Below are 532,174 nucleotides of genomic sequence, written 5' to 3'. Positions count from 1 at the left end.
GAGCAGCAGCCACCCGGGGAAGGAGCCTCCAGAGCGGCTGCCTCGGTGCGCCCGGCAACCTTCGCCGGACATCTGGGCGCTGGGTCGTCCCGGGCCATCTGGTCACCTGGCTGCACAACCAGATGGCCCCGCTGGCAGGGTGACCAGAGGGCCCTGCGGGCAGGGTGACCAGAGGGCCCTGCGGGCAGGGTGACCAGAGGGCCCTGCGGGCAGGTTGACCAGATGGCCCTGCGGGCTGGGTGACCAGATGGCCCTGCGGGTTGGCGGCCAGGCTAACTCCAATTTTTGTCCATCCCCAAAATTCTATAAGCCCCCACTACATGAGGGCATAATAGTTTTTTTTTTTTTTTAAACTCTTTATTTGTGACTGTTACAGGATATCATACATTTCTGTACATTTCCTTATCATTACATGCATCAGTCTTTTCCGTGTTCATAACCATTAACTTGCGGGAGCAGTACATTTTAGTTATAAATTGCTTGTCAGAGCATATCCCGAATGTTTCTCAAATATAGTCCGTAAAATCCAGGATCGCGTCGTACATAAGTATCACGCCCCGACTGATCCCCCCCTCCCATCCGCCCACCCACCCCCTGTCTCCTGGTTGTTCTCACTTGTACACTCCAGAACCCGGGTCAGGTGACTCTATTTATTTGGAATTTGGTAAAAGCCCTAGGTCTGGTCTAGCCTTTGTGAGTCGCAGTGGTGTCCGTGAGTCTCGGCCCCCTCCCGCCATATATGTGAGTTCACCCCACCGTGTCTCCCGAACTGTCCAGGTCTATCTCCTCCAGTTCTATCAACATTGAATCCCATTCCTGAGCTATAGGATATTTGCGCAGTTCCTTGCTCTCCTCGTCTCGCAGTGCCACGGATTCTGCTTTGCCCCATTTCAGCAAATCGCTGCGCCACATTTCTATCTGCGGGGCCCTGGGTGACTTCCATCTCATGGTGAGTGCCCTGATCGCCAGCACCAGTGCCAGATCCATAAATCTCAGTTGTGCCTTGCGTGTCTTGGGTCGTTTCCTGTTCCCCAGTAGGCATGGTAAGGCTCCCTCAGGGATCTGGAGTGTAGTTATGGAGTGTAGCGTATGTTTGATCGTTCCCCAGTAAGTGTGTAACTTCGGGCATGTCCATAGCATGTGGAGAATGTGTGCTTCGTCCTGGTGACATCTCGGGCAGCTATGTGCGGTGGCAGGGAACATCCGATGTAGCCTCTGGGGTGTAAGGTAAGCTCTGTGGAGAACCATGGCCTGTATGAACTGAAACTTAACATTCCTGGACACCCGCCTATGATGGCCCAGAATGATTTTCCACTCCCCGTCCGTTATGTTTTCCCCCCGAGTCCTCAGCCCAGGTCTCCCTGAGTGTAGCAATCGGCGAAGGGACGTGTTCCCTGATGCCAACGTATAACCATTTCACTAGGTGTCCCCCCGTGCCCATGTGGTACAAGAGGTGTACCAATTCATGTTGATCTGGTTTCGTTTGTTGTGGGGCCCAGGCCCGCCGCACATAGTGCGTCACCGAGGCGTGTAATAGGTATAAGCGGGAAGGTGCTCCCGTGGCTAGTACAAACGAGGTGTGGTCCAGCATGGTGTCGTCACCGAACAGGTCTCCCACCCTATCCACCCCAGTCTCCGTCCAGGGTAGTAATCTACATTGTGTTAGAGTCCCCTGTGGTGTCGGGAGTCCCAGCAGTGGTATATTGTCCGCATACGGGGAGGTCCCAGTCGAGTATGACAGTGCTTTCTTCCAGCAGGTCAGGGCCACGCGTAGGAGGGGGTGGCAATCTCTAGGGATCCTAGCATTGGGTAAGAGGAGGGAGTGCAGGTCTCCACGCGCTAATTTGTCCGCCGTGTAAGCGATCTCATGCAAGTCCCTGCCCGCCACCCACCGGGTCAGCCATTGGAGTTGGCTGGCATAGTAGTAGCTGCGCAGGTCCGGCACTCCCAGGCCGCCCTGTCTGGTGTTCAATTGCAGTTTTTTAAGGCTGATCCGCCTTCTCCCCGAGCCCCATATGAGGTTGACCAGTAATGTATTTAGCGTGGTAAATATCTGACGCGGGAGCATAACCGGCAGGTTCACAAAATAATACAGTATGCGGGGAAGCAGGACCATCTTCGAGACCGCCACTCGTCCCATTACCGATAGGGGTAAGGACGTCCAGAAGCCTACGCTGCCTCGGAGGCCAGTAATGGCCTTACGGATATTACCGTCAATTTGGGCCTCCGGGTCCCGGTAGACCTGTATTCCGAGATATTTAAAAGTGGATGGCGCCACTTGGATTTCGTAGGTCCCGAACTGTATGAGGGGGGGCCGCTGGCCATCTCGGAAGAAGAAGCCCAGGGACTTCCCTTGATGTATAGCCAGCCCAGATATGACCTCAAACCGTTTGAAGATATTCGCCAGGGACGAGTGGTCTCCTCGCAGGTTCCGGAGGAACACCAAGATGTCGTCGGCGTATATTGAGAGCATATGGTCGGTGCCTTCCACCGGTATGCCGTCCTCCGCAGCTCTATTGCGAAGTGCAATAGCCAGGGGCTCCAGCGTCAGCACAAACAATAATGGCGACAGTGGGCAGCCCCTTCGGGTGCCCCTATGGATTTCATAACTGTCCGATGTGTGTCTCCCCGTGCGTGCCCTGGCCGTCGGACCCGTGTATAAGAGGCGGATCCACTTTATAAGGGCTTCCGGGAAACCAAAGCGATGCAGGACTTCGAACATGAAGTTCCACGTCAGGGAATCAAACGCCTGACGGAGGTCCAGGGCTATACAGCCAGCGTGTGGCAGGTCGTGAGGAGTAGTCGTCATGAGGGCGTGGAGCCGCCTCGAGTTCTGGGAGGTACTCCTTTCTGGGAGGAAGCCACATTGATCAGTATAGATCAGGCCAGGGAGGTGGTGTTGGATCCTCATGGCAATGGCTTTACTTAGGTTCTTATACTCCGTGGAGAGCATGGAGAGGGGCCTGTAGTTACCTACATCTCGAGTGTCTCTATCGGGTTTCGGGATAGAAATCACCAAGGCCTGCATGGTGGTAGCCGGGAGATGGCCCGCCTCGTACGCAATGGCGTATATTTTCTCCAGGACAGGGGCCAGCACATCAGCATATGTTTGATAGAACTCCCCCGGTAGGCCATCCATGCCCGGGGTTTTGCCCCGGTTAAGTGAGTGAATTGCTACCTTTATTTCCTGCTGTGTTATAGGCCTGGCCAGAGCCGCTTGGATTCCAGGGGCCAGCACTGGGAGCGCCAGTTCCCCCAGGAATTCCGTCATTCCGTCCCTGTCCTCAACAGAGGTGGGAGCATAGAGGTTCTCTAGGTGGGTCTTAAACACAGCGTTGATTCCCAGTTGAGTGTGTACCAGGTCACCCGCTGCGTTCCGGATAGACGTTATCGTAGGGCTCTCAGGGGCCTCCCGGACCAGCCGGGCAAGCAGAGCACCAGATCTATCTGCCTCTGACTGTTGTCGTTTCAAATAGGCCCCGTAATCCATCACCCTCAGGGTCTCTAGAAGTTCAGCGTGTTCGATATTACATTGCTGCAGGTCAGTTTGTCGGTCAGGGTCCATCCCTACCTGCGTTTTCAAGGTCACGCAGGCGCCTCTCCACTTCGCATAGTTTACTATGGATCTCCTGTCTGGCTCCTACCAATCGGCCTATAGCAGCCCCCCGTATTACAGTTTTCCTTGCGTCCCATACCACTAGGTTCGAGGACGCAGAGTCCCAGTTTGTATCGAAGTAACCAGTTAAGGCATCAGCTATATGTGACCGAAACGGGCCATCCGCAAGTAACGCAGGGTTAAGCCTCCAGGTAGGGATAGGTGAGGGTACTCTACCCCAGTGTAGGTCAAGCGCTAGCGGCCGGTGGTCTGAGAACGTTTTAGCAAGGTAATCTGCTGTGTCGCATCTAGTCGCGACTGAGTTGGAGCACACAAATCTATCTAGTCTGGTATGCAGGTTGTGTACAGGGGAGTAGCATGAGTATTCTTTGTGTCGGGTGCAGTGTGCGCCAGATGTCAGCCAACCCCCAGCCCCATAGCCATGTCCCAAAACATTCAGACAGTTTATGTATCCCTGCCGCCTGAAGGGGGGGTGCGATCTGTCAAGGGTCACGTCTAAGATCATGTTCCAGTCACCTCCCAAAATCCAGGGGACGTCTACCCAGTCCGTCAGTGCCCGGCCCACGGCAGCTAGGAATTTATCTTGGTCGAAATTCGGGGCATATATGCTGCCCAACACTACCACCTCCCCGTCCAAGGTGCCCCTCACCAACACATAGCGCCCTTGTTCATCAGTCCGCCTCTCCAGTTCCACAAATGGAGTGCCGTGCCGCACCCATATCGTGGCCCCTCTGGAGAAGGCAGAGTATGTGGTAGAGAATACAGTGCCCCTCCATTTCTTCCGCAGCAGGAGTGCTTCAGAGTGTGTCATGTGTGACTCCTGTAGGAACACTATATGTGCCTTTTGTCGCAGCAGGAAAGCATGCACCCTGTGTCTCTTCTGCACTGCCCCTAGCCCTCTCACATTCCAGTGACCAGCCTATACGTGTCTTGTACTTCAGCCATACCCCCGTGTAGGTGTCGCCAGGAGTGTTCCCCTGTGTTCTAGTGAGTGATCCGCCCAAGTTAACCAGGAGACAGTACCCTCCGTAACCCAAACCCCAACTGTGGAGGCGCAGCCTCTGAACTCCGCTGTGCCGAACCATAAACTTTGTAACTTTAATTAAACAGGTAACGTTGAATACGCTATTGGGGGGTCGGCCAAGCGTTGGCCGTGTCCATGGAGCCATGCCTGGTCAAGTCGCCGGCTCAACGGCGCCGTCGGGAGAGGTCATTCAGGAATGTTTGGTGTATGTAATCACGTCCAGTGGGAAGGGGGGGGAGAGAGGAAGGGGCAGGGGAGGGGGGGGAAACAAGGGCGGTCCCGTGCCGGGACAGGCAGCAAACAGCGGCCAAGGGCTGTAGGAGCACAGGGGATACTGTTGTCCGAGTCCGAGTGGACTGTGCTATCCTCAGTGTCCGTGTTAATTGTCTCTCGGTCGTCTCTGAAGGAGCCCACCGCTGCCACCGCCTCCACCTGTCCCTGCTTTTGTTGATGGGCAGTCGGTTTACGCTGTTTAGGGTGATTGCGTCGGGCGCCGCTCCCGTTTTCCCCCTGAGTTTGGTTTTCCCTGGACCCACCGTCCGTGGAGTCTTGTGTCGGGTCCAGTCGTTCCTCAATGTCCATCACCTCCATCCATTCCTCCACATCTGTGGGGCTTTCAAAAAAGTGGGTCTTCTTGTCATGGATTACCTTCAGGCGTGCAGGGAACAGTAAGGCGTAGCGCAATTTTGCCTTCTGGAGTTTGTTTCACCTCGTAGTATGACGAACGCTGTTTTTGCACTTGAGTGGTGTAATCCGGGTACAGTGAAATTCTTTTATTCTCCCACGGTATGATCGATTTTATTCTGGCCTGATTTAGCAGCATGTCTCTATCCCGGTAGTTTAGGACCCGGACAATGAGCGGACGTGGCGTCTGTCCCGGTTTAGGCTGGCCAGTTGGGATCCTATGGGCCCTCTCGACACAAAAGAACGGCGACAGACCTTCAGGGGCGACGTTATCTCGGAACCATTGTTCCATGAATTCCGCCGGACGGGATCCCTCGCTTCTTTCCGGCAGGCCAATAACGCGAATGTTATTGCGTCGATTGCGCCCTTCCGCATCCTCTACGCGTTCCATCAGGGTTTTGACTTGACGCTGGATCAGTTGGATAGAGTCCGTGTGTTCCGCTACCGCCGGGGCAAGCTCAGCCAGCGATAGGCCTTGATCCTTAACTTTGTCTGCTAGTTTCTCATGGTCCGCCTTAAGCAAGGAGAGGTTAGTGGTGAGGGTGCCCATCTGCATCTCCATCACAGCTCTGGAGTCCCTGATCTCTTTGAGTATAAGGTCCAACTTATCGCCCTGCTGACTCTCTGAGGGGGTGGAGGTCAGCGGCGCAGAGCCCCCAGGGTCCGCATCCAGAGTAGGGCCCATGATCGGTCCTTCCTTGCCCTCCGTGTTCTTCACGCCTTTGCGCACCATGGTAAGCGCCAGGTGTCCAGTTGGCGGTAGGAGCGCGTCCCAGGGTGAATACCAGCCGTCCGCAGCGCGTCTGCCGTCCCAGTAGCCCTCTCGGCAGCCTCTCCCAGCACTCCCAGCCCAAGACAGTCGGTGAAGGTCGCCGCGACTCCGCCGGGAAGTGGTGCGCTCCCGGGCCTGCTCAGTTGATAGGGGCGTCGGGGCCTCCCGCAGCGCCGTCCACCCCGAGGTGCTGTGCCTTCCCTCCTATCCGGCGAACGTCAGGGGCCAATGACAGTGACAGGATCCAATGGGTGCCACCCCGCCCGAGCCTCCAGCAATGGACAGGTGACGCGGAGTTGGGTCCCGGTCGGTATTGGTGCAGTTGTGGTGCTTCGGGGGCAATATCAGTTCCGGTTCAGGCCTCTCCGGTGCCCCGGTCTCCAGCCCGCCTCGTGGGGTAGGCCCATACACCCTCAGCTCCACTGCTCCGTAGCTGGGCAGTCAGGGTGTCTCGGCCGGCCCGGCCTCCAGCCCAGGGGGCCCTCCGCCTTCCCCAGTCTGCTGTCCTCGGGACGTGGGGCATCAACGCTTCTCGAGGCCCCGGTCCTCCGCCCAGCGCAGGGCCTCCAGAGGCCCCCCTCTCACTCCTCCGGGCCTCTCACCGTCTATCTTCGCGGGCAGGGGGCAGGCCAGGCAGCGGGGCGCCTCATCCAGTGATCGCCACCATCGGCGGGAGCTCTCGGGCCACAGCGTCCGCGTTCCGGAGCCCTAGGTCAGCGCACAGGGCCGTTTCGCAGTCTCCGCCTTTCCACCCGGCACCCGGGGTCCCAGGGTGTCGTCCGCTCTCCTCGGCCGTCGCGGAGTAGGGGTCTCTGCTCCGGGGGCCACCTCCGATCTCGGAGCCTCCGACGTGTCGTCACCTTCCGGCCCTCGCTACCCGGGCACTTCTGCCACTCGAGGCCCCGGTCTGCAGCGTGATATTAGGCCTCACCCTCAGCCACGGCGTAACTCCGGGGTCTCCGCTGCCAGAGTGTCAGGATTTTCAGCGGGGCAGTCGGGGGTGAAGAGCTTCAGGATTTCAGGCAGAAACAGCCCCCCGGTGTGGGTTACAGGATCGTTCTACCCCCGGCGGCACCGGAGCACTAGCAAACTCCGTCCGCCATGTTGGCCTGCTAGCCACGCCCCCCGAGGGCATAATAGTTGAGGAAAATGGGCTCCCTGGGCAGGCCGTTGGGGAGAGGATGTGGCCTGGGCTTAACCCTCCTTGGTTCCGGCCGAGGGTCTGGGTGCAAGGGACAGGGGTCCACCGGGGCCCAGGGAGGCTCTCCCCGGCCTGGCTAGGGCTCGGAAGCTGGGACCGGACCAGGGCTTGAGCTCCGCCCGGCAGGCCCTGGGGTGCGTGAGCCCCCCTGTCCTGCAAGCCATCGGAGGGTCCGGGTGCTGGGGACGCGGGTCCACTGTGTCCCGGGGAGGCTCTCCCCGGCCTGGCTAGGGTTCGGAAGCTGGGACCGACCCGGTGAGCTCAGTCCGGCAGGCCCCGGTGTGCGTGAGCCCCCCGTCCTGCAAGCCATCAGAGGGTCTGGGCGCTGGGGACGGGGGTCCACTGAGGCCCGGGGAGGCTCTCCCTGGCCTGGCAAGGGTTCGGAAGCTGAGACTGGGCCCGGAGCTTGAGCTCTGTCTGGCAGGCCCCGGAGTGAGTGAGCCCCCATCCTGCAAGCCATCAGAGGGTCCGGGCGCTGGTGACGGGGGTCCACTGGGGCCCGGGGTGGCTCTCCCCGGCCTGGCTACGGTTCGGAAGCTGGGACCGGCCCGGGGCTTGAGCTCCGTCCGGCAGGCCCCGGGGTGCATGAGCCCCTCGTCCTGCAAGCCATCAGAGGGTCCGGCCACTGGGGACGGGGCTTCACCGGGTCCCGGGGTGGCTCTCCCCGGCCTGGCTAGGGTTTGGAAACTGGGACCGGCCCAGGGCTTGAGCTCCGTCCGGCAGGCCCCGGGGTGCATGAGCCCCTCGTCCTGCAAGCCATCAGAGGGTCCGGGCACTGGGGACGGGGGTCCACCAGGGCCGGAGAGGCTCTCTCGGGCCTGGCTAAGCTGAGCCCGGGGCGTGAGCTCCGTCCGGTGGACCCTGGGGTACGTGAGCCCCCCGTCCTGCAAGCCAGCCGAGGGTCTTGGCGCTGGGGACGGGGGTCCACCGGGGCCCGGGGAGGCTCTCCACGGCCTGGCTGCTTTTAGAAGCAGGGACTGGGCCGGGGAGCAGGGGTGGCTGGCTTCATCCACTACGCTGTCAGAGCGGAGTTTTCTGCCCACCCCTAATTTCGAGGCAATGATCCGGGGTTAGCGAGCCTTCGACAAGCCCGCAAACGTGCGATGCGATGATCTCTGGGGTTAGCGAGCACTTTGCAGCCCGCAAGCGTGCGACGCGATAAACTTCGTTTTGCGGGCTCTCGGCGGCAGCAGCGCGATGATTTTTCTTACGCTCTTCAGCTGCGGCGGCTCGCAAACGGCGTTAGCGACGATTTTAAGCACTCTCTTCTCTGTAGTAGAACTAGAGGCCCTGGAACTCACAGGAGCCTCACCTGCAAATAGAAATCCCTGCTGGGAGGAATCAGGAGGCTGGTGGGGGAGTCAGATGTGCCTGTGACTCCAGCAGGAGGCTAGCTCTCTTCTAGCCCTTTGGTGACTGCTTAGCAAAATAAGTCTCTCAAAAGTCCTTTCCCCTCTTCTTCCAAGTCCAAGGGGAACTACTGCAGGCCAATCCAAGAAACAGCACACAAGCACAGGACAGTCCTCTCCTGCAGATTTCTTCAGTAACACGGACAGAGGTTCTTCTTGACATCCAGGAGCAATACCAAAATCAGGGGTTTGGGCACAGATATTTATACCCCAAAAGTCTTTGTTCTCAGAAGTCTCTAGTCACTGAACCCAGCCAAAACTAGTTCTGCTCAGGCCTGGAGCACTTTGTTTACCTGGCTGCATCCTTCCTTTCAGAAAGAGGGGGTCTGCCATCAGACGCACAGTAGGAGGTGGAGCCAGCATTCACCTTGCCAGGCACAGCCCTATTCAGGTCAAGGAGCTACCCCTCCCCAGTACTCAATGCAGATCTCTCTATTCAACCACTTCCGATCTTCGACTTAAAAAATCGGACACCGACACACAGGAGTAAGCTTCTGCCATCCAGCTCAGGGTATTTTTTTTTTTTTACCGCATGGCAAGTTTTGGCTCACCTGCCTTGTTCACATCAATATATATATATAAGTGTGATATTAACCGCCATGTCAGCAGACGCGTTAAGGAGTAGATAGGGGGCGGCACTTGACCTCTTCGATGACTCCCCGGCTGGGGAGTCTAACATAACTGTTCACACTGATACTGTGTGAGAGGGAGGCACAAACCTCCGCGACAACTACAAAAATTTTTAAAGACTGATGAAAAGAGAGCAGGCTAAATGGTGGGAGCACCGGTCGTTGAGCAGATATCTAGAGGTGGGGCGAATCCCTCGTGGATTAAGAATTATGCTGGCACCCAGCTATGAACAACCGGACCCCAACATGCTCAACGAATGGGCGGAATGTAACTTAGAATCCTCTCGTAAATTGGTCACCATCTCGGTGAAATATGCAGAGAGCGACCGTATTTTGTTACAGCAACAGATTGATGAGCTAAACAATCTTGCCGCAGTGGGCGTGGTTTCGGTGCATCTTGGTAGTTGCAGCTGCCGTGTTTGTCTTCAGCAGGCTGCCAATAAAGAAATCTTTCACCATATCACCGATGAAAGTAAGTGGTGTAAACGGAGTTACGTGTTACTGTTGGCAGCATTTACAGAAGGCTGAATACTTATACTGTGAGTTGGCTGTGAACCTACTAAAGGATTATTTGAATTGAGGATCATATTAACAGGCTCCCACAAAGGGTTTAAACTTTTGAACTGCAACTACCAAGATGCACCAAAACCACGCCCACTGCGGCAAGATTCAAAACCACGCTGCTAGTGCAACGTCATCTTAGGCTGTGGAGTTTCCTCTGTGCCCAGCCAGTGAGAAAGAGAAAGGCTTCTCGAAAGGCGTATGGCGCAACAATGCACATGAACTATGTAACTGGGGGAGCTGCCGTGTTTGTCTTCAGCAGGCTGACAATAAAGAAATCTTTCAGCACGTAACGTGAGGCTTTCAATTGTTTGGTGCTCGCATATGGAATATATATATAGGTAGTTATAGTTAGGACCTAGTTTCCATAGGAAATCCGCAACATTCTATTGGGAATAACTTTGGCGTTGATGGACGGAATTGGCTGAATTTCTCCAAGAAAATGGCCAGCTCCGCTCCGCTCCTTCCCTGAAAGTTTGGGGGGGATTAGTCAAGCAGGGCCGAGATAAAAGGGGGGTCCCAAAACGTGTTTTCCCCATGTTAATTTCCATAGGGCGGTTGGACTCACTTTTAGCCCGAACGGCTGAATGCATTTCCACCAAACTTGGCAAAATTGTAGGGACTGGTAGCCCAATGTGCCTTTGCTATGTCTCAAGATATGTGCTCCAGTGGATTTTGAGTAATTTAGGTTAAAAAAATATATATATCTATAAGCGCGCCCCGGTACGTGCACCGGGGCGCGCACCAGCGCGCTACGCGAGTTCGCGGGCGGAAAGCTGATTGGCTCTTGGGTGTCTGTCAACATTCCAAACAGTCCGGAGCGGCCGCCATCTTGTGTTTCGGTAGGATCGAGACACAAGAGGTGGCAAAAACAAAGGGGGAAATGACCAAAAGGGGGCAGGGTAGACCCCCCCTGACCCCCTAGGTTTCATGTGGGGGCCATAAAAGGGCGGGGGAGCACCCGGTATGCGCACCGGGGAGCGTACCGGGGAGCGTACCCTGGAAAAAAAAGAATGACAGAGTTTTATAAAAATTTAGCATTTTTTTATAAATTGGAGGTAGTTCTAAAAAGAACTTAATTCTTTTTGTTGTTTTATATTTTTTTATTGTTTTTTTGAACTTTTTTACTTTTTTTTTGCTTTTATGAACAATTTAATATTTTTTTTGTAGTTTTTATGGGGACAAACAAAAAACAGGGAATTGTAAACGGCTCAACTGGAGCAAAAAAAATCAGGAAAAAATTAAGGTTTCTTTCTGCAGTTGTGGTTGTCTCCAGCACGGTTGATGAGTTTTATACTTTGCTCTCCATAGGAAATTGTAGTCCTGCAAAATATACAAACTATTTTAAAACCTTCAAACTGGGGTTGGATTTTTGGGACCATCTCCCTTGTCTCTGTACCCGATGGAGTGGGTTGTTTGCTTTTGGAGGAGCTCGGAGAAGATTGGGGAGGGTTCCTTGTCAGTTCTCTGACCTCTGCCGCAGCATAGTTGTTTGGGTGCCTGCGTTGCATATGGCAAATCATGGTGTTGCCAAAAGAATATTTTTTTGCAGGGGTCCCCCTGGAGAGTACAGTGCCACAGAACAGACATGTCACTTTTGGCGCATTGACTTTCTTTAGTCCCCTTGGGATTTTAAAAAACTCCCACACAATGTGCTCCTTCGGTTTATAGGGGGGATTATCTTCAGGCAGGAACTGCCTCTCCTCTTTCTCCTCCTCCTCCTCCTCCTCCTCCTCTTCTTCTTCACCACCACTGTGGTGTTGTGGTGGTCCTTGTGGTGGTGGTGGTGGTAGCTGAGATGCTCCTGCTGCTACTGTAGCCATTTCTCACTTACTAGAAACAGGTCTTCATCAGTCAAAGTACAAAGTGAGAATGAGGAAAAAAGGTGGGGGGCTTTCATCATTTGGAAAAAAAAACTGTTCTGAACCAATGAAAAGTGTTATTTTCAGGTCAAGTCAAGTCAAGTCAAAAAATTTATATAGCGCACTACATACCCAGAGGGTCTCAAGGCGCTTGATGAAGGGGGGGAGGGTTACTTATCGAATATCCAGGTTTTAAGCTGTTTTCTGAAGGCTAGGTGGTTTTGAGTAAGTCGGAGGTGGATGGGGAGGGAATTCCAGGTTTTGGCCGCTAGGTAGGAGAAGGATCTTCCCCCCCATGGTGGCTTTGTGGATGCGCGGAACAGCGGCGAGGGCTTGGTTGGACGAACGCAGCTGGCGGTTGGGGGTGTAAAAGGAAAGGCGCGTGTTGAGACAATCAGGTCCAATTTCGTATAGGGCTTTGTGTACGTGGGTGAGGAGACGGAACGTTATTCTCTTGTTGACGGGGAGCCAGTGAAGGTCTTTCAGGTGGACGGAAATGTGGTCTGTGCGGGGGATGTCTAGTATGAGTCTGGCTGAAGCATTTTGGATGCGTTGGAGTTTTTTCTGCAGTTTTGCGGTGGTACCAGCGTACAGGGTGTTTCCGTAGTCCAGTCGGCTTGTAACCAGTGCGTGGGTGACCGTTTTCCTTGTTTCGGTTGGGATCCAGCGGAATGTTTTTTTGAGCATGCGCAGGATGTTGAAGCACGACGACGAGACGGCGTTGACTTGCCTGGTCATCGAGAGTGAGGAGTCCAGGATGATGCCCAGGTTCCGTGCGTGGTCCGTCGGTATGGGGGCTTTTCCTAAGGCCGTTGGCCACCAAGAGTCGTCCCAGGCGGAAGGGGATGAACCTAAGATGAGGACTTCCGTTTTGTCCGAGTTCAATTTCAGACGGCTGTGCTTCATCCACTCGGCTACTTCTTTCATCCCTTCATGTAGGTTGGTTTTGGCGGTGGTTGGGTCTTTTGTGAGTGATAGGATCAGCTGAGTGTCATCTGCGTAGGAGATGATGTTGAGGTTGTGTTGACGTGCGATGGTTGCGAGGGGGCTCATGTAGACGTTGAAGAGGGTGGGGCTGAGTGATGATCCTTGCGGGACGCCGCAGATGACTTCGGTGGCCTCTGACTTAAAAGGGGGGAGGCGGACTCTCTGAGTTCTTCCAGCGAGGAATGAGATGATCCAGTCCAATGCTTTTCCTTGAATTCCGATGTTTCTGAGGCGTTGTATCAGGGTGCTATGGCAGACTGTGTCGAAGGCTGCGAAGAGGTCAAGGAGGATGAGGGCCACTGTGTCTCCGTTGTCCAGTAGTGTTCGAATGTCGTCTGTTGCTGCGATGAGGGCGGTCTCGGTGCTGTGTTTGGCTCGGAAGCCAGACTGTGAGGAGTCGAGTGATTTGTTGGTTTCGAGGAAGGCGGCGAGCTGGCTGTTGACGGTTTTCTCGATGACTTTGGCAGGGAATGGGAGGAGCGAGATGGGGCGGTAGTTTTTGAGTTCGGTGGGGTCAGCTGTGGGTTTTTTCAGAAGGGCGCTGAGTTCGGCGTGTTTCCAATTTTCTGGGAAAGTGGCGGAGTTGAGGGAGCAGTTGATGACGTCTCGGAGATGGGGTGCGATAATGGAGTCTGCTTTGTTGAAGATGTGATGGGGGCATGGGTCTGTAGGGGATCCTGAGTGGATGGAGTTCATCAGGCGAATGGTGTCTTCTGTGGTGATTGGGTTCCAGTCGAAAAGGTTATTCGGAGGAGGTACAGGTTCGGAGGTGAGTGGGGTGGACTGGTTTACGGGTTGGTTGTCAAAGCTGTTATGAATGTCGGCGATTTTGTCATGGAAGAATGAGGCGAGGGAGTCGCAGAGGACTTGAGAGGGGGTGATGTCGTTAGAGCTGGCGGTGGGGTTGGTGAATTCTTTGATTATGTTGAAAAGTTCCTTGCTGTTGTGGGCGTTGTTGTCTAGTCGGTCTTTGAGTGCTGATTTCTTGGCTGTCCGGATTAGTTGGTGGTGTTTGCGGGTGGCGTTTTTGAAGGCGGCTTGGGTGATAGTGTTTGGGTCTTTTTTCCAGGTTTTCTCAAGGGAACGACAGAGCTTCTTGGATTTCTTAAGGTCATCGTTGAACCAGGGGGCGTTCTTGCTTCCTTGTTTGATTTGATGTTTTTTCAGGGGTGCTAGTTTGTCGGCGGTTTGTGTTAGCCATTGTGTGAGGTTGATGGCGGCTTGATTAGGGTTCGTTGAATAGGCGGGTTTTTTTTGAAGAAGCGATGTGGAGATCTGGTCGATGGTGATTTTGTTCCAATTTCTTCGCAGAGTTGGTTGAGGGTGGTTGTGGATCGTGGTCTTGTTGTAAATGAAGTGGATGCAACTGTGGTCCGTCCAGTGGAGGGGTGTGGTGTGAGTGAAGGAGATATGCTTGCTGGAAGTGAAGATAGGGTCAAGTGTGTGTCCTGCGTAGTGTGTGGGGGGTGTTGACAAGTTGTTTGAGTCCGAGATTGGCGAGATTGGCCAGAAGGGTGGTAGTGTTACTGTCGTTGCTCTTTTCCAGATGGAAATTGAGGTCTCCCAGTAGAATGTATTCTTCCGAGGGTAGGGCGTGTGGGGTGATGAAGTCAGTAATGTTTTCGCTGAATTTTGTACGGGGTCCTGGTGGCCTGTAGAGGAGGGTGCCTCTGAGTGTGGTCTTGGGGTCAGTGTGGATCTGGAAGTGAAGGTGTTCGGCGATAGCGAGATTGTCTTCTGAGCTGGTTGAGACGCGGATGGTGTTCTTGTGGACGATGGCGATGCCTCCTCCTGTTTGGTTGAAGCGGTCCTTACGGATGATCTTGTAGCCGTCCGGGATGGCTATGGTGGTGTCTGGAGCTGAAGAGGCATTCATCCAGGTTTCTGTTAGGAAGGCGATGTCTGGAGAAGTGGTGTCGAGTAGGTTCCAAAGGTCGATGGCGTGTTGGTGAACCGAGCGGGTTTTGAGAAGGATGCATTTAAGGTGGGTGGTGTTTGATCTCTGTTTGGTGTTTGTGGGTTTGGTGTGGGTCTTGATGCAGGAGAATTTGCAGGAGTGGCAGGTGAAGGGTCCATGGGTGTGTCCTCGTGCTGTTTGGGCGCAGTTAGGGAGTCGGCCGGGGTTCAGTGATAGGAGGGTGGAGGCGTTGTATGTAATGCGGGAGGGGTGGGTGAAGCGGGGACCAGGGGGTCTGGCTCTGGGCGCGGTCCAGGCGCGGACGGGCGTAGACGGGCTTACCTTTGGCGCACCTTCGGCGCGGCCGCAGCGCGTGGACGCTGCGCGTTGAGTCATCTGTCTTATATTGATAGTGGAGGAGGCGGAGCGTGGGAGGGTCAGCTGGGAGGCGGGAGCTGGGAGGAGACACGGGCTCACGCAGGTAAACACAAGCCTAAAATGGCAGCCCGGTCCCTGAAACGAAACTGGGACACAGCCGGAGTGGTAAACTATTTAAAAACACTCTCCACACAATTTTCCAATAGTGCGCAGCAATTATAAACAGAGATAATGCAGGCAAATGAAACCAGGCGCCGAGTGTGCTATTAATTAAATTAATTAATTGTTACGATGTCAGCAGAACGATACCAGGCGCTGAATGCGCTCTTTCAGGGCAGGCAGGCAGCAGCGCGATGTTCTGATCAGGTCACATGACCCGACGTGCTTACGTTGCGCGATCGTATGCGCTCGGGCGCTTCCGGGTGCGCTTACACCGTACGTCATAAGACGCATCACGCGGCTACGCGATACGTCATGATGATGTTTTCGTTCGCGGCAATAGCGCTAACGGCACGCTCACCGGTACGCGCACCGGGGCTCGCCGCAACACTGCGCTTACCGGTGCGCTCACCGGGAAGCGCACCGGGAGTGCTCCAGGGCAAAAAAAAAAAAAAGGAAAAATATACATAAAAAAATAGTATTACATAAATATACAATATAAAATTCATTATAAAAAATATAATATTTCATAGCTATAGAGATTTGCTATTAAAAAACCTTTGAAATTCACTGGAAAAAACCATAGGTTTCACACCAGTTATAGTTAGGAATTAGCATTTAAAAAACCTATTAAATTCACTGAAAAAAACATAGGTTTGACACCAGTTATAGTTAGCTGGAAATTTTACTGACATAAAACCATTGAAATTCCCACGTTATAGTTAGTTGGACTCACTATAACTTGCGCGCCTGCAATGCACTGCTGATGACGTCACATATTACATCACTCATGACATGGTTAGTGACATCACTCATTTATATCAACAATGGCGGAGGAACATTTACTTTGTATGAATTAGTACAGTAATGTTGTTATCTCATAGAATTGCTGCTATATTTATGATTACATGTATATTTGTATTTATGCTCAAAATTCACATTTATTTTTATATGCATATTTATAACTATTTATATTTATATATATTTATTGTTATATTTATTTATATATTTATATAATGTATTTCTATGAGTGACCGTCAGTATTTACATCTGTATTTATACAGCAATATCCCTTGAGACTATCTATTTCTATGAGCTTTGAACTAAACTGACAGGCTTGGGGCTATTTGCATTTATGCAGTACTGAGTTACGACAGTATGTTGTCTATGTCTAGCAAAAGAAAGTGTTTTTTTCTATTGGCACTAGCACTTTAAATGGAGCACATACGCCCCTACACGTTGTCATGTGATCAAGGCCGGCCGAAACGCGTAATGGTGGTGTGGTGGAGAGCAGAATAAAATAACCAGCACCTATTCCTGGGTTCGTCTCGTCATTTTCTGCGTGACTGCTGTGACTTTGTTTTGCTATATATATATATATATATATATATATATATATATATATATATATATATATATATATATATATATATATATATATATATATATATATATATATATATATATATATATATTCTAAACCCCGTTCCCAAATCCGCTTTGCCAGCAAGAAAGGATGCAGACCCAAAAGTAGTGCTGAAGCTATTTTATTTTTCGCCCGCACCTCCGCCATAACGAGTTTCACCCTGATCCCAGGGCTTGATCACATGCCAGGGTTGGAGCATTTTTTTAACCCTTTATTGTCACCCTTACTGCTATGTCTATACCATATTGAAATTGAGGCAAGGACATAGAAGAAATTTGCACACTCATTAGTCAAAACGCAGTCTGTTCTTTTCCAGCTTTAAACTTAATAGTACTCAGGTCGTTTTTTCATAGTGTGAAAAATGGAGTATACAATTCACATCATCTTTGTAGGTTTGCATGATAGTATAAATACATAATCATAAGCATAAAAATATATAAATATATAAATACATAAATATTTATCATGTTCAATAAAAAAAAAAAATTCTTCAAACCTCAATGACATAATATATTGACCACAATGTTGTCATTATGAAATAACCATACTGCCGGTAAAGCTAGTAAAATAATGTACATTACTTGTACTTGTTTTCTAAGAATATAGTAGGCTAATAGCTAGACTGCCTCCTCGGTTGTGCAAATAGGTCCTCTTTTAAATCTATGTAATAGATATATATATTTACTACTTACTTGACATGACACACCAGACTTCTAGACTTTATTTTGTAGGGGTGAAAACAAGCAGCTCCATTGAGTTTTCGAAGGCCCACTGAAAATTAATCAGCTGCCACTAGCTCGGGCTCACTACAAGGCTGCAATTTGAAGCTGTCCTTTAACCTCTTGGATGCTATGGGAATTCCCCTGCTGTGCTGGGATTTCGCGATCCTCGCACATTCATGACGAGCTGGGCTCGTCATGAGCGTAGCAGGAGGCTACTGCATGACGAGCCCAGCTCGTCATGAGCGTCGAAGGGGTTAAAACTATGAATAGAAGACCAATGGGCCCCCAACTTTAAGGGCTCACTCAAGGGATGACTCTATTGCACCCGTCCTCAGTTTGGGTCTCCAGAGGGATAAGTGGGAACTTCCTAGACAGACATGAAAAATGGGGGTCCAGCTTGCAGCGCAGGTTGTCAGGCACTTTTGTACTTACACTTTTCTAGACAAATATTCACAGCAAAAAAAAATTACTACCCTCATTTAAACGCTTCAGGGAAATCAGAATTTAATTGCTTGTCATTGCAGGGTAGGGATCCAAACTCTGAATGAGCGACAAAATTATAATGGTATTCAATTTGTAAATTTGGACTAAAATACATAATAGATTTTCAATTTAATTTGTAACACTAATGATCTCTTCTTTGTGCTTGGGACTATTATGCCTGATCTTATTACATTTATCATGGACAACGCTAGGAATATAAAAAGCATAAAATTCCTCCCGGTGGTGCTGGAACAATTTTCCGAGGGGGGGGGGGGGTGCAGCCATTAATGTTATATCACAGAAGTCCTAGAGATTGGGATAATTCCAAGCGTTACACAGAAAACAATCTTAGCAAATGTGCCATACCAATTCAGCAGAAGAGTGGTAAATATGTGTCATGTAATCGGTGGTGTATTTTTGAAGCAGTGGTGTGGTAACCCACTGTCCTTTACAGACTGCACATTTCCATGGAAACGGGCAATAAATGTGCATAGACATGCAGTTTGACTGGCACAACTATGCCCAAAAGATACTGTGTGAAAAACGGGTGTCAGCAAAATATTTATCATTTGTCGATCACCAAGTAAAGGGTCTTTATTTGTTTTGATCCTAATAAAATCTTTGTCTCTATCACACTTCAGAATTTCAAAAATATGGTTCATTTGAAATGTTCTAATTGCTGAAATATGGGCATGGTTCATTCGTAAGTGTTTAGATGTCCTTGGGTGTTAGAAAACAACTGACATCCTATAGCCTTTCCCTTCACTTTACTTCCTGTACCCCAGCAAGATTGTCACCTAAGTAAACATCAGTTTCCAAATAAGTGGCATTTGTTAGAAGACACATCCTAAAATGTGACCTTTGTTTTTGAACAGACACCAAATGCAACAAGGTAAACACAACATTTAAGGATATCTTCATTGCTCAGTCACCTTCTGAACTCTGGCATGGTTATTTATGGGGGTGCTGCAACACCCCCGCACTCCTACTTTCAGCGCCTAGGTCCTCTTTTTCCTAGGGAATACGCTTTTCTGCAAACCCCGCTGGATAGCCCTGTGATTAAAACCAAAAGCATATGGGGTAAAGGGGAGCCTACCTGTTGTGTAAAAGATAGCTGCTTCATGCATAAACGCGTACGTAATGGACTGACTGTGAACCTTACATTCTACTGTCGTTTTTGGTGCATCAGAACATTATTATGTCCATTAATTCCTCAAAACATACCCTGACGGCCCACAGAATTCCCCAAAGGACTCTGTTTGTACTGTTCCTTAATGAGAGCAAGAGCAGTATTAGGCAATGTCTGCCTTATTTGAAACCATTCGGTGATGTACTCCGATATATGCTCACCATCTTCTGATTTAAGAGACATGTGGGGTAAGGGCCAGAACTGCCAATGTTGGTGCTGGGGAACCCGGTTCGAGTCTCGGCGTCGGCTCAGCATCCTGTGATTCTGGGCAAATCACTTAATCTCCCCGTGCCTACCAATATGAATGGTGTAGTGACGTGTAGTCAGCATTCTAGTGTGGCAAGTGTGTATGTTATCAAAAGATTTTGAGAGGGACCCCTAGTGCATCTAAGGGAATAGAGGTACTATACCAGACTTGAAAGAGAGGATTCCCTTAGAACGTCTAATAAGAGTTGAAATTTCTACCACATGTTCTACAATACTACCAACTGACATGTAAACATACTATCGCTTTTGAACTAAATTAAAAACGTGTATTTTATTTAGCCAGTCTCCTGGTATATTTATTAAAAACACAGTTATTGCACAATAAACAGCATATTTCTCATACACTCTCCGCTACAGTAAATCATTCAATTCCTCGAGTGTACTCGTTATTTAACAATAAAAATTATCATAAAAACATTCTGTGACATCAATATTCTCAAAACAAATTATCCCTTCCTAGTACATTGATTATGACCTGCATAATCCAAACATTGAGACAACATAAAACAAAAGACCTCAACCTTGTCTAATTATTTGGCACATTGATATTCATAGCCTGTGGTCAGAATATAACATTTATTCTTGTACCCTCCTTTTGGCTAATATTCAATTGTGCTTTCTTTGCGTCGACGTGTTTCGGCGGTTGTCACATCTATTATTGCCGCCTTTTTCAAGACCAGAATTTGTTGTCTCTCAGTCTTGTCACAAATCAAGCCTATAAACAAAGTTTAGATACATCAGTTAGTTACCCTCTCGCAGGCTCTAACACTGCCCAAAACGTAGCCAGCATTTTCCGGTAATAGCGCTGACTCTCCCCCACCTCCTTGCTGCGTGAGAAGAGAGCGGCTGTTGCGGGCGGGAAGAGCAGCGTGGTATGGCCCGCAGTTGAGGAGAGCGGCACCAGCACCCCTGCGCAGCCCGCAGAGTGAAAAGGCCAGCATGCACTGAAGCCCCCACCTCCTAAGTGGCAGTGGTGAAAGGGGGAGATGTAGTGCGAGGCCCGCAGTGATGGCCGGAATGGCCACGAGAGGCCAGCAGCACCATGCCAAACATCTGGACCAGTGAAGGTCCCACACGGAGTAACAGAGCGCCGGTAGAGATAAGCAGAGACCCATAGAGGGGTGAAGCTGCTCTAGCCTTTGAAGCGAAGGAGGTTATTGAGGCTACTGCGTGGGGCAGAGGGCCACAAAGGGCAGTGAGTGCGCAGCGCCGCCCAGACATACGCTACAGAGGCCCCCACAGCACCGAAAGCACTGCTGCAGGACCTGTGAACAGTGGCAGCAGAGAGAAGTGTGCCCAATTGCGTGTCAACAAGCAACCTGGCAAAGTCACACACAGGGAGAACAAAGAGGAAGGCACCTACTTGGCTGTGAGTGTCCTTGCCCCGGGGGAAGAGTAAGAAGGACGAGCCCAGGTCATGAGAAGCCTGTTGGAAATAATCAGGTTGTGGTCGGTATTGTTGCTTGAAGTAAGTTTAATATCAGGAGAAACACAGAACGATCCCTACCAGACGCAGCTGGTTAAACTGTCAATGTGCACTGCATGATGACCTCAAAGATGGAATCCGGGTACATCATAAGTGAGCTGACACAGACCAGCATAATATAAGCTGGTGCAATAAAACATATCTCCCCATCTTACACTGAAAAAGAGAAAATGTTAAAAGAAATAAACAAAACAAATGAAAAAGTGAAATGCTACAAAAATTAGAAAATATTTCAAACAGACACTATGTAGTCTTTAAGATACTGAGGAGCTCTTCTTTCCCCAACATCTCTCAAAACACGAGAAGATACAACTAACTCATCTCCTCTCCTTCCATCATCACCTTGTCTCACCTGCCGATCTAAGACAGCACTCCTGTATCCCGCAATGTCATTATTTCCACAAAATTCTTGATCATCTATCATCATCCAAGGTGACCCGCCTTCTTTTTCATATTCTCCCTCCAGATCAATCTTACACCTTCCATTCTTTCTCTGATATAAAGCAACTCGCCTCAAATTCCTGGTCTGTCCATTCATCAATTTTACCCAATTTCCACCAACAGCTTTCACTTTGAATGGTCCTCTGAATTTATTCAGAAAATTAGTGTTGAGACCAGATTTAACCTTAACCCAATCACCAACATTGATAAAACACTTATCACTTTTCTCTTCCGATGAATTATCTCCTTTTTTTGTTTTCTTACTAGCACGCATCCATGCAGGAAACAATTTCATCCCTGCCACTCTACCACGCATCATTTCAAACAGACTCAAACCCAAATCACTGTTCATTGTTGTCCTGTAAGCCCACAACATCTCAGAAACAGCATGCCCCACATTCATTTGTGAATTATAAGCCAACTGCATAGTGCCTTTTACCATTCTATTCATGCGCTCCACCAAGCCATTACCCTGTGGGTTGTACAATGAACAACATGAATATTTGACACCAACTGAATTAAAAAATTCTTCCATCTCATAAGGTCTCAATTGTGTGCCGTTATCAGACAAGATAACGGATGGAAAACCCTCCCTCTTGAAAATTTCATTCAAAACAGCAATAGTGGTTGCAGTAGTTACAGAACTCATAAAAGCAACTTCAATCCATTTCAATTTTACATCTACTAAAACAAACGCAAATTTCTGAGACTGTGGCAAAAATGCAAAATGACCAATAAAATCTATGCAAACCTTTTCCCATACCTTCTCCGCACTGGTAATATGTTGTTGTTCTCTTGAACTTCCCAAACCCACTTTTAAGCGCTTCTCTGACTCTCTACAAGCTACACACTGCTCCACCCATTCTTTTACATCTGCGTCCATATTCGGCCACCAATAATTCGCCTTAATTCTTTTGACCGTCAAGGTTTGCCCCATATGACCTTCATGGGCCAAACCAATCAACCTTTTACGTAGACCAAATTATTATTTTTTTAAATATATTTTTATTGCAGAATAGTACAGTATACATCTAGTACGATCACCAATCCAGTTATCGGCATGTGCAACGCACATGTCATTAAATTGTCGCACACGGCCATTCAGCCCACAACCCGGAGGTCGGGCGGCATGAGTCAGGAAAGTAGTGGGTGACATTAGGCAATATAAATGCAATAGTAATCAATCCTCAAGATTCTTCGCATCCACATTTCCCGTTTCTCCCGTCCCCCCACCCCACAGCCCCCCATAATACCGAAAGTAGGTACTCACAACAGCCACTATTCACACACGCCTGTACTATTCCCTATTGCATAACTCAACTTACTGATAAACCTGCAATACTAATTCAATGCAACAGCATATCACCATAAGAAACCGGTATCAAAGCATGTCATTACCTACAATAGACCACCTGTCCTGGTACTCAACCTTCCTCATCCCCAACACCCTCCCCCCGTTACAAAATCGATGGTGTGGGTATCCTCAAAATCTCATAGCTCATCCCAACAGTGTTCCAACGGGCTAGCAAAGTCATGTACCATTCATATCTACCACATGGATGCTAAGCGCTCATTCCTCCTCTTCTGTTGTTTGAATTTGAATTGAATTGAATTTGAAGGGATTTATATAGCGCTCGTACACCTGGCGGTTTCTTGGCGCTCACTGGCAACAGCTACTCGGCGGGTCGGAAAGGGGGAGAAGTGAAGATTTAGGATGGGAAGGCTTGGGTGAAAAGAAAGGTCTTAAGATCTCTGCGGAAGAGGGGGTATTGGGTGCAGGTTCTGAGGGACAATGGGAGAGAGTTCCAAAAAGCTGGGCCCGTGGTTGCGAATTTGGAGCCACCCCACTTCTTCCGTTTGAAGCGGGGAACCACGAGAAGGTGGTGGGCGGAGGATCGGAGGTCTCGTGAGGGAGTATAGGTTTGAATTGCCGAATTAATGAAAGAAGGGGCAGAGCCTGTCCTGGCTTTAAAGATGGTGCAGCCGAGCTTGAATGAGACGCGCTGCCGGACAGGGAGCCAGTGGAGGGAAAAGAGGAGAGGAGTTACATGGTGTGATCTAGAGAGGTTGAAAACCAGCCGAGCGGCCTGATTTTGAACCAGCTGGAGGCGCCTCATAAGGTAGTCGGGCATGCCATGGTAAAGGACATTGCCATAGTCTAGGCGAGATGTCACCATGGCCAGAAGGATTAGTTTGAGCGCGTCTGGGGCGAAAAATCGTGAGACTCTGCGGATAGTCCTGAGTGAGAGAAAGGCCGAGGAAACCACAGCTGAGACTTGGGAGTGTAGGGAGAGTTGGTTATTGATTTTGAAACCAAGGGTTTTGACAGAGGTGGCAGGAGTGGGTGGGGGACCTAATGAGGGGGGCCAAAAGGAGGAGGACCAAGGACTGGAGCAACCACCTGTCAACACCAACTCCGTTTTATCGGGGTTGAGTTTCAGGTGGTTGAAATTCATCCAGTCCTGGATGAAGGTCATGATGGACTTAACCTTTGACATAGACTCGGGGGCAGAGGAAAGGTGAAAAATGAGCTGTTTGAGAATCCCTCAGCGTCTGAACCAGGGCCTCCCACGATCTAGCTACCTCTAGTGATTTTTCGTTGCCTGTGCGGGCAGCCTGTCTGAGCCTCACTATACTCTCGCAGCCCGCCCACTTGCAGAATTCCCTACGCCATCTCGCATATGAGGGTCCTTCCTTCGCCTTCCAGTGCCATGTTATTTCTCGTTTAGCCAGTAGGAGCCCCAGATCGATACATTTGCTGGTTACCTTATGCCTAGCTGTGTGTGGGAACCAGTGCAACAAACAGGTGGCCATATCGTATTCAAGTTGTCTATCTGTAACTGCATTCAAAAGGACTCCTATGCCTTCCCAATAACCCTCCATTCGTGGGCAGGACCATAGCATGTGCTCCAGTTCGACACCCTCCTCTCGACATCTGGGGCATGCCGCATTTTGGACTCGGAAGTATTTCCTGATCTTACCTGGGGTTAGGTAGGCCCTGTGTAGGATGAAATATTGAATTTGCTGGAGTCTAGCGTTCCTATTGCCCTTCCATGCCCTCTGGAGAATGTGGCCCTACGTGACATCTGGGATCGGGCGACCTATGCTCTCCTCCCACCTTGTCTTAAGGGCGTCAGGGAGCAATCGGGAGTGGAGGCACGTAACCGCTTTAATGGTCCCCGCCGCCATCACAGTATACTGACAAGCAAGTGCTAGCCCAGGTTACGCTCTCCCTGTTCTCCAGTGCTTTTGAATTGCGGTCGTGATCGCTGCATGGATCAGGAAATCCCCCTCTGGCAGCCCATATATGTCTCGCAATTCAGGGAAGGGCATTAGTTCCCCGTTCTGGTATAAATCTCCCATCATCAGTACACCTAGCCGCTCCCAGTCTGCTAACGGAGTCCAATCCCCCCCATGTGGGAGAGCCGTCAACATTCCCAGAGGGATCTCCGGCGCATATGGGTGGGTAAGGCCCGTTTTACGTTGGGTGCTATTCCAGCAAAGCCGCAGGGTCTTTTCCTCCCCAGTCAAGTCTCTCAGATCAAGCCTTTGTTGTGAAACTATATAGGCCAGGACGTGGCGTTGTATCCCCAGCCCCCTTCTATCCTCCGGTCCCCTATACTCTCGTGCTATATTCTGCGTTAGGACGTGCAGTTGCGCAGCCAGGTAATAGAGCTCAAAGTCGGGCACCGCCAGTCCTCCCTCTAGTCTGGGTCTCATCAGTGTCGACAATGCTACCCGTCGTCTACCGCTGCCCCAAATGAAGCCCACAGTCTGCGTTCTTAGCTCTTTAAATATTCGTGGAGGGACCCAGATCGGCAAAGTACAAAAATAGTACAGAAGTCTGGGAAGTGCCACCATCTTGAGCAAGGCTATTCTGCCCATAACCGATATGGGGAGCGTCGACCAAAACTCCATGCAGCCCCTCAGTCCTCTAATACAGCGTCCTATGTTCCCCTCCAGTAAATCCTTTTCACTGTGATAAATCCGCACCCCCAAGTAGGTGAGGCAAGTAGGTTCCCAAGTGATCGCTCCTAGGGACCTGGGCGGAGACAGATCCCGGCGAGTCGGGAAGAGGCATGTTTTATTCCAGTTCACCTGGAGTCCGGAGACCACCCCAAATCGGGAAAGCTGGGAAGTAGCCCCACGTAGATCGTTCTCCGCATCGTGGAGGAAGAGAAGCAAATCGTCGGCGTACAACGAGATATAGTGTGTTGTATCCCGGTGCACTAGCCCCTAATACCATAGTCCCGATCGCGCCTGGCCCGCAAGAGGTTCCACCGCCAATGCGAACAGCAGTGGTGACAATGAACAGCCCCGTCTCGTCCCTCTCATGACTGGGTATTGGTCAGAGATCACCTCTCCCAGTTTCACCCTGGCCGTGGCCGAGGTGTACAGCACCTTTGTCCACTGCACAAACTAGTCGCCGAGGCCGAAGCGGCTCAGGACTTTATGGAGAAAACCCCACTCCAAGCTGTCGAACGCTTTTTCTATGTCCACAGAGAGAACCGCTGCGGAGCACAGTCCCCCTTGGTTCTCTGCTAGAACTCGGAGGAAGCGACGAATATTCAAGGCAGTACACCTTATGGGGATGAACCCCGCTTGGTCCGCGTGAACTAATGACGTCATATGCGGTAGGAGTCGGGTCGCCAGTATCCAGCTCAAGATTTTATAGTTAACATGGAAAGTGGCCTATAGGAGGCCACGTCCACATCCGGGCGTCCTGGCTTCAAGAGGGGAATGATCAGTGCCTCGCACATCGAGCATGGTAGCCGACCCTCCTTCAGCGCTGCCCGACATACCTCTAGCAAGCGGGGCACCAATGCGTCGACGTATCAGGCGTAAAATTCGATAGGTAGCCCGTCTGGGCCTGGTGTTTTATTCCGGGCCATGTGTTTAATTGCACCGCGTATTTTAGCTAACGTCACTTCTTGCCCCAATAACTTGGCCTGGTCCTTATCCAACTGCGGTAATGGGACTTCCTCTAAGTAGTCCTTGTCCGTACCCATCTGTCTACTGCTATACAGGGATTTATAATAAGTGGCGAACCAGCGGTTGCGTGTGAACCAGCAATCCAGTGTCCTGCTCTATCCGCATTATCGGCCCACTCTTCTGCACTGGGTCGGCCAATCTGGCCAACAGCGTACCAACTTTATCCCACTCTACATGAACTTTCACTAGATACCCTTTGTGGTCAAAACCACGGAGCCTTTCAGTCTCCGCAGCCAGTAGTTCCTTAGCTTCCATCAGCCGCCCCTGCAATGCTGGTTTTTCCGGCCTCTGCTGTTCCAGGTCCCGTAGAGCCCTCTCTGCCTTTGCTACATCATTCAGCACCGTCTTCCTAATCCCTGAATATTTAGTGATACAGAGCCCTCTAATAACCACTTTAAAGGCGTCCCACTCAACCGCTCTCTTGGTCGCCGTTCTGTGGTTTTCCCGAAAATAACTATCAATACCTTCTCCCACCTCTGCACTAAACGCCTGGTCTTCCAGAGTATCAGGCCGTAAGCGCCAAGTCTGGATTGCCGTTCTAGCTCTTTCCCAATTTATCGACATCAACAGTGGATTGTGATCAGAAATAGTTCTAGCGAGGTACTCAGTGTACGTCGCCATATGAGCAATCGAGCGAGAACACAGTATGGCATCAATGCGGACATGGAGTTCATGTATGGAGGAAAAGAATGAATAATCCCTGTCATAGGGGTGCTGTGTGCGCCACACATCAGTCAGCCCCCACTTATCCTGCCAGTCAGTTCTAGCCTTAGCCAATTTCCTAATCGGGGCAGATGCCAGAGGAGATGCGACCTATCCATGTCCACGTCTGCAATTGCGTTGAAATCTCCCCCTATTACAGCTGGTGCACCCAAGTATGACGCCAGCGCGTTCGACAGGGTGGCCAAGAAACGAGCCTGGTCTATATTAGGGGCATAAACACTACATAGCACAATGTCCCTGCCATAGAGCCTACCTTCTACCAATGCATATCTGCCCTCCTGATCTAGTATCTGCCTCGTAGCCTGAAAAGGGACCCCTGCTCGTATCCATATAAGCACCCCTCTAGCGAACGCAGAATATGCTGTGTTTAAGACTTGCCCCCTCCATCTTCGCTGCAGCGCCAGACCCTCCACCTTAGTAAGATGAGTTTCTTGCAATAGAGCCACATGGACTCCCCTCCTCAACAAGTAGGCATGAACTTTGTGGCGCCTTGTCATTGTATGCAAGCCTCTCACATTCCATGTGATACATTTCAAATCACGTAATGTCCCCATCACAACGGCTTCACATCATCGCCCAACACACAGCAGTTTTGCCCACACCATCAGTACCCCCCCAGATAATAACACCCCATGAACCCCCTGCAACCCTCCCCCCCAGAACAGGACCCAATAGTAACCTATCAGCCCCCATCCAAACTTCACAACAACACTCACAACACTATACCGCAGTAGTCACCACAGTGTGCCTTAAGGGCCGTGAGAACGCGACTTGGCCCAACAGGGAGCAGCGCCCGCCCAAACCAGCCCGTCACAGACCCCAAAAATTACCAGTTCAAAAAGTACAAATGTTCAAGTGTCGCCAGGTTCAGTTTTACTAGTAGGGATTAATCCTTTTTTAATTTTTCAACAAGAAACATCTAATTATCTTGTGAAACACAAATAGAACATTATAAACATATGTAGGAAAATTCATATACACACATATGAGCGGACATCTAGGGAAGCAAAACAATCAACAATCTATATACAAATTATCACATATACATCATATACGAATATACAAAACATTTACAATATCAACAAACATTTATCTGTACCCTGAATTCAACAGATATATACCAATATATATACACCGATTTAAGTAAATGCCTCCTAATTTGCAAAGGAGTGCACAACAAAGTTGAGGTCCCAAACGAAAAACACCAGGGGGTTAGAGCATTAACCAAATCTCAAATTGTATAGGTGTAAAACAGAGACAAATCAAATCTTTTTAAGTTGTAACAAGGGTCTCCATTCAAACAAAAGGTGTCGACGCCTCGCGGGAAAATGAATAACGCCGCGTACACTATTTGGTCGTGACACCCGAATAATTGAGAGAGACCTTGTGATTTAAGCCACGTATGCTGAGAATCTACCTTTTTTGCCAAGCGGACATATTGTATATATATAAGGTATTATTTACAGTACCTGGGTTTAGATAGTGGCTCCCACCCCACCCGTGTGGGTGGCCCTGTGGGCTTACCAGGTATACCGGACCTAGGCGTGGCCAGGACCGTCAAGATTAGAGTACCCATGTCCTGATGAAGCCTACATCATCTGGCTGAAACGCGACCGCGACTGCGTCGACACCTTTTGTTTGAATGGAGTCCCTTGTTACAACTTAAAAAGATTTGATTTGTCTCTGTTTTACACCTATACAATTTGAGATTGGGTTAATGCTCTAACCCCCTGGTGTTTTTCGTTTGGGACCTCCACTTTGTTGTGCACTCCTTTGCAAATTAGGAGGAGGCATTTACTTAAATCGGTGTATATATATTGGTATATATCTGTTGAATTCAGGGTACAGATAAATGTTTGTTGATATTGTAAATGTTTTGTATATTTGTATATGATGTATATGTGATAATTTGTATATAGATTGTTGATTGTTGTGCTTCCCTAGATGTCCGCTCATATGTGTGTATATGAATTTTCCTACATATGTTTATAATGTTCTATTTGTGTTTCACAAGATATTTAGATGTTTCTTGTTGAAAAATTAAAAAAGGATTAATCCCTTCAGTACCCCCCTTTTTTTTGCTACTTCTTCATCCTTGGATGTCTCCTGCTCAGGTACGGGAGGGTTAAGTGGGCAGAACCCCTTACCATTTCTTGCTTCAGTTTTACTAGTAGCCAGAGCAGAAGAACTCACGGTCCACAGGGGCCGCGTGTTCATGTCACTCGTCCAACATTCCTTCCGCCGTCCGCGGAGTGACCACTGGTCCCGATGTGCTGTCTGATTCCGATTGTTCTCCTTCTGACCTTTTCCCTTCCTCATCTGATTCTGTGCCCATCCCTGACCCAGTGTTTTGGGATCCCGTGATCTCTGCCGTTGCAGCCAGGGCACCCTGCTTGTCCAACGCCATTTGGGCCATCTTCTGTGTTTGCAGAGTCTGCGCCCGCTTACGTATCCGCTGGGACTTGCGTATCCAGTAAGGCTTTGGAGGTGCAGCCTGTCCACGGGACCGCCAGTCCGTACCTGCTTTATATGTGTCGAACCATGTCCACGCTTCTTCCGGCGTGTGGAAAAAATGAGTCGTGCCATCTAGGATCACCTTCAGCTTTGCTGGGAATATCAGGGAATACTGTATTCCCTCATCACGCAGTTCTTTCTTGATCGCCAGATAGGACGCCCTGCGCCTCTGTACATCCTGGGTATAATCCGGGAATATAGTAACTGTGGCGTTGTCAACCTTAAAAGGTCCCGCTGTGCGTGCCTTTTGGATCAGGATGTCTCTGTCCTTGTAATGTAGCAGCCGCGCCACTACCGGACGCGGAGGTCGGCCCTGCAATGGTGGTCGCGCCGGTACCCTGTGTGCCCTCTTAAGCGTGAAGAAAGATGTCAAGCCCTCCGGGGCTACCTCAGTTTTAAGCCAATTCTCCAAGTAGGCGATCATATCATCCCCTTCCGTTTTTTCCGGCAGACCCACCACACGTATATTATTGCGCCGGTTTCTACTTTCTGAGTCCTCCGCTTTACGTAGACCACATGGCGGCACAAACTTATCGTTCCTCATAACGGTACCATCAGGAGTTCCAGACAATTCATCTATGATTTTCACATAAGGTCTCATACCATCTGGTAACGCACCTTCTCTCCATCACCCTCTTTGATCATTCTCACAACACCAGACAACACAACATCCTTCTGCATATGAGTATACCACATATTTCTTTGTATTGCCCCTGCGTAAGTTTCCAACACGTCATCACGTTCGCCACCACCTCCTCCGTCTGTAAATCGATAACTTTATTTTTACAATCTGGTAAACGCGACAAACAATCGGCCACTCTGTTCTTCCAACCTGGCAAATACTCAAATTTACAACCAAAGTCCTGCAATTTCACTGCCAACCGAGGTAACCGTCCAGAACAATTCTTAATTCCACCTGGTCCTAAAACTTTCAACAATGGTTTATGATCCGTGCGGAGTATGAAGGCACTCCCCTATAAAAACACTCTAAAATCTAAATCTCTGTGAACCATCCGCCTTCTTCGTAATAACGACCAGAGATAACCAGTCCGTGGCCTCCACAGGTTCTATGACCTTGTCATCCAATAACTGTTGTATGATTTCTTTTACTTTTTCTCTTGCGGCTATTGGAACCCTCCTTGCCAGATGTCTGACTGGCACAGAATTTTTTCTCAACTTTATCTCATGTTCATAGCCTTTGAATTGACCCAACCTTGGATCAAATTTTTTTTTGTGTTGTTGCAAAATATCATCCAAGCTCAACTTTTGAATGGCCAGAACTGGAAAATCAGATTTTGGGTCAATTTTTATGTCTAGATCAAATTGATGTGGCCAACCCAAGATAGGCGGACCTTCCTCTGCTACATACAGTTTTCCTTGTGTCACTCTATCTTGAAATCGAATATCAGCATCCACCCATCCTAAGACAGAAATAACATTTCCCTGATATGATTTCAACGCAACATCCGTTTGAGATAAAATTACCTCAGGCCAAGTCTCTTTAAACAATTCCATAGGAACAATGGTGTAAAGTGATCCTGTATCCACCATTAGAGACACGTTCTTTCCATTGATGACAAAATCAGCTTTAGGACGTACTCTTCTACGCTCATCCCCTTCTACTCCTGCCACCTCTTGTACACCGTCCACCACTATGACTCTGTATGTAGATTGTATATCTTCCACTACATTTACTTTACTAGTTTGCTGTTTACACATTCTAGCCAAATGTCCTCTTTTCCCACACTTTAAACAGTCTTTTCCCACTGCAAAGCACAATTTTGAATCTGCTTGATAAGTGCTCCCACATCTTGTGCACTGTTTTGCCACACCTTTTCCTGTGATTTAGCTCCAATGCCTTTGAGGCCAATTCCTTCCACCTGCAGCATTACTTGACTGAGCTTTACTCTTAACTGCATTCACGGTATCATTCCCATCCTACATAACTGCTACTTTTTCAACTTTTTCTTTATTAGCGGTGATTTTCATTTCCCTCATGCATTTTTATGATTCTTCCACCACCTTTGCTATAGCTATAGCATCCTTCAGTGTTGGATTACTTGCGGCCCATAGTCTTTCTTGGGTCTTCTTGCATGCACACTGGACGATCAATTGATTCCTTATCATTTTGTCTTGCATTTGACAAAACTCACATTTTGCAGATAGCTCCCTTAGCCTCACAACGAAATCATCTATTGACTCATTTGCACGTTGTGGTTGCGTATAAAATTTATGTCTCCTCATAACGACATTGACCTGCTTCGCAAATTTCTTTTGCAATCTCATTACTGCTTCTTTATAAACATCTTCAATCGCTTCTCCTTGTGCATTTACTTCTGCTGGTAAATATTTGAAGATGTGCTGGCCTTCTTTGCCTAAAGACCCCAGCAACAAAGCCCTCTTTCTCACTGCAGGAAATTTCGTGCCGTCCAATGCCACCAAATAATTCTCGAAACTCTCTATCCACTCTTCCCATTCTATTGATAGCTCACCTGGGACCATCAAGAAAGGTGACGGAACAGCAATTGCATTGCTGACATTCATCTCAACTTCTTATATTTATGTATTCTTCCTTTTGCACTTTAAGCAGATTATTCTCAAGCTAAATTTCCTTTTTTTTTTTTAAACTATAATGTTATATCAATTGTACAATTCTCCCACACGATGGCAGCGTTGTCCTTCTTCACTTCAAGCTTCCTTTAAATTACAGCTCAATTCAGCAGATATGCTCAGCCAATAAGAACACTCGTTACTCCTCCATTGTAATAGACCAATCGTACGTCAGCTTTGTGGTGCTTCACTATGAAATCGAACCGGGCCGGTGAGAAAGCTTCCTTCAGCAACCTAGTGAGTAATGTCTTTCTTTTCCTTTATAATTATACTGGTATGTTAATTCATTGAGATGCCGTGTGTGATTGAGTGAGTACGCGATACACAATTATCTTTTGCTCGCGCTCACAATGACTGCATGCGTAACTTCCATCCACGTGCAGTTTCAACGTTGTTTTAATATGCTTCACTGTTTATTCAATCTTGAATATACACATTCTTTTTTATATTTGTGATTACATTTTGCCCCAATTATGCTTCTCCGACTTCCATGCTTGCATTGATAATCTATTTTCGGTTCCGCTGACTTTTCATGCGACAACGGAGTTAGTGCGCAGCATGGAATTTTGAATTTCAAACACTGCGGGCAATTCACGTCTTGACTTTCAATGAAATAACTCCTTTCCAATGTAATAACAGTCCGATTTATGGCTCATATTTCATTAGATTATGCCGTTGGTGATAATTATTCTTATTTATATCACAGGATGTTTTCTTTTCATTTCATTTGATTCCATTATCTCAAATCACAATCGTTCCTTACTCCCACCAGTAAAAATATGAAAAGAATTACTCACAGTGCTGTAGCTAAGCATCTGCCGTGCTTTACATACGCTTTTATTCCTCTTTCACAATTGTTTTCTTCACACGCTAGGTTCTTTGTTCTGTGTTAATGTATCTCCTCCTTCACCACTTCACTGCGTCTGAGCGTCGCCAAAAATGTTGTAAATAATCAGGTTGTGGTCGGTATTGTTGCTTGAAGTAAGCTTAATATCAGGAGAAACACAGAACGATCCCTACCAGACGCAGCTGGTTAAACTGTCAATGTGCACTGCATGATGACCTCAAAGATGGAATCCGGGTACATCATAAGTGAGCTGACACAGACCAGCATAATACAAGCTGGTGCAATCTAACAAAGCCTGCACTGGCATTCCTCCAAAGGAAGTGAGAAGGCATCAGAAGACGCGGAGAGGAACGAGCCGAGGACGCCACTGGAAACAAGGCAACACTGCCATCTAGTGGCCAGCGCCAGGATACCCGTGGGGTGACAGTTGCGCTCTATAAATGTGCCATACAATACAAAGTCCATCATTGCGCCCACTCCATGAAAGACTTTGGCGGCAATTTTACATGCCATACAAATGACATGAGCTCGTAGACTGCGAGGCAACTTTGTGCCTGGAAGAAAATAGGGCAGCACAGACGGAGCTGCTACAGGCCAAATATACTGGGATCGTAAACAGCACAGGCAACTATTCCAGCTGACTGGAAAAGGGGAGCAAGCCTCCAAAAGGCAAGAAAGCATGCACAATTAGAGCAGCTGCCTACACTAAGGCGGCAACAAGACATACACCGCAGCGACAGCAATTGCAACACACCACCAATGGTGAGGTCAGCGCACATGCTCCAAATGCCAGGACAGGCACATCCAGAAGGAGCAAAAGACAAATAAGCGCAGGAGGTAGCATGCGAGGAGCCAGCTCACGGTGCCAAGAAAACCCTGAAGAGCGTCTAAGGTGAAAGGCAGCACAGAAACAGGAGCTGCAGAACTCATCAACAGCGGGAAGGGAGCCCTGAACACAGCGGAGACAGAAGGCGCAGTTTACCTGGTGGCCACAGGTTGTCACTGCAGCAGCAGTTAAAGGCAGGAGTACCAACATAAACACGAGTGATTCAGGAACCCAGCACCAACAAGTGTGCAGCACCACAGGCAGTGGCTACCGCTCCAGGAACAGAAGACTACAAGACAAACATCCAAAGCAGCAAGTCACTGAAGCAACCAAAGAGCGCCTCCAGAGATGTGCCAAAGCAAGCAAACTGCGATGGAAAGAAAGAAGTGGTTGCGCAGACCACCAAAAGCATGAAAACTAACAGGAAGAAGCCGACCACCCAGTCTGGTGCATTGGAAGAAGAAGCCGACAACCCAGTCTGGTCGCAAGGGAAAAGAAGCCGACGACCCGGTCTGGTCGCATGGAAAAGGAAGCCGACCACCCAATCTGGTCACACGGAGGAAGAAGCCGACCACCCAGTCTGGTCGCAAAGAAGGAAGAAGCCGACCACCCAGTCTGGTCGCCAGGGAGGAGAAGCCGACCAGTCGGATGGTCGCCCGAGAAGCAAGTATGAAGCTGACCAGTCGGATGGTCGCCCGGGAAAAGAAGAAGCCGACCAGCCAGATGGTCGCACCAAGAAGCCGATCAGCCAGATGTCGCACAAAGAAGCCAACCTGCCAGAGATTGGCAGAGTGGACTGGCAAGAGGTCCAAGAAGTTCGACCAAGGCGTGGTCCGCAAACATGGACCAACGAACTTCGACACCACAAGTTAGCAGAGTAGAACTGAAGATGAAGTGAAGGCCGCAACGCTAACTCTGGCAGTTGAGTGAGAAGAAGACAGTGTCCTAGGACTAGGACAAGACCAGGAAGACACTTGCAGAGGGCGCGCGCTGCACGGGGAAGCCTGGCCAGAGAAGATGAAAGGAGATCGGCCCAGGTTACGTCGCGAAAAGAAGAAAGAAGAAATCAGAGTGGCATGCCGCCACTGCGAAAAGAAGGAAGAAGAAGTCGGAGTGGCATGCCGCCACTCTGAAAAGAAAGAAGGTGACAGGCACTGGAACATCTGAGTGCATTGGAGGACAAGGCCTGGCAAGAGCACCGGCAGCACAGATCAAAGACATCTACCTACGAGCCATCCATCCACATGGCGATCGCAGCAGAGAGCAAGCTGGACTGTTGGCGACATCTACCTTTGGGGTTGAGCAGAAGATTGGATGGCGAGAGTACTCGGGCATCTGGAAGCTGAGGAACTGACTACTCCACACCTGCCCGTGGCAACCCAAGAAGCAGAGGCCTCAAGGGACTCTGGTTGCAGCAAGTCCTGCACGGGTGACAGATCCACAGCTGCACATCTGCAGAACCCACAAGGATAAAAGCCTCGTGTGCAAGGAAAGGAGTCAACAACTTAACCTTCAGGTGGAACTAAGGACACAATGGTGAGGCTCGTGGAGCGTCCCACTCTCGGCCCGAAGGCTATGGTGGAGCAACACGACAGAAAGCACCAGTCCAGTGGAAGCCTGGCAAAGAGGGCCTCCCGGAACTTCTTGTGAGAGAAGAACACCGGCGAGAGGGGCATCCTAGTGAGAAGGATGTTTGCACCTACTCTCTTCACCTCCCAAGAGACACTTCGAAGTCGGCCCGGAGACATCACCAAAGACCAGAACTGAGTAGGAGAAGCTAGAAGACAGACAACACCCATATCATCCACCCTTCTCTCCAACTACTCATCGTCATCAGTTGAGCGAAGCATACGCAAGACTAAGAACAACATCCAAGCTGCGCAGACAGAAGACTGGACCCGCCGAACAACTGCGAGCCGTGTTACAGCAAACTGATGGTCCTGGATGCAGTAACTACACTGCCTGCGGGCTGCAAGCAGCCAAAGAGACTCGTTTGAAATCATGAGTCCAATGTTAAATTGTGGTATATTTTCTTTCCCACAGGTTTTGGACGCTGTCCTTGGTTTACATTTTTTTCACCAAGTTGGGGAGGGATGTAGTAACGTGAAGTCAGCATTCTAGTGTGGCAAGTGTGTATGTTACACTGTACACCCACCCACCACAGACGTCACCGGTCAGGTGACGCTGATCTAATAAAAGAGGCGGAGCGCACATGCTCATGGCCAGTTGTACCACCCCACTACTGTGTCCTGTGTGTCTTTCTGTAGCAATGCGGGCCTAGGGCCCTCACCTCATAATAATATTAATAATAATAATCCACATTTGTATAGCGCACAATCACCCGTTAGGGTCTCTAGGCGCTGGGGGGCCGTCGGGAAGATTAAGCAAGCTATTGCCCAGAGTCGCATGGTGCTGGGCTAACCTGCCGCCGGAGCCGGGGATCGAACCCTGATCCCCAGATTCCAGCGTCAGTCGCCCTGGCCGCGGCGCCACACCTCTCCCACTAAATGGGTCCTTGTGTAATATAACTGTTGCTCGTGTAAAGTGTTCGAGCTATATTAATAAAAAAACTGCAAAAAAAGCATCATCACATATATGTGCAAAGGAATACATTCATAATTATTAAGTAACAATAACCCAAAAAATAAACATGAATGAAAAGTTATTAAATGAAAAAAACTTCTATATTGCTAGCTACCGCTAGATGGCATTGTTGCTCTTTGTTTTTCTCCGACCATTTTCCTCTGATCTTGAGCACATTAAAAGAAAAGATAAGTGCAATTGTCCGATACAAGGAAGCATTGTTTTCTAAAAGGCTGCAGGGACCTGCGGATCATGAGCATGGGAAATGTTTCTTGTCTAACAAAAAAATAATAATGTGGCACACGATGTTCCAAAGAGTTCTAAATTAAACTGAATTTATATTCTGGGTCTCACAGGCTGTCCGTTTAAAATTGACAGCAGTACAGCCAGCTAGCGTTTGAACTCATTTTGTAAACGAATTAAACCACTCATCTTTGCAGTAGATATTGTCAATATATTTAAGTGGTAATGCACTCTGATAAACAATAGCTAAAAGCAGCACAACTTGTTCTAGATACATAAAAACAATTTTACGAGCTACTCAGCTATTCAGACCTGTCGAAAGTAGAGATGGGTGTTGTTGTGTTTTTTAATTAGGTGAAAGTGAATGTGAAACTTAGTGCACTGCCGCCACTTTCTGCTGGCTTCGCACCCGCCTGCCCCCAGAATCAAACAAGCATTGGCAAAGCCAAACGTTCTGGAGTTATCTGCTCGACTTTTGGTAATTCTTATTTTGTTTTGTCATGGCTTTGCAAAATCTTATTTTTTGGAAAGTTGGTGGGCGTTTTTCAATCAAAAAATAAAACATTGAGTAAAGCAAAAATGTTTTATGGTTTCAAAAAAGCACACAATTCTATAATATTGCTTGGCACTGAAGGGAACTACTTTGTGTGTGGAGGTGCTCCTCAAGGGAAGCATGCCATAACTCACAGTGACGTCAGATACTATCTGAAGTGGGGTGACACATTGTCTCTTGATACATGCGCGCGGCGGTAGGAGAAAAATGTGAATGACACAACTACAGAGAAATTGATGAAGTATGGATTTGAGCCCCATAGGTAAGTAACTAAGTCATGTACATGATTTTAGCAAAAGCGAAAGGACGTGGTTAACACAGACCTAAAAAAGCCAATTGTTGTACCATTGGCTGCCTGCCTCTCGCCTTTGAGAAGGAAAGAAGGAAAGAAAGAAAAAGGAGGCAAGGAAGGAAGGCAGGAGAGAAGGAAAGAAAGAAGGCAAGAATAAAAGAGACAAGAAAAAAGGAGAACGAGACAAGAAAGAAAGAAAGAAAGATGGCAAGACTAAAAGAAAGAGATAAGGAAGGTAAGAAAGAATGAAAGAAAAAAGGAAGGTAAGAATAAAGGAAAGAAAGAAGGAAGAACAGACAGAAAAGAAAGAAGGCAAGAAAGAAAGAACAAAAGGTGGAAAGAGACAGAAAGAAGAAAAAAAAGAAAGAAAGGCCAGAAAGACAGAAGGAACACAAGCAAGACCGCAGCAATGAAATCAGGAAAGAAAGAAAGTGAAAAAAGTGAGAGTATATATATATATATGTATATATATATATATATAAAGAAAGGGGGTAAGATAGAAGGAATGAAAGCAAGAAAGAAGAAATGAAAGCAAGAAAGGAGAAAATTAATTAATGAAATCAAAAATGATTGCATCAAGAAAGAATGAAAGAGGGAAAGAAATAAAGCAAGAAAGAAAGAATAAAAGAAAAAGAGAACAAGAAAGATGGAAGGAAAAATGAACGAAAAAAGAAAAGCAAGAAAAAAGATATAAGGAATAAAAGAAAACAGAAATCAAAAAATAAGGAAAGGATAAATAATAGAATGAAAAAATAAAGAAAGAAGGAAAGAATGAATGAGTAAATGATAAAAGGAAAGCAATAAAAAGGAAAGAATGAAAGAAGAAAGGAAACTAGGAACAAAAGAAAAAGGATAGAAGGAAGAAAGAAAAAAAGAAAGATGGAAAATGAGAGAAAAAATATTTTTTTACAGTGCTACAAGTGCTGCAAATTAAACATGATAAATGTTGTTTTTCATCCTGGGCAAAGTATATTAAATAACCATTGGTGACATTGACACTAGAATAAACGTGTTTTGAAGAATTGTCTGCTTATGAATTCCCATGAATAATTTTAATGCTTTTGACAGTTTCATACAGAACAGGTTCAAATGAGCGTACTATTATGCTGTGAAATACCAGCAGTCAGATAATGGACACTACAAAAGGAATTTACAACAGCATTGGCCAGAGGCAGGAACTCAGAAAGTGTGGAATGTGGCCTATGCAGTGCTTAATTTGAGCAGGTGCTGTCAGGTGCTCAGCACCTGTACTCCTTTCACAGGGCCAGAGTTACAATTTCTGACCCTGCAGTTGGTGGTCTCAATATTAATTGTTCAAATTCAAAATAAAAAGAATAACATACATTGCATGGTGACTGGCGGGTAAATGTTCATAGACAGGCCAGCATACGCCTGTCCAGGCAGGCATGATTGTGTATCATCACGTTAGTGATGATGTCATCTCGCCGATTACAAATCCAAGAAGTCATTGACAAACTATGTCTTACATTCTATTCCCCAAGTCTGCTACACCCTGCCACTGCCTGAGTCTAAGCCTCCCATTGGATAATTGTAGCTGGGGGCTGGCTCAAGACAGAGTTGAGGCAAGGAAGCTGCCAGAGCGCATTTGGAACTTGGCAGTGAGGACTCTTGAGGAAGAATACATGAAAGTAAGTGTGGACTTCCACTTGCTGTGTAGCCAGAGTAGCATATCCTGCAGCCCTGCATTGCTGCTATCCTCAACGTGCTCGATGCGGCTGTGGCCCAACACAACTTTTGTGCGCCATGGCGTCACCTGTAGAATCTGTGCACTGCACCCCAGCAGGGTAATTGCTGAGCGTGCGTGAGTCCAGTAGGCACCACAGCCATACTTACCGGCATTGGCAGCATTATGGCTGGGGACAATGCCTGTGCTGTAGCAGGCAGGGTCACAGCAAGCTGAGCAGTGGATGCCAATGCCGTCGCCATCCCTGGGCCTACTAATTACAGGCAGCACTAGTAGTGACATCACCTGCTGTGCTCGAGCAGCTACCTGTTCTGCAAATAACCCAGTTATTCTGCACTGATTAATATATGCAAAAAAAGCATTTTCATTTGGTGTACATTTTGTTTTTGCACTCGGTGTAGGTAAGAAAGTAAAACACATGTCATCATCTTCTTTAGGAAAGACAACAGGAAAACGCAGAGTTCAAAACAGCAGGGACTTGTACAGGCTGACGACAGGGGTCACAGGCAGCAGCAGTGCTATAGATGAGAGAGAGAGCAGGAGTAAAGAGGAGAAAGAAACAACAGGAGAGGAGAGAGATAAGACAGAGCTAAGTAGAAGAAAAGGAGGGCAAATCAGATACAAAGAGAAAGCAGCCATGATGTGAAGAAGAGAACATTAAGAAGAGAGAAGATAGAACGTAAGGATGTAGAGGACAGGACAGAGGAAAAAAAGCGGACAAATGATAAAACGGAAACACAGCTAATCACTGCTAGAAGAGTGATCGTAAGAAGCCAAGATCGAGGGGAGAGAGCACAGCATGGATAAAAGTGAAGAGGAAAAAGGGCAGGGGTAGAATGAATAGAGGGCAATTCAGAAATGCAGGGAAAAAGGTAACACACCAGGTGTGACAAAGATGATAGAAAACAATTAGAGAGGTGAGAGGATAGACGCTTAGAGCAAAGCCGTAGGGGACAGACAACAGATCAAGGTTAGAAGCTAGAGACTGAGGCAGTGAGAGTGTTGAAAGTGGGGCTCTCAGGAGGAAGAAGTGAGCTGTGGCCTCCTTGGCAACATTTTCAGCACCTGCACTTCTTTTTTTTTTACAAATTAAAAACTGGGCCTATGCTATCACCTGGCTGACTGTATGAAGTATCCTGCTGTCACATCACACTCTAAACACAAAGGGAACATCAAAGTAATACATTAGAAACAAAAACATTGGCACAGCAGGGAACTAGCTTGTGTGTAGATGTGCTTCTTGTGAAAGAGCAAAATGCAGTAACTCAAAGTGAAGTTATGCAGTGGCTGGAGTGGGCTTGGCCCATGCTGTATACTGTAGTGGGCAGAAGCAAAATGTGACTTACTCACAAAAGTGACCTATGGATGAAGAATAATGGCTGAATGACCCTTTAAATAAGTATATTTTACACACATTTTTTTAAAACATCAAAGGCTCTTGGCTAACCCCAGACCTAAAAATGTAGATTGCTGGTGGAATGCATGCAGCACTAGTATGACCATACATTGGCGTTCTGTAGTGAATTTGTGATTATTTAGAAGGTTTACTATGGGTTGCACGGAAGAGATGTGGTTTAGCAACAAAGCTTCAAACCAGCAGAGGTAGGTTTTAGTCCCAGTCTACCCACATTATCAAACTGTGTGCTCTTAGGCAAAACACTTAACACAGCTGTGGATTAGGGTAATTGACTACCAACATGTTGGCAATGGTTAGCTGTGATTCAGTTTACATTTACTGCTTTACTAGAAAATGTATTATTTCATATTAGCCCAGTTTGAAGCTCCTGAGTTCCAACATACAATATTATGCCTCCAATGTGAGATGAGGACAGCAGCAGTGTAACATTGTACCTGGAATGGTTGCTGGTTTTGATCTGCTTGGGTGTAAATACCCCTTTTTGTCATGTTAGTTGTATTTAAAGGAACACCCATTTAATGCACCGATCCTGCCACATAAGGGTATTAGAGACAGCAAGTTTAGTTTGTGTCAAATCAAATGGCATGCCACATGACACATTTCCGTTACCCAATTTGACTTCACCCCTAGCACATGGCTCCCCTCCCCTTCTCAATATTAACCGGTTCCTGGGGATGGGGTGCCTGGAGCCGAAATCAGCCTGGGAAGCCCCTAATATTAAAACCAATTCCCCCCAGGTCCTGGGCCACCTGGCATGGGGCTAAAAAATCAAGCGCAGGAGACTGCACTTGTTTTTTTTCTATATATTTTGCAGCGGATTCTCCTCCACAAGCCCTAGGGGGTCGGGGTTATCCTACCTTTCCCCCTTGAGTTTCTTTTTCATTTTTCTTGTGACTCAGGCTGAGTACCGAGTTCCAGATTGTTCACAACACTTCCCAGTTGAAGTGGTGGCAGCCAATCAGATCTCACCATGAGATCTGTCACATCCATGGATCCTCTGGGTCTCTAGATATACATACATCTTTTTTCTTTAATAACTCCAAAACTACGGAACAGATTCACACCAAATTACAAAAAACATTCTTTCACTTTTCAAGGTGGCTGTTCTTCAGCTTCAGTCTCAGGATCTGAACCACTTTCAAAACAGTTTTGGCATTGCTTATTCTGAAATAATCCTCTTCACTTTCATCTACTACATCTTCTTCTGATCCTGTAGCTAAATGTACCCACTCAGGCAAGGCATATTTTCAATTTGGAACTCTTCGTCTGGTGGATCTTTCAGCAACTGGTGATTCACTCCCACTAGTTTTTAAATTAAACTGTCTCTTAAAGTTTCTTTCTGACTCACAATGCTTTCATTCGCAAGTTCTCTTGATTGGAATTTCTTCAACTTTTTAATTTCCAACATAGACTTCATCCCTTTGTCTTCTTCAGGATCTTGACTTGAGCCAACTCCTAAACTCTGACTTGAACTTGGGCTTACACTTTGATACATTTTGTGTTTGTCTGCTTTTTCCACAGTGAATCTCTTTCTTCTGAAAGGGATTATTTCGCTTTTATTTTCAACTGCAATTTGTCACTGCTTTTGTCAGAGACTACTTGTTCTTGCTGCCACTGATCCTTTGCCTTTTGCACTATAACAGCTCTTCATTTTAACCACTCTGTAGCTGAATTTCACTAATTTCAGGTTTATCATCTAAACTCTCGCTCACCTGAAACTTTTGCTTTTGTTTTTGCAGTTTATCTTCACCGGTTACAGAGAAATCTCCACCCCTCCATGGATGCGTGCTGCAAACTTGGCTTGGACTGAAAAATTGATCTTGTGCAAACTTTGTACTTTGATCCTTCGCTTCATCATCTGCTTCAGCTAATCTTACTCTTTTTGTTTGAACAGCGTGGATCCATTGAGGTACACCTGTGCACTTGACAGCAATATTTGATATCAAATTTATTTGGAAAGGCCCTCTTCATAATTCGTAAAGACAACCTGTAAGAAATTGGGTTGCTGGTTGAGGGGGCTAAGTCCCTATTCAAGCAGAAACCACAATTCTTGTCAGGATGAAGTCACAAGCAAACCCTAAATGAACCTGTGCTCAACTCCCTGGTAGCTTGGCACAGAGCAGTCAGGCTTAACCTCTTGGCTGCTTGAGTTCTTCTTCTGCTGTGCTGGACCACAATAGACACGGGTGTGGTCATGACGAGCTCAGCTCGTCATAAGCACACGAGCACTGTGCTGCATGACGAGCTGAGCTCGTCATGAGCATGGATGGGGTTAATTCAGAGTCAAGTGGTAAAAGTAATGGGGCGACCCGGTGTCCCTCAGAAGCTAGGTATACGTATAAAATAGAAAAATTGGTTCTGTCTGGGTTTTTAATTGCTTAGAGTGAGCAAGTATCAACAGCTTACTTACAACACATATCGATGATTTGAGAAAGAAGAGAAAAATAATATAATACACACCAAGATTAGAATTGAATAATCTATTTTTCTGAATAGATTATTCAATTCTAATCTTGGTGTGTGTTATATTATTTTTCTCTTTCTTCTCAAATCATTGATATGTGTTGTAAGTAAGCTGTTGCTACTTGCTCACTCTAAGCAATTAAAAACCCAGAGAGAACCAATTTTTCTATTTTATTAATTCAGAGTCAAAGCGTAAAGTAGCTGTGAAACTTTTCAAACAGTAAGACAGTTAAAATACAACACCAAGGGATCCCACACCAGTTTAAAAATAAAGTATTTGTTAAATAAATTAAGCTAGACCAAATGACAAAAATCCAATCAGTAGAACCAGAGATATATAGCTTTAAGGATTTCAATGAAAATAGCACCACAAAGCACCAACTGTGGATATCTGGTCATCCTGGACCGGGGCAAAGTCACAAGTTCAGGTTAACCACAATGGAATTTTGTCTGGCTTCAGGATCTCAGTTATTCCTGCTGAACAAAGCACCTTAAATCTTGGTTTGCAGAGTGTTGCAAGGATCCATGTTAAAGATAAGTCTCACAGCCGAACCGGAGCATCGGTTCAAAGATGCAGTGAGGTTGCAATAAGAGGTTCTGCATTGTCATCGAGGATCGCGTTGACGAGGGCATGAGATGCAAAGTCCAACATAGAGGATGTGTTGTGTAGTGGGGAGATGAGTCTGTTCCAAGGAGCTGCGATGAAAAGTTCAACAACATTGCGTAGGCTACCGTTGACACGCATGCATAGGCTGCTGTCGACGAGGGATGTGAGGGCCTGCGCCGAGGAAGCACCTTACAGAGGTAATTCGGAAAAGGCTGTGAATGCGATGCAGGTCTTTTCAATGGGTTCGATCAACATCATCACGGCAGCAGCGATGTGTCAGTTTTGCTTGGGGCTGTACTGTGCAACAGAGGAGATTTGTTCTTTCCGCTGGGTCCACAGAAGCTGGAAGAGCACTTTAGGCCCAGTTTTAAGGGCCAAGAACTGGAGTTACACCACTTGGCAGAGTAGACCCACAATGACAGAGTCCCGGGTGCTGGGGACAAGGTTATTGGAGCCTTCTGTCCCTGAGGCTCAAGTAAAGAGGCCAGCCAACAAGCCCTTGGAGTCACTCTGGTGGTCTTAGGTTCAACAGATGCAGGTCCAGGCCTTCTCACCCAGGGAAGAGGGCAGCAGGTCAGCACAACAGGGCAGCAGTCCTTCAGGGCAGTAGTCTAGGTAAAGATAAAGGTAAGTATACTTGTAAAGCGCACTGTTACTCCATCTCGGAGTGTCCTGGCGCTTTATACCGCTGGGGAACTCGTCCTGGCTTTCCCTGTGAGATGGTCCCTCCTGGGCACCTCCAAGGTGAAGCCAGGCATCCCCGGCGTTGATGGGGCCGTTGTGTGAGATTAAGCAAGATATTGCCCAGAGTTGCAGAGTGGGACCCATGGTTAGCGTAGGCACCTTGGCGAGAATTATCGAGTCCGTGGACATTTACCCAAGACCCTGCCGTGTCGGGAATTGAACCCTGGTCCGGGGCCGATCTCTGCTTCAGGGTCTGCTGCTTCTAACCGGTGAGCCACACTTCCCCTAACAGAGTGGCACTCAGCAACATGGCAGTACTCTTTCCTGACAGAGTATCCCGAAGTCCAGAAGTGTAATAAAGAGTAAAACATTTTCTAGCTATCGCTACAGAGAATTTTCAATTCTAATAAGGACACGGAGGCGAAGATCATGCTTCTCTTTGCTTTACTGCAAACATAAAGCAGCCAATGAAAACAACTTTAAACTGCATACCCCCGGAAGTACAACCCCCTCACTGGTATGAACCAATCACCATTAGTCCATATACTGTATGTAGTCCATGAAGCACATAATAACTTCCTCTTTCTTTGCAAAAAAACTTTTTAACACAGTCCAAACTTGATCGCCAAACACTGGAGCTCCAATCCTCCATCGGTGAGGGTCCCAACATGACCACGGAACATCATCTTCCAGACGTGGAGTCGCTGTTATCAATGCCTTATGCCGGTTTGTTCTGTTCTCCTGAAAGGAGAATAGAAGTCGTAATACTCATACACCAAAGGTATACAAGCAAAACAATGGGCGGGATGAAACCCACAGAAAGACACATAGTCAACATCATTATTCACAATGATCTAAATCAACGTCATGTCGCAAAATACTGTTTCATGGGTGGGGTAATCTTTTCCTCCTTGTCCTTAATAGAATCGAAGATTCTCTGTCGCGATACCTAGAAGATTTTTGATTCTATGTCAGTCCACGGAGGCTCTGATTATGCTAGTTTAAAGTTGACCCACCACATTAGTAGCAACATCGACAATTGATTTATGATAACATTTTTGAATGTAGAATCAGAAGACCAATCCGCCGCAGTCATAATATCCTCTAAGCGGGAACCTGTAGCCAGAGCTTTGGAAGCCATTGCTCCCCTCACTGAATGGGTGCCAAAGGCAGCAGTATCAATACCGGCCAATTGCAATAACCAAGAGACCCACCTGGCCAGCGTAGGGGCAGAGACTGGGCGGAAAGGCTTCTGTAAAGAAATCAACAATTGTCCTGTAACATCAGTCCTAAACTCTCGAGTACAGTCCTCATAAAATTTCAAACATTGAACCACACATAGTTTACTGTGATGAGGGAATGCAGGATAAGAAATACACTTAGAATTAGACTTAGTGCGTTTAGAAATGGTAAACGAAACCCCCGGAGGAGTAAAAACTCTACCTGCTATGTCCAGGGCACGAACATCAGAAATACGTCTACATGAGATCAAACATAACAAAAGAGTCAGCTTGGCCGATAATTGCTTATGCGAAAGACCTTCATTCTCCGGCCAATTCTTAATAAAACGTAAAACCACATTCACATCCCACAGCTGAGAGTACCACGGAGTGGGAGAATTAACCAGTCTGATACCACGAACCACTTTACAGACCAGTGGGTGTTTTCCCACTGGCTTGCCATCCACATGCGGATGACCCGCCGAGATTGCTAATCTGAAATTATCGATCATCCTATAGGCTAGATCTGTATTTGCCATTTCAGACAAGAAGTTAACGATCATATGGATACCGGATCCCAAGGGATCCCCTTGCCGTTCAGCACACCAACTAACCCATCTACGCCAAGCAGACTCATATTGCTTATGTGTAGATGGGGCCCAGGACTGGGACAAAAAATGCAAATTGTCTTCCAAAACTCCCGGAATTTGCCAACGTCTCCAAAAAGTCTCCATGCCATAAGAGGCAACCGACCCTGAAGGACCAACGGATGAGGTTGACCCAGCGGGTCGGTCAGAATCTCGGGAAACGACTGCAGTCGCACTGGGAAGGCACATGACAGGGCCAGCGCTACTGGAAACCACGCCGGTGCTCTCCAAAATGGAGATACCAGAATTATCTCCACCCTCTGTCTGCGGGCCTGAGCCAGAGTTCTCTGAATCATGGCGAACGGGGGAAACGCATAAAGCATACCCGTCGTCCACGACTGAAGAAAGGCGTCCGAGTTTCTCGCTAGAGGGTCCGGCTGCCAACTGTAAAATTGGGGCAGTTGTGCATTGAGTCTGGAGGCAAAAAGATCCACTGTACAAGGACCCCATTTGGCATTGAGATGGTGAAACACCTGGGGATGGAGATGCCAATCGCCGGAATCCCGGAGGAAGCGAGAATTCCAGTCCGCTACCACGTTGGTGCAGCCCGGGATGTACTCTGCTGTCACCCAAATATGATTGTGAAGGCAATAATGCCAGAAATCCGTGGCTATTTCCACCAGTAACCGTGACCTCGTGCCACCCAGACGATTGATATATCGGACTGCTGAGACATTGTCCATTCGAAGCAGTATACAGCAACTCGCCTTGAGTGGTGACAGAGTCCGAATTGCAAAAGAACCCGCTAAGAGTTCCAGACACTTTATGTGGAGTTTCAACTCCTCCTGGGACCAACGGCCCCCTGTCTCTACTGACCCACACCGGGCTCCCCAGCCCCATCTGCTGGCATCCGACTCGATTACTATTTCTGGGACTGACGCAAAAAAGGCCTTGCCATTCCACGTATCCATGTGCTCTAACCACCATGATATCTCCGTCCTCGCCTCTTGCGTCAACAAAATCTGTTCTGTATAACTGAGGCCTTTGCGGAGATGTAATATCTTCAAACTCTGGAGTGCCCTGTAATGGAGGGGACCCGGAAAAATAGCCTGGATGGACGAGGCTAGAAGGCCCACCAATCTGGCTAAAGTCCTCAATGATATAGTCTGCGCAGACAAAGCTTTCCTTAACTCCTTCTTGATGGCAATTCGTTTCTTGAGTGGCAACAACAGCTGAGCCGTGACTGAGTCCACCTGGAACCCCAGAAACTCCATCGACTAAGACGGCGTCATGACAGACTTGTCCGCATTGATGTGAAACCCAACTCCTGAAGGAGCTGCGTCGTCAGAGCCAGATGACGAAGAACTGTAGCAACACTTTGGGCCATTATCAGGATATCGTCTAAGTAGATGATAAGCCTGACCCCCGCTCTCTCAGAAATTGCACCACCGGCCTGAGAAGCTTGGTGAAGCACCAAGGGGCGGACGAAAGTCCAAATGGCAGCGTGGCGTACTCGTGCCAAGCGCCTCCCCACTGAAACTGCAGAAACCGCCTGTGGGGTGGAAATACGGGAACCGCCAAATAGGCGTCTTTTAAATCTAGACGCACCATCCAATCGCCTTCTAGAAGTAAATCCCGGAGTAAGTGTATGCCTTCCATTTTGAAATGGCGATACACTACCCAAGAGTTGAAGTCTTTGAGATTCAACACCAGACGATAACCCTGATCTTTTTTGGGGAGGAGAAACACCGTACTGGCAAACCCGTGGGCGTGTGGCGAAGTCCGCACAATAGCCCCTTTCTGCAACAGGGATGTAACCTTGTCGTCTATGAAAGACCTCTCGACGTGGGTAAAATGAAGAGGATGAGAAGCGTAAGCCTGCCTAGGAGTATTGTAAAACTCTATCTGAAAGCCCTTCACTGTCTGTAAAATCCAAGGGTCGCTTGTCAGGGCTCTCCACCTGTGGACAAAACCAGGAATCTGACCCCCTACTTTGACCACTCCCTCCTGAAGAAAGTTTACCTGAATAAGAGGTGTCTTCTCTGTCATTGTTGTGACCTCTGTATCCTCCTTTCTGGCCTCTGCCTCTACCCCCACGATTTCTGGTTGGATAAAAGTTGGAGCGATGAGTGCCCCCACGTCCACGCTGTTCTGAACCTCTTGAGGCCTGATTGGAGCCATGGCCGGGCGCTCGACCCCTGTTGCGACCGGCCCTGGTAAAAAGGCCCACGTTAAAGACCTTTTTGATGTTGCTCTGGACCTTGTCGAGAGCCAAAAAGGTGGAAACATATTTGCCCAGTTCTTTTACAAACTTATCTCCAAAGAGCAAGCCATTTGCCATGATCCCAGGCTCCGAAGTGGCCATATCTGCAAGTTGTGGGTCGATCCGCATGAGGAAAGAACGGCGCCGTTCCGTAGACACAGCGCAGTTGGCATTTCCCAGAAAGCAGAGAGCCCTCTGCTCCCATACCAGGACCTCCGTCGTATCCAGTGGCGTGTTGCACTCCTTGGCCTGCACTGCCGCGTCGAAAATCTTCGTGAGGGGCCCGCACACGTCAAGGAGCTTGTCCCTCTTGTGGTCCTTAAAGAACTTTTTAAGGAAGGTGGCCATATTGGGGTCCAGTTCTGGGATCTCCGTCACCTTACCCAAGAGGGCCGGCCTGGGACATTCCGATCTAAGAACCGAGCGCACATTGTGCTCAAAGCCCTCTCTGATATTGCCCTGTACGTAGTGTGCTACCTCAACACAAGGCACCCATTCTGTGGATCTAGGGTATATAATATTATTAGGATTGAAGAGCAAATTCTTGCTGGGAGGAACAGGATTCACGGATTGCGATCTGCGCTTTTTCTTAGATGCCTTCTTAGGCGCCTCAGACTGATCGGAATCTGAAGTGTCAGGTAGGGAGGATGAGGTGTCATCCTCATGGAATTGAGAAGAAGAAGACTGACGAGAACTCCCATAGCCCCCATGGTCATTAAGGACATTCGCTGCCATCTTGGCAAGCACCTCCGAAGACTGGTGATGAGAGGGTCCACCATGGTGTGACTTAAATTTACGTTTGCCATAATTTAGCAATGGTTTAGTAAAGGGCTTCAATGCATTAATCAATGCCTTATTCACTGAACCCTGGACGTGGAAATCAAGGGCTTCCACAAGCTGTTCCTCCAGTTGATGCTCATCCTCATCATAATGCACCTCATCTGCATATTCAGCCCACTGATCTGGCTCCTCGGCGTAGTACGCCATCTCAGTAATTCAGGAGGGTGGAGGAACTTCAGGGGGGGAAGCCCAGGGGTGACACTGGAAGCTAAACAGAGACCTATAGACCACCAACAAATGCCTCAGTGTAGTCAAATCAATGTGGAGGGAGCCACCCCTATTACCCCCTCGGGCGTTCGAAGGACCGAGGACTGAGGGCTGAGGCAGAAGCAGTCCTAGTAGCGCCAAAACCTGATCGGTAATGAAAAGGCCGATGCGGGCGATCGCGCATGCGCGGACCGCAGGGCAACAAAAAGTGGACTGCCCCCTCAAGCGCGCAGCGCGCGTCTGTCCTGCTCCCGCTCCACAACGGAGTGTTGACCCCTAAGCGCCGGAGCACTCCACAAACAAGCCATCAGCGCCCAAGCCGGGCAGAAACAAACACGTAACACGCGTGAAAGAAACGCGAGCGCATGAGCGCTCAACCATCAACGCAGCAAGCAATAACAGATAAAGGCCAACAAATAATTAAATAATTATCGCACGCCGAGCGCGCTAACAACTACCAATAATCATGAGCAATCGCGCGACAGTCGCGCCTTGTAATGATACGAAAAATGTTAATCACACATCGGAAATAGAATGTAAAAACCACTTAACTCGCTGCTGCAGCAGCAAAGAAAGAGGAAGTTATTATGTGCTTCATGGACTATATACAGTATATGGACTAATGGTGATTGGTGCATACCAGTGACGGTTTGTACTTCTGGGGGTTTGCAGTTTAAAGTTGTTTTCATTGGCTGCTGTATGTTTGCAGTAAAGCAAAGAGAAGCATAATCAGAGCCTCCGTGGACTGACATAGAATTGGGGTCTGAGGTTCAATCTGTATACCCAGTTGTGCCGTTGAAGTGAGGGAAGCTTCTAGAAGCTTTCCTTTGAAGTGCACAGGTGCCCTGCCTTTCTTGCCATTGATCCAGACTAACTATAGCCAGTATGCAGGCATTTGTGTGGTAGCAGCTTATTCAAGTGTAAGTAGGGCAGGGCCCAGCTCCTCCCTCAAATCCTGCCAGTGGTGTCTCATCCAGGCACACCTAAACTTTCTATTGTATGTGGCTTACAAGGTGGAATACACAAAGCACAACTGTAAGCTACACCTAGCCTGCAGACACAAAATGGATAAGGCAGGAAAATACCAACTGTCTAAACGTAGCATTCTCAAAATTGAATTTAAAATCCGACTTGACCATAAGTTAGGATTTTTTATAACAATTCCAAAGACATCAAACATGAATAAGTTACCTGTTCTCTTTTGGAAGTTACCACAGATTAAATGTAATAAGGTAACTCCAATGTTATCCTATGGGAGAAACAGGCCATGAAGTAGTGAAAACCAAATTTAGGAGTTTTTCACTACCAGGACATAAATCTTAAAAGTACATATCTAACTTTTTTAATGCACTGCTCTCTTTCCTGTAGGCTTTTTAGGGCCTACCCAAGGTGTGACTTATAGTAATTAAAAAGGAAAGTTTGGGCCTTGCAAAGATTTGCTTTGCCAGGTCCAAATTGCAGCTTAAAACTGCCCATACGGGCTGAAATGGCAGGCCTGTGACATGTTTGAAAGGGCTACTTAACTGGGTGGTACAATCAGTGCTGCAGGCCCACTAGTAGCATTTAATTTATAAGCCCTGGGTACAGGTAGTGCCACTTTACTAGGAACTCATAAGTAAATTAAATATGCTAATTGAGTATAAGCCAATGTTATCAGGTTTTAAGGAATGAGTACATGAATGTGCCTTTAGCACTGGTCAGCAGTGGTAAAATGTGCTGAGTCCTAAAGCCAGCAAAAACAAGATCAGCAAAAATAAAGGGAGCAAGGCAAAAGTGTGGGGGAAGGATGATCTAAGGCTGACAGATCTAATATAGCCTTTACGAACATGTTTGCAAATGACCACCCAATCACCAGAGTTCAGTCCATAGCAGGGTGTATCTTTGTGGTCTTCTGTTGCTGGATTCACCTGATGAAAGACAGATTTCACCATATCAGCCACATCTTTATTAATCCAGAGCAATGTCTTCAGTTATTGAAACTAGTGCATCTGAACCTACCTGAGCAAGTCTTGTTGCCCTACCAATCACTATCTTGTGAGGGGATAAACCAGTGTTTCTGTCAGGGGCACTGCTCATGTTTATCAAAACAAAAGGATGAGCATTGGCCAACTTAAGATCAGATGAAGCACACATTTTCGCCAGTTTATTTTTGACAGTGTCATTTGTACACTCAACTCTGCCTGAGGTTTGTGGTCGATAACTACAATGAAATCTCTGCTTGATCTTCAAAGCCATACAGATTATGTGTAATTGTTCATTCTTGAAGTGTGCATCACGATCAGTCTCAATAGAAGTTTGAATGTCAAATCTTGGTATTAACTCCCTTAATAACAATTTGGCAACTGTAAGACTATCTGCTGTCCTTTAGGGAAGCGCTTCCACCCATTTGGAAAACAGATAATTACTAAGATATTTTTCAAGCCTATTGGGGATCCTGGAGGATCTGAGTGGCAACAGAGGTGACCGTGCGATGGTGGGAATGGCCACGCTTTTGGCCAAAAGAGACATGTCATGCCATTGGACTGCCAAAGTGGCCCCAGTATCTCACTATAGACAACTGCTATGGACCCGTGTGCCAAGCTTCAAGAACCCATATATATACATCCAGGACATGCGCCTGTAAGCATGACAAAATATGGAGAAGCTGGTGGAACTATTCCAGGATAATCAATAAACGGGATGAGAGATGAGGGAGGGCTCTGGGTGAAAAAGACCTGGGAAGGGGCAATTGGGTGGCATAAAGAGATAATTCGACAGTTGTGGCATTGTGGTTTATTACCAACAGTAAAAACATTTGGTTATAAAAAAAGGATATATTTAATCCATTACAATGTGGTATCTCATTAAATCTGCCTGCAACCTTGTAAATTGGCCTTCTGATTTGCCAGTGTGATTCATGACTGAACAGTTTTCTTACCCTGATTATTTAAAATCCTAACCAAACTATCTCTTCCTGCCTGGGTTTGATTATGTAAATATTTACACAAGCGCTGCAACATTAATTCTGGCAAACATATTTCAGCACTGAATATAAACACACATCTTGGTAATTCTTTTTTTAGTTTAATATCTCCCACTTTCTTTTCTCATTGTCAGGAGAATCTTTCTGATGATCTCTCAGTTCACTCAAAGATGTTTGCACTGAGTACATAGAGAAACAATTCACATTATTCAAACCCAGGGTAGTACCAGTTCTAAAAAACATAATTTCCATTCTCTTGAACATTTGACTTTGCTTGTAATTCAAAAACTACAGTTGATGGACAGAATGCAGAACAATTTCATACATTCACACCAGTAGAGAGATCTGGGCCTCAATCCATCGTTTTTTTGCTCACCATGCCATTCCAGTTTGAACCCAGCCATATGCAAATCAGTCTTGACCCTGTGCCCCATGGGAACGGTCCAACCCAAACTGCCAAGCCAGGTCCTCCCTGGACTCGAAACAAGCATCCTAGGACCGGTTTCGGCCTTTCAGTCCTCATCAGCCAGGATAGCTTGATTCCAGTGGCATGGAGAGCACGGGACTCACGTCTGAGCATACCCGTCCCACTCGGGGTGACAAATGCAAAAACAGCAGTTGATGGACAGAATTCAGAACAATATCATACATTCATCCTAGTACAGAGACCTGGGCCTCAATCTAACGTTTTTTGCTCACCATGCCATTCCAGTTTGAACCCAGCCATATGCAAATCAGTCTTGGCCCTGTCCCCATGGGAACAGTCCAGCCCAAACTGCCAAGCCAGGTCCTCCCTGGACTGGAAACAAGCATCCTAGGACCAGTTTCGGGCTTTCAGCCCTCATCAGCCAGGATAGCTTGATTCCAGTGGCATGGAGAGCACGGGACTCACGAGATACCAGTAAGACGAAGAGGGAGCCCAGGGACGCCGCATGGCAGGTAAGTCGTTTTCTAGTTTTAGAATGTTTTAAAATTATATTAAGGGCATTTAGAAGAGGGCGGGAGGGAGGCGGGCAGCGCGTAGTGGGGCTATGCAAAGTGTGTGAGTGCGCGTAGATTTCCCCCCACTTCGTGGTGCTTCGCTATGCTCAGGGTTATATAAGGGCTACTATGGTCTACCTCCAGAATTACTCCAAACAAGCAATCTTCCTCTCCCCTCAGACACTGTCATTGTGGACTACTTCCTACAATGTCATCATTCAAAATCATAGTATTTTTGCTGTTATCCTACTTTATATGATATTTTATTTCTCATGTTCAGCTGCATTACCTGGGTTATTGGCATGGACATTCAAAATGATTTCTGTGTCTGTTGAATTTGATCCAATTGACCTCAATCCTGTTAGTATTTTGCATATATTTCCTCTTCCAATGTCCAATCCTGTCACAACAATGGCACGCTGTATTATTTTTCAACATTTACAGTCATCCCATTCTCATTTATTTTACACATTCATTCCATTCTGCTCATAATTCATTTTTGAACCCATTTAATTCTCTGACCCTCTCTCCAACTGTTTTGTCTGGATGATCATCATCTTCTCCTTTTGCTTCTTCTGCTTTGTGAACTTAGGCTCTGATTATGATGCCGGTCGGACCGCACACTGACAGCCCACCGGTGGTGGCAATCGGACTGCCGACAGGCCTTTGGTCTGACCGGCGCATTTCAGTGCAGGCGGACGGACCCCAAGCTGTCGGGGAGAAGACTGCTGCCTACAACACAATCATCTGATCCCGATGGGGTGGCTGTCGGAATTGAAATCCCAAATGGAGGCAATGCAGAAGCAGGTACCACCATCCAGATTATGATGTCCTTTTCCGACAGACTTTTCATGAAAAGACAGTCTGAAACTGATTTTGGGGGCCCTATACAGGGCCCCGTCCATCGTGGGTCACTGTATAGTGACCAAGGGGCACATGTACTGCCCACACTCACCTGCCATGCACCACATGTCCCTTTGCACAGCAGCTTGTGCTGTGGCCCTTTTCCTGGACTGCAGCACAAGCCGCCGTGTAAAGGAGCACTTTGAGATGCCAGCCCAGCGGTCACATCGCAATGCGGCAGTCAGACCACCACTTGCATGTCAGGCAGTCTCCTGACAGCTGTGAGAACGGGCGGCATCAAACCGACCCCTATCGTAATCAGCCCGTTAGTCACTACTATTTTTTATCAACATCAACATGTTGTCAATGCCCTTTGTCTGCCAATACAATTCACTCTGTTGAAAATCATTACTAATCTCTAACTTCAATCCATTTATAAAGCAGAAACAAAACCACCAACTCCATCTTTCTCTGTTTTTTCGAATCTGACTTTTTTTGTAAACATGCATCAATCTCAGATAATAGGAATGCACTGATCCTTTTGGTTCCTGTGCATTCTCAAAATCTTTCCCTAATTAATAACTCTTTCACAAACTTGCTTTTTTCAAATATTCAATCATATTCTTATTTTTGTCTGCTCTCAGCTGGTGGTGCATTATTAGGACCAAGTCTAGCTAGTTCTTGTGTCGCCCATCCAGTAACTACCTTACACTCTCACCAAACAATTCTCCAGGAAATGCAATCTCAAAAAAAGTATTCAGGCGGTGACGATCAAAAACCGACCGCGGCGGTCGGAAACGCAGCGCAAAAGCTACAACCCCTGCAAGCATAGCGGAGACACCGAACAGTAAATTAGGAAATTCCCGATGGTCCCGCAGTATGATCCGCTGTTTCCGACCGCTGTGGTTGCACACTGGAGTGAATGGGAGAGCCTGCGGAAGAGCTGCAGAGTAGCCACCACAGCGGACGATCCATACAAAACATGGCGGACGATGCAAAAACACCACAACAAAGGCAAATATTGCACAAATCAAACTAGCCATGCCCCCAATACACCAAACACATCCCAATGAAACAAATAAATGCCAAACAGAAGCATACAATTTCCAGGACAACATCTGACAGCAAAACTCCTTTGGGACACACCCACATCGCTGAGTATAAAACCAGCCCCTTCACGGACCACAATCCTTTGCAACACTCCAGAAGAGAAGAGCATACACCAGACCTGTCAGGAGAGACAAGAGAACACATCACACACACCACCACCAACAATCCCCCAGCACATAACACACCTCACACACAAACACCACACCCACCACCCATACCCTTGCACCCACAAACACTTTGCACACTACACACCATGGCATCACAGAAAATGCCCAAATTCACAGAGAGTGAGTTGACAGTCATGGTAAATGAGATAGTCAGAGTGGAACCACTGCTGTTTGGTAGCCATGTCCAAAAGACACAATTAGCCACAAGGACCCAAATGTGGCAAAGGATAGTCCAAAGGGTCAATGCTGTAGGGAACACCCCGCGATCCAAGAAGGAGATCATTAAGCGGTGGCATGATCTCAAGAGGGTTGTCAAAGAGAGGAGGAGCAAGAACTGGGAGCTGGCTAACCAGACTGGCAGTGCCCCTCCCATCCCTCAGAAAACATTCACACCATGAGAGGAGAAGGTGCTTGCCATACTGCAACCTGAGAGTCTCACAGGAGTATCCGGGGGAGTGGAGGCTGGGAAGTACAAACAAATGTTAACCAACACACTGATATGTACTTTCTTGCACAACCAAAATCCCATTGTATTGTACACCCTCACCTAACAGGTAGTTAGCCATCTTGCCTGGGAGGGCTGCTTGGGGGAGGGAGGCCTGTACCACTACTCCCACCATGCTCCCTGCCCCACCCCTAAGCAGGATGAAGCACACCACACCAACCCAGAAGCAGTTTGCAGCCATTGTATTATTCACCCTCACCTAACAGGTAGGTAGCCATCTTCACAGGCAGGGTGTTTGTGGGTGGGAGGCCTGCACTACTGCTCCCACCATGCCCCCTGTCCCACAACCCAGCAGAATGGATCACTCCCTCCCACCCACAAGCATGTAGCAGTCTTTGCATTGTTCCGCTTCACCTAACAGGTAGGTAGCATGTACGTGCAGCCACACATCTGTCACCAATGAAATGGTGCCATATGCCAACACCAGCCCTCTCCATGCACAAATATGCACACCGACCCCGCTTGACACGCACAGTGTGCACACAGGTAAGCAAAGGGAATGGTCACAGATGACAAAGAGTCACACACCAATGGACATGCACAAGGAAGAACGTGCACAACCATGCACAGCACACACTGATGAGTGCATTACCATGTGGCCCAATCAGCAAGGAGCATGTAAAATTACAGAAAGCATGTGTGGGCTCATAAATCCAAACATGTACATTACAGGTCAAAATCATGCAGTACAATACAATGGCCAGATGTGACGTCAGCCAGGGCATACAAATCAACATTGAGAGAACCTTTAAACTCATTTGTGCTGGTCCCTACATGGCAACTGGTCCCAGTAAACATGATCACAGCACGATTTGCATGCCATGCATCGACATCTGACAACATGTACGAGTAATGTATGTACCTCTGCATCATGTCATGAGGCACAGTATTGCACATAGCAAAAGATGTGAAGATCAATCAATTGTGTAGTGTTCAGACACTGGATGCCACACAGCTAACAGAATTCTTGCTGAGTGCACAACACTGACCATTCCCCATCTAATCCACAGGTGACCAAAAACTTACTGCTGAGGACAACATCAATGACCAGCAGAGCCAGTCTCCACCCCGGTACATGGACTCTCGGATGTAGACTCCCAGGATTTTAAGGATGATGAGCTCGAGGACGGCCCATCTGGTGTGCCAGGGAGCCCATCCATGGACCACTTCACCAGAGTCATCGGGACCTACGAACAGGTCCAGGGACAAAATGGCCGGTCTGATGAACTCTTACACAAGCTCATCCTGCTGATGAGGTCCATCGACACCCGCATCGGACAAATGGTGGACCTCATGGGCCAGCAAGTAGCGTTACTTAGGGACAGGCCTGCATCCCAACCAACACCTCCACCCCCGCTGGTGTGCTGCAGGATGACAGTTCACCATCCTCCCCTGTGGCCACTGAGAGGGGTGAGTCCTCAGACGCCGCTGGCACAACAGCAGGGCCCACCCCAGCAAAATGACCAATGGGCCGTCCAAAGAAGAGCCTGGGAGTCTCTGGAGGCAAAGCATTAGCCAAACGCCAGTCACTGAGCCAGCCCTGATGGCAACCATCTTCCCTACTGCATTGACTGTCCTTCCCCACACTGCCTTGGGAATGGCTGTTGGACTGGGTAACCACATCGATGTGGTGTCCACTCATTCATCTCATTTACCATAACTGTCACCTCACTGCTCCATCACCACCTTCATGTTTATCTGCCCGCCCCCTCACATGTCAACTTTGTAAATAAAATACCTTACATACTTTCATTGTATCAGCTTTGTCTTTAGTGCAAGATGTACAGTCTTCAAGATCTCCATAATGTATCAGAAAGATGTACTGTATGTAGTAATGAATAGATTTGAGGCACCTAGGGAAACACAACATAACAACATTCACTGGTATGAGTGTGGCATCACAGACATTACACTACACAAACCATCTACATTACCCAACATGCAGACAACACAATGGGCAACAAGTGTCAACAAACATGTCCCGTATACGTTCACATATTACATGTCACTGTCACACATCCACACACAGGCGACTTTACATCTGGCATTCTGTACCATTTGCACATAGCCTTTCACGACAATAGCAATCACACCAGACAATGTACATGTTGTACTTTGTCACCCACCTTCAAGTGAAGTAGCGGGTGATGAGCAGTTGACGCATGTCACCTCCTTCCTCCTCTTTACTGTCCTCATCGCTGGACTCAGGTTCTTTTGCATCCAGGAGCAGGGGAATCTGCTTGCTAATGGCCAGGTTGTGGAGCATGCAGCATGCCACTACGATCTTACACACCTTCCCAGGCGAGTATGACAGTGGACCTCCAGATTTGTCAAGGCAGCGGAAACGTGACTTGAGCAGGCCAAAAGTATGCTCAACCACACGACGTGTCCTGCCATGGGCCGCATTGTATCCAATATCAGCGGGGGTCCTTGGATTACCCAGTGTGCTCAGCAGCAATGGATGACTGAGATATGCAGAGGCACCTAGGCATCACAAACACACATTGCAATGTTGCACAGGCAGAGGGCAGCAGGTGACACACCCAGCACGCCATACTACTAGGCATACTCACCCACCAACCAAGAACGCTCAGGAAGCAGATTAGCCATCAGCCGGGGCACATTGCTGTTCCTCAGGACGTAGGAGTCATGGGCAAAGCCGCAGAATTTGGCACAGGCACACACATGCGAGATGGTCATATCTGCCAGGCCCACCACCTGCACATTGATCGAGTGATAATGTTTTCTATTGCGAAAAATGTGCTCACTTGCCTGTGATGGTACAAAAGGGGGTGGTGATGGACGGAGCATCTGAACCAATCAAACACTCACACCCAGTGGAGAGGTTCCTTGAATGCTTTACCGGGCTGCGGTTATTGGCTACGGTGCTGCCTGATGGGATACTGAAAGGTCCAGTGTGCTGGTCTTGCAATCTGGTTCTCATTATTATTGTCCTTTTTATCCTTTCTTTGTTTATTGTATGAATGATTATGTTTACTTTGTATTTCAGTTGCCTTATCAGAAAATGTTCCTACTGTAACATCTTGCATGTTTCATGGTGCAACCCGAATGTTTATTTTGCTGTACTCATCAATCTGCTGATTAAGTTACTTGACTGCCATAAGCAAGGACCCTGTACGCTGGCTATGTTTCTCTTTATTACCGCGGTTTGCACCTTCTGCCTCAATAAAGTGTTTAAAAAAAAAAAAACACTCACACCCAGTCAACAGATCTGGGTTTAATCCATCACCGTTCTTTAGCCCACTCAGCCACCCCAGTTCAGACATGGCCATATGCAAATCAGTCTGACCCTGTGCCTCATGGGAACAGTCCAGCCCAAACTGCCAAGCCATGCCTTCCCTGAACCGGAAACAAGCTTTCGAGGACTGGTTTCTGGCATTTCAGCCGTCTTCAGCCCGGCTTGCTTAAATCCAGTGGCAAAGTGAGCAAGGGACTCACGTCTGAGCATACCCTGCCACACTTATGGCGGCCAAAAGCGGTACAAAAGGGGGTGGTGATGGACGGAGCATCTGAACCAATCAAACACTCACACCCAGTCAAAAGATCTGGGTTGAATCCATCACCGTTCCAGGCTGAATGAAGGCTGATAGCCAGAAACCGGTCCTTGGATGCTTGATTCCGGTCTGGGAAAGACATGGCTTGGTAGTTCGGACTGGACTGTTCCCATGAGGCACAGGGTCAGAGCTGATTTGCATATAGCCAGTGTCTAACCCAGGGTGGTGTGGAGTGCAAAAAAACGATGGATTTAGGCCCAGATCCTTGTACTGGGGTGCATGTATGACATTGTTCTACATTCTGTCCATCAACTGTGTTTTTTGCAATTTTCACCCCGAGTGGGCTTGGTATGCTCAGACGTGAGTCCCAGGCTCTCCACACCACTGGAGTCAAGCTATCCAGGCTGAGTGAAGGGTGATAGCCAGAAACCAGTCCTTGGATGCTTGATTCCAGTCTGGGAAAGACATGGCTTGGTAGTTCGGACTGGACTGTTCCCATGAGGCACAGGGTCAGAGCTGATTTGCATATAGCCAGTGTCTAACCCAGGGTGGTGTGGAGTGCAAAAAAACGATGGATTTAGGCCCAGATCCTTGTACTGGGGTGAATGTATGACATTGTTCTACATTCTGTCCATCAACTGTGTTTTTTGCAATTTTCACCCCGAGTGGGCTGGGTATGCTCAGACGTGAGTCCCAGGCTCTCCACACCACTGGAGTCAAGCTATCCAGGCTGAATAAAGGCTGATAGCCAGAAACCGGTCCTTGGATGCTTGATTCCGGTCTGGGAAAGACATGGCTTGGTAGTTCGGACTGGACTGTTCCCATGAGGCACAGGGTCATAGCTGATTTGCATATAGCCAGTGTCTAACCCAGGGTGGTGTGGAGTGCAACAAAACGATGGATTTAGGCCCAGATCCTTGTACTGGGGTGAATGTATGACATTGTTCTACATTCTGTCCATCAACTGTGTTTTTTCCAGAGAACAACATGGCGTTTGGCATGGGCTACTTGCAGTTGTGGACTGTCATGTTCTAATAGGTGTCTGTGTTGTCCCCTCCTGTTCCCTCAAGGTCTGTCAGTGGCAATAAGTGGTGTGCCCACATCATGTCCCTAGGTGTGGGCAGAGCAAGTTGTGTGTCTGGTAGACTTCATCCACGGGCAGGGTGTTGTTCTGTGTGGCCTTAACATGGCTCAGTCATGGCAAATATTCAGGGTTACAGGCATTGTTGTGGTCTATGTAGTGAGTTGCTGCAATGTGATTGCAGAGTGTAGTGGTCAACAGATAGATTTAGTCATGTTCTGTCCTGCATTGATTGAATTGCACTACAGTTGCACAGGAGCCCAGTGACACAAGGGTCACCAGCGCATCAGAGGGGGACCGGAGTATGCAGGAGGAATCCCTGCCTGAGACACAAAGTACAACATCATCTGATGCCAGCAGGGATGCATCCATGTTGGCAGGTACAGGGAATGGGGACTCTGCATCATCTTCTACCACACAGCGGCCAGTGCCCACCCTCCCATCCACTTCCTCTGCTGCTGTCCGTGTCAGTAAGAGGGGACGGGTTACATTCACACCTGGCTCCGCTGCCCCTGCCCCTGTCCCTCCTGCTGCCCTCAGTGCTGAGTCTGTTGAGCTCCTGCGCCAGCTTTGTGTGGGCCAGACAGCCCTGCTCAACGCCTTCAGTGACCATGACAAAAATTAGGCCAGGTGGTTGCCTACATGGAGGACATACACTCTGACGTGGGTGGGCTACACCGTACTGTCCAGGTTTTGTCGTCCACAGTGACGTCTGCCCTTCAACAGGCACATACTCCCATTGCTGCTCCAGGGCATTTGTCCTCCCCCCAGTCAGTGTCCACATCTGATGATAGTGACCATGGTTCCCATGGGTCACAGTCATGATACAGCACAAGAAGCACCCAGCAGACACAACCCAAGCGGGCCCACCCGCAGACACCATCCCCACAGAAGAGCAAAGTCACCCCAGAATGCAAAGACAAGAGCACGTCAGGGTAGAGCAAGGCCCAAAAAGCAATGAAGCAGACATCAGGCTCACATGCCTCAGAGGCATCACCAGGGAAGGACTCTCCTGTCCCTAAAACTTCACGCAAAGCTAGGCATGCAGTTTCTATGCCCACTGAGAAGGTGTTGTATGGCAAGGGTATACCTAGGAAGGGCTCAGAGCCACATTCACCCACCATATGGACTCCCATTCCAAACCCAGTAAAACAGAGGAAGGAGGGCACTGTAGGGGGTACACCTGGCAAACAGGGGAAGGTGGTCCAGAGGCGTAGCCAGACAAAGCGTTCCGCAGGATCCAGCATGTCAATAGAGGGAGTGCCAGTGTCTGCACCTGATGCTGGTCTGTTGGTGTGTGTGCCTGTTGTGTCATCACCAGTTTCCATTAACCCCAGTACAGGGAAGGCATTTAGAATTCCCAAGAAGTGGAAAGGCACAGCTCAAACCTCTCCCACCAACACTGTGTCACAGGTCTGCATGACTCCACCTCCATGTGCCACTACACCACCTGGTTCAAACAGGCCTCCAGCTTGCCAAGATACTGAAAGCCCTGGGCCTCTCTCTCCTCAGTTAAGTGGTCCTGCTGTCCCCGACACACAGCCAGCTCCAAGTCCGCCTGACAGCCAAGAGTGAGTGGTAGTCCCCCTCACACACCTGTCTCTCATACAGGTGTGCTAGTCCTGCCCATTGTTTAACACCTGAGTGTGTTGCTGGGTACAGTCAAACACACTCACTGTGCAGCTTCTCATGTCCTGACTCTGCACTTTGCCATGCCCACTGGCCTTCCTGTTCTGCCCTTGACTGTGCAGCTTCTCATGTACTCACTCTGCACTTTGCCAGGCCCACTGGCCTTCCTGTTCTGCCCTTGACTGTGCAGATTCTCATGTACTCACTCTGCACTTTGCCATGCCCACTGGCCTTCCTGTTCTGCCCTTGGCTGTGCAGTTTCTCATGTCAGCTCAAAGATGAATTGACCTCCAAATGGACCCCAGAGGAATTGAGTCAAACTTTGGAAGACGTCAACACACAACTCGAAAAATATACAAAAGAGATTAATGAACGCAAACTACGTAAGTTCAAACGTGATACAGTAGACTACAAGCTTGGCGAGGTATATAATTGGGCCGAAATCTATGCGGCCAGAAGACAACAAAGATCACAATATAACAAATCATCCGCAGGCGAAACATCTTCCTCAGATGGTTCCTCATACAATCGTCAACCCAGACAAGATGCCAGACAAACACCACGTTCAGTTTCAGTGCAACAAGGAGGAATCCCCTCCAGTGGACCTTCCGTAAGCGATGCATCTACTAGTCATGCTACAATTCAAAGCACTGGACCGGTGCCTTTTTTAGGGGTAGGCACAGACGCAACAGGAGATCCCGGCGGACGCATTTTAACAGAACAACAGCGACCTATCGCACAATCAACGAGGAGCCACAGAGTTTGATCATAACTAACCTTTCAAACACACAAAATAAAGTCCTGCAAAAAGGGACCTCCTTTGTCCCCACCTATAACACCAACGATCTTGAGTCGCAAGTAAGTTTTTACGATTTCATGCGTACTCTACGATTACGACACTTTTTTTCTAATGTGTGTACAACTTCCACTACCATTGAAGACAACGCCATTATGGATTTACGTCCTAAAAGCACCTTCTTGGCCCCTGTGAGCCATAAAACTCTTGACATATTTGAAGCCCTAGTACAAAAAGATTTAGACAACATCCAACAGACCACAGTTCGACATAGACAAAACCTCACAAGACAAAAAAAATTGCATTGAAGCAATTAGCGACAAACAATGAGATCATGATCTGCCCTGCTGACAAGGGCGGCTCGCTGGTCATCATGGACACCCAATTCTATCTGGACAGCGTGAGCAACCATTTGACAGAGTCTAACGTCTATGTGGAAATATATTCAGACCCCACTCAAGAATATGCTGCAGTTCTCCAAACCATCGTTGATAAAGCAGTATCCAGAGGCACCATCACTACCAAAGACCGAAACTATCTCATCAAAGCATATCCCAGCACTCCATATTTGTACATGATCCCAAAGATCCACAAACATCCGACCAGACCACCATTCAGACCCATCGTCAGCACGTGCAATTCCATTCACAAACCGATTGGCACCTACATTGATCGCCACTTGCAACCGTCGGTGAAACAAATGGCAAGCTACCTTCAAGACACCACCGATTTCTTATCCAAACTCATACTCATCAAGATCGATCCCCACACACCAGTTTTACTCTACACAATAGACGTTAATTCAATATACACTTCCATCCCACACAATCTTGGCATTCAAGCGGCAGAAGCAGCACTACTCAAAACAACCAAACCACATGAACTACAGGTTTTTCTCATGGAATTGATTGAATTCACTCTAATGCATAGCTATTTCAGTTACCAAACCAAATTTTTCAGTCAACTTTCAGGAGTAGCCATGGGCAATTGTGCAGCCCCATCATACGCCAACCTTTTCATGCAAGACTACGAAACCGAAAACATTCTTACTGTACCGCATTGGAAAAATCATCTCCAAATTTACTATCGTTATATTGATGACATTTTCCTAATATGGACCGGAACAGAAGCACAATTGACCAAAGCCATCAATCATCTCAACGGTGTAAATGAAAGAATCCAATTCACACACAACTTTAGCCACTCCACGATATCTTTCTTAGATGTCAAGATTACCATCAAAGACAACAAACTTGAAACATCTGTTTTTACCAAACTCACAGACCGAAATAACTACTTACACTATTCCAGTTTCCACCAACCCAGTCTAAAGAAACACTTACCCTATTCCCAGTTGCTAAGAGCGAAAAGAATTGCCTCTACTGAAGAGTCGTTGGCACAGGATAGTATCAACATCATGGACACATTTTCCAAGAGGGGATATCCACAACAAATCATCACATCAGCCTACACCAGAGTCAGTCCCATAGACCGCTCTTCATTACTGACACAAAAAATCAGGCAGAGTTCAAGCAGTCAACCCAATGTTTTTGTCAGCAAATTTTCTACCAAAAGTCATCTTATCAAAAGAAGCATTAAAACTCACTGGCAAATACTACAACTAGAACCTGATTTTAACAATTTGTTCAACCAAGTACCAATCTTTGCATACCAAAGATCCAAAAATCTGCGATCACTCCTTAAACCACGCACTATTGAACCAACCATATACAAAGGAACAATTCCCTATCACAATTGTCAAAATTGTCATAACATCATTTCAGGCAATTGCATTAACCATCCCAGCTCTGGAATACAAATTCCTCTTAAAACCAACGCAACTTGTGATACCACGAATGTGGTATATCTTCTGAAATGTCCCTGCGGGCTCCCGTATGTAGGGAAAACAGAAAGAAAAATAAAGACGAGACTTAATGAACACAGGAGTAACATCCGCAACAAAAATTTAAAGTCTTGTGTATCAACCCACTTCACCCAGTTTAATCACAACAATAGCCAAATACGCTTTCTAGTGCTCGAGGTGGTTGAAAAACCGAAAGGCATGGACCCGAAAAAATACTTGCTGCAACGAGAACTGTCTTGTATCTTTAAACTTGGCACCATCGTCCCAAAATGTCTCAACGAACGTTTGGAATACAGCAGCTTTCTCTAACCTGTATTCTATTTGACACAGACTAGCATACGTTGGCTGTTCGCAATTTGTGCGTGCATACCTAAATCGTCATACTGCATAATTTTAATGAACATTTCTTTCGTACAGATTTTTTATTTGTACATACTGCATTTTCATTTGTATATTCTGTATTTTCTTTTCTTGTATTTTTGTATTCTGTCCTTCACATTCCTTATTACACATCCTCCATTGCACATTTTTTCATATGCTTCCTTTTTTGTACCATTTTTCACTCCTTGCACCGGTTTCCTTGCACACTGCTATTCTTGTTTACATCACCACTCTTCCGTCATCTTCATTCTCCAGTCTGTTTTCCATTTTTTTTCATGTTTGCGTTCCACGGGATTAGCCCGTTTTCCATCTTTACACATCCCATCGCATATAGACGCATGCGCATTGTTAACACCGACTTCCGTGTTCACCGGATGGCGTCTTTTCATCGGCACGATTTCGTATTAACCCTGATTCTTTAGGTAAGCTACTCACCCTTTGGTCTTCTTATTTTCATGGGTGTCCGCTGGTCTAATCACTTCGTTTCACGCTCAACTTGGTACGTTTTCAGAACTGTTTCTCGCATGACACCACCCATCCTTTTCTTGATCACGGGCGTATTTTCTAAGTTAAGCCGAATTTGCACCTTTAAACCTAGTCAACATACTTCCCCCACTCCCCCCTCAATTTCCTTTGTTATTTAATTCGTCCGTTTTTCACAATGGATCGGTTTTGCTTCACCCAACACTACCGGCACTGTTAATTCGTTTCTGACCCAATCACATTTGCATGACTGTCACTGGAAGACCGTCAAGTTCTCGTTCCACACCCGGTTCCTGACTTACACGTTCTTTTTTCCTCTTACTTACAGTACATATCGACCCCCCTGACGAAGAGCTTGCAGCTTGAAATGCATTGGGGATTTCAACCATGTACATGATGTAAATTTTGGAATTTTTGATTACCATGGATATCTTCAAATTACGACAATTGGTTACTTTGGAAATGTAAATTGCTTGAAATTGTCAAAGAACAAATATATCTTTACTCAAAAGATTGAAGACAAAGTGAATAAAACTTTGAACAATCATACTATAATTTGAAAACATTTGCCTTATTAGCACACAGGAGTGCTCAGGTTATCCACCTTGTGCCTACAAGGTCTTTCACCTGAATCTGCACTTTGCCATGCCCACTGGCCTTGTCATTCACTGCTGTTCTGCCCTTGACTGTGCAGCTTATCATGTCCTGACTCTGCACTTTGCCATGCCCACTGGCCTTGACATTCACTGCTGTTCTGCCCTTGACTGTGCAGCTTCTCATGTACTCACTCTGCACTTTGCCATGCCCACTGGCCTTCCTGTTCTGCCCTTGACTGTGCAGATTCTCATGTACTGACTGCACTTTGCCTTGCCCACTGGACGCGCCATTCACTGCTGTTCTGCCCTTGACTATGCAGATTCTCATGTCCTGACTCTGCACTTTGCCATGCCCACTGGCCTTGTCATTCACTGCTGGTCTGCCCTTGACTGTGCAGATTTTCATGTACTGACTCTGCACTTTGCCATGCCCACTGGAATTGTCATTCACTGCTGTTCTGCCATTGACTGTGGTCCGAGTCTCCTGAGGCGAAAAGCCGGGAGTAGCGGTTTTTAACATTGTAATACTGTGATTATTGTGTTTTTAAAAACTTATCATTCTACTGCCTCAGCACTTTGTACTTTGAGGGCGCCGTGTAGCGGACGTAGCGCTCACGTGACCCCCTCCCTCCGGCTTCCATCGCGGCTGGCCACGCCCACCTAGAGGCCACGCCCCCTTCCCGCCCTTCTTAAGCGCTGACTCGCAAGCGCTCTGTTGGTCCGAGTCTCCTGAGGCGAAAAGCCGGGAGTAGCTGTTTTTAACATTGTAATACTGTGATTATTGTGTTTTTAAAAACTTATCATTCTACTGCCTCAGCACTTTGTACTTCGAGGGCGCCGTGTAGCGGACCTAGCGCTCACGTGACCCCCTCCCTCCGGCTTCCATCGCGGCTGGCCACGCCCACCTAGAGGCCACGCCCCCTTCCCGCCCTTCTTAAGCGCTGACTCGCAAGCGCTCTGTTGGTCCGAGTCTCCTGAGGCGAAAAGCCGGGAGTAGCGGTCTTTAACATTGTAATACTGTGATTATTGTGTTTTTAAAAACTTATCATTCTACTGCCTCAGCACTTTGTACTTCGAGGGCGCCGTGTAGCGGACCTAGCGCTCACGTGACCCCCTCCCTCCGGCTTCCATCGCGGCTGGCCACGCCCACCTAGACGCCACGCCCCCTTCCCGCCCCTAAGATTTCCTATATCAATGTGCAACCCTAGAACGCGCAGCGGACGTGCGCAGCGGGCGCGCCTAAGGCAAGCCCGTCTGCGCCCGTCCGCGGCCCGGCGGGGCTAGGGGCACGTCCCCATGCCAAATTTATTTGCTACTCCTCTGAGGAGATCACCTCCCTCCAAGGCCAATGGCCACTCTCAGAATCCATCAGTAGGCATATTGCCTCGTTACAGCTTGCCCCTTTCTCTTCCCCAATATTGCCGCCATCTTTGCCGGCCTTACCGTCGCATTTCCCTTCCTTACCGGATTCCCCCCCCTCTATTCCTTCATTATCTGTTCTTTTACTTAACACCAGATCAGCGGTCAAACACCATCATGAGCTGTTTGTCCTACTCGACTCCGAGAAGCCGGACATACTGCTCTTGACCGAAACCTGGTTCTGTGACTCGTCCCTCCCCGTTCTCCTGGCCACCCTCCCCCCTTCCTATGTTGCCTTCCGTGCTGATCGCCCGACGGGCAGGCGGTGGTGTGGCATTAATTGCTCGGTCCGATTTGAACTTTCAAACCCTTTCCTTTCCCCCTATCCCCTCCACTGAATTCCTTGTCGCCCGTTCCCTTTCCTTTTCCCCCCCCATCACATGCCTCCTGATGTATCGACCACCCCAGTCTTCGTCTCTGTTCTTACCAGCATTCCAAGACCTATTGGCCACCCTGGTGGTCAATTACGCTTCGGTCCTGGTGCTCGGTGACTTCAATTACTGGCCTTCCGACCCTTCTGAGTGCACTGCCTCGAAAGAATTTACAGAATTTTTTCTTTCCCTGAACTTTGTTCCGCACATTTCTGTTCCCACCCATTCTCACGGTCACATACTTGACCAGGTGTGGTCCCTCAACCTCCCAGTTTCCCCGTTGACGGTATCCCCCTGTCTCTGGTCTGATCACGCCCTTATTTCCTTTTCCATTTCTATCAAACCGGTGTCGAAAGTCCCACACGTCAAAAACACCTGGTCGCGAAATTGGAACAGAGTTGATCTCCCCTCTTTGACCTCTCGGCTTCGAAATTCCATCCCGACCCTTTCTGGCCTCTCATCCGACTCTCAAGCCGAGGCAATTAATGTCTGGCTAGCTGGAGGCTGTGACTCAGAAGCTCCCTTGCGTCGTATTTCCACCCGTCGACCCAAGGACTCAAATAGGTGGTTTAACTACAACTTAAAAAAGCTTAAACTGACCGTCCGACAGGCAGAGAGGCATTGGAGAAAAGACTATTGTCCCTCAATAAAAATCCTTTATCTCTCATCACTTGCCGATTATAAAACGGCAATTCTCGCTGCCAAAACCACCTATTTTTCAACTAAAATAACGTCAGCTGAAAATAAACCCAGGGAGATTTTCGGTATAGTGAATGACCTAGCCTTTTCCGACAGAGCCTCACCCCAAATTCCCCCATCCCAGTCTTTGTGTGACCAACTAAACACTTATTTCTTAGAAAAGATTTTAACCATCAAGGCTAACATCCCTCCCCCATCGTTTGCCTTTATCGACCCTCCCCCTCCCACCGTTCAATGCTGTCTTACCTCTATTCCCCCCCTCACTGAGGAAGTATTCCTGGCGATTCTCCCTAAACTAAAATCGGGTTCTCCGGCAGATATCTGTCCGGCACGAATTTTGCAACAAATCTATTCCTTCTGTCCCGAACCCCCCATCACTTTCCTCAATAGTTCCCTGACCCAGGGAGTCGTGACGCCTGCACTCAAATCAGCCACCATAGTGCCCATCCTGAAGAAGCCTGGCGCTGACCCGTCCATCTCAGCCAATTACCGCCCCATTTCCCTGCTGCCCTATTTGGGCAAGGTGCTGGAGCGCCATGTCACCGCGGTACTCAGTGCCCATGTAGAGGTAAACGGGGGATTGGCTTCCCGCCAGGCTGGCTTTCGCCCTAGGCACTCGACCGAATCAGTTGTGGTATCGGTCCTAGATAACCTCAGGAAGGGAATGGATCACAACCAATACCAGGCGCTGGTGCTCCTCGATCTCTCCGCCGCCTTTGACACGGTGGACCACACCATCTTACTGTCCCGTGTCAGGGCGGCTGGAATTCAGGGATCAGCCCTGGTCTGGCTTTCCTCCTTCCTGAGGGGCCGCACCCAGGCGGTTCGGCTAGGAGACTTCACGACTACCCCACTCCCCGTCACCTGTGGTGTCCCCCAGGGTTCTTCTCTTTCTCCCCTACTGTTCAACATTTACATCTCTCCTCTTATTTTCGCTCTTCAGCAGCTGGAGGTCACTGTATTTAATTATGCAGATGACCTCCAGCTCATCTTTGACCTATCCTCCTCTTCTCTCTCTGTCTCTAATTTCCAGTCTATTATGATTTTAATCAGGGACTGGATGAACCACAACCACCTCAAATTGAACCCGGATAAGACCGAGTTGGTTCTCACTGGTGGTTCGTCCAGTCCCTGGAACTCCCTTTTCTGGCCTCCCTCTCTTGGTCCCGCCCCCACACCATCAGCTACGGTCAAAACACTGGGAGTCAAAATGAATAACCATCTTACCCTTCAATCACAAATTAGCTCCGTAGTCTCCTCTTGCTTCCTCACCCTCCGAACAATCCGCACTGTTTCCCGTTTCTTTTCCCCCCAGGCACTCAAATTGATCATGGCCGCACTAGTAATTTCGCGGCTGGATTATGCCAATGCCCTTTACAACGGCATCCCGGCATACAGCCTGCGGAGGCTCCAGATGGTACAGAACCAGGCGGCCCGGCTTATCTATGGCCTCCCACGTTACCATCACTCCACACCCCTCCTTAGGGAGCTCCATTGGCTTCCTGTCAGGGAACGCTCCCTTTTTAAAACCGGCTGCATGACATTTCAGGCCCGCCAAGGCACTGCCCCTGCCTTCATCTCCTCGCTGATAAGCGAATACGTTCCCTCCAGGAAGCTTCGTTCCTCTTCCAAGTCTCTCCTTCAAATCCCACGCTTTAAGCGCAAAAAGTGGGGTGGAGCCAATTTCTCTATCTTGGCTCCCACATTTTGGAACTCCCTTCCCGACCACCTACGCTTTGCCACTCATTATGTCTCTTTTCGGAAAGACCTCAAAACGTTCCTTTTCAAACAGGCCTTTTCCGTGTAAACTGGCTCACTCTTGTCATTTGACTGCTTATTCTGCTTCAGTTACCGGACCTTCATTAGCGCCAAGAAACCGTACGGTGAACGTTGCGCTTTATAAATGTTTTAAATTGGAAATTGGAAATTGGACTGTGCAGCTTCTCACGTCCTGACTCTGCACTTTTTCATGCCCACTGGCATGGTCATTCTCTGCTGTTCTGCCCTTGACTGTGCAGTTTCTCATGTACACACTCTGCACTTTGCCATGCCCACTGGCCTTCCCGTTCTGCTCTTGACTGTGCAGATTCTCATGTACTCACCTCATGTACTCACTCTGCACTTTGCCATGCCCACTGGCCTTGTCATTCACTGCTGTTCTGCCCTTGACTGGGCAGATTCTCATGTCCTGACTCTGCACTTTGCCATGCCCACTGGCCTTGTCATTCAGTGCTGTTCTGCCTTTGACTTTGCAGATTCTCATTTCCTGACTCTGCACTTTGCCATGCCCAGTGGCCTTGTCATTCACACTGCTGTTCTGCCCTTGACTGTACAGCTTCTCATGTACTCACTCTGCACTTTGCCACGCCCACTGACCTTGTCATTCACTGCTGTGCTGCCCTTGACTGTGCAGCTTCTCATGTCCTGACCCTGCACTTTGCCATGCCCACTGGCCTTGTCATTCACTGCAGTTCTGCCCTTGACTGTGCAGATTCTCATGTACTCACTCTGCACTTTGTCATGCCCACTGGCCTTCCTGTTCTGCCCTTCGCTGTGCAGTTTCTCATGTCCTGACTCTAAACTTTGTCATGCCCACTGCCCTTGTCATTCACTCCTGTTCTGCCCTTGACTGTGCAGCTTCTCATGTCCTGAATCTGCACTTTGCCATGCCCTGGCCTTCCTGTTCTGCCCTTGACTGGGCAGATTCTCATGTCCTGAATCTGCACTTTGCCATGCCCACTGGCCTTGTCATTCACTGCTGTTCTGCCCTTGACTGTGCAGCTTATCATGTCCTGACTCTGCACTTTGCCATGCCCACTGGCCTTGTCATCCACTGCTGTTATGTCCTTGATTGCGCATATTCTCAAGTCCTGTCTCTGCACTTTGCCATGCCCACTGGCCTTGACATTCACTGCTGTTCTGCCCTTGACTGTGCAGCTTCTCATGTACTCACTCTGCACTTTGCCATGCCCACTGGCCTTCCTGTTCTGCCCTTGACTGTGCAGATTCTCATGTACTGACTGCACTTTGCCATGCCCACTGGCCTCGACATTCACTGCTGTTCTGCCCTTGACTATGCAGCTTCTCATGTCCTGACTTCGCACTTTGCCATGCCCACTGGCCTTGTCATTCACTGCTGTTCTGCCCTTGACTGGGCAGATTCTCATGTACTGACTCTGCACTTTGCCATGCCCACTGGCCTTCCTGTTCTGCCCTTGACTGTGCAGATTATCATGTACTGACTCTGCACTTTGCCATGCCCACTGGCCTTGTCATTCACTGCTGGTCTGCCCTTGACTGTGCAGCATCTCATGTCCTGACCCTGCACTTTTCCATGCCCACTGGCCTTGTCATTCACTGCTGTTCTGCCCTTGACTGTGCAGATTCTCATGTACTCACTCTGCACTTTGCCATGCCCACTGGCCTTTCTGTTCTGCCCTTGACTGTGCAGATTCTCATGTACTCACTCTGCACTTTGCCATGCCCACTGGCCTTCCTGTTCTGCCCTTGGCTGTGCAGTTTCACATGTCCTGACTCCAACCTTTGCCATGCCCACTGCCCTTGTCATTCACTCCTGTTCTGCCCTTGACTGTGCAGCTTCTCATGTCCTGAATCTGCACTTTGCCATGCCCTGGCCTTCATGTTCTGCCCTTGACTGTGCAGATTCTCATGTACTGACTCTGCACTTTGCCATGCCCACTGGCCTTCCTGTTCTGCCCTTGACTGTGCAGATTATCATGTACTGACTCTGCACTTTGCCATGTCCACTGGCCTTGTCATTCACTGCTGGTCTGCCCTTGACTGTGCAGATTTTCATGTACTGACTCTGCACTTTGCCATGCCCACTGGCATTGTCATTCACTGCTGTTCTGCCCTTGACTGTGCAGCTTCTCATGTCCTGACCCTGCACTTTTCCATGCCCACTGGCTTTGTCATTCACTGCTGTTCTGCCCTTGACTGTGCAGATTCTCATGTACACACTCTGCACTTTGCCATGCCCACTGGCCTTCCTGTTCTGCCCTTGACTGTGCAGATTCTCATGTACTCGCTCTGCACTTTGCCATGCCCACTGGCCTTGATATTCACTGTTGTTCTGCCCTTGACTGTGCAGCTTTTCATGTACTCACTCTGCACTTTGCCACGTCCACTGCCCTTGTCATTCACTGCTGTGCTGCCCTTGACTGTGCAGCTTCTCATGTCCTGACCCTGCACTTTGCCATGCACACTGGCCTTGTCATTCACTGCTGTTCTGCCCTTGACTGTGCAGATTCTCATGTACTCACTCTGCACTTTGCCATGCCCACTGGCCTTCCTGTTCTGCCTTATGCCTGTGCAGCTTCTCATGTACTTGCTTTGCACCCTGCCATGGATACTGTCCCTATTGCACTGCTGTGTTGGACTCTATCCAGTGCAGCCTCTCATGTACTCGCTGTGCACCCTGCCATGGAAACTGGCCCTGTTGCTCTGCTTTTACTTTTTTAGATACTGTTAAGCCTGATATATTGTTTCTTACTGAAACATGGCTCTCATCTGATTCTCCCCCTGACATTTTAGCAGCAATTCCCGAGCCTTATTACATCCTACGCTCTGACCGCCCAGATGGGAAAGCAGGAGGTGGTGTTGCAATAATTATCCATTCCAAATTTCAGTTTCTGCCAATGCCCTTTCCCGCTATCGCAACAGTGGATTTTCTCGTTGTCCATTCTACCTCCACCACTGCTCCTCTAACATGTGTGCACTTTTATTGCCCACCGCAGACCATGCCCCTCTTCTGTCAAGCAGTTGAGGAATTGCTGGCTACACTGGTCGTTAACAACTCTCGTCTCTTGGTGTTGGGTGACTTTAACTTTTGGCCCTCTGATGCACGGGAGGATTCTCACTCCAAAGAATTCACTGACCTGCTCTGTAACATGAATCTTTCCCAGCATTTGCATTCTCCAACTCATATTCACGGTCACATCTTGGGCCAGGTCTGGTCAGTCAACTTGTGTATTGTCACCCCCACCATTAGTCCATGCCCCTGGTCCGATCATTTCTTTATTTCATTTTCCTTTGATCTTGCGGAGGCCAGTAAACTTTCGCTTCCCTCCAATACCTGGTCCCGAAATTGGGGACGAGTGGACATACCCCTTCTCTGCTCCTCCCCCTCATCCTCATGTCCTAGTCTACTTGATCTTTCCCTCCACTCTCAGGCGACCGCAATCAATAACTAGCTTGCTTCGGCCAGCGATCAGCTGGCTCCTTTAAAATGCCTTAGGACCCGCCGCCTTCATGATGCCAACAGATGGTTTACCCCTGAACTAAAATCTAAAAAGTTGGCTCTTAGGCAGGCTGAACGTCATTGGAGGGTCAGGTACTGCCCTATCTTAAAATCACTGTACCTCACGCTGTTACAGGACTACAAGAAATCTATTCTTCAGGCCAAATTGGATTATTGTACTTAAAAAAAAATTCTCTCCGCTAACAAGCCTAAAGACATTTTTTCGATTGTCTACGATTTGTCCACCTCTGCAAGAGTTACTCTCAAACCTTCCCCCTCTCAAGCCCTCTGTAACTCTCTTAACCAGTACTTTATTGACAAAATCAGTACTAATAAAGTCAACATTCCCTCTCCCAACTTCCGCTGTCCGAACCCTCCTGTTAACTCCGGCTGTCTGGATAAGTTTCCCCATATATCTAGGGAAACTTTCCTTTCTTTACTTAACAAGGTTAAATCTGGTTCCCCCTCCAACAGCTGTCCTGCTCATATTCTAAAAGAGGTCCTTTCTGTCTGCTCGGTCCCCCCTCTTTTACTTCTTAACAACCCCCTCTCATCGGGAACGGTTCCCGACTTCTTCAAAACGGCTAAAATCATTCCCATCTTGAAGAAGGCGGGAGCCGATCCATCTTCTCCTTGCAATTTTCGCCCCATTACTTTGCTTCCGTTCTTGGGTAAAATCCTGGAGAGTCATGTGACAGCGTGAGTAACCTACTTCCTTGAGAATACGCATTTCTTAGACCTCCATCAGGCAGGCTTTCACCCTGCGCATTCCACAGAGTCTGTCATTCTCTCTGTGTTGGATGAACTTAGATGTGGAGCCGATGCCAACTCCTTCCAGGCCTTGGTACTTCTGGACCTGTCAGCTGCCTTTAACACGGTCGATCATACCGTCCTGATCGACCGTGTCAAGGGCGCGGGGCTTTGGGGTTCTCCCCTGGCTTGGATCTCCTCGTTTTTGGAGAATCGTCTGCAGGCCATCCAGTTGGCCGGCTTTTCTGCTGCTGCTCGTCCTATCACCTGCGGTGTTCCCCAAGGGTCTTCTCTTTCTCCTCTTCTTTTTAATCTGTACATTCTCCCTCTCATCTCTGCTCTTCAAAAACTGGACGTCACGGTGTTTAATTACGCCGATGACCTCCAACTTATTTTCAATATTTCTTCTTCTCCTTCTGTTCTTAACTTTCAATCAGTTATGATTTTCATCAGTGACTGGGTGAGTGCTAACCATCTTAAGCTCAACCCTGATAAGACCGAGCTTGTGCTCACTGGGGGTGTCTCCAGTCCCTGGTCTTCCACTTCTTGGCCTTCCTCCCTTGGCTTTCCACCTTCTCCCTCAGTTTCTGTCAAAAGTCTTGGCATCCGAGTTAGCAGTGATCTCTCCATGCACTCTCGTAAAAATTCTTGTTTTGTTTCTAACGCGGCATTGAAACTCATCTTGTTAGCCATGGTCATATCACGTCTTGATTACGGCAATTCCCTGTATGCCGGTATTCCGGCATACGAGCTTCGCTGCCTCCAACTAATTCACAACCAGGCTGTCAGATTAGTTTATAAATTCCCCAAACACCACCATGTTACTTCACTCTTAAAAGCATTACACTGGTTACCTTTCTCTAAACGTTCTTTTTTTAAACTTGGCTGTTTGATCTTTAAAGCCTTAGCTGGCACTGTTCCTGCCTTCACAGCCCTAAACTTAAGGTTTATACCCCCACCCGTGACCTTCGGTCTTCTTCTAAACATCTTTTGTACATCCCCCGTTGCAGAAGGAAGAAACATGGTGGCATGAGTTTCTCTTTTCTGGCCCCTTCCTTCTGGAATTCTTTACCCCTTTCCATCAGGACATCTGCTTCTTATATGGACTTCCGTAAGGAACTGAAGACCTGGCTCTTCTTGCGCGCTTTTGCAGAGTAGTCTGCTTCTCTGCCCCTCATACTTCCGTCTCCAGCGCCAATAAACCGTTTGGTCTACAAGCGCTTTATAAATCCCTTAACTTTAACTTTATGTACTCGCTGTGCACCCTGCCATGGACACTGACCCTGTTGCTCTGCTGTGTTGGACTCTCCCCTGTGCAGCCCCTCATGTACTCGCTGTGCACCCTGCCATGGACACTGGCCCTGTTGCTATGCTGTGTTGGACTCTACCCTGGTAAGCCTATCATGTACTCGCTGTGTACCCTGCCATGGACACTGGCCCTGTTGCTCTGCTGTGTTGGTCTCTCCCCTGTGCAGCCTCTCATGTACTTGCTGTGCACCCTGCCATGGACACTGGCCCTGTTGCTTTGCTGTGTTAGACTCTCCCCTGTGCAGCCTCTCATATACTCGCTGTGCACCCTGCCATGGACACTGGCCCTGTTGCTCTGCTGTGTTGGACTCTACCCTGTGCAGCCTCTCATTTACTTGCTGTGCAACCTGCCATTGACACTGGCCCTGTTGCTCTGCTGTTTTGGACTCTACCCTGTGCAGCCTCTCATGTACTTGCCGTGGCCACTGGCCTTCCTGTTTAGAGTTTGCCTGTGCAGATTCTGTTGCATGTGCTCAGCATTTTGTGCCTTGCTCTTCTCTACTGTTGTTCTACTGTCACATCTGTGCAATATGTGAATAAAGACAGTTACTCATGTTATCTGTTTTGTCAGTGTCCTTGCTGATTAAAGTTATTTTGGTGTGTGCATTTGGTTGACTGTGCCCCATGCTCTATGTGTCACTTCAACATTGCCAAGCTCTTTACTTGCATTACATTTTTTAACAGGGGTGACAGGGACTTCGGTCCATTCAGACATTGATACTTGTGTTATCTGTGGTGTCAATTTTACCTGTCATGCAGTTCTTTTTTTCATGGTGTGCTATTGTTGGCTACATTGTTCACATGTCAGGTTGGGGGACACTGCCAGCACAGGGTGTGATACTGTGTACAGGTTTGCATGCAGGCTGGGCAATGTCATCATGAATGTGTGTTATTCCTTTATGTGTGCCCAGCTGTGTATGTGCATGGTCATCTTGTGATGGCCCTTAGTCCTGGTCCCATGGCCTACATGAGATGTGTGCTCTTGGATAGTCAAGAGGTGTGCAGTGTGAAGGGTGTGACTTTGTAGGGGGTGTGGATGTGTGTGTGTGCCCTTGGATTATGAAAGACACACATGTGTCACCCAGGAGTCAGCCCTGTGGATGTGGTTGTAGGCACATGTGTGAGTTGTCTGTTGTGAACTGTGCAGTGTGTTGGTGTGTCCGTGCTGTTCTGTCTAACTCTTACTTGTTGTTTTAGTCACTTTTGAGTGTGCCGAGTGTGTGACTTGCACATCAGTGTTGTGTTTGTTTGATCATCCATGTGTCTTGAGTCTGTTTGTGTAGACTGTGCAGCCCTGCTGCTCCAGTCCACACTGCCATTGTGGTTGTGCTTCTCATGCATTGCAGGCACATGGTGCCTTGTATCCTCCTGTATGGCATGGTGTGTGTGATGTAATGTCATCCCCTATGTGTTCCACTTATGCCTACCCATTGTGAGTCGGCACTTCCTCTATTTGTGTATGGTACACCCCTTACATGTCGACTGCTGACATGCAAGACAGTTCACTTTGATGTTAGCTGTACCCTTGGTTTACATGTGTGTGTGCCTCCCCATCACTTCATTTGTGACACTGTGCTTTGTGGTGCAGTTCTTGGGCCAAGACAAATGTTCCACTCTGGACAGTGCCCTAATGGTTTATGTGTGATGTTCTTGTGCTATTAATCAGTCAGGATTGCTCATGTGCACTTCAGCTGTGTATGCTGCCCAGTGCTCTGGTCAAGATGGTTCTGCTCTTGTATACCAGAATGGTGCATCTGTTGTGTTGGATGTATGTGTGTTGGCTGTGGTATTGCTTTACTTCCTGGGTGTGCTGTTGTGTTTGTGCTATCCTGATTTGTGTTGTTTGTGTTGCGGTTGGGTCAGTCATGTCTGTGTGTGACTGCTATGCTTGGTGTACACACACTGCTTGTTGTGCATACAGTGCTGTGTGTATGTGGCCTTGGCATTGCCTGATGTATATCCCTTGATGTCCTGCAGTGTTTGTTCAGTTTTTATTTCATGTGCATCTGTAGTTGGTTTGATGTGGTAGTGTTGTTCTGTGATGGTGCACTTCTTGTGTGATCTGTGGTATATTGTGTGTGTTTTGGTCCTGGGTGAGGGGTTGTGCACTCCTGTTGTGTCTGTGCTCCCATTGCCTATCCACAGTTTGGTTGACCGGGTATGTCTGTTTCAGATGGGGTTCTGTGTGTGTTTCTGTTGTGTTGTGTGTGTTGTTTTTGGGCAGACATCTGTTCTGGCATCCCTGTGTGTATGTCATGTTTGTGGCTACACCCAGGGTGTGTGCTTGTTTGTGTGTGTATGTACTGGCAAGTATTGGCAGCCTTCAGTGTGTGTGCCACTGGTGTTGTGTGCTGCTGTTGTGAGGGGGTATGTGTGTAAATTCCTCCTGGTGTTTGTCAGTAATGGAGTATGTATATGGGCCCTGTGTGTACTCCTGTGGGGTTGTTGTATGCATGTGTGGCTGTTCCCAGTTACACTTCCAGGCCTTCCTTCCTTCCTTGTGCCTTTATTTGGTATGCCGTGCTGTCTTCCCTGTGTTGTTGCACTGTGTTGGCTCTGGTTTGACTTCACTGACTGTAGCAGCCATGTGTGGTTTGATGGGGTGAGGGAGGTGTTCTGTGTTCCTGGTCTTGGATGAGATGTGCACATGCTTGTTGTGTGTCTCCATGGCCTTCCATTTGTGTACATCCCACTTTGGATTGCTGATTTGTTGTGCTCCATTGCTGTGGACATGTTGGTTGTCTATGTGTGAGTGTGTGGTATGTATGTGTGAGTATGCAGGCTGTGTGTATGTTTGTTCCTTGTATGTGTTACTTTGGTGCTTGTATTCATGTTTGTTTCCATGTGTGTGGTGTGTGTGTTGCGTGGCACTGTGCTGTGTGTTGTGTGTTCCAGTGCACCCACTCCTGCAGTGGCTGTCTCCCTGGTTGCTTGTTGTGTTGTGTGGTGCAGGGTGCGGATTGACCTTGCTTGCTGCTGTGCATGTGTGTGTACAGGATGGGCACCTGGCTGTGCCTTCATGGGGTGTGTTGATGTGTGGTGGGGGAAGGTGTGTCCCTGGGGTGTTTGTGCCCTGCCCATGCCTTGCACTGGCCCTGCCTTCTGCATTGTACGCATGTATTCACCTCTGCCGTGACGTGACCGGGACATTGCTGCAAGTTCACCGTCGATGTGTGTCCAGGATGCAGAGGGGTGTCTTGGTGGCAGGTGGGTCATGTGTGGGTGCCCTTGTGGATGTGCTGATGCCCCCAGCAGGGTGTCTGTTGTGGATTTGGACCCAGTGTCAGCCCGTGTGTTGTGTGTTGTACTTGTGTAGTTGGGTACCTATGGCGGCGTCCGCGGCGGCCCATGAGATAATAGTGCTGTAGTAGGTAGAGCACCGGGAACACATGTAGAGCTGGGTCCATGGCGGGCGTGACCGAGTGGTGTGGACCGGGTATCGCGCTCTGCTATCGAGTTTCTGCTGTCTCTGGTTAGGCGGTGTCTCCGCTGCAGTGCGTCTGCTTGTTTGGGCCATCCTAATTTGTGGAGTGGGGTGGACGTCACTCTCCACGGCTGTAAGTCTCCGTTGGCTCACACCGCTGCGGTGGCGGGCGCACTTTGATGGCGGTGCGCGTCGCTCCGCGACAGACGGGAATCGACCTATGTTTTGCAATACTAATATGGTGGATGTCTTTCCAGCTGCTTGCGGGCGGAAATATGCGCCCCGCCAGCACCGTGGTGGTGCCACCGTCCAATATCCTAATGGGCCCCTTAATATGAGTCCTTAAGGTAATCAAGCCATTTCTTTGATTTCATCATGTCTCAAATCTATTTCATAATTTTCATTTTGCAAATTTGAATTTCCAAGGTATCAACTAATTCTTCTAATTTATCATGAACTTCATTGGCCCATCTAGCTGCTTCTTTTATCAAATACCTCATTTCATGAGCATTATACTTCAATTGACTTTTTCAATCCACATTCCCTTGTAACAAATCACCATTTTTTCTTATTCTGATACAAATTTCTTTAGGAGGTGTCTTTACTACTGTTCTCACAGAAGTAACCTGTCGGATCCTCTAGTACCCCACTTCCACTTGTACTAGGCTTTGCCGATAGGAGACTGTACTATTCATGTGTCTCCCCAGGCAAACTTATAAACCCCTACATCAGTCTTGGCTGTCTCAATTGATCTATCAGTATTATGATTTAATCATCTTCATCATCTGACTGCTCATTCTTATTCATATTCATCTCTTTATCCTGCTCTTTTCCAGCAACTATAGCAAAAAAGGTCTTTACACATTCAATCATATCTTCTCTCTAACTCTAACTCTTCTCTTGGAGATCTAATTTGCATTTTAACAAACACATAAATGACTTTTTTGTAGCCCTAACTTTCTTTTCTCTCTCCTTCTGTGTTATTAAATGCATTTGACTACGAATAATTGAAAAAAATAAATCTCAAGCCTCCTTGAGCTCTATTTTGCTTGAATTTTTTGTATCCCTTAATATTATGTGTAGTTTGTGAATGAAAGATGTCTAATTACTTGCTTGTGCATAATTGATGAAGGAATCCCGTTTAATTGTATGCTCCTTTTCAGAAATTGATTATGTAAAAAGAAAGTATTTTTTTCCTATATTTGTTACTTCTTAGCAATGGGTCACGGGAAGTTGAGCATCGTCTATATACACATATGAGAATTAAATATACTGGTGCAGCCCCATTTGCCCACACTGCTGCTCCTATAATTTTAAGTTGGCAAAAATGTGTGTTTAAAACACATATTTTTGTCATTTTGTCACCTGCCTCAGTGATGACACCCGGGGCGGCCTGCACCCAGCGCACCCCCCTTCCTAGGCCATTCGTACAACATAATATGAAACATTACTCAAACAGCAGCTATATTACTTAACTTAGACAATACATTAAATATTACAAATTTAAAACCCATAAAAGCACATTTACAAAACAATACTATAAAGAATGAGGAAAGCATTATACTTCAGAGGGATTACATTTACTATTCCCCCTCCAGTCTGTACAACAGTAGGGAAAGTGTTGATCTTTGGAGGGGTTACATTTACTATTCCTACTCTAGTCTGTGCAAGAGTAGGAAAAGCATTGGACTTCGGAGGGATCAAATTTACTATTTCTACCTTTCAATTGCAGTCTGTAAACCAATTGAGAAAGTGTTGAACTTTGGAGGGAGGGCAGATTTACTTTTCCCACTCCAGTCTATACAACAATAGGGAAATCATTGGACTTCAGAGGGGTGAAATTTACTATCGCCACACCAGTCTGTGCTATAGTAGGGAAAGGGTTGTACATGTACAATTCCCATTACAGTCTGTGCAACAGTAGGAAAAGCGTTGGACTTCGGAGGGGGTAAGATATACTATTCCCACTCAAGTCGAAGCATTGGATTCCCACTCCAGTCTGTACAACAGTAATGAACGCATTGGAATTTGTAGGGATTGGATTTACTATTCCCATACCAGTCTGTGCAATAGTAGGGAAAGAGTTGGACTTCAGAGGGGTAAGATTTACTGTTCCCACCTAAGTCTGTGCTACAATAGGGAAAGTGTTGGACTTCAGAAGTGTTGCATTTACTATTCCCACTCCGGTCTGTGCAACAGTAAGAAAAGTACTTTACTTCTAACATATTACACATTTAAAAAACCCTAGTGATTTATTTAAAGAAATGTGAAACTCTTACTATAAACAATATTAATTTACGTAAAATATATATATATATATATATTAAAAGAATTAAACAATACATTAATTAACAATTAAAAATAATTATTATTTAATGACTACTTAATTGACTTCCCACCATATACCAATACAAACCATGCAGCACATACCTAAAAATTAGCTTAACTAAATAAGTATACTACAATTAACATGATAAATAATACATTAAATAATTAACCAACAATTAGTTGTTAATTAATTATTACTTAATTATGAGTCAATTAAAATATTAATAACAATTATTAACTAAGGTTATTGAATTATTACTTAATTAACTTCCCACCCTATACCCTTACAAACCTAGCAACCTGCACCTAAAATAAAACTAAAATAAATCAATACTGCATAAAGTATCAAATGTATATAAATCACATACTTACTTATAAATTAATAATTCATAATTGTTACTTAACTTCCAACTCTATCCCCTTACAAACCCAACAACCCTCTACAACACTCTAAATTACTATTAGCCATTAAATAAAAAAACTAAATCACTTAACATTACAAACTATATTTAAAAAATGAATAACAATTATACAATGATAACATGTAAAATTAAAATATGCATTCAAACACATTAAAATATTCAAACATTATTTTTAACAACTATAATATTGAAAATGATAAGAAAAGCAAGATTCTTTTTTTCACAAATTTTTATTGAGTACTTCGGATGATATCTATTTATACATAAACAAGATTATACTTTTTGGTCACATTTTTCTATAACAAGATAGTGTTAGCCATATATATATTCAGAGTTACAATATGTAGAATACTGATCCATTCAGTACTAAGTGCAATATCATTATAAAATATTAATGTGCATTCTTTATAAGTGCATATAATGTAGAATCATGAATATGGACGAAAATTGCAGTACCCAGTAACCCCCACCCAATGAGACCCACCCCTAACAATACCCAAACTAAACAAAAATAACTGTTGCCGCTACATAGACAATACACCCTATCAGATGTTTTCGTACCTGGTGACTGTCAGGTCTGCAACTAAAGGGGAAGGGAAGGAAGAGGGGTAAAGAGAAAGGGGGAGAGAGAGGGAGAGGGAGAGGGGTGAGGAAGGAAAGGGAAGTGCAGGGGAAAGGTGAGGAATAAGGAACACAATCAATTCAGACAGTAATCAGACGCCTGCACCGCTTTCCAACACTGTAATATGCAAATCTTCAAAATCATCCCCGTGCCTGCTTTAAAAAGATCTATCAGGTGCGCCCATTCTAAGGATATTGGACGTTTTCGTAGTCCCGTATATTCTTCACAATGTAATGCCTCCCTCTCTGCAACAGCCCACCTGATAACCTCCTCACGCCACTTGCCCTCACGGGCGCCATGTTAGATTTCCAGCGCTTCGTAATAATTTTTTTGGCAAGCATCAGGGCTAATCCTGTAAATCAACGTAACAATTTCACCTTCTTAGGGAGGGGAAGGAGCCCCCGGAGACAGGCCTCAATCGTGTCCCATGGTTTGCGAAAAACAACATTCTTAACAAGCATTTGCAATGCAATAGGTCTCGCATTAGGAAAGTTTGAGCTATTGGTATTGTAAATGACAAAGTTTTTATTTATGTTTCTTTTTTTTTAAATAGCTAAATTAATAGCTTCGTCATTTACAATGCCAATAGTTATAACTTTCGCAAATGTGATACCTATAGCATTTGTAATGCAATATGTTTTGTATTTACAAACCGCGAGAGGACAAAAAAAAGCTCCGGACCACCACCTCCTCCCAGGCCTTCAAAAGGGACCTCAAAGTTCTCCTCCTCCTCCAGAGACACCTCCAAAAGTAATTCACGTCCTCTTGCTATTTGTGAGGAAGACTTCCCACTACTGATAATTTCTACTTTCCATGACCATGGAAGTGCCTTCCCAGTGTATGCCTGTGATTGGAGGGTCTGCCTTTTTGCAGTATTTTCCATGTACTGGTGTTCGGTGCCCTTTTGTAACATGCTCACACCACTCTGCCCTTGCAACACACGGCTGCTACCTCTCACATGTCTTTGCCTTTGATACTTCCTCAAGTGCCACCTTGCCCATGTAACGCTTGTTCCTGAGCCTGAGTGTCTAGCACTTATTGCAGGCCTATACCTCTAATTATACTCTGTTTTCTCTTATAACTGCACACTTGTCACTTTCATTTCCTCTTGTGCACTTTTGACTACCTCATGTATTTTGGTTGCTCACAATTTTTACTCAAGTATTTTGTTTGCTCACGATTGTCACTATTACCTTTACTACCTCATGTATTTTTGGTTGCTTATAGTTTTTACTACCTCATGTATTTTGTTTGCTCACAATTGTCACTATTACCTTATGTAAGTAACCTATGTTTTTGCAACCTGTTCTTTTGTAATGTTTCTCATTATGTTTCATTTCTGTTCCTAATGTGAAGCGCTCTGACGCCTTCGGGTAAAGTCCGCGCTATATAAAAATGCATAAATACATAAATAAATAAATACCGCCTTCGGGTAAAGTCCGCGCTATATAAAAATGCATAAATACATAAATAAATAAATACCGCCTTCGGGTAAAGTCCGCGCTATATAAAAATGCATAAATAACTAAATAAATAAATACCGCAAATCAAACATCCTCGTTACTCTGCCGGCCTGCGACCAGGAAGTCAGGCAGGCCGGCGCGACAACCGGAAACAGGAAGTAGGAGGGCGGGAGCCTACCCCGCCTCCCACGGAAGAGTCGCGAGTTGGAGCACCGGAGCAGGCAGGAGCCTACCCTGCGCCCCGGTGCCGAAGGAGGGAAGAAGAGTCCTGCTGCCGGGCCCTGCAGCTGAGAGCCGCCGCACGAAGGAAGCCGGTGAGTGGGTTGGGGGGGGGGGCAGCGCATGTGTGTGTGTGCGCGCGCGCGCGTGCGGGGGGGGCGGGCTGTGTATGTGTGTGTGCGTGCGTGTGTGTGTGTATGTGTCTTGGAGTGCGTGTGTGTGTGTGACTGTGGGGGAGGGGGGTGTGTGAGCGAGTGTGTCTGCGCGCGCATGTGTACGGCGCGGGACGCGACGTGCGCGTTCGCGCACACGAATCCAAGCTCGTACACCCTCTTGTCCTCCTTCCCCCCAGACTGATCGCTATACGTCTCCAGCTGGACATATGCATCCGCTTGCGGATGCATTGCCAGCGAGACCCAAAAACGATATTACCTAAAAAAAAAAGAAAATTATTGACGACGATATTTCTGCATCACAATATTTTTGTGTCACAATACTTTTTCCACTATATCTGTTTCTCAATATTAAAAACACAATATTTTGTCCAAATACAATAAAAGTGGGGTGATACCAAATGTTAAATAAAAAAATGAACCTGCATTGTTTATAGATAATCTAAAGTTCAAACAGACTTGGTCATTAACAGCAAATCACTGTAGTTGCAGTTGGATGCTCTTGGTAATTAAGACTACTCAGGAGGTAATAATGTTAGAGAAAAAGAAATAGAAGAACTTGAGAAACCATTGAAGGAGAGCACAACATTGAAGGAGAGCACAGCATTGAAGGATGTGAAATAAAAGCTTAAAGAGGGTAATATAAATATATGGGGGTATAACGATTATTTAATTAATGTAAAAGTATACAATTACGAAAGGACATCAGTAGATACAGTAGGGAAAGTGTTTATCCCTATTTAGGGAGTGATTACTAAGAAAGAAATTGCAATGAGGACAGTTGAATTCGAGGGAGAGTCACAAACAGAAGATGGAAAAGAGAGATGGTTGTTAATTTTTCAGACACTTCACACACAAGTTCTGATTCAGATGGAGAAAGAGAGGGATGGCAGGAGTACATAGGATGTACCACTAAAGAATATCAACAGGTTGCAAGTAAAGAGGATCAGCTTTTGATATAATGCCACTAAAGGAGACAAATCCAAGGCGGAGGGAGGGGTCAGTACCAAAATGGGGGACAATTCCAAGACTCATGTTGATGCAGAGCAAGGAAATATTGGGACTAGTACTATCAGGACAGACGGCCCGTTATTAAATTGTCAGCAAGTTACAGAAAGACTAAGAAGAGATGTTAGAATAAAGGACAGAGCTTTGCACCCACTGCCCCTGTGAACCTTTGTAACATAGAGAGGGATTTGATATATATATTCTTTTTTAGAAAAATGTTTTAGAATAAGGACTATAATACACTGCCTAAAAGGTAGGTCAGGACTATCAGCGTTTAATCCCTCAATTGAAATGATAGGGAAGAGGCTGATTGCTCATGAAGAGTAGTAGAAAAATGATTAGATAATATACTACAGAGGCAATTCCAGGAAATTAATAATTTTTCATATAATCATTGAACTACATTAATGAATTTGAGTGAATATGAAAGTATGAATGTGACACCAACATCTAAAGAGGGTGGCATAACAGTTATGTACACCTAGGATTATCCGAAATGGATACTTAATTTGTTATCAGTTAGCAATCATTATTGAAAGGTCCCCTGGAAACAGCTGGGAAATATTGATGAAAAAAGTGAGAGATCTGTTTTTGCTGGCAAAAGGAGATGGACTCATATGTGAGGAAAAATATAAGTATTTGAATAATAAACATTCAGTTATGCAGACTTTCTAAGGCTTACCAAAAGTTCCTAAGAACCTGCCAGATCCTCCTATGAGACCTACAGTTCCCAGCTTAATTCACTTACTGAACCACTAAGTAAATATGTAGGCCATTTTTTGAGTCTAAACAGGAATCTTATACACTGTCACAAAGAATATGATCAGGAAGATTGAAGTTTTAAACTTTAATAAAGAATGAAAGTGGCAGGTAATGCTAGATACCGAGGCTTTGTATACCAACATACCACTAGATGCCACCATACACATAGAGACTGAATGAAAAATTTCTATTAAGGACTCGGAGGCGAGGATTATGCCTTCTTTCTTCACTTTTATTGACATAGCAGCAACAAGAAACAACATAGGGAAGGAGTAGTCGAATTAAAATACATGAATCAACCCATCAAACTCGAGAACAGTGTCCAATCAGGGCCATCCAGCAACACTATAGTCCATTGTCAGTGTCCTATCCTCCTCTTTCGTAGAACGGAGGCAGCCCAATTCTCCTCTTCAATTGTCCTGTTTATTGGCATCCGAACCTGAAAGAATCAGAGAGGTATTACCGGATGTCAAAACGACTCACCCTGCAAGATAAGCATGATGTGAGAACATACAAGAACAGTCCACATAAGGCACATAGGCAATTGAAAGATAACAGTACTTACTGTCGTACGGGGAGGGACCTCCTCCAGGAGCACTGGGTGGGGTAATCCTCGCCTCCGAGTCCTTAATAGAATTTAAACTTTCTGTTACGTTAGCTAGGAAATTTGTCATTCTATGTCAGGACTGGAGGCGAGGATTATGCTTGTTCAAAGTTTGCCCACAACCAACTGAGCCATGTCAAGTCTTGGCTTAAAGTAGAACCTCTTAAAGGTAGAATCAGAGGACCAGTCAGCCGCGTTGAGTATATGCTCCAGGTGGGCACCCAAGCCAAATGCCTTGGAAGCCATGGAACCTCTTGCCGAGTGCGCCCCGAAATGGCGGAGACTGATACCATGAAAAACAAAACAGAACTAGTAAGGTCTAACAGCCAAATGAATTGGCCACACTGACATGAAGTACACTATGTCAGTGGGTGCTATAATTGCCTCTAAACAGGGTAACAGAGTATGAGTCACATGTGTGAGAAAAACAAAGTGTAATCACGGACTGGTCAACAAAATCCAGAGCAACTTATTGTGGATAACCATCAAACAAACCAAGTAATCAGTCATATCATTTGATCGTCCACACTGTGACCAGGCCGGTCTTTAGATCATCTAGACCCCATGCCACACAGTAAGATGTTAGTACTGGATCAGGTCCAGAGTGTGTTGTGAGCCATCAATTGTTGGCCAGTTAGTGATGGTTGGAAGTGGTGAAAAGACAGTACAACATAACACAAACGTGGTGAATCTAAAATAGGGTGATGTGTCAAAACTACTCTTTATTGGGAACAAGGCTCATCCCCCAACTAAAAGAACAGGAACAGTGCAAAAGACAGTATGGAAAAAATGACTGTCACTACTAGGGCCGACATGTTTCTGCCTAATGGGCTAAACGTCCCTTGGCTTTCATCAGGGCCACTGCTCTAACGTGTTGCTACTGTATCAAATCTGTGAAAAGTAAATCAAACCTTTCACTCCAAATTAATCAGTGACAATGAAATAAGTGGAAGTAGGAACGATACAACCTGTACCTACATTTATGTACACATCCTCCTGGTCACCAGGATTCTCAACGTGATCTAAGGGGAGATACATAACTATTACTCACATAGATACTGAGCGTTCGCCGCTTCCCAAAAACATATGCTCACAATCATCTCATACATAAATTGTAAGGTATTTAAAATTAATTGCTCACCCAAAGTGACAGGGGACTGGACCTCACCTCACCTGGACTGTGCTCAGGTATACGAGGCCCCGCGCTGTGGAACAAAAGGTATGTAAACAGGGGAATGCATCCAAGCTCCATTCTATCTGTAGAGTCTAACGATGCCTATCTGTCCTGCTCAATATATCCACTGTTCCACAACTTAATTCAGTGGCACAAGCGACCCCCAGACGCTGGTCGCTACCACTTATACAGGCATTAAAAAACACCCATATAATTCTTCAGAAGCATACAAAAACGTGATATCTGTGTTATCACACTCAAAATTGGTCAAACTATGCTGTAAATGTCGATCTTTTTAGGGTAAATCTAGCCTGATCTAGCCTGTTAGCAAGTTAAAAAGCAAGTTGAAAAGCAGAAAGGGACACTTATCGCTGTAAAGCCCTAAAATAGGCACAGTACGTCCTATCTCACCTGTCCTACGGTGTCACAAACTTTTCCTGAGGCTTGGGGGAGGCGTTAGTGTGGCGAAAGATAAGCGTCTAAATGCGAAAGCATGAAGGGGACTATTTTACGATCGTGTCCCCTTTTGCCCACGAGTATAGTAAAGTACTCTATTTTCAATTGTGTAAAATATCTCCTCGGTCTAAGAGATGTCCATTCTGTGTTTCTCCTTAAGTTTAAGTGAAGAAATAACCGTGGGTAAGGACAGCGCCGTGACCTAATCTCAAAACAAGATCCGGGCGTATGGATCATTCCGCGGAACTACAGCATGACGTCACCGCGGCCATGCTTGTAGTTCCGACGGCATCCTAGTTTTGTGGATACTGTTATTATGAGGACTGTGAAGACACACATAATGACTAAGAGAACTAACATAACAATGGGCATACAACTATTGTATAGTTTAAACACGGGCGGCTAAAGATTAAAAAAAGATGTTTATGTGATAATAATTAGGCAATCGAAAGCTGAGCCACCGAACTACAATGTTCCATTCAATCAGACCCTAATTAATCTAAGGGTAATGACTAGCGTAAGCCGGTATTAGGTTGTGAGCTGTGCATTATTGTAGGTAAACCTCATTGATATAAACTAAAGATGTAAAACTACAGAACGGCAAGTTGGCGGCCATTTTGGTAGTTTTAGACAGTGTGATGTCATCTGTATCTAGGTAACATGGTGTCACTCCAGGTCATGTATGCCCTGATCAATTGTGGAGTCCAAATTCAAATATTAAATTTTAAATTTAAACAGATGGCTAATTACAGAAGGCTCCCATGCTTATAAATGGTAGTAAGAAGGAGTCTTGTGCTCTAAGTTTACACAGTGAATGGAGACCCCAATAGTTGCAGGGTTATGGAGTGGACAGATGGTTTATTACAGAGGCTCCCGTAGTTTCAAATGGTAGTAGGATGGAGTCTAGTGCTCTAAGAGTACATAGTGGAGAGAGACAACAATAGTTGAAGGTTTATGAAAGGTTATGAAACAGTAACCCTTACAATCGACTCCCAACAAAGATTGTTAACAGAACTTTCCAAAGAACTCACTGCAAGGCATTCCAAGGTATCTGGTCATTAAGCCCTGTTATGTCAGAGGAAAGTTTAAAAATCCATTTTTGTTCCCTCAAAAAGAGGTATCTGGAGACGTTGCTCACATGGGATGGTATAAAAGGCTTCTCTAACACCGTCCAGTGAAAATCGAATTCACCGTGATGATTCTCAGGAAAATGTCTGGTGAGGCGTGTTATGGCTTTCCTACAGCGAATAGAACTCTTATGTTCGAGCATACGTATCCTCACCTTGCGGGTGGTCATTCCTACATATTGATAGGAGCAAGGACAGGTCAGCAGATATATGCGATTCTCACTATTGCAGTTACTGAAGTGAGTTTGTGACCATGGTTTATCCGTGCCTATATTGATCTCTGTGGAGTGGCAGACATACGGAGCAATTGCCGCATGGGTGGTGCCCGACTACAGGTGGTAAATCCACAAAGGCAATTGAAAGATAACAGTACTTACTGTCGTACGGGGAGGGACCTCCTCCAGGAGCACTGGGTGGGATAATCCTAGCCTCCGAGTCCTTAATAGAATTGAAACTTTCCGTTACGTTAGCTAGGAAATTTGTCATTCTATGTCAGGACTGGAGGCGAGGATTATGCTTGTTCAAAGTTTGCCCACAACCAACTGAGACATGTCAAGTCTCAGCTTAAAGTAGAACCTCTTACAGGTAGAATCAGAGGACCAGTCGGCCGCGTTGAGTATATCCTCCAGACGGGCACCCAAGCCAAATGTCTTAGAAGCCATGGAACTTCTTGCCGAGTGCGCCCTGAAATGGCGGAGACTGATACCAGCCTCTTGCATCACCCACCGGACCCATCTAGCGCTGGTCGGGGAGGAAACTGCCTTGAACGGTTTACGAAGTGCAATCAGGAGTTGCCTTTCTCCCGGAGGACGGAGTTCTTCCGTCATCTCCTCATAAGTCTTGAGGCAACGCACCACACAGAGTTTAGGGGAATCAGGAAACTCCGGATAAGAAATTACCCTGGTGTGGCACTTGGTACGCCTGAGTAGGGTGAAAGTAACCCAGTTAGGGTTGAACACACGCCGGGGGATGTCTAGGGCTTGAACATCCGAAACTAGTCTACAAGAGACCAGGCACAAGAGCATTGCCAATTTCGCAGAAAGTTCCTTCCTGGACAAAAAACGGTTAGGCTGCCAGGATAGAAAAAGATTCAGAACCAAGTTGTCGTCCCATTATACCGAACAGCGAGTTTCCGGGGGCAAGGAGAGCTGGATACCTCGCAAAAGTCTGCAGACCATGGCATGTTTCCCCACAGGAGATCCATTAACCGGAACATGACCAGAGGAGATGGCAGATCTGAAGGTGTTAATCGACCGGTAGGCCAGGCCGACAGAGGCAAGGTGCGCCAGAAAATTCACAACGTGGACCACATCTGCGAACAAGGCATCGACACCCCTTCGCACACACCAACGGGACCATCTGTCCCATGCGGATTTGTACCTCTTGACAGTAATGTCTGCCCAAGCCTTGGAGATAAGGATCTAAGCTTCTCGCGAAAGGTCTGCGGTCTGCCATCTACCCCTAAAATCCTCCATGCAATGAGATACAACAAGTTTGTTGACACCAGCGGGTGAGGAGTTCCGTCTGTCAGAAGAAGTGGAAAGTGGGGGAGTAGGATTGGAAAATCCCAAGAAAGTTCCAGAAGAACCGGAAACCATACTTGAGACCTCCACAGAGGGGTGATCAGGACCTGCTCCGTAGATTGTCTGCGAACTTGAGCGGTCAACCTTGTTATCATCGCGAATGGAGGGAATGCATATCCCCTCTCCAGACTCCAGTCCTGGAGAAAAACGTTTGAGGCCACCGCCAAAGGGTCAGGCCACCGCCAAAGGGTCGGGCCTCCTACTGAAGAATCTCAGAAGTTGGTGGTCCAGCCTGGAGGCAAAAAGATCCACCGTGAAAGGACCCCAAAGGCCTGAAGGGACGCAAATATCTCCTGATCCAGCTTCCAAAGGCTGGAATCTCTGAAATGACGGGATTGAAAATCCGCTATCGCATTGTCCCTGCCCAGAAGGTATTCTGCCATCACTGAGATCTGACTGTCTAGGAAATACTGCCAGAATGGTCTATTTGAAAGATGGCCCAAGATACACACTTTGTTTATGCTTTCTGAAAATGAGACAATGATTAAAGATAAGTTGCCATAAGGGGATAAGCGTGATTCTGCAGTATACACTAAGGCAGGGTTTTAGGTTTGAGACACATTGCTTACACAAAGTATGGGACATATTGTTCTAAAGGCAGGGGAAACCTCTTGATTGCACAGAATTTTGCAGAGCAGGCAAATAGCAGAATATATTGCAGAGCGAGGAGGTACACTGTACCCTTAAGTCAGAGGGATTACAACATCGTAAAGGGATTTATAAAGTGTAGCTCCTTGGAGACAGAGAGGTAATTTAGATATGGCCCAGTCTGAGCTTTTTAAAAATCTCATGCAAGTCAGGACACGTTTCAATGAGAAACACTTAGGGAAGCGGGGAGTGAAAATAGAGGATGGTTTTAATTAAACTCTATTTAGTTGATTGTCAACTTGGTATGAATTCTACCTATTGGTTAGGGACCTAAAGGTATAAAAAGGTGAAATAGAAAATGCACAGAAGAGCACAATAATAAAATCTAGAGATACAGGGTACATAAATACGTTTCGTTTCAAAAACTTTTATTTCAGTCACTAGGACCATAAAATGTGTACACAAAAGACAAAATAACAGACATATATAAGGAATTCATAGCATTCTTAACAACACTCCATAAATTAATACAATTTCTAATTATGACTCACTAATAGATTTTGCCAGATAGATGGGGTGGGAGGAGGGGAGGCAAAAAAGTGGGCCTGCAGGGAGCAATTATATCAGTTAATATAGTGCAGTCGGCAAACAGATAAAAAATAGCAGCAATACCTCAATCAATACGTTAAAATAAACTATTTACAATAGAATCGCATTCGTCCTGAATACTTATATATACAGAAACAATTAAAAAAGTAAGTATCTCCAAAAAACTAATCACATAGTGATCACATTATATAAAAATGAGGTGCCGATATGCAATTTATGATTGTTTACCCTTTTCGATAAAAGCCCATCTCCTTCGCCACATTGTATTTAAGTAACGTGAAATAGCAAACACAATGGGTATGGATGTATCGTATTTAAAAACCCGAAATGCCTCCCTACAATGCTCGAACCCCAGATTCCGGCAAAGTTGCACTAGCCAGTAGCGCCTCGCTTTGTGATAACCAGGACAAAAAAGTAAGACATGCATTTCTGTTTCCTCTTGTGTATTACATGCTGGACACCCCTCCTCTTTCTGCCCAGCCCATTTATTAGTAAAAGCACGTACAGGTAAGGTGCTATATCTAAACTGGACATCCAGTTTCCTTGCAACCTGTGGAAGGATATCATCCATAAAGGTTTCAAGTTCTTAGTTATCCTTCACTGTAAGAGACTGAGTTGTGAGGGTGCCCAGTTTGGGGTTTGAATGCATGGCTTGGAGCTTTTGGGTGCAGTAGGTCCTTGGTAATAAAGTTAAAGGAACCAAGGGGCCGGTAGCCCCTGGGGAACTCCACAAAGTTGGTTTACTGAGCTTTCCACACTCTTGCTTCACATGCGCGAACTAAGGAACCTTTTTCAGCAGACCCGCATAGGATAAAAGCTTCTTTGTTTCTGCCTGGTAAGATACTAGTTCGGGGGTTGCCCAGAGTCTTCGCCAAAAAGTTAGGGGTTTTAAGGCGACCTCATCTTCGATCGGCGAAATACCCAAATCTAGTCACAGAGGGATTAGTAGGGTGCCTACTGGGAGACCCATTATTTGTCTTAGGAATCTGTTCTTGACTACAGCTAGTAGAAGACAAACAGTGCCCCCAGAGTTCCGCCCCATACAGTGTGGCTCCCCGCGCTTCCTGAATCCTGCTTGATAGGGACTAATGATGGCTTTGTGGTGAGTAAGATGATATGAAAGTTAGACCCAAGAAATGATGAATGTACTATATTAGAATAAAGATGAGGGTTTATAATACTACAACCTTTTTCTATGAAATAGGGATTGAAAACCTGTTCCTATAACAGAGAATAATTATTGTGCATCGCCAAATCCTGGAAGAGTAGTAATGACCTCCGGAAAATGGAAAAATATATGTTTCCTTAAGATAAACAAACAAGGTGCCCGTAACCTTACCAAACTGACAAGCACAATGAAAGTAAGTGAGTACAAAATACAACAGGATCTTTCCATGGACGATATCATACAAGTAAAGAGCAAGATGGGAATGCAAGTTCTAACGACTCATGGGGAACATCCTTTTGGTAGAAAAGTAGCCAATTAGTAATATGCCTTGGGACTAAGAGGAAAAAAGCAAGTTAAAAAGGCCAGAGATAAAATTGACTCTCAGTGAAAACAAAATGTATTGGTTTTATCAGTTCTGTAATTAAATAAGGTATTTTTTGTTTAACTAAGGGCATGAATGCAAAATTAGGACTAATCGTCATACCATATGAAAGAGTGCACTGTGGGATATATGATTACATAAAATTTGAAACATAAGAAATAATAGTAATGATACTTGTACTGCATGCCACAATGATGTTCTACGATTTATCTATTTTACTATTTTTGGGTCCTGAAGAAGGTGGGTGGTGTAAACTGTTTAACCCACCAAAAAGCTGCGTCAACACTTCTAAATCTTGATGAATTGAGTATATTTTATGTATGTATTTTTGGGGGGTTTACTATTGTTGGGTCCTGAAGAAGGTGGGTGGTGTAAACAAGTTAACCCACCAAAATGCTGCGATCAACAGTCCCACATCTTACTTTTGTTTGGAAAATAAATGAGTAGATTTTATGTGTGCATTTTTGTTTTCATTATATGTTTGATATGTGGTTTTAGTATGTAGAATGGGGGGATTGTATTTAACTCCAGTGTTTGAAGGCATACAAGTTCTTACATTTTTGGGGGGTGAAAACATAAACAATTACATTTTATTAAAGGAAAAAGGAAAGTATATTTTTGTAACATACAGTTTTTTTTAGATAGAATGAAAGAGTTCCTGGATTGTTGTGTATAAAAATTGCTCTTTATGCGAAGAAGAGGGGAAATTGCTTTGTTGTTCAGAAAGGCTACTAGGAACAGGTGGATTACCTACATCCAGGAAAGTGGACGCAGTATTACTGTGTTGTACAGGATGATGTCCCATTAAATAAAATATCATACAGGTGGGATCCCCAAACTGGAAAGATGCATTCATCTTCCACACTTTTTTGGCATGTGTGGTCTTAAGAATTCCCCAATCACAAGGCTTACTGACTGCCAACTTAGGCCCAGAACCAGGGGCCAGATTTACAAATGGCTTGTGTTGCCCTTGCGTTATGCAGGGCAACGGAAACCCTTAAGTGGGATTTACTAAGCCACGCAAAACCACCTTGCATGGCTCTGTGTGGTTTAGTAAATCCAAGGAAACACAAGGCAGTCGCTTTGCTTCCTTGCATTACCTTGCGGCAGGGAGGCGTTCTATGGGTGAAGTATGGGCATTCCCAAGCAACCACCGATGGATTTTTGCGCATTCCCAGATATATTTTTATATCGCCTTGTTGTTCCCTTTTCCTATGAGTAATGGCTTCCGCATCATACAAGGAAAATGCCTTAAAGGATAGGTGTCCCTTCCTGCACAAACAGCACACAGTGCACCAGCCCAAGGAGGCATCAGAAATGTGCCATATCTTTGTAAATATGGCATACTTCTAATATCTCCTTTTCATGCAACGCGTCACAACAATCTGCCTTGTCGTTTTGGGTTGCATGATATGTTAGCAAATCCTCCCCCTGGTCATTAGATATCATGAACAGGATCCAACAACTATCCCTAATACAGGTTCTAATGAGATCGAAGGGCCTACAGAAGGTGTCTCATCAGTAACATGGCTTGTGGTACTGGAATACAAAATGTCCCAGTCCCAGAGAAGCCATTTGCCAGGATGCAGAACACAGTGGGGCATATTCTCAAGGAGCTATCGCTGAGTTAACTGCACTTTATCTCAGCCAAAGTCCCGATAAAATCATCACCCCATTCACAAGCACGTGCTAACAGCCGACATAACCAGTTTACCCGCGATAGTAGCCGCAAAAAACATCACCACAGACGACCCCGGCAACTATCGCTAATGAGATGCAGAGTAGGCGATCCTGTGCAAAAAGCCACGACAACACCACTCCTTAACTTTCTCAACGACCAGCCAGATCGGTGATAAGAACATAAAACAAAATTAAACCTTTCATTCCATCCAAAGATCTCAAACAAGCCACCCAAGCATTGGTTTTGTCACGACTGGACTATGGAAATGCAATCCTCTCGGGAATACCCAAAAGTCACCTTGCTCCTCTGAAAACAACCCTAAACGCGGCTGCCAGAATGGTCACTGGAATAAAGAAATTTGATCACATTTCTCCGGCACTAAAAGACCTTAAGTGGCTACCTATAGAAATGCGGGCGAACTTTAGAACAGCTGCGTCACCCATAAAGCCCTTCACACAGGCAAACCAGAATATCTGGCAGCCAAACTCAAAAAAGCAGGTCAGAACAGGACTCTCAGAAGCTCTAACACCCTACTTCTTATCCCGCTCAAAGCACGAAAACAAAAAACATTGGCCAGATCCTTTGCCGGAAATGCTCCCAAAATATGGAACTCTATCCCCCCCCCCACATCAGAACTATTCCTTACTTCCCGAAATTCAAAGTCAACTCAAAATCCTTTTCCTCGACCGCTCCCTATCGAACAGATAGGAACTGCTAGGAGTGTTCAAAGTGCCTTTACTCTCTTCTCGATGCGGATGGCCATCTATACTCTGATTCATATCCTGAACGCCTCGCTGATTGTACTGTATTTGCTGTCTTTTGCACTGCTCTATACTTGTTGTAAAGCGCTCCGATACCTTCCGGTCTGGCTAGCGCTATATAAAACTTCTTAAATAAAAATAAATAAAAAATAAAATAAAAAATAAAACATGTGATAAGGCACGTTAGCAGCAGGAAACAAACACCTGCTCTGACCTGGTGCACAGTCGGACGACAGCCTGCACCACAAAAGGGAGCCCAGCCCAGAGCCACACCTGAAGAACAACAGATGCCATGGAGCCACTGATCATGCGGTCCGGACACCCAAGAGGGCCACAATACCCACAGCCACCAACCCCAGGACCAGCTCCCCCCCCCCCCCCGCCCGGGGCACACTCACCACCACGGACCACGACACTGCACATCAACGGCCGAAAACATGGGAAGAAGCACCCACCTGATATCGCACAATTGCAGCAATCAACACACATGTGAGTACAGAAATCCTGAGTCCTTCATGCACCATTGAAAGACCAAACATAATGTCACATACTAATTCGTTTCGAAACAACTATTGTGAAGAGTCATGGCGGGGCACCCCTGGGCAATCTGTGAGTCACAGCCTGCAAGACAATATCCAAGATAAGAAGGTGTGTCAAGCACTCATAAAAGTACAGGGATAGAGAGAAATAGAGAGAGGGAGAGAGAGAGAACAAAAGAGAGAGAAAGAGAGAGACTGCACAAGGAGTTCAATGCCAATTGTGCTCTTGGCTCATGCAATCATACCAACAGCTGCGTTTGTCTTGAAATTTGTGCACCCCAAATCACAGGCCTGTCATCAAAGTCAGCGCAAAGGCCACATCATATCTCAGAAATGGAAGCAGTAGTCAGACTAAAATTAGGAATGAAAGCTCCTTTGTCTCTACACACAAGGCGGAAGGCCAACCGACCCTCCGACCTTGGTCCTGAATGCGACTGGCACACCCTGCGTGAGATACCAAACCAGCCTCCGACGACTCACACACCATGAACAGCACTAATGAAAAATCAACGTGCCCACACCCCACACACACTTATCCCTGCATGACCTACACCTGAAAGGGATGTCCTTGACACATTGGTCAAAAACTACCCATACATCCAAACGTTGCACACACATATGACTCATTGCCCTGAGCTGTGGCATATCGACCACAGAACTGCCGCTGGTCTGAGGAGTGCTGGTGCTACGAGACCAACAAACGCAATGGCAGGCATTCCCGGACACATGCACAACCCCTGTCACGTGGAACTGTACCGTGCACAAATGCTGCATCTGTTGGGATCTGTGCCAATGGCAGAGTTACACGTCAGTTACCGTCTGGGTTTCTGTCTTGCCTACGTCACCTGCGTCCAGCCCTGGTACCACTGTCAATCATGCACATTTGAGTGCCCCATGGAGGTCTGCCTATCTAATGCAACGGTAGCTGAATTGGATTATGATTTACCGTGCCCCCCCCCGGTTGGCCCATGAACAGGAGTGTCACCGGGATACCCGTACATGGGATGCACTGATCTTTGGCGTATGTGCTGGCAGATGTGCATGGGAGATTGCACAACTCCTCGTGTGCAGTGACCACATCGAGGCGCTACCCTATTGGGCTGTGTTGCGGATTGGGGAAACAGCGTGGACTGAGCACATCTGCCTGGACCAGTTAATGGTTTGGGTCATCCTGGTGTTCCTTGAACCCGACAACGACGTACTATTGGAACACATTGCCCATGAAGGCCTTCATGGATGAGTACTACGTTCCTGCAGCCACATCGGATTGTCACTCACAGCACAGGTCCCAACACCGTTCGGCATCGTGGGGAATGCTCACATATCCCACCACAAAAGTTGACATGTCTGTCTTCGTCTGGACTCAGAATGCATGTGCGTGGAACTACGTGTGTGTGTACACACACCTGTGCAAGGTAAGGGACTTCCATGGTTGGAGCAGCACCGGTTCGTTTGGCAACGTTCCCAAATCGGACAGACTGCTGGGGGGGGAGTACACACATGGCAATGTAGCACAACATGTGACCTTGTCAGACCCTTCCACCATATCACTGTCAGCAGAGCAGACAGTCGGCGGAGTCCAGTAGCACATCTCTATGCAGACCCCATGGGCTATGAGTCGTGTCTCCTCACACGGGGCAATGGGCAGATGTCAAACATCACATGACTCATCCAGCAAGGCAAGGTGGGCTGAGACCGTTGTCATCCATAAAGATTTGTGTACATTTTTGCACCACCATGTCTTGCACCTCAACATGTTCCCATGCTGCGTGTAAGTGTCTCAAGCATGTCCCTGCATGTTGTGGCCCTTGCCTTGTCCGTACTGATACGAACATGCCAATAAAGTGTCTGCAACTTCACTACTGTCCAACTGTGATGAGTGTTGATTAGATGTACAAATCGTGTGCCACAATGGGCATTGTCCCTACACAGGGAGGGACTGAGTGACGCATGTACAATGGGGGTGGGTCCCTTTTGACTGCTCTACCTCTGTGAGCCAAACACTGTGTTTGGGATAGTTGCTGGCAGGCCTGTGCATGTACATGTCTCCAGCAATGTGAGTATGGTGTCCAACCTCTGACCATGTTGAGCAATGCTATGAATCAAAACAAAATGTGTCCACACAGATGTGTATGAGTAGGTATGCGAAGTGAACTTCTAGTGTCACATGTGATGTAGGACACTACTTCTGGTCTGCTACCGATTTGGTCATTCCTACACACAGCCCTATTTAATACATGGACGTGTGCCTACGTTGGGGGGTTGGGAGATTGTCGTTAATGTGCAACGGGGCCACAGCTAGTACTCACCTTCACAGACATCCAACTGGCCATGTGGCTCAGGGTTCAACTTGCACATTGATGTCATTTACAAGGGTGTACCTTTAGTGCAATCATTTTCCATACATACATCCATACTTTCACACTTGAGTGAACATAGTCATGACAAATATGTGTGTTTTCAAATGTATTATTAACATTCTGGTGAATTCTGGAGCCGGAGCTGTACATGGCCATGCCAAGCCCACGTTACATGGGAGCCCAGTGGTCGGCCAACCAGAGTCCTCGAGTGGCATTAAGTTTGTCTGCCATGAGCTCGAAACCCACCCGCAGCTGATCAGCCAACTCCACCTGGCAACCCAACACACGGCGTTGAAATTCCATGTGTTGTTCGTGGGGGTCCTGGGAGACAGCCATGGTGGTGTGTGTTTCCTGCTGTGTGGTCTGTGCAGGTGGTGGGGTTACCTTGAGGCAGCTGGGATGCCCTGCTCCTGGGGTTGGCGTGCGGAGGCTGTCCATTAGCTGTTGGAGGGTGTCTGAACAGGTGTGCAGGTTGTCCTCTTCATTATCACTGATGAGATTTGTGGTCTGCTCTGCAGTAAGTGTTGTTTGTCCCCCTGCAATATTAAGGGGAGATACATGTTAACAGAGGTTCCCATGTATGTTGCCGCTTTGCAGATGTTTACATGCAGACTGAATGACAATGCACATTGTGACTGTTTTGGTGGAGCTGGCTATTTGATGGCAGACAGTGGGTTTCCTGAGTACATGACGGATGTGTGGTAATACTCGTACATTGTCATCACACAGTGTCTGGCAATGCCAGAAGTGAGTGGCCAGTTACTACGCACAAGCGGAACCTGTTGTGTCCTCTGTCCTGTGGTGTAGGTGTTGCACTTTTTCCCACATTGCCGTCATTGGTGATGTTCTGCGGTTGCTATGTGTGTGTGCTGCATTGTAGGGGAGTCGCCCCTACAATGATTTCATGGACCCTTATCCCTTTGAGGCGGTGTGCCTTTGAATTGTGTGCTTTTCGGGGGCTGGGATGTTAGCGACTTGGGTCATTTGTGCTCTTGGACAGATTTTGTGGCCTTGTGCAGTGTTTGTCTGCTGTGTGTATTGGACGTCATGGGTTGTATGTGCACGTGGATGTGTCAGAGTGTGACCTGCTCCTTTACGGATATGAGCCACATAGGGCCACCTCCATGTCGATTCCTGCACCATGTCATGTATTTAGGCTTCTGCCATGCTATCAGTTATGTAGTGTCACTTGCTTAGTCAATGTGGCTCACACAGCCACTGCTTTTCTGGATTCATCACATGTGCATGGATTGGTAGTGTCGGTTATTCGGAGGGGGCCCATATATGCACATGGTGGACGGGGGTCTACTTGGTATTTGTATGTGTGCAACAGTGTGCCAAGGGTATCAGGGACATGTTCCCCTGTCATTGTGTGTGTGCGGTGTGCTACATATGATTGTGCATGTGCGCCATTGTGCCCATCTCCCCCCTTCCTCCCAGTCCCTGGTGGTCACTCAACCTGTTGCTGTTGGGTCAGGACATATCTAACCCTGGGCGAAGCACTACGCTCCGCTCGCGGAGTTTGCGAAGTTTGTGCAACTTCGCACTACGCGAGCGGCACGTAGCACAGTGCGAACATGCGTAGTGCAGCGTAGCGTAGTGCAGCGCTCATTTTTTGCTTGTTCGCGGTCCTGAACGTCATGTTTGCGACCGCGAGCAAGCAAAATGACATCCCGGCGAGATTCTCAACGCGAGGAGGTCAGGTTTCTCATTGTGAGTGGTTGCGCATGCTCGCGACCGCTCTCAATGAGAAACTACCTGTTCGCGTTGAGAAAGCTGCTGCTCGAGTAATAATCTCCTCGAGCAGCAGAAAACTACAGCTGGCACTGTGCAAGATGCCGTTTTCAATGCTTGCACAGTGCCGGATGCTTGTCCGCACTGTGCAATCATTGAAAACGCATCTTGCACAGTGCGAACATGCTACTACGCAGCTCGCGTAGTGCTACGTGAAGTTCGCGTAGTGCGAAGTGCACTTCGCGTAGCTTCGCGTAGCGCTACTTCGCGAACTACGCCCACCCTTATCTTAGACATATCATGCTGTGTCCAGGCCCCCAACTCCTGCCACCGTCTCCACACTGGTGACTGTGGCCACCATTTCCTCCAGCTCATTCAGCACCTCCTGTGGTGCAGGACTCCCACCTCCAGACGCCGTTGCTGCCTTCCTGTTGGATGCGAGTTTCTGTTTGGTGTGCCTTTGCACATCATGGCAGCACCTCTTGACCTCATCCATTGACCTCCTCCCCACTTCGACTGCATTGACGTTGGTGACGATGATCTGCCATTTTTCCGTTTGTGTTGCTAGTGCCGCAGTGGAGGTGATGAACAGTGTTGGTAGTGTCCTATCACCTCCGTGGCGATGATCCGGTCTTCCTGCGGACTGAACCCCGCCTTCCTCTTCTCTTTGCCTTTCCCTGAACACGGGGTTTCATGCTGGTCCTTTGTTGGGCTTGTGGGGTTGGGCTTGTCCTCTGCACTCGGTCCGGGTGCATCCATGGTGCTACGCAGTTTGAATTGGTTTTGGCGTGTTTTTTTGTCTTGGCCTTTATGGTGTGTTTTCCTACATGACGTGTGGGTTTTGCAGGGCTGTCACTGGTTTTCGATGATTTTGGTATCGCGCTTTGGGGCATCGCAACTTTTTTGGCGTTCGTGTTTCGCATTTTTTGTTAGTCACATTGAATTTTGCGCAGTCATTTGGTGCGTTATCATGCTCCTATCGCATGGTGAGGCTGGGTTGGGAATTGGACGTTAAGACGGTGTTATTTTCTCGCGATGAACTGAGATATGCACAGTTGCGTTAAGCTAAATTTGCGATGGTTATCACACGTTCTTGTGAATATGACCCAGTGTGAATAGTTGGAAAACGTATACTTTCTATGTGTTTGCTTTGCAAAATTTATACTGCACAGTGAGGATTTATTGCTAATGCAGTTGAGACTGAGAGGTTAGTGTATGCACTTACGAAGCAAAAGAGCCACATTTTCAAGAAAAGCGCATGACTTAAATTCCAGCGTGTCCCAACTCTAATTAATCATTGGAATCACATTGACCCAAACAGGAAACAATTGCAAGGATGATTACAGGAATTCCTGAAGCCTTAGTAGGGCCCAAGCAGAGAGTTTACAGTCCTAATGCCCAGCCTTGACATATATAAAGTTGAAGATTCATAGTTTACTTCGCTGTGAACCAATTTGTAGAAAGAAAACTATGCACAGGACTCATGGCCATATTTATGAAGTTTGCGGCACAGGGCAGTGTAGCAAGTCACCTATTTATCCAATATGTCCTGTCCTTTTTTCTTGTGCGGGTGCCGTTTTGCAGCACACAAAGAAAGAGGAAGGAACAAGGAGAAGTTAAGTATCTCCTGGGGAGGTGTATCTTTTTGGCGTATTTCCATGTTTACAAGGTCTTGTAAATCTGGGAAGGTGTCAAAAACCATGGGAGTTATATGGAAAGACCCCCACAATGCCCATGGAATGCCTACCTAGGGCAGAGTAACCCAACACAGCAATTTGCCTGTGATGCGTTATTCCAGATTTTTGGAGTCACTCAAAAAAGTCGCTTTGCATGGCTTCATAAATCTGACTTAAGATTTGCCTCGCTCTTGCACCATGTTGCGTGGTGCAAGAATGACACTCACTGGTTCATAAATATGCCCCATAGCGTTTTAATTGAAACCACATATTCAGTCATTCTGGATGCAAGTTTGTAGTAAGCTGCCAAAAATACTATACATTTTTCAAAACAAGCAATAGTGTCTTCAATACCAATATCGTCCAGAGTATTTGCACTGGAGACAGTACAGAATGCTCCCTCAAACAGATTTGCCAAAAGACCCTTCTCTTATTAGGTAAGATTTGTGAGCTTGTCTTAAATCTAGGGAAGTATGTAGGGCCAGATTGTTGTATCACAGTATTGACTTCTTGCCTTCAGAGCGTTAAGTAGAGAGCAGGATTGAACATGCAAACAACTTTCAATTTTCTGTACAGGAAACTCATGGCAAAACATCCTTTCCTGGGATGTATGTAAGGAACTCTAAATAGCAATATTATGTAGAAGAAAACATGCAACCTAAGGCAGAATGGCCAAATGAAAGCTCTGATATAGAGGAACCACGTGAAGAGGAGCCCGGGGACTCAGTAATGTCAAGATATAGCCTGATCTGAAGATCTAGAGGACTTGTCCAAGGTTAACCTCCCTGTCACAATTCCTCAAGAATCTTCTCTGTCACACATTGTTGAGGCATGATTGGAAATGGGTCATCCACTATAGTGCTTAGCTGGAGGGATAGTCATAGTGGTAGACTGATAGTCCTGTGAATGGGCAAAGATATTGCTAAGACTGTTGGGGTTTTGATGCAAATCATATCGGTTGTTGCTAGGTCTTCAGATGGGTATTGTGATGAGAATGGCTACGGGAAGGCATCACCAAAGACTATTGTAGTGGCCTTCCATCATGTCATTCATTAGATTTGCCACTTAATAGACATTTACATCAAATGGCATGGGCAGTCATTTGCCTTGAACCTAGTTGAAAACATGGAGGTGTGCCTCTTCAAGACAACTTCATATCTCGTCAAAGGTATAATCAATAATGTGTGACCTTGCTGAAAGATTCCCACAAACTGTGGTTGTTCTACTCTCAGAAAAAGCTGCTGATATCTATTTATCCAAGGACAAGGTAACATAGGTGAAGATCTATCGCCATTGTGGCTCAATGTTTCAGATTCTTGGTCCAAAGATAAATTAGTAAATGCATTGAGCTTTGCCTTGACAGAATAAGCTCGACAAGCCAAACATCCTGTAGTGGGGTGGGCCCTGCGGAAGATGGGTTATCTGGAGAATAATGATGTCCTGGTAACTTGTGTATCTTAAATTCCACCAGATTTGGTTTTACAATAGCTTTCTATAGAAGGAAACCTGTCTGTAGGGTCCTGTAAAAAGTATTGGAACCTGCAGTTTTTTGATGTGTTTAGGTAATTTGCATTTATAAAATCCAAGAAAAATCCTGTACTTGTACAGCTGTTCCTCATCCTCCTTGGTGCCACTGTTTTCAGCAAATTCGGACTGAAACTAGCAGAGAAGCTAATGAAAACATCTTGCATGAAGATCATTTTGGCCAAAGTCTCCCCAGCTGATAGAAATAAACCACTTTTCCACAGCTTGTGTACTGGAATCAATACCAAAGCCTCTTGTGCTGCAAACAGAGGCCCCAGTACATTTGAAGCAACATGTGTTGTCAGAATAAGCTAACATTTAACAAATTACTCATTAGGGCTCAGGTGCATGGAGTCATGTCTCCAAACAAAGTAGGCGTTGCCACCTTTAATTCCTCTAATTCAGCTCTACTGGCGAGGGAGTGAGAATGCTTACATTTATTCATGGTTGGTTGGAGTTCATCAGAAGTGTGCGTTGTAGCTTGAGCATGGCTTCTGGTCTTGTCAGCGGCATCGTGGAGACAGCAAATTCAGTATTGCTTCGATTCGTTTATAGAGTAAGATGTGCATGACTACTTCACCTGTAGGTACAAAGCCCGGAAAACCTTGGTGTTCATGGTTAATCAAGTCCCCATTACTCTCACTGAATTAACCCTTCTTTGGCTGAACCATTTTAGTTAAGTCAAAGCGTACCCGATGCTAACACCTTCTTGTGGGCATTTTGAAAGCTTCCCTAGGAATGCATTTTGCCTAATACGAGCAGCAATGCCCAAAGATCGGATCCCAACAGTGCGGGATTTTGTCAACCTACCTCCTGTGAAAGGCCACCATAAATGTGGTACCTGTGGAAGGGGATCTGTTCAGCCACAAAGGTGTGTTTTGGAAACACGAAAGCTTTACAAACTGCAAATCGAAATACGTCATCTATGCAATTCTATGCCCATGCAGTAAAATATACATCGGGAAAACATCGCAGGAAATACGGTACCGGATATCTCAACATAAATCCAGAATCAGAAGAAATGTACAATCTGCCCCCCATGTAAATCATTGGCATACAAAGTCTCACACAGTAGAACAACTACAATGGACTGTGATATCCAAAGTAGAACGCGATGCCAGAGGAGGTGACCTAGAGGCGAAGCTATCTATACAAGAAGCAATGCTAATCATTAAATTCAACACGGCCACTGAAGGATTGAATGAATTATCCGAGATTTTTAACCTCTAATTTGACGGTAAAGAATGCCAAGACTGGTTTTACATATTAAACTGAGTTAACGCAGCAAAAAAAAAAACACAGCATCTTTTCCCTCCTTGTAGTGTAACAACCTTCTAATAATTGCACTTTGTTCAATTTGTTCAAAATAATCAATTGCAGACACTTGAAGAACTTTTGAATTCGATTGAATATGTTTCTCACTACAAGAATAATGACATACATCATTGGGATGATTTTATAAAAACTTTATTGCAAGTGCCTAGAGAAGAAACACAACAAGACTACAAATCCCAGAAGTCCAAAATAATCCGCTTGCGAGACATTATTACGTGATTTCCCGAATGTGGAGCACAGACAGAGGAAACGCCAAGCTGAGAGAGACGGGTCATAGAACCGCGCTTCAGGTAAATGTTGCCTTTTAGTGGCTAATATTTATGAATTGTGCCGGAATCAGCATAAGAAGATAGCGGGCCTTCGTATTAACAGCGCTCCACATATGCCTAGGAACGAAAACTAGTCAGACCAAAAGCCGCCGGTATTACAAAGTGTCTCGAGCAAACACCATAGCGTAAAACATAGATTAGATCACGACTGCTTGTTACACCTTTGCACTCGCATGAAAACATTTTCAACTTTGGGAATCGCTCCGGCCCATTATTGAACCTCCGTCCCTTTTGAATCTTTTACAGAATGGTTCTTCCTTTTTAAAAAATGACGAGAGATTCGGACCACGCTGGAGAAAGTAATAGTCAAGGTATGACTATGAATAACTGGATACCGTTGATTGTGCCAATTCATCCGGAGGATTAAATTGCTAATAAAGGCATTTTGTTTGTCGGTTACAGGCTAGATCTAAGCCTGGACCAGTGGTTAATCGAACTTTTCTGTATAAACCAGCAGACACCAATCACAAGTAAGGATTTTTGTACTTATAATTCTTGTTCACCCTGAACATAGCCGCTTTAGAAAAAACACTTATGTGGTCCATTATTATTATTATTTCTTTAGAGAATGATTGGCACTATGGAAGTCATCAAGCATATGAAAATTAGCAAAGGTAAGAGAGTCTTTGCTCCCGGCTGGGAGTGGGTTTGAACACCAAAAGTTTCACCATAATATAATCTTATTTTCCAGAACCATCAGAGGTCCTGAAGAAAGTTCCTTACACTGGGAACTCGAAACGCGTCGACCAGCATTGTGTTAGGTCAATCGATGTTATTTAGAAAAAATAATTTTTGAAAATGATATATAACGGGTGCGATGGCCTATTGTGAAAAATTTACAAATTGAATTCTAAATGTTTCCTTTTTGATATAAATGTGCAGAATCGAATTTTCGAATTTTGGATTTGTGAAGATTCTTTCCTACCCCCCTCTTCTCTTCTTTTCTTTTTCAAACATTTCATTTTTGATGTGTGAAAATTGTATATATGAGTATGATTGTGAAAAATGAATGAATGATTGTAAGTGTGCGATTTTTTAGCAAACACATTTCTTGGAGGCAAGGGATTTTTCCCACCTTTGCCCCCCCTCTCTCTCCTGTGGATTTAATGTGCTAACTTTGGATTAAATAGAAAAAATGTGATTATTTGATTCATCATATGAGATAAATGGATTAACTCAAATGAACGTTTTTTTCTGAAGTAGTTTAATTCTTTTCTTCATTCTGATGATGTTATTGAGAAGGTATCAGCTATGTGTTGGACCCATGCGCTTTCGGTTATGCAGGTCATACTTATGACTTGTGCTGACCTGTTCAGAGAGTTAACTTGCAGCCAAAAGGCCCTGGTGTCAGATTTTTTTATGTTATACAAAATATTAGTCCAGAACTCGTTGGCTTGATGTTTTTTCTCTGTCCAAATCAGCTTCTTATAGAGTTTTCTTATTGTACGAACTTCCTGCCAAGCACTTGAATTGGCTTTATGGCCTTGTGCTCGTCTTGTAGATTTCCACAAGCGTCTTCTCAAAGTAAGTGTAGCTTTTGAAAAGGCAGCACTGTTTGTTGGATTAGCCTTCTTTTTAATGTTGATACTTGTCCTGGGTAACTTATTTAGATAATCAGTCCAAGTCTCAAAACATAGATCTTTATCTAAGACTAAGGATTGAAGTTCCTTCTTGGCATCCAGCGCTATTTGTGGCAGAGTGGTACTTGTCCACCTCAATCGCTTCAGATTGATTGTAGATACTTCGCCTACCATAATTTGTACCGATTGGTACCTTGAAGGAGTCAGTTTTATTTCAATATGCTGCAGTGAATGGTCACTATCTAATGAACTGATTATTTGGAATTTTTTTATCAGTCTTAGCAAGGGTAGTGTGACTATAGTATAGTCCAAAATTGTGCTTGCTCCTTCTTTTTTGCATAATTTATGCGTCACTCTATGCCTGAAAGGGTTTTGTTTTGACTTAATACTGGGTGCTCCCTTGTGTCTGGACAAAGCTATACCTCTCTGAAGAGCTCTAATTAGAGCAAAACACTGTGTCAGGGGTTGCTTTTATTCATTTCAGGTTGGCTTGAGTTGGTATTTTACCAATTCAAAGCTGTAATATTGTGCCTGGAGTGATAAATGGCTTTTGTTATTTGACAGCTCGGCAAGGACTGCACTGTACTAGTCCTATGCTTAAAGACTTTGCTGTTTAAATGGCGAAAGACTTTGTCATTTTCTATCTCGGCATGGATAGCACTTTCTAATCCTATGCTTAAAAACTTTGATAGAAAAACAGACATTTGAGGTGAGCAGATCTAGAGTGTCGCTGGTGTTGAGAGTGCTCTAATAGGAGCTGCTTTCCACCTAAACTGAGACCTACCCAGAGTTCTCTCCTTCTTTTTTGCATAATTTATGCGTCACTCTATGCCTGAAAGGGTTTTGTTTTGACTTAATACTGGGTGCTCCCTTGTGTCTGGACAAAGCTATACCTCTCTGAAGAGCTCTAATTAGAGCGAAACACTGTGTCAGGGGTTGCTTTTATTCATTTCAGGTTGGCTTGAGTTGGTATTTTACCAATTCAAAGCTGTAATATTGTGCCTGGAGTGATAAATGGCTTTTGTTATTTGACAGCTCGGCAAGGACTGCACTGTACTAGTCCTATGCTTAAAGACTTTGCTGTTTAAATGGCGAAAGACTTTGTCATTTTCTATCTCGGCATGAATAGCACTGTCTAATCCTATGCTTAAAAACTTTGATAGAAAAACAGGCATTTGAGGTGAGCAGATCTAGAGTGTCGCTGGTGTTGAGAGTGCTCTAATAGGAGCTGCTTTCCACCTAAACTGAGACCTACCCAGAGTTCTCTCCTTCTTTTTTGCATAATTTATGCGTCACTCTATGCCTGAAAGGGTTTTGTTTTGTTCCGTGACCTATGTAGGTTGTAGAAGGTGGTTTATCTTGCGCGTATCTTCCATTTAACACCCTTAACCCGATATGCTGAAGGTCCCACATCAATTGTCTACCAGCTGTATCCATCTTCTTTGCGGTTGGAATCTCCTGGGGTTCTACGCCCCACTGCTCATTTGCTATGATGATGTGATCCTCTTCTTCTGAGCAATGCAGAAGATTGGCATTGAAATCGCCTGTCAAGATAATGTCCCATCTTGGTTGCTCAAGGCGAATGTTGGAAACAACATTATTGATGCGTCTAAAGAGCTCTTTTTTTGCTGGGTTTTTCGGGTGGGCATATACATTGATTAAGATAATTGTTCCAATTTTACCCTGGGAAATCCCATCCAGTTTGATCATTTGCATGTCTGCCGATGATATGGGTAATTGAGAGGCCTTGTTCTTAAGTGCGGTGGATATATATACCGATAGTCCCCCCTTGGCATGACCCGTAACGCTGAGTGCGGGTTGCGCTGGCATGGAAACATAGTCTGCCTGGTACATCAATTGGCTCCATTAACCATGTTTCCTGGAGGGCTATGATATCATACGAGCCCCAGCTATCTGTTTTTCTGGTATCATTTAAAATGTCTTTTGCTCCTGCGATGTTCCAGGAGAGAAGTTTAATCGAATTTCCCTCTACTTTGCCTGCCTGAGGACAGGTTCAATCGTCATTAGTGTACGCTGTGTCAGACCCCGGTTATCATTGTTATCATTATCTGCTCCCCTGGCGCCATGTAATACAGAATGCGTGGATTGACTTGCCCGTGTGTGATCTTCTCTTTTGCCATGCTTCCTTAGGAGGGATTATGGATATCCCGGTTTTACTTCTTCTTTCAGACTAATTCCCCACTCCTCAAATTTGGTGGTTTCAGCAAGAATACTCTTGACAATTCCCTCATTTCTCCATGTTGTCAATGTGCCTTCCTTTGCTACATTGTCTCAGAGGGAGATAAATTCTATTGAAAGTAGATCAGTTGTTGTTATTTGGCTGAGACTTATAATTGTAGATGTCAAGTGAAGAATGTTTCCTCGATTTAAATAGTCTTGCGTACCATGTACTTTATAATTTGGAATGAAGAGTAGCCTTTCTAGTGTTGCGTTTTTTTAATCTGGTGTTAACTCACAGGTGAAGCGTGCGTTATCGTTTGGCCAAGTCCTTCTTGTTTTGTGGCTTCCGTGGCCCTTTACATCAACACACGGGTGTTTTGTTGTTTGCTTATTATCAACCTTCTGAGGCTGTTCGATTGACATACTGCCCTTGGGAATTCCATCTTCACAAACTCGTTTTAGGCCACCGTTTTGTGTATAGTGCCCTTTTTCCCTGGGTATAGACGTGGAACTGGGTTCATGTTTTACTACGTTTGTTAATTCAGTGTTTTGTTGTGGTTCCTTTGTTGCCTGAGGTTATTATTACTTGTAATTGTTCGTAGAAGCCCTTATCTACCTTGGTTGTGATTGACCTGACGTTTTTATTATCACTTTTGCCTGATCTACAATTGGTATTTAGAACAGTGATCTGGATGGGCGATGCCTTCTTGTTATTTTCCGTGCCTTTAATGACCGTCCTTTGGCATCCCTGATTAATAGCCTCACGCTTATTTTGATCAGGCTCATTAATGTTGAGCTTTTTGCTCTGCTGCGGTGTGCACGCTTTTTGATTAGGAATAATCACTTTATGTTGCAAAACACTTTGTGGACTCGCTGCCGATTCATTTTGTTCTGCTGCGTCGCTGTCCGCTTGTTCCATGCTCCATTCCGCCTCACTAGAGAATGACGATGAGGTCGTAGGGTCGATTTTAGTACCTGAAGTTTGTGGTTGTGCAATCCCCTCACGATTCATAGGTATTTTGGATGACACCCTATGCATCCGGTCAGTTGGGTTTTTTGGGCGTGGATTTGGATCTCTCTTTTTGGGGTGTATACTTCAGAACTTTACATTCGTTCTTTTATTTTTATTTATTTATAGGTTTGTATAGCGCTATGAATAAACTCCCGAAGGAGTATCTCCGCGCTTTTGACACCAGGGATAGAGGAACTTAGACAAAAAGCCACAGGAATATGCATTATGGCCAGGGACCTGATAAGAAAACCGGCGGATAGATGTTTAGCATAAGCTGAACAAAAAGGTTTTCAAACTTTTTCTAAATTCAAGATGATTCCTACATAGTTTTAAAGAGAGCGGGAGGGAGTTCCAAAAACTTGGGCCCACCACAGACAGAGCCCTGCCTCCTTGCCTAGCTTTAGTAATTTTAGGAATATTTAGCAGAAACTGTTCACCAGACCTAAGAGTGCGAATAGGAGCGTATGGAACAAATTTTTTTGCCAAATACTCTGGTCCCAAGTCATTAAGCCCTTTATGGATTATACAGCCGATCTTAAACTTCACTCGTTGCCGTATTGGCAACCAGTGTAGTGTCTGTAATAAAGGTCTAGAAGGAGACCTAGGAGGTGCATTAAGCACCAGCCTCGCAGCTGTATTTTGAACCACCTGTAGGCGGTTGAGAACCTCTTCATTAGCTCCTGCCATGAGGCCATTGCAGTAATCAAGACGACTGATAATCAGAGCTTGAACCAGAGTTCTCCTATAAGAATCAGGGAGGAAAGGAAAAATCCTCCAGAGGAGACCTATTATGTGGAAACATGTTCCTACAGTAATGGAGACATGATGTTTCATAGTCAGCTCTGGTTCAAATCTGACTCCCAGATTCTTGATCACTGCTTTGGGCTCAGGAACTGGTCCCAGATCGGGGGACCACCAGTCAGGAGACCATTGGACCTTTACATCACCAAAAAGCATTACCTCCGTTTTTCCAACGTTGCATTGGAGGAAATTGGAGGACATCCACCTTGCAACTGCCTTCATTCCATCGGAGAAAGATTGTATTATCTCCGGTGTAAGATGTTTGAAAGGGAAGAGCAGCTGCGTATCATCAGCATATGATACTGGATGGAATCCGTAAGCTCTGGTTACATCTGCCAAGGGGGCCACATAGGTGTTAAACAAGGTAGGGCTCAAGCATGAGCCCTGCGGGACCCCCTTGGTGATGTTAACCTCCTCCGACCTAAAATCACCCATGGTGACAGATTGGGTGCGGTTGGAGAGAAAGCTTCTGATCCATTCCAGTGCCATACCACCGATTCCACTCTCAGACAGGCGTTCGATAAGGATGTTGTGAGAAATAGTATCGAACGCTGCCGATAAATCTAGCAGTACCAGGATCACAGAATAACCTTTGTCCTGGTACAGCCGAAGATCGTCTGTTATCGACAGCAAGGCCGTTTCGGTGCTATATTTTGGCCTAAAACCTGACTGGGATGGATCGAGGCAGCCAGATTGTTCCAAATAGGTGGATAGATGTTTATTTGAATGCTTTTCGGTGATTTTCCCCAGGAATGGTAAAAGGGAGATAGGTCTGAGATTAGACAAATTGGTCCATGGAATTGAAGAATTCTTCCTGATCGGTCTGACAAGAGCTTTTTTCCAGCATTGTGGGACTACTCCAGATGTCAATGAGAGGTTTACTAGCCTCTGGACATCAGGACCCAGTATGCTCCCTAGTGGACCCATGAGTCTGGCTGGGAGCTGGTCTGCCGGGCTTCCGCTTTTTATATCCGTAATTAAACTTAGGACCTCACTCAGTGAAATTTCTGGAAATTCATTAAAGGAATGAGACATTATAGCTTTAGTGGATGACATATGCGCCAAAGTAGAGTGATCTTGACTGCTATCATCAGTATTTGCAGTCTCAATTCTCCTGTAGATGGCATCAATTTTATCAGAGAAAAAACTTGATATACTATCACAAAGATGTTGTGAAGCCATGTCTGCACTTTCGCAAGCAACGGGCTTCAGGAAAGTATTGACAATCTGGTACAAGGTCTTTGAGTCATTACCAGCTGCCTCTAACTGAGCGGTGATATAGTGCTTGCGAGCAGATCGTATGGCTTTGTGATAGGTGTTAAGAGCCATTCTATAGTTAACTTTGTCTCCTTCCAGATGAGAGGTTCTCCATGTCTTCTCAAATTTCCTAGCTGTGCGTTTTAAACTACGTAAATCTTCCGAATACCAGACTTCATGTTTCTTAGTAGAACTAGTTTTGAAGGTCTTTATCTGGGCAAGTTGTTCTACTACATCACCGATTGCTAAATCCCACTTCGAAAGTGCGCTATTAATATCCTCCGTACATATGACGGAGGGGGAGCGGTATTTTCGCTCAAAGGTGATGTTAGTAATTTTATGCCACTGTCTTCGTTTAGATGGAAAATGGGCATGTACAGTGGATCGCGGAGTATTTATAGGCATGAAAAACTCAAGCATAAAATGATCTGTCCAAGGATATTGTTTGGGTATGTTACATTTGATGCCAGGAAAGTTGGCAATAATCATGTCCAAAGTATGCCCCGCTTGATGTGTGGGTCCACTATTATGTTGTTTAAGTCCCAGAAGAGAGATATCAGTCATAAAAGATTGTACCTCCTTATTATTTTCTTCCTCACTGTGAATATTGAAATCCCCAAGTAGTAAGAAGTCTTTGTCTGTGTTTATATGTAGTGCAATTGCTTCTACTAGCAATTTGGGCATATTTTTCAGAGGGCCAGGTGGACGGTAAACCAAGGCTCCTTTCCTACTACATTTAGTGGATGAATCAATCCTGAATATCATCATCTCAAAGTCAGGGGTACAACATTGATCTAAAACAGAGACAGAGATATCGTCTTTAAATACGATTGCTATCCCGCCACCAGTTTTTTTAGGTCTAGCCTGTCTAACAAGCTTATAGCCCATTGGTATACCAAGAGTAATAGCAGGGGTGGTGTGAGGTTTAAGCCACGTTTCGGTTAAGAAACATATATCTGGCTTGTAGGTGGAAATAAGATCCCAAACCTCAACTGAATGCTTAACTAAAGATCTTATATTACACAATAGGTAACTACCCCCATAGGTCTGAGTAGTCGTGATGTTGTCAGAACAATGTTGGTAGGAGACACTATGCATTGAAAATTGTGTATGGCAAGACCTACACGAGAAAGGACCCTCAGGGCAACAATGGGATGATGGGGAACAATTAATTGAAAACAAATTGGGGCGTAAGTGGCGTAAAGTGTGAGAGAGATATACCCGCCTGGTACCTGTAGTATCACCAGTCGGGAATGCCATAGCCCCTAGCCACGTCCTGTCGCGGACGGGCGCAGACGGGCTTCTCTCTGGCGCGTCTCAGGCGCTTCGCTGCGCGCGACCCCTGCGCGCTTGCTGTGACGAGGGGGCTAAATACCTCCCAATGTGCAGCAGACTAGAGCGCTAACCGCTCTGTGCTCGCGGAAGTGACCTGGCTCTGCCTGACCCGCCCTCCGCTCAAACGGCACTGGTTGCCGCGTCGGACCGGGGCGGGCAGGACAAGAGATCGAGCACAGGTTAGGTAAGTTAGTAAATACCAATTTCATGTTGTAGCGTATAGCGCTGCTATCAATCAGCAATGACTATACACTATTTAGGAACACAGCACTATTTAAAATCACAATTCAATTTTACAATTTTAAAATCACTTTTAAAATTCTCATTTGCAGCGTAAGTCAATCGCTCTCCAACCAAAGTGTCAGCGGGTCGGGGAGACACTGCCACCGTCCTCCCTACCGCAAATGCCGCCTGCTCCTCGCTGCCTAAATACCTCCCAATGTGCAGCAGACTAGAGCGCTAACCGCTCTGTGCTCGCGGAAGTGACCTGGCTCTGCCTGACCCGCCCTCCGCTCAAACGGCACTGGTTGCCGCGTCGGACCGGGGCGGGCAGGACAAGAGATCGAGCACAGGTTAGGTAAGTTAGTAAATACCAATTTTATGTTGTAGCGTATAGCGCTGCTATCAATCAGCAATGACTATACACTATTTAGGAACACAGCACTATTTAAAATCACAATTCAATTTTACAATTTTAAAATCACTTTTAAAATTCTCATTTGCAGCGTAAGTCAATCGCTCTCCAACCAAAGCGTCAGCGGGTCGGGGAGACACTGCCACCGTCCTCCCTACCGCAAATGCCGCCTGCTCCTCGCTGCCTAAATACCTCCCAATGTGCAGCAGACTAGAGCGCTAACCGCTCTGTGCTCGCGGAAGTGACCTGGCTCTGCCTGACCCGCCCTCCGCTCAAACGGCACTGGTTGCCGCGTCGGACCGGGGCGGGCAGGACAAGAGATCGAGCACAGGTTAGGTAAGTTAGTAAATACCAATTTTATGTTGTAGCGTATAGCGCTGCTATCAATCAGCAATGACTATACACTATTTAGGAACACAGCACTATTTAAAATCACAATTCAATTTTACAATTTTAAAATCACTTTTAAAATTCTCATTTGCAGCGTAAGTCAATTGCTCTCCAACCAAAGCGTCAGCGGGTCGGGGAGACACTGCCACCGCCCTCCCTACCGCAAATGCCGCCTGCTCCTCGCTGCCTAAATACCTCCCAATGTGCAGCAGACTAGAGCGCTAACCGCTCTGTGCTCGCGGAAGTGACCTGGCTCTGCCTGACCCGCCCTCCGCTCAAACGGCACTGGTTGCCGCGTCGGACCGGGGCGGGCAGGACAAGAGATCGAGCACAGGTTAGGTAAGTTAGTAAATACCAATTTTATGTTGTAGCGTATAGCGCTGCTATCAATCAGCAATGACTATACACTATTTAGGAACACAGCACTATTTAAAATCACAATTCAATTTTACAATTTTAAAATCACTTTTAAAATTCTCATTTGCAGCGTAAGTCAATCGCTCTCCAACCAAAGCGTCAGCGGGTCGGGGAGACACTGCCACCGTCCTCCCTACCGCAAATGCCGCCTGCTCCTCGCTGCCTAAATACCTCCCAATGTGCAGCAGACTAGAGCGCTAACCGCTCCGTGCTCGCGGAAGTGACCTGGCTCTGCCTGACCCGCCCTCCGCTCAAACGGCACTGGTTGCCACGTCGGACCGGGGCGGGCAGGACAAGAGATCGAGCACAGGTTAGATAAGTTAGTAAATACCAATTTTATGTTGTAGCGTATAGCGCTGCTATCAATCAGCAATGACTATACACTATTTAGGAACACAGCACTTTGCCCTTGGGGGTGGTATTTGTGCCCTCAGGTTTGGATCAGATTCAGATGTTTTTTGTGTTTTTACACAATTAAAAATGGGGTAGCTAATCAACACCTGCTTCTCTGCAGGTAAACACTTTGCCAGCTGATTTCTGTTCTTTCTTGCTCGTTTTTTTTGCCGCTTGGTTAGACCTTTTTGATTTATCTGATTTTCTTTCCCGTCCAGCTCAAGTTGATCTTTCTTAGTTGGTTTATGACAGATAGAATGTCCAACTGGGGATTTGGTTCCTGTTGTTTTTATTCTCTCGGATGGGGCGTCATTTAGTTTTATTAATTCATTGTACTTAATTCTTCGATCCAATGTTTGTTGTACTAACACTTCTGTTTTGTTTTTATTGCTCTTTTTGGGTGTGACTGTGTCCTTGGTTGATGGGTTTATAGACTGCACAAAGGAAATAAGGTCACTACCATTTAGTGTGCTGGTGTTACTTTGATTGGCGAGCTTGCATTCCTGCAATATATCCTTCAGTATGGATGGCAGGTCTTTCAATTTTTCCAATATGGGGTTGCAACTACATACCTTGGATGATCCCCACGGACTAATTTGCTCCTGGATCATATCAAATGTGATGACCATAGTATCTAGTTTTTTGTTTATACCGGATATATATTCTGCCATGGAGCTCATTAATTGTATTTGTATGTCTAATTTATCAGACTGCATGTTTAGGGTTTTAATTGAGGTTTCCAATATGCTCCCCAATGCACTATGTAGTGTGATCATTGATTCCAAATTTTTGTTTAGTTCATGCCTTTGTTCTTGCTGGTATTGATTTACTTTATTATAAGTTGTGTCAGGTCCCCAAAATACGTGTTCTTTGGTGGTCCTAACTGTTTGCAGCTCCTCGTCTTTTTTGTGTGGTTTGCCCTGACTTTTTGATGTAACTAAATCAATCCCCACTGAAACACTTGTGATTTCAATTATCAATGTTTCCTTAAGGCCATTTGCACTATGGCTTACGTGTGTGTGTGGGGATGCATCCACGTCCTCATCGTCTACACAATGATTCAGCCTGCTGGATATCTCAATGATATTTGTATTTAAAGTTTCCATGATTGATGTGTTGTTTACGTTCTTAGATGTTACTTCCTGGAACTCCACGTTCATTGCTAGTGATTTGTTGTGGAGTTGTGTTTGGTCCAGATTAAGTGCTTTCGCTTTATCGTTAGACTGCACCGTGTGTGTTAGTGAAATACATTTATTATCCGTTTGTAGTTGGGGTTGGAGTTGGGCCCCCCCTCCCAAGGTAGTTTGCAGTCCTTTCTCTCTTTATTGAGGTTTATTGCTACCTGGTTTGGACGCAGTTCATGCCTTGTGGTTGAATGAGTATTGGGATATTCATTGTGTGCTTCATTGTAAGCACTGGTATTATACTGCCCTTCGTTGCTGCGAGAGACCTCTTGAGTTTCAACCATTAAATGATCCAAATTTGTGTCTAATGTTGATGGAACAAGTAATGTGGTTATGCTTTCATTTATGTTCTGTTTTTTACTTGTTTCCATTTTTAGTGAGGTCCCTTCACTTGCATCGTCCATGGTTCTATTATTTGCTCCTGATGATATTTGATGTTTTACTTGTCCTGGGTCTGTAAAATGATTTTTATTTTCCATGTGCACTTGGGCTTGTGTTTGTATCGTGTATTTGATATTTTCCCTAGCCGTTTCCTCCGATCCATTTTTCCTCCCTGAGGTCAAGTTAGAACAAGACTGTGGTGCCCTTGTATCTGTTGTCTTAGTTGGTTTGCATGGAGACATTGGTTTTTGAAGACCGTTCGGTGTTGCTGGAATTGTGTACATTGCGGATACTGGGTCTTTTAAGAATGTAAATTTGACGGTGGAGTTCATTGTACCAAAGATGGAGTAGATCGGGGGTATTAATGTGGTGACCGTACTATCCTCAGTGGAGGCAGTAGAGGTTTTTGTCTTGGCTTTCTTTTTTGCTATTTGCGGGTTTTTTTTTCGTGTCCTCCCTGACCTCATCTCTTAACCGTTGCTCCCCTTTATTTATTTATTTTTTTCTGCTGATGTTTTACTTGATTTGTTTATTGGTTCGTTGGTGATTTCCAGTAGCGAGCGTGCAAGTGCCCCACGCTCTTAGAATTTTTTAATTTTTTTGTGGCTCACCAGCATGGGCAGCTCCTTTCGGTATCCTTTCAGGGGCGGGGGGGGGGGAGGGGGCCGACACCGTTGATTAGAGCCTGGAGCTATTATTATTATACCAGCAGGGGGTTTAGGCAAATGAAGGGAATAAGGCAAGTGAGGTCCATTTTGGTAACCGGGTGCTGCTTACCGGTAGCAGATGCCAACGCCGACCGCTGGGCAATGGAGCAGCGTCTTCCGGCTGCTGATGCTCTGCGGCTTCCACACCCCCTACGGCCACTCCACACCTCACTCGATCTCTCTCCCAGTTTACGGCGAGGACACTGCACCGCCCACCGCTCTCTGGCTGGTCTCTCCCGCGGCCTCCTGCCGTCCGCTCCTCCGCCTCGCAACGCAGCACCGAGCTCAGGACCTCCGCGGAGCCCGCAGTCCTCAGTTCTCCGCCGCTCTCTGCCGAACCTCAAACGGCCCCAACGGCCTCGACGGCCCAGATCCTGCCCTCGGCCAAGCAGGCGACAGTTGGACAGTAGTTAGGCCAGCGACCGGTAGCCCGTTTCTCCGCCTTTCCGTTTCCGTCTCTCTGCAGCAGCATCGGCAGTGATTGCCCGTCCGATCGGAGATGGCGTTCTGGCGTTCTGGTGATTGCGGCTCACAGGCTCACAGCTCTCTGGCGCACTCTACTGGCAACAACAACATTTGGACAATCTGTCAGAAAAAGGATCTAACCATTGGTTAAAATCACCTGCAACAATAATATTGGGGCAATCAATAGAGGAAAAGAGGACCTTAATATCATTCCAAAATTTGGGATCAGGCTTAACAGGACCATAAACATTCAATAAGACCAATGTTTTATTTTGAACAACAATCTTTGCCATTACCCATCGTCCATCTGCATCATTTTCTGTAGATAAAATTTGCACCGCCAAAGCCTTATGGAAAAGTATAGCAACACCTCCTTTTTTATGCGAAGGCGGAGAAAATACTACTTGACCCACCCATTGTCTTTTCAGTTTAAGAGATTCAACATCTGTGCAATGTGTTTCTTGAAGAAAAACAATATGAGAATTACATTTTGACAAGTGAGATAATATCTTTTGACGCTTGACTGGGTTTCCAAGACCACGAACGTTCCACGTAACAAAATTACACATAATGGAATAGATGGAAGGAAATACACATTCGGAGTTGACAAACTTCAGGGATGAAACTGCAGGGGAAGACACACCACACGAGAGAATTATACATGGAACAAAAAACATAACGACCTACATTATCAGAATATATAAGTGACATGAAAATACCAAAATGTAAGAAAGAATAAGAAAAAAGAAAAAGAAGAAGAAAAGACAGGACAGAGGGAAAGGAAAAGAAAAGGGAGAGAGTAAAGATAGAGAAAGACGTAAGCAGAATAAAAGAGTATAATGTTAAGGAGAGAAAACCTGAGTTAGTAAACAAGCAATAAAAGGACAATAGAACAGAAGAAAGGGAAGGGGAAAGAAGAAGAGATAGAGACAGAAGAAGGAATCGAACAAACAGATCATGACATACCAGCCAGACCTGAAGAAAGAAGAAGGAAAAATGAAGGGAAGACATGATGACGCAAAGCAGCGCGGATCCCATAAAAGGTAGATATAGAAAAATGAGAGCCGTAACAAGAGGAAAAGCATATAAATAAGAAGGAAGAGAAAAAGGATAAGATTAGTAGAAATAGAAGAAAAGAGAAGGTAAACATTATTAGAAACATTAGGAAAAGGAAAACCTATAAAAATGGAAAAGGAAGAACCAAAAAAAAGTAATTAGAAACAGTTAGAAAGAGAGAAATAAGTTACAAAAGAAAAAAGACAAATACAAATCAGGCATTAGCATCCATTCCTGCGGGAGAAAAGGAAAGCAGAAAAAGCTTTAACTTTTCAGGATCATCAAAGGAGCGTGAGCGTCCATTATGAGTGATCTTGCAGAGACAAGGATGAAGTATGCCATATTGAATATTGAGAAGTCTCATTTGAGGTCGTAAAGCTAGGAATTCCTTTTGACGTGCATTAGTGGCATTGGAGATGTCTTGAAATATGAAGATGTTATGTCCAGACCAAATAAGACGACGTTTGAGCTTAACAGCCTTCAGGACAGTCATCAGTTCGGTAAATTCTAGAAAAAGCATAATAATTCCACGTGGTTTCGCAGGGTTAGAAGTAAGACGACATAGGCGGTGTGCTCGTTGGATGTTGATAGGAGGATTCGAAGGTGGAAGACTCAGAAGCTCAGGCAGAAACTTTTTAAGAAAAAGAACCATGTCTGAGCCTTCGACATTTTCTGGTAAGCCGTAAAGGCGTAGGTTGTTGCGACAATTATGATTTCCCAAATCCTCTGTGTGGAGTTTCAATTTATGAATTTCTTGCTCTAGCGTCGGAATCTTTGTAGAGATATCATGTAAGGTACTGACACGTTGTTCTAAGTCCAACACCTTACTCTCCATAACAATCCACCTCTCTTCAATTTGCTGTAGTTTTTCATTTGTGGCAGTCATAAAAAGGTTGGAGCCCACGCACTTCATCAAGAATCTAAAATAGGGTTTTGAGAGGATTGAATCGGAGACGGTGGGTCATTTTTATGCCGCTTGGGCTACGTGCCAGAAACAGAAGATCCAGCAGAATGTGAATCTGAAGCCATATTGTTAGGTGTGACAAGAAAGCTCTGGGAAGAACACAGTAGATTTATCTAACAAAGAGTGTAATTGAAACTGCCACAAAATATGTTTATAAAATGTTCATAAAATGTTCCTCAGAAAAACACAGTGTTTATCCGTGTGGTAGGAAAGCGGATGTAGAAGTGAAAATTGTGAGCTCAGCGGCTGAAACTAGCGGCCGCTCACATCTTCAGCATTTAACATATCAAGGAGTTAGTAATATACTCAAGCAAACATGTAGGACCATGCATGCCTAACTCGTTGCGTGGAACCAGAATGTTGAATTGCATGAGAATAAATGCAGCTCCTAAAACTGTATGGCAAAAAAAATAAAAAAATAAAAGCCCAGAGCACACATTAAGTTGAAGGTATTGAAGAAAATGGCATTGAGGAAAGGTTAATGCCTCCAGGAAAACATATGCAATTAGTTGGAGCATCTAGCAGATAAAATCCACATGTATTGAGGAGCAGTATGAAATCACGCTGAAAATAGTGTGTCTTGTATGAGGCAAATAGAAGGCAGCAAAAAGCAGGTAAATAGCATGGTAGCGATATAAGGGCCGAAATAGCGCAGTGAAGGCAGTTAAATTACCGGCTCCTGAAGTAAACGCGATAGCGGCAACCTAAAATGGCTGCCGCGCGCGCATTCCATGAGGAAGACAGCAACGAAGAAATATTTCAGGCATCCAGCGGGGGAGAAAGTTGCAACTCGCTCCAACTAGTGCCCCGCATGTTCTGACACTCAGGAAGGCTTTGTCCGAAGCAGGAGTCGACGTAAGGACGGCTCAACTATTGAAAAGAGGTCTGCCGATATACGGAGCTCACCAGGGATCCGCCATTGCGCTACGGCGTCAAGCCACGCCCCCCCCAACACATATGTCTCTTAGTGAGCTCACGTATTTCCATACTGTGGATCATCACAATAGCCATAAAGATCCCCCACCATCAAAAATAAGTTTTCCATACATTTTTCCGATGCCGCCAAAGCAGACAGGAGTAACATCAGGATGTGAAACATAGGGCAACATCCAAAGTGGAATCTTATTACAGTGGCCTATAACCAAGCAGCAAACAGCAAGGAAGTGGGTGTGATCAATGAAGAATCACTAGGATGATAAACTGTCCATCAAAAAAAATGTTACCAAAGATAAAAGTGTTTCTTCTGATGAATACTTCTACCTGTAGATTCCTCACCTCTTGAATAGATTCTCAAACCATACCAACCCAGGAAGGATGGTTATACTTAGAAAGCCTGTAGCACAGATCTGGAGTCATGCTTATACTCCCTCACCTTCGAACCTAGGCACTAGTACTTGGCAAAGGTATGAAGCAATGCCAGTGTCTGGTCTGTAGAAGCCACCTACCGGGACTCCCCTAGCCATGGCAGATGTTGAGATCTTAGCTCTCGTGGAGAGAGCCCTAATGCCTGCATGAAGGCTCATTTTGGGCCATTGAATAGCAGATCTTAATACACAGTATACCATCCAGATAAGGCCCTTTTATGCATCGCTTTCCCCCTTTCTGTTTCAAAAATACCCAACCAAGAGCTGATCATCCACCAGGAACTCCATGCAGTCAACATAAAAACGGACCACCCTCTTTAGATCCTACCTATGCAGATTCTCTTTCTCCTTCGTAGGTGGAATGGGGTGGGGGGAGGAAGCAAGTGTGACCGACTAACCCAGATGGAAGGGAGTCACCACCTTAGGAAGGAAAGCAACCCTGGTTCTGAGCACAAGCCTGTAGGGAAAGAACGTAAAAGGGGACATGACCTTCAGTGATTTTAACTCACCAACCCACCGGGCACATATAGTGGTAGCAAGAGAAGAAATCTTAAGTGTTAGATGTAAATAACAACTATTTAATGCCTCAAACAGAGATCCCATTAAAAAGGTTAGCCCCAAATTTAGGTCCAAGTGAGGCATAACAAAAGCAGTGGAAGGAAACAGGTTGCTTAGACCTTTCAAAAACCTCAAAAAATAGAGGATTTGAGAAGGGTTGGCCTTTATGGGAGGCAAAGGAAGGCCAACAAGGCCATCAGATATCCCTTTACTGTACCCATGGCAAGACCAAACTTCAAAATGCAAGAATTGCACTTTGAAGGGGCCAGTCTAGTGATCAGCATACCAAGTGAGAAAATTACCCCATCTTCCCAGAGTAAACAAATTTGGTAGCACATCAACTGGCAGGTAAGAGGACCTTCACCACATCTTCAGGCAGCAAAAAAACTGTTAAACGTCCGGCCCAATCTCCACACATGAAGGTGTAGGCTCTGGAGATTTGGGTGGAGAACATGATCTTTCAATAGGGAAAGAATATCCCACTTTCAGATGAAGAGCGAGCGGAGCTCAAAGGGAAGAGTGAAGAAGTTATGTGTACCACACCCTTCTCAGCCACTCCAACGTCACCAAAATGATTTGAGCTTGTTCTTGGACACTCTTCTTCATGACCCATGGAATCAAGTGTAAGAGAGGGAATACGTAATGAAGAGGAAATTACTACTTCCACTGAAATGCATCTCCCAAAAATCCTTGCATTAGATACTGAAGAGTAAAGAACTTTGGGCAAAACAACTGTAACAAGGGGCAAAGAGAACCACCTTGGGTGTGCCTCATTGATCAAAGTTGCCCTTCACAACCTCTGGGTGGAGATTCCACTAGTATTTTGCAAGATGACAGTGGTCTTAGAACCAGTGAGATGATTCATCACCATTGAGATTACTCATTTGTGCATGCAAGACCTGAGCCTCAGTGGATCCCAACATAGGTTGATACCCCACTCCCCTTTGCTTGTTACTATACCACATTGCAGTTTTATTTTCTGTCAAGCTCTGCATTAACTGGCGGTGAAGGGAATAATGCCTTGATTGCTAGACGAATTGCCCTCAGTTCGAGCACATTGATGTTTAAGTTATTCTCCGCTGGAGACCTGAGGCTTCTAATCTACAATTTCTTCAAATGAGCTTTCCACCCTTCAATGCAGGCATTTGGTACCACCATGGTCATGGCTTGAGTGGGTTCGAAGGACATCTCACTGGACAGGTTCACCTCCACACCACAAAGAGGCAAGCTCTGCTGCAGTATCCCAGGGCATACCATGAATCTGATAGTTCTCCCTTGTGCTGGAACAAGTGCCCGCAGGGACACCACTGGAGGCCCCTTGTGTGGTAGCGGGACTACAGGCCAGAAATATGAAGGAGTCAGGAGACTGAGCAGGCATAGAACACCTAATTGTGTCCGTAATATCTCAGACTTGAATATTACCGTATTTATTTAAGCTTCCTACCGACTAAGAAATTGAAGTAGTAGTAGTAGTAGAAATTGTAAAATGATTGTAATTAGCTTATGTAAACATGTTCTGTCACAGACTGATCACTGGTGACAGCTGCTTCTTCCTACTTTCGCATTAAGTGAATGTAAATGAAACCGTATGTGTACTTTATAACGTATTTGATCTTGATCACTGGTTTTAATACATAATGTTATTAACATTGTTCTGATGTATTCACATTCAATTCCCTAATTCATAGAAGGTGACTGTCTCAAAGAGTTTACAAAGCAGAGTGTTTGGCAATTGTTGTTTGTCTTTCTGGAGTACTGGCTTTCAGGAGCTAGCCGCCCAGGTAGGAGAAAACTGGAATGCTGACCAACCGAGTTGGGTTGCTACCACTGCCATCACCTTTGTGAAGACCCATAGTGCCAATTTTAGGCCAAATTGAAGAACCACAGATTGATATCAAGTCACACCTACCACAAACCACAAGTACTTCCTATGGGACTTCAGGATTGATATGTAGAAATTAGCTTCCTGAAAGTCAAGTGCACAATCCGGTCTCCCAGTTCCAGCACCAGAAGAACCTTGGCTAGAAACAGATTCTTGACCTTCTCCTTCCGAAAAAAAAGGTACAAGACGCCGAGGTCCAGGATCGCACGAAGACCACCGTCCTTCTTTGAAAGTATCAGGATCAGCATTCATGCCCAATTTTCTGCTCTGGTACCAACTCCACAGCTCCTCGCTGCAGCAAGGCTGCCACCTCTTGCTGCAGCAGGAGAAGGTGTTCCTACAAAAGGTCTAAGTGGGGAGGGAGGCTCCAAGGAAAGGACTTGGGGGAGGGGGCGGGGTCAGGGTGAATACCCCTATTTCATGATCTGTAGGATCCATCGGTCCAAAGTTATGGCTTTCCAGAACTGTGCAAAATAGGGTACCTGGCTTTCCACAAGTCTAGAGTGTCCATACAAGGGGAAGCTAGAGCTGCTTCCTTCTGGTGGCTGCTGCTGTGCTATGGCTGCTTGGAGCTGGCAGAAAGTGACCACTTCTGAAGCCACAAAATGTACAAAATTCCTGGTCATTTCTTTTTTTGGGCTATAACCTAATCGATCAAGCAGGGTCCATCATATTCTTAAACCTCTTCAATGCAAAATCCATTTTTTCTCCAACAAGTTTGGCCCCATTGAACTGTAGGTCCATGAGCATTATTAGAAAATCTAGATGTCCCGAGTCATGTTTGCCTACACACGGTCACCGATTTGCCCTTGCTGCTGAGTTCACACTATCGAGGAAAGACTGGATAACTTCCCACAAAACCACCTCATAATCGTGTACGAGGTCCAGGAACTGCATCTGGAGGTCATCGGTCAGCTTGACTTCTGAACTGGCTCTGCGAGCCAAATACGGCCTTGGTATATGTGCTCGAATCAGTGGCAGCAAAGGTGTCCATGTTAGCACCCTGAAGCCTTTAGTACAACCAACGGTGTCACTGACTGGTCATGAAGGGTGTGAACGGCACTGTGGAGCGACCTGCCGGCGGAAGTCCATATTGACACCCATAGGGACCCATAACATTCAGAGGTGCTCCAGAGGGGACCATAGTCTGCCTGAATACTTCAAACATGGCATTCAGGTATGGCGTTGGACCTGAACGAGGCACCTTAAAGTTGGGTTAGGGTTGTGTGCTGGTCACTGGAGGCAGCGTGGAATATGTTCTCCACTGGCACCTTTTGCGTCGGCCATGAAGGGGACTGAACTTTGATCTTCCCGGGCCATGAATAGAAATCTGAGGGGAAATAGGAACCCCTGTGAGACTTACCTGTTTTTACCTGCTACTGTGTTTCGTCTTCCTGTGCTTGTAGGGAAAAAGAAATGGAAGTCTATGGCCCCTGGTGACTTTGACCTCAATATCGATTGAGGTCGTGATTAGGGTTTACCACTCCTGTCGGGCCATGAATAGAAATCCGAGGGGAAATAGGAACCCCTGTGAGACTTACCTGTTTTTATCTGCTACTGTCTTTCGTCTTCCTGTGCTTGTAGGGAAAAAGAAATGGAAGTCTATGGCCCCTGGTGGCTTTGATCTCAATATCGATTGAGGTCGTGATTAGGGTTTACCACTCCTGTCATCCTTAGCTTGGGCAAGAAAGAGTTTGGCACCCATCTCCTTAATGACTGTTGGTTTCATACTTTGACATGACTCATAGGCCTATGATCTATGACGCAAACCTAGGCACAAGAGGCAATCATCACAGAGGTTGGTGACTGACATTTAAACCATGTAATCCTTTTTTTAAAAATGTATTTATTTTGCAGTTAGTAGAAAAAGAGATAAAAAATAATCAATTCATCCACAGAGCAATATCAATGAAATACATAATAACTGCTTGTTGATTAACATAAATTGCAAAGACTACATTCCAATTTTTAAAAAATATAAGCAAGCATAACTCTAATTCCCACCCCATATTTTATAAAACTTCCTTAAGGCTCCTACTGTTTGGGAGTACAGCTTCTCCTTCACCTCAATTCGAGACACTGGGCAAATGTTGGAGAGTCTACCTCTCTCCATCTTTGCAATATCAGAGATCTGGCAACAAGTGATGCAATGAGGATATACTGTTGATGGGCAATAGATAAACCTGATATATCAGTCATACCAAAAAGAACCATACTCTGTTCGAGCAGCAGATTTATATCAACCTTGTTGTCAAGCCACCAACATATTTGGTTTCAACATTTGTTTAAAGCTGAACAAGAAAAGCAAATATGGAACCAATCCCAAAGGGAGTGGTTGCATCTAAAACATGCACCTGAAATAGAGGAGTACATTTTGGAGAGTCGAGAAGAAGTATAATAGAGTTGCCATGTAAAAAAGTCATCCGTTCAAACAATTGACAACCCGTATGACTTCATGTGACCAGGTATTATATAATCTCTATTTTGGGATATCTATCCGACACCCCGTAGAATTTAAGATCTTTTGAAGATCTTGCGGAACAATTTTAGCCGGAAGCGGACTAAGTAGAGTTTTTATACCAGTTACCAATCCCTCGACTCTCCTTCACATAATAATTAAAGCTAATTAGATACGCTTTGGGAGCCTCAGAATTTAAATAAAAGGGACTAGGTGGGAGCTGGATTCCAAAAGTAGTTATTGCGACCTAGATCTCGTTTAGTAAGAGACCTTGTGCACCAATCGAAAAAGCTGCTTGCTAATATTTTTTTAATGAGCGAGTGCAAGGCCCCCATCTAAAGTTAAGTAATTGTAAAGTCTCTAGTTTAGTACGAGGTTTCTTACCTGTTCAAGCAAATAACCATAGTATTTGATCTATCTCTGTAAAAAAATTTGAAGGGACTTTAATTAAAAGATTCGAAAAAATTAAAAGAAAGAAGGGCAAGATCATCAATTTGATAACTGAGATTCTCCCTATCAAAGAGAGTGGTAGGTTCTGCCACTGCTTTAACCAACTTCTAACCTTAGAAAGCGTAGTGTAGTAATTGAGCTGGAAAGCTGAGAAGGATTGTGCGATTCATAGATCCCTAAGTATCTAATTGCCCCTGTCGAGCGAACCTGGTTCTGAAAATCGGATGGAAGAACCTGATCGGAGCAATTGAAAAGCAAAATTTCCGATTTGGAGTGATTGAACTTATATCCCCCCAAGTCTGAAAACAATTACATTTTTTTTAAAACATTCAAAATATTATGTTGCTCAGCAGATAAACAAAGAATGATCTCATCCGCAAAAAGTTTTAGTTTAGGAGCACCCGAAAAAGGAGCTCTAATTTGTGGATCTTGTCGTACTAAATATGCTAGGGGCTTGATAAAAAGTGCGAACAGCATTGGTGAAATTGGGCACCCTTGCAGAGTGCCGCGTTTAATTTGTATAGAACCAACAGCTTGAGAATTTATTATATTCTTTGCTTCAGCCATAATATAAAGGTTATTCAGTAAATTAACAAGTTACTGAGGAAAATTAAATTTCGTTAAAATTGCAAACAATATTTCCCAAGGGACTAAATCAAAAGCTTCTACGTTTTTGTGAATATAGTAATCAATTGCCTGAACTAAAAAGTTTGTGTTAGTTGCCATCGTCCTACCAGAGAGAAAACCGGTCTGATCTCTATATACCAAAGATTGAGCAGGAACTGTTATTCTTAGTGCAATCATTTTAGTAAACAGCTAATAGTCAGAATTTAAAAGGCTGATGGGGCGATACGATCCCGGATTATCGGGTGGTTGACCTTTTATAATTAAACCAAGCAATCCTTAAACAGTTTGAATCCACACTTTTAGGAATAACTGGACGTTGTCGCAGTGTAGAAGAAAAAATCTATTTCTTGGGAGAAAACTCTGAAGAACTCTGGACCGCATCGAAGAGTTGGAAAAAAATAGGAACTTGCTGAGTCTTGATTGTGGTGGCCTTTGACGCTTATTTGGTGTCACATGGTGTTACTTTTGGTGTCAATATGAGGCTGGCACCTCCTGACATCTGGGTAGAACTATGGAAGGGCTTCCAGACCAGTCTGGAGCCAGCCTACAAAAATTTTAAAAAGGTGAGGAAAATGAACATGGAAATATCTATCACAATGAAACAACTAATAATAACCAAGCCCGTCCGGTCAATCTTCAGTTTCAGGGCTTTGGAATCTGACACGTTTTTCCTGCAGCATGGAATTTTTAAATTCTTTTTTTTTTACACAGAAGCCTTGGCCAATACTTGAGAGGAGAAGAGACTGTCAGAGGCATATACCTGTATGGAGTGGGCATCATGTTTGTCTCACGGCAGTACTGAGATGAAATACGTGAGAGGGAGATGTGAGCGAGAGCAGAGCTTGAAACGAGTAGGGTCTGTCTAACGGTTGCAAAAGAGAGTTCACTGGTACATTTACTACTAGGGTATTAGGTTGGGGGGGTGGCCAAGATTAGGACAGCAAGCTAAGTTATGGGTTTTTCTAGGGGAAGGTGGCTTTTCACCCATTTCTGTAGGTTACACCTCACCATAAACTAAACAACCTCCATCTACATAAGGTTCAGCACTTGTTGAGGAGGCAGAAATATTGTGGTTACGCTATTAAGACAGTCAAATGACATGGAGGCGGTGTCAGGAATAAAGCATTAGCCCAATAAGATCAGCAGAATCTAGCATCTAACTAAGTGCATGGTAAATCGCAATTATATTTACACCGAACATAATGAAGATAACATAGTACAGTAGAGTGACAGTCTCACATGCTCTAGAATCATAAGAACCAGGTGCTGCAGAGTACAAGGATACAGGTTCATGAGTCAATTTTATCCTAAATGCTTCCGGTTTTAGGAGTAAACATGGGCAGCTCTGATTATATCTTGAACAATTTTATTCAGCTTTTTTTTGTCCGACCTACTGCTGCTCGGTCAACTAGAATGTGGGTAAGAAGAGGATACAAAGTTACTGGGTTCTGGTGGCCAAGTAGAAGAGACCAGTGTTACTTATTGCTGTGACAGGGGGTGCTACATCCATGGAATCGGAGTTCACTGAGTCAAGAAAGTCTGTAAATTCAGACATTTTCCAATGAAATATGTTCATCATAGTCATTGGTGGAACATTCGGCCACATTTTCAGACCCACTTCTTCAGCCGTGGTCTGAGGTATAAACTTCTTCCCTATGAGGTTAGTGTCAAATTAATAGAACAACAAGATATATATGGTCCAGGTGAAGCAATGAAGAGAAAGTTCATAAATAAACCTTTAACCCAGTATAAGGGGCCTGGCATGTCAGCAGAGTCCAAATTAGTCAATGGGGTGCACAAGTAGCAGATAGAGTAAAGTATACGGTCAAGCAAGTGGTTGTTGCCATGTGGCAATGCCAGATGTGGCCACTAGCAGCCCTTAGAGTGGTCATTTAGCAAATCAGATGATTAGAAATCAGACGTTTAGAAGTCACTTCTACAGCATCACAGAACTCCTCTTTGCCAGTAGGGAAATGCATGGTGCAGGAATAGTATTTATCATCCCTGGAATGTCACCAGTCTGCTGGGCCTCTAATCGCCTCTCAACATTGGTATCCAAATTATGGATCAGCCCCTGCCAGGCCTCTCATTGCTATTGATGTAGCACAAACTTCACTTTTTCATTGTAGGGGTGCATCACAATTATGAGTAGAATGCACCCACATATATTCCTTTGTCGCATTAACCTGGGACAGTAGAACGTGAACCGTAATAACGTGATCTGTGGTATACTAGGAATATTTTCAAGTAAAAGTGAAGAGATGACTGTTGAAATTCAGTAGTGAAAACATTAAAGTCCAGAAATTGTGTATGCTGCTGACAATTATTCACATATTTGATGTAATTATATAACGTGTTAATATAGAAGTGCTCAATAAAAAGTATTTATTTATATTTCGCAAGGCCTGTGTGCTATTTCTTATGTTGGCAGATTCCTGTAGGCCTGAAATGTATTTTCCCTGGAATCTCTCTCATTAGATTTAATAGTTGAATTTCATGTGCATGTTGGATTTGTTTTTTCTCACATTTCTGTTGCAGGTGGAAGAATCATCCTTGTCAATTAGAATAATGTTTTTGGTTTAGGAGTTAGGCTTAGGGCGATGAAGATACATTGAGCGTGGATACGGGTAATGGAGAACTGTTGTACTTTCTAATAGGAGCAAGCCTGGGAATCAAGGTCATCTTGCCCAAGCTTGGGAGCATCGCTGCCTAATGGAAAGTTACCTGCGAGGAGGTGGCCTGACTGGATTGCGTGATTTTGCAAAGTACCATGGGATACTACCTGTGGTATTGATGTATCGTAACTAGGGAAAGTGTCCGGGGACTTCTGCCTTGCCTTGTGAGAGAGAGCATCTTAGAACAAGCTCTGTAGCTTTATGCTAAATGACCCAATTGATGTGAAGAGACTTCTTAGGAAGACTTCAGAAGCTGACACCTTAACTGACCTTGCCTTGGGGAACTGCTATGTAGGGATGTCTCATTAGCACTAGAGTAGGGTCAGACTAATGTTTTACATCCACGAACATCCGATGAAAGGGAATCTGGATGTCTGTTCAATCTTATGTATCCTGATTCTTGTTCTAATAGTCTTGTGCGTGTTGTACCGCCTTAACTTCATCCATAGGTTTGGCTTTGTATTAGTTCCAATGCATTTCTACACCCTCACATTGAGGTGCCTGTATGTCCAGTTGTTCTTGGCTTTTTAATAAGCCAACTAAACTTAATTTGGAGTCTGCGATTCTTAAGAGTCATAGTAAATTGGAACTGACATGTTTGAGCTTCTAACAATTTCTCTTACCACTACGTTTTCATGCTGATAAACAGTACCATCAACCTGAGGTTTGTTCCAGAGCAGATCTAGATCATAGAACCTGACTCCTTAACTATGTTAATGGGTGGAGGCAGGGGGAGCTGCTGCTGCTGTATCCAGGCTCATTGGGATGGTGGAGTTCCCTGTAAATTCAGGTACAGTGACAAGAGAACGTTCAGCAAATTGGGCAATTACCATGCCATAAGAACACAAATCAGCTGCACTGGTCCCCTCTTTAAGTGCTGCAATGTTGTGCGCAGCAATAAAGGCTGACACCCCCAAAGAGATAGCAGATCTTTTGTGGTACCTAAACCACCCACTGTGGCAAGCACTTGCCTTGGTCACAGCCAATGAGTAGTTCGGTTTCAGAAGTAGCTGGGAGGGAGAGTTGGTGCAATGGTACTGTGTATATTCAGAACACTAGCCTGTGTCCTTCATTGCGTTAGTAGATGTTGGGATGAGGTGAGTAATAAAGCCAATGTCCAATGCCCTAACTGGGCTGGTTCTGATTGAGGCAGTCCAGACAGGATTCAGCGCCTCTTTAAGGGTGTGGCGTTTTGAAGGGACCGCAGTTCTTTAGCCAGACAGGGTTAGCTCTACTGCTCCACTGATGCCCTGGTGCTGGTGGTGATTCCAGGCTAATTAGCAGTACAGGAACTACTTCGCCATGTACTTGCTGCCTACATCTGCCTGTGCTGGTTCATGCCATTTCTGAGCCTCATTTACAGATGAGGGGCATAATCGCCCCAGGAAGGGAAGCCCATCCTATACATGGCACTTGGACCCAAATAACGTGGTAGAGAATCGAGGAGCGCAATCTGCCAAAAAGCTCTTTCAAAGGGCAGACTCTTATAGGCAGCCAGGCTCTACCCTCCACCTGAAATATTTAAACTACGCCTTCCTAACACCATGCTGAGATTTTCCAGGTGACTGACAGGCCAGTTTAGCTATGATGGTTGTAGCAGGAAGCTGCAATGCACAAACAATCATAAAATGAGTATTATTTGCTGTGTCTTTTCTTGGAGACCTATAAGTACATGACTTTGCATTTGTATATAAAGGACATACTGGAGGTCATCATTACAGATTACCTTCTAGAAAAGTTCGTAAGAGCTTTTTCATGTACAGGAATAGTTTTATGTAGTTTTTCTAATGTGCATATGAAGGGTAAATGAGAGCACTAGATTAATGGTCATACATAGGTTCTTGGAAGACCGTGATCATGCAGTGCAAAAGCAGGAGTCACAATGATTATCTGGTGCGAGCCAATTTGTTTTTACCAATTTAGAAATGATGCCTAATTTTGTTGTGGTTCACCTAGCATTACTAGGCCGCAGTCAGATTGCATTGACACCTATTGATATGTGCAGAATAATTATACAAGTTTATTTCATTTTATGTAAGACTTTCTCTCGGTCTCTGTAAAAATGTAAAATGTAATTTTGTGTTCTCTTGAGGAAGCAATGTTCAGGATGTTTTCTTTGTAATTATCCAAGGTTGCATGCTGGTGTTCTTTGTATGCAACAAGTTGAATAATGGAATGCTTGCATTAATCTTAGCCACTGGCAATTGCCAGGGCCTACATTCTAGTCAATCGTTTTGCACCCACCATGCTACTCCAGACAAAGGCCCACCTTAGAAGGGACCAGAAAGAACCCCAGACTGGCTTTGCGTTACTTGTGGCCTGTTAGTAGGGTGTGATGTGGCACATTGAGTACAGGACAAACACAACAAGATGATGGTGCTTCATCCACGAGCTCGTCAGCTCAATGACTCACGAGAGTACTATTAAACAGGAACAGGGGTGGGAGCACACTGCTTCACCTCCCAGCAAGGGTCACCCCTGGCATTATGGTAAATGCTGTTTCAGTTACTTGTTTGCTTCAAGAGTGTTCGAGTGTTTCGCCACAGTTGGCACAGATAGTGCTGATCTCTTTAAAATGTTGGGGTTTGCTGAGTAGGCTGCCAACATCTTTCTCAGGTCAGGTACCTCTCAAAGGGCATGTGGGTGCTTCATCCACGAGCTCGTCAGCTCAATGACTCACAGGAGTACTATTAAACAGCGGTGTGCTCCCACATCCTGTTTTCTATTTAAAGTACTCCTGTGAGTCATTGAGCTGACGAGCTCGTAGATGTAGCACCTGCGCGCCAGTGAGAGGTACCGGACCTGATATAATGTTTGGCAACCTACTCAGAAAACCCCAAAAGACAAGACTGTATTCTCTACTGATGACTGTTAATAAACCAGAAACACGTGTCTAGAGATCAGCACTATCTGCTCCAACCTTGGCGAAATACTCAAAAATATCGGAGTGAGCTTTAAGAGACTGCATTTCCCAGGATGCCAGGGGCGAACCTCGCCTGAGAGTTCAGCTGTTTGCTCCCACATCCTGTTGTCCATTCTTTTAGTTTCACTGCTTTTCATCGTTTTTTCACACACTGTTCCCATACTCTCACAGTTTTTGGTGGTGGCTCTGCGTTGTGGCACGGAAAAGTTTCCGCGAAGAAAACTGACGTCAGCCCACCGGAAGGGACTTGTATGGTTTCGCTGACGTCATGTCTGCAGACGACGTCAGGGCGGAGCCATGCAGCATAGTCCCCCGGCGCACAGAGATGCTTCTGCAAAAAAATTCCGGATCCAGTCGGAGGCCGGGGGATATTCTAAGTTAAGGAATCTGTGGCTAGATGTCTCTATCAGATAGCCAGGCTAGTTTGAATCCAGTGGCACAGTGAGAAAGGGACCCCTGTCTAGGCATACCCTTTGCCACTTTGGGCAAATTTAGCAAACACAACAAGATGACAGACAGTGCTGAAACCTTTCAAACACTCACCCCGAGTCAAGAGATCTGGGTTGAATCCATCCTTCTGTTGGTCACCATGCCACCTCAGTTTGGTTACAGGATGCTCGTTTCCTGTCCAGGGAGGACCTGGCCTGGCAGTTCGGGCTGGACAGTCCCCATGATGAGCAAGGTCAAGACTGATTTGCTTATGGCTGGGTCCCAACTGCAGTGGTATAGTGAGCAAAAGAACTATGAATTACACCCAGATCTGTTGACTGGAGGTGAGTGCTTAAAAAGTGTCAGCACTCCATCCATCATCTTGTTGTGTTTGCTACATTGGGCACAGGGCCACTGCTGGGCATGCCAGTCGTACTTAAGGTGTCAAATGAAACAACAAGGTGATGGATGGAAGGGTTGAATGAATCTCAGGTAACAGAAATCGCTTGGCCCGTATTCCAGTCCATTATTTTTCATCAACAGTGCCACTCTAGACAAAGACCAGCCTTCTGAAAATCAGTATAAACCCTGCTTCTCATGTGAACAGTCTGTCCCGAACTACCTGCTGTTGTTTTCTTTGCAACTTTCCATGGTTGCGTGCTGATGTTTGGTGTATGTCATGCATAAGCTGAGGAAAACATTGTATTGCTATGTTACATAAAGAGTCAAATTATTTCCTCAAATGGCTAAGGAAATTCGAAATTGAAAATGTCGACATAGTCAGATCTATTGAATTATCAATTAAGACGTTATTTAACGGCTCGCTTCAAAGTCAACATTTCATGTCAATTTCCAACCTTAGTATTCCCCGGCCAAACTAGCTAAATGGAAAGTTAGAAATGGGGATGAATGTAAACGATGTGATGAACAGCCGCTGACTCTATTCATATGTTTTTTAAGTGTGTGAAACTTTCCCGATTTATTGCAATGTTGAAGTTTTTTTAAAATAATAGTTTGGGGATCACTGTAAGTTTAACTCCCGAAATGGTTATTTTAGGTCTTCAAACGGATCAAATTGGTATAAGGCCTACTGCTGAAGAAGCCTTTTTGTTTATTTGTATGTCAGTTTTTCGTTTTTGCATCACTTCTCGTTGGATTGATCCTGAGCCTCCAGTTTTTAACCACTGGCAATCCAAACTATTATTTATATATCAATTAGAAATGGCAGTCTATAGATCTACGGGTGTCAGAAGGGAGAAGCTGGGTCAAAAAGTTTGGGCTCCTATATCTAAATGGATTTAATTTGAGTTGTTTATAGCATGTGAGGTCAAATGCACTCTACAAATGTATGGGTAGAATTTATTCATTGAATACTTAAAATGTATATTTTGTACCATGCTCAATGTACAACGGATTGCTGGAATAAAATTAAAAAAAAAAAAGTCAAATTATTTCCTTAGTCCCCTTACCAATGAAATGCATTTGCCTTTGTAGCAGAGGAGATTGCATGTCAGACTGTTCACTGATTTTTACTCAGTCTTTCCTTTGTTTTTGTTCATGGGTAGGTCTTATGTTCTTGTGCAGAAATACATTTTGATTATTTTAAATATGCTCATTTCTAATGACTAAATACTTGATGCTTTCTGTAATTATCATATTTTGAATAAACCCACAAGATTTCAACGAGGAATCCTTGTCCTGCTTCGGTTTATTAGCTTTGGATTGAGCCACGATCTTGCACATCGGCCATCTCAAATAACAAGAGTGTTTACAATGGAAAAGCATTACCAATTCATGAGAGTTTAATTGTTCACTTTAGATATTCTTGAGGAACTGTGACTGGATAATGTACAACAGAGAAGGCATCATTAGCCTACATGTGAATTTGAAACAGAAGCGTGTAAGGGTAGATCTAAAGTAGACCATATTGAGGAAAGACATGATCATTATGTCTGCCTCTAAGAAGTGGTTGTGTAGAAACGAATGGTATACTGAAAGAACTGTTTGGCTCCTCCTATAGTCTCTGATGTCCAAATGAGCAGGATATCAAGATTAAATTAGTAAAAATTGCCACTGCGTACTGGTTAACATATTGTTTACTTGTGCCAGGTGACATAAGAAATGTTACTGTGTATAGTTAGGATACTAGCCTAACTTATGTACCTTCTTCTTAGATATCTTTTTTCTGAGGCAGTTCACTAATAAAGGATGTAACATCATGTAAATGCCAATCACTGACAGTGTGAAAAGGTCATGCTTTGAGTTTTCTAGACTTATTTACAGCAAACAGATACAATTCAGTGTTGCGTAGATTGGTAAAATGTAATTTATGGAATGACTATTCATGTCTTTATTTCCATAATAGAGACCACCCTGTTTTTTACAATACCAAGAATGGTTTCTTGGGCTAGACTTCAGTGCTGTAGTGGTTCCCAAACGTTTTTTTCTGCTCATAATCTTTTTATTAGATGTTTTATGGCAAGATATAACATAGCCCGACAGGTTAGCCAAAGGCAATCAAAATGATAGAGGAGACAAGTCAGTACACAGCAGAAGAGGAGAGTATAAATCAGAGCCCAGCAAAACAGGTTGCAATAAACAATGCAAAGATCTAGAAGATAAGCACAAATCGTCTCCTACTGCTCGTACTGTTACACAGGAAAGAAGTAGAAACACATGTAGGTCAATTTTAAGCACCAAGCATTGCACAGAGGGAGTAGTGTCTTGTGAGAGGACACTTACGACTGTCGCATGAAGCAATTGGGGGGAGAAAGCGTTGGATAGCGGAGCAGACTGCCAGGAAAAGGTTTTTCAAAAAGTTGCAATGCACTGAGCTTCAGTAGATTGAAGCAGGTGAGCTCCAAGCGGGACAAATATTGGATCAATGGGCAGCAAACATGTTGAAATTTTGTGACTGTCCTAGCTAGGTTATGCGATAATTATTGCATTGCCAGCACTTGCCAGAAGCGGTTGAACCACTGGGCGATGGAGGGGGCTATTGCTTTTTCAATGCTAGCTACAGGAGTTGCTGTGCAGCATTTAGCATGCGGCTAGCAAGTTTCCAATCCACATGGCTCCTTGCCTCAAGGGCAAGTAGGCAAATTCCAAGAATAAGGGAAGGGTAGGAGGCAGGGAGGGGGTAACCTCTGACAGCTTTACTCTGACCCAATATCTCCTTCCAATAGGTAGTGAGGAGGCTACAGGACCACCACAGGTGAGAGAAATCCCCTACCACGAGTCTGCATTGCCAGCAAAGTAAAGACGTGGAGGGGTATATGGTAGAAAGGCGGGCTGGTGTAATAACATTTAAACCTATTTTTATAGGCCATTTCTTTGTGAGAGAGGTTTCCGTAAGTCTTAGGTATGTCGTGGCAGAGTGTGCCTTTGTTTGGGTAAGATGGTTTCTGTAGTCATAGCCTTCTAGGAAGATTGATATGCGTGGGTACGAGTGTCTGTAGAGAGTTGAAGGGTCCGATGTCTATTGGAAATAAGTCCGTTACACCCACGGTACGCTCTCACCAATTTTTCAAAGGAATATAGGGCCTGATAGCTGCAGGATAGTTGGAGGAATGTTAGCACGAAATGACACAATTGGCAGTCTCATCGTTTCAGGGAGTTGAAAAGTGGCCTTACACTGGTTGAAGAATTTTATGGAGGTTCCCACAGAGCTCCCGACAGGTCCTTCAATCCCCGGTCGCCCAGCTGGGAAAGGATTAGGGCACAAGCGTAGGTGTGAAATAGGGGCTGAGAGCAATCGGTGTGTTTGGGGAAGGGAAGGTGGTCAGCCCTCTCCCGAGTGCTAGTTTTTCCCAGCTTTCTAACATCATCGTGGTAGAAGTAGCTATGTACGCACTATCCAGACAAGATCGTTTGGTAGCCAGGCTAGATCGCAGAGTGGGTGCCGAGCCACCACCCAGTGCACGTGGAACCAGTGCTTCTCACTCTAGTGGACTACCCACTCAGAAAGGTACTGAAGGTTAGCCGCTCTATAGTAATCAAGGAGATATGGGCATGTTAATCCACCCCTTTCGAGAAGCTACCTCAATAAGGAATTGACGATTCTCAGTTGCTTACCACCCAAACAAATAAGCAAATATCTTGCTGCAATTGATTGATAACATCCTGGTGGATCGAGGTAGCAAGGACTGGAAAAGATACAAGGCCCGAGAATGATATACATTTTTATGACATTGTGGAGGTCCAGCCAAGAGATATGGAGGGGCTTTGGTCATATTGAAAATTTAAAGCCAGAGACATTTAAGAATGCTTAGACTACAGCCGGCAAAGAGGTGGCTGGCTGAGAGATGGCAAGAGGTCACATGTGAACAACTAATCTTTTGGGTTGGGCCCCCAAAAAGGACACCAGCAATAGCAGTTTTTCAGAGGCTGTAGATAGCCAAGGATTCTACAGTTAGAGCAAAGAGCAGGGGTGATTACGAGCAGCACTGGAGGGTGCTCCTTTGGATGTGAATAGGAGCAGTGTGGTATCCATTGACACGGATGGTGGCTGCTGAAGTGACATATGAGGCTATAATTTTAGCAATCATGCCTGCTTCTAAGCCGACCTTATCCAGTATCGCCCGAAGGAATGGCCAGTTCAACTTGTCAAAAGCCTTCTCTGCATCAAGCGAGAAAAGGCAGGCCGGGATGTTGTGAGGGTGAACCTTTTCCACCAGGTCTGCAACCGGACACAGTCTGTCCGCCCCCTGCCAGTTGCGAATAAACCAAACCTGGTACGGGTCGATAAGGAAAGGGAGAGAGTGCTCTAATCTAATGGCTAATATCTTTGTAAATATTTTTGAGTATGTGTTGAGAAGAGCTATGGGACAGTAGGATGAGCAGTAGGTTAGATCCTTCACCTGGATTTTGGGGAGGATCATCTAATAAAAAGGACAAGGAGCCCATCGGGCCCAGGGTTTTGCAGAGCGGGAGAGCACGCACCGCACAACGCAGCTCAAGGTCAATTGATGCATCAAGGAGCTCAGCATGTTGAGGATGAATGGGGTCACAATCGCAGGCGCTTAAGTACTTCTCCAACCATGTTATAGAGAAATCCGTCCACTTGTAAAGAGTCTTTTTATTATTCGTGAAATCACCGCTGCTCGTCACGTTTGGAAATCCTCCAGCCCTCGTCCCCATTATGCAATTTTGCAATGTGCGCCCTGGCCTGCACTAGACTGAGTCTGCAGGCCAGTAAAGATCCCACCTTGTTCCTCCCCCCTTCATAATATTCCTGGCTCAGTGCTAGTAGGGAGCGTTCCGCTATACTGGTTTTGTGTGCACGGATTTGCCCACGGAGAATAGCTAGCCGCTGTTTTTGCACCTAGTGGGGGTGCCCTGATCATGTCTTTCCAAGGTTTTAATCTCAGTGGGCAGAGTTGCTTCCACTAGCAAGCCTCCCTTCCTCTTGCTATGGCATAGATTACCTCCCTTATGGTTGCTTTAAATCCGTCCCAAAGCGAATGCAGCTAGACCTCCGGGAGAGAGTTCAGCTCAAAATATTCAAAGATCCCATTGCGGATCTCTGTCGCAACCACCGAATCTTGTACAAGGCTAGGAGGCAAGCACCACTGGTGAGGGCCTCTTCAAGAGGACTGTGTGCTACACCATACTAATTCTACGTGGGCGTGATCAGAAACAGTTATCTCAGAAATGTCGGCTGTGTGAACATGGGAATAAAAATAGTATTCACGCTCGTCCGGATGTTTTTAGCGCCAGGCCTCAACCAGCCCCAGCTCTGTAATATTGCGCTTGCGTTGAACAGATTTAACCCCATGCCCTGATAATGACTGTGCTCCTATCTAGGAATGGATCCAATACTAAATTGAAGTCCCCACTAATCATAATGTCGCCAACTACTCCCATCAGTTGGTCTCACAGAATTTATCAGCGGTATAGGTCCTGCACGTGGTTGGGGCGTAGATGTTAAGTAGCGTGAGAGAATGCTCGCCCCTAATGAAATTAAATGAAAAAATATTTATTAAGCGTGTAGCTACCCAGGGGCATCCCAGCGCTGATAGCAGTAAACCGAGAAACATCACATCGACACTAAGGGAAGAGCCAAATTTTCAGCAGTTTCCGAAAGGCCAGATGGCTAGGTTCCTTCCGTAGGCGGAGAGGGAGGGTGTTCCACATCCTAGGAGCATTATATGAGAATAGGTGACCGCCACTTCTGGCTTTCTTAATCCTGGGAATGACCGCAAGATACAAATCGTCTGAGCGCCAGATAAGGCTGGGCAATGGAATGGTAGATCGCTGGTCCATTCCCTGCTAACGTCTTGTGGACGATACACATAGCCTTAAAGTTTACTCTCTCCCGAACAGGGAACCAGTGGAGAGACTTTATGGCGGGTTTTGCAGAATGCCAGTTCCGGGTCCCGACAAGGATCCTCGATGCGCAGTTTTGCATGGTTTGGAGTTTTGAGACGGTCGAACCAGGGGCTCCAAGGTAAAGGGCATTCCTGTAGTCCAGGCGAGGGGGAATGAGTGCTTGCACCATAAGCCTTCTTGTCTGGAAGGTAAGAAGTGGAAGCACTTTGCGGAGCATCCTTAGGATGCCGCAGCAGGAAGCCGCAACATTCCACGCCTGGACCATAAAGCTGAGATCTTGATCAAGCCAGATGCTTAAACTTTTTCATCTAGGTCTTGGGGACAGGGACGGGTCCCATACAGGATGGCCACATTACTTCTGCTTTTAAAAGAGAGGGATTGCCTAGGAGCAAGATCTCGGTCTTATCTCCATTCAATTTTAAATAGTATGGTTCATCCACTTAGCTACCTCTTCTAAATAGGGACAAAGGCAGATAAAGGCATTATCAGAGTGGTTCAGTGCTACGACCAGTTGGTTATTATCAGCGTAGGTCACTATGTGAACCCCAAAAGGGAGCACAATCTCCGCAAGCGGGCTCATATAAACGTTAAATAAGGAGGGACTCAGGGACGATCCCTGAGGAACTCCGCAGCAGGGAAGTATGGATTTTGAAGAGACATCACCCTCGAACACCTGGAAGGATCTCTCTTCCAGAAATGATTGCAGCCATGCTAAGGCTACTCCGGTGGCACCCAAACGTCTAAGTCGATGGACCGCAATTTGGTGGTTGACCGTGTCAAAGGCTGCACTGAGGTCCAAGAGGATAACAGCTCTGGAGCCTCTGGAGTCAAGAATCTTTTTGGACTCTTCGACAACTGCTAAAAGAGCAGTTTCTGTTCCTTGACGCTGGCGAAATCCGGTTTGGGAGGAGTGAAGGAGGTTGTGGGATTCCAAAAATGCAGAAAGCGCTGAGTTGACGTGTTTCTCCTCTATTTTACTGATCCCTCGGAGAAGCGCGATAGGGCGATAGTTACCCAGGAGGTACGGGTCAAGGCTTGTTTTTTTTAAGAGAGACTTTACCATTGCTCTTTTCCACGGAGGTGGGACCACTCCAGTGGAAATGGAGGCATTGATCAAATCCAAAATGATCAGGGAGACCGTTCCAGACCCTTGCTTCAGGATATTAAGTGGAGCTGGGTCTCTAGGCTACCCGCTCTTCACAAGTGCCGAGATAGTATGGAGTGACTCACAGTCCATCAGGGGAAATGCCTTCAATATCCTCCGAGTGGGAATTGTTGTGAATGTCTACAGAGAGAATGAGGAGTAGATAGTTTGAATTTTGCCGTAAAAGTAATCTGCAAGTTGATTGCAGCGCCAGCCGGTGTCATCAGATATTTCTGGGGGTAAGGGGGCTTTAAGCAGTTTTTTCGCTATGCTAAATATTTCGCGAGTGGAGTTGGCTGCAAAGGAGATTCTTTCCTCATAATATGAGGCCTGGACAATTTAATTTCTACCTTGTATGTGTTTATGGCCTCCTTGTATTCAGATTTCTTAAGTAAAGAGAAATCCTTTCTCCAAGCTCTTTCGAGTTTCTTGCAGTTTTGTTTTATTTCCCGGAGCTTGGGGGAATACCATGCCAGTCTGTAGGACCCTACTTTCATCTGGGTCATTTTCTTCAGGAGAACCTGACCTAATGTGCTCTCAATCCAGTTGTTAAATTTTTCATTGGCAACAATTGGATCGCTATCTGGGATCGGCTTAGAATTTTCCAACTCCAATATCTACTTTTCTGAAGGAAGTTTAGGCCAAAGACGAGACATAGTTCTTATTGGCCTGGTTAAAGGGATCGCACAGGTGGGGGTCCAAGAGAAAGGGATCATAAAATGATCAGACCAGGGTATTGGGATAGGTTCCCTTCCTGTTAATTCCTCCAGATTGGAGAATATAGGATCTAGAAGGTAGCCCTTTGTATGGGTCGCATTGGTGACCTTCTGTTTGAACTGGTATGCAGCAAGATCCTTGATTATCTCTACTGCAGCCATATGCGTAGGGTCATCGAAATGCAGAATAAAATCACCTAGTAATGTAAAGTTAGCGGGGGTACTGGCAAGATTATCAGCCATCTCAGGCAATGATTTACAGAATTGACCCATTGCCCCAGGGTGGTGATAACTTAAAATGCCTGACAGGGTGAGCGTGGGGGCAAATCCTATCGTGAATCGAAGGTTCTCACAATCTGGTAGAGGACCATCAGAAGTGCGGCAGCTGAGGTGGCTTTTATAAATGATGGCGATCCCGCCGCCTTTACCTACAGTCCGGTCTATCCTCTGAATTAGGTAACCGGGGGAGGGGGGGGGTACCGCAATCAGATCCCGAGTTAACCAAAGTCAGAAACAAGACTTCTGGGCATTCTTCCTTTAACAGAATGAAGATCTCCACTGCTTGCTTGGGCAGCGATCTACAATTCAGCAGAAACATTTTATAAGGCTTCAAAAGGCTTCAAAAGGGGAGCGACAACAGTATAAGTTGACAGTGCGCACAGACGGATTCCAAACTACCAGGAATCATACTCACTGCCAGGTAATGGCCCTCCGTATTTCATACCACCTTCGAGACAGTGGATTAAAACCAGCCTTGCACAGAATACCCACCCCAAACGTCTTGAAAGAAGTGTGGGCCCAGTAGTGCAGTGGATAATTCGGGTGCCATCTGGTGCAGATCCACCCTTATAAGATGGGCCTTCTGGAGAACTACATCAGGGTCATGGTGTAATATACATCCTCATACCGGTTTACGCTTGCTAGGGGAGTTGAGCTTACGAATGTGTAGTGAGAGCAGTTTAGTGCCCATGTGTGGTTCTGTGGTGGAAAGGGGCAAACATTGTGATCACAGTACATGTAGGGCAGCAGTGGGATATGGCCTTGAAGGAAGGGACTTGCTTCACCGAGGACCCTAACCCCCTCATGGCGCTAGAAATGTGCCGAACGGGACGTCCTGGAAGAGCAGGCTAGGGGCTCATACATTGCCTAGTCGAGCATGAAGGCATAAAGTGTGTAGGCCACAAAAGGCAGTGATGACACATTACATCAGTATTGACCTAAGGGAGAAAAACAAACAGTAACATTCAAGAACAGTAGGCCAACAGGGCCAATAGTGCCAATAGTGACTTCTGCGTCCGACGGAGATGGGCATAGAGACGCACAAATCCTGAATAAGGAGTCTCCCTCGTGGAACGCGAAATGTGAGTTGCAGGTACATTGTTTCAGTCTGAGTGTATGTGAATAAGCAAAGTATACTCTAGATGCCTGTATACTCTAGATGCCATAGTCGAGTCATGGAGGTCGCAATGTCTGTTGCCAAGTAGGGAACCTCAGGCAATAATATTATACGTGTGTCTCAGCATCTCTTGGAGCCAGTAATAATGTGAGGTGAGAAGGAGTCCTTCCCCATATTTAAAAAATGTTTTATGATGTCACAATCGGTCACCTGGGAGGCCGCTTCCTTGCATCGTTTGTCTGAACGATGGGGAGGCAACCTGGTCCAGATGAGGCACAGTCCTTCTCTAGCGTTTAAGCGGGAGGGCGAGGAGTCTCTGTCCTGAGAGATGCTTTGCCTCTTCCAGGGACCGGATGGTGCATCATTTACCCTTCCAGGAAAACAAGAGGGCAAAAAGGTGTTCCCATTTATAGCGAATGTTCATTTCTCGCAACTTATCGGTGATGCGCTTGAAGATGTGCAGTCTGCGCAGGGTGACTGGAGAGAGATCCTGGAAAAGTGAATTGTGTGGAAGCAAAATAGCAGGTCAGTCTTACTCCTTAAAGCCATCATGATAGTTTCTTTGTCCGTAGAGAAGTGAACTTGTGTCAGAATGCCGGGGTGAAGTTAATACAACCAGGAGCAGTTGGCACTCTATGGGCTCTTCTAGGGCCGGGAGGGGGTCATTTTTGTCTCCCCGGATTGTCTGTAAGAGTTCAGCGGTAAAGGCCATAGTGTTGTTGCTCTCTGCACCCCTGGACACACCTTTGATGCGTACGTTGTTCCAGCGACATTTATTTTCCAAGTCTTCCTGATTTGCTTGCAGCTCTATTTGTTGGTGTTCAAGGGCCACCGCCCCACGCCAGAGCATCTGCTCATCTTCCGAGTGTGCATCGACTGTGCGTTCAAGATCATCTACATGCCCTCTGTCTCAGAAACGTCTTGCTAAACGCCTTGGATGCAAGATTTAAAGTCCGCCTTAAGGTAGCTAACTTCAGAGCGGATTTGTTCTCAGAAAATGGTCCATATAGCCCTGTGAGATACGTACTGGGGCCGCACTCCCAGCCGCCATGGTTGTAGGAGGATCCGCTGTCTCCACATCTGCTATGGGGGGTTTGCTCCAGAGGGAGGCTACTGGGCTGCCTTTAGTGGACCCAATTGGGGTGTCTTTGGTGAATTATAAATAAGCTATAATGTCTGAGTGCAGGGGTGCTGGGGATACAGAGGCCAGTTCAGCTTGAGACTGCTCTGTCACTCGGCTGCAAAAGGGGACGCTGTATGACGTGTTTTATACCACAGCAGAGACTCTGTTCAGTTCCAAGGAGGGCAGAAGTTGTAGTGGGGCTAGTGGGTCCCGGAAAGAGAGAGAATAACCCAGCTGAAGAGTCATGTGGAGGATCACAGAGGGCCCATGTCACCCCTTCCCATATCTAGGTTGTCTCCTCGGGCGTCAGCAGGGTCAAACAAGATAAGTGGAGTGAGGGACAAGGGAGGTACCTAAAATTCTACAAGTGGGGTCTACCTGTTCCTCCGTAGATGGTGTCGTAAGACAGGGAGAAGGCCTCAAAATATGCACGCCAAGCCCCAGCACTGGTGAAAAAGTACTTACTGCCTCAAAGAGACGATGGGCCAGAGTAGGAAAAGCAGTCTGCAGGAAACAGCAAGTCAGTCAGTCAGGAGGATGTGCCCCACACAGAAATCTAGGTGGGGGCTTTGGGTGGAACACCTCAAAGGCGTTACAATCCTCTCGTGGGGCCGCCTTCCAGCACTAACACTTGGTGCAGGGTAGGGGGGGTATAAATGGCACTATAGGCCATGTAACTAGCGCAGTTCAACTGTTTTGAGGGGGAGAGAGCGAGAGAGAGGCCTGTGCCGCCGTTGGGTACAGAGGGAAAGCCAGACTTTAGGCAGCTTTGGGCAGTCAGTTCCCTGCTCCCAGGTATTGGTGGGCCCCAGTCAGCCAGTGTTGTGCTGTCAATAGTGGCCTGGTAGGTCTCAGTCCCTCCGTCACAAGAAGGCTGTCCTGGGCAGGCCGCACAGGGAAGGCCGCGATGCTGTTGCTAGAACCGCTGTGCTGGGGAGTAATAGCCCCTCCAGGCGTGTTGTGGGACAGTCCAGCTACTCCGCCGCTGTTTGCGCTGCTTGGATACTGCCCGAGTACCAGGATGGTGATGGAAGAGTAATGGGGGTCCGGAGACAAGACGCAACATATCTTACTCCATTCTCTGCTAGGCCGTGCCCCCATTCCTAAACATTTTTGAGCCACAACCCACTTTTTAGAAGAACAAACTTTTGCGACCCACCTAGCTTTAAAGGACATGAGCAGGACAATTTTTTTTATGTAACTAAAGCATTGTATGGGACCTTACTTGAGATACTTCAGGTGCGGTTGGTAGTGCCAATAGCATGGATGATTTGTCCTTACAGAATATGAAAGGCTTTCTAGCTACGTTCAACTGAACTAATATAGGTTGGTAGTGCCCATAGTGTGATAACGGTTGCATGAATGATTTGCCCTTTTAGAATATGGAAGGCTTAATAGTTATGTTCAACTGAACGAATATTAACCCACATATGGTTTTTAAGTGGAATGGGTCAATCTTCAGTTGATCGCAGGTGCTGGGTGTCCAGTGATAGATTACTTAATATTGTTGGTATTGGTCTGATAGGGTACCGTGTCTCTGGAGCTGTTAAATGTTGCAGTGAGAGATATAGAATTACATCTCTTTAGCTTTGGAAATTATGTGTAGATACATGTTGTAATATCAAAAATATGATTTTTGTTTCTTTCGTTCCCCACCTTCTGAGTTATTTTGAATGTTTATTATTCCGCTTTTGGCCCCTATGCAACTATTTTCTTAGGGTCTTAACCACATTACAAGATGGCCACCATGTAGTTGGTTTATATCATGTGATTTGTATCAACCTTTATTTAAAAGATGGTAAAAATGTCGCCCACGGTGAACACCACAACTTGCTGTGCGGAGTACTCTCCGACATGTTGCTTGTATACTTAGGAAGCAGACTGACTGGCAAGCCGGTCGTACCCTGTAATATTGGGCTAGCGGATACTTTGTGATTTTTGACCATTTGTACGTTTATAGAGGTATTGGGGAAATCCGGTAAGGGGATAAACACGCTGTACTAGCTTGTTTTTCAGCACGATAATGTTTGAACTCAGTCTTATTTATTAATTTGAAACCGTTGAAAGGTTTTATATAGTGCTGGCTAGACCAGGGGGTATCACAGCACTTTACATGTGAAAAAAATACCAAAACCCAAGGATTACAATACAACAGGACAAAGAAAGGAATGTTCAAAAGAAGGGTATAAAAGCTTAAGTTAAAGTTAAATCAAAACTAAAATGAGCAGAGGGCTATATCCTTGAAAAGGTGCTCCACGGATGTCTATAATCATAGAAACAACAATAGCAGATATATTTACACAGGAGTGACAGAGGGAGAAAGAAAGTGGGGTGGGTGAGGGTAAGAACAGGGGAGGATGAGTGAGGAGTCAGATACTAGATTAAGGAATAAGGGCCCCAGTATTTGCTGAGAAGGTGCAGTTTGAGGGTTTTTTTTAAAGCCGATGTAGGATCGGTTACAACACAATTCCTTGGGGAGGGCATTTCAGATGTTCGGCGCATTTCCTTAGGAGCGGGATTGAGTGGTTTTCTTTTTAAATAAGGGGGGGGAAGAGGAGGAAAGTGTTTGTGCTCCTCATCGGTCTAGAGCCGCCTGCTTTTTTTAGTTTGTTTGTGAGGTACAGTGGGGTATTCTGGAGTAAAGCTTTATGCGTAATGCATGCTGTCTTGAAGGGGATCTACCTTCTACAGGAAGCCAGTTGAGGGCCTTCAGGGCCGGGAGATGTGGTCAAAATGTTTATAGTCAGTGGTGACCCTGGCTGCCAGGTCGAACACGGATCTGAGAGGGGCTAAGTGAACTTTGGGGGTTCCTGTGAGGATAGCATTACCATAGTCCATTTTGGAGAGTACCAGTGATTGGACAACCCATTTGAAGTCTTCAGGTGGGATGAATGGTTTGATTTTCTTCAGATGGCGGAGAGTGAGGTTTTGAGAGAGTTTATGTGTTCGTTAAGGGTTAGGTTTTTGTCGATGATGAAACCAAGTGATTTCACTGAGTTGGACAAAGAGAGAGAACAGTTGAGAGAATTGAGATAAGAGATCCAGTATTGGATGGGGCGGGGGGTTGTTTTAGGTGAGAAGTGGATGACTTCAGTTTTCTTAGGGTTAAGTTTGAGATGATTGATGTTGAACCAGGATTGGATCTTGTTCAGGGTCTGGTAAAGATGAGTACATCAGAGTAGGACCTAATCTTATAGTAAAGTTGGGTGTCATCCACATAGAGGTGATAGTTGATTCCAGCCTGTTTCAGAACGAGGGTAAGGGGTTCCATGAAGAGGTTAAAGAGAGAGGGGGAGAGATAGAGCCTTGAGGGACACCTAGGGTTACCGGTGAGGGCTTAGATAGGCAGTTGTTAATTTTGATATGTTGAGTTCTGTAATGGAGAAATGAGGTAAAAGGACCTGACCACTAAGGCCAAAGCAGGTCTTGAGCGAGTTGAGCAAGTAATTGTGGTTGACTGTATCAAAGGCAGCTGAGAGGTCAAGGAGAATGAGAAAGCAAGTTTCACTGTTGTCAAGGGCGGAATGGATGTCATCAGCTATCTTTAGCATGGAGGTTCCAGTGCCGCTGCCTTTTCTGAAGAAGGATTGTTAGGGGTCCAGATAGTTGAAGTTGTTAATGTGATTATCCAATTGAAGCAAGACACATTTTTCAAGGGCTTTGGAGAGAAGTGGTAGATTTGAGATAGGGCGGAGATTGGTCGGGTCATTAGGGTCAGATGTAAGATTTTTAGGAATATGTGTGATTTGACCAAGTTTAAGGGAGTTTGGGACACAACCTGTAGAGAGGGAGGTGTTGATGATCGTGGTCCAATAAGGGGCAACAATGTGGTTAGGATTCTGGCTAAGGCTAGATGGGAGAGGATCTTTGGTAAGAGAGGACAGCTTAAGTTTGGAGATCATGTTAAAGACTTCGAGCTCAGTCACGGGGTGGAAGTTAGTCCAGGATGCATTGTTTTTCAGTTGCAAGAGGAGAATGCTGGAATATAGGTGGGTTGTAGCGTGAAGGAGAGTGGGAGAGGAGGAGGTAATAGTCAAGACGGAAGGATCGTCTAATGTAGTGTCAGCAGCTAATGGTGGATTGGGTGGGGTCTGAGTTAAATGGAAGGTCTGATCAATTTTAGCGATTTTCTCAGAGAAGTTGGCAATTTCTTTACATCTATTACTATTAAGTGGTGCACCTTTGCGATTTATTGTTGTCATAATCCTGTATTGGATTGCACTGTGGCAGTGGGTGCATTAACAGTGTGCACACGATTGATGGGGGATTTCCATTCTATATATAATAATTCATTATAGCAGGTCAGATGCTAGGCCTTTAAAGGGTACACTGTCAAAAGTTTGTTCTAATTTCTTCACATCTATTAGTTGAGGTGGCCAGTTTAAGGGGGGCTGTGGATGTTTGGTTGTGAACAATGTTAAATAGTTTTCTTGGTCTATTTTTGGCCCGGTCTAGTTGAGTTTGGAAGAAAGTGGCCTTTTCTTTGAAAATGTGTTTTTTATAAGTAGTCCTAGCGGCCCGTAGGCAAGCAAGGTGTGCAGGGGAGGGGTGTTGCCTCCATGTTCTGTCATTCTAAGTTCGCGTCTTTCGTCATTGAAGTCAGAGCTAAACCACATTTTGGATGGAATGGTTCTTGTTTTTTTTAGTTTGGGAGAGGCTAGGTGGTCTACGACCTCGGTCAGAAGAAATTGAGCTTGGAGCTAAGACTCAAGTTCGCCAGGAGGGATTTGATTAAGATTTCTGGTCCATTTCATGGATTTGACGGTTTTGATAGGAGGGGGAAAGGAGAGGATTTGATCTTGAACATGATGAGGTGATGGTCAGACTAGTCAATGGGGAGGATGCTGGAGAGGGAGGCCGTCATTGTTGGAAATTATGGTATCAAGAGTGGCACCTTTGGAGTGGGTGGGCGAGTGGCATAGTTGAGCCAGGACATTGATCTCTAGGAGATTGATGATGGCTGACTGTGAGGTCAGTCACATTGTTCCAGAGTATGTTAAAATCTCCTAGGAAGAGATTTTTCAAGTTGGAGAGTGAGGATTGAGAGGGAAGGTCAGATAGTTCCTCTGCGAAGAGTATAGGTTCACCCGGAGGGTGGTAGATGTTATATAGGCGAATTGTGGGAGAACCCTGTAGTGAGTTCAGTGCCACGATATTCAAAGGTTAGGTGTTCAAAATTTTGAACACAAGAGAGTTGAAGTTCATTTTTATAGATACTAGCTAACCTACCTCCTATTCTGTCTGGTCTGTCTTTTCTGATGATAGAGTAGCCGGGGGTGGGTCAGTAGGTCAAGGATGGCCGTCGAGTGGTCCCTAAGCGACGTTTCTGTAAGGAAGGCAATGTCGATGGTTTCAGAAATTCCCGTTCTGTGTCGGACAGCTGCACAGCAGTTAACGAGCACGTATGAGAGGGGCTTAGGGTTGGCTTTGGTAGTAGGGCACGACTGTATGGGGGTAAGTTGAGCTGGGGGTCTAGGTGAGATGGGAGAGGAGGGGGTTCTGTTCGTTCCCAAAATCACTGGGATGTAGGAATAAGGGAGGGAATGATCAGAGGTTTGGGTAGGTAAGAGTTGCATAAGTCCGTAATGACAAAAGCAGAGAGGCCCTTCCTAGCGCAGCGAGGCCTAAAAGATCTGTTGCGACGAGGAGTAGTTTCCCAGTGTTTAACTTGGGCGGTGTAAGTGATGGACAGGAAGGTGGAGTCATTATGATTGATGAGGGTCTTTGTGTTCAGGGAGTTAAAATCCTTTTTGAGTCTTATAAGTTCTGTATGCACGGTTGAGAGCTTAAGTTCAATGTTAGAAAGCGTCTGAGCAATAAGATTGGGTGTTGGCTCGGGCAACGGGGACGGTGGGGAGAACTGGATTTCAGTGTTGGCCAGCGATAATAGCCTGATGGGTGGTGGAGGTGGGGGGGCGATGCCACTGAGGGGAGTTGGAGGAGAGTTAGGGATGTTGGACGTGAGGGAGATGGGGCCAATCATGAACATAGGCCGAGAGGTCGGAGGAGAAGTTATGATGGAGAGAGGGATAGAGGGGGAAGTTACAGCACTATGAGGGGGGAGAGAAATTCAGCGCTGGAGAGATGGGTGTGGGGGAAAGGGTCGGAAGCACTAGGTGGAGGGACTGGGAGTTAAATCCAATAGCTTGCGTGGGGGGGAGAGTGTAGTTCAGAGAGGGTGCTATAGGCGCAGGGGGGGGTGAAGGTGGAAGTTCAGGGTGAATGGGTCCGGGAGTAGTAGAGTGGGTTTGGGTGGAAAGATGGGTTATGAGGGTGTCGGTCTTTGGATAAGGTGAGAGTTTGGGTGGTGGTGTGCGCATTACGGGAGCCTTGGGGGCATGGGCTCAGCGCTGGAGGGGGGGGGAATCATGATGGTGTCCGATAATTGGGGGGAAGAGGGGTTGGGGCAGGTTTGGATAGGTGGGCAGCCAGGAAACTGACGTGCCAGTCAAAGAAGTTGAGGTGTAGTTTGGTTGCTTGGATGAGAATGTTACCGGTTTTGAAAATGGAGATGTCAATTTTTCAGAGAAGGGATGGGGATGGGGAGGTAGATAATTTGAAACCATATGAGATATTGCTGGATTTAGGAAGATGCTTTTCCATTTGTTTTTGGAATAGAAAATAAGGTTGGTTTTTATAGGAGAGGTGAGGCTATGGTAGGTATCAACTATGAGAGTTACAGGGTGATGAGTCAATAATTTATGTTTAAAGCTTTTCTTGGCATTTTTGGACAGATTGGATGGGTATATGATGTTCCAGGAATTGGGACCATGTCTGGAGAGGGCAGGATCTTGGGGTGTGTGGATGGGATATGTGGGGAACATGATAGGTCGTGAGAAGTGGGATTGAGTTGGAAAGATAGGAGGGGGTGGGACAAGACAGATGAGAAATAGGCGACAGGGGAGATGGGAACCATAGGGGAGAATCACGAGAGAGAGGGACGGTAAGTTGTAAGTGGGTGGTATTAACCAGAGGGGGAGAAATGTTGGAGGTGTTAGGGGTGTTAGAGGGAGAGTAGAGAGGGTGTCAGGGTATATATAGATGACAAAAATATATGGGGAGAGAATAACAGCTTAAGAAGCCTGCACGTAATTAGGAAGTTATATGAAAATTGGGGAAGAGGTAGCGGGGAGAAGGAATTGAAGCAGGAATAAGGTGGGGTGGGTGAATATTATTGAGCGAGGCAATAAGAAGATAAGGGAGAAATGAGGGGTGGAAAGAAGGGGGTAAGAGTCTAAATGTAGGTGGAAGAGCGAGAAACAACCAGGTGGCAACAACGTAGTCAAATTAAAACCCAGGGGGCAATACTTACCATAATAGAACCGCTGTAGAGCTTAGTTCTGGTATGGCCCAAAGATTTGTAAATGAACATCAACACTCAAATTAAACACAGATTACAATTGTTCTAGTGATAGCACATCAACATACATATAAAACACAAGTTATAATAATTCTAGTGATAGCATATCATCGAAGAGAGTTTTGTGACGGCACAGTCCGAGTACAAGAGTTAGTAGTGGGACCATATCAAGTCTTGGGCATCTTACATGATGACCGGGTTAGTTTACATACTCAGTACGGGGATACATACATTGTGCTAATTAGATGGGTGGTACGATAATGTTTGATCATACAGCCATGGCCATTTTACATGTTGACTAAGGTAGTTTACAGACCAACCTTAATCTAATGTTCGAGATTCTTTTGCCAATAATTTGATTTGGATATACTGTCATACTTTTTTACAGGACATTATCTGTGCATTGTAAATGGTACTTTGACACGTTCTACAGTGTTTATAGTTGGGATAGATACTGATGGATATTGCAGGTTAAAAATAAGTTACCTACCTGTACAGTGTGGTTCTCCATTATTGATATCTTTTACAGATTCACATGCTTAAATCTTCCCTGTTGTCAAGGTGGGAGTCCCACGGTAACAGTAAAAAAGCAGTATTTAAGCTTAACATTGAAAAGTCCATAAGAACTCATCAACTTTAGTAACCCATAACCATAGTTATAAAACATCCAAACTCCAGGCAATCAGATTTCCTTCCTCTGCAGGGCCACCATACCCTCAGATTTCGAGCGCGAGCCCCCTAGGTAATAAGGTATGGAAGGTGAACCTGAAGAGGGGAGAAGGGAGGGTCGCATGTGAATCTATAAAATATATCAATACTGGAGAACCACAGTGTACAGGTAAGTATCTTGTTTTTTCTCCAGTATTGTATCTTTTATAGATTCACATGTCTTAATCAGAATAGCAAGCAGTACTTACAAAAGCAAAAGGCCGAAGGCAGCGGGAAGGTGAACCATCCCACCATGCGACCCAAAAAATAATCATTTAACATGAACTCACAATAATGCATATGAATGCTAAAAGACAATATCTGAAAACAGCTATCAAAACAAAAAATACACGTGATTAACAATGGAAGTGGCAACTCGTAATGAATCTGCGTATGGAGACGTAAAGGGGTGCGAGTTTGAATGGTGAGTGGCGAAAGGCGTCCTGGGGTGCTGTTAGTCGGGTCGTGAGCAATACGCTATGGCTCTTTTTAATTTCACTAATATAGAGCAACAAAACTTTACAAAAGAAGTATAAATATTGTTGAGTAGAAACAGGGAAAATTTGTGGTATGCAGAGTTGCGAGAATGTCATGGCACATTATTGGATGAAGCTGAGAGCGCTATGGGAAAGCTCGTTTAAATTTCGCCGGTTTAGTGCAAGTTTTTTAAAAAGGTCTTTTGATATTGCTGAGTCGAACTATGACAAGTAGTAGTGCCCGGGTTAGTAACTAGCAGGTGGACTAATCCTAATGTACAACAACAGGGGAAAAGAGCGCTTTATGAACAGCAAAGATGGGCATGAAGTAACATGTTGATTCATATATATTATCAACATGAAATAGATGATGTACTTACATTATGAAGGAATATAAGCAATTAGATATGGGATAGTGGTTTCTTTTGCCTGCAATGAGGAAAACGCCTATTAAGAATTACAATTCTTACAGAACGAGTAGAGGCAAGGTTTTCAATCATATTTAATGGTGCCCATTAAAGTCCTAATAGATTGCTCTTACTGAAACCAACTGTGAGAAATATGAGAAACTAGGGCATAAACTAGTCCCCTATATTAAGGAAAAATCTTATTCCATGCTGTATACTAAGGGGGTTAATAATATTGGGGGTATATTTTTTTTAGAAATCCCCAGACTCGAAAATGTAATATCCCATTGGTACAAGATAAAGGGGTGAATACTTATGGGCCTCTTTGGAATTATTTGTATAACAGATGGAACTTATCATGGCTCCACGATTGTCGAAAACACAGAGGACTGGACTACTATTCATTGATTCGTGCAGAACTTTTTGACTACATATGAAGAATCTTATGTAAAGGTGAGATTCTTAAATGTGCCTTGCCAATATTATTCATCTCTAGGTTGAGAAAAGAGGTGTTAGTGACAAATTGGAATGTTCCAAGTACATATTTATGATTTTTTTTCATAGAACTTCGTACACTGGCAAGCCTATACCTAGATGAATATAGTGTTCTATACATTGCAAACAAGGTGAGCAGGATAAGCAATTTTCCTTCAATGGTGTTTTAGATGGTATCTTTCTGCACGCTACAGGTGTGGTTTCGTAATAAGGGAGTCTCTCTGTCGTGACACATGGGGTGTATGAGTCAATTTTTTAATGTGTTCGCATTTAGTGGTAGTATCACATTGGTGACTGTCCCATCTTTTTCTGTTTGCCTTGTAACTGGCATAAAGGTGGCTGTTGAGCAAGCGTTTTAAACATGCATGACTTTTTTTCACATAAGTGTATGGTGGTCAGCATGATCACATACCCTACATTGGTTGATGTGGTAATTTATAGACACATATGGAAAATGTCGGACATGTCAGATGGGTAATGTCCTGGACATAAAGATTATAGAATGTCTCTTTGTATATGATTTACAGCCTTGAGGAAGCCCAAAACAAAACACGCGTCGGCTGTGGGGCATTGTGTTTTAAAAAGAAATAAAAACTGAATTTTCTACACTACGTGACTTTTCTGGACTGGAAACACCTTGATAGGCGAAACAACTCTGTGAACCAGTATTGCCCCGTCCACGCCGGGGCTATTAGAATGACACGGCAAGGTTCCAGTTTGATCTTTTCGAGAACTTTTGGAATGAGAGGAAACTGAGGGAATGCATAGGAAAAGCACCCTCCCATGAGAAGTGGAAGCCACTTCCCAGAGAACCTGGTTGAGGGAACCTGCTGACGAAGGATCTGCATTTTTTGTTGAGCGATGTAGCCAACAGATCTAGGGTTGGAAATCACCAGCAGTGAAAAACCTTTTGCAACTGCTCATTGTCTAGTACCCACTCGTGACACTGTGTTGTGTCTCTGCTGAGTGAATCTGCCAAATCGTTCTGGACTCCTGGCACATGCTGAACCTGAATCAATATGTCGTTGGCTATCAGCCATTCCCAAATCTGTTGAGCCAGGTTGAGAGTGTCTGAGATCTTGTCCGTTCCTGCTTTAACAGATAAAACATGGTGGTGGTGGTGTCCGTACGGATCAGGATCAATGATCTCCTGATTTTTGGCAGGAATGCTTGAAGACCCAGAAAGACCGCTTTGAGTTCCAAGAAATGTATGTGACACTGAGCTTCCTGAACAGACCATTTTCCGTGGACCTGAAATCCTTGCAGCTGAGCCCCCTATCCGTCCATGGAAGCCTCTGATGTCATGACCAACCTTGTTTTTTTCATGTGGAAAGAGACTTTGTGAAAGATTGTCTTTGACCGTCCGTCAGGACATTGGTGAGCCCATCCTTTTAGTGATTGATAGGACGTCCTCGAATGAGCCTTGAGATTGCCTCCATTGAGCATTGAGATCTTCCTGGAGAGGCCTCATCCTTAAGCTGCAATTTGGAATCAGCTGGATACACGATGACATCATCCCTAGCATTGATTTGTATGTCCTCACTGACCCCGCATTTGAAAAAGGTGATGCTACGTGCACGCATTATTGGAGACTCTTATATCCCGATTTCAACCTCTCAGTATTAAGATACAGTTGAAAACTGAAGGGAAGAGGTGCCTGGCGGCCTTTTGAGTATATGAATGAATGAATGAAAGGGGTTTTGTAGAGCGCGACTGCTGCCCGAGGGCGTCCAAGCGCTAGGTTGAAGAGTTCTGTGGTTTTAATAAAAGAATTAAGGACAACCCCGCGGAGGTGTCTCTTGTCCAATCTACGTTTTTTTTTTAATTTAACACTCCACCTGGATGAACACTTGAGTAGGATCATTTGTGTGACCACCAAGTGTTTACATTGTCCAGTTTTATTGTGTGAGATTCCCGTATAGGCAACTAGTCCGTTACCATAAGGTCTGGTTGGTACTAGCAGGAGGAGATATAGAGTGAAGTTTCCCTGTCTTCAAATCCACATTCTTATAAAACGATGTTAGGATCCTTGGACACATTTTTAAAAGAAAGCCTGAAGGTGGTTTGGACCAGTTACTACCACCGAAACGCGTTGCCTTTGGTCATTTTGTATTCATTTGTCATGTTGTTTCTTTATGATGCTCTTAAATGAAATGTTCATATATATTTGATATGTTTTTAATTGTGTATGAAATGTTGATTGATCATAATGTTGAATTGTGAAACAGTCATCCTCTTGATGTGCTTTATAAAGTAAATCAAGTCAAGTAATAACTTTATTTCGACTTCAAATTGAAATCATAAAAGTGTACATACAAAATATTAAAAGACATTGCAATTAATCCGCCATAAAACCACAGTACATGTTTACACAATTTTTAAAACTAATTTCCATCAGGATTCAGTATCTATTTCTAGTCACAAAAAGCTATCAGAAATGGGGGAAAGGGTAATTGTTGGTAGCACACAGTTCATGGCATCCCCTTTTACCAATAATTATAGTTCCATGCCGCTTGCCTTAGGGACGGGTAGGGTCGGGGATCGGGATAAAAATCGTGCAAGTTCCATATGCGAATGGGACCATCTCCCTCTTTGGTTTGGGAGGATCGCAAATAGGGGACAATATTCGTAGCTTTGAATTTAATTAAAATAAGGTCGCCAAGGATGTCTTTGGTCGATGTACCAAGCCACCCCACCCTCCTGACCCTCAAAATTCCGCCATCTAAAGCAGGTGGCAATGGTCTGTGTTGTTTTAGCCAGGAGATGGTTTTATTTAACAAATCCTGATGGGATTCAAATTTGCCCTTAATAGGTGCAGGGACCCCAGAAAGAACAGTCACGTAAGGGGCAGCTTCTGGAGGTAAATTGATCCAATTCCTGCGCTCATGTGCAAACCTGGGTAGTCTATGTGGTGCAGGTACGGAGTTAGAAATAGTGTTCCGGCCTCTTGGATTGGGTGGAGAGATGAGGGGTTCAGGGATTTGAGCTTCCATAGGTATCGTGGGTTTGAAGTTTTCTTTATTGCAGGGGAGAATAGAGTGAATGGGTGCAGCAGTTGTTTCAGCGGCGATAGGATTTCTGGATAATTTATTTTCAATACTAGTCAGCCTGTCTCCCAGCTCATTGATTTTAGTAATCAAAGGTGATAGTGCGGTTGTTAACAAAAGTTCAATCTGTGCCAGTAGGGTCAATTGAGGTGGTGAGACTGGGTCAGGTGTTTTGTTCATCGCCTCAGTTGGGAAAATTATTAATGGTAAATCGGAGGGTTGTGGTGAAGGACTAGTGCACATTTTGTCAGTGTTCAGAATATCAATGTCATTTGCCTCATCGGTATCTCTGTCCATTATAAGGGGAGTAGATACATTCTGGGCGTAGTTCGTGCCACACAGGGCGTTCAACTCCTCCCAGATGGACATGATATGAGAACAATGAAATGTCAGAATCGGTATAAACAAATACAGTACCTCCAAGTTCGTAACAGCCAAATGGGGTAGCCCGTCCCGGCCTCCTCGTGCCTCTGAGGGCCACAGAGGGCCCGCCCTTTGCCCGGGCTTAGCCCCGCGCTTCGTCCCGCGTGCGTCCCGCGGGATGGAAACAGGGAGTGTATGTATTAGGCAGGTAGGCGGGGCCGGCAGGGGAAGAGTACCAGCTGTGGGTGGTCAGGGAATGCTGGTACTCGCAGTCCCCGGCCGCCGCACCCGCCGAATCCCCGTAGGCAGGAAGAAAACAGGGGCAGACAGCAGCAAGCAGTCCCCAGGGGGAAGAACGGCTCCTCGGATCTCCTAGGGTCAAAGTCCCGACCCACCTCAAGCCGCGAGTCGCACCCGCGGAGCGGGGGCGGCAAGAGGTATTTACAACAGGCAGGCAGGTAGGCGGGGCCGGCAGGGGAAGAGTACCAGCTGTGGGTGGTCAGGGAATGCTGGTACTCGCAGACCCCGGCCGCCGCACCCGCCGAATCCCCGTAGGCAGGAAGAAAACAGGGGCAGACAGCAGCAAGCAGTCCCCAGGGGGAAGAACGGCTCCTCGGATCTCCTAGGGTCAAAGTCCCGACCCACCTCAAGCCGCGAGTCGCACCCCATAAAGTAAATCATTTTTAATATTTTGTGCTATATTGTTTGATTGTTTGCTTATTAGTTTAATATATTTTGCCAGATTTAAAACAGGGCTTTTTTATGTATTCACATGGTGAATAAAACATTTATATACTACTCTTTGGCATTCTTAACAGTTCATATATGAGTGAGGTGTGAGTTCCATTGTATGCTAATGTGACTTGGTGTCCTCACTGAAACACACTTTTTTGCAGACAGACCCTTCACTGTCTTTTGCAGTTGTAGGATTCTTTCTTTCGTGGGTAAGGCTTTCGAGAGTGTAGTGTCCAGAGTTGCTCCTAGAAACACTATTGACCTGGAGGGATCCAGGGAGGAATTCTCCCAGTTGATTCCGAGTCCCAGGGAATGAAAGGGTTGGACAAAGGCGTCTGTCAATCTCTTGGAAGGCTTTAAGCGATGGGGCCTTGACCAACCAGTCGTCTAGATAAGGGAATACTTGATGACCGGGTAGCCGTGGAAAGGCCGCCACCAGAGCCAAGAACTTGATGAAGACTGTTGGAGTCGATTTCAGCCCGAAAGGAAGAACTCTAAATTGGAAATGTTACCCTGCCACCTCAAACCTCAGAAATTGATGATGTTTTGGGTGAATGGGAAAGTGAAAATATGCGTCCAGAAGATCCAGTGAAGACAAAATCTCCTGTATCCATTAGAAGCAGAATTTCCTGGAGCGATAACATTCTGAAAGGTTGGAATTTGATGAATTTGTTCAGTGATCTTATGTCCATTATCTGCTCCATTTTCCAGTCTTTATTGTTATCAAAAAGAAGTGGGAATAGAACCCCCGATTGTGTTGATCGGGCGGGACTTCTTCGCTTGTCTGCTTAGTTAAGAGCAACCGGACCTCCTCCTTGAGAATAAGGGGATGGTGATGAGAAGTCCTTAGCAGAAACCTTTTTATGTTATCCAAAGGGCACCCTTCCTTGTCAGGGGGAGTCGAGCACATCGAGGAAGGATTCTTCGACCTCCTATGAGCTGCCTGCATAATGATCGAATCAGGCCAGGGATGCCCGATCAGGCACTCTGGAGTCTTCAGGTGCCTTGTACTTCTTGTCCAACTTTGGTACTACAGCAGGAATAGAAGCTGGCGTTTTCATTCATTTCAAGCCTTCTTGCCTCAAGAAGTCCACAATGTGGATGTAACAAGAGGAATGTTGTGTAGTAGGCTTAAAATCATAAAAAAACACTCCGTTTGAGGTGCGCTCTAGCAGATCATAAAACCAGACGATATCTGCAGGTGGAGAGTCAGCTGAGGGTGAAGGAGAAGGAGAAGGTGGAGTGGGGATAGCATAGTCATCCCACTCGTCGTGGATATTCTGGCCCAAACGTAATTCCCCTTCCTCCAACTGCTGGTCATCATCTTGACTTTAAACAAGAACCTGAGCAGGAGTTGTTAGTGTTGCTCTTCTGCAGCTGAGGTAGCACCCTCATTACTGGAGTGGTGACTTCCTGAGAGGGAGGTGTAGGAGGAGCAGAATTTGCTTCCGGAAATCTTTAATAGTAGTTGCGGAGCATTAGCCGGTGGCCAGACATCAATGACATGGGGTCATTGATAAAGGGTTCTTGAGATTGTTCTTCTTGCTTCTCATAAGATAGTGTTCTTGAAAAGCGTCCAAATGATGAGAAGTGGGACGTTCCCTATCCAAAAAAGAATAATCTCTTTCCAGATAAGTGGATGGATCCTCCATCATCTCTTTATCCTCCGAGTCCTGGCATTTCACTTGGAGTTGCGAAGTACTGTAAGAAGGACCGAAGGGTCCATCATATTCAGACTCCTAAAAATCTAGGAGGCGGGCAGAGGACAAACCTTTGAAAAATCCTGCATCAGGGACGGTGCCAGTTTCAAAAGCAGACCAATCTTCACCCTCGGCGACGGGATCCTCGATGAAAGGATAGCTGTCGGCTGTGAACGAACCTGTTGAGCCGAGACAGTGAAACTGTCAGAGACGGAGATGGCTAACCGTGGTCGATGGCAGAGATACCATCACCGAGGTCGTCGACGCGGCCGCCGTCTTAACCGTCGAAGTAGGTTTCGCCGACGAAACAGTCGACGGAACACGCATAGGAGAAGAGCCGGAAATCGTAGACGGTAATTTCTTCATCGACGGGCATTTTCTGTCGGTTAAAGAATCTCTGGGAGGCGATAGAGGCATCGATGGAGGGGCAGAACAGGACCTCTGACGTGATGAGGAGGGACTAGACTGGCTCTTTTTACCTCCTTTCTCCTCAACTCTCTCCTTACTATGCGACCTGGACTTATTGGGATCCTTAAGAGATGACGAAAATCCATCTTCATTTCTCTTCTTGGAGGAGGTATGGGGCTTATCAGAATACTTTGCTGCTTTCTTCCTTGCAGCCAGAGAAGCAGCCTACCCTCGCGGTCCTTCAGGGTTTTTGAGAAAAAAGTACGACAGTACTTGCATTCTCTGGGCTTATGCTCTGCGTTAAGACAGTAGAGGCATTATTTATGTGTATTCTCAGAATAAAGTCTGGACTTTCTACAAGTCTTACAGCGCCTAAACAACCCTTTTTTAGACTCTGACGTAATGAAGAAAAAATGTGTACTCACTCTCCTGACTGGCTCATCAGAATAACAAGCATTGGAAATGCAATAGGTCTCGCTTTTAAGTTAAAGCCATTTGCTTTGCTAATGGTATTGTATTATAGCTATGTATTATTGCAGGAAGGCCTGCAGGAAGGCCGCAAACTGATTAATCGATCTTTTCAGCAAGCTGCCGTTCCTAAATCCTGGAAACATGCCAAAGTATTACCCCTCCTGAAGAAACCTACATTGGATCCCTTAAGGCCTGAAAGTTTCCGACCTATTTCGCTGCTTCCCTATCTTGCGAAAATGGCGGAAGCACATGTCAACTCCACTCTGACTGCCTATTTGGAGTCCAATGGGATTCTTGACGAGTCCCAGAATGGCTTCCGTGCTAAATACAGTACGGAGTCGGCCCTGCTAACAGTCACAGAACATCTAAGGGCATCCCTGGATCTGGGCGCAACCTCTATTTTGGTCCTGCTGGATTTGAGTGCAGCTTTTGACACGGTCTCCCACAAGATACTACTTGAGAGACTGTGGGAGATCGGAGTCAGGGAAACGGCCCTGGACTGGTTTGCGTCATTTCTATCGGACCGCTCCTTCCAGGTGCACGCCCCGCCGTACTCGTCCAGCAAGTTCCCTCTTGAATGTGGGGTGCCTCAGGGGTCTGCGCTCAGTCCCACACTGTTTAATATGTACGTCCGCCCCCTGGCCTTGATGGCCCGGGAACGTAAGATCCAACTAACATCATATGCGGACGACACACAACTTATTTTCAACTTTTCTAATAACAGTGTGGTGGACCAAACCAGATTCCAGGAAGACATTCTGGCGATTTCAAGGTGGTTAACTAACAACTGCCTTCAGTTAAATGCCTTTAAAACAGAGGTACTTCTGGTGGGCAATGGCAGGCAGACCTGGAACGAGCAGTGGTGGCCTCCTGCGTTGGGACCAGCCCCAAAACCTAAGGAGTTAGTAAAAAATCTGGGGGTGCTGCTTGACAACTCACTCAATCTGGAGTCTCATGCCAAAAAGGTGGCAGGTACCTGCTACGGGCGTCTCCGCTTTCTTAGACCCATTTTTATTTTTTTTTTTAGCCCTCCACCCTCCAGATTATAGTCCAGGCGTTAGTTTTGTCCCACCTGGACTATTGCAATGTTCTTCTGCTGGGCTCGAACAAGACTGCAATAAACAGAATGCAAAGAGCACAGAACGCTGCTACCCGCGTTCTGTTTGCTCTACCCAAAACTTGCCATACGTCTCCCCTTCTTCGGCGACTACATTGGCTCCCAATACAGCAACGCATTCAATTCAAGACCCTCTGCCTCACCCACAAAATCCTGTATAATGCTGGCCCCCAAACTCTGCAGGGACTGTGCTCTTTCTATACTCCCGCGCGTGCACTTCGCTCAGCGGACCTCTCTCTGGCCTGTACTGTCAGGATTTGGAGGAGCAGAGCCGGTGGCCGCTCCTTCAGGTACCTAGCCCCTAAGCTTTGGAATTCTATTCCCCCTAAAGCTCGGGCCACTCCAAATCGCCTGCAGTTTCGAAAAATTATAAAAACCTGGCTGTTTTCATCCATCTAGCTGTCTCTTCCGCACTAGCTTCTGGTTTGTCCGTAAGCGTTGGGACGCCCCGTTGCTGGGGTAGCCACATGGGCGTCCGCAGGGGGGGCAAGGAGGGGCGCTTGCCCCCCCCCTGGAGTGCCCCTCCTTGCCCCCACTGTGGATGCCTACGGATGTGGGTAGATCGGCAGGCCAGGGTTAATAAATTAATGTCTACACGTGTGACTCTGGGGTCAGGTGGCCAATGTAGAGAGGTGCATGAGAGAATCATCACACTTGCTCTTTCTGTGTGTTTGGAGAGTGAACTGCATGTTCTAGTGGAGCTTAAAGCACTGCTTTTCTTAGGCATACACTGCCCTCTGCCATGGGGTAGCCTTTCACGAGCAAAGACAGAAAAGGATTTATATGTTACTGCTCTTGGAAGTGTTGCGTGGGGGGCTTTTCCGAGCTCTTTTCCAGAAGAGTTTATCTGTAGCGTCTGCCTGGCCAGCTTTCAATAAGGATTGCTGTTTTACATGCATTATTGTGTCTGGTTAGATAGCTCAGGACATTCCCAAGCACCACTGCACTGGTTCTTGAGCGGATGCAGTGCACGGGGTAGAATCCCAGCAGGAACCACCCAACCTGTAAGTCTTCAAGGGCCAATGAAACGCGAACCTTAAAGTATAGCGCCTGTAGTAGTGAAGTCTCCAAGAGGCTGACAGACTACTTCTCAGCCCAACACACCCGACGAGTGTATTTGGCACCAGTGCCAGCTTGCCCCCATGCCAGTGCTCACCGCCAGACCCCTTGTTCTGTGGCCTAAACCATGAAAGGTGGCTGGGCTGCCACTAGGCTAATTTATCCACAGGCATAATTGGTACAAAGTGTCACTACGACCACCCAACTTTCATCTGGGTAACACTTTCACCAGAGAGGCGAGGCTGTGGTTGAGAAAACGATGAGTGACAGCCCGCCCCCCACATCCATGGCAAGATTGATGCCCCACTGGGGATGAGTGATTCAGTAAACAAAGTGGCCTGTTGCTTCAGCTAGACATGTACTTACAGGGCAGTGTAAGGTTTTGCAGCAGGGCAGGGTTGAGATGGACTTTTCCCAACCTGGTGCCTTGGTCAGTCACTCAGTTAACACCCTAAGGGCCAGATGTAGGTGGCCAATTACCGGTCGGTAACGGCCGAATTCGGCCGTTACCGACCGGTAATTGGATTTTGAGATGTAGGGCATGCATTTACAGAATCGGTATTTTACCGTTTCTGTATTTACCGATTCAGTAAAATTACCGAATCGGTAAATACAGACTCGGTAAAATACCGATTCTGTAAATGCAGATGTAGCTGGCACATGTCAGAGTTCCACAGGGCTTTAAGAATCGGTATTTTACCACCCAATCCAATTGGGTGGTAAAATACCGAATCCAGGTGTGCATGCACATGTGTGCATGCACACCTGTGCCATGTGACACACAGACATGCCCTTAGGGCATGTCTGTGTGCCACATGGCGCACATGCCTATTTTTGGGGTGCCAAAGTGACACCCCCTGCACCCTTGCTAAAATCTGTATTTATCGATTCTGTAATTACAGAATCGGTATTGCCCATTGATTCCTATGGGCTGCAAGGCCCATAGGAATCAATGGGCAATACCGAATCGGTATTTACAGAATCGGTAAATACCGAATCTTAACGATTCGGTATTTACCGAATCTGAAATACCTACATCTCCCCCCCTCTATTTTACCACCTCTTAAATACCGATTCGGTATGAATCGGTATTTAAGAGGTGGTAAATTAAAATTACCTACATCTGGCCCTAAATGCGACAAGATGTGAGACAATGCGTTGGTCACTTGTCTGCAGGACCAACTATGTCCCTGCACCGCCACTCACCAGGACTGAGTCAGATCCCTTCACAACCCTGACCCAGCAGGGCAGCGTTAAAGCACTGGTGTCTGCTGCAAATTTGACTAAACAGACACTCACTGCACCGCCCTCCCACCTCTGCTGGAATTACACCCTGAGCTCAGACAGGGCCACAGTCCCAGAAAACAGCAGAGGCCTCAGTCAGACCAGCTCTTCAGGGCCTCTGCATCTCAGGGGTACCAAGGGAATCAAAGTGACAAGTACTGACACGGTCACTAACACTACTAGAGCCAGGTACTGCTGCGAACTCACTGAATTACCGATTACCTCCTTGCTTCAAGGGGTAACTAAGCAATCCCTGTATGAAGTACTGCCATTGTCACTGAAACCACCGGAGTCAGGGACTACTGGCAACGCCTCATTGTTACTAGTGTTACTAGTGCCTCACAGTTTGTTACTAAGTTAACGTGTGAGCGTTAAATGATCAAATGTAAACAAAGCAGCGTTGTACTGCCCTATAAGAGAGAGTTTGTACCAAGGGAGTAACCAGAGAATTAAAATACCCCCTACTGTGAGCCAAAGCTCTAACGGCACCAAGCAACGAAGCAAGTCATTAAGGCACTCAAGCAAGTCATTACGGGCCTCCCCAGAGGAACTTGCTTATCTCTTCCATCCAATCCAAACACCAATCCATATCACCACGCGGCGTCTTCAATCCCTCGTTCACCTCCTCTTTTAAACCTCATGCCAACTCCAAGAAGGGGTGAAAACACAACAAAGCCTCATTAACAAGTAAATAGTCTTTTAAACACCTGTGAAGTAATCAGTGCTGCTGTGTGTGTGCCCAGGAAGTCTCAGCCGAACTTCTAGCTGCCTCATCATGGGGTGGGAGTAGGAAGATGTGCACAGCAGGGGGTAAGGGACGGCCAGGGCAGGTGACACTTTACTTTTGTATAGGATTTTTTTGCTGGCGTCATAGCCCAGGGTTTGCTGTCTGTGCACTTGTAAAGATGTGTATTCCATACAAGTGCACAGACAGCAAACCCTGGCTATGACGCCAGCAGGAATTACTTTACAAAGTAAAAGAGTCACCTGAACTGCCAACCCTTTCCCCCTGCTGTCTGTGCACTTGTATGGAATACACATCCATGGCGCTGCTCACCAGATGAATGGTGAAAAGGGCCATGGATCTGTCTCTTTTTGCATCTAAGGGCACCGACAAAGAAGCAGAGGAGGCCCAGGCAAGGAAAAACCAGGAGACATTTGACCCACATCTATCTACACAGTGAGACCTTCAGGGGGGGGCTAGATGCCAGGACGACAGTGCTGCTGATCAGCCCGACTCCACCAAATAGTATTAGAAGAGCAGGCAGCAGTTTTTAAGTAAGTTCCAGTAACTTTAATGCATTCTACAGCATCACCAGCATTGACTACTGGCTGCATATCTAGGTTACTCTAAGTGAACGGTGTGGTAGACTTACATGGATGGAAACGTCAAGGAGGACAGTCCCCTCTGAATATGCAAATGTAGTGTAAGCTTGTAGGGGCAGATTTACAAGCCCCTTGTGCCACTTTTGCGTCACTTTTCCTATGTTAAAAGTGATGCAAAAGTGTCACAAGGGGCTTGAAAATCTGCCCCGTAATGTTCAGCTTTTGGGGTGCCAGTGAGGTAATTTTAGGGTTCAGGGTGGGTATGGGTTTTTGGGTGCCAGGGATAATTTTAGGGTTCAGGGTGGGTATGGGTTTTGAAGTGTCTGGGTCATTTTATGGTTCATGGTGGGTATGGGATTTGGGATGCCACGAGGTAATTTTAGGGTTCAGAGTGGGTATGGGTGTTGGGGTGCTAGGGGGTAATTTTAGGGTTCAGGTAATGTATGGGTTTTAAGAGGCCAGGGGGTAATTTTAGGGTTCAGGGCGGGAATGGGTGTTGGGTTGCCAGTGGGTAATTTTAAGTTTCAGGGTGGTAATGAGTTTTGGGGTGCCAGGGTTTAATTTTACGTTTCAGGGCGGGTATGAGTTTTGGGGGGCAGGGGTAATTTTAGGGTTCAGGGTAGGTATGGGTTTTCGGGTGCTAGGGGTAATTTTAGGGTTCAGGGTGGGTATGGGTTTTGGGGTGCTAGGGGAACAATTTTAGGGGTCAGGGTGGGTATGTGTTATGGGTGCCAAGGGGGAAATGTTAGGGTTCAGGGCTGGTATGAGTTTTGGGGGCAGGGGTGATTTAAGGGTTCAGGGTGGGTATGGGTTTTGGGGTGCTAGGGGGTCATTTTAGGGTTCAGGGTGGGTATGGGTTTTGGAGTACCAGGGGGTTAATTTTAGGGTTCAGGTTGGTAATGAGTTTTGGGGTGCCAGGGGGTAATTTTAGGTTTCAGGGCGGGTATGAGTTTTGGGGGGGCAGGGGTAATTTTACAGTTCAGGGTTGGGTATGGGTTTTGAGGTGCCAGGGGGTAATTTTAGGGTACAGGGTGGGAATGAGTTTTGGGCGGGCAGGGGTAATTTAAGGGTTCAGGTGGGTATGGGTTTTGGGGTGCTAGGCAGTAATTTTAGGGTTCAGGGTGGTAATGAGTTTTGGGGGAGCAGGGGTCATTTTTGTGTTCAGGGTAGGTATGGGTTTTCGGGTGCTAGGGGTAATTTTAGGGTTCAGGGTGGGTATGGGTTTTGGGGTGCTAGGGGAACAATTTTAGGGGTCAGGGTGGGTATGGGTTATGGGTTCCATGGGGGGAATTTTAGGGTTCAGGGCGGGAATGAGTTTTGGGGGAACATGGGTAAGTTTAGGGTTCAGAGTGGGTATGGGTTTTGGGGTGCTAAGGGGTAATTTTAGAGACCAGGGTGGGTATGGATTTTGGGGTGCCACAAAAGAAAGATGGCTGTGGCACAACAACCCTATGGTGTATGAGATCATATGCGGCCTGCTTTCTGCCCCCCATGGCCCCTCCTGCGCCCCAGTGTTTCCTCCACCCTACCTGGCACATATCATGTCGGAGGATGGTGATGACGTTAACATTTTGCCCCCCCTGGAAAAATTTCTGCGGACGCCCATGGGTAGCCATGCGCTCTATAAGAGCACATAACATAACATAACATTATTGAGTGTATGTATGTGATCTGTTGTGATTTTATGTTGTTAGAAATGTATTTGTTACCTATGTTTTTGATTTACAGTGGTCTTTGGGACCTTATAAGTGTTTAGCAATGCACTTTCCAGCCTAAGTAAATAAATATACACATACAAAATATATGCTGGATCGGACCTTGTGTAATGTAAAAGGTGCTTGTGCAAAACACTCCAATGCGTTTACCAGACCTTTATTCCGCTTCTAAAGGCACCGAGAAAACACGAAAACTGCCTCAGCGCAGTGCCGCTCCCACAAGGAGGCAATTCACCGACCCACTTTGAAATCAAAACTGCGCAGATTGAAGTGGTTTGTCAAAAATAAACTCGGGTCTAAAGACTTGAGAGAGGTCTTTTATTGGTAAAACCAACTTTTTTGTGGGTAAAGGGGACCAGGGGGCAGTGGGCGGTCACCCTAGGAGCACTTCCAGGAAATGCCCAGCTGGCGAGAGCAGTATATCCCACCTATTGCAAAATCCAGTTGTTAAATTCCACCCAAAAATTCAGCACACGTTTCACCCAATGGTTACCCAGGGCCGAGATATTTAGTGGTAATAGTGATAGCTGAAGTGAGAAAAAAACAGCCGGTTAGTTATGTCTTTAGATAATCCAGCCTTCAAATTCCGGGGACCTTTGGTAACAGCTGCACCAACCCAAAATGCAATAAATATTCTTGGGCAGGACAGGGGCCAAAACGGACCGTCGCCAAGTACTGACTGTGGGCAGAGGAAAGCACTGACACGGGTGAGTGAAGGCGTATCGGTAGGGGAGGGTTGGGGGCAGATTGAAGGACTGACGACAGGGGGCAGGTTTTGGCCAGTTATTGCCAGAGAGTGGGCAAGAGAGAGTGAAGGCGTAACAGCAGGGGCGTGTTTGGGGCAGCGTGAAGGGCTGTCTGGGACTGTGGTCAGAGCCAAGGATAAGAAGGAGGGGCGGCTTGCTTAGGGACAGAGTAAAGGGCTGACGTCAGAGGGCAGGGCTGGGGCAGCACTGTGGACAGACTGAGATTGGGGAATCGTGACTGATGGGGCAGAGTAGGTTAGAGGCGAGGGAAGAGACTGGGCACTGTGGGGGAAGAGGGACAGATCCCAGGCTGAGGGTAGCGAGCAGGATGGGATGCTGGGCAGCAAAGACTGGGGTAGAGTGCAGGTCCTGGGAAGGAGGATGTGGTGGTACTAGGCAGGGCTGCAACAGTAAATGATTGGGACAGTTAAGTACTACGACAGATTGATGCTGGACTGGGGTTGAATGAATGGCATATCGCAGGACTGGAGTTGGTGAAGGATGATACAGAGCGCATGAATGGGACAGGAATAATTGCAAGGCGCAAGGGTGGTGTGCGGGTTTGTGTTAGCCGCAGACCACAGATCCTAGGGGGACGCACATCTTGGGCAGGTTCGGGGCAGAGTGTGGGGCAGGGACAAGTTTATGGAGCAGAGTCCCGTCTTACTGCCCTAAAGCCTGCCCAGAGGGGAGCACTCTGTGTGTAAGCTGAAGGCGCAGCTTGTTGGAGACAGGAGACGTGTCCGTGTGAAGGGACATGCGCTATGTGTGAGGGTGGTGGAGACAGGCTCTCTTGGTGGTTAAAAAAAAGCAGAAGACAGGTCTGTGTGTGTGAAAAGTCTGCTTCCTCCCTGCGCGAGGAAGCAGAGCAAGAGACGGGCCAGTGCACAAAGGAAGCGTTCAGCACGTGTGAAAAGACCTGCACGAGGGAGCATGGTAGGGCAGATTCGTGTCCGAAGAGCAGGCATAGTTTGCCACCGGAGCCCGAGAAAGGAGAGGCACACCATGTGTGGATCAGGAGACAGTGTGTATGTGCGAGGGAGCTGGAGACAGCTCTGGTGGGGTATGAGCGCGCGCTGCCTCGAGGGGTGATTGTGCGCTAGCTGCTGGACTGTTTGAGCCGCTTTTAGGTGCAGACAGACGATCTAGGTCTGTCAGCTATTTTAAATGACACTGTATTGTGCACGAATATTTTAAAATTGTACTTTGCCTACCTGTCCTATTCCTCCTACCCCGTTCTACCGCAGGCGCTGCCCGATTGATGTGGAGGGTAGCGGGGGCGTTTTTGTGTGATCTCCCTCACTTCCGGGTTCGTGGGAGGAGTCTGGAGTCAGGGGTTGGCGGGCTAGGCTTCTTAAGCCCATGGTATTCACGACGCGCGCAGCGGGCGCGCCGATGACACACCGAAGGCGCGCCAAAGGCAAGCCCGTCTGCGCCCGTCCGCGCCTAGGGCCAGGCACGCTGCCAGTTGCCACTCCATTCAGATGCGAGCCTGGTCCAGATCTCAGCTTATGGCGATGAACAAGGGGGCCTGTACTCCTCCGGTACGGTGCAATCTTGCGGCGCGCTGTGTCCCCCATTTCAAATGTAACAACTGTACTTTTTCCTTTACCGCCATAAAAAAAGTCGCCCAGGTTTACTAGCAAATGTCCCTACTCCTTCCATACCTATCAGAACCTACACGGCTAGCCTATTGAACTGTCGCTCCTTGCCGTGTCAATTTAGTGATATATGGCTGTTGCTCTCGTCGAAGGCCTGGGATCTACTCTTCCTTACAGAAACGTGGATTAAGGATTTTTCTAATCCAGACATCAACCTGGCTATTCCCCCGGGCTATCGACTAACAGGCATTAACTGTGAAGGCTCGAAGGTTGGTGGTGGAATTGCTATTATTCTCCTATCTCACTTGACGATCACTACCAGGAAAATTCCCAATGTAGGTTCCATTGAGGCCCTATACTTCTCCATTTTAGACGCCTCCTCTGCCATATTTTCGGGTGTCCTTGTATATAACCCTCCCGGAACCCCTCCATCCGCCATGGCCTCTCTGTTACCGGCGATTGCAGATCTATCACTTAAACATCCCCATTTCACCGTATTGGGTGATTTTAACCTTCATGTTGATGTAAGCAGCTGCTTACGTGCTAAGAATCTTTTAGACTCTCTGCTAGGCCTGAATCTGACCCAGTGGGTCAGGGGTCCCACACATTCAGCAGGCCACACTCTTGACCTGATCTTTTCCAACTGGGCTGAACTCAAGGCTCTTTCCTCTCTGCCTCTCACGTGGTCTGACCACTTCTTGATCCCGTTTGAAGTATCCTCACCTTGCCCGTCCCATCGGGCATCCAAGATCAGAGAACAGGGCAGAAAATGGCATAAGATCACTTGTAAGGCCTTGGAACAAACATATATGAGCAGAACAGGCCCACTGTCGGGTGACCTTAACACGGAGGCATCCAAATTTAACAATGACCTTTCTGCCGCTATTGAGCAAATTGCCCCAATGCAGTATCTTACCTCCCTAAGGTCCAAGCCTTCGGCTCCCTGGTTCACAGAGGAATTCCGGAAGGATAGAAGCAGATGCAAAAAACTGGAGCGTGCCTGGCGCCGGTCATATGACCCGGCGGCTAAAACCCTCTACAGATAAGCTCTTAAAGAGTTCCATAAACTCAAGCGCAGCATTATGAGAGATCATTTTGCAGAAAAAATTAAAATGGCGAAAATCTCAACTAAGACCCTTTTTAACCACTTGGCTGCTAAGGGGTTTTCCCCTCTCGTGCTGCAGATTTATGTTTCCCATTATACATGACGAGTTGACCTTGTCATGAGCACAGATTCAGTGTGCCTCATGACGAGTTCACCTTGTCATTAGCATGCAAGTGGTTAACAATGTTAAATAATTTTCTAACTCCCCTGCCTTGGCCTGCTCTGCTGCCTCAAGTCAATCGCTTTGTGATGGCTTGTCAGGTTTTTTCTGTGAGAAGATCGCTAACATTTCGGCAGCAATCAATCAGAATCATTCAGCGGCGATTGTAGACATTGACACTTCTCATGATGAAGTGTTTACCTCATTTAAACCCTTGACCAAAGAATATGCTCGGTCTCTGTTCCTAAAATGTAAATCAGGTTCCCCGCTTGACCCGGCCCGGCTCAAATTCTGAGTGACTTGGCCCCACTACTGATTAACTCTTTGCAAGAAATATGGAATACCTCTCTACAATCTAGCCTTTTCCTTTCTCTGTGGAAACATGCGATGCTGCTACCGATCTTAAAAAAAGCAGATGCTGATCCACTATGCTTCAGTAACTACCGGCCTATCTCACTTTTACCCAAGCCAGCCAAAGTTCTGGAGAAGGCGGTACAGGAGCAACTGTCCGAATATTTGGAATCTAACCAGATGCTACATGACTCCCAGTCAGGCTTTAGGCCAGACTTCAGTACAGAGTCGGCCCTACTGGAAGTGTCTGAGTCAATTCGCGAGTGTGTGGATAGGGGAGAGGAGGCCATGTTGGTCCTCCTCGACCTATCCGCAGCATTCGATACGATATCGCATGACACTTTGTTGGACCGCCTCAGCGAGGTGGGCATAGGAGGGACCCCGCTTGCTTGGGTGAAATCCTTCCTGACGGACAGAACTCAACAGGTCTTCCTCAGTTCGTTTGTCTCCACGGAGAAACCATTGACATGGGGGTTCCCGCAGGGCTCTGCACTCAGCCCTCTTTTATTTAACGTATATCTGGCTCCGTGAGCAAAAGTGATCGAATCCTGGGGCGTCAGAGTGATCTTCTATGCTGATGATACTCAGCTTGTGTTTTCTTTTAAAGACCACTCTGATAGCTCCATGGTTAATTTCCGACACTGCCTGGTGAACATCGCCTCCAGGATGTCCTCCAATAATCTCAAACTGAATACAGATAAAACGGAGGTCCTATTGTTTAATCATAAAGCCCCAATTCCAGCCAATGTTTGGTGGCCGCTTGAGCTCAACCCCCCTCCGAAACCAGTTCTAGCTGCCCGTAATTTGGGTTTCCAATTTGACTCAGCTTTATCCTTTAAAACCCAGATCAATAAAGTTTCGGCATCTTGCTTTGGAAAGCTTCAAATGATCAAAAAAATCATTCCCTTTCTCCCATTGGATTCACCGAGGACGGTGGTTCATGCTCTAATTACGTCCCACTTGGATTAGGCTAATAGTCTGTATGTAGGAGCACCGGCGTATCTCATTAACCGTCTTCAGACAGTGCAGAATTTCGCGGCCAGGTTGATCTGTAATATTCCTTATCGCCACTCCATTACACCTTAATTGGCTAAACTGCACTGGCTACCAGTGAGGTTCCGCATACAGTTCAAGGCCCTGGTCCTTGCCTTTAGGGCTCTCAACGGACGAGGCCCTGCATACTTGAGGCATAGACTGAAGATGACACAATCTGTACGTGACCTCCGATCAAATCATCTTCGCCTGTTATACGCACCACGTTTTCGTGTTGCACGCACTGAGGGCCGGGCCTTTGCTGTGGTCACATCCAAACTCTGGAATCAGTTACCGAAGGAACGTAGATTCACTACATCTGAGCCTCTGTTTCAGAGGAAATTCAAGACCTGGTTCTTCTCCATGATCTAGCCCTCATTGAATCCCTCTGGTTGCCATTCGTCTGCAGCGCCGGGACACCCCCGATGGGGGTAGCCGCGCGCTTTACAAGCTTCAAAATAATAATAATAATATGAGGGAGCAGTAGACCGCTCCGATGTTGAGCGATAGGTCCGTAAGGAGATCATGATGAAAAAGTAATAAAATACATTAATAGTTAAACGCAGCACAAAAGTGAATGCACCACCCAAAAAAAACCTACCTGTCATACGTAAGTTAGAAGCATAAAGTCAGACTTCACGGGAACAAAGATGGGGTTGGCCTGTCCAGATGGGCAGTACTAAAATTGGATAGGTCGGTTATCAAAAAGCAAGATTTCCAATCATGCGCCATAGTTTAACATAAAGGATGATGCGAACCAATGGAAGAGGGGCGGGGTTTAAAGTCTCCTTCTGGAATTGTATCTATTCCAAAAGGCCCTTACATGGCGAGAGCAGCGCATGCATGCTGCAAACGCCAGGCGAAACCTAAAAATGAACACAGAGATAATTCTTTAGCTGGAGTTCAAAAGGGCAACAGTAGAAACACTGACTGAGCAGAGCTCAGGGAGACTCCCTAGCACACGACGTGCGGTAAGAAATCTGAGGGTATGGTGGCCCTGCAGGAGAAGGAGATTCTATGGTCTAAGCTCTGATTGGCTGGAGTTTGGATGTTTTATAACAATGGTTACTAAAGTTAACAAATTCTTATCTGCTTAACCCCTTCAGCGCGGGTGACAAAGCCAGCTCGTCATGGGCGTTACCTGCGCTGCGCGCATGACGAGCTGGCTTTGTCACAATCAAGCCATTTTTCAAATTTCAGCGCACGGCGGGAATTCGCGGTAGCGCGGAAGCGGTTAAATACTGGTATTTTACTGTTACCATGGGACTTCCACCCTGACGACGTGGAAGATTCAAGCATGTGAATCTATAAAAGATACAAAATTGGAGAACGAATAGTTTCTTACCTGTCGGTGTAGTTTTGCAGCTTGAAGACTTTCTGGATTCACTATGCTGTGCATTATTCCGCGGTCTAGTGGTTGGGTCCGGAATCGTGTATTTTTTTTCCGTACCCCAGGTGGGCGTCGACATCCCACCATTTGGTGTCCTTCCTGTGATGTCGGCACACTTCCCCCAGAAGCTCCCACCTTTGTGCGCCATCTTCGGATTTTTTTTTCTTGTTTTTGTCTCATGTTTGTTCATCCTTTTCCAATCTTTTCAAGTTCTTCCTTTATTTAAAGGAACTTCAATTCTGTCTCTTAAAGTGTCTGATTGTGTACTACCCTTGTATTCTCTCCTCCTATCTCATCTTTCTGGCGGAGGTGGGAGGGTTCGCTAGTGAATCCAGAAAGTCTTCAAGCTGCAAAACTACACCGACAGGTAAGAAACTATTCGTTTTGCAGCATGAATCTTTCTTGATTCACTATGCTGTGCATAGACTTTGTAGCAGTTTGTTATGTTTGTGGCAGATGGGTGGAAGATGAGCGTTGGTTGTTGAATATATGTTGAAGCACTTTTTGACCTACTTGTGCTTCCTTGTTCATTTGTATATCCACGCAGTAGTGCTTAGTGAACGTGTTCACTGAAGCCCATGTTGCCGCCGGGCAGATGTCTTGGATGGGTGTGTTTGCCAGGAAGGCTATTGTTGCTCTCTTTTTCCTGGTAGAGTGGGCTTCTGCCCCTCCTAGTAGTTCTTGACCTGCCTGCTTGTGGCAGAATTGTAGTTTGTGCGATCCATCCAGAACTTGCCAGTTACGTTGCTGAACTGTAACGCTGCTGAATTATAATGCTGCTAGTGCTTTTAATTGCCGCTTGGCACCTGTACTTTTAAAATTTGCACGATCGCACTTTTGTTGTTTCTTCTGCTGCTCTGACCTCAAACTGTCCGCACTGCCTGCACCTTAAAAATTAAAGATCATTACTCACCACTTTGGTGAGCTTTGCGCTGTTCTCTGCTCCCGACCACCGTTTTGGGTGTGGGACCAGGGGCTTGAGACGCTTCCAAGACGCCATCTTGGGTAGCGTTCTAGTGTTGTAGGGCTATTCGGTGAATAGTATTTAAGGAACTGGGAGGTTAACGGGCAACTCCGAACTTGCCAGTTACGCTGCTGAACTGCAACGCTGCTGAATTATAATGCTGCTAGTGCTTTTAATTGCCGCTCGGCACCTGTACTTTTAAAATTTGCACGATCGCACTTTTGTTGTTTCTTCTGCTGCTCTGACCTCAAACTGTCCGCACTGCCTGCACCGTAAAAATTAAAGATCATTACTCACCACTTTGGTGAGCTTTGCGCTGTTCTCTGCTCCCGACCGCCATTTTGGGTGTGGGACCAGGGGCTTGAGGCGCTCCCAAGACGCCATCTTGGGTAGCGTTCTAGTGTTGTAGGGGATGGGGATGTGGTAGTAGGCATCCTGGAGATCCAAGGATGTCATGAAATCTCCTTTTTCTAGAATGCCTAGTATTTCTTGAATCGTCACCATCCTGAACGATTGGCTCCGTAGGAAGACGTTGAGCGCTCGGAGGTCCAGAATGGGCCGCCACTTGTCCTCTTTCTGGCGTACAAGAAAGAAGTGGGAGTAAAAGCCCTTCCCCTTCAGGGGTGCTGGAACGCGCTCGATAGCTCCTTTCTTCAGCATTACGGAAATTTCCTGGAGAAGCAGGCGTAGGTTTTTGTGCGCCCGTCTGCGTGGAGGAGTTCTGGGAGGGATGGTGGTGAATTCGAGGGAATGGCCAAAACGTATAATTTGGAGAACCCACCGGTCCGTGGTTATGAGTTGCCAATTGTTGAGGAAATGGGTCAATTTTCCTCCAAGTTGTAAGGAGGGATAGGGTGTCTGGACTGGCTGGAGTAGCCCGTCACTGGCGGCCGCCAGTGCCCCTCTTCGCATTCTTGCCTCTGAAGTTCGATCGTCCGTAGAACGATTGACGGCCTTGAGGTTGCTTGTGTTGGTATTGACCTTTGTTAGTATAGGAGTACGAGGACCTATTCTGATAGGAACCTCGATACGAGGACTGCCCTCTGGATCTGTTGCCTCGAAAGGACTGGGTCCGGGACTGTAAGGTACCCAGAGCCCTGGCCGTATCCGGGTCCTTCTTTATGGTTTGCAATGCCTCATCGATCTTGTCCCCAAAAAGGTGCTGGCCATCGAAGGGCATGTCTAAGACCTTGGATTGCACCTCCTGGCGGAACGACGTCGCCTTAAGCCATCCTTGACGGCGTAGGACCGCAGCTCCAGCAAGTTGACGGAAGCCAGTCATGGCCGCATCGATAGCACAGTCTATTATTTCGGCTGCTGAAGTTTGACCCTCCACTAGTAGAGCCTTGACTTCACCTTGGACTGTGTCAGGCAGGTCTGACAAATATGGGGCTATGTCTTCCCAGAGTTGGCGATTATAACGCCCCAACAGGGCAATGGAGTTGGCCACCTTGACGGTCATGGCCGAAGTCGTCGTGAACCGTTTGCCGATTGTGTCCAGCTTCCTGCCTTCTTTGTCCGGAGGAGCGGACAGCGGGGAGGAAGGGTTGCGGGAGTGCTTCTGGGCCGCCTGTGTGACCACTGAATCAGGTTTAGGGTGCCCATTTAGGCAAGCTGCTGCAGTCAGTGGGGCTTTGTATTTCTTGTCCAGGCGCGGAACAACCGCAGACACAGAAGCGGGCGTCAGCATCAGTTTCTTGCCTTGTTCCCACAGAAATTCTATTATTGGAATAGATTTAGTCGTCTTTTGAGTCTGCTCCTTAAAATCGTGCAGGAAGCATTCAGTTTCTGTGGATTCGATAGCCATATGGAATCTCTTTGCCGCTCTTTCAACGATTTTATGGAAGCCGCCGATGTCTACCGGCGGCGAGTCCGCTTGGCGCGGTTGGGGCGAAGCTGGTGAAGACGCCACATACTCATCCTCCTCATCATGGGTAGAGTGGGCCTCCTGGACCTCTCCTTCCTCCAATTCTTCCTCCTCCTCATCCTCGTCTGAGGACACTACCTCCTGAGGTTGGATCTTCTCATGGTGGGCTTGAGGGAGAGGTCGAGACTGTTTTGGGGCTGCCGCTGGTTTATGAACGATCGGCGACTGATCTCTACTGTCAGCGTCCGGGAAGCGTTGTTTGTAATCCTGTACAAGGAATTTCAGGTCGTTCACCAGAGCAGCTGGCAGGCATATCATGGGGGTAACCTCCGTGCTGACTTTAGTGTGGACGGAGTGCTCCTGGTAAGAGATTTCCTCTACCTCCTCGTCAGTGCTTTGGCATTTGACATGTAGGTCCGAGATGGAAGTAGCGGGGCACAGGTGGTCATCCTCTTCTGAGTCTTCACTCTGGAAGATTTCGTTAGGCGGTTGCATCTCCACTTTGCTTGGAGATGTGGTTTCCGGCGTAATATGCGGTTTGGTAGTCTTGCCCAACGCAGGACTGGAGGTGGAAGCTGCCGACGGCGTCGTCGACGGTGGTAGCGTGAGGGATGACACCTCCACGAGCTTGGATTTCTTCCATGTTTCTGAAAGCGTCTTCGTCGACGACGAGTCCTCCGTCGACAGCAGCTTTAACTTCGTCGACGACGAGTCCTCCGTCGACGGCGTCTTGAACTTCGTCGACGAGTCCTTCGGCGACGGTAGGGTCCTCGTCGACGGAATCTCCGTAGACGGCAATTTGGTCGTCGACGACCGCGACGTCGTCGGTGCACTCGTCGACGGCGAGCCAGTCGTCGACGTCGTTCTCGTCGTCGACGTCTTCGCCGTCGATGCCCTCGTCGATGCCTTCGTCGTCGGGGCTGTCGATGGTGGGTTCGTCGTCGACGACAATAGGTTCGTTAAAGAGGATGCCGTCGTCGACGGCGTAGTTTTCGTCGACGGCGTAGTCTTCGACGTCGACAGGGTCTTTGTCGTCGACGATTTCAGCAGTAAAACAGAGGAAATAGGTCTACCTGTCGATGACGATGATGGAGATGTCATCGTCGACGGTGAAAGAGACAATGCTGACGTCGTTGACACAGTGGTAGTTACTGAGGTAGTCCTCTGGGCAGGTCTGCTAGATGACTGAGCAGGCTTCTTAAAAGTCTGATTATCCTTAACAGACACAGAAGATGTCATAGATCTTGCCTCTGAAGACTTCTTGGCTGTCTTCCTAGGAGGAGTGTCTGAGGGGCCAGGGGAAGTTACCCTTGGCCTCTTTTGAGAGAATTCTGAGACCTTAGAGACACTACCCTCGGAAGATTCCAGAGTGTCTCTGTCCTTGAGCCTGTCGAGCCAGATGAGAAGGCGACCTTCCCTGTCTCTCACGGTCTTTTTAGGGAAAGACCTACATATTTTGCAGTCTGCAGGGACGTGGTCAGGATAAAGGCAATATAAGCATAAGGTATGCTTATCATCCACATGGAGCCTTTTCTTCCCACATGAAGAGCAGGCCCTGAAAAGGGCTTTCTTCTGGGATTCAGACATCGAAGAAAGCAGTGGAAAGAAAACACTTACTGCCTCAAAGTGTTACTGAAGTAATCCTTGAAGATTGTAGAGTGAAGATTCACTTTCAAAGGAAAGTAGATGATTTGTAAGGAATCCTGAGAAGAGCTCAGGCTGGAGACTCCCTAGCACAACGTGCGGTAGAAAATCTGAGGGACTGAGGCTCCTCCCAGGAAGGTTCTAGAGGGAGGTCGGAGCTGATTGGCTGACTGTGAGAGTTTGGTCCTTTTTGCATAAGGACAAAGAAAGGCTACTAAGGGGAGACCCTTAGGCCTATTTTCTCTATGTATGTCTATAGGACATTACTTTTTTATGTACCGGAGGCTCCTGTCTCGACGACGGGGAATGATTCAGGCATGTGAATCTATTAAAGACACCCCTAATACTGGATAATCTATGGTCTAAGCTCTGATTGGCTGGAGTTTGGATGTTTTATAACAATGGTTACTAAAGTTAACGAATTCTTATCTGCTTAAATACTGGTATTTTACTGTTACCATGGGACTTCCACCCTGACGACGTGGAAGATTCAAGCACGTGAATCTATAAAAGATACAAAATTGGAGAACGAATAGTTTCTTACCTGTCGGTGTAGTTTTGCAGCTTGAAGACTTTCTGGATTCACTATGCTGTGCATTATTCCGCGGTCTAGTGGTTGGGTCCGGAATCGTGTTTTTTTTCCGTACCCCAGGTGGGCGTCGACATCCCACCATTTGGTGTCCTTCCTGTGATGTCGGCACACTTCCCCCAGAAGCTCCCACCTTTGTGCGCCATCTTCGGATTTTTTTTCTTGTTTTTGTCTCATGTTTGTTCATCCTTTTCCAATCTTTTCAAGTTCTTCCTTTATTTAAAGGAACTTCAATTCTGTCTCTTAAAGTGTCTGATTGTGTACTACCCTTGTATTCTCTCCTCCTATCTCATCTTTCTGGCGGAGGTGGGAGGGTTCGCTAGTGAATCCAGAAAGTCTTCAAGCTGCAAAACTACACCGACAGGTAAGAAACTATTCGTTTTGCAGCATGAATCTTTCTTGATTCACTATGCTGTGCATAGACTTTGTAGCAGTTTGTTATGTTTGTGGCAGATGGGTGGAAGATGAGCGTTGGTTGTTGAATATATGTTGAAGCACTTTTTGACCTACTTGTGCTTCCTTGTTCATTTGTATATCCACGCAGTAGTGCTTAGTGAACGTGTTCACTGAAGCCCATGTTGCCGCCAGGCAGATGTCTTGGATGGGTGTGTTTGCCAGGAAGGCTATTGTTGCTCTCTTTTTCCTGGTAGAGTGGGCTTCTGCCCCTCCTAGTAGTTCTTGACCTGCCTGCTTGTGGCAGAATTGTATAGTTTGTGCGATCCATCCAGAACTTGCCAGTTACGTTGCTGAACTGTAACGCTGCTGAATTATAATGCTGCTAGTGCTTTTAATTGCCGCTCGGCACCTGTACTTTTAAAATTTGCACGATCGCACTTTTGTTGTTTCTTCTGCTGCTCTGACCTCAAACTGTCCGCACTGCCTGCACCTTAAAAATTAAAGATCATTACTCACCACTTTGGTGAGCTTCGCGCTGTTCTCTGCTCCCGACCACCGTTTTGGGTGTGGGACCAGGGGCTTGAGACGCTTCCAAGACGCCATCTTGGGTAGCGTTCTAGTGTTGTAGGGCTATTCGGTGAATAGTATTTAAGGAACTAGGAGGTTAACGGGCAACTCCGAACTTGCCAGTTACGCTGCTGAACTGGAACGCTGCTGAATTATAATGCTGCTAGTGCTTTTAATTGCCGCTCGGCACCTGTACTTTTAAAATTTGCACGATCGCACTTTTGTTGTTTCTTCTGCTGCTCTGACCTCAAACTGTCCGCACTGCCTGCACCTTAAAAATTAAAGATCATTACTCACCACTTTGGTGAGCTTTGCGCTGTTCTCTGCTCCCGACCGCCATTTTGGGTGTGGGACCAGGGGCTTGAGGCGCTCCCAAGACGCCATCTTGGCTAGCGTTCTAGTGTTGTAGGGCTATTCGGTAAATAGTATTTAAGGAACTGGGAGGTTAACGGGCAACTCAGAACTTGCCAGTTACGCTGCTGAATTATAATGGTGCTAGTGCTTTTAATTGCCGCTCGGCACCTCTACTTTTAAAATTTGCACAATCGCACTTTTGTTGTTTCTTCTGCTGCTCTGACCTCAAACTGTCCGCACTGCCTGCACCTTAAAAATTAAAGATCATTACTCACCACTTTGGTGAGCTTCGCGCTGTTCTCTGCTCCCGATCGCCATTTTGGGTGTGGGACCAGGGGCTTGAGACGCTCCCAAGACGCCATCTTGGGTAGCGTTCTTGTGTTGTAGGGCTATTCGTCAATCACTACTTAAGAGACACAGAATGCAAGCGCGCAGCGCATGCGCACAGCGTGCGCGCCGGATGTGCGCCAGAGGTAAGCCCGTCTGCGCCCGTCCACGCCAGACCAGGCCTAGAGGCCATCAACTTTGCTCAGGAACACGCTAACTTCGCCTATCAAGGTACTGCTCTTAACTACACTGCGAAGGAATTAAAGTCTTATAGGCAGTTTTCACCCGCACGGTGCACAATTTGTACTCCTCCTGTCCAGGGTTTTAAATGCAATCATTGTGGTTTTTCAATGGGCAGGTTGACTTGGTGTAAATCGATGAAGCATCCACGTAAGAAGGGTAAACCGAGTATTATAAAACTACCCTCTATCTGTCCTAAACTCCAGTTCTGGAGCATAAATTATAGGTCACTTCCTAAACATAAAAATCATATTTATGATTTTTTAGACGATGAAAAACCTGATGCCATGTTTCTGACTGAAACCTGGCTTCATGCCAGCTCTGGACCCGACATTGCCATGGCCCTCCCTACTGACTATGTCATGGTCAAGAAAGATAGACACTGGCAAGGGAGGTGGCATTGCCATAATCTTTAAATCTATTTACAGCTGTAAGTTCGAAGCCTTCCCTCTTCAAGGATGTGAGGCCGCTCAATTTAAACTAGCAATAAGTCCTCAGATGACCCTGTCGGGCCTCTTGATATATCGTCCCCCTGGGAACTCTAATTTATGGACGACGTCGTTCTCAGAAATCATTGCCCCTCTGTCTTTGAAGGCTGCAAATTTCACCATTCTTGGTGACCTGAACTTACATCCGGAGGACCCACAATGCACTGTTAGCAAAACTTTCTTGTCTGATCTAGAAGCCCTTAACATTTTGCTACGCAATTCTGGGCCTACGCACTTAGCAGGTCATCTATTAGATCCTGTCCTCTCTAACCTTCCGTACGACTGCGAACTAACCGCCCGCCCTTTGGAGTGGTCAGATCATTTTGCAGTTCAATTCACTCTGCCCAGTACCAAGACTATGGCCAATGGTAGCGGTGATATGGAAGAGAGTTTACGATGCTGGGGCAAACTTAGCATCACAGATTTTAATATGCACCTGTCTGATACTCTACCAGATGTTGGCTCGTCCCTATCTGTGTTAGATGCAGCAGTTTCTAAATGGCTGAATGCTGCTGTTGATAAGTTTGTTCGTTCCATTGGTATCTAAGCACTCCTTGCCCCACCGTCCTCCTGAGGCATGAATTTCGGAAAAATTAAAGACCACAAAGTCCCGTTGTAAGGCTCTCGAGAGGAAATGGAGACGTTCTTATTCCTCGTCTTGCAAAGTGGCCTACAAAGAGGCCCTTAGAGACAATCACAGTGTAAAATGGCCAGAGCTACCTATATTGACAACACTATAACACATGCTCAGAACTGTCCCCGCACACTGTTTTCTGTGGTAAAAAAGCTGACCGGCTCAGATTCGATCCCTGCCCCCCCTGTTTTGGACGAGGCACAATGTAATTCCATCGCGGAATTTTTCATAGCAAAGGTGGAACGAATTTATGACTCCTTGAGCCCTCCCTCCCTTGATGAGGAATTACCTCCTATGCCAGTGCCTGTCCATAACAGTCTGCCCTGCCTGGCAGCAACATTCACTGTTTGGTCACCTTTTGATGATGTCTCCTTCGCTCACTGCCTGGAAAGTATAAAATCTGTCTCTACACGTGACCCTTTACCGGCCAAGAACTTGAAACAACTTGACTTTTTGACGTTTTGATGAAACTTCTTAACTCCTCCTTGGAAGAGTCACATGTCCCACAGGAGTGGAAACATGCAATGATTATTCCTCTCCTAAAAAAGGTTGGAGCGGATTCTTCTAACTTATCCAACTTTAGGCCCATCTTGCTGTTGCCTATTTTTTCTAAGATTTTAGAAAGACACTTCAACACAGTTGACTCATCTTGTGGAGAGCTCGGGCTTCCTGCATTCGTCTCAATCAGGCTTTAGAGCGCATCATTCCACTGAAACTACACTTTTAGGAGTCACCGAGAGATTGCGCCATTGTATCGATTGCGGAGAAACATCTGCACTTGAGTGCGGCGTTCGATACTGTGTCACAATCCATCCTTCTCGCAACTCTTCGGACCCTAGGAGTGGAGAGACCGGCTTTAGCTAGGATAGCCGCCTTTTTAAATGGTCGCACTTTTCAAGTTTTTTCCGCTAAAGCATCTTCTATAATTTGTCCATCGGCGTACGGCGTTCCCCAGGGGTCTATCCTCGGGCCCGCTCCTATTTAACATATATGTTAAGCCCCTGGCCACTATAGTGGAGGAAGCTGGTCTTACTTTATTTTTTTACGCCGATGACACGCAAATTATTTTTTCCCTCTCTAATATGGAAGGTAAAAAAACCTCCGCTTTGAAGCAAGGCTTGACTCAGGTTTCCAAATGGATGCAGAGCAATTTCCTTAAGCTAAATGGGGATAAGACCGAGGTTGTGATCCTGGGCAAGGGCAAAGATCTATGGGGTCCTCAACACTGGCCCAAGGATATGGGCCCTACCCCTCAACCCGTTGCTCAGGTCCACAATCTCGGATTCCTCATTGATGAAAAGCTCACGATGCGGCAGCAGGTAGTGAAGGTGGCCCCCATCTGTTTTGCCACCTTGAGATGGCTTCAAAAAATCTTGTGGATGCTCCAGATTTCCACACAGAGGACTGTAGTCCAGGCATTGGTTGTCTCCCGCCTGGACTACGGTAATGCCCTATCTTGGAGCTGATTCATCAACAGTAAATAAACTCAAAGTTGTTCGGAATGCGGCTGCACGACTCCTTCGCAATGTTCTCCGGAGAATGTCTGCCACCCAAGCACTTCACGATCTTCTCTGGCTTAGGATTACGAGCCGAATAAAATTCAAGGCTCTACGTCACATTTGTAAGATTAAACAAGGCACAGCCCCTAAGTACCTACAGGGTCTCATCCAGGCCTATAAGCCCTCGAGATCTTCGGGAAAAGGCGATTTGATTGTTCCGAGATTTAAGTTAGTAAAGATTGGCGGTCGATCTTTTTCTCATCTAGGTCCTAAATCCTGGAATGCCTTGCCCGTGAACCTAAAGACTGAAACGGATCTTTTTCGCTTCCGCAAAGGACTTAAAACCTGGTTCTTCCAGCAATGATTAGGGTGGTCTTCAGTAAGTTTTCTTGGCACATCTTTCTTTCTTTAATCTGTCCCTTGGCGTTGGGAAACCCACTGCGGGTAGCTGTGCGCCTTATAAGTTTAAATAAATAAAATAAATAAATTGTGCGATGGTGTCTTTTGTTACTGGTCTTCCCAGGAACCTGCTTGCAGAGGATACAAAGAACTGCTTTGTTTTCCTGTGCTCTTTAGTTCTTTCCATGTAATGCATTACTGCCCTTCTAGCGTCTAGTGTGCAGTGCTCTCTTCGCGCTTGTGGATGGTTTCTGAAAGAAACTTGGTCTCTGTATTGTTTGGTTCATGTGAAACCTTGACACCACCTTTGGCATAAAGTGTGGGTTGGTTCTCATTACCACCCTGTTCATGTGTATTTGAATGTAGGGTTCCTGTAGTGCCAGCGGTTGTAGCTCGCTTACCCTGCGTAGCGAGGTGATTGCTACCAGAAAGGCTGTCTTCATTGTGAGCATCTGTAGTGAGCCCTTGTGGATGGGTTTGAAAGGCACTTTCATAAGCTCTGTTAGAACTATATTAAGGTTCCATGCCGGCGGCGGCATCGTTTTTGTGGGACTATCTTTTTAGCCTCTTCTAGGAATCTCATTACTACTTGGGATGTAAAGAAGCTCTTTCCGGTCTCCTCTCTTGTGTAGGCTACTATCGCTGCTAGGTGTACTCTCAGCGAGGTAGAGCTCAGGTTCGTTTTTAGCAGGTCTGTTAAATATTTTAGCCCAGCTGATTCCTTGGTTATTTTCTTGTGTAGTTTTTCCCTGATGCGCCATTGTGTGAATCTTTTCCATTTCGTCACATAGCACCTCAGTGTGGTAAGTATCCTTGCCTCCCGTAGCACCCGCTGTGTGCTCTCTGGGAGTTTTAGGTGTGCAAACTCTATGTCTTCAGGAGTCAGGCAGCTATGCAGAGGCTCTCTGGCTCTGGGTGAAGTACCTCCCAGTTTTGCATGGACAGCAAGTCTTTTATTCTTGCGAACTTGTGTGGTGGTCCCTGTGCCATTTACACTATTTGTGAGAACGAGGACTGCCTGGCCCACTGTGGTGCCACCAGAATCAGTGTCATGTTGCTGGTTCTGCATTTGCTGAGTACTCTGTGTATCAGTGGTATAGGGGGAAAAGCGTAGGTAAATGTTTTTGACCAGCTTATCCATAGGGCATTCCTCTGGGATTGTTCCCCTGGTTGCCTGGATGCGAAGTATTGGAATTTTGCATTCTGATGTCTTGCAAATAGGTCTATTTTCGGTGTTCCCCACTTATTGAATAGCTTTTGCGTTTCCTGTGCATTGATCTCCCACTCATGCGATGCTGATGTCTGACTGCTGAGCCTGTCTGCCTCCACGTTGTCCTTTCCTGGTAGGTGTATTGACAGGAGGTCTATTTCTAGTGGGATGGCCCATCTCCATATCTCCGGCGCTAGGTTGGATAGTGCAACTGAAGGCGTTCTCCCGGTTTGTTGATGTAGAACATCGTTGTTGTGTTGTCGGTTTGTATCAACACTCTCTGCTTGTACAGTGGTTTCTGGAAGGCTTTTACGGCAAGGAACACGGTCTTTAGTTCCAGGTAGTTGATTTGCCTGATCATTCTGTTGGAGTCCACAGACCCCTCACCTTGAGCTGGTTCATGTGTGCTCCCCATCCCCTCTGGGATGCGTCTGGTGATGGTCACTGTTGGGTTTGGTGGTGTTTAAAGGCTTCCCCCTTGTTATGTTCTCCTCGTTCCACCACGCTATTTCCTCTTGCACAGGGTGCATTACAACCACTAAATCTTCCCAACTCCCTGTAGCTTGTGACTATTGTTGTTGGAGCCATTCCTGGAATGGTCTCATGTGAAGTAGTATATTGGGGACTAGGTGTACGCATGACGCCATCATCCCCATGAGCTTGTTCGCTGTTCTCACTGTCAGAGCTTGCCCTTTCTGGTATTGACGTGTCTCCTTCATCAAGGCGAGTTTTCTCTTGTCGCTGGGGAACACTTTGCTGTGGATGGTGTTGATCTGTGCGCCCAGGAAGATCTTTACCTGTTCTGGTTCCATCGAGGATTTCCCCCAGTTCATTGAGAATCCCAGCCCTGTCCGCGTCTGTGTGACCTGCTGTGCATGTAGTTGGCATTGTTTGTATGAACTTGCCTTTATTAGCCAGTCGTCGAGGTAGGGGTATACATGGATCCCTTCCCTCCGTAGGTGCGCTGCTACAGCTGTGAGGCATTTGGTGAAGACCCTTGGTGCGGACTTTAGTCCGAAGGCTAAGGCTGTGAACTGGTAGTTCGCTTTGTTGATGGCAAATCTTAGTAGATGTTTGTGTTGTCTGTTCATGGGAATGTGTAGGTAGGCATCTTTGAGGTCTATGGTGGACAAACTCTCCGTTCCTTATCTGAGGAATAACCTCCTGTAGGGATCTCATCTTGAATTTTTGAGTCTTTATGTATTGGCTTAGGAACCGTAGGTCCAGGATGGGTCTTAACGTTTCGTCCACCTTTGTACGAGGAAGTAGTTGGAGTACACTCCCTTGTTTCTTTCTTTGAACTGTACTGTTTCTATCGCCTCCTTGTGGAGGAGTTCTTGTGCTTCCTGTAGGAGGAGCGCGAGTTGCTTCTTGAATTCCTATTTGGAGGTTTCTTTTCTAGTTCTATACAGTATCCGAACTGTATGCTGTTCAGTAACCATTTGTCTGTTATTTATTTTCTTCCACTCTTGGAAGAAGTGTTTTATTCTGCCTCCTACTGGTGTTACATGTTCGTTGATCCCCGATTTGAGTTTGTCGAAAACTTTTTTGGTTATTGTGTTGTGCCCCTCCCCTAGAGTTGTTGTGTGGGTGGGCACGTTTGGTGGAGTGAAGTCACTTTGAGGTGGGTTGCTGGCCCCCTCTTTTTGTTTGTCCTTGTTCATTTGCCCTCTCGCAAAAGGACTGGCCCCTAGGTTGGTATTGCCAGGTTTGCTGTTGCTGACCCTGCTGCACTTGATTGTTGCCCTGGTAGTTCTGCTGGAAAGTCTGATGTGACGTTCCTGGCTGGTTTCCCCCTCTTCCGTTTGGTCTCTGTGTCGGGGTGCCCCTTCTCATACCTCTTAACTGCAACGCCCCCGTGGATCTTGCAGTTTCATTTCCTTCTTCAGCTGCGTCAGTTTCTCATCTACTGGCGCTCCGAACAGGGTTTCTCCATTGAAGGGTGTGATCAGAATATTATTCTGGACTTCCGGCTTGAAACCCGAGATCCTCAGCCAGGCACGCTTTCTTTCTGTTACCCCAATCATCATGAGCCTGCTGGATGCGTCTGCCGCATCCAGGGCTGATTTGAGGCTTGAGTTTGCCATGTTCTTTCCTTCCTCCACCAGGTGAGCTGCTCTCTGTTGGTATTGTTCAGGGAGGTGTTTGAGTAGCTGTCCAACCTCCTCCCAATGCTGGTATGTATGCCTGTTGAGTACGGCATTAGAGTTGGCAATGGGCCAGTGGATTGCTGCATTCCTCTTTAGTTTTCTGAGGTCTATCCTCTTACTTTCCTTGTCTGGAGGTGGGCCTGAGTTTGTTGGAATGTTAGCCCTTTTTCTGGCTGTTGCTGCAATGATGGAGTCAGCCGTGATGGATCCCTGGATGTATGGTGGGTCCTTAGAGGAATGTTTATACTTCTTCTTTGTCCTTGGGGTGACAGATCTGCAGCTTGATGGTTCCTTGAATGCTTCCCTTCCCTGGTCCAGGACACTTGGGAGCATGGGGAGAAATTGACTCCTAGTTTGAGTGGGGAGCAGGGTCTCTAAGAGGGAGCAGGCTTTTGGTTTCTCTACCTCCAGTTTCACCCCATATGCTGCGGCTGCATTTTTGATGACCATATTGTAGATGCCAATGTCATCTGGTGGCGCAGGCCTCGAAGGATACGTTTCTACGGCCACTTTCGGCGTCGAGGTCCTGCCAATCCAGGTCCTGCGCCACCGAGGATGCCGACCCCAAACTTGTTTGGTCTTCCTCGCCTTCTCCCTCATAATAGTATAGGCCCTCTTCCTTCTGCTGTTCCTGGGGCTCCGGAGTTTTCGGAGGCTCTTCGGCGTCGAACTCTTCTTCGTCCTCAACCTCAACGATAGTCGTCTGCTTCGACGGGATGGTGAACCTTTTCATCCGTTCGTCGAATTCCTTTTTCCTTTAGACGATACTGTCCATGTCGGCCTGGGTTGAGGGTTTTGGCCGATCTCTTCGATGTCGAAGTCTGTTTCGGGTCCTTTTCCTTCGGCGTCGAGCGCGCCTTTTCGGGAAGTGCTTCGACGACCTAGGCTTGTCTTGGGTTTTCGACGACTGGGAGTCCTTTTCGAAGGATCCGCTGGGCTGTTTGTCCCTGGATGCAGCTGCGTATGTCGAATGTTTTGGCGCCAGTGCTCCTTTCGAGGACTTTGACTCTGATTTTCGAGAGTCTGTCGGGGTTTTAGGGGTCGACATCTCTCTTACCTCCTTTGTGGATTTCATATCGGTCTCTATGACTGTGTAGTCATCTGGTCCCTCGGCGATGTTGTCCTCTTCCCCACTGGAGAGACCCAAGTCCCGGAGCGACGGTGGTTGACCTTGGCCTTGCCTGTTGTAGTTGGCTCTCTATCTTTCTCTTACCCTGATCATCTTCGGGATGAATGCCGAAATCCTTGGTCTCGTGGTCGACCGGCAGACAGAGGTTGCAAACCGGATGCTGGTCCTTCTGCACGTTATTTGCGGTGGCAATAACGGCAAAATTTAAAAGGTGTTTTGTCCATTCCTGCGCTCAGGGGGCCCCCTGTATGCGCATTCTCTGTTGGAAGTCAACGTTTTCAATATTCTCCTCCTTCGTCGTACCGTCTCAGTGTTCTTGATTGCGAGATCTATTCTCCAATTTCTTCCGTGGTTCTGTCTTCGTTTTCTCCTTTTCACCAAAAACTCTGGAACCCTCAGTGACGATCCAGACCCAACGGCGGAAAAATAATCTGAAGATGGCGCGCAAAGGTGGGAGCTTCCGGGGGAAGTGTGCCGACGTCACAGGAAGGACACCAAATGGTGGGATGTCGACGCCCACCTGGGGTACGAAACCCCCCCAGAAAATACTACGATTCCGGACCCAACCACTAGGCTGCGGAATAATGCACAGCATAGTGAATCCAGAAAGATTCACGCAGCAAAACTGCTTTTATATACGGTTTCTGATACATTTCTGCTTTTCACGTTATGGGTGTTTAATATTCGTTGTTGCGGTGCACATGCAGAACTTTACAATTGAGGTTGGGAACACGTCTGGGGATGACTTGTCGCCCATGATCCTTTGTTAGTGAGACACGCCTATTGGTGAATCATTCGTGTTTGTATTATAAAATTCTTATGGTGTCACTACTATGGTTGAAGGGTAAGATTGTTTGTTGTTGAATCTTAACCTATGACAATATGAATTTTTATACAATAATGGACTTGTAACTATAACTTATTTGGCAATACTGGCCTCTACCGACACAGACGCCATACAGAACAAACTTTCAGGTTATAAATTATTATTCATTCTATATACTCAGTTTTATAATTTTCCTTTCTTCGACTTTTGTATCCTTTTCGGTCTGACTTCATTTGTTTATTGCACATAGGGGATCTGTTTTTAAAATGGTACACAGATGATTTTAGACTGTATGGTCTAATGTATGGTAAACATTCTTCATTTCCTAGATATTCTCTGCATGTTAATATATTCCGAGTTTGCACAACGTGCTTGCTTGTGGAGAAGGCAACTTTAGGTCTTCTCACATTTTTCGTATCCATAGACACCTTTCTGGTGTTCCTTATGTAATATTTCAGGTAGTTCTCATATTGGCTATTCTGATTTTACATTACAGCCTTGAGGAAGTCGAAGGTTTGGTTGCCATACGATGAAAAATGTGTTGGCTCTTCATGTGGTGTTATACAGGAATGTCTTTGTACCTAACGGATCAAAATTTTACAAAAAATTCTTAAATCTCATACTTCTGAAATTGGTTTATTGACCTTTTGCGAGCTCGAGACTTTCATGGTTCTTTGTGTGGGAGCACTCAGATTGACGGACCCACCAAAAATCAGCTCGTGACCTACCGCCATGTCATAACTTCAATAAATTATTTCCCTATTTTAATCCATTAAAATTATCCTTGTACCTCTCAAAAAAATGAATGTCTGTGCTGAAGTTTGTATTACTCTAGTCCAGCCTGAATAGTCTATTTTAAGTGGAATAGAGCCCTAACATTTTTCGATACAAAATCTTTTAATTAAAAACAGTAATCAATCAAAAACAAAGTTAGAATATATTTTTTTATTTTTATAAATAACTTATCTGTTACAAAGACAGTTTTCCCAGCTAAATCACAAAACCATAATAAACTCAAGATATCCAAATTAGGTTTTAATAATAAAACAGGTAAAAACTGATTTGTCAATCTTCACATAGAACTGCAGATGAAGCGGAAAAATAAGGCCTCATAATTATGTTTTAAACAAAATGCATTGAATGCAAGTGCTTTGGGTCCACTGCCTAATTACAAGGGATTGTCACTATATATTTTACCACATGAAATGCATAGCCTTAAGAACAAAGGCTTATTACATTTATATAGATCACCTGTAAAACTCCTATTCATAAAAATAAATTCGCACTGACAACGTTTACAGTGGGTGACATTATTTCACTATTTTCTTTTCACTAAAATTCAGATATATATATATATATATATATATATATCTATATCTATATCTATATATCCATCCCCACAAGTTCTGGTGCGTTCTCCAGTGGCAGCCCGAACGCTGGTGGTGCTTGGAAAAGCAGCGGTCCGCTGCGCCCTGCGGAAATAGACAACAGCGGATTCTCCTAAATATCAGGAGACACCTCCAGCACTCCGATGCAGTAAAGTTACTTTTATTGCTTCTTTGGCTAAGGCACTAATGCCAACGTGTTTCGGTGTGAGCCAACACCTTGGTCACGGTGCCGGCATTACAAACAAAAACATTATTCATGTGCTTTCCTCATTAACATTGCTCACAAAAGAAAGGTAGGACTGGTAGCTGGCTGTACATTGATTAGGAAAATGACTCAAATTTAGTAAGGGATGTATAGCATTGCAACAGTAATGAAAAAGTGATTCATCAATGTTGCCCGTCATTTTGCCAAAGCAATGTATGTAGACAATAGAGCTTAAATGTAGTTTATAATTGTATTTGTTTCACTGGGAAATACGAGTGAATTAAGCCACTCTAAAATGGCCACGGGCTTGGTGTGGTTGTAACCAGTCCTGCCTTTAATTTGTGGGCAAAGTTAGTGGAGAAAGCACATAAATAATGTTTTTGTTTGTAAGGTTGGCGCCGTGACAAAGGTGCGGGCTCGCACTGAAACGCTTTGGCGTTAGTGCCTTAGCCAAAGAAGCAATAAAAGTTACTTTACTGCTTCGGAGTGCTGGGGGTTTCTGTTGATATTTACGAGAAGACGCTGTTGTGTGTATGAATGAATATATATATTATATATTTATATATATATTCTCCTTGCCTTTGTAAATTGCTAATTTGCTTAGTGTCACAGAGCTTTGAAGTTATAAATATAGACATTTTTGGTTAAAAGATAACTTTGATACAGTCTGTCAAAGAGACATGAGATGCTACTGGAGCCAATTTCGCTTGATGCATTTCATTCCGATTTAACTAAAATAGTAAAGCTGCATCTTATGTAAACACAAACTGCTAGTCTTGGCTTTGATTTGGGAGTACACCTTGAAACCCAGCAAGGTAAACTCGGTTAATATCAGCTACATCAGAGCAGGATCATTTTAACATTCAAGGATCAAGAGGCCAAGGAAATATAGGGGGATTCTGAATGCAAGGATATCAGCTGTCACATTTCAAAAGTACCGAATAAACGTTACTTTATGTCACCCACCGTAAATCTCAGTGCACAGAGTGAGCTACACACACACACGCAGACACATACACACAACCCTTCAAAAATTTCCTGCATTTAATAAACACACTGCATCTGCAGGTCTTCACAGAACATCAGCATTTACAAGAACAATGTACAGAATGAGCAGAGAAAGGCTATTTTGTGCATAATTTTATATAATTAATGCTCATTTATTTAAGGCATGACTTCTGAGATAAAAGCTAAAGGGGGCACGATTGCGCTAAATCACTTACAGGGAGAATAAAGTTAGTTGACAAAAGACTTACACTATACATGGACAAGAACAAAAAATGAAGGTGAAGGAAAGAAATCACAAAGCTGGTCTAGAGCTATGTACAATGGGAAAGCTTTCGGGCATTTCACTATGTATTGTATTTTACAGACAATGCATGCAGTTTCTCCACGTTCTCTTTAAACTTGATGGTGCTGATGCTAGCTTCACAGAGAGGAGATTCTTTAGGGAAGACTAGGATAGCCAGGGTACCACTGCATTATAGTTATTTCCGTGTCCAGAGGCACTATGTGGCAGCAACAGCTTCGGGTCGATCACCTCAATTGATCACATTTCCTCTGTGTGTGTAGTGTTTCTTGGGCAAATGGATAATCTTGATCAAACCCAAAAAGCCAGTTTCCTGATCCTTTTCACACATCCAACGCCAAGGGGAAATTAGGGAAAAATGCGGAGGAAACCCCAAGCACAGAACACCACAGTGAAAAGTTCTTACTGGTATGTTGGCAATACTGTACATGGCGCTGGCAACTCGGAACCAAGTCTTTTTACAGATTACCATTCAGCAGACGAATTCCAACTGCCCGCAATACAACACTGAGGTATTATTAGCTCTCTCCGCTGACAACTAACATTAGCAAATCACCATCTTGTCACACCTTCAATATGAAACAATCCTGTGAGTTTCAGCCAGGATCTTTCTTCCAATGATTAAGCATTCAATTTCTATTGTTATCATTTTGCGGCCTGGAGTTCTCTTGGCTCAAAAATGTCGGGGCATCTCACACTGTTCACAGCGGTTTAATGCAGGATGATTTAGGAAAGTACATGCAGTGCAGTTCCACTGTGCTCCCTCGTCCTCCTCTGTGTCTGGCACATTCTTTGGCGTCTTAACACTAGGCCGTTGATCTGCGGAAAGGTAAAAAGACTGATGAAAAAACAGAAACATACGTTGGCAATGCCGCTCATATTGTGCGAGGGTTGAAAATGCCAAGTCGGACATAAGAACTTTAATCAACCGTTTTGTTTTCCTGGGGGAAGTTTGAAAAAAACCAAAGCTAGGTTAAACAAAACAAACTAAAATTCATCATTAGTGACATATTTTCATGTTTTCTAGGATCCAGCAATGGTCAACCACGTATTTGCGACTTAGTATTGCAGCAGAAAGTGACATTGCTTCATTTCAATCATCAGCATGCACCATTTAGCTCACACCAAAGCATGTTGGAAACAAATTAATCTGAATGTTCTTGCGCTACAGTTTACAAGTTTTGAGTTATTACGATTTGAGAAAGAAAATAGTTTGTTTTCATGTCAATGCCACTTCTTTATTAAAAATATACTAGCACTTGTTTGTACCTTAAAATGTACTGATACAATTATTTTTTGAATTTCCATTTCGTTTTTAGGTCTCGCGACCTATCGATGCGCGCATGCGCATCGAGCGGAGCGAGAATTCAAGCGGCGAAAACATCATGAAACCACCAGCTTTTTGCTGGCGTTTTCCTGCAGTTCATGTGAACCACGTGTTCAAACATGAACGCGCATCAGCCTCCCTCCATTTGCCGCAGAGCACATCAAAGGGCTTCGCCCAGCGTGCGCTCTGCGGCTTCTCGGCTTCTCCTCCCCTAATTACGCCGCACACAGCCTTCCTTGCATTTCTCCTCCCCCTCCCCAGCCAGCTTCCCCCAGGCCGTGTTCCCTCATCCCTCGCACCCCCTCGGCTCCCTTTCTCCGATTTCCTCTCCATTTGTTCTTCCTTCCTCTACCTTTTCACATCCTCTCTCTTTGCCTGTCCTACTTCCTCTTCATACCGCTACACCTAATTCCTTTTTTTTCTAAAGTTCATTCATCTTATATCTCTCACGTGCACAGAACAACTTCTCTCACAAACACGCTAACTTTTCCTTTATCTCGCACATATACACATGTGCACTTCATTAGTTAATTCCCGTCCCATAACCTTTGTACTCTCTCGGAGGCAAGCTCGCCCACCCCCTCTCATAAAAACCCACTCACTCTCGTGCACACATGCACACTGATTTGTCGTGCCATGATGTTTGTACGAATCCACTCACTGCCTCTCTCGCTCCCACGTCTCCGACACACTCTCCCTCCCGGCATTGATGACCCTGACATTCCAATTAGCAGACTGTGAAATGCAGGGTTTCCTAATTAACACAGCCCTCCAACTACGCACTAGTCGTTAATAAAGGGCCATTAACAAGCTCGGATTCTGGCCGTCCTGGAACTACACTCGGGCTCCTGGTTTTAAATACTACCTGCCCGCTGTGGAGCTTGTTTGTTGAAGATGCATGCTGCTGTAACCGCCATCTGCACTGGCGCGCGACGCAGATCGATGCAATAGGCTCATCCCAGGGACCAGAGGCGCGAGCTCCCCTCGCACTCAATGGCGGGACAGAACAGCAGCAAGAGAGAGTAAGCACCGGTGGGAAGCAGAACTGGAAACTACCCACACACACCGAGCAGGGGCTCTCACGGGGGCAGCAGTGAACCACCACACACAAAGGATAGGGAGGGACATGTTGGGCGCCAGCAGGGAAAACGCGCCTCACACAAACAGGGAAAGAGGAGTCGGCAGCAGTGAAAACATACTTCACACAAACACGAATAAGGAAAGAAGAGTTAGCCACAGAGAAAACACCCCTCACACAAACAAGAACGGGATAGGAAGAGTTAGCATCTCTGAAAACGCCCCTAACTCAAACAGAATAGAGAAAGAAGAGTTACAAGCAGCGAAAAACCTCCTTACACAAACAGAATAGGGAAGGAAGAGTTAGAAGCAGTGAAAACGCCTTCACACAAAGGGAATATGGAAGGAAGAGTTAACAGCAGTGAAAAACGCCCCTCACACAAAAACTAACAGGGAAGGAAATATGTTGGCAGCAATGAAAACACCCCTTACACAAACAACAATAATGAAAGAAGAGATAGCAACAGTAAGTATTTAGTTTTGCAGCACAATATCCGATTATGCAACAAGGATATTGTGCTGCAAAACTAAATACTTATAAGGTCCCCAAGGGAGACCTATTGGCAATGCCAATGCTTGTTTTGTTTAGTGTCATACATTTGCACATTTCTGCATCTAGTAGTAAGTGTAGACTCATTTTAAAACCTAGCACTGTACTGTGTGCATTTGAGAAAACTGATGGAGTCAGCACTTGCTTGCATTACTGTATCTTATTATCAAGCACTTCTCACATTCTTTCTCGTGAGAAGCTCCTATCCATCTGCTCCTTAGTCAGTCAGTCAAAACCACTTCATTCGATTAATTAAAATCATAAAAGTATGCTATACACTATACAGAACATTATAAAACGTGTTATACAATATAAAATACAATTAAAAAAACATTAAAAAGACAAATTTATTGTTAAAGACCAATATTCAAAGTGCATAAGCTTATGTTATATGATTTAGAATTTCCAGTTGAGCTGCCTGTCTAACCTTCCTACTTCTGACAGACGCAACAAGAAAGCTGGCAACACTAAACATGATTTCAGGGGATTCCATCAATTGTAAAAACAGTAGTGCAGGTTTACATTGTATGAAGTCCATCTTTTTCACTAGTGGAAAAACAAACCTTTTTCTGGCTTCATGAAAAAAAGGGCAAAAGAACATAAAATGCTTGGTGTCTTGGGGGGAGAAATCATCGCATTTACACGGGGTCGCATCTTCTAGCCTAGGCCAACCCTGCAGATCCCATAGTACCAGGTGAATTTGGTTGAAACTAAATTTTGTCAAAAGCCATCTGTGAAAAGGGTTATTAACGATAGACAGATATGATGGCATTGCTAGTGACAAAATTACCAAGAAGTGGGTCCTAACAGATGTTTTGCATAGCTCCACTGCTTCCCGCTCTGTATCGCTTTGCCTAATAAAATTTTTCTTAACCCACTCTAAGTCAGCTTTACATAAGGATTCGGGATGAAGGTAAATCTCAGGGCGCCCCAGTTTCTCAGATGACATTTTTACATACGACAGCCACTGGATATCCTTCATTCTATCTAGTTTAATACAATCCTTTAGAATCCTATGATTTAAGGTAAGATTCGGATTCAACCAGATTCTAATCATAACAAGATTGGGGCTATTTTAATTATGTCGGAAATATATCCTAAGCCCAACTCGAGATGGACAGAATGGGTCGCAGTGCTCCTTGGTCAGTTTTGCTTAAAGTACCAATTTCAATCGTGTTTTTGCTTACAAGGACTTCCATTGAGAAAAGGTGTGTGAAAATGAAACTACAATATATAGATTTTAGCATTGCATGCTTCAACATGTTTTTAGGTGACTGCTCTAGTCTATTCAAACAGCAATTGTCGATTATTAATTTGGCTTGCATGATGGCTATTTTTGCATTAAATGCAGGTTAGACTTTTAGGTCTCCTGAAGCCTAGTGTTTTTGTTACTTTACATATTATATATGATGCTAAGCACACTTTGAATCATTTGATGACTGTGACATCATAGATATTCACACTCAAAAGTTAAAGGATCCTCAGCATCTTTACAATGTTGCAATTGCCCTATTCTGTATTCCAAGGAATGGGTTACTTACCTTGTAAGAATCAGCTTGCCGTGTGTAGTGCTGTAGATTCACATGCTCTGCATACTCCTACAATCTAATGTTGGGCTGGGAAGTTTGCAACTTGTTTTTCTTCTAATAAGTCTTTTGATTCATGGGGTATAGTGACTCCTCCCATAGCTGGTAATCTGCATGGGCACCAGCATTAAGAGAGTGTAAAGATGGAGCCTTAGACAAGAAAGTGTGTTGACCATGCATTTTGTTATATACAAAGAGTCCGAGTGAAAGTATGTACAACTGGAACAACCAAAGGCTTCCAGAGAGATGGGTGGGTTCATGTGAATCTACAGCATTACAAGTAACATTCAGTTTGCAGCATGTATGGCTGTAAATACACATGCTTTGCATAGACTGTAAAGTAGTACAACCCTAAGTGGTGGTTAGTCGATGCATGTTGCAGAAGACTTCTTGTTGGTGTGCTAAATCACCCCCACAGTACTGGTTGATAAACTTATGTGGAGTGGACGATGTAGCTGCCTTACAAATGTCAGCTGTGGGTATATTTCCAAGGAAAGCTACTGTGGCTCCTTTTTTGCAAGTGGAATGAAGCTTGGGCGGGCAGGCACAATTTTTATTAGCCTTAATGTAGCAGGTTTGGATATATTTGACAATCAATATCGCAATACCTACTTTAGACAGAGTGCTCTTTGTGAGTTTTGGCGAAAGCTACGGAATTCAGCGAAAGGGTTTGGTCTTATCCATGTAACACACAAGGACTTGCTTCACATGAAGGGTGTGAAGGGCCCTCTCTGCTACGGGGTCTTGGTGATAGAAGAATGAATGGGAACTGAATGGTCTGGTTGTGATGAAAAGAGGATAACACCTTGCGAAGTAATTTAGGGTTGGTTCTGACAACAAATCTGTCTTTATGAATCTGAAAGAAAGGCTCTTCAAAGGGAAGGCCTGCCATATGCTAATGTGCTTTAAAGATGTGTTCGCTATTAGGAAAGCAACCTTCATGAAAGGTATTTTAAAGGGAACAAATGTAAGAGTTCAAAAGGGCGGCGGGGTGAATCTAGTAAGGCTAATGGTAAGTTCTTGATGGGGCAGGGGGTACCCTGGGTGGAATACCCCTTCGAGTCCTTCCTGAAAAGCTTTGATAACAGGGATTTTGAATGAAGAGTATTCTCTGTTCTGCTAGTAGGCTGCAATAGCAGACGTCTCCTAGAAGGGTCAAGAATCACAGTTGTCTGGCCCATGGGGAAGTCAGTAGGATAAGAGCGAGGGAGGTTTGCCGAAGCTTCCAGACCACGTATGGAAGGAGTGGAAAAGGAGGAAAGACGTAGGCCATAGAATCTCTGCAAAATAGTTGTTCATTCCAGGACGATTCTCTGTCAGGAAATGCATCCGGTAGTGAAGAGTCCAATCCCAAATGCTTTGTGCTAGCGCTGACAGCTGTGGGGAGTGTGTGCCACCTTGCTTTTGGAGATACTGCACATTGGTCATGTTATCTGTTTTTATCAAAACTACTTTGTGCTGAGCCTGGTGAAAGAAAGCACTTGGAGCTAGCCGGATGGCCAGGAACTTAAGGCAGTTGAGATGGAGGCCTCTCTGTTGTGGTGACCACATGCCCTGAATGGTGATTTGCTGAAGATTTGCTCTTCACCCAGACAGTACGGTCTATAGTGATGTTCACCTGCAGAACAGGGTCTATGAAAGGCTGGTCCTGCAACAGATTATTGCTGTTACATCACTGCAGAGAGTGATTGGTGCCGGCCCGTATCAACACTAGATCCTACCAGTAACCCTCTGCTCGTGATCATTGTGCTGACAGGCAATTTTGGAGCAGTGTCATGTGAAGTCCAGGGTATGGTAGTATGGACCATAATTGTTCTGACCATCAGCTGACGATGCAGAACAGAACACAGCACCAGAATTTCTACTGAGAAGGTTCCAGCTCGCACCAGTGAAGAAACAGGAAGTACAGCGTCAGCATCCGGCGCACTTCCTGCACTCTAAGTGGTCAAAGCAATCTGGTGGGAACAGGGGCCGAGCTGGAAAATTGGTCCTCACTGATTATCATTGTTCCAAATTTTTAAAACCTGAAGAGGCAAGGGCACAGTTCTCAAAAACTAAGTCAGCAAGGCCCAGATGCTTCTTCGAAACTCCCCCTCTCTGAACAACGGACTCTGTATCTTTTAAAGGCACTGTTAGGAATTATTCTGTTTTAATGTAGGTTTCTCTGTATCACATGTTTTAATCATAAGTTGGACTGAAACAAAGTAAGTTGAAGATCATGCGGAGGGCTATCCCACCCCGCCCCTTAGTACTACGGTTTAATAATTAGAAAGATAGAAAAGGAGAACAAGCCAGTTCAACCCATGCGGGGGGACAACCCATGATGACCCGCACTCACTTTTGATGCCATTTTGGCACATACCTACAGATCACACTTATTTCGGCCTTGGCTCCAATCACTTTTGCCGGTTAACGTTTACACTGTTACCGGCAGTCTGAACAAGACCAAGGCCAAGCATACGATTAAGAGGCTGGTCAGCCGGGCCATGTTACTAATTATAGGCCTGTAACAGCTGCCAGACAGGTCCCTCAACCCTTGCCAGACCTAAAGTGCCATGAATCTTAGCTTTTAGAAATATGTGCACATCAAGCAAACAGCGCACTTTATGGCAATTCCCAAGCACACATTTTAACTATGCCCCGGCTCTTTATACCACATTCTTCAAGACAATCCTGTGCATAGACTTGGTTATCTGATCCAAAGACCAGTATAACACCACTTCCGCCCTGAGTAACAAAACAGTTTGTCTCTGCTCCCTGGTCGTCTGGCCTCAGCCTATAGCCGCTAGTGCACTTAGCACTTTACCCAGCACTTTACCCCCTTCCTAACCCACTCTGCCGCAAAGGCAGCAGAGGATTGGGCAATTTTTTAGGCTAATCTTATGTTTATAAACTACTAATCATTTTAAAATTTCTCATTTTGCATTTTTAACAGTGTTTTTTTACTCATGAACTAGTGTAATTTGTCATTTCTCATTTTACAGTTAAACTGTGTAAATTGATGATCGCTTGTAATGGTTTTAAACTGCACAGCAAATTTACTTACTTACTGTTGACAATTTGACAAAAAAAAAAAAAAGAGTCAGTATCTGCATCTGACTGGAGTAAACTTTGCTGAGTACTATCTTGATACAGCACCCAGAAAGGGCTGGATCTGAAGGGGAGGAAGGTGGGACTTGAGAGTATTTATAGAGAAGCCCTAACCGTGGTGGAGAATATGGTGGCTTGGGTGTGAGCGAGACACTATTTACTTGCACTCTTGAGCAGCCAGCTGTCTAAGCAGGCGGACAACATCGTGAAAGCTACTTCTTCTGAGATGGGTGGCTACCACATAGAGGTATTTGGGAAATACTCCGGGGGCAGTGGTGACCCCTAATGGCATTAATTGGAACTGATAATGTTGGACACTCACCACATAACATAGGTAGCGGCGAGAAGTGCGGAGGGATAGGTACATGGAAGTAGGTGTACTTCAGATAACATGAAGTTGCCTTGCTGAAGCAGAGGAATAAAGTTCAGCAAAGTGACCATGTGAATATGTTCTGAGAGGATGTATTCGTTGAGGGGCCCGAGGTAGAGTACGGGCCTTATTGATATGTCCTTTTAGTAAATTAGAAAGTAGAATGAGTGCCTGGACATCTTCCAGAAAGCGGCGCTGGAATTCTACAGAGAGGATGCGTTTGAGGTGTAGGATGTTGGGTTGCAATCAGTTCCAGCTGTAGCTGAACTTTATGATGGAGAGAACCCATTGGTTGGAGGTGATCTCTTCCCAACAAGGAAGAAATCACTGTTATCTTCCCCAACCGGTGTAGTGGGATTGGGGGCAAGGGTAGCAGAAGGGTGTCAATGCTTGGAGGAGGTGGCCCCTTTAGCCGAGCCTCCTGTGCACCTACCTCTGGAGTTGTTACTCCGGTTACCCCCTCTAGAACACTCCACTGTTGGATACTGGTGGTATTGATATTGCTGCCTGTGGTAGGAGGCAGGAAAGTCTGTAGAAGTGGTCTTACTGCCTCACCTTTACTTTGAACTCCGAGAAGACCCCCATTGATGTCAGAAGGGCACCCATGGTCTTGGCTGAGTCTGTGTCTTTCTTGAGGCTTTCTAGCATTTGGTTTGCCTACAGTCCAAAAAGGTGCTCACTGTCGATCGGTAGGTTTAGCAGTTGCTACTGGACTTCCGTCTTAAAGCCACAGAGACAGGCGTGGCAATTGACCAGGATGCTGGTATTAACTCTCCGAGATGTGGTGCCTGTGTGCAATGGATTGTGGAATTTGATATGGTCTTGTCATCTGTAACCAGCACTTGTCCACACTGCCTACACACCTCTGGAAGATATTAGAGAAGTTCCTCCATTTCATCCAATGCGTCCTGTCTTATCAGGAGAAGAGGTCAACCTAAGTGGCAATCCTTCAGTGTGTGACAAATTGTACTGCCAACACCTTGCCTGCTGTGTCAGTCTTTTTGCTTTCCTTATCAGGAGGTGGAGAGTCCCCTGTACAATGGGAATTGGCACGTTTCTGCGCAGTATGGCCCACAAGAGTCTAGAGGAACGTGGGCCTTGAATGTAGGGAGGATCATTGGCTGAGGTTTTGTATTTTTTATCAACCCTTAGGTATGAGGCCCAGAGCCTTGACTGGCTCGTTGAAGGTCTAGGGCAAGGGTTTAAGCATCCCTTTTAGCATTGGGAGGAAATGGAGGGTGCACTGCGTTTCGACCAAAAGTTGTCTTCCTGGACGACATGCACATTTACTTTAAGAAAAGTAGACGTCTAATGTATAAGCTCATGGTTCACTGTAAGGAAGGTCAGGGTCAGTATAACCGGGGCATTGCTATTATAGTGATCCCACAGGTCAGCTCTGGGTTCAGGGTCATACTGAGCATTGTAGGCTTCAGCTGGACACAGCGGGCTGCCCTCCCCATAGGGAGTGTGGTGACCACCTCTGGTGAAACTGGAGGAGGTGGAAGATACTGTGTGGACGGGGGGAGGTAGCTGGTGGAGAAGAGGGTCAGAAGGTCAAGGAAGAAGGGGGCTAGTGCTCCTGTTTTTATGTTTCCTATGCTCTGGAGGAGGTGGAGGTTACAAGGCAATTTGCCCCTAAAACCAAAACTTCATTGGAATGGTCTCTTGCGATTTTGGTGGCAGCTTGGTGGAGATTCTACAAGTGTACAGGTAGATGAAGAGACCCTTCAGGCGAGCATCCAAAACATCTTGCAAGTGTTGCAGAATAAGTTGCTATGAGTCGGTGCCAGCCGACGAATGAACATTTGGCGCCAAATGGGTCTTCGGTGTCGAAGGGGCTTTTGGTGTGGAGGCCTTCAGTGCCGCGGTTGGCAAGCCTGTCGGCTCCAAGGCTGGCTGTGGTTTACTGTCTTGTATCCTGTTTTCTCCCCTTTCCAGGGTGTCCCAGATGCTGTATGTGAACCTAGCAGACTTGAAAAGTAGGATTTAACTTTTAAGCAGGATTTGACACTGTTGTGGCAAAAAGGATACCCAATCCCCTTACCCAGTATATTCAGTGAAGTCATCTCTGCCCACACAGGTCAGCATATTGTTTGCTCCTGAGAGGCATTTTTACACCTACTCAAGGCTAATTACTGGCTGGGAGAAAAAGAGAGCCAATGAAAATTAGCCTCCAGAAACGTCCAGCAGAGAAAAGGTTACTTTCTAAAAGATACTCTTCCTTAATATTAACAATCTGACATCACCATTGAACTAGATTGTAATAGCTGTTGAAAGAAAAATGTTACTTGCCCTGTAGACATCCGTTTGTGGCATGCAGTGCGTAGATTCACATACTGTGCATACTCCTGCCATTGGCTCGGACATGTACAACTTGTTTTTCTCCGAAAAAGTCTTTTGAGTCACAAAATAAAGGGACTTCTCTCTTAGGTAGCGTTGTGCATGATCATCGACTCCATAGTTAGATTTTTTTCCCTCCAGCAGGTGTAGGATATATAGTAAAGCGAAGCATAAAGATGTTCATGCAATCAGAGAGACTAGTAGATAAAGAAAAAGAAAGCTATCTGCAACAACCAAAGGCTTTCAGGAAGGAGGGTGAATCTACAACACTACTTGTCACAAACCAATATCAACAGGGTAAGTAACATTTTCCGTTTGTGGCATAAGTAGCTGTAGATACACATACTCTGCTTAGACTGAAAAGTAGTTTCCCCAATAAGGTAGTGGCTCGCCTGTGGATGTTGCAGAACACTGGAAAAGGGTATGCAAAACAGGTTGAACCATCTGGGTTTACTGCCTTGCAAAAACAATAATAGTTAGTAAAAGTGAATGGTGTGGACCAGGTGGCAGCTTTACAAATGTCAGAATTGGAATGATTCCTAAAAAAGCTATTGAAGCAGATTTTTTTTTACGACAAGAATGTGGCCTTAGATGCATTAGGAGCCGCCTTTCAACTTTGGCATACCAGTTCCGAATACACTTAACTAGCCAATGTGAGATTCCTTGCTTTGAAATAGCAATCCCTCTACATGGTTTGTAAAAGGCCACAAATAGTTATTGAGAATTTCAAAATGGTTGTGACCTGTCAAAGTAATACAGGAGGTCTCTTTTTTCCTTCTAGTGGATGAAGTGCCCACTGCCCACTGCCCACTGCCCACTGCCATCTGTGGGAGGAAAACTGGCAGTTCTATGATTTGGTAAGGTGAAAAGAAAATATCACCTTGGGTAGGAATTTTGGATTATTTCAAAGTTCTAACCTGTCCGAATGAACTTTAGTTAGTTTCTTTTTTTTTTGTAAATATTTTTTTATTGCAGCAAAGTAGGTGGTACAATCAAAGCATTTGCATCATTCCCTCTGTCACCCGGTATAATTATTAATCTCTAGTACGTGTGCCACACAGCCGTTTAGCTCACACCCCGGAGGTCGAGCTGCGCAACAGTAGATTTAATCTCGTGGAAGGAGATACAGCATGACTCCGTGACACCCAGGTGTCTGTGAAATGGCAGTGCTACTTTTCAGTTCTCCCTGTCTCCCCTCCATGCGCAGTGTCCAGTAGGAACAGTAGTTCTTCTTCTGCATTGCTGAACAACAACCCCCGCCCGCACAACCCTCTCAATCCCGCCCAACCCCCTCCCCCCCTCTGGAACTACTCCCCCCGCCCCTAACTCTGCCCCCCACCCCCACAGACATGCCAACGTATCACCAGTGCGAATCCACACCCGTCCCGACCAATCCAGACCCGAAGCAGACCATCAGGAGCAATCAACAAACATCTTGCAGTTTTAATAGGGGGACTATGAGCGCTTCGCTAGTGGTCGTCGGCAGGCTGCCCAGTCGCTTCGCCTCATTGTAAAGGCCCGTCAACCTGGGTGCCAGAAGGTCGATATAGGTTAGGTAAAACTCCGTCGGGAGCCCATCGGAGCCCGGCGTCTTGTTCCTCGCCATACCCTTGATGGCGACTCACCTCCCTCTCCTCAATTTTGCTCCCGAGCCGCATCGCGTCCTCCTCCCCCAGCTCCGGCAAGTCTAGCCCCTCCGTGAAGTTCTGGAAGTCTTCCACCGACGGCAGGACCCTGCTGCGGTATAGCTCCGTGTAGTAATCATAGAATATCTCATTAATCCCCCCTTGGTCAAACCGCGCCGCACCCGAGTGGTCCCTGATCTCAAGGATGACCGAGCTCCGGCGAGCCGGATTGGCCAGCCAGGCCAAAAGAGCTCCCGACTTATCGCGCTCCGAGTGTGCACGTGTGAGGTAGGCCTTGTAGTCAAAGCACCTGAGGCGCTCTACCGTCGGCGCCACCACTTCCCGCGCCTCAAGTAGTGCTTCATGCGTGTCCGGCCGCTCCGGTCTCGCTCTTTCCAGCCCCCGTAGCTTCTCGTCCCCCTTCGTGATGTCGTCTAGCAAGGTCCTCCTAACTCCTGACGCCGTCGCAAAGCATTGCCCTCGCACCACCGACTTGAAGGCGTCCCATTCAATCGCGGCTGAGCCCGCATTGATCTGGAAGTACGCCTCGATGTTTGAGGCTATAGTGGTGCGAAAGAGCCGGTCGTCTAGTGCCTCCGGGCGCAGCTTCCAGGCTGGAACTCGCGGGCGACACTGCGACCAGCGCAGCTGCACAAGTAGCGGGTTATGGTCGGAGATCGTGCGCGTGAGATATTCACTGTGGCACACCTCTGCATGCACGTCCTGAGAGCACAAGAAGGCATCAATGCGAACGTGGAGCTCGTGGAGAGCGGAGAAAAACGAGTAGTCTCTGTCCGACGGATGGTTAGCCCTCCATGAGTCGACCAGACCCCATTGGCGTTGCCAAGCAGAGCGCGCAAGTGCCAGTTTGCCAGCTGGTGCGTTAGGCAAGGGGGGGTGCGATCTGTCTAGTGTAGTGTAGTGTCAAGCACGCTATTAAAGTCCCCGCCAAGGAGCAAAGGCTCCACCAAAAACGGGGCCAGCTTGTTGGACAGCAGGGAGAGAAATGCCGGTTGGTCAATGTTTGGGGCGTACAGGCAACCCAAGGAAAGGTCCCTCCCATCCAATTTGCCCCGCACTATGACATACCTCCCCTCTGGGTCAATTAGTTGGTGAGTGCACTGGAAAGGAACACCCGCCCGCACCCAAATGGCCACCCCCCTAGCATATGCGGAGTAGCCAGTGTAGTAGATCTGCCCCCTCCATCTCCGTTGTAGTGCCTTCCCTTCTTTAGCTAGTAGATGTGTTTCCTGGAGGAAGGCGAAGTGAATGCCCCGTCTGACTAAATAGGAGTGGATTTTGTGGCGTCTGTGCATCGTATGCATCCCCCTAACATTCCATATGAGACATTTGTAGCCTAGGTCGGGTCCCATTGTAGTGCCCAGTGCACTTCATCCACACTCTCAGCGACCCCCTTGGCACGCCCGGGTCCCACCCCCCTTGCCCCCCCAAACTGATCAAGTAAACTTCCCCAACTCCCACACACCAGGACAGACAACTAATGTGGAAACCCCATCCAAACTCAAGCAACGAAAGTGTACCTCAAGTGAATAGGGCTAGGGTGGCCAGTACGCCGACCCAAACAGGACCGAAGCCCCCCGCCCCCGCCCGGGACAGTCAGGAGGAATCCCCCCTGCTCTACCCCCCCCACATCCCAGTGATGAGCTTCAGGAGGTCTCCGCATCTCACTGCATAGCGTCCGAAGGCAGCTCCCACCCACAACTCAGTACCTTACAAATTTGTCCAACTGCTTGCCGTCCATATCAGCCAAAGATGCCGTCCCCTGTTTGGGGAGTCACCACCGGCAGGTCCGTCTCCGAGAGATCGTGTCCACTACTGGAGCCAGGACTGGGAGCGCTGATCTTCGACTGCTCCGACGTGCCGCTGGCAGGGCTGGCGCCTCCCTGGCTGATGGCCGCCACCGCCAGCACCGCCTTAGCTCTTTCCTGCTGCCATCCCGACGGGGAACCAGATCTCCGCGGCGGCGTCGTCTCAGCAGAGTGCCTACCAGGTGAGGCCACCGGAGGGGCGCCCACATCCGACTCCCCCCTGGTATCTAACCAGCTCCAAGCCTCCTGTGGTGTGTGGAAAAAGTGGGAACGTTCTCCAGCGATGACCCGCAGCCGGGCCGGGAATAACATAGCGTAGGGCAGCTGCAGCGACCTCAGCTTCCGCTTGACCGCCAGAAAGGAGGCCCGTTGTCTTTGTACGTCTCTGGTGAAGTCCGGGAAGACCATGACCCTGCTATTATCTATTCTCAGGTCCGGCAGGTCCCTGACCCTCCGGAGGATGTGATCTCTATCTCGAAAGTGCAGGAGGCGCATCACGATCGGTCGTGGCGGTCCTCCCGGCTTGGGAGGTCGCGCCGGGACCCTGTGGGCATGCTCCAGGGCGAAAAACTGGGAAAGTCCTTCTGGAGCCACCTCGGCCTGTAGCCATCCCTCCAGGTAGGCGACCGCATCTTGGCCTTCCACCTTTTCCGGAACCCCCACGAGGCTGAGGTTGTTTCGTCTGGAGCGCCCTTCACTGTCCTCGGCCCTGAGCTCCAGCACCCGGACCTTCTGCGCCACCTCCGCCAACGACGCTCTCAGGTTAGCCACATCCCCAGGTAAGTCTTTCAGGGTTACCTCCAAGGTCGCCACCCTCTCCTTCAGCTTCCTGTGGTCATCCTTCAATAGGGTCAGGTCCGAGCCGATGGTGTCCATACGCTTTTCAAGAGCTTCCCGTGACGCTACTATCGCCTGCATTATGTCACTCTAGGATGGATCTCGCTGGCCGGTCGAGCCGCCCGCTCCAGACGTCGGTGCTCCTTCCTCCTCCAGGTGGCCCGGGTCGTCCAGCTTCAGTGCGTCGAAGCCCTTCTTTTTGCCTCCTCGCGCCATTCTGCCGGGCGGAAAGGTCTGTGTATCACAGCGGCGGTCACCAGTGAATCAGACGCTCGACTCTGCGCCTCTAAGCCCTCGCCAGACAGGGCTCCAGTTCGTCTATCAACTTCAGCCGCTTTGTTATAGGTGGTGACTGCCCACCTGGGTGTCTCAGGCCGGGTTCGCGTCTTCAAGCGTCAGGCTCCGGTCGGCGTACGGCGTGCAGGCGCCCCCGGACAGGAATCAATCCCCCACCGCTAGTAGTCCAGGCTTCTCTGTGGTGGACACCAGCGAGGCAAGGCGCTCTCCTTCGGTTCCGCTTCAGTCGCTCGGCCCTTCTGCACCTCCAAGCCCTTGCCAGGCGAGGCCCCAGACCGCGTGCTTCGCGCTCCCTCCTGGGCACTCCTGCGTCACCAGCGCTCCGCCGTCAGACCGTGCAGATACAGGCCGCAGCCGCCATTTTGGCCACACATCTCTCTGGACGTCCCGCCTCTGGGCCTTTCGCCTCCGGTCCACCAATGACGCTTGTGCCGGTCTTCCCTGGGCATGGGGCTACAGGGGCTCCCCAATAGCAGCAGGGAGGTACCACCTCACAGCCAGACTGCACCGCCGTTAGTGCCCGGTTCGGCTCCGTCACAACGGGGCCGCCATCTTAGGGTCAGGCAGCTCGTCGCGTCGCCGGCCACCGATCCCCACAAACGGCTCCTCGCTGGGCGAAGCCCTTTCCCTCCCTCAGCACCGGAGGGCTCCTGCTGTAGCGCGGGTGAGTGTCTCTGGTCACCGGTGTCCCCCGCCGCCTGCAGGAACTCGCCGTCAGGCGTAGCGGGCAGGGACCGCGGCCGCCATTTTGGGCGCCCGGGGCTCCGGGCGCTCCTGCGAGAGCAATAACGCTCGTTCCTGGCAGCTACGGGGACTCCAGGGCCGCCAAAATTAGTCCCAGCGCTCACCAGACCCTCCCCTGCATGTCCGGGGGTCCGATGGTCGAGCCGGGGGTCAGGATACATTGCGGAGCGAGGCGGGAGCGGAGGAGCTCCGGAGTCCCGCTACCAGCTACATCGGCGCCTTAGCCACGCCCCCAACTTTAGTTAGTTTCTTGACAACTATATTAAGATTACAGGACGGGATTGAGGTAGTATGGAACGGATGACTCTTAAGTCCTTCCATGAAAGCTTTAATTATAGGGACTCAGAACAGCAAGGAGCGTCCCGTTTTTCAATTACTCTGCTACTGCAGCTGAGTGTAGACGAATAGACATTTATGATAGTCCTGAACATTGTAATTAAAGAAGGTAGCAGACAATGTACCGCACAGTTGTTTTAGTGAACTGATGTGCTTGGAAATACAGCAATGGACAAGCCTCTTTCAAATTGCTGCATAACAGGCCCTAGTGGTGGGTCTACTAGCATCTCTGAGAATGCTCATGCACTCATTTACATTTTTGTAACCAAACTCTAGAATTTCAGGAGCCACGTCACTAAGTTGAGTTGTTTGGGGTTGGGATGTCTTAAGGTTCCCTGGTGCTGTGTGAGAAGGTCATGCCTGTCGAGGAGCTTCTTGTGGTGAACTACTTAGAGATTGAAGAGGGTGATGAACCAAGGATGTCTGGCCCACGAGGGAGCTATGAGAATTAACGTGAGAGAGGTGTGCCGTAGTTTCCTCACCACGTATGGAAGGAGTGAGAAAGGCAGAAAAGCGTAGGCAAATATCCCCAAGGTGAGCTCCGTATGAGCAAGACAGTGATGTTTGCATGAGCTCTTTTTCCCTTACCTAGATTATTGGCTGATAAAGTGTACGCTGGTCCTTCGTAAATGAACTGTGATCAGTCAGACATTTTGTGCAAATGCAGAATGCGGTGGTGACCCCAAAGATCTGGGTGAATTGTGATCTGAAAGTAGGTGTCCTTTAAGTCTAAGGCGGTAATGAAGTCGCCTTGCTTTAGAAGTGCTATGACCTCTTGTAGCATAAACATATGGAAATGTTCTGATCGAATGTACTTGTTTAGGGGTCGGCAGTGTAGGATGGGCCTGAGCGAGAAACCGATTTTGGATATTAAACAATACCCTGAGTAGACCCCCTTGTTTAAGTTCTGGTGCGGCACCGGCTCTATGGCTCAATTTTGTAAGAGCGTGTTTCTTTCCTCTTGCAGAAAATGCTGATGTTGAGGGGAAAGGGAGTGTGGTTGTGCTGGGATGTTTGGTGGTGTAGTAATGATATCCAAGCAATAGCTAGGACCAGTTGGTCTGAAGTGATGTTGCGCCATTGTGGCAGGAACGTTTGTAGTCTTCTCCCCACAGGTGTTGTGTCATTGGGGTGGGGTGGATGGAGGAGGAGGATAAGGAGTCACTGTTTTGTTGGAGCGGCTGATTTAGCCGCTCCACCTCTATCTCTAGTGCTGTTTCCTCTGTATGAATCCCTATAGTATTCCCTAGTACGTTGTGTGTGCAGTTGCTGCCTCTGATACGTGATGTGCACTTCTGGGGAGGTGTTTTTGGAATTTCCACTAAACTGTGTGCAACGAAAACTCACCCTAATGGATGGAGATTGTAAAGCTCTCATTGCTTTGGTAGTATCAGCATCTTTTTTTACTTTCTCCAGCATCTGATCAACTTGAGGGCAGAATAGATGCTCTCCATCAAACAGCATGTTGCTCAGATGCTGCTGAACTTCTGGCTTAAAGAAATATCCGTAGCCAAGCATGTGCCCTGATAAAGATACTGGAGTTCACACCCCTAGTGGCATTGTCAACCGCATCAAGGGTACATCTAATACAGGCATTTGATATAGTCTGCCCCTCTAATACAATTTCTTGTGCCTTTTGTCTGTACTGCTCCGGTAGGCGCTGTATAAGTTCCCCATTTCATCCCACTGGGTGCGTCGTATCTTGCTAACAGCCCAACCAAATTGGCAATATGCCAATGTGTTGCTGATTGGGCCGCAACCATTTTCCGCACTACATCATATTTTTTTACTTTCCATGTCTGAGAGCAGGGCATCTCTGGTGCCCTGGGCATTTGCTCTCTTGCTTGTGGCATGTGCCACAAGTGAGTCGGGCGAGAGTTACCCTGAAACATATGGTGGTTCACAAGGGGAAGACCTTTGGTTTGTTACTAATGGCCTTTACTGGGTCTTTAGATACTTCCTGTGTTGTTTAAGCATGAATTTAAACATTGGCAGGCTTTGGGTGGATCACTGTGTATGAGAGAGGGTTTCTATTTCTCTTCCTCTCAAATGGAATGCAAGTCCACTTTATGAAAGTTAGCTGCCCTTTGAATAACCTTATGATATGACGTGGTGTCATCAGGGGGAGAATAGTTTGAAGGGGACAGATCTGGGTCATTGGGCTGTGGGGGTACCACCTCAATCATCCCATGGATCATCTTGTGGGTCCTGGGTATATGGGACTTCATAGAAATCTAGATGAGGGGGGGATCCCCTCCCCGTTGTATGAATAAGAGCCCTGAGGTGATGTAGATTGTTGTGGAGGAGGAGGAGGAGGAAGAAGAGCATGAGTGTGTATCAAGGGGCTGGTATGCTTGATCTTAGGAGGCGGTGCTAGATCCATCGTTAACTGTTCCTCGAAGGTAAGCTGTCTTTTTCGAAGGAGAGTCTGCTGAATCAGAGGTGGAAGCCTAGTGATGATTTTGCCTGTGTGAAGCTGTATACATAGGCTTCACTGGTGAGAGTCCAGCTCCAGCTGAAGGTGTTCAAGGATAGGTTGTTGAACATCAGAGTCTGCTGTTGATGGGCGACAGAGCTGTGTGGTCTGTTTAGGCCTCGAAATTGCTTTAGATGCAGATGCGCGTTTCGACTCCAGAAGCGTTTTCCCCATCAAATCATCTTTTGGGTGCGAGTTGTTTTCCCTTTCGATACACCATTCAACTCCGAAGCAGGTTCAACGTCTAACCGTGCCTGTACCCCGAAGCAGTTTTCGATGCCAAAGGTTGTATCAGCTTCAAACTGTGTATTGATGCCGCCACCCCCCTATAAATAGTAAATGGTGAATTCAGCAGCTGTAAGAAAAGTAAGGCTGGCCTAACTTAAAACTGAGCAGTAATAAAATTGTGCCACAGGTAACTATATTTTGGGCAGAACAAAGCCACATGTAATGTGTCACTGATTGATTATCGCAGTTGCAGGGGGGCAGATCTGAGTGTTTAAAACAACCATGGTTAAAAGGGACCAGACAGTGAAATAAATTTAACCTAAAATAGGTCAACAATCTGCGTTGATGGCGAGATATATCCCAGGTCAGATAAGGCTGTAAAAGTCAAATATTGCAAGTTGGGCCGCCACAGAAAATGATGGAAAAGGTGAACAAACTTTTTACTGTCCACTTGTGCATCACTTGAATATAAAACATTATTATAGCAATATTTCATTAATTGAAATATGGGTATTATTTGCCAGATATAGATTCAGTATGAAGCAATATACAACTTGGTCTATAGTAGGAATCCCTGTTGTACGAGACGGACGGTAACATACTTTTATTATCAAAGAATTAACATTCTTAATACTTTATTCACTGCAACAAACGGTCTTGTGAAAAAGATAATTATCTTTTTGGTTGCAGTTGCTAGTTCTCGTCTTCAGAAAGCTCAAGACAAAAAAATAAATTAAATATTGGGAAAGTCCAAAAAGCAGCTGTACAGAAAATCCAGTGTGTTCATTACCATGGTTCTATCGATAATTGAGGTTAATGCCAATTAAGATCACCTATGTTGCAATCTTTTAGTGTGAAGCTGGGACTAGCATTTGGGAATGTTTAGCTAAATTTATTAAAAATATTTTCAATTTCTTCATACATAGGATTGTATAAAAGTTCCGGTATCCGCAGGAAGTATTTTTCGAAGGCTTATCAGAAATAGCTTGATAGTTAAATAATCAATTAAATACTATGCATAATGAAATATGACTAGGCTTATCAAGTTTTTTTTACAATGTGTGCCTTAGTTCTTGGTTATTTAGCATGACAAGTTATAATCATCATCTACTGGATCTCAGCACCAAATCGTCCAATTGTTTTTTTAAAGGATTGGTTTTATTAAAGCAGAAACTATCTGATTCGTTGTCATTTCTTTTGGAACCCTTCTCTGGGGTTGAGCCAAATTTATATTGCTCATCTATTCTACAGTTTATGGATATCAAGAGAGTCTCATCTCAAAAGATGTTACTTACCTGTATTCCTCATTTTCTAGCATGGCATTCTCTGAATTTATAAACACTACAGCCTCCTCACTTTTCACCAAATAAGTAGGTGAAACATCTGCAAAGACTTATCTTTCCACTGTATTTCCTTCCAATCAGGCTGTTAATGTGTGTGCTCTTTCAACTGAAGGCTACACCTTTTCTTTACTTTTAGGTTTAAAAAAAGGGTTTAGTACAGTGTTTGCAGCCAAATGTATTGAAGTTTTACTTTGGCTAACTGGATGTATTATGCAAAAACAAAAAAGAGGACACCAAGTTTTATAAGCAGGCTTCAATTTTGAAAATGTATATAAGGATGTTCCCAGAACCCACAATGTGTGCAATGATATTCCACGGTTTATGGATATGGGAGATAATTCCATGGCAGAGAAAAACAAAGTTTATGGTTGTTGTAGCACCTTTCATAAACCTTCATAGCCAATATTCTTATTTTGGGGGCAACAAACAGCAGGTAGATAGAAGTTCAACATAAAACCCTCTAAACTTACCAATAGATGGAGTACCTTTAGGTTTCGGTGGAACAGGACCTAAAAATCCAATATTATCATAGAAGTTATAAATGGCGCTGGGATTAAAATGTGGTCCTGAAAGAATAGGAAACAAAAAGAATCAATTCTTAAATCATGATTGTTTCAGTAAATAAGCAGGTATGCCCATTTTAATAAAGACATTTTACAATGACATGTGTAGATTAACATGGGATGACAGTATTGGTTATTGAAAAGCCCATGTTTGTATGATACCACTAAAACAGAATACACACTATTCAGTGTAAAATGGTAGGACCAGCTATTCCACAGCAACCACTTACAAATGTATAAGAATATTCCCTATCAAATAGCTTTGCATAATAAATTACACATACGCTTGTCGGTTCATAGCATACACCCATGCCCCTCATTTCCATTTTAGAGGATCGGAAAGACAAGTGGATGGTTGCATTTTAGTATTAGTATAGACAAAAGGTGGATAATCTAACCGCAGAATTTTCACTTAGTTAATCTTCTGGGGTATCAGTCTGGTTCAGGAAAATCTTGCAATTGCTTCTGCGTACCAGCAATTGGCACCAATAGGCTCTACCATGACTCTGTTCTATATTTTGTTCCCCACACCACTGTTTGCAGAATGTGGCTGACATGACTGAGTTTGCGCTGGCAGTGTACAAAAAAACTTGGAACCTTATAATTCCCAAAAGTCCACTTCACAGAACAGTGAGTTGGTCCTGCGTTTAGAAACAGTTTCAACTAGAAAGACCGTAACCGAAAGTAACGGAGTCATCTGATGGATACTTTTAACTGCAGACTTTTTAATTTGTGAATGAGTATCAAAGCAACGTCCTCCTCCAAGGAAGTGGGTCTGAGGAGTGGACCTACATCAGGACATCCTGCAGGACCCAGAGGCAAAATGCCCCTCAGTGCAAATCGATACAGTAGGATTCTAGTGCAAATATATTGACAGATGCCCATGACTTGAACAATCTGAGCTAAGGCTATAGCAGCCGTTTTCACCTTGATGGGATGAGCCTGAAGGCCCTTAAAAGGGTCCTTTTTGGTCAAAAAATAACTCAGTCTGGTGCACAACACAATCCATTTCGATAAGGTCAGTTTCTGTACTGCCTTACCTTTCTTTGCACCAGAGTATCCAACAAATACTTGATCATTAACAATATACTCCTTACGTCTTTCAATATAGACACTAAGGGCATGCTATGTGTAACAATTGTAGCACCTCCTTCTCTGTATATGGGTGTGGTGCAGAAACGAACACAGAGCTTGAGAACTCCCCGCACTTGGAAAAGAGAAACTTGTTTCAGAAGAAATTATGCAGGAGTCCTGGTTACCAGCTTATAAGGGAAATGGGTAGAATGCACAGGATGAATTAACAAAGCTTGATCCTGTGCACAAAAGTGTCTGTAATGACAAACAGTTTTCAAGGTGCGCTTCGGGAAAAGCTGAGGAATGGCTCTACGTAAGGCATACATCAGAAAGGTTAAAACCAAATAAAGATTCCATTGCGGACCCTATATGTGACAAATAATGAGAACTAGTCTGGCAGGTGAAGAAAGGCTGACAGGGACAGTATATAGCCTTTAACAATGGGCAAAAGGAACGACTTGCAGGGCCAAAGTCAGTACAAACAAAACAATCAGACAGTTTTGTCTTTGGGGGCCATCTTACTTCTCCTCTCACCAAGTGACAAAACTAACCCAACAGCCTGAATATATAGCCATGGTGGAAGGCCGACTGGCCTGTCGGATTGGCCTCTAAAACTTTCAATGGAAAGTCGAAGGTAGCAACAGCCACTCAATCTGCATGCATGGAGGTGTAGACTGTGGAGGTTTGGGTATAGTAGCCTACCCTGCTAGTGGAACAGCATGTTAAACTCGAGAGGCAGACTAATTGAAAGGGATGTTCTCCAGGTTAGAAGTTCTGTGCACCAAACCGGTTGCCCCAATCTAGAGCTATCAGAATGAGCTTTACTCAGTCCTGCTGACTTTCTTAGATACAACAGGTTCAGAGGTCGGGTGAGAATGCTTACAGCAGACTTCAGTACCCTCGAAGATGGAATGTGTTCCCTTGAGACCCCAGAGAAGGAAACTTCAGAGCAAAATAGACTGAGCACTGGGCATTATACGTTGTGGCAAAAAGGTTTACCAAGGCATTTGTTTTACTGAATTCTGATCACGCGAAGAAGGAAAAGAGACCGGATTGAACTTAAAAATGGAGGCTTGCACCTAGAGAAGGCTTTCAGAAGTAGGAGGCTGTGTAATGGTGTTCGGCTCTGCAAGTGCTAGCCAATGGCTATTAACAATGGGGGGACTCACTGCTGGAGCAGAAAAACCTTTTGAGAAAGCTACTATGGGCCAACAAAATCTGAAACAAATGACAAAAGAAGCTCTGAAGTGAAAGGGCCATGATGCAAAATGTAATTCAGAAGAATACTTAGTCTCATCAGTCTTGAATGGCAGCTCCAAAACCTCCACTGTCCTCTGCATCACCACTACAAAAGATGAGTTTTCTTCTACTGAGAGGGAGGACTAAGGGCAAATCCAGGGAGGATCTGTGGAAACTATCAAGGCAAGGTACAGACCAGTTTCAGTGTAATGTGGGTGGAGCAAATTATCTGCCTTATCACCATCAGGCTGTACTCGCTGAATGTCCTGTGTAGCATCAGAGTGTTCCAATAAACATTTGCAAAGACAATAGGTCTCACCTTTGGGACCTATTGGCTATTCCATTGGTTTTTAGTGATCCTGTGTATCATGGGTAATGAAGAAAAAAAAAAAAAAGCCTGTCATTTTTGTAGGCACACACAACATGAGCGTCCAATACGGCATGCAGTTTTTTTTTCTCTTTTACCAATCCGTGTTGGATTTATAAATTAAAAGAAAAAAAAAGTGGGTAATTTTTTTTTAAGGCGGCATGATCAAGCAACACAGGGGGCCTTAGGGGAGCAACTCTGAGGGCTGGGGGAAATGGGTGAGAGCAGAAACAATACTGGGAGCGAAGCAATAGCAGCTGATAGGAGAAGCAACACAGCGCATGGGAGGGCTAACCATCATGAAGACGGCGATTGGAAATGGCAAACGGGAGAGAGAGCAAGAGCAATGTGGAGGTAGGGAGGGATGATGAGGTGCTGGTGAGAATGCTATGTGGGAGGGAAGCACAACGCCAAGGGCATCACCAAGGAGGAGTGAGGACCAAGCAGACAGCTGAGATACCTGCATGGAGCGTGGACGGGGTTAGCACACCAGGGAGACGGCTGGAGAAAATATACATTCTTGTGAAGTGCTTATGGCAAAAGAAAAAAGTAATTCCCTGAAGGTGAAAAGTGGAAAGACAAATGTGAATTGGTAAGTGAATTGTGAATGCTGCAAGGGAGGGGCAGACAAGATGAACATGTAAGCCATTGAATAAGAAGTAAGCAAATGAGGGAGAATAAAGCCAACTTATGGTAATCAATTGGACATCTATGTTCTTGTTAAGCTCACAATATGCCTTACGCAATGGTAGGCTTGACTTAAGAATAGCCTCTATCCTTCAAAGTGCTGGTGCCAAGCAGAGGAGCAGGTGTGCCATCATCTTATAAACAGGGTTGCACTTTGGATATGGACTGAAGATAGATCCAAATCATGAGACGTCTCAAGAAGGACTGGGGCCCAATGGGTCACTGGGGCCAGAAGGAAAGCCCAGGGAGCTGGTGAGAATTAAAACATTTGCTGCATGCCCTCTTTGTGGAAAGAAACTTTCTACAGTGTCTGTGAGAGCCTGAGGAACTTGGGTAGAGTGTCTCCAGGATCAGCCCAATGAGGAAGGTGAAGCCAGACCCTGTTTTTGCTGTTGTTTTTAACATTGACTTCACAAACTCTTCCTAGAGTGGGAATGCCAAAGAATTTCACTTGCTTTCTCCTATGCTTATACTTTGAATTGACACTCTACTTCTATTTATGTGATGAGAGAAATAGTGACCAGGGCCAGCCTCTTAATCTAGATAGCGACTGTATCTGCTACTTGTGCTTGGTGACAGAGAGCCTGACTTCCAGCTCCCTGATGGCTTTAGATTCCAACAAGAAGCATTTGTCACAGGACTTAGAATCATGCCTGGGCCAAAGCACCAAAGGCAGATATTGTGCGAGTCCATAAAAGACAACTAATTCTGGCATGCACATAATTTAAACAAAAAGGCATGAGTAAAAGTACTGAACATGATAGGAGAGATTCTATGTATCTGCAGTGCTTAATTTGTGATTAAAGAAAACATAATAAAATAAGTGCTAGGACTCTCGTCAGGGGGGCACTGCAGCTTGCACTTACCATTGGCCTTGCTAGCTCTGCAAATGACAGTACCGGAACCACTACAAACCATCACATTCCTTCAAGTGTGACAATCAAGACTGTTCCAGGCCCCCAAAGCAATAAGAATAGCTTAGGTGGCAGGTATTAGTAATTTTGTATGTATATTGAATTAGTAATTTTTTTATGTATATTAAATTAGTAAACAACTGTTGCTGTGCTCATCTCTAAATCAGACAAACAATGCCACCATAAGGTCATAAGTGCCTGTGTTGACAATTAAGTGTTGGAGCCGAGTAATGGAAACCACTAGCTCAAATTAAGCACTGTATCTGCAAAGGCACAAAAAAAGAGGAGCGATGTCCGTACGCACGAGTGGTGCTTATAGACGACTGTCGTGTCAGAAGGGCGGAAGGAGTGTGACCGATCCACCTTCCAGTGCGCAAGTGATTTTGCAAGAATTTCCATACCCAGTCAGGCACCAGAGAAGATTCACAAAGTGAAAAAACATGAGGGTCTAAGTAGTCATCAGAACAAGTGGTTATTAATCCTACAGTTTGTGTGCATGAGAAAAGGTAATTATGTATAAACACATTCACCACCTTTTCTCAAACTGTTAGGTCATCAACCAGCTTTTCTCCGAAGTGATTACAGGAAAGGAGACATGGTAAAAAAATCATTACAGAACTTCATTTATCTGGTGGTGTCATTTTAGTTTGTGAAGTAGGTGCTAACAGAGGAACCTTTACAACTCTCATTTTCAATTTACTCGTATGGCCAAAAAAGGAAACTGCTAATTGTACGCCATTTCATGGTGTCACAGAACATAAACTCGTCGGACCACAACTGATATTTCAACAAACCAAAATTACACTTCAAATATATGCAATCAGCAATAGCATTTATCAAATTGGATGAGTGCTTCTTGAGAGGAAAGATGGCAGCAGGATACATCATTCATATAGTTGCCAGATCCTAGATAATATACTTTTTTCCAAGAAAGGCACCATACCAACACCCACCACAGATTACAATATAAAGTGCACCAGCCCTAATGTATGGAGCAAAACTCATTTGGCCCTTTTTTAAAAGTCTTTATAGTTTTGCTTAGGCTGACAAATGTCTCTGGATGAAGCCTGCTCCACAGAGCAATATGAAATACTTTATTGTATACCGATTATCTTGCAAAGCCAGATATGGCTCTATAATACCCGTAAACATTTATTTAAGTCCCAACCAGGACTTAATGGCACATTTTAGCCCTTACAGTTCACCAACACTGTTTTATTCTGTATGTTGCCCACAACCAAACTCTTTCACTGTTGTCCAACTATAAATGGTCAACCCTGACGCGGCTGTCATTAATAGCCCCATTATACCATTTAATGAGAGCACGAAGTGTACTCTTGTTCAGCTCACCAACATCACAGTAAACTTTCAGAAACCAAACTGTGGCTGGCCTGGTCACTTACTATGAACTTTCTACAATCTATGCAGGAGTTTCCATGGTGAGGCCATGAACACAGCATAGCAATAAACCCCTCCTGATGCCAATAATAGCTCCTGCTAAGGTAGCTCTTCTATTCAGTTGCAATCCTACAAAACTCTAATGCTTCTGCTAACAAATGCTGCCCATTAAGGAGCCCTTTGCTTTTGCCCTGTAATCAGAACAAAACTCATCAATGTGAAAGAAAAGGGAGACGTCAAACTTCTCAAACATTAGAATAGTAACAAACGCAGCTTAAAAGAAAAAACAATTGTGCACCTATAAAACCAAACCAACAAACAAAATCCCTCTGATGCTGCCTGGCTTCAGAAAAGGCTGCACCAACCAATGAAACCTTTAGCTTTTTGGCTATCTCCCAACTATCCCAGAAGATGGTAATGTGTGCTTAACTGAGGGGATACCCAAGGTTGGCTTCCTAACTCCTAAACTCACTTTTTGCTGTTATCAAGCACCTTCAGGGAAGATCTCTGCATTCCCAAGGCTTCTCTCCTCAACTCTATGCATACACATTAAAAAATGGGAAAAATATATTAAAAAGTACCCGAAAACATCTTCCACCACGCCTATGAACTAGGCGCAGCTTAGTTTCAGATGCCGCCTTCATCCTATGCAACCCTCTGCTCGCCTGCCCCGCTCTAGTGCTTTGAAGTGAGTTTCTGGTTCCTCAAATGCAACATAAACTGAGAAAATTAAATATGGCTACTATTCTCTTAAGTATAGTCAACAAGGTGTCCACGCCCTTATGAACTTTTCAGGATCAGCAACTGGTTTCTCCTGCTTCACAAAAAAAGAGTAACCTGTTGCCCAAATCAAGTATTCAAACGTTTCTTGTCCCTCCCTCTTGGTGTGTGCTTAGACTCGACAGTCCCGGAGCTCTGTCAATATCTACACTGAAACGGTTTTAGGTGCGATGCAGCACGTGTGCATCCAGCAAACTAAAGAGGGTTCCCAACTCTACCTACATATTTTAACCATTCTCTCCTTCACGGAGGGATTCATGCCCTTAAATATCTTCGAAGTGTATTTCCGCTAACGTACTTTAGTGAAGACTCAATTATTCCAAAACTTGCTATCCTAGCCATCCTAGCTCTTTGTTACCAACTGGCTATCCTAAGCCACAATCTCAGGTTTTGTCCAGTGCCCAACTCGTAATGCATAATCATGATGTAAAACTTAAATGCCACCTTTCAGCTACTGCCTTATATAATTCTAGATCTCAAACACCAAGATTAAACTAGTAAAAAAAAAAGTCTGCTGTTCGAAAAAGTAAATTACATTACTACTGCATTGCAGAATGACCATTTGCAAAAAAACTATTTGTTGGTGTTTAAGAATCCAAGCAATTAAGGATCCCGGACACCTGCAACATGTAGTCTATGCCCCGATCAAGTTAAAGTGCATGGAAACACAATATAAACAAAACTTCATGAAGGGAGACAATCAAGTTTTGTATGCAACTAACACATTTTAAGATTAGTAACAAGAGGGCAACAAAGGACAGGACATTGGAACACCCGAATAGCTGTAATGTAATAACAGCAACAACCGACCAAGAAGATTAATTATTTTTGGACATTCTTAGGGGAGAATATGTGCTTTTACAATGCAAAATAAACCAATATATCATTTGATTCCTACTTTGATGGATGGTGGGTCAGGACTGGACCATCAAAGCTTTGAGTTTTATGTGGGTAAGGGAGTCCACACTTAATTTACTTCTAACCCATCGACACTAAATATCAATTTAACAACACTTATTTATAAACTTTTCAGTTACATTTGTGTATATATAGTGCTTACTGAAGGCTAAAACAATCATTTACTATGAATGCACAAACAACTGCAACAAGAGGAGACAGCATTACGTCAATAAACAAGATGCATAATTGTTTGTATTTAAAGTTGATACCTCTTGCTTGGAAAAGATCAATTTCTTTGGTGAGACAGTCAATGTCAATTTGTAGCTGCCGGTTACAGCTCCTCAAATTTTGCATTTCTTCAAGCTGAAAAACATTAGTATATTAGTTCCTTTCTGTTTATAAAAAGTAACGAAAAGCATTGGAGGAGTGGTTACATTTAAAAACAAGTAGATAAAAGAGCCTGGTGGGGGGGCGGGGAGCGAGCGAGGGGAGGGAACGAGCATATGGGGATGGGGTGTGAGTGAGGCCAAGCGCGCGCAAAGACAATAGAGAAGCAGACAAGTAGATAAAGACAAATGTTGGTGTGCGAGGCTTCCTTTCAAGTCGGGTCGGGGGGGCGGGTGAGCAGGGGAGCGAGTGATTGGGGGGGAAGGAGGGGGTGTGAGTGAGAAGTGAGGCCAATCGCGCGCTGGTGAAGCCTCACGCTTGATTACCTCACATGCATTGGGGACACTCCTCGCTTGGTCAAGAGATTGTTTCAACTACTATATGTTCGAGCTATTAATCCCTGCGGGGTGTAATAGCTCGACCTAAAAAAAATCTAATGGCATTACCAGCAAAAAAAGGTCAACTTACTGAAGGAATTTGGGAAGCGGAATTCGATCTTTTAAGGCGCCTTCGAGTAAGATTGTTCTCCATTTCATTAACCTCAGATTTTAATTTATCCAGCTTCATCTTTTGAATTTCAAGTTCTCTCTGCAGCCTCTCCATCCTGGCTTTCTGATGTACCAGCAAAGCTGCAATACACATCAGAGAAACAATCAGGCACAGAAAATTAAAGCAATCTTCATCAATTCAGAAAATAAGGCTTACTCACTCTTGATCCAGATAGACAAGGTCTCTTCTGAGGATAAAAATTGATAATTTTACTTACACTGCATGTGGATGTACATTAAGAACAACTAGGTTAGCCGATCTCACTGTGCCTACATTTATTACGTACCTGGGTCCGCATTACACACTGCGGTGCATTTTCCTCATTTGCATCGGGCACACCATTAAAAAGGTGCGCCCTGTTTAAGAAAAGGAGTGTGCGCCATATTATACTGAATGCGCTGCCCCTAGGGCAGCCGTGAAGGCAGCACATTCAAGTGAAATTCAGAACTGTTTTGAAGTAGCTGCTCCTTGTTTCACTGCAGGCGTCAACACGCCTGCGCTTTTAAGAGGAGTGAGGGATTTCCTTGCAGGCAGGAGCAGTGAGTGACTGCACTCGCCTGCAAGGGGATTTCTAGGGGGTCAGAGGTCTGCTATCAGGTGGTGCACTGACAGTGTGCCACCTTTTAGGTGGCGCACGGTCAGTGAGCCACCCGACAGCTTCTTTGCCTCTGCATCTGTAATACAGCGCAGAGGCAAAGAGATTCTCTTATTTGCATGGGTCCACACCCAGATGCAAATGAGGGAACGACCTTTGATGATGGTGCTGACGCTATATGTGCGCCAGCGCTATCTGTATTACAGAAGGGGTCGCACCAGTGTCTGCAGTCCCTTCTGTAATACCAAAATGCCCCTGGGTGAGCAAAGCGGGCACAAGCACCCGTTGCATTCCCAGGGCACTTGGTATAATACACCCTCAGGATGAAGAAAACGTCCATCACGTCATAAACAATATTTTATCTTACATTTCAGAAAAATATAGGGCATTCCATCGTGTTCAATTCTCACCAAGTCCTACAGAAAAAGTAATTTATATAAAAACAAAAAAGTACAAGCCGTGTTTCATGTAGAATGTTCCTAGCTGAGAAACCTATATTTATTTTGTAAAAATGGAAACTGAATAAAAGTCTAACCAGATTATATATACGTTTTAAGACAAACGTCATACATTAAAATTATGGTTGAAAGGCTAGATAGGATAACATTATTAAGCACAAGAGGAGACTATGTTTGCCAAGATGTTAAAATGTATCCGGTGGCAGTGTCAACCAGAGCATAAAATAAACTGACATTTTAAAATTGGGTTTCACTTCAAGTGATTACAAATCAGAGAAAACCATCAATGAAAGACAGCTACAAAATATGAATTTTCAACCAACAGAAACAAGGGCACCTCAGCGTCTAGCACCTTGTCTACCAAAGGCAAAGTCCTCCAATCACACATTCACTATCAACAGCCCTCTACAACTGCAGCATTTCTCAAAATCATGAAGTACTGCTTTTATCTTGCCCAAAGGTGGGAAGAGAAACAAACAGCTATCCATCCTTAGCCTTCCTTTCTTTATCTGTTGTTCATTTGAAGACCACTGTCAGCAGTCACAAATTAAAAATGAGTTGTCAGTAACTGAACTTTTACACAGCGCTTCTTCAGATACCATTCCACTTATTTTATTCCTCCATCCTACTCCAACACTGCTTCTGGTCACCAATGTATCCAAAAACATGTAGCGCCCGGTCTGATTATGTCACTTAAACTGCAGAATCCATGACTGCTATTTTTGCTGCATTTTGCTACTTTCCCAAATACTTCTCTATCTTTCTATAGCTACAAACATTATGTTCTAAAAAAGCAAATTTTAGTACAACGATACAGTAGGATGAAACAGAGCGTCACATTTACTTAAGGATTGCCACGAGTTCCCATTACACTAGAGGTATGTGTATACTGAGACACTAAATTGGGAGTGCTTTTTACAAAACAGTACGACTTCACACCTTTTTTCTATATGAAAACCTCAGTTGCATGATAAGAACACAACCTAAGCATAACCACATGCCTGCTCGAGTACACACTTAGATGAAAGAACCTTGATGGACCAGACACCAAGAAGGGATTGAGCGTTTCTAAAGCAAGGACAGGTGGGCAAATGAGAGTGAAGCAGGGCATTTGCTGCTCAAAATATGTCAAATATTTTCCATTTTCCAACCTACCATTCTCAAGTTCAAAAGGGTACTTGAACAGACGGCTGCTTCAACGCCAATTACAGTCTTGATAAAGCTTTTCAACATATATTACCCTAATCTAACATCTGTATATTTCCTACTTAAATCCATGGCCATTCTATGAATGAATGAATGAATGAGATGATTTTATAAAGCGCGCATTACCCGAGGATGTCTTAGCGCTGAGCAGATTCAGTCCGGAAAGAACGAGGGGGTCATGGTTTTAGGGGGGGGGGGGGGAGGGAGAGGAGAGACCAGGTGACCTCCTTGACTTAATGTGGAAACAGCCAGGTCTTCAGCTGCTTCCTAAACACCTGCAGCGTCGGCTGTGAGCGGAGAGCCAGTGGGAGAGAGTTCCATAGTTTTCCACCCTGATAGGCTATCGTTCTACCACTCCAGTTGGCTCGTTTGATTCTAGGGACCGTAACCATAAATGCGGAGCTGGATCCAAGGCTCCTGCTTGGGCACGTACCAGGAGAACCGCTCTTGAAAATACGAAGGGCCTGCTTTATAAAGCACAATGTGCATAAGGCACAGTGTCTTGAAAGACACCCTTTTCTCCACAGGCAGCCAGTGCATTTCATGCAGTGAATGGGATATAGGTTTGAATTTAGGAATTTTCAGAAGTGTCCTTGCTACAGCATTCTGAAGAGACTGCAATTTTATTAGCAGATATTTAGAAGCCCCTAGATAAAGGGAGTTACAATAGTCAATTTTGGATGTGATGAGGGCCATCATCACTGTTTTTTGCAGGTCGAAGAGAAAGGGAGGACTTTTTGGAGTATACGCAGCATGAAAAAGCCTCCCGACATTACTGCATTAATTTGAGCAGAAAAACACAGTTTCGGGTCAAATAAAACTCCCAGGTTTTTAGCTTTCTGCACCGGCTTTGGAAGGTTCCCCAACTCTGCTGGTCACCAGGACGCATTCTAGAAGGAGGTCTCTCTCCCAAAGAGTAATACCTCTGTTTTGTCAAGAATTTAATTTAAGGTAGTTGGTCTGTATCCAACTCACCACTGCCGTCATACAGCTGCAAATATTTTCAGCATCTTTCCCAACCTGAGATGAGATGGACACCACTATCTGTGTATCTTCGGAAAATGACAGTACCGTCAGATCAAAACTGAGGATCAGTTGTACCAGGCGTGTCACATACACATTAAAAAGAGTGGGACTCCGTGCCGAACCCTGCGGTACTCCACAGGGGAGCGAGAAAGGATGTGATTTTGAGTTTTCCATCTCCACCCACTGAGTTCTATCAGCCAGAAAGGAGCTCAGCAGCGCTAGTGCAGAATTCCTGAAACCCAAAGCAGACATACACTTTATGAGTACGGCATGGTGGACCGTATCAAAGGCGGCAGAGATTTCCAGGAGGATTAGGGCTGCTCTGCCACCTTTGTCCACTCTTATTCTTTCCTCCTCTGCTGCAGCCACCAGAGCTGATTCTGTGTAGTGGTTAGCTCTGAACCCATATTGGGCTGCATCTAACAACTGATGCGTGTCCAGAAATGCTATAAGTTTTTCGTTCATAGCCTTTTATAGCAGTTTGGCCGGGAAGGGAAGTCGAGAGATAGGCCAGTAGCTTTCTACAAGCTATGGGTCCAGGGAAGGTTTCTTCACCAGGGGAAGAATAGAGGCTTTTTTGCAACAACTTGGGTAGTGACCGGAGCTAAGCACCTCATTCAGTAGGGCCTTAAGTGGTCCAACCAATGTGCTGGCCACTCTGTTGAAAATTAAGGGGTGACAAGGGTCCGAGGGGGGCACCCGATTTAATGGAGCTCATAAGGCTGATAATTCTCTTCTGTGAGAGAGGAGAGAACTCCGTAAAATACAAAGGAGTACCTTCCCCTAAGGATGTCACTAAGGTGATATCCTCAGTCTGAGGAGAGATCGGAACTACATGAGTTTAAGGAGAACGCTTGAAAGATAGTGTTGACTTTATGTTGAAAGAACTCCGCCAGTTTGTTGTAGAAAGGTACATCTGGTACAAAAACGTTGCTATTGTTCCAATGGGACAGGTTTTTGACCATTTTGAAGAGTTCCCTGTTGGAGTTAACCGCGAGCCATGATCTTTTCAGAGAAGTACTTAATCTTTTCTGTTTTGATTAGCTGTTTATACTCCAGGAGACATTTCATGTATTTGGCTCTTTCTTCCAACCCATAGTCTCGCCTCCAAGTAAGCTTCTGCAGCATGCACTTAAGCGGTTCTGCTTTTAGTGCTGGTGAGAACCAAGGAGCCGAAGGATTTTTCCTATGGCTCCTTAGCATTTTTTCAGGTACCACTTTAGAACAAGCCGCATCAAGCCAGTGTGTGAAGCGAATAGTGGCGCAGTCTAAATTGCTCTCAGGCGAAGGAGCTGATTGAGATAAGGCCTGACACAATGCTGCCACTTTAATATGCTTCCAGGGGCTGTATTTGATTGTTCTGTTAACACTGGTGCTATCTATTTTGTTGCCTGCGGTTGTGACTGAGAAGAAGATGGTCTTGTGATCTGCCCATAGGAGTGGCAGAAGCTTGTCAATAACTAGGTCTGCATTATATCCATCTAGCGTATGGCCTGCCATGTGAGTGGGAGCATCTATTAGTTGATGTAAATTGAAGCTGTTCAGCATGTCGACCAGCTGCCCTGAGTTCTTGTTAGAGGGCAGCTCAAGGCGAAAGTTGAAATCCCCTACAAGCTGGCATGAGCCGCACAGGATTCTATAAACGACTGGATTTTATCAGTGAAACTCGTACCTGCGCCTGGGGGTCGGTATACTAGCATTCCATGAAACGTGTATGATTTGTTTAGCTTGATCCCAAATATAAGTACTTTGCAGTCAAGCTGGAACATTGGGGTAAAACGTGCCTCAAGCGTGTTGCGATATACAATGGCCAGCCCCCCTCCTCTCTGACCCATTCTGTCCAGCCTTTGGACGTTAAAGCCCTCCGGGATTGCAATCTTGATATCTGGGTCCGACCCCTCATTGGCCCCGGTCTCCATAATAAAACAGATAGCAGGGTTGTACTGACTCATGAATTCTGCAAATTCCATTTTATTACGTCTCGCCTGAGCCAGCGCATGCACTGCTTGGAGAGACATTTTGTAAGTGGGTTTTCGCAGTGCTACCACAGGCTTTTGGTGGCCTCAAGCATGCGTGCATGTGCACGTGCACCCGCGCAGCCGCCATCTGTCTTTCCTCCTGTCACCATCTGGACCGCGATCAGTTCCATTTTCACGTTCCACTTTCGTACGCGCACACACACAACTCCCTTTCACGGCCGCACGTCACAAACATTACCGGCTTGTTTCATCCTGCACTTCGACCCACAATTGTTGTTGCCACTAAACGCTCTAATTGAAATGAGGTAATATTTCCCTAATTATTAGCAATCCGCGTGTCGACCTCGGAATGATGACAAGCAGATTTGTTATTGTCTTTCGAACTTGTCAGCCAAGAGCTTTCAATTTCACAGGCCTCTTAAGTACTTGGCAGCTCTGCTGGTTTTGCTTGATTTAGCCAGCTTTATTTGACAAGAAACCTGTCCCAGAGACTGATGGGACAGAGATTAATTCCTGTTCGCTGAAGGCTGCTTCAAAGTCTCAGCAGTCCTTCAGGATGCAAACATCAAAATAAAAGCTGAAATAATTATTATTTTGGAAGCCCTTCTATACGGCAGAGCTATTCTTCGATTGAACAGTTTTCAGTACTTTGAGACAGCAGTGCTATCACTATGGTAACAACATTAAGGTAGTTAGCAGCAGGATTCCATTGATCAGACGCCCCTCATTGATGACACCACCGAGGAGCTTTCATTGCACAACTCTCAGTGATGACACAGCTGAGCTATCTCTCACGTTACATAGGATTCAGTAGGGCGTCCGACCTCAGAGACGTCACACGCTCTCAGTAACCATTAAGATGTCAACCTATGTTACAGAGAAGGGTAAACCCAATGAGCGTCGCTGGGTCCTGGGTGTATATCAGTACAAAAGGGAAGGGGTCCCAGTACACATTTAACAACAATGCAAAGTGGTAAGTACAAGAATCAAAACAATCAAAAAAATATCTAAAGAAACTAAAAGCCATGCTTCTAGAATTTCTGTACACATCCATCTGTTTGGGATAGAAGCTGGCAGTTGGACAGGTTGTCAGTATTTCGAACCCACAATGGTAGAGGTAGTAGTTGGCCCTTACGGGGGTGACAATTTCAGCCAGCAGTATTGACTTGAGTTTGTCAATTCTTATTGATTTTGATAAACCAGAGTTAACTGCCACTGTTGCGACAGCGCGCTCTCTCTCGCCTTTCTCTGACTGTTTTTCTCTCCTATCCCCTCTTTTCCTCATTCTCTCTGATCTCATCCATTGACACTCATTCTCTACCTTTCAATCGGTTTTCTACCCCCTTCCTTCTGCCCTCTATCTTCCATCAGTTCTCATGTTCATACCACTTTTCTTTTGCTTCTTACTTCATCACACCTCTCCCTCCTTCTTTGCATGCCTCGTCCATCCTAGCTGGCCCTACCCGCTGATTTCTCTCTCATCTCCTTTTCTCCCCGATTCTCTTTGGCTTCTGGGCGCTGTATTTTCCTTTCTTCTCCAATTACTGTATGCTGTTTGAATTTGTTCGTGTTTGCGTGTCCCGGTGCGCATTTCTCCATGCACTGGTCCTTTTGTATTTTCTTTACTCTGTGTGCATCTGTCCCTGGGTGTTACTGAGTGCATCCTCCTGTGCGACTGTTACTGTGTGTGTTCTTGTCCCTGTGTCCCTAATCCCTGCTCCCGGGAATTGCAAGTGCCAGTGCATCTAGGGACTTTGGAACCTGGCTACTAGACTGGAACCTTAGAGACCTGTGGTACAAAGAACATCCTATAAGTAGGGAGCACTCATTTTACTCACCCATGTAAACACTTCACCCCCATCCAAATAATGTATCGCATCTGCTCATATGGCACATCAGTCTCTGTGGTTAAGTACCTTTGTTGAGTACGGACTGATGACGCCTCACACCTGTACAAACTAAACGGAGATAGACCCCAAACATTCAATCCATCTTTAAGATTACAACTGCACACCAAACTGACCCACCATTTAGGTCCTTAATTAAAAGTATTACATTAACCATATAAGGAATGGTAAGTAGCAACCTCAGGACGGTATTGGAGGCCTTCAAGACCGTCATACGAGGAAATCTGTCATACTCTCAGCAAAAGCAGAGGCAACCCCTGGTACAGATGACTCCACAATTAATTCTATATAACATACAGGAAACTCCTTATCCTATTTTTGCTAGAACTCTGATGTATCCATGCAATAGGGAGCCCAAAACAAGAGCTCATAAACTTAGATTGTAAGATTTACGCGAAAATATTAGCCAACAGGTTAAATTCCATCCTACCAACTATAATTAATAGATCCCAAGTGGGGTTTCTAAAACACCGACTATCCAATGACAACACAAGGCTTCTTTGCCACGTGCTAGAGAAATCAAAAATCTCAGATGCCCCCGTAGTTGCAATTACTCTTGACGCAGAGAAGGCGTTCGACAGGGTGTCGTGGCCATTCCTGCGCCAATGTATGCATACATTTAACCTGGGAGACACGTACATTGACATGGTCATGGCACTATATGCCTGCCCTTCCGCTAGAATTGCCATAAATAGCTCACTCTCAGAACCTTTCCAACTAGAGCAAGGGACCAGACAGGGGTGCCCCTTGTCACCTGCCCTTTTCCTCCTAGCGTTAGAACCACTCCTTCGCGACATACAGCAAAACAACAGAATTAGCGGGATTACGTTTGGGGACAGGAGAGTTAAGCTTGCTGCCTATGCTGACGACATCCTGGTGGTTACTGAGCAGCCAGAAGTATCAATAGCGGCCCTAATGGAATCAATCGTATCCTACTCAGCACATTCGGGCTATAAATTAAATCGCGATAAATCGGAGGTCAAACCTCTTAACATCTTCACCAACAAAGAGGTGTTAGGCGACTCAGGATTAGTTTGGCAAAATAATTACATCAAATATTTGGGTATAGAGTTTGGCAGCTCCACTATAGAGACCCTCCAACACAATGAGAACCGGACACTTGAAAAAATAAAAAAACAACTAGAAGGATGGTCTCCCCGTTTCATCACTTGGTGGGGCAGGATTGAGACCATCAAAATGATGATTACACCACTGGTAAATTACCTAGTCACCATGCTCCCTCTGATACTGTCCCAAGAATTCCTCAACAAATTAGACAAGACCCTTACCAACTTTCTCTGGAAAGAAAAAAAAGCTCGCATCAGCCTTCAGAAACTTAGACTGGATAAGTCCATAGGTGGAGTCAATCTTCCTGACTTTAAGAGATACCAAATTGCTTTCTTAGCTAAACAAGGCACCTACTGGTTGTCCCCTCCCGCAGATTATTCACCTGTGTGGTTAGACGAACAAGTTACTTACCTTCGGTAACGATATATCTGTAAGAAACAGTAGTTAGTATTAGATTCCTTACCTTAGAATATCCCCAGGCGTCAGTCTGGATCCGGAAACTTTTGCGTAGCAGTACCCCTGCGCGTCGGTAGGCGTCGTCTGCAGGCGTCCCCTGCGGCTCCGCGTCGTCGGCGTCGTGCGCCGTGATGACGTCGCTGGAGTATATAGACGCCGCCTCCGCGCGCTGACGTCAGTTCTTTGCACACAGCTTTTCCGCGCCAGAACACGCAGAGCCATGTGAGAACTAACACTGGTGCCATTTGAAACTAGGGCCCTGAAAGGGATGTCCTTAACCCTAGGTATCAGTTCGCAGAACGGGGAGGATGGGTGGGGCGGTAAGGAATCTAATACTAACTACTGTTTCTTACAGATATATCGTTACCGAAGGTAAGTAACTTGTTCATCTGAAAGAAACAGGTTAGTATTAGATTCCTTACCTTAGAATAGATACCCCAGCAATACCAACCCCGGTGGTGGGTCTGCGAACCAATACAACCTACACCAGAAAGTCCTGGAGGACCGAACGGCCAAAGAAGCCATCCCTCCGGACTTGACTGTCCAGGCAGTAGTGCCTCGCAAAGGTGTGCAGCGAGGCCCACGTAGCCGCCTGGCAAATGTCCTGCAAAGGGACTCCCCGGCCCAGGGCAGTAGTAGCCGCCGTAGCCCGAGTGGAATGGGCCCTCAGCCCAACAGGAGGCTCCTTCCGAGCCAAAGAGTAGCATGCTGTGATGCACAGGACGACCCACCGAGAGATGGTTCGTTTCTGTACCGCCCTTCCCTTCTTCTCACCCACGTAGCCAACAAACAGTTGGTCATCCACCCGGAACTGGCGTGTGCGATCCATGTAGAATGAAAGCGCACGTTTTGGGTCCAGACGATGGAACCGCTCTTCATCCTTTGAAGGATGCGGAGGCGGGAAGAAGGAGGGCAAGGTGATGGACTGCCCAATTTGAAAAGCAGAGACTACCTTGGGCAGGAAAGAAGGTCTAGTCCTAAGAACCACCTTGTCAGGATGAACAGACAAGAAAGGAGGTTTAACAGAAAGGGCCTGGAGCTCACTCACTCTCCTGGCAGAGGTGATGGCAACCAGGAAGGCCGTCTTTAAAGTGAGAAGACGGAGAGGACAGGAATGAAGAGGCTCAAAGGGAGCACACATCAGGTTCAAGTCCCACTGAGGCATCACGAACGGAGCAGGTGGATACATGTGCGTGATGCCTTTTAAGAATCGTAATACAATAGGGGATTTGAATAAAGATGGCTGATCAGGTAGCCTTAAGAAGGCGGAAAGGGCAGAAAGATAGCCCTTGATAGTGCCCAGAGCAGAGCCCTGCTGGGCAAGGGAAAGAAGGAAGAGGAGAACCTCAGACAGAGGGGCAGAAAGGGGGTCCACAGCCTTTGCTGTGCACCATGCCACAAATCTGTTCCACCGGCAGGCGTATACCGACTTTGTGGAGGGACGCCTGGCTGCCAGAATAACATCACAGACTTCAGGAGGCAAGTCAAATGGCCTCAACTGTCGCCGCTCAATCTCCAAGCATGGAGGTGGAGACTGGACAGGTTCGGGTGGAGGACCGTCCCCTGCTGCTGCGACAGAAGGTCCTCCTGAAGGGGCAGGCGGATCGAGGGACCGACTGTCATGTTGAGTAGCTCGGGATACCAGTACCTTCGAGCCCAGTCCGGAGCCACAAGGATAACTTGGGCCCGGTCGCGCCTGATCTTCTTCAGCACTCTGGGCAGAAGTGGTATAGGCGGAAAGGCGTACAACAGACCGCAACTCCACTCGCGCCGAAAGGCGTCGCCGAGCGAGTGCCGTCTTGGAAACTCCAAGGCGCAGAACTGATGACATTGCGCGTTCTCTTCTGTGGCGAATAGATCTAACCAAGGCTCTCCCCATTGCTGAAAGAGGCCTCTCGCCACGTCCGAGTTCAGACGCCATTCGTGATCCACCGAGCACCGACGGCTGAGTTCGTCCGCCCTGGCGTTCAGAGAACCTGCCAGGTGTTGAACCGTCAGAGTCACGCCCTGACGTTCCAGCCATTGCCAGAGACGCAGAGCCTCCTGGCAAAGAGTCCACGACCCCACACCGCCCTGTTTGTTGCAGTACCACATGGCGGTGGTGTTGTCCGTGAACACCTGCACTACACTCCCGTTGACAAAGGGGAGGAATGCCTTCAGTGCTAGGCGAATCGCCCGCAGCTCCAACATGTTGATATGGAGCCGGGACTCCGCCGGAGACCAGATGCCTCTGATCTCCGCCTCTCCCAAGTGGCCACCCCAGCCCTGGAGGGACGCGTCCGTCACAACCACGTGCTCCGGTTGGGGAAGGGAGAGGGATCTGCCTCTGACCCAATCGCGGTCCGTAAGCCACCACTGCAACTGTCTCGCAGTGCCCTCCGAGATCAGGACATGGTCGGATAGGGTGCCCTGATGCTGGGCCCACTGAAACTTCAGGTCCCACTGCAGAGCCCGCATCAGCCACCTGGCGTGATGCACCAGTAGGATGCAGGAGGCCATCAGCCCCAGAAGCCGCAGCGTCAACCTGACCGAAACCCGGGATAACGGCTGAAAGATGGGAATCAGAGCCTGAATATCCCGGACCCGCCGTTCCGGGGGATAAACCCGAAACTGCGCCGAGTCGAGAACCGCTCCGATGAAAAGGAGCTTTTGAGAGGGACACAGGTGTGATTTCGGCACATTGATGGAAAACCCCAGCTCGTGCAGGAGGTCTGCCGTCGTCTGAAGGTGGTGGACGACTGTCTGGGGCGAGCCCGCCTTCAACAACCAGTCGTCGAGGTAGGGGAAGACTGAAACCCCTAACCGGCGCAGATGAGCTGCGACCACCGCCATCACTTTCGTGAACACCCGTGGGGCGCTGGTAAGGCCGAATGGGAGCACGATAAACTGAAAGTGCTCGTGGCCTACCGTGAACCGCAGGTAACGCCGGTGGGCCGGCAGGACGGGGATGTGAAAATACGCATCCTGCAAGTCCAACGCTACCATCCAGTCTTGTGGGTCTAGAGCAGCCAAGACCTGAGCCAAAGTCAACATCTTGAACTTCTCCTTCCGGAGGAAGCCGTTGACGTTCCGCAGGTCCAAGATAGGACGCAGGCCTCCCTTGTCCTTCTTGGGTACCAGAAAGTAGTGGGAGTAGCAACCACACCCTACTTCTGGCCCAGGAACGCGCTCGATGGCCCCATTGGCCAAGAGGGCCGTAACTTCCTCCTGCAGAAGTGTCAAGTGGTCCCCCGACACACGGTGGTTCTGCGGTGGCATGGCTGGAGGAGTGGACTCGAAGGGGAGGGCATAGCCCCTTCGAACGAGCTGCAGCACCCACCTGTCCGATGTTATCGCGCGCCAGCGGGAGTGGTGATGGCGAACCCTGCCACCCACTGGCGTCACGTGAGCCCGAAAGCTCGGACTAGGAAGGCTTGGATGCAGCAGCGGAGGGAGGCGTGGACTGACCACGCCGCTGGCCTCTACCGCCACCACGGCGGAAACCACGGCCGCCACCGCGCTGGGGAGCGTTCTGCGGCGCGTGGCTGGCAGCACGTGTGGGACCGCCCCTCCCTTGGCCACGAAAGGGGCGAAACGAACCCGTCTGCTGGCGCTGGGTCGAAAGACCCAAGGACTTGGCCGTAACACTGGAGTCCTTGAAGCGCTCCAGCGCGTGGTCCGCTTTGTCACCAAACAGGCGACTGCCATCAAATGGCATGTCCATGAGTGTATTTTGGACGTCTGGCGAAAAGTTGGCAGATCTCAGCCAAGCATGGCGACGAATCGCCACCGTCGTGGACATGGCCCGTCCCAGGGAGTCGGTCGTGTCCAGACCACAACGGATCGAGTACCGCGCCGCATCCCGGCCTTCAACCAAGGCCCGGGTGAGCTTGTCCCGCACTTCCTGGGGGCATTGCGGCAAACACTCTTCGACCGTATCCCACAGGGAGTGGGTGTAGCGGCCCAAGAGGCACGCGGTATTACAAGACCGCAGTCCAGCGCTCAAAGAGGAAAAGACCTTTTTACCAAACTGGTCATACAGCTTTGATTCCCGATCGGGCGGAGCCGACGGAAATGCGGACTGCGAAGTGGAGGCCTGGATCACCAGACTCTCCGGGGAGGGATGGGTGGATAAAAAGGCAGGGTCGTCCGAGCATGGACGGTGACGCCTTGCCACATTCCGGTCAACCGGTGCACCGGAAGCGGGCCTGGACCAGGTGCCCAAAAGGACATCCGTCAGGGCCTCATTAAACGGCAGCAGAGGCTCCTGGGGGCATGACTGCGGTTTAAATACTTCGGTCAAAATGTTCGGTTTGACCTTCGCGACGGGGAGCTCAAGGTGTAAGGCCTTGGCAGCCCTCATCAGGACCACTGAATAGGCAGCACCTGCCTCAGACGCCACAGGGGACGGGGAGACAAACCCAGGGTTGGGCGACTCGTCCAGGCCACTGGCATCACCCAGATCACCTACCCAGTCCACATCATACTGGCAGGCACGGGATAAAGGGTCCTCAGACCCCTCCCAACCCTCTCCATACTCATCCTCATCATACCCATATTCTGGGTCGACGATATAGACATCGGGGTCAACGGGCCCCATCGGCGTCGAATCCGGCGTCGGCCGACGCCGGTCCGACTCCGTGTCCGGAGTCGGGGAGGGAATGGGGGTGGCGCCGCGCGGCGTCGGTGCCGGGGACCCGACGCCGGCCGGAGCCGACGGCGGAGTCGCTGCACCACGCGGAGGCGGTACCACGGGTTGGCCCAAAGGGACCGACGCCGGAGAGGCCGGGAGACCAGCCGGCGACGAACCTGAGGGACCCAGCGGCGCCGGGACCGGAGCCACCGGCGGCGTCGGGGCAGAAGCACCCGAACCGCTCGGGCCCCCAGACGGGACCGACGGCCCCGCAGGCGCCGTAGGCCCCGCCGGAGGAGACCTCGCCCTCATAGCAATGAGGAAGGCCTCGATCTCCTCACGCGACGCGCCTTCCCCAGGGACCGACGGGTATGGGGTAGACGGCGTCGGTGACCCACGCGGGCCCGCGGGGGTGGGGCCACCCGAGCCCCCGGCCGCATCACGCGGGCGTCGGGGGGAGTCGGGGGTGCGATGGCGACGCCCCGACTTCTTGTGCTTACCTGACGAACCGGAGGAATGGTGGCGACTCCCGGAGCGCCCATGGCGGCTCCGCGATCGTTCCCTCGACCGCTCCCTCGACCTCCGACCGGACCGGGACCGCTCTCGACGCGGGCCGACACTCGGAGCTCGAGAAGCTTGCGGGACCGCTCCCGCCTAGCTTTTCCAGTCAAGGCCCGACAGTCGACGCAGGACTCCACGTCGTGGTCCGCGCCCAGACACCGGAGGCAGAGTCGATGGTGGTCGGTGACCGACATCATGCGGTCGCACTCGTCGCAGCTCTTAAACCCAGGCATCCTACCGGCACCGTAGAAAGATTAAGTTTTACAAACACTTGGTCAAAGGACCGGAGTACTGCTCTTCGGATCTGCGCTAACTGGCGCGGAAAAAAGAAGAACTGACGTCAGCGCGCGGAGGCGGCGTCTATATACTCCAGCGACGTCATCACGGCGCACGACGCCGACGACGCGGAGCCGCAGGGGACGCCTGCAGACGACGCCTACCGACGCGCAGGGGTACTGCTACGCAAAAGTTTCCGGATCCAGACTGACGCCTGGGGATATTCTAAGGTAAGGAATCTAATACTAACCTGTTTCTTTCAGATATAGAAACTGCCCTACTGGGGGACATCCATCCCATCTCGATCATGTCAATGAGAACAAATCAAATCCCTTGCTCAAAATCCATTCTCATTAACACTAAACTAGCCCTACTTAAAATTGACAAATTACTAGACACATCGATAAGAAGATCTAGATGGGAATCGATCTGGAAAAACTCTAACATCACATATAAAGGCATACAGCTGAACAACCACACTTGGATTAAATATGGCATCTTCTTCCCCCACCAAATCTACGAGGGCACCTACCCGTTACCCTTTACAGCACTCCAAGCAAAATTTGGTATTGATGTTGCCGAATTTTATACATTCCTAAACATTAAAACAGCCATTACGAAAGCGGGATTATCCCCCACGCCTCCAGCCCTTCCACCGTTCTTATCCAATCTAAATAAGCTAGGCCACCAGGTCTCCAGACTATACAAATTGTTAAACCCCCAATCCTCCAGATTAAATGAAAAATCTACACAATTTTGGTCCTCTCTCGCCTCTTTCCCCATCTCTGAGTCGGAGTGGTCAGCGACGTGGAAATCCTGTATGAGCCATAAAATAAGCCCTACGTTGTCACAAACCAAGTTCTGGCTCATGCACAGGGTCTTCTGGACGCCCGCTCGCCTCTATGCCCACAAAATCAGCCCCGACGCATTCTGCTGGAATTGCAAACGGGCTGAAGGAGATCTAGACCATCTTGTCCTTCAATGTGACTGCGTCTCATTCTAATGGGACAGAATATTTAACTTCATCCACGACCTGTTCAACATCAAGCCCCTCAAAGAACTCCCCTACCTTGTTTTTGGCTTCGTTAAGGAACCCCAACTCCATGAACCAGACAGAGCCCTACTAGATCTCCTACTCATGGCGGCTGTTAAGGTTGTCCTAAATAATTGGAAGGACACCAAAAAGGCAAGTTATTCTTGCTGGTTAAACTGGGTGATTAACCTCAGAGGAGCAGACAACATCACTCTCCAAACCACACCATGGCGACCCGCACGAAGAAAAATGTGGGACGTACTAGATAGCTACTTTGAAACCCATAAACCCCCATGATCTGCCACCACTCCTGACTTCCAGATCGCCACGGAGTCCATAGCAATAGCACAGAACACACACACCTCTAGATATACTGAAATGACCAGAACCGTGGTGCACCATTGTGGCGCTCTTCTTCTTCTCTTTCTCTTGTTCCTTCCCTCTCATCATCTTCTACAACTCTATTCTTTCTCTCCTCTCTTCCTCTTTGATCTCCGACTCAATAAAGCTTCTTGAATATGCTGTGTTATCTGCAAGATCCATGGTCACATCTGAATGTAACAGAAACTACCGTGAACAATCCTTCTAAGGTGTGTCTGCCATAATTGTCCTTCTGACCCTACCCCTGTTCAGATGTACTCTCATCCGCACATGCAAAGTATTCAAGCTGCTGTACTGAAATATTCAATAAAAAATTTCTGAAATAAAAAAAAAAAAAACAAGAGCTCATTGGAAACTGTAAAAGTAGTGCACCCACCTGAGACACATCCCCTTGATGCGAAAGTCTCATGGTGTCCAATCAGTATTTAATACAAACAATACAATTTTGGGTAAAATGTTGGTCTTTTTCCCCTAATAAGAGTACTACCAACAGTGATTGGACCCGAGCAATCAGACTTTGTGCCAGGAAGCAGCACATCCAATAACCAGAGATGATTCTTTCAAGTAATGGATGCGCTGAGGAGAAAAAGACAGCCTAACCATCGTAGCAGTAATATATATGGCAAAAACCTTCAATACAGCTTATAAGATTTTATTTACACCACCCTGTACTTTGGTACTTGGGTGAACACTTTTTGCGATAGCTCCGCCTGCTATTCACCTCACACGTTGTCAAGGTAAAGGTTAAACGCCTTATTTCAGAAGCGCAAGAGTCCACAGAGGCACTCGTTACAGTGCCCCTTATGACTACTAATATTTGGAATTGCACTGCAGCCTCTAGTGGGCTGAGATGGGAGAGATGAGAACTGCGAATGGATAACTGCATATAGGGTAACTCATAAAATATCCATATAGAAAGACCAAGTACTTTTGTGTATTTCAGAACACAAGGCAGAGATAAAAGGGATCATTCAGATCTTTAAATGGGAGTCAGGTTTCGATATGAGTACATCTAAGATGAGCCTTTTCTTTCTAGTAGACATGACAGACCACAATGTGGTGGGTTGTGAAAAAAGGGGATTTGAAAGGACACCTTCTAGTACCCAGGGTTTAGAACATAGAGCCCCTCCCCCCCAACAAACTAAATTGAAGGCCTTTATACCACTGACATGCCTTAACCCACCAAGACTACACTGCTGTAACCCTAACACCTTACTTTGCACTGCATATGCTCCATAGAAGACACTACTTTTTTAGGTCTAGCCAATCAGGCAGCTTTTAGCCTGTGGATAGTGCAAAACAAAAAAAACACACACAAAGCTGGATTACAAACCCACCAACTGCTTTGTGTTGGCTGACTTTGTCACTCATTTGCTTGAATTCTATTCAATGGCTTGCATTCCTCTTGCGTTTGTCACTCCCGTGGAGGATAGCCTCTTCACCATCCTTTTTATTGCCATACTTACTGCATATATTTAGAGAGCTTTTTTGTTTTTTATTTTGTTTCAGCACTCCATGAGGGTGAATGTGTTTCCTAGCTCTGGCCCTCGGGTGCAGTTTCACTTTTACAAACATGTGTGCCCCATGTAGTTCCCCTTTTATCCCTCAAGCTCGTCAATTGTTCCCCACCATTCTCCGTGTTTTCTTTTTTATCCCCCCTCCCCTAGCTTCAAGTTTCTTTGTTATCCCCTTGCGTCCTACCACTTGCCTGTTGCCTCCCCAAACTGTTCCTTTGTTCTCCCATTCGTAGCAGTCCTTTAAATTTAGTTTTTCATTTATTTTTTTGGGAGTGCCCGGCAGCTGCCAGTTGCTGCTTAACTGTTCTGAATGGGAAAATGAGCATATCATGATTTAAACAAGTTTACCCATCCAAGTAGCATACGGCCTAAATATCTTCCTGACAGACTAGGAACGTTGGGCTCAAGTTTACGTTACAAAACTCTCATATTTCAGGCTTTTACCCAATTATTTTTTAGTACTGTTCGTGTCAGTGATATATGCTGTAACCTAGATTTGATGGGATGCAAGCAGCAGCCATGCGGAGATAGATTTTCACAATCTAGCAATTCTAGGAGACATGTATTGCTGTAATATAAGTGATAATGTAACAACTACATAGTATAAGAATATTCCAAATTACCATACAGAGGTATGAGTCTAAAGAAAAAGGTGGCTATTTAAAGATGTGGAAATTAGAGGCAACTTAGACCATATACGCCTGCAGATGGAATACATTTGTGGCATGATGCACAGTAAAGGCTAACATACATCTTTTTGGGCTCCTGGTCCAGGCCCAACACGGGGCCTCCTGTGGATAGGATGATTGCCTGACGCCGGCTCCGGGTGACCCCACTAGCCTCTCCCAACACCCCACCCCTGAGAGCTTGGTGGTCCTAGCCTCTACATCCAAGGGCGCCTTCCCTACCGCTCCGGCTGACAGGGAATCCAAAAAGCTGGAACAACTTGGGAAGAAGATGTTTTCTTCCTCCAGCTTTGGACTGCGATCGGTAAACACTGCATGTCTGTTTTGCCGTTATTCCTATTCTGTGTGGGAGACGGTAGCGCAAGTGCTGCCTCAGCGCCTGGAGGAGGCACGGGCCGTGCTCTCCCGTGCAGTTGACGAGGGGATAGAGGCAGCGAAGTTTACCACGCAAAGAGATGGAGGCTGGACCTTCGGGTGGAGGACCGTCTCCTGCTGTTGTGACAGAAGATCCTCACGAAGAGGCAGTTGGATGGGAGGTTCAATGGCCATGTTGAGCAGCTCGGGATACCAGACTCTTCGTGCCCAATCCGGAGCCCCAAGAATGAATTGGGCCCGGTCACGCTTGATCTTCTTCAGCACCCTGGGAATAAGTGGTATAGGCGGAAAGGCGTATAGAAGACTGCAACTCCACTCGCGACGAAATGCATCGCCTAGCGAGTGCCGCCTTGGAAATTCCAACGTGCAGAATTGCTGACATTGCACGTTCTCTTCGGTGGCAAATAGATCTAACCAAGTCTCTCCTCACTGTTTAGCAACGCGGAGCTGACTGCCGGGCCTCGAGGAACTTTCGGGACCGCACCCGCAAAGACTTCGGGCCATGGTTTACAGTTGGAGCACAACTTGGGGTCATGGTCGGGCTCCAGGTAGTAGAGGCACACGCGGTGTGGATCCGTCACTGACATCAGTCGGGTACAGGAACCGCATGCCTTTAAGCCGGGCATTACTCCTGCATCAGGAGTCGATGGAGACTCAAAAACAATGTCGACAAAAGTCGCAAATAAGTCAGTCAAAAAGTGCCTGGGGGACCGCTCTCTGCGCTGGCTGGTGCGGAAGAAAGAACTGATGTCATCGCGCGAGGGCAGCGTCTAAGTAGCTACCGCAACAGCATCCGGGTGACCACAACACTCATGACGGACGCAGAGTCGACTGACGCCACCTTCTGAGGTGCTGGGGTACTGCTGACAAATAACTTTCTGGATCCAGTCTGACGCCTGGGGTTCATTCTAAGGTAAGGAGTCTGTAATGAACTGTTTCTTTCAGTTTAAAAAAACCCAAAAGGACTATATGCACATGAAAAAACTGAAGACAGGTCATATATTTGTAGTATTGTAATGGTAACAAAACCACAACAGTTGTGGATGATGAGGTGTGAGGAGTGTGGGAGCCAGGTAGGCAGGAGTTGTACCAAAAACATTGCATAAGAATAAATTAAATGTACTGAATAAAAAACATCAGCCACCTCTACGTTTAGTTGACAATTTATCTATTGAATAAACAGATAGACTCCATGATAGGTTATTTTCGCACAGCAGGTGAGTGTGTTTATGGAGTATGAAGTAAGCATAGCACGAAGCTCCGTGCAATGTCCCGTGTGAATTAATAAAGGAAAGAGACACGCATTAATACAGCCATGCTGGGAGACAGGTGGGCACATTCTAAGCACTAGCTACAAACAGATAATTACGGGGTAAGTAACATTTTCTGTTCATATCATGTGTGTCTGTAGAAACACATGCTCTGCATAGAAAGAAAAGTAATACTCTCATAAAGAAGTGGCTAGCGACTGTTCGATGCAGATGACTGAAATACAATACTTAGAGTGTTTGGCTAACCATAGACAGATGGTATGTTCACATAATAGTGTTTGGCAAACGTGTGTGGGGTTTGCGTTATCAGCTAGTGGTATGTTGCCCAAGAAAACCGTTGTGGCTCCTTTCTTACAAGTGGAGTGTGCCATGGGCGAAACAGTTTAGTCAGGCTCTGTGTCAGCAGGTGTGGATGCAATTGCTTTGACTGTTTTAAAGATGGGGTGGCACTTGTAAGGCATTGCGAAAGAGACACAGAGCAGGTTCACCTCAGGCAAAGACTTGGTCTTGTCATTGTAATAAATATTGATGGCCAGTGTGTGCAACATTATCTACTATAAAGGCTGGTGCTAGAAAGAAGATTGTGAGCTTTATAGTCTGACAGATGTAAAGGGGAGACCACCTTGGAAAGAATTATGGGATTCATTCTGAATACAACCCTCTCTTTATAAACCTGGATAAAGGCCTCTTGTATAGTGCCCACCTGTAGTTTGCCAATATGTCTTGGGTAAGTAACAGACACAAGGAAAGCTACCTTCCCAGGACAAGGAACTGGAGGGGCATGGATGTAAAGGTTCAAAGGGCGGCACCATTACTCTTGTGAGGACTATGTTAAGGTTCCAGACAGAGGTAGGGTGCATTCTAGGAGTTATCACCCTCTTAAGAATTTCCATGAAAACCTTGACTACTGGAATCCTGAATAGGGACGAATGTTCCCTGTTTTGTATATAAGCCAAAACAGCACCTAAGTTAGGCATATAGGTAGATAGACAAGACCTGACCCCTGCATATGTAAGAAATAGCTATGTCCTGTACAGCTTTAAGGGGTTCAGGTGTTTCACAATACAACAGTGGACACATTTTTTCTTCTTATTGGTGTAAAAGGCCAGTTTGGAGAGCCTTCACACACCTCTTGTGAAATAGTCCTACATTGCTGCAGAAGGGTAAATAGCCAAATTACAAAGCCTCAGGCGTTAAGATTATTAGGTTCAGCTGCAAGGGGCATGGTTGTCTGATCTAGTTTTAGCTCTGTGTGAGAAGATCTCCAGAAACATGGAGTAGTGTGGTTGCTTGGCCTAGGAGGAACCACAAGATTGATTGTCAGAAGTTTACATCGTTTTCATCACCTCCGTAGAGGAGAAGTAGGAGAGGCAGAAAGGGGTAGGCAAAGATCACTTGACAATTCTCCACAGTGCAATGCCTATGCACTGTGGGCATCTGGAGGAAAAGGTTTAGGCTTTTTCCGTTCTCGGGGGTGGAGAACAAGACAATTTGTTGGATACCCCAGCTGGTATCTTTGTAGGATGTGCAGGTGAAGTTCCCACTCATGGACTTGTTGATGGATCCTACAGAGCAACTTTGCACAGTCTATGTACAACCCCTGGGGGTCGGGTGGTGGTGTGTGGGTGTGTGTAAGCAAGTGTTGTCTCATGAAGTCAAAGAACCCAACTCAGCCTCCCTGATGGGCCGCCCTCTTCTCCCTTCTCTGCGCCAAAAACATCTTCCTCTCCAAAAATATCTGGAGTCTTGGAGGACGCCTACTAATGCATCTTGACACAAGCCCAGTGCCTTCTCCCTTCGAAACTTTAGGGTTTTTTTAGGTCTCGCCTAGCGTTGCAGCGAAAATGTGCTGTCGCTCGGCGAGACATATTGTTGATGAGGAGATTACAGAAGGGGACTTGAAGCCCAGCCTCTCTTTTTCATTGGCTGGCGTCACCATTTATGCTGAACGGTCGGCTGCCATTGGAAAGGAGGATTTTTTGTTGCCGCCCTTTCCCCTTTTCATCCGGCCCATCAGTACAGGATCGTCTGCTTTGACACCGTCGCAAAGCAATTTCTTATCTTTAGGGGGGGCATCTGTTTATAATTAGCAGTATCAGGTTACTTGTTGTTTCCCGTCCGAGTCTGCGCACGCAGGGGCCCTCTGTTTATTTTTTTAATTCGCACCATGGCGACAGGAAGGGGGCAGGGCTGCAGGCAGGCATAACAGCATGGGAGCGGGGTTCTACTTCTTGCCACAGAGACTATCCAATGACATCGAGGAGCAGTTTACTCCCGTTGGGGGGGGGGGGGGGACGTCAAAAGCGGGAGCTGTTATAATAGACCACTTCCCTACAAACGACTCTGGGCTCTTCTCGGCACAGAGGCTGTACACCGAGGGCAATTACGCCTCCCTCATTGCAGTGACCAGAGACAATAATATTCTAACCACTGCCGCCTTCGAGGAGCTGCTGAGGCTGGACCAAATGGTGAGAGTTCTGCGTTCGACCAGCATGAAGTAGACTTTCGAGCAACTCTGTGCCAGCAGCGGTGGTTCCTGCGTGCCCCCCCAACCCGCTGCTGCACGAGGTGAAGGGCAACCCTGCTGCTATCGAAAGCCTCATCACTTACTTGTTGTAAACCAACTTTACAACAACGTGGGTCACAACACAAGCACGCGCAGGTACAATATTTGCGTATTTTCATTCTGTTACAGTACCAGTACAGTCTTAAATCAGATTTCTTAAAGCCTAGCTTGTCGTGGAGACATTTGTTATTCACACCACTATCGCTCAGAACGACACTGAAAACTATTTTCATGCAGCGCTTCAAACCGCACATCTGCAGTTTCAAGGCGTTGTAAAACAGGCGATACCATTAACTACTCTAATGGTACTGCACCCAAATGGTGGACTCCTCTTGATGTCTTTAAAAAAACCATCGCATTTCTGAGCGTGACTGAAAACGTTGATCTTCAAATGTGTTACAATATATAAATTTACTATTATAAAAGCTTCAATTTTCTCGAGTGTCTTATCTTCTTTTTCATAGAGCTTAAGACCGCAGTTTATCTTTTCTGGGCGCTGTTGACCTGGCAGTCGGGATACAGAGAAACTGCCAATCATGGTTTGCGGGTGCAGGGGCCCCGGCTGTCTGTGACTTGTAGGTAAAGGGGCTCTTGCGATCTTAACTTGTGGGTGCAGGGTCCCAAGCATTCGTGACTTGGGTCTAAAGATGTCCTTGCAATCGTGACTTCTGAGTAAAAGGGGCCCTGGCAGTCTTGTGGGTGCAGGTGCAATGGTAGTCTTGACCTGTGGGTGCAGCGCCCCAGGCAGTCGTAACCTTTGGGTGGAGGGCTCAGGCAGTCCTAACCTTTGGGTGCAGGGCTCAGGCAGCCGTGACTTGTGGGTGCATGGGCCCAGGCAGTCGTGACTTGTAGGTAAAGGGGTCCTTGCAATCGTGACTTGTGGGTAAAAGTGGCCCTGGTAGTCTTGACCTGTGGGTGCAGGGAACCTTGAGGTCACAAGTGTGCATGCAGCCTTGCTGGAATATGTTATGTGTAAGAGTTTGTTGGGTTAGGCTTAAAGGACAATTGCAGCAGTTGTCAGGTGGGTAAGTTTCTTAGTAATAGATGGTAAAAGTGAACAACATCCACATAAGATAACAGAAGTTGGCACTGACAAATATGCTTGGAAGTCTACTTAAGTGATGTTCAACGCCCTTAACATTTATATGTTGTCTTTGCCCCCTCTGAGATTTCTTTTTTTTTTTACTTTAATAAGCGCGGCACCGTCTTCACGGACACTGCGCTATGCAATGCAATAGGGGTTTCTTTTGGTATTGTAAATAACAATGCCTTTACATCTTTTTAAAGGCATTGCCATTTACAATTGCTCAAAATAATGTAATTGCGAGACCTATTGCATTTTAAATGCTTGTTCTAATAGAAGGTGAGGTTGAACTGGGGAGAGGAGTTGGCCTAAAAAATGAAAGTGTGTCCTCATGAAACGTAACTGGTGCTATGTAAAGCGCTCTGATACCTGATTCGGTTCGGGTCTAGTTCACGCTATATAAAACTCTAAAAAAAATAACAACAAAAAAAAAAAAACTCACAAGAGGTATTGTCATGGTCGGGGGAAACACACGTTTCAGACGCTGGGATGGCCAGACCAAAAATATTAGTAATTGCACTAGGGGCAATACTGGAATGGAGTCTGTTCCATCACCCCCTTCCAGTCTGCATTCACCGCTTTTGAGGGCCAAAGAAGAGCGTAAAGCCCCAGACAGGCATGTGGAAGCCCCATAATATCCAGTGCCCTCAGGGGTATAGGAAAAGCAGTCATGACAAAGGTTGAGCGAGAAAATGCCTGGTTACCTACACAAGTCTAATCGAAAACTAAATATGTGGGTCAGAAAAAAGATGTTCAGGATACAACAAAATCTGAGTTCTATTGGCGAATGTTGAAACCCAGTGGTTTAAAAAATCTAATATGGATTCTGCGCCCATGCGCATTCCCTGTTAAAGGAGCAGTCACAGCATATCTCATAACTTGAAACACTTCTTATAAGAAGACAACTTGCAAATGTACGAGCCCAACACTAGATAGCAAGAGTGTGCAGAGCATGTTTATATGTAGCCACACATACCACAAATATGAATTTCCAGTTAATGAAACAGGATCATACTTTGGAGGGCTTCACACCTTTCAACAATAAAAAGAAGTCAAAGAAACTATACCAGCTGAAAACAATTAGGACAGATGTCGAATGGATAAACCACAAGCCTCTTCTAAACCCTCTCCCCCTACCGTACTCCCCCCCCCCCCCCCCCAAAAAAAAAACGAGAGGCAAGTCTGCTCTCTGGCTTCAACTGTCAACCACGAACTACTCGATTGTTTCAGATTAGGGCTCAAAGGGTTATTGATTCTCAGAGAATGAACACTGCAGATCCTTGGGCAATGACATGGCCTTGATTACGAATGCCAATAATTTGGATTGAGGGGTTGTATCTGCCAAGAGAAAAAGTAAGTGAAGTTTGATATCTCCGAAGAGAAATATGGATCAGGTGAATTTAGCAGTGACAAACAGCAGACACTGAATCCAAGATACAGGTGACTCAAAGGGAAGCAATGCTAAAACACGATGGGATGTTCAGGTACAAAAGTAATTTCATGCTTCTGCTCACATATTTGCACTTGTGTCACTTGAAGAGATTAGTGATCATGATGCATTAAGGGACGAACCATAGGGAATTACAGGACTCACTGAAACCTTATCTGGCACCTGTTAATTCAAAAGCTCCACCATGTCATACTCAAAGGAGGTAATGCTACTCATTTGCTGGAACAATTTGACAGGTCTAATAAAAGAAATTCTAGTGATCTATGTTCCACGGAATTCCATCAACAGATTGTCAACGAATAATCAAAATAAGTTACAGGGCCTAAGAGAATAGCAGGAATCCATGGTCACAAAGATGTTTGTATCAAAAGTGTTGTTAACACAATATATGTTCATATTAAGAACAACAAAACCAGATTATTCTCCTGTCAAAGTATAGCCAATGACTGTGCAAGATCTGCTTAATCAAATGATAAACATTATGCATCCAGAGACACATACTGTAGCAGAAAAACCAAGACTTAAGATTAATTGCAAAAAGAGGTGCAGCCAATAGGTCAGTGTTAAAGAATACAACTGAGCACCCTTTAGATGGTGACATAGTGGTTCCGTCACTCCTGTGTTAAGCACCTAATCATACACGGCAGCCATTAAGTAATTGAAAGAGCTAGCCAAAATATACAACTGCTATTATTAAGCTTTAAAAGGGGAGTAGTGGAACTAAATTTTCAATACAGGAGTAAAGTATAAAGAGGAATGTCCCAAACTCAGTGCATTAGAACTCATGGTCCAGGATTGTCATGAACACAACAATCAGAAGGATAGACTTGTTTAATACCCAGTTTGATAAACAGATACAAAACAAACAATCCAATACTAATTGGCAGCTGCCCTAATCCCTGACCAATAGCCTTGTCATGTAAGCCCATCTAGGATGTTGAACAAGTTACTTACCTACGGTAACTCCTTCTATGATAGAGACTATCTAACCGCAATTTCCTGACCTTCGAATCATCCCCAGTCGTCAGTCTTGATCCAAAACTATTCGTGAGCATTACCCCTCCGCGCTTGTAGGTGGCATTATTTGACTCCGTATGGCGTTGTCCAGGCCTGAAGTGATTTGCGGGATGTCTACATAGGCGCCACCCCAGCACACTAATGTCAGTTTCTTATTATGACTTTCCACACCAGGAGCACCGAGCCACAAAGAACACTGACCAATGGTGTGGAAAAACTAGGGTCCTAAAGGGGAACAGCCCCGTCCCTAGAAATCTGTTTGGGGGAGGATGGGTGGGTCGGTAAGGGATTTGCGGCTAGATAAAGTCTCTAAGTAACTTGCTCATATAATAGAGAATTTTAGTTGCAGATTCCTTACCTTAGAATAGATACCCAAGCAAATCTCCTGGTAGGTAGGCTTGCAAAACAATTTCAAACTAAAACGTCCTGCAGGAAGGGACGAGGTGCCCATCTTGATCGACCGGACTGTCCAGGCAGTATGGGTGGTGAGTGTGCAGAGAAGCTCATGTTGCTGCCTGGCAGATGCCCAGGATCGGAACTCTGCATGCTAACGCAGTGGTGGATGCAGTGGCTCTGGTGTAATGAGCTTGCAAGCTCTCTGGGGGTTGCTTCTTGGCGAATGCAAGCAGATTTTAATGCAAAGTACGATTCATCGCGAGATGGTCCATTTCTGCATGACCTCTCTTTTCTCTGCTCTGACATACCCCACGAAGAGTTGGTCATCCACCTGGAACTCTTCAGTGCGGTAAAGGTAGAACGACAACGCTCTTTTTGCATCCATGCTGTGGAGTTGCACCTCTTCCTCAAAGGGATGTGGCATAGCGTAAAAGGTAGGCAGGGTGGTGGACAGGGCTGCTTGAAAGGCAGTGACGACTTTCAGCAACAAGCATTTGCAATGCAATAGGTCTCGCATTTACTTGAGTTTGAGCTATTTGCATTGTAAATGGCAATGCCTTTTATTTATATTTTGGATTTTAAAATATAAATAAAGGCCATTATCATTTACAATGCTAATAGCCTAAATTCTCGCAAATGCGAGACCTATTGCATTTCAAATACTTGTTTTACAGACGGGTCAGAGAATTTGCAGAACCCACCCAGTAAAGCTGTGGTGTATGATTTTTGACATTCCTGCACAGCAGTCTATAACAGCACCCACAAGGGATGATTTTTGCAGTAAAGAAAGGCTAATTCTAAATGATTTCTAACAGGGGCCCAATTGTACCTGTGCGGTGAGTGCTACTGCTCTGCTGCCGACCCCACATTCATCCCCAAACCATTTCGAGCTCCTACTGTCAAGCAAGTCTTCTAGCTCATTGTCCTCTGCCCCTGTACCCGCCATCTTTGCTAGCCCTGGAAAGCCGGTGAGGCGTGGGGATGGAGCTGCTTCTACAGTGCCATGAGGAAACCAAGCTGACAGCCAATGGTACAAAATACAACCTTTTAGCCTAATACAAACAACCATTTGTAATGCTGAAAATGTAGCGGGTGCCCGGGGGCGGACGGCAATGAGGAGCAAGCTGCAATGCTGGCAAAGAAAAAAAAAAAAAGAACGGAAGGGGCATAGCCGCTAAAGTTAAAGCGTGCCATGCTTGTAAAAAATAAATACATACTGTAAAAGGAGCAGGTTGCGAGGAAAATAAAGGCGTGTGATAGCAATGAGGAGCAAGCTGCAGCGCTGCGTAAAAAAGAAACAGGAGGGGTGCGGCAGCGAAAGTTAAAGCGTGCCGTGCTTGTAAAAAAATAAATGAATAATACATTATAAAGTGCAAGTTGCAAGGAAAATAAAGGTGCATGACAGCAATGAGGAGCAAGATGCCGCCCTGCCTAAAAAAACACTCTCGGCATTGCTGTAAATGCGTGGTGAAAACGAGGCCTGACACGCAAATAGGATTTCCGGCCGGGAGAAAGGAGAGGCGTGACTCGCACAAACTGTCCGGAAGGGGAGGAGAAACAACGGAGCGGGCTGCGGAGTCTGGACACGGAGGAACAGGACGCGAGGATTATATCAGACCCGGTGAGGGGGGGCGTCGGGGCACATTGACGGTGCCCGCCCCCCCAGTGATGGAAGCCCTGCGTGTGCCCGGTGAGTGGGGTTGGGAGTGTGTGTGTGTGTGTGTGTGTGTGTGTGTGTGTGTGTGTGTGTGTGTGTATGTAAGCCCTGCACGTTTGGAAGGGGGGGGGGGTGTGCGCGCTTGTATGTGCCTGCGTGTGTTGTGCCTGTGTGTGTGCCTGCCTGCGTGTATGTGTGCTGTGTCTTAAACATGCCTTAAGTTTTCAGCAGACACGCACTCCGAAACTGAAAGCACTCAAGCTGTCTCCAGCAAGCTGCCAGCAGCCAGATACGAAAGCGCGCTCACACGGACAAATCTGAGACAGCAGAGGCGAGTGGCCGAATGCTGTCTCAGATTCCCCTGAAACTGAATACAATAGGTACCGAGCTAGACACGCATGCTACGCATGCGCAACTCTAGCTCGACCTAAAAAGGAAGTTCTAGTGCAAAGAACTAGCTTGTCTGGGAAAATGTTCAGGTAGGGAGTCTCAGACAAAGCCTGAAGCTCACCGACCCTACGAGCATATGTTTCTGTCACCAGGAAGGCAGTATTGATGGCAAGGAGTCTGAGAGGTCAGTTGTGCAGTGGTTCAAAGAGAGTGCACAACAGAAAAGTGAGTAGTAGATTAAGATCCAACTGAGGCATGATAAGGGGTGAAGGTGGAAACATGTGGCAGACCTTTCAAGAACCTATTTCAAACAGTGGATTTGAACAGAGAAGGCTGATCTGTCAACCGTAGAAACGCTGAAATGGCAGAAAGATAGCCGTTTAAGGTACCCAAAGCAAAGCCCTGCCGGGCAAGAAAAATTATAAAGAGAAGGACCTGGGGGGAATGGTCGTCAGAAAGAGGGCCAACCTGATTCTCTGTACACCATGCCACAAACGTGACCCAATGGCAGGCTGTCTTGGTAGAGGGATGCCTGGCTGCCAAGATAATTTTGCAAACTTCGGGAAGAAGGTCACGAGCTGCCAAATGTCGCTTCTCAGTCTCCCATCCTGGAGGCGGAGTGTTGCCTGATCAGAGTCCGTGCTCAACAGCTCGGGATACTAAACTCTCCAGGTCCAGTCCGGACCTGGAGCCCCGTCGTTCCTGATCATCTGGAGACCTTTGGACATGAGTGATGTGAGTGGAAAGACGTACAGGAGGCCCGAGCTTAACAGGAGAGGAAAAGCATCTATGAGCCAGAGCTGCTTTGGAAACTCCTGTGTGCAAAACCGCGAATATTTGGTGTTCTCGGAGATGGCTAATAGATATAACAAAAGCCCTCCCCGCTGCTAAAAAAGACCTTGCACCACCCCTGGATAGAGATGCCACTTGCGATCCACTAGGCCTCTTCAACTGAGTTTGTCCTCCCTGGCGTTCAAAGTCCACCAGGTGTTGAACCACCAGGGATATGCCCTGGCATTCATATCGATGTCCAGAGGCACAGGGCCTCTCGACAAAGGGTCCACGAACCCACTCTGCCCTGCTTGTTGCAGTACCACATTGCGGTGGTGGTGGTGGTGTTGTTGTTGTTGTTGTTGTGGTGAGCACCTACATTAGCCTTCCCTTGATAGAGGGTAGAAAGGCTTTCAATGCCAGCCAGATGGCCTGGAGCCCTTACATTTTTATGTGGAGTCCATATTCCGCTTGGAGACCAGTGGCTGCTGATCTCAACCTCTCCCTGGTGGCCGCCCCATCCCAGGAGTGAAGCATCTGTGTCTGAGAAGGGAGACCGCTTACCCAGCCGCGGTTGGTCATCCACAACTGTAGATCTTTGGCAGTTCCCTCAGGTATCTGGACTATGCCGGGCAGATTACCATGATGTTGCGGCCACTGGAACTTCAGAGGTCCCACTGCAGAACCCACATATGTCGTCACAAGAAGGATGACGGAATCCATGAAGCCCAAGAGCTTCAGAGTCACTCACCGAAACCAGGGTAGAGGCTGAAACATCAGTGTCATAGCTTGAATATCCTGGACTTGACGTTCAGGAGGATAAGCCTGAAACTGACAGCTCTGATGAAAAGGCGAGTCTGAGAAGGAAGGAGGTGTGACCTCGGAACATTGATCGGGAACCCCAGCAAGTGCATGGGATCTGCAGTAATCTGAAGGTGGGAGACGACTGCCTGGGGCGAGCCTGCCTTCGACAGCCAGTCATCGAGAAAGTGTAAGACTGGTACCCCTGATCTCTACAGATAAGCTGCAACCACCCCCCATCACCTTGCTGAAAACCCGAGGGGGACTGGTAAGGCCTAAAGGAAGCACAGCAAACTGACTGTGCTCATGTTCTATGGTGAACGCCTGTGGGCAAGCAGGATGGGAATGCGGAAGTACGCGTCCTGCAAGTACAACACCACCATCCCATCTCTTGGGTCCAAGGCAGATAGGGTTTGAGCGAGTGCAAGCATTTTGAATTTCTCCTTTTTGAGGAAGAAATAGAGAGGGCGCTGGTCTAGGCTAGGATAAATGGCTCCGTCCTTTTTGAGCATCAGAAAGTAGCGGGAATAACAACCATAACCTATTTCTGCCATTGCCACCCTCTCTATGGCTCCCTTGGCCAAGAGAGCCGCCACTTCCTGACGGAGAGAGGAGAGATGCTCCTCCTTTAGCCAGTCACAAAAGTGTGGTGGGAAAGTCACAAAGGGGCCAGAGTAGCCCCTTCGGACAATCTGAAGAATCCAGCTGTCTGATGTTATCGACCTCCAGTGGAGCAGGTGATGGCGGGTCCTACCTCACAATGGGTGTCCATGGTGTTTGGAGGGCAAACTAAAGTGGCTTAGAAGCCGCGACTGCTGGGGGAGAAAGGGGTGGCCTGGGTAACCCACGGGGTCTGTGGGTATCGCATCCCCCAACGCACAGAGGCTAGGAAGCTTGCACACTGTGGATGCTGGGTGGGTAAAGACGCGGCTGGAAGTCCATTCTGTGGCCACGTAAGGAGCGAAAGGTGGACTGGAGTTGACGGGCCATGGAAAGGCCCAAGGACCTGGCCGTAGCTTTGCTATCCTTGAAGTGCTCCAGCGCTGAGTCAGCCTTGTTTCCAAAGAGACGGGAGCCAAAGGTCATGTCCATAAGTGATGCTTAGACATCCCCTGAAAAGCCAGTCGTCCTCAGCCAGGTAAGGTGCTGTAAGGCCGCTAAGAAACTGTTCTGCCTAGCGAGTAAGTTGTGTTCAGCCCACAGCGGATCGTGATCTTCGCTGCATCTCTCCCAACCGCCATGGCGAGAGCCTCTTCTGGGACCATGGGCAGCACCTGTGCAACTGAATCCCACAGAGTTTGAGAGCAACATCCCAAAAGCCACACAGTGTTAATGGACTCCTGTGCCAGGCTGGTGGAAGAAAACATTTCCTTGCCTAAGGTGTCCAGCCTCTATCTTGTGGGAATGTCGCGCCCTGGCCAGGGCGACTAACCCTGGAATCTGGGACTCACTGTTCGATCCCCCGCACCGGCGGCAGGTCAGCCCAGCACCATGTGACTCTCGGCAATAGCTTGCTTAATCTTCCCAACAGCCCCCAGCGCCGGTATGCCTTCGGGTAGCTGTTCGCACTTTACAAATACTGGATTACATTACTTGGGAAGTGGAGACTTGGACCACCAAGCTCTATGGGGTAGGGTGTTGCATGAAGGAACTGGTGTCTCCTAGGGTGGGGCAGTGAGCAATTGTCCTGTTCACAGGAGTCCTTGTGCAGGGTTTCGACCTGGTACAAAGTAGGACGTCTGTAAGGGCTTTATTAAATCGGAGAAGCGGTTCTGAGGGGTCACTCCCAGCCGAAGCAATTCTGTCAAGATGTTAGTATTGACTACCACTGAGGGCAGGCTAAGGTCCAGGACCTCGCCCCTCCTTTTCACTACCATAGAAAAAGATGCTCCCTCCTCCGTATTCGCAGTAGGAGGGGAGACTACGCCAGGATCTGGAGAGGTGTCCAGTACACTGGCATCCGTCAATTCCTCACACCAGTCCATTTTGGGTTCTAGGGGCTGGTATTTTTCAGGGTTCAGTGGCCGTTCCCAATACTCTACAAGTCCCAACTCATAAGAATAGGTCTCAGGCTCCGGACTGGCTCCAGTGGGTGTCTGACACTGAGCCGGAGGTTCATCATCAGAGTCGTGAATAAGAGTGGGGATGGCGCCAGCTGCGCCAGGACCATCTGCATCAGGACCGGGAAAGGTCAGGATGGTATGACCGGTGATGGTCCGGATCCATCCGTGGATACAAGGGGCCAGAATGGAGCCGGGGGTAGAACCGCCAAAAGAGGCCCCTCCTGAACACGCAGAGCCCAAAGGCACACCAGCAGGGATGGGCGGTCCAAATACGAGGTGTATGGCCTCATTAAATTCCCGAAGATGGGTGTGGGTAGCTCTGGCTTCTGGAAACTCAGGGAGACTCTTACCGGCCCAGGTTCTACTGCAGAGCCAGGCCTCAAATGAAGACACTCCCTCATTTTGTCGAATGAATTCAACAGACAAAGTGAAGTCAAAGACATCTTTCACTTCTTGCTCTTTTTCTTTGTGTGGGACTTACCAGAAGACGACTTTGAGATAGACTAAGATCTTGGGCTCTGCGACCCATCTAGAGGCCTTCCTCTTGACCGGGACCATTGTAACGTCATACGTCGAGAGGCAAGGAGCTTGAGGACGCGCTCCCACAAGACCTTGGGGTGAATGGTGCAACAGTCGACGCAGGCCTTCGCGTCATGGTCACGCTCGAGGCACCAGAGGTAAACAAGATGAAAGTCTGTCACCGACATTGGTTGGTGACAGGCGCCGCTAGGCTGGAAGCCAATTTTTCTAGTAGACCTCCTGCCACACCAGAAGAATTCTCAAAAAAGTTTGACAAAAAGTTAAAAAAACAGTAACTGGAAAAAATGACTGTGGTTAGCTCTCTCTGGATCTGTGCCAACTGGTGTGGAAAGAAAAGAACAGACGTCAGCGGCTGGGGTGGCACCTATATAGGCAGCGTACACATCACTTCTGGCGCGGACGTAGACAATGCCACGCAGAGCTTAATGAAGCAACCTATAGGTGCGCAGGGGTACTGCTCATGAAAAATCTCCAGATCCAGTCTGATGCCTGGGGATAATTCGAAGATAAGGAAATTGCAGCTAGAAGTCAATCATATTGTCCTTTCTACAGGCTGAACACTTGACTTGTAAGAAACAAGTAGCTTCAAAACCACTTCATACACTAGTAGCTATTTTTACACTATACTTTCTAAAACCTCACAACCAATGGCTAATGCTACACTCTTCTGGGAGAAGCACTTATAACCTATAATAAAAACAATTGCCAAACGATACTTAAGAGCTGAACTACAAATCCTTCCACATTTCCTTAACAAGTCAGACATTTTTGTTCCATCATGTGGTGGACTCATTACTAGTCTGGGCATTACAAAAAAGAACAAACCTTGGCAAAGCCAATTTACTGATTCAATGCAATAAAAATAAGACACAATGTCCCCTTCACCCTCGTTTCCCCACTGAACCCTACAGCAAACTCCAATTGTCCTGGTCTCACAAAATAAATAAATACAAATTGGTTAAATGTCCACAGGGTTTTCGGAGCGATATGGGGGGGCGTCAAAGAATGGGAAGTGGGTTGGGACGAGGGAGAAATGAAGGAGTTTGTGGCTGGGAATAGAATATGCCTATGCAAAATCTACTGTCTTTGTCCAAAAACATTTTTTAACATGTTTCTGTGCAACATGGCTTAATTAAAGTGGGAAAAAGCACTATGACACGGTCAGTGCTGACTGCGTTATAGCACTTTTTTTAACCTTTAAGCCATGTTGCACAGCAGCACGTGCTTGAGTGCAACATGCAAAAAACAATCGCGCACGGGGTAATGGAAGGCGGAGGTGGTGGGGGTATATTATTTTTGTAGTGGGAGGAGGAGGGGGGGGGTGAAGGAGAGGGACTACAGAGCATGCGGTCGGATGCATGCAGGTCAGAAAATAAAAAAACACTTGCTGGCCAAAGAAAACAGTAATTGGTCCAAGCTTAACGCCATGGATGAAGACAACAGGAGAAGGAACAGCTGACTGATGGGAACCAAGAGTGACATGGAAGAGGAAGAGGTGTGGCGCCGCGGCCAGGGCGACTGACGCTGGAATCTGGGGACCACGGTTCGATCCCCGGCTCCGGCGGCAGGTTAGCCCAGCACCATGTGACTCTGGGCAATAGCTCGCTTAATCTTCCCGACGGCCCCCAGAGCCTAGAGACCCTTACGGGTGATTGTGCGCTTTACAAATGAGGACTTTACATGGGAGCCAACCAATGGTAAGGTCAGGTAATTAATAGGCAAGCTCAAACCCCCTTTAAAATTTTGTTTTAAGAAAATAGCTTTTGCTGACTGTGACTGTGTCCTGTAGGCTAAAGCTCAAAAGGGTGCTAGGATGGGAAAACCAACAGACAATCTTGGGGGTGTTGGCTTTAAGGATGAGGAAGAAAAACAGTGTGCGCTTGGGGGTAGTGGGTATTTATCAGGGGGAAGAAACAAAGGAGGGGTACAGCTAAAGAGCTACTAAGTCTGTGCACTCATGAAGTGTTGACAGGAAAAAAGTAGTTAACTAAATGTGAGCACTTGGAAGAATACACATTATGCAATCAAAACCATGGTCAAGAGGATATGTTGCAGGATGGGACAAATACAAGTAGATGGTGGCAGACCATTGAATAGGAAGCAAGCAAATAAGTAACAATGAAGCTAACCAAAGCTCTAAGCTTTTTGACATGGCCCACAAGAGGCTTTAGTCTGACAGCTAAAAGCTGTCTGGTAAGTGAGACCTAAAATGAACTGAACATTATTAATCTACATAGATGTCCAAACAGAGCAGGAGAAGGACAGATAGGTATGCTTGTGATGCAGTAGGCAACAACATTATGTAAAGGATACCCACAGCCTTATTGAACAGGGCTCTGACATGGGGAGCAGAGCCAACTTCTACAGTGTCAATATTCTCTTATTTCAATTCAAAATTGATCCTGAAGCATCTTTCACCCTCTCCAAACATTTACAAATGTGCACATGGAAGTTTTTAATTGCCACTGAAAAAGCAAAAATTGTTCATCAATGGGAGTTATGAACTGTAAGTCTTAAAATTAAGGAATTATATAGTACTGTGAAAAGCACATTTACTATGTAGATTGCTGCACAGCACCATCTCCATTTATCTACATTGCTTAATATTTATAACCCGTTTTACCAATTTGCACACAGGATATAGTGCAGAGCGGTGTGCTAACAAAAGAACAAGGTAAATGAGTGCAGTTTACTAAAAGAGCAAATAAAAACAAAGTAGCAGTACTGCAATGCTGGGATTTCATACTATATATAAACACTAACATCTAACAATGCAAATTGTCACATCAAAAGTAGAACCTAACAGTCTGAAACCTATCTATCTAGATAATGAGGACTAGCATAGCAAACTTAAATAGGCACATGATCAAAATTAAATGAACATTATGATGTTTAGCTCACAATTTCTAATTTCATATAGGTTAAAACAAGAAGAACCAGTTATTTTATTACCTTGGGTGTAGGCAGCATCATCTGATCCCATGCTCAGTTTCCGTGCATCATTGAGCCTATCCATGTGTGCTAACATAGGGTCTGTAAAATGCGGAATACCTTCCGGGTCTCCAAAATGATCAGGAAGATTTAAAATATTTGTTGGTTCAAATGTTGGGGAGACAACGCCTGGGGAAACAGCAGGAGGTTTGTTCGGAGAAACTGTGATTTTAAAAGTGTATTTTGTGTTAGGCTGAGTGACTACCACTCTAGGAGAGGTGGCTGCAGTATTATTGCCTACTCCTCGACTCTTTCGTGGCTGATGATGAATGAATGCAGGGCCCATGCTTACTTGACGAGACATATTTCGGCCAGTGGCAACTGCTCCACCAGGATTTGTTGAAATGAATAGGGTGGGCTGGTTTCTCAAAACCTGATCATCACCCACCTGGGAATTAGCTGAAATGTAGACCTTCGGTTGATTGCGGTTAATCAATTCATCTGTATTTGGTGGACTTGCAGCTATGTAAACAGTGGGTTGACTTCGTGTTAAAGCCTGATTGTTGATGGAAGAATGGTTAGAAGAGCTGCGACCACCTGTTGATCGCAACGTAGAATTATTTCTTTGTGGGGGTTCAAGCTTGATTTCAATTTGGTTTTTGCGAGGTCCTGTGGAGATATTCTGAATGTTGTACTGAGTATGAGAAGAAGATTGTGAATTACCAGATGAATGAAGCATTGGCGGTTGAGGAGTAGTAGGTGAGCTGATGGGCATGTAGACATGAGAAGTCTGGTGGCCCTGTTGACTTGACTGTGGTAATTGTGATGAGGTATGTGTTGTAGGAAATGATGAAGGAAGAGTAGTCCAAGGACCTGGCTGAGAAGGTTGATACACCTGTTGTGGGTGCATTGGGGTAAACTGTGACATCCAACCTGGCTGTTGCTGCGTCTGTCGGGCTGTACCACTTTGAGCTGTGATGTAAGGCCTGATATATATAGAATTTCCTGGTTGATTGTTAAGTACAGGTTGAGGGCCACCATGGATGTGCAAAGAAGTAGGAGTATTACGGCCAGTCTGAAGATTCGGGCTCAATGTTACCATAATTGGGTTAAATCTGGGTGTTTGGATACCCGGACCAGTCGATCCCTTGTGGCCCACATGAAGTCCAAGATGCTGTGATGGGTTAGAAGAATTAACTGCATTTGGCATACTAAAAACATTGAAACCTGATGGAACTTGAGCTGGTGCAGTCTGTGGCTCCTGTTGAAACAGATCATTGTTGGAGTGACCACCTTGCAGGTGTCCATCACTAATGCTGTGTGCTAGCGTCCTACCCCCATTCATTCTACTGCCATCTCTTGGATGGTGATACATGTGTTGGGACTGTAAATCCAAATTTAGTGACGTCATGTGATTTCGTAAACTACCAATCCCAGTATCATCCGAAAACCCTAAGTCTCCTTCACCATAGAGATACTTTGTACTTTCCCGTGTAAGAAATGCACGGCATGCATCCAAGTTGTTGTTATTCTGTTGGAGAGGACAAAGAAAACAGTTCAATTAAAAAGGGGCATATTTTCAAGTTAATCAATATTTGATCAAACCAATGTTAATTAGGATAACTTTCTGCTACCATCCAAGACATACTTGAAACATGACCAAGATATATATATGGCAATTATTACCCCACTTTAAACCAGATGGTGAAGCACCATTAGTGCCTACATCAAGACGAGGTTTTGACTGTATAAATGTTTCATTTGGAAAAAGAAGCACTTTTGTACCCTTCAGTTCAATTTCGATTTCAAATTACATAACAAATATTTCTACAAGGTTAATAACTTGTTCTTTTCTCCCTCGTGTGCAGAGCTGTACCCACTAAAGAGAGAAAACACAAAAAAAATGAAGACTGATAGTTTCTGCAATATGGACTCACAATATCAGTGGTCAAGAAAATAGTGTTTGCTGAAAATCTTCAAAATAAGGTAAACTTATCGATACACTGCTCTGAATGCAACAAATCCAGAGACCTTCAAGAAACTGCAATAGTCAAAACAAAGAAGGGCAAACAAGTGTACAGAAAAACAAAGGTTGTGATGAGCATATGCCTCATCAGCCTATCACACAAAGTTATTGCTCACTATGCTTTATCTTTAAGTCACCTTCCTGCACACATGCTGTCATTTTCCTCTTTAAAAGAGGTCCTGCAGAAGGTTCAATTCTATAACAAATCATGAGTGCATGAGAGGACCTCGAACCTTTCATCATTCCCCCATATCAACGTCATGTCACTGTCACCTGCTGATATGGCTCCTCATGTCCTGCCAACTATCGCTCAGTATCTCAACTCGTATTCTACTCTGGAGGTACTGGGATGTTTCTAATGTTTGGTCTTCAAATGCCTCACATCTCACCTCTCCTCAAGCAACCAGGTTAACACTCTCCCGTCAAGCATCTACCACCATCCTACCACACAAACAGCACTCATACATGTATCCATCTTTACAGCCACAGCAGATTACAATCACCTTTCTTCTATTCTCAAAGTCTTCTGCTTATCTGCTTCTTTTAAAACTGTTGCATTGACCATATTCTACTCCTCTAAGGACTCACTAGGCATCAGAGGCACAACTCTCAACTCACTATACCGGTCTTACACAGCTGCTAGGAACAAAAATTCATATATCCCAGCCCAATTCCCAGTGGGAGTCTTACAAGAATCAGTACTCCGCTACCTTCTCTTCTCACTATACATCACCTTTGTCTGCGACTTCTTTTGATTCTCTTATGATCACATCACCTAAATCATTGTCTTACTCAACTGCTAAAGTTCCTCCTGAAGTGTATTTCCGTTTGCTCATACCCATCCACCACTTGACAGCATTATGGGCGTTGTTGCTAAACTCCAAAATTAAAGTAAGTTACTTTGCAGTACCTACTGCACTCTTCTCTCTCACTTCCATAATCCTTTTTCACCAAAGTTCCACTCATGTTTGCACCATCGACTAAAATCATATGTGTTCTCTTCAGTACACTGATGGTGAAGAGGCCTTAATGACCAACTCAGCCACTGCCTTCAAGAACTCAATATGCACCAGATCTGCTCATGCTTCCTACTATTCAACTGTCATCCAACTCACTGGGTATTTAAGTAAACCAGAGTTTAACAGCATGTGGACTAGCCTACTGAATTATTCCTTCTCACCTTTTGACAAGGTTGTCAAGTTTGCTATCTGGCTTTATTCACCCTACTGAGTGATACTTCCACGCTTGGCTCACAGTCCGGAATAGGTCCTTTCACTAATTTCAAATATTAGTGTTAAAATCAATAAAGAACATGGCCTCTAGCTACCTCCCTCAGTTCATGATGCTACACACACCAATTCACAATATTAGATCCCCGAACAAATCTTCTGACTACACCTAAACCACTGTGTGCACCTCTAATTTTCAAGACTTCTACCCATGCGAACCCCTTCACTGGAACAGCTTAATGACTGACATATATACTATCGACTCACTTGAGTTCAATACTTCACTGAAAACACACCTTCTGCAAACTTAAACGTTAAACTGCTGATGCCCCACCCACCTTTGATTTTTACGGAGAATATGTTGTATGTGTACTTTGTGTTCTTTAGCTATTGACAGGTTATGATTTTTACTAGGTTTCTCTTTGCCGAGCAGTATATTGGTTCCATCTATTAATGGATGATTGTTTGCAATACCTACCATGAGCCAATTTACATTACCTATGTCCACCCATTGATGTGATGTGCAACATTTGAACCAGCCGCCAATGTCATTTTGTAGGCGCATGCAAACACTTACAAAATGGCCCAGGCGAAATTTTTTGCTGCCCAGTTAATTTTTTTTTAGAAAAGAGTGGGCAAAGCAACAACAGGAGGGGGATGTGGGAGTCGGTGTTGCAATCAAAGTCGATTGGGCGTGCCAGAAGCAACATGGATGCAGTGGCTGGTGTCTGAAAACAACATGGGGCGGTGGAAGCAACTCAGAGGTCGTGGATGGGCAGAGGAGAAGCAATGGGCGAGACAGTGTGGAGCACATGGACGGGGAGGCAATGAGGGAACACTGGGGAGGAGAAGCAACAGGAAAGGGACGCGGGGGAAGCAACATAGGGGGGAGTGGCGGGGAGAAGAAGCAGCAATGGACTATAGCAACATGAAGCACATAGGGAGAAGCACACTGGCAAGAAAGCAAAGAGGGAGGACATGAGTGAATGTAACATGGAAGAGAAGGGGTGAAGCAAAAAGTGGGGGTGAAGCACTAAGGGGACAGAGCAACGCAGAGTGCAAGTAGAGAGAAGTTAACTGAGACACCTGGGAGTCAAAATATACTCTCTCATGGAGAGCTTAAAAAAACAAAACCTACGTCGGATGAGTGTATCAGAGGGTGTGGCGAGAAAAGCTCCTTCTTTCACATTTCATGGTCTTGCCCCATACTTCAAAAGTATTGGGAAGGTGTTGCCCGAGAGATGACGGCCGTGGTGGGAAAGGATGTTCCGCTAGAACTGGGATGGCACGTACTGGGAGTAACGGGAGAGACAACGTGGCCACAATGGGCCAAGACCTGGCAGGCCCTAGCCGGGGGTGGCCAAGAGGAATATAGCCCAGGCATAGGGGCAGGGATGGCCCACACGTTGAAGGCATGAAAGAAAGACTTAGATTGGTGCCAAGGGGCAGGGCAAGTGATTTACCAGAGTCGGGGATGCCCATGTAAAGGAGAAAAGATATGGGGGGCGTGGGCAAAGTACAGAGGACGATGGACATCGCTATAAGGAGTGTTACGGAAACTGTCGGGATGACCAGATGTTTACATATCCCTTGAGTGTATAGATGATATCAGCTAGTAATTGACTTGGGTATGTGTTATGCCTTGGGTTACCCTTGTCAAATGTTTATCCTGTACAATATCCTTGCATATGATTATCTGAAGCTTGTTTTTATGCTTAATAAAAAGAATAAAAACAAGCTATAGTAATAACATTAGCTCCGGCTTTAACGGACTGTTGTATGGTAATGTGAAGCATCCGAGGAAAAAAGCATGGGCATAGATATGCATTTGAATGGAAGCAAAGGACTGTAGAATCTATTGGTGAGGGTTAAAGGGTCAGATGACATTTGCACTGTTAAATTAGAGTCAAAAGTCCATGTAGGTTGATAATGGCCATTCTCTCACATGTGCGGTTGCCAGAGAAAAACAAAATATCCAGGTGTTGAACACAATTTAATAGCATTCCAATGTCCTGTGTGTGCCCCTGAAAGTTCAAGAGTAGGCATCTGGATAAATAAACAAAATGATCATAGCTATGTGGAAGCACACCACTTCTGCATAATCAAAACATTTACTCCTGGATCCCAACATGTGGGTGTAGCAAAAGCCCCTCTCTAGTGATGCTCACATACATGTTAAGCCAGACCATATAATGTTGTGCTTGAAAAGCAAGCAGTGCAAGCATGTAACAAGCCAATCAACAGTTATGGTACAGAGGCAATGCTCTGTGGGAAGGACAAACACAATATTGCCCAGCTGGGATACCAATAAGAAGTAGACAGATGAGTGACAGGAAAGATAACCAATGGTATGCAATGGGCATTCTCCAAGCCCCTGAATATTCTTGTCGGATACACCTAAAAATAAGTACTGTCAAATCCAAACGATTTCACCTCTCTAATGAGAGTGAAAAGCTATTAGCTTTGCTAAAGCTTGTATGTTATGGATTGGTTATAAAAAAATTATAAATAGTGGACTTCAAAATATCTTAAAATATTTCAAAACCACACTTCATTTGATAGGTTCAATCTTTAGAAATGACCTGGTTTAGTTTTCTTTCAGGAAACTCTGGAAATAATCTAAAAAGAAAGAGGAAGTGTCAGAATGTAAAAGAAAACACTTGCCAAGGTCTAACTGACTTTCTACAGGACTCATAACTGAAACCTGTTTAAGGCATTTGCTCCTCCGCAGTAGCCGATAGTGCAGACTGATGTGAGTACCTACAGGAACGGAAACATCTCTTTTTTGGTCAAAGCAAGCAAAGGGTGCATAAACGAATGAAAGTAAGATACCAAAGATAGGCAGGTTCTCAGTCAAAACATTTTTAGACACATTGTACTCTGTAGATGGCATGATCACCTAGCTACCCATCCTAGATGTGTAAGGAGAGCTTACCCTTAAAGTGAGTGTCTCTTATTGAAGTATAGCGCCGGGACACTCCTTGGAGTAGGCGTGCGCTATACAAATGACGTTTCATTCATTATCCAATCTTTGAGGCTGAATCATGAGAGTATAGAAGTGAGGCACTTGGTAATTTACTGCAAGTCTAGGAGCAGGAGTGAGTGAAGGGATTCAAAATTAATCCAAAGAGGAGTCATGAAAATATGCCACGATCACAGATTTCTAGGTGTAGGGTTATGTTATGTTAATTGTGATTTATAGAGCGCTTAATACCACCAGGTCTCTAAGCGCTATGAGAGGAAAGCTACAGCACCCCAGATAAGTATGATATCTAACTGAGTGGAGTTAAGCCCAGGCTTCAGTGAACAGGAGGGTCTTCAAATTGTTCCTAAACGGTAGGAGGGCCTCCTCAGATCGAAGATAGGGTGGGAGCCTGTTCCACAATTGTGGAATACAGACAGAAAAGGCCCGCCCTCCTTTTCTCGAAAAATTGAACCGCGGACAGGATAATTGATTCTCTGCAGAGAATCTTAAAGAACCGGGACTTCTCACAGACGGTGGTGACAGGCTAGCTCCGACCGCCCTTCTTCACCTGCCCCTATATTTATACAACATTTTCCCTTTGTGCAAAGGTGCAGGGTTTGGGGTGACCAGATACAACTGGTTTAGGAGCACTTGTTGACCATGACTCCTCCCCTTCTTTTCACAGGACAGGCCAGGGACTTCAGACGCATCACAGGAGATGGAGCCAGCATTGTGGAGGGAAGTCACAGTCCTATTCAGATCCCAGGTGCAACTCCTCTCTCCCATCTACATGCAGATCTCCTTATTCACCACTGGGCAGACTCATCCTGGCTCCAGGAGCCACCCACATCATCCAGCACCTGTCACTCACAAGCCAGACATGCAATTCACATCATGTAGGCAGACACACAGCACACAGAAATGCCAACTTCTAAAAGTGGCATTTCTAAAATAACCACAATAAATCTGCGCACACTATTGCGCTGCATTTATTCACACGAGTTCGCACATACTAAACTGGCCCCTGCACTTCTCATATCAGGAATTACCATGGACACACATATTCCCCAAGCATTCTTATGGGAGGGCAGGCCAATCTCACCACACGCACTCAAGAGCGCACGCACTTTACACTGGGCCACAGCGCTAAAGTGCGCAGAGGGCCAAAAATCACTAACACTATGTCAGAGCTTAAGGCAAAAAGTTCAGGGGTGAACCTGCCAAAAGGGCCAAGTCCAACACATGTGTATTAAAATTTGGCCACTAATGTACGGAGGTACTGTTCCGATAGCAGAAAGAAGTAGCGGTGGACGAATCCAAGGGGATTCTTAGGATTATTTCTTGGTGCCCTCACACATCCAAAAGGATATCCTGCTCCAAATTAGGCAACAAACAAACTCAATAATGACTACCCATCAACTGGCATCAAATGTACTCCACAAAATCAAACTTTCACAATACCATATAATGTGAAACTGGTTTACGTGTCTGCATTTTTAAAGTACTTTTTTTTTCCACAACATCGTTCAACTTAGGTGTATGAAAATGTGCATCATTCCCCCTGAATTCAGGTAACTAACTTTCTTGCTATTTTATAACATTTTAAGGTGTTACTCCTTTCATTGATTTGCTTGAAAAATGACAAAGCAAAAAAGTGTGTTACCATTCAGAAATACAGTTTCCATGCCCAATAAAAAAAGTAAAAATTATGGATGCCAATCTCTAGTCAAAAATTTTGACTTCTAGGACCTGATTCACCCAGATCAGTCCGGCTTCATCAAGGATAGACAGACGCACGACAATCTACAGAGTGTGCTCACCTAATTGAAAAATCCCCACATTAAAATATACTGGCAGTACTGCTAGGTCTTGATGCTAAAAAGACATTCAACAGGGTGGGCTGGTCCCTTCTATGTTAAACGCTGACACGCTTTGATTTCTGTGACCCATTCATAGTATTGACATGGGCCAATTATGCAGCACCATAGTCTAGAGTACTGATCAATGGTGTGAGCTCAGAGCTTTTTCCATCGAGGGAGGGGGGATGAGGCAGCATTGCTCAGTCTCTTCGCTTTCATTTGCTCTCAGTATCGAAACCCTAGCGGTCAAAAAGTGTTCTATACTAGCCATTAAAGGCGTCAAATTTGGATCTGCAAAGCACAACATTTCTTTATCCTATTTGCTGACGACATGCTTTTAACGGTCACCTCTCCTGGAGGAATTGCGCCTAAATGAAGACGTGGCAGACTATTAATGTGACAAAACCCTTCCTACTCAATTTGACGACACCCAACACAGACATTGAAGCCCTGGTACCCTCTACTCCCTTCCAATAGGCTAAAAAGAGACATCAACCCACAGTTGACAGACTTGTATTGGACCAATTACCCACCGCTTCTACAGGCAGCTGAAAGCAGATCTCAAATGATGGGCACCTATGTATATTTTGTGGCTTGGACGCATGCATGCTATCAAGATGACAGTCCTACCCAGAGTCCTATACCTTTTCCAAGGCCTTCCCATTGAGCTAGATCGGGAGTTTCTACCAACTCTGCATACACTACTCACCCACTTTATTTGGCAAAACCGTAGAGCCCACTTGCCATTCCATTTAGACTGCTCCGACTTCTGAAAGACGGAGGAGCGTTAGTATTCCCAGAATTTCAACTCTATTCCAAAGTGGCACAATTCCGGAGTATCTCTGAATGGTCGATTTGTGAGTCGGATAAACATTAGATACACATGGACAGGGCTATAGTGGGAAGAGTTATCTGTGATGTATTATGGGAACCAAAAACGGACCACCCACTCAATGTGTATTTGAGCACCTGCACGACAACGGCTCTTAAGACTTTTTACGAGGTAAATAAAGCTTCAGAATATACTACCTTTCCTTCTTCCTATATGCCGATCCACTACAATCTGGCATTTCTCCCAGCTTTGTTGCCCAGTCCTTTTGATGCTTGGAGAAGAGGGGGGGGCGCTGCTCACCACACTTCTAACTCCCCAGCCACTCCACATTGCTTTCTGGGAACCCACTTTAGGGAAAGAAATTCATGAAGCAAAATGGAGAAAACTCTGGAGATATATTACGAAATGTAATCATTCTATAGGCATAAGAGAGGCGCATTATAAGTTACTCTATGACTGGTACCTATATCCCACTAAGTTAGAAAAAATCTTTCCCAACACTTCTGATTTATGTTGGTAGGGGTGTGGACTATTGGGTGACTTTTGCCACATAAGGTGGGACTGCCCAACGATTCGCCCGTTCTGGTCCGAGATCTTAGCGTAAATCAATGACATTCTAGGCTACCCACTCCCTGATACCCTGTGATTTGCATTATTAGGCCTGCGAGCTAAATGACACTCTGAAACACCAAACTAAGGGTGATAGGTCTATAATGTGGCTGTGTTTGGGTGCGGCTAAATTGGCGTTAGTTGCAGCCTGGAAGAAGGCGGCTCCACCACTGACGCGCTGGCATACTCTTTCAATTGAAAGGATGGAAAGGATGGCAGACATCTTTCTGGGCGAATTTAAAAATGTTGAATTCACTCGGGGCCCCTTGTTCTCCCATCTCTCCAGGGGCCTGCTGTTAACTGCTTGCCCCTCGCGTACAAAGATGCTTCATCTATACCAATTCTAGGGGTGAAGAACAGGCCTCTTTAGTCTAAGACCGCCTCCTCTCCCGTTGCCTACACCTCTCCTACGAAACTTCTCCAGTAACCACCATATCACTAGGTCAAACTGTGTTGTTATGCTGATGGGATTAGGGGTTTTACGAGTTGGAGCAGAGGGAAGGGGGGTTTTGGAGAAAAAGCTTATTGCTGGACATGTTTTAGCGTAATAGCAATTTCATTACATGTCTAATGATTCTGAATTGATCCCGTATCCGATGAACACTGTTCAATGCATTGGCTTCTTGGTGCTATAATGAGGGGTTGTAATGAAATGTTCTGCTATTACATGGTATGTGTAAAATCCAATAAAGAGTTTAGAAAAAAAAGTAAAAACGTTATCACAGGCTTAGTAAATAAAATATTTGTAGAACACACAAGTATATGGGAAATTAAAATCTATTGTCTTTTGTAAACGTTTGCTTTTTTTTAAAAATACTACAATTAATTACATGTAGTTATTGTGAAGCACTCACCTGCTGCATGCACCGGGACACAACATCTTCAGGCACTTCAGGAAACTTTTGTCGCAGGTCATGTAAAACCTGAAAATCAATTTGCGGGCTCTCTTGGTCCATTCGTATACTGCCCGATAAGAATTATTGCTCAAGAGCCAGTCCTAGGCCTTAATGAAACCCCAACTTTTCTTCGGTCCATGCATTTTCTGTTGGGAGGGAGGGGAGGAGAAAAAAAACAGAAATGCATTATTTAAGTGCCCCTTTAAGCAAAGGCAGCAGTGCAATTTTATCAGCAGCCTTTTCCTGTGAAGATTAAATTAAGTCTTTTACTCTGAAGTAATAAACAGAATTTTGGCTAGCTGACTAACTAATACTGGAAGGCTTCCCACAGAGGACTGCAGGTGTTACACAACTAGAGTGATGAAAGAGCAGCTTTGAAGATATTTAGGACCCAGAGGTGGAATAAATCCAAGCGTGAACAATAAAGAGACCCCAGTTTTTAAACCCACTTTTCTTCAGATTAATCAATAAGTACTAATGAAAGGAGCGTAGCTTGGCAATATGACATACTTTTTTTGTAACTGGAATAAGTTACTTACCTCCGGCAACGCTCTTTCTGGTAGGAAACTACTGCCGATTCTTCACCTTTAGACTACCAAAGATGCCCGACTAGACCTGGCAAATTTTACAGCAATGCTCGCACATGCAGACCAGTGAGGGCATGCCCAGTGGCTCTAAGGTGACATTCAACCTGGAGAGGATGGAGTGAACGCACATAAGTGCCTGTCCTGCGCGCAGACGCCAGTTTAAAAAAAAAAAAACTTTCTCCACCTGCACCCTTAAAGGCAGAGCACACAAACAAATTGAAGGTGACTGATAAAAATGTAATCTGGAATTTTAGGATTGCCAGGAGTCCAGTACATAGACTGGGAGCGCATTAGGAATCTGAAGTTAGAGTATACATCAGAATGAATATGCTACTTACCAGTATGCATCTGTTCTTGGCATGTAGGGCTGCTAACATTCATATCTTAGCATTAGATCGCCGCCTAGTGTTGGGTCCGGATGATCGCACATTGTTGTCCTGGAAGAGTCTTCGAAGTATCCTGAGATAGGTGGCTCCTCCCCTGGACTACAGTGCGCATGGGCATCGGCTCCATCCCCAGATTGTTTTTCGCCATTGTGGCAGAAGATGGAGTGAAAAGTATAAAGGATGTCCATGCTAATGACTGAATACAATAGTATATCTGCAGCTGCGACAGGCACCGGGGAGGAGGGTGGGCGATATGAATGTTAGCAGCCCTACATGCCAAGAACAGATGCATACTGGTAAGTAGCATATTCAGTTCGAGGCATGTGGGCTGCTAAATTCATATCTTAGCATAGAATACATAGCAGTCCCTCCATCAGCGGCGGTTGCCCGTGCCAGCTGCAGAAACCTGAAAGAGTGTCTTGAGAACAGCCTGTCCTACAGCAGCTTGCTGCTTGGAATGTACATCAACACAGTAGTGTTTGGTAAAGGTATGTGGTGTAACCCACGTGGCTGCTCTGCAAATGTCCTCTAAAGGAATGTTCCCTAGGAAAGCCATGGATGCCCCCAATTTGCGTGTGGAGTGCGCCCTTGGGGGTATGGTTAGAGTGCGCTTGGCCTTTTGATAACATATTTGGATGCACTTAACAATCCACCTGGCTATTCCTGCTTTTGAAATGGGGTTGCCTTTGTGTTGTGGTGCGAAGGCAACAAAAAGTTGTTTTGTCTTTCTAAAGGGTTGTGTCCTGTCTATGTAGTACATCAACGCCCTCCGTACATCTAATGTATGGAGCATTCTTTCCGCTACCGTTTGTGGGTTTTGGAAGAATGCCGGCAAGTCAATAGTTTGGTTGAGATGAAACTGTGACACCACCTTCGGAAGGAATTTGGGGTTAGTGCGTAGCACTACCCTATTTGGATGAATCTGAATGAAAGGCTCTTGGATTGTGAGCGCTTGTAGCTCACTAACACGCCTCAGTGACGTAATAGCTATTAGGAAAGCTACTTTCCACGTTAGGAACTGGAGTTCACACGAGTGCAGTGGCTCAAAAGGTGGTCCCATCAGTCTGGTGAGGACCACATTGAGGTTCCACACCGGAGCTGGTGGTGTTCTTGGGGGAATGACTCGTTTCAGACCTTCAAGGAAAGCTTTAATGGCAGGCACTCTGAAGACAGAGAGATGCTGCCTGTTTTGAAGATAAGCCGCTATGGCGGATAGATGTATCCGAATGGAAGTGTACGCTAGATTGCACTTGTAAAGATACAACAGATAACAAATGATGTTAGGGATAGATGCGTCTAGCGGGTTGATGTCATAAGCAGTACAGTAAATGACAAAACGCTTCCATTTTGCAGCATAGCATGCTCTGGTAGTTGGCTTTCTTGCCTCCTTGATGATGTTCATGCATTCTGGAGGCAGGTTAAGGTATCCGAACTCTAGGACTTCAGGAGCCAGATCGCCAGGTTGAGCTGTTGCGGATCTGGATGCTGAATTTCTCCATGGTTCTGCGTCAAAAGCCTGGGCGTGAGGCGCAGTCTTTGATGCGGCACCACTGAGAGTTCGAGGAACGTGGTGTACCATGCTTGGCGCGCCCACGTTGGAGCAACCAGGATGAGAGTCATCGCGTGCTGCCTTAGCTTTCTTGCCACCAGCGGTATCAGAGGGGCTGGCGGAAAAGCGTACGCAAATTTGCCTGACCAGTTCATCCATATCGCATTCCCCTGCGACTGTGGGTGAGGGAACCTGGCGGCAAAGTATTGGCATTTTGCGTTTTCTTTTGTTGCAAACAGGTCTATCTCCGGATGACCCCACTGCTGGAAGTACGGGTGGAGTACAGATGGGTGTAACTCCCACTCGTGCATTTGATGGCTGTATCTGCTGAGCAGATCCGCCATCTGATTGTCCTTGCCCGGGAGGTGTTCTGCCATGAGGAAAATGTTCCTTTGAATGGCCCACTTCCACATGCTCTGAGCCAGATGAGACAGCTGTGGCGAGTGGGTGCCTCCCTGCTTTTGAATGTAGTACATCGCGGTCATGTTGTCCGTCCGGACTAACACTACCTTGTTGCACAGATGTACAATGAAGGACTTGATTGCCATGAAGATTGCCATCAGTTCCAGATAGTTGATGTGCATCTTCTGTTGCTGCGTCGTCCATAGTCCCTGCACTGTGTAAGTGAGCAGATGAGCTCCCCAACCCTGGAGAGATGCGTCCGTCGTCAGGATAATCTGTGGCACTGGCTCCTGGAACAGTCGGCCCTTGCAAAGGTTGTGTGGAGTCCACCAATGCAGAGAGTCGTATGCCCGACTGGTAACCAACACTAGGTCTGTTAAATTTCCCTGAGCCTGTGTCCACTGATTTGCTAAGCACTCCTGGAGCGGGCGCATATGTAACCGTGCGTGAGGGACTATGAAGATGCAGGAGGCCATCATGCCTATCAACTGCATGAACACTCTGGCTGGAAGCGAGTGTTGTGGTCTGAACTTCTGGATTAGAGACTGCATGCTGTCTATCCTGACTTGGTTTGGTTGAGCCATGGCCGTCAGGGTATTGATCGTCGCACCTAGAAACTGCCGGACATGTGCCGGCTGAAGATGCGACTTTGGGTAGTTCAACGAGAAACCTAGATTGTGAAGGAGGTGAATGGTAGTCGACATATCCGCGGCACACTGTAGTTCCGACTTGGCTTGAACGAGCCAGTCGTCCAGGTAGGGGTAGACATGGATGTTCTGCCTCCTGAGGTGCGCTGCTACTGTCGCCAGACACTTGGTAAACACCCTCGGGGCTGTGGTGACTCCGAAGGGTAGGACCTTGAACTGGTAATGCTTGCCTTGGATAGTGAACCTGAGGTATTTCCTGTGGGACGGGTGTAGTGGAATGTGGAAATAAGCATCCTTGAGATCTAAGGTTGCCAAGAAGTCCCCTTGGTTTAACAAGGGGAGAATCTGTTGCAGTGTAAGCATATGGAAATGTTCCGACAGTATGTACAGGTTGAGGGGACGTAGATCTAGAATGGGCCTGAGAGATCCGTCCTTCTTTGGAATAAGGAAGTACAGGGAATATACCCCTGTTCCTTCCTCTCCCACTGGCACGAGCTCGATTGCGCCTTTTTGCAGCATCGCCACTACTTCCTGCTGCAATAAGTGCAAATGCTCTGCGGACATAGGCCGTTGCCTTGGTGGAATGTTGGGTGGAGTGGACTTTAACTCTAGACAATAACCGTACTGGACAAGTTGTAGCACCCACCTCTCTGTGGTGATGTTTCTCCAGACGGGCAGGAACTGCTGCAGTCTCCCCCCGACAGGTGTTAAGTGGTCGGGGGGCAGTGACAGAGAGTCACTGTTTGCTTGGGGTAGAGGAGCGGGAGCTGTTGTTTCCTCTGCCGCGACCTCTGTTGCTGTTATTTCTGTAACCTCCCTTGTTCTGTTTTGTGAACGAGGATTGTGCTCCACCTTTTGAGAATTGAGATTGTTGACCCATTTGTCCTCTGGTGACTCCACGTGCACCTGAGCGACGAAAATTGTTGCCACGAAACTGTTGTGACTGTAGGGCCCCCATGGACTTAGCAGTTTCTGTGTCCTTTTTTATCTTTGAGGGTGGTGTCAACATCTGGACCAAACAGTCGATCAGGATTGACTGGCTGATTAAGGATGGTTGTCTGAATATCAGGTTTAAACCCAGATATGCGGAGCCAAGCCTGTCGTCTCAGCATGACGCTAGTGTTGATCGCCCTAGCTGCTGTGTCTGCGGCGTCAAGTGCACACTTGATGGCTGCGTTGGAGATCAACTTTCCTTCCTCTATAAGCAGTTTTGTGCCCTCTTGAAACTTTGGAGGCAGGTGTTGTACAATCTGTTCTAGGGTGTCATAATGCGCCCTATCGTAACGTGCTAAGAGTGCTTGTGTATTAGAAATACGCCAAAAGTTGGCAGCTTGTGCAGCTACTCTTTTGCCCCCTGCCTCTAGCACTTTGGACTCCTTATCCGGGGGAGGAGCTTCACCCGTTGTTTGGGAGTTGGCCCGTTTGCGGGCATTGGCGACCACCAGGGAGTCTAGCGGCAACTGTCCCCGAATGTATGCAGGGTCTGCAGGTGCTGGTCTGTACTTTTTTTCAATACGTGGATTGACCACTCTCGCCCTAGTGGGTTCCTTAAAGATGTCCGCAGCATGTTTGAGGACTCCCTTGAGCATAGGCAGTGTCTTTACAGTCCTCTCAGAGACTGAAAACGTGTCAAAGAGAAAGTCTTCTTCAACCGGGTCAGCATGCATGTCCACATCATGATTAGCAGCTGCCCTCTCAATTAGTGCATGAAAACCTGCAGAATCCTCTGTTGGGGATGCACGTGCACTGAAAAGCTGTGGGTCTTGCCCCACACCTTGGGTGCCTTGGTCACCAATGTCATCATATGCATCTGTGTGTGCATCTGGTTCATTTACTGGGAAGGTGTATTGGTCCTCCTCATTGTAACCCTCACCATCAGAATGGTCTGGTGAGGGAGTAGGGCTTCTTCTTGGAGGAGGCTGGATAGGCTCTATGAGGGTAGAAGCGTCCAGAGGAACTTTTTTCTTCTTTAGTGGGATAACATAGGAGTCTAGAGGCTCTGATGTGATCCTTCTTTTGTATATTGTCAATTTGCCTGTGTTGGCGTCGATGAAGTGCTCAGAATCGTCCTCGGATCCGAGTTCTCGACTTGAAGGTACCCCTGCCGTAGAAGAATCCGCCTTCTTTGGCGTCGATTTTGTAGAAAAAGCCTTCGGAGCCTCTTTCGGCGGCAGAAGGAAGAGAAGCTTGCTTTTAGGCTTGGCCGGAGCATCCTTCGGCGTCTGAGGCGACGGCAACGGAGCCGACGTAGCAGCGGCCTTTTCCCTGATTCTCTGCAGCGAAGCGGCGATGGGAGACGCTTCATCCACAGTGGCTTTTGGCGCTGACGAGGACGTCTTGACCTTCCCCTCGGATCCGACGTGATGGTGGCCCTTCTGAGGTTTGGGCGCCGATGCCGTTGACGCCGACCCAGAGTCCTTGGACCGATGCGCAGACGTGCCAGCAGTTGATCCGTGCGCTTGAGTCGGTTCCGTATCCACTACGCTGCTGGCCTTGGCGTGCTTAGACGGTGTCGCAGCGGTTGATCCGTGCCGACCACCCTTTTTAGAGGAGCCCTCCTCCTGCGCCGATTTCGTTCCAGCGGAATCGATAGACTTCTTCGGCTTCTGCGGACCGGAGCCCGACGGAGCCGATGCGGCAGCGGGTGCAGTATGTGTTTGTGGGCCGGCCGCCATTTTAGGGACGCTCGAGTCCATAAGTTTCGGTTTCGTTTTCGGGTCGGCCATTTTAGGTGTCGTCGACACCGCAGGTTTCGGTTTCGATCCGGCTTGCCCAGCAAGTACGTCCGTGGCCGGGCCTGATGGCGGGGCCGTGGCTTGCGGCACTGGGTCTTGGGTAAGGCCACTTGGCGATCCCGTGACCCGATCTTGATCTTCGAAACCTTCGGGGCATAGCTCGTCTCCAGAGCTATCTGCCGCGGCCCCATAAATCTCTTCGACGTCCCCTACCTCGTCGACGTATTGAAGGTCTTGACCCGCGACTCCGTCGTCGTCCTCCGGATCCGCCTCGACCTCCGTTTCGGGTGGGGAGATTTGGAGAAGATGACCCTGTTCATCTTCTTCCTGGTCGCCGAAGATGTTTTCTGGATCGGGGGCCGCTTGTCTGGCCTCCAGGCGCACCGCGCGCCGAAGCTTGAGAGTCTTTTTCGACCTGAATTGAGCGCAAGCCTTACACTTGCCGTCGTCATGGTCCGGTGAAAGGCATTTGTTACAGACCGGGTGGAGGTCTATATGTGGGTACTTGGACCCACAGAGCGGACAGTACTTAAACGGACTCCGCTCCATGCTGTAAAGTTGTAGTCGTGTCGCGATGAGAAGGCCTCGATGTTCGAAGAGTGTAGACTCCGTTGAATCCGACTTCAAGAGTTGGAAGAACCCGAGACCGTGCGCGAACAATACCGACGCTAGAAAATACAAGGCCTTTTGGCCTGAAAAAGTTAGTTTTTCTCGGTTCCGACAAAGAGAAGTCGGGACCACATCCGAACCCAATGGCGGAAAAAAACAATCTGGGGATGGAGCCGATGCCCATGCGCACTGTAGTCCAGGGGAGGAGCCACCTATCTCAGGATACTTCGAAGACTCTTCCAGGACAACAATGTGCGATCATCCGGACCCAACACTAGGCGGCGATCTAATGCTAAGATATGAATTTAGCAGCCCACATGCCTCGAACAGAGTGTTACTGAAGACAAATAACTTGTCTTCTGATGGGTACTTCTAGTTGCAATTTCACCTTCTGAATAGATTGTGAAGTAGTATCTCCAAAAGGGTGAAAGTCTGAGGAGGGTACTTCACATCTAGAAATCCTGCAGGACATAACAGATTTGTTGCAGATTTAGGCAGAGGTCCAAACAACCCCCTCTTTCAGTGCCAGGAATGTGGAGGGTTTCTTGAAAAAGGGTAAGAACCCAGAGGATCCAAAACATACCGCCCAATTGCATTGTTAATTACGGATTACAAAATCTTTATGAAACGTCTGGCAAATAGATTCAATAATATAGCATTCAAATTAACCCACTCAGATAAAAACGATTTTGTCTCTGGCCGTCAGCTGTTGACAAATACAAATTATTTAATGGAGGCTCTCGTCATTTCTGAAAAACAAATTCCAGCTGCAATTTTTCCATTAGATGCCGAGCATTTTAGAGGAATGTGTGTTTCCCCTCCAAGATCAGTAGGTGTACGCATAACATGTATAACAACGCTGATGCAATGGAGATTATCAATGCATCAGAGGCCAGGAGAGTTAAAGCTCAATTGAGGACCAGACAAGGCTGTCACCTTCTCCCAAATGTTGTTTGCCTTTATCGAACCTTTGGCTATTGTCATTCAAAAGGATGGGATAACTCAGTCACCTCTTTAACAGTTGGATAAACTTAAACTTTATGTGGACCATATAATGCTGATCCTGGATACAGATAAGGAAACAAAAGAGTTTTTGAATTCCTTTCAACGTTTCAGATCTTGGGAGGATATAATATCAATAAAGCAAAAACTGAAATAATGTTATGCAACTGTCATTTCGAAAGTTCATTAACTCAATTACAACACTGTGTACCTACTCAACCCAAGAGATTTAAGAGTGAGATTTACAAAAAATGTGGAGGATAAACTGAATTCTAGACCTCTCATTAAAAGTTCAAGCACATTAGGCAAGAGGAAAGCTGCTACTACTTGCCCTATTAGGCAAAGTGGCTTTGATAAAGATAGCTGAGCTTCCATTATTTTCTTTTTTTCCATGCGTTCTACCTTGAACTTATGAAAAAAAAAAAAGAACAATTAAGAAAACTGAGTCTACGATTTCATCTTTCATCTGGCATAAGTCCAACTCCAGACTGGTACTAAGTACTTTACTAATATGTGTGGAAAAGGAGGACTAGCATTTTCCAATTTGAAATCGATTATCAAGAACATTTTGCCCAAAATGCATTCAGATTTAGAAGGGTGCATACATACCTATATTTTGAGAATGATTTCATGAACATGATTTTAAAAGATAATGATATAAAATAAATTTTAAGATTGGTTAAATCCCCCAAGAAAGGATCAATAAAAAAACTCTACAGTGTCCCCACAAATGGAAACCTTGGTTTTACATGAACTATTACTTCCTCTATGTTAACCCGGCAACTTGCTTGGGTAAATTGGGGTAGGAGAAATGGGGTAGAATTTATAAGGCCTTTATAGCAAGATAGAAGGTTAATAGTTTTACAAAGTGGACGGATTTTATTACAGGGGATAGATGGAAAACCTGGGCCAAAATTTAGATGGCAATTACCAGCGATACATACTACCTAAAACGGTCATGAAAGGCCTTATACGCCGGGTTAAAAGCATTTCATAATAATAGGATACTCTTAAAGATTTGGTTATGAATTTAATTGAGCATCAAGTAATAAAGAAGTCCGGAAACTGGAGAAAGCACGATGTCAGGATGCCCTCTTTCATCCACCATTACTGCCTTGTCTGATATATGCATTTTGTCTGTGAGGCATCCCCAGTGCTGAGCTCATCAAACACATTTACACTAGAGAGTCTACATGTGCCAATAGGTACGAGGCACCAGCAGGGTACAAAAGGCTAAGAGGCCAAGAAGCCTCAGAACTATTAGGATCGGAACCCAGTCCTAAGCACAAAATATCAGGATCAGATTTTGAATGTGCAGGACTTCCTTGAGAGGCTGGAAGGCTCTGAACACTATGGTGCCCATAAATGCTCCTGTAAAGGGGACCCTCTTTACCAGCCGGAGGTGGAATTTCAGCTCATTGAAAACACCAAGGACAAAGCAGTGAGATGGTTGTTTGCAAGAGATCCGTGAAAGACTGCAAAGAGCCCGACTTAAACAGCAAGACTGCGGAGATGGACTGCCACCACTGCCATAATTGACTGTAGTGAAAACTTGGGCCTGAAGCCAACCTAAAGGGCAGAATGGCAGACTGAAAGTCGTCCTTCAACACAACATAAAGGAATAAACACCCGTGGGACTTCAGGCTCTTGCTCCACAAATTAAATTACACTTCCCGCAAGTCCTTGGACACCATTACCGATCCCTTCCGTAGAGCCGATAGAACCTGGGCGATCATTCGGAATTGGTCTTTCACAAGGAAAGTATTAAGGAAACTAAAGTATAAAATTTTACCTAAGACCGCGATTTTTTTTTTAGGCAAATGGAAATCGGGGGGAGTAGCACGATTCAGCTCTCCTCCTGGGGCATGTTCTCTATGGCTCCGTTGACCATTCAAAACTGAGTCCCTCAGGCTGAACATGCTTCCATCCTTGACAAAGCCTTGGAAAGAAAAACTTGGATTTGCAATTCATGTTAAACTTGATTTGAATAGAATAGTATAAATGCACTTTCTAAAGCCCCTCCCCTCTGAATAAATTACAATTATCAGTAACCACACCCCAAAGACAACAGGTACGGTCACCAACAACTCTCACCTATTAGGAGCCTCAAGGGGAAGAAAGGGTTATAACAGGTCACCAATACACTCAATACATTTTAACTTGTTGTTTAAAACGGTCACCAAAAACCTCAATTTTCAACTTTAGAATGTAATACTTGTTGGAGACTGATCCACTCGCCACAAACATGCTTATCTTTATCTGCTGTACTAGATAAAACGCAAACTAAAACTGCCTACAATACACTAAAATAGGTTGCGTATAACACGTTTGTTATTAATCTATAATTTCACACACCTACGGCACATGAGCAATAAGAACCAAAATAATCTGAAAAAACCCAACTTTTTATTGGCCAATAATAATCAAACGTAAAGTTCGAACAATCTATGGTTTAAAATGAGTACAACTATATATGCTTCTTTTACAAGCAATAAAAGTTAGAAGTAATGACCATCTTAGTGCGAAAAGACAACACTAGAAAACAAACTGCCGGCAAACTGAAGAAATGAGGTGCACAAAATGATTCATCATTACTCGGTGGCAGGCAGGAAGTCAGCCACCTCTAACCGGCGGTGCACGGTCAAAAGTGATATACATCATTCAGCATATCTGAGGGACACCTTTATGAATGTATATTCTGCACTCAGGTGCGCTGGAAACGACAGCAGCTACAGATAAGACGTCAGATGCCGGTTGCTACGTGTACTGTCTTGAAGCCATGTCTAAATATTCAAGCCTCTAAAATGCTTTGAGGTCACCACGTGCTGGATCTATATGGGAACTACTCTGTGTCTGACGTGGCAATCCATACTTTACTAGATCCTAATATGTTTGGTTTAACACCTACTATTACACAAATGCTTATTAATACTAAAAAGCGACAACAGTTTGACATACTTCATTAAAACGTGCTTATTAATGCTAAATCGGGGCGAAACAGTTGAATTAGGTATTCTACAGACTGACACATGTGACACTTGCTGCAACACAGAATCATGGGTTACACCAAACAGTGAGTAGTAATCTCAAATCATTCGCTTTTCACCAAGATTCTGGTAGGCATCAGGTCACAAGGAGGAGCGGCAGTTATATACAAAAACTGCTTACCTAGCCGAGTACCTACTATTTTCAGGCTTCACCCTGCCTGTAACTATTGAGTTTTTACACTACCCTTTGTTTCAAAATACTCCATCACCTGACTGTTCTGGCCAGTTTCTAAATAAAAGACTGCCACAATCACATAACCTACTAGAACTGATCACTTACCTGGCAGCTAGATGTTCCCTCAGTGCTAATTCTTTAGAGTGGGGAATCTTAACTTATGACTGACAGTTCCCTAGATATTCTTGCGCCAATCTTTTCTACTGCCTTATCTGAAATGGCCTTTGATCTAATTATCAATAGTCCCAAGCTCTGCAAAGGCCAAGTCCTCGAAGCTGTATTAGAGAAGAATATGGAGGTTTACATCCAGAGTATCACATTTCCAGTCTCGTCCACTCATTTTTAGGTCACAGCCTACCAGACATCTTGGGGACATTAACCCCTTCCATGTTGATGACGGCCCCCCAGCCGTCATGCACTACAGTGCTCGTGTACTGAAATCTGCAGCACAGGAGCAGAATCGGCCCAGCATGGAAGGGGTTAAGAAAGTTGATCTAGGAATACATTCTGCCCATTGCCTACCATGGACTTTGTGGTTTGTAACTCACATTTTCTGGCTTTCTATTTACTGGCTTTATTTGCTTTAGGCTGTCCAGCTCTAGTTAGTCACTTCCGTTGCCCAAGCCTTGTTTACTCTATACTTCCACAAACTAGCTTTCTGTAAACAGGCCGTTAAATCTTGTTCTGATCTTGTCAAGTTTGCAGTACATTCAAAGATGGAAGTCAAAGGTCAGTCTGTGTCTTACAGGGAGCTTGGTGTTTAATTTGCTTTCTCGGACTTCAAAGAGAGAGGATTTATCTGACAATGGTGATGGCTACTGGGGGTCTTCTTGAAGAAGATTGTACAATGTTATTTTTTTTCTTCCAAGCACACAAAAAAACACTGCACTCTACACCAATACTCTATACCGCTACACTCTACAGCAATTCACTCTACTCTGAAACAATCTACTCTACGCCACTGCATTCTACACTACTCTACGCCTCTTCATTCTAAGCTTAGCCACTCTACTCCCCTGAACTCTATGCTATGCCACTCTACTCAAAACCAACGCACCCTATGCCACACCAACTCCTTTGTATCACCACACTTCACGCCACTAAACTCTACAAAATTCTACTCTATGCCACTGCACTAAATGATACGCCGCTACGCCATTGTGCTCTACGTCGCTGTACTCTACGCCACTCTATTCTACTCTGTGCCACTGTACTTAACGTCACTGCAACGCTATATGTCACTATACTTCAAATCAATGCCACTTTACATCACTCTACTCTGCCACTGCACTCTACCCTGCACCACTTCAATCTACTTTGCAACATTGCTCTTTCCGCCACTTAACTCTACACCACTCTACTGCGCATCACTCCACTCAATGCCAAACCACTCTAATCCACTGTGCACCACTACACTTTACGGCACTACTCTACACCACTGCATTCTACACCACTTCACTCTACTCAAACAATCTACTCTATTCCACTCTGCACTACGCTCCACAGCGCTGCACTCTGCAACTCATGTTTTCTGGCTTTTTATTTGCTGGCTTTATTTGCTTTAGGCTGTCCAGCTTGAGTTATTCCCTCCCATTGTCCAAACCGTGTTTACTGCATTCTTCCACAAACCTGCTTTCTGTAAACAGGCCTTTACATCTTGTTCTTATCTTGTCATATTTGTTGTGAATTCAAAGATATTGGTCAAATGGCTCTTTCATTCCAAGGAGCTTGGGGTCTACTTTTTGTCTCTGACTTCAAAGGGATTGAATTCATGTGACGATCCTGCTGAGTACCCATGTAGGAGGAGAGAGTGTAGGGTGTTTTTTTTCTAGTACAAAACTAGAGAAAAATAAACTGTGCTGATATGTCAGAATTAGTACAAATGAAGCACTCCACACCCTTTTAGCCATGTGGAACAACTGCCACACTGGTGTACAGAATGACTAAAACACAGTGCAAAGCCAATAGCTCCCATAGGTGAGACCTATTGGCTTTACCAATGCTGTTTATTTTTTTTAATGTGGGTTGCAAACCCTCTAATCCCTGGCATGCTTGTTTCCACCCACATGAATTACCCAGGCATCATAATATTCTGTAATTAATAATTAAAAAAAATCGTATACATCCAAAGCCTAATAATCTTTACCTGTTCGACTTTTTGAATATGAGCTAATGACACAGCAGAAGTTTTCTCTATCTGAAGGATTAAATCTGAAATAAAGTTTCAATTAAATTCTGTATACAAAATTAAGGGGGTGCACCATCTGTTACAAACTCAGATGTGCATATGCTACCATAATTTCACATTCTGCCCTGTTCAACATGTGAAGATGGGCAGGGTTAGGCTAAAAAGAACGGATAAACAATCTAAGAGGAATGTGGAGAATCATTGGGGGTGGCGTGAAGTCTTCTCTGTGATGGACCAAGCTTTTCGAATTTACTGCCTGCTCAGTTAAAATCTTAATCCTCTTTAGGAGTAGGTCTAAAATCATACATATTTTAAGATCATATGTTTGTAAGATCAGCGCCAAGAAACTACTGGTACAGTAAAAGAAAGAAGCAATTTCTGAAACTGTTGCAATAGGTGCCAATATAAATACAGGAGTGCATATTTTACATTATTTAGATAGAACCGGCATGCAGCAAAAAAGTAGACTTTTTGCGAAGTTCCGCAAAGTTTACGTTACTTGGGATAAAACCAGATGCAAATGAAATAAAAATACAATTATTTCGTATTGACTTTATGCACTCACAGGCAGCCTTGCACTTGATGCATGCTACGGACAACATATTGTTTACAAAGTATGTGTACTGTGAGGCTATACTGGCCTCAAACAAATCATTATTTAACGTACTTGTGTTTTAAATAGCATCCTGATGAGCCATTAACAAGCAGCCACATATAACTACAGTTGCAAAAAACTTGACATTATCAATTTATTACACACATTCTAGGTCAAACATTACTAGAAAACTGTTTTGGAGTCCTAAAGGCGCTGGCTACCTTCTCGAGCATTCCAGGAATGTCTCTAAATAGAAATATCTGGCATGTCTTTGCTTGTTCACTTCAAAAGGAAATTTCTCATACTGTGCACTTTAAGAAGAGTTGGAAAGCCTACTGCTTGAAAAGAGGCGCTGTAATTTTCAACTATTAAGGTCTAAATGTTTGGATAAATCAGTGCAGCGTTCAACAGACCATTGGCCTTTTCATCTCCACACTTTTTTCGGAATGCGACACCTATAAATGCCATTTTTAACAACGGAATATAAAAAAGTATTTAAAAAAACGACTTTGAGCCAAGACAAACCGGTCTGGCGTGTTTACTGTGAAAATCGGTTGTGCAATGCACATTAACAATGAAGTGAGTATTTTTTGCAAAACTTGCCTGCTTATCGTGCAGTAATGTACACCACGTGGCAATGGTGTACATTACACTATACCTATAGAGGCATATGCTGGGTCAAGAGAGTAAACTAAACTTGAAAGATTGAGCGTAATGGTCAGTGTAGGATAGGTTTCTCAGGGTTAATAGGCCTTAATGCAAACCAGTGGGCAGACTGGGTCGATACCGGCTGGAGTAGATGCAATGACGGGAGAGCATGATCATATTTATTCTATTTACATTTCTGTCACTGAGGCCATCAAGGTCAATGGACAAGGTCAATGGCACGGACAGTGGAAGAGCAGGCTGCACAAGGCTTAAGACTACTGTCGTCTAGGAGAAACCGCCTCGGGTACATAGTATAAAGGGATGCTCCACACCAGTGGTCTTCAAACAATGAAGCACGACCCTCTGACAGGAAGGTGGTTTATAGTAATCTGAAGAAGGCGTAAATTCGTGCCTCCTCTCCACCCCAGGGTCCAGCACGTACCAGAACAATTAAACTCAATTGAGGTTTTGCATTGATAAAAGTATTCTAAATTGTCATTGAGTTTTCTTTTTATTTTTAAAGGAAATGGATCTTATATGGAGCCTTTTCCATGTAAAGATAAGTGTCCACTGTAGTAAATCACTAACAAACATTGGCAAAGCCAATAAGTTTCGCCTATGCGAGTGCAATTGGCTTTGGCAATGTATTTTAGTTATTATGTATACCAGTATGGCTGCTGCTCAACATGGCTAAAGGTTAGTAGCGTGGAGTGGGATAGACTGGGGTTGAGTGAAATGGGGTACATTGGGGTAGAGTGGAGTAGATTGGCATAGAGCAGAGTGAGGTTGAATGGAGTGGGGAAGATCGGGGTAAAGTGGAGTCGCTATATTAGTGTGGGGAGGATTGGAGCGGAGTCAGGTAGGTTATAGCAGGGTAGAATGTAATGGGATCACAAGGTAATTTGGAGTGAGCAAGATTGAGGTGGAGTGGGGTAGATTAGGGGAGTGGGGTAGACTGGAGTGGTGTGGGGCGGGTGGAAAAGTGGAGTAGACTATAGTGGAGTGGGATATATTGGCGAACTGTTCAGTGAATTGGGATAGACTGGAGTAGAGGGGAATAGATTGGACTGGGGTAGACTGGAATGAAGTGGGGTAAATTAGGGTCGAGTGGGGTAAATTAGGGTCGAGTGGGGAAGAATGGGTTGATGGAATGGAGTAGATGGAGTGGGGTACATCGGGGTAGATTGGACTGGGAAAGATTGGGGAACAGTGGAGTGCAGTGAATTGGTTTAGGCTGAAGTGGAGAAGATAGGAGTGGAGAGAAGTAGACTGGGGTAGGGTAGATGTGCGGTAGATTAGGGTAGAGTGGGGTAGATCAGGGCAGAATGGAGTGGGGTTGATCAGGGCAGAATGGAGTGGGGTTGATCAGGGTAGAATGGAGTGGGGTTGATCAGGGTAGAATGGAGTGGGGTTGATCAGGGTAGAATGGAGTGTGGTTGATCAAGGTAGATTGGGGAACATAGGAGTTTAGTGAATTGGGTTAGGTTGCAGTGGAGAGGAGCAGATTGGAGTGGGGAAGGTTAGGATGGAGTGGAATAGATTGGGTTGATTGAAGTGGGGTACATCCGAGTGGGGTTCATCGGGATAGATAGGAGTAAGGTAGATTGGGGAACAGTGGTGTACAGTAAATTGGGTTAAACTTTAGTGGGGTAGATAGGAGTTTAGAGCAGTAGATTGGAGTGGGTTAGATTAGGGTGGAGAGGGGCAGATTGGGCAGAGTAGAATAGAGTGTGGTAGATTGGAGTGGGTAGTTTGGGTAGACTAGGGTAGAGTGGCATGATGTTGGATAGAATCGGGAGGAGTGGGAGATTGGGGAGCAGTGGGAGAGTGTGGAGGAGTGGGAGAGTGCGGAGGAGTGGGGTAGATTGGGCGGGTAACGGCAGAGTGGGGAAGACTGGGTAGATTAGAGATGGGTAGATTGGAATACAGTGGGATAGACTGGGGCAGAGTGGAGTGGGATATATTGGGAAGAATGGGGTGGATTGGGGTAGACTGGAGCAGAGTCAGGTAGACTGGAGTAAGGTAGATTGGGTGGATTATAGTATGGTGGAATGGAACGGGGTCGACTGGGGGGGTGCGGTAGATTGGAGTGGTCTGGGATAGATTGAATTGGGGTAGATTGGGTGAAGTGGAATAGATTGGGGTCGGGTAGGTTGGAGTGAGGTAGATCAGGGTAGAGTGGAATGGGATATATTGGGGTAGATTGGAACGAAGTGGGGTATATTGGGGAACAGAGGAGTGCAGTGGATTGAGGTAGAGAGGAGTGGATTGGGGCAGATTAGGGTGGGTAGATTAGAGATGGGTAGATTGGAATACAGTGGGATAGACTGGGGCAGAGTGGAGTGGGATATATTGGGAAGAATGGGGTGGATTGGGGTAGACTGGAGCAGAGTCAGGTAGACTGGAGTAAGGTAGATTGGGTGGATTATAGTATGGTGGAATGGCACGGGGTCGACTGGGGGGGTGCGGTAGATTGGAGTGGTCTGGGATAGATTGAATTGGGGTAGATTGGGTGAAGTGGAATAGATTGGGGTCGGGTAGGTTGGAGTGAGGTAGATCAGGGTAGAGTGGAATGGGATATATTGGGGTAGATTGGAACGAAGTGGGGTATATTGGGGAACAGAGAAGTGCAGTGGATTGAGGTAGAGAGGAGTGGATTGGGGCAGATTAGGGTGGATTATGCAAGGGTAAATTGCAGTGAAGTTGGGTAGGTAGGAGTGAGGTAGATTGGAGTGGAACGGAGTGGAGTTGGACAGAATGGTGTGGGGTAGATTGGGATTCAGTGGAGTAGACTGAGGTAAACTTGAGTGGAGGTGATGGGGTAGATTGGAGTGGGGTAGTTTTGGGTGGCATGTGGTAGTGTAGACTGGAGTATAGTGGGGTAGGCTGGAATGGAATAGGGTATACTGGATTGAAGTTAGATAGAGTGGTGTGTGATAGATTGGTATGGGGAGAAGAGTGGAGTGGGGTGGATTGGAGTTGGATAGAGTGTGTTGTGGTAGATTGGGATGGGGAGTAGATTGAAGTGGCATAGATTGGGGTAGAGTGGGGTGGATTGGCTGGGGTAGATTGGAGTAGGGTAGCATGGGGTGGAGTGGGGTAGATTTGGGTGGCACATGGTAGTTTAGTGTGAAGTGGAGTGGGGAGATTGGGTAGTGTGGGATGGATTGTGGTAGATGGGGTAGACTGGAGTGGGGAGAGTGGAGTGGAGTCGAGATTGGAGGGGAATGCGAGATTGGAGGAGAGGGTTAGATCGGAGTTGGGTAGATTAGGGTCCCGTGGAGTGGGGTAGATTTGGGAGAAGTGGAGAGGGGGAAATTGGGCAGAGTAGAGTAGAATGGGGTGGGGTGGGAGTGGGGTGGGGGTAGAGTGGGGTGGGGGTAGAGTGGGGTGGGGGTAGAGTGGGGTGGGGGTAGAGTGGGGTGGGGGTAGAGTGGGGTGGTAGAGTAGAGTGGGGTGGTAGAGTAGAGTGGGGTGGTAGAGTAGAGTGGGGTGGTAGAGTAGAGTGGGGTGGTAGAGTAGAGTGGGGTGGTAGAGTAGAGTGGGGTGGTAGAGTGGTAGAGTAGAGTGGGGTGGTAGAGTAGAGTGGGGTGGTAGAGTAGAGTGGGTGGTAGAGTAGAGTGGGGTGGTAGAGTAGAGTGGGGTGGTAGAGTAGAGTGGGGTGGTAGAGTAGAGTGGGGTGGTAGAGTAGAGTGGGGTGGTAGAGTAGAGTGGGGTGGTAGAGTAGAGTGGGGTGGTAGAGTAGAGTGGGGTGGTAGAGTAGAGTGGGGTGGTAGAGTAGAGTGGGGTGGTAGAGTAGAGTGGGGTGGTAGAGTAGAGTGGGGTGGTAGATTGGGATGGGGAGTAGATTGAAGTGGCATAGATTGGGGTAGAATGGAGTGGGGTGGATTGGCTGGGGTAGATTGGAGTAGGGTAGTATGGGGTGGAGTGGGGTAGGATAGATTGGAGTGGGGTAGATTTGGGTGGCACATGGTAGTTTAGTGTGAAGTGGAGTGGGGAGATTGGGTAGTGTGGGATGGATTGTGGTAGATGGGGTAGACTGGAGTGGGGAGAGTGGAGTGGAGTCGAGATTGGAGGGGAATGAGAGATTGGAGGAGAGGGTTAGATCGGAGTTGGGTAGATTAGGGTCGCGTGGAGTGGGGTAGATTTGGGAGAAGTGGAGAGGGGAAAATTGGGCAGAGTAGGGTGGGGGCAGAGTAGGGTGGGGGTAGAGTGGGGTGTGGGTAGAGTGGGGTGGTAGAGTAGAGTGGGGTGGTAGAGTAGAGTGGGGTGGTAGAGTAGAGTGGGGTGGTAGAGTAGAGTGGGGTGGTAGAGTAGAGTGGGGTGGTAGAGTAGAGTGGGGTGGTAGAGTAGAGTGGGGTGGTAGAGTAGAGTGGGGTGGTAGAGTAGAGTGGGGTGGTAGAGTAGAGTGGGGTGGTAGAGTAGAGTGGGGTGGGGTGGTAGAGTGGGGTGGGGTGGTAGAGTGGGGTGGGGTGGTAGAGTGGGGTGGGGTGGTAGAGTGGGGTGGGGTGGTAGAGTGGGGTGGTAGAGTAGAGTGGGGTGGTAGAGTAGAGTGGGGTGGTAGAGTAGAGTGGGGTGGTAGAGTAGAGTGGGGTGGTAGAGTAGAGTGGGGTGGTAGAGTAGAGTGGGGTGGTAGAGTAGAGTGGGGTGGTAGAGTAGAGTGGGGTGGCTAGAGTGGAGTGGCTAGAGTGGAATGAGGTGGATTAGAGAGGAGTTGGATACATTATAGTGGAATGTTGGATAAATTATAGTTGGATAAATTATAGTGGAATGAGGTAGATTAGAGAGGGGTTTGATAGATTGTAGTGGAGCCAGGAGTGGGGATAACTGGAATGGACTTAGGTGAATTGGACTAGGGTAGACTGGAGTGTAAAGACAGGTAGAGTGGATTGGGGTACCTTGGAGTCGGGTGGATTTGAGTGGGGTATACTGGAACAGAGTGGGGTGGATTTGAATGGAATGCGGTAGATTGGTTTGGTTCGACTGGGTTAGATGGAGTGGGGTAGACTGGAGTGGAGTATATTGTAGTGGGGAGACTGCAATGGGGTTGAGAGTGGATTGGGGTATACTAGAATGGAGTGGGTGGGGTAGACTGGCTTAGGATGGGGTATATTGGAGTGAACTGGGGGAGACTGGATGAAGTGGGATAGGTAGGAGTGGAGTAAATTGGGATAGACTGTAGAGGTGTGGGGTTGGGTCGATTGGGGTGGCGTAGGATACAGTGGAGAGAGGACATTTTGAGTGGGGTAACTGATGTGGAAGGGCTGGGACTAGAGAAGCTTGTGTCGTGGAGCAAGTGGCATAGACTAGAGTGGGGTGCAGTTGAATGGCATGGAGTGGCACACAGTGGGAGGGCATAGAGAGGAATGGAGTGGCGTAGTATGGAGTATGCATGATGTGGTAGCGCGCTGTCACTACAGACAACATATTTTCAATCAAAATGACTTACATTTGCATCGAAATACGATTTTACTACATACTATGTGTGAAAATGTCATCTAGTGTAATGATGGGCTGTGATCATATATAAATATATGATTCCACCACATTTCAGAATTACAAAAAAATGTTCTTCATTTGTACTAATTCTGATGATTTCAGAAACATCAGCACAGTTAATTTTTGTTGTTGTGTGCTAGACAAAAAGAATCTTTATTATGATTCGTCTGGCACTCCCCCAAAAAATTTTTCCCACTTTTATTATTAGTTCAAAAGTTCATTTATGTGCTACTCACTCCTTTTAAGTGCTTTGTCTAAGAGCACTATTCTTCAATGAGTCAAAATGGAGAAAGTGGGAATTCCACTTGCAGGTGGAGGTGTGCACAGTATTACCATGACCCAAATGGTCTCATGCTTATCCTTTCATCATTTGTGTGAAAAAACTCTTATTCACTCTCAGTATAAGATTTCACATCATTTCTTTTCTTCGTTTTCCAAAATCATTTGAATTAATCCATTCATTCATGACGATTTATGACTTTAACATTTAACTTCTACCCAATGCATTTCGGGTCGAGGTTGACCCTTCCTCGGGGGTCTGTGTGGGAAACAAGGAATCTTATGAGCATTACAGCTATTACATCTGACTTTTGCAGTAATCAGTTTCTGGCTATTCAATCTCTTCATAGCAACAAGTTATCTACATGATGATTATGAATGTATTTTTCTATGTAGATAACTTGTTGCTATGAAGAGATTGAATAGCCAGAAACTGATTACTGCAAAAGTCAGATGTAATAGCTGTAATGCTCATAAGATTCCTTGTTTCCCACACAGACCCCCGAGGAAGGGTCAACCTCGACCCGAAATGCATTGGGTAGAAGTTAAATGTTAAAGTCATAAATCGTCATGAATGAATGGATTAATTCAAATGATTTTGGAAAACGAAGAAAAGAAATGATGTGAAATCTTATACTGAGAGTGAATAAGAGTTTTTTCACACAAATGATGAAAGGATAAGCATGAGACCATTTGGGTCATGGTAATACTGTGCACACCTCCACCTGCAAGTGGAATTCCCACTTTCTCCATTTTGACTCTAGACAAAAAGAAGGCACACCCTCTACTCTTACAGGAATAGTCAGCAGTATTGTCACATAAATCCGATCACTTTAAAGTCAGAGAAAGAAAAATAAAAACCGCAAGGTCCGAGAGAGCTGGACATATGACTGGTGTCCTTAAATGCACAGCAAATGTGACAATATGAGAACAAGATTTAAAGACATGTTTACAGAAAGCAAGCTCGTTGAAGAACACAGTTAACAAGGTTTGGGCAATGGGAAGGACAAACTCAAGCTGGACCCTCTAACGCAAATAAAGCCAGCGAATAGAAAGCCTAAAAATGTGAGTTAGAAACCACAAAGTCAATGGTAAAACAACGGCCAAATGCATTCCTAGGTCTGCTTTCTGAACGTCCCCAAGATGTCTTAGGCAAACCAGCAGCTGTCTGGTAGGCTGCAACCTAAAAATGAGGTGAAGAGGTGTGGGTGAACAGGGAGGCCTAGCCATTGAGCGAATAAATACTTTCTAAGAGGGTTTGAGCTCTATTCAGCTTTTTTGTGACATTTGCAGTGAAAATACAATATATCATGGTTTTTGAGGTCTTATGTCACAAAGCTGATGTGCTGAGGATTAAAAGGGCAGCTCGTGTGGGCTTTAAGTAGAATTTGTTCTTAAAAAGGCGAGCATCAGGCTTTTTACTGGCAGGCTGGCTTGTGCTTTGCTATGTTGTTTAACTTTCCAGGTCCAAGCAGCAATAGCAACTTTAGTCCAGCCTTTTTCTTTGCATTCTGGGACTTGCAGTCACACTGTAAAATCAGAACAAATTTCAAAATTCGGAGAAAAATCCTGGATGGAGCCAGTTAGTCATGTTTGGACCTGTGAAACTTGCCAGCAATTGCTTTGAAGAATGGGACAGCATCTGCCTTTCAAGAAGGGGACGAGACAGACTTTTTAATGAGGGGCTTAGTGGGAATATAAAGAGAGCATATAGACTCACATTTCGGGACTGGATGGGGATTTTTAAAGGTGGGACTGAACGTGGACTGGGACATGGGACCGGGACGTGGAGTGGAACGGGATGTGGGTTTTTTAAAGAAGAGACTGACTAGTATCTGAAAGGTAATTTAATGAGATTTTTCGAAAGCGAGACATGTCTTTTTCATAAGTTATCTGGATGGGTCTTTGCCCAGGTCACATCAGGTTTTAGAGCCTATGTCTTAACTGGTCTTTGTAGAGCGACGTAGTGAAGTTTCCGCATTTAAATACGGGTGGATAGGTCTTCGCAGAGGTATCATGCATGGATGGGACTTTGCAGAGGTGATCTTGGCGTGGCTTTGGAGATTATGTCTTGACAGGATTTTGCAGAAGGAGTAAGGAGAGGTATTGTAGAGAAAGTGAGGGCTGATTTTTAGGGATGCAACAACCAAGCTTTTCAGGGGAGTTTTAAAGAGGGTTCTGGATGGAATTCGGATAATGGGGGCACTTTACGTTTTAAAAGAAGGCACATTGTTGGACTATGCAGGAGTGTCGAAGAAGGGAACTTACAGTTTATTTAGATTAGGTGTTTAACAGGAGATCTGGGTGGGGTATGAAATGGGGTTCTGGATGTGGCTTTAAAGTGGGGGACTAAATGTTGTCTTGTAGAGTCGTGCCTGGGTGGAGCTTTGCAAAGGAGGTCTGAATGGTGCTTTGTAGAATTGCTCCTGGGTGGGATTTTGCAGAGAAGCTTAGAAAGGCTTTGCAGAGGTGGACTGGATGAGGCTTTGTACAGGTTACAGAGGGGATGTCGGGATAAAGCTTGAAGGTCACTGCTATACACTGGTGAGGAAGAACTACCTGAAATAAGAGTACTTCTCTTACAGAGAGATGCTGGTGTGTGATGTTATTTAAGACTAGCAGAATTTGACAAAAAGCTTTAAGTTTGGAGAATGAAGATGATCACTTTACATATGGAAAAGTCTAATTTTAACATTTGAAAGGGCAATTACTCGAGCTCTGGTTTGAGTTAGAGACCATGGTAGTAGAGCGACTGCGACACCTTAGTGCTGCTACAGCCTTCCATGCGAGGTAATAAAGAGCACTGGAGATAGACGAGGAGTATTAAAAATAAAACTATATTTAGTCAAATAATTCTTGAGAGGCAGCATGCTAAGTGCATCAGAACTAAAAAGGTTCCAAGCCATTTAAACGGCTACAGGATTAGCATTACTCCTCTGGAAGTAGTTTCCATATTTTAGTGTAATTACTCATATTGTGCTTGTTCCCTTCAGTTGGCTGCAATGTGCACCTGTCTTAATTGTGTTGGTAAAGTATTTACTGGCATTGCAGCCAAATGCAGGGAACAAGCACGATATCAACTGTCAATTATGGAAACTACAAGGACCTAAAAATAGGACTTTTTTGCGCATTCGATTCTATCCTGAAAAGGTTTCTTTCGCCCAACTTACAGAACAGCGAGCCCCACAAAATATTTTTTATGAAATGTGGCTTAAAGCTCAATTTTCCATTTCCTGGCATTGGCAAGCACCGAGCACACAGGACACAATAAGCCACAAGGGGCAAATGCAAAGCCACAGCAAGACAGGCCCCATTTGCCAGGTTATGCGGTAAAATGCCTTTAAAACGAGAACAGCTGAAAAACGCAGTCATTCCAAATTGTTCTTTCAGAAACAGAAAATCAAATTTTCCTTTACATTAGTGTAGTTATTGAACCTTTGTTGGTATAGCAGTTAAAATGGCATTTATAATCGATATAAAACTAACCCTTTGCTTAAAGTGACAACTATTTGGTAGATTTAAAGTCCTACAGACACCTTAAATCGTCAGGAGCAATACTTGTAATCAGTGATGATGGGCAGTAGAGAGCTACAGGGCTTGCTCGTGTATATTAAAGAGGGGTTGGGAGTGGTTAGGCCGGAAGCCCACATACTGCATAGCAAGCATAAAGACCATTACGCCTGATACAAAGCAGATACTACTTTAACAGCACAACACAAATGACAGCCGAGTGCCATAAAAAAGGCCGTGTGAAGAGATTTGTGACAGATCGTCGCTGCAAGATGGTTGCACAAAGTATCCAGGTTCTCCAGAAAAAATCCCATCTATACCTCCATGGGTGTATTTTGCAAAGTTTGTAAACGTCTGAAACCACCAAATGTATTTAATTACTTTTTCCACATAACAATTCTGGACTCTATTCTCCACTGAACAGCATTAACCGGAATACCAAAGGGACTCAAAAGTAGGCGTGGGTGGAGTTTAGGGAGTTTGCAGAGTTCCGCGCAAGAGACCAAAAAACCCCACCAAACTATGTGGAGTTCCGCGAGCGGTGGATTGCGTTACCTCGTGCCATTCGTGCGGATTTCTAGCACTGGTGTTTGTCGTGCACTGTAAAATCAGTGAGAACGGCATCACTTGCATCGCAAGAGGGTGCTGCTGATTTCTGCTCCGCAAGTAGAAGTTCTACTTGAGTGGCAGCTTTTGCAACGCGAACCGAAGGTTTCTCAATGCAAACGGCAGCGACTACCCGTTCACGGATCTTGGCTGTAAAGCTTTGCGTGCACCTATTGGAGAGAGATGCTCTATGGGCACCATCACTCTGAATTAACATCATATACCTAGTTTCAGAAATTTAGAGAAAAAGCCGTAAATAGCACAGACTGAAAAAGTTAATTGAATTGGTTTAAAAGGATTAGGACCAAAAATACTTGGTAAACTGTTTACACAGTTTTGTAATTCAAGGAAACCCGAAAAATTGTCCTTTAGGCCGGTAATCTTAACTGCGCACAAAGCTGCAAAAGGTTGTTTCATTTCACATAAAACCGCACCTACAAAGGTTTTGGATCTTCTTTAACTGTTTTGATTTAATTTCACATTTAAAACAACTCCAATGATACAAACCCTTCTTGTGGTTGGATCATCTCGTTTGTTGGCCAAATTCTCTGACTGGCCATACATGTCTGGTGAAGGGGCTTAAATCTGTGACCTTGGTCCGAATCCACTTTTGTTAAAATAAATATATACAATGCCAATCCTGTTGGCTCTTGTATACTGAAAGCGTTTTTGATCAAGCTTCACTAAAGCACTAGGTATAGGGAAGGTGGCCAGTGTAGAAGCCCGGGCTTCCTTACACCCAAGCCTTCTGCAATTGAGACAGTAGCAGCACTATTTGCGTACAGGTGCACTCTGCATTGGACACTCCATTAGAATTGTGGGTGGGGAGGGAAAAAGAGGCAGCGCAGCAGGCTCATCTGATTTGCACAGTGAAAAGGGTGGGCGATGAGAAGAATTCACACTCTGGTACTTTGCCCACGATCTCAGCAAGGCCTGGAAGAAATGAGCAGGCTGGGAGAAGCAACAGCAGGCGTGGCGGTGTTGAAGGGAGCTGAAGAGTACATAATGCCAGCAGCAAGCTCGTGCAAGAGCTTTGGTGTGGTGGAAGCATAAAACCTGCAGTGTAACTTCTAGCCAGAGGACTAAAAATGGTGGGAAAATTTCAATACAAGAGCTGAATTATTTTAACTAATGGAGTAAATTTCAGACCAAGATGGGATCCAGTCATCCGCACAAAAAGGTATCAATACCTCCCCTCACTCCAGGAAATGGACCCGGTTGCCAACCTGAGTAAACAGGTACAGGATCCAGGAGCTACTTCCTACTGATCAATCAATTTCTGCATAGAGACTGCAAATGCTTCCTGCCTAATGAAGCTAAAGCATCATTATTTCAAAACAAAGGCAATTTGGAACTTAAGAGAACAGTCGGGCTATGATGCACCTACTTGAACCATAATTCATGTGACAAAATACTGAATATTAATTTGCATTAAACAGTGTAAAATGTCAGCGCAAGTTGTGGGCAAAATGTTTCACCAAAACTGAACACTGAAACTGCTAAAATCGCCTTTGGATGTGAACTAGGTCCCCAGGTCACTCCCCACGCCGCTCGACTCCTCAGAGACCAGAGTGCTGACGAGGGTTCGCCGCTGGTGTCCCCCAGGTTCTGAATTCCTTTGCATCTCTGCTATTTTGCTGTTTGGCTTCCTGTGTTTTAGTGTTTTTTGCTGCTGTCCTGTAGAATCTTAGGCGCTCCTTGTGCGCCCCTGCCACCGGTGCCCCCCCCGCTTCCCGCCGCTGGTCCCCCGTGGCCCCGCCCCTTTTTTCCTTTGTTTCCCCTGCCCGCCCATTGGCCGCTCCGCTCCCGCCTTCCAGCTACCCCTCGCTCCCACTTCGCCTCTTATGGAGGCCGCACAGCAGCTGCGCCACTCGCGTGCCGAAGTCAAGCCAGTCTGCGCCTGGACCGCGCACCAGACCCCTGGCCCCAGCCGATGCCAGGGCACCGGACTGAGATACAACACCGCCACCCTCATCGCACTCAACACCGGACCACCTGCCATCAAGCCACCCCGAAGCGGACCCACGGACCCTTCACCTGCCAAGCCTGCAAATTCACCTGCCTCTGAATCTACACCCCGCCCACCGAACACAGCAACGATAACAACCACCTCAAGTGCATCCTCCTCAACACCCGCTCCATCCACAAACACGCCGTCGAACTCTGGGAACTCCTTGATACAACAGCACCAGACATAGCCTTCCTCACAGAAACCTGGATGAACGCCTCCTCGGCCCGGGACATCGCCATAGCCATCCCGGACGGCTACAAAATCACCCGGAAGGACCGAGTCAACAAAACTGGAGGAGGAAGTGCCATCATCTACAGGAACACCATCAGCGTCACGACCAACGTCGAAGACACACTCACCGCCGCACATCTACACTTCCAGATCCACACCGACCCCCAGACCACCCTCAGAGGAACGCTTATCTACAGACCACCGGGCCCACGGACACAATTCAGCTAAACCATCGCCGACATTATCAGCCCGCACGCCCTAGTCTCACCAGAGTACATCCTCCTAGGGGACCTGAACTTCCACCTGGAGAAAAACAATGACAACAACACCACCACCCTGCTCGACAACCTCGCCAACCTCGCTGGCCACATGCTCGACCCCATCTTCTCCGCCAGCAACCACGTCTCCTTCAGCCACTCCACCGGACTACACTGGACCGACCACAGATACATTCACTTCACCTTCAAGAAGACTATATCCCACGACCACACGCTACAGATCCCCCGCAGATGCTGGAGCAAAGTCACCACAGACCAGCTGACCACATCGCTGAGCCAGAACCCACCTGTCGAAAACCCTGACACCAACGACGCAGCACACAATCTCGCACAGTGGATCACCAACAGCGCCGACGACATCGCCCCACTAAAGAAACCCCCAGGCAAGACTGGCAACAGAAAACCCTCATGGTTCACAGACGCCCTCAAAATCGCAATGAAATCATGCCGAACCCTCGAAAAAGCTTGCCGCCACAAACGGACATTAGAACACATGACAGCCCTCAAGAGCACCACCCGCGAATACCACCAGATGATCCGCACCACCAAAAGGACATTGTTCAAAGAGCGGCTGGACAACAACACCCACAACAGCAAGGAACTCTTCAGCATCGTCAAAGAGCTCTTCACCCAGCGCCAGCAACATCACACCGTCGCAAGACCTCTGCAACTCCCTCGCCACATTCTTCCACCACAAGATCGCAGATATACACGACAGTTTGAACCCCGACGCCGCCTTCAGCCACCAAACCAACGACCCCCACCACCACCCTCAGTGCATGGACCCCCATCAGCACTGAAGACACCACCCACGTCATGAACACCATCCACTCTGGCTCCCCCTCCGACCCATGCCCTCATCATATCTTCAACAAAGCCGACACCATCATCGCGCCCCACCTCCGGAACGTCATAAACAGCTCCTTCACGTCAGCCACTTTCCCTGAAAGCTGGAAACACGCAGAAATCAACGCCTTTCTGAAGAAACCCATAGCGGACCCCAAAGACCTCAAGAACTTCCGCCCCATCTCCCATCTCCCTTCTCCCCTTCCCGGCTAAAGTCATTGAGAAGACCATCAATAAACAGCTGACTGCATTCCTCGAAGCAAACAACTCGCTCGACCCATCCCAGTCCGGATTTCGAGCTAACCACAGCACCGAGACCGCACTCATCGCAGCCACCGATGACATCAGGACCCTGATGGACAACGGAGAGACCGCCGCTATCATCCTCCTGGACCTCTCGGCAGCCTTTGATACCATCTGCCACCGCACCCTAATAACCCACCTCTACAACACTGGGATCCAAGGAAAGGCCCTGGACTGGGTCACATCATTTTTCTCCGACAGAACCCAGAGATCCGCCTCCCTCCCTTCCGCTCTGCGGCCACCAAGATCATCTGCGGCGTACCCCAAGGATCCTCACTCAGCCCAACCCTCTTCAATATCTACATGAGCCCCGTCGCCACCATCGCACGCAAACACAACATCAACATCATCTCCTACACCACCGACACCCAACTGATACTCTCCCTCACCAAAGACCCACTCACCGCCAAAACCAACCTCCAGGACGGAATGAAAGATGCCGCAGAATGGATGAAGCACAGCCGTCTGAAGCTCAACTCGGACAAGACGGAGGTCCTCATCCTCGGACAATCCCCATCCGCCTGGGACATCTCCTGGTGGCCCACGAAGCTGGGCACCGCACCAACACCCACGGACCATGCACGCACCCTGGGATTCATCCTGGACTCCTCCCTCACGATGAGCAAGCAAGTCAACGCAGTCTCGTCCTCATGTTTCAACACCCTGCACATGCTCCGAAAGATCTTCCGGTGGATCCCCACCGAAACCAGAAAGACGGTCACCCAGGCCCTCGTCACCAGCCAACTGGACTACGGGAACGCCCTATACGCAGGAACCACAGCCAAAATTCTGAAACGTCTCCAGAGCATACAGAACGCCTCCGCACGACTCATCCTCGACATCGCTCGCCACAGCCACATATCCACCCACCTGAGAAACCTGCACTGGCTCCCCGTCAACAAGAGCATCACGTTCAGGCTGCTCACCCACGCACACAAAGCGCTCCACAACACTGGCCCCGAATACCTCAACAACAGCCTCTCGTTCTACACCCCCACCCGCCAGCTCCGCTCCACCAGCCTCGCCCTCGCCACCGTCCCGCGGATTCGCAGAACCACCACCGGAGGAAGATCGTTCTCCTACCTGGCAGCCAAAACATGGAACTCCCTCCCCGCACACCTACGACTGACCCAGGACCATCTCACCTTCAGGAAACACCTCAAGACCTGGTTATTCGAGCAATAGCAGCACCCCCCCACCCTTCAGCGCCTTGAGACCCTCACGGGTGAGTAGCGCGCTCTACAAATGTATTGATTGATTGATTGAACTAGAGTAAACGGCACATTTCGTGCTGGAGCACAGAAAACTGCATAGGATTATGAAGCCTGTGCATCTCTGCATCACAAAACGAGGTATTCTGAAGCGTGGACTCGGACAAACCTTGAATTGGGGAGTTTACTTGCAGACTTGATAATTGGGAGTGTCTGCAAGAGTTTAAGAGATGGATGACTAATAACAATCTGATAGATTCAAAAACTGATTTCGTACTGGTTGGAAGTGATGATTTTGACCTCATGATTTGGGCCTATTATCTACCCTTTCTTCTATAACCAAAAAAATAGGCTTTTTCTAATTTGGAGATTTTTTTATTCTCTGCCCAGATTAAAAAGTTTGGTCTATTGGCTTCCTGAAACTGATGAGTTGGAAAGAAGTATGCTACCGCATTGGAGCCTGTAGCTCTCTCCATTGCAATTAACTGGTACTAGTTTCTCAACCTTCAACGCCTCCAAAATATACTGCGCAGGTTGATCTGTAAGCCTTGTAACTCTGCCCATGTTTCCAGGTCTCGTTGCTCCTTACAATGGCTTCCTGTGAGGGGATTCTGTTTATGGTGTTGTGACTCACTCATGGGTCTTTAATAAACGTGGCCAATTTTTTTCTCGCATAACCTGTTCCCTTCTGTTCCAGGTCTATTCTGTTTGGGCAATAGAACAGTAAAGGCATCTGGTTACTAGATGCGAAAGCATCATCAATAAAACTAGTGAAATGGATACTAAATGCTCATTGCAACTGAACTAATTAAGAGCCACGAAAAGACAAGTTGGGGAGCAGGAAAGAGGCGCGATGCAGCTCAAAGTGCTCATGCAAGGAAGAGGAATTGTATAACTTCTTCAGTTAACATGGGGAACCTATCATGTTTTTATTGAAAGAGTTTTGCTGCTGTGAAAACAGTCGTAGAGGCGTTAATCACTAATATGGGCTTTCTGTTCTTTCCATATACTTTCTACACTAAGGACACCTAATTGGCTTAAGACTGCTCACTTAGGTTCTGGGCTTAATGTGTGTCACATGGGAACTCTGTGGTACAAATATGTATAAAAAGTGTTTTCATGAGAGCAGGTAAGAATAAATGGTGAAGCACTTTCAAAACCACAGTACTTTTGTCTGTCACAATTTAACAAGTACATCCCTGACAATTATATGGAAAACAGTTTCATCTGTGCAATAGATTTAAAGTGAAAGGTAATACTGCATAAAGTATGTGGAGTACGAGGCATAATATGCTGGACTAAAGTAGCAAATAGTAAGAGTTAATGAGGACATTTAAAGTAGCTTGAGCAGACCCTGGCTTTGTTTTATTTTGTAATAAGACAACTGGCATTTGCAAATGGCATAAAAATATAAAGGATTAAGGGAAGAAAAATGGTACCCATCTCCATCTGTCCTCTGGAGGTAGAACTGCCATCAACAACCTAGTGCCATCAACAACCTAGTGGTAAAAAACCTTGTTGTGATCATGCCTTCCAACCTTTCATTCCAAACAAAAGTCAATGTGACCAGATAAACATTCTACATAACAATACACCTACATCAGACTCTCTAGACTTTTAACTGGCAAGGTCCAATGAATCCAGAATACCGCAGTCAGACAAGTCCTAAGTCCAAACACATTGGAATAACATTTACCTGGCCATCTAGGCTCTACACTGGTTATCAGTCCCAATAAGAATGTCTATTAAAGGCCTCTTCATTGCACATCAAGCAGAAGACCGATTTTCAAACATTACAGCTTTGTGGGATACTTAAAATCGAGAATAACACCCTTCGTGAAACCCCACCCCCTTTTTTAGGTCTCGCCTGGCGAAAGCAGCGCATGTGCTGCTCTCGCCATGGAGGACCTTTACCAGTCGATTCAGCCAAAGCTGAATGCAAGTGCGTCCAGATGGACAAAGATGACTGCTCTCGCCATCCACAAAGCTAAACATGCATGCGTACGGACAAAAAAATGCACGCACACATGGACAGCCACACACCATCTTGGTTTACTTTCATTAGCGTAGGGATGTGCACATGCGCGCGCATTTTTTGGTCCTTAAGCGTGCATGACGGCGTGCTTTTGCTTTCCCTCTCTGTCAGTACCTCTCACTTGGTGTCTCGTCATTGGCTTCTAGATTTAGGGTGTCATGCAGTATCGCGAACGGCAACAGCAGCATTCCTTTCGCTATGTTTGCGCAACTTGTTCTAGTTGCAGTGAGACCAAGCGCCTAGTGGCTACATTGCATTCACGATACCCCGGCGTGTTCAGATCCGCGCCCCCCTTGTCTTAGTCCACCATGGAAGTCACCTACCTTCCCGGAGAAGCAAAGGAACAGCGCAGCGGCCTCCTCAGCCTGCCGACACCCCCTGCAGAAAACACAGAACAGAAAGCAGATGTGCATAGACGTGCCGGCGCGAAGGTACAAGGGGGAGGGAGGCAGACTAACAGGTGCGCTCCACGCCGCCGTCAGAGAGAAGCTGCTGATGGCCGTTCTGAGCTCTAGTGGGACTTTGAAATCTGCCAAACGCGAGCGAGGGGAAATGTAAACATTAGGGCGGAGAGGGGCTGTAACCAGGTTCAGTGAAATCTGAACTCCCGCGGCTCAGGCGGGGGGGTGGGGTCAGGAGCTGGGGTGCTGCTTGGAAAGGCGATTCACTCGGCAAATTACTTCCTACATGTTCATTTTTTCCGACCCTCTGCTTTAGGGACACAAATGGCAGGAACTATTCAAAAGTTGCACAAAGGAAAATTCATGGGGTTAACCGTCCTAACGAGTGTGGTCTGACCTTAACTGTCCCAGCATAGTTTGAGGTTGCGAGGTGAGGAGCCAACAGGTCTAGAGCAAACAAGCTACCTACCTCCAAGAAATGTGTCCACAAGCCCTAAATATGTCCTAATGCCACCGCTTTCTTCACAACTCTCCACATCTCACCGCACTCAAAGCAGTTTCTTGAAATCTGTTGTAAATCAGAGGTGGGATACCAGCACTACCCTAATGTGTAACTAGATGGCTAGGTTTACTTGTTATCATCTCGTTCGCTTGAAGAGTGTCTCACAGTGCACCCTAAAGGGCAACAAAGGCAGGATAATAACTTTCCCTATATACAAGGTTTACTTGATTTTATAGCCAAACATATTGCTATTTTTTTAAGTTTCTTGCTTTTTTTCCTAGTAAAATGTTAATTCACTGCAAGTCAACACCAAATAAGCATTAAAAAGGCAATAGGTCTCGCCTTTGATTAAGTTAAAGCATTTGATTTGCTAATGGTATTGTATAGCAAAGCAAATGGCTTTAACTTAATAAAAGGCAAGACCTATTACATTTTCACCGCTGGTTAAAAGACCTACTTTGGTGGGAGCCCTTTCTGTACAGACATGTATGGTCTGGAAAGGTTCGCAAAGAGAATAAGGATTATAAACAGCCACTTCGAGTTAAAAAATAAAAAACTATAAGAAGATGGCTATTCCAAAAATCATTCAGTACAGAAGTATATACCCAGGCCTAAAGTAATAAAAACAACCAAGTCTATTCAACACCAAAATATATATAAGTGAACACACAAAATGACAAACTTTGCTGATATTTAAGAATTTAATTCTAATAATAAAAGTCAATTAAGTCCATATAAACATAACAAAACTGATATATTAAATACACATTATACAATAAAAAGTGTTATTTTTTTATCAATTCCTTAAAAAAGACATTTGTTCTGATAGGTGTGCAGAATTACAGATATGGTCATCCCAGATATTCTTGGGAGGGCTGTTTATCTCAACGCGTTTCGACACGTAATTGTGTCTTCATCAGGAAAATATTTATACAGCCAATTATCTAAAGAGAACAAAACACATTTTTAGATTTTCGAAACATTTAAAACAGTGTGTTAGAGACAAAGCAAAATCTAATTACATAGCCTGGTTGAAAGATAAAAGTTATTTCATTATGCTGAAGTTTAGCTTTCTTGCATCTTGACAATAGCTCAAGGAAATCCATCTCTATAAACATATATCCTTAGTATTCAATATTTCCATATATGATTCTTTCAAATGTATTTGATATAGTTGATCAATACATTCAATTGCATCTTATCGTTATTTTATTTAGAAGCATCCTTATGTGTGAATTGAAAAAAAGAGAGAAACAAGAAGAAAAAGCAAGAATAATAGAGTTTACGAGATCAAGATTGCTATAATTTCTTCTATAAGTCAAATGATTTCTCCTATTATAATTTTTAGTGGAGTCAGAATCGTATCATACGGAGATACTACGGGCAGCTATTTTTGACCAATGCTTGTTCATAGTCAAGATACGTTTTAAGTATACGTAAGTGTCGATGTAATCTCAAGGTGAGCCCCTCGTACGTCAGTACCCAGTTATATTCTATGTTTACTATGAAGAACCAAGTTGTTTCTAATCGTCTAACTATTATTATAAAACATCTTACCTAGACTATCTTTTTCTGCTTTTTAACAGGTTCAGAACGATGAAAGCGGAGAGTGGGGCACCTTTCTTTCCCTTGGCATTCAATCTTGGTAAGTGAAACCTATAGAAAGAAATGGGTTCCTAGCTTCCAGTTAACCATTAACACAGGATTGGTGAAAAAGCCTTAATTTACATAAACTCGTTCTATAATCTCGCTCTGTTTTTTGCATAGGTGCGTGTTTACCTGAGTTTAGCGGTTTCACTGCGTACATCCCACTCTTTTTTCCAGTATTCGCCATTTTAATTCATCATGTGAATGTTTGTACTCTGTGAAGTGGCTTACTAGGGGTGCTGTCAGTTTCCTGGTTCTTATTGCTGACCTGTGTTCTGTCAGTCTTGTCTTTATTGCTCGTGACGTCTCACCCACATAGCCAAGATGGCAGGGACATGTGATTAAATATATAACATTTTGGGTGTTGCATGTCCATAGCTCTTTAGCTTGAATGTTGATATTATTAAACATTAAGTTTTCTCCCGTAATGATGCTGTTACATGACTCACGTTTTAACCTTCGGGAACGAAGAGTGGGATGTACGCAGTGAAACCGCTAAACTCAGGTAAACACGCGCCTATGCAAAAAACAGAGCGAGATTATAGAACGAGTTTATGTAAATTAAGGCTTTTTCACCAATCCTGTGTTAATGGTTAACTGGAAGCTAGGAACCCATTTCTTTCTATAGGTTTCACATACCAAGATTGAATGCCAAGAGAAAGAAAGGTGCCCCACTCTCCGCTTTCATCGTTCTGAACCTGTTAAAAAGCAGAAAAAGATAGTCTAGGTAAGATGTTTTATAATAATAGTTAGACGATTGGAAACAACTTGGTTCTTCATAGTAAACATAGAATATAACTGGGTACGGACGTACGAGGTGCTCACCTTGAGATTACATCGACACTTACGTATACTTAAAACGCATCTTGACTATGAACAAGCATTGGTCAAAAATAGCTGCCCGTAGTATCTCCGTATGATACGATTCTGACTCCACTAAAAATTATAATAGGAGAAATCATTTGACTTATAGAAGAAATTATAGCAATCTTGATCTCGTAAACTCTATTATTCTTGCTTTTTCTTCTTGTTTCTTTTTTTCAATTCACACATAAGGATGCTTCTAAATAAAATAACGATAAGATGCAATTGAATGTATTGATCAACTATATCAAATAAATTTGAAAGAATCATATATGGTAATATTGAATACTAAGGATATATGTTTATAGAGATGGATTTCCTTGAGCTATTGTCAAGATGCAAGGAAGCTAAACTTCAGCATAATGAAATAACTTTTATCTTTCAACCAGGCTATGTAATTAGATTTTGCTTTGTCTCTAACACACTGTTTTAAATGTTTTGAAAATCTAAAAATGTGTTTTGTTCTCTTTAGATAATTGGCTGTATAAATATTTTCCTGATGAAGACACAATTACGTGTCGAAACGAGTTGAGATAAACAGCCCTCCCAAGAATATCTGGGATGACCATATCTGTAATTCTGCACACCTATCAGAACAAATGTCTTTTTTAAGGAATTGATCAAAAAAATAACACTTTTTATTGTATAATGTGTATTTAATATATCAGTTTTGTTATGTTTATATGGACTTAATTTACTGTTTTATTATTAGAATTAAATTCTTAAATATCAGCAAAGTTTGTCATTTTGTGTGTTCACTTATATATATTTTGGTGTTGAATAGACTTGGTTGTTTTTATTACTTTAGGCCTGGGTATATACCTCTGTACTGAACAATTTCCCTGACCCAGGATTTTATCCTCACCAGGGGGTCCCTGATATATTACATATTCCAAAAATCATGACTCGAGTGACTTTCAGACTGCAACTCAAACGGGACTGTTATTTGCACCGCACAAATGCATACCTCACATTCCCTTTGTGTGCCACCTGCATGCATATGAGATGCTGCGACATGCCACTGCGCCAAGTCTGGAGCATATTTAGCGGGTCTCGTTCAGGATATCTAAACACTCCACTTCAACCAACAACTTTCAGCTATTCACTGCAGACTAACAACTTCCTCGACAAACGAGGAAACTGTGTTTTACTCTACAAGATGTAGGAAAGTGCTATAGAAAGGCTACTGTGCAATACCCATGTTTACTGAAATGTAAAAAATGTAAATTCAGATTGAAGTTCAAACATGCAAATGTAATTTCATTATGTACAAGTCCACAACTACATTTTATAAACCTATGACTGTTACGCTGCATACATCGTTTCATCATTACGTCCCATTTAATACAAAATGTGTCTAAAGCAAGATCAATCACTAGGAAAGTGATTCCATATATGTATTTGTGATACTCTTGATGGAGCGAGATTCAGAATAATATTTTGTTCTGGCTCGCAAAGTTAAACTTCCATAATAAAATAACCGTATTAACTGATTTTTGGTGAATTATTAACCAACCTAGATTAAAATGCATTTACATGACACGAGGGACTAACACATGTGCTCTTTGTTGCAAAAGCAAGTTCGTTGAAAATAATAAACTAACTTGTCTATTGTCTTTGTCAGTATTAAATGCGGCTGTTCAACTTATGGCATGTGCTTATTTGTGTGCTTATGTCACGTCTTTCCGTCTTTATGTGGCATAAGCTCATGGAGAATCCTGCGGCCTAAATGAAGAAGGTTGATATGAAACGCAGCTTTGTGTGCACAGCTAGGTAACATAAATTAACGTGTCAATAATTAGCAAAGGGGGTGGGTAACAGAATGGGTCTTAATTCTCTAATTAATTGATGTCTTGTGTTTGTTTAAATAATAGTTTTCGAGTGAGGCCTAAAGAGTAATCTGAAAAAAGGATGGCGTTGACAAATCCTGTCCAGAGAGAGCAAGAGCCCTGCATGGAAACTTTTACCACGTTGAAAAAGGTTTCAAGCTCGAATGAAAATTGTTTTACGTGCTCTTGGTGAGACTGACCCAAGGACAGGAAGAGGCAAAGTTTGACAAGCTAAGGAAGTCACGGCCTGCGACTTGAAAAATTTTTCTTTTTGAGGAAGCTGCGTGACTTGAGAATGAGAGACAATGGACTCTAAGAAAGCCCGATCTAGGCTTGGAGAAAGGTGATGACACCATATGAGATGACATCGGTCAGCCAATGAGAACACTGGTTGGCAGAGAAAAAATATACTTTTTAGCGAGATTAGTTAGACAGAAAGGTATAAAAATTGCCCCCATGGGCAGGAGGGCGCTTCTCGCTTTCTGATTCCAGAAGGGCGTGTCGTGCTGTTGGACATTTTGCCTCACGTAAGGATAAAAGGGTTAAATGACTTTCTTTAGGTAAAGTGAGATTTAGTCAGGCAAATAGATTTAGGGATTGCAAAACTGTTATTATGCTTTAACTCATACATGCTGATTTGTTTTGAAGATGTCAGTTCAATAATTCATTTTCCTTAATTGATGCTGCTTAATTTGCTAATAAATAAAGACTCTTAATAAAATGCTCATTCTTGAATAATAAAGATTAATAAAATTAGATTTTTGAAACGACAAGCTGGTCTTGTTTATTCATGGTCTAGTTACCATCAGCTGATCCATTTGCCTAAGTGACTTAATTAATATGATAAATGCATAAAACCATGGTAAGAAATGATAAACTGCAGTTGTATATAAAATTGTAAATAGTTTGTGAATAGGTTTTATTAATTAGGTCACATGATTCAGTCGCCCAAAAATTGTCTCGTTGGTTTAATGGGCCTTGTGAGGGATATATGATTAACCCCATCGACGCTCGTCATGAAGTACACCTCTTGTACACTCATGACGAGCTGAGCTTGTCATGAACCGCGGTTTTTTGAATTTTCCAGCGCACAGCGGGAAAATGCACCGCATCGATGGTGTTCATGGTGAGTATTGTGGAGTTGGGTAGCATTGGTGAGACGGTTTTTCTATAGGGGCGCTGGATCATCTACAAAGATTTCTGTTAATGTTTATGGAAAGCAGAAGCAGACTTTCCAAAGAATGCCTCTGGCCATTTTTTGCAATCACTCTGGCCAGTTTTCTTAGCCACCAGGCAGAAGTTTAAACCCCGTTCAGAAGGGAAGACTACCCTGTCCAAGAAGGACCAGGGAGCAGGTCTCATGTTCCTTAGTAACAGTGACCGTACACGGTCAGCTGCTGCAATAACTTTCTGATGGTGGAAGGGACACAGGAGCTGGGGAGGTAGAATCTAGGCATCAGCGAAAGAACCTGAAGCCAAAAAAGGAAGGCAATACAGATGCAGTCGGTTGGGTGTTGAGGCAGAGGAAAGCGGGGTGGAGGGGATAATGGTGTATGTGCAATTAGTAGGAACATTTACAAAGAGAAAAGGTATCCGCTTGCAAAGGAGTACTGTTCTGTACTTTTGTGGCCACAGTAACATTTTCATTGCGGAAACGACATCCTGCAGAGTTCAGTCCAAGACGTCAGAATTACATTTTTTTTGGCAAAAAACTCCATGCGTGCGTGTGGGGAAACAAAATAAATCCACTTTGTTATCTTTGGCACGGTCTCAGAGAAATACAATCAACAGTTGGGATGGCCTGATAGAATGCAACTGAAAAATCCTTGCAGTTAGCCAAATGGAACACCAGGAGGCGATAACAGACAAGCTAGTAGGAAATTAAAAATAACCCATCTCAAGAGTTTAAGAAATGTACCCATCTTTACTTTGGCGTAGAAATGATTGACTTTAAACATGCAAAATAAAACCGAAGTGCAGCAGCCTCTAGCTGATAGCACATAGATGGACTTTAACAGTTTTCAGTGCTATACAGCTGCAAGATAAGCAAACAAATCAGTCCTCTGTGAAGTCAACCAAGGTCATATTTTAATGATGGTTAGGATTTTCAATAATTGCACTAAAGTATAGGAACTTCCAGGGCGGGTAGTCCTCATAAAAATGGTAATCCTTTCACGACGCTTATATGCTCTACGAAATTTTCTATATCGCGTTTCATGGGTGTACTTACGCAAAGTGGACAGTCTGTTAGTTGACCTCTTATGGGGATCCAAAAGGAAAAGGGTGAAATTAGACACATAACAGAGGACGTGGGAGCTAGGGAAGAGATTCCCCTACATTATCAGGCATGTGGCCGCAGTTTTTGAAGCTGCACTTAAAATAGTGGTGAAGCTTGCGCCATATGCCCCGGAAGCCTCGCTATGGGCAGTGGTTCTGTTCAGACGAATTAGTCAAACATGGCAATCACTCGGTGGACGGAGGGAGGTTGTTGTCTGATAGGTGATTTGTATACAGAACATCGGTTCCTAACGAGGGAGGAGGCGGTGTCAACGTTTGACTTGGGCAGGGGGCAGTACCTCCAATACTTACTGCCGGCCTACTATGTAATGTAATATCCTTCTGCTGTTTACTGTGTGTATGTAAAGTGCTCTGATACTTACTGGTCAAGCTAGCCCTATATAAAACTTTTAAAATAAAAAATAAATAAAATGCAAAGAATTCCGACGGTGGCACGAGAGCTGTGGCCGATTTTTCCGGAAGAACCGCCCCTCACTGCCATACTGCAAGCTCTGGTGGCGCTGGCGGGGGGGGGACGTAGATTAGTGTCACATATATATTGAGCGCTACGAGACGACTGTCTCGAATCTGCCAGGGTTCAGGCCAGATGGGACGGGCTATTGGGGGATCCTTTGACGGATTTAGAATGGAAGAGAGTGCACGAGGGGGTTAAACAAATTAGTTCCAATGTGTGATTTAAGCTTACCCAATTTAATATTGTTCATCAAACATACCTCACAAAAAAGTATAGGAACTTTCCGCTATCCCTCTTAGTCCATTTGTCTGCACTGTCGTACGCATTTTTCGTTAACCCACTACCGCATAGGACAAGGGATCAGCCCACTTCAACTATTGGCTAACTTTACAGTGAGTGATGCCATTCTGCTCCTCCACAAGGAGCACATTCATAAACCAAGTTCTCTTCAGTGCAGGGGCGGCTATGGCATCGTGTGTTTTTCAGACAATATTTTCTTCTTAGGGGTATGTGAACGTATCTCGTGGACTATTCCAAAACTTTACAGTGGGCTTCGAGCCAGACCAGTGCTTACCTTTGTCACACTGGTTTGATTACTTCTAATTCAATGGCTTGCTCTGCCTCTCCCGGGACAATAATCACTTTACAATTCTTTTAGGACGACTTGTATTCTTACACTGCTCACATTTAGGGAACAGCTATTTTCTTTCAGCATACAGTGAGTGTGCACTTGTTTTCCAGCTCTATCCCTTGTGTGCTGCTTCCCCCACCCACAAACAACTCACTCACCTATGTGCTCCTTCATCCCACTTAACCTGCATTGCTTAGCATTCCCCACCTCTACCTGCTTTTTTAGATATAGTTTTTGTCCTCTCCAGGGCCCATCTTCAAGCACCTAAGTTGCTTCCTCACACCTACCACCGACTCTAGTTACTCCCCTCAACCACTCCTCCAGTGGTGCCCAAACCTCTCAGGCAATTAAAAAAAAAAAAAAGATTTTTTAGTAGGCCAGGATGCTGCCATGGGCTGTCAGCCACTACGCAGTTTAAAAAGCACATTCGCACAACTAAAATTACATATTTTTAAAATTTACTGACCAAATGGCATTTGTGATCTTTGATTGGTAAACGGAAACAAAAATAGAGCACCCGTATCATTCCAAAAGTGTGCGTATGCCTGGTGACACGCCAGTTTGCAGGGAATAGTCCCGCATCCAAGCGATTTACAAAAAGAGGCCTAGACACTAGGCAGTAATACAAATGAGCGGTGCTCACATCAAGGGGAAACAGCCTCCTGGGTCCCCATAAACAGATATAATCCACAGACTTTTTACACGAAGGAGATCAGCACTCACTATCTATTGTTTTTTTGGATAATATACGTTTTGGTCAGCGCAATATTAATAAAGCACAGTGCTGGATTAGAAGAGTATTTAATCGAAGTAGTTTATTTCCAGAGATCGCAAGTTCATTCAAATTTGCTCAGACGTGTCTTAATTTGGTAATTCCTTATTTGCAATGTACACAATATTCACAGCAGAGTATGTGAATATTTTGTACATTGCAAATAAAAATTACCAACACATGACACCGCTGAGCAAATTTGAATGAACTTGCGATCTCTGGAAGTAAACTACTTTGATTAAATAATATTCTAATCCAGCACTGTACTTTATTACTACTGCTCTGACCAAAACAGCTTCCATAACAATAAGGTTTTACAAAAACCAAGATAAGACAAAACAAACTTTGACAAAGCCAAAAGGCTCACAGCCAACCCCAAATCTATTGGCTTTATCTATAATAATGTTTTCATTCCGTCACCTTCACAGCTACTACACACCAAGCATCAGCCACTTGCTATTTCGATTGAACATTCCTGGGCCCGAGTCAAGAGGCAGTATGGATCCCAATTGAAAATGGATACAGAAAAGAATCACTAATGTCTAGCAGATCCCCAATCTAAACGGCTCAAAGTACAACTCAGCGCTACACAAGTTCCACAGCACCATAGGAAAAACTGTGGGATTCACTACAAGAAAGCACAAACTGTTTAAAAGGGAAAAACACTAGGGTGAGGACTTTCTGGGGACGGATATGAATGAAATCTTGTATACTGTTAATCAAAGACAACTTGTTCTTAACAATGGTAAATGCTTCCATAATCCTCTTTATTACTAATTTAACCAAACTGGTGGACAGAGAGCCGCATGATGCTCATGGAGTAAAATCCACCACTGGCTAACTGAGAACGTGTGTCATGCCCATGTTTAGGCACCAAACATCAAGCCTGTACTGATCGGCATTGCCTTAATATAGATTTAGGTGAAACCAACCAGTACTGACCAACATGGCAAACTGGAAGTGCTCGAGCGGCTGATCTGACAGGTCAGTGAGTGGGTTCTTTTTTTGGCTGACAACCTGACAACTACAGACCCATTACAAATGGACCGTTCCTGGGCAAACTGATAGAAAGAGCAGCGTTCGCCCAGATGTCACAATTCACTGAAGAGAATGACATACTTTCAGACTTCCACACAGGATTCCGTCCGGGAAGAGGCACTGAATCTGCCCTCCTTGCCATCTGGGATGACCTAAAGAATACAGTTGACCGCAACGGGGTTGCTGTTCTACTCCTCTTGGACCTCTCAGCTGCCTTTGACACGGTTGACCATAAAGACTCTATGAAGCCGGCATAGAGGGAACTGCTCTAGACTGGATCGCATCTAGCCCACCTTTTTTGTCCAAACCGTACTCCACAAAAGCAGGGGTCCCTCAAGGTTCTATCATCTCGCCCATGCTTTTCAACATCTACATGAAGTCATTACCAATACTGATCAATAAATTTCACCTCACGTGCTATAACTATGCAGATGACAGGCAAATACTCCTTCAACTGGAATGCCCCAAAGACATAGGACAATCACCAATTTTCAGCTGTCTCAGAGCCATGGATCAGTGGATGACCTGGAGCCATCGCAAATTGAATGCTTCAAAAACTGAAATACTCACGTGTGGCGATTGAAAACATTACAACCCGCTTGCCGCATGGCCTGATGAACTGGGATCACTGCCTAAAGTATCGAAGGAAGTAAGAAACCTCGGAATGACCATGGACTCCAAGCGGTCGATGAATGCCCTAGCGGATAAACTAGCAAGATCAAGCTTTGCTACTATAAAAACGCTGCGACAAATTTTCCCTCATTTGGGATTTCCACACAAGGTCCAAGCTACCATCTCCTTTGTTCTGTCCAAACTCGATTACGCCAATAGCCTCTACTACGGATCACCTTTAACGACCATGAAAAGACTACAACGGATTCAGAACTCGGCTGCCAGACTACTCTTGCATATCAAACCCCGAGACCACATCTCCCCTGCCTTGAAAGCCCTGATTTGGTTACCGGTTGCCAGAAGATCCACGTTCAAGCTGCTTTGTTTCACCCACAAAGCAATACAGGGAATGGGACCACTCTTCATCAGGAATAAAATCACGAAACACATTCAACAAAGGAACCTCTGCTCTAAAGGAGCATCTCGCCTCACAATCCCACCATACAAGAAATAAAACATGGATGGCACATCCTTCTCTGTTCAAGCAGCCAAACTGTGGAACTCTTTACCCCCTCAACATAAGGTCCACCGACAACCACCTTATCTTCAGAAAACTACTCAAGATTTGGTTCTTCCCCACATAAGCACCATACGCAAACAGAAATTTACAGCATAACCCTCTGTATACAAGCATTTGTTTTCACTATAGATATGTACCTATCTTGTGTATTACTTTGTATAAGCTTGTAAAATAATTATGTTGTTGAGAGAAAAAACAATGACCAATAAATAAAAATCATCTTTGGTCTACATGTACATACTTCCACTGTGCATCTATGTACCTTCCATGTACTTGGATCTGTGTGTCTTACTTTTCTCCTGAAAAAGCATATCCAATGCACTACCCTATTTCTCATCCTGTGCCTCTATCAACATCTTTAATATAAATATACTTACCTCCTTTAAGTATCTATATACTTTCAATGTAATTATGGATCTATATATGTATCACTTTCTTCTAATTTAGCATTTCCAATGCACTACCCTATTTCTCAGCCTATACTTCGCTCAATATATATATTCTAGCCCAACCTTCTGACTCATCTGAAACTTCTTCTACTACTCCTTCCAATGCACTACCCTATCTCTCATCATATAAATCTATCAATATATCCTCTACATCCACTCTCTCATTTATCCCAAACCCCATACCACTACTCTTATTTCCAAAATAATCCTTTCTAGACTCTCTCCTACTCTACCCCTCCTTGCATCATCTGACACCTCTTTTACTATACCGATCCCCTGAAACAAACCTTTCTAAACTCTTCCCTCTGAGTCCTCCCCTCCAGAACTCCTTTTACTCATCTAAAAGCCTCCTCCTACTGCTAAGACCTAAAAAACAAATCCTTCACTCTTTTATCCCTCCACTATCCTTTTCAATCGAAATTAACAGACTAACATGTTCACTTCTAAAATTCCAAATTAAACTATACTACCCATATAACTGAATAACATATCCACTACTCAAATTACTTCATATTTTTTTACTATTCTAATTTTCAACAGTAATCCTTTATGGGTTACGGAGTGGCGTGCTACTCGCCAGAAAAGCGCTTCAACACCCATCAGGGGTAACAAGTGCTATATGAATGCAAATCTTTCTTCCCCTTTTATCCCTCAGCTATCCTTCTCACTCCAAGTAACTAACATCCACCACTGAAATTATTTCATATTTCACCATATTAATTCACCACCAATCCTTTGTAGGCTTCCTGAATAGCGTGCGTCAACAAGCGCTATATAAAGACAAACCTTTGTCCTCCTCTATCCTTCTGCTATCATTCCAAATCCAAATAACGGACTAACCTATCCACCACTTAAAATGTACTTGCATGTTTCACTATACTAATTCAACATTAATCCTCTATGGGTCCCGGAGTAGCGTGCTACTGGCCGAAAAAGCGCTTCGACGCCTCGTCTGGGGTAGTAAGTGCTATATAAATTCAATTACAATACAATACAATACAATATTGCTACAAACATTGACTGCAGCAAGTACAAATACAGGTCTCATTCCTTGAAAAACACCTACACAGATTGTCTTTACAAGAGCAAAACTGCTACGATTTGCAAAGTGTCTATATGATTTAGAAAAAAGAAAGATTGAAAAGTAGGGACAACTTCTATTTTGGTGCCCAGGCCTATTTTCAGCGCAGTTTGATCCTGAAACCTACTCCAATGGGACTAGGTCACTGTTGGAAATTACCATCTTTTGTGTGACATTCCCCAAGATATTTGCCACCTACTGAACCAGTTTTTGTTGGCCATAGGACCTAGTATTTGGTACTGCATGTACAAATGGCCTGTAAATTAAATGACACTAGTGGGCTGTGGCACTCACTGTGACTTCCATTAAAGTAGCACTATAAAACGTGTCTCAAGGGCGGCCACTGCAGGCTGGGTATGCAGTTTTAAACTGCTATTTCAACCTGGCAAAATAAACCTTTTGCTAGGCCTAATCCTTCCTTTTTTTAAGTTACTGTTTTTATTGCAGTTTTTCAACATTTAACCATACAGTTGCGACAAAAGAATCCCTGGACAAAGAACTTGAAATCTAACATTAATATAAATAGAAGGCAATTTGCGGAAAATCCACTCCAAACTGTACAGCTTGCACAGTAGTATTATATTCTTAAATCACGCAATGACATGCATGCAAACATATAATCTCGAAATAAAACACCAATAACTGGAAGGGGGCAGAGGTGTAGGGGGCAGGCATGGTCATACCAAGTAGCCTTGGTGGTTCAGAGCAGGGCTAAGATTGTAAGAGTTTCATATGACTGGGTGCTGGCAGGCCGCGGCCGGGGAAAGGGGGGGGGGGGCAGGGGTCACAGTTCTTCGTAATGAGAGGCTGTTCCCACGGCCGATCCCCACTTGCGTACAGTGTTCTGCCAGGCTGCCAGCGGGGCTGCATGTTGGGCCTTCCACTGTAGAGTAAGCGTCCTCTTGGCGAAAAGGTGGGCCAACCCTGCAAAGCGCATGTGTAAGGATGTTTTCTTATTCTTTTGAATAGGCCTAGGGTGTTGAAAGGCGTGCACCAGCCTCACAGGCGCTGCAGGTAGCGGAAGAAGGCATAAAGGAAGGGCTCCTGTGAGGTCATTGGTGATAAAATTAATAATGGCTCACTGCTGGTGAACACCAGCGCTCAAATGAGCAGTGCCCAGTGTCTCAAGCTGGTCAGTGGATAATGCACAGACCTGCCAGTCCGTTTTATGTGGAAACATTTGCAATGAGGTTCTCGTAAATGAGCGTGTGATAGGCCCCCCACCTCTGATCAATGGCACAAGAAAGGAGGTGAGGCCTCTCAGATGACAAGGGAGCCGTGAGGGGTGAAGCGCCGGTGCACCAAAGACTGTTGGAATAGGCGAGGAGCCACTGGGCACTCACCACAGATCTGTGGCAGCAAGCGATCAAAGAGAAGGTGCGGCCCAGTTCGACCACTCACCCCCCACAGTGAGGCCCCGGTCGAGGGAGTAAGTGGCAAAGCCGCCCACCAGGTGACTAATCAAGCACCACACCGCGCCCGGGAATGGGTACCGTGTATTGCGTGTCGCCGCGGACATCACCCTCAACAGGCCCCCAAAAAACAGCACCCACCGGAAATTCTGCTGGGCGGGGCCACACTGCCGCTGCGGCCCCGTCACAACCCTGGGCCCAGGCCAGGTCGCCAATGTGAAGTTCGGTCACTGTGAGGATCGTTCATGTGGCCCCTCGCATAGAGGCAGCTCTTTTACTTGGGGCGATGCAGTGGACGCTGGCAAGAAAGGTGCAGCCAGCTGCCTGGAGTGTGCGGGACTCTGGCGTGGTGAGCGTGGGTCCCAGATGTGGCCTATGGCGAGCAGGGCAGGCACCGAACTCGGGGAGGCAGTGGGTGTCGCGCTAGGAGTTAAGTGGATGCCGAACGCTGGTTGGAATACAGAAGACCCCAGTCTCTGCCATTATAGAATACCCCTTGTAGGGCCCAAGGACCCAGCAGCATGTGATAGGCAGTTGATCGGTGTACAGGACCACCACATATACAGCGGCAGCGCTGCGGGACTGAGGGAGGTGTTGAGGGGGTCGAAGTGATGAGTGTGGTCCCTGCGCTTCCGCTGCCGTACATGGTAGCGCTGAGAGACTCCCTGCGCCTTACAGCGGGCCGGCAGAGGTTGCAGTTGTTGCCGGACGGTGGAGAGTAGGCCACTGTCCGGTGGCGCAGGGGCAGGTTTGCCCAGCTCATCACGCTTTATTGTGGGTTCCGGAGAGCCCCTCTGGGGATTGTGGACTCGAGGCTGTGGAAGGTGGGCTCCGAAGCTAAGCAAAAATGCTAGGCCTCGTGTAGTGCCTCAGGGTCTAGGTGGTATTTTCTCACTGGATGGTGGGCCTGTGATACAGAAATCTTGTACGGCCCAGGGTAAGCAGAACTGTGTAATTGCAGGTGATGTGTCGGTGGAACCAAAGGCTATCCCTAGGAGGTCATCTGTGGCAGTGATCCAAGGCCTAAATCACAGATTCAACACGATGGCAGGATGAGTGGAACGCAGCACTCCTAAAGAATGTCCGCCATCGTTGCCTGCTTGGCCATGCCCCCCCCCACCCCAAAACCTTCCCTTTTAGGTTTAAGCGTACTAGACAGTACAGCGGTCTGGTTGCTAAAGACTGCTTGGGGACAATCTGAAAGCTGACCTCGGAAGGCATTCCCCCCATTCCTTACCATTCGCTTTGTGGTTTGTATCTCCTATTTGCTTGCTTTCTATTTGCTAGCTTTATTTGTTTTAGGCTATCCAGCATGTCTTTATCCGTGCCTTTGAGCATAGCCGGTTTACTATATTCTTCCGCAAGTGCTTGCTTTCTGTAAACAGGCCTTTATATTTTGTCCTCATCTGGTCACATTTTCTGTGCATTCAGAGACAAGACGTCAAATACAAGGCTCTGTCTCTCAGGCAGCATGGTGTTTCCTTTTCTCTCTCTGCATTCAAAGTGAGATGTATCTGACAATATTTAGGTGTGAACAGAAAGGCTTTTTTTGTAGCACACAACAATTTAAATGTCTGTAAATTAACTGTGCAAATATGTCATTTATATATATAAAAATGGAATGTATGTCTGTCTGTTTGTCCTTTATGCATTACTACACCATTCATCCGATCGCCATGAAACTTTGGGAAGTTGTTGAGACACTCCCGCAAAGGTTTCTGGCATAAATTTGTTTTAAATAAATATTGGCCCCCCAAGGCCTTCATAATCATTCGAATACTGATGTACGCACCAGATGGAAAAACAACAAATCGTGTATCCACAAGGACTCTAATAAATAAATAGAATTAAAACAGCATTTATCCGATCACCAGGAAACTTTGGGAAGTTGTTAGGTACACTCCCGTGAAGGTTTCTGGCATACATTTTTTTAAAAATATCAGCCCCCCAGGGCCCTCATAATCTTTCGAATACTGATGTACGCACAAGACGGAAAAACAAAAAATTGTGTATCCACAAGCACTCAAATAAATGAATAAATAAATAAATAGAATTAAAACAGCATTCATCCGATCGCCAGGAAACTTTGGGAAGTTGTTGAGTACACTCCCGCAAAGGTTTCTGGCATAACATTTTTTTAAATATCGGCCCCCCAGGGCCCTCATAATCTTTCGAATACTGATGTACGCACCAGACGGAAAAACAAAAAATCGTGTATCCACAAGCACTCTAATAAATAAATAGATAGAATTAAAACAACACTTTTAAATGTTTTCCATATTAAAATGAATAAGTTTAAATAAAAATGACACAATGTAAATTGAATGTTATCATAACGAGTTTCCTTGAATTCCCTTTCTTCGGAGAGCGCAGCAGCGCGCGACGGGTAAGCTAGTAATATATAAAAGCTAGGAAAGCACAAATTAAGCACTTTTTCTGTAATTCTGAAGTGTATTGAAAACAAATATTTGAATACAAATAAAACAAATCAATACACTAGGTGATGCCATTTTCAAATATTGTAATTTGAGCGCTGTAAAGTTTTATCAGTGAAACTTTGTCTGTGCAAATCTAATGGTCATTTCAATTGACAATGTGTCATTTAACTGGAAATGTGGTGCAATACCACACCATGCATACTCCCCTCTACGCCACTCTACTCCAACCCACGGCACTCCGCTCTACACCCCTCTGCTCTCCGACACTACGCCATGGCACTCTACAACCCTCAACTCCGACACTGCACTAATTTTAGCCATGCTGAAAAGCAGACACGCTGATGTACAACATAGCTAAAACACATTGGAAAAGCCAGTAGCTCTTGCACAGATAAGACCCATTGGCTTTGCCAAAGATTGGTAATACTTAAGTCACCTCTAAGTGAGGTACTGGGTTTTTCAGAACGGGTACCAAACCTGTAACCCAGCGGTGCCAGGGTACACCCAAAGACCTCGGGTTCCTTCCTGATTCAGACCACAGAAACTCAGAGTCTTCTAGGTGAAGTCAAGGATCGATTTTATTGGCTGCAACCAAGGTAACAAGCGTCCTAGAAGTACAACACACGGGATGTATATTCTCAGGAGACTGCTCAAACTTACAAAGTCAGGCTTCTCTTTTTATACAAAATATTGTGCTTTAGGCAAACATTCTTCGAATTTACAGTACACTATTCACATTCTTTGTTACAAAGGAAAAGCAGAGTCATGATGACATGTCCATATTTCAGTTTGTCCAGCCCACAACAAATCACCCGGCAAGGCCCAACATTTCATCAGATATCGGTGGACCCCCAATAAAAATGGGCACCTCCCCATCATAAAGCAAGTGAGAGAAAAGAGCAGGGACAGGTGTGAGCAAGATTCGGCAGGGTGTGTGCGATGAAATGGGTTTATGGCCTGTTGTGCCTTGATGCTATCTCATTCGGCCACTGGGAGAGGAACTGACCAAACAGGTTCGGCCTGGGGCAATGGTTCCAACTTGCCCAGGTCACAGGAAAGTCAATTAAGGTGTACGTGTCCTTTGGGATCGAATTTAGCTGTATTATAAGCCTATGTAAAGGGCAACTCACAAAATGGCTGCCGTATACAAAATGGAAGCCAAGGGTTCAGAACGAAAATGACGATTTCGAGGTGAAATCGTCACTGGAATATGACGAAAATGCTTGTACATAGTGTACTCGTCATTTTCGGTCTTTTGATACTAAATTCGTCATGTTACGACGAAGTTTTATTCTCAAGTCCAGAATTTTTAGAACCACATAAGGTAGGCCCTAAATCCCATAGGGCAGGGTGCGTGTTATTTAAAATGTAGGGCATGTATAATTAATGTTTCACATGCCCTGGCAGTAAAAAATATACTTTTCCACTGTAGCCAGGCTGACACTCCCATAGGAAAATACTTGGTTGCATAGAACAACTTTTAATGCTAAATCTTAGCTTGGGCATAGCTAGAAACAGTATTCAAAGAGTCATTTTAATACAAATGTGCATTTATCTACCTAAGCCAGAAGGGCCTGTCTGCCAGTGTCACATGACAACTGGAAGGCTCCCCTGTGGTGAGATGCGCATTGCTCACAGTCAGCAGACAAATGCTTGGGTGTGGATAGGTGTCTTTTCTGCTTTGACAGGATGGTCTGGGGCTGTGCACAGCTCCTTCCTGCTCTTCAAAGGATGCCGAATCTGTCATTTGCAGATGCAGATCAACACCTAGGCATGCTGCTTTGCCTTTTTAGTTGGCTTGGTTCCAAACAGAGCGGGAGGGGGGGAGCTGCCTGAGGATTGATTTGGAGTGAGCACAAGAAAGAGTTTGACCTTTTCCATAGCCACATCTTTGGGTGGACACAGGGAGCTGTGACCAGAGGAGGATCTGCCATATTTGTTTTGAGGAAAGAATTGCACTGTGGGATAGTTTACTTTAAACACAGTACACAGGAATTTAGTGCCGCAAAAATGGAAAGGGCCCCCCCCCTGGGAACTTTTACACCAAGAGTTTGGGAGTGGCCAGGAGTTTCTCACCACCCATGGGCTTGCACTGGGCATAAATAAGGCAACCCCAGAAGCCTACTCAGAACGCTCCTGGACCTGTGAAGAATCAGAAGAACTGCCCTGTTGTCTGAAGAATCTGAAAGAAGATTGAACCCGCTTGCCTTGAACCTAGGACCCCAGAAATTACTCAGAGGGTTAGCTGGCTGACCTGTTTGGGCTACATGTGCACAAATTTCAAGAGGCCTCGCGCACAACACCTGCCCAGCTTACCAGTTCCAACTGGCCTCCCTGTGCTCTGCTGATTGCCTCTGTTGGAGTAAGTCCACACTCAAACTGGTGATCTTAGGTCCTGGGCCCCTGACTGGTGTTCAGTGTGCTCCTCCAGTCCAAACTGAAAAGGCAGGGGTTTAGAAACCTTTTGCCACATTTTTTTCCCGGAGTACCGGCTGGAGACCGGGACGACTGGTCAAGCCAAAGCAGTTGAATAGTAGCTCAGATTCCTTTTACTGGTTTGCTCCGCTGAAGGAGATCTGAAATCCAGAAATGTTTCAAGTCCGAACATAGAGGGCTTCATTGGGACAGGCGTCGAGCTGCAATCAGTCGACAACGAGGCCTTCTTGGGTACATATGTCGGCCGCTTGGAGCTTTTCTGCCTTTGCCAACGTTTGTGCTGTGATCCCGCTCTTCATCAACCTGCGGTCGTTGAGCCCTACTTCAGATCCAGTTTCTAAGTCAAATGTTAAACTTTCACCATGAATGAATCTGGTTCCTGTAGCAGGCTGGTGTTCCATCGCGTCCGGCTGGTCATATGGCGGTTGGGGTAATTGTTGACATTGTTAAGTTAGCATGAGCCAAGATGCTGCTTTTGCGCCTGTTACTACATAACTTTATTTTACAAGACTCAGCTTGTGCCTTTCACATGAAAATCTTCTGCTATGTACGTTCTCTGCCTGTTCCTGGAGTTTAGTCACATATATTTTGGGACCCCCTCTGTAATTAATTCAAATGACCGGGGATGAGAGAGGACAATGCACTAATACTACTAATGAGATTCCCCCGTGGTCAAGTTATAGCTTCTAATGTGGCAAAAACTCTCAATATTAGGCCAAAATCCTTCAAATCAATACAGATACAACAATAATATCTTCTTTCATTTTACATATTTTATTTCTTTTTTCTTTAGTTTATCAAAAAGGATTTTTTCATTTTTTTGATTCTTTACTTATGTATATATTTTTTCACAAACATTGATATAGATCCCATTCATTAAAAATTACAGTGTAAATACATTGTGATAAGAACAAAAAGTACTTAACAATAAAACTTAGCACCCTGACTGTCACACACCTTCCAACATACACCCTGTCTCATTCATACCATTACATCCATTTACAAACTCAAACACCCATTACAACGGCTGAGGTAGCACTGAGATTATTTGTGCGATATCCACGCCAGGTCTACGCGCGTTTCGGCGGTATCAAACCACCTTCCTCAGGACCAGACCAGAAAAGGTTTCACTCTGATCTCTTTGCGTGTGTGCAGGGTACCTGCAATTACAAACAACATATAATGTATCTGTAGCTAAACCTAATTTGCAGAGCATTTCAGTTTTGTTCTCTTTCTTGCATCTAGTAGTTCTTTCATACATTGATCTTAAAGTTCTTCATAAATCTTAACACACTAATACCATAATATACATAGATCCTAAAGCTCTTCATAAATCTTAACACACTAATACCATAATATACATAGAAAGTGATTTAGATCGGGTGTACCTGTGATTGAACCTTATTTTGAAGGATATTTGTTACAATTCTTATTCTTAAATCTATTTCATTCTTATGTGCGTTACTTATGAGACATCATGGTCAACCAGGAAAACATTGCATCTAGGGGCGGTGGGCTCCAACATATTTAAACAAGCATTAGAAATGCAATCGGGCTCGGATTTATTTGAGTTTGAGCTAATGGCATTGTAAATGCCAATGTATTGTTGCTATGTGTTATGGAGTGTGTTCATGTGGTGTGTACTGCCAGTGATTTCATTGTGAGTGTGAGAATATTGCACCGTTACTGCCTGTGTTGTCCTTCTTGTGAGTGTGAGAAGCTTGCACCTCTGCTGCCTGTGGTCTCCTTGTGAGTGTAAGAAGCTTGAACTGCTGCTGCCTGTGATGTCGTTCTTTTGAGTGTGAGAAGCTTGCACAGCTGCTGCCTGTGAGTATGAGAAGATTGCATTGTGCATCTCTGTGCTGTGCCTGTTCTTTATAAGGGACTCTTGCTCTGTTGCTGCTGCTGCTTTGGCACAGTACCTGCTGTGAGTGTGTGAGGGAATCTTGCACCGCTGCTGCTTGTGATGTCCTTCTTGTGAGTGGGAGAAGCTTGCACCTCAGCTGCATGTGGTATCCTTGTGAGTGTAACAAGCTTGCACAGCTGCTGCCTGTGATGTCCTTCGTGTAAGTGTGCACTGTCATCGGTAGCATGTAGAAATGCACTGTCATCGCTAACCTGTAGATATGCTCTGTCAATGCTAGCCTGTAAATATGCACTGTCATCGCTAGCCTGTAGATATGCATTGCCTTCAGTAGCCTGTAGTTATGCACTGTCATCGCTAGCCTGTAGATATCCTCTGTCATCGGTAGCTTGTAGATATGCACTGTCATCGCTAGCCTGTAGATATGCATTGGCTTCAAAAGCCTGTAGATATGCACTGTCATCGCTAGCCTGTAGATATGCTCTGGCATCGGTAGCCTGTAGATATGCATTGTCATTGCTGGTCTGTAGATATGCACTGTCATTGCTAGCCTGTAGATATGCACTGTCATCGCTAGCCTGTAGATATGCCTGTTATCGCTAGCCTGTAGATATGCAGTCATCGCTAGCCTGTAGATATGCATTGGCTTCACTAGCCTGTAAATATGCACTGTCATTATTTCAGCCACTCTAGGGCATCACCTCTAGAATTCACTGCATTACAGCCACTGTAGTGCAACTCATTGTGGGTCACTCTCTTAGTGCTGCGCTGAGAAGCAGCGCTTGTTAAATCAATGCAGTAGTTCCACCCTTAGGAAGCACCTCATGTAAAGTGGTAGTGGAGAGTGGTAAGTGGTAGTGGAGAGTGGTAAGTGGTAGTGGAGAGTGGTAAGTGGTAGTGGAGAGTGGTAAGTGGTAGTGGAGAGTGGAGAGTGGTAGTGGAGAGTGGTAGTAGTGGAGAGTGGTAGTGGAGAGTGGTAGTGGAGAGTGGTAGTGGAGAGTGGTAGTGGAGAGTGGTAGTGGAGAGTGGTAGTGGAGAGTGGTAGTGGAGAGTGGTAGTGGAGAGTGGTAGTGGAGAGTGGTAGTGGAGAGTGGTAGTGGAGAGTGGTAGTGGAGAGTGGTAGTGGAGAGTGGTAGTGGAGAGTGGTAGTGGAGAGTGGTAGTGGAGAGTGGTAGTGGAGAGTGGTAGTGGAGAGTGGTAGTGGAGAGTGGTAGTGGAGAGTGGTAGTGGAGAGTGGTAGTGGAGAGTGGTAGTGGAGAGTGGTAGTGGAGAGTGGTAGTGGAGAGTGGTAGTGGAGAGTGGTAGTGGAGAGTGGTAGTGGAGAGTGTTAGTGGAGAGTGTTAGTGGAGAGTGTTAGTGGAGAGTGTTAGTGGAGAGTGTTAGTGGAGAGTGTTAGTGGAGAGTGTTAGTGGAGAGTGGTAGTGGAGAGTGGTAGTGGAGAGTGGTAGTGGAGAGTGGTAGTGGAGAGTGGTAGTGGAGAGTGTTAGTGGAGAGTGGTAGTGGAGAGTGGTAGTGGAGAGTGGTAGTGGAGAGTGGAGAGTGTTAGTGGAGAGTGTTAGTGGAGAGTGTTAGTGGAGAGTGGTAGTGGAGAGTGGTAGTGGAGAGTGGTAGTGGAGAGTGTTAGTGGAGAGTGGAGAGTGGTAGTGGAGACAGCACACAGCACTCTGCCCTCAACAGCACTCTGCCCTCAACAGCACACAGCACTCAACAGCACTCTGCCCTCAACAGCACACAGCACTCAACAGCACTCTGCCCTCAACAGCACACAGCACTCAACAGCACTCTGCCCTCAACAGCACACAGCACTCAACAGCAATCTGCCCTCAACAGCACACAGCACTCTGCCCTCAACAGCACACAGCACTCTGCCCTCAACAGCACACAGCACTCTGCCCTCAACAGCACACAGCACTCTGCCCTCAACAGCACTCTGCCCTCAACAGCACTCTGCCCTCAACAGCACTCTGCCCTCAACAGCACTCTGCCCTCAACAGCACTCTGCCCTCAACAGCACTCTGCCCTCAACAGCACTCTGCCCTCAACAGCACTCTGCCCTCAACAGCACTCTGCCCTCAACAGCACTCTGCCCTCAACAGCACTCTGCCCTCAACAGCACTCTGCCCTCAACAGTATTTTGCACTCTGCCCTCAACAGCACTCTGCACTCAACAGCATTCTGCACTCTGCACTCAACAGCATTCTGCACTCTGCACTCAACAGCATTCTGCACTCTGCACTCAACAGCATTCTGCACTCTGCACACAACAGCATTCTGCACTCTGCACACAACAGCATTCTGCACTCTGCACACAACAGCATTCTGCACTCTGCACACAACAGCATTCTGCACTCTGCACTCAACTGCACACAACAGCATTCTGCACTCTGCACTCAACTGCACACAACAGCATTCTGCACTCTGCACTCAACTGCACACAACAGCATTCTGCACACAACAGCATTCTGCACACAACAGCATTCTGCACACAACAGCATTCTGCACTCTGCACTCAACTGCACACAACAGCATTCTGCACACAACAGCATTCTGCACTCGACAGCACTCTGCACTCGACAGCACTCTGCACTCGACAGCACTCTGCACTCGACAGCACTCTGCACTCGACAGCACTCTGCACTCGACAGCACTCTGCACTCGACAGCACTCTGCACTCGACAGCACTCTGCACTCGACAGCACTCTGCACTCGACAGCACTCTGCACTCGACAGCACTCTGCACTCGACAGCACTCTGCACTCGACAGCACTCTGCACTCGACAGCACTCTGCACTCGACAGCACTCTGCACTCGACAGCACTCTGCACTCGACAGCACTCTGCACTCGACAGCACTCTGCACTCGACAGCACTCTGCACTCGACAGCACTCTGCACTCGACAGCACTCTGCACTCGACAGCACTCTGCACTCGACAGCACTCTGCACTCGACAGCACTCTGCACTCGACAGCACTCTGCACTCGACAGCACTCTGCACTCGACAGCACTCTGCGCTCGACAGCACTCTGCGCTCGACAGCACTCTGCGCTCGACAGCACTCTGCGCTCGACAGCACTCTGCGCTCGACAGCACTCTGCGCTCGACAGCACTCTGCGCTCGACAGCACTCTGCGCTCGACAGCACTCTGCGCTCGACAGCACTCTGCGCTCGACAGCACTCTGCGCTCGACAGCACTCTGCGCTCGACAGCACTCTGCGCTCGACAGCACTCTGCGCTCGACAGCACTCTGCGCTCGACAGCACTCTGCGCTCGACAGCACTCTGCGCTCGACAGCACTCTGCGCTCGACAGCACTCTGCGCTCGACAGCACTCTGCGCTCGACAGCACTCTGCGCTCAACAGCACTCTGCGCTCAACAGCATTCTGCACTCTGCACTCAACAGCACACAGCACTCTGCCCCCAACAGCACTCTGCCCCCAACAGCACTCTGCCCCCAACAGCACTCTGCCCCCAACAGCACTCTGCCCCCAACAGCACTCTGCCCCCAACAGCACACGGCACTCACCAGCACACCACACTCACCAGCACTCACCAGCACACAGCACTCACCAGCACACCGCACACAGCACTCAGCACTCAACAGCAGTGTTTCATGCGTTTTTGCCTGTCTACAATGGAGGCGGCAGTCCCAACTGCAGGTTTGTAATCCTGGAGGGGCCTGTTGCTGGTGAATGCACAGGCTGCTGAGGTGTTGAATCATCAAGAATCAAAAATTCAAAGCAGTCGCTGGGGAATCACCGGGCCGTATGTGGCCAGGAAACCTCCCTTCCGATCCTGGCTGCTCTCTTGAATAAACAGTTTGATCCTGTGCACACCCTCATTCTTTGTTGAACACACCGGCACAGCCTCACTCAGCGGCTCACCCCCTGGAGCTTGCCTCACCCCTGTCCGGAACCTGTTGCTCTGGAGCACTCTCGCCAAGGAGACTGAAAACCGCTTTATTTACATAAGAGACTTTAACAATATGTATATAGAGATACATAGAGTGACTTTACAACTTGTACATTTGCATTTTTTTATATTTGTATCTCTTCCCTGTTTGACTTTACAACTTGTACAATTGCAATTTTTTTTCCTGTTTGTATCTTTGATGTAACTCATGGAATCCTAAATCCTTATGTAGCGCAACTGGTTCTTTTGTAAAGCGCTCCGACACCTTCGGGTAATATTCGCGCTATAGAAAATCGCATTAAATATATAAATAAATAAATAAATGAATAAAGAATTGTAAATCGCATTCCAACTTTAGCATTGCAGTGCTGCAGGAAACGGGCCACTGGGCGGCCTCAGGCCTCGAAGGCACGTCCTTGCAGGCATGGCCTGCCGAGGACGGACAGACAGCGCCTTGAGGTGGCCAACTGCAGGCATGTTGCAATAACGGGCAGCTGTCAGGCTCGTCCCAGCGCCCGGCCCGGACAAGAACCGGCAGCGCTAGCACGGCTCGCCTGGTAGGCTTCGAAGCACTTCATTATCTGTATTTTATTTAACTTTTCGTTGTGATTTATGAGTTGCGAACACGGCCTTTATTAAGAGCGCTTTACTTTTCAAACAAAGTTACAGAAGTGAGTGGCAAAAGTACAAATGTAAAGGTATTTTAAAATAAAATCAGCACAAACGTACCGGAAAACTAGGGAGAACACAACAGGAAGCTGTTACTGGCGGAGAGGAGGGCCTTTCATATAATTTTAAAGCCGGTCTAAATGGCAATGCATTAAGGCAGAACATAAACGACTACGAAATAAACAAGAACTACAGTGTGGACGAGCATGTATGAGTCATCTTCTGTGAGCCTCGCCTGCTGCCTCTCGTCATTTAACATTGAACGCGCTCACCGCTGTGAACGCGTTCGCATCATCTGGCTTGCATTACACGGGCACTCTGACAGCTCGTAATTAAGATTAATCACTCTGCCATGCTCGTTCTCGCACACAAAATGCCACATCGGGCACGCGTACATTACTTACAGCCTATCACTTCAAGGCTACTACATACACAGCACAGGGAAGACGAATCACTGACCAGATGCCAGAAAACGCTAAGGAATGTGTGGAATTCCTCTCACCAAGGCCCTAGGAGATACTTCTTTTTTTTCTCCTTTAACATTAGTTCTCGAAACTCCTCCCAGGGGAGGAGTCCGAGCCCTAAAAAAAGTGTATACAGTCATGAGTTCAGTTAGACAGTTCCTAACTCTACATCTATCAGTTCTTGCTCTATTTTAGCCAAATACAAGACCATATGGTCATTATTCTAGGGTCATTCTCATGACATTCCCATTTTGTTCAGATTCTCTACTCGGGAAACCTAGGAAGTCTTTTTGTCCTGCTTTTGGTCTTACCTTCAATTCAAGGACACCTAACTGTGTCCGGTTTCTTTTGCATATGGCTAATGCTTTTTCCTTATTGATGGTTCAAAAAAGTTTTGCCTAAAGAGAAATGGGCAGTATAAAGGCCTGTTCTTAACATCTTTAGTACATTTATTATGATAATGGTCGAGACAGAACCATTCTTACCCCAAAAATGTTCAAAAGATATGTTTGCGGGGACTCTTCTCGATTTTAATATATGTCCGCAATTGGTGCGATTATGTTGTCTGGGCTTCAACTGTTGTTTATTCTAAACAAAACAAACCAAACTCATGATGTGACACTAGTGCTACATATTAATCTCTCAGTATTACAGGCACATTAGTATTTCTTACCCCAGTTGTATCTCACATATGTCCCTAATGGGCAGTTCTTTCTTTTCCAGTATGGGAGCAGACGAGGCACCTGTTTGTCTGTAGTTCGTGTTTCTGCCACGATAAGTTTCTTTAAATTTTCAGCTCTTGACTTGGGCAGTGTCTACAAATTAAGAGATTGTATTTTCAAATATACCTTGTTGTGGGATATAAATCATTAATTTTAATTGTTCAAAATACTGGAATAGGGTCACAGACCTCATAGGCATTTTTTCAGAGGTACATTATTTCCAGCGATTACTTAATTAAGAGTGCCTCACATCTACGAGTTTCCAAAATTATTCGACTTGTTTGTCCCTTATTACTCGTTTTCCATGGCAGTTCTACGAATATCAAACGTACATGTAGTACGTGGGCCACACAGTCCTTCTCAGTATAGCTACCCTCCGAGTCTCGTTTCAAAATTAGCCTACGTCGTAAAAAGTCCCCCATCCCATGTCATACCTTATCACGTTACTCAAGCCGACATGCATGGTTCTCCCGCCTCGTCTCTCGTGCTGCGTCCCGAATAATGAAACCGGAGTTGAATACAACTCTTTAAATACGTTCTCAGGGGTCGCGTGATTCCCGGCATTTCTTGCCCTTGGAAACTTAAATGTCTAGTTCCGGTTCGACATTTGGGCCGTGCGAGCACCATGTTACAACGGGGTAGCCTAGTGTCGTGTTATTTTCGGGGCCTCTCTCCCGGAAACTATTATGTCTAGTTCCGGTTCGTCAATCAAGACATGCGAGCGCCATCTTAGAACGGAGTAACAGTGTAAACTGAGTATTATTAGGATGTAGCTCATTGATGAGGCGCGTTTTGCATATTACGATAATTGGCTGATCATATCGTTTTAGCGTGGTGTCATATACATATGGAGTTATTTATATTTAGTGTTACATCACACATCTCGATTTAATTAAAAAGCACACATTTTTGTCTTGTTCAACAATAATTGTTGTTCCCAGATTATATAGATGATCGATAATTGTGTAAGTTTTACCAGCCCATTACAAATGGGACAGCTCTTGGACCAATTTTATTTGATGAGTAGAGATCTCAATTCCTACAATTATGATGAGGCAGTTAAACAATATTATAATTTCATAGTTATTTTATCTTCTTTCTATCATATCTTTATGAGATTTCTCTCAATTTCGCTGTTTGATTTACGTCAGATAGCGGGATATGATATAGTATGGAGATATTCACTTGCTTATGTGTGTCTGGTTACAAACCATGCTATATTTTCATTTAATCCCCTGCGGACACTGTCCAATTGAAAGATCCAGAAACTCACGTTTTTTCCTTGTATATTCCATTGATTGACCCATTTTGTGTTGCACCTTTTCTAAGATGCACCAACTTAGCTCCATTTCATTATGGTTTAGGTCTATACAATGTTGCACTAAGGGTGCTGTCAACTTCTTCATTCTTACTGCTGACTTGTGTTCGCTAAATCTTGTGCGAAATTCCCTCCCTGTTTCTCCAATATAGGCAAGGCCACATGGACATAAAATAATGTAGACAATATTACTGCTCCTACAGTTAGTTAATGACTTCAGATTTATTTTGAAGTTGTTGTATTCCATTAGTTCGGTTGTAATTGCCGCCTCACAGGCGTGGCATGATCCACATCTATGGTTTCCAAGCACTGGTTTATGTCCTATTATGGATGTTTGGACGTTGCCTCTCTTCGGTTTGCTTCTAGTGTGGACTAGACAGTCCCTGAGATTTCTGTTTCTTCTGTATGCCAAAAGGGGTTTAGATGCAAAGGTCTCACTCTCCTCTGTTTGTAATACATTCCAATTTTTGTTGATTATATTTTGAATTTTGTAGTTTAATGGTGAGTGGTTGATGACACAGGTGATTCTGTCTGTGGGTTTCCGTCTGGAGCCCATCAATAAAGAGTCCCGGTCATAGAACTTTGCCCTTTTAAAAGCCTGGCGAATCAATCGATGAGGATAGCCTCTTGTAAGTAGTCTTATTTTCAGCTCTTCCCCATGACGTTGATATTCCATCAGTGTTGTACAGTTACGGCGTATCCTTAAGAATTCGCCAAACGGTATGGAGTCTTTTTGGCAATGCGGGTGGAAGCTCCCAAATTGGAGGATTGTATTTTTGGCAGTCGGTTTCCTATAGAGACTCACTTCTAAGACCCCACTGCTGCCATTTATTTCAATGTCTAAGAAAACTACCTTCTCTGTACTCCAGTTAGAGGTGAACCTCAAGTTTGGATCACTTGAGTTTAGCCAGGATATGTAATCTCTCAGATGGTCCTCTGTCCCGCGCCAAACCAAAAAAATATCATCGATAAAGCGTCGCCAAAAATAAACATTTTCAAAAAAAGGTGCTATCTCATTATACACATGTTTCAGTTCCCACTCGCCCATGTAGGCATTCGCCACACTTGGCGCGCATGAAGCTCCCATGCTGGTGCCCTTCACTTGTTTGTAGAGGGCACCATCATAGTCAAAGTAGTTATTTATTAAAACGACCTCCAAGCATTGCAAGATGAATATATTTGGTCGATTGTCGGGATACCTATGTAGTAGGGCTGATACGGCCTGTAACGCTTGACATTGAGGGATGTTGGTATACAATGCCTCAATGTCAAGTGTTACCAAAATGTCAGTCGTTGCGTTGAACACAGTTCCTTCTATTTTCGCGATCATGTCTCCAGTATCACGGACAAATGAATCATATTTCTGTGTCAAGGGGCACAGAAATTTGTCCACGTACTTTGATAGGGGTTCTGTGCTTGACCCAATCGTTGAAATTATTGGTCGCATGGGGGGTTTATCTCATTCTTGCGAGTCTTTGGTAGACCATATAGCGCCGGCACTACCGGACACGTTTTATTCAGGAAGGTTAGTTCATCTTCGCAGATGAATCCTTCTTCAAATGCTATGTTTGTTATCTCTTTTATACTCACATTCAGGCGTTGTAATTCCCTCATGTGTGCTGGCCTATAGTGTTCCTCAACACTCAGCATCTCTAATATCTTTTTGTCGTATTCACTTTTATCAAATATAGTGATGCCACCACCTTTATCGCAAGGTTTTACTATCAGATTACTGTATTGTTCGATCTTTTTAAGGGCTATATTTTCTTCTTTCGATAAGTTATAGTTTGGTCTGTTTGTTCCTCTTAAAAGACGTGTAATGTCTTGTAATACTAGCCGTTCAAAAATTTGAACCTCTGGTCCTACAGTATCAAATGTTGGTGTAAAGCTAGAGGGTGGTTTGCAGCCAGATAAGTTAAGATTTTCTTCATCTGTTGTTCTACCTTCAAAGAATTTCTTTAACCTGACCTTTCTGAATCTGAACAAAATGGGAATGTCATGAGAATGACCCTAGAATAATGACCAAATGGTCTTGTATTTGGCTAAAATAGAGCAAGAACTGATAGATGTAGAGTTAGGAACTGTCTAACTGAACTCATGACTGTATACACTTTTTTTTAAATATGTTGGAGCCCACCGCCCCTAGATGCAATGTTTTCCTGGTTGACCATGATGTCTCATAAGTAACGCACATAAGAATGAAATAGATTTAAGAATAAGAATTGTAACAAATATCCTTCAAAATAAGGTTCAATCACAGGTACACCCGATCTAAATCACTTTCTATGTATATTATGGTATTAGTGTGTTAAGATTTATGAAGAGCTTTAGGATCTATGTATATTATGGTATTAGTGTGTTAAGATTTATGAAGAGCTTTAGGATCTATGTATATTATGGTATTAGTGTGTTAAGATTTATGAAGAACTTTAAGATCAATGTATGAAAGAACTACTAGATGCAAGAAAGAGAACACAACTGAAATGCTCTGCAAATTAGGTTTAGCTACAGATACATTATATGTTGTTTGTAATTGCAGGTACCCTGCACACACGCAAAGAGATCAGAGTGAAACCTTTTCTGGTCTGGTCCTGAGGAAGGTGGTTTGATACCGCCGAAACGCGCGTAGACCTGGCGTGGATATCGCACAAATAATCTCAGTGCTACCTCAGCCGTTGTAATGGGTGTTTGAGTTTGTAAATGGGTGTAATGGTATGAATGAGACAGGGTGTATGTTGGAAGGTGTGTGACAGTCAGGGTGCTAAGTTTTATTGTTAAGTACTTTTTGTTCTTATCACAATGTATTTACACTGTAATTTTTAATGAATGGGATCTATATCAATGTTTGTGAAAAAATATATACATAAGTAAAGAATCAAAAAAATGAAAAAATCCTTTTTGATAAACTAAAGAAAAAAGAAATAAAATATGTAAAATGAAAGAAGATATTATTGTTGTATCTGTATTGATTTGAAGGATTTTGGCCTAATATTGAGAGTTTTTGCCACATTAGAAGCTATAACCTGTTCCTGGAGTTTAGTCTGAACACGGTGTGCATGGTCGATAAACAATGCCCCTTGTTATTCTGTTCTGGTCAGTCCCTAGCACCTAGACAAAAAACGCTAACACAGCTGCGGCTGCTGAAGACTCGTGCTTTGATATTATGGGAATGCATGTTTGGTTGATACACACTTGGATAGGGACCTTTACAAGGAGAAGAGCAATGCAGTTCCCATGATGAAGAAATACCATCTAGGCACTAAGGTATGGGGTCTGCTGACAAAGCCCATAGATCTTCCTTTATATAATAAAACTTCTTCTTACCAAGGGGAGGGTGGTTAGGTTGTATAGTTCTCAATCCACTGTCTATATACAATGTCATCCCCCTATTTAATATATGGAATTGCTACAAAGCGAACTGTTTTACGTTTATGCATTTTGCTGCTGGTAATGGTTTGTATACTGCATTATAGAGTACTATAGGTAAAATAAATTTTTTTAACTATAACAGTGACTCTGTCAATTCTTATTGTGGACGAGTACGAGTGAGTGAGCAAAAGGGTTCATCTTGCTACAGCGATTCCTGAGAGAGTCTGGAGTGTTGTGTTCTGGGGTGTCTAATTATTTGCATCTTTGGGATAGTGTAGGAGAGAGAGTACAACACTATAGCTATTCGGTCCTGGGATTTGGGGTACTGAGGCGGTAGGAAGGTTTAGCCTCTATACAACAAGGTCCCGTTTTCCTGCGCATTGTTCTGTGCATGTGCAGAATCCCTGCAACAGGCCTTAACTTTTGGCTTCGGTCTGGTCTAATATGACCAGATAGCCATGGTAGGTGCTTTGTGGCACTATTTTTACTTCAAACCTTTAAAAGAATCATATCTCCAATTCTAGATATTGGATTTCTTGGTTTGGCGTCTTTTTATTTATTACAATATTCCCAATTTCTCTAAATTGGTTTGCAACTTTTCTTATGTTGCGTTTTGACTTCATTACGGTTTGTGTGCTGCATAAATGTGTTACACATTGCAGCCAAGCTAAACCGGACTACCTTGTGCCAAAGCTACCAGAGGGTTAAGCACTGGTTTATTTAGTGACTTTGGAGGCTGATCCTGACAAGGATTCACAGACCTCTAAACTAATACTCCAATTTCCTACAGTAACTAACTGTTAGGATAAGGCAATTGTACTTTGTCACTTTTTCAGATGTCAGATACAAGTAACTTTTGCCTGTAGTATGAACATCATACCCCCTCGCCAAGTTTTTCACTATACTCCTTCTTTGGTTTCACTCTCCTTCCTCTTGCTCACAAGCCGCTTCACCCTTCACATGGCTTTAGTTCTCTCATTTTGCTTTCATCTTGTTCTATGTATTTCTCAAGAACAAGGTCTTATTGCCGATTGTAAATCGCACTGCTATGTGCCCCCACCCCGGGTAAATCTGCACTATATAAAAAATCTTTAAAGTATGAAGCTTGTTATCCCGTGGATAAGTTGCACGCATAAGTCTTCAATTGGAGAGGAGGTGGAGTTGAGCTGCAAGGCTGCCGGCTTCTTTGCTCCGCGCCGAGATGCGGATCGAGAAGCAGTCCGGGGATGCAGGACACAGGATCCCGGCTGTGTGCTATGTGATAAGTTGCCCTGCAGCAACCAACTCGCTGGTTGCCAGACGGATCCACGAGCAGCAACGTTCGGATCAGGCCAATGCGGTCGGACAGAGGTGGTGAGGGCTGCACTGGGACAGGTGAGGCTCAAAGCCGCAGGTTTCTCCGCGTGGGCGCGGAAGCAGCCAGCAGTAGGCCAGTGCTGCTTACTCCAGCGGGAAGACCCGCTTACTACTATCCCCATCACTCCCCCAGTTTTGGCTTGTTTAGTGCTTGCATGTTTACATTTCTTTGACTTTGGCGCCATCCTACGATGCCAGAACATTTACTTGTTTAGACAAATGGGTCATTTTGGCTGCCCGCACGTGGCTAAATAATACACAGTAGAAAAGAAGGGAAAGGAAAACATGATCATAAGTATTTGATTGATAATTGACCTTCGTCCATTGTGGCTACTGTGCAGGACATATGTGGACATATCTTTCTAAATCTAGCAACTGAGCCTTTGGGTCTAGCTGCGAGAGTGACTGTGTTGTTGTACGTTCTGGTCGTATGTCCCATATGTAAAGTCGCACTACTGGAACGCACAGCTGGATTCTTCTTCCCCAGTGATGGCACCTCTCCCCAGCTCCATCATTTCTCTAGCTGGTTTCAAGGGAGGGTGGGTGACAATCACCAGGGGTAGGTGGTGTATTGCCTGCGCTGATCAATTTGGCTGGAAGTCTGGGGCAGTCAGAGACCTCCTCCTAATAAATAAAGCCCTCTTTACAGTAACTTAGAACTTGGTGATGCTGCCAAGAAAGCCTAACGGCTCAAATAAGTGGTCAGTGGGTCATGCCTTATTCATGACTGCTAAGAAGCTTCGTTCTGGGAGAATGGTATTCACAAGAGCTTGTAAAAAGACAAAAGCAAATAAGTAAGGCCTTGCAGGCAAATGTCTGGGAAGGCTTTAATGCAATTTCCACATTTTTCTCCAACAGAGGTGGGAACAAACAAAATGGCTTCGATAGAGAGTCATCCAGAAAGACTTGCAAAATCTCCGGTAGAAGCTGAAGCATTGACTAGGCAAAATAAATATATAGTGGATAATATCTTGGAAGAAAATATAACCCGGAAGAACAACCCTTTATTGAGGGTTTCACTCTCCCCGATATAGATACTCCTACTGCCTCTAATCTGGCTCAATCTTCTAGACTGTCATCTGATCCTCTTCCTTCTCTGGTTCCAGTGGAGAACACAATGGGTACCCCTTTGAGTCCTCCCCCAGGATGCAGTGTTATAGCAGTACTCCCAGTGAAAGCTTTTCAACTAATTTGAAGGTGTTTGTCTCTCCTGAACAATGTCTCAGCTCACATTCTTCCTGCAATCCTCTAGGAAGTAAGGCTTGGTTATCCAATTTGCTTCAATGTTAGAAAGAGTCCGGTCCTTAATTTTGGCTTTGTCAACAATTCGAATCACTTTATGGACTCTCTTGTCCGTAACAAATATTTTGATTTTGGACCGAAGAACATTAGTAGAAAAGGCCACATTCCCTTTGGACAAACGTTGTGTCTCTAAGAGTGAATGTTTGCCTGTATGTCAGCATTTCAGTCCTTCCTTAAGTAATCCTCGTAGGGTGGGTGATGCCGTTAATCACAGTTATAAGGAAGTAAGTCCACAGCAGGCCATCTCAATGCAGAAAAAAGCAATGAAATCCAGGACTTTTTCTAGAAGGATCAGTCCTTCTCTTTAAAGAAGCTCTTTAAGACAGAGGATGGTCCATCAGTGCCCTCGATCTCCTTCTCTTCAAATGAGAGAAAAGGTCAAATGTTTTTCCTATTTTCCAAATGAAGGGTGCCTCTGCAGTATCGCTACGTTCAGTGGAGGAAAAGAAGAACAAGAATAATAATAAGAACGAACAAAGGACTACAAGGATGAAAAAACAACACAGATTCCACAAAAAACGATCAAGAAAGCTCTACTTTGACTTAAAAGCAGCTTTGAACTCTCTGCCGACTGCGGTCTCGTCTCTAACCTTAGAAAAGGTGGCAGGAGGTTCTACGGAAGAAAGAAGACTTCCTCTCCCTCCACCGCTTTTAGAGGCTATTTCAAAGCCAATGACTAATCTGCAAAGAGATAATGTACTGCATGCACTTGTTTCTGGTCCTGTAATGGTGTCTCCTCCCTTCTATTTTGATCCCCTTTGCTAAAATGTTTACTTCCAAAGTGGGGGATACTGTTGTTTATAACTCCAATGTGAGGGGGCATGTTGGGAAATATCCTGTCAATAATTTGTTGACTGTGTCATTGGCTTTAGAATTTTTCCCCATTTTTGATCAGGCAATTTATTTGAATAGGTCCTTCCTATTGGGGTGTGTTTTTTTATACATCCCAGATCTCCAAAATGGTACAGAGCAGTAAGATTAGAGTGACACTTAGCTCTAAGGTGATATTTAATTTGTTGATCTTAAATAGCAACAGGTTGTATTGTTGTATCGATGTACTCCTACCACTTGCCCTTCAGGGCTAAAATTTAAAAACTGTTCCTAGTAATGATCTCAAATTAATTTCATGGAATGCAGCAGGCTTATTTAATACTAATAATTAACTGTGATTCTTGAAAGGATTGTATAGAAGAATATTATTCAAAAAACTTTGATTGTAAACAAGTGGCTAACAGAATGCTATTTTACCGGGGGTACAAAGACTTCTCGCATTTTTACAATTTCATTCAGGCAGTAAAAAATAAGCTTCAATGGTAGTCAGGAAAGCTTTGGCCTGCTGCTAGTCGTAAATGCATAGATTCCACCTGACTCTTCTCATACTTACCTGCTGAAGGATAGGTTTGATTTTATTTCCATCATCATGGTAAGAGTGGTTTGTACGCACTTGGTACTGGTAGGCAAACTGAATGCTAATGTTTCTAATCACACTTTAAGGCTCTTTGCAAATATCTCTAAAGAGGAAGCATTAAATATTCCCCAAGCAATTGTTCCTCCTAGTAGTAGAGTAGTTAAAAAAAGACTGGTTATATTAGAAGGCTTAAGGAAAGCTAAACTAGTAATTGTTAATGGAAGAAAAGGATACACCTGCAAAGGTTACTTCTAAGAACCACTCCAGTGGTTCCATTATTGACTATGTAATTGTCTCATTTGTTACTTTTAATAGGAAATCATGCATAGAAGTCCTTGATTATATATATATATATATATATATATATATATATATATATATATATATATATATATATATATATATGATCAAGAGATTGACATGAACTTATTGGAGATAGGGCCTTAGAATTTTAAAGATAAACTAGTAGGGTTTAAAAATCTAATGGCAGAATGTACTGGAATGCCACAGCATCTGTAACATTAAATGAATCATTGAAATAACATATCTTCTTGGTGGAGATCATATCTGGTAATCGCCTTAAACAGGAAACTAGGGAGGGCACAGTTCCTGTTTTACTCTGTAGAATGAAGCAAACTGATAAATCTCCTCAAGAGGAGAAGATACAGGAAAAATGTACTTTAAGAAAAGAAAAGGAAGCCTATCACTGGGTTCAGCTAAAAGAGGCAGCTTCCTGTAAAAATGCCAAAAGATACAGGGAAATCATTTTTGACTGCTGTGGCTTCAGGGTAAAATCTCTTCCTATTCCCATTTAAGAGGCACTATGGAGAACATATCTTTAAGATCTTTATTCTGGAAACACCAACTGTCTGTTTGCCTCCCCGTTTAGTAAATCCTATGTCTTCTCCAATATGTTATGCTCCTTCGGTGAGCGAGATCGTAGGAATCATAAAGAGAAGGAGATGCTCAGTTGCAATGGGCCAAGGCGAAATTCCCAAGGCATTATTAACAAGCATTGGCATAGCCAAAAGGTCATGTCTTTGGCACCTTATAAGTATTTAGCCATGCAGCACACAAGCGCCTTGGGCGAAAAAACAGCCATACCAAAAGCAATGATAGGTAGAGTGACAAATACAGGCGGGAAGATTGAAAGGACAGCCTCCTTGGTTAATTTATTTTCAGCAATGTTTGGTTACGTGTAGATGATGCAGGAACTAGGAGTGTGTGGCCATTCCCTTCAGGCACTGGACACATAGGTCATGAAATCTATCCACTATCTATTACAACTATGCAAGGCAATTTGGGAGTATGTAGACTCTTTGCATGTGTTGAAACACTTTGCGTATGCAGAGACAATTTGCATGCACAGACATATCAGAAAATGGTTGCTGGTGAGCAGGGGGAGATTGTGAGTTGCAGGGGGTATTTTGGGGGGCTACTTCCATAACCACCTACTCTAAATCAGATCCTTTTAAAACTATGTCATTTGACTGGATATTGCGCTTATAGAGTATGACTGAAGTGTCATACAGTGTCATACTGTATTTGAGTTCCTAGCCCTTTCACCATCCCCTTAACCCCTCCCATGCTCGTGAAGGAACCGCTCCGTCACGAGCCTCGGGTGGGCTGTGCTGCAGCGGTTCCGTCACGCCCCGCTCGCCGCGCGGCGCTGATTTCGCGCCTGTGCGGCGCGTTCTATTGAGCCGGCGGGGCCATGACAGAACCGCTCCGTCACAAGCACAGCCCACCCGAGGCTCGTGACGGAGCGGTTCCATCACGAGTACGGGAGCGCCGCGCGGCCCCCCTAGCTCTGCGGCGGAATTGCCGCCGCAGCCAAGGGGTTAAGTAAGCCTTGCCTGCTCCTTAGAAATTGAATGAAATGGTCTTAATATTTGATACACCAATGGTAAACAACAGTATCCACCACTGACACTACCCAGTGACCATCTACAGCCCCATGGCCTAAATAAAAAAATCTCACAATTTACTTTGTTTTTTCACATTATATGAAAAATCTTTGGGTGGGCAGAATGTTTGAAAAAATAAAAAACAAAAAATAAAGAACACCTTGACATGACACTAGAAAAGGTGGAGAGTGACTTGAGATGAGCAGACACAGCCCTAGACTTAACATACAATTCTGGCTTCCCCACTTTGCCTAGATTTGCTGGAAATAAACACTGAATTATAAAAATATGAGCAAGGCCCTCAATACAGTGACATTTCCCAAGATGATAGGCCAAACAGCACCCCGTCTCATAGTTTTGTGGTCTATTTCACAAAAACGAAACATGGTAGTATTTCACAAAAACGAAACATGGTAGTAAAATAATATCATTTTGAACAATCCGTACTGCACGTCAACATTGGATCTTTAAGTTTACCAAATTGTTTGATGTTGGGCAAATCAAGTTTTTCCCTGTGACTCTGTGTCCTGATCCGATAATATGCATACATCTTGAAGGGGACTTGAGAGAAGAAATACAAGAACACGTTTTCAGTATGTGCCTCCAGCATGGTTTTCAATCACAAATACATGGAGGTTTAACCATAGGTCTCTAAATTCTCTCCGCATATCCAAAGACAACCCTGGACTTGACGCTGGTTCATGCAAGACCCTTCCTGTACTACAGCTCCTCCCTCCCAGCCATCGACAGGGATCTTTTTCACAGCTCACCGAAGGCCAAAATAGCAAGGTGAGGCACCCTGTCACGTGGGTTGAGGGAACCCTTTAGACACAGCTGTAAGCAGCTAAAAGCAAGACATCTGGAGTCCAGAACTAGCTGAGTGCAGGCAAGGGACAGACCACTGCAGGACAAATATATAAAAACAGGACAGCTGATGACCCTAGTTTGTGATCACTGTCAAATAATCCATTCTATGCTCCTCGGCCAACGCACAATGATAGCCCACTTTCTATGTTGTTGGGAGTACCCTGTTTTTGTTTTTCAAAATATGGCCACCCTACATGTACCATAAGAATCAAACCCAAACTGGAAGAAAATATTGAGTGGTTTTCCTGATAGTTGATAACTGCTACTTGGATCTGTGTAACTCGTGACATCTCATTCCGTGCTGCCTTTTTAACCAACAACACTTTCATGTTGGAATTGGTGAACCCATATTCGTAATGTTAAAAGCAAAATACAAGTCCCATAATGCCTTGTTGTTGGTTGAAAAGTAGCTGCTGGTGCCCACGTGACATTAAAGCAATGGGCAGTAGATCGAGCCATCCTGGAGCAACACACAACATCGCAAGAGTAGACAGTAAAGGGGCATACAGTGGGCACCACATTGACGGGATAAACGCGGCACAAAGTGACAGGGATGGTATTAGAGCTACAGTGACAGGAAACACAAACAGTGATAAAGATGATAGTCGGGTACTTGGGGGCATAAGCAAGACGACACCGCACACATGCATTGTGCAGACACTAATGCAGCACTGAAATAAGAAAGGCTCTCACTTTCTCGCACGATGAACATGTCAATCTGTTTTTTCTGAATTAAAATCACCGAAGGCCATCACCGTCCCGTGACCCACACACGACAAAGAACTTTAAGAAAAACACAGAAAAAGGTTAAAATTAAAACAGAATCATCAAATAATATAGCACATAAATATGGAAAATTAAAGTGAAAAATAACAGCAGATAAATGGAAAAGTGCAACTTAAAAGAACGGGTGAGGATGAAAGAAAGACGTCTTACATACTAAAACCGAGCAAGTAATCTATTGAAAACACCTGCCTGCTAGGACGATGAAGGGTAGGAAAGTGCATACGTATGAACCATACAAAAGCAGCAACATAAAAAGAAGGGAGGGAGAGAAAAGATTTGAATGCGTCACAGATGGCGAAAAAAGGAAAGCTCCTGACTGTGCAGGGACCATTAACCAACAATTGGTAAATTGCTAAAACAAAACAGGCGGGTTAGGTTAACTATTTTGGGGGGCAATCGACACATATCAGCAGTTTCCAAGATCTCAACAGGATACCCAATGAAGCATTCGCACAAACTGTAACCTCCCAGTAGCAGCTGCAAAAAAACGCAACGCTTTGCGACACCGGGTGTTTGTGCTCGGCCGGCTCCTGCGGTCAGCTCTATACGACAATAAGTGGCAGACAGTAGAATATGACAATAATTGGCAGACAGTAAAATGGGGAAAAAAAACACATCTGCAGCAGCACTCATATGTGAGAGGCCACAGGGGCGCAAATAAACAAACATACACTGGCAACTAATTCGGAGCATTTATAACTTCAAAAACAGTCTCAAAACACCTTCTACCAAAGTCCCACAAACAACTATCTCCATATAAATGTTTCAACGTGAATCTAGGTTTACAACAAGCGCGTGCCTCGCGCTTAAAGTAAAAAAAAAAAAAAAAAAAAGGCGTGCAGGCTGCAGCGGGAGGGCGAGGCGAAGGGGTCCACCCATGAGTTGTGGCGCGCCGCTGCGCACTCCCACAAGGCGAATGCCACCACAAGCACAAGTATGTGCTTTGAAAAAGAGCTGCACAATGGCTAAAGGTCTCCTATGCAACACATGTGCGCTGCATAGGCAAGACCTAAAAAGGAGCCCTTTCTGTGGGCCTCCTATCTCTCTCTTCTTTTTGCTTATTGTTACCAGTATGGTGCGACTGCCCCTTCCAGTTCTGGAAGCATTTTAATCCTGGTGTACAAAAAAGAACCTATGCACCTTCCTTGCAATTACCGCCAAATAGCATTGCTAGATGCGGCAGGGAAAATATTTGCCAAGAGTATTCTGGTGCACCTTAATGAGTGGGTTGAAGAGGATAAAATCCTCCCTATCGAACAAGCAGGTTTCAGGAAAAAAAACATTGAACGTTAGACAATATTTGCATGGTGGAACTTGGAGTGGAAAAGTACACCCTAACTTCGAAGAGTTATGGTCTGTGTGGCTTTCATAGATTTTTCAACAGTCTTTGATAAGATAGATCGGCCAACACTGTGAAAACAAGCATGTGCAATGCAATAGGTCTCGCATTCACAAGAGTTTGAGCTATTGGCATTGTAAATGACCATGCCTTTTATTTATGTTTTGGGTTTTAAACATAACTAAAGGGCAATGTCATTTACAATACTAATAGCTTAAACTCTCGCAAATGCGAGACCTATTGCATTGCAATAAAAGTCCTTCTTGACCGCTTGTTACATTCTAAATATCCGAGGAAGAGACTGGACTGCGACGTCTTAAAAAAACACTCCAGCTGTAGCAGGGCCCTTGTTTCACCTCCGGGTGCAGGGTGAGCTATGCTTTATGGCAGGCATGGAGGGAGGGAGTGATGGTCTCAGCTACGGTCTCGTACAGTGCCCCTGCTATTACTAGTGAGCGAGAGGCGCTGAGGTGGTGGTATTGGTGGTGGCAGTGGGGGTCCTGATGGTGGGTGTATTGGTGGTGGTATTGGTAGTGGAAGTGGTGGTAAAACTGTAAAAATGATTTGCCATAGAAATTGAGGGAGTTTATGGTTGTCGATGATGAGTACCAGGTTCTAGAAATTGTCAGGAGAGAGTCTTTGCACCTAAAAAATTGTGTAAGAGGGCTTCTGCATCAAAATGTTTGAAGGCCTCTGCTCTAGAAAGAGACGCATTGAATAGTCAGGTTCACACTTTGTAACAGTTCTGCCAAGGACCTTTGTTGCATCAGATCATTAAGAAGACTACACAACATGAGATGAGGTACAACATACTCAACAGTAAAACAGTCAAGGTACTTAGTTGAGAAACTACAGAGGTTGTATCAATTGAAAGTAGTTACTCTAAACAAAGCAGGCTGAATGACAAGATTGAAACTAAATGGCTTCATAATCATAACAATCCATCAGAGTTAATTTTCTCCACAATCCAATAGAATACCACGTATAGGACCCCTCGTCTAACACATTCTTGGAAACATAAAAAGGATTCTGTGCCACATGTACATTAGGTCATATCACAGGACAAGCTCACTGTTCCATTGAACAAGCACTAAGTGAGAGAGAAAGAGAGAGAAAGAGAGAGAAAGAGAGAGAAAGAGAGAGAAAGAGAGAGAAAGAGAGAGAAAGAGAGAGAAAGAGAGAAAGAGAGAAAGAGAGAGAAAGAGAGAGAGAAAGAGAGAAAAAGAGAGAAAAAGAGAGAAAAAGAGAGAAAAAGAGAGAAAAAGAGAGAAAAAGAGAGAAAGAGAAAAAGAGAGAAAGAGAAAAAGAGAAAGAGAGAGAAAGAAAATATACACACACAATCATTTATATGAATAGCTACTGAGCTGAGCACTGTAGAAGAGAGTCGAATTGTCTACTTTAAATTAAAATAAATGTTACAACAGCTGAGTTCGGAACGAGCGCTAAGCACCTGTGTTAAGGTTTCCTTTAGCTGTTGAGACATTTAATTGAATAGATGGCATTAAATTCCTCACAAATCTACAGTCATACTAATTATCTTTAAATGGCGGGAGTCTACAAAACAGAAATACTGCACTACGTGGAGAAATTCTCCACATGTCAAACTTTGGTCGGGCTGAAAGCCCCTTTAAATGTGTGAGACAGACGCGTTTAACCAGACAGTTCAAAATTATTGCACATCAAGATTATCACCAGCAGCGCCCACAGACTGAGGGGAGGGGAGGGGAGGGGGGCATGGAAGCCCAGCATTAAAATCTTGAGCGCGCATTGCTCACTCGTCAATGCCTGCATACGAGACACCCTGTATGTCCCGAGAAGGGTCATCTAGCGGCCAGAAACAGAAAACGGTACACAGGAACCAGTCACTCGATTCCCCACCCGCCGTAGGCCGCGGCATCTTCGGCACGGTAAGGTCCATCACCTGTTTCCTGTTCTCCTCCTTGCCCATGAACGGCACGCAAGCACGGGCAAAATGTCAGCAGCAGCTCTCCATCCGCTGCCTCAAGGCCCCTGGTTGCCGCTGCTCCCAAAGAACCGCCACCTTCACTGCAACAGCACTTGCGGGAGCCCAGAGCACCCTCCAACGTGAAGATAATGTTAGAGAGACGCAGCGCTCTGCAAATCGACTTCTAGCGCACTTTTCTGACTAACATAATAAAAAACGAAATAATAATAAAATAACCTCTTTAACGAAACCCCTGGGGCTCTGAAAGAATCTAGAACGCTTGACCTCGAAGGCCCCCATTACAAACAAGTGGCCACCAAGCCACTGTCCCAACTCAATAAAGAAAAAAGTACACATATTGTGTAACAAGCAAGTAAAGGGGCCAGTAGCCATGGGAGTATACAAATGACGACATGGCCGTACTAAGGAGGGACTAACAAGCCTATTAAGGAATCAGACACCAGCTTTTACAAAGGACAAAAGGCGCAAGCCAATGAAAAATATGGCCGGGGTAGTGGGCGGGGCTTCTCTTCCATACTGAACTACCACAGCTCACCCCCAGAGTAGCGCTGGCTCAGGCTAGACCTAAAAATGAAAGAAGCTGGGTGTGCCAGACACCCTTCTCTTTATTAATTGCCCTGCATTCCGCCAACTGTCATGAGGGGCGACTGAGGATTATCCTCTGTAATTCTAACAAAAAATGGACTGAATCAAGGGTGTCAGCTGACCCCCATTGTCCTTGTATGTTTCGAACCTCCCCAAGTGTTTTTCAGCTAAGAAGGGAAATGCTCCGAAAATAGGTGGCCGCCCCTTCCCCTGTTTGATGTATGCAGACGGCATAGTAATTCTGTTTTTTACACTTAAGAGTTTGAAAAATAGGTTGGTGTCTCTCCAAATATATACGGCCTTACACTATTTGAAGATCAATGTCTCAATGAGCAAAATTATTTTAAAAAGTAAGAAATGTAGGAAGATTACTGATTATGTCTGAAATATAGGCTCAGAGAAAATGAAGATTGTAAAATCATATTCCTATTTAGCGAATGTGGTAACTGGCAGTAAACTGGATAAAACCCACATACAAGATTGTTCCTCTAAAGCCCTCTCACATGCAAATGGGTTGCAAGCTTTTTATAATGCAGTGGGGCGAAGGCACTTTATGTATATGCTCTCTGTTTTCAAAGTGAAAGCCCTTCCTATATTACTGTATGCTATAGAATCTATTAATGTGATTGAACGGGACTTTCTGGAGAATATGGAAGGGAAGACTTTATACAAATTATGTAACTGTAACTCGTCTGTTTCGACCCCAGCAATGAGGCTGGAATTGGACTGATAAGCTCCTATGTACAATGATTAGCTAGTGTGATTCGGTGTGGTTATCCACTGAAGAACAGCAAAAAGGATTCCGGGAGGAGATCTATGAACGATTAAATATTTGGTTCGTACATGTGTAAATATTCGCTCTATCAAGACTTTTCCCAGGCACTGAGTTGCTTTGATTTACAGGAAGAGCTTGGGATTTCCCTTACTCCTTTGGAATTGTAAACTATTTTAAAAGGCACTGGCAGGGTTTTTGCTTATCACATGACAGTGCATGGGCGGCGTTGCCTCCTTTTAAAGGGCAAAGTACATCAGCATGGAAATAAAAAACATACTATAGATTTTGTAACATTACCATCAATTACATTACATATATATATATATATATATATATATATTACCTACTGGCGGTCGCCAGTAGGTATATATAGTTAGGATTTTTTCTCTATGGGTTTTTTGAAAATTCTATGTCTAATAACTTTGGCGTTTGTGGACGGAATTGGCTGAAATTTTCAGGAAAATGGCACATTTTGTTTCTGAGCAGCCCTTGAAAATTTGGGGGGGGTTCGTCCAGTGGGGGCTGAGAAAAAAGGGGGGTCCCAAAACGTGTTTTTAACATTGAGTTTTCCATAGGGCGGTTGGCCTCACTTTTAGCCCGAACGGCTGAATGGATTTGCACGAAACTTGGCAAAATTGTAGGGACTGGTAGCCCGATGTGCCTTTTGTAGGTCTCAATATATGTGCTCCAGTGGATTTTGAGAAATTAACGTTTAAAAAAAGATATATATCTGTAACAGCGGACCGGGCAGCGCTCTGGTTCGCGGACTTTTCGCGCAACGGAGCTTTGTGAAGCGAAGCTGATTGGTTCTCCGGCGTCTGTCAACATTCCAAACAGTCCGTAGCGGCCGCCATATTGTCTCTCGGTAGGATCGAGAGACAAGAGGAGGCCGAAGCGAAGGGGCAAATGACCATAAGGGGGCATAGTACATTGTCGCTCACCCCCTAGGTTTGATGTGGAGGTTTTAAAAGGGCCCCGCGGGGCAAAAAAAAATAAAAATAATAATAATCGAACAGCTGAATGGATTTGCACGAAACTTGGCAAAATTGTAGGGACTGGTAGCCCGATGTGCCTTTGCTAGATCTCAATATATGTGCTCCAGTGGATTTTGAGAAATTAACGTTCAAAAAAAGGTATATATCTGTAACAGCGCACCGCTTCGCGTACTTTTCGCGTTACGGAGCTTTGCGAAGTGAAGCTGATTGGCTCTCCGGTGTCTGTAAACATTCCAAACAGTCCGTAGCGGCCGCCATCTTGTCTCTCGGTAGGATCGAACAGCTGAATGGATTTGCACGAAACTTGGCAAAATTGTAGGGACTGGTAGCCCGATGTGCCTTTGCTAGGTCTCAATATATGTGCTTCAGTGCATTTTGAGAAATTAACGTTCAGAAACAAGATATATATCTGTAACAGCGCTCCGCTTCGCGGAGATAAAATTATATGTGTATTACCTAGCTGTTGCTAACACCAGTTAGCGACGGCTAGTAGAAGATAGCGACCATCTTGGGCCCCACTTTGCATGTGAGTGATATTTATCACTAATGACATGCAAAGTGGGCATGCCAAGATGTTAGCGACTGGAAACAGTCGCTAACATCGCTATCTCCTATTATCAACTTTTGGAAATATTCGAGATAAGGGCGAATATCTCTAAAAGCTACCACCTGCCCTGAGCAGTTCTTAGCCATGTTATCCAATGGGAGGTGGATAACATGGCTAAGAGCATTAGCTCGGTAATGCATGAATATCGCTGAGTTTTCAGCGATATTAATGCATTGCGGTCGTTTTTTATCGTATTTCCGATAAACCTTGATAATAGCAAGGTTTATCTGCGATAATTTCTGACGGTAAAAAAATCGTTGCTAAGCATCGTTAGGGATAAATATCGCTTAACTTTGGTAATATGCCCCAACGTCTGTTAACGTTCGATTCGAAGGAAATCAGGAAGTGTTGAAAAACATTGTCTGCGCCATCTTGTCTTTTTTCAAATGCCACACTTTTGTCGTGCACGGCAGCCATTTTAGATGCCTTGACCAGACCCACTCTGTGCACGCTGTCGATCCTTAGCATGGCTCCCCACCCTCGCAAACATCTCCCCCAGGCAGTGGTCACCCCCGCTCTCTGTCTTATGCATGGGTAATAAACCTCCCCCATCTGCGCTGCTGTTCCCTGAGAATCACACCCTGTGCCCGCCCGACACCTCCCTTTCGCCCTATTCACTACCGCACCCTCTGACACTCCTTTTCCTCTGTGTCCGATTGTCCAGGCTGGTCCTAGGGTATCAGCTAGCCCTGCAGATGTAGTTTATGGCCACAGCTGTAAAGAATCACCCCTCTTCAAAGGAGTTATAGTAGATCAAGGCCCACACTCGATGAGATTCGTCACAGCAGAAGCGTTGCTATTATCTGAAAACCATCCTGTATTGTGATTGGGGAGGGGACCGAGCCTGAAGCGGAAGATTCCAGGGATGACTGTTTGTACATCAAAGTTTTTACAATTATGTGTCACATTAAAAATATATAGCACTCCGACAAAGTAGTAAGATTATAAAACTTTAATAATTTATAAATATATACAAGAAAACAAAAATAGTAATAACATATAAACATTTTTAGGGAAAAACAACGAAGTAGCGGTCGGCTGTGCGAATAGTCCCAACGCAGCACAACGTCCAGATTTCCGGCGTGGGGCGTCGCGGGGGGTGGGTCATCAGTAGCAAACTGTTGTGCGAATAGTTCCAAGGCAGCAGAACGCGTTGAAATCTAGATGACACGAAAGTGATGTCTAGTAAGTTGCCACCCAGCAAATAACGGCATGGGGCGTCGCGGGGGGTGGGTCATCAGTAGCAAACTGTTGCGCGAATAGTTCCAAGGCAGCAGAACGATGGCACCAAGGTGATGTCCAGTAAGTTGCCGCACTGGTTTTGGTATCCTACAATGCTGCTCCGAATAACGGCGTGGAGCGCCCCGGGGGAGGCGGCGTGAACGGGCCTCTCCAGGTGGAGTGTCATCTGTTGTAGTGGGGCGCCCCTTTACCGTTTCAGTTGCCATTCCGTCCGTTTTTGGTCCACTGTGTCAAAAGCCGCAATTCAGCTGAGTTGCGCCCACTCTTGCGGTGCAGCGATAGGCGGCTGTCACAGGACTCTCAAAATGGCGGCAGGCTCTTTCCTTTTTGGGCCTGGTCCACTGAAATGGCCCTGGGACACCTTGGAAATCGGACGCTTGTCTGCTAGGTCTTGGACCTCATTCTCGAAAGCGTCCCCTCCGCCTTGAGAATTCATCAAAAGTTTTGGGGGCTCCGACTCCTGCAGGCTTCTGGTGGGGAGCGGCTGCCATGATTGCTCGCGGAATGACCACGACTGAGCTACGAGATGGTGGTGCTTTCATGCTGACGCCAGCTTCAGTCTGAAACATCCAGAAACAAGGTGGGGCTTTCATCGTTTGGGGAAAAAAAAAAGTTTTCATCCTATGAAAAGTGTTGTTTTTAGGTCACATGATCAAGCCTTCCATCATTAGGAAACCAAAAGTAAAATGAACCAATGAAAAGTTTTATAAACAAGTCACATGACCTGTTATGCGGCATAGGGTGTAAAATTAGGAGAAAATACGTTGGCACGTGAGGCGGCGTCAGTAGCGGACCGATGTGCGAATAGGCCGAAGGCAACACAACGCGCCAAGATCTGGATGGCACCGAGGTGGTGTCCAGCAAGTTGCAGCACTGGTGTGGCCATCCTACAATGCTGAAAGTCGGCGTGGGGCGCCCCGTTGGCCTGTGAGTTTGCGTCAGTAGCGGACCGATGTGCGAATAGGCCGAAGGCAGCACAACGCGCCAAGATCCGGATGGCACCGAGGTGGTGTCTAGTAAGTTGTCGCACTGGTGTGGCCATCCAACAATGCTGAAAGTCGGCGTGGGGCGCCCCGTTGGCCTGTGAGTTTGCGTCAGTAGCGGACCGATGTGCGAATAGGTCGAAGGCAGCACAACGCGCCAAGATCCGGATGGCACCGAGGTGGTGTCTAGTAAGTTGTCGCACTTCTGTGGCCATCCTACAATGTTGAAAGTCGGCGTGGGGCGCCCCGTTGGCCTGTGAGATGGCGTCAGTAGCGGACCGATGTGCGAATGGGGCCAAAGGCAGCGCAACAATATTTTCTGATTTGAAGACACCACAAGGCGCTGAGATGCCAAGATCCGGATGGCACCGAGGTGGTGTCTAGCAAGTTGTGGCACTGGTGTGGCCATCGTACAATGGTAAAAGTCGGCGTGGGGCGCCCTGTTGGCCTGTGAGATGGTGTCAGTAGCGGACTGATGTGTGAATGGGGCCAAAGGCAGCGCAACAATATTTTCTACTATATTTTCGGAGTAGAAGACACCACAAGGCGCTGAGATGCCAAGATCCGGATGGCACCGAGGTGATGTGTAAGTTGCGGACGGATGTGCGAATGGGGCCAAAGGCAGCTCAACAATATTTTCTGAAGAGAATACACCACAAGGCGCTGAGATGCCAAGATCCGGATGGCACCGAGGTGATGTCTAAGTTGCGGACCGATGTGCGAATGGGGCCAAAGGTAGCGTAACAAGATTTTCTGTATGGAAGATACCACTAGGCGTTGAGATGCCAAGATTCGGATGGCACCGAGGTGATGTCTAGGAAGTTGTGCCACTGGTGTGGCCATCGTACAATGGTAAAAGTCGGCGTGGGGCGCCCTATTGGCCTGTGAGATGGTGTCAGTAGCGGACTGATGTGCGAATGGGGCCAAAGGCAGCGCAACAATATTTTCTGACTGACACCACAAGGCGCTGAGATGCCAAGATCCGGATGGCATCGAGGTGATGTCTAAGTTGCGGACTGATGTGCGAATGGGGCCAAAGGCAGCGTAACAATATTTTCTGTATGGAAGATACCACTAGGCGTTGAGATGCCAAGATTCGGATGGCACCGAGGTGATGTCTAGCAAGTTGGTGTGGTCATCCTACAATGCTGAAACTCGGCGTGGGTCACCCCATTAGCCTGTGAGATGGCGTCAGTAGCGGACCGATGTGCGAATAGGCCGAAGGCAGCACAACGCGCCAAGATCCGGATGTCACCGTGGTGGTTTCATAGTTGAGAGGCACTTCATCTGCAGTGGGGCGCCGAGATCCGGATGGCACCGAGGTGATGTCTAGCAAGTTGCTGTACTTGTGTGGTCATCCTACAATGCTGAAACTCGGCGTGGGTCGCCCCATTAGCCTGTGAGATAGCTGTTCTTTGGATTTGGGCCTGGTCCACTAAAATGGCCCTGGGACACCTAAGAACTCGAACGCTCGATTTTTTTTTCCTTTCCTGTACATGCAAAAAAAGGTAAATGCCCGGTATGTTACACGCTTCATCTGCCACGATGAACTCTCCAGAGGAACCGAAAAAATATATAGTTGTGGTAACTATACCATGCATCGTCATATGGAGAGGTGGCACCAATTAATTATAGTGCTGCATAAAAGAGAGATTTGGAGGAGAACCCCTGACCTGCTAGTACATTCATCAAAGAAGTGGCACTGAGAGCTTCAGAGGCAAGGGAAACGGTCCCAAATATTTAGAAGAACTTTGGAAAGATTAAAATGACATGTTTAGATTGTGGTAAATTAATTTCATGTGGGCAGATGAGTGTTACTCTAATAAATACAGCATATGAACATCATCATAGTCGATGGTTGGTAGAGACATTTTGACTATATCCTGGACCTGCCCGTCCTCGCCCAAAATGGCGCCGGAATAAATGGGACTCGTAACTCCTTGTTGTGTACTGGTTGCAGAACCTTGAAATCACGAGATACGTATGCAGTTTTGAAGCACATGGCGGGCGGGGACGAGAATTGATTGAATATTTCGACATCCCTATTGATATTAAGTTCTGATGTGTTATTGATTACTGTACTGTTGAAAATTCGAATTAACGTCACCCATGGTACTTGCCCGCAAATGTATATCTAGATAATTTTATTGTAACTGGCCCTGTCGTATTTTAATTATAAAATGTACGTCCACCGATTCCGTAACTGTTAGACACCTTAGTTTTTGCAACCTAATGGCCCGCCCGTTACGTTCCTCTACAGTGTAAATGTCTATTCATCATATACGATTACAGTTTGCTCCGTGGCAGGCCCACGTGGTTATAGGCTCGTATTTGTATAATGAAATTTTCACAATAAAGGTTTTTAAAAGAAAACATGGTAGTAGTGTATACATTGGTAAAGTTTTTAATAATAGTCACTGTTTTAGAATCATTAAAAGGCAAGTGAAATAAAGCAGACCAATTACATGAAGGGTAAAAGGTATAATACGAAGGAACGCAGTAAAGATAAATGGTCAAGGGCTGTTGTGTTTTCTATTCCTGCAACATAAAGTGATCGATAAGAATCTCATATTCAGGCGTATCGGCGACTAAGACAGCAGGTCGACCCTCTTTTGCTCAACGGCTCCGTCATGGGACGAAGAAACGCTCTTTTTCTCGAAAAAAGAATATATTTTACTTGCAGGACAGTTGTAAAATTTCCGGGAAAGTACATTAGCCTGGAACATTATAACATATATTTAAGAGAAAATAATGTTCGGAAGTAATTAAACGCGTAATTTTTAGGTGATATGACCAAGGCTTTCATCATTAGAATGAGAAAAGTAAAATGAACCAATGAAAAGTTTTATTAACAAGTCACATGACTTGTTATGCTTACGTTACGCGCTGCGCGCCCCGGATGACTTCCGGATGCGCTAACGCGGCGCGTCATATGACGCATTACGCGACAACGCAGGTCCAGAATATAGTCAAAATGTCTCCACCAACCAGCGGTCGAAACACAACCCCTTTCAGCAGGCTAAATAGTTCTGTTAAATGACAACAGAAAGGACAGGCAACAAGAACCATCAGTCAAAGAGGGGAGGGCTAGTTCTTCTCTACCGGGTTACATTGGGGCGCTACCGGAACTGATCGAATTGGTAGTCTACAGTGTTTCTGGATGTTTCAGACCGAAGCTGGGGTTAGCATGAGAGCAGCACCATTTCGTAGCTCCGTTGTGGCCATTCCGCAACCAATCATGGCAGCCGCTCTTTATCGTTATTTTGGGCGGGGTGGGTGGCGGAGCCGAGCTGTTTTGCAGCCATCATTGTGTGGAGTTCAGTTCATCTCACTAGTTTTGTATTTGTCATGAGGGGTTGTTCCTAATGTTTCTATTTTAGCGAGGTCAAAAAGAGATCCCATTAGTGGCCTACTGATTTTGCTCGATTCCTTTTCTTTTTTTTTACACGATTTTTCGTTATCTGCAAAGACTAAACAGAGTATTGCGACTCTGTGTTTGTTTGTAAATAGAGAATGAACCAAAGAGAACTAATTCTAAAACAGTAAATACTTGGATAACAATCAATCAAATGGAGAGAGAAGCAGGCACGACGGATTACAACGGGGGCAAAGGCCTGCGTTAACTACCTTTCACTATCTGCAAAGAGAGAGTACTCCTAATAGAAATGAGGGGGGGGGGGGGGCACCATTCAAAGCAGATCAGTGTGCATAAACACGAAAATGTTTTCACTTACCACGTACTTGACATTCGACAGCTTATGATATTTGCTATTAAAAAACCATTGAAATTCACTGAAAAAACCATAGGTTATAGACCATATATAGTTAGGAATTAGCATTTACAAAACCTTGAAAATTCACTGAAAAAACCATAGGTTATACACCATATATAGTTAGGAATTAGCATTTAAAAAACCTTATTTTACTCACACAAAACCATTGAAATTCCATATATAGTTAGTTGCACTAACTATATATCGCGCACCCGCAATCCACTGCTGATCATGTCACATATTACATCATTCATGACATGGTCAGTGACATCACTGATGACATCACTGATGACATCTCAAATGACATCACTGATGAGATCACTGATGACATCTCATTTGACATCAATGACCACATCACTGATGATATCATTCATGTGACAATACAATGCATCTCCTCACGTTTTAATATAACCTCTGTTTCACCCAGTGTTAAATACAGAGTATAATTTTTGAAACCATTGACACACCAATACTAGTTACTACATACGTACTCACTGATTCCTACGTCTACACACACATTCACTCATTCACCCATACAATCATTCATACATACAATCACTCATCTTTACAACACTATCATATGCACTCATACACCTATACAGACACTTACACTCTGCCACTCATCCATGGAGTTACTCACACACCTAGTCAGTCCTGTAAAGAATCAATCACACTTCCATTTTCTTGTCTATACAGTTAAACATAGAGCACCTTACATTTTCAAACATATACTAACACATACTTACTTTCTTATACAATCATTGATACAAGTACACATTGATCTGCACAGAGTCACACACCTCCCAGCCAGCCACACACACACTCAAGTCTCCTATACAAATACTTGGACAATCAATCAATAACCCATATAGTTAATCATATAGCTACTGATCAACACATGCAGCAGTTTACAGAACAACAGACATAATGATGCACAAATTAAGACAGTTTACTCACTAACCCATGCACTCAGTGAGACACATTTAATCACTCACTCATACATTCAGTCATGCACCTACTAAATCCTTCGCCCAGACACTTATACATCTACTCATTCTTCAATATGTAAAACATATTTAAACTTTACAGAAACACACAGTCACTGGATGATGTCATCAGTGATCTCATCAGTGATGTCATTTGAGATGTCATCAGTGATGTCATCAGTGATGTCATTTGAGATGTCATCAGTGATGTCATCAGTGATGTCACTGACCATGTCATGAATGATGTAATATGTGACATGATCAGCAGTGGATTGCGGGTGCGCGATATATAGTTAGTGCAACTAACTATATATGGAATTTCAATGGTTTTGTGCGAGTAAAATAAGGTTTTTTAAATGCTAATTCCTAACTATATATGGTGTATAACCTATGGTTTTTTCAGTGAATTTTCAAGGTTTTGTAAATGCTAATTCCTAACTATATATGGTCTATAACCTATGGTTTTTTCAGTGAATATATATATATATATATATATATATATATATATATATAAAAATGTAATACATAATATATACATATTCACGTACACACACACATATAGATGGATATATTTCATCAAGTCTCTTTTTAGGATGTAACGTGATCTATGTATTGATTTGCCTACATTTTCTGTGGACCTCTTTTGAGATCAAAATCTTGAATAAATAATTGAATTGCTTGCCACAAGAAAATGAACGTTTCTGTCCCTAGCAAGTGTAATACTTCCTGTTCAACTAATTTGTTCAATTTCTAAGTCATTATAAGAGCTTTGGCTACACTTTATTTTTGCCTTTTTTGTAAGTGTGGTGCCTGACAGTTTTTACTTCCTTATTTTCCTTTGCAAAAGTGTACAAGCTTTTATTTAGATTCCTAAAAAGTAACAGTAACCCCATAAATCCTCAGTTCTTAGCTGTCCAAGGTTTTTTCCTTGGCTTTATTTAATAAATCTTGCATGATAGTTTTTTTTAATTCTTACTCTAATATGTAATGTCCCTTTCCCCTTTTGTACACAAAGGCAAGCTAGACGAATCGTAGACAAAAAAAAAAAATCACGTTTTTACATTTGCATGAGATTGGGAAGACGTGGTGCTTTACATAAGAGATGGTCCTGTATATAAGCGATGACGGATTGCAGTTTGCGTCCAGTTGTTATTGGATTAGCGCAGAGTTGTTTATTTTTTAAACACAAAGGACTGAAATGGTGCCCAGAATAATTACCAGTGGCTGAGGTTAATTAATGTATTAAAGCCACCATCATTTTCTTTTCCTTTGGAGACCAGACTAGCACAACAATGTGGACCAGATAGTCCTTCGCACTTTCAGAGAACGTTTATTAGGGCGAGCTGACGTTAGCATTCATGCGAAGCATGAATGCTGTCAGCTCGCCAACTAATGCTATCCGTATTTGGGAGAGTGGACACCAAAGTGTCACGAGCTTTCCCAGTGTCGGATTTGACCGCGGGAGCGCGCGTCTCACCCGCGCATGCGCAGAGTAACTCAGCATTTTTTTATTTTTTTTTCCCAGCCCCGAACCGAATCAGGTATCAGAGCGCTTCACATATAGGCAGCCCCCACCCCTCTGCATGCGCACACACAGGCGAGCGCAGGCACACGGCAGACACTCGCTCACACACACCCCCCTCCCCCACAGTCACACACACGCACTCACTCACTCCAGACACATACACACGCGCGTGACCCCCATCCCCACCACTTACCGGGCTCTTTCGGCGTGTTCAGTGTCTCATCGCTCCACTTCTTCCTCGGCGGCGGCGGCTGTGGCGGCGGGCGGGACTTCCTGCTGGATTGCAGGCCCCGCCCCCGTCTCAGGCAAAAGTGCCTGACTTCCGTTTTTGTTATTGCTGTTGGGGGACACGGTAACCCGGGACCGGACCCGACCGCACCGGCCGAGGCTGATCTTTTTTTATTGTGTTTTAGTTTGCAACTCTTTAACATCTTGGCCTTTGTGAAGCATCAAATGTTGTATTAGTGTACAATCCTTCATGTATGTTCATTTTATTTTTCTCCCTATACAAAGGCTTCCCTGGAATCTAGCTGTCTGTCAGAGCGGTCCTGGCTCCATCCACTGCTGACTCATTGTTTGCAGAGCCACTTTCCCACTTCTTCTCTCCGCCTTCCTACTGCCCGCCTCCGCCTCCTGCTAGCGCTTCCCACCCGTCCTCTAGGCTCCTGCCAAGCTGTGAGCCCCCTCGCATTACAGACAGGAGCTTGCTCGTCTCTATGGTTACTGCAGGGCGCCTGGCACCAAGGACGGGGCCCAGAGCGACCCGCATGTGGCTTTCACGCTATTCCTCTTGTGCAAAGGCTCCGTGCCAGCTATATTTAGATACCCGCCTTCTGAAGGTGAGTGGGTGCACAGTGTATTTTGTGCTTGAAATACGCCCCCACGCCCCTTTCAAAATAGCATCCTATCGACACGCACCCGAGCCGTATAAAGGGACCTCTACAAGACACCCTCGTGGTTGTGGGTGTACCTCCGGATTACTTAGAAGCTACAAGCGGACCGGGACACACCGTTCGTCCCACTGAGCCTGCCGAAACTTGGGGCCATATATAGGAAAACAGGGCATATTACAGCCTCCCGAGTATTATACGCAAGAAACTGAGCACCAAGACTTTGGAACGAAAGAAAGCTCACGAGAACAGACTAATTCCCTGACTCGTCGTCAGTGGAAGAAGTCCTCTCGCTCTACTATGCTGCTTACCCCAGGACATGGTTAGGAGTCTCAACTGATGGTCATGGTAGAATATGGGCACCCACGCGCCTGCTTCTTTTTTCGGAGGCAGTATTATTCACCGCTGCCCTAAGTCAAGTCCTCTTCTTACCCTCTTAAATTCGGACAGAGTAAGTGTGCATTTTCATGCAGAGTAAGTCTGCATTTTGTCTGAATTCTGTTCCGATGACAGCCTTCCAGCTCCTTAAGTCATGTTACCCGAGGAGAAATATTAGACGCTCTGACGGAAAAGTTTAATAAGGAATATTTGAAGAGATAATTTCTGCCCACATTTAAGCATATTTCAGCCTCGTAAGAAGGGTAGGATTTGACGCACTTCTTGTTCCTCTAAAATACATTCTAGTGTCCGTTTTTGTGACTTAAGGAGCAAACCTAGCCTGCTCCTCAAACTTATACCAAAATGTGGTCGCACTCTGACCATACTTCCCGTTGAGCGACTGCCACTCTCGCCACCCCTTAAAAATAATTATTTCCTTCTTATTGCCTCAGATAACTAAGCTACTCACGCCCTTTCCATGCACATCCCACACCATTGCATCGTTCGATGCACCTTTCACACCACCTTTCTCATCCCTTTTGTGTCTTTATCAGTGGTTTAAAACTTGGCCCTGTACAGGCCTCAACTGCCTTCTTAGTTCGAAGCCTACCAGACAGCTGTCTGAAAGCTTCCCTGGGAATGCAGGTTGCCCCTTACTGTTGGCTTTTTAACTCAGTTAGTTGCTTGCTTTTTATTAGCTGGCTTTATTTGTCCAGCTTGAGTTGGCCCCTCCTGTGTAGCAAACTTTGTTTACACTATCCTTACGAATACTTGCTTTCTGTAAACGTGCGTTTAAATTATGTTCTCACCTTGTTTTTTATAAGATTACACCAAAGCAGTGATATAAGGAGTGATTATGCAAATGTGGGCCGATTGTTTTTTTTTGCTTGCCTGGGCCCATTTTCAATCCCAATCCAACCCTGCCTCCGACCTCACACGGGGGTGTTCTCTGCTTCAGTCACACTTTGTCGTCACTTTGAGGTCCAGAGAGACAGACAACCAGGGGACAGTCCGCCTGTCTCTCGATTTCTGTTTCTGTCTATCACTGCCTCTCTCACGATCTCTCTATTTCTCCCTCTCTCTCTGCCTCTCTCTTTCTTTCTCTATATTATTCCCCCTCCCCCTTTTCTCCCTTTTCTTGAGATGCAGCAAGTGTACTTCGGGGACAATGAAACAAGTGACTTGCTGACACTGAGTCCATGGTAAGGAGAGACCCGCTCTCTGTACTGCACAGTACGTAAAAGAGGTACACCACTACACGCACTCCGGGCTACCTGCTGCCCTTCACTAAGAGGTGTCAAAACACCCCCAGACTGCGGGTGGGAAAGCAGATACTGCAACTATCGGCGTTCAGTGGGCCCCTGCGTCACACAGGTGCGCAACGCCCATTGGGCTCAAAGGGCTTCACACCCCACGGGAGTGTCAGCCCGGGCTGAGACAGATTCTCTGCCCTTCATCTCCACTCTGCCTACTGCTACAAGAATTAGCCCCCCTCCCTAAATTTCTAGTACCCCCCCACCCCCCGTAATTTGGCTCTAGTTGAGCCTCTGGTGTCACTGCACCTGTTGCACCAATGGAAGTCACGTCCCTGGCTGGGTCTTTCTTGGCTTTGGACTCTTTGCCATCAAAAGGCCATTCTTTGCGGTCGGTGACCCTGTGGGAAACTCGCCCTAGCCCAGGTGGGCAGCTTACTCGCCCCTCGTGGCCCAGTGATTTTCCACCTAAAGTCGCTCGCACTACTGCCCCCCCCGCGTGGCCTGGCCATGCGCAATCTATCTCCCTAAAGTCAAAGCGGTCCAGATGCCATCTCTGCCTCTTATCTGGGGCTGGCGGCTTCCTGAAGGGAACCCCGCAGCGGAGCCCGGGCTCTCGAGAAGAAAACAACCCCGCCCACAGCTGTGTGTGCATCGCCCACGACACCCCAAGGCGCACAGAGGCAGAAACGGGGCAGAACGAGCCTGTGATCGGGCAAACCCTTTGAGAGCTGCTTGCCTTGGGTGATAAAGGCGCTACATTGCGGATTTGCTCCGAGCTTGGTACTAATAATCCTTGGGGCTAAAAGAGCATTTACGTGTCAAAATATTCATTACAAGAACCTGCTACGGGTCTGAGGAGGAAGGTGGTGAGTGCTGGTGAACTGATGAGAATGAATAACTGCCATTTTCTTTCCGCTGCACTGCACTCCTGGTCAAATACACCCCCTCCCCCCCAACAACATATCCGATAGCTGCAAAAAAAGGTGTCCCGCATTGGCCGATTACGGCGGTTTTGACTTAGTAAGCACATGCAAAGTATGAGAGGCTGAGTGTGGTGCTTGCGGCAGCCAATGTTGGTAGGAATAGCAGGGAAAAAGGCAATTAAAAGCTGACTGACAGACCTTAACAGGCCCGATAGTGGCCAAGTACCCGGTTCACACAGGGACGTGTCAGGCCAGCCCACCCAGCCCGTGCCCCACAGAGACTCTACCGCCCTCACTCTACCACTCTCACTTTACCACTCTACCGCCCTCACTCTACCACTCTACCACCCTCACTTTACCACTCTACCGCCCTCACTCTACCACTCTACCGCCCTCACTCTACCACTCTACCGCCCTCACTCTACCACTCTATCGCCCTCACTCTACCGCCCTCACTCTACCACTCTACCCCCTCACTCTACCACTCTACCGCCCTCACTCTGCCCCTCTACCACCCTCACACCCTCATTCAACCACCCTCACTCTACCACTCTACCACCCTCACTCTACCGCTCTACCGCCCTCATTCTATCGCCCTCCCTCTACCGCCCTCACTCTACCACTCTACCGCCCTCACTCTACCACTCTACCGCCCTCACTCTACCGCCCTCACTCTGCCCCTCTACCACCCTCACACCCTCACTCTACCGCCCTCACTCTACCGCCCTCACTCTACTGCTCTACCACCCTCACTCTACCACCCTCCCTCTACCACCCTCCCTCTACCACCCTCCCTCTACCACCCTCCCTCTACTCCCCTCACTCTACTCCCCTCACTCTACTCCCCTCACTCTACTCCCCTCACTCTACCGCCCTCACTCTACCGCCCTCACTCTACCACTCTACCGCCCTCACTCTACCGCCCTCCCTCACTCCATCTATCGCCCTCCCTCACTCCATCTATCGCCCTCCCTCCCTCTATCTATCGCCCTCCCTCCCTCTATCTATCGCCCTCCCTCTATCTATCGTCCTCCCTCTATTGCCCTCTCTCTATCTATCTATCGCCGTACCTCTATCTATCTATCGCCCTCCCTCTATCTATCTGTCGCACTCACTCTATCTATCACATCACCACAGCATCACTCAGCACCACCACAGCATCACTCAGCACCACCACAGCATCACTCAGCACCACCACAGCATCACTCAGGGGCACAACAACATCACTATGCGCTACCACAGCATCACTGAACGCCACAGCATCACTCGTCGCCACCACATCACTCATCGCCACCACTGCATCAATATGTGCAACAATTCAACAACAACTGGTTCAAATATGTTTTCTCAATGTTTCAAGCTTTATTAGAAATCTCACAAAATTATGTTAATATTCAACTTCTGTTCTTGGATTTTCGTCACAATAAAATAAACTGAACATAATCTACACAAAAGTTATTTACAAAAGTTTAAGCTATTGCCATTATAAATTACAAGAACTTTTATTTAAGTATTAATTATTAAGAAAAATGAAAAGCCATTGTTATTTGTAATATCAATACATCTAAGTCACGTAAATACAACACATATTGCATTACAAATACTATAGGTGTCACCTTTGCAAAAGTTAAAACTATTGGAATTGTAAATGACAAAGCTATTAATTTAGCTATTTTCAAAACCAACACATAAATATAAAAGTTGTCATTAACAATACCAATAGCTCAAACTTTTCTAATGCGAGACCTATTGCATTGCAAATGCTTGTTGTTAATGTAGCACCTAATACCGGTGCTCTGCTCTTCATGATCGCATCCTTGTTCGCGCTAAATAAAACCTTCAAAGAAGAAACCTCAGCAGAGGTTACAACTAGGAACAGGACGATATCGCCCGATTGGCCGTTTCTAGCAAATTGACAATCTGAGGACAGGACTCCGGTCTTCCGGTACTAAAGACCTGCAAATGACACCCATGTTAAGAAAACATTTAGAAAGCTTCCCCCTAGTGAACAAATATCTAGCTATAAAAACTTGCATAAACTAGGAACATTCCTGTGCCAAGAAATCCACATTTGTCGAAAATATTCTGATGAAAAGGTTTGTTTTATTTGAAGATTAAACGAATAAATCCTTTTGCACTTTACACCACATAATTTGATTAATTGTATTCTCTAGCAGGCAATGGTCAGTTAAGATGCGAGTATGTTCCTCTCAGGAATGCACTAGGCTGCCAAACGACAATACCATTCATTGTACCAGGTATAACTTCAAGCCTTCTGAAAGTAGAGGAATTTCTTAAAATAAAAAAAGCCTTGACTCGTCCCTATATAGCTGAAGAACTCACAGTAGTTTGCCATTTATCCATTTTAATTTTATGCATTTCGGCAAACAGTTACTGTTGCCCGGCAAAACACAACGAGTTCTGTCTAGCAAACGTAGACGTAAAAACAACGTAAATGAAATGGTCTCCAGAGTCGAAGTGACATGTACATAACAAATAAGATAACCATCTTATTGCCACAGCCGACCAGTCAAGTAATTGAGTGTATGCATCAATCCTTGCGAGAGCCTACGCCAGGGGTACGCAAATGATTTAACACCGTAAAGTGAGATCTTTGGTTTGGAGTTGGACCACCACCATCAAGCAGCCTGGATAAACCCGAAAATAAACAAGTTTTGTTCTCAGTAAGGATAACCAACAATATGTGTAAGTTGTCGCTAAAATAAGGACACTTTTGTAAACTGCTACTTACGCTCACCTGGGCATTTTTGTAGCTATCCCAGAGCTTATGACCCCTGTTAAATAATCAAATAGAAAACGGTACCCTTTCTACCATGGAAGGAGGGCGCTTATGAAAAGGAATCCTTAATTAACTGTGGTCCTTTTCGACGTTAATGAACTACATTTGTAACGCTTTTGTTAGAAAGTTCAAAAGACACTGAATTTCAAACGTATTTTTTCAATCTACATAACACTGGATATAGCCGTATTGGTGTAAAGCTGTAGCACACACTGGTACATACAAGTTAAAACAAATACAACAGCCCTAGAATCCTTCACCGTCTTTAAAACACATTAATCTGTGATACAGGTTAATGAGAGGGTACATTGTAAGTATTTTTTATGTATTTTTTTTGTAGGTTCAGCTGTCTTTCCAGACTATTGTTCTTTTAAAAATGTGCATGCCAAATATACTTAGAGGGTCTTTTGGTTAGAGAACTGCATCCACTGGCTTGTTAACCCCTTAACCGCGATGCAAATTCTCCCGCAGTGCAGGAGAATTAAAGAGTGGGCGGAGCAGCGACGGCCAACGGACGTGCGCAGCACCAGGGAGGTGGCTGACGCAAGCACCAAATGGGTTAAATTATAAATCAAATTTTGCTTCCCCCATCACAGCCTACAGCATGGTGCAATGGGTCAACCCACTTTAACCAACGTCTCTCTTCATTTTGAGTGACTACACCAAGCCTAGGCACATTGTTCCCTTTCACCTAAATATTCCTTCCTCTCAAATAACAAGGCTTGTTTAGAGTGCACTTTTATTTTTATTTATTGTGTTGTTTGAGTGAAAATGTGCTTTTTGCAAGTGTTCTCCCACTTTTTGTCCCCATTTTGACTAATAGTAGCTGGTTTTCGACTCAAAATGCACTGAAGCCGACTACCCAGGCCCCAATGCTCTCTCCCTAACATTGACATGTACATTGGCAACCCAATTGTCAAGGGCTTTAAACCCCTTATAAATGTAAATGGTACCAGTGGTACCCAGGGCATGGGTGTTAAAGGGGTCACCAGGGCCTGAAGCACTGTTTGTGCCACCCTGAGTGACCCAAGTAAACAAATGATAGCAGTCCTGCCGTTGTAGACTGCAAAGGCAGTGAGAGTTTCTCAAACTCTACTTTGCCTTCACCATGTGTGTTAAGGTCAAACCACTATTTTTTAATATATGCCAGTCACCCCTAAGGTAGGCATCCTGAGTCCAGGAGGCAGGGTACATTATATTAAAGGGGAGGACATATAAATGCAAGTTTATACGCCACATAGTAGCCTTGTCCATTAACAGCAGTCCATAGGATAACATGGGCTAGCAACCGGGCACCCTGAGGTTGCCAGCTGCTATATGGTACAGCCGAAATAAGTCATGTTTGGTAGCAAACAACATGCCTCATCACCCCTGACATGATTCTCGTATCCAAGTCGATGTGCACCCAGGTTCTTAAGAGGTTATCCACCTGGTTTACCCAGCCTTTCCTTTGCTGTGGCTGACAGCCCGCAGCTGCGGCCTCCAAGAATGGAATCTGACCCACTGCCAGGAGATGTGAACTCTCCTAGGATTCAGAAATAATGGCCTGGATGGGAAGGATGCGACACCTACCTCCCCGACAGGATGGCCAGGAAAGTGGTACATTAAGGCAGTGAGCTTCAAAGTTTACACTACCTCTGATATACTTCCAGACTGCCTTCCAGAGTAGGACACAGCCGTCCCCATAGCCCCAGGTACATTTGCACCTGGGCCAGTGGGAAAACTATGTAGTCTGGAAGGTGTATACCCCAGAAGGTTACCCACATCCCCAGGGTGGGCTGGCTGGTCTGTACAACTAAGGAAGGTTTAAGCCATTTAAAAGTGGCAGAATAGAGGGTTCTGAGTTGAAAAGGTGACCTTCCCCCCCGGATGTAGTCAACTCAGAGGCGGATTAGCCACTGGGGCTAGTATCCCATTGGCCACTTGCACCCACACCCCTAAATCTAGGATTTAAGGGACACTCCTGAAAACAAAACCTTAATTCGGATTCAAATTGCAAAAGTAAACACAGAAGAGACCAGAGTCTGAAACAACAGGACCTGCACAAAACAAAGGTGAGATACTCTGCACCTGTGGCAACCATCTTGATAGTGGATGGCTGCGACTCGTCATGGACCAAAACCCGCTCCCCCAGACAGACGGACCCATCGGAGAGCTAAAGGCACCTCCAGACTCCATTAGACTTTGGCACTAGTACCCTTCAGGTTAAAACAACGTGCCGGAACCAAACAAATCTCTGTTCATCGGGCACTCCGAGGGATCCCCCAAAAGTAGATGGTTCAGTGCAGGAAACATAGTCCTGACCTCCAGCAAGTTTCAGGCAGCTAAAGTTTTCCCTCAGATCTAGACCGCAAAATAAAGTCTTGTTGACCTTACAGCTACCAAGGCTTGTTGGTCTCTGTAGCACCTTCAGCCGACCACAGCAGTGACCCTGTTGTTGACTGTTTGCACTAGTTTCCCCAACAACATCACATAAGTGGTAAAAAGAGCTCCCTCGTGACTCCCGTTTCAGCACCAAGGACAGCCAGGACAACTCTGCACCCAGGCCTCTCGAGCCAGGTAAAATCGAGCTGACTGTCGTGGCTTGGTCCTGGGACACGCATCACCTTAACCCCTAGTGGCTTCAACGCAACTCGATCTGCAAGTGACAGATAGTCACTAGTGCTTTTTACCATTGCCCGTAATGCTAAAGGTTTGCAGTATTGAATTGCACAGATTTATTTTTGCTAAAATCCCTAACTTATAATTATCCAATTGACTTCTTTTTGGAGTCTAAATTTATATAAAAATCTGCTTTATTTTTCTAAATTGGTGTTGGATTTTTTTCTAGTTGTGTCAATTACTGATCATCCATGTTGTTACTCTGAAATGCTTAACTCATGTTCCTCTATGAAAGCCTGGCTGCTCTTTGCCACACTACCAGGAATAAGCGAAGGATTTATTATTGTGAATCCAAGGACCATCTTTGGAGTATTGTGAGAGTATGACATAATACGCCACTTTACTACGAATGTCAACTTTAATTCGTTTTGCCTGTACTATGGGTGGCCATTTAGATGGTGATTTCTCCATCACCTTTTTAAAATGATAAAGTATTCAAGTGAAATTGCAGCTGCTTGTAAAAGGATTACTTGCTTTCACAGGTATTTATCCTCTTCTCATTCATACATTAATAAAATACAGGACACAGCAATTTGTGGCAGACATGTTTAATGTTTTTTATTTGAGTGTCTTATGCTTTCATATATTTTTTTTAACATTATTGGAGAGATGGGAACCTGCTCTGGTAAAGAAGGTTTTATTGTCAGTCTACTAGAATCCAGAGACAGGGATTAATTTTGGTTCAGTCACTCATAGAGGAACGCAGAAATTACTACTTGTGGATAATTATGTTTCCATTTGTTTCTGTTTAAGTACTCCACTTGTACGTTTTTTGGTCATCCAGGTTCTGTGGTCATAGTGGTGCATTCAGAAACTGGAAGACTGCTTCTTCAGGTCTTTGCCATGGCCGAGTTAGGGTAAAGGAATCAGAGTCCTGTGAGGAAGTACACACGAAGCATGCCTGAACCATACATCTTACTTCACAATCCAAGAAGATACTTTGGAATGCCACGACAGCCGGCCACACAGGGTACCTCGGCTTCTCCAAAATCTTAAATTCCAGTTTTCTTTTACGTTTAACATAATCCTACACCTCCGTAACCCCGACCACAATGCTTTACAATACCTCCTCAGCTTTCATGCTATAAAAAGGCTCCCCTCAATATAATGCAAATATCCAGCATGCAAATCTGACCTACTTAAAACTTTTAATAGTTCCCCTATCCTTTGACTGGCCTCTCTTCTCAAATCCTTCCTTTGTATGCCTCCTTTTGAGGATATAGCCTACTCCAACTCACATGCCTGTCTCCCTTGCTCTTTCTCTGCACCTCATTCAACAGACCACAATCTCTGCTTCTTTCAAACCATATGTATGCAACTAAACAATACCTAATCTGCTGCAGTTATTCTGTTCATCCCACCAATGTAAGAACTCATATAGCCCCCCCCATTCACAACCAACTCTTATTATTCTAATCTTCCACAAAGAAACTCGAGCACATGCATGGAATTTTGGCTTGTGAGCGCAAGTCTAAACACACTAACCACTCGAATAATCACTAACTTTTGGTTGAGGTGCAGCATGCTACTCGCCATAAAGGTCTTAAACACGTAGTGAGCCGAGGTAATTGCAATATAAACTCAAGTACAATACAATACCAGTCCACTTGGGTACCCATTTTTTTAAAATTAAACAGTTTGTACGCCAAATTGACAATCACACAATGTAATAGCACCTCCATGGCCTTGTATACGTCGAAATCCAAACCTTTCAATGCTGTGGACTGAATGCACCTACTTATATTTCTAGAACTAACGGTATCCTAACAAAGCAGTCCACAGGGTAGAAACACCGCACACGTGCCAAGGCGAGAAAGAAACTACAATGTGTGCACTTAAACAGAAAATCTAAACACAACGGACAACCCACATAATATATTTTATATGGTTCCCTGCAAGGAGTGAATCACATTGGCTCTCCATCTTTGGACCAGGATAAATTAAATCAACAAACCCTTTCCAGTCTAGGTTCTTCCATCTATATATTAAAAAAAACAAATACAAAGTCCCCCTCACTAGTATGGAGGAACAGTCCTATTCAGAGGCTCCAAGGTGTAGTAGCCATTCCACCTCAGAGCACACATAGCCACTACTAAATTGAATGATCACACGTTTAATAATTGAATTTAGCAGTGTTCATGTCAACACAACTTTTGCTCCACCAGGCTCAAGATGATAGCACGAGGAGAGGGCTTAGCAATGACCCAGCTACAGAGCTACTAACACAGCACAATGCTTTTTATTTTGCAGCCATACAACATATCCCTCTGACAGCACAGTATATCTACTAACATTGGGCTGTCAGAGCGCACATGGGTGCATCCTTAAGGTCAGTGAGCAGCCAGACAGAGCTTCCAGTCCTATTCAAGAAGCTGGGAGATGACTTGAGATGGGGCTTCCTCTGAACCCTTATCATGCTGCTCTGTCTGGAACCAGCAGCACATGGTTCCTAAAGAGCTAATGTCCAGGGCCAGATTCCCGCTCCGCTAGCACCATGGAGCATCTGAGTTGCCAGCAAAGGTAAAAAGATCAGTAAAAAAATAAAAAAACGAGTTACTTACCTGTACACTATGGCTCTCCAGTATTGATATCTTTCATAGATTCACATGCTCGTATCTTCCCCGTCGTCATGGTGGGAGTCTCACGGTAAAAGAATGACCATTGCAGTAAAAGAAAAACTGCATAGAAAAAACCCATAAGGAACAACATTGTTTGGTAACCTAACAGCGCCGGGACACTCTGCTTGAGTGGCTGAGCTCTCTACAAGACCCCGGTTAACATAACATCATCATTATGTGGTCCAAAACAAGGGCAGTCAGCTGCCAGCCCTGACATCACACTCCTCAGCAGAGCCACCATACCTCAGATTTCCAGACCCAAATGAGAACCAAGGATATATCTAGAGATAATAATAATAATAATACTGAAATTTATTAAGCGCGAAAGCTATCCCAAAGCGCAGGGGTGTCCCGGCGCTAAAACAAACTGGGGTGAAAACAGACGGCAAGCGCAAGAATGAGACTAATTAGTTCTGTACCGCTGCTGTCTTGAAGAGCCATGTCTTCAAGGCCTTTTTAAAACAGAGTTCTGACTCCACGCTTCGAAGTGAGGCAGGGAGGTTGTTCCACAGTACAGCTGTTTTCACTGTGAAAGCTCTTCCCCCCAGTCGTGCTTTCTTAAAGCGCGGAGTTTGCAGCCAATTGAAAGAGTTAGAGCACAACGCCCTGTTTTGTTGGTAGGGGCAGAGTCTTTCCTTCTGGCAGTTTCCATTTAGAGCCCGAGAGGCCATTGTCATGGCCTTAAATATGATTCTTTTTTCCACTGGTAGCCAGTGGAGTTTGTATAAATACGGAGAGACATGTTGTCGGAAAGGGATCCGGCAGACCAGTCTCGCAGCCGCATTTTGAATCATTTGAAGGCGGTGGATAGCATATTTTGGGAGGCCAGGGTACAGCGCATTGGCATACTCTAGCCTAGATGTAACTGTAGCATGTACAACTGTTGTGCAGCAATCTTCTGGAAGCAGGTGCAGCATTTTCCGTAAATTTTTTAGCTCACTAAAGCAGATAGCAGAGACTTGGGCTGAAAAGGTCAAATTTGCTTCCCATTTCACTCCCAAATTTCGAATAGAGGCGGCCGGGGATGGAGGAATGCCCATTTCCACCATAGTTCTGACTCGGACATCCTACTTTGCCCAAAAAACATAACCTCTGTTTTTTCAGCGTTAAGCTTTAGTTTATTAGAATTCATCCACGTAGCTATATCGCGTAAGTAACCCTAACATTTTTAAAACCCTCCACGGTCTGCTCTCTACAGGGAAAAACCAGCTGGGTGTTGTCAGCATAGGAAATAGCCTTCACCCCCCAGTTGGCAATCAGAGTGAACAGAGGAGCTAGATAAATGTTAAAAAGCAACGGACTCAGTGCTGAGCCCTGAGGTAGCCCACACCAAAGTTGCTTCGGTTGGGATTCACATGGCGTGAGGGCGACTTTCTGAGAGCGTCCACTCAAATAGAAGGTCATCCATGTGAGGACATTTCCCTCCAGTCCCGCTTCTTTTAGGCGCTCACCCAGGGTTGGGTGGTCAACAGTATCAAAAGCTGCTGACATATCCAGGAGCACCAGTAATACTGGTGCTCCTGAATCCAGTGACCACCTAATCGACTCTGCCACCTCCAGTAGAGCAGACTCTGTACTAAACCCTGCCTGAAAGCCAGATTGAGTGTCGTGCAGAAACCTGTTCTGCTCAATGAAGTGTGTCAATTGCCGTTGAACCAATTTTTCCAGCATTTTTCCTGGGGCGGGGAGGAGAGAGATAGGGCGCAAGTTTATTTAAATCACCCGGGTCTCCATTTTGTTTTTTATTCAGTGGGAGCAGCGTCGCATGTTTCCATTTATCTGGAAAGGTGCCAGTTTTCAGGGAAGAATTCCAGATATGTAGCAGCCCATCAACCAGAAAGGGTGCAAGCACCTTCCATAATTTAGGCGGGCATGGATCATCTGGGGCTCCAGAATGGCAATTCCGGATTTCCATTAGGGCATCCTGAGGCATAAGAGGAGAGAATTCACACAGCCTAGGTAGCTCCCCTGGCGTGGAGATATATCCTCTTTCAAAGGGGTTTCTCAGGGGTTTGAAATGACTCACAGACCTTTACGATCTTGTCATTAAAATAGTTTGCAATCCGTTCGCACAGGGCTGTGGATGGAGTTACTTCTATCACCAGTGCCCGGGGTTTAAGGAAGGATTGAACAACCTTAAAAACTTCACTGCTCGACTGCTTTGCATTTCAAATGCTTGACGCAATATAATTTCGTCTAGCTGATTTTAGCTCCTTATGAAACACTTTTAAAGCCTCTTTATAATTAGCTTTTAATTTTTCACAATATCCCCGTCTCCATTTGCGTTACAACTTCTTACACCTACTCTTATGCTCCCTGAGGACATCAGAGAACCAAGGAGCAGTGGCCGATGACCTACTTGATTTCCCCACTCTTCCTGATGCTACCGACTCCACCGCTGAAGCAATCCAATGATGTAACGAAATTGCATCAGTATCTGGATCGGCTGATAGGTGGAGAGGATTGTCTCGCAAAATGGGGTAGAGTGTTTGACGAGATAAAATGGTCTACCTGAGAAACGGGGAGGCAGGCGGGTCGCATGTGAATCTATGAAAGATATAAATACTGGAGAACCATAGTGTAAGTAACTCATTTTTTGTCCAGTATTGAATCTTTCATAGATTCACATGCTTGTATCAGAATAGAGAGCAGTACTTATATCAAATTGCGTTTCCAGGATAGAACCCCCTATTCTCTCAGGGCTCTGCTCCTTATCACTAGGATATTATAAACACCGTGAAGCAATTCAATATTAACGACCATGCAATGAAAAACATTTATGTAAAGACAACATCTATATAACAAGCACTGAAAATGCAATAGGTCTCGCAATAGAAGAGTTTAACTTTTTTCGTTTTGCAAATGGATGAGTGGCGTTGCGTGGATGAGTGGCGTTGCGTGGATGAGTGGCGTTGCGTGGATGAGTGGCGTTGCGTGGATGAGTGGCGTTGCGTGGGTGAGTGGCGTTGCGTGTGTGAGTGGCGTTGCGTGTGTGAGTGGCGTTGCGTGTGTGAGTGGCGTTGCGTGTGTGAGTGGCGTTGCGTGTGTGAGTGGCGTTGCGTGTGTGAGTGGCGTTGCGTGTGTGAGTGGCGTTGCGTGTGTGAGTGGCGTTGCGTGGGTGAGTGGGGTTGGAATGCAATAGGTTTCGCATTAGAAAAGTTGTAGTTATTGGTCTTGTAAATGACATAATTTATTTATTTTTTCGTTGTTAAAATTGCTAAATTGATGGCTTTGTCATTTACAATGCCAATAGTTATAACTTTTGCGAATGTGACACCTATAGCATTTGGAATGCAACATGTTTTGTATTTACGTGACTTATATGGCAGCTCTGGTCGTTATGCTACATCTCTAGATAGTTTTATCTTTCGCAAATGTGACACCTATTGTAACACAATATGTGTTGTGAGGGTGAGGCGTTGAGTGTGAGTGAGGGTGAGGCGTTGAGTGTGAGTGAGGGTGAGGGGTTGAGGGTGAGGCGTTGAGGGTGAGTGAGGGTGAGGGGTTGAGGGTGAGGTGTTGAGGGTGAGTGAGGGTGAGGGGTTGAGGGTGAGGTGTTGAGGGTGAGTGAGGGTGAGGTGTTGAGGGTGAGGTGTTGAGGGTGAGGTGTTGAGGGTGAGGTGTTGAGGGTGAGGTGTTGAGGGTGAGGTGTTGAGGGTGAGGTGTTGAGGGTGAGGGGTTGAGGGTGAGGGGTTGAGGGTGAGGGGTTGAGGGTGAGGGGTTGAGGGTGAGGGGTTGAGGGTGAGGGGTTGAGGGTGAGGGGTTGAGGGTGAGGGGTTGAGGGTGAGGGGTTGAGGGTGAGGGGTTGAGGGTGAGGGGTTGAGGGTGAGGGGTTGAGGGTGAGGGGTTGAGGGTGAGTGAGGGTGAGTGAGGGTGAGTGAGGGTGAGTGAGGGTGAGTGAGGGTGAGTGAGGGTGAGTGAGGGTGAGTGAGGGTGAGTGAGGGTGAGTGAGGGTGAGTGAGGGTGAGTGAGGGTGAGTGAGGGTGAGTGAGGGTGAGTGAGGGTGAGTGAGGGTGAGTGAGGGTGAGTGAGGGTGAGTGAGGGTGAGTGAGGGTGAGTGAGGGTGAGTGAGGGTGAGTGAGGGTGAGTGAGGGTGAGTGAGGGTGAGTGAGGGTGAGTGAGGGTGAGTGAGGGTGAGTGAGGGTGAGTGAGGGTGAGTGAGGGTGAGTGAGGGTGAGTGAGGGTGAGTGAGGGTGAGTGAGGGTGAGTGAGGGTGAGTGAGGGTGAGTGAGGGTGAGTGGGGTTGAGGGTGAGGGTGGGTGAGGGGTTGAGGGTGGGTGAGGGGTTGAGGGTGGGTGAGGGGTTGAGGGTGAGGGTGAGTGAGTGTGAGGGGTTGAGGGTGAGTGAGGGTGAGGGGTTGAGGGTGAGGGGTTGAGGGTGAGGGGTTGAGGGTGAGTGAGGGTGAGGGTGAGGCTGAGGGGTTGAGGGTGAGTGAGGGTGAGTGAGTAGGCGAGACCTACTGGCTTTGCCAGTGCTTTTCATGTAGGTTGTATGTATAATAGTTAAAGTCTCCTGCAGCCTCTTCAGAGCAGAGCGGATTAAAGAAGTTAAAAAGAACTAGCATTAGTGGGCAGTAGAAACGTAGAACAAACATGGAAAACCCAGAAGAACTTAACTTTAAAAGGTGAATACCACCCTATTGGCCTTGTCTGTGCTTATTTGCACTGACGCTCTACGGCTAGATGCTGCAAGAAAGCGAGAACAAACATGATTCATTGCCTTGTGCATGGATGAGCATAAGAAGAAGCATTCTAAAACGACTGGAGTGCGTGTGGCAGTTTTGCAAGGCAAAACATCCTCTTGGACTTGTTTTGTACTATACTGGTTTTGTATTATACTGTTGCAGCTTAGCTGATCATGTTTCCGCAGTAACGCAAATATCATAAATAAATAAAGATGTGCATGAAAACTGTAGCGAGTATTCTAGTATTACTGTAACAGTACTGGGCCTTCAGGGAAATTAAAAAAAATTAAAAACACAAAAACGAGGAGGGTCTAGAAATTTCCTGAGAGCAACAGACGATTGGCAGTGGCATCAGTGTCCGCAGGAGCAAATGGAGAGAGTGTGAGGGGCATGGGGAATGAAATGTAGGTGTTTGGGGAACTGTTTTAAGAAATGTTTAGATCTGCAGTATGCTTTGGGCAGATGAGCAACCTCTAAAGCCAATGCCTACAGTGAGCGGAACCAATGTAGCTAGTTGTTGAAAGGGGTTATCCAAAACCAGCTTTCTGTGTAACATGAGCTCTCTCTCTGTACAGCAAAATCTATCTGTAGGTGAACCCGAAAAAATAAAAGGAGGCTACATGGAAGAATGCACACGGGAGCATAAGGTTGTGTCAGCCAGGATCCTTGTATACGCCTGCTCTAAGTAAACAGTGGAGATCTATACTTATCAATGGGGGGCCGTGAAGATCTAAGGAATGAAAGAAAAAAAGGAATTTGGGTTTAGGCGAGAGGGATGTTGGGGGATGTTGAGATCATAGTTTTAAGTTGTATAATCAGTTGGAAAGTAAAACACGTTTTGTTTAAAGGGGAACAACCACTCCCCAAAAAGCAGTCTCCACTTTCGCATTCTTTAACAAGGCTTATAATCCATAATACCAGAACAGACTTTGAAACACTGCCTGGGAGCTGTAAAATCACATTGACGTCGCCATAAACCGGATTTCTTATCAATCGACAAGTCACGGGAAACAACCCATGGGGCACAAGGGCAAACAAATGTGTGTCTATTAATGACATGAATTGGCACACACTAAGCCCAAAATTGCAGCACACCTGTACACGTAGAACTGATAAAACAAACATAAAAAAACTTTAAAAGAGCCTGTAGCAGTTGCTTAGGAACAAAGAAGATTACAAATCAGCTGTGTACACAAAGCACACGACGATCCTAGACTTTCTTTGACCAGATCGGCAATAACAACGTGGCAGGAAATTAGTAGCATGGGTGTCCAAGATTACCACCAGAGAGCATAAAAGCAAAGTCTCATCAGCCTCAATGGCTGTAAACAGACGCATAACAACCGGCTTCATGAACAGTATATATGTGTGTATATATATAATAGCAGCCTAAAGGGGAGAAAGGAGGGGTGAGTGTAAGCCGAGGTCACACGGCGGGCAGGGGAGGGGGCGGAGCGGGGAGAGCGAGAGCGGCATGTGGGTGTGAAGAAGCCGGGCCTTTGAAGTGAAGCTAAGCTTCACTTCAAAGGTGTCGGAGGAATGCGGGCGGCTGTGCACGCGCTTTTAAGCTCAATGCACATGCGCATGCGCATTGAGCTTAAAAATCACGGGCACTGCAAGGAATCGCCACGATTCCTTGCTTCTTAGTTAAAGCGTGGTTAGGCCGCAATAGGCTCGCAAGCTCGATGCGCATCGACAGGCGAGACCTAAAAATGACAATCAATATGCATATGTATATATAAATCTATACAAATACAAATAGTTTGAGAAATTCCTTATTGAAACAAATGACGTAGAACTGCTTGTCCCACTGCGGCATCATCCTTCCACGCAGTGTCCAGACAATAGTGTCTAGTGAAGGTGTGTACATTCTTCCATGTTGCCGCTCTGCAGATGTCTGGTAGCGACAACCTCAACTGTTGCCCTGCACGCTATCGTCTATATATCAACCATAATTCCCTGGCATTTATATTCAATTTTTGAGAGCTACTCCGGCTGATGAATCATCACTGCAAGCAACTCGAGCGCAATTGGAGAACAAGCCAAGACACTGTAGACAAAGTCACCTGCAAAGACACCCAATACAACACCACTTCCAGAATCGGAAAATCGTCTACCGACCACAACACCACCATCACCAACGGTAGCATGGAAATCCTTGCAAATTGTTAAAGGTTTCACCATGCCTGTAGACACCACTAGCAAGATCACCCCTCACATGACTTCTGCAACAAACTCTCAGAATTTGTCTGGAACAAGTTTGCTTACTCACACAGCAATTTCAAACCTCATTCAGATCCCTTCGCCCTCCCAGATAAACTTTCCATTGCAACCGAAGTAAGGACCCTGACCTAATGCCACCCCTACCCCATCACCACCAATGAAACCGCCACTACCAAGACATCCATCCATTTTGGGCCCCATCAGACCCTGCCCCCACCAAACCTTAATCAAAGGAATCCAACCTATCAGCAAAGATCTAACAGCCAAAGAGAAATATGGCTTATTCTCTACTGAGCATAACACTGCATATTAATAAAATGGAGTTCCTGTTGTGGGAGCATAAATAGGATATTGAACATCGTGTCGTCTTCATCGTTCTTTCATGAGCCCTGCAGCTGTACAAACCCTGGCTTTTGCAGTTAGGCAGAGAAGGGAAAAAGCTGATGAACTGTTAGCTTCTCCTTTGTTTTCAAGAACTTAAGGCTCAGGTAGATATGAAAGGTCGACAAACAGCAGATGTTGAAACCGCACACGTCCTCAGCACTGAGAGAATGTATTCATGGTTTGATAAGATTCCTGTTCTACTTCAGCTTAACTTGCACAGTCTATTATGTGAATGCATGTTTGACTCCGCTATTTCAATATATGGTAATGATGTTCAAATGGTATAAGGAAATTGCGCCAGCTGCATATGGCAGAGTATACTTGGAAGCTGAATGTTTTGCATTTCTCAGGCTCAAGTATAAATAAATATACCTCCAAGAATGTGTTTGATTGTGGTCTCTCATTGTGGTCTCTCATCAACAGACAAGTGTACCCGACGTGTGTTCACAAACTGGGAGCTCTCCCGGGATTCGCCTAGTCAATCCCGATGGACCTGAAAGAGCAGCAGTCACGGGGCCAATTGGTGAACCAACAGACTTTGAAGTACGTACTCGCAGAGGAGATTGCGTTTCCTGGGATGGCAGCCTGAGGGGGATTACCGGTACCCCGAGACAAGAGATTGCTGTATCCAAAGAACTACGAGGAAACACAGTCATTGAGACTTGGTAAGGAGTACCATGGATGTGTGTAATGATGTGAAATGATGATAGATGTCTAATGATAGATATGGCCATATGGACAGTACAGTGCGTTGCACTTTATGTAATAGTGCTGAATTATTTTTTGTGGCTATTTGTGTGACGGGAAGCATTTGCATTGTGACAAAGAGGGCTCACCATAACAGCACTAAAATAATGATCTTTTAGAAGTAGTTAAAAATGGGTAGTTGTTGTAGCAAATTGTGTTGTGTAAATAAACATGATGTAGATTAACCCCTTGCATGCTGATGACGGCCCCCATCCGTCATGCACTACGGGGCTCGTGTGCTGATGACGGCTGGGGGCAGTCATAAACCCGCCCACTCGCGATTCTGCCGCACAGGCGCAGAATCGCGGCAGCATGCAAGGGGTTAAGTACGGCCATGTCCAGAAGGAGGAACTCCAGCATGGGAGACGAAGACTAAATAAGGGATAGAAAATAGACTGGTTTTGCATTTATGACATGAATATACTGAAAAGGAGAACTCTTAAAAGTTTCCAATGAATGGCACTCTTAATAATAATAAATGGAACTATTTAACCCTTTCTATGCTGATGACGGAACCGCTCCGTCATCAGCTGCGGTGGCGCTGTGCTGATGACGGAGTGGTTCCGTCATGGCCCGGCAGCCACGCCTGCGCGGCGCGGATTCCGCAACTGCGCTGGGCGTTCTATTGAGCGGGCGGGGCCATGACGGAACCGCTCCGTCATGAGCACAGCCCAACCGCAGCTGATGACGGAGCGGTTCCATCACCAGCATGAGGCCGCCATGCGGCCGTCCCCCCCCCTCGCCCCCTTAGCGCTGCGGCGGAATAGCCGCCGCAGCGATGCGGCTAAAAAGAAAAACATAGCTCCCTAAAAGTGAGCAGAGGAAGGAGACCGGTAAAGAGGATATGCTTCAAGGGAGAGCAGACACAAGTATAATAATAAATAGCATGATAATAGCAGCCAATGGTAAGCAATGGGTGGGCTTTAAGCACACTGTAAAATCATCTGGCAAGCCAACCCAAGTCCTTTTGGAACCAGACAGCTATACTGTTTAGTAAGCTCAATCTACAATTAAATAACAGGAAGAAAAAAGTGTGATGACCTATAAACATTAGTCAGGATGCATACGAACATCCATGTTGTGACGCTACAAGCGAACCAAAGTGATGCATGCATTATGATGCATGCATGCATGCATGCATGCACACGGCAATGACAGAAAGTGCACAAAAGTGCATTCGCAAATAGAAGTGTCCCAAAAGCAAAGAGCAACTGCCGGGCCTTCCAAGAAATGTAGGTCTTCTTTTCTTCAGGAAGGGTGGGGCAAGCAAAATTTGGTCTAGCTTTGTGGAAATTCAACATGGAGTGGGAAGGAGATAAACTCGAGCTTGAGGCAGAAAGGGGAGGAAAAATAAGAAAAAAAGCTACAAAGAAGCCAAAAGAGGAAGTGATGGTCGAGCTAAGGGTCGGGTGAAGAGTATGCAAAACGGAGCATGCATGAGGGCAATACTGGAGGGGGTGGGAAGCACAAGAAGAGGCAAAGCCATGGAAAGAGAAGCAAGCAAATTAGATCAACAAGAAAGCCAACCAATGGTGTGGAATGAGCTGGCTCTATTGCCACAGTACGTTTTTGGTATTGACCTCAAAACGCCTTTCAACCTACTGGAAAGACTTAAAAAGAGTACTTTGTCCACCCTCCATCAATTTCACAATGTTTGCAGAAGCCATGGGATATTTCAGCACCTAAGAAATTATCAAGCCATGAGTTCAGACAATTTCTTCAGGATATGTTGTCCACTGGAAGTCCCCACTGGTCCCAATCCAAGGACAGACAGTGATCCAACTTGCACCTAAAGACTTGAGGTATCTATACTAATAAGCCAACTACGGAAACAGACTGTACAAGCGTGCACATGGGGAAGATGGAGAAAGAAACCCTTGAGTGAAATGGATCTGTTCTAATCCAGAGAGGGATGAAGTATGTAGAGGCATGTATGATTGTATGGAGAGACATATATAATTTTATGTTTAAGAGGTCTGGACATTAAATAAGCTGTTAAGTAGAAGACTGCTCAGCTGCTATATTGGTCTGAGTTATAAGAACTCAACTAGTGCTTCATGTAACATTAAATAAAAAAAGATTGAAATAAAATGCAAAAGTTTAAGAAAGTTAAAATCCGTTCAGCAGACCAGTTAAAATGTTTTTGTAAACAATTATTTTCTACTAAACTCAAGCACAGAACACCATTTTATTAAAAAAAAAAGTATACAATACAGTACTCCGGATAAAATGGTATCTAAAGGCACGCACTTCATCCCGAAGCACCCCAGGTAATATGTACCTTAAATTGAAGCAGTTTAAAAATCAATGAGATTATGTTACCTGAACTGCACTTAAGAGTGGTACATTTGTAGAAAAAGCAAAATGGTAGTTTTTCTGAAACGTCGCGACTTGCAAACAAAACATAACGTAGTTAACACTATATTACCTGAAAAATAGAAAAGCGGTGTGTAATATAAAACACAGATAATTTCAAGGTTATGTATGACTACAACATTGGCTAGAAAAAAATGTTGTATATGTCTGACTGGGACAATCGTTTCCAGGAGTCTTAGTCCAGATAAGACTGCAGCTGACCCTCATCCAGTCAACGACCAAATAAATAATAAAAGACAAGCACTTGGATCCTTCTGGACAATCCACTGCCAGTCACCGTATATCAAAGCCAGTTATTAAAGATTCCATTTGGAGGCCGCAGGACAGAGTCATCAATCTGAAAAGTGTGGGGTGTTGGGCAGTAAGGATATTTCTAGGTAGGACTGCTGAATAGCTCAATTTACTGGAGGGTTCAAACAAGTCAGAACTTAAGATGCTAAACCAAACTGAAATAATCTATTGAGGGAACAAGTCAGAGGGTTCTGTTCTTAATGGAAGTCAGCAAAGCTTACAAGTACGACTCCTTTATTAGGTGAATCTTTGTTACGTTCTAAAAGTGATCTTCTGTGTGAGCACTTTAGAATGTCAGGTTGCATCTATTTAGATAAATATGACTGTACTGTATTACAGGGCTTTTTGTTTATGTGCAAGTATCACCAGGAAGAACTTTAGGAGTCAAGTAATTAAATCTCAAAAGTGATGCACAATGGCTGTAATTTCTGTAAAGCCTTGGCGTCCTCCTAAAAAAACTGCTGCTTTGGGATTACACCTGAAATGTTCTGCTAATGTACAATATTTCATAATGCACTACACTTACTGTGGTACATTCTCAAGAAAGCATTGCTCTACATCAGATGCATCTTTTTGGGGAGAACAATCCAATCTCATTTATAATCTTACATTACATAATGGTGTTTATTTTTAATCTTTTGTGTAATTGTGAGAAAATAGGTTTGTAATGGTATGGGGAGTAGCAAATGTTTTGAATGGGTGCTCAGCATTAAAAGGTTTGCAGAACACTGGACTAGTAGTACACGTAGATACAAGAATGGACTAAGATCATGAAGAAACATAAGGGTGAGCTACAATACCTGTCCCGATGGTTATAAGGTACAGCTTTGTTGGCCACCTCTGATGCACTGAAACTGAAAATATCCCTCGCTCATCAAAATATTAAAACTTAAAATTGCATTTTAAGCCAAGTGTGATTCAAACTGAAGCAAGCCTAGTGATGTCCACACCCTGCATATTCGAATAAAAAATATTCTTAGAAGCTATTTTCACTAATACCATTTTATCAGTGCCTGTTACAAAGATCTTTTTTATGCACATAAAAGGAAATTTATATAGCCAGAGTCATACCCTGTCTCAGCATGTTTGGGTAATGATCCACAGAACAGACACCACTTTCAGACATGCTTCCAATTATACAGTAGTTAAGAGATACTAAAAAAAAGGTTTTAAGAATGTTAAGACCAAAAACATTGCAAAAAGCAATATAAACAGGTGCCGGTATTCATCTTCTATATAAGCAAAGCAAAAGTAACATACTTAAAGAACAGGGAGAAAATATATGCAGACAATCGTAGTAGTGTTTCATGTACAAATTTAAGGTTAGCCAACCATGAAAACTCAGATTTATAAAGCAGCTCTGACAGTGGCAGACAGACTGCTACTGGGCACCTTTGCATGCTTGCACTTCTCTCTGCTGACTCTGCACACTGTCACAGTTAATCCCTCTGAATGCACGTTAATTATAGGGCTGAGCGGTAGGTGGCCTTTGGAACCTGGGAACCCAGGCTCGAATCCTGGCCACGGGGGAAGGCTAAACGGTGTGCGATTCTGGGCAAATCGCTTAATCTCTTGTGCCTAAATGGGAGTAAAAATGTATTGGTGTAATCCCCACTTGATGGACACGATAAACGATCTTCACCCAATCCCTCATGTAACGTACAGAGCTGTTGCTTCACAACTAGATTTGCACTAAAAATACCAATACATACCTACATAAATACTATTCTGCTACTTCTAACATCTAATCATGATGAAATGATTAAACCACAATTTGGGCAGAACGCTAGACTACTTACTAAGCATCCTATGTCCTGGTTCCTCTACCGTAACCATTGCCAGGAGAAGCACCAAGCACAAACGGCTTGATTCTTGAAGATAGCAATACATGCAAGGGGATTCAAAGCTTCATTCCAAGAACTGCCAGACTAAATAAAAGTTATAGAAATTATATGCACAAATGAAATATTCTATTGGATATTTGATTAGTAGTTTCTGCCGCACTAAAATCGCCTTAAAAAAACTGTGGAACCAGGACAGATGAGCAAAGGCAAAACTGAAAAGAGAAAAGGTGTGCTAAGTGACAGGGGAAACAAGTAAGGAACCGTACAGATGCATGCAGTCTACCATCAAATTCTATATTCACTCCAACAGAAGCCAAAGCAATAAATAATAATAATAATAATAATAATAATAATAATAATAGGCACATTTTTAAAGCGCATGGTTATGTTTGGCCAGGGTGTCCCCGCGCTGCGGTGCAACTGCCCAGATTGCCAGAGCCTAACCTAGCCAGTCCCAACTATCCCGGGGGAAAGAGAGGAGTTTTAAACATTTTTACTGAAGGAGCCCCCCCCCCCCGGCCCACCACCCAGAGACTCAAGGGTAGTCTGTTCCATTTTTGGGCAGCCAGAAAGAGGAAGGAGCTTTCTTGCTCTCTTAATAGCAGGAACGCACACCAAACCCGTCCCCAATGATCTCAGTTGGCGTGTTGGGAGATAAGGAGTGAGTAACTCAGACAGATCGGAAGGAGCCGTCCCCTGAATAATATGGTGGCAAACGCACAGTGCCTTGAAAAAGACCCTCTCTTATCGGCAGCCAGTGGAGGAGAGCCGCACTGCCTTTGAGGAGGCCCTCCTCGGGCGCATGAAAACCAGACGAGCTGCTGCATTCTGTACACCCTGGAGTCTATACATACATTTTGTCCTTGCACCCAGGTATAGAATATTGCCATAATCCAGGCGCGATGTCATCAGGGCATGAACCATGGTCTTCCTGGCTCCTAGGCAATATGTCCAGGGTTTTAAGAAGGCCCCTCAGGACTCCAAAACAAGCGCCTGCCACCCGCCTGGTTTGGTACTCAAAGAGAGCTTTGTGTCCAGCCATACCCCAGGTTCTTCGCCTGAGCGCAGGGGTGGACCTCAAACTCTGGGGCCACCAGGCCGATGACCACACCGACGGGGCTTTCCCTACCACAAGCACTGCGGTCTTATTGCTGTTCAATTTCAGGCAGTTGTTAGCCATCCATGATGCCAGCTCTTGCAAGCATGCCACAAAATTGGAGGCCGTCGTATCCTGTGCCTGTGTCAGGGAGACCACCAATTTAGTGTCATCGGCATAGGACACGACCCTGATCCCGAACCATCAGCAATCTCCACTAATGGAGCCACAAAGATTGAACAGGGTCGGGCACCGGGTCGATTCCTGCGGCACCCCGTCTCGAATAATGGGAGCCTCGCCTCACCTGAAAACTGCCCTCCGACAAAAATGAGCTCATCCAGCTCAATGCACTGCCAGACGCACCTCCTTTCCTCAGACACTGCACCAGAGAGTGGTGGGCAACAGTGTCAAAGGCGGCACTTAAATCCAACAGGATTAAGGCCGCCGTCTGACCCGCACCCACATATTGCCTGATAGTTTCTGTGGCAAAAAGCAGGGCAGATTCCGTCGAATGACAGACCCGGAATCCAGGCTGAGTGGGATGCAGGAGATTGAATTTCCCAATATGCGCTGTAAGCTGAATGTTTACCACTTTCTCCGCAACCTTTGCGAAGTACAGCAGAAGAGAAATTGGACGCAAATGGTCCCGTTGGTCTGGGCGTATATGCGGTTTCTTGGGTAGCGGAAGGACCACTGCTTCCTTCCAACATCCTGGCACTGTGCTTGCCCTAAATGAGACCTCCACAAGGTGTCTGATGTATGGCTCTAAGGTTTCCAAGCTCCCTCTAAGCGCTCTAGGGGAGGCAAAGTCTCTAGGAGGACCCGACTTAACACGGATACAAATTTTAGTTAGCAGCTCTGGAGGGGGAACAGTGAAGCTATCCAACCATTCACCCTCCCAGGTGTACTCTGCCTCCTCCAAGGTCTCATATCCTACTTCGGCGGAGTCAGGAAAGGTGGAATAGATTTTCTACACCTTATCTGAGAAGAAATCTGCCACGCAGTTGCATAGCTCTTCTGAGCCCGAAGCAGGAGCAGCCGACGTAGCTAGCGAAGATATCTCGTTGTAAACCCTAAACAGTTCCCTTATCGAATTACCCGCCGACCCAATTCTTTCAATGCAAAGTAGTTCCACAACAGCGGTACAGGTTACCTAAGTCTTTACTTTTTAAAACATTAAAGTCAATCCTCGCACTGTTTTAGGTTTGTTCTCAGTGAACAAAAATAGATACAATAAAAGTGATTTTTCATTTGGCCATCATAAAATTTTGTCCAAAAAGCATTCACGTTGCATAATGTCATAAGTTGATAAAGCGACCACACTGAAACAGAAGTAGGCCAACCAAGAAAACAAACACTCACGTCCCTGAAACTAGGAGCAGCAGATACAACCAAACAGAGGGCACATAGCGCTGGCATGCTTAATCGAAGGGAACTTTCAAAATCTGCTCTTCTTGAAATACTCCCACAGAAGCTTGGTTCCTGACTTTCCATGATATCAAGATCCTTATTTCTACACATTCTTCTAGCTTAAGTACTGCTCGTCCTTGATGGATCTCATTTTCTGTGCTTTGGCTTCATTGCCATCTTGCTAAATTAACATTCACCTTCTCTTTTGTCTCAAATTGCCTTGTTCTTGGGCACTTTGGTAGATCTAACAAAAATCAAGTAGTCCTAATCGGCTCTTGAAAAAACACAATGTGCAAGACCCCTTGGAACTGTGCTATTCAATATCGCTTGTGTATAAAATCCTCAATTGTAAAGGCCTTACATGGTATACCCACCCCACTAAATTTAAAGCACAAATATCAGTAACAATTCAATAAATGCTGTGAAACAGCAGGCGACAACCGCGTTTTGGTGGTACGGAGTACTGCTTTGCTGAAATAGAAGCTGAACCAAAAACAGGAAGGCAATTTCATAAAAGGAGGCTTGTGAAATCTGTGATCAAGTTGTAAGTTAACTTGTCCCTACTAGCTTCAAGTATTTGGTGATGGTAATATTTTCCTTTGTGACCATCACGGTTATCTGGCATCTAGCAAAAAGAGAACTTGTCCCCTAGCCTTCTCTGGGGCTGCCCCAAAGATATGGAACTCTCTTCCACCGGAAGTACGCAGAATCTCCTAAACGACGGCTTTCAAACTGGAAGCCAAAAGATTCCTCATGAATACATTCTTACCTTAATTGGGCTAGGTTCACCTACTCGAAGTCATTGATCTTACAACCATTGAACCATCATTTGATGCTGTTCTTTTTACTGCATAGTGTGCCCCCCCTTAGTATCCCGCTATATACCTCTTTATTGTATTACACTCCTTGCCTCATTTGTCTTGTAATTATGCGATTACCCAAAGTTTTTTTATTCTCACATTATGTCGATATTGCATTTATGTCCTTCCTCCCATCCTTTGTAAAGCACTCCGATATCCTTGCTCGCGCTATATAAAACTTTATAAATAAATAAATAACTAAGAGGACGCAATGCAGACAGGTGGAGCTCATTATTGGTTCACATGACAAAATCAAACGTTTCATGGTCCATTTCCCACAAATTATTTTAGGTGTCATTACATTACAGACAACATTCACTAACTCCAGCATTGCAGGTCATCAAATCTTCAAAGTAGTAAAAAAAAAAAAAAAAGTGTAAGTAAAAACAAAGATATTGTACAATGAAAAAGAAAATAAAATTACAGAAAAGGAGTCAATTAAGCACTATACTATACGTTATGTCAAGAACATGACCTATTAGTCATAGTAATTTCATATCCAAAATAGTCAAAGCATTGTACATTTCAACAACAATGTTCTTCTTGAGACAGGATAATCAAGCCAAAGTCCTATTATATATGTTGTTCCATTTATTCAACAATATCAGAAGAAACGGCCAAATATCAGAAGAAACAGCCAACACGTGTATCGTCGGTACACAGTCTGTACCAAGACTTTCTCAAGGCTCGATGGTTGAATGGAACACAATAGCTGAAAAGAGGTTGTTGGTACTGATACACGCAAAGAGGTATAGAGCGTTCCCGTCCCAAGCAATGGTAATGTTCAGGTGTACCAGTCACAGTAACACGGATAGTAAAAGTGACCGTAGGAAATTCTCGATTGTCAGTTCAAGTAGAAGTACGAAGTGGCTGCACTATTAAGGTCACAATGTATTTCCAAGAAATGTAGCGTGGTAGATCAGAGAAATTTCCGAATGTGGTTATCAAGGCTCGGGAAACTAGGTGATAAACCAGTCCAGTACGTTAGGGAACAAGAAATGGCTATCAAAGCTTGTAGGCGTCGTCTGTCGAGTTAAGGCACCACATCAGTAAACCGATGTTCTGGCATCCAGTCCGCTTGATAACTCGACTGAAAACTTTTCACGTGTATCAGTACTAACAACCTCTTTTCACCTATTGTGTTCCATTCAACCATCGAGCCTTGAGAAAGTCTTGGTACAGACTGTGTACCAACGAAACACGTGGTGGCTGTTTCTTCTGATATTGTTGAATAAATGGAACAACATATATAAAAGGACTTTTGCTTGATTATCCTGTCTCAAGATGAACATTGTTGTTGAAATGTACAATGCTTTGACTATTTTGGATATGAAATTACATGACTAATAGGTCATGTTCTTGACATAACGTATAGGATAGTGCTTAATTGACTCCTTTTCTGTAATTTTGTTTTTGCAAATCCTTCAGATTTGCTTTAGTCACTCTTGGTAGTGTGTGACGGTGGTCTCCCTAGCACTAATATCTTTCATTAACTGTGTCCCACAATACTATTCCATCTGACATAGGTGAAGGTGCAGTTATTCCCTTTTAGGGAACACCATTACCAAAAAATGTTTTCGCAGAAAAAATATATAGTTTTGCTCAGTCCTCTCAGCCATTGATGTTTTGTTTCTCATGGTTTGCCACTGGTGGTCCAGTAAGGCTATAGCATTTTGTGGATTACTACATTGCCCCATTTGTGTTCCCGTTTGGGGAAGAGGTTAAAACATTCCTTATGTCAGAATGCAGCCAATGTGTACTCCTGTTTCCTTTACTAATAAAAAAACATTTTAATTGCCGTTTGTGCAGACCAATACAAGGTGGCAAACATTTTCTACCAGAACTTCAAAAGAAGTCATCAAACCCATGGTCTTCCCCAACAAAACCGCAGCAATTCCATTTTACATGGCATCGCCAAAATTATACGTGCCCCTCTTAAAGCTGCCTTGCATACAGTAGCTTGTCTCTTCTCGGGGACCAGCCCATTGATTATATCACTCCTGTGCTTCTGTCCTTGAATTGGCTACCTACTGAAAACAGATCATTCTTTTAAACTTACGTTCTAATTTCACAAACTCATACTCATCTTGTCAAAGCAACTAAATATTTCTGAAGGTACTTGTCTACACGGTTCTGACAATCACTCACTCTAAACCCCAGTCTTCAACAAAAAGATCATCCATCTATTTTTACTGGCTGTGCCCAAAAGTTTGGAAATCAAGCCCTCCCATTATGTAAGCTATTACCATCATTCTTTGATTCAAAATAGAACTTAAGCAACTGCTGCTCAATTAACCGCTCTATCGCCTCCCTTTAATTCATCCTGGGTTTCTATTTCATCTTGAAGGCTCATTTATTTGACAGTTCCCTCTGGAGTTCTCTTGAGAGTCTGCGTGGTTCTACAGCCTTATATTTTACACTCTGTATATGTACCACTCGGATTGTTCAATGATACATTTGTCATCCTTGTATGCATTTGTGATTATTTTATTTTTATTCTATTTTTGTTGTTATTGTGCTGTCACACTCGAATGTGGCCTATGCAGATCTCTTAGGCCTCGTATGAGCTACAGAGAAATATTTTAAAGAACTATATCAATACAGCCAATTCTACTAGTAGCGTCAGATATCAATTCAAACGTCAGATATAGTTTTAAATGTCTCTGTCTCAATTATAAAATCAAGAACGTTAGGTGGCACATAGAAAAACCTCCTGAAGATATGGATTTGTCTTAATAGTTTTGCTGTTCATTCCCAATGCATATTAAAGAAGTGCGCCTGAAGTGCAGAGGGCATAGGCACCTGCTTTACACGCTCCTGCGAACTTATGTTTTAAAAACAGGACCACAGCACTTTTTGCAGCTCGTTCGGTAATCCATATTGTATAGATGCAGAGTGCATTCCTGTGCTTTAGGAAGATTGCGTTCCCTCATTTCAATGAGGGGATAGTTACATTTACATTTGGTGGACCTGTACCATATAACAGAGGCAAGGCGAAAAAAAAAAAAAAAAGGAGTCGAATGATGTGCTGATAATGCAGCACTGAGGTGCCGGCATTCTTTGTTCTCTTCCCCACCCAGGTTGTGCCCCTTTAGAGGGGGCACAGATGGTCCCGGGGATGAAAACACTACCTGAACCGCATGAAGTCTTAGACTTTCAAAAAGTAGGCGGGGTGTGCAACTGCAATGGCAAAGACATGGTACTACAAGGGGTGCGCTGTAATTACACTGATGCAACCTGGTCTGTGAAAGGAGGTGGGGAAATGTACTCAAATTTGTGAGCATTAATTCAATGGGGTATTGCCCATAGAGTCAAAGGACCTGGGTGAAAAGTAGTATAAAGAAAAACAATGGTCCTTGACTATTGATCAACAAGAATACTTGTCTGGAATTATTTTCTGAATAAAAATGCCATCAATTCTGCATATTTAGACTAAAGCAAGTAGGAGATATGTTCAATTTCACACCGGTTTTGTACATATTGAATGCAAAACACAGGATAGTACCCAAAGTTAAAGAAAAATAGCTACCACACTTCAGATATTTGCATTTAACCAAATTTACACATTTATTTACAATTTTATAAAATATTTGTGGATATAGACGGCGCAAGTGCAGTGAGAAAAAGGAAAGCGTGCTCAAGTGATTAGGAGAAGGAAAGAAAAGCTTATTATACTGTACAATTCCAATAGGTTACAGCAAACAAAAAACTGATAATCTTCCGCTATTGGATTGGCCTGTCCACACGGTTTGAGGGGAGGGGATTGGGCAATATGGGTACAGGCACACAATTAGTGGGCGTCGACGTTTTGACCCTGATGCTCTAGGGCTGTTTGAGGCCTCGGCTGCGGGTCTTCATCAGGACTGGGGGCATGAAGGGGGGAAGGGGCCTTGGCCGTGTTCAGACTCGTACTCTGGTTAGGAACACCAATGAGGCTTGTCAGGGGGAAATTAATTCGTCCCGGCTTCAATGGGTGGATCACCTAATATTTTGAGTTGTATTCACATGGCTTATACGTTGATTCTTTAGGATAAAATGTCCACTATATTGGTGGAAAAAGGAGAGTCCAGCCGGTGCCCCCACGGGCAATCCGGTGGTGATGGCGTTGTAATTAGCCAAGGATACTCTGTTCTATAGATATTTTGCCTTTCAATAGGATCCGGTACTTCAGTTACCTGGAATTGATCGTGATATCTAGAGGCCACGGATAGTTTCTCAGGGTCAAAACGTCGACGCCTACTAATTGTGTGCCTGTACCCATATTGCCCAATCCCCTCCCCTCAAACCGTGTGGACAGGCCAATCCAATAGCGGAAGATTATCCGTTTTTTGTTTGCTGTAACCTATTGGAATTGTACAGTATAATAAGCTTTTCTTTCCTTCTCCTAATCACTTGAGCACGCTTTCCTTTTTCTCACTGCACTTGCGCCGTCTATATCCACAAATATTTTATAAAATTGTAAATAAATGTGTAAATTTGGTTAAATGCAAATATCTGAAGTGTGGTAACTATTTTTCTTTAACTTTGGGTACTATCCTGTGTTTTGCATTCAATGTGTACAAAACCGGTGTGAAATTGAACATATCTCCTACTTGCTTTAGTCTAAATATGCAGAATTGATGGCATTTTTATTCAGAAAATAATTCCAGACAAGTATTCTTGTTGATCAATAGTCAAGGACCATTGTTTTTCTTTATACTCAAATTTGTGAGGCCTTTTGTAAGGGGAGGCTTCAACAGAAACACGGAGCAGCTGTTTTATTAACTACATTAGGGTCAACAGGAGGGAACAGTTTGAATGCTGCTGTATGAATGAAACCAATCATTTTAAAAATTACAGTGTGCATACTAGCTTCCCAGAGGCCAGTATAGTAGCATAATGTTTCTTTGTGGCACTAAAACCAAACAGTTTTTCATGCAGCTTGAAAGCACACCTTTCAAAAGAGACCAGAATATATGTTGGGATAGTCAATTATACTGACTGATGAAACTTAAGACTGCATGTGCGAGGACACTGTGGGACAACGGTGCCAACATCTGTGAAATGCCTCCATGAGCAGTAAACATGCAATTCAAATAAACAGAACTCCACGTGTCCCATTCCTCTCTCTCGGAGCATATACTACCCTTGATTAGCGCACATGCTGGATAGTGCATGTTAGTGGACAGGCAAGTAGCCCGCGAGGGCACCAGATGCACCCAACAAAGAGGCCTGCCTCAGGCATAGACTGGAGTCAAATGCAATTAAATCAAAATCATGCACCCACCTTGAGGCGGCGGGTCCAAGATTCAGCCAAAACCACTGCTAAACTGAATGCCTCGCACTAGTTCTCGGAATTGAAAACTGCTCTCTCTAACCCTAGGCCCCACATTTTTTAACAAGCAGCTTACTAGACAATCACTGCCCAGCACACTACATCGGACAACAGCCTCCATCCCAGAATCCGAAATTCTGCATCAATCACATTGGTGGGTGGAGAGAGTGGTGGAAGCGACTTCAGGGATTTCCCCCTGCTGGAGGCTCAATCACTCTGGGACAGCCTCCCTCATAACCTCCAAATTATTCCCAAGCACCTTTTGTTTAGGAAATCCCTTAAACCATGGCTATTCTCGTAAATTAAGGACTTTTTACACTGAAGCCTACCAGATAGCTTAGCTGTTTGGTTTCCTAAAGACATCTTGGGGATATTCAAAAAAGTTTCCTGGGAATGCATTCCACCTGTTACTTACCATTGGCTTTGTGGTTGTATATTTTCTAGTTATTTGCTGGCTTTATTTGATTTAGGCTGTCCAGCGTGATTTCATCTCTCCCAAGGAGCAAAGGCTTTTCCCACTACCTCTCTTGTATTCTTCCACAAGTGCTCAGTTCTGTAAACAGGCCTGTAAATGTTTTGAGTATTCAAAGACAGACGTCAAATATCAGGCTCAGTTTTCTGAGGGAGCTTGGTGTTTACCTTTATTTCCCCCCAACTTAAAAGTAAGAGGATTTATGTGACACCCCTGCTGGATACTGGGGATATAATAGGAGTTTTTTGTCTAGCATGCAACAACATTTAAATGCACTGTTCAAGTATTTAAGAATATAGGCATTAGAAAAGCGCAAATGAAGCACATTTTTTGTTAACTTTTAATATCAGCAAAACAAATTCATACACTAGGTGATGCCATTTCCCCACATTATAGTTTGTGCCCTGTATAGTTTCATTAGCAAAACTGTATGTCACGGGAAAATGTAACAGTTACTTCATTTGGAAATGTGTTCTCTGTAATGTAAGCGTATTATATCGCACACCATGCACACTCCATTCTATGCCACTCCCCTCCCCACCACTCTACTCTACACCACTACATCTATGCCTCTCTACTCTGCACCACTCTACACTATGCCAGTGCGCTCTACCCCACTCTACTGCACCACTCTAATTCTATGCCGTGCACTCCACTATACACCACTGTATGCCATTACACACCACACTATCTCACTCTACTCTGAAGCAATCTACTCCACGCTACTGCACTCTACCCTGCTCTGCGCCACTCCAATCTACTGCACCCTCCACCACTGCATACTACCGTGCACCAATTCACTCTTCTCTGAAGCAATCTACTCTACACCACTGTACTCTAAAACTGCGTTGCGTCACTCTACCCTGCGCCAATCTGGGCCACTCCACTCTTGGCAACTCCGGGCCACTCCTCACCACTCAGGGTCACCCCATGCCAGTGTACTCCACTATGCTCCACTCTAATCTACACTATTACATTCTATGCCGCTGCACTCACGCCGCTATACTCTGCAACATTCTACACCACTGCACACTACAGCACTGCACCCTACTCTTCACTCTACTCTGCACTAATCTACGGCACTGCATGCTATGATGCTGAATAGTATGCCTGCACTCTACACCACTGCACTCTGCAACACTAATCTCTGCCACTGCATTCTATGACACTGAATTGTACGCCCCTGACTTCTATCCCTCTGCACTCAACGCCACTATGCTCTACAACACTATGCCAATGCACGCTACACCAGTCCACTCTACGAGACTCAACTCTATGCCAAATCAATAACACTCTATGCCACTTCACTCTATTCTTCGCCATTCCACTTTATGAAACCCCACACCACTAACTTTTTTAGCCACGATGAACAGCAGCCATGCTTGTGTACAACATGGCTAAAATACATTGGCAAAGGCCATAGCTTTTGCACAAGCGAGACTTATTGGCTTTGCCAATGCTTGTTTTTGCTGAAACCTCTTCTGTCCGGTCATCGCCAAAAGACCCTAGGCAAGCATGTGCTTAATCAAGTTTTAATTTCAAATTCAACTGCTAACCAGGCTACGGAATAGAAAGAGATAACAAAAGTTAATTAATTCACTAAATTCATTCCGCTACATGAGAGTTACGGTGGCATCTTTTTTTCATGACGTCATGGACATCGTTTTCTAGGAGAGATTCTATTGCATTCTGGGCATTTTAGTCTTGGTTTGCGATTCCACTGTACTAATGAAACACACAGGAAAGCTAGGATTAGTCGGTTACAAACACTCGGCTGGAGCAGTGACAGTGACAGTGACAACATGGAGCGAAGGCAATTACCCTATCTAAACAAAGAACTTGCTTTGACCAGGAGTTTTCAATTTAGGTCGAGGAAGGCAAAGTCCATGTCAGATTTTCAGGATAGCAACAAAATTACACTAAATCTAAAACAGATAATTTTTTTAGACTGTGCTTATCCTTAAAACAGGCTTCAATTTAGCTCTTCTAGGAAGGTGGGTACCTCTGGCTTAGACAATGCAATTTATACGTTTGTGCTGAATCTTTATCATTTTTAACACATTTTCAGCTCCATTTCGCTTATAGGTTGAGGCCTCTGCTCAGCTACTCTTCATAGACCCAGTTTTTCCACTGTCCAATAATCACCCCGCCTGAATGACCCTCCAATCTGTATGAAAGAAACCCTTGTTTTCCCACAAGAGTGATACACACAGTTAATGGTTAGTACATCAAATGATGGACTCTTAACAGACAAAAACCTGCTTGACTCTTCAAGACTTATTAACCGTATCGCACACATGATACGCAGACAACAATCAGCAGCCTGGGTCGAAAAAACGGGATGAAAAAAGTATGCATCTAAAAGGATTGTAACTGATTCCTTTATAGGAGGTCTGGTCTATGTAACTAGAAATATGACCTAAAAGGGGGATTATAAACCTCTACCTGAGAAATTCCTAACAGACCTTTGGTTAACAATTAACAAAGAATAATTGAAATCAGCTAGCAACCAACAGCTTATGAACCATCCTTACCATGGAACAACAACAATGCTATTCCAGACAAGGTAATTTAGAAGGCCATGAAGACATTTTCAAGCAGAGAATTCTGATAATTCCGATAATTCCGATACAAAATACCACTATATTTGAACGCATTTTCTACACTGTTAAAAAAAACTGCATACACAAGTGTACAAACAACCAAAGCAATAACGGGCACACAGTTTAAAAAAAGACTTGGTAAAAAATATGATCCATGCTGTATACGCTCAAAATTAAAATGAAGATTTTTTAGTGTTTCATACTCCTGACGAGCCCATAAAGCGCTCTGGTTCATAATGGAATTTTGAGCACCTTTCTCAAACGGCATCATTTAAAGGGTTTTGGTTGTAGTTAGGACTACAAGGAGGTTGGGTAAATTGTGTGAAGTTTAGAGACTTGCTTTAAATATAGTGCAGTGAACTAATAGCTGCATGTAAGCACAAGGCATTGCAAAAAAGTGAGACAAGTCAGTGGCAAAAGTGGATACCGAGCCTCTATTTTTGAGGATGGTCTGCTAAATACAATGTTGTGAGAGGTGTGAGCCAGTTTGTTAATACTCTCAGAAATAAGATGTCAATGTCTATTACTGTTATTGTATCAAGAATCTAGTTCCATATCGTAGCTATCTTAACAGAAAAATAAGTTCCACCAGTGAGACGCTTTTAACAGTGTTGTGGAATTTTTAAAAATAATCTACTTGTCCCATGGACAAAATACGAAGAAAAAAAATCTACTTGTCCTGTATAGACATTTACTTGTCCCTCTGACTCGCTAAATAAAGTATATGTTCTGGTACAGAACCATGCTTACATTTTTATTTTGTTTTAATAAACACAAACACATGGTTTCTAACAATCTTAAAGTAAAATTTGTTATGTAATGATAGTTCTCCTTCTGTGCCCAAAAAAACGTGCAATAACTAGTTCCTAGAGACTTTGTCATCAGTTTCCACAAAGCAAGTTGCTGCCTATTTGCTTGGATAGATCGCTCTAAAAAATCACATTAACAACAGTGAGTGTCACTCTATAGATATAACCGCTAAGACTCTCAAACCCTAGAGAAAGAAGAGGGTTTTGCTGCTTGGGTGGGGGGCAAAATGTTCCTTAGGAGGCATTTGTCCAATGTAACTGTCTAATGTAACTGTGCTGCACTCAGTGCATCACTATGCATGCAAGGAGAGGTGCGCATGGCAAAATGAAGCAGGCCACATATTCACATTTGTTGTACTGCTACTTGTACTGCAGTTGTGTATATTAATATTGTGTCGCTTATCAAGTCAGGTTATATGTATAGAAATAGCACCTTGGGCAGTCCTGTCACAGTTCTGTAAACATCTTGGAATCTTTTTTAATCAGGCTTTGAAGGTAATGAATAGCAAAGAAAGGCATCCTAGGACCACTGGACGGCTGTGTTTCTGAAAGTGTTCTGTTTGCAACAGTGCTCACATCTGGTGTTGTAGAAGATATGTCTCAGGTGGGGGAAATCTGACATGGTCTTGGGTGAGGCATTAGTGCATTTTAGAAATTATGTTTTAGGTTTTTTTTTTGTTTGGTTTTTTTTTTCCAGACGGCTGCGGATCGCATCCTGGGGCGATTTGTTAGCAGATGGAACTTTCAAATCCGCAGAGTTGTTCTTTTCCTCTCATGCTCACACCCCGTTGGATATGTTTTACTACTTGCGCCTGCGCCAAGGGATGAGAGACATCTTACCCGCGTTCCCTGAGGAACCTGAGACCCTTCTTCCACTCCACTTTCTACTATGCTCGCAAGACGGAGCACATTTGGTCGCCGGCCTTTATCGTCAACTCAGAACTGCCGCCATGATGCCGGACGCGAAGGCTCGAGCGCATTGGTGCGCTGATCTGGCCATCAAACTCACCGACGATCACTGGCAGTACTGCTGCGCCTTAACGGCTCGTGTATCAGCCAGTAGCAGACTTAAAATGTTACACTAAAAAATTTCTTCACCGGCTATATTATACTCCAGTAAAAAAACACAGATTTCGCCTGCCTGACAACGACAGGTGTGAACGCTGTCACGCCAACCAGGCGGGCTTCCTACACTTGGCCTGGGAATGCCCTTCTGTCCAGCTATACTGGCAACAGGTGGTTGACGCCCTCACGACAATGACAGGTGAGACCATTGCTATGGAGCCACTCCTCACCTTGCTCGGACACACGCCACACCTCCCGAAATCCTGCAGGAAATTCGTAGATATTGCATTGCTGTTGGCGAAGCGTCGAGTGGCGTGTCGTTGGGGCAAGGTAAGAGCACCTAAATTCAAGGACTGGTTGGCAGATATGATCTATTGTCAGGAACAACACATCACTTTTACTGAAATGGTACCGATCCCTAGCCGACCAAAAGATATCTGGGGGCCGCTGGTCGCTTATTTACTCGCTCAAACAGACGATGATGACGTTCTGCTAGCGGATGACTGAGTTAAATACACGTGGCGCTGCTGACGGATTCCTGTCGTTGCCCGCACCACTTGCTGCATACCACCCTGACACACTGCCCCGCATCTTACCCTAATGTTCACAAGCCTACACAGCGCTCTCCGGTATATTATTCACAAACACCACATAGGCAGACGCGGCTGTTAGACCCTAGTTCGTCCTGCGATCCCCGCTGCCTGCTGCTTCCATACACCCACATTGTTGGACCAGGTACTGTCCTATGGTGCTGCACAGAGCCCGCACCCTCCAGTTTACTAGATACGATCGAGACTGTTGATATATCAAAGCGTAGTACTCAAGGACTAAGGACACATAATGCTATCCTGTTGTCCCTGAACCTCATCCCCCAGTGTGTTTGTGAGACGTCACAGTTTTGTTAATTGTTGGAAACTAAACAAAAAAACAGAAAAAACATTGTTCTACTGCACTGCATCCTCAGATCTATTTAACTTTTTGCACTTGATACCTGTCTCGCAGGATATGCTTATACTTAACGCTGCCGAGCCTCCGGGATGTCGGTCCTATGGCTGTGTTATACTCAGTGCAACTTCCTCGTGACTGTCCACTTGGTGCTGCCGGCCTCCGGGTTGTAGGCATACAAAGCAGTGTAATATCGCTAACATTCAATAAAGCAGTTTGAACGCAAAAAAAAAAAGGTTTAGGTTTTTTTTTGTTTTGTTAGGTGTCTTCCATTTTTAGGTCTCGCAGAACTGCGTTGCAGCGCGCATGCCCTGCTCGCTCTGCGAGGGTTTTGGAATCAAGGAGATTACAGAAGTGGGCTTGAAGCCCCACCCATGATTCTGATTGGCTGTCATCTTTTATGGTATACGTTGTACGCTGGCCTCCGATTGAAAAAGAGGCTTTTTTGTTACCACCCTATCTCCTTTTGGCCTCACCCACCCGGACTGGATCTGTTACACAGTGGGCTTTATCTGGTGGGCGAGCACTCTTTTGGAAATGGACACTGATGGGGACAATGGGCTGCAGCGATATGTGCTTTCCGTTTCTTACTTTAATGAGCGTGGCGACCGCTACTTTATTTATGTATATATTTAAGGCGTCCACTTCAGGGACACCGGCTTACGATTTTTTATTTTACTTTGAAACTGAGCGCGGTGTTGCTTCAAGGACACCACACTCCGTTTCTTGCTATATTTTTTTACTTTAACACTAAGAGCAGCGCCCGCTTCAAGGACACCGCACTCAGTGTTAAAGTTAAAAAAGAAAAAGAAAGCGAGTGCGGTGTCCTTAAAGTGGCGCCGCGCTCAGTTACTGCATGGCATGATACTGATTCACTTAAAAATAACATCCAGTGTTCCTTTTGTCCCCCACCTGTGATTGCTGCTTTCATTCTCGTAAACAAAGGCAGGCAACTGGGAGAGAAGTGAGATTAATGGCACTTGGTATTTACAGCGCCCGGTATTTACTTTGGGCAGACACATTTATTGCAGAATTCGCTCACGTACACTTGCACGACGGTGCAACCACTGTTTACCCGCATCAGCTGAGCCCTCCTGTTCCGCCTATATTATGTGCACATTTTAGAGCCGTTATCAGAGGCAAATGGATGCCAAACAACAGGATTGAATGCAAAATATGTGAAAGCAATTCAAATCAACAGCCAAGAACTTACTATCGCCGACCTCCGCATATAATGGTAGCGCGAGCGTGGGGAGGGAGGGGTGTGCGGGTCAAGCGTCTCATTTGTTGACCAGGGTGTGCTTACTCGTTCAAATGTGTTTATGGGGGGTCAATATCGCGCTGCTTGAATCACGGAGGAAAACTAGAAAAATAAAACAGTCCTACGGCGATTCTTTGTCGTAGATTTCTCATTAAACCCAGTTGGTCTGATCGCTCAGTAAACACTAGATTTAAATTTACTAAAAGTGTATTTATATAGCGCTTACTAATCCTGGCGAGGCGTCAAAGCACTTTACAGCACGTAGCATGCTACACAGGAACCCGAAGTTAGCGGTCAGTCTAACCACTAACGAGCGCTTTAATTGTAACACCAGACTTTGAAAAATACCTGGAAAATGCTGGCTTTCCAGGGCTTTCATTGACTGCACCCCCCCCCCCCCCTTCCTTTGCAAGGGTATGAATCAATGTAATGTCGACCACAGCTAGAGGAAAACCTTGACTTAGTTAAAAGCCCCCTCGCAGGCTGCTCTCTCTTAAGAGAAAAGTTGACCATTTTCAGAAGGAAGCTGGTCCCTGCAATGCAGTAGGTCTCAAATTTATTAGAGTTTGAGCTATTGGCATTCTAAATGACAACGCCTTTTATTTATGGTTTGGTTTTTAAAACATAAGTAAAAGGCATTGTCATTTACAATGCCAATAGGTTCAACTCTAGCGAATGCGAGACCTATTGCATTGCAAATGCTTGTTTTTTTATCCTAGGACTTTGCAGAGTTAGAGCTCATGCTGCCAGTACACACCTGGGAGGTCCTATTTCAATAGAATTGGGAGCTGTGAAATAAAGGTAAAAAAACGGACCTCACTGCAATAGCAGCATTAACCCACTGATCTACAACTACAAATGAAACCTGTGATCAGCTCTTTACATATACTTATGTGTACATTGGCTTTCGGCATGGATCGAGGGGAGGGGTATGTGAGGGGGGGCACAAGGGTTAAACATAAAGGGAATAAAACATACCAGATTGTCTGGTCTCTCCTCTGCTGTCCCTAAGTCGTCTCACCATGCCGGAACAGGGAAGCAGGAAGCACCCAACTCCCAGGCTCCCCATAGCCAATCACAACGCTGCAATGCAGTGCTGTGATTGGTCTGAGCGCCGTGGTTCGGCGCTTAGCCAGGGATTGGGGGCCTGGGCATGATCTCCATATAGGTTGTAATGCAGCCTGCATGGAGAACATGTAAAGTGCGCATGACTGTTCAGCCGGCCAAACAGTCATGGGCACGTAGAGAGGAGCAAACCACTCCTCCCCTGCCCTGCTCTGTAAGCAGAGCAGCCCTGCCGCGAAGCTGCAGCAGCAGGGAAATAAAATGATCATAAATAGTTTTCTTTATTTCACTGCTGCAAAGCAGTGGGGCAGCGCTCCTCCGCCTTAGCAGTGGAGCAGCCACTGTATGTCTAGTGTGTGTGTGTTAGCCCGCTAACATTTCTCCCTGGATGAGTACATTCAATATACAAAATACGTACCAATCTCTGCAGCTGGTTGACTTTTATTTAACAGCACAGACACAGTCACCTTCGTTTGTGTGGATTCCAGATCATCAGCGAAAAAAACAACAACAAACAACCCAGGGAAATGTTTTGCACGTTCTCAAATCTAAATCCTTTCTGATAAGCCATGCTTATGCTTCAAAACATCTTCATTGTGAAATTGCTGCCAATGGAAAATATGCTAGGCAAGCAGAAAGGTTTCTCTAATGTCCAGTTTTTAGGTCGAGTCTAGCGGCAGCACACATATGCTACTCGCTCTGCGAGGCATGCAGTAGTCGGGTATGCGGTGGAAGCCTTGTCCACTCTCCGCCCATATTTGTCATTGGCTTTGTGTCATTGTCCTTCGGAAATGCTGGCTTTTGATTAATTATGAGGCTTATTAGTCCCGCCTTGGTACCACCTGGTCTACATTTGTTGACGTCCATAAGGACTGGACCTTTTACTTGGCTTGTTACACAGTATGCTTTATCTGGTGGGTGAGCACTATTTTGATAATGGACACTGATGGAGACAATGGCTGCTGCAGAGCTATGTGCTCTAAATTGTATGCTTTTTACTTTAATGAGCGCATCGTCCTCTTTAGGGTCACTGCACTCACTTTATTTATTTATATTTAACATTCATGTTGAGCGCAGCATCCACTTCTGGGACATCGTGCTCGGTTTAATTTTTTTATTTAACTTTCATAATGAGCGTGATGCCCGCTTCAGGGACACCACGCTTTGTTTTTTTTGTTGTTTTTTTTTACTTTAATACTGAGCATGGCGCCCGCTTCGAGGACACCGTGCTCAGTGTTAAAGTTTAAAAAAATCAATAAAAAAGAGAAACCAAGCGTGGTGTCCTTGAAGCGGCGCAGTGTTCAGTTTTAAACGTAACCATTTGTAATGCAATAGGTCTCGTATTTACGAAAGTTTAAGCTATTGGTATTGTAAATGACAATGCCTTTTATTTAGGTTTTAAAAAACGAAAATAGGCATGGTCATTTACAATGCCAATAGCTTAAACTCGCGTAAAGGCGAGACCTATTGCACGGCAAATGCTTGTTAGTACAGCCCTCAGTGTGAAGTAACCTGTAGGATTTCAAAATATAAGGTGAGACTCCTGTGTCTACCAATGGTGACATTGAGGTGAATGGACCTTGTAGTCAACTGACCATACAGTCCTCTTACAGTAAATCAGTGTTTCAAAACATGTCCAGATCAGCAAAAGCGTGTGCTCCATTTATCAAATCTTTCAAGCTGTGCAAAGATGTGTGGTTGCAGTGGATGCGGTCTAGGTGCAACAAATGTTGCTTTGGTTTTATCCCATTCTTGCAGATATAAATGCAGTCTTAAACTCAACAAAGAAGCGGTTTTGATCAACACCCTATACCAATTTACTTTCATTCCTTAACCCCTTCCATGCTCGTGACAGAACCACTCCGTCACGAGCCATGGACGTGCTGTGCTGGTGACGAAGTGGTTCCGTCACTGCGTGGCCGCCCCGCCCACGCTGCAGGAATTCCGCACCTGCGCGGCCTGCCTAGGCTCAACCTACAAAAATGTACGAAAGTAGAGAAAACACAGAGGGACAAATAGGAAAAGCAAGCATGATAGAAAAGTAGGAAAGAAAAAGTAATGATGCAGGAAAAAAGATGGGTTAATAGGAGGAAATAAGGAAAGATGAAATTAATGAAAGGTAAAAGGAAATAGGGAAGAAAAGGTAGGAGGTTATGGTGAAGAGATTGCTAGATGGAAGGTTGAGAGGCTGGATGAAAAGAAGAAGAATCAGTAGGTTACAGGATGAATGAGTGGAAGGTTAAGGAATTAAAAGATGGGCAAAAAAGGATGAATGGATGAAAGTATGGATGATATGTGAACATACTGATTTGTGATGCGTGAAAGCATTGATGTATATATGGACCGACGGATGACTAAAGGGAGAAGGTATTTCTAAAGAGAGTAGGGTTTGCTTGCCTCAAGTACTCAGTGCGAGTAGAGGTATGGTTCAAGTGGAGGTGTTTTACTTTTCAAGCCACTCCATTGACCTGGACAATCAGAATAAAACCATAAGTCCTATCACAACACAGCATTCACTCTACTTCCTAAGCCCTTTTCCCCAGTATACTACAATAAGGTGTACTTGCAGGTTTTAGGACGGGGTTTCAATGGATTGTAGGAACAGACTGCACAGAACAAATGTGCTGCTAACAATGGGCAGCACCCGTTAGAGCCAATTCAGTGGTTTACCCAAGCAACAGTATCTACCCAGAACCTTTGTCTATGCAATACCTCATTATCATCAACTCAGCAGCCTTGAGGTCTGCCCCCTAGTGGTTATCTCTGCGGTTGAGCTCCGAGTACTATCTTGTGATCAGATCTACGAGTCAGCTCCTGATCTTGGCTGAATATATCATCTGCTTAGTTCAATGATTAGAACACATTTATTAAATCACTGTTTGGTTAGTCTCCCTCAGGGATATTATTTTCCACACTCTTTCGAGTGCGAGAAATTTGAAGTCGTGCAATTTACATCCCTGCTCCTCCGACATGCTCTCTCAAGTTACTCTTGCTTAGACTTCTGCATTGCTTTGAAGGTCCTGCTACTAGATAAATGTGAAACTATACAGCGAGGTATCGAACAGTTTTTAAATATGCAGATGTGGCATGAGTGTGCTCATAAATGCTTAGGCAATTGAAAAGCTGATTATTGCATGTCATTTTTTACTAGTAAGTGACCAAAAAAAGGCTTTGTGTATAATTTGTTTTTTAAACCAAGACAAAACAAGCATTGGCATAGCTGAAAGGTCTCGCCTTTGGGACCTTATAAGTGTTTAGTTATCCAGCACAATATCCTTGGTGCAACAACATCAACTGTTGCATGACTAAACACTTATAAGGTCCCAAAGGAGAGACCTATTGGCTATGCCAATGCTTGTTAAATATGTTCCATACTTTGCATCACCTTGTGTCACAGAAGCAGTAGTAACAACCTTCAGCTGGATAAATTGGTGAAGCTATAACAAAGGAGTAAATGATGTATATAAAGGGCTTTGATCTTATGAGGCATGAAACAAACTGCTACTGTTAATAGCACCTACAATTTTTAAATGAAGATAATTTTGAATAAATGAAAGAAAGTAGCTCTTATTGCAAAAATCGGGCTTTTCTTTGTATATTGAAATATCGACTTTAAAGGGTGAAGCTCAATCAACAATCAAGAGACCAAACATTTGAGAGCTACGTAAAGTAGATACTGTATGTCAGTACTACAATGATCCATCTTACTCATGTGTTTGTGACAGCACTCATTCCGCCTAATTTTACACTTCAGCGCATTTTCTGCAAACGAACGCTAAACACCATAGGTAGATTTTGTACCCCTCAGCGATTAATACATTATTTTTTGGCAACCATTGGCGTGCGCAGGAGGATGCGAAAGATAAGGTACGAAAACCCCGGAAAGGTGCTTTGCCCAGCAATACACGGTGCTTTGCTTTGTATTGTATTGTAATTGCATTTATATAGTGCTTACTACCCCTGACGAGGCGTCAAGGTGCTTTTTCAGCGGGTAGCATGCTACTCGGGGACCCATAGAGGATTAGTGTTGAATTAGTATAGTGAAACATGCAAGTACATTTTAAGTGGTGGATAGGTTAGTCAGTTATTTGGATTTGGAATGATAGCAGAAGGATAGAGGAGGACAAAGGTTTGTATTTATTTATCGCTCGCTTGTTGACGCACGCTATTCAGGAAGCCTATAAAGGATTAGTGGTGAATTAATATGGTGAAATATGAGGTAATTTCAGTGGTGGATATTAGTCTGTTACTTGGAGTGAGAAGGATAGAGGAGGGATAAAAGGGGAAGAAAGATTTGCATTCATATTGCACTTGTTACCCCTGATGGGTGTTGAAGCGCTTTTCTGGCGAGTAGCACACCATTCCGTAACCCATAAAGGATTAGTGTTGAAAATGAGTATAGTATAAATATGAAGTAATTCGAGTAGTAGATATGTTAGTCAGTTATTTGGGCAGTATATTAGTATAGTTGAATATGGAATTTGAGAAGTGAACATGTTAGTCTGTTAATTTTGATTGAAAAGGATAGTGGAGGGATAAAAGAGTGAAGGATTTTTTTTCTTTTTTTTAGGTCTTAGCAGTAGGAAGAGGCTTTTGGATGAGTAAAAAGGAGTTTTGGAGGGAAGGAGTCAGAGGGGAGAGTTTAGAAAGGTTTGTTTTAGGGGATTGGTGTAGTAAAAAGAGGTGTCAGATGATGCAAGGAGGGGTAGCGCCGGAGAGAGTCTAGAAAGGGTTATTTTGGTGATCATAGTAGTGGTATGGGGTTTGGGATAAAAGAGAGTGGATGTAGAGGATACATTGATAGATGTATAGGATGAGAGATAGGGTAGTGCATTAGAAGGAGTAGTAGAAAGAAGTTTGAGATGAGTCAGAAGGTTGGGCTAGAAGATATATTGAGCGAAGTATAGGCTGAGAAATAGGCTAGTGCATTGGAAATGCTAAATTAGAAGAAAGTGATAAATATATAGATCCATAAGTACATTGAAAGTATATAGAGACATAAAGGAAGTAAGTAGATTTAGATTAAATATATTGATAGAGGCACAGAGGCACTTCCTGGAGTCTGCTCACTGCAATCTGGGGCACATGTAGGCTGCAACTCACAAGATGATTTGGGGTGAACCCAGCAAGGACTTAAGGGGCCTGGGCAGGTGTGAGAGGAGGGCTAAGACTTGCCTGGTAGCTGAATAGCCAATGGTCTGCTGGCCTGGGGGTGGGGTCTGGGCAGCTGCTTCTCCTGTTCAGAATCTCCTAGGAGACAGACAGGCTCAATCCACAACTTTGGACTTCTGCAGGTAAAGGCTTCACTAACTCGAAATCTAACAATACTGTTTGAATAAAGCTTTACTCCACCTGCTGGCCAAAAAAACGAAGTGCACAGGCCCCAGTAAAACAGTTTAAATAGCTCACAGAGGCACCCTCTGATGTAGAATATCCCTGTTGCTGGGGGGGTGGGGGGGAGCAGGGGGGCTGGCCTCACTGGCTTGTGAACACAAAATGGTGGCTGGGGGTGCACTGTTTCAGCACACAGGTCTAAGCAAAGAGCAAAGGAGAAATTTGGAGGGAAAACAGATTTGTCACCAAGGAATGAGAGGGACAACCTACAGAGGTTGGACTGCAAATCCCACAATTCAACACACTAAATGGAGGCAATCATGGGCAGGGTAAACCACAAATTTAAAACATAACACAGGTGATAAAATATGCAATTACAGGCAGGCTAAAACTACAATTTTTAACTGTAACAACCACAGGCATAGACAGTAAACACAGAAAGTGAAAATCATCTCCAACAGAGCGCAGAAGGAGCATAACCTATCTCTTTATTGATTTCTGATTGGTCAATAAATTTGACAGTAGCCATCATGAACTCGGACCTGCCTGATCGACGTGAGAGAAGAAGCAACTTTACGAGCTACCTACGACAAATGAGGTGAGAACGACTGGCTCTAATAAAAGAAACAACAAGTGGGAGGGGTGGGGGGAGTGCATGCGCGTACTAAGCATCAAAAGGAAATGGCCTTATGGCAAGAAGTAAACAGGTGGGAGGGGTGGAGGGAGTGCGCGCGCTAAGCATCAAAAGGACATTTTTAAAAAAAACGCCTCAGGCGCTAAAAGCTGGCGGCTGCGCGCACGCGCTCATGCACGCAAGCTTTAGGCTACAGTGGTAGCATTTTTACAAGCGCCCTTACTAAAAGTCTCGCCAGAGTACCGCGCATGCGCTGGCTCAGGCGAGACCTAAAAAGGAAGATCGTTATTATCTCTAGGTACAGCCCTCTGCGTCACTGCATCAATTTTAAAACAACTTCCTCAATTTCATTCTTTCAAATGATTCAGGCACAAAAGCAATACATTTAAAGAAAAGAAGAAAAAACACTGCAAGTAGCCAGCAGATAGATTTGAAAGCCTATTACTTTGATGTGGATTATAAATACAAAACAGAGGCTTTATTTAAGCTAAAGTCGACAACCTTGTTCCACTATCAATGTCACTCGCACTTACTTAGCATGCCTGAGACAAGAAGACCAAGAACAAACCAAAAACCATACTGAGACAACTTTCATTTCCAACCAATTGCACTAAGTTTAGTAACAGTCAGTCGGTATCAAGACAAATTACTGTCAAGTACCTTGTATGGCATTTTTGATAAGGCTGGTGATGACACGTGCCCTTTACACATGAAGCATATTTCATCACAACAGACCTTTAAAAGAATAAAATCCTAAACAGCATCCAACACTCATTTCCTAATAAAAAATGAAAATATGACAAATGCAAAGTGGCTGGACACGACTTCACAGCCTACAAAAACGGAGACATTCAAATCTCCAACCAGGCATCACCTGTGAAATCATCACTAACTGGGAACATTTCAACAACAACCAAGCCTTGGAAAAGTCAACAGGTCTGGCCCTGAAAGGTTATGTTTATGGCAGACTGTTATATTGTTTTTCTGGCAAGCACATGCAAAATAAATGGAAATATTAAAAGTAACAAGCATTGGCAAAGCCAATAGATTTCGCCAATGGGTTGTAGCCACGCTGCACAGCGTCTGCAATGCTTCGCAGCATAGCTAAAGTAAAATGTAAAAAAAACTTTGTGTAGCTGCCAGCCTCATTGTGTATATTTACAACAAGGGGTGGTGATGGACAGAGTCTCTGAATTAAGCAGAATACTCTCACCCAGTCAAGAGATCAGGGCTAGATCCAACACCGTTTTTTAGCTCATTGCACCATCCCAGTTTCAGAACCTGGCTGTATGCAAATTAGTCTGTCCCTGGCCCAGTGCATCATGGGAACAGGGCAGACCAGACTACAAAAGCCAATTCTTACACTGGGAAGGAAACAAGCTTCCGGGGACCGGTTTCTGGCATTTCAGCCGTCTTCGGCCCGGCTTGCTTGAATCCTGATGGTGCAATGAGCAAGGGACTCACATCTGAGTATACCCTTCCACGCTTAGGGTGGACAAAAATATTTACAACAAGGGGTGGTGATGGACAGAGTCTCTGAATTAAGCAGAATACTCTCACCCAGTCAAGAGATCAGGGCTAGATCCAACACCGTTTTTTAGCTCATTGCACCATCCCAGTTTCAGAACCTGGCTGTATGCAAATTAGTCTGTCCCTGGCCCAATGCATCATGGGAACAGGGCAGACCAGTCCCTCACCACCCCTTGTTGTAAATATTTTTGTCCACCCTAAGCGTGGAAGGGTATACTCAGACATGAGTCCCTTGCTCATTGCACCATCAGGATTCAAGCAAGCCGGGCCGAAGACGGCTGTAATGCCAGAAACCGGTCCCCGGAAGCTTGTTTCCTTCCCAGTGTAAGAATTGGCTTTTGTAGTTTGGTTTGCCCTGTTCCCATCATGCACTGGGACAGGAACAGACTAATTTGCATACAGCCGGGTTCTGAAACTGGGATGGTGCATGGAGCTAAAAAACGGTGTTGGATCTAGCCCTGATCTCTTGACTGGGTGAGAGTATTCTGCTTAATTCAGAGACTCTGTCCCTCACCACCCCTTGTTGTAAATATTTTTGTCCACCCTAAGCGTGGAAGGGTATACTCAGACATGAGTCCCTTGCTCATTGCACCATCAGGATTCAGGCAAGCCGGGCCGAAGACGGCTGTAATGCCAGAAACCGGTCCCCGGAAGCTTGTTTCCTTCCCAGTGTAAGAATTGGCTTTTGTAGTTTGGTTTGCCCTGTTCCCATCATGCACTGGGACAGGAACAGACTAATTTGCATACACCCGGGTTCTGAAACTGGGATGGTGCATTGAGCTAAAAAACGGTGTTGGATCTAGCCCTGATCTCTTGACTGGGTGAGAGTATTCTGCTTAATTCAGAGACTCTGTCCCTCACCACCCCTTGTTGTAAATAGCCTCATTGTGTAGACACCATGCATGTTCGTCGACAAAATGACATGGACACTTATTTTTTTATTACCGATCTTACTTGGATCAGTATCTAAAAACAAACGTGCAAGAGCGTTTTTTAATACTTTTTAAAGAAATCAGGGAAATGGAAACAGGGAGAGCAAGGGATGAAGCAACATGGGGAGGGCAGGGGAACACAGCAGCAACACGGGGAAAGGCAGAGGGACACCAAAGCAACAGAAGAATGGCAGAGACGTAACAGAAAGTGTCCATGTCATTTTGAAGACTATCATGCAGGGTGCCTACACAATGGGGCTGCCAGCCACACAAAATTATTTCACATTGTTCTTTAGCTATGCTGCATGGCTACAAACCATTGGTGAGACCTATTGGCTTTGAAATTAGCTTAATCGCTGCTCCATCAATGATGTTGCTTTTCAGACAAGTCATAATTTCAGCTGCCAGCTGTGCAGCTTCGGACACTACACTGGGGTCAAGGGTTCAGTCCTAAAAAGGGACAGAAACTGGAATAGTCATCATGGACCTCATTGTGCACCCAAATCGGATTCCGGTAAACTAAGCAATATCACTCTCTCTTTTTTATTACCCAGCTTCACACTACAAAGAAACAATCACAAACTTCATAATTGTTAGCAGGATGTAAGAATAATAGTCGTTACTTGTCGCACTGCAGTACTTTTCCCCCAACCTGTCGGCGCGCCTTCTAAAAAGACTTTTAAAGAGAGTATTCACTTTTAGACTTGCAGATAGAATGGACTTTGCTTTGTCATGTTTTAAGAGTATGTGTCTAGCGTGTTTTAGTGAAATATATATATTTTTTCTTAAGGCTGCCAATTAACACTGGCCAAGGTATCTAATCTTCTGGTGTCTCCATAAACAACTGTCCCAAACTACTCCAGATGTTAGTGTGAACATATTCGATTTCTGAACCCAACCATGCATAAGTTGTACGCTCCTCGTGAACCTTGGCACACTCCTCCCGAAGCAGGGACCCCATCCACCTCGATGTGTGTAAAATTCTTAAAGTGCACCCACTAAAATCAACTAGACTTCAAGCACGCATCATTCCCTTGGTGTAAGCAGGTGGCTTGCATACTGTTTAGATTGCCAATGAGCGACTTCAAATCAAAGACGTAGATTTAAAAAAAAAATGGAAGGGGGTAGAATGGGTAGATGACACTGATCTGATGTTCACTCTTCCACACTTCTGGAGCCTACGCATACTCATACACGAATCTAGGGTCCAAGCATTCTATCCAGGACCATTATTCATATTGTATCATAACTCGGCCCGCAGTTCAATGCCATCACAAATGAATAACACAAATACACCCCCTGCTCAGCTACACTAAAAACACCAAATTGTTTAGGGCCTCAAAGATATTCACAATGCACCCTTGAATATAGGGATTCTTGGAGCTGACGGATTTACCAGCAAGTGCAATCTTGGAAGACTAAGCCAGTATAGCAGTTATAATAGAACACACATGGACCCTAAATAACCTTGCAAGACCAAATGAGCCTGACCAGAGTTCAGCGCTTCTCACCATTCCACACAAGGACACACCACCTTTTTAGGTCTCGCAGACCTGCGTTGCAGTGCGCATGGACTGCTCGCTCTGCGAGGCTTCTTGTAATCGGGTTAGTTCAGAAGTGGAGTGGTAGCCCCGCCCCTTCTTACTATTGGCTTGCGCCATCGTTCATGTTAAACGCTAGCTTTCAATTGGAAATAAGGCTTGTTAGTCCCTCCTTGTTACCGCCCTGTCTCCTTTTGGCATCGCCAACCCGGACTAGATCTTTTACTTGCGGCGTTACACAGGTGTCTTTTAATTACTGGGTAAGCAATGTATTTTTACCATTTGTGTATGGTCGTTTAACATTGTGGTAGCTTAAATACTCATAAAGGCTGTTATGTTATTTTGTAACTTGTTAAGTTTTTGGTTATGTGTTTTTCTGACGGGCGTCTCTTTGTGACCCACCCTTGGTTCATTTGTCTCTTCCCCACTCCCCTCCGAGATCTCAGATTATTTATGTGTGATTAGGTGATACATCCCACCCCAGGCTCGAACCCTGTTCTCCAGCTCCAATGTCGGCAGCGTTATATGTTGAGCCACCTCCTCGCTTCGATTCTCTGCGACGTTTGAAATGCTACATGTGCCATTTTTTTTTATTCTATAATGCTGAACAACTTGTAATTGTTTAGTTTCCTGCGCTGGGGCCGCTTCACGAACTGGTGGAAGGAGGCTTTTACTCAACAAATACACCCACACAAACCCCTCCTGTCCTCAGCAACTCTGCCACAGCTTCTTGATGGCGCGGGTCGTGCTTCCTGGGCTGCGGATGCCAGCGATACTGGTCGCTCTCTGCGTTCTTTCCCAACACGGAGGTGAGAGTCTGGGTGCAGGCGCTGTTTTTTTAAAAAGGGGGCTAGATAGCGCACTTAAAAAACATACACCGCCAAAGCCGAATGTTGTCTAATGACATCATCAGGGTCGATGCCGCAAGCACATGCCTGGAGTGAGTCACATCTTCCTCATGGCCTGCCTGCAAAGGGGTCGCAAGAACAAGTCAGTCACAGCAGCCGCCACAGCAGAATGTTGTTCCGCAGTGAACCTGCCATACGCTTGCTCCGGGCTCTGGTCACTTAGTCTAGTTTTAAGCTATACAGCCTTCTTGCCCTTTGCCACAGTATTGCTATTAATAGCAAAAACTGATCGTGCTATCGATTAACTGGATTTTAAAACAGTTGAGCATTTGAGAGACAGTATGTTTCCGGCAAGAGCAAAACGCAGACCCCAAAAAAGTAGTGAAGATTGCTGTTAAAAGTTGCAAACGTTTTTTTCTAACTTTACACTGGATAGCACAATACTGTCTCTCGCTAGTCTCCTCGTGCTCTCCCCACGCCAGGAAACAGCAGTCTATGCTGTACTCCAGACCTTGTGAACTGCGGGCAGCCTCCATGCTGTCAGCTGGGCAAGGACATACACCCGAGAAAGGAAGCCCCTTGATTGCCTCCATCAGGTAAAAGGCTATTGCCTCTGTGGAGCACATCAGGAACTGCTACCTTATCTGGTGCATGCAGGGCAATACGTTTAAAATGAGTGAGTCTGGCAGGAAAAATATAAATGTTGGTGCGGTCTGACATGCTTCGGGCTCAGGACCTTTGGTTGGTCTCATACTTTGCTCCTTGACCGCGGCCTCTGGCTGCTACAACCTCCTCTGCATCTGAACAATCAACCCCACACCTTGCGCTTCACTCTGTAGAGAGCCGCTTAGGGCGCACAAGATCAGCAGTCTTAATTATTGCAATATCCTCCTCTCAGCACCCCTTCCAATTTCGTTGCTGCTTCGAACCTCAGGAAAAGGTGCTCCGGTTTGTGATAGCCATCCTCCACAACATTTCATGGTTATCCTATGGAGAGCAAGCAGGGTGACCCCGATCTAATTTCCTCATCCTTCAATGGCCTCACCACTCCATACCATGTAATGACAATTTCCTAGTAACAACAGAGGACTTTGACCACCACCCATAGATCATCTCCTGGGTTATCGAAATGGCAGCAAAATGTGTTGGGAGTGCTTTGTTAGTGTTTATAGCTCCGATCATATACAACTCTCACTTCACACTTCTTCACTGCACTATTTATCACTACTTTGGAGACATCACAGGCCTGTCTCTTCCTCTAGTATTTACAATCTAACAAGCGGTCAAAAAGGCCATTTATTGCAATGCAATAGGGGTCACATTTCCAAGAGTTTAAACTATTAGTATTGTAAATGACAATGCCTCTTTTTTATGTTTTAAAAGCCAAAACATAAATAAAAGGCACTGTCATTTACAATGGGAATAGCTCAAACTCGAGCAAATGCGAGACCTATTGCATTGCAAATGCTTATCTGAACTGCAGTCAAGGCTTTATTTTGCATCGCCTGTAGTTAAACCATGGGAATATCTACCCCACAATCTGCATAGCATACAGAAGGTACGTGGACAGCAAGGATCTCCTCTTACCAGATGAAAAGATGGCTTTGTACTTTACGAGTGTCATCAGCAAGATGGCTTTATATTTACGAGTGTCATCAACAAGTGTGAAGCACGAGACTGTAAATTGAAACCCTAAACTGCATTTCCAGTAAGTTATTTAACAGACTAGGGCTAGGCTGGACCAAAGTCACTGAACGAAGCTTCACGGTTGTGCATAAATGCCATCAGTGCGAGGAGCTTTGCCTGCACCCACGGAATTCACAAGTGAATGAGCATGCCAGTGATCATGAGAGGGAAATAAAATAGAAAAGGAAAGATTGCAAATGAAGAAAGAATATATTCGAAGCAGAAAACAAACAGAAGATGTAAAAACAAAAAAGAAGGTAACATACATAGATCCTGGAAAAAGAAGAACTAAGAATGAAATCAAAAATTGGGAAGAAAAAAATAACAAGCATTAAAAATGCAATAGGTCTCGCCTTTCATTAAGTTAAAGCCATTTGCTTTGCTATACAATACCATTAGCAAAGCAAATGGCGTTAACTTAATCAAAGGCAAGACCTATTGCATTTTCAATGTGTGTTATGACTGCCTCAGAATGCAGCGCCAAATCAGATTGGAGTTAGAGATCGTGAAGCAAAAGCACGCAAGACTAGGTGACTTTGTCAAACTGTCTCAAGCGAAGAGAAGCCAAGGAAGACTCAGAGCAAAGAATCTGGATTGAATTATCTACAAACATGGGCCCATACAGTGACTATCTACATTATTGCATAGAGTCCCTACAAATAACCAAGCTGTGGGAACTCCCAACGTAATTACAAGTCTTTAGGAAACATGTCAAAAACATTACGCGTGAGCTTTCGCTTTTGGAGGATAATGTTATGTTATGTTATTATTATTTGTACCGCGCACAGCTAAAGCGTGCTCACCCATAGATTACCACCCAATCCTATAAAACCTTTGAGTTGCAGGAAAACCTAAGTTCTACTTATTCACTCCATGAAAAAATTAAAATAATGCGCTTATATTTGGGAGATTTCCCACCTTTGATACTTTCTCCAAAATATCTTGAAAAAGGAAATAATGAAACTTGCAGACTGTAATAAATCTCTCAAAACGTTTACGCACATTATTTGCATTTACCCAGTATTCCTGACAGAGCAACGACAATTTCTACAGTATTCTCTCACTTCACTGGGAGTGTGAACTTTCCGTCAAGCAGTTAAAGCATGTTTAAACAGGGGCAATTGAAAACAAGTTACGTGAATTTTATGACCTTGTGTACACTGCTTCTGGCACTGGTAGAAAAGACAATATTTCTTGATGAGTTTCTAAGATGCCCTTCCAAAATGAATTTTATGTCCTGGTGTAAAATTGTTGTTAGCACCGGTATTAAGGATAATATCTCTTAATGAGCTCTTAAGTTGTCCTTTTAATTGTATTTTTAAGACTCGCTTTTATTGTGCTCTTTTTATATGCAGTGGTTTTCATAAACTAAGCATGTTTTATCAAATTTAAATTTGAAATTTTAGATCTTCATAGACAGAGTACTTTCAAAGGTTTTTTTTCCTGTCAGAAGGTTGGTAAACTCAATTGGCCATAAACTTAGCTGTAATATTATGAAATACGAAATGTTCCTTTGCTTTTAAAGGCAACTCATTGTGTCCCTGCTAAAATAGGCAGCTAGGGCTTTTCCACTAAGAAATACTAAACTGGCTGCTGATGCCGCCCCGTGTGGCTATTTTTGTAGATCAGCAGTGCAAAACTTTTTCAGAGAAGGTTATTTTTAACTCTACGTTAAAGGTTAGTTTGTGGCTTTGGTAAATGTTGCATATTTTGAGACAAACATCATCCTTTGCCGCATAATCTCGTTGTCCAACAGAAAACGGTATTCATCCTAGTCCATCCTAGACTGATCACAGATTACAAAAACACTGACTAAGAAAGGCAATGCGCATCTTCGTAGTCTGTAGGCTAACGAGCCATCGCTGCACAGTCACCTGACTCCCACCCCACCCAGTCAGTGATGTCTTTCAGTTGGTGGTTGCTTGTTTTGTCAATAAAGTTCCCTACTGAACCGCCTGATGTACTGAGAGAGGTGTGGTTTGACTCCAGATCAAAAACACATGGCTCGTTTTACTATATTAAGTACAGGGTGGAGATAGTCATTCATTATTTTAAATACAAACAGCGCCCTTCAAGCATGCAGGAGGGATTAAAACTGATATTAATAAAGTACGAAGAATAACCATGAATGGGTCACTTTATATAGTGTACCTGTACAAGCAAAAAAAGTTTGCTCACTTTTGCATTTCTAATAAATGGAAGCGCACGTATGTGATATTCCCACGAGAACTATCTAGCTGACTGTTCTGCAAGACGGCTGTCAGTCTGAAAGTGGACCTCGCGGGGGTAACACAGAATGAGACAACAATTGACGTCGAGGGGGAGGCCAATTCAAATGAGGCAGAATAAAAGGAGTGCGCCTTTAATTGCATGAAGCCTGCACAAGTACAGGTTTAAAATCTACTTATCGAAACAGCGTATTTGTTTTACGAGCTGGAACAAACTTTCAGGGAAGAAAATCAAAAATTGGTACCTTTTACTGAAAATAAAAACATCTCTTTTTGGTGTATAATGCCATCTTGGACATGCTGCATTCTGTCTAAGCCCCCACACTTTCCCCATTCAGAGGCCCCAATGCAGCCAGGGAAGGAAGACCGTCATCTATGCAATGCTGAGAAAGTTTGAAAATAATCCATCTGACTTTTCAAAGCCTGCAAGTTTCTGTTTGCAGCGTAATAGAAATCAGCAAGAGAGGAGCATTCATTGACTACTTGCGTTTCCTGCAGAGAATCACAAATTCAGCATAGTACTTTTTCAAACCCCTTAACTTTTTATTTTTCACCCCCATAGTCTTTTAGGCACTACGTCCTGATAGAACTCTACCAGCTGCCCTTCATTGCCAACGGTGTGTTCAAAACTAGCTGGCGTAGCTAGGAAGCCATAATGGCCTGCACCCTTGCCTATCTGACAAAACTCCCCGTGACTGGTGGCTCTCAGCACCCACGCAGCAAGGACACCGCCAGCGAACAAATAAGTGTCAAAGAAAACACAAGGCAGCAGTCGTCCCTATTTGTGCACACGGGGTCTTGAACGACGTCTACCAACACGACCGGAGAATGAAGGAGGGGAGGAGCGAAGAGAAGACAAGCTGTCGTCAGTGTGAAAAATATAGTGCGCCGGTCTACCGCCACGAGTAAAGCATCCAGTCCCCGCATGCACATCTTCTGTCCGTCCGCGTGAACATCTGGAATCCGTATTGATTCCAAAAGGCCCTCACATGGCGGGTGCAGCGCATGCGCGCTGCTAATACCAGGCGAGACCTAAAAAGACACCAATCATATCCGAGGAAGCAAGGGTCTACAGCACCTAGATAAGTTGAAACTCGCAAAGCACCGATCCTGTCATTCTTCAGAATCAGCCTAACGTCATTCTATACTCCTTTTGGGTGGGCTGGTAGTTCTAGCTCTAATCACGACCAGAAGGACATGGAAGGCAGTAACTCAAGAGAATACAAAATAGCGCTTGAAAGTAAAGGACTTGCAGTGTCCATTCTGAATTGGGCAGAACGTACAGTTGAATGGATTTAACATGCCATTCAACAAAAACGCAATTTGGATGCCATTTTGCATTCTGCCTTTAGTCCATGCTGTCAGCTACCGCTCACCTGTGCTTCAGCAAAGAGTACCCTGCCAATCTGATGCACTAATTTTTAGGTCGCTGGACACATGTGATCAGACAAAATGCAGTCACTCTCAGTGCAGGACAACCAATGGATGAAGTATGTTCTTCCACATGCTGTTCAATGTGGTGGGCAGGAACAATAAGTGAAGAACATTTGAACAGACCAATGGGTGAAGAGAGGCGACTGAAAGCCCCTGTATGCACATGCATATGCATACATTTTTCTTAGGATTTTTTTGATAACATGAGGCTGGCGAAACAACTAAAGTGGTCTTCAGGTCACAACTAAAAAATAACCTCTAATAACTCCTAACCTTCAGTGAGTGCAATACAAAAACCGAGAGGAACTAGGTGTAAAATATAGCAGCGAGATAGGCAAATCGTTTTATGAATTCAGTACCAAGATTTTCCATGGAAAAATTATTAAACGGCATTAAAGCCTCACAACATTTCAATCCTTAAATTCATAAATGTGTCATTTAAATATTTATATCCAAATTACAACTATTTAGTTATTCATAAAAATGCTAACTATTTGATGCCGATTTTATAGCACCAGGAAGTTTGCATTTCAGTTAAAAAGATTCAATTTAGAAAGGTGGAAGACACAACCTAAAAGCTTTAAAGTGCTCATAATAAAAGCTTATATGTGCTCATTGCACATTGATTCATAGCTTCTGAAGTTAGTAATAACCTCTTACGTTTGCTCCTAACTAAACAGTGAAGCAAGGGTAGTAACCAAACAATACTTTAGGTCAGAAAGTAGCACATATCACTAACAATCTACTCAAGCCTGCTTGAAACATTTATGTACTGTGATACATTCTATGAATGCTGACTACATACTTCACAACCCCACCTGCCTGGCTGGTTCTACTGGGAGCAATGGGACTGCCACATACCGGTCACTGAAGTTCAAGCAAGGGCTACTAGCAGTTAGGCAGATTCCACATCTTAAGGTAATGGCATCATACGATTTGGGTTGAGACACAGATGTGATCAAAAAAAATATTGACGATTACCAGCAATTAAATCCAAAAAGGTATGATGATCCTAAATATGAGGGAAGTTATGAAAGGAAGGGTACTGCTGTCAAGTGGCTAAATACAGTGCCAATATGCAATTTAAACACTGGCGCATTTGCAACTTTCTAACACTACAGTGGGGGAGGGGATGTGCATGACAGATGAGGGTTTAGTCTACATGGAGACAGAAACGGAGAGGTTGCATGTTCTGGGTCGAAAGGGAGAGCGGCCTTATTTGTAGAAGGGAGCTTCGGATTGTGACAGGGGTGAATAAGTGTAGGACAACTGCTGCAGCTACTCTAGCAGGGCCAGATAACCCCCCCCCCCAATATGCTATGAATAAATTCATCGATCTTAGCAACACACTATGCTTGTAGAGGTATGTTCCCAAATCTTGGGTTCCTTTGTTAGGCAGACCACTCCAAGATGGCCACAAAGCATGCATGCAGTTGGAAAACATATGTGTGCAAAAACATATGTGTGCAAGTGTCATGAAGACGTACTATTATTCCGTTTGTATTTGTTTTGTTATTTACAGTTGAAATATGGATTGGAGTAATACATATAACAAAATAAAATGTGTGCAAAAGAGCATTTTGAAAAAGGAGCAGCTTGCCAGAAAATTGTAGATGCCAGATACCTTCGCTCCCTCTAATAATTACAATGGTGGGGGGAAGGGGATCGATAGAGCAGGTTGGAGGGGCCAGAGTGGAGTATTTTTTTTTTTTTTATGAATAAATAAAAGCCAGGTGGGGCAGGGGAAGCAATGCACAAAAGGTGGAGAGGTGAAGAGGTAGAGGAAAGTGGTGAAAGGAATGTTAGGGGGGGAAGAACCATGCAGAAAAGAGTAAGAACACATGCACTTCCACAGAGTGCTGGAAAAAAAAATCAGTTCCAAAACATAGGAGCCAATACCAGCAGTGGGAGGATAAAAATCAATCGAACAGAACAATGTGAGACCAAAATTCTCCTTGGTGGGACAAACACAAGAATAGGGACAAAAGACTTCAAGTGAAGAGCAGTAAAGTGAGACAGACAACAAAGCCCTCCAATCATAAGCAAGTGATGGACTCAGACAAGACTACGTATAATGAAAACAACAGGGCTGTCCAACAAACAAAGCTGCAAGTAGCGGAGACCTAAAAAGAACACTCTCCCATGGACCACACAACCTAATCACGACTAAAGGGACCCCCCCCCCCATCACCAACTCTGTAATATCACATAAAATATAAAAGCAATCGAATGCAGTATGCACATTTCTAACAGCAAGTATTTGTGCAGGCTGTTTGAAAAGTGTGCAAAAAGCTGCATCAGCGATGAAATCCTGTAAATGACTGACATCTTAGAGATGATTAAACCAAGTTTAGCCAGAATAGATCAACAGAAAAGGATTCAGATATTTCTCACTTGCAAAACATTAAAAATTCCCTTTCCACCTGATTCAAATATTCCTCCAATCCTACCCACCATTTTCTTTTGGGAATAACAGAATATGAGGCCCGGCACACTCCACCCACTAAGCCAGTTTCTCCTTTGTCTTAGAATGTACTCATATATAATAATTGGGCGTGGTGAGTATCAATACATTTTACAGGAATTACTACACAATTAAAAATATCATAATGACATTCATTGAGCATTAATAAAAAAATATAATATATATGTGATAGGTAAATTTACGTTCAAGAAAATATTGTATATAGTCCCTCAGCCACAATTCTTAATGCATACTTACGAACAATTTTACTTGGCTGTCTTACGTGGAAAATTGATTATATATACATTTTTCGAAGAACAAACTGCATCACTAAAATTACATTTATCGTATTGCGTACTTTTCCTTGACTATAGATCAATAAATGTCATTAGAGTATTTTCTACTGTGTAATAATTTCTGTAAAATATATTAAAACTCCCCATGCACAAGCATTGTTTATTAGTACGTATGCTGAATTTGGATGTGAGGGGACTTTCATATTTTTACCTCCAGCGGAGCCAAAACATAGGCCTGATTTAAAGGGCCACCTACCCCTTTTTCGTTCAAGTATCATCCTGGCTGGAGGCGATTTGGAGCCTATAACAACATAATACACATATCTTCTCAGATGTAGCTCAAGTTTAAATATAAAATATACATTTTTAAATGTAGTAATCACTAAACATTTTGACTAACTATCAAGCAAACAATGTAACAGGGCTGCAAAATCAAATAATTTGAGTTACTATTGAGGAGTCACGCTTTCAGAATAAAATCAAATTAAGTGCCAAATAGTGCGTAGTAATTCAACAAACTAGGAAATGGTGCTGAGGGCCGCCCGTTACAACAAATCCATATTGTTAAACAATGCAACAGTGTGGCATACCTAAGACACAATATGCTTAAGATGCCATGCCTGGCAGAGCAATATTAGCAGAGAAATGACTTTAGTTCAGAATGGAGGAGGGTGGGAAGAAGATAAATTGTCAAACAAGACCAATATCCTTATAGAAAACAGGACAGATTGTCGAGAGTTAGAAACAAATGGAGATTGTGACATATCTCCTTTATGTAACCCAGCATCAAGAACGATATGTCCTAAAGTCCAAAGTAAGCTTGACGACAACTATGTCGATTAGAACAAGAATTACCTATTTAATAGAAGGCCAACCCAATTCAACATAGAGCACATTATTTTTTTTTACTTGTGAGCCTATGTGTTTCATTTGGTATTATATACAGTGGTGGAGAAGGGTCACACAGTTTTCCCCATTAGAATTCACGCCAAAGTGATGGGATAGTGTGGCACTTGGATGCAAGTTGTTTGCAAAGGCTTCTTATAAAGTCTACCTATTTACTTTCGTCACTGCTGAAAAGTTCAAAAGCATGGCAGATCAACTGCAATATCAGAACGTGTACTCCAAACATGGGAGACAGCAAAACATAGTGAGATTTACCTTAAGACGAAATTCTGATATCTTCCTGCAAGGCGCTGTGGTCTGTCACAAAGGTTTTCATACAGCTTTTTCGTTAGCAACCTATAAATGATATAATCAGTTAGCTGGTTAGCAAACTTTTAAATTGTCTGCACCTAAATGTACCTATTATTTTTGAGGAATTGTATTTGGAAAGTTGTACATCCAAATTTAAGAGCTGTTGAATTAGGCAGGATGCCCAAATATTCATATGTCTGGAAGATGACACTCGCTATCTTACTGAGAATTTATAAAAGTACTACCATTGTATTGAACATAGTGCACCTCTCACTAGTTACTAATCTGTGTTGAGTCAATAAAAGGGTAAATAATTACTCAAAATGTCTTGTGATGTATTGTGATATATCGAGTAGAGTCACAAACGTTCTAGAGGACCAGAATGCTACTTGTATTCAGAAAAAGCAATATGTGGGAGTACACTTCGAATCCCAGTTCATTAAATCCACAGTGATGGAGGTTTGCAAATTTATCAACACTGTCAGTAGCTGAAAATGCTTTTCTCCGGAAGGCTACTAATGTCCCGAAAAGCACGCCAATGTGCCCACTGTTGCTAGATCTGGGTAGAAAAACAGTAACTGATCTGGCGAAACTCCGACCTCTCTTGTATTGGCGAAGACGGTGGTGTACGCCCGAGCTTGCTCATTACACCTCGGGCCTCAAAGATGTAATGGTCACCGATCAATTCCATAAGATTAGATGGCTGAGAGAGATCAGGGCGTTGTTGGAAAATCTAGGTTTGAGTGACCTGTGGGCAGATCCCCTAAATGCATCATTTCCTTCCAAGAAGAACCTGAAGGAGATGTATTGGGATACAATCATGATTACAGCTTGCATAAATGGCTCAACAAGGCATTTGACTGGCCGATTCCTTGAATTTAAGATTAGGCCTGTATTAGAACAATATTTGGATGCTATTGAAAAACCATTTGACAGAAAGTTGTATTTCCATTTGAGGGTCGGTACACTACCTGTCAGGTCATTCACTAGTAAGTGGACAGGGGTGGCTGAGAAGGTGTGCCCAAAATGTCATGAAGAACAGGAAACAATTAGTCATCTGTTGTTTTTTATCCCTTTGTACAAGAAACCCCGTACTCATCCGGATGTTGAAAAAGATCGCCCCCTATCTGTCACCTGACGCCCGCAAGCAGTCAACAGTTGCCCTGGTATCCTCCAGGCTTGACTATTGCAACGCACTTTATGGGGGCATAAATAAGAAATCCCTCCATCGCCTCCAGATGGTTCAAAATTCTGCAGCCAGGATGGTCCTAAATCTACCCAGGTTATCATCTGCAACTCAGGCTAGGAAGGATCTCCATTGGCTACCTATACATGCCAGGATTTCCTTCAAGCTTATCTGCCTGGCTCACAGGGCTGTGTTTGGATCTGGTCCTGAAGGTATAAAGACTCTTGTTAGCTCTTATTCTCCCAAGAGAGCCCTCCGTTCGTCCTCAAGAAATCTGCTTGCCGTGCCCCGATTCAAAAAGGCGAAATGGGGAGGAAGAGCCTTTTCCACTCTGGCCCCTAAACTGTGGAACAACCTCCCCCCTGAACTCTCCAGCCAACCCTCCTTGGTGACTTTCCGGAAGCTCCTGAAGACTTGGCTCTTCTCTCAGGCTTACTAATTCATTCTTTTCTCTTACTTTCATACTCCTTTATGTGTGGACTGCGCCTTGATGCCCTTTGGGTTAAGTTTGCGCAATATAAATAAACTTTCATTCATTCATGTGGGTAATACCTATCTGTAAATTGCTTGGCTTTAGTAGACATGGAGAGGCGATGAGTACTAACAACGGATTCATCCCCATTAATAGCAACTGCAGTAGCCAAATTTTTGGGATGGGCCTGGTCTATTCAGGCAAAGGTACTTCGCTAGGGCTGTTTATGGATCTAATCTTTATTGTCATTCTTGTATCCCATTTTCTTTTTATATAATGAACTGGGGTAGGAAATACTGGAGGGATATTGTAGATTTATGTACTTATCAATTTTAACAAGAGCCTTAGTCCGCAGTTATACAATGTTTAATATCTTCTTAAATTGTTCTTAAAAATTTCTAATATTTATCATTTTAAAAATTGTGTGTATATGTATGTTGTGCTTTTATGACAAATCTGCTGAATAAAGCTATTTTTACTTGATTTAGTACATTTACCTTGCACAAATGGCAGCAGATCGTTTACCACCATGGCTAAATGGCCTATTATGCAAATTAAGCATTATGGGAAGAGAAAACGGTTGTGGATCTACAAATGCACATAACACTCACGAAATGGGAGGCTTGAGGGTATTCAGAAACATTTTTCTGGTAGATTTCAAACCCAGAAATGCACACATTTCTGCCATTAGGCTAAGTTACTTAAGGGGAATAAAAAGAACGGGAGCAATATCAAAATATTTAAAGGAGGTGTGAAGAAGGGATTCCATTTAGTGGAACTGTTCAAATTTTGGATAATCCCTCAAATCCACAACTCTAGCTAATTTTTTTGGGGGGGTGGAACTCCTGGGATCCTCAGTGAATACCAGAAAAAGTTGAAGGACTATTCCAACTAGGAAACAATCTACAAGTCGATTTTCAAATTCTCCAATCCAGGTTTTGTAAACCAGACCCATTCTAGAATTAACTGACAACAAACAGCATTTTAAACAAGCATTGGAAATGCAATAGGTCTCGCATTAGGAAAGTTTGAGCGATTGGTATTGTAAATGACACTTTTTTTTATTTATGTGTTGGTTTTGAAAATAGCAAATTTAATAGCTTTGTCAGTTACAATGTCAATAGTTTTAACTTCCGCAAATGTGACACCTATAGCATTTGTAATGCAATGTGTGTTGTATTTACGTGACTTACATGTATTGATATTACAAATAACAATGGCTTTTCATTTTGTAAATAATTAATACTTAAATAAAATGTATTGTAATTTATAATGGCAATAGCTTAAACGTTTGTAAATACATTTTGTGAAGATTATTTTCAGTGTATTTTATTGTGCCGAAAATCCAAGAACATTGCATTTGCACCTACACACACACACACAGAGCCACACACACACACACATATATAGATGTGGTGGTGGTGGATCTGGGGGATATGGTGGTGGTGGATGTGGTGGTGGTGGGGATGGTGGATGTGGTGGTGGTGGTGATGGTGGTGGATGTGGATGTGGTGATGGTGGATGTGGTGGTGGAAGTGATGGTGGGTGTGGTGGTGGATGAGGCGGTGGATGTGGCGGTGGATGTGGCGGTGGATGTGGCGGTGGATGTGGCGGTGGATGTGGCGGTGGATGTGGCGGTGGATGTGGCGGTGGATGGGGCGGTGGATGTGGCGGATCATTGAGGTCTATTTTGCATCAATGTATAAAAGTTTCTAAATAACTACACAATAATGTGAAAAGGTGGCGCATAATTTGTTTTATTCACAATGTACCATATAATTTGCTTTTCAAAGCCACATAATAGCGCTGTCGGATAATTCCGCCCGGAGATGCAGCATTTTGTCAGTCTCCTCCCCACCCTGCGGGTTATCAATGACATCGTTCAGTACCGGGATCTGGACGAAAACAACTGACTGTGAATGAGGGGAGACGGGGGGCGGCATGTGGCCAATTTGTTCAAAAGAGAAGAAAGGGTAAGCTAGAGCAGTGCAGGGTGCGCAGAGTATACGTGCTGGAGAGAGACTTAGTGCTCAAGGTGCTGGTCGGGGTGAGGGGGGCTGGGTGGGTGAAGGAGCGCGAGCTAGTGCTGGAGAGAGTGGCAGGAGGGGGAATAGAGGTGTTGGAGATGTGGAAGAGAGAAAAAACAGCAAGCTACTCCTGGATGACGGGCGTGGGAGGGGGGCAGTGCTGGAGGATGGAGGAGGTAATCGAAGAACAGGGCGAGAGAAAAAAAATCAAAGTAAGTGCAAAAAAATTGAGAGGAGAAAATACCATTACCGGAGAAAGGAAAGGCTACAGTCTGAACCCGTGCTCCAGGGGGGTGGAGAGGGGGTCAGTGGTGAAGGGGAAAGGGAGATTGAAGTCGGTGCCGGGGAGGGTGAGAGATAGGCGGGAGTAAGATCGACGGCAGAGTCGGGTTCAACGTTACAGCTGGTTGTGGGCAGAGAATGGAGAGTGCGTCCGGGGAGGGGGATCGGTAGCGAGGGCTGAGGAGCAAGAGGGGTGAGAACCAGCGGTGAGGGGCAGAGTGATCCAGTGCTGGCAGATGAAACAAGACGGAGGGCATTGCTGTGGGGAGGGGGGGGGGAGGAGAAATGCGACACGGCGGGCAGGGGAGGGGGCGGAGCGGGGAGAGCGGCATGAGGGTGTGAAGCAGCAGGGGCCTTTGAAGTGAAGCTAAGCTTCACTTCAAAGGTTTGGGAGGAGTGCTGCTGGTGATTGACTGGCGATTTGATGATGTGCACTCGCATTTTAGGTCAATGCGCTTGCGCATTGACCTAAAAGCGCACGGGCACAGCATCAAATCGCCAGTGGAATCGCCAGTTAGGTAAACTCTCGATAAGCCCCTATATATATCGAGCTCCCGCTCAATGCGCATGCGCATTGAGATAGGTCGCTCGACCTAAAAAGGGTGACAAACAATGGAATGGATATTGCGCAGAGAGAAATGAAAGCATGTTTTTATACATTCAAGTATCTCCTCCAATTAGGAGCCGGTTTTACCAGGTGTGGGAGAACCTAAAGACTCTCCCATTTAAGGGTGTAGGGTGAGCAAGACTTAGTCTGTTTTTCTTCAATCAAGGGGTGCATAACAAGCTCCGCTTACTAGGAAAAAAGCTTCAATTTCCCTCACATACTCACACCACACCCACAACCACTCATATTTACCACCAGCTAAAGGGAGACAGTAAAGGTATGTGGAAAAATCCCATGGAATTGTACATCTTTTGTGGCTTTTCGGTCAGAAAAAAGTAGCCTCACTTGGTATGCCCTCATTTCAATGGGTTCAAGATGCAGGTGCACGATACTGGAGCCATGTTACCAGCTGGAAACAGTAAAATTACATGCGATTCTGATTTCCCCAGTGAAGTGCATCTCCTAATCAGCCGTGTAATGGAGTTACAATTATTTAACTGTACAAATTTTAAAAGCAAAGAGGTGGAAAACAGATAGCCCTTTGTTTTAATTGCAACTTTAACCACAGATTTTCACTAATGGACTTTGAGGAGATTCAATGAATATATAACTATAAAGTGTCCTGAAATGCAAGGCTTCTCCTCAGTGACACTAGCTATTTGAGAGTGAGAGAAGCTGCAGAGAGAAAACAGCGAAGCCCCAATTGGCAATGCAGCCACATAAAGATAGAGCAAATCACTGGAGAAGAGAGGCAGCAATGCATACAAGTGAACCAACTGCAAAACCACGGTGGCAACTTTCTGGAGCTCAAGGCGCATCTTTTCAACATCATTTTTTTCTATCTTTAGGCTTAAACTACAGGAAGCCGTATTAGCAATGCTCTAAAAGTTTCAAGAACCACCAATATTATTCCGGCATGACAATATACATTAACAATTACCCTTATTATGTCAGTGTATTCATTACTACAGCAGGATGCTTCCTATGCAGACACAGACTGCTGCAGTGTAGCGTCTCCTGGTTTTGAGGTGGCTACTTTACACAAGCGAGAAATAAATAAATTGGTGTTTTCTTTCTCCAGCAATTCCAAATCAATCCCTTGTATTGAATCCTAACCATCACTAAAAATCAGGGAAGTTTTGGCCCTGCTTTCTTGATTTCTTCATCTCTCCCTTTCTCATAATTAAATTTCAGCGGGAAGATTGCCCTTTAAACCATCTCAGGTCACAACCCAGTTGACGCCAAAGGCAATCATGCCAGTTTAACTATTTGCCTAGAAAAGAGTGGTTGGCTACCATTTGACGAATTCTGTGGCAACATATATTAATGGTTCTACAATGGTCTTTCGCCCATTATGAATACACACTTGTTCTTATGTATTTTGTTCGCAGGGTGTGTAGACAACCTTTTGAACGGTCTTAATTAAATACTGAATGAATCACATGATGTGACTGGCCATTGTATAGTTTCTTAGAAAAAATTCCTTTAAACGGTTTTATTCTAACTTTTTATACAACGATGATTAATGATCATCTGTGTTGAATAGTAGCCCTTTGAGCTTTTACTGTCTTGCCATTACACCGGAGGTAGGCACCTCTGTTCCAAAAAGGCATACAATATGTCAAGAATTAGTGTAATTACATATGTGCATTCATAACAGGAGTGGTTGACATCAGGAACTGAATGCCCACCAAATGTCAAAAACGACCACCATTATGCATGCTCAAGTTTGCCCCATCATCCAGTAATTTATTTTTGTTTCAAACATTTTATTGGTTTTTGTTGTGTTTCCAAAAGTAAGCCAGGTGTGATCCAATTCTAGTGGCATTTCCCACACAGTCAGGATGGGTTGATAAATGTATCCCTTGCCCATGTGACAATTTGGCAGCTCAGAGCACACTGCACTTTATGCTGTTCTGCCCCCTTTATAAAGAGCCAAGTGTAAAATGTGTAACCCCACTTTCGAGGGAAATCTGTCCCTTTACCTACATGGTCGGTTTTCATTTTTTGCACGCTGTCTACTGTTTCTATTTGCACTGCTGTCTCCAACTACATTAAAGTTGCAATGTCAATAAGAAAACAATATGAGTCACACTAGATAAACAGGATTTTTATTCTTTTAAACTTTTGCATAACAATCATTTATATTAATGAAATTTGACGATTGATATTATAGTCTGTTGCTCTGGGTACTGGGCATGTGGGATTATGTTGGTTTTTATTGATATTTATATTACTACACAAACTTGATATGGATTTATTTTGTTTAAGTAATATGTATGTCTGTTAAACTTTTATAGTCCATGGAACTGAATAAACTTACCATTGATTGATTGGTCCGATACATACATTTGCAAGGAGGAATCAAAGCAGATATCCAGCGTTGTGTGTTAGAGAACGATACAGAAAACACTACATATAGTTTGAAACAGGGGGCAACCAGTATCGCAATTCCCTTATCCCCTATATGCATGTTCATACAGTTCCCGCCCCTTCCTCCCCTCCTCAGCTCTCCTAACTACAGAGGAGTGAGTGTACCCAGTAGGTCCGCCACAACTTGTGGACCAGAGACAGGGTAAAACAAACACACATGTGCCATGCCCACTCAGTCCCTTAATTCAACTGCTGCACCCTAGTGAACGGTGGGAGCTCACTCTGTGTATGTCAGTGAAAGAGGTCTAGTGCCCTTCAGCGTAGCGGAAGAGCTAAGCTAGGAAATCCTCTACCAAGGCATTGCATCAGAGGATGCCACCTGGCTTCAAAGGCCAGGACACCCCTGGACATTGCAGGTTAAGCGTTCTAAGGCTAGGGTGTTCCAAAGTCTTGGATGCCACAGTATCCATGGTGGGCAATCTGGTATTTTCTATTTATGGGCTATGGTGAGTTTTGCCTGACTAAGGCACTGGAGGCACATATGCCATTCGTCTTTGGATGTACGCATTAGATTATAGGGTTTGAGGCCCAGGAGCAACCTAGACACAGCCTCCCAGAATGGCTTAATTGCCGGGCATGCACACAAATATGAAGCGCATCTCCTAGCGCGCCACATCAACTCCAGCACCTAGGCGAGGCGGCGTTATACATGCGGTGCAGTATATGGGGTATGCAGTGCCACCCATACCATATATTATAATGTATCTCCCTTCCCAGGGTCAGGACAGAAGAGAATTGAATGTCTTTGTGTGATTTGTCCAACCTTTTCAGCAACACCTGGAGTCCCAGGACCTGCTCCCATTCCTTGTTATGTTGCCACTGGACAAAGTATTGTGTGCTAAAATAAGTTGCATATATCAAAATAAAGGGGAGGGAGAGGATATACTGGGTTTGTCCTACAAAACAGTGCCAAAATACCATAACAGAAACCCAGCAGCACTGAGGAAAGTAACTCAGTTCTTTTACATCCCCATTGATAAAGCCTGGGGTTCAATAACGTTAAAAAAAAAAAAACTAATGGAGAGGTAGTTTCATTTTTCTCTACCATCTTTGCTTGGCATGACACAGTCTAGTCCTTTAGTTAGCGCAGACACACAACGTTCCTATGCCCCCGTTTCTGATTTAATCAAGTGGTTTTCCAGGCCTTCAAGTTTCTCCAAGGTAGACTTAAGTTGGTCTTCACATAGGAGTGAAATTCTTCGTAGAAGCAGCATTTGTTGAGGCAATCTCCTTCAGGCATAGCTCTGTCTAAAAATTTCGGAGTCCACATCAATTTTAAGGTCTGCATGATTCATTGCTCCCAAGTACAAACGCAATTCTGGGAGGCCCCGTTGAAGGTACTTGTGCAGTTCAGCCTTAAAGGCGCAGATGCTCTCGAATAGGTCGACCTTCCCTTATACCACTGTGTGGCTGGGTACGTCTCCGGCTCTGTGACCTCGCCAAGTCAGGGGCTTTCGAGGTATCCCAGGAGGGTGCACGAGTCGATGTTTTCCTCTTAGGGGGCATGGGAGGGTCTTCCTAAGGGCGCCCCCTCTCTAGGTGGACCCTGCCCCGGGAGGTCTCATCCAGAACGACACCGGGCAGCCCCAGCCACCCTAAATCCAGAAGAAACCCCAGGTGCCAGGGCACACGCATACCACCACAGAGGCGTTGGCCCTCCAATGTCAGGGATTATTGTCTTTTGCACTAGGGTGAGAGGGTGTCCAACACGCCTAGCTCGCAAGTACCCAATACTCGCATGTCTCCTTGGGACTCTTTCGGCACTCCTACCGTAGATGTGCCATGTGATCTGCGCCCTCTGTGGTGGCCCATCCCCAAGCACAGTTCAGAAGCAATGGGGCTCCAGGGCAGAGCCCAGCCTCAACCACCACAAAGGCATGTTCTGCTCAATTTCTCGAGATACAGGGGTTCATAACAGGAGATTGTCACCGTACATGATCATAGGGTGGTCAGTCAGGGGCAGCTATAGTAGAGAGCGTCCCACCGATCCACTATCTTGCCCATGCCCCCCACCGAGTAATCTTTAATGCATATTTAGATTTGTCCCATTGTCTCAGTGCTCCTTACTGCATAGTCACATTTGAGGCAACAATCATTCACCTTTAACGATAGTTCAGATTTGCATTCAAATTTTGAGTGTCAGGTCAGATTTGCACTTAAAAAGACTTGCCTGAATGGGACATCTGACCCATCACTCATTAACTGTGTCATATGTTCACTGATCATTAGTGGATCTCGAGATTTTCCCCATCACTACAAATGCTCAGTACAAACCCATATTTGTTATGTCACTAAATAACGTACCACTACCAATTGCTAACCTAGCAACAAAGTGCCATATTTGTTAATACTACAAACAAGCCATCTTCACATAAAATAAAAAAATGGAATTTCCTGATGCGAAAAACCCTTACCATCTGAGGTAAATGGCGTATTTGATAAGTTATTGTTAATTATTTATGTTAGTTATTTATGTCTTCCACTACATGTATAGAACTTAGAGTTATAGCAACACTCTGTATTCTAGGCTTCTGGATTGGTAGGTTGGAATTAGAATGTATTCACTTCAACTGGACCCGTCCTATTAGATAGTTGTACTTTTAATACTTGCCAATAAAGGCTTATCTAATTTTAACTTTTTCAACGTGTAAATCGATGTTACTATATCGTTTTGGCAACGACTAGGGATATACACATTGTTTTTATTGATTCAAACGGATCTCGACAAATTTTTTTTTTTTAAACGGATTTCTTTTCAAGCATTTCTACATTTCAGCTTCTCATCTACGAGATATCCGGATTCATCTACTTCCCGATTAAACGTGCACTACTGCTGTTGCACATTTCAAAGAATCGTGAAGTATCATTCTAAAGAGCAGATTGGGTAAATGTTCGTGAATTGGACTTCACATATTGATATTTGGCGAGTCCGGATTCTATTTACTGCATAATGTGAATGTTCCCGATTTAAATTGTTTTATTTTGAAGTTGTAATTTCCATTTACTATATTCTTTGGAATCCTGCTCACTTCAATACACTTGCGTCACTCACCAACATTTTATTTTTTAAGCGCAACACCCCGGCTCCAACGTTCACATTCCTTGTTGCTATGCTATTACCGCAAAGCTCTATGGCATTTTCGTGACGATTTAAGATCACGCAACATGACCTGACGCAGCGTACATGCCGCCATCTTGCATAAACGTGAATTACATTTAATTATTTTTCTTTCTTGCATAGTGGATTGAAGTGTTTGAAAAACTTTACCCACAGCTTTTGTTTCACAAGTAAGCTTTTATTGAACATAATTATTGTTTGTTCTTTTATTTTTCATCCCTACCTGTTATCATAATGGATACCAGTGACAGAGCCACCACTGCTTCATCTTCTAACTCACACTAATTTCAACATAAACCTAAATAATCCAAAAGAGTTTTTAACAGCACCTGGTGAACCAGTTGTTAAATGGCTAGAGTGGAAAGAATATTTTTTAACTACATTTCCACATTAAAGGATAATGCTGGTATTGTTTGGGTCCTGAAGGTTTGAGGGTGACATGGAGGTTTTTAAAGCAGCCATTCTTCATCTTTCTGAACATTATTCCCCCACAGTTTGCATTGGTGTAACCAGATGTGCTTTCTTTAAAAGGAAACAATGGCAGCATGAATCTGTGAAAGAATACGTTTCATCGTTAAAGACTTTAGCTGGCCTTGTAAATTTGGTGTATTACGCGACAAACTCATAAGGGATCAGGTAGTAGTTTGCATTGTGGATCGAAGGTGACTCCAGTTTAAAAGATGTTATTGCTTTCGTTAAAAAAGCTGAACTTTCTGAGAGGAGTAATAAGGCGTCTGATCAAAATGAACCTTCCACGACAGTCAATAAAATTTCTGAATCTAAAAAAGGGAAAGAGATTTCAGGAAAGTCCAAGGTTAATCGAAACAAAACATTCAAGAATTTTTCGAAACCAAGAGTTAACCAATTTGATTCATCTACATTTGCGTGTTACAGCTGTGGAAACAAGTCTCATAATGCTAGTTCTGATAAATGTCCTGATATAAATGTTCTAATTGTAGGGCATTTTGCCAAATCCTGCAGAAGGCAAGTATTACAAAAACCTAAAGTTGCTTGTCTCAATGAAACGGATTCTGATCCTTCTGATTATGACTGACAATCACCAAGAACAACATTATTCTGAACACAAGAAATGTAACATTGTGCTTAATATTAATCGCAATGATAGAAGTAAACCATTATGCATAGTTAAATTTGGAGGTATTCCCTTGCAGGTTGCTGCAGATTCCGGTTCACCTTTAACCATCATTGCTGAAAGTGTTTGGGATGCCAATTTGGTAAATGTTTTAGGTCCACATTTAGAGCCCACTGATGTACTTCCTGAGAGTTTTACTGGCGATAACATTGATTTGTTGTGTTAACGTTCTTTAATTTTTTATTTTAAAAATCGTACTGCAGTTTGTAAACGTTATGTTGCAATTGAAGGTCCATCTGTTTTGGGTCGGAAGGATTAGAGAGCTTTACATATTATTCTCGATCCAAACAGCCCAGAACAAGTTCTTGTAGCTTGTGAAAGGGAGAGCACCAAGAATTGGGTTCTCAAAGAGTTTTCCAATGTATTTTCAGGAAAAATTGGCAACCTCGAAGGATTTTCCCATCGCATTAGACTTAAATGAGATGCAGTGCCTAATATACATAAAGTAAGAAATGTTCCGATGACCGTAAGAGAAAAGGGAAAAAAAAAAAAAAAAAAAAAAAAAAAAAAAGAAGAACTACTCAAACTGCAAGATTTTGGCATCATTGAACATGTATAAGCTTCTGAATGAATTTCTCCATTGGTCATTGCCAGACGTGCCAATGGAAAAATCAGTTTGTGTGTTGATCTGAGAAGCCTTAATGATAACATAATTGTTGACCAATTTCCTTTGCCTAGGATAGATGAAATGTCATTTACACGTGGTGTATTCTAGGCTTCGGGATTTGTAGGTAGGAATTAGAATGTATTCACTTCAACTGTACCCGTCCTCTTAGACAGTTGTACTTTTAATACTTGCCAATAAAGGCTTACCTAATTTCAACGTATTCAACGTGTAATCGATGTTACTACACCATTCTTCCATCAACAGTAATTTCTTTATCTGCTGCATCCTCCTAATGCTACCATTGCACAAAGGGGCACAGGTACTGTGGTTGGTTTCTATAGGTCCCTCTTAAGTTAACACAAAGGTGTACTACCATAATCTATAACCAGATACACTGTGCACTCAAAAGCCTACCCTCATTCCACATCAGGAAAAACAACATGCTTTTAGTGTCCCATATTGTAAAAATTAAAAAGGCCACAAGAAACAAATCCTGCAAGATGAACTGTGTGCGCTACAACCTGTGCACTGTGCCTTAATGAAAACATTAGGCACTTTTGCCATCAGAAAGAAAATCCTGTGGAGCTAGCATGGCCCAGAGTGGCTTGCAGAAGAAGCATCAAAGAACACCTTTGGCAAGTACGCAGAAAAAGCAGAGCTCGATGGTCTGACAATATACTGCGTTCAAGGCTTCTGCATTCAGGCCTTTGGTTGTGCTTTATGAACTCTTGCTCCCTTTATGGTACACTCATGAAAGAATGAGTTTACACAGATGCCCGACACCAGTCACACCATCCAGCCATAGAAAGAAGAGTATACATATATTAGTACAGATCTAAGGATCATGTTGGCAGTTAAAATAAAGCTCACGGAACACAGGTAGTCAACAGATTAGTAGTGAGCGGAGGCAAGTGTAGGCTGTATTGTGCATCCGTATACCTGCAATTCTTTGTATGAAATATGCATAGTCAGTCATTAACAGGTTTATGTTAATTTTTAAAATAAAGAAAAAACTTTTAACTTAAGTTGAGCAAGAAAGTGTGTTCCAGCCATTATTTGCTTTAGCAGGCGCGTCTGCAATTTACAGGCTCAATGTAGACCATCAAGTCGGGGGTCATTTTATTATGGCAAGAGGTTAGTTTGCCTACCAAGCTTATGAAGAGGAAGTTTTATACTTCCTTTTCCAGGCATTCACAGACACCTTGGGAGGTAGTGTTGCAGGGATTAAGAATTAATGGATGGTTTCCGAAAATGCATAATCCAACACTCTTGAATAGAAATAAAGACAAAGGGCCCTATTACAATGGGATTCGGAAAGCTTTCCGAATCACAGCTGTTTTCCTTCTGACCGCCTAAATACAATCTAGGCGGTCGATAGTGATTCCGGCTGTATTCCGACAGGCTCTTGGAGCCTGTCGGCCAGTCGGAGAGCACAACGCTATGCCATACGGCGGCGTTTGAGAAAATGGAGGGTCACTAAAACTGAAGGACTGAGGAGAAAAAAAAACGGGGAAAAAACACACACATACAAGCACAGAAATTGAAATGGAGCGCAACCTCCTATTGATGGTCAGTTTTGCACGGCACACTATTAAAGTACTGAGCTAAAAAAAAATTTTTTAATTGCATCACAATTTAATCTTCGTACCATGAAGGGGCTAAAGATGGGCCACACTCTTGGTTGCAAAACTTCTCTTAACCGCATGCGTGCGGGCGGAATTCCGCTCGTACGCTGAGATTTTTCAAAGCGCACTTTACGTGACGAGCTGGGCTCGTCATCAGCGTAGCAGGAGGCTACCTCATGACGAGCCCAGCTCGTCATCAGCGTCGAAGGGGTTAACTGACAATTTTACTGCATGTCATTTTAACTGATAGAGACAATGAAGTAAACTACTTATGGAAAATATGTAAATACCTGCTTCTCTATTCCAACCAAAAAACACAAATAAAAGATGAACTAGCAGATAAAATCATCAAAGTGCATTACAGTTTAGCAACTTGAACAGTAAAGTTGTTTCTGAATGTCCCGTCCAATTAATGAACTTGTATGTTAAACGGCAATATGCAGTGAATTATACAAAAAAATGGAATGTATAAACGTGCTGCCAGTTTTCCGGATTGAAGAAAGGATGTCCACTTCCTAATGACTGGGTCATTGTTACTTTCAAGGGTGCATATTCGATCAGCTAAGGATGTAGGCTGATTTATTAAAAGAGGGCAGCTTCAAATCTATTGTGCCCAATTCGCAAAGGCATTGTCGAGCCTAAATTCAATATAGGTACCCAATAAGAAAATCCCAATCCGGATTTTAAAAATGATAATTTGATTAACATAGATATCACAAATAAGAATTCAAACAAGAGAAAAAACTACCCACAATAGTGGAATTTGTTCAAGTGCAAATTTATTATTTTGGCAAGGGGTTTGAGGACGATGCTGGCAGGTCTTCATCAAAATAAACCAATGAAAACACAATCTATTTAAAAAGTTACAAATCAAGAATATGGACCGTGACAAACTATTAAGCACCTTGGCAGAATTTAGATTTTACATACAACGACAGCTAAATTTACATACACATTCTTAATACGAGGAGCACCCAAAAATAGCTTATAAAATGGCTCTCTTTTTCCCACAACAATAACAGATAGCTATATTTTTGCCAGGTCTTTCATATCATGTACTTTGGCACTGTGTTCTGCTGTTTCAGTGCTCAAATTACAAAAACACCCAAGAGATTACATTTTCAATTTCCAACCATGCAGGAGAGCACTGAGTCAAGGGATGGCAATGTAAACAAAATACACACTTCTTAGCTTGGGGATTAAAATTGTTCTGAAGTATATATGGAGGCTGGTCAGCTGATCGTAAAGTAGGAAAGTTTAATTTCCAGATACAACCTGTCTTGAACAAGTATGAAATAATTAGCTATTTACAACAACTACTTTTAGAGATGAATGCACCCTCCAGTACTTCACCCAGTGGCAGCAGATTAATCCATTCTGCAGCATGGAAGAGATTTTTGTTCACATTCAATAGGATAAACATCTAAAAATGATTCGGCAGGAACATGTGTAATCTAATACAGTAAATGTATCGAAGACAGCAATGCCAGTACAGTTCCAATTCCCTGTACATGCACTCACTGACTGACTGGTTACCTTCCACTTTAATGCACTCTCATTATGAATTTATTATCCATTTCTGAGGTTAAAAAAAGCCCATAAATTGGGGGATCTTTTAAAACAATTGTACCCCTTTGCTCCTTTATAAAATAACATTTTAAATGTAGAATTGGTTCCATTATTAAGAGGCCCAAGTAAGGATGTTCAATGTTTCCATCTTATACCATTATGTCAACAAGACTTAATAGTGGCGTCAAATGAATTTCAGAACATTGGATTTACTCAAGATTATTCTGAAATTGTTGTTTCACAATACTTTCAAATTATGAAATTATACGTTGGAGCCTTAGTATTGTTGGGCTTAAGATAACTATGACTTGCACCTAAAAAAGTGTAAATTTCCAACTTCAAGAGATAAAATTATCACATCAATTTCCTTGTGGAAGTAGGCAATGAACAAATGAAACCACAAGTAGTAAGATATCCAGCTTGATTTCCAACTTTATAAATGCCATCAGTATACTTCTTTTCAGGAACACAAACTCTTCCTGGTTTCGATCACAGTCATAGCTGTAAGAGCTTTGCAGCTACTTAGAGGTTCATATTAATCTTATGCTTAAATTATTATTATTTTTTTTAATACACCTAGGGCTGCGTACATGAACTATTATTACTATGGGGCCTCAGGTACTGCTCCTTTGAAGACCAATTCTAGGAGCAAAACCTGATTTGGTTTCACAATTCAGGATAAACAACCCAGGCTTAAATATCTACGAGGCGAATCTCATCAAATGGGCACACTCATGAAGAAAATGTATTGTTTTCCTCCTCTCTTTGCAACTTCTTGCTAATTATGTGAGCTAAAGGAGTGGCTCGGGGCAGAGGTCAACATCAGCCACATCCTGGCAACTGCTCTTCAGTCATATGATGGTCTACTTCTCTTTTTTCCAGTTAATGAGTTATCAAATAGTGACTAAGCTGAAGTAAGTGTATTGTTTCTCTCTAAACATTTTTCAAGTAACTGCACTGTGCATCAAGTGCTAGAGCTGTATGGCTGTCCGGAGGAGAATGATTTTCCCCCTAACTGGAGACTAAGTGAAGGGGTCAGGAGGTTACAGGATTGCAGAAAGGAGGGAGGCAGGTAAGTAGTTTAAGCCCCAGAAATTGGCACAACCAATGGATAATGTTCTTAACACAGCTTGATGAAACATGAAGAGACTTAGTGCATTTATATAATAAATAATTCTGGCTTCTGCCCAAGACACTCACAACTCAACCTGATAGGCAAAGATGTATGAAAGTTTAACTTTAATCAAGTTTACCCTACTAACCATACAGTCCATACTAAAAAGGGGGCAAAGAGGTTTTAGTGGCTATAATCTCCCCACTATTTAAGGTTGCATCCTGCAAGCCGGAGGCATGAGGTTGGAGGTTAATAGCCCATTTGGAAAATAACTGGTTCACCATCGGTCTTATACATGACAAACAAAAGTGACCCACGGGTCTTTCGAGATGTAGCTATTCTCATAGTATTGGCTTCGTGTCTTTTTAAAGACACTGTATATGGCAACAAAATTGTTAGAATTCGTGCCCTCATGTGTGTGGGCGGTGGATCCCAAACAACTCATTAAATGCAATCTTTAAGGACAAATCTTGCAAGCCCCTCTGGGTATACATTGGACAGCTTGACTAACTTTTATGCACCACTGTACTCTACTGTCAAATCACTGAGGATATCAGCCTACCTCGATGAGCCAGAGAACCTACCTCCTACAGCTGAAGAGGACCCGTGGCCCCGCAAGCTCTAGGAGAGCTTACTGAAAAATGTAACTCTTAATCCAAAGGGAAATCGCATGATGTGGACAAGTTACTCCATAGATTTTTTTTGTTTAAAATAATTGTAACGTAGTCAGCTACCACGTTACTTAAAAACAGAGGCGCAACGGGAGTCCCTCCTGGAAAACTACTAAACAGGTTTTCTTAAAACAATCTCCTTGGGTTCCCGGGCCATATACACTGTTGCGGGAAGAGTGTCATTTGGTCACATCTATTTGGTCAAACCGTTTCCTCATGGGCATTTCCTCAAGTGCTACACTATTGTATTGTAATTGTATTTATATAGCGCTTGCTACCCTGGACAAGGCTTTGAATCGCTTTTCGGCGAGTAGCAGCGTACTCTGGAACCCAAAAAGGATTAATGGTGGATTACTATAGGGAAATGTGTGTTAATATGAGCGGTGGACATGCAAGTCTGTTAGACTGAAAAAGATAATAGAGGGATAGAAGATGGAAGAGTCTAGAAAGTGTTGTTATTTGGGAGATTAAAGTAGTAAGATGACGCTTGGGATGAGTAAAAGGAGGGAAGTCACTTAAGAGGGATTAGGGAAATCCTAGTGGTTAAATGAGGTTTGGGATGATTCAAAAGGAGGGATGCACGGAGGAAGAATTTATAAAGGGATGCTTGGGAGATCATAGTAGTAAAATGATGCAAAGAAATGATGCTGTATCCACAGTGATATCACAAGGTCATGTTAAGATAACATGACCAAGAAAATCATGTATTCTTTACTTTCCTTTACCCCACGCCTTATACTCAACTGGTTATGATCACTTTGGGACATATGTATCGAGGCCAAATAGGTTCGCAAATGCCGAAATTCGCAGAATTTCAGCGTTTGCGAACCCATTTTCGCTAAATGGTATGTATGAAACAATTTGGGTTCAAAATAAGGAATCGCAAAATTTGCCATTCCTTATTTTGCGATTGTATTTAAGGAATTGCAAATTTTGCGATTCCTTAAATGCAATGTATCAAGGAAAAATAAATTCCGAAATGCCCATAAGGAATCGCAAATTACCACCAACTTCTAGTTGGTGGTAAGTTGCGAATTCTTTTAAAAAAACCTTTTTTTTTTAAAAATCCAAAAGGTGCCATGTGACGCTCATACATGCCCTTAGAGCATGTATGTGCGCCATATGCCCACACATGTCATTTTCAGAGGTGCAGCAGGGTGTTCTTGAGACACCCCTGCACCCTTGAAATTATTCTCAATTTGCGATTTGCAAATCGCAAATTGAGAATAATTTCCCATTCATTCCTATGGGCCTCCTGGCCCATAGAAATGAATGGGAAACTATTCCTTAATTGCGATTAGCAATTTGCTAATCGCAATTAAGGAATTTTAAGGAATCGCTAAAAAATAGCGAATTTCTTCATACATACCATTTTGCGATTTCTAAATAGCGATTCCTTAAAAATCGCTATTTAGGAATCGCAAAAGGGTAGGTTGATACATATGGCCCTTTGCTCCTAATGAGAAAGGATTTGCTGTTATGTGGAGCAGCACATATGATAAAATCAAATGTGATGCTCTAGTTGTGAACATGTTTATCTGGTTTATCACTGGGTTATTTGAGTTTAATCTAAACAAATTCCTGATTAAATTCTCACTCATCAACTTTGGGATCACGGTCATAGCAGAAATGCCCAGCATGTAGTCCTGTACTGAGCCTATATAGTCCTCTACTACAGCATGTTCTACTTCTGCACTTCACTCTCCACTAATTACAACAATAACACGAAGTTATAATAACCATTTTTATTTAAAAAAATTAAAAAAAATACAGCTAGTTAATTAAACGCCTTTGTCCTAGCACTGCCAAAATAATGTTTATATTAACTTATAACCAATAAACATTCTCATGCACATGTTTCATCCTGATTGCTTATACACAATGCAGATAAGTGGAATCCGCTCTTTAGACACTGGAGTTTAACATGAAATAACACCAAAAAGCCCTGGCATGTTTACATGCTTAGCAGGATGTGTAATCCTGCGACCGACTCAATAACAAGGGCATCATAGAACAAATCTTATGTAATAGAGTTACATTGTTTGGCAAAAATGATGTTATCTAACCATGCTGCAAAAAAAATATACCTTATCCCTGCAATATTACAACATAAAATTCAAACCTTTATGGAGATTTGGTTAAGAGGCTTAGGGTAGCAACAGCATGTTATTTAGCACTGGTTCTCAATCTGCATGATTCTTCATATTTGGAGTACACTGCACCTGGTTATCGGACTACTTTTTTATGCAATTCTACCGCTGCCGTGTTTTCGCATAATTGTAGATTGACGCACTCACTCGCCCATACGCCTACTAACAGAGCTACTCGCTCACCCATACATCCACAAAACCACTTACATAACCATTCACACAACAATACAATCACTCATGCGCCCACTCACTCATCTATACAGCCACTCACACAAACACGTACTGTGCAAAATAGCCACTCAAACACCCACTCACTTACCCATACAGCCACTTACACACTGAGTCACTCACCCATAGAGTTACTCACACAGCCACTCAGTCACTCTTACAGTCAGTCACAAACACACTCATCAACCCACAGAGCCACTCACACAGCCACCAGTCACGGATACAGCCACTCACACACACACACACGCTAACCAACCCTTAAAGATTTCCCTCGTACAAAACCAGTGAACCGTAGCAGTTCCAGCTACCAGAGCCATCATCATAAACCATCTAATCATGTCCTTTCATTGTAAGTCATACAATATAAAAATATAAAGGTGATATTATATGAATAATATTTTGAAGGAAACAGTGAGTAAGGATATGTGGTTAAAGAGTAAGAGTTAAAGGAAAAGATAAGTTTACAGGGTCAAGGATAAGAGTCGAAATGTAAGGGTCTGGAACAGAGGTTATTAAAAAGGGGCAAACGTAAGTAAGTTTACATGGGTAAGGGGTTATAGAGAAGTATTAAGTGTAGAGGGCTAAAGGGCAAGGAGGTAAAACTAACGTGCAAGGCGGTAAGAGGTTAAGGGTGTAGAGTTTAGTTCAAGGGGAATACTCTTACACACAACCCCTTACACCCCTACCCTAACCCTTTGCTTGTAACCCCTCATATGTACACCCTTAGTCTCTTACCTACATGAACCGGTTATTCGTTTTAAAAAACTGGAAGGTAAAAGACAAGGATAATGTTGAAACAATGACACAGAAACGAAATAGTTATAAAAAGGGCTTACCCACAGAATGATTAGGAAATAGTAACCAAGAAAAAAGAGGTGGGAGACAAACAGCAGGTGACAACATTGCATATGTTTGCAAGGCCTGAGCCATATCATCTTGTTTCACTACTAATCAAATGACAACATAAATATGCAGGCAGAATGATCTTCTCTGCAATAGTAAATGTCCCTTGCAGAGATACTAGACAACATACTGATCTAGACATGCCACTAATGAATTGCCAACAAAGCAATGAACAGCACAAATATTTTAGATACCAAGAAGGCCTTTGATCACCTACACTGGGATTTTTTTTTTTATGGACTACAACGACCAACAACTAACATGACCACTATTTCTACTTTTATTAAAAAAATAGGTGCTACTTTTAAATATGGCCCATTAGGCAGCAGTCTCTAGAACTGACAGCTTGTCTAGTCTGATAAACCTATACATGGAGGCTGATGATTATGCCCCCTAGCTCTGATCTTTCATAGTATGTCCATTCAACCCTTCACTAAGGAATTTCACTCAAGATACACTCTATGCGGTTTATAACTGCGATAAAACCTTTGACACTGTTTTTTAGCCTGATCATAGTCATGGCTGGGGGATAGGGTATCAAACTGGTGGAGATCCAAATCGAACACGTTTCTACACATAATATACAGTGGCTAAATTCTACATCCACCGTTGGAGGGTAGAGCATTGAAGAATCATAGGATCACCAAACAAGTTGGATAGCGCTCAGGGTAAATATGCTCAAATTTTTCAAAACCAACTACGTCTGACTCCTGAAAGGATGCAACAGTGGGTTTAGGAAAAAAAAACTGAAAAATCTCCTAATCTCCTTGAAGGAGGAGTTGTGGGAAGGTTTTGTGTGATCAAACGGATCATTCAAAGTGTATTTCGAGGTTTTCCCTAAATGGTTTTCAAATTTAGGTTGGGCTTCCAGTGTTCGCACCACAGACCCTTTAGAGCCCTGAGATTTCTTTGTCTAGATCTCCTTCAATAGACTGGCACTCCCCAAACTGGCAGTTAAATTACTGGACAACTAGCAAGGGCCTGATACTGCCCATGAAACTCATGTTAATCCAAAAGAAATATTGCTATTAGCTTGTGCATCTGAAACATTTCTGGAAACCACGACGTGTTTATTGTATTAGTCACCCTTGTTCAAATATGGAATGGCTGTTTATTTCTCCAATTGTACAAGTTTTATGGAGGCAACAGTATAGAAGACAATGCATCACTTCCAAATATCTTCTCTACCCAAGGCTCGCAGCAACTGGCTTCATAACCCAAAGCAGTATGCCAAACAATTTTACTTGAATTGCAATGTTTGGTCATGTAAGATCATACAAGTTAGCTGCTCCATCTCCATTGCATCTTCTAGATGAACCTTTAAAATTTGAGATTTTACTTCAGAGAAGAGAACAAATGTATGCAGTTGCGAAAAGCAGAGGACTGCTGATTCCTTTTACTCCTCAAGAGCATGGCATGTTAAGGTTTTTATCACTATTTCTGAAACACAAATGACAATAATTTACATTTATGGACCCAGAAGTGGTTTAAGTGTATACAGCGGTCAATAACATTGAAAGAATTTGGCACATCTGTTCACAAAATGTATCAAGTTTGCACAAGAACCAAGCAAAACATCTCAACGCAAGTCAACACTCCATTTTTATAGAACTTTAGGCAAAATATGGCAGTTACAGGTCAGGAGTGAATGTGCCCCTTAGGTCATGTTAGATGGCATCAGGAGGTGTATCGATTGTATACATGACAAGACCAAAGTTTCCCTCTAAAAACGGACTTTAGTAATAGTTAAACTGCCCCTGACAGTTCCACGATTCCACTAGCAAATCAAGAATAGCTAATCAATCTCTCTCCTCCTGGAGACCTGATAGCTTCACTGTACCCAATGCAGCGAGTTAAGTGTGCCAAGATCCATATCATGCAACTTAGCTGAGGCGAGAACACAAATTGCTCCTCCAACCAAATTTGATCGGGCCAGCCCAGTGCAAGTCTAGGTTCCATGGGTGCTTGCTTTCACATATAACATTCTGAACTGTTAATATACCTAATACGAGCAGCTGCTCCAGTTGGGATGATGTTCAGAAAACACAAGGACATGTGGAGTTGCACTTTGCTGAAACTTGTTATTGGGCAGTGTGTGCTGCCACTGTCTGTTGGTAATGGGGTTGATTTTCACTTGCGCCAGTTTTCTATATAGGAAGACTGTTGTGGAAATGGCCTGTCTGGGCCAGACTCTGTACACTTGACAGGAATTAAAACAGCAGCATTAATTATTAGACTAAAATACTAGACGTTAATATGTACACATAAGAGTGGTTAACATTCTTGTTGACCTACATTCTTGCAGTATTTGCTCGGTGCATCAGCCTTCACGGGTTACAATTTTTGTATGTGTAACCACAAGACCCAGAGGAGATCTGGGATAGGGGATCTAGAGGCACGGGGTAATGGGAGCTGGCAGCCTCCGTCAGATTATTAATCACAAATGGGGCCGCTCCCAGCTGGATGTCCTAGATGCTACAGTTTCTTATATTGTGAGTGCAGCCATCACACAAAAAATGAAGGACTTGTCTCACACACACCATTGTGTCATGCTTCATCATTGACCAGTCCTCGTCCTCTAGAAACTTGGTTTGGTAAAGGGCAGGCATACACCTGACGACAGGGATGCACTTCTAAACTATGTGGGGGCTCTTACATACAAAAAGTGAGTTAAAAGGCCATTATAGATATTAAAACTAATTTGACATGACTGGTATCTATATGGTATTTAAAATAAGTGATCGGTGTATTGGGGATTCTATTGTCCCCCCACCAAATGCAATGTGCTCGGCATGTTTCTGCCTTGTGGCCCAGTAGTGTCTGCGGCATTCATCAGGACCTAGAGGGAAATTGGCGGGCTCCACTCTTACCAGACTATGGTGAAAGAGTTTCCACTGTGTGGGGTGAAAATTCACACTCCACTGAAATACGGCTTGAATCTAAAGCCTGGAATAAAAACACAAATAAACAACGTACAGTAAAAATACTAAAGTGCTGTTTTACCATGAAAGATGGTATTATGATTTGGTTGGCAACTCGGGTTATAGGCCTTGTAAAGGCTTGGACACACCTGGGAATAAAGCCTTTCTGGTAACAACAAGAACATTTGCCAAGTTCGAGAGACACAAATGATTGACAATATCCTAACTCTCAACCTGTTAAAGTGGTTATATTAAGCAAAAGACACAAAAATAATGGACGGGATGCAGAGTAAATCAAACATTCACCCGCAGTCAAGAGATCTGGGTTAAATCCATCTCTCTTTTGCTCATCATGCCACCCCAGCTTAGACCCAGCCATATGCAAATCAGTCTTGACCGTGTGCCTCATGGGACGAGTCCAGCCCGAACTGCCAAGCCAGTTCCTTCCTGGACCAGAAACAAGCATCCTGGGACCAGTTTCGGGGCATCACTCGTCATGAGCCAGGCTACCTTGAATCCAGTGGCACAGTGAGCCCTGGACCCACATCTGAGTATACCCAGCTCACTTAGTGCGAGAAAGCAAAAGACACACAGATGATGGACTGAATGCAGAGTAAATCAAATATTCACCCCCAGTCAAGAGATATGGGTTAAATGCATAGTTCTTTTGCTCACCATGCCACCCCAGCTTAGACTCAGCCTTTTGGTAAAGTTGTTATATTAAACCTGAACTATCAATTTAAATGAAGGGACTGAATGAAAAGAATGTTGGGGGGGGGGGGCTCAGTTTCATATAACTAGATATTAACATATGTTAGAGACCTAAAACAGTAACCAATGGCAGACGCATATCCCTGTTCAAATATCTAATGTAGTCATCAAAGTATGTAATACGTTACTTTAGGCGATTACTTGCCATGGTGTGCTCTAGACTCCTGCTTCCAAAGACTGTCTGGGGGAGGGGGCTTAGTTTCATATAACTAAATATTAACATATGTTAGAGACCTAGATATTAACATATGTTAGAGACCTCAGACAGTCTTTGGAAGCAGGAGTCTAGAGCGCACCATGGCAAGTAATCGCCTAAAGTAACGTATTACATACTTTGATAACTACATTATGTATTTGAACAGGGAGATGCGTTGCCATTGGTTACTGTTTTAGGTCTCTAACACAGACAACAAAACAATTGCAATGTCCGAGCTACCACAAGTTGCAAGCGACTTGCAGTGGGACAAAAACCATTCAGAAGAGTCCCTTCCCTTTTTTAGGACAGGTGAACAGATCATTCGGATATACATTTTAGTTGGAGTAAGCATTAGAGCGTTCGCAAATGAAAACATTTTAAAAAGCATGGATGTCTATGCCCCATCTTAAATCAGTGTATATGTCAATGGGCTGTATTAAAGGGTGTACCTCTCACGACCCCCAGTTCACTGAAAAAGCATAAACCCTTTGACTGCGCAAACATTAGCAAGACATGTCCATTGAGATTCGTGGCTCGTGCGCATGATATAAACAACGTCATGAGAGCTGATTGTTACACACACACTTTCACATATAAATGCACACACATTTTAATAAGGTATTTAATCGGAAACGACTTGTTACCTAGCCATGACCCATACTTGGCTGGGTGGAGTGCAGATTACGGGTTATGGAGAGTTCAATAACATGCCGATACAGTGGTGGGTGTGGAGCCCAGAACCGCCCCCGCGGTGTAGAGGGGGCAGTCTGAGAGTCAACATGCAGTTAGTTACCTCAGATGGAAGGTGGGTCTGGAACTTTCTAAAGTCCAACCCATATTCCCTCCACTAGGAAGGGGTTGATTCAGAGACCCAGATTAGCCTCCACGAGCACGAATAAAGCCCCGCCCCGCCACTGCAGAGCAGTGTGTGCGAAGTCGTAAGCATCTCAGCAACACACCAGGGCAGTGTGTGAGGACCCTAGCATCCGCATAGCCCCACCACAGTAGGCACAGAAATCAGTGGGAAGTTAGCAGAGAGAAGCAGTAGGACCAGAGGCAGTCCAACCCCAGCCCCTGCGGAGCAGATCGTCTGTCAAAGGGCAACAGCAACACAGAACCGTAGACCAAGGAATCGGTGGGAAGAAAGCACAAGAGCAGCCGCGCGAAGTAGACAGGTGGAGGTGGGTACGCAGCCCGGGACCACAACAGGAACAGCAAGCAGTGGATGCAGAGTCCAGCCCTGCTTCTGTGAAGCGATGGGCAACTACAGCGGCCCTCTGCAGGTAGAGCAGCACTCACCTCAGTCTTATGGACCCCGGGCGGAGGTGCAGGCCCGAGGTGAGAGTTGCAGGCGAACCCGATTTGTCGTCCAAGCAGGAACCGCGGAGATCAGCCTGAGCCCTGCGCAAAGAAGGGGTTCTCTGCAACCGTGGTACAGGGTGGGGCCTAGGCCCGGGCTGAAAGCCGCGGTGCTCCGGAGCAACGGGAGGGAGGGATAGTCAGAAGGGGGCCCCGCAGGAGGTGACGCGCTCGTAACGCAAGTACGGACCGGGTGGCTCTTCCCAGCGGAACGCACCAACGAACCTGCTGCGGGGCGGAGTCGATGCTCAGACTTCAGCCCGCCTTAGGGAACAGTTGACATGCTTCCACCAATCCTGTGCAACCGGGCAATAGGACACTTCCGGCTGCCAGGGGCACCGGCTCATTGAAATGGAGGAGTAAAGTTACACACCCCTTGAAAAATCAGCATATCTGTGCTATCGTTACTAGAGTCGCCTACTGACAGAGGGCGGGACGTGCAGCAGCTCAAGACAGCGCCACGGGGGCACGTGCACTTTCCGATCTCCTAGAGCCAATGAGCTACTCTAAAGTATTTTCCCAACCAATAACAAGCTCGTGTTTAGTCTCTAAGGCAAGGCAGCCAATACAAAATTGAGGTGAGCGTCCCATTCCAATCCCATTTGCAACCCATCCTTAACAAATCCATGAGCACCAAAAGTTTTCAATACTAAAAGAATATGTTTCCAACTACTTGATTGGTTAGGAATATTTGAAGGACTACAAGCTACTGCGGCACCACACAGTCCTTTTTACGAGATAACACACAATAGGCTTCCGTACAAGGCATAAAATAACCCCGGCTGACAAAAAAATTCCAGTCTCTATTTTTCTTAACAGGTGGTCTCAGTATTAAGAGTGTGGTTTCGACAGCGCGAGGCCATCACGGAGACATACTGCAATTTCAAAGCTTACCTTTTACACTACTAGGACAAAACCTGTACATTTTTTAGATCTTAGATGAGAGCGATTAGTTACGTTTTTGAGCTAATGTTTGGAAAAAAATGGTAGATTTTTCAAAATATATATAAAGCTGTTCGAGTGCAAAAAATAACGGTGTTGGGAAGGTTTATTACTATTATTATTAACTTGGTACATTGCAGCAATGACAGTTATGAATTAGCCATGTAGAGGCATTCCACATTGACAACGTATTTTTAACATAACTGCTGGCAATCGTTAATGATGTACTGAAGTGATCACCGCTGTTAATCTTTGCTTATGGTGGGCACTTGTATAATCTTATCTGATGTGGTAACTATTAGATCTCTTATATAAGTAGTTGCTAAGGAGGATTTTCATTGAACATATGTGGCTCTTAGTATAGAGAAGGTTGGATACTCATGTAATATTTGTAGATGGTTGACAAAACTTCTTTACGTGTTATCACATGTATGCACTACACTCCCCATGACGATATCTGAATTTTCATAAAAACATAGAAAACTATTTCAGTTTACGAAAAGAAAACAATTTAATTTCTAATAGTAAGTATAACTTAACCACAACCATAGTGGCACTGTTTCACTACTGTGGCCCTAATATACATGCTCAAATGTCCGTGTGGCTCATGATACATAGGCCACACAGAAAGACAAATACGCACACGCATCCTAGAGCACAAGAGTAACATTCGGACCAAAAACACGAGATCTACAGTAGCAGCCCATTTTCTGGAGAAAAACCACTCAGTGGCCCAGTTGATATTCTTGATTCTGGAGCAGATCAAACCCACCAGATACAATAAAAACACACTCCTCAAACAGGAGAACTATTGGATTCGCTACATGGCGACGATGCAACCGAACGGGTTGAACGATAGGATGGAATTCCTATGTTACCTGTGATAGTAACCTTTACAGTACATCACTGTTCATGTCTGGATAGTTATTGTGAACCATGTCACATGTTTTCATTGAGAGTACTATACCATTTATGTTTTATTTCCATGATGCATTTTCATTGCCAAACCATTTTACTTGTTTTCATTGATGTTTCATGCTTATTTTATCATCTAACATTTTTCACGATGCATTCTCCTTGTGCCACACTGCACGTCTCTTTGTCGCATTTTCGTTGCACCCTCGTGGTCGACTTTATTCAACACTCTAACATTCACGAGCACCTTACACCACTCCAAGATGGCGCCCATAACCGGGGCTCCAGTCCTTCTTGGATGTCACTTATTTGATTTAACATTGACGCGGGACGTTTTCACTTTATCGAGTTACACGTATGGAGGAGCACCCGCATGGAACCTCAGCGGAGTTAAACCATAACCCAGTAAGTACCGTTATGGACCCTCTCTTCCTTAGAATCAAACCGGTAAATATCCCTAGCGCTAACTAGCTGCACCCGTTTCTTTCAGGAACACGGATGTAACGGTAACGGCTACCGTGAGTTACTTCACCTTTTCTATTACCAAGCACGCATGTTCATAATAACTCTAGGCTTTTATGCTCACGACCCTTTTTTCCCCGCATGGTTCACCTATCAGGCATCACGTTCTTTTGTACGAAGATTTGTCTACCTACACCCGCACTTTATTAGGCATCAGCACCCGGGCATAGTACTATCGTTTCACGCACGTTTTATCGTTATTCAGTTTATACACCAGTAACCTGGCACATTCACGCCTTCTAACCTACGTGTTCACATTATCTAGACATTTGTTCACATTATTTAGATCTCCAGCACTGTGTCTGTTCACGGTCACCATCACAACTTCCATTGAACTATGTATGTACGTACAGTTTAGACTCCACAGCAACAAATGAGGCTGACAGCCTTTCATGTCTTTTTTCTCTCGTAGAGTAATCCCCTGATGAAGGGCTGAACGAGAGCCCGAAATGCATTGGGAACGTTAAAAACAATCATAAATGCCATTTGATGAAAAGTTTAGCAGTATTTACAACCATGAATTCAATGTGTTGATACAGAGATTATAATTTCAAAGACTTTGAGTATATACTTGTGTTTTCAAAAAAACTTTATTAAAATCATCAAGCGCACAAAGACTTGTTCTTCCTGCAGTGCTTAGAGGAGACTACCCCCCTGTTGGGGTAGCTTTGTAATAGACTTCGTGCGCACACTGTTGCCATGCACCATGTCATCCATAGCGTACAGTGTGCGCATGACAGTGGAAGCATAGGGAGGGCCCAGCATGTGCCCCAAGCCACTATTCCCATTGGGCTGAATCGCCCTGTTGCCTTGTTTGAGGCCCCTTACCTTCCTTCCTGCAAGCTTTTTATGGTGGGGTCCCCTCCATGAAAAGGTTGGCAGGAAGGAAGATCGTAATCCCCATAGCAATGCCAATGCCAGCACCACCTCCATACACCGCTGTTTTGCCCATGCCATATTATGATGCAACCGCTCCTACCGCAGCAGTCTCATCTACGGCGGTAGACATATCCCCGAATATGTTGTTGCAAGTGCGTGCAAAATCAGAGGAAATGTACACACATGCATGACATATGTGGGGATAAGCCTTGGGCACCATGTACCCTATCGCTAGAGTGTGGCAATCTGTGCACAGTCCAGTAAATGGACATGCCACCTATGGAATTACCTGCATTCCGGCACCCACAGGGTCATAGTCTTTGGGGTTCAGCTGCTGCGGTATAGGGGGGACCTGGAGAAAGAGATCCACTCCGGAGACTGTTGGGGAGAAGCTGATTGGGGTAAGTATGCACCCCAAACCTATTGTTTCCGACGGCTCGAGTCAGGCGGTCAGACCACCGCGGTCGGGTCGTTAGAAACCCACACCGTAATCCGGACGGCGGGCGCAGATCCCTGAACTCCCCATGGATATTGTTTTTCTCCGGCCTCCATCTCGGTGGTCGGAGAAAGGCTGTCGGAGTTTGCAGTCTTTCAGCAGTCGGTCGGAGTACAGGATGCATGCATCATAATCCGGCGGTCGAACCAACCGCTTCAGACAAGACCACGGCGGTCGGACCGCCTCCTACAGGACAGCGGAAGCTGGTCTGACATGCATCGTATTCAGGCTGTTGAAATGTAAAATCTGATTCTCTCATTTTTTATTAAGCTGTGCCTCCTCCATTTTTCACCCCTGTCCTGCCTTCAGCCTGGCTCTCTCCTTGATACCGCACCTGCATAAACATTGGTAAATAATCTAGATTGGGGCATTTTAGGCTGTGTATACATGCAGTCTCAGCGCAAAAGAACAGCTGGCGTCTGCACGGTGTTTTTTAAACAATGGTTAAGCCTTAGATAAAGTTTACACAGATAGCCTATCTTGTTGTGCTGCTTCAGGTCTCGACAGTTACATAAGGCACCAAGGCTGTTGATTCTTACCAATTGTTTCGTTTGTGTGTTCTTCCCTAAGCTCTATTTACCTCTGGGTGTCCCTTGCTTGTGATCTTTGCTATAAAAACCCATGTAACCATCGTTCAGTGTGCTCTCTCCTTGAGCATCTCTATGGTGCTTGTCGGATGAGGCCCCCATTCATGAATGCTAATAAATGACCTATGGTTTGTATTTCGCTCCAGTGTTGAATACTCCTTACTTGTTAAGAACCCGTGGACAAAGTGGTGACCCTGCACCAGTGGGTTATTAATAATCCGCTCCACAAATTGGCGCCAAAATGTGGGGCCCCATCAAGGGCTTGCAGTCGGACCAGCGGAGGAGATCGGGTCGGTAAGACGAACTTCGCTGAGAGGTGAGAGACTAGTGTTGCTGGTGGTCCAAGGTGATTTTTCAGCTCTCCGACTCAGATCTTCCTGGCGGCTGCTGGCTTTGACTGGGGCTCTCGGATGGTCATTCTTTTGGATCAGGGAGGATCGACAGGTGGGAGTCGAAGACTACACATAAGGTAAGTCTGTAGTGAACTGGTTCATTCGGTTAGAATTTGTTTTGTATTTGCCTTGGCATTTGTTTGATATCCGTTCGGAATCTGCTTGGAATTTTGGAATTTAGAATCTGGTTTAGAACTTGCTATTTGTTTTGGCTAACATTTTTCTTTACAGGTAATGTGAGAATATTTTTTATTTCTCTCTGTTTATAAGTTTTTTATATCTTATATAACATGCCTGTTCTTAGTACGCTTTAGAAGTTTTGTTGTTGCTGCTACGATAAGCAGAGCATTTTGGGAGCAAGTCAGCCAGCGCCACCAGAAGGTATGCCAAATTTTGAGATGTACATCAAATATGGTATTTGTCTCATCATGTATAATGCATTGTGGGACAAATGTACAAAAGGGGATCCCCAGTTGCAATGGTCATTAGAGGGGACAATGGACCCTCACAAACTCGAATATTTAGAGAAACGATTGTTTTTAAAGAAAGTTAGGCCAGCTATGTTTGACAGTTTGCATATGTGGAGGAAGGAAGTAAAGGAGCGACAGCTTAAGGCAGAGAAGGTACAAAGGAAACGGGAAAGTAAGACAGAGTATCAGAAGTATAAGGAATTGAAGGATAAGGAAGTTCAGGAGTAAAAGGAATGTTTAGATAGAGAGCATAGATTATTAATATCTAAAGAATATATAGTTAGACCAACAGTAGCAGTTCAGGTCCACCAAGAAGATGTGGATTCAGATATTGATGGATTATTGATTGAACAACCCTGCCCCCATATATACCTTTAACACCTCTTCCCCCTGGATCACCAAATGTTGTTCCCCCTGTACCTCTGGTTCCACCTCCTTTTCTCGCTGTTGTCAAGCGCCCTATTTTCCAACCAGTACCGGTACATCTTTTACCCCCCCATCCCAGGCCACTGCGCCCCCATACCAGGCCACTGCACCTCCATCCCAGTCTACTACATCCAAAATGACTCATTATCCTGTACTTTCTGTATCTGTCCTTACTCCTTGAATTCTTCGTTCTACTGTATCTCAATCATGTCAGGATGTGATAAGGTTGATGTTATTACATTGGTTGAGTGATTCAGAAATGGAAGTAGGAGAAATGATAGATCAGATACAGGATTTTTCTAACGGCGAGCTTCTCTGTCGCATAAATAAGCTTTCTCATAAACTTATGGTCCAGTGGGAGATGACTACAGGACAGAATGGCCCTGATGGTGCTAGAGCTATTAATCAACAGTGTCAGATAGGAGCCTTCCCTGTAAGTAGGATTAACATTGCCATAGCAACGATAATTGGATATCGTAATGAACTCTTTTCCTCTCCTCGAATAAGACCTGTGAGGAAGGCCGCACTACAGTTCATTCCTGAAAGAGGGAATGCAGATAATGATGACCCCAATAGTCCTGATGCTAGAGCCCTTTTTTTGTACAATTGGAAATATACGCCCTGGAAAAGTACGGATGTACTCACTTTAAAAGCCTCTTTACCAGACGTACGGAAAAATACGGATTTTATGTTGATGTACAGGCAGCCATTGATTCTTGTTTAAGACCTTAGCAGATATCGATATGTTTTTTGGTATGATCCTGCCATCAGATATGTGGCGACTTACCCGGAAACAGGATCATGCTGTTGACTTGGGAGGAGACTGGGCTGCCATAGTAGCAGCTGATAGGGATAGGAAGCCTGGTAAGAAACCTAGTCAGCTCATACTGGATCTTCCTGGAAACATACTCACTTATATAAAAACAATAGTCCCGGCAAGGAAAATAGATTGGGCACCACTCAATGCTTGTAAACATAAACAGGGAGAGGCAGTCCCTTATTTCTTTACTTGCTTTTAGGAAGTGTTCCACACAATAATAGTGGGCAAGATACATTTACACCTACGGGTGCACATTTATTTGTAGATTGATTCGTGGGAAATGCACTTCCTGAGATATTGGTTTTCTTAAAAAATTCTGAGAGTACATGGGCTTCAGTACCCCGAAAGCTATATTAGATATGGCTCAGTATTATCAGAATCAGGTGACCACTGAGCAAGAACGAAAAGAAGGAAACCTAAAAGAATTGAAAACTAAGGTGATGATGGTCCAGGCCTATGGACCTCAAGGTCGAGGCCGTGGTCAAAATTATGGTCAGAATTATAGACAAGCACCTCCAGTAGGGCCACCGCGTAGACAAACTCCACTAGGGCCGGATCAATGTGCTTATTGTAAGGAGAAGGGACATTGGCGTTCCGAATGTCCTGTTTTAGCTGCTGGTGGGAGAGGAAGGGGACAAATGAATGGTAGTCGGGGGACTTCAGCTCCCTGACAGCAGCCACAGCCGGTTCAAGCTCCAGAGACAAATAGGTCAGGAAATTATTTTGATCAACAAAATAATCAATATTCTATGGAGGATTGGGAATCAGAGGAAACTGTGGGAACACATTTTGCCTAGGACAGCGTAGGACAAGGAGGACCAGTTGAGATACCTGTAGACCAATTGGAATGTGATTCCGCACTCGAGTGTAAATTCGATGGTGTATTTTTGATTATTTGAGATTTGTTTCAATTGTTTCGGTGGTGCGTAGGTCGGTTACCCTACTGAGCAATAGGATAGTATTATGATTGTTCCATGTGGTTCCTGTCACTCAAGAATCACCCCTACCTCGCACTCCTTTATATTTTCATTAAAAAGTGACTCCAATCAGGTAAATATGTTCATTCTGTTTTATTTTCAATTTTCATCATTATTTTTAGTATTCATGATTTCTTCCTTGTATATTGTTATCATATCACATTGTAATCATTATTATATCTCCCAATGCATTTCAAGCAATAATGCCCTTCCTCAGGGGATTCTTTCTCTGAAAAGGTTAACATAAAGAATATTGAGCGTCTGAAATAAATGTTAGTGTTTTTTACAATGTTATCTCACTGTATATGCAATTTTAAAATGATCCACGACCTTTGTGATAAATGAATTTTAAACGGAACGTGAGACTTCTCAATGATGTGTAACCTTATAACCCATGTGTGAATGCAGCCACCAAAAAATACGTGGGCGGCAAACTAACCTTTGTTCGAGTGTCAATAACTTTCGAAATAAAGTTATACTTCGAAATCACGATCTGAAAAATAAATAAAGTGCCCGACCGTCAATTCTGCTAGTTCAATGCTAACATGATTTGTAAAATCAAAGTATCTCCCGACGGCGTTTTACCTGAGTGACTCGCGGTCTTCTCATATCGGTATTCTTTCAATGGCGTTTTCAGCTTCCGATCATGTGACCGGACGTCACTTCATATGTAACGTGAAGCGCGTAGACATTAAAGACGGACTATATCTTGTCGCTCGTGTGTATTAAAAATAAATGTAGGACGTCGTGCCTAAAACGGGTGCATTCAGGTCGTCTAGAGTCTCCAGTTTAAACATGCAATTATTTACATATGAACGGCCGTGGATGTAGGCGAGTGTGTGTATAAATCATAGCCAAACTGATTAGGCAATCAACATTACACGTTAATTTGGATAAATAACAACTTTGAAAAAACTGAGGATATTTAGGTACATTGTATCTGAAACTTCTTCACACTTCAGATTGTCTTTTACAATACTGTATTTTTGAAGGTAACCCGTAATTGTAACAAGCAATTGAACCCATGGTTATAAAAAACAATTAAAGTCCAATTTCTCATTGAGCCCCGATGGGTTCATGGTATTCAAGTAATTGATCCAGAAGGTTTCTCTCCTTAATAGGTGACTAGGATTGTCTCTTCCTGGTAAGATTGGCACCATTTCTAGAATGCAAAATCGCAGTTGACTTACATTGTGATTCGCCTCATTAAAATGTACTGAGATTGGTGATTTTTGATTCTTTAGTCAAATGTTACTTTTATGTTCGATTATTCGAGTTTTTAATTTTCGTTGTGTTTTGCCAACGTATGATTTCCCACACGGGCATCTCAACATGTAAATGAGGTTCATTGAATCACATGTTCCTGTGACTTTCAATTTGATCGGTGTTCCTTTTGTAGGATGATTGATGATATTAGTTTTTATAATTGCAGAACAATTTCCACAATTGTGACATGGTAAAGTTCCTTTGTAGGTTTGCGTGACTTCGTTCGAAGTCTGTTTGATCAGTTCTTTAACATTTTTTGTTCTCTCATAAGCAAAAATGGGATCTTTTTTGAAGATGCCTTTGAAATCCTCTTCCAAGGTTAAAAGTGGCCAGTGTTTTTTGATGCTTCTTTTTATTTTCCCACTTCTGGTGGAGTATTTTGATACGAATACCATTCTCTGGTCCTCCTCCTTTCTTTTTTGTGTGAGTAAGTGTTTTTGAAATATTTATTACTAAGGTTTCTGACTCCTGACTCCTTGTATCAGAAACACAAAGAAGAAACACTGAACAAATTAAAAAACGAGGATATCCCAACAACATCTTGGAATCCGCGGCGGAAAGAGCGGACAAATTACAAAGGAGACACTTACTCACACAAAAAAGAAAGGAGGAGGACCAGAGAATGGTATTCGTATCAAAATACTCCACCAGAAGTGGGAAAATAAAAAGAAGCATCAAAAAACACTGGCCACTTTTAACCTTGGAAGAGGATTTCAAAGGCATCTTCAAAAAAGATCCCATTTTTGCTTATGAGAGAACAAAAAATGTTAAAGAACTGATCAAACAGACTTCGAACGAAGTCACGCAAACCTACAAAGGAACTTTACCATGTCACAATTGTGGAAATTGTTCTGCAATTATAAAAACTAATATCATCAATCATCCTACAAAAGGAACACCGATCAAATTGAAAGTCACAGGAACATGTGATTCAATGAACCTCATTTACATGTTGAGATGCCCGTGTGGGAAATCATACGTTGGCAAAACACAACGAAAATTAAAAACTCGAATAATCGAACATAAAAGTAACATTCGACTAAAGAATCAAAAATCACCAATCTCAGTACATTTTAATGAGGCGAATCACAATGTAAGTCAACTGCGATTTTGCATTCTAGAAATGGTGCCAATCTTACCAGGAAGAGACAATCCTAGTCACCTATTAAGGAGAGAAACCTTCTGGATCAATTACTTGAATACCATGAACCCATCGGGGCTCAATGAGAAATTGGACTTTAATTGTTTTTTATAACCATGGGTTCAATTGCTTGTTACAATTACGGGTTACCTTCAAAAATACAGTATTGTAAAAGACAATCTGAAGTGTGAAGAAGTTTCAGATACAATGTACCTAAATATCCTCAGTTTTTTCAAAGTTGTTATTTATCCAAATTAACGTGTAATGTTGATTGCCTAATCAGTTTGGCTATGATTTATACACACACTCGCCTACATCCACGGCCGTTCATATGTAAATAATTGCATGTTTAAACTGGAGACTCTAGACGACCTGAATGCACCCGTTTTAGGCACGACGTCCTACATTTATTTTTAATACACACGAGCGACAAGATATAGTCCGTCTTTAATGTCTACGCGCTTCACGTTACATATGAAGTGACGTCCGGTCACATGATCGGAAGCTGAAAACGCCATTGAAAGAATACCGATATGAGAAGACCGCGAGTCACTCAGGTAAAACGCCGTCGGGAGATACTTTGATTTTACAAATCATGTTAGCATTGAACTAGCAGAATTGACGGTCGGGCACTTTATTTATTTTTCAGATCGTGATTTCGAAGTATAACTTTATTTCGAAAGTTATTGACACTCGAACAAAGGTTAGTTTGCCGCCCACGTATTTTTTGGTGGCTGCATTCACACATGGGTTATAAGGTTACACATCATTGAGAAGTCTCACGTTCCGTTTAAAATTCATTTATCACAAAGGTCGTGGATCATTTTAAAATTGCATATACAGTGAGATAACATTGTAAAAAACACTAACATTTATTTCAGACGCTCAATATTCTTTATGTTAACCTTTTCAGAGAAAGAATCCCCTGAGGAAGGGCATTATTGCTTGAAATGCATTGGGAGATATAATAATGATTACAATGTGATATGATAACAATATACAAGGAAGAAATCATGAATACTAAAAATAATGATGAAAATTGAAAATAAAACAGAATGAACATATTTACCTGATTGGAGTCACTTTTTAATGAAAATATAAAGGAGTGCGAGGTAGGGGTGATTCTTGAGTGACAGGAACCACATGGAACAATCATAATACCTGTAGACCAGTCAGGACCCTATATAACAACCACCATACTTGGGCAGCATCAGAAATTTTTAGTGGCTACAGGGGCGACACATAGTGCGATATCTCAGAACTGGTCCCTGGGACACCCTTGTCTGGCCAAGTAATTACATCAACAGGATTTGATGGAACACCAACTCCTAGCCCTGTGCCCCAAAAACTACCTTTGCGGGTTAAGAACTTCATTACTACAGCCCTCTTTTTACTTCCCCCACATGCTCCAGATAATTTGATAGGGCTAGATCTTTTGAAATATTCCCATGCTACTGTACATTTTTCCCCATCTGGAGTAAGTGTCATTTTTGGGAAAAAGACATTGCCTAAATAACATTATTTTTCTTTATGTTCGGACCTTGATTCTGTTCCTTCATGTGTTTGGGCTACTGCTGACACAGATGTGGGGAGAATGGACATTTCCCCAGTACACTTACAGGTTCAGGAGGATGCTTCCTTACCAAGGATCCCGCAATATAAAATACCAAAGGAAGATGAGGATGCGCTGATATCTATCATTCATGACATGATACGTACAGGAGTTGTTGAGGAAGTTTCCTCTAACGTATGCAATAGCCCCACTCTCCCCATCCTAAAACGGGGCGATGGAACAGGGGATAAGATTTACAGATTCGTGATTGATTTAACAGAAGTCAACAAAATAGTGATTCCTCAATATCCTGTCGTCTTCGATATTACGACCTTGTTGACATTAATCCCACCTACAGCCACTGTATTTTCCGTTATTGACCTCGAGAACACCTTTTTCTCTATTCCTATACATGAAAACAGTAGATATCTATTTGGATTTTCATTACGGGGCCGCTCATTTAGATATTGTAGGGCTCCACAAGGCTAAACAGAAAGTCCTAGCATTTACAGTCAGGCACTTAAACAACAGTTGGATGAACTCCTTTTGCCCCCAGGAGTTACACTTGTGCAATATGTCAATGACATTTTGTTGCCAGCAGACACAGTTGCGCATTGTAAAGAGGCCACTCTCTCCCTATCACATTCATCATCTTGCCACTAAGGGACATAAAGCGCCTCTAAGAACAAGCTGCAATATTGCCAGTCTGAGGTCACTTATTTGGGTCACCTCCTGTCTATGGAAGGCTGCACTCTGACTAAAGACAGGATTCAAACTATCCTAAGAATTCCTATTCCAAGTACTCAAAAAGAAGTCAGGGCACTTATTGGTATTACTTTCTACTGTAGACAGTGGATCCCAAACTGTTCACTTATCATCAAACCTCTTTTGTCCCTTGTGTAGGAGAGTAGGGTCTGCTTCCTATGGTTACCCCGACTTTTTGCTGTGATTCACTCGTTTTTCGACTTTAGTATGGCTGTTGCCCTGCTAATCAGGCCCACAGCCTAGCCGTACTCTCTCTAAATTGATAGCATGTACTTTAGGTACATACCAGATTGGTTACTGGGTCACCCGTGTGAGCCCCTGTATATGGTACCTTAGGTACCCAGGGCATAGATGCACCCTAGGCCTACCAGGGGCTGCAGCATGTATTGTGCCACCCCTGGTTAGCCTTCGAAACTGAAACCACAGGTCTGTACTTACAGCCTGGGTAAGATGGTGTAATCACCCCTTACTTAGATGTAGAGTATCTTGATCTACCTTATATATAGACACATAGTACCCTATAAGTCACTCGTATGGCAGGCCTTGACAATCCTGGAGGTAGAGTGCTTGGTTTTATGTGAGAGGGTGCCCTAGCATGAGCTGAACCCCTCTGCAGCTTTTGGAACCATCTCCTTATAGCTGTTCTATGATATAGCCATACCATATGCATTATAATCCTCGCGGTTAATGCTAACTTTGGTTTGGCTTTATCAAAACATGTTGTGTTAGGTGTCAAACACTTTGGAATACTACCCAGCCCCCCCGCATTGGTAGGGTAGCATTCCACCCTTCTAGAGGGAGAAGACATGTAGTTACTGTTAAACCCGGTTAAAGTTAAACAGAGCTCCAGCATCACAAAATGGATGCTGCTGCCACAGACACGAGTCTGCCCTCCTGCTGCTGGATGAAACTCCGGCAGGGGAGGCCTGGACAATAGGTTTCCTGTCCAGGGAGGTGCTGGCACCTCCCTAGACAGGCTTTAGTGTATTGGGGCAGAGAGGGTTGCATTCAGTGAATGCTTTTCAGAGAATGCCTGGGGCACACAAGGTGCTCAATGCATTTCCCAGTTCAAACCGGTTGCTGTGGCACTCAGCCCCAACTCTGGCACGAAACTTGACAAAGGGGAAGGGGTGTAACCACCCCCTCCCTAGGTCCACCCATAGGAGGGACCTTAGAGTTAGTCCAACCCCTAAAACTTACCATAAGTATAGAACCCCAGTTCCTAGGACTTTGGATTGTCTGCAACATATATCTTGGACCTTCGACATTCCATATTGACTGGAAGACGGAAGAAATCTCCCTTGTGGTCAAGGAGTGACCACCCTGTTCAAACAGGCACCAACTGCATCTTTGCCGGTCGGCATTTTCGAGGCTACTGACGGATCCCGAAGAATCTGTGACACAGGACATGGACTTCCAGACATCTCTGACGCTGACCTGCACTCCCAGCAAAGCTGAGACCTGTAGCGGACATGAGAGACGTGGGACCGGAACTCCTGGACATGCTGCATTTTGCAACCTGCACCTACTTCCCGAGGTATCCCGAAGTTGTGCATTGGGGTGCTTGAAGCCCCAGCCCTGAGCACCTTTTGCACTAAAGGATCCACAAGGAGGAGCCTCAAACCTATACTTGGCTTCTTCGACCCCAAGGTCCGCCAAATGATTGTCCAAGCCACAATTCTCTCCCGCCTGGACTACGCCAATGTTTTACTCCTGGGCGCCAACAAAGCGGAGATAGCGCGATTGCAATGCGTGCAGAACACCGCAGCAAGAACCTTGGTCGGTCTCCCCCGCAGATGTTCAGCCAAAGCTACAATCCGTAAGCTGCACTGGCTACCTATCGAATCCCGAATACAGTTCAAAGCTCTCACCATGAACTTTAAAATCCTTAAAACTGGGTGTCCAGAACTTCTCCGGCCACTCCTTACACCCTATGTGCCACAGCGCAACTTGCGCTCTCTAGGCCAACATCTGCTAACGGTCCCCCGTACAAAGCTAGCCCGCACTGGTGGACGTTCGTTCAGGGTGCTGGGAGCCAAACTTTGGAACACCCTACCAGCAAACATCCGCACATTGGAAAATCTGTCTGCCTTTCGGAAAGCTGCTAAAACTTACCTATTCCCTTCCCCTTAGGCCTCCCAGCTGTTTTTTTTCTGTTCTCCGTTGAGTCTCCGTGGTTCTTAGCGCCGGGACGCCTCTTTGCTGGGGCAGCTGTTTGCGCTTTATCAAATAATAACATAAACATAAAGCTCAGAGGCCCACACTCCATGAGTGTCCCGTGGGCCTGCTTTGTGCATTTCAGCTCAACTCGTCTTCGCGGTTCCTAGTCTGTTGGCTAGAGAGCCCCCAAGAAGACCAATCCTTAATTTACTTTGCTTCCTGGTTGCTCCAGTCTTGCTCCAACTCCTCTCCAAAGGAGGAGTTCCACAGACCTTGCTGGTCTGCACCAAAGCCCATCTCGACATCTTTCGTAGATTGCGTTTGCCAAGGCTTGTTGGGTCCAATCTGGATACCGACACCGCAGTCAACTAGATCCTTTGTGGGACAGCTCGAATCCAGCTCCTGGTTGTCGTCGACAACTCCTGGTCCTCGTGGCTGAAGAGACAAGCTTCACCTTCTCACCTGAACTCACCCGACATTGGCTGGCGTCTTCCTGGCACCATCCTGGTCACTGGCTAGTGGCCAGACTCTGTCTCCCCTGCTTTCAGGTTCTTCACATCTCTGTTCCACCCTTGGATCCACCCGGACACTTTTCCTCTGGTCGCCTGCAGCACTTCTTCGCAGCTCTCCACTGAAATCGACGACGAAACTCGACACCAAAAGACACCTATGCACCCGGCTTCCCTGGGTGAGGTAACACGAGTACTTTGGTGCTCCCGTGGGTCTTGACTCTCGAAGTGTCCTAGTCTAAAAGGGTTCCATCGTAGTTAACCTAGAAGTACCCTTAAACTATAACTTTGCAACGTGTTTGTTTTCCATAGAAAGTCAATGGTAACCCGCGGCTGTGTTTAGACACTGCACACTTCTCCCGTGGGCCTCCTACATCCTAACCTTTGGTGGTTTTAGGCAGCCCCAGCGATTCCACAGGCCCTAGGCCTGCTTTCTAACTCTCACGTGGTTCTTTTACCACTATTTTAGTATATGGTTTGTGAGACCACTAGGGCATAACGTATACTGTGCAACTTATCGTATGCTAATTAAGTTCTTTGTATTGTACTTTTACCACTGACCTCATAAAGAGTGCAGAGGGTTTGCGTTTAGAATAAATACATATATATTTGATATATACCTTGTGTTGTGTGCTTTCATTTGAACATTCAAGAGATTATAATTGGTAAAACAACTTGCCTAACTTGTCTCCAAGTCTTAGCCTGAAGGCTGCTCTCCACAGCTACCACTAGCATAGCTTTCTATAAGGTTGACTTTATAACCTACCATCAATAGGTGTCGTTTTGACTGGTGCAAGGTGCCCACTAGAATAGTGGACATCATATACCAGGCCAACTTCTAACACCTTGTTACTAAGGACACTCCCTCTTCTCTACCATGGACATCCGAATGTCAGGAAGCATATCAGCAGCTTCATGCATCCCTTTGTTCTGCTCCAGTGTTAGGCACTCCAGACTATGCAAAACCTTTCATACTATATGTACATGAGAGAGAAGGATGTGCATTTTCAATGTAGACACAACCATATGGTAGTAAGTTTCGTCCATGTGCTTATTTCTCATCTGTATTAGACCCAATGGTCAGAGGACTTTCCGGCTGTTTTAGAGCAGTTGCTGCCACAGCGATTTCTATAGGACAATCTGAGGGAATAGCGTTGAGCAACAATCTTTTGGTTATGGTACCCCGTTCTGTAGATGCACTCCTGAACGAGACTAAAACACAACACTTGACTAGCGCTAGACTCACAGGATACGAACTTGCGCTTTTGGCACCTCATATCACACTCAAGAGATGTTTGACATTAAACCCAGCTACATTGTTACCTTTGCCAGCTGAACAAACTCAAGATTTACATGACTATATTTTCCTCACAGAAGAACAAACTAAGGAAAGGATAGATCTTAAGGATACTCCTTTGTCAGATCCTGAGGGAGAACTCTGGGTGGATGGCTCTTGTTTAAGACTACCTGATCAATCAATCAATCATACCATTTGTATAGCGCACTACTCACCCGGGAGGGTCTCAAGGCGCTTAGGGGAAGGGGTATGCTACTGCTCGAACAGCCAGGTCTTGAGTTGTCTCCTGAAGGCGAGATGGTCCTGGGTCAGCCGAAGGTGGATGGGGAGGGAGTTCCATGTCTTGGCAGCCAGGTAAGAGAAGGATCTTCCTCCGGCGGTGGCTCTTCGGATGCGTGGTACGGCGGCGAGGGCGAGGCTGGTGGACCGTAGCTGGCGGGTGGGCGTGTAGAAGGTCATGCGGTCGTTGTGGTACTTGGGGCCCAGGTCGTGGAGAGACTTGTGTGCGTGGGTGAGGAGCCGGAACGTGATCCTCTTGTTGACGGGGAGCCAGTGCAGGTTCCTCAGGTGGCTGGAGATGTGGCTGCGTCGGGGGACATCCAGGATGAGTCGGGCGGAGGCGTTCTGGATGCGCTGGAGTCTTTCCTGTAGCTTGGCGTAGAGGGCGTTTCTGTAGTCCAGTCGGCTGGTGACGAGTGCCTGGGTGACTGTCTTCCTGGTCTCGGTCGGGATCCAGCGGAAGATTTTCCGAAGCATACGCAGGGTTTTGAAGCACGATGAGGAGACGGCGTTGACTTGTCTGGTCATCGAGAGGGAGGAGTCCAGGATGAAGCCCAGGTTGCGTGCGTGGTCGGTTGGCTTGGGTGCGGTGCCCAGGGCTGGGGGCCACCAGGAGTCGTCCCAGGCGGAGGGCGAGGATCCCAGGATGAGGACTTCCGTCTTGTCCGAGTTCAGTTTCAGGCGGCTGTCCTTCATCCACTCGGCGACGTCTTTCATCCCTTCGTGTAGGCAGGTTCTGGCGGTGTCGGGGTCTCTGGTGAGGGAGAGGATCAGCTGGGTGTCGTCGGCGTAAGAGATGATGTTGAGGTTGTGCTGGCGTGCGATGGCTGCAAGAGGTTTCATGTAGATGTTGAAGAGGGTGGGGCTGAGTGAAGATCCTTGCGGAATGCCGCAGATGACTTCGGTGGCCTCGGAGCGAAACGGGGGGAGGCGGACTCTTTGTGTTCTTCCGGCGAGGAACGAGGTGATCCACTCCAGTGCCTTCTCTTGGATACCGATGTTGCTGAGGCGCTGGACTAGGGTGCGGTGGCAGGCCGTGTCGAACGCAGCGGAGAGGTCCAGGAGGATGAGGGCCACTGTTTCCCCCTTGTCGAGCAGGGTCCGGATGTCGTCGGTGGCTGCGATGAGGGCGGTCTCGGTGCTGTGGTTGGCTCTGAAGCCGGACTGCGAGGGGTCGAGGGATCCGTTTGTCTCGAGGAAGGCGGCCAGCTGTCTGTTGACGATCTTCTCGATGACTTTAGCAGGAAAAGGGAGGAGCGAGATGGGGCGGAAGTTTTTGAGGTCGGTGGGGTCCGCTGTTGGTTTCTTCAGGAGGGCGCTGAGCTCGGCGTGCTTCCAGCTCTCCGGGAAGGTGGCGGTGTTGAAGGAGGTGTTGATGATGTTCCGGAGTTGGGGTGCGATGGTGGAGTCGGCCTTGTTGAAGACGTGGTGTGGGCAGGGGTCGGTCGGTGATCCGACGTGGATGGTGTTCATCGTGCGGGCTGTGTCCTCGGTGGTCACCGTGGTCCAGGTGCGGAGGGTGGTGGTGGTGGGGGGCGTTGGTTCGACAGTGGGGTGCATGGATGGTGCGCTGAAGCTGTTGTGGATGTAGGCGATCTTGCGGTGGAAGAGCGAGGCGAGGGAGTCGCAGAGGTCTTGTGACGGGGTGATGTCGTTGGTGCCGGGGCTGGGGTTGGAGAACTCCTGGACGATGCTGAAGAGTTCCTTGCTGTCGTGGGTGTTGTTGTCCAGTCGTTTCTTCAGGGATATCTTCTTGTTGGTGCGGATAAGCTGGTGGTGCTTCCGGGTGGCGTGTTTGAGGGCGGTCATGTTGTCGGTGGTCCGGTCGAGGTACCACCTCATACGTCAAATGGAAATTGCCCTATGCCTTTGTATTACTTTTTGTGACTATGGCTCATGGACCTGCTCAGGTTAGTGCCAAAAATACCATCTCCCAACTAGAACAGATTTGGGATAATAAGCACATTTGGAAAACTGCTAAGCATTTGGTTAAAAATGGCATGATATGTCTACAGCACACTCCTGGGAAGGGAGTATCAACCCCTTCTGGTGGATTTTCCCCACCTAAGGTTCCCTTCGAAGCACTTCAAATGGACTACATTCAATTAGAGCGCTGTAACAATTAAAAGTATGTACTAGTAGTGGTTTGTTCCTTTAGTAAGTGGGTAGAAGCTTATACCATCAAAGACAACACAGCCTTGACAACAGACACAATTCTGTTAAAAGAGTTCTTCTCCCGCTGTGGAATTTGTAGAGTCCTATGGAGTGACAAAGGCCCCCACTTAACTGGCCAGATAATAGAGTCCCTAATGAAGGGTTTAGGGGTAAAACAGAAATTTCATGCTGCTAATTATCCTCAGGCAGCGAGTCTGGTAGAAAGGTACAATGCCACATTGAAGTTGAAACTAGCAAAGATACAAGCAACAATGGGACTTAATTGGCCAGATGCCCTGCCCTTAGCCTTGTTATCTGTTTGTTATTATTATTATTATTATTATTTGACATTAATATGGCGCAACAAATCATCCCCAGGGGGATCTCACGGCGCCTAGTAGCACAAGAACAGAACTCTCGTTCAGCCTGGGCCCCTAGAACAGCCAGGTTTTTAGGCTCTTCTTAAAGTGACCCAAAGACGAACAACCATGCATGCCTTCCGGAAGCCTGTTCCAATGGAAGGGGGCAAGATATGAGAAAGCACGACCTCCCATTCTGGACTTCTTTATTTTACAAGGAGCTAATAGGTTTTGATTGCTGGATCTCAGCTGGCGCCATGGGATTTACGCTCTCACCTTCTTTCTTAGGTATACCGGGCCCCGGCCTTGCCTAGCCTTGAACACCAAGAAAGATTGCTCTTTTCCTCGCGGGCAACCAATGCAGGGATTGTAGCAAGGGGCGGGATGGGGTACGACTAGGCTTGTTCAGTGCCAGTCTCGCTGCAGTGTTTTGCAGTATCTGGAGCCTAGAGATGAGATTTTCCCTGGCGCCCACCAGAAGCGCATTCCCGTAGTCCAGCCTGCTCACAATCAGCGCCTGGATGAGAGTCCTTCTTGCATCCAGAGGAATCCAAGGAAAGACTTTACTTAGCATTTTCAGAATCCCAAAACCGTAACTAGACAAAACTTTTACATGGTACTCATAGGATAGCTTACAGTCCAATAAGATTCCCAGATTCCTAGCCTGTTTTGCTGGAGGGGGCGAAATCCCCAGTTCCGAGGGCCACCAATCCGGAGACCAGAGTTCCTCCGCTTTCCCAAACAGGAGGATCTCCGTCTTATTAGAATTAAGCTGGAGAAAATTATCTCTCATCCAGGCCGCTATGTTCAACATGCAGGTCTTAAACTTGATTCTCGTGATGATGGATCCGAATCAAATGGAATGATCACCTGAGTATCGTCTGCATATGAGATCGTCTCGAACCCGCAAGATCTTATCATGGCAGACAACGGGGCCACATATATGTTGAACAGAGTAGGGCTTAGGATGGAGCCCTGGGGCACCCCCTTATCAAGAGGGGTGGGTTCTGACATAAATGGTTCCAGTTTAACCCTTTGGGATCTATTTGCCAGAAAGTTTCCAACCATGCCAGTGCTAGGCCCTTGACACCAATCTCCTGCAGTCTGCCAAGCAGAATAGCATGGGAGATGGTGTCGAAGGCTGCTGATAGATCTATAAGAACCAGCATGGTGGGTGTTCCCTTGTCTAGGGTCATTCTAATGCTATCTGTGACTTCCATCAGGGCTGCCTCCGTACTATGTCCTGCTCGGAAACCCGACTGAGCAGGATCTAGAAGTTGGTTCTGCTCCAGATATTCAGTCAATTGCTGGTTAATCAACTTCTCCATAACCTTCGCACCGCATGGCAGAAGAGAGATCGCCTATAGTTTTTCATTTCTAACGGATCGGCTGGCATCTTTTTCGGTCTGATCAGTGCATTTTTCCACTTATCAGGAAAGATGGCCGTGCCCAAAGAGATGTTATAAACTGCCGTGAGCGAGGGGGCTAGGACAGAGGACAGTTCTGCCATCACAAAGGGGGGGGAGAGGCGCAGTTAGACTCTGAGCCTGATTTGATAGCTACCAATGCCACACTTACTTGTTCTGTAGTGATACTGGAGAAAGCAACGACCTTGGATAGGGAAGGGTCCCTCCTCATCCGGTTGGAAGCACTTGCGGCCTCTCTGTCCCCCAGCTAATTGTAGATATTATCTATCTTGTCACTGAAATAAGTGGCCACCTTATCGCATAGACTTTGCGAGTGTGCGACCGCTGTGCTGCTCACCATCGGATTGGTAAATTCTTTTAAAATCTTGAACAGTTCCTGTGAGGAATTGTTTGCCTCTCTAATCCGTACATTCAAATGTTCTCTTCTAGCGGTTTTGCAGTGACCTAGATAGGCTCAGTGTGCAGTGTTATAGGCCAACTTATCCTCAATACTTTTTGTCCTCCTCCATTTTCTTTCCTGAGCCCTGTATCGTCCCTTCTCCCCCTTAAGTTGTTCCGAGTACCATGGTGCCGGTGCTCGTTTCTCCTTTATCTTCACTGTTTTTAAGGGGGCAATGCGGTCGAGAGCAGTCTTGACCGCCACCTTCCAACTCTCCAGTGCCCCGTTGCTGTCCGACCCACCCTCTATCGAAGGGGCTGTGAAAGCCACGCCGAATGTCACCGACGTGACCTTCCTCCAAGACCTGCGTACCTCCTTCCTTCCCTGGGGCTTGATTTTGCCCTCTGGCTGGATGAAGGAGAATCTTAAAGCCCGGTGATCCGTTCATGTTAACTCCTGTGGCGGATTACAGACATGTGGGGGACATTGGTAAAGAGCAAATCCAGGGTGTGTCCTGCACAGTGCGTTGTCTCAGACACTCTGGAGAAAAGCCCCAAGGATTCCATCGCTGATAGAAGGGCCCTGGATTCTATATTCGAGAGCTCTTCCAGGTGATGATTAAAGTCCCCAGCTAGCACAAAGCAGTCTGATTGGAGGATATAGGGGGCAAGGGTTTCGTTCCATCCCACATAGTAAGATTGGACCTTCTCCCTATCAGATAGTCTTTGGTAGGCCTATCAATGTATGGGGACCCTGAGGCCAAATATAATTAAAGAAATGCAGTACCCTGTTTTGAGTGATTAATTATCTTAAAAACTTGACTGAGAAAATGTCTCTGATTCATCAGCAGGTGCATCAGCAGGTGCATGAAGCTATTTCAGACAAATCAGAGGGTCGGGCTCATGGTCTTCAACCTGGGGACTTCGTCCTCGTGAAAAACTTTCAACGTTCTAAGAATTTGGAGCCTCGCTGGAAGAATCCGACGCAGATCCTGCTTGCGACTCGAACTGCTGTCTGTGTCACCAACAGACGCCATTGGATCAATGCATCCCACTGCAAACGAATCTCAGCAACTGTTCTCCAGCCAGAAGGCAGAAATGATCTGAAAGCCATCTTACAGCCTCAGAAAAGTGATGCTCCTCTGAACATCCTCTGGCATACTTATAGCGAGGCAGATATGGAGGGGTGCTATTTGCTTATCCAGGGCACACTAGATGGTAGGGCAGTTATAATCCTCAATACTTGTGCTCCCAGTTTTGATTATAGTTTTTTGTTCATATTCAGGATCTCCTGGAAGATAGTGTTGGGGACTCTGGTGATCTGAGTGGGGGATTACAACTGTGTTCCTGATGGGGAAATGGATTGTCACCCCCCAGGCACAGTACTCAACCTCTGATGTCATCCGCCCTCAGGTCGGTTATGCGTAACCTGGGACTCTGTGAAAGTTGGCTGGGCCTACATCTGGATGGTTGCGAGTATACAACTCCCTGACTGCAATCCACTCGGGATATAATGGATTCTTGTTGAATGAGCGCCCAGCTCCGGATCACCTATGGCTGCGCGGTCTAGGTAGGCGGCATCGCCCCTAGTGTGGGCAGGTAAGCGTTGGGGTGAGATTTTGCGAGGCACACCACCCGTGGTACCCTGTTTTGAGCAACGCCCTGGTACCGCTATACGCAGGAGCGTGGTGTTGCTGGGGGGTTGTTTGGTGGTATAGGTGCAAACACCGGTATTATGGATCTGAGGGTAGGAGCGCTGGCCAGCCTAATTCGCTACATGGCGTGGCGCCTACTTCTTGCTGGGTACCCGGGAGGTCTTAGCTAATAATTGGCCTGCCACCGTCACCCCACTAAGACACGCGACCAAGGTAGATGTATCGGTTTGCTGCTGCTCCCGCTACAGTGTTTATCCCATACCACGTTTGTCTACTTGACCACGCTCATCCACTTGTAAATATATATATATATATATATACCCCTTGAGCGCCCCACCTCCATAGTACGACGGGCTGCCTGGTGATGCCCACCTTTACAACCACGCTGATTGTAGGCGCCTATCTTGGCCTACAATCAACATTATGACACTCTACCCTAAGGGGACATACCTGTCTACTTTCCATCCCCCTACAGGACATTTACTTTGAGGTGTCTAGACGCCGTAGAAGGATCTGTTGAAGCACCTGCATCTACCTCTACCTCTACGGGTGAGTCGTGCAGTTCTGACTAAGCATGTATACTTCTGTACTGTGTGCTTTACCATCTGAGAGTTTGATACCAGTCATTTGTTTTTAAGATATTTTTAATTGGTTACTTTTTACCACTTCAACAAGTTTGGAGTATGCATCCTTGAGCCTCTCCACTTTGACAGTTGTTACACATTGAGTGATCCTTCTATGGATGACTATCCTCTTCTTTGTCTCTTTGTCATCCCTTGCAGGTCTCAACAAGACGATACCAGGCACATAACATTTAATAACTAATAGGGTAGGATCACCCGTTAGTGTAGATAGTTCGCTCTGGTCCTGATGAAATGCATAGTGATAGTTTACACGCAGTAGCATGAAACATATCGACCACCTCATAGACTAGGTTTCTGCCTCCACGGACCCTTAGGCCTGCGAAGCAACCACTCTCTCTGTTTGTAATGAGGTGGGTTACCACGTTAATAAAAATACTTGGTGGACTACCTGACCTCTTTTAAACCACTTACACACATCTACACCTCTCACCGCTGTTTTTTAGGGCCCTCACACCCACAGCACCATACGGCAGGAATAAAAGATCCCCGCCAAAGAGCCCTTTATGGGTGCCCGTCGGGTATTTCACCGACGACCCTATCCTCCTCAGCCTTTTCATCATTCCTTACAAATCTCATTCTTACTAGCTCTGCCGTTGCCGATTCGTTAATATCTCTCATCCAGCTTGCATGTTTCGGGGTTTGCGGTTGTATCCATGCTATGACTATTCATCTTTTGGCCAATACCAGCCCCAGGATAACAAAACATTGACATTGACATTGACCCGTGGTATGTTCCAACCAGCGGCCTCCCCCAGGCATGTCACAATTCTTTCCCAATACGGATATAGCTTAAAGCGCTGCCAGATCATGTGGAGTAAGTCTGCTCCCTGTGTGTTGCATCTGGGACAACTGTCCTTGCGGGGTGGATATACTATATGCAATGTGCGCAGCGTTAGATACACTTGGTGTATGATGTTAAAATGAAGTACGTGTTTTTTATACTTTGTTCTATGGGTAGCCAACACTGCGGACATTTACTGGCATTTGCATGAAGACAGAGTTGTGGCGGGTCTCAAGGGCTCCATGACATTCTGGGATAGGCTACCCATGTCGGTGTTAGGTAGGGCTGCGATAGCTAAGATGGTCTTTCTTCCTCGCTGTCTTTACTTGGTTCAAAATGCAATGTTCCCACTCCAGCCATATTTTTTCGCTAACTGGATAGCTTACTTATTTCTCTTAACTGGGCCAGGAGGCATAGCAGAGTGGCACTATCAGTTCTCAAGCATGATATGGAGGACGGGGTCTTGCTTTACCGGACATACAGTATTATTAATATGCAGCCAACTTACAGTATACGAAGTAGTGGTTGACAGTACCAGATAACTGGGAGACTGCCTCAATTGTAGTATATTGGGTAAATAGTAGTGCATGACGAGGGCGTGAGTCATAGTTACTTTAGGTCACGAGTTATTGTTGCTTGAGTTAACTATAACTATAACTACCGAATTTCTGTGGTCTTGTGTGTGTAAAATCTGAATCTAACTATAACGTCCCTGTAACCTTTGGTTTTTTCATTGAATTTCTAAGGTTTTTAAACAATTTCTTGCTCCTTACGGGTCCCTCACAGATGCTTCCAGTAGTCCCATGGGGTCGTGGTACCTCTACTCTGACCCCTTCTATCACTTTTAAAGTTTATTTTCCCTGCTAGGAACCGAGTCTTGGTGAACACAATGGTGGTCGCAACCTTCCTCTCAGGTTGCAACTAGCCAATCACGGCATTGTTGTTGGCACATGGCTTCGCGAATCTGAGAAGGAGCCGCATCCCTAGATATACAAATGTATTTTTCCTTTAAAATCTCAAGACCAACTTAATGCATTTACGCCAAATAACAAAAAGGGCACTTTCTGGACCAAGAGCTATTTTCCTGTCAAATTTAGAGTAATTCCGTCCCACGGTTTGGGCCGTAGTATTGTCTAAAATCTCTAAAGGGATTAACATGGGAAATTGACTTTTTTTGACCCCACACCTTTTCTCAGCCCTGGCTCGACGGATCACCTCGAAACTTTCCATTCAAAACAAGACCCACCACCACACTCTTTCGGGAAAATTTCGTGAAGATTCATCAACAGGCGCCAAAGATATAGACAAGTCAAAAATGCTTTTCCTATGTTAACTAGGTCCTAACTATAACTACCTACTGACAACTACAACTGTTGTTCATATGGTGGCCAGCCAATAAGGATTTTCTGGTCTGTTCTGGCTATCACACTTTTCTGATATTTTCAAACACATGGCTATAAGGTTTAGTTGAATGTCTCTATATGGTGCTTGATGCACGACTCCTGCCTTCCCCTATTGTAATTTATCCTATTTCTTTGAGGAATGATATGCTCACCCATGGCGCTCCAGTGTGCCTCCTGGAATTTGGTTTCCAGTTTTTATATTTACAGGCGCATTGTATATCTCTTTTTCTTCTGCCCCTCACCTCTATCATCGAAGCGCCCTGAAGAAGGTGCGAAACATCAGTCGGCGCACTATTTGAACAAGACTGGATGACAAACATGTGCTCTTTAAAAATATTTATAACAAAATGTTAAAAAACTTTAAAATATCAACAACAGTGTCTGTTTACATCAATTCAGTATTGTATAGTCAAAAGTGTGTATTAATATCTTTTTTCTGTGTGTATTTTGTATATTTATGATTATTTGTTAGTACTTTGTATGTGTTCATTTGGGTTGTAGTCCTTGTCCTGTTCATGTGTTTGAGTGAGTGTGTGAATGTAAGAGCTTTAGCTGAATGAATTTGTGTTAGTGTGGGGCAGAGTGTATGAAGCATGATTTGACTTGCAGGGATTTGAGTCTTTCTACATATATTTTTTGTATATGTATGAATTTTAGTGATTACTTATGATTAGCTGATGTACACTTATATATATATATATTTTTTTGTATGATGGATACATATAATAAATTGATGATACTCACCCTGATTATATGAAAGTCGACTTTCACTACTTTACATACAAGCATCTTTAATTGCACTCTCGTTGTAGCCCTTGTGGATGTGGAGATGTATGTCTTGTTTCTATGGTTGAGATCTTCCGCCATACCAAAAAACAGTTTCCAGGCAGTCTGGTTGGTTTTTCGATTTTGCAGCCAATCAGGATTGACTAGTACCCTTTAAATTGGCCAATCAGAGCATATCTGGACACCAATAGTCCAGATACACCTAACGTTTTAGCCTCTTCATGCCAAACCAGAATCCCTCTTTAAATGTTATTTTCTCAAAAATGGATAAACAGATTTACACCAAATTACAAAAAACATGCTTTCTGAGGAAAATTAGAACTTTGTACCAAATTTGTTGCAATATCATTTAGCCACTCTTTCTCCATCAGACAGAAAAGTTTCCTAAGGGAATTAACATGGGAAATCAATGTTTTTGGACCCCCTCTTTTTCTTGACCTTCACTTGACTGACCAGCACAAAACGTTCCTTGAAGGAGCCAATGTGAATTAAAGTTGTATGCAGTTTTGTCAAATTGTGCCAAAGTTATTAGCGAAAAAAAAAAAACTTTTCCGGTGGAGACTTAGACATACCTATAACTGCACTGGGTTGACTGCCATGATGTAGATATAGTCAGAGTTTTTATAGAAATATTGTGTTTTTTTTACCCTGTGGAAGCTTGCACTGTACAAAGAAGTGGAAGATTGTGTGCTGAGTACCGCAGTACCCACAAAAAATAAAAAATACAATGTAGGTCTGTGCCTGCAGAAGATTGGGCATCCATGGAGGTTGGATGCAGGGCCTGACTCGTGGCCAGCCTTTGTTGCCAATTACCACGGCGCACAGGCCATACACAGCGGGGTGTTAGTCATCTGTGGTGAGGTTGGGTTGTGCCCTGCTGGTGGCCAGCCTCTGCGGCTAAATCCCCACTGCGCAGGGCTCCAGCTAGGTCCTGCGCCTAACACTCCTTCATGCACATCCGAAGATCATTGGCAGCTGGATAGTTGGTTGCTTTCTCTGTGTTGTTGGTCCATAGGCAGGGCCCTGCACCCAACCCCCTTGTTGTGCACAGCAAGGGTTGGCGGGCATCTCTGAATGTGGGTGGGCAGAGGCCTCTGTGCATGGTGGTACTAATGTCCTCTGCCACCATCCTGATGGAGTACACTACACCAGACAAACTCTAAATCTGTCCCCTACATATACAGTTTAACATTAAGACACAGACATGACAAACAACCTAAAATTATTTTCTATTCTTTAACTAGTACAGAGGATTCTAAAAGGGTCTTCTTTAAGATTTAAATACTATTTTTGCAGGGTTTTAAATTTTTAGGGAGATTCAACCTAAAGAAACTTAAACAGGGCTTCTGTACTCGGATAAAAAAAATATATTATTATATAATTTTTGGGCAGCTACCCGTGTGTTTCAAGTTGCAGAACTTTGCTGTCCAACTGAAATATTTTTGTTGTACTTGTTACAGTATATCCAATATGAGATTAATAAGGATTAACATCCCTTTCGTGTTACCAAGATTTCAGGTGGCACTGAGTATGTTGATTGGAGAAATTGTCCTGCTACTGAAGAAGAAGCCTCTTCTTCCTCCTACCATCTTCTTTTGGCAGCATTGAATTGGTTGCTCTCAATCAATCAATCAATCAATCAATAGAATTTGTATAGCACGCTACTCACCCGTAAGGGTCTCAAGGCGCTGAGGGGGGGGGGTCGCTACTGCTCAAACAGCCAGGTCTTGAGTTGTTTCCTGAAGGCGAGATGGTCCAGGGTCAGCCGTAGGTGAGTGGGGAGGGAGTTCCATGTCTTGGCTGCCAGGTAGGAGAAGAATCTTCCTCCGACGGTGGATTTGCGGATTCGTGGGATGAAGGCGAGGGCGAGGCTGGCGGATCGGAGCTGGCGGGTGGGTGTGTAGAATGTGAGGCGGCTGTTGAGGTACTTCGGGCCCGTGTTGTGGAGAGCCTTGTGTGCGTGGGTGAGGAGTCTGAACGTGATCCTCTTGTTGACGGGGAGCCAGTGCAGGTCTTTCAGGTGGGCAGAGTTGTGGCTGTGGCGAGGGATTTCCAGGATGAGTCGCGCTGAGGCGTTCTGAATGCGCTGGAGTCTTTTCTGGAGTTTGGCTGTGGTTCCAGCGTAGAGGGTGTTCCCGTAGTCCAGACGGCTGGTGACGAGGGCCTGGGTGACCGTCTTCCTGGTTTCGGTGGGGATCCATCGGAAGATCTTTCGGAGCATGCGCATGGTGTTGAAGCAGGATGACGAGACGGTGTTGACTTGCTTGGTCATTATGAGGGAGGAGTCCAGGATGAAGCCCAGGTTGCGTGCGTGGTCCGTTGGCTTGGGTGCGGTGCCCAGGGCAGGGGGCCACCAGGAGTCGTCCCAGGTAGAGGGAGATGGTCCGAGGATGAGGACTTCCGTCTTGTCTGAGTTCAGTTTCAGACGGCTGATCTTCATCCATTCCGCAACGTCTTTCATTCCTTCCTGGAGGTTGGCTTTGGCGGTGGTGGGGTCGTTGGTGAGGGAGAGGATCAGCTGGGTGTCGTCGGCGTAGGAGATGATGTTGAGGTTGTGTTGGCGTGCGATGGCTGCAAGAGGGCTCATGTAGACATTGAAGAGGGTGGGGCTGAGTGAGGATCCTTGCGGGACGCCGCAAATGACTTCGGTGGCCGCGGATCGGAACGGGGGGAGGTGGACTCTCTGGGTTCTTCCTTCGAGGAACGAGATGATCCACTCCAGGGCCGCTCCTTGGATTCCGGTGTTGCTGAGGCGCTGTATCAGGGTGCAGAAGCATACGATGTTGAAGGCTGCTGAGAGGTCCAGGAGGATGAGGGCAGCAGTTTCCCCGTTGTCGAGCAGGGACCTGATGTTGTCGGTGGCTGCGATGAGGGCGGTCTCGGTGCTGTGGTTTGCTCGGAAACCGGACTGTGAGGGGTCGAGGGATCCATTGGTCTCGAGGAAGGCGGAGAGTTGTCTGTTGACGGTCTTCTCGATGACTTTGGCTGGAAAGGGGAGGAGCGAGATGGGGCGGAAGTTCTTCAGGTCCGTGGGGTCCGCGGTGGGTGTCTTCAGGAGGGCGCTCAGCTCGGCATGTTTCCAACTCTCCGGGAAGGTGGCGGATGCGAAGGAGCTGTTGATGATGTTCCGGAGTTGGGGTGCGATGATGGAGTCGGCTTTGTTGTAGATGTGGTGTGGGCAGGGGTCGGTAGGGGAGCCGGAGTGGATGGTGTTCATCAGGCGGGTGGTGTCTTCGGTGCTGATAGGGGTCCAGGTGCAGAGGGTGGTGGTGGGAGGCGTTGGTTCGGTGGTTGGGTGCATGGTCAGTGCGCCGAAGCTGTTGTGTATGTCGGCGATCTTGCGGTGGAAGAACGAGGCGAGTGAGTCGCAGAGGTCTTGCGAAGGTGTGATGTCGTTGTTGCAGGCGCTGGGGTTGGAGAGCTCTTTAATGATGCTGAAGAGTTCCTTGCTCTTGTAGGTGTTGTTGTCCAGTCGTTCTTTGAATGTTGTCTTCTTGGTGGTGCGGATCAGCTGGTGGTGTTTGCAGGTGGCGTTCTTGAGGGCGGTCATGTGTTCTGATGTCTGGTCGTGGCGCCAGGCTTTCTCGAGGGTGCGGCAGGTTTTCTTGGAGTTTTTGAGGTCGTTGGTAAACCACGAGGCTTTCCTGCTCCCGGGTCTGCTGGGAGGATTCTTCAGTGGTGCGAGTTCGTCGGTGCAGTTGGTGAGCCACTGTGTGAGGTTGTGGGCTGCTTCGTTGGGGTCCGTCGTGTTGGTGGGCGGGTTCTGGCTGAGGGCAGTGGTGAGCTGGTCGGCGGTGATCTTGCTCCAGCTTCTGCGGGGAACCTGTTGCGGGTGGTGGTGTGTCGTGGTTCTCCTAAAGTTGAAGTGGACGCAGCTGTGGTCTGTCCAGTGTAGTCCGGTTGAGTGGCTGAAGGAGATGTGCTTGCTGGAGGAGAAGATGGGGTCGAGCGTCTGACACAGATGCAGATGTTTGCTCATGACTTATGTTCCAAATGAATATTTTTTGCCAGTACTCTTGCTAAGCACTTTGTGGCACAAGTTGCTAGTGACTACTTTTGCGGACACTTTCATCTCCGCTGCTGGAAGAGGAAAAAAATGTCAGATGATGGATTCTGGCATGGTCCTGATAGGCTCTTCCTGCTCTTGCTTTGGGGTCTGCTCTCCACTAGATGCCACATTTTATATTATTTTTGGTTAAGCACCCCAAAAAATGGAAGTCTCCAAAACGTAGGTCAGAGCAGAGCACAAAATATTCCCACTCAATTACAAGTCCATAATGTGGTACATGGGTGAGAACCTCCTTATAATGTTTCAATACAGTCATTTCAACCAATCAAATGCGCTTTCACTGGAAGTCATAGGTACCACTGTACCATTTTCAGCTACCGCAGTACTGACACTCCTAAAAATACAGACATTTTATTAAAAATAATAGAAGAGATCTTGCTTATTGATGCATTTGAGTAAACCCATAGGTTCAGATTCAAAATAAAATGACTCCTTCATAGCAAGCACAACTTTTTTAAAGTTCTGGTCCTGCGGTACTCACATGGGACCAAGAAACGGAATGAAATTCACTACAAGAGTGACTCATCACTATCTCTGAGCACCACAGGACACTAAAAAAAGGAAGAAAACTAAATGCAACCACTTTATTGGCCACTTAGGGAACATTCCTAAAAGATTAAACCCCCGGGCTATAGAAATAAACAGGAAGAAACTTACTGAATACCATTTCCCACTGTTATCTTATAGACGTAACTGGAAAAAAATAAGTCTAGAGCCACCACAGCATCTAGTCAAAATGGGGAGAACCAGCCATCAACCAGTGCAAGCAATGAATCTACCTTAACATCAGCATCCAAGGATGAGGATGTCATTGTGGTGCATACAACACCCAAAGTACCACCATCCACTAGGCAAGAGAAACAGTCAGTTGTGTGGAAGTTTTTACCCTTCTACCAGGACAGAAGAAAAACAGTGCCAGAACACTAAATGCACATTGTGCAATCAAGAGCTTCTCCATGGGTACTTCTAGAATGTGGAGGCACCTAATATCAAGAGAGATTGGGAGAGATCATCAAGGAGACAAAGAAGTAGTACAAACAGCACCTGCAAATATACTCAATTGCAAACATGAGAATGAAGATTGATATATGCAGTATTTTGCAGCATACTGCAAAGAATGTCGCCAGATGGTCACCTCTGGTGAGACCAACAGGCCTGTTTTTGCCAGAGCCATAGAAACGCACTTGAGACCGCAGCGTAAAAATGTGTACAAAAGGTATAAGAAATTAAAAACAGAAAATGTCCCCAATATAAATTACAACAACGAAACAATTAAATATTAAAAATAAAAAGTAAAACATTCAAAAAAAGTTTTAAAAGAATTAAAATAAATAATGTATTTCAACAGGCAAATACCTGCATAAAACTACCTCTTCACACAGCTAATACTGCTTCAGAGAACAGGTAAAGTTAATGGTCTGTAAAGGTTTGAATGCAGTTTAAGGCTAGAGACTGGGCCATGTTCAGTGCACACCAATCTAGGTTGCACAACATGGCAGTTGCCCACACTAAACGACTTACACACATACCAAAAATAAAATATGATCAAATAACACCAAAATTTACTGAAAAAACAAAGCTTAAAGTTAGGTTATAGTTAGGTGTGGAAAAAAGACCTTAGATGACTTTTAAAAATCCTCCAAATTCCCAGAAAAGATATAGGTTAAGGGGACATCATAGTTCGGTATGGTAATAAGACCTTATCTGTGGAATTAAAGTCCCACAAATTCACAAAAAAATGAAGGTTAAATCAATGTTATAGTGAGGTAATGAAGTCACACAAGAACTAATGTGTTAAAATCCAGAGAGAAAAACTAAAATTCACAAGTGATAGTTCAGCGAGCTAACTATGACTTGCGCCTCCTCGTCGTGCACTACTTATGACCTCACATGTTACATTATTCATGAAATGTCAAATGACACTGATGAGATCTCAAATGACATTTGTTAGACCTGGCATCTGTTGGCCTGCTTCCCCAGTCTTTTTGCTTTCTGACCTGCCAGTTTTGACTCTGTTTTTGCTGGTTTAGTGTCCCTGCACACTTTCTCACTGCTGTTCAGTGCAAGTGCTCCTGTTGTTATTATGGATTGGTGTTTCCATTACTGGCATATTTGATTTACTGGTGAGTCCCTAGTAAAGTGCACTGAGTGTGCCAGGCCTATTAATCAAATGCTACTAGTGGGTCTGCAGCACTGATTGTGCCACTCGCATGAGTAGCCCTGATAAGGTATCTCAGACCTGCCACTGCAGGGTCTGCACGTAGTTTGTAACTGCTATGTCGATCAGGCAAGTGCACCCATTTTTCAGGCCCTAATCTTCCCTTTTCTTATATAAAAGTAACCCCTAAGGTAGGCCCAAGGTACGCCTGTAGGCAAGGTGCTGTGTATGTTAAAGGTAGGACATGTACTGATGTGTGTGGCATGTCCTTGTAGTGAAGTACAGTGCATTTCGTTTTTCACTATGGAAAGGCTATCTGTCCCATAGGGCAGAATGGGAGTTTACATAAAACATCTTATAAGCATACGTCCCATTGGGACAAGATAGGAAAATGGCGTTTAGTATGCCTAGACTAAGGAAGTAACAATGCATCTTTTAGTAAAGATGATTTTTATGTTCTGTCTTGGCCATCCTGTGTGCCTCTGCTGGGATGTGAATTGACTGTCTGACATTGGAGTGACAGGGGCTGGGGATGTGCATTCTCTTCAGACAGCCACTGGGGGTTCGAGGTGTGTCCTGCCTTTCCTGGATGAGTTGGGGCTAGACTGAATAGAACTGGGCTGCATTTAGGATAGTGGGAGGAGATTTCCTTGCACCTGAATGGGCCTGGTCTGCCTTGAACAATGCTGTCTCCACCTCCTGCCAGGAAGCTGGGTCAGAGAAGACAGAACTAGTTTGGACTAAGCAGACGCTCTCTGCCTGAGGGAACAAAGGAATTTTGAGTATAAATATTGGGGCCCAGACCCCAGAACTTTAGAACTCGCTGGATTCAAGGAACCTGCCAAGAAGAAGAGCTGCCAGGGGGACTACTGCCCCTTTGCAGTGTTGTTGCTTTGTTGGGTTGGCCTGCAGTTGCTGCTTCGACCTTGGGCAGTGAAAGGACAGGACTGAACTTTCTTTACTTGAGCTGAGCCCCTCCAACGGCTTGAAGCAGAGCTTGCCTCCTGTTCTGAATTCTCATGGACTGCAAAGACTACACCAACCGCTGGGTACCGCTCTGGAACCACTGTTTCAGTTGCCACAGAGAAGGGAGAAGCAACCGACTCCGTCACTAGCTCCGTGTACGAAAGGCACCGCCGCATCTCACACCACAACCCTAGTCTCACCGACTGCAAGAACCGACGCTCCTGCCACCGAGCCGCTGCATGCACTGTGACCTGTGGACACCGCACTTCGCACAGCCTTGCTTCACTTCAATGCCCTGGCCTCACCAACACTGTCGTTGCCTGCTGACTTCGACACCAGTGACTGCAACGTGGCTGGGGGTACTGCGCTTAAGTTTCACGATGACCACCTTCTGGTCTCACCATTGCCGCTGGACGACCGTCACCGAGCTGCTGCCTGTACTGCACCTTGAGGGCACCTCACGCTGCGCTGCTTCACTTCACATCGCAAACGTGGCGGTTGCCACGACCAGCTCGCACCAACATGTCGGCCGCGATGCAAAAGTTACTGTTTACGAGTCTACCGATACCCCCGATCGAAGCGGTCAGACAGAACCGTTGGGTTCTGTTTTTTTCAGTATCGGGGTAGCCCTGGACGGAGCTACCAACTCAGAAGAACTGTGTTTCTGTATATTTTGGCAAAGTATATATTTTTGAGGACTGCATGTGGGATTCTTATCGTTTTGGTCTTGATTTGGATATATACAAATATTGGATATTTTTCTACACTGGTGTGGTGTCCTTTTGTAGTGCTTTCACTGTATTACTGTTGGTTATGTGCAAAAGCTTTACTTACTGCCTCTGAGGTAAGACTGTCTGTACATGCCAAGCTACCAAGGGGGTGAGCAGGGGTTATTTTAGGAGTATAACTCCCTTACGCTGACTAGGAAGAAGGGTCCCTAATTGGACAAAGGTGCAAATCCCTGCCAACTACAAACCTCCATTTCTAACATTGGTTGTCAGCGATGAGGATAGGACTTGTGTTTGCACTTGACCTACAGTGATTGGTGTGAACTACTACCATATTGCAGACCATTATGTACCACATACTGGTTCTTTTTCTTTTTGGCCTATTTTTGATTTCACCAGTTTGAACTTGCTACTTCATCATGCCTACATCAAGAGCATCATCTGTTGCATGTGTGGAAGTGGCCTTTGAGGAGGATAGGTTGGAATCCTACAATGTGAAAGTGTTGAAGGCTCTTTGCAAAACCCTAAAGGTCTAAGTCAGAGGCCTCACCAGGAAGGAGGAGCTACAAAAGGCGCTGAGGGCCTGGTTGGGCAGTCTAGAGATCTAAGTGGGGCTGAGCCTATTCCTAGGGTGTATGTACTTTTGAGAGGGTGGTAACCTTCCCCAGTCTTTTTGCTTTCTGACCTGCCAGTTTTGACTCTGTTTTTGCTGATTTAGTGTCTCTGCACACTTTCTCACTGCTGTTCAGTGTTAAAGTGCAAGTGCTCCTGTTGTTATTATGGATTGGTGTTTCCATTACTGGCATATTTGATTTACTGGTGAGCCCCTAGTAAAGTGCACTGAGTGTGCCAGGCCTGTTAATCAAATGCTACTAGTGGGCCTTCAGCACTGATTGTGCCACTCGCATGAGTAGCCCTGATAAGGTATCTCAGACCTGCCACTGCAGGGTCTGCACGCAGTTTGTAACTGCTATGTCGATCAGGCGAGTGCACTCATTTTTTAGGCCCTAATCTTCCCTTTTCTTATATATAAGTAACCCCTAAGGTAGGCCCAAGGTATGCCTGTGGGCAAGGTGCTGTGTTTGTTAAAGGTAGGACATGTACTGATGTGTGTGGCATGTCCTGGTAGTGAAGTTCAGTGCATTTCGTTTTTCACTATGGAAAGGCTATCTGTCCCATAGGGCAGAACGGGAGTTTTACATAAAACATCTTATAAGCATATGTCCCATTGGGACAAGATAGGGAAATGGCGTTTAGTATGCCTAGACTAAGGAAGTAACAATGCATCTTTTAGTAAAGATGATTTTTATGTTCTGTCTTAGCCATCCTGTGTGCCTCTGCTGGGATGTGAATTGACTGTCTGACATTGGAGTGACAGGGGCTGGGGATGTGCATTCTCTTCAGACAGCCACTGGGGGTTCGAGGTGTGTCCTGCCTTTCCTGGATGCGTTGGGGCTAGACTGAATAGAACTGGGCTGCATTTAGGATAGTGGAAGGAGATTTCCCTGCACCTGAATGGGCCTGGTCTGCCTTGAACAATGCTGTCTCCACCTCCTGCCAGGAAGCTGGGTCAGAGAAGACAGAACTAGTTTGGACTAAGCAGACGCTCTCTGCCTGAGGGAACAAAGGAATTTTTAGTATAAATATTGGCGCCCAGACCCCAGAACTTTAGAACTCGCTGGAATCAAGGAACCTGCCAAGAAGAAGAGCTGCCAGGGGGACTACTGCCCCTTTGCTGTGTTGTTGCTTTGTTGGGTTGCCTGCAGTTGCTGCTTCGGCCTTGGGCAGTGAAAGGACAGGATTGAACTTTCTTTACTTGTGCTGAGTCACTCTAAGGGCTTGAAGCAGAGCTTGCCTCCTGTTCTGAATTCTCATGGACTGCAAAGACTCCACCAACCTACGGGTACCGCTCTGGAACCACTGTTTCAGTTGCCATAGAGAATGGAAAAGCAACCAACTCCGTCACTAGCTCCTTGTACGGAAGGCACCGCCGCATCTCACACCACAACCCTAGTCTCACCGACGGCAAGAACTGATGCTCCTGCCACCGAGCCGCTCCATGCACTGTGACCTGTGGACACCGCACTCCGCACCGCCTTGCTTCAATTCACCGCCCTGGCCTCATCAACACTGTCGTTGCCTGCTGACTTCGACACCTGTGACTGCAACGTGGCTGGGGGTACTGCTCTTAAGTTTCACGATGATCACCTTCTGGTCTCACCGTTGCCGCTGGACAACCGTCACCGAGCTGCTGCCTGTACTGCACCTTGAGGGCACCTCACGCTGCGCTGCTTCACTTCACATCGCAAACGTGGCGGTTGCCACGACCGGCTCGCACCAACATGTCAACCGCGATGCAAAAGTTACTGTTTACGAGTCTACCGATACCCCCGATCGAAGCGGTCAGACAGAACTGTTGGATTCTGTTTTTTTCAGTATGGGGGTAGCCCTGGACGGAGCTACCAACTCAGAAGAACTGTGTTCCTGTATATTTTGGCAAAGTATATATTTTTGAGTACTGTATGTTGGATTCTTATCGTTTTGGCCTTGATTTGGACATATACAAATGTTGGATATTTTTCTACACTGGTGTGGTGTCCTTTTGTAGTGCTTTCACTGTATTACTGTTGGTTATGTGCAAAAGCTTTACTTACTGCCTCTGAGGTAAGACTGTCTGCACATGCCAAGCTACCAAGGGGGTGAGCAGGGATTATTTTAGGAGTATAACTCCCTTACACTGACTAGGAAGAAGGGTCCCTACTTGGACAAAGGTGCAAATCCCTGCCAACTACAAACCTCCATTTCTAACATTGGTTGTCAGCGATGAGGATAGGACTTGTGTTTGCACTTGACCTACAGTGATTGGTGTGCACTACTACCATATTGCAGACCATTATGTACCACATACTGGTTCTTTTTCTTTTTGGCCTATTTTTGATTTCGCCAGTTTGAACTTGCTACTTCATCATGCCTACATCAAGAGCATCATCTGTTGCATGTGTGGAAGTGGCCTTTGAGGAGGATAGGTTGGAATCCTACAATGTGAAAGAGTTGAAGGCTCTTTGTAAAACCCTAAAGGTCTAAGTCAGAGGCCTCACCAGGAAGGAGGAGCTACAAAAGGCGCTGAGGGCCTGGTTGGGCAGTCTAGAGATCTAAGTGGGGCGGAGCCTATTCCTAGGGTGTATATACTTTTGAGAGGGTGGTAACCCTCCAGGCCAGGCAGCAGTGGCTTGTCCCCAGAAGAGCTGGAGGACAGGCGGGAAGCAAGGAAGTTTACATTGGAAAAACTCTGGATGAAGAATGAAGGGGAAGACAAAAGAATAGCCATGGAGGAAAGGAAGATGATCTTAGATCATGAACGTAGTCTTAAGGAGCTAGAGCTAAGGAGTAGGCCCAGCTCAGATGGTGGCAGCAATTAATCAGTGCATGCAGATAGAATTGTGCACATCCCAAAGAATGTAGGCACAGAATTCAAGAAGAGCGATGACATACAAAGGTAGTTTCATGGTTATGAAGCATCTATCCACATGAATGGGGTTCCTGAGAAGGGGCAGGATTGTGGTGTCTTTTCCCAGAAGAAGCAAGGAATACTTTAGTGGCTTTGGGTAAGGGGTGTAACTGTCACGCCTGCTGACCCGGGGCTGCCAGAATGCCTACAAACAACTAAGATGGGCGGTTCCCCGCTAGCACGCATGCGCGGGAGCTGGCCGGGGAGGTCAAGGGCACCTTGTTTCCGAGCGGGCACGCTTCGCGTTCCAGCTATGGGAAGTGAGCACCTTCCGGGTCACTAACCTTGCACTGCATCGGTGTTCGTCGGCATTGGACTCGGCGTTTCCCTGTCCGGTCGGGCGGACGTATTCTCCTCACTCGTCGTTTCTTCAGGTTCTGGCCACTTCTGATGCCTTATTCATTTCCCAGCGGTTTTTCCTGCCTAGAAATAAAACAAGAAAGAAAGTTTATTCTTCATTCTTGCGATAACAGCTCAGTAGTGCTGACATTTTTATTTTGCCTTTAGTTTACTTATCTGACATGGGCTCTGCGTAGATGATGTTTTGGAGTCCATTATATTCCTGAAAATACAAGGAATAGTGTTAGGTCTACCTGAATTAAGGTGGAATACAAGTTATCAGAGAGAGTTTTACAGATCATCATATTTTGTATTGAGTTTTTGTACTCATTGGGTGGATTGATGTACAGTTTTACATGTTTCCCTTCCCTTCCTATTCATTGTTCTTTGAGACCTCATATAATGTTTCTTATAAATTTTACCCTGTAGATTAAACCACCTTCTTGCTGTCACCTGTCACTAGGATTCATGGAAGAAGGGAATCACCCAGGTTGTTACATGTACACATAAGACAGAACTGACTATAGAATTGGAATTAGACTACATACTCACCTTTTCTTTCTGTCCTTTTTCTTTTGACAAAGGTTTCTTGGCTGATAAGTTGTCTTATTCCAGAGCGGGGTGCGACGTGGGACCTATTATTTTTTCCTTATTTCTTCCCTTCTTCCCTGGGTTACTATTGGTACTTTGACTTGGTTGGGTATAGTAGGTGACCAGGAGAAGTTGAGGACTTTTCAGCATTTACATGACGTTCCTGCAGAAATCGTGACTAAGGACCTGACAGTAACCTCACCTATGCTGACATGTCGGAGGCCCTTCTCACCAGGTATGGTCTCACTCCTGAAAGTACACAGATCAGTTTTGGTCCAGTAAGAAAACTGATGCAAACACTTGGTAGGCATGTGTGGATTCGTTTTGGAGGTCACTTGGATGGTTGGGTCAAGGGCAGTAATGTTACAGATTTTCAGGGGCTCTACAATTTGATTGCATGAGAGCACTTGTCTAGTCTATGTTTTGCAGAGCTGCGCCAGCACTTGGTTGATAGTAGGCTGACTAACCCCAGGAAGCTTGCTATGGAGGCAGATCGTTGGGTGAGTACCAGGGTCCACAAAAAAGCATTTGGGGGAGACTCAGCCAAAGATGGGCAGGATACCCAGCAGAAGAGTAGTGGGACAAGGGAAAAGCACAGGAGTTCTCTAAAGGACCCAAACTAATAAGCAGGGTAAAGGTTCCTTCCCCCTGAAGACAAGAAAGCAATGGTCTCTTCGGGAAAGCCTTCAGACACCGTCCCCCACAAGTGCTATGCCTGTGAGCAGGTGGGTCACTTGAAGGGGGACCCAAACTGTCCTAAGAGGGTACAACCACCCACCGGTGGGCAGACCAAGGTGTTAGTTACTGTAGCGCTTGGGGAGGAGGGGTGCCCACAGGAGGTTGGGGATCCCGCTGAAATTATCCTCGTCTCACTAGGGGATAGTGAGATGGTCTCAGGAACCCAGGTACCTGCTAACGCTACGAAATACAGCGACTTGGTGACCATCAATGGGAAAAGAGTCGAGGCTCTCAGAGATATTGGAGACAGTGTGACCTCAATCCGCTGTCACTTGGTCTGGGAGGAGGCTGACCTTGACGGGGACGCTCCGGTACCTACAGGGGAGCAGGTAGCTGAACTGGAGGACTTATCTGAGCTGACCAATTCACAGCAAGAAGGTGCTCCCACCAGGGAAGAATTCTTCAGGGAGCAGAAAGAGTGCCCTTCTCTGCAAGGTTTGTGGCAGCAGGCTTCAAACCAGGCAGCTGGTGATGAGTCTGGATCACACTGGATCTACTGGGAGAATGGTTTTCTGTACAGTGAGCCTAAGGACGCTGAACTGGCTCAGCCCATGTGTTGTTGGTACCCCAGTGCTTCAGGACCTTCCTACTGGGTCTCGCTCACGATGTGCCTTTGGCCGGATAATTGGGGCAGTACAAGACCTTTGACAGGCTTGTCTCCCACTTCTTTTGGCCCCAAAAGCGAAGACAGTCATATGGACATTGCAGGTCTCGCCAAACTTGCCAGGCAAGTGGTAAAAGTGGGAGGAAGTGTAAAACTCCTTTCCAAGCCTTTTCCAGTTGTTCGAACCCCTTTTTAAAGGGTTGAGATAGACATTGTGGGGCCACTGGATCCCAAGACAGCTATAGGCAACATGTACACTCTGGTCTTTGTTGGACCATGCCACCCGGTACTCGGAAGCAATCCCTCTCAGGACAATGACACGCGCAAAAGTGATGTCACCTACTTGGTGAATTTGCAAACTCACAGGAACCCTTTGAGGGTACTCTATGTGAACCGCCTCAAGCCTCACTTTGAGAGGTCCGAAGTGAGCATGCTTTTGGTGATAGATGAAGGGGTGGAAGAGGAGAGCGAACCTCTCCTTGACCTCCTGTCCACCAAGTCAGTGGAAGGTGTGATCCCCTCCTCTACACTGACCCCAGAGCAGCAGGGTGACTGTCACCTGTTGTTGGGACAGTTAGGACAGTTGGCCACACTGTTCTCTCTGACCCCAGGTATTACTCACTGGTGTACCTATGATGTGGACATTGGTGTTAACCCTCGGTAAAACACAAGATTTAGAGGTTGACTGACTGGGTCAAAACCAGCATCAAAGAGAAGGTCTCTAAGATGATGGCATTAGGGGTGATAGAGCCCTCCAGCAGTCCTTGGGCCAGCCCAGTGACCCTGGTCCCAAAGGCTGCTGCACCCGGTGCCACTCCAGAAAGGCGGTTCTGTGTGGACTACCATGGGCTCAATGCCGTCATCAGGACTGACGCACACCCCATCCCCAGAGCTGATGAGCTCATTGATCGGTTGGGAGCTGCCAAGTTCCTCTGCACGTTTTATTTGATGTCTGGGTACTGGCAGATTGCTTTAACTGATGGGGCCAAGGAGAGGTCAGCATTCTCAACCCCAGAGGGACATTACCAATTCCGGGTGATGCCCTTTGGAGTGAAGAATGCCCCTGCCACCTTTCAGAGGTTGGTCAACCAGGTGTTGGCTGGATTGGAGGATTTCAGTGCCACCTATCTGGATGACATTGCCGAGTTCAGTTCCAGTTAGGAAGAACACTTGCAGCACCTCTGGGAAGTGTTGAACGCTCTGCAGAGGGCAGGCCTCACTGTCAAGGCCAGTAAGTGCCAGATCGGGTAGGGCTCTGTGGTGTACTTAGGGCACCAGGTAGGTAGCAGCCAGGTGGCGCCCCTACATCCCAATATTGACACCATTCTGGCTTAGGAGCCTCCTAAGGCCCAGACAGAGGTTAGAACCTTTTTAGGTCTCACTGGTTACTACAGGAGGTTTGTTAAGGGCTATGGCACCATTGTTGCCCCCTTAACAGAGCTGACTTCCACGAAGCAGCCCAAGAAGGTGATGGGACCAATGCTCTCACAACTGAATGAAGAGGGCCTAGGCCAGCCTGTAGTCTTCCTTAGCAGGAGACTACTCCCCAGGGAACAGAGGTGGAGTGCCATAGAAAGAGAGGCATTTGCTGTGGTCTGGGCAGTGTAGAAGCTAAGACCCTACCTGTTTGGGACTCATTTCTGAGTTCAGACAGACCATAGGTCCCTCAGATGGTTGAGGCAAATGAGGGGTGAAAACTCAAAACTGTTGAAGTAGTCAACCAGGGAATGGACTTCAAGGTGGAACACCATCCTGGCACAGAACACACCAATGCTAATGGTCTTTCAAGGTTCTTCCGCCTTAGAGAAGAGAACTTCCAGGTAGTCGGGTAGTTCTCTGGAGCTGGAGGGGACATGTGTTAGACCTGGCATCTTTTGGCGTGTTTCCCCTGTCTTTTTACTTTCTTACCTCCCGGTTTTTACTTTGTTGTTGCTGGTTTAGTGTGTCTGCTTACTTTCTCACCGCTGTGCAAGTGCTCCTATTATGAATTGTTATTATGGATTGGTGAATCCATGATTGGCACATTTGATTTACTGGTAAGCCCCTAGTAAGGAGCACTGAGTGTGCCAGGGCCAGTAAATCAAATGCTACTAGTTGGCCTACGCGGTACAAAAGGGGGTGGTGATGGACGGAGCATCTGAACCAATTAAACACTGACACCCAGTCAAAAGATCTGGGTTTGATCCATCACCGTTCTTTAGCCCACTCTGCCACCCCAGTTCAGACATGGCTATATGCAAATAAGCTTGTTTCCGGTCCAGGGAAGGCATGGCTTGGCAGTTCGGGCTGGACTGTTCCCATGAGGCACAGGGTCAGACTGATTTGCATATAGCCATGTCTGAACTGGGGTGGCAGAGTGGGCTAAAGAACGGTGATGGATCAAACCCAGATCTTTTGACTGGGTGTGAGTGTTTGATTGGTTCAGATGCTCCGTCCATCACCACCCCCTTTTGTACCACTAGTGGGCCTACAGCACTGATTGTGCCACCCACATAAGTAGCCCTGAAAAAGTATCTCAGACCAGCCACTGTAGGGTCTGCACGCAGTTTGTAACTGCCGTGTCGATCTGGCAAGTGAACCCACTTGCCAGGCCCTAATCTTCCCTTTTCGTACATATAAGTAACCCCTAAGGAAGGCCCAAGTATGTTAAAGGTAGGATATGTACTAATGTGTGTGGCATGTCCTGGTAGTGAATTACAGTCCATTTAGTTTTTCACTATGGAAAGGCTATCTGCCCCATAGGGTAGAATGGGAGTTTTACTTATAACATCTCATAAGCATAACTTCCCATTGGGCAAGATACGGAAATAGAGTTTAGTATGCCTGTACTCAGAATGTAAAAATGCATCTTTTAGTGAAGATGATTTTTCTGTACTGTGTTTGAAAATACCACCTTTAGAACGTAGGTATGTTCTTGCTTAGCCATCCTGTGTGCCTCTGCTGGGTTTGTGGATTGACAGTCCGGCTTTGGAGTCACAGGGGCAGGGGATATGCATTCTCTTCAGATAGACAGCCACTGGGGGGGGTCGAGGTGTGTCCTGCCTTTCCTGGATGAGTCAGGGCTGGGCTGAATAGACCTGTGACACATTTAGAGTAGTCGGAGGAGATTTCCTCGCACCTGAATGGTCCTGGTCTGCCTTGAACAATGTTGTCTCCACCTCCTGCCAGGAATCTGTGCAAGAGAGGACAGAACCCGTTTTGACTAAGCACAGACACTCTCCGCCTGAGAGAACAAAGGAATTGTGAGTATAAATATTGGGGCCCAGACCCCAGAACTTTGGAACTCGCTGGAATTAAGGAACCTGCCGAGAAGAAGAGCTGGAAGAGCTGCCAGGAAGAGTACTGCCCCTTTGCTGTGTTGTTGCTTTGTTGGGTTGACCTGCAGGGGCTGCTTCTGCCTTGTGCAGTGAAAGGACAGGACTTAACTTTCTTTACTTATGCTGAGTCTCTCCAAGGGCTTGAAGTAGAGCTTGCCTCCTGTTCTGAAGTCTCAGGGATCTCAAAGACTTCACCAACTTCTGGGTACCACTTCTGGAACCGCAGTTTCAGTGGCCACCGAGAAGGGAAAAGCAACCGACTACCACCGAGTCCGTCACTGGTTTTGTGTCCGGAAGGCACCGCAGAGGGTATTTCCACATCTAGCACCTCAACCCTGGTCTCACCGAGAGCGATGACTGACGCCATCGCCACTGAGCCGCTGCTTGCACTGTGACCTGTGGGCACCACGCTCTGCACTGCCTGTCTTCACTTCGCCGCCCTGGTCTCACAGACGGCTTCGCTGCCTTCTGATTTCAACACCTGTGACCGCATCGTGGCTGGAGGCAATGCTTGTAAGTTGCACAATACACTGCTTCATCCCACACCGTAGTCTAGACTGACTGACGCCGGCTTCCCGCAACTGACTCTGTCGCCTGCTCCGTGATCTGTCAGCACTGTATCGAGCACCGCCTTCACTCCACACCGCAGCCCTGGACTCACTGATGCCGCTGAACGACCATCACCGAGCCGCTTCCTGCACTCCACATTGAGGGCACCGCACACTGCACCATTTCACTTCACATTGCAACCACGACGGTTATCACGACCGGCTCCCACCAACATCTCGGCCGCAACGCAAAAGGTACTGTTTACGAGTCTACCGAACTGTTGGATTCAGCTATTGTCAGTATCGCAGTAGTCCCGGACGGAGCTATCGACTTGGAAGAACTGTGTTTTTGAGATATTTCTGCAAAGTATACATTTTAAGTATTGTATGTTGGATTGTTATCGTTCTGATCTTGTTTTCGATATATACAAATATTAGATATTTTTCTAAACTGGTGTGGTATCCTTTTGTAGTGTTTTCACTGTATTACTGTTGGTTATGTGGAAATGCTTTACACACTGTCTCTGAGATTAGCCTGACTGCTCATGTCGAGCTACCAAGGGGGTGAGCAGGGGTTATTTTAGGAGTGTGAAAAGAAGTACAACTCGGGTAAGTCGCCAATCACTTTTTTCTGTCCGATGTCCTCCAACTCCAGGCAGAAATTGCAGATTCTCCCATATCGACTTGGAAGAACTGTGTTTTTGAGAAAATTCTGCAAAGTATACATTTTAAGTATTGTATGTTGGATTGTTATCGTTCTGGTCTTGTTTTCGATATATACAAATATTAGATATTTTTCTAAACTGGTGTGGTATCCTTTTGTAGTGTTTTCACTGTATTACTGTTGGTTATGTGGAAATGCTTTACACACTGTCTCTGAGATTAGCCTGACTGCTCATGTCGAGCTACCAAGGGGGTGAGCAGGGGTTATTTTAGGAGTGTGAAAAGAAGTACAACTCGGGTAAGTCGCTAATCACTTTTTTCTGTCCGATGTCCTCCAATTCCAGGCAGAAACTGCAGATTCTCCCACATTCCATGTTCCACGCAGGGAACTCCCACGAGCAGGGAACACCCACAAGCAGAACACTCCAGATCCCAAACCACCCCTCTTCCTGCACAAGGCAACAGAAAGTATAACAATGATGAACAAAACAGATGGAGAAAACTGAAATAATAAGCAATGACCTACCGCAAAATGGAAGAAAGACAATTCAGAATCTAATGCATGATGTAATCCTGGAACTTGGCAAGGGCGCCTTTCATCCTGGGAGGAATTTCCCTGCAGGGAGTACGATCTGAATGGACACCCATTCCGGAAGCAATTTCCCTGCAGGGAGTGTGATCTGAGTGCAGCGACAAATATCCCATTCTCGTCGCCACTAAAAAGAAGTACAACTTCGCTCCCGGCAGAAACTGCTGAGTCTCCCACATTCCATGTTCCACGCAGGGAACTCCCACAAGCAAGGACAAGGAACACCCATGAGCAGACCACTCCAGATGTTAATGTTATGGGGAATTTGTAAAGCACACAGCTACTCCGAGGAGTGTCCCGGCGCTAGGAGGTCCCCCTTGAAAAGAGAGACAGTATGCACTCACAATCCTACACGTCCCCATTACTGATGGAACAGCCAGGTCTTAAGTTGTCTGAGGGAAAGAGGCAAAATGTTGAAGCATGGAAGGAGCGTCCCCCTTTCCTGGTCCGGATGAATTTTGGCACCAATATCCATCAGAGTGTAACTCCCTTACCCTGACTTGGTAGAAGGGTCCCTACTTGGACAACAGTGCAAACCCCAGCCAACTATAGAACCCCATTTCTAACAATATCAGTGATGATATCACTGATGAAAGCATTCATGATACTTCTATTCACAATAAACCATAAACCTTATGATAATAAAAAACAAGCATTTGCATTGCAATCGGCCTCGCCTTTGGGACGTTATATGTATTTAGCTATGCAGCACATTAGCCTGTGTGCTGAAACATCTACTGTTATTTAACATGGAGGGAAAGTAAGCACCAAAATGTGTGACACTCCATGTAGGGGAACACATAGAGAGAAATATTGCCTTTCAGCTGGAAATGGTATAGTCCAGAGCTCTGTTTTTAATATAAAATCAGGGCCTTTGGTGGTCATATCACTGAAAATACAAGATTTGAAAAAAAATATTATTGTCTACGGGTGCTCGTGGAAGACAATTTCTATGGACTGGAATCTAGAGAATACTAAAGTGATTATGGTATTTTACTGACCTCTGCTAGTCGTTTTCTATCTAGAAAGTTAAATAGAGGCTGTTGCCAGAAAAATAAAAAAAGAAAGTCCCTCAGCAGAAAGCAAATCTGGTATTTTACTGACCTCTACTGGCCGTTTTCTATCAAGACAGCTAAATAGAGGCAGCTGAGCAGAAAAATAGTCCCTAAGCGGAAGCAGACAAGTCCTAGGGCTGATCTCCAGAGCAAACAAAGTACATTCACATATACATATATATTTAAGTATATACAAGAGGTTTCAAATGCTCGACCTAAAAAGTAAAGTTAGTTTTAAGGGGCCTACAATTATGTTCAGCATAGAATTATTCCACATACATGTGTGTGTGTTTAGAATACCAATAGCATAGCTCTGGAGACAAGTCAATTCAGTACGTTAAACTTTTAAGGTTCACTCCTTTGTTACAGTTGAGACCTCGAATTGACTTAGAAGGTTGTCCTAAGTACAAAAGTCAATATAGACTTCCCCAAACCTACTGATGTATGACATTTAATTTTCTATCATGCACAATGCACTACCCTATTTCTCACCCTACACTTCTCTCAGTATATCCTCTACCTCCACTGTCTAACTCATCCCAAACCCCATTCTACTGCAATGATCCCCAAAATAACCCTTCCTAGAGTGAGTGTCTGTGAGAATCAATGCAGGCTTGCAAAACCTCCTGTCATATTTCCTTAATGGTTTGAGTATTTTTCTATTTCTCACTTTGTGTAGGTGTTTTATGGGAAATTGAACACAATGTTGTAAACTGTGGGTGTGATGAAGACCCATTCAACTTCCTTTGAAACTGTCGCGCTGTGTGGGGGCCCTTCTATCTTGTGGATATATGAGATTTTCTGTTGGAAACTGAAAGCAGGACTTGCACCTGCTACCCAGCACCTTCCCCGATAGGTGGACGTGGCCGGTATCATGGCGGACCTCTGTGAATATATATATATATATATATATATTCACTGAAAAAACCATAGGTTTCACACCAGTTATAGTTAGGTGGAAATTTTACTCGCATAAAACCATTGAAATTCCCACGTTATAGTTAGTTGGACTCACTATAACTTGCGCGTGCAATGCACTGCTGATGACGTCACATATTACATCACTCATGAAATGGTCAGTGACATCACTCATGACATCACTGATCCTTGTGGGACCCCCTGAGCAGGTCTAGGGGGTCGGGGTGCTTCTACCCTGCCCCTTTTTTGAGTTCTACACGTTTGTTTTTCTGCTTTCCTGTGCCTCAGTCTACCGAGGCACAAGATGGCTGCCAACAGTTTCTGTTTTGGAGTGTTGACAGACATTGGCAGCCAATCAGAATGCATCTCGAGCTCAAAAGGTAAGCTTACAGTAAGCGTACCGGTAAGCTCACCGGTAAGCTGCCATAGATATATACATTTTTTTTAACCTAAATTACTCAAAATCCACTGGAGCACATATCTTGAGACATAGCAAAGGCACATCGGGCTACCAGTCCCTACAATTTTGCCACGTTTGGTGAAAATCCATTCAGCCGTTCGAGCTAAAAGTGCGACAGACCGCCCTATGGAAATTAACATGGGGAAAACACGTTTTAGGACCCCCCTTTTATCTCGGCCCCCGCTTGACGGATCCCCCCCAAACTTTCAGGGAAGGACCGAAGCGCTGCGAGGCAAAATTGCTGAAAAATTCAGGCAGATTCCTCAACAGGCGCCAAAGTTATTCCAAATAGAATGTTGCGATTTCCCTATGGAAATCAATCCTAACTATATATACCTACTGGCTATCGCCAGTAGGTAATATATATATATATATATATATGTATATATGTTTCAATATTGCTTCTTGTAGCCTTTAATCCTCAGACTCCCAAAAAGTGAAACGGACTCGAAGTTTCTTCGAGCAATTTTATTTTCAGTGCTTGAATGCCGCCATGACACGTTTTGGGCTCGAAAGCCCTTGATCACCTGCTATATATATATATCTGTATATATATATATCAGCAAATATCCGATTGTCGATCAGAAGAATAAAAACACACTCACTCGTGTTATTCAGGAAGTTAAGCGGCTTTATTCACAGACGCTTTGCCAAGCCCAACGCGTTTCGCCTTTCCACAAGGCTTGATCACGGGATGCAGAGCACTGACAAACAGACTTCTTTTATTGTTACTAGCACACAGTTACTTCCTGGACTGTGTTTAGGTGCATTGTGGTCCATGTAGTTTTTTGGACTTTAGTGAGATTTTACAAGTGCTGTATATTTCTCAATTCAAACGTGTACTGTGCTCTGTGTTTATTGTTACCAAGCATAATTAAAGCCAATGTTTGCAAAAGCTTGTTGTCTTACAAGTAGTCGTATATCAATCATTTATATCTCTCTAGTGAGCATTTTTCATTGTGCCCGCTGTATACCACTACCTTCTGATTTATTTGTCTCAGCGGGTACCAAAATATTCTTAATTTTATGTCCTTTTTATTTATATAATATTGATGTTTTACTATCTTATTACAGCTCTCTGGTGAGCAATTCTGATTCATTTCCAGTTTGTTCTCAATTCTTTTTTTTCCTTTCCTTATTCCACTCACAGATGGACATAAAGTTCTTCATTCTGATTTAGTCCTCTGGGATCTAAGGTTCTAAATGTTTTGATGTGTTTCGATTCTTTCTGTCGTAGGGCTTTAACTCGATCTCCTCCTCTTTCCAGTGCTGGGATTTGTTCCAGGGCGCAGTATCTCAGGGTTTCCCAATTGCCATCATGGTATTTCTCCATATGTCTTGCGATCGCATTTGTTCTATCTTTGTGGGTTGTGGCACGAACGTGTTCCAAAATTCTTTTCTTCACTTCAAAGATAGTACTCCCAATGTATCTTTTGTTACAAGGGCACTCTACCATGTAGATTACGTAGGGACTTTTGCAGGTCAAGTGTTGGGGTATTTTCCATTTCGTGCCCTTTTTGATCTCAATTTCTCTTTTTGGGGAAGCGATTTTGCAGACTTTGCAGTGTTTGCATGGCCGAAAGCCTTCCCTCTCTAGCCAAGTTGTATTTGTGACTTCTGTGAAGTGACTGTGAACGATTTGATTGCCTATGTTTCTGGCCCGACGATACGTGATATTGGGATGGTCACCAATTATTTTAGACAAGGTTGAATCCAGTTTCAAGAGTCCCCAGTGTTTCCTTATGATGTTTGTCAGCTTTTTATTTTCTGTACTGTATGTGGTAATCAATCTGATTGTATTTTTATCTGTTATGTCCTTTTTAGGTCGAGGACCGTTGCACTGCGTAGCAGTGGGCGGAGCCCGAGATTTAATGTTTCTTAGAGGGGGCTTGAAACCCGCCCCTCTTCTCCATTGGCTGGCCTAGTAAATGCTGGCCAGCCATTGGAGGAGAGGGGCGTCACTCGGTCCAAGCCCTGTCTTTTTCGGATTCGGGGGCGTGTTTTTTAGGTTCTTTCTATCTGTGACGTCTTCAGTCACTCAAACCTAAAAAACACGCCCCGAATGCGAAAATGGCGGCGCTTGCCTCCCAGACTTTACACTCCCGACTCATCGCTCAGCTCTACCATTACTCTCTTTTGACCTCCCAACTTTCCCTTAAATCATCTACATGGGCCGGACTCCGGTGACGTTTTACTCAATGCCAATTAAAGTCTTACTGTAGACAGTTAAAAGCTCCACTGTCTGCGGTGACCTATTAAGCGGTGTCCATATTATCACAGAGTGGGGTGTGCTTTACAGCCCTCCGGTGCAACACACAAGCGCGCTGTGAAAGCAGAAACGCGGTGAGATGGGGAACGCGCTTTCTCCATTAGGTTGTCTCTGGCTGATGATAAACCCAGAGTCTGTACGACCCCCAGTCCACGCGTGGCGGAGCTTACCTCCTCAAACCGCAGGTTTCAGGCGGGTCCTAGCGGAAGGCTTCGCTGTGCTGTTCTGCTTCTGTATATAATATCGGGGTACAACTTTTGGTTTCACCTTATAGATAGACAGCTAGAAGTAAAATAACCTAAACTAAAAAAAAAAAGGTCTGGCCTGCACAAGTAGTCCTCCGAGCCGTGGGGCACCTCAGTATCTCTGCGTCATTCCAATACCAAGTGTTGACACTGTAAAGGTGACTGGCGGCAGAGTACGACTTCAGCATCAGGACGGGACGACGTTACAACGACGTTCACGTGAAGTCGAGTTATCAAATCCGCGTAGAAATGAACATTTACTTACAGTCAAGAGCAAACGTCATGGGACGTACACACGCAGCCTTTACCCGTCACTGAGCAGCAGGTGTCATACGTCACGTGACCATGAGGTCCGCTTGTGTGATCTTTCCAGACCCGCAGGATCTGCCTCATAATAAATGGTAGAAATACCCTGCGGGCGCATCAGGAACATACCACCTGTCTGAGTCACTAATAAGGGCTAGATGCCAGTACAGGCTCGTGCCTATGGGCATCCGTGTACTATGAACCTCAGGCATCTGCGCGTATTCCAAAAACGCAGCGACTGCCGATGCTTCAGCTGCTTAACTTATCGCCCCCTCGAAAACCAATTATATTGTCTAGCCAGCGGCCTACATACAGGATTCCGCAGCACCAAAGCCACCACTAGGCTCATCTGCTTTAATGCTTGCATTAGTTAAGTACTTTACCAAGCACCTATCTTGCCAAGGCCACATGTCTTTTAGGTATAGCCCTTCAGGCATTCTCATTTCTGGTCAAGCAGGACACGCTACGCTCTACCATATTCACTGACAGATATATATGCCTCACGGTGTGTTATTCATGCGGTCACCTGGGAAGCACTGCACAGGACAGTCCTCACCACCACAGCAGAGTCCCCTCTCCATAAAGCACTGCACAAGACAGCCCTCTCCACCACTGCAGGGTCACCTGGGAAGCACTGCACAGGACAGTCCTCACCACCACATTAGCCTGTGTGCTGAAACATCTACTGTTATTTAACATGGAGGGAAAGTAAGCACCAAAATGTGTGACACTCCATGTAGGGGAACACATAGAGAGAAATATTGCCTTTCAGCTGGAAATGGTATAGTCCAGAGCTCTGTTTTTAATATAAAATCAGGGCCTTTGGTGGTCATATCACTGAAAATACAAGATTTGAAAAAAAATATTATTGTCTACGGGTGCTCGTGGAAGACAATTTCTATGGACTGGAATCTAGAGAATACTAAAGTGATTATGGTATTTTACTGACCTCTGCTAGTCGTTTTCTATCTAGAAAGTTAAATAGAGGCTGTTGCCAGAAAAATAAAAAAAGAAAGTCCCTCAGCAGAAAGCAAATCTGGTATTTTACTGACCTCTACTGGCCGTTTTCTATCAAGACAGCTAAATAGAGGCAGCTGAGCAGAAAAATAGTCCCTAAGCGGAAGCAGACAAGTCCTAGGGCTGATCTCCAGAGCAAACAAAGTACATTCACATATACATATATATTTAAGTATATACAAGAGGTTTCAAATGCTCGACCTAAAAAGTAAAGTTAGTTTTAAGGGGCCTACAATTATGTTCAGCATAGAATTATTCCACATACATGTGTGTGTGTTTAGAATACCAATAGCATAGCTCTGGAGACAAGTCAATTCAGTACGTTAAACTTTTAAGGTTCACTCCTTTGTTACAGTTGAGACCTCGAATTGACTTAGAAGGTTGTCCTAAGTACAAAAGTCAATATAGACTTCCCCAAACCTACTGATGTATGACATTTAATTTTCTATCATGCACAATGCACTACCCTATTTCTCACCCTACACTTCTCTCAGTATATCCTCTACCTCCACTGTCTAACTCATCCCAAACCCCATTCTACTGCAATGATCCCCAAAATAACCCTTCCTAGAGTGAGTGTCTGTGAGAATCAATGCAGGCTTGCAAAACCTCCTGTCATATTTCCTTAATGGTTTGAGTATTTTTCTATTTCTCACTTTGTGTAGGTGTTTTATGGGAAATTGAACACAATGTTGTAAACTGTGGGTGTGATGAAGACCCATTCAACTCCCTTTGAAACTGTCGCGCTGTGTGGGGGCCCTTCTATCTTGTGGATATATGAGATTTTCTGTTGGAAACTGAAAGCAGGACTTGCACCTGCTACCCAGCACCTTCCCCGATAGGTGGACGTGGCCGGTATCATGGCGGACCTCTGTGAATATATATATATATATATATATATATATATATTCACTGAAAAAACCATAGGTTTCACACCAGTTATAGTTAGGTGGAAATTTTACTCGCATAAAACCATTGAAATTCCCACGTTATAGTTAGTTGGACTCACTATAACTTGCGCGTGCAATGCACTGCTGATGACGTCACATATTACATCACTCATGAAATGGTCAGTGACATCACTCATGACATCACTGATCCTTGTGGGACCCCCTGAGCAGGTCTAGGGGGTCGGGGTGCTTCTACCCTGCCCCTTTTTTGAGTTCTACACGTTTGTTTTTCTGCTTTCCTGTGCCTCAGTCTACCGAGGCACAAGATGGCTGCCAACAGTTTCTGTTTTGGAGTGTTGACAGACATTGGCAGCCAATCAGAATGCATCTCGAGCTCAAAAGGTAAGCTTACAGTAAGCGTACCGGTAAGCTCACCGGTAAGCTGCCATAGATATATACATTTTTTTTAACCTAAATTACTCAAAATCCACTGGAGCACATATCTTGAGACATAGCAAAGGCACATCGGGCTACCAGTCCCTACAATTTTGCCAAGTTTGGTGAAAATCCATTCAGCCGTTCGAGCTAAAAGTGCGACAGACCGCCCTATGGAAATTAACATGGTGAAAACACGTTTTAGGACCCCCCTTTTATCTCGGCCCCCGCTTGACGGATCCCCCCCAAACTTTCAGGGAAGGACCGAAGCGCCGCGAGGCAAAATTGCTGAAAAATTCAGGCAGATTCCTCAACAGGCGCCAAAGTTATTCCAAATAGAATGTTGCGATTTCCCTATGGAAATCAATCCTAACTATATATACCTACTGGCTATCGCCAGTAGGTAATATATATATATATATTCACTGAAAAAACCATAGGTTATACACCATATATAGTTAGGAATTAGCATTTAAAAAACCTTATTTTACTCACACAAAACCATTGAAATTCCATATATAGTTAGTTGTACTAACTATATATCGCGCACCCGCAATCCACTGCTGATGATGTCACATATTACATCATTCATGACATGGTCAGTGACATCACTGATGACATCACTGATGACATCTCAAATGACATCACTGATGACATCACTGATGACATCTCAAATGACATCAGTGATGACATCACTGATGACAACATCCAGTGACTGTATGTTTCTGTAAAGTTAAAATATGTCTTACATATTGAAGAATGAGTGGATTTATAAGTGTCTGGATGAAGGATTTAGTAGGTGCATGACTGACTGTATGAGTGAGTGATTAAATGTGTCTCACTGAGTGCATGGGTTAGTGACTAAACTGTCTTAATTTCTGCATCATTATATCTTTTGTTCTGTAAACTGCTGCATGTGTTGATCAGTAGCTATATGAGTAACTATATGGGTTATTGATTGGTTGCCCATGTATTTGTATGGGAGACTGAGTGTGTGTGTGGGTGTCTGGGAGGTGTATGACTCTGTGCATAGATGTGTGAGCAGTTGATTCACTAGATGTATGGGTTCAAAAGTGCATGTGGAAACAGCTGTATGGGCGGTTGACTGTGTGCATGAGTGTATTGGTGAGTGAATGGATATCTCAGTGCTACATGTCAAAGTAAGTACATATGTAAAACACAGTACATGTGAGAGTTGACATATATAAATAACTGTGCATAAGAGCCAGTGAATGTGTGAGTGGCTGTATGGATCATTGTGAACTTGTATCCGGGATTGTATAAGAGAGTAAATATGTGTTAGTATGTGTTTGAATAAGTAAGGTGTGTATAACTGTATAGTTGAGAAAATGGAGGTGCGATTGATTCTTTGCATGACTGACTAGGTGTGTGTGTAACTTCATGGAGGAGTGACAGTCTGTGAGTGTCTGTTTACACTGAGTGTATCTAAGGTTATATTACAGTCTGAAGAAGTTCATCGTATTATCACATGAATGATGTCATCAGTGATGTGATCAGTAATGTCAAATGAGATGTCATCAGTGATGTCATCAGTGATGTCATTTGAGATGTCATCAGTGATGTCATCAGTGATGTCATTTGAGATGTCATCAGTGATGTCATCAGTGATGTCACTGACCATGTCATGAATGATGTAATATGTGACATCATCAGCAGTGGATTGCGGGTGCGCGATATATAGTTAGTACAACTAACTATATATGGAATTTCAATGGTTTTGTGTGAGTAAAATAAGGTTTTTTAAATGCTAATTCCTAACTATATATGGTGTATAACCTATGGTTTTTTCAGTGAATTTTCAAGGTTTTGTAAATGCTAATTCCTAACTATATATGGTCTATAACCTATGGTTTTTTCAGTGAATTTCATTGGTTTTTTAAAAGCTAATATCTACAGCTGTAAAATGTATTCTTCTTTAAATCCAAAAATATATTTTATATGTTTATTAATAATTTTTTTTTTTATATTTTTTTTGTTTCGCTCCCGGTCCGCTAACCGGGAAGCTTCCCGTTAGCTCAATTCGATTCCGCGATCCGGTCCGCGAACCGGTAACAAATCAACATAGTGACGGTATCGCGTTGCCGCGTAATGCGTCTTATGACGTACTGCGTTAGCGCACCCGGAAGTGCCCCGGGGCGCGGACCGAGGCGCGAAACGCAACTCCCCGGAAGCGATCCCCGGCGCGAAAGCGCGACGTATCGCGTTGCCGCGAAATGCGTCTTGTGACGTATCGCGTTAGCGCACCCGGAAGTGTCCCGGGGCGCGGACCGGGGCGCGAAGGGGAGCGACCCGGAAGCTAACCGGGGAGCGTTCCGCAGCGCGTAACATGAGCGTGAGAGGTCATGTGACTTGTTAATAAAACTTTTCATTGGTTCATTTCACTTTTAGTTTCATAATTATGGAAGGCTAGGTCATGTGACCTAAAAATAACACTTTTCATTGGTTAAGAAGTATTGTTTTTTCCAAATGATGAAAACCACTCCTTCTTTCCTCACTCTGACTTTCATTATTGTGAGAGGAAGACCTATTTTGCTTCTTGGAAGACCTATTTTGATTGTATGAAAATGGCTTCACTGATTGCTTCAGCTGGTGCACCCCCACCACCACCTCCACCTCCTCATGGGAAGAGAGGACCACCTCCCCAGGTGGTTACCAACACTGAGGAGGAAGATGAAGAGATGGATGAGGAGGGAGAACAACCACAATTCCTGGAAGAGTTGCCCCGGGTTTCAAGAAAGAAACCCAGTTTCATCTGGCAGTTTTTTTCCATCCCTCGTGGCCAAAAAAAGGTCAATGCCAGGTACGCAACATGCCTCATATGCAAGGAACAATTGTCCAGAGGGACGGACAAAAAATACAGCTATGGTAATCATACCATGCATAGGCACATGACGAGGAAACATCCCCTAAATTACAGCCGGGCGGAATTAAGGGATATGATGGACAATCCTCGACCAACTCCTGTGGCGAGACCAACAACATCGGTTTCTTTATCACCAGAGGAGGCACGGGAAACTGTGCCAAATATCCAACCAAATTTTGGGCACATGATTCACTTATGTATGCACTGTCGTGCATTATTAGCTTGTGGCAACATGAGCATCAATGCACTGAACCTGGCGTATGAACACCATGATTGCCCTAACCGCCCCCAGTAATTTTTTTTTGCTCCTGTTGAGCCCTTTTCAACGCCTGTTTTTTGTTGTTTCCCCCCCCACAAAAAAAACTAAAAAAATTATAAAATCGTTCAAAAAATACAAAAAAAACAAAAAATAAAAAAAAAAAAAAAAAAAATATAAAACAACAAAAATATAAAAAAATAAGTTCTTTTCAGAACTACCTTCCCTTTCCAAAAAAATTGCTACAATGTTTAGCACTCTGGCAAGCTCTATTTCTTTTGGTTCGCTCCCGGGTTAGCTTCCCGGTACGCGGACCGGGAGCTAACCAAAAAAAAATTTTTTTTTTCAAAAAAAGTGTAAGTATAAGGAAAGTAAACAGAGAGTGATGTTTCAAGAAAGACAGCTATAGGGAGTAAAGAAGAGATACTGTTTAATAGATCTATTTACCAAAGAACAGACAGAAGAGGGTATAATTGTGAAAAACAAAATAGATAACGAAGTGAAAGAAAAACAAGCATTGGCATAGCCAATAGGTATCGACTTTGGGACCTTCTAAGTATTTAGTTATGCAGCATAATATCCTTGGTGCAGCAACATCAACTGTTGCATGGCTAAACACGTATAAGGTCCCAAAGGCGAGACCTATTGTCTATGCCAATGCTTGTTTCTTAAGTAGAATTGCAATACGTCTGGCTCTTCCATGTGAAAAGATCTTATCTGGTGCTCTAAAGATTGCTAAAGTCTCGACAGAGAACAGGCTAGGCTGTAAGTAGGGTAAATTGCGCTTGGTGATCTGTTTGAGGGAGCGTCTGCTTTGCCTGGTGTCTTTGGAGAGCAATTTTGATTGTTATACTGGACAATATAGCCCTAATGTAAATAACATAGGGGCATATTATCAACATAGGCAATAAAAGTTTTGCAGCTTTTATCGGCAGAAATGTGTCGCTAAAGCTGCTTTTGCGGCAGAAAACTGCCGCTAAAGCCGCTTTTGCACCAGTTTTCTGCCAATAAAAAGAGCAATAATTTTATTGGCTGCATTCATAATATGCCCCTTAGTGTGCTTCAACTACACAGAGAAAGCATTATGAACAAATAGTGATACAGTGATCAGTCAAAGACACTAAGAGTAATAGAGACGGAGTGAGTGAACAAGAGTGAGGAACTATGAGAAGAAAGGGACTGAGAAAAAGAGTGGAAGGAGTTGAGTAAGTAGGTAATAGAGAAAGGAATGAGGGAAGTAGCAAAGGCAGGAAACTGAGGATTAAAGAAATGAAGCAGTGGAACTAATAGTAGTTCAATGTGATAGAAATGTAACGAAAAGAGTACAAAATATTTACCTTATAATTGTCGGTAAATTACTCATTTTTTATTTTTATACTTTCAATCTGTGAAAGAGAGAACAAACATTTGAAAAATATAAAAACATGTATTAAAAAATTACAAAAGACAAGGGCAAAGATTGAAGGACAAACAGTTTTTCAATAACTTTGACACTTACAGAAGCTACACAGTCCTAAAGATATACATTTTAAACTAACACTATCTTGATGCAGATGAAGTGAGGCCTATCTTAAAACATGGTGCATCTTTTGCATTGCTGTTGTCTCAGAAAAGTGTCGCAAGACACTAAAATTTAAAATAATTGCTTCAGGATGTCAATAAGATGTCTACTATCCAGAGTTTTGTTTCAGGTGAGGCCTACTCAGGGTTGCAAATGAAATTTCGAGTTGTTGAAGAGAATAGAGGACATAATACATGTGAAGGTCTACCAATGAAGTGAGTCATGTCCACTGCAATCTTCAACAAAGTCCAAACCTCCTATGTTTCCCTGGACAGACCTAAACTTGATCTGCACAATGTGATTCGTAATGATAGGAAACACAGGTGATGTAATTGAAATACATGCAATTTATTTTGCTCATTTCACAATCACATCACTTGTGTTTCCTTTGCTTAGGTATCTCATTGTGCAGATGTAGTCTAGCATATGAAAGAATACGCAGAAGTGCAGCACTGCATGCAACAACTTTGACACTTACAGAAGCCTCACCTTCTCCATGCCTCCTACACAGTTCTACATATACATCATAAATGCAAACAGTACAGAATTAATTATACATGTTAAATGGTTTATTTTTGCTGTTCTCAGAATGTATCAAAATTCACTAAAAACAGTGACTTGAAGGTATTCATCATGTAACAGCGGGGAAAAAAAAACACAATCAAAATGATTGTGTTTAAAAAACCCATACAACATCAGAAATCAAAAATCAGAACTCCTTAAAGTTAACTTACTTTCCATGACGTCCAAGGATGTCCTATGAATAGCTTACACTCTTTTGTGCTGTTATTACTTTCAGCCCGCCACTTTCTGAAAGAAAATCTCCATCGTTTTTAAAAACATGTTACATACAATAAATGACTTCTTGCTCTCTACCACAAGATTCCACAAGGCCAAATCTTGTCAGAGCCATGTATAACTCTTGGATTTCTTGTTAGCCAATCCCATCATTTGGCATTTCCGCAACTTTCAGAATTAAAATGTTGAAGATCATTTTCACAATCCTGGAATAGTAATATCTTCCCCTTCTTGCTCAGTCATGTTCTACATTTCCTATGACACTGATACTGCTTAATATGAAGCAGACTTACACTACCTCTATGACTACAACAATTATTTAATTCTCTACATCACTTTTAATCACAAAGCAATGTAAAACAGTAGACAGCATTGCAGACTTACATTCCCTCTACTCCATGTTTTGATTGGCTGCTTCAATTAGCTTATAAAAAGAAACAGTTTTTCTGAACTCATTCAAAGTGCATATATATCTCCTTGATGTCCAGTCCTATGATTAGAAGTTATGTCTCTGAACTACACTTATCCTCAAGGCCAAATTGTGTAGGAGCCATTAGAACTTCTTGAAATTCCACAGAGCACATCCCGAGATTATTTCCCTAAAATTTTGGTTTTAAAAACACCAGGTAAGAGTTTTTAAGGTCATACGGCAATTTTTTTGTGAAAATTAAAACAGAATCATTGCAGAATGACTAGCCATTTCTAGACTTTAAATAAGCTGTGTAATGTCCTGATGATATTGAAGGGCCGTCATGATATATAATTGCTGTAGTTACAAAAGTCCTTCCTGATATTGACAACTGCGAAGCTACAAATTTTTTTTATTAAAGTTGTCAATTTTGTTCCATCAGGCCTACATCGTTGGAACATTAAAATGACGTACTGGCCATATGTTCGTATAAATAATGTGGACATCATTTCAGATTTACATTGGCTACACTCCATGTTGTGATTAGCAGCTTTTACTAGCTTATTAAAGGAGACTGATTTACTGTCTGGCAAAGTTAAATATATAAATCTTTCTGAGTCTACACTAGTAGTACTTGATATCATACAGTTCTCGCAGTCATGCTGCCATTGATAAGAAAGCCCAAACAGCTGATCTACATCTACACCTTCATCATGCAATACATCAAGCATATACATTAAAAACTCCTGACAATCTTGCTGAATATTTTGAGAGAATTGTGTTTGGCCTGAACATCTGTCTAACAGATTTCGAATTTCAGACACACTTTCTATGTTTCTTCTATCAGTGGTACATTTCTCTAACACAGAATTTAACAAACCGCAAAATCTTTGATCAGAATTGACCACAATCTCTTCTTTTACATTTTTTAGAGAAAACAAAACATTAATTACTACATTAGCATAGCAGTTGACACCAGAACTGTTTTCAAACTGAAAACCAACAACATCTTCAACAGAATCCTTTTTGTTTCTGCTTGTAATTTTAGGTTCATTCACTTTTTGTCTTTTTGCTATAACCTCCCCAGTATTGTTCTCATTTCTTCGTTTTCGGCCTACCAGACGTTTCTCAAACAAAGGAAACTGAGGCAAATGTGGCGCATACTCTCTTCTTAACCTATTGTATTCCTTAACACAATCTAGATCTGCACAAATGTTTGTGACATCACACTCAATCAAGTACAATCCCGATAAAGTTCTAACTCGTGACAATGCCACATATGCCATACCCTCCTTGAACACAGAACTGCCAATATTCACCAATGCACTGTCTACACTTAAACCTTGCGATTTATGGATTGTCACCGCATATGCCAAGCAAACAGGAAACTGCTTACGGCGAACATATAAGTCTTTTACAAGCAAAAATCTAGCAGAACAACGAGCAATTAGCTGTACTTCCTCAATGCCATCAAATTTAATTTTTAAAAATTCAATTCCATCTCTATTTCTGTATTTCACAAAATCAACAACATTACCCATTGATCCATTTACCAGACCTCTTTCAACATGTAAATTCCTTCTTAAAATTATACGGCAGTTCAAGCACACATTCAGAGTCTTTTCAAAACCTGCAGTTTTAGATATACTCTTCTCTAATGAATCCAATTTTGTTTTCAGATTCTCAGACAAAATAATTGTTGATCCCATATGCTCTACTCTATCAATAGCTTCCAGTTTCACAATCTCTTGCTTTTCTAAATGCAACATTTTGTTGTTAAATTTGGCACATTCTGCAAGAGTTGGCATCAAACATATTCCAGATTTCTTTTCAGTAATTTTCTGAAAAATATTCTCAGGCACAACATCTTGTTCTGGATATAAATTTGACAGTAATCGTGCATGTAAAGCTTCTTTCCCATGCTCGGTCACTTTTCCAATTCTAACATCTTGTAGAATAGTCTTGTAAACTTCATCCTTCGCCTGACGCATATTTTCATGCAGTTCAGCATAATTGAAGTTTAACCATATATTGACGTTGCCAATGCTGCCTAGGCACTTCCTGGTATCTTCATGCGTGAGCATTTTGAACACAGGTTGCCCTTTCACTGGTGTCAGCTGCAAAAGATCTCCGAAAACAATGATGTGTTTGCCACCAAATAGCACATCATACTCTGTTTTGAGAACTTCTTGCATCCTCAAATGCACAAAGGCAAGCATGACATTGGAAACCATGCTTACTTCGTCAATGATAAGAAGTTTCATTTTCCTCAAGATTCTTGAAACTTCAAAACAAGCATCTCCAGATAGCTTGTGATATTCTAATTTGTTGTCATGCTCCACTGGCAGCATCAGTAAACGATGTAAAGTAATCCCTTTAATATTATGTGCTGCCAGTCCAGTTGGAGCAGTGACAACACAAGACAGCGATGACTCTGTCCTTTCCTGCAAATAGCATGAAATTGCTTTAATGAGGAAACTTTTTCCAGTTCCCGCTTCTCCACTCACGTACAGTCGGACAGGCTTCAACGACGTACATGAGCACTCTTTCTTATCATGACTTAATCCATGATCAATTTGCATGGTAACTTCGTCATATATTTTCCTCTGCTCAACGTTGAGTTGCCTTTCCAACTCTTCTAAGTTAACCGCATCCTCTTGAGCATGTGCCATGGCTCTTTCCACTTCATTCATAGCAGTGGCAGCTTCATTTTCGATAAGAGGTCCTCCTAGTGGATCCTGACTCAATGAAGCAGAACTCTGACTGTCCTGAGAACTGTCTCTGGCAATCTCGGCTGCAATCGTTGCTTCCTGCTCAATTTCCGCATTCAACATTTCTACATATTTGGGAAAAGCAGGACATTCTATGGTCTCCTTGGCGGCATTGAAAGAGTCTTCGTAACAGAGGAAATCTCCAAGCAGTTCCTCTTCTGCACGCCAAGGCTTGAAAAGTTGCAAAAGTGCTAAATAGAAAAACTCCTTTTTTTCAGGAGATTCGCCACTCAATTTTCGATGGTTTATCAAGTGGCATTTTCTTTGCTTGACCAGACATCCCTCACTTCCTATTACAGCATACACTCCTTTCTCAGTATCTTCTTTGATGTTCCTCTTGAATATGTAATTTTGCAGAACCTCATACAGACAAACATTCTCGAGGTGACTGCTTCGATTTGGATAATATGTATCCAACATGTTTGTCTTCAAAATGTCGGTACTGTTTGGCTCCTTTTCCGCCAAATACTCAATTTCCCGCACAGGTTTGAGAACTCGATTACGCGTTGCAGCAAGACCAAGACTCGCCCAAACGATACTCCTGGACTTGGCATAGAGACTTGCTGAAGACAACCGGTCAGAACATTCGTACGCTCCGATTTCTCGATGCGACAACATCTTCAGACTGAAACTGTACAACTTCTTGCTGAGGCTCTTTTCATGGGAAATGTCCTCCCACATATCCTTCAATTCTGTCTTCTCTTTTTTGGTGATGTAAGACGTCACATACCGAGCCACAGCCATACAGTTATCAGCCACAAACTGTATATCCATGTTAGCATTCCACATGGACAAAATCACCGGGTTGTAGTCGTTGATGTACTTGGACTCTTCGTTCCTCTTCAAATTGTATGTGTTTTTAGGTGATTTCTTCATCACATTATGTCGCAGCGAAGACATCAAACTGTTTACTCTTCCTTTAGAAATCACCGGTCGTGGAAAGCCGAAACGACATTTGGTGTAGAACTTGTCTTTGTTTCGGAATTTACGACGGCAGTACTTTCCACATCGATGGCTTTGGAAACGCAGAACTTTTTCTCTTAGGCTTTTCTTCTCCTTTGCGTTTGGAACAGCACACGTAGAATACTGTTGGATGAAACTCATCACTGAGTCTTCTGGATCCGTTCCAAATTTAGGTGCATCCTTGATCCACAGCAACATATGTATATGAGGAGCACCTCTTGCTTGGTACTCCTTTCTCCAGAAGAAATCCAACACCTCTCCAAGAGGTGGATTCTTCTTATTCATGATGAAAGACATCATAGCTTCAAATCTATGATTGAAGTACCTACATACATTGACTGGATCCAAAGAGCACAGTTCTCCGGGTGTCTTGAATTCGATGTTATCTACGTTAGCATTTGCCTCTCGTAGAAATTGAAGTAAGTCTTCCCAGCCATACTCGGCACAACTCAGAGTGAGGAACCATGTGGGAGTACCTAAGTTCCTCAGCATACATTTTAAATCACCATGACGACGGTACCAGTACTCATTAGTACCACGCTGACACGCCATGAGATTAATCAGGTGAGAATCCAAAATACTATCTTGGACATTCACTTTATCCATAAAATCACTTGCCGAGATGTTTTGCATGTGTATACCACTTTTCAAGATGTGGTTCACTGCATATGACAGTCCAGACAGATCGCTTTCAAACAGGAGATGAAACAAATAAGGAATGCATTGTCGAAACCTAGCATCTCCTGCATACAATCGCAAAGTCCGGTATTCAGAAGCAGGAATTTGATGAGGTCGCTCATCATATCTTCCTCCCTGACCTGTTGGAAAAAGCTGTGGGAAACACCGAGCTTCCAAACTTTCCTCCCAAACACTAATGGGACTCCCTTTGGCTTGTTTCATTTGAAACAACTCAATAGCATTCCCCATGACTTCCTTGGAATGCAAAGGATGAACACTATAATGTTCATATATTTCTTCACTAGTAGAGGGTTCTACTTTCTCAATTTGACCAGCACACAAATCGCTATCCTCTTCCTCACTTACTTCCTCTTCTGCAACATATACATTCTTATAGTATTTATTATTTTTTTTCAAATACAATGTTGCCTTTTTAACTTTCCTAACATCTACTAAATCTTGCCATATTTTCTTATTCTTTGTCGGAACCCCATTAACTAAGATAACCAGAGGTTCCTCTTCCACTTTTTCTACTCCAATTGTGTTAATGTTTTTCTTGAAATCTAGAGGCAAATAAACAACTCTTCCCTTTAATCCTCTCTGTAAATCTGATGGAGGCAATTTCCCTGTCTTTGGCTCCATTCTTACAATAGCCTGAAAGGGATGGATACTTTGAATCAAAATAGATTCATAAGTATTTAAGTCCTTCAATTCAGAAGGAATCTCAACCAATTCCAGATTATTATGAACTGCTCTAGCAGGCATCTGGTTTTGTTTTAATTTGTTACAACAATAAGTACACACACGTTGATCCAATCCCAAATCAAAACAATTTTCTACCATCAAGTATGATGCAAAATCCTTCCATTCACTATTATTTTCCCTTTCACTTTTTGCATATAAATCCACTAACTTAGTCTGATTCTTATAATAAGTGCGTCTACAACACACACAAGTGAAATTAGGCCTCTCACTTGATTTCACGTCAAACGTCGCAATTTCCCTCTGGAAATTATCTGTACTGGAAACCTGTACACTATCTTCCACATGACCCTCTACTTCTTGCTCAATTTCAACATTCTCCTCTTTACTTCCAAAGTAACAAAACTCAATTTCTTCACATATATTCTTCACATCTATTTCAGAACCATGCAAAAGAGCAGCGCATAATTGTTTCAGCATAATTGCTGGACTCTTAGCATAATACAACATTCTAACTAATTTCCTCACTTTGTTATGATGCACTGCTAGCATCCTGAAATGATGAAAAACACTCTGGCATACTCTCCTGGAAAGACAAGCCAGTGAATGACCATGCAAACCTGTCACTTCTCTTACTCTGCAAGGATCTAATTCTTGCAACAACATCATTTTCTGCTTCAAACTTTTTTTGTTAAATGACCGTACAAAATCACAAAGCAAATTGATGGAATCCTGTCGCACACTGCAAATACTACTACACTTCCAGGTGTACACAGGACCCTTAGCACGTCTTCCTAAAACCTCATTACCTAACAACTCTTCTGCCTCTGTTGTCACAAGTTTTTCTTTTTCAACTGGACAACCATCTTTCACTTCATAAGCACGACCACTGGTGTCAACTGCATGCACCAAATCATTATCCTGGAAATAACTCTCCTCATTAAAAAATGCCTCACAGCTTGAACTATGCATCCATTCTCCAGAAAAAACTTCACAAAAATTACTACGATTAACTATTCTCTTCCATCTACTATTTCTTTTGAAATCAAAAATTGCCTTGTTTAGCTTCCTAATTCTATTGATTATCAAAATAAATAACTTACGTTTAATTTCAAATGCCTGATCAATAACTTTCTCAACTTTTTTTTTTCTCTTATAAAAAACTAGTTTCTGTTGACCTTTCTTAATATTTTTTAACAAATTGCCAATTATCCTGTTGCGGAACATTCGTTTACGAATCTCCCTAAACTGTTGTTTCCTTCTACTATCATGCACAGATTTATCTCTTGCTCTAGCAGTAACATTTTTCATTGTCCTTTTCTTTCCATTTGATTTCCTTCTCGTGTTATGGACTGAAACATTTTCTGTAGTAATATTTTTTTTATTACAAATATTTCTTATGAAATATTTAGAGCTCTTACCCGGTGCTTTCTTCGTGGCTTGAGAAATCTTTTTGTTAGAGGACTGCTGCGTTTTTTTTTTCACCTGCTGTCTTTGATGTTTTGCAGCCTTTATCTGTCTTTGTATTGTAGGCATGGTGAAATCTTGAAATGATCTGCAGTTGAATCTGAGGAAAAATATAATAAAAAATGTTAATAAACATTATTATCAAACAGTAAATCAGTAATAGTGATCAAAAACATAACACACTACTTGACATTTTAATTTGAAGATTTTTTAGTCATTGGCAATTTTACAATACAGAAATACCAGAAAAGAAATGACATTTATATTTATGTTACCTATGCTATTTTATATGTGAATCTGATCTAATTTTATGAGCATATTTTAATATTTTATTGAAGACACTACACATAACCTGTTTTTGAAGGTGTCTTTATTTTTAAATTAAACGGTTTACCTTTTTACTTTTTATTGATTATAAATTTTAAAAATAAATGTTTATAATTCCAAAGGCTCAAGCAGGTCAGCTTCCCATCCTATATCATATAATTCGGACAAATCTGCATCCTCATCACGCTCTTCTTCATCCTCAGGATTTAAATCATCCAAAGGATCAACATCCACTGATGTTTCAATTACAAGTTCAATGATGAGGTCAAAATCAACTGATTGCAGATTGTCGCTCATGTTGAGGTTGTCTTTATCTTTAAAGAAAGATAACAACAATGAGATGTTGCAGAGTAAGAAACAAATCTCAGAGATTATAATAGTAAAATTGTTTAACAAGATTAACATTTTGCAGCTATTATTTAGCCATGTCCAGCAATGCTGAGCAGGTGAAGCCTATGTCTAATTTTTCACTGAACAGGACTCATCTCTTCTTAACCTTGGATAAGCCTCACCGACTCTGTGTCCCCTGCACATACTTAAATGTTAAAGGGCAGATTTATATTAAATGGCACATCCCCAGGCATGCACCAGTTAATGTGCACCACTGCTTTACCACCCATGGTGTGCCGCATTTACAATCAGATAGGAGAAAGCTGCGTCAAAACCCTGCGCCTGCTTGAAGCTGGCATAGGTCTTGACGCAGCATTGTGGAGATGGGGCACCCCTGAGCCTTGCTGGAGCTGCATCGCACTTGCGATACAACTCCAGCAATGCGCCACCTTTACGGCACAGATGCGTCACGCATCTGTGCCGTTTTTGCCCCATGCTGCGCCGCATTGTAAATGCAGCACAACATGGGTGGCGGAACAGTGGCGCAGGATGACTGTCACATCCCTGGTGATGCGCCAGTCATCATAAATCTATCCCTAAGCTTCTTATCTTGTTACAGATGAACTGCCATATGTATCATCAAAATATTTTACATTTTCTAAATAGCGAATTTTAAGGAATAAATAGCGATTCTTTACCATTCCTAATTTGCGATGAGCAAATTGCTAATTGCAAGTTACCCATTCATTTCCATGGCCTAGGAGGCTCATATGAATGAAGGTTTAATTTGCGATTAGCAATTTGCTCATCACAAATTAGGAATTTTTCCAAGGGTGCAGGGGTGTCTCAAGAACACCCTGCTGCACCCCTGAAAAACAAATTTGGGGGCATATGGCACACATACATGCCCTAAGGGCATGTGTTGGCGTCATATGGCACCTTTTGTTTTTTTGAAAAAAAGCTTTTTGAAAAGAATTCACAAATTACCACCAATTTACCACAATAGTTTCCAAATCCTTAATGTCATTTTTTACATAGTTTTTGTTTGATACATTGCATTTAAGTAGTCACAAAATTTGCAAATGCTTCAGTGCAATCGCAAAATAAGGAATAGCAAATTTTGCTACTCCTTATTTTGCATCAAAGTTGTTTGATACATACCATTTGTCTAATTAACATTCGCAAAGGCCGAAATTCATAGAATTTTGATCTTTGCAAATGCTAATTAGCTTGATACATATGGCCCCAAGTGAGGCCTGTCTTGCGACATGGTGCATCTTTTGCATCACTGCTGCTTGGGTTTTATGTGGTACGTTTTTTTTACACCATGACATATCTGCCTAAATGCATCAATTTGTAATGTTGTCGCCTCATAGCAAATCTTTTGCACCACCGCTGCATCATAAAAGTGACGCACAGTGGCACAAAAAAGGCATACACCTATCATAAATCTGTCCCTAGCATTTTAAATGATTAATCCAGGATGACAATAAAGTGTGTCCTATCCAGAGGTTTGTTTAAGGTGAGGCCTACTCAGGATTGCAGATTAAAGTTACGCTTGATGAAGAATACAGAGGAGATAATACATATAAAGGACTACCAATGAAGTAAGTAATGTGCACTTTATTGCGCCAGTCATCATAAATGTATCCCTAAGCTTCTTATCTTGTTACAGATGAACCACCATATGTACCATCAAACTATTTTGCATTTCCTAAATAGCAAATTTTAAGGAATAAATAGCAATTCTTTACTATTCCTAATTTGCAATGAGCAAATTGCTAATTGCAAATTACCCATTCATTTCCATGGGCTAGGAGGCTCATAGGAATGAAGGTTGCAATTTGTGATTAGCAATTAGCTCATCACAAAATAGGATTTTTTTCAAGCGTGCAGGGGTATCTCAAGAACACCCTGCTGCACCCCTGAAAAAGAAATTTGGGAGCATATGGCACACCTACATGCCCTAAGGGCATGTATGGGCGTCATATGGGACCTTTTTTTTTGTTGAAAAAAATGCTTTTTGAAAAGAATTCGCAAATTACCACAAACTAGAAGTTGGTGGTAGTTTCCAAATCCTTAATATCATTTTTTACATATTTTTTTTTTGATACATTGCATTTAAGGAATCGCAAATTTTGAATTATTGACATTTTAAGTCATTTCCACATGTGCAGTGTTTTCAAAATATAATTTGAAAATCGTTTTTGGGGAAAAGTAATGGTTTGCAAATTTATGACAAGGACATAATGGTGTATGCTTCTCTATAAGGCATTTCAGTGTCTCTGATGTCATTTTTCCCATATTACATTATAAGACCTTTCCCCATGAAGCACATTCCTTGTAAATATGCTCCCACCTGTGCATTGCGAATTTAGATTTTGACTGTTTCAGTCACATAGCCATGTTGAAAGTGACCCAAAAAAATTGCAAACGTTTTAAAATAACACATTCATGTGTCTTAAGGACATTTTAAGTCATTTCCCCATGGACAATGTTTTCTAAGTGGCGCAAAAGAGGTACACACCTATCATAAATCTGTCCCTAGCATTTTAAATGATTAATACAGGATAACAATAAGATGTAGCCTATCCAGAGGTTTGTTTAAAGTGAGGCCTACTCAGGATTGCAGATTAAATTTACGCTTGATGAAGAATACAGAGGAGATAATATATGTAAAGCTCTACCAATGAAGTAAGTGATGTCTACTTCATTGCGCCAGTCACCATAAATGAATCCATAAGCTTCTTATCTTGTTAGAGATCAACCGCCATATGTATCATCAAACTATTTTGCATTTCCTAAATAGCGAATTTTAAGGAATAAATAGCAATTCTTTACCATTCCTAATTTGCAATGAGCAAATTGCTAATTGCTATTTTACCCATTCATTTCCATGGGCTAGGAGGCTCATATAAATGAAGGTGCAATTTGCGCTTAACAATTTGCTCATCACAAATTAGGAATTTATTCCAAAGGTGCAGGGGTGTCTCAAGAACACCCTGCTGCAACCCTAAAAAAGAAATTTGGGGGCATATGGCGCACATAAATTTTAACAACATTCCTTTACCTCAACAACGATTTTCAAATCATAACTTCAAAACACTACACATGGGAAAATTACTTAAATTGTCCTTAAGACACATAAAAGCGTTTTTTGATTGGCTTTCCTGCATGGTAGGGTCACTTTTAACATGGCTATGTAACACAAACATTCAAAATCAAAATTTTCCATGCACAGGTGGGAGCATATTTACAAGCAATTTGCGCCACAGAGAAAGGTCTTACATTAAAATGGGAAAAATAACATCAGGGACAGTCAATTGCCTTATAAAGAACCATACACCATTATGTCCTTGTCATGAATTTAAAAACAATTCCTTTTCCCCAAAAACGATTTTCAAATCATAATTTCAAAACACTGCACATGAGAAAATGACTTAAAATGTCATTAAAACACATGAAAGCGTTTTTTGATTGCCTTTCCAGCATGGTTGGGTCACTTTTAACATGGCTATGTAACACAAACATTCAAAATCTAAATATTCCATGCACATGTGAGAGCATATTTACAAGCAATTTGCGCCACAGAGAAAGGTCTTACACTAAAATGAGAAAAATAACATCAGGGACAGTCAATTGCCTTATAAAGAAGCATACACCATTATGTCCTTGTCATGAATTTAAAAACAATTCCTTTTCCCCAAAAACGATTTTCAAATCATAATTTCTAAACACTGCACATGGGAAAATGACTTAAAATGTCATTAAAACACATGAAAGCATTTTTTGATTGGCTTTCCAGCATGGTTGGGTCACTTTTAACATGGCTATGTAACACAAACATTCAAAATCAAAATTTTCCATACACATGTGAGAGCATATTTACAAGCAATTTGCGCCACATAAATCATAATTTTCTCCTTAAAGCACACTATTCTCTATCTAAATTAAAGAAATATTTTCTCACCTTAGCAAATACTTTGAGTTTGAAAACAGTCTAAGAAACACACCAATTTGTCTTCAGCAGAGCAAAAGGTATGCACTCCAGAGTCTGCAGCTATCAAAAGCACAGAAATGCTGTAATTCTTCACACATATTTCTCATGTCACCCAATCAAAACTCTTCCCTCACTTTTTTTCAAATGAAAACCCTTCCCCCTCTGCCCTTTCTGCCTATTTTCCATAGCAACCACCTCTTGGAAAAACTCTGGTGTTTGCAAGTTCACACAACAATGTTGCAATTGAACTCTGAACTCTCAGTGCACCTGCATATCCAGTGCATTCTTTCATTTAATGATTTTTTATTGACCACTCAAAATACATCTTTCAAAGAACACATCTGTGCACCCTAACTTTCTGTTTTCATCAATCAAAATCCACCAATCACTGTTACTGCTTCATGAACACAGAAACTCCACCGTTTTTTTTTCATTTTACACTCTCATTTTTTCAACTGCCATTTCATTGCCACACTTCATCTGACTGCAGGAGAACCTTCTCTCACCATGTTTTCTGTCTGGATTGTTGGTCATAGTTATATTCACTGGGCTCAAAGGTACGTTGAAAGCAGGAATTTACCTAACCTCAATTTACAAGATGTGGAAATTAAGTGGTTTGGCCACAGAGGATTAAAATGTCACCAATTGATACCATTGGTGAAAACCTTTATGCATTTGCCAAAACCTGACCTGTTAATTGTGCACTGTGGAGGTAATGACTTGGGCACTTTGACTGGTGTAGGTCTGGAAATGCTTTTAAAGGACACCTTTGAGCAATTAATGGCACTTTTTCCTCAGACTGCCTTGGTATATTCAAATATATGCCAAAGACAGAAATGGAGGTGGTCAAACCAATTTTGTCCACAAATTGAGAAGTCGAGGAAGCATGTAAACAAATCTGTTTCAGCTTACATGAGAGACCATGGAATGGGCTCCCTGTACAACAATAACTTGCGTTACTACATGCAAGATATCTACAGAGGAGATGGAGTTCACTTCTCAGATGAGGGCAACAGAGTTTTCACTCTGAATTTAAGAATGTGCATTGGTACCTACTTATAAGTACCTAAATGTACCATAAACCCAAAAGCTCTTCTCAGAGCTACCCTACATCTAATCACTCACAATTATTATTTTACTCTAACTTTTTTCACTAATTTTCAACAAAGTACGCTCCCTGGGGCGCTACCCGGTACGCGTACCGGGAGCTAACCTCGCGAAATTTTTTTAAAAAAATGGTTTTTTTTCGCACATATAAACCTCCTCAGCAACCCTCAGAAAACCTAGGGGGTCAAGATAACTCTACCGTGGCCCCTTCTACCCATTCCGAACATTATTTGCCCTCCATCTTGTATCTTAATTCGACCGAAACACAAAATGGTGGACTCCCGGAACGCTTAAGGTCCGCGAACCGAGGCGCTCAACGGTTCGCGTACCGGGTCGCTCCCTGGGAAGATAAAGGAAATAAAAAATAATCAAAAAATCCAACAATCAATTAACATACAGCATTTGAAAAGACTATCATTCATTTTTCATTGTAGTACGCTCCCCAGAACGCTTCCCGGTTCGCGGACCGGGCGCTAACCACGAAAAAAAACAAAATTTTTTTTTATTTTTTTTTGCCCCGCGGGGCCCCTTTAAAACCTCCACATTAAACCTAGGGGGTCAGCGAGGATCTACTATGCCCCCTTATAGTTATTTCCCCCTTTGTTTTGGCCTCCTCTTGTCTCTCGATCCTACCGAGAGACAAGATGGCGGCCGCTCCGGACTGTTTAGAATGTTGACAGACACCGGAGAGCCAATCAGCTTCGCTACGCGAAGTTCCGGTACGCTTAAGGTCCGCGAACCGGGGCGCTGCCCGGTCCGCGCTTACAGATATATATCTTTTTTTGAACGTTAATTTCTCAAAATCCACTGCAGCACATATATTGAGACCTACAAAAGGCACATCGGGCTACCAGTCCCTACAATTTAGCCAAGTTTCGTGCAAATCCATTCAGCCGTTCGGGCTAAAAGTGAGGCTAACCGCCCTATGGAAAACTCAATGTTAAAAACACGTTTTGGGACCCCCCTTTTTTCTCGGCTCCCCCTGGACGAACCCCCCCCAAATTTTCAGGGGCTCCTCAGAAACAAAATGTTCCATTTTCCAGAAAATTTCAGCCAATTCCATCCACAAACGCCAAAGTTATTAGACATAGAATTTTCAAAAATCCCATAGGGAAAAAATCCTAACTATATATACCTACTGGCGACCGCCAGTAGGTAATATATGTATATATGTTTCAATATTGCTTCTTGTAGCCTTTAATCCTCAGACTCCCAAAAAGTGAAACGGACTCCAAGTTTCTTCGAGCAATTTTATTTTCAGTGCTTGAATGCCGCCATGACACGTTTTGGGCTCGAAAGCCCTTGATCACCTGCTATATATATATATCTGTATATATATATATCAGCAAATATCCGATTGTCGATCAGAAGAATAAAAACACACTCACTCGTGTTATTCAGGAAGTTAAGCGGCTTTATTCACAGACGCTTTGCCAAGCCCAACGCGTTTCGCCTTTCCACAAGGCTTGATCACGGGATGCAGAGCACTGACAAACAGACTTCTTTTATTGTTACTAGCACACAGTTACTTCCTGGACTGTGTTTAGGTGCATTGTGGTCCATGTAATTTTTTGGACTTTAGTGAGATTTTACAAGTGCTGTATATTTCTCAATTCAAACGTGTACTGTGCTCTGTGTTTATTGTTACCAAGCATAATTAAAGCCAATGTTTGCAAAAGCTTGTTGTCTTACAAGTAGTCGTATATCAATCATTTATATCTCTCTAGTGAGCATTTTTCATTGTGCCCGCTGTATACCACTACCTTCTGATTTATTTTTCTCAGAAGGTTCAAAATATTCTTAATTTTATGTCCTTTTTATTTATATAATATTGATGTTTTACTATCTTATTACAGCTCTCTGGTGAGCAATTCTGATTCATTTCCAGTTTGTTCTCAATTCTTTTTTTTCCTTTCCTTATTCCACTCACAGATGGACATAAAGTTCTTCATTCTGATTTAGTCCTCTGGGATCTAAGGTTCTAAATGTTTTGATGTGTTTCGATTCTTTCTGTCGTAGGGCTTTAACTCGATCTCCTCCTCTTTCCAGTGCTGGGATTTGTTCCAGGGCGCAGTATCTCAGGGTTTCCCAATTGCCATCATGGTATTTCTCCATATGTCTTGCGATCGCATTTGTTCTATCTTTGTGGGTTGTGGCACGAACGTGTTCCAAAATTCTTTTCTTCACTTCAAAGATAGTACTCCCAATGTATCTTTTGTTACAAGGGCACTCTACCATGTAGATTACGTAGGGACTTTTGCAGGTCAAGTGTTGGGGTATTTTCCATTTCGTGCCCTTTTTGATCTCAATTTCTCTTTTTGGGGAAGCGATTTTGCAGACTTTGCAGTGTTTGCATGGCCGAAAGCCTTCCCTCTCTAGCCAAGTTGTATTTGTGACTTCTGTGAAGTGACTGTGAACGATTTGATTGCCTATGTTTCTGGCCCGACGATACGTGATATTGGGATGGTCACCAATTATTTTAGACAAGGTTGAATCCAGTTTCAAGAGTCCCCAGTGTTTCCTTATGATGTTTATCAGCTTTTTATTTTCTGTACTGTATGTGGTAATCAATCTGATTGTATTTTTATCTGTTATGTCCTTTTTAGGTCGAGGACCGTTGCACTGCGTAGCAGTGGGCGGAGCCCGAGATTTAATGTTTCTTAGAGGGGGCTTGAAACCCGCCCCTCTTCTCCATTGGCTGGCCTAGTAAATGCTGGCCAGCCATTGGAGGAGAGGGGCGTCACTCGGTCCAAGCCCTGTCTTTTTCGGATTCGGGGGCGTGTTTTTTAGGTTCTTTCTATCTGTGACGTCTTCAGTCACTCAAACCTAAAAAACACGCCCCAAATGCGAAAATGGCGGCGCTTGCCTCCCAGACTTTACACTCCCGACTCATCGCTCAGCTCTACCATTACTCTCTTTTGACCTCCCAACTTTCCCTTAAATCATCTACATGGGCCGGACTCCGGTGACGTTTTACTCAATGCCAATTAAAGTCTTACTGTAGACAGTTAAAAGCTCCACTGTCTGTGGTGACCTATTAAGCGGTGTCCATATTATCACAGAGTGGGGTGTGCTTTACAGCCCTCCGGTGCAACACACAAGCGCGCTGTGAAAGCAGAAACGCGGTGAGATGGGGAACGCGCTTTCTCCATTAGGTTGTCTCTGGCTGATGATAAACCCAGAGTCTGTACGACCCCCAGTCCACGCGTGGCGGAGCTTACCTCCTCAAACCGCAGGTTTCAGACGGGTCCTAGCGGAAGGCTTCGCTGTGCTGTTCTGCTTCTGTATATAATATCGGGGTACAACTTTTGGTTTCACCTTATAGATAGACAGCTAGAAGTAAAATAACCTAAACTAAAAAAAAAAAGGTCTGGCCTGCACAAGTAGTCCTCCGAGCCGTGGGGCACCTCAGTATCTCTGCGTCATTCCAATACCAAGTGTTGACACTGTAAAGGTGACTGGCGGCAGAGTACGACTTCAGCATCAGGACGGGACGACGTTACAACGACGTTCACGTGAAGTCGAGTTATCAAATCCGCGTAGAAATGAACATTTACTTACAGTCAAGAGCAAACGTCATGGGACGTACACACGCAGCCTTTACCCGTCACTGAGCAGCAGGTGTCATACGTCACGTGACCATGAGGTCCGCTTGTGTGATCTTTCCAGACCCGCAGGATCTGCCTCATAATAAATGGAAGAAATACCCTGCAGGCGCATCAGGAACATACCACCTGTCTGAGTCACTAATAAGGGCTAGATGCCAGTACAGGCTCGTGCCTATGGGCATCCGTGTACTATGAACCTCAGGCATCTGCGCGTATTCCAAAAACGCAGCGACTGCCGATGCTTCAGCTGCTTAACTTATCGCCCCCTCGAAAACCAATTATATTGTCTAGCCAGCGGCCTACATACAGGATTCCGCAGCACCAAAGCCACCACTAGGCTCATCTGCTTTAATGCTTGCATTAGTTAAGTACTTTACCAAGCACCTATCTTGCCAAGGCCACATGTCTTTTAGGTATAGCCCTTCAGGCATTCTCATTTCTGGTCAAGCAGGACACGCTACGCTCTACCATATTCACTGACAGATATATATGCCTCACGGTGTGTTATTCATGCGGTCACCTGGGAAGCACTGCACAGGACAGTCCTCACCACCACAGCAGAGTCCCCTCTCCATAAAGCACTGCACAAGACAGCCCTCTCCACCACTGCAGGGTCACCTGGGAAGCACTGCACAGGACAGTCCTCACCACCACAGCAGAGTCACCTCTCCTAAAGCACTGCACGAGACAGCCCTCTCTACTACTACAGTTACCTCTCCTTGAAGCACTGCACGAGACAACCCTCTCTGGTTTTATTTTGAACCTCGCTGCTTGGACAAATGCATACAAATGCATTTAGGCACCCCAACGGACAAGTAGTGGGAACATCTCTCCCACATCAGAGACGTGAGTATCCAAAAATGTGGCACATGTTTGGCTGAGCAAAGGTTTATCCCGCACCTCCGGTGCCAATGTATTTGTTCACCATTGCTTTTATCGGCGTGGTCATGTAAAGTTATCATGTGGCTCTGTGTGTGTGTGTGTGTGTGTGTGTGTGGCTCTGTGTGTGTGTGTGTGTGGCTCTGTGTGTGTGTGGCTCTGTGTGTGTGGTGCTCTGTGTGTTTGTGTGGGGCTCTGTGTGCGTGTGGGGCTCTGTGTGTGTGTGGGGCTCCGTGTGTGTGGGGGGCTGTGTGTGTGTGTGTGTGTGTGTGTATGGGGCTCTGGGTGTGTATGTGTGTGGGGCTCTGTATGTGTGGGGGGCTCTGTGTGTGTTTGTGTGGGGCTCTGTGTGTGTGTGTGGGGGGCTCTGTGTGTGTGTGGCTCTGTGTGTGGCTCTGTGTGTGTGTGTCTGTGTGTGTGTGTGTGTCTCTGTGCGTGTGTGTGTGGCTCTGTGTGGGTGTCTGTGGCTCTGTGTGGGTGGCTCTGTATGTGTGTGTGGGTGGCTTTGTGTGTGTAGCTCTGTGTGGGTGTAAATGCAATAGGTCATACATTTGCGAACGATTAAGCTATCGGCAATGTAAATGACAATGCCATTTATTTATGATTTAAAAAAAAAAAATGTCATGAGCAATGCCAATAGCTCTACCTTTAATAATGCAGAGAAGATTGCATTGTAAATGCTTGTTTTCCTTCTGTAGGATCTCTTTCCGATTTTGTGCCATCACTCTTTTCAATAACTTTTTTAGGATATTTCCGGGTGAGGAATCGGTCACTGGCCTTCTTGCTGTGTTTGAGAAATTCTTTTTCATTTGAACAGTTCCTTTTGAGTATCAATAACTCCCCATATGGGATGCTCCACTTTAGATTTTCATTGTGGAAACTCTCTCCATGTAATGTTGCATTTGTGGCTGTTCTTTTTCTATGCAATGGGGTTTGCAGGGAGTTATTTTCTATGTATATTTCAGTTTCCAAGAATATTACTCTTTCAGAGCTGATTTCATATGTGAATTTAAATTTTGTAGGACTGTTGTTCAGTTTTTCAAAATATATTTTGAAATCCTCTTTGGTGCCATTCCAGATGATCAAAAGATCATCTATGAATCTGAGCCAAAGTACAATCTTTTCTCTTCATTCATAGTTTTCAGTGTTCCATGCCAGATTTTGCTTCAACAATCCCATTGTTAGATTAGCATAATTGGGAGAAAATGAAAATCCAAATGCACACCTTCTCTTTTGTTTGTAAATCTGTTTGTTAAATAAGAAGATATTGTTGTTTAAACACAGTGGAATCATTTCATTTAACATGATGTTATGTTCTTTCTATTTGATGTTTTTTTCTCCAAAGTAGTATTTACAAACATTGATGCCTATGGAGTGTTCAATGTTGGTATATAATGATACCACATCCATGGTTATTAATTTGTATGTTGGCTGCCAGACGACACCCTCTAATTTTCTCAAGAGATCAGTTGTATCTGTTAGATACGAGGTGAGGTCTTTTACCAATGGTACCAGAAAGTGGTCAATGTAGTTCGAGACCGGTTCAAGAAGTGAGTTATTTGCAGACACTATAGGCCTTCCTGGGGGATTGTCCCGGTTTTTATGTACCTTAGGAAGGCAGTAAAAAGTTTGTAAAGTTGGATGTCTCTTATCAAGGTATTGATATTCAACATCATCAATTAAACCTCTTTGATGCCAATTTTGTAGATGCTTTATTATTTAATTTTGTAATTCTTTTGTTGGATCTCTGTTGAGTTGTTGGTAACATTCTTCATCCATTAGTTGGTGTTTTGCTTCTGCTACGTAGTCTTGTTTGTTGATGATGACGATATTACCGCCTTTATCCACCGGTTTTATTTCATTCGTTTTGTCCTCTTGTAATGTTTTTAGGGCTTCCAATTGTTTTTTGGTTAGATTATTTGGGTCTCTGTTTTGTGTCATTTTGTATAGTTTTTCCACTATTGCCTCATGGAAAATATCTTTCTTATTCCCTGGTGGCAGGTTTGGATAGAATTCCGATTTTAATTTCAGGCCACTCTCACTTGCTCCTTCTGTTTGTTCTGTTTCTTGTAATTCCATTATGGCTTGTTCTTCTTGGGAGATGGTTGTTGCGCCCATTGTCATTAGAGCTGTTAGACCATCTGCGTCTTCAACAAATAGTGAGCTTGTTGTTCTCCTAGTGGTGGTTAAAATTTCATTCATCGTTTTTTCTGCATAGATTTTTGCTAATTTTAATTTACGTGTATACTTATACAAGTCAATTCTTGTTTCTGCAATGTCCAGATGGAAGGTTGGGCAAAAGTTTAGGCCTTTTTTCAGGATTTCATTTTAAATTGGTGTTAAAGTGTTTGTTGAGAGGTTGATTACACTCAGTTTGTGTGAATCAGGGTCTGATATTTCTATTTCCGGGGTTGTCTCAATCTGGCCTTCGACCATTTATCCGTTCTTGCCTCTTCCCTGGCCTCTCTGGCCTCTTCTTGTCTTCCTTTTCCTCCTCTGCCATGGCCCCTGCCTCCCTCTCTTTTTGGTTGATTGTTTTTGTTTTGTTGCTCCAAGGCCATCCGCATTTCCATTAAAAAAATTGGTCTTTTTTCTCAATTCTGTTGTTTGTTGTGGGTTATCTTCTGTTTCGCGTATGTCCGTGCTTGATAAAGAATCAAAGCTGGAGGTATGACAATAGGTTGTCTCCAATTGTGTCTTGCTTTTTCTCATCTCATATTGTTTCCCAAATGTGAAAATTCGCCCTTCTTCAAAGTCTAGTTTATCCCTTTGAAATTTGAATTGCTTCCGTTGTTTAATGTTGTTCACATGGGCGGGGACTTTATTAACCAATAAAATGATCTTAACCTACCTGGATGCCTCACTTTGCTGTTTGCATGCCATTGAGAAAGGGCTTACCGCTTGATACGCGTATGGCACATTGCAATCTGGAGGTCACAAGTGCTTGCTGTGAGTGCTGCTGCCGGAGGTGGTGTGCGGCAACCATTTCACGTGTGATGCCTCCTTGGGGCACACTTGTTTTTTGCTGTATAGCGGCTGGTCCGGCCGCAGAGATGTCCTACCGCTGCAACATGGCGGGTCCTGGTGCTCGTTATCACGGGCACGCTATGGGATTGGAATGGGCCTGACTTTCGGATTATATTGGGAGCAAGACAGTTCTTACTCGCTGGCCTCCGCCCAACCGGGTGAACAATTTTACACATTTTGAGGCTCCTGATCCACTTGGGTATATACAGAACGTGAGCCTAGGGCAGATGGACTCCATTTACCATAATGCCATGCTGCGCACGCCCACATGGGCGGGCACTCTATTAACCAATAAAATGTTCTAACCTACCTGGACTTCTCAATTTGCTATTTGCATGCCATTGAGAAAGGGCTTACCACTTGAAACGCGTATGGCACATTGCAATCTGGAGGTCATGAGTGCTTGCTGTGAGTGCTGCTGCCGGAGGTGTTGTGCGGCAACAATTTTACGTTTGATACCTCCTTGGGGACAATTTTTCCACATTTTGAGGCTCCTGATCCACTTGGGTATATACGGAACATGAGCCTAGGGCAGATGGACTCCATTTACCACAATGCCATGCTGCGCACGCCTACATGGGCGGGGACTTTATTAACCAATAAAATGATCTTAACCTACCTGGATGCCTCACTTTGCTGTTTGCATGCCATTGAGAAAGGGCTTACCGCTTGAAATGCGTATGGCACATTGCAATCTGGAGGTCACGAGTGCTTGCTGTGAGTGCTCCGCCGGAGGTGGTGTGCGGCAACCATTTCCTTGTTTTTTATATATATATATATATATCTATATATATATATATATATATATATATAGATATACATATATATATATATATTCACTGAAAAAAACCATAGGTTATAGACCATATATAGTTAGGAATTAGCATTTACAAAACCTTGAAAATTCACTGAAAAAAACATAGGTTATAGACCATATATAGTTAGGAATTAGCATTTACAAAACCTTATTTTACTCACACAAAACCATTGAAATTCGCATATATAGTTAGTTGTACTAACTATATATCGCGCACCCGCAATCCATTGCTGATCATGTCACATATGACATCATTCATGACATGGTCAGTGACATCACTGATGACATCACTGATGACATCTCAAATAACATCACTGATGACATCACTGATGACATCTCAAATGACATCACTGATGACATCACTGATGACATTACTGAGCACATCACTGATGACATTATTCATGTGATAATACGATGAACCTCTTCAGACTCTAATATAACCTTAGATAAACTCAGTGTAAACAGACACTCACAGACTGTCACTCATCCATGGAGTTACTCACACACCTATTCAGTCATGCAAAGAATCAATCACACCTCCATTTTCTCAACTATACAGTTATACACACCTTACTTATTCAAACATATACTAACACATATTTACTCTCTTATACAATCCCTGATACAAGTTCACAATGATCCATACAGCCACTCACACATTCACTAGCTCTTATGCACAGTTATTTATATATGTCAACTCTCACATGTACTGTGTTTTACATATGTACTTACTTTGACATGTAGAACTGAGATATCCATTCACTCACCAATACACTCATGCACACAGTCAACCGCCCATACAGCTGTTTCCACATGCACTTTTGAACCCATACATCTAGTGAATCAACTGCTCACACATCTATGCACAGAGTCATACACCTCCCAGCCACCCACACACACACTCAGTCTCCCATACAAATACTTGGGCAACCAATCAATAACCCATATAGTTACTCATATAGCTACTGATCAACACATGCAGCATTTTACAGAACAACAGACATAATGATGCACAAATTAAGACACTTTAGTCACTAACCCATGCACTCAGTGAGACACATTTAATCACTCACTCATACAGTCAGTCATGCACCTACTAAATCCTTCATCCAGACACTTATACATCCACTCATTCTTCAATATGTAAGACATATTTTAACTTTACAGAAATACACAGTCACTGGATGTTGTCATCAGTGATGTCATCAGTGATGTCATTTGAGATGTCATCAGTGATGTCATCAATGATGTCATTTGAGATGTCATCAGTGATGTCATCAGTGATGTCACTGACCATGTCATGAATGATGTAATATGTGACATGATCAGCAGTGGATTGCGGGTGCGCGATATATAGTTAGTACAACTAACTATATATGCGAATTTCAATGGTTTTGTGTGAGTAAAATAAGGTTTTGTAAATGCTAATTCCTAACTATATATGGTCTATAACCTATGGTTTTTTCAGTGAATTTTCAAGGTTTTGTAAATGCTAATTCCTAACTATATATGGTCTATAACCTATGGTTTTTTCAGTGAATTTCAATGGTTTTTTAATAGCAAATATCAAACGCTTTAAAATGTATTCTTCTTTAATTCGAAAAATATATTTTATATGTTTTTAATACAATTTTTTTATGTATTTTTTTAATTATTTTTTTTGTTTTGCTCCCGGTCCGCGAACCGGGTAGCTTCCCGTTAGCTCAATTTGGTGCCGCGACCCGGTCCGCGAACCGGTAAACGTTCCGTTTGCGCAACTGCCGCGTTAGAAAACAACATCGTGACGCGTCACGTAATCGCGACGTATGGCGTTCTCGCGTAATGCGTCTTATGACGCGCCGCGTTAGCGCACCCGGAAGTGCTCCGGAGCGCGAACCGAGGCGCGAACCGAGGCACGAAGCGCAGCGCCCCGGAAGTGATCCGGGGCGCGGCGCGCAGCGCGTCACGTAAGCGTAACAGGTCATGTAACTTGTTATTAAAACTTTTCATTGGTTCCTTTCACTTTTGGTTTCCTAATGATGTAAGGCTAGGTCATGTGACCTAAAAATAACACTTTTCATTGGTTTAGAACTATTTTTTTTCCAAAATGATGAAAGCCCACACCTCTTTTCTCACTCTGACTTTCAACTTTGTGAGAGGAAGACCTATTTTGCTTACTAAGAAATGGCTTCAGTAGTAGCTGCAGCTGGTGCACCCCCACCACCACCTCCTAGGAAGAGAGGACCACCTCCTCAGGTTATCCTTCAGCAAGAGGAGGAAGAAGAGGAAGAAGAGGAAGAGGATCACGTGGAGAGGCACTTTTTGCCTGAAGAACCAAGGAGGTCCCATGTAAAAGAGGATTACATCTGGCAATTTTATTAATTTCCCCGGGGCCAAAAGAAAGTAAATGCCCGCTATGTTACTTGTCTTATCTGCAAAAAAGATTTGTCCAGAGGGACTGATAAGAAATATAGTTATGGCAATTTCACCATGCATCGCCACATGGAGAGGTGGCACCCTGTTAATTATAGTGCTGCGCAGGTACGTCACCTGCAGGATAACCCCCCTCCTGTGGCCAGAACATCAAATGAAGAGGCAGTGACAGGACCAGAGGCGAGGGAGACGGTCTCAAATATCCAGCTGAAGTTTGGGAATGTGAAACAAGTGTGCGTTTATTGCGGCCAAATGATTTGCTACAGAGAAAGTAGCATAAATTTAATCAATGTTGCTATTGACAATCATAATTGTCCAAAACGCCCCAGAAAATAAATTATCTTTTTTTTTGTTGCTCCTGTTGAGCCCTTTATAATGAATCATTTTCGTTTCCCCCCCAAAAAAAACAAAAAAAATATAAAACCGTTCAAAAATACAAAAAAAGTAAAAAAATGTTCAGAAAAATAATTAAAAAAAAATAAAACAACAAAAATAATAAAAAAAAAAGTTCTTTTCAGAACTACCTCCCCTTTATAAAAAATTGCTAGAATGTTTAGCACTGTGGCAACCTCTATTTCTTTTGATTCGCTATCCCGGTTCGCGCGCCGGTACGCGAACCGGAAGCGAAATAAAAAAAAAAATTTAAAAAAAGGAAGAGTGAGTATAAGGGAAGGAAACAGAGAGTAATGTTAAAAGAAAGACAGCTAGAGGGAGTAACACAGAGATACTGTTTAATACATCTATTTACCAAAGAAAAGATGTAAGAGGGTATAATTGAGAAACACAAAATAGATAAGGAAGTGAAAGAAAAAAAGGAGAGTAGAAGAATAATAAACAAGAGTTTCTTGGAGAATATGAGTGAATGTTCAAATTAAGAAGAAAAACAGTAAAGGATGTGGAATGAGAGGTAGGGATAGAACTGGACTAAAAGAACAACCCTGAGGGAAAGTGTTAAGAAAAGAGTGAGTGAAAGTAAATAGGAATAAAACAAGATGTATGACAGTGACTAAGGTTAAAACATGTGGAATAACAGAGAGAAAAAACAGAAAGCAGAAAAGCAGAAGTGAGAGAAAAGGAATAATTGAAACAGCAAAGAAATGTAAATAACATAGTGTGCTTGAACTACAGGGAGAAAGCATAATGAACAAGTAGTGAAAGAGTGATCAGTCAGAGACAGTAAGAGTAATAGAGACGGAGTGAGTGAACAGGAGTGAGGAACTATGAGAACAGAGGGACTGAGAAAAGGAGTGGAAGGAGTAGAGTAAGTAAGTAATAGAGAAAGGAATGAGGGAAGTAGCAAAGGCAGGAAACTGAGGGTTAAAGAAATGAATCAGTGGAACTAATAAAAGTTAAATGTGATAGAAATGTAACGAAAAGAGTACAAAACACTTACCTTATAATTGTCGTTAACTTAGTCACTTGTTATTTTTATATTTTCAATCCTTGAAAGAAAGAACAAAAATTTGAAAAATATTAAAACATGTATTTAAAAATTAGAAAAGACAAGGGAAAAGATTGAAAATCATCCAATTTTACAAAGAAATAAAGTTAGAGATAAACATGCAGAAAAAAAGAGAAAGAAACGGTGATAGACAGTCAGAGACAAAAAGAAATTGTAATAGAGTAAATTACTAAGAGAAAAAAAAGGAAGATACTTTCAGTGACAGAAAAGAAGGATAAAAGAGAAAACTAAATTGAAGTTGTGTAAGCTACTAAAAGAAAGTGAGTAAGGTAAACTATATAAGGAAAGGGTGAATAAGGAAAAGAGAGTGAGGGAGAGAGGAGACAGAGGAAGTGAAGGAAAGAGTGTCAGATACAGACTGAGTGAGGCAACAAAGAAAGATAAATGAGTGAGGGTGAGTTATATTAACTGATTGCACCAAAAAAGGAGAACCCAAAAATATTTAATTTAGAAAACAAAGGGAGGAAAGATGGAAAAGACAAGCGAAGCACAAGGTCTAAAAGCTGAAAAATGGTGCAAGGGAGAAAAGAAAAAAGCAGAGTTGGATTAGGGAAACAAAGGTTGAAAGATAAGTGGAGTTAGATAGCAAAGGTGAAAGAGAATAAAACAAAAGGCAATGTGAGTATGTAAGGAGGATTGATAGAAGGTAGTAAAAGATGAGTGAGCATGAGATAAGACGAGTACAAATTAAAATTCACTATACAAAGTACAGAATTAATTATACATGTTAAATGGTTTATTTTTGCTGTTCTCAGAATATATCAAATTTCACTAAAAACAGTGAGTTGAAGGTATTCATTATATAACAGCGGGGAAAAAAAACACAATCAAAATGATTGTGTTTAAAAAACCCATATAACATAACCAATCAGAAATCAGAACTCCTTAAAAGTAACTTACTTTCCATGACGTCGAAGGATGTCCTATGAACAGCTTATACTCTGTTGTGCTGTTATTATTTTCAGCCCGCCACTTTCTGAAAGAAAAGCTCCATCGTTTTGACAAATATGTTACATACAATAAATGACTTCTCGCTCTCTACCGCACTTCTCCTCAAGGCCAAATCGTGTAAGAGCCATTTATAACTCTTGGAATTCTTCTAAGCAAATCCCGTCATTTTCTTTTTCCGCAACCTTTAGAAAGAAAACGTTCAAGATCACTTTATCAATCCTGTACTAGTAATATCTCACCCTTCTTGCTCACTCATGTTCCAAATTTCCTATGACACTGATACTGCTTACTATGAGGCACACTTACACTACCTCTATGACTACTACAATTATTTAATTCTCTACATCACTTTTAATCACAAAGCAATTTAAAGCAGTACATGAAATTATATCAACTCCTAGAATCATTATAGGCCAGTTACCTACCCAAAATTCTCTCTTCTGAAAACAGAAAGTAAGAATATTTTTAAGTCAAAAGGCAACATTGTTTCATAGTCAAATGTGAATCATTTCCGAAACATCAGCTTTTTTTACATTTTAAATAAGCTGTGTAATAAGCGGATGTTGTCAAAGGACCATTATGTCATATAATAGCTGCAGTTACAAATGTTCTTCCTAAAATCAACGACTGTGTAGCCACAACATTTGTAATTAAAGTTGAAAACTTACTTTCATCAGGTTTATATAGTTGGAATTTTAAAATGACATTATAACCAAAGGTTTTTACAAATAATGTATACAGCATTGCAGACTTACATTACCTCTACTCCATGTTTTGATTGGCTGCTTGAATTAGCTTATTAAAAGAAACAGTTTTTCTGAACTCATTCAAAGTGCAGTTATTTTTCCATGACGTCAAGTGTTATGGTAAGAACACTGTTTGCTTTGGGAAATACTCTGTTGTCCTTTAACTAATCCGTGCCCACCACTTTCTGTAAGAAAACCTTCTTTTTTTTCAGGAACTACTTAAAACTCAAAAATAACTTTTTACTCTGTACTACACTTATCCTCAAGGCCAAATAGTGTAGGAGCCATTAGAACCTCTTGAAATTCCTCAGAGCAAATCCCGAGATTCTTTCCCTAAAATTTTGGTTGTAAAAACACCAGGTAAGAATTTTTAAGGTCAAAAGGCAAATTTTTTTTTTAAGTTAAAACAGAATCATTGCAGAATGACCAGCCGTTTCTAGACTTCAAATAAGCTGTGTAATGTCCTGATGTTGTTGAAGGACCGTCATGATATATAATTGCTGTAGTTACAAAAGTCCTTCCTGATATTGACAACTGCGAAGCCACAAAATTTTAAATTAAAGTTGTCAATTGTGTTCCATCAGGCCTACATCGTTGGAACATTAAAATGACATACTGGCCATATGTTCGTATAAATAATGTGGACATCATTGCAGACTTACATTGGCTACACTCCATGTTGTGATCGGCTGCCTTTACTAGCTTATTAAAGGACACTGACTTACTGTCTGGCAAAGTTAAATATATAAATCTTTCTGAGTCTACACTAGTAGTACTTGATACCCTACAGTTCTCACAGTCATGCTGCCATTGATAAGAAAGGCCAAACAGATGATCTACATCTACACCTTCATCTTGCAATACATCAAGAATATATATTAAAAACTCCTGACAATCTTGCTGAATATTTTGAGAGAATTGCGTTTGACCTGAACATTTGTCTAACAGATTTCTATTTTTGTTCTATCAGTGCTACATTTCTCTAACACAGAGTTCAGTAAACAGCAAAAACTTTGATCCGAATTGATCACAATCTGTTCTTTTAAAGTTTCTAGAGAAAACACAACATTAACCACTACGTTAGCGTAGCAGTTGACACCAGAACTATTTTCAAATTGAAAACCAACAACATCTTCAACAGAATCCATTTTCTTTCTGCTTATAATTTCGGGTTCATCGACTTTTCGTCTTTTTGCTACAACCTCCCTACTATTGGTCACATTTCTTTGTTTCCGGCCTATCACACGTTCCTCAAACAAAGGATATTGAGGCAAATGTGGCGCATACTCTCTTCTTAACCTATTGTATTCCTTAACACAATCTAGATCCGCAGAAATGTTTGTGACATCACACTCAATCAAGTATAATCCCGATAAAGTTCTGACTCGTGACAATGCCACATATGCCATTCCCTCCTTGAACACAGAACTGCCAATATTCACCAATGCACTGTCTACACTTAAACCTTGCGATTTATGGATTGTCACCGCATATGCCAAGCAAACAGGAAACTGCTTACGGCGAACATATAAGTCTTTTACAAGCAAAAATCTAGCAGAGCAACGACCAATTAACTGTACTTCCTCAATGCCATCAAATTTAATTTTTAAAAATTCAATTCCATCTCTATTTCTGTATTTCTCAAAATCAACAACATTACCCATTGATCCATTTACCAGACCTCTTTCAACATGTAAATTCCTTCTCAAAATGATACGGCAATTTAAGCACACATTCAGAGTCTTTTCAAAACCAGCAGTTTTAGATATAGTCTTCTCTAATGAATCCAATTTAGATTTTAAATTCTCAGGCAAAAAAATTGTTGCTCCCATATGCTCTATTCTGTCAATAGCTTCCAGTTTCACAATCTCTTGGTTTTCTAAATTCAACATTTTGTTGTTGAAGATGGCACATTCTGCAAGAGTTGGCATCAAACATATTCCAGATTTCTTCTCAGTAATTTTCCGAAAAATATTCTCTGGCAGAACGTCTTCTTCTGGATACAAATTTGACAGTAATCGTGCATGTAAAGCTTCTTTCCCATGCTCGGTCACTTTTCCGACTCTAACATCTTGTAGAATATCCTTATAATCTTCATCCTTCGCTTGACGCATATTTTCACGCAGTTCAGCATAATTAAAGTTTAACCATATATTAACGTTGCCAATGCTCCCTAGGCACTTCCTGGTATCTTCATGTGTAAGTAGTTTAAACACTGGTTGTCCTTTCACTGGTGTCAGCTGCAGAAGATCACCGAAAACAATGATGTGTTTGCCACCAAATAACACATCATACTCTGTTTTAAGAACTTCCTGCATTCTCAAATGCACAAAGGCAAGCATGACATTGGAAACCATGCTTACTTCGTCAATGATAAGAAGTTTCATTTTCCTCAAGACTCTTGAAACTTCACAACAAGCATCTCCAGATAACTTGTGGTATTGTAATTTGTTATCATGCTCCACTGGCAGCATCAGTAGACGATGCAAAGTAATACCTTTAATGTTATGTGCTGCCAGTCCAGTTGGAGCAGTGGCAACACAAGACAGCGATGACTCAGTCCTTTTCTGCAAATAACATGAAATTGCTTTAATGAGGAAACTTTTTCCAGTTCCTGCTTCTCCACTCACGTACAGTCGGACAGGCTTCAACGACGTACATGAGCACTCTTTCTTCTCATGACTTAATCCATGATCAATTTGGTTGGTAACTTCGTCATATATTTTCCTCTGCTCAACGTTGAGTTGTCTTTCCAAATCTTCTAAGTTAACCGCATCCTCCTGAGCATGTGCCATGGCTCTTTCCACTTCAATCATGGCAGTTGCAGCTTCATTTTCGATACCTGGTCCTCCTAGTGGATCCTGACTCAATGAAACAGAACTCTGACTGTCATGAGAACTGTCTCTAGCAATCTCGGCTGCAATTGTTGCTTCCTGCTCGATTTCCGCATTCAACATTTCTAGATATTTTTGGAAAAACAGGACATTCTATAGTCTCCTTGGCTGCATTCAAAGAGTCTTCGTAACAGAGGAAATCTCCAAGCAGTTCCTCTTCTGCACGCCAAGGCTTGAAAAGTTGCAAAAGAGCTAAATAGAAAAACTCTTTTCTTTCAGGAGATTCGCCACTCAATTTTCGATGATTTACCAATTGGCATTTTCTTTGCTTGACCAGACATCCCTCACTTCCAATTACAGCATACACTCCTTTATCAATATCTTCTTTGATGTTCCTCTTGAATATGTAATTTTGTAGAACCTCATACAGACAAACATTCTCGAGGTGACTGCTTCTATTAGGATAATATGTATCCAACATGTTGGTCTTCAAAATATCTGTACTGTTTGGCTCCTTCTCTGCCAAATACTCAATTTCCCGTACAGGTTTCATAACTCGATTACGTGTTGCAGCAAGACCAAGACTCGCCCAAATGATACTCCTAGATTTGGCATAGAGACTTGCTGAAGATAACCGGTCAGAACATTCGTAAGCTCCGATTTCTCGATGCGACAACATCTTCAGACTGAAACTGTACAACTTCTTACTGAGGCTCTTTTCATGGGAAATGTCCTCCCACATATCCTTCAATTCTGTCTTTTCTTTTTTTGTGATGTAAGATGTCACATACCGAGCCACAGCCATACAGTTATCAGCCACAAACTGTATATCCATGTTAGCATTCCACATGGACAAAATCACTGGGTTGTAGTCATTGATGTACTTGGACTCTTCGTTTCTTTTCAAATTGTATGTATTTTTGGGTGATTTCCTTGTCACATTATGTCGCAGCGAAGACATCAAACTGTTCACTCTTCCTTTAGAAATCACCGGTCATGGAAAGGCGAAACGACATTTTGTGTAAAACTTGTCCTTGTTTCTGAATTTATGACGACAGTACTTTCCACAACGATGGCTTTGAAAGCGTAAAACTTGTTCTCTTAGGCTTTTGTCTTCCTTTGTCTTTGGAACAGCACATGTAGAATACTGTTCTATGAAACTCATCACTAAGTCATCTGGATCTGTTCCAAATTTGGGTGCATCTTTGATCCATAGTAGCATATGTATGAGGAGCACCTCTTGCTTGATACTCCTTTCTCCAGAAGAAATCCAATACCTCTCCAAGAGGTGGATTTTTCTTGTTCATGATGAAAGACATCATAGCTTCAAATCTATGATTGAAGTACCTGCATACATTCACTGGATCCAAAGAGCACAGTTCTCCGGGTGTCTTGAATTCGATATTTTCACTGTTTCCATTTGCCTCTCGTAGAAATTCAAGTAAGTCTTCCCAGCCATATTCGGCACAGCTGAGAGTGAGGAACCATGTGGGAGTTCCTAAGTTCCTCAGCATACATTTTAAATCTCCATGTCGACGGTACCAGTACTCATTAGTACCACGCTGACATGCCATGAGATTAATCAGGTGAGAATCCAAAATACTGTCTTGCACATTGACTTTATCCATAAAGTCCCTTGCTGAGATATTTTGCATCTGTATACCACTTTTCAAGATGTGGTTCACTGCATATGACAGTCCAGACAGATCGCTTTCAAACAGTAGATGAAACAAATAGGGAATGCATTGACGAAACCTAGGATCTTCTGCATACAATCGTAAAGTCCGGTATTCAGAAGCAGGAATTTGATGAGGTCGCTCATCATATCTTCCTCCTTGACCTGTTGGAAATAGTTGTGGGAAACACCGAGCTTCCAAACTTTCCTCCCAAACACTAATGGGACTCCCTTTGGCTTGTTTCATTTGAAACAACTCAATAGCATTCCCCATGACTTCCTTGGAATGCAAAGGATGAACACTATAATGTTCATATATTTCTTCATTTTTAGAGGCTTCTACTTTCTCAATTTGTCCAGTACACAAATCGCTGTCCTCTTCTTCACTTACTTCCTCTTCTGCAACATATACATTCTTGTAGTACTTATTGTTTTTCTTCAAATACAATGTTGCCTTTTTGACTTTCCTAACATCCACTAAATCTTGCCAGATTTTCTTACTCTTTGTCGGAACCCCATTAACTAAGATAACCAGAGGTTCCTCTTCCACTTTCTCTACTCCAATTGTATTAATGTTTTTCTTCAAATCTAGAGGCAAATAAACAACTCTTCCCTTTAATCCTCTCTGTAAATCTGATGGAGGCAATTTCCCTGTCTTTGGCTCCATTCGTACAATAGCCTGAAAGGGATGGACACTTTGAATCAAAATAGATTCATAAGTATTTAAATCCTTCAATTCAGAAGGAATGTCAACCAACTCCAGATTATTATGAACCGCTCTAGCAGGCATCTGGTTTTGATTTAATTTGTTACAACAATAAGTACACACACGTTGATCTGATCCCAAATCAAAACAATTTTCTACCATCAAGTATGTTGCGAAATCCTTCCATTCACTATTATTTTCCTTTTCACTTTTTGCATATAAATCCACTAACTTAGTCTGATTCTTATAATAAGTGCGTCGACAACACACACAAGTGAAATTAGGCCTCTGACTTGATTTCACCTGAAACGTGGCAATTTCCTTCTGAAAATTATCTGTACTGGAAACCTGTACACTCTCTTCCACATTACCTTCTTCTTCTGGGTCAATTTCAACATTCTTCTCTTTACTTGCAAAGTAACAAAACTCAATTTCTTCACAAATATTCTTCACATCTACTTCAGAACCATGCAAAAGAGCAGTGCATAATTGTTTAAGCATAATTGCTGGACTCTTAGCATAATACAACATTCTAACTAATTTCCTCACTTTATTATGATGCACTGCTAGCATCCTGAAATGATGACAAACACTCTGGCATACTCTCCTGGATAGACAAGCCAGTGAATGACCATGCAAACCTGTCACTTCTCTCACTCTGCAAGGATCTAATTCTTGCAACAACTTCATTTTCTGTTTTAAACTTTTCTTATTAAATGTCCGTACAAAATCACAAAGCAAATTGATGGAATCCTGTCGCACACTGCAAATACTACTACACTTCCAGGTGTACACTGGTCCCTTAGGACGTCTTCCTAAAACCTCATTACCTAACACCTCTTCTGCCTCTGTTGACACAAGTTTTTCTTTTTCAACCGGACAGCCATCTTTCACCTCATATGCTCGACCACTGGTGTCAACTGCATGCACCAAATCATTATCCTGGAAATAACTCTCCTCATTAAAAATGCCTCACAACTTGAACTATGCATCCATTCTCCTGAAAAAATTCACAAAAATTACTACGATTAACTGTTCTCTTCCATCTACTATTTGTTTTGAAATCATAAATTACCTTGTTTAGTTTCCTTTCAATTCAAATTCATATGATCTTTATTCGGAATTAATTCATCCATAAAAGTACACACAGGTTAAAAAGCATAAAAATATTGATAAAAACAAATTAATTTTGTTATTATATAAAAAGAAAGCCTTTTTCAATTACAAGTGAGTGATTATATCTCAAAGCATCGTTTGTGCAAATGGCAATATTACAAAAATTCACAGTGTGTGGATATTTTGCTTTGTAGTTTCCACAGAAATCAGATCCATTTAGCCCAAACGACTAAATGTCTGTGTGCAAATATACAATAATTAAATATACATAATGCAAGTATGCAAAGTGACAAAGTACAAATAATCACATGTTCATTAGTCAAGTTCCATAGTTGCCCGTGACCGCACACTGGCTTTAAGAAAACAGCTCACTGCAAATATAACCTCATCAGAAAGCATCATTTGAAACATTCTCATTGCCTGATTAAAATCCCTTAAATCATATCTACGACAGTATGGCATTAGATATTGGGAGGTATACAGTTTATAAAAGCCGCAGAAGAAAAAATAATTTATCAAGCTTTGTTTGCCACCCTTGGAACAAGGACAGTCAAGCTGCTCCAGATGTTTATTGTAGCCAAGGGGAAAGCTTAATAAATGTACAATACTTCCATCCCGTACTCGGAACAGAAGACTCCTGTTCCATCTTCCTAATGTGATCAACAAATACCTCTGTGGTGTAACTAAAATACCATTATCGGGCTCAGCATAGGAAATATATTTTGCAACTGAGTGTTTGGAGTGTTCAGATCTCGTCCGTTCCTCCCTGTACAAAGCATACAGTGCATGTTTGACCATTTTCTTATGTGCGTGGACAATAGTATTTGGGGAGCTAAACAAGAGGCCCTGGCCCACACTAAATAGGCTATTCTCGACAGCTTTCAACCATGGTACAAGATTAGACCTTTCACTTTGTTGGCAGTCAGATATTATGCTGCGAGTTAAATGGGCAGCCGGATTTAGCCAACTGTTTAGCCAGAAGAGGGCGGGCCTTGATCGAATAAAGTCCTCTATATACAATAGCTTTAGCTCATTGTGGCAGATGAATGTTGGGGCACAGAAAACTCCACCCAAGATCTTTCTGCAGAGCCTATTTTCCTCTATCTGAATTGGCACACAGTTAGAGTATCCCCACACTTCTGCCCCGTAAGTTCCCGTAGGTTGACATTGGGTACGATAGATGTTTAGCAGAGGGGTGATAACATCAGCTTGTTTGGGTTGCCGTAGGGAGAGAATTGAATTGATGGCTTTGCCAATTTTGTTTCTCCCATAAACGACATGTGGCTGCCACGAGCCCGTATTAGAGAATAGTAGTCTCAAATAAGGAAAAGTGCTTGTGCATTTTAAGATGTTATTGCCCGATTTAATTGAGGTTATATTATACTTTTTCGGCCCACAGTTCATAATAAAAGATTTTTTTAAATTAGTATTAAGGCCCAGATCTGACATAAAAACAACAAAACCAGAAATTAAAATTCGCAGGGCATTTGGTGTACGGCCCATTAGCACCGCGTCATCCGTGTATAGCAGGGCAGGGGTTGGGTTACCATTTATAATTGGAACATCCTTAGTTATCGCACACAAGCTGCTACTCAACCCATTAATATATAAGATAAAAAGCAGTGGGGCGAGTACGCAGCCCTGTCTGACACCCCTGCCAATTAAAATATCATTCAAAACTTCTCCCTCAGCGTTGATGCGTACTCTGGCCTTTAAGTCCCTGTGCAAATAAGAAAGGAAATACACCAAAGAATCTTCCAGACCATAACTAAGCAAAAGTGACCACAAACTAGAGCGATTAACGAAATCAAACGCTGAACTTAAATCCATAAAACCAAGGTACAAAGGGGATTTTTTTACAATAGTGTACTTCGCCATTATCAAATTCAGATTCAAACATTGTTCAACTGTGCCCACATGACTTCTAAAACCGAGTTGGCATTGATGTAAAGCATTATTCTCCTCTGCCCAGCTCCTCATCCTGTTAAAAATTACCCTCCCAGGACCTTCAGTGTGTTGTCAATCAGTGATATCGGGCGGTAGCAGGCAGGATCCAGTCTGTCACCCTTTTTAAATATTGGTACAATAACACTGTTTGACCATGATTCTGGGATTGAGTTGTCGGATAAGTTGTTGAACAGATTACAAAGTAAAGGGGCCCAGAAGTTAATTTCTGATTTAATTTGATCTATTGAGAGACCGTCTGGCTCAGGTGCTTTGTTACTCGCACTTTCGATTATAGCGTCTTCAACTTCGGATAGTTCAATGTTCAAGGGACCAGCAGTCATAGCAGGAAGAACAGTGCTTGTGGGAGACCCTGGTACAGCATACATTTTAGAAAAATGCTCGGCCCAGACATCTCCTGTTATATTACAATTAATAGCTTTGATATTGGAACCAAGGGATCTTAAGGACTTGACCTCTCTCCAAAATCCAGTGGTGTCTTTCAGTGTCGCAGTACGGGTAAGAGATTCCCAGTGGTCTGTCACTAGGGCCTCAGATCGTATACGTAGCGTGGTTTTATACCTAGCTCTTAGGTCTCTAACAAGTGACATATTCCTTGGTTTAATTTTTAGGGCCTCCCTCAGTTCCTTGTTGGCCCCAGAGCAGGAAGAGTCAAACCAGGTAGGGGCCACGGTCTTTAATA

The 532,174-nt window shown here is 44.8% G+C and overlaps 1 protein-coding gene and 1 long non-coding RNA gene across 7 annotated transcripts; both read right to left on the bottom strand.

The window, feature by feature from the left end:
* Positions 1-44,889: 44,889 nt before the first annotated feature.
* Positions 44,890-169,690, bottom strand: LOC144761787 (uncharacterized). 2 transcript variants are annotated; one of them, XR_013595895.1, is made up of 3 exons: positions 169,604-169,690; positions 99,927-100,078; positions 44,890-44,993 (listed from the first exon to the last, which is right to left on the bottom strand). It is a non-coding gene; the product is annotated as an uncharacterized LOC144761787 (long non-coding RNA). The 2 variants fall into 2 exon arrangements; XR_013595894.1 differs by lacking the exon at positions 44,890-44,993 and adding an exon at positions 86,793-86,949.
* A 22,244-nt stretch (positions 169,691-191,934) lies between these two features.
* TAB2 (TGF-beta activated kinase 1 (MAP3K7) binding protein 2) lies at positions 191,935-439,044 on the bottom strand. 5 transcript variants are annotated; one of them, XM_078649270.1, is made up of 9 exons: positions 438,587-438,853; positions 413,219-413,299; positions 412,314-412,358; positions 266,574-266,761; positions 256,221-257,730; positions 221,046-221,206; positions 220,460-220,553; positions 212,739-212,834; positions 191,935-193,032 (listed from the first exon to the last, which is right to left on the bottom strand). In XM_078649270.1, exons 4-9 carry the CDS (start codon positions 266,673-266,675, stop codon positions 192,887-192,889), a joined length of 2,109 nt encoding a protein of 702 aa, XP_078505396.1. In that variant the 5' UTR covers positions 266,676-266,761; positions 412,314-412,358; positions 413,219-413,299; positions 438,587-438,853; the 3' UTR covers positions 191,935-192,886. The 5 variants fall into 5 exon arrangements, with proteins under 5 accessions (XP_078505396.1, XP_078505395.1, XP_078505394.1 ...); XM_078649269.1 differs by lacking the exon at positions 412,314-412,358 and adding an exon at positions 337,287-337,376; XM_078649268.1 differs by lacking the exons at positions 412,314-412,358; positions 438,587-438,853 and adding an exon at positions 438,872-439,044.
* Between the last annotated feature and the right edge of the window lie 93,130 nt (positions 439,045-532,174).

The sequence above is a fragment of the Lissotriton helveticus genome, chromosome 6, assembly GCF_964261635.1.
Source record: "Lissotriton helveticus chromosome 6, aLisHel1.1, whole genome shotgun sequence".
Lineage (NCBI taxonomy): Eukaryota > Metazoa > Chordata > Amphibia > Caudata > Salamandridae > Lissotriton > Lissotriton helveticus.
The sequence above is the reverse complement of the archived record's forward strand: the minus strand, read 5'-3'. Positions and strand labels throughout refer to the sequence as shown.

Coding starts and splice junctions, on each gene's coding strand:
- TAB2 (XM_078649268.1), bottom strand. CDS start 266,675: ATGGACCAAGAGAGCCCGCAAATTGATTTTCAGGTTTTACATGACCTG. Junction 257,731..266,573: donor TGTCCCGGTGCATGCAGCAG/GTGAGTGCTTCA, acceptor CCTCTCCAACAG/AATAACAACAACTTGGATGC. Junction 220,554..221,045: donor CCGCTTCCCAAATTCCTTCA/GTAAGTTGACCT, acceptor AATGTTTTTCAG/CTTGAAGAAATGCAAAATTT.